Source organism: Schistocerca cancellata, chromosome 10 (genome assembly GCF_023864275.1).
Source record: "Schistocerca cancellata isolate TAMUIC-IGC-003103 chromosome 10, iqSchCanc2.1, whole genome shotgun sequence".
In the NCBI taxonomy this organism is placed as follows: Eukaryota; Metazoa; Arthropoda; class Insecta; order Orthoptera; family Acrididae; genus Schistocerca; species Schistocerca cancellata.
Window position 1 is genome coordinate 181946306 of NC_064635.1, and position 541137 is coordinate 182487442.

The 541137-nt window shown below is 43.0% G+C and overlaps 2 protein-coding genes and 1 long non-coding RNA gene across 4 annotated transcripts; 2 read left to right on the forward strand and 1 right to left on the reverse strand.

Annotated features, from left to right (window-relative positions):
* Positions 1-10434: 10434 nt before the first annotated feature.
* LOC126106526 (probable 4-coumarate--CoA ligase 1) lies at positions 10435-457366 on the reverse strand. Of its 2 annotated transcripts, XR_007523361.1 has the most exons (9): positions 457112-457366; positions 198207-198417; positions 157138-157482; positions 137311-137465; positions 125059-125233; positions 112506-112684; positions 91859-92014; positions 11227-11720; positions 10435-11036 (listed from the first exon to the last, which is right to left on the reverse strand). XR_007523361.1 is itself a non-coding variant. In XM_049912853.1 (8 exons), exons 1-8 carry the CDS (start codon positions 457301-457303, stop codon positions 11415-11417), a joined length of 1719 nt encoding a protein of 572 aa, XP_049768810.1. In that variant the 5' UTR covers positions 457304-457366; the 3' UTR covers positions 10439-11414. The 2 variants fall into 2 exon arrangements, 1 of the variants encoding a protein (XP_049768810.1); XM_049912853.1 differs by having other exon boundaries at positions 10439-11720.
* LOC126106527 (serine/threonine-protein phosphatase 4 regulatory subunit 2) lies at positions 54901-60374 on the forward strand. The gene is made up of 3 exons (XM_049912854.1): positions 54901-56252; positions 57065-57713; positions 58912-60374. The coding sequence occupies exons 1-2, from the start codon at positions 55170-55172 to the stop codon at positions 57686-57688; spliced, it is 1707 nt and encodes a 568-aa protein (XP_049768811.1). The 5' UTR covers positions 54901-55169; the 3' UTR covers positions 57689-57713; positions 58912-60374.
* Positions 343665-344293, forward strand: LOC126106530 (uncharacterized). Its single transcript, XR_007523362.1, has 3 exons — positions 343665-343764; positions 343923-344033; positions 344212-344293. It is a non-coding gene; the product is annotated as an uncharacterized LOC126106530 (long non-coding RNA).
* Positions 457367-541137: the final 83771 nt, after the last annotated feature.

Sequence of the window (541137 nt, forward strand, 5' to 3'; positions counted from 1 at the left end):
TTTAAAAAAAGAGCAAAAAAACTTAAAAATATAAATACATGAAGAGAAAATAATCTAAAAAAGGACGGTAGCACCATCTTGTCACACCCTGTCCATTGTTTTCAAGGGCACCATGTGAGTAATCTCCTATACTGCTTATTGATGAATGAAGAATCTCCATATTTCAGTGACAAGTGTATCCACAGCTTTGTCCATTGTCTGTTGCAAGATGTTATGACTTCTTCATTTTTTACAAGTATTTGATTGAAATGGTAACAGAAAATAGTTCATAGCTGACCACGCACGTGTTGCAGTGTCAGACCACTGAAGTATTTGGACTAGTTTGATATCCATATTTTCCTGTCCTGTGCTGATCATTTTATCTCTTCATCATGACTACAGCCAATATTAACTAGGGCCTTTCCCCATATTCTAATTTTTGTCTGCCTCAACCACATTTCTCCTCCAGTGTTCCTTTCAACATCAATTTAACTTTTCCTGGAAGCATTACAGGTGTCCCAATAATTTGTCCCTTCTTCTGGTTAGACAGCAAGTGCAATTAAAGCCATATTTGAAAGGATGGTGCTTCAAGCCCCATCCACTCATTGAGATTTATGTTTCCCAGAATCTTTTTAAATTGCATAAAGTGAATGCCAGTAGTGTTTCTTTGAAAAGGCGTGGCCGATCTCCTTAACCAGTCTGACCTTGTGCTCTGTCCCTAATGACAGTATCATTGACTGATTTTATTTTCTTCTTCAAGTCCTTCCTCATCTGTTCCTTTCAGAATTTATTTTGCACTATATTTACCACCTTAATTGTCAGCATTCTTCAGCACTACTACATTTCAGCTTCTTCATTGCTGGATTTACAGCCATCTACAATTTTGTTGCACATGATGTTGTGTTCTACTACTGTGTCATCACAAATTTTGACATCAAGCAAACTGTTATTCTCATTCGTGCTACTCTTCATCACCTTTGTCTTAGCTTCACCTACCCTTAAGCCATATCCTGTGTTGTAAGTTTGCTGTTAAATTCCTTTCAACAAGTCTTCTGTCTTCATCACATCTAAGCAGAAGGACATTGTCATCATATTATTATGTAAAATTGGATGTTACGATAGTTATGACCATGAAAATACAGCCAGTGATCTCAGCTTCTGAACTTGTTCAAATAGTGTTGTTACCTGAATATTTCAGTATCATCCCCCTCCTTTACGTGACATGAAGTTTTAGAAGTGGCTTAGCCAGAAGCTGTGTACAAGACTATTCATTGTCAACACAGTTATCCAATCATCAAAATGAAAAAAAGAGTGAATCGATAAGCCTGATTATTACTCAGTTAGTCATTATAATTTGCTAATTGATGTAAGTAGTTGAGACTCAGAATACTGCGTCACATATTGAGCTGTATGAGAATATTCCAACGGGTTCTCCATTGGGACTGAGGGAGGTAGTGCAGTGATTAGCACACAGGACTTGCTGGCCATCATGATTGAGGTATTCTGTGATTTATCTAAATTGCTCGATGCAGATGTCGGGATGTTTCCTTCAAAAGGACACAGCTGCTTTCCTTCTCCATACTTCACTAATCTGAGCATGTGATCTGTCTGTAATGACCTTGTTGTTGACAGGACATCAAACAATAATCTCCTCCTCCACCTCCTCCTCCTCTCCTTTGGACAGAGTCGCAGTGTTACTTTTAAGATTTCCGGTTACATAATTTACCAAAATAGCTGTGCCTGATTTGCAGGTGGCCATTTTCCATGTTTTATTGTAGTATTCAAGTCAACCATCATCTATCTTGATACAGATTTGTTATTTAAATCACTTTTTTTCCAAAAAATGAAAGTAAGAGATGCATACCAACAATATTTGTTACAGAAGATGAGCAGCCAGTAACCAGCTGCTAAAACAAGAATAACTGGAGTACTGTCATTCATTATAAGTTATTTAAATAAACTGTCTCACATATAAATAGTAGATAATGTTAAACCTAGAAGAAACATTCTGTAAACATATGACCAGAAACAATACATTTTGGTATTCGGGCTATTCTGTCATGTATGTGTCTGCTGACTCTTCAGGAGATGCCGCCTTCAAATTTGGTTAGATCTAAGGGACACAATGCCCCCGTAGCATACGCATGTTGTCAATGGATGTGGGATACAGCATTATGTTCAAACATTCCCACAACCACAAATCTGAGACAAATGAGAAAGCCATGCTAATGGAGCTTCTCAACCAATCTGTCACTCATGAAATACTAGTATTTGCTTGTAACAATACGAGAGAAGGAAAGTTGCTACTCACCATATAGCGGAGGTGCTGAGTTGTGATAGGCACAATAAAAAGATTCACACAATCATAGCTTTCAACCATTAAGGCCTTTGTGAGCAGTAGACACACACACACACACACACACACACACACACTCACGCATGCGCAACTTGCACACACGTCTGCAGTCTCAGAGAGCTGAAACTATGCAAGCGACAGCGCCAGTGCGTGATGGGAGTGGTGATTGAGTGGGGGTAAGGAGGAGGCTGGGGTGGGGAGGGAGAGGGATAGTATGGTGGGAGTGGCGGACAGTGAAGTGTTGCAGTCTAGACGGAGGGCAGGATAGAAGGTGCGGAGGGAGGAGGGGTTAAATAACGGAAAGGAGAGAAATAAAAATAAAAAGAAATTAAAAGGCTGGGTGTGGCGGTGAAATGACGGCTGTGCAGTGCTGGAATGGGAACGGGGAGGGGGCTGGATGGGTGAGGACAGTGACTAACGAAGGTTGATGCCAGGAGGGTTACAGGGATGTAGGATGTATTGCAGGGAAACTTTCCCTGTTGACAAAGGCCTTAATGGCCGAAAGCTATGATTGTGTGAATCTTTTTATTGTGCCTATCAAAACTCAGCACCCCCGCTATATGAGGAGTAGCAACTTTCCTTCTCTCGTATTATTACATTCCATCCTGGATTTTCCATTGTTTGATAGTATTTGCTTGTGACGTTCGTGACATTGAAAATGGAGGGATGTCCAGTCAAATGTAAATTGCACCCATTGGCTTTCTGGAAAGGTAATGTTTTCATAGAGCATAGGTGGTCAACAGCTAAAGTTAACTTGTCTGGCAGATGTGTGACCCTATGAGTCTGTCACCCATAACTCCTGCCCACTAATAGTAGAGTGAAACAGCCGTCCTCATGTGGTTACTGTGGTAATTTATTATTCAGCACTGGGAATCCTGTCACACCTACGTAACTATAAAATACAAGCTGTGAACTGTATATGTTCAGTGCTGTCTCAGAATCTGTTGGCTGAATGTTAATCTGGCTTGAAAGTGTGCACACACTGTCAGTGGGGAGTGTGGCTTATGCTTCCAGCATCTCCAGTCCTGTGCGTCTTGGTTTCAATATCGCCATCTGCTTCTCTCCACATTCAGTTCTCTGTATCCGACAGATGAACTACGAGAGATTGACCTTGACCCCGTGTCCTTGTTGCGAATGATACTGTCTCTGCAAATTGCTGGAACAACATGCCGAGCATGCTTCCAGATACAATTTGGCATATATTACGTGTACCTGTCCATTAATGTGGTTGGCTTAACCTTAGTAGGTCTACCAATTCCATCCTGGAATAATAAGACTGTTTCCCTGTTCACATTATTTGCATTCTGAGGAAAAAATAATATTTTTCTGATCCTTACACAATCTTAAAATGGCATGTACAGAATGGCTGGTGTAGATGGACAGTTGTCTACCATGTCAGACAACAGCATCACAGTGAGATGAGTAAAACAGCCTACACAAGTACCGACCATTCTTTTTTTTCCTTTTTTTGATAATTATTACCAGATGGTTATAATTAAAGTACAGCTAATCACAGAGTCCCAGTGTGAGCCATAATTATCATATGGCAGCAAAACTTGGTAGATATGCTAATGCGTTAATGCGGAACCAATTGATTCTGGGAAACAAATTGTTCCAGTTGTGGCCACAACTGGAACAATTTGGTGTAAATCTGGTGCTGTACACTGCTTGTATTATGATGTGATACCCACACTGTCATTTGACAAGTTGTAAGGTGAGTGAACAGTATGGCTATTGAGAAGAGAGACTGTGCACTGTTGTTGAAACTGTTTTATGCAAATGGCAGCCATTACACGGGTGCATTGAGAGAGTATCACCATCTGAAGGTCTGAGGAGGGGCGCGGTGTTGTTATATGGTTCAAAGATTATGATGATGAATTTTGAAAACACCGCTGAGCTTGGTGTAGCACCTGGAAGAGAAGGCCACCTATCCCGGTGGAAGTTATTGAGAAGGTTGGAAGTTACTGACAAGGTTGCTGTTGCTGTAAATGACCGTGCACCATGTGCCTGGTTAATGCTGTTGCGCGTGCAATGTCGCACAAGTTGTCCATCCCATGGTCAACAGTATGGAAAATATTTTGTCTATTTTACACTAGTATCTATATAATATCCAAACAGTGCAGCAACTGAAACCTGACAATCCGCAGTAACATTCTGAATTTGCTCTTCAGTTTCAGGCGTAGACTGAAGTTGATGACAAGTGGCAGGGCAATATTCTGCGGAGTGATGTGGCACATTTTACTCTACAGGGTGCAGTGAATACACAGAATTGTCGAATTTGGGGCACTGTTACAGAGCATGTTGCGCATGAAGAGCCATTGTGCTTGTCTTAGGTGACTGTGTGATGTGGATTCACAAGCACCTTAATTCGCAATCTACTTGAAGAGAATACACCCGGTGGGCCTCTCACGTATACTGTGACATCTGCACATTATCAAAACCTTCTGTTACAGCAAGTAATCCTTGCTTTGGAAGAACAAAACTGTGTTGCACTTCATGTCACTCACACAGTCAAATATCTGCTAATTGCAGCCTTCCACAAATGTGGTATCTCCAGAGGTTTTCCAGAAGCATGGTCTACAAGATCACCCAATCTGAATCCGTGTGACTTTGGATTCTGGGAACATCTAAAAGAATGCGTTCACCAGGGACACATTTGATCTCTGCCTGCTCTGAAAGCTCGTATACAGGAACACATTGTTCAGATTCCACAGGAACTACTGCACGCAACTTTTAATCATGTCATTTCATGGATGCATTGTCTCATCAACATCTCAGCACCAGATTTGCAACAGGTGGCCATAATTGGAACTAATTTTTTTCCTGTGTAAATCAGTTCCACATTACTGCATGAACTTATCTGCCAAGTTTCGCTGCCATGTGCTAATTACAGTCCACAATGAATGTTAATTATAGCCACCTAGTATTTCCTGTAAGGAGTGGAACTTTTTAATACACAAATTTCTTGAATATGTGTCACATGATCCAGAATTTTGGGTGACTGTATCCTTCGGTATGTATCTGTTCTGCACTTTTCTTTTCTGTTAATTTCATTCATTCATTGTATTCAGTGGATCCCCTCTAGGAGGAGAGCCTTTATAGACATGGAACAAGTCAAGGTGCCCTTTAACATGCAAAATACAGAATTTAATCAACAATAAACTGTCACCCCACTGCTTAATGATATTCATGCATGTTAGAAAAATTTAATCAAGTTAATTAAAAAGAAAGTTGCTGTTGTGAAAAAAATTGCTGCCTCATCAATTATATTACACAGTTTGTTTATCTCCTGTTGGTAGCTTAAAATGTGCTTGATTATACCCTCACCTATAAATACAGATGTAACTATATGGTCCCAGAGATCTTTTTAAGCCTCAGAGCAACTGTGCCTGGGTTTCAGGCAGGATCCCCCATCTCGTTTGATGCTGAGGCACTATTCTGATACCATCAGAGCGCCTCCGCAATGCTGACAGAGTATAGGGGGAATTCCAAGTGGGCTGAGGTACGAACAAAAATTTGGATAGAGGAGGGAGGCATGCTAGGTTAGTCTGTGCACTTGTGCAGAGCCACTGTGGCAGGATGGCGTAGTGGTTAGCACATCTGCCTTGTGAGTGGGAGACCCGGGTTTGGGCCTCGGTACAAATTTTCAATTATCATTTTAATCTCCATAAATATATTGTGAGGACAGTCCTGTTTACAGTACATTACTACATGTGTAGCTTTACAACAAACACTGCTGCTTGCCATGTAGTTAATAAAACTTTTCAGTCACTGACTCTAGATATTAAGGTGCTTATTTACTTTCCATGTCTGGGAGAAAGATATAACACTTTCCCTCTCCAGAATTCTGCAACCTTTCTTAACTTTACAGTGGCATTGAAGACATCTTTCTGAGTAAAGGATTTGTTTTGGTATGTGACATCCTGAAGGTGTATAATATTGTACATCAGCTGTTTTGGGTTTTCAGTCTGCTTCTTCCATTTTGTTTCTCCTGGTACTCTGTGTCTTGTAAGTGGGGTTGCAGTGTAACGGTTGAAGCATACGTCTTCGGATTGGAGTAAGTCTGAGACACCTAGTAACTAAGTGGACTTGCTGACAGGAGAATCTTGGTATTTGCTCCCCATGTAGAAGTGACCAGCTTTCTTGAAATGTTGTTCCTGCTGCAGTTTGTGCCTTTCAAACCCATACTGTGTGTTCCAAAATGTAGTATGTGATGCAAAGTAATTTCCAGCTATTTTGGGGTGCCACAGTGCTGAATTTCCGATCCTCTCCACTTAATATTCAGTTTTCTTTTACTTCTTTCTGGATTGTGCTTGAGAAGGTTTAGATCTTAATATTCTCCCATTTCAGGTACGCTGCTTATTTTGACTCAACTTTCTCAAAGGTCCTCCCTAGGGCTGTCACAGCTGTGTCACCTTCATAGACAAACTGTCTTGCACCTGGAAGATCTGCCTAATCATTCATATAGATGTATAGAATCGATGACAACACACTGCCACAAGGTAGTATGTTTTTCTGGTTTCTCCAATGGCTCTCCTTATCTTGCAGCGTTACACAGAATCTTCTACTGTGGGGCGTGTCTCCAATTATGTTTGTCAGCCTGAAATCTCTTCTTATCTCAGTCACACTCATCTTCGTTGCTATAACATAACTTCTCTGGTCGTAATCCAGCTTGTTCTGAAATCATGTTTTCATTCAAACTTGATAAAATCTCTCAACGACTTTATACAGGTGACACAAAAGGGAGATCAGACGAAAATTCTTTGGATCTTTTTCCCAGTCTGAGAATGGTACGTCATGTCCTTCTCTCCATGGCTTAGGTATATGGGCAGATTCAACATATTCGTTCATTAATTTAACTAACAACTTTGGTCCGAAATTGTTCATTTGCTCTGTTCTTATATCATTTGGACCTTCAGCTCTGTTATTTTCCATTTGCGTAATGGCAATTCTCAGCTCTGTTGTAAAAGGCAAAATCAAAAGTTATTTTCCTCAATTTACTGTGTTAATCTCTTTGCTTGTAATTTTTTCTCTGTTTTTATATTTTTAAGTAGTTGGTGAGCTATTTCATTTGACATTACTAGGGTGGGTTCCTCTGGTGGTTTTTTGGATCATGATAGATTTTTAATTAGTTTCTATGCCCTTATACTGTTTTGAACCATATCCAGGTCAGCTAAAATATTGGACCATTCTTCTCCTGCAATACATGCAATTAGCTCTTTACCTTCTGAAATGGTGTCTTTAGCTAATGGGTCTTTTTCATATTTATCTTGATATATCTTAAGTAGGCTTACTGAGACTTGGTTGAAGTTGGATTCAGATCATTTGTAGAAAGAATGGCAAAAGAGGTACATTTTAATTTTCTGATTTGGTAAGAATTTCGAATTTCTTGCCTAATATTTGATAGGAGCTTGTTAAACATCTTACAACCACAGTAAGTAACTCCATTCTGAGCCCTGGATGAACTGAAAATTATTTTTGTGGCTTCTGTATTGTGACTGTGTATACTGCAGTTCTGTTGAAACTGGTTTTTGTTATCAGCAACAAAAATCATTAAGAGCTAAATATATTGGGAAGTGAGTGTAAGGATTCCAAGATCCTTAAAAATGCTTTTGCCAAATGTGTGGTTATCTATTTTACACCGAATTCTTACTGCTGGCTTCTACTGAACAAACACTTTATTTGCTTTAGATGCACTGCCTTACCATAAGACAGTAGAGAGTGAAAATATGCAAAACAAGTCAACATTCTTGTGTTTAGGTCAATGCAATGAGAGCTACTGCAGATAGAGTGTGGAGGTTATGAAGTAAGAGCAGGCCAGTCCAACCACAGTGAGAGTGGCTCATCTCACTTGATAACTGTTGTGAAGTTTTTGAATATGTGTTGGCTTTTAAAATTAAGATGCCTGCTAATGACCACCACATATGATTGCCCTGCATATTTGTTCCCCTACATATTTCTTCGCATCTGACACTTCAGATATAAAAATTTAGAAGCAACTTTGACCTCACATCTTTTAAATTTGGTACAGTCATTCTCTCTCTCTCTCTCTGCCCCCCCCCCCCCCCACCCCTCCCACCACCACTTGACCCTTTTAAAGAAGTCAGTATTCCATACAGCCAACATGAAGTAAAGACTGCTTTAAAAAAAATTATAGTGGCTGAGGATCCAGAAGCAGCAGTGTCTGGTGTGGCAGTTGAAGATAGCAAAACAAAAGCCAAAGTTTTAAATTTTACATTTAAGAAATCATTCACGCAGGAGAATCATACAAGCATATCACTGTATGACCATTGAATGGACTCCCATATGGGCAATCACATAATAAGCATCCCTAGTGTAGAGAAACAAGTGGAAAGAGTTGAAAGCAAATAAGTCACCAGGTCCAGATGGAATCCCAATTCAGTTTTCCAAAGCATAATCTATAGCATTGACTTTTACTTGGCTTACATTTATCATGAATCTCTCACCAAGCACAAAGTCCCAAGTGATGGAAAAGCGGCTCAGGTGGCTCCTGTATATAAGGAGAGCAAAAGAATGGACCAGCAAAATGACAGATTTGCTTGTGTGAAACTCAGCTTGCCCTTTTCTCACATGATATACTGTGAACTATGGATGAAGGACAACAAAGATTCCATATTGGTAGCTTTCTGGAAAGCACTTAACACATTAACCCTATAGCAAGCTGTTAAAGAAGGTATGGTGACATGGAATAGATTCACATATATGTGAGTGGCTTGAAGACTTTTTAAGTTATATAAACCAGTATATTGTACTTGACAGTAAGACTGAGAGACAAGAGTATCATCAGGAGCGCCACAGGAAAGTGTGACAGGACCACTATTATTCTTGATATACATCAATGATGGGACAGCAGTGCCCTATAGTTGTTTGCTGATGATGCTATGGTGTACCCTAAGTTGTCAAAGTTGAGTGACTGTAGGAGGATACAAGATGACTTAAAAAAAATGTTGATGTGATGAATGGCAGCTAACTCTAAATATAGAAAAATGTAAGTTAATGCAGACGAGTAAGAAATGTCCAGATACTGCATTAATAGTGTCCTATTTGACACAGTCATGCCATTGAAAAATATTTGGACGTAACATTGCAAAGTGGTATTAAATGGAACGAGCACGTGAGGATTGTGGTAGGGAAGGCAAGTTGTCAATTTCAATTTATTAGGAGAGTTCTAGGAAAGTGTGGTTCATATGTAAAGGGGACCACATATAGAACACTAGTGCAACCTATTCTTGAGTACTGCTTGAGTGTTTGGGATCTGTACTAGGTCAGATTTAAGGGAGGCAGGTGACCAGATTTGTGACTAGTAAGTTCAAACAAGATGGAAGTTTTACAGACATGCTTCAGGAACTCAAATGAGAATCCCTGTTCTTTTCAAGGAAGACTGCTGAGAAAATTTAGAGAACCATCATTTGAAGCTGACTGAATAACAATTCTACTGCCTCCAGCATACACTGTGCATAAGGGCCATGAATATATGAGAGATTAGGGCTCATGTGAAGGCATATAGACAGCCTATTTGTGAACAGAAAGGAAAGGAAAGGAAAGGAAATGGCTGCCACATCCCATACAGTGGATTGTGGAGTACCTGGACAGATGTAGATGTAAAAATGGTCATTATTGCAGCCACCATGGACTGATACACACACACACATGCTAATGTGATATTTTGAGGCCTGATGACTGTCTTTTAGATTGAACCTGGCAGCACAATACAGAGATTCACTTTTCAGCATTTGGTATGGTTTCCAAAATTGCTTTTGTACACACATTTTGCCTGACGTAAGAAATATTGTTTGGTTGGGCATTCACAAAGTAATTTAATGTAAATACAAAACTGATTGTAAATTTGAAAAAGAGGTTGTGGTGACTGACAGATCTGTTGCAACACAGTCAGATAAAATATAGTATTTTTTAAGCAGAAGCAAAAACAGCAACATTACACACACATTTATCTTCCCCATATCTCACACCTGCATTTACATTTGGTCCTAGGTGCACAGAAAATGGACTACATATGAAAAGGCAAACTTTATCTACACAATATTGCATTGAGGATGGTTTATACATACCTTTATTTGTACCAAATTATGTAACAACATTGCATATATACAACTTTATAACACTGACAGAAAGACTACCAGTGATGTGTGATAATAAAAATAATTTTTACATTTATGTGTTGATTACTTACACATCATATGTACATAAACATATACAAATAAACAGCTCTATTCATATAATTAGAAAACATACATAGAAAATAAAAAATAGCTACTGAATTAACTATAAAAAAAGGAATGACTTCAATAACATAATACAGTAACATCGAACATAAGAACAAGTAATGGGGAAAGAAACAAATTTATTACACAAAGATCATCTGTAATAAGTACTGGCCTGGAAGACTCACTGATTTTCATAAGGTCTTGTCATCATACACTGTGAAATATAAAGTATATGACTGAATGTAGTCAACAAAATTTGTCTTCTCAAATATCACATTTCATAATTTGTATTAGGGGATGCATTCAGAATGTAATATTTCTTATAATATTGAACAGCAGAGCTTTCTGTATGGAGAACAGACAGTATTATTTTCTTGTTACAGTGGTAAATGAAAATATAAGTTGAAATTAAAATTTGTTCCACTTTTTTCTTGTCAAACAGGTTCACAGTTGTGCTGAAACAAATAACAACCTTCCATTTAAATATACTGGCAGACAAAAATAATAATTACACAAGTATTACATAAATGTCTGAAACTTCTATTCCTCTCTGCTTGTTTATAATATAAATACGCAAAGAATAGCCTAGTGATATGTTCATTTTGGGTGAAACATGTCCTTGACTGATATTTCAGTATAACTTACATTGCCTGCAAATGCACCAGAACACACATGTAGCACCAGGTTAACTCCAAACAACAGCCTTGTCTGCAGCATCAAACTGTGTAAATCAACAGTTCATATCTTAGTTCATTTGATTTATAAACAATACAACAGATTCTCACAGTGAAAACTGGAACAGAATGTAACAGGCACATTTCTCTTATGTTAATTTATACTAGTCCATCTTCCTTTTTATTCTTCCATGAGCCATCTCTCAGTTGAGCACGCAGTACTTTACCAGATGGATTGCGTGGAATTTCACTGATAAACTCTACACCGCCAGCAAGGCGTTTATAACGGGCGACTCGGGGAGTTACGTGTTCTTCAACAGCCTCGGCCGTCAACTTCTGCTCAGATTTGAGTACGATGAATGCCTTTGGCACTTCTCCACTAATCTCATCTGGCATACCGACCACTGCAACATCTGCTACTTCAGGCAACTCCATGATGATGCTCTCGAGTTCTGTTGGTGACACCTGAAATGGAAAAGGTCATTAGATTTGTGTCAGAGTTACAGAGAGCAGTGGGTTGCAAAGAAAATGTATTACATTGTACAGCACTATGGAGAAGAGTTTCAGAGTACTGTCTGCTCACACCACATTTCTTTTATTAATACTGGTTTTGCTCATATACTATCTGATAAGACGTATCCACACAGTTATTAGTGGAAATTAATACAAGAGGGGTCCACTCTTCACCTCTATGTCATCTCAAACCCTGCTGCAGACACTTTTAACGAGGTGTCAGAATGTTTGTGCAGGAACAGGATCCCATTCTTCCTCGGGAAATGAAAGTGGAGACGGTAGCGACATTGGATGTTGGGGTCTAGAGTGAAGTCAAGATTCTAACTCATCTCGAAGGTGTTCCGTTGTGTTCAGGTTGGGACTCTGGACAGACCAGTCTCTTTCAGCAATATTATTGTCCACATAGGGTAGCCTCACAGATGTTGCCTTATGACCGAGAGAATTGTCACACTGATACGGTCATTCTCTCTAAAGGGTTCCTTTACTGTACATAGTACATAGTACATAGTACTGTAAAACAAGTTCCATACCCTTCCCACTACTGCTATTCTACTAACACCAATATACTACCTGCATCCTATTATTATACTGGTGGGTCCACCTCCTGTGATATCTAGTGGTCAATTCCACATTACATAGGTGTGGGCAGATACATTTGATCAGAAAATGTACCGTTGTACACCATTCTTGTATTTACACTTACATGTCAGTGTAAATGGAGATATTAATCAATGGACAGAGAACTATCTAGGCATATCTTTCGGTTACTAACTATTTACAAGCAAGAATATAATCTTTTTCTGCAAGAAAAACGAAATTACAGTTTTGTTTAAATAACTAAGGAGTCTTTCTTACTGTATAATATACAACTATAGGAAATCAATTGATATCTGCAGAACAAGAATACTAAAATTCAGACAATTTATGAAAGGGTAGGATTACAATATACATTTTTTTTTTTTTTTTTTTTTACCGTTGCTACATTGTACCAGACAACTGGCACAGATCACAACATTTGCAGAAAGTATGTAATATATGCCATTGGTTTTGAACACACATTACCACACAGAGAGAGTTTTGAGAACAGAAGATATTAAAAAATCTGCTTTTATTCTGTATCAGAATTTTTAAATTTGCTAAAACAGTAATTTTCCTTCAAAGATAAGTCAGTCAGCTACATGTAGAATGTAAAAATGTTTATTTATTTTACTTTTTTGTTTATTTTGCATGTTATGTTACACTGGCTTGCCCAATAGCACTAGTACATAAACCTCTACAGTATGCTAAAGCTGGACCAATAAATACACAACACAAATGATCCAAATGAAATCGAGCCCCCACCAAAATGCTGATATTTTGAAATCAGTTTCCTGATAGACTTTAAATAAACTGTAGTAATATCCACAGCCTTCCGCAGAAATTTTTCCAGGAGGGGACGAGATTGGAAACTTGTCATTTTTTACATAACTGACTCAGTGAGTCTTAAAAAAAGTTATTCTCCAAGAGCTAAATTTGACATGTATACAAGACTTAGTGTACCCCAGAAGCTTGAAACTTTAGTGTCTTTAAGGCAGAGCACATTGGTGATTACACTGTAAGAATATTCAGTGATACATGCAAAGTACTTCTTTTTATGTTATTAACATAAATATGGATGCCAGTTTTTGACTTAATGATTTGAAATTACATTTTTATATGATTAAATCCATGGTATCTGCCAAGTTATGATGAAGAAAATACCCACAAAAATAAGTTGGGTTCAAACCGAAAATTAAAAATCTGAAATAGACAAAAAAGTTGATGTGATAAAGAGAAAATATCAACAAAAATGTCACAGTAATACCCCTCAAAATGGAGAAACGGGGAATAAACATTTAAAAATGCTTATTCAAGTTTGACGCCATATATAACACTCTTTTTGATCATAAAACTTAATGTGTGTTCATGTTAATAGATTTATTGTGTTACTTACATGATTTCTGTTTTTTTAGTGTAGACTTGAATAATGAATTTGAACAAAATGTGTTTTTGAAAGCTGCATGTTTTTGGGGTTGGTTAGGTAAGGTGTAGGCCAAAGCCAGTAGTCGGCTAGATGGAGGTGAGAAGCCTCTGAAAACTATCCTCATATTTGCCAGAAGAATCAACTCTTAGCAGCCTACAACTGCTCCAAGCTTATCTTCGCCTCTTCAGTTTTTCATATGATTGTGCAGCATGCCAACTGGAATGCAGAATACGAGGGTCATTGCAAAAGTCACAGCAACTAATTTTTGTCTCAGAAATGGCAATGAATTATGCAAATGGAAGATTAGTTCATGTGTAGGTATTACATGTATGGAGATGGCTGAACATGCACGCACGCGCGCGCGTGCCCGCTCGCACACACGCACACACACACACACACACACACACACACACACACACACACAACAACACCACCACCACAATAAAGTTCATAAATACATAGCACAATAAAAAAAGATGAAAAAAAGTTTATCGTTGCAAACGTATTCTACTGCCAATTGTAACTGTACACAATAATACATTCCTAGGAATTCAACTGGATAAAAATTTATAATGGGGCTCGTATATACAGAACCTTGCAAATAAATTAAATAGCCGAAAATTTTCAGTGAGGATATTGTATAACGCTACCAGTATGGTGAAAAGTAGTATAAGACAGATACATTGAGTCATTAATAAGGTAAGAAACTGTATTTTGGGATAACTCAAACCATGCTTGTGAAATATTAAACCTTCAGAAAACCATCACTAGAAGTATGCGCAATGTAGGATGAAGAAAATCACATTGCCCATTCCTAAAACACCTAAGTATATTATGTGTTCCCTCACTATACATCTATGAGCTGATTATCTTTGTGCACAGTAACTTTGGTTTATTTGTAGCAAGCCATTTTCAACATGATTACAACACCAGAAATCAAAGTAATTTTATGCTGCCCAGCCACTGTTTAAAACTTCATGCTAAAACGTCCACAGTACATGAGTATGAAAATTTATAACAAAGTGAAAGGAAGAGAATTGCTCAGTACAAATTTAAAACCTAGAGTAGAAATGCTACTGTTCAGTAGAAGAATTCATGAATGATGACCTGAAAGGATTTGGCACAATTTTGCATGAATAGAGTGACAACTAAGAAAACTCAAGTTGCATAGTGATTGCTAAAGCTATAGTGTTTTTCGTCTTAGTTGGCAATTTTAAATCCTCTGTTTAGTGGAGTTGCAGGCAGTGAATGCTAGTAATTTGCATGGATTGTGTGATTGTATCCATACTCCCCTCCCTTTGCAGATGCCTATCATAACACTCGTCTACAAAATTGGAGATAAGCAAACAACCTCCAATTACAAACCTATATCACTCTCCAATCTTTTTGAAAATGTTTGAGAAAGTGGTCTTACATAGAATAGTGACTCAATTAATGGGGCAGAATTTGGTAAATGCCATAGAATAGTGATTCAATTAACGGGGCAGAACTTGGTAAATGCCACTCAATTCAGCTTTTGTTAAGGGTCCTCCACAGAGAAAGCAATATGAGACCTCACAAATTAAGTCTTGACAGAGATAAACAAGAAAAATTATACTGTGTTGGAATATTTTGTGGAAAAAAAAAAAAAAAAAAAAAAAAGAAAAGAAAAGAAAAACATAAACCAGTGGGTATTGTTGATAGTCTGTGTCACAGGCATGAAAACAACTTCAGGAGGGAAAAACATAACATGTGGAGTTTCACAAGGATCAGTAATGTGTCCACTGTTGTTTCTAACACATACATAAATGATGTTCCAATGACACTAAATGGCATTTCAGAAACTCTGTTTGCTGGTGACATATAATCATACTAATCTGGGGTCCAATCTCAACCTTAGCACATGTAGCTCAAACGATCACTGTATGGGCTTGCACTTTCATTCTTAATCTTGCGTAGACTCATGCCAGATGATTTAAAACAAGCAAAAATTACCTGCTAGCCTCTGAAAGTATTTGTATGGAGTGTAGCCATGTATGGAAGTGAAACATGGACAATAAATAGTTTGGACAAGAAGAGAATAGAAGCCTTTGAAATGTGGTGCTACAGAAGAATGCTGAAGATTAGATGGATAGATCATGTAACTAATGAGGAAGTATTGAATAGGATTGGGGAGAAGAGGAGTTTGTGGCACAACTTGACAAGAAGAAGGGATCGGTTGGTAGGACATGTTCTGAGGCATCAAGGGATCACCAATTTAGTATTGGAGGGCAGCATGGAGGGTAAAAATCGTAGAGGGAGACCAAGAGATGAATACACTAAACAGATTCAGAAGGATGTAGGCTGCAGTACGTACTGGGAGATGAAGAAGCTTGCACAGGATAGAGTAGCATGGAGAGCTGCATCAAACCAGTCTCAGGACTGAAGACCACAACAACAACAACAACAACAACAACAACAGCCTCTGAATTAAATATTAGCAGTCATATACAAAATGAACACCCTGCATAAAATTCCTTGGGATCCAGTTAGCATATTCTGCCATTAGAAGCTTTTCTTGGTGTGTTTACCTAAACACAAGGGCATTGGTCTATTTTGGATATTTTCAGTCCTTGTTGCCTTATGGAATTATTCTCAGAGAGAGTGCACCGGTTTTAATTGCTAACTATAAAATTATCTGTGATCTGCACAATCACAATAAAAGACAGAAGAGTAATTTTCATGTAGACTTTGACATTTTGTCTTTGTCACAGAGTGGAGCTGTGTACACTGGTGAGAAGAAATTCAACGAGCTCACGCTCCCACCTGACATAAAGAAAGAAGTTGGACATCTCTACCAATTCCAAAGAAAAACAGAAACATGCCTCACTGGCATCACAATATACAGAGTCAAGAAATGAAAAGTTCTGGTAGCTACTTGGCAAATGAAACTGTTTGTTGAAAAGTTGTGTGACAAGTAATAATGTACTGTAAATAGTACTCAGTATTTACAAATGTAGGTAAATATTTTCTTTAAGAATAACATTGTAATTACAGAAGCTACCAACCAATAGCAGATGAAAAGCAGCTATCTACTAAACCTGAGAAATTTGCAGTTAATCAAAATAGCAGCTTTACTTGGTTAAATTTAGCTGGCATCATCATGAGTTGTATTAAGTAGTATAGTGATCATTTAATATTAATATAGGCTACTGGCCATTAAATTTGCTATACCACGAAGATGATGTGCTACAGACATGAAATTTAATCAACAGGAAGAAGATGCTGTGAGGTGCAAATGATTAGCTTTTCAGAGCATTCACACAAGTCTGGCGCCAGTGGCGACACCTACAACATGCTGACATGAGGAAAGTTTCCAACCAATTTCACATACACAAACAGCAGTTGACCAGCATTGCCTGGTGAAACATTGTTGTGATGCCTCGTGCAACAAGGAGAAATGCGTACCATCACGTTTCCGACTTTGATAAAGGTCGGATTGCAGCCTATCACGATTGCGGTTTATCGTAAAGCGACATTGCTGCCCGCGTTTGTCGAGATCCAATGACTGTTAGCAGAATATGGAATCGGTGGGTTCAGGAGGGTAATATGGAGGGTAATACTGGATCCCAAGGGCCTCATATCACTGGCAGTCGAGATGACAGGCATCATATCTGCATTGCTGTAATGGATTGTGCAGCCACGTCTCGATCTCTGAGTCAACAGATGGGGACGTTTGCAAGACAACCACCATCTGCACAAACAGTTTGACAATGTAAACAGCAGCACAGACTATCAGCTTGGTGACCATGGCTGCGGTTATCCTTGATGCTGCATCACAGACAGGAGCACCTGCAATGGTGTACTCAATGACGAGCCTGGATGCACGAATGGCAAAACGTCAGTTTTTTTAATGAATCCACGTTCTGTTTACAGCACCATGATGGTCACATCTGTGTTTGGCGACATCACGGTGTACGCACATTGGAAGCGTGTATTCGTCATTGCCATACTGGCGTATCACCCTGCATGATGGTGTGGGGTGCCATCGTTTACACGTCTCGGTCACCTCTTGTTCACATTGACAGCACTTTGAACAGTGGACGTAAAATTTCAGATGTGTTACAACCTGTGGCTCTACCCTTCATTCGATCCCTGCGAAACCCTACATTTCAGCAGGGTAATGCACGACTGCATGTTGCATGTCCTGTATGGGCCTTTCTGGATACAGAAAATGTTCGACTGCTGCCCTGGCCAACACATTCTCCAGATCTCTCACCAATTGAAAACGTCCGGTCAATGGTGGCCGAGCAACTGGCTTGTCACAATACGCCAGTCAGTACTCTTGATGAACTGTGGTATTGTGCTGAAGCTGCATGGGCAGCTGTACCTGTACACGCCATCCAAGCTCTGTTTGACTCAACGTCCAGGCGTATCAAGGCCGTTATTACGGCCAGAGGTGGTTGTTATGGGTACTGATTTCTCAGGATCTATGAACCCAAATTGCGTGAAAATGTAATCACATGTCAGTTCTAGTATAATATATTTGTCCAATGAATACCCGTTTATCATCTGCATCTCTTCTTGGTGTAGCAATTTTAATGGCCCGTAGTGTACTATAAGCATTAAGTTTCTTGACGTTCCATGTCTTTTGTTAGTGTGTACCCCTTGTAATTCCACATCCCTGGATGTACCCCTTCCTCTTCTTCTCCTCAATGGAGAAGTAGCTATTTGCATTGATCTAACTAGATTACCTGATGTAATTAGGAAGATTATCTGACAAAAGGCATCTGCCAAATGTCTGACTCCTCCACCTACAAGATCTGCCACACTGATCCTTTCCCAGAAGTCCAGTATAACCTCTGATCCCCAATCAAACCCTTAGACACATCCCAGAATCCCTCCCCTGACAAAATTCACTAATCTGACAGTACTGGACATCTCATTCTAGCTAATTACTGTGCTCCCACCAAAAGTATCTCCACTCTTACTGACCGACACCTCCAACCGATTGCCAGTATCCTTGCCTCCCACGTTAAAGATATGAACACTTCTTTCACTGACTGTCAAGATTCTCCAAACCAATATCACCTGGATCTCTACTTATCACTGTTGATGTAACTGCTCATACATCAACATTCCACACACCTGCTGCTATCAGACACATCTTCTCCTGATATTCTCCCAACTCCCAACTCACTACCCCATTCCTTATAAATCTGACTATGGTCAGGCCACTGGCAGAACATCCCTAACACTTCAGACAGTGGTCCTGTGTAGCTCTCCTACAACTCCAGGTTACATGTGGTCATCCAATAAGCAACTAACACAGTTAACAACAAACAGCTGCATAGCAGCACCAGAAACATGGTCACCTGACCCTTAACAATAACTACACCTTCACTCATAACTACTTCTCCTTTGATGGGAAGATACAAAAACAAATCTGCAGCATGGTCACAGGAACCCTCCTATGCCAATCTGTTTGGCGGCCGCATAGAGCAGTGGCTCCCAACCTTTCTTTGACTACAACCCCTGAGTACAATCAGATATAAGCTGGTAACACCTCCCCCACCCCCCTCCCCGCCGCCACTTCCAACACCATCGCCACTTAAGCAACTAACTAAATGAAAAATAATTTTCTTTGAACTCTTATTTTCAAAATGATGAAGAATAAATAATATTTAGTTTCCATAGGGACTAATGAGTCATTGAGACCGTTGGTACAGCTTATACTAATAACTGTTTTTATATTTGTTTGTACTCAGTCATTGTACAAAACAGATAATGCTCCAAATCTATTCAGTTCTCATTTTTACTTTCATTGCTATCATAATCAAAAATCTAGTTTCACATTGCTAGAATCATTGATGAAGCATTTCCCAGTGCATCACAAATGCTCCTTACAACTACTTCTCGGTACATTAAGTTAACTACTTACATTGAGGGTACGCACTTTTTACAAAACATGCTTCCCCTGCACCATTCCTCTCCTTAGCAACACTTGCTTTGCCTGCACCCTGTGCCCCATTTAAAAACAACCAAATTAAAATGTGTGCACTGTACATCATTGTTTGTAAATGACTTGATTGCCACACTACTCCTTCTAAGCTGGCAGAAATTGGAATACATCCAAGCTGCTAATGCTTCACATCTTACCACTATAATAATAATAATAATAATAATAATAATAATAAATGTACGGCACTATGCTAGCCCTTACGACGACACTGTTTTGTTGTGCAATTTATGGTCTATTGCAGGAACTGTCCAGAACTTGGAGAAGAGATTTTGTCCAGAACTTGGAGAAGATATAATAGAGGGAAACAGTCCACGTGGGAAAAATATATCTAAAAACAATGGACATGCGCGTGCGTGTGTGTGTTAGTAAAAATCTAACAATGGAAAATCCAGGGTGGAATAATGACAATATAATGAAAAGATAGATTGCTACTCACCATAAAGAGGAGATACTGAATCACATAAAGGCACAACAAAAAAACTGCTAAACATCTGAGCTTTTGGTCAAAGAACCTTCTTCTAAAGTAAAAAAAAACTGCCTCAGGCCCCTGAGGTCAGACTGCAAGCAACTGTGCCTGTTGGAAGAAGCAATCTGTGGGTGGCTGGGTTGAGGAGGAGACTGGGGCATTGGGAAGGGGGGAGGGGAGGGGAATGGGGGGGGGAGGTAGTAGTGTAGAGGTGGAGGAAGAGGTTGTAGTGTGTAGAGCTGCTTCTGGGAACATGCAGGGACATGGTGGGGCAGGGCAACACCGACTCTCCTTTGAGTCAGTGTTGGGCAGGGCAGGGGGAGGTTTGAGGGCAAGGAGAGGGAACGAGAGCGGAAAAGATGAGAGAAGCACAAGAGGGGAAAGAAAGATACTAGTGAGTGCATTGGTGGAATAGTAGTCTGTGTAGTGCTGGAGTGTGAGCAGGGAATTAGACAGGTAAGTGGAGGATAGGAACTACCAAATGTTGAGACCAGGAGGATTGTGAGGGCCTTTGTTAGCCCTTGTCTTTCACCCACTTGTACCCTTTCCTGCTCCCACTCCAGCACTATCTTCCATTCCAATGAGTCAGAAAAGGTTCTCTGAGACCAAAGAAAAGATTGTCAGATCAGATCAAATGTCAAAGCCATGCTGATTGTTTTCTTTGACTTTGAAGGATTACTTCATCATGAATTTGTGCCATGGGAAAAAACTGATAATCGATGGTGCTATCAGAACATGTTGCAACACCTGCGAGAAAATAAGAAAAGGAAACTCTCTGAAATGCGGCGAGACAATTCGTGGCTCTTGCATCACGATAACATATCTGCAAGGATGAAGATTTGCCATGATACACGAGATAAAAGAAAATTCGCAGACAGTACTTTGTGTGATCCAGCAAGAGGCATACTGAGACTGCTTCTGGAAATGGAAACAGCATTGGGAGAGGCATATTGATTGTGGAGCAGAGTATTTCGAAGGCAACCATGTACAATAAGTAAAAGGTAAGGGCAGAAAAATTTTGTGAACATAGTTTCAGAATTTTTGAACAGACTTCGTAACATAGTTTCAGAATTTTTTGAACAGATTTCATATACCATGATTACATAAAATTGCTACATAATTATTCACACTGTATTCTGCTAAACTTTATTCTCCTACACAATTTTCAGGCTTCTAGAGATAATGGTATAAGTAGTATTTGGGAAAACATTTTATTTCAATTGATATTAATGACTTAAGAGTTATATAAACCATGAACATATCAAAATTTGATCTCATTAATAATTGTTTTTTTTTTTTAAGGTTGACATACAGTGTTTAAAAGTCCTCATTGTTGTCCTTCTGAAGCAAATATTATTTTTTCTGAAAATTGTGTAGTTCAAAAGTTATTTCTATTCAAAATTATTACACTCTAGAATGTTCTACTACCTTAAAATGTAATACTTTTCAAAATTCAGTATTATAGTTTTGTAGCCCTAATTTGTCCAGTTTCAAAAATGTGTTTTTTCCTATAATAGTGCATTCAGTTGTAAAATTTTCACATCAGAAAACCGGAATTTCCATAAAATTCTTTGGGGATTTTGTAGCTCCAAGTGCACACCAAAAGTTCTGTCTCATGAAACAGAACTATTATTTGTATTAATTTAAGGATCTTAATTTAAGGATATTCAACCCCCACCCCATGAACCAAGCACCTTGCTGATGGTGGGGAGGCTTGCGTGCCTCAGCGATACGGATGGCCGTACCATAGGTGCAACCACAACGGAAGGGTATCTGCTGAGAGGCCAGACAAATGTGTGGATCCTGAAGAGGGGCAGCAGCCTTTTCAGTAGTTGCAGGGCAACAGTCTGGATGAATGACTGATATGGCCTTGTAACACTAACCAAAACAGCCTTGCTGTGCTGGTACTGCGAACAGCTGAAAGCAAGGTGTAACTACAGCTGTAATTTTTCCCGAGGGCATGCAGCTTTACTGTACCGTTAAATGATGATGGCGTCCTCTCGGGTAAAATATTCCAGAGGTAAAATAGTCCCCTATTCGGATCTCCGGGCGGGGACTACTCAGGAAGACATCGTTATCAGGAGAAAGAAAACTGGCATTCTACGAATCGGCGCGTGGAATGTCAGATCCCTTAATTGGGCAGGTAGGTTAAAAAATTTAAAAAGGGAAATGGATAGGTTAAAGTTAGATATAGTGGGAATTAGTGAAGTTCGTTGGCAGGAGGAACATGACTTTTGGTCAGGTGAATACAGAATTATAAATACAAAATCAAATAGGGGTAATGCAGGAGTAGGTTTAATAATGAATAAAAAATAGGACTGTGGGTAAACTACTACAAACAGCATAGTGAACGCATTATTGTGGACAAAATAGGCACGAAGCCCATGACTACCACAGTAGTACAAGTTTATATGCCAACTAGCTCTGCAGATGACAAAGAAATTGATGAAATGTATGATGAGATAAAAGAAATTATTCAGGTAGTGAAGGGAGACAAAAATTTAATAGTCATGGGTGACTGGAATTCGAGAGTAGGAAAAGGGAGAGAAGGAAACGTAGTAGGTGAATATGGATTGGGGGTAAGAAATGAAAGAGGAAGCCGTCTGGTATAATTTTGCACAGAGTATAACTCAATCGTAGCTAACACTTGGTTCAAGAATCATAAAAGAAGGTTGTATACATGGAAGAATCCTGGAGATACTAAAAGGTGTCATATAGATTATATAATGGTAAGACAGAGATTTAGGAACCAGGTTTTAAATTGTAAGACATTTCCAGGGGCAGATGTGGACTCTGACCACAACTATTGGTTATGAATAAAACTGAAGAAACTGCAAAAAGGTGGGAATTTACAGAGATGGGACCTGGATAAACTGACTAAACCAGAGGTTGTTCAGAGTTTCAGGGAAAGCATAAGGGAACAATTGACAGGAATGGGGGAAAGGAGTACAGTAGAAGAAGAATGGGCAGCTCTGAGGGATGAAGTAGTGAAGGCAGCAGAGGATCAAATAGGTAAAAAGACGAGGGCTAGTAGAAAGCATTGGGTAACAGAAGAAATATTAAATTTAATTCATGAAACGAGAAAATATAAAAATGCAGTAAATGAAGCATGCAAAGAGGAATACAAACATCTCAAAAATGAGATCAACAGGAAGTGCAAAATGACTAAGCACGGATGGCTAGAGGACAAATGTAAGGATGTAGAGGCTTGTATCACTAGGTGTAAGATAGATACTGCCTACAGGAAAATTAAAGAGACCTTTGGAGAGAAGACAACCACTTGTATGAATATCAAGAGCTCAGATGGAAACCCAGTTCTAAGCAAAGAAGGGAAGGCAGAAAGGTGGAAGGAGTATATAGAGGGTCTACACAAGGGTGATGTACTTGAGGACAATATTATGGAAATGGAAGAGGATGTAGATGAAGATGAAATGGGAGATACATACTGCTTGAAGAGTTTGACAGAGCAGTGAAAGACCTGAGTCGAAACAAGGCCCCGGTAGTAGACAACATTCCATTAGAACTACCGACGGCCTTGGGAGAGCCAGTCCTGACAAAACTCTACCATCTGGTGAGCAAGATGTATGAGACAGGCGAAATACCCTCAGACTTCAAGAAGAATATAATAAATCCAATCCCAAAGAAAGCAGGTGTTGACAGATGTGAAAATTACCGAACTATTAGTTTAATAAGTCACAGCTGCAAAATACCAACACGAATTCTTTACAGACAAATGGAAAAACTGGTAAAGCCGACCTCAGGGAAGATCAGTTTGGATTGCGTAGAAATATTGGAACACGTGAGGCAATACTGACCTTACGACTTATCTTAGAAGAAAGAGTAAGAAAAGGCAAATCTATGTTTCTAGCATTCGTAGACTTAGAGAAAGCTTTTGACAATGTTGATTGGAATACTCTCTTTCAAATTCTAAAAGTGGCAGGGGTAAAATACAGGGAGTGAAATGCTATTTACAATTTGTGCAGAAACCAGATGGCAGTTATAAGAGTTGAGGGGCATTAAAGGGAAGCAGTGATTGGGAAGGGAGTGAGTCAGGGTTGTAGCCTCTCCCCAAGGTTATTCAATCTGTATATTGAGCAAGCAGTACAGGAAACAAAACAAAAGTTCACAGTAGGTATTAAAATCCATGGAGAAGAAATAAAAACTTTGAGGTTCGCCGATCACATTGTAATTCTGTCAGAGACAGTAAAGGACTTGGAAGAGCAGTTGAACGGAATGGACAGTGTCTTGAAAGGAGGATATAAGATGAACATCAACAAAAGCAAAACGAGGATAATGGAGTGTAGTCGAATTAAGTTGGGTGATGCTGATGGAATTAGATTAGGAAATGAGACACTTAAAGTAGTAAAGGCGTTTTGCTATTTGGGGAACAAAATAACTGATGATGGTCGAAGTAGAGAGGATATAAAATGTAGACAGGCAATGAAAGTGTTTCTGAAGAAGAGAAATTTGTTAACATTGAGTATAGATTTAAGTGTAAGGAAGTCATTTCTGAAAGTATTTGTATGGAGTGTAGCCTTGTATGGAAGTGAAACATGGACGACAAATAGTTTGTACATAAAGAGAATAGAAGCTTTCGAAATGTAGTGCTACAGAAGAATGCTGAAGATTAGATGGGTAGATCACATAACTAACGGGGAGGTATTGAATAAAATTGGAGAGAAGAGAAATTTGTGGCACAACTTGACTAGAAAAATGGATCGGTTGGTAGGGCATATTCTGAGGCATCAAGGGACCACCAATTTAGTATTGGAGGGCAGTGTGGAGGGTAAAAATCGTAGTGGGAGACCAATACACTAAACAGATTCAGAAGGATGTAGGTTGCAGTAGGTACTGGGAGATGAAGAAGCTTGCACAGGAGAGCTGCATCAAACCAGTCTCAGGACTGAAGACCACAAAAACAAGGATTTTCAGTTACTTGTTAACCACAACAACGTACATGCCTAAGTGAATTTATATCCTATACTTTTCTGTCTTTTCCAAAAATTTAATAGCTTTATATTTCAGTATTTTGTAATTTTTATCCTATGCACATCTTTAAATAAGCATCTGTCACAAAGTCAGTGTCACTTGGCAGCTAGCATTCAAAGAGTGAAATTACTATATTAGTATCTATTGCCGTTTGTGACTTTCTGTTAGACCACTGATAGACTATGACACTTAATGATCTGTGTTGTTAAATCTATATAATTTATTGCAAGCGAGGTGATTAATATGACTGTGTTCAGTAATAGCAAATGCGATGGAAATGAAAAGTAAACTTCGGAATGTTGTCTTGAATTACGTAATAACTGTTTAAGACACCTAGTAATCATCTAGAGGATAGGGTTAAAAGAAGAGTTATCAAATTTGTGTGGCATCCTAAACAGGTTGGTGAAGTTCCAGCCATGCAGAACCAGCTGCAAAGGAGTATTAACCTCGTCAGTCATCATCTCAAAGTGGATCAACTGAAATATATCTTTCACCAGGACTTACACCTTATACTATCATAATTGGAAATGAGGGATGTCCTACTCACAGTCCTTCTCATTCTTCTCAAACTGGTATTCCACTCACCCCCCACCCCCTCCACCGAACCCACGCAATATCCTAATCTGTCCTTACACTGCACCCATTCCCAACCAATTTCTACACAGGTCACATCCCTGTGAAAGACCCAAGTGTGAGATCTCTCCCATCACCCACTCAGCACCTCCTACTCCAGTCCCACCACAGGCTTATCCTATTCCATCAGAGACAGGGCTACCTATGATTGCAGTTGTGTCACGTACCAGTTCTGCATAGAACTTCATGTGGGCATGACCACCCACCAGCTGTCCACCCAACTGAATGGCCAACACCAAACTGTGACTGAAAGCAGAGCTGGCCACTCATTGGTGCAACATGTTGCTGCACATGTCCTCGATGTGAATGAGCATGTGTCCTCGATGTAACTGACTGCTTCACAACCCGGGCCTTCTGGATCCTATTCTCCGTCGCCAGCTTCCCAGAATTACATATATGTATGGTTCTTGGGTTTCTCCCGGCGTATTTGATAATCAAAATACTACGAACAAACAGAGGGAGTCACCATGGGTAGCCCACTCTCACTGGTGGTAGCGAATTTGTACATGGAGAACTTCGAGGAGGAAGCCCTGTCATCATCCGAATGGAAACCTACTTGCTTTTTCTGTTATGTGGATGACACGTTCGTCATCTGGCCACATGTTATGGATAAACTCCTTGACTTCCTTACACATCTAAACTCCATACACCCCAACATCAAATTCACTATGGAGACTGAAACGGAGGGTAAATTACCTTTCCTTGACGTCTTGGTCAAGAGAAGGGCTGACGGCACCCTAGGTCATGGGGTGTATCGGAAGACAAGGCACACTGATCTGTATTTGCATGCAGACAGCTGCCACCACCTTTCACAGAGGAATGGGGTACTTAAAACTCTAGTACATAGGGCGCGCACTATCTCTGATGCAGAGAGTCTACCCCAGGAATTGGAACATCTGAGAACTGTATTTCGAAAAAATGGGTACTCAGAGTGGCAGATTCAACATGCTCTCTGCCCTACCACTACAGCACAACCTGTGGAGATGGATGAAATCACGAGGGAGGAGGTAGGCACTGCGTTTATTCCATATACAGGTGCACTCTCGGGGAAAATCGTCCGCATTTTGAAGAAACACCGGGTCGGAACTGTGTTTTGTCCTCTGAATAAAACTCGTGCACTGGTGGGGAGTGCCAAAGATGACCTCGGTTTGAGGAAGGCCGGCATGTACCAGATTCCATGTCAATGTGGCATTGTGGCATTGGTTAGACAATGTGTGCCGTCGAGGATCGATGTCGTGATCGCCAGAGGCACACTCAACTGATGTATCCGAGCAAGTCGGCGGTCGCTGAACATTGTTTGTCGGAAAATCACGCTATGGAGTATGAATGCACGAGGATTCTGGTACAGACATCGAGATACTGGGACAGCATTGTTAGAGAGGCCATCGAAATTCGCACCAATGATGACCTCATAAACTGACTGTGGCTATAATCTTAGCAAGGCTTGGGAACCAGCGATTGGGTTAATCGAGAGTAAATCGAGCAAACGTGTAGTTGTGACGACCACGGCGGACAGAGCCATCACACCGACGTCATCTCAGACGCCGTCGCAATCTGTTCCACCGTGCGACTGTGGTGTGGGGCGCGGACGGCAGAGGGAGTGCGCCGCAGGCAGAGGGTATTTAAATCGGCTGCCACTGCGACCAAACCCAGTTCCCCCTGAGCAGCCATAGTGTACGGATCTCCGTACCGGCACGTCCACAGGAGCTCAGTCCGTCAGTTCACCTGATGATGGCGACATGTATGATCGCCAAAATATTGTGCCCGTTGGACACTGTAGACCGGCAGTACACCTGTGGATATTTTGATTACATATATGTAAGTTGTCCTCACAACACATCCTTCATTCTCATAATGCTGCCGGGCTCAATCTCTGCTAGCTTCCTGTCCCACAACCACCTCCACTCAGACTCAGGACCATAACTTGACTGTCCTATACACACATCCTCTTCCTCACAGTCTTCCCTTTCTCTGTTCTGCTGGCCCCTCCCAACCCATTCCTCCAAGCCATTGTCATCTTGCACTGCAGGGATTCATCGGGTCACAGTCCTATCACTCGCACCTCCTTCTCAGGTGTTAGCCATTCTTCTTTTACTCTCCCTATGTCCTTCCTCCCTCACCCACTCAACTTAACACAAAGAACTACAGTCTTGACACAGTGTTTTCAGCTGGCTGGACCTTTCCATTACCATATTTACACCCTTCTGTACCACAGGGTCAATCAGTTCACAATTTATGTACAAGGAGACTGTTTGTGAATTTCGTTATAGAACAACTGGGAAGAAATTAATTCAAAGCCATGGAAAGATACACATTTTTTGTAGACTTCCCTCTCATGAAGACATGTCAAAAATGGGAAAGTCAACACATACAGTGACACAGTGGCACTAACAGGTAGATGGGCAAAAATGACTGTTTAAAGGTGAAACAACCATAACTGAATTAGAGTAAACATGCATTTATGGACTGATGTGCGAGCAGTAAGAGGTACAAACAAGATAAAAGCAAAAGATCTGATGTGCCGAATTTGGAGCCAATAAATACAGTAAAATGACAGGCATTACTGTATAAATCGTTAAAAAAAAGGTGTGTCAAAAAAAGGTGAAAGTGCCACAACAAAGCACGAGTGTACACACTACGAGGGACCAGTTTCTAAGCAAGAGAACAAGAAGAGGTTACTTGCTACTGTCTTCTGAAATTAAACTAAAGTATATGATACTGTAAATAGAACAAATAACTATCAAGCTGCTAATGAACTTGACATAAAAAAGAACATAATGTACATCCATAGCACAATAAGATCAATGAAGTTAAGACTCTTCTTACTGATGAATAATGGATATCTCAGTAATACATCTTTCAACACAGTGACAAGCTAAAAGCAATTCAACTCACAAAAATAAAATATTTCATTTTGATCTCATGGAATTACATTTTCCTGGAGACATACTGAGTCTCAGTTTTATTTTCCATAGGGATATGAACTGAGGTAATTACTTTAGGTACTATCCCTATTGAATATAAAGTTTAGACTCAGTATGTCTCCAGGAAAATTTAATTTCATCAGACCAATAGGTCACCAAAGTGTGATATACAACCAGGGTTTTCCCATTATGTACAAAGCTGGGATGCTATTGCTATAGAGGAAAGCCTCAGCAGTGATGATGATTTAGGAAAGGGAAAATCAAGATGGGCTGTGGTGTGACTTTGTGGAGGATAGTTATGTGCTTAGTAAGCAGGACACCTGGGTTCAAGTTCTAGCCTTGGTACAAATTTTAATTCATTACTTAAGCTTCTGTACGTATCGAAAATTTCATTTTGTCTATTTACTACTGCATCAGTAAAAATACAGATTGTTAATGGTGTGCTTCTGGGTGCTTTGCCAAGTTGTTGCCACTTTATGCACAATATTTTGAACTTTATTCATGGCTGTTATTTTAAGCAACTGTAATATTATGTTTTCTGATAAAATTCAGTCATCAGTTACAAATAAATTTTTTATGCTTTACCAGTTTTGATAGATTGATTTATCATCTTCAGAAGCCTACAAAATTAGGAACATTATAAATCTTTAGACCTGGGCTATACACTTATGTGAAGTATAAACAGAATATTACAGAAACTTACTTAGTATTGATATAGCAGACATCAATATCTTCATACAAGCATAGCCCATGGTATATTCACAAATATACATACTGTATGTGATTATTTTAAACACCGATAGATAATTTACAGTAACTGAATCACATCTATGTATCTTTTGTGCTAGCAGCAAGGAACATATATAAAAGCATATATACAAAATATAATCACGGTATATAAAAAAGTTATATATAATACATTTCAAAAAACATGACTCATAGTTCTAATGTATGAAAGGAATGGGTTAATTTTCACATTTTATAAGAGATGATATGCAGTCAAAACTGTGTGTTTTCTAATGCAAGATGATCATTCAATGAATCTTTTGAATTTAGATGAGAATGTTTTTATGTACTGTATTTCAAATTCCTCTAAAAGATTCACTTTGTAGCTCTTGTAAACTATATGTGAAATTCCGATATTAAACAAGGATGGAGGAGGAAGTGAGTGTTTTTCTGTTTTGAGATGCTCTGCAGAAGTTGACTTGGAAGAATCTGAAATAAGTAAACATTCTCACCTAAACTCACAAGATTAGCAACATACATTAAAAAAAGACACTATTTTGGTTGGATATTATATCTCTTACAAAATGTAAAAATTAGCCCATTCCTTTCATTTATGAGAACTATGTGCTATGTTTTCTCATATATATATGTATATGAAACTTCCTGGCAGATTAAAACTGTGTGCCGGACCGAGACTCGAACTCGGGACCTTTGCCTTTCGCGGGCAAAGGTCCCGAGTTCGAGTCTCAGTCCGGCACACAGTTTTAATCTGCCAGTTAGTTTCATATCAGTGCACATACCGCTGAAGAGTGAAAATCTCATTCTGGATATATGTATATATACTAGATTTTTTTGTATATGCTTTTATATATATTCCTTGCTGCTAGCACAAGAGATACATACATATGATTCAGTTACTGAAATTTGTCAATCAGTGTGTAAAATAATCACATACAGTATGTACATTTGTGGATGTACCATGGCATTATGCTTCTATGAGGAAATATTGACATCTTCTAAACCAATACTGACTAAGTTTCTGTAATATTCTTTTCGTACTTCACATAAATGTATAGCCAAGACCTAAAGATTTATAATATCCTCAGTTTTGTACGCTTCTGGAGATGACAAACTGATTTGTCGTTATTGGTAACATGTAATAGAATTTATTTGCAACTCGCGACTGAATTTCATCCTGAGGAAAAAGAAAAAAAAAAAATTTGACCCCAGTCCCAGCCAGCTCCTTCAGGCACTGTGTGAGTTTTGCTGTTATGTGTACTCACTCCTCAGACTGCAGTCAGACACTGAACAACTGTCAGTCTCAAGCTGCTGTTTACAGCCAAGTTTGATTCCCAATGCCCACTATTCCATTTGTTGCTTTTTATGCATTTCAGAACCTACACTGATATTCTGTGAACACACACACTCTCACCATGTCTGGCACAATCTTAAGGGGCTCCGGGAAGGCTCAAAATCATGAAAAGTTCAATTTTTACTTTTTTACGTTTTCTGAATCTGCAGACTATTACCTTTTAATAGATATATAATTTATTCAATTCTGAAGACTACAAATATTTTTAAATTTTTTTTGAAATGTATTCTACATGGGCGTGACCCAGTGTGGCGCTGTGCGATATGTTAATTACCTTGGTGATTCTAAAAGTTTCAAACATGTTCAAGGACTGAAGCCCTATGGTGATGATGTTGTAGTGCAGAAATTTGAGTGTATTGGACACGTACAGAAGCGAATGGGAACAAGACTTCGGCGACTGAAAGCTTCGTACAAAAAAAAAAACTCAGTGATGGTAAAGGGTTGGATGGGAAGGGAAGGTTAACTGACAGTGTAATTGACAAAATACAGAACTATTATGGAATGGCTATTAGGCAAAATACACAAAGTGTCGACGAAATGAAGAAGGCAGTTTGGGCTCTTTTTTTTTCATACTTCTTCAACCGATGAAAATCCCCAACATAGCTTGTGTCCCAAAGAAGAAGACAGTTGGTGTAAATATAACAAAGGATTGCTAACTGGTGAAGTGTACACTCGTAAGCATAGTCTGCCTCATGCAATAATGGAGGTGATAAAACCTATTTTCAGAGACTTAGCAGCACCTGAACTGTTGAAAAAGTGTATTCACGGAAAAACTCAAAACCCCAATGAAAGTGTAAATAGTGTTATATGGTCGAGAATCCCCAAGACTGTATTTGTTGGAATAGAAACACTTCACTTTGGTGTGTATGATGCTGTTGTGACTTTCAATGATGGCAACATTGTAAGGTGCAAGGTATTTAGAAATATGGGAATGAAGATAGGTTCTAACATTGTACGAGCGATGCTTGCTTTATACAAGGAACGCCTTCGGGCTGCAGACAGGGCTGTAAAGAGTCTAGAAATACAAGCAAGAGTAAACAGGAGGAGGAAGAAGAGGAAGCTGGAGGAGGAGTTTGCAGAGGATGAAGATAATCCATCCTATGGATGCACTAAAAAGTTAATCCAATCTTTGTCGCTCGATTCCCAAAACTTTTATTTTCTCATACTAATTACATGTTTTCTAAGGATCTTCCAAACATATTTGTTTCAAACTTTCAGTAAATGTTACACAGTACCTTCTGCATAATTTAACACAGCCTTTTTCCTAAAAACTGTATATTTTTGAATATATAAATAAAAAATTGCAAAAAAATGTTGTGAATTTTCATTACAATTGAAAAAAAAATCATCTTTAATAACTGAACTAAAATTTTGTAAAATCCCTGTGTTAAGTTGTAGCCCATATTCCAATAAATAATATGTAAAAAGTTCAACTTCCTACCTCAAATACTTTGTGAGGAAAGATGTAATTTATAAGCGTTATTTTAACATTGCAAGTATAGGGCGTTCCGGAGCCCCTTAATAAAATAAGTTCCAGACCTCAAGCTTTGTTTAAACTGAAATCTTCATTTCTGTTAATTTTGTTTTCTGTCACATTTATTTTGGTATCCTCTTTAACTGTGCTGTTCTAGAAACTTGGCATTCACACCAAGAAACTGGTCTCACCTTATTTCATTTTGTGATTATGTTTGAGGAAGTGCTTGGTGACAACACATCTACTCCACTGTTTCAGTCAGGTCTGTCGCTGATGTTCATTGAATCTCTCCTCACCTGTTACTATAATCTACCCCATATAATACATGCCAAATCTGAATGAAATCCAATACACACCAGGTTTTTGAAGACTCAGATCAATTTTAATATCAAAAAGAAGAATTTTTATCTTAGTTGAAGGGAGAGAAATATACTGGATGCCATGTGTCCATTGGAGTCTACTGATCTTTCCAGATATTGGGTCAGCATAACGTAGATGAGCAATTCTTGGCCTCTATTCCTCTGTCTGTCTCAATTCTGTCCCAGTTATTCTCAATTTTGAACACAATGGCCATCCAATTTGTCAACCTGGGCACCCGTTCCTTTGTACCACTATTCATAGATGTTGTAATTCTTCAGAGATGCTTTCCTTGCCTAACAGTGTTCGAGCTCTGAGAACCAGAGCCTTTATCACTGAATTTCTTTGTGATGGGTGATGATGGCTTGAGGCATGGTGATGGAGATCTGTGTGCATACGTAGACTTTCTGTATACACTGTGACCCAGGGATCCGCCCATTCTTCTCTTAACTAACATGTCGAGGAAAGGTAGTAGGTCAAGTTTCATTGTGAATTTTATGTTATGATGGATAGAGTTTAAATATTTGTTTTTCTGCTCAATGTGGCCACACCACAAATATCTCATTCATGTACCAATAGAAAAGGGTTGGTTTCAAACTTGGCAGATTATAGTGCCTTTGCTTCAAAGTGTCCCACGTATAGGTTCACCATGACAGGTGATAATGCCTATCCATTGCCACACCATCTATTTGTTCATAAGATTTTCCATCAAAAGGAAAATCTTGATGTACAAACTGCCTGAAAAGCTCTGTGAAACAATTGTTGTAACAATCAAGCTGTTTCAAATTTAATCATGAACTGAAATAGAATGAGACCAGTATCATGGTACAAATCTCAAGTTTTGGGGTCAACTTTATCAAGGAGTCTATTGAAATAAACCTGTCAGGAAACCTAATAAACAGCCACAGAGATTCAGTTTAGACAAGGTTTGAGGTCTGCCACTGAATTTTTTAATATCTTAGCAGCCTTCACTTTCACAAGAGCTGTGAAAAACAGAAGAATTTTGTTTTCAGTGGAATATCAGTATGGCCTCAGAAAAATGAAAGAGCACCAAGGTATCAGGAACTGAACTCTGCTACAGATAGCAGCATGAAATTGATAATAGTTCACAGCCTCATCAGAGTCCAAGCAGTGAGTGCATATGACATCAAATTTGCAGCTCATGAAAAAAAGGCTGGGTTGTGTGTAAAATCAAAACAGCAACTCGGGAGCACATCCGGAAGCACCTCATTAATCAATAACACAGAGGAAACCTGAGAAATTAGATAATTTTTAATAAATATGAAACAGAATTTCTCGTAGGAACTACACTCAAGAGGTGAAATTTTTAGCACCAATGAAGACACACTTTAAAGCAGAAGTGATGATGTTATGGCATCAATTTTACTTTTAATTGTGTGTATCAGCAGCACTAAAAATTTTGTCTCTTGTAGATAAGTACTGATCAGCGAATCTATCTCACTGTTATCAGCTTTCTTGATAGAAATTTCCTTTAATACAAGATTGTTTTAATCATGCAGGCTTCACTCAAATGAATGACAAAATGAGATAGCAGGTGTAAAAATTACGATGTTCACATGTATTGTTGGTACTGTTTAGTGATCACCTTCATCACCATCTCCATCGATCAGGTTTGTATTAAAGTCTACAACAATACTATACCCTACAACAAGCAAAACAACAGTACTTCAGGCATACTGTGTGCAGTTCCGCTCGCTGCTTCGTAATGAGGTCATTTTCTGGGGATACTCAATTCACATCGTAAAGGTTTTTAAAATGCAAAAAAGAGCTCTAAGAATAATCTGTAGCCTTAAAAAGATGGAGTCCAGTATATCTCATTTTACTGAGCTAGATGTTTTGAATGTTCCAGACTTATTCATTAATGAAACTGTTTTGTTCACTACAGACTACCTCTTGAAAACAGGCAAACTACAGCAGAACAAAAATGTACACAACTGTGATACCAGAAGGAAAACAAATATACACAAAAAATAACACAGAGCAACAACCTATCAGAGGAGCATTATTAACTTTGGTGAAATGGCGTAATACTACACAATACGATAACAGAGGAAATAAAAATTGCTATGTATCCAATATCTGAAATTAAACTAAAAGTATTTCTAATAAAGCACTGCTTCTATTCTGTAAAATAATTTCTGTATTTGTAACAAAAATTAAAATGAAAGAATAGTTACCTAATTTTAATTTAGCTACTATTTGGTAATACCATGTATTATTGCAACTTTTCTTTGTCCTGTCCAATATCAATTGTACAATTTGTGCTGTATGGTAAAACTTGACCAATAAAAAAAATCAATGATAAAACAGGGCCAGTAAAAAGGACAATCAATCAAGTAACTAAGAAGAATATATACAATTTCACAGAATAGTAAATGCTGACCCAATCACACTAATCAGACAGAATCTGTAAGATGAAAACTGGGAGAAGCTTACCAAGGATATGCAATGGATGAGAAATTTAATGATTACCTCAAAAATATTCTTGCAACATTATGAATCAAGTTTCCCTTTGTGACAGGTCAGGAATAATTACAGTGGAAGCCAAGAGAATGGGTTGCTAACAACTGGGATCAAAATATCTCATACCAGGGAAAGAGAGAGCTTTATTTAATGGCGAATTAAGAATTCGAAGGTCACTACAAATAGTTCTGCAAAATTCTTTACTTTGTAATTGAGAAAGTAAAAATCATGTACGTACAATACATTACAAATTTCAAGAACTGTGCAAAAGATAATTTGGAGCACTATTAAGTATGAAATAAACAAACTAAGGAAGACAAATGTAGTCAACTCCTTGATGACAGTAGCAGCAAGACGGATGAGATGAAATTCAAATCACTGGCTAATAACTTCAATGAAATCTTCCTAACAGTACTTGCAAACATAAGGACAAAAAAATGTATCATCGAGAGCAGATTCATTCAACTTACTTAGTCAGGTTGTATACTCAACCACCATCAAATAATAGATGATTTAGCCAAATCATCTATTAAAAAGGTTATGGAAGTCTTTAGGATACTGTCTTCTGGTTATGATGATATGTCAACCAAAGTAATAAAATCTTATGCTTACTAGGTACAGCAACATTTGAGTTACCCTTTTAAACAGTCAATGAGTCACTGCATATTTCCTGAATGACTGAAGTATAATAGTGTTGTGACTCGCCGATTATTCAAAGTGCCGCCGCGCAGTTACGCACGTCCTCTACGTGCGGCGCTGTCTGCCAGCCAGGCAGCAGCTGCGCCACCTATGTGGCCAGCCGAGCAGCGGCCGCTAGACTGAGACTCAGTGTTTAATCGAATGCCGACTTGTACACAGGTCAACTTACTCAGTGACTTATATGTGGGTTGTGTTGTCCGAAAAATGTGTTAAATTTGAAGATATAAAAATTGGCGACGAGGTAGTGGATTTTTCCTTTTCACCGTTGACTCACAGGGTTCCATGGCTACTGTCGAGCAACTATTGCAAAATCTCCTTGAACAGCAAACGCTTCTAACAGTGGCGATTCGCGATTTCGTTGCGGCGTCAAATGCGGGGCGTTTCTCGTCATTGGCTGTACTTCCTTTTCCACCTTACGACGAGATGGCGGAAGACTGGTCTGATTATGAAAAACGTCTTCGACAGCACTTCTTGGCATTTCATGTCACGGACGAACAACCATGTAAGTCTCTGTTCCTTTCCTGGATTTCACCTCAAATGTATCGGTTGTTGTCGCAATTGGCTCCTTTGAAGGATCCTGCGTCTTTGTCCTTTGCTGAAATGTGCTTCCTTCTGTCTGTCTATTTTCAAAAGCAAACGCATGTGGTAGCCTCTCGTGTTGCCTTTTATTGTTGTCAAAAACAACCAAATCAGTCCTATCGCGCTTGGGCTGCCGAACTTCACGGCCTCAGTCGAAAGTGTCAATTTGTTACTGACGTTCACAAACAATCCTATGCCGATTCCATGGTACGGGATGCTATTATCCGGTCGGCGCCCAACAAAGAAGTTCGGCAACGTGCCCTTCAGTTGGCGAATCCGACTCTCGATGAAGTTCTCTCCATTGCGCAGTCTTTTGAAATTTCTCGCGCCGCTGGGGCGCAAATAGAGGCGTGGGGTGACGTCGGGGAAATACAACCTCTGTGCGCTGTTGACGACGCATGCAGCGCGTCCCTGCCGGCCGACGTGGCCGCAGTACGCTCCCACGCGCAGCCGCGGCCTAGCCGTAAACAACCCACTAAGAAACTGCAGCAAAATCCCCGGCAACTTCCTTCATGTCTGCGGTGTTTTACGAAACATTCACGCGAGGATTGTCCCCAACGTTGGGCTGTGTGTCACAATTGCAAAAAGAAAGGTCATGTGTCTTCCGTTTGTAAATCCGACCGCATACATGATGTTCATGAACATGACGCTGATTCTGATTCTGTGTTGTCTGTCAATTGCACTTCTTCCCTTTCAGGGAAGTTATTCCTCACTGTCCAAATCCTTGGTCGAGATGTTCGCATGCAAGTGGATACCGGTTCTGCTGCCACTATAATTAATTCTCAGACGTATCTTCAGCTGGGTTCTCCACTCCTGTCCCCTGTCACTCGGCAATTACGGACGTACAATAAACAGAAGATTTCTCTCTTGGGACAGTTTAATGCTGAGGTATCTTACAAATCCGTCGTTCGCACTGTTCCCATATTTGTGGTCGACTAGAGCACCGCAGAAAATCTTTTTGGTTTCGATGCCTTTCGCGTTTTTGGGTTCTCCATAGATGACTCTGTCAATATTGTCTCTGATGCTATTCCTTATGCTCAGCTGGATTCCTTGTCGACGACGTTTTCGTCCCTTTTTTCTCATTGGTTAGGCCGTGCAAACGACTTTGAAGCTCATATCACGCTCAAACCCACTGCTCGGCCTAAGTTTTTTCGGGCTCGGCCCATTCCTGTGGCCCTTCGAGATCGGGTAAAACGGGAGTTGGATCGTCTCACTGCTTCAGGGGTCTTGCTTCCTGTCACTTCCAGTGAGTGGTCCTCTCCTGTCGTTGTAGTTGCTAAGCCCAATGGTGATATTCGTCTCTGTGGCAATTTCAAAGCCACTGTAAATGCTCAATGCCTCATCGACACTTACCCTATGCCCCGTCCTGAAGAACTGTTCACTAAACTCGCTGGAGGACAGTATTTTTCTAAAATTGACCTGTCGGAAGCTTATCATCAACTTCCTCTCGACGCTACTTCCCGGCTGTTTCTGGTCCTTAACACGCCTTTCGGCCTCTATCAATACCAACGCTTGCCATTCGAGGTTGCTAGCGCCCCTGCTCTTTTTCAGCGATTCTTGGAACAATTATTGCTCCCTGTCCCGGGGTGTATCAATTACATGGACGACATTGTTGTCACTGGCTCAACCACTGAAGAACATCTTCAAAATCTCTGCACACTTTTTAATGTCTTACAGACTGCCGGTCTTAAGTGTAATCTTCAGAAATCACAATTCTTTCAGGCATCTATCACGTACTTGGGGTTTCAACTCTCTCGGGATGGTATTCGTCCGCTTCAGCACACTGTTGCTGCGATCGATGCCCTTCCTCGCCCTACATCTGTTAAGGAACTGCAGGCTTTCTTGGGGAAAATAGCATACTATCACAAGTTTTTACCGTCTGCGGCGTCGGTGGCTCAGCCGTTGCATCGCCTGTTGCATAAAAATGTGCCTTTTCACTGGTCCGCGTCATGTGACGCGGCTTTCCGGAAATTAAAGACTATGCTGAAACAGGCCCCGTGCCTGGCTACTTATCGACCTGGCCAACATCTTGTTCTTGCCACAGACGCCTCTCAATACGGGGTCGGTGCAGTCCTTGCGCACCGTTTTTCTGACGGTTCGGAACAACCCATCGCTTATGCCTCCAAAACGCTCATGGATGCCCAACAAAAGTATTCTCAAATTGAGAAAGAAGCTTTGGCCATCATTTATGCTCTTCATAAGTTTGGTGTTTTTCTCTATGGCTCAAAATTTCATCTTGTTACGGATCACAAACCGCTTGTTTCCTTGTTTCATCCATCAACATCACTTCCCGACAAGGCTGCACACCGCCTCCAGCGTTGGGCTCTTTACTTGTCCCATTTCAATTATGAGATTCATTTCCGGCCAACAGCTCAACATGCGAATGCTGATGCTTTGTCTCGCCTTCCCACGGGTCCTGATCAGGCATTCGATAGGGACGAACTTTTGTGTTTCCACCTGGATGTTGCCGAGCAGCGGGTTGTGGACGGGTTCCCCATCACTGGGGACAGGCTGGCGGCTGCTACGGGTTCTGACCCTACCCTCTCCCGGGTTTTACGCTGTATTCAGAAGGGTTGGCCAGATCGCCCGTTCGCTAAGACTTCTGATCCGTTGCGGAACTACTACACTTTGCGCTACCGCCTCACGGCTAGGGATGGTGTTATCCTCCTCCCCACTGACAATGCTTCGCCGCGTGTTGTGGTACCTGCGTCTTTGCGTGCTTCGGTCTTGCGCCTCCTTCACCAGGGGCACTGGGGTGTGTCTCGCACAAAATCTCTGGCACGCCGTCATGTGTACTGGCCTGGCATCGACTCTGACATCGCACACATGGTCGCTGCCTGCGGCCCTTGTGCGTCACAGGCCGCTGCTCCGAAGTCATCTTTGTCACCGTGGCCTTCGCCTGAGAAGCCCTGGGAGCGCATTCATGCTGACTTTGCGGGACCCTTTATAGGTACTTATTGGCTCCTCGTAATTGACGCCTATTCTAACTTTCCTTTCATTGTCCGTTGCACGTCACCTACCACCGCGGCAACCACCAGTGCTCTCGCCCGCATTTTTTCTTTGGAAGGCCTCCCCTCTACTCTTGTTACTGATAATGGTCCGCAATTTGCCTCTTCCGACTTTGCGGATTTTTGTGCTCGTCACGGCGTTACGCATGTCACGGCCCCGTCATTCCATCCACAATCCAACGGTGAGGCTGAACGACTGGTCCGCACATTTAAGGCTCAGATGCGGAAACTTCTGACTTCTTCTGCTGCTGATGACTCGCTTCTCCAGTTCCTGGCGTCTTACCGTTTCACCCCCATGGGCGATCACAGGCCGGCTGAGCTCTTACATGGCCGACAGCCCCGCACGCTACTTCATCTTCTGCGGCCTCCCACCTCACGGCCGCGGCTGCCTTCACTTGGCTGGTTCACCGCCGAGACCTCGTCTGGGTACGGGGATATGGCAGGCGGCCAAAATGGAGCCCGGGCCGCATCTTACGACACCGTGGCAGATGCCTGTATGAAATCCAGACGGACGCGGATGTTGCAGTGCGTCATTTGGACCAGCTTCGGCCTCGGGTGCCAGCAACGCCTGTTCCGAATGCCGCCACACCACCTTTGGCTCTACCTGATGCTCGGGATCTTGGCATCTCTCAATACTCACAACGCAGCCCTCTCACCGTCATCGCGATGCCAGCACCAGAACGGACGCCACCAGGGGACGTGCCCATGCAGGAACCGGAGGACCGTCCTCTGTCAGAGTACATCTACTCGCCTCCTCCTTCAACAGACGCCGACACATCGCCCATATCTCCTGTCATATCAACTGGACTTGCCGCAACGGGCAGATTGGTGCAGGGGGCCCCAGCAGATTCAACCCCTACGTCTCCTGTCATCTCGACCCGTTATCATCGGGGACACTTCCGTCCGTACGGGAAGCCTCCTCCTCGAGACTTTACGGTGAGTCAAACAACGCCTATGGACGTTAGCCATCTCCAGGACACCTCCATCAAGACCAGTGCAACAATTTCAAAGGGGGGAAAAGTGTTGTGACTCGCCGATTATTCAAAGTGCTGCCGCGCAATTACGCACGTCCTCTACGTGCGGCGCTGTCTGCCAGCCAGGCAGCAGCTGCGCCACCTAAGCGGCCAGCCGAGCAGCGGCCGCTAGACTGAGACTCAGTGTTTAATCGAATGCCGACTTGTACACAGGTCAACTTACTCAGTGACTTATATGTGTGTTGTGTTGTCCGAAAAATGTGTTAAATTTGAAGATATAAAAAATAGAAAAGTGGAGATAAGCAAGTGACCACTAATTAAGGACCCACCTCCTTCCTTCCTGTGTCCTAAAACTGTTTTGAGATGGTAGCTCACACCAAAATATCGACCCACCAGTTTGTCCTCTGTAAATGTTTATTTAGTATCCCGACTGGCAGATATTGATACGGATGCAAATGAGTTGCCACTGGTCCCGAGGCAGAGTAGTGGCGCTGGCTGTCGTGGATGGCATGCACAAAGCATAGTACGGGAAGAACCACTGACCGAGATGTTTACCTGCCTGTGGCAATATGCCAGGACTGTCAGCTCTTATGCTGATTTCATCTACCTCAGAACTTATCTTCGCCTCACACTGTGCACTGTTTACATGTGCTCGGGTGTCCAGTCACTCGTGCTGGTCTCATATGGTGGTTTATCACTGTGCTCATCTCTATGCAGAGTTTGGACTCTGCTCCCCTGGTCAGCACCTGACCCTGAAGTACATACTATGGCACTGGCCTTGTCCAACCCCTCCTTAGCTGAAGTTGTCCTGAGTGTTGAATTACATAAACTTGCCTGCATTGCTGAATCAAATGAACTTACAGTTGCAGCAAAGGACGTACTTTCTGATAACTGGCAGGTAGTGAATTACGCAGTTGGGGTACACAGAATCTGGTACCCCTCAAGTGCGGTGACATCACGGCTCTCCCCTGCCTGTGCCTGTGGCAAGACTGCCTGGCGGAAATAAGTCAAATAATCACAGTTCTGACTCGTGACAAATTCTGGGCTCTCAGTGTCATTCTCCTTCTTCATTTGTTTCCACACAGTGTGGCTGTCAGTGGTCCTGCCCCGACTGTCTCGTGGTACAAATTAGACAGGATTGCCCACATATGGAGATGCCATGTGTGGGGTGTGCCATTTGGCATCAATGTGGGACAGTTACAGGACCACAGTGGTTTCCTTGGAGTCAGAGAGTGTCTCCGGCAACCCATAAGCACCAACCCAGTGTACTCTGCCTATGTTGGTCATGGGTAGGTGGGCGAATGAGTTTCGGGTAGTAGGGAGTGGCAATCGGCCTCATTAACTTAGACACATACAGGCTCTTTGGTTGACCTGCATTGCAACAGATACTACAGCAAATTGTCAGATACTACACAACATTCTCTCTCTCAGCATGATATCAGAACATGAAATGGTTAGTTGTTAATTCACCATTGGCACAAAATATTTTGTGGTTATGTGCCTTTTCTGTTTTTGGCTTCCTGATAGTGGACATAGTGCATTTAGTGTGTCAGTTGGTCCCCTTGCAAGATTTGGGATCTTTACTACAGTCACACAACCAGCTGTTTGAGAACAGCTGGAGTCGGGCAGAAAATTTTGAGACACACGTCTCGTTTAAGCCACTGGCAATACCTAAAGTTTGTCGCCCCTCCTCCGTTCTGTTCGCCACATATGACAAGGTCAAGGCTAGGTTGCAGCATTGGTGGCACCATGTTCCTATTTTAAACAAATAGTGAACGTGCAACGTGTCACGATTATGGGGTCAGAAGAGGTGTTAACGAAGCTATCAAAGTGGCAGTCTTTTTCGGGTACTGACTTGTTGTTGTTGTGGTCTTCAGTCCTGAAACTGGTTTGATGCAGCTCTCCATGCTACTCTATCCTGTGCAAGCTTCTTCATCTCCCAGTACCTACTGCAACCTACATCCTTCTGAATCTGCTTAGTGTATTCATCTCTTGGTCTCCCTCTATGATTTTTACCCTCCACACTGCCCTCCAATACTAAATTTGTGATCCCTTGATGCCTCAGAACATGTCCTACCAACCGATCCCTTCTTCTGGTCAAGTTGTGCCACAAACTTCTCTTCTCCCCAATCCTCTTCAATACTTCATCATTAGTTACGTGATCTACCCATCTAATCTTCAGCATTCTTCTGTAGTACCACATTTCGAAAGCTTCTATTCTCTTCTTGTACAAACTATTTATCGTCCACTTTTCACTTCCATACATGGCTACACTCCATACAAATACTTTCAGAAATGACTTCCTGACACTTAAATCTATACTCGATGTTAACAAATTTCTCTTCTTCAGAAACGCTTTCCTTGCCATTGCCAGTCTACATTTTATATCTTCTCTACTTTGACCTTCATCAGTTATTTTGCTCCCCAAATAGGAAAACTCCTTTACTATTTTAAGTGTCTCATTTCCTAATCTAATTCCCTCAGCATCTGACTTATCTGATGCATACCTGGAATTACACACGAACGCTGCTTCTCTTTTTCTTGGTGCTCTATCCCCTTTTGGGCTTCACCAGTTTAATCACTTGCCCTTTGGAAACTTGTCTGCTACAGGAATTTATCAACAATATTTGTAACAGTTGATTAAGGACATTCCCTGTTATGTCAACTACCTCATTGACATCTGTGTTATAGGCTTCATTAGGAAGGAGCATTTATGAAATCTGTTGGCAGTTTTTCCAACACCTTCTGCAGAACAGCTTTTGTTGTAAACTGGAAAAATGTAGTTTTTTCCACAAAGGTGCACTTTTTGGGCCATGTGATTAGCAAAGGTGGCCTCAACCTAAAGATGAGCATATCAGTCACTGTCAAACTGCTAGTGCTCAAGAATCTATAGGAGTTCCAATCTTTGGGCAAGATTTCTTCTTATGCCAAGTTCATTCCCTAGGCTGTGAACATTTGCCACCCTCTTACATGGCTTCACCAAAAGGGTGCCAAAGTTGTATGTACCGCAGACTGTCGAGGGGCTTTTCAGTCACTCAAGCAATGTTTATGTTTTGATGTTTATGTTTTGCTTCCCGTTTGGCTTCTTTTACGCAGCATAAACCATTAACCCTGACCACCAATGTTTCCTCATGTGGCATAGGTGTAGTCCTGGTACTACCACTAAATGCACTGAAGATACTTTCAGCGGTGCAATGAAATTATTCTCACGCGGAAAAAAGAGGCACTGGGTACAATTTTTGTCATTTAAAGTTACATGTCTTCCTCTTTTCCAGTATGAAGGTCCTACTTATCCCCTACCACAAGCCACCAATTTCCTTAAATCGCCCTTATTCCAGCTACCAGATAGCACTGCCAACTGACTGCAGAGCAGGACACTCTTTCTCAGTCCACTGCCCAATGTGTTAATGCAGAAGCACTATCACAGTTGTCAACAGGACCGAAACCAGTCGTTGAGCTACTGTCGGCTATTATAGTCACAAAGTTACTAATCGATCATGGCACTGTAATGCATTATGCAGATCCAAAAATTTTAAGACTAAACTGAGAGTGGATAAACATTAAATATGTCATTCCACACAGTTGTGGAGGCTGGACCCATTGTTGTTCATAGCCTACATAGCCTACCTGGGACATTGGAGGACTCTTCAACAGCTGATGACACCAGTGCACTGATAAAGGGCCTGCACACATCCATGTCACACACAATCAGGAGACTAAAGGAACAGACTTACAGCTGGTTCACAGCAAGCTAACCAACCATTAACCTTACAAAGACTAATAATATGCCATTACAAACAAATCAAATTGACTTACAGTAATCAGAAGCAGATATCAGTGGGCACAGACTTCTCTGTGTGTGAAGTTCTTCGGCATCCAGATAAGTAATAAACTGCAGTGGCACTAGCATATGGATAAATTAATCAAAAAGCTCAGTTCTACTTGCTTTGCACTTATAAATCATTGTTGACCAACAAGTGGGACTTCTAGCATACTTTTACTCCATACAGTCGCACGCAAAATCATATTTATTGTACACAAGTGTGCAGGAAGGATATTGTGTGAAGTTGATAACTGAACATCTTGGAAAGGGGTTTAAAAATTCTTACATTTATGTGTTAAAACATTTATGTGTTAAATCATGTACTAACTACTGAATGGACTTTGTAGATAACAACAAGGATTAAAATCAAATTATGCAATAAACTGCAGAGAAACTTCCAAGTTGCAATATTAATTTTCTTTATTACTTAATGATTAGTTTCAAGCTTCAGCTCATTATCAAATTGCCCACTGAGCTATACAATAATGTCCTCCACAACACTCACATGACTATTCATTCCAGCTACACACATCTTGTGAACAGTGCAGTGCTTAATGTCATTCACCTTTGAATACTAGTTAGGTGAATGAAGTCCAGTCCCACACTGATTTACAGGATGTGTTTAATTGGAATGAATAGTTATGTGGTTGTCACCATGGATGTTACTGCATATCTTAGTGGATGATTTGGATTAGTTTTGGATGGAATGTGTAGGACACAACCATAATAACTGTTTAAATAAAAACAATATCCATACAGTCTACACTTCTCTTTCTCGGATGCAGAATACAGTTTTATATTCTGATGTCAAAATCTATAACATGTTCCCAGCAAACAATATAAGACCCTATTGCCCAAGTTTGAACAGTATGGCATTTGAGACATGTCCAACAGTTGGATCAGCTCATTCCACAGTAATTGCAAGCAAACAGTGAGTATCATGTAGGATAATGAAAAACGTTAATAAACTTGCGTACAGTTTGCCAAGATGTAATTTAATTAAATATGGTGTGGCCCAAGGACCAGTAATGTGATTCCTTCTCATTCTGCTATACATTAACAGCCTACCTGAACATGGATTCTCATACAATTGTCATTCTTACTAATGATAAAACAATTCTGCAAAAAGGGGAAAAGTTAGGAACAACTGCAGAAATATAGGAAAAACAACGAAGCAGCTGTGCACTGAAAAATCATGTGATAATATACAGCAAACAGAAGCACTCTCACTAAAATTATTCATTTCTCAGAACATAAATACACAAACAAGGTATATAAGTCTCTGCACATGCTAATGAGTGTTCTGAAGGGTGCAAGCACGGGTACAAATGAGAGAGTCTACATGACTCTGGTAAGACTCCAGTTGGAGTATGCTAGAGGGATTTTTGACCCCAGCAGAGATAGGAGTACAACAGAGGGTAGTCAGTTATACATAGTGCCCAAGGAGGACTAGACAGTTTTCAGAGATACAACAGGAATGCTCAGCCAGAACAAAAAAGTCTAGAAAAAATTGGCTTTAAAATGCATACCTTAAGAGCTATGAGCATTTCTTCATCTCCAATAGAGTGAAACAAATATTTTCTACAGCAAGCTCTTTGCTTTCTGCATTTTCAGACAAGGTAGTACAGAAAAAAAAAAAAAAAAGTCCAGTAGACATGGGCTCTTAAGTGCACACTTTAAAGAGTTACTAGCACTTTTTCACCTTTGTTAGTGTAAAACAAATATCTGCTTCTGAATAACTTCTCATAACTCTTAGGTATGCATTTTATGACTCATTTTACTGGACCTCTTTTTGTTTTGTTTTGGTCCACACTATCTCCTCCCAAAAAAATGCACCTGCAGTAGAAGAGATTTGTTTCACAGATTCGAAGATGAAGAACTGCTCTTAGTTCCTAACGTATGCCTTTTAGAGCTCATGTTTCTTAGACTTTTTTTGCTTCTAATGATCATCCCTGTCATGTTTCTGAGTACTGAACATTCCTCCTGAGCCACCCTGTATAACGGGAGATTACAGAAGAGTAGATGGTGCCACCAAATGATTAAGAGACTGAGATGGGGAAAGTCTCACATCAAGGGCAGACTGGCTTTGTATTATGGAGGGTGAAGTGTCCAATCTTCATCCTACCATCCTAATTTTCTGTTGCTTCCCTAAATTACTTCAGGCAAATGCTGGTACAATTCCTACTATGAGGCCACAGCCGACTACCTGTCCAATCCTTGCTGTACTAGACTTGCAGGTACTGTACGTAGGTGTCTGTACATGTGAATTACTTTTTGGTGTTTCTCTTAAACTGTAATACCAAGACATGTCCAATAACCCTGTAAAAGAAATCTGCGGGTGAATAAAACTGCCTCACAGCTTTCTTTGATCCTAACCCAGTGCTGTTTTCATTTGTTACCATTTTCCTTTGCAATACTATACTCAATGTCAGTCCTTTTTCCTCTTCCTTCCTGTGTTTCTCTTGTCACCTAAAAACCGCACTGCATGCTCTACTTATGAGCCATACTGTATCAACCGTCTCGGCCACACACAACAGATGGCTAAAAGACCACGTTGATTGTTGCTGCAGCATCTTATTTCTCACATTACTCCTGCTGATATAATTAATAATATATTTTCCAGTTAATCACACTCCTGTATTTGTACATGCTATTTTCTGCACCTTTCTGGTGCCATATGATCTTATATCTCGAACTACGAACCCTTCCCTCCCCCCCCCCCCCCCCCCCAAGCTCTTTTGCCTTTCTATCCCAGTTCGCACCGATTAATACCACCTCATCCAGTCACATCTGCCATCCCCCTTCTTCATGCTTATCCACCCTAAGACCTGCTACCCACAGTATTCTTTACTTTGATCCTTGTGGCATCTCGCCAATTTAGTGGATTTTCGCCTTTTGCTATCATCGACTTTCTCAGATTCCATATTGTTTCCCCCATTTGCATCCTTTTTGTGAATTTTCGTATGTATTTGGGTGTATTTCTGCAAAATTTATCAGACATAATTCTACATTAGTTAGGTGATTTTTCATATTTTTTCGCCCACCACGGATCCTTGCTCCTTCCATCTGCATCAATACAGAAAAGTTTCCTTATCCCTATCCAGGACCAAGTACCACATACAGTTTCTGCATTGTTGCTTGGCTCATGGAATCCTCCCAAATGGCCTTACCATTGAACTACCTATCTCTGGCTGCCACCCCTCCTTCCAAAATGACCTCCACCTGTTCAGATTTTGCTAGTCCTTAGCCCTCACCAACATAGCCCTGCAAAACCATATCAACCAAGCCCAAAGCTTACAGTACCCTCTCCCCATCTCCAAAATTCTTCTGCTACGCAATCCCAAATTCCTGGAACCCATAACAAATACTGAAACTCTTGCCCTCCAAGAACTTGAGCAACATGCACAACGCCACCGCAAAAAGCTCCCCATCCTGCTCACTTCCTACTCCTTCCTTGGAGTACCACTGTCCATCACCTCTACAACCACCTCTAAATCTCCTCCACATCTCCTCATAGCTGACAAGCCCTACCTCACAGACCTAGTACACTTACCCCACCCTCCAAAACTCCTTCCCAACATCACACAGAATCCAGAACCTAAACAGACCTGTAACACAGTCATGAACCTTTCCTCCAGAAGCCTTAGCCCCACAGAAATATCAGTCCTTTCCAAAGGCCTAACCTTTTGCCCCACTCCCAAATTCGATCATGCAGCACTTGTTAAACACCTTCTCTCCTTCTCCTGGTCCCTACAGTGGAAACACTTTTTCACCAACAACCCTACATATCAGACTCAACCAAAGACCAATATTGAATCCTGCCTAACCCAATTCACTCCTCCATCCAACTGTAATCCACACCCACTGCCCCCAAATCGCCCCCAAATCACCCCCATTAACTTTCCAGAATTTCTTAACCTCAAACCTTGCCTCACCATCATTCTCCAAATCACACAACATCCAAACTAACCTTACATCTACAGAAAGAACTGCACTCCACCATCTAAAAACTGATCCCGACCTTATAATCCTACCTATGGACAAAGGCTTCACCGCTGTTGTTTTAATCTGCAAGGATTACTTGGCAGAAGGACTTCGCCAGCTTTCAGATATTTCCACCTACAAACCTTGCCACAGTGAATCCATTCCAGAGATCCAGCAGGATCTCCAGTTGCTACTCAAATCCTTAGGTCCATCGCAGAACCTCTCCCCGGAGTCCATCTCTCTACTCACCCATACCACTTCTCACACACCAACATTTTACATGCTTCTTTAAGTCCACCCACTGTGGCCGGTTACTATGCCCCACTGGAAGAATTTTTGCCCTCATAGACCAACACCTTCAACCTATTACCCGCAACCTACCCTCCTATATAAAAGATACCAACCATTTTCTTCCCCAACTCTCCACAGTTCCTGTCCCTTTACCACACGGTGCCCTTCTGGTCACTATTGATGCCACCTTCCTTTACACTTAACATTCATAATGACCATGGCCTTATTGCTATTGAACAGTACCTTTCCCAATACTCAATGGATTCCAAACCAACAGCCTCCTTCCTAGTCACCTTGACCAACTATATCCTCAGGCACAATTACTTCTCCTTTGAAGGCATTACCTACAAACAAATCCGGGGTGTGGCTGGGCACCCACATGGCACCATCCTATGCCAAACTGCTCATGGGCCTCTAGAGGAATCCTTCCTAAAAACCCAAAATCCCAAACCGCTTAGCTGGTTCAGATTCATTGTGACATCTTTGCGATCGGGACTGAGAGTGAGGACACCACATCCACATTCCTCCAGAACCTCAACAACTTCTCTCCCATTTGCTTCACCTGGTCGCCACCTTCCTACATGTTCTCCTCTACCTCAAAAATGGCTAGATCAGGACCTCCATCTATATCAAGCCTACTAACCACCAGCAACACCTCCACTTCGACAGCTGCCACCAGTTCCATCCAAGAAGTCCCTTCCATACAGCCTAGCCTCCCATAGTCATCGCATCTGCAGTGATGAGTGGTCCCTCTCTAAATATACTGAAGGCCTCACTGACTGTAATTATCCTTCCAACCTTGTACAAAAACAAATCTCCCGTGCCCTATCTTTCCAGTCTCCCACCACCTCCCAAACTCCCACCATCCAGCCACAGAGGAGTATTCCCCTCGTAACTCAGTACCACCCAGGAACGGAGCAATTGAATTACATTCTCCGCCAGGGTTTCAACTATCTTTCGCCTTGTTCTGAAATGAGAAATGTCCTGCCCGCTATCCGTCCCACACCTCCCCCCCCCCCCTTCCCCACAGTGGTATTCTGCCTACACAATATATTTGTCCATCCTACACAATCCCTGTTCCCAATCCCTTACCTCATGGCTCATACCCCTGTAATAGACCTAGATGCAAGACCTGTTCCATACATCTTCCCACCACCACCTTCTCCAGTCTGGTCACAAACATCACCTATCCCGTCAAAGGCAGGGCTACCTGTGAAACCATTCATGTGATCTACATGCTAAGCTGCAACCACTGAGCTGTATTCTATGTGGGCATGATGACCAACACGTTGTCTGTCCGCATCAATGGCCACTAACAAATTATGTCCAAGAAACAAGTCGACCAACCTGCTGCTGAACATGCTGCCAAACATGACATCCTTCATTTCAAGGACTGCTTCACAGCTTGTGCCATATGGATACTTCCCACCAACACCAGCTTTTCTGAATTGCACAGGTGGGAACTTTCCCTGCAATACATCCTATTTTCCCATAACCCTCCTGGCCTCAACCTTTATTAGTCAAGTGTCCTCACCCATCCAGCCACTTCCCTGTTTCCATTCCAGCACTACACAGTTGTCATTCCACCATCACACTCAGTCTTTTTACTTCTCTCCTTTTCTGCTACTTCCCCCTGTCCCCCCCCCCCCCCCCCCCCCCCACCCTCCCCTTCATCTAACCTGCAGCACTTCACTGTCTGCCACCCCCTTCATACTATCCCTCTCCCTCCCCATCTCAGCTTCCTCCTTACCGCCATCCACTTGCCACTCCCATCACGCATTGGTGCTGCTGCTCACAATGTGCTTTCAGTTGCCAGAGACAGCAGTCACATGTGAGAGTTGCGTTTGCGTGTGTGTCTCTACGTCTATTGTTGACAAAGACCTTCATGGTCAAAAGATTTATTTGTGACAGTCTTCTTCTTGTGCCTATCTGTGACTCAGCATCTCCACTATATGGTGAGTAGCAACTTTCCTTTTCATAATATTGTTAAAACTACTACAAATACTTCTACAGAAAGGTAAGAGGTAGACCTGTGAGAATTTACCAAACATATGTGGATGATGATTTGTGAAAAGAAATAGGATAAAGACTGGTCACTGAAGGGGTCCATAAGAAAATGAAAGGCCATCAGTACAAGATGTGTGAAATCATGCAATAACAATACAGGTAAATATCTTATGTTGGTAGAGGAGTAAGGGAGTGGAACAAATTACCAAGAGATATGCTTAGTCCATTCCCAAACAGTGTCACTCAATTTAAAAACCTGATCCAACAGTGGCAAAACACCAAAGATTATGGACAACAGTCACAGGGTAAGTTTAGTAGCATACATAATTCATTATTGTACACCAGGAATACAATGTAGGCCTACTTATGCAATGTAAAAGTATTGTGTTAACCATAACCACCTGGCTAAAACAACATCTGTGTGCAAATAAAAATCAGTTTATAATGAAATAAGCACATAGCTTATCTGAATGGAAAATTAACAAAGATGCCACCTACTCTGCACATGGATATGCTGTTGTGGAGAGAAAACAATAAGTTTTTATTACACCTACTTTCATTCTTATCTTAAATATGGGGGTGATGTTTGTGCAACTATCAAAACTTCCAGATTACATAAAAGGGATATCAGAATAATGAATTATGCAAGCCTAGAAATCTGTATTGTCCCCATACAGGATATATAGCATACTTTCATTCAATACTGTCATATCTACACCACACTCTGCAAGCCACCTATTGGTGTGTGATTGAAGGTACTCCTTTTCTACATCTACATCTACATAGCTACTATGCAAGCCACCGTACGGTGTGTGGTGGAAAGTACCTGTACCAAAATTTGTCATTCCGCCCCCAGTTCCACTTGCAAACTGAACAAGGGAAAAACAATCTACATGCCTCTGTATCAGCCTTAATTTCTATTATCTTATCTTCGCAGTCCTTACAAGCATTGTATGTTGGCGACAGTAGAATTGTTCGGCAGCCAGCTCTAAATTTTCTCAATAGCATTCCTTGAAAAGAACTCTGCCTTCCCACCAAGGATCTCCCTGTTTGAGTTCCTGAAGCATCTTCATGACACTTACATGTTGTTTGAACCTACCGGTAACAAAACTAGCAGCCAGCTTCTGAATTGCTTCAGTGTCTACCTTCAATCTGACCTGGTACAGATCCTAAACACTCGAGCAGTACTCGAGTATAGGTCACACCGGCGTCCTATATGCGGTCTCCTTTACACGTGAACTGCACTTTCCTAAAATTCTGCCAATAACACTGAAATTGACCATTTGCCTTCTCTGCCGCAGTTGTCACATGCTTGTTCCATTTCCTCTCTCTTTGCAAAGTTACACCCACATATTTAAATGACTGTGTCAAGCAGGACACTACTAATAATGTATCCAAACTTACGAGTTTGTTTTCCTACTCATCCACATTAACTTACATTTTTCCACATTGAGAGCTAGTGGCCATTCATCACACCAACTACATATTTTGTCTAGGCCTTGTTGTATCTTTCCACAGTCACTCACCTTCCGACACCTTACTGCACACCACGGCATCATCAGCAAACTGAAGATTGCTGCCAACCCTGCCCACCAAATCATTTATGTATATATAGAACAATAGCAGTCCTATCACACTTCCTCGGTACACTCCTGACGATACCCTTGTCTCTGATGAACAATCACCATGGGAGACAACATACTGGGTTCTGACAATTAAGAAGTCTTCGAGCCACTCGTATATCTGTGAACTTACTCCATATGCTTATACCTTCATTAAGAGCCTACATTAGGGCACCGTGTCAAATGCTTTCCAGAAATATAGAAATATGGAATTACCCTGTTGCCCTTCATCCATAGTTCGCAGTATATCATATGAGAAACAGGCAAGCCGAGTTTCACACAAGCAATGCTTTCAAAAACCATGCTGATTCATGGACTAATTGGTGCCCCCTACCCTGTTCCAGCCACAAATGTTGCACGCAGAGAATGACTGTCGGGAAGCCTCTGTATTAGCTCTAATTTCTTGAATTTTTCCGTGATGGTCATTTCGCAAAAGATATGTCGGAGGGAGTAATACATTTTCCAGTTCTTCTTCCCGGAAGGTAACTTTAATAATAAATCTGTCCATGATACACAACACTTCTCTTGTAGTGTCTGCCACTGGAATTTTTGAGCATCTCTGTAATGCTCTCACACTGACTAAATTATCTCTCAGACAAAATGTGCCTCTCTCTCTCTCTCTCTTTCTCTCTCTCTCACACACACACACAACCTTCTTCTTTTTCTTCATTCTACCAGCTATAATCTTCTGGAACTATGCAGTTAAGGTCTGCAGTTGTGTAAAAAAAAAAAATGATTTATCTTCAAAGGGTAAAGTTAATGAGGCTTATAAGCAAAGGAACACAAGGTACGTGAGGTTATTAGTGGCAAAACTGAACAGTTCATCAGCATTTCAGTAACGGGTGTGATAATGCAAAGCCTGGCCACTTTTAAGTAGGCCTATGGCGTTTACTCTTTATAAACTGTCAATAACTGAGTGAGGGTGCTAGAACTCAATGGAAGCATACTGAGGATCTCAACTGATATTAAAGCTACTGTGCTTAGACTTCATGTTATTATTTTAATCACATTCACAAGTTAAGTCTAAATTTGAGTTGTAGTTTATTGCAAGTGCATTTCCAGCATAAGTTAGGCACACAGTAGTCTCCATTTTTTTTATTCATTATATGACCTTATTGTAAGCTGCCTTCTCTGACTTCTGTTAATGTAATCAAGCCCTTCTCTAAATTATTAGCCACAGAATAGTAAACAAGAGGAGGACAAATTTACTAACTAGAGCGAAGGTCTATGGCCTCTCTCCTCATTTGGATTCAGGGCATTCTTAATTTTGAGTAATAGCAAACTGAATGCACGTATTAATGAAAAAAAAAAAAAGTTTAAGTAACAATGTGCTTCCCAGACTGTGGTATTTTGGAGTATTTGCATGTTTTCAACAACAAAATAAGACCTTGCACTGAAGTTCAAAGAAAGTCTGATGTATCTTCTACAGTGGCCTGCTCCAAGTCCTGATTTGAACCCAATTTAACATCCTTGAGATGAGCTTAACGATCACTTGCATTCCAAATCAGTCTGTGCAAAACTGCAGTAATACAAAATACTAACCTCCTCTCCTCTTTCCAGGAAATTGTCTGATGTAAGTTTTATGAATTTCTATTCTGCAGCTGATTGGACATATTCCAATTGTACTTTTGACAACTATTTTGGAAAACTTTTAAATGCTTATTTTTGGATGCTCTTGTAACATGTCTACAAGTATTCACAAATTGTTTGCGATTACTGTCCCACTGGCAAAGTTAGTAAAATGGGGTTAATGTTGCTGAAACTTTCAAATGTAACATATCTTTACATGGTATATTACAGTAATTTTTCCCGTGTATTCCTTCATTCATTAAGACGTTTGTTGCTTTTTGGTTAGAAGTATTTTAAAATATACATGGTAAAACATTTACATGTAATTTAAATGAATAAAAAAGATATACAACAATTTGTTGTATGTTAAAAATGTTTTTATGTTGTGAACGAAGCGCTTTTACTGTATAATGCTAAAAGTAGTGGACACTATAATATTAGAGGGTAAACTTGGAATAGGAGGCTTACGCGGGTTAGTGAGAAATAAGGGTGGCGATAGATTTCATACGTGTAGCTGCGAGAGTGGGGTTAGGGGCCTAGGCCTATGTGGCAGGAGGCATGTTGACATGGATTAATGTCATCAAGGCAGTATATTGAGGTTGACAGCATTGAGTATATAGGGCTGTTACATCAATAACAAAAGTCTTGGTAATATGACCAAATTAAGTACGATGTGCGGCTATGCTGTGTCTTTTTCCTTAAAATCCCATCCTAATCTATCGGAAGCAACTGTAATGAGTGGAAGTAAATTTTCTTCGGACTCGGTGAATGATCAGCCCTAAAGCAACTCCTAGTTTCTGTTCGATTTACAGTTCCAGTATTGTTAATCAAAAACTAAAGAACTGGCAACAGAATATATAGTCCACAGCAAAATACTATACACGTTAACTGAACGTCTTGGTATATCCGTCACTTCGTACACACTAACGCTAAAACTGAATATACAAAATATTTTCATTTTCAGACAAATCTAGTCTGTTAACATTAAATAATCACATCATTTGCAACTCTACGAATTACGTGCTTCCCAAATGGTATATGTTTCAATTATTTTTCAGATGCATAATTTATCCAAAGTTTATGGCTGAACTAGCAAGTTTCCATGCTTGTTGTACACGCAACACTCGCAGCCATCTTGATGACATAAAATATCTGAGAAACTGGCACGCTTTCATTTCAATGGTTTCAAGTGCTAATCATTTCCTATACGTTGGTAGTTCAAAACTATTCTTCTATTCTTTGGCAGTGGGCTTATTTCCAATGATAAAAAGCATCACGAAAACAACAGTGTTTTGTAGTTTTCTTTTGTTCTTTCCTGTTTCGTCAGTCATATGTTGGTGTAACTGAAGTCTCATATTTGGACTGTGTGCGTCGATAAGTGGTGAGTGCTTGTTGACATCACGTTAAAGTTGTGAAGTTGAAACGGCATCTTCGGGTGATGGAGAATCAGGAGGAGGTGCTTCAGTCACTTGAAGACTTCGCGAAAATGAAGCCCAAGGAGATACCAAAAGAATTAGAAGAGTATCTTGAATACGTCGCAAAAACTGGTGACCCAGTGTATCAGTGGTCTGCTGTGAAATGTTTATTCCGAGAAAAACTCTTAAAAGTTATTACAGATTTCTACGAGTCGTGTCCTACGTGCCCAAATAACGAATTTACACCGTGCCCAAATGTAGAACCATTTAATTACGAGAATATGAAGGCGAGTTTACTGGAACGCCTAGATTCTTTCTCTAGTGCACCGTTTACTATTCAGAGATTATGCGAGTTGTTAACGACACCTACTAAAGAATACACCAGAGTGGACAAGTTTATGCGGGCAGTGGAGAAAAATATACTAGTTGTTAGTACAAAAGAACCGGGAAATAGACGATCAGATGTTCAGTCTGATTTCCTAATGAATGGGGTGATGGATGGAAGAGCACTTGATATTGGTGAAGCTATTGAAACTGTGAGCAGTGATGGCGTTAATTTGTTGCAAACTGAAGAAAATGAAGTGAATGTAAGCAATGGCATTAGAATAGATGAGTTAGACATGGAAAACCGATCTGACATCGAAAACACAAGTGATGCTGTGTGGGATAAAGACCAGAGAGAAAGCTCTGATGCAGAAAAACAGAGTGCAAAAACCAGTGAGAAAAATGGCAAATTAGGCACAGAAAATGAAAGTGGAAGGGAGTCACCAAAGATTACTGGACAAATTGATGTAAAGGACGAAACGGGAGAAACCCAACAGACCTTAAGTCACCTAAAGGACAAGGCAGAAAGTGATCACAGTTGTGCTGCTCAAGAAATAAGTAATACAGTGACTGCACATGGACAGAAAACAGACAGCACGTCTGTTTTAAGTACAGCAAATGTTACAGAAGCAGAACAGTCTCCAAAGGAAACGGAAAGTAATTCTAGCCAGCTTGTAGATTCAGTGCATGTGGAGGAAGTATCACACAGTGAAGAAAGGGAACAAGAGCTGATAGTGTCATCAACAGGGATTGTGCTGGAGGCAGATGAGAATGTATCACAAGTAAGTTTAGATGTTAAAATTTATTGAAATGTATAATAAGAGAAGTAATATGATTTGTTTATTGTATTGCCTTGTGCAGCGCTAAAATGTATTTGAGTGAAAAGTGAATACCTTTCATTCCACAAAAGTAATAAACCATTTTGGAGACTGATAATTGTAAAGAAAATGCAGAAATATAGACTGTAAAATATATAGCGTATTTTTTAGAATTTTATTGTAAAATGATGTCACATTTTTTGTAGACTTGATGTTATAAGAAACTGGCTATATAAAGGGTGACGTGTATGTTATGTATTAAGATGACGGTTTTGTTACCAGCTTGTTCATGCCTAGTACATTAATAGCAAGAAAGTATAGCCTACATTTTATTGTGCTTACGTGCATTACTGTGGAATTGTTTATAAAGGCATCCCAAAAATGAAACTTTAGATTGCTTGTTTTCCATTATCACTTCCACACTTACAAGATCATCAACCAGAAAGCAATTATTTTATAATAATACAAAATTTGTCTGTACTGCCATACTGGAGAGAAGAAATCCTTTCACTTTCTGGAATGAAGGGAAAACTGTTTGCTTTAAATTGTGCTTACTTTTGTTTTTGGAACAGACATCAGTGATTGAATTTTACCATTTCATTTATTGCATCTTAAAATATGAAAGTTGTTGTACTTGACAAATGATGTGGAATTTTCTGCTTGTTGTGTATGAGGAAACATGAAATATCAGGAGCTTGTTTATCTTCATTAATGTTGTAGTGTGACAGCATTCAGTTTGAACATTTCTGCAAGCCTCTTTCTTTGCCCACATGCAGGTTTCTGCTGTACCCGAAGATGAAGATGATGTACTGTCAAATGAGTCGTACAGTCCAACACAGCCGGTAGAGACCCTAGTCCCATCACCACCAGCTGTTGTAATTTCAGAGATTGGAGTAGATGAAGGAGAGGAAGTGGGAGACGAAGGCTCTGCAACTGTGGTGGTTAGTCCAGCTGTGCCACAAGGGGACTCGGCCACTCCAGGAGCTGCCGTGGAGGAAGTCGTCATCGCAACTTCAGTTACTGGCTCATCTCCCGACCAAGTGTTTAGGGAAACTGCAGTGGTAGAAGAATTAGGTGCTGCCCCATTGAGTACGCAGCAAGAGGTAGTACCACCGGCAGAGACACCAGTAGTTGAAGAATTGGAGAATGCAATGGTGTCTGAGGTAGAGGAAACTGTAGAAAATGTGAAAGTCCTGGCAGTAGAAGAGATGCAGCCTCTTCCACTTCAGTCTTCACCCTTGCAGCAACAGCAGCAGCCACAGCAGCAGCCTCCAGGCTGCGATGAAAGTATGGAAGTGGATGAACAGCTGCAGCTGCAGGAAGAAATGTCCATGGATGGAGATGAACCAATGGACCAGACAGAAGAGATGACCGGTGTTGTTACCGAAGTTGACAGTTAGTGTGGAACGTTATTCTAAGCAGAAGGTGAGTGCTAGAAACGATTAGACTGTAATGAACTGAGAATTGTTATGTACCTGCACATATCTTGGATGAAAAATTTGTACTTTAATATACTTAAAAAGTCGTTTGTCAATTTCATTGCAATAAGAAAGTCAGTTATATGAAGTAAACATAACTGAAGAAAAGAAGCTGTTCGATTAATTTTATATCACGCCCCTACTGAGTCACTGTTAGTGCTCATTGTATTGATGGCAATCTGTAAGGAAGAGAGAGACATCATATTCAAAATTAAAGAGCACTTCATTCCTCACAAATAATAAGAAAAATGATCTTAATATCTTATTAGTTGCCATACAGGTTTCAGAGGCTGTAACATTTGGTCTTAACAACCACCTAAGATTAGGCCACGGCACAAATAACTAAGCAGCTGGGAAATGCAAAGAGAAATAAAGAATACAGACAACATTTTAATGATGTGCAACTTGGTGGTAGTATCATGTCCTGCATCTGCACTCCTAGGTTAAGATGAATTGTGATGTATGCTACAGTATTTGTGAAATATTTTTGGAAAAAAACCATGTAAATCTCTGAATCAGAGAGTATAGAAGTAGCAAACATTTCCCTTGGAGAATGGGAGTGAAGGTATGCAGACTTAATGGTTGCCATAAATTTTGTATTAAATCATTTAGTGTGTCACCTTTGGTGTACGACAAAATACCTTTCACTCTTTACTTGATCCACTATGTACTTTGATGTATGGGTTATAAAATCTTGAACACGATAGGGGGCTGCAGCTGTAATATACTCTTCATGTAGTAAAAGGTAAAAAAACAGCCAAGTCGGTTGCAATAGTACAAGATTTACTGAAAACGTAGATCAAGTGGTTTTCAATAAACTTTTTACTATTGAACTGTATGGGTTAGCATTTTAACTTTAACATTACAGTTGTGGAATCCCTCAAAAATATCAATGACATGTTCTGTGGCTCCTGAAAGACAAAAACATGTGCACATGTAAAAAATGTGGAGCATGAAGTAATTCACCCAAGGATGGTGCCATTGCTGATATATGTTATACGGGGGGTCAACATTACTTTCACTGGCATGAAATATCTTTAAACAGCTTTAATAAGTGGAGGAAAAAGCAGCAACAAGAATAAAGTATGTTTTCTGTTTTGTGGATCCTGTTGCTTGTGTAGTTACATGTGACTTCTCTGTTTCAGTTCTTTGGCTTGCATGCAACAAACTGTATACTTTCTACGGGCTGTGTAACATCAGACAACCAAGGCATGAAAGATATGTGAAAATATCAGGGAACTGGGAAGACATCAGTAAATTATTGCGAACAGTAGCCCGTCGATTGTTTTTGTAGGTTGTTAACGTAGGCATTGACTGTACATGAGCATTTTTTAAAGTTTCTTAAGTACATATGCAGCTGGCAAATGGAGAAAATGTTTAATGGTAATAAATTTCTGTTTTTAATCTGTTTTTTCCGTTCACAGAATCTTCATTATGGAAGAGGAAAATATATCCTATGTTTTGTTTTCAATGTCCTGTTTGTTAGTTGAAATGGACAGAGTATTTGTTTGTGATTTTTGTAAATAATAATAGACTTACTCAGTAAAAGCTACGTGATTAAAGTAATTTTTTTGAAAGAACATCTATTGCCACGAGACAATTTTGCGCAAGGACAGCTTAGGAAATTAGACTTTAAGCGTTTGCATTTACATATTGTATATTTTGTATGGAATGTCAGTGGGATAGTCATTCCCTTCCAGTTGGAAATATTGTGTTATTGACTTGAAACATTGTGGTCTTTCATTTAAATCTCTTGTTTGTGGCCTTGCAAGTTCTTGCACAATGATGTATTTCTCCACAAAGCGCTGCAGATGTACGGAGTAGTAAATATATTTCAGCTTAGTGTACACTTTTTGTCATTAGCTGAAAGTGAAAGCAATAGTACCTGAACTTCCTAATTTATACCAATGATATAAACATTTTGTACTCGCACCAAGTGAAGGACAAATTTCAGATCAACTCATTTTGAAACTGCTGTGCATTACTGAACCATTGTTAAAGCAGTAATATAAATTTCACACGTATCATGTAAACCATTGTGTATTTGTTTGGATATTGTAACGTTAATAAGTAGGCTATGACCAATGGCAGACATACTGGCATAGGATATGTATTTGGTCATAACAACTGAAATGTTATCCAGTAACCTCTTCACTGCAATGTGTTCATAAGTTACAAGGAAGAATGTATATTTATTACACGAATATTTGAGCTCATTAATTGTCGAACAAAAATATGTATTTTAACCTTGTCAAGTTTTTACTTCGCATTTTAAAAGACTGAAGGCTGGAACTAAGTACCCTAGGACAGGGATTGTCAGTAGCCTGGCTAAAAAGTGTGTCATGACTGTAAATGTGTGATGTCACTGAAAAAATTTGAAACTGTACATAACAGATAAATTCTAAAAAAGTGACATTGTGACAGAAGTAGCATGCTTGTTACCCCTTGTTTTCTTGTAATACAGACAGCCTCACAGATCAAGCAGACACATGTATCCATATATTCACTTCAGATTAAAATAAAGTATCTGTGTCAAGGCAGAAAACTATTTTGTATTATAGAATTATGGAAATAGCAATAAAACACCTGTTAAATAATTTGAATCCAATTTCTTGTGTCTTCCTTGTGTCTTATTTCAGATTTGCGTGTGCACGCATGCATGCGCGTGCACACACACAACAGCCAAGTACAATCAGCCTGTTTATGAAGTGCTTAGGTATTTCATAGTGTTTTCTTGTGTGTGTGTGTGTGTGTGTGTGTGTGTGTGTTTTTCCTTTTGACAGTTTAAGAGTTCATAAATGACTAAGTTTTATCTTGAAGGCCAGGTAATTAAATAATATTATTAAAACACATGACAGCAGACAGTTGAATTGCCCTCATACTGAAGGAGTTGTACAGAACCTGAAGTTTGAAATGAGACCTTATGATTTGCAGCTGCACAATAAGGGGAAACAATTATGACCTACTGGTAAATTCCACCCCCCCCCCCCTCGCTTCCCCCCCCAAATCCTTTTAAAAATTGAACTCCCGTATCTGGAACTGCTAGAAGTGAGAAAAATTTTAGAGATTTGAAATTATGTTTGAGGTTTATTTGGTACTCTATCCTGTGCAAGTCTATTAATTTCCAAATAATTACTGCAATCCACATTTATTTGAACCTGCTTACTGTACTCATCTTCTGGCATCCCTTTGCAATGCCTTCAGGTAACATTTCCCAGCACTTAAATTTATATTCAATGTTAACAAATTTCTGTTATTGAGAAACACTTTCCTTGCCATTCTACAATTTATATCTTCTCTCCTTTGGCTATCATATTTATATGATTATTTTACTGCCTAAATAGCAGAACTCATCTACTACTTTAAGTGTCTCATTTCCCAATCTGATTCCGTCAGCATCACCCAATTCAATATGACTACGTTCCATTGTGCTTATTTTGCTTTCCTTAATCTTCATCGTATGTCTTCCATTCAGTACAGTCCATTCCATTCAATTGCACTTCCGTGTCCTTTGCTGTCTCTGACAGAATTACAATGTCACCGGCAAACTGCAAAGTTTTATTTCTTCTTCATTAACTTTAATTCCCTTTCCAGAGTTCTCCTTGATTTCCTTTACTGCTAGCTAAATGTGTAGATTGAATAGCTGCTGCGATATGCTACATTCCTTTCTCATTTCCTTTTCAACCGTGGCTTCCATTTATTGCCCTTTGACTTGTGTAACTGCAGTCCAATTTCTGCCAAGTTATAAATAGCCTTTTGCTCCTAGTATTTTACCCCTGCTGCCTTCAGCAATTTATGGAATGTATTCCAGTCAACATTATCTAAAGCTGTCTACAAATACCTTTACTTGTAAGATAAATCATAGGGTCAGCATTGCCTCACTGAGTTTCTAAATTTCTTCAGAACCCAAATTATTTTCCCGAGGTCAGCTTCTACCGATTTTTCAATTTTTCTGTAAATAATTAATGTCAGTATTTTGCAACAACGACTCGTTAAACTTGTAGTTTGATAATATTCACACCTGTCAGCCCCTGATTTCTTTGGAATTGGTATTTTTATATTCGTCTTGAAGGCCGGCCTGCATGTTCCTCCTGTCTCATTTCTTTAGCACACACTCCCTAGGATACCAGCAGTTCTGAGGGACTGTTGTCTATTACATCTCAACTCTTGACATTCGTGCAGCTGTCCCTCATTTCTTCAAAGTCCGTCCCGGTAGCTGAGTGGTCAGTGTGACAGACTGTCAATCCTAAGGGCCCGGGTTTGATTCCCGGCTGGGTCGGAGATTTTCTCCGCTCAGGGACTGGGTGTTGTGCTGTCCTAATCATCATCATTTCATCCCCATCGACGCGCAGGTTGCCGAAGTGGCGTCAAATCGAAAGACCTGCACCAGGCGAACGGTCTACCCGACGGGAGGCCCTAGCCACACGACATTTCCATTTCTCCAAAGGCCTCTTTTATTTTTCTGTAGACAGTATCAATCTTTCCCCTAGTTATACATACTTCTGTAGACTCACATTTGTCCTCTACCCACTCCTGCTTAGCCAATTTGCATTTCACGCTAATCGCAATTGTATTTCCTTTTGCCTGCTTAATTTGCCGCATTTTTATATCTTCTTTTATCAGTTAATTTCTATGTAGGGATATTCAAGGATTTCTACTAGACATTATCTTTTTACCTATTTACGATATTGCAATGCCCGAGCAGGCACTGTGGCGACCACAGCCATTTCGAAACACATCAAATGAATTCGCAGTTGCGAGTAAGAACTACCGTCATCTGTAGAATGGAATGATGACGATAAAAATCTGTGCCAGACTGGGGTCTCGAACCTGGACTTTCCTGCTTATTGCGAGCGGTCACCTTACCGTTTGGCTGTCCCTGCACGACTCGTGGCTAGACCCGTGGTTGATGACACGTGGAAGTTTGGGTCTGGCTGCGAGTCATGCACGGATATCCAAATGGTAAGGCAACTGCTCGCGATAAGTGAGAAATTGGGATTCGAGCCCCGGTCCGACACAAATTTCCATTGTCGTCATTCCATTCTACAGCTGATGGTAGTCCTTATTCACAACTGCGAATTCATTTGATGTGTTTTACCTATTTGATCATCTGTTTATCTCACTATTTCATCTCTCAAAGTTACCTATTTGTCTTCTACTGTACCCCTGTCTCCTGTTTCAGTCAGTCGTTGCCTAATGACCCCTTTGGCACTTTATGCAATCTCTGATTCATTCAACTTAACCTTCTCAGTTTGCTACCATTTTGCAAATTTTTGAGTTGTACAGTTCACAACTGAGAAATGAGTATTGTCTGGATAATGTGCAGTGTGTTTTGAGAAAAGCTACTTTTTCATGCATCTTAATGGTTATGACATTGTAGCTCCCAAACTATGTGTTGTAAAACTACATAATTTTGAAGGTGTAGCCGGTGGTATATGTGGATACCATCTGCAAAATGTGTTGGGAATAGTTACTGTTAAATAAGTGGTAAATTAAAACATCAAGTCTGATGCTTCAGTTGTACTGTATGAACAGAGAAAATGTAGTGAATGGTAAATGTTATACCTGTAATTTTTTCTTTCTTTCTTTCTTTCTTACATTTTTGAGGGGGGTGCAAGAAAAAAGCTTATAAAGGTTTGAAATTATTTATAAAGTTTGTTTGAAGTTCCCAAGTGCTCTTATTCTCAAAATACTAGATAAAATAAGTTTGGGTGATTTGTGCACTGTGAGTGCACTACACCAAGACAAACACAGTTTCTAATTTTAATATTTAATGTGTTAAAACTTTAGTGTAAGATTATACCTCCTAATGAATACATAATGACGGTTTTGAATTTTTAAATTCATTCAACAATAATATGAAATATTGAAAATCAAATTTTTGTTGCTTGTAGAAGTTGTTAGGTAGGCAACCTTCAACTGAGTGTTTTACCCATTCAGTAACATAGATGGTTGGTGACGTGCTTTTAAGGATTTACAATGCATTGTGCAGAAAGTAAGTAAATATGGAAAAATAGTAACTGACAGCAGCAAATAATATTTTATTACAAAGAAAATCACTGCACCTGCCAGTTCCCACCTGCAGATTCCTGAGTAACTGTTGTCTGGGGCAACTCCCTTCGTATCTGCTCAACTAGTGCAACTTGCTTCCTCTTGAACCTGCTTACTGTAATTGAGTCTTGGTCTCCCATTACAATTTTTTACCCCCACACTTCCCCCCGTTACCAAATTCCTTGATGCCTTGGATATATCCTATTACTCTATCCTTTCGTCTAGTAAAGTTATAGTGAGCAATCTAAGAGAAGACAGGCATTACATTTAAGTAGGCATATACCATGAGCTGAGGAGTAAAACTTTGTAAAAAATGTTAATGGCATATGGCATGGTTGATGGGGAAATCCCACGGAGTGGGATCAGCTGCCCATCGAAAAAAGTGTTCTTGTGTGGACACTGGCCCCATTTCCTTGTGGATAAGTGAGAATCGTGCCTTATGTGTATTTATATAGTCTAGTTGATTGTAATGGGCATATGTATAGTGTAAAGTCATGTTTGTGTTGGTTGATGATGATGATGATGATGATGATGGAAGGGGATGGGTGAAACCTGGGGCCAGCACATACTGTACTGCACTAAATTAGCACCGAGGGGGCTGCTGAGCTTAGCGTCCCCCGACAGATGAAGCAGCATCGACACTGTCACATCCCCTCACTTCACGAGACATTCGAGAGAGACTTGGAATTTAATGCGGGACACTGGTGCTTACCTCCCCTCCCCTTTCTGACCGAATACTGGCAGTGAAAATATCGTCCACCGGGTTTAAAACCCTTTTACCTCTAAGTCAAGTGTGACCACATGAGTGTGTGTGTCAACAGTCTCAAGTACGGAGGAAAATTCATTAAGTTGGTTTTCTTAGAAGTCCAAACACTTTGCTAATAGGAGTAGTCACTTGAATGGGTCTTAGAAAGTGACTGGTGTAGGGGCATCAGATGATGAAGATTTTTTATGATTTGAGATATCAATAGAACATATATTAGCGCCATTACTTAAAATGTTATGAGATGAGAATTAAAACTCAAAAACTGTAATTCGCAAAAAAACTTCTTTGACTTAATTTTACTCTCCATCATTCTCATTTGTACAAATTACGCTTCACTAATGGTTCACAGATATGTGTAGGATGTTTGTTATGCTTATGGTCAATTATTGTTACACAAAAATAAAAACTATTCATGTAGCATTTGCCTAAAGTTTATTAGTATGAATGAAGTAAAATTCACAAGGATTAATAGAATTAAACAAAAAATTGTGGCTCACTGACCATTTACATAAAAAATCTACTATAAGCATGTACGAAATTTCTTCATACCATAAAGTTTAAAGCTTTCAGCACATTCATCTCGCATTGTCAGCTGAACTAGAGGACAGATCAGATAAAAGCTTGATGTCATAGTACAAGAGCTCCCTCAAATATGGTGTATTGCACATAGTAAGCTACAATCTTAACAAGCAGTTTTACATTGACATAGGTACACCCAGTAATTTAATCATAAAATATTAATCCCACTTGGATTAAGAAGAAAAGAGTAAAGGATGTCGTCACTCAGGCTTTATGTTTCCCATCTTTGATATTGTCACACATTTTCATTGATTCATTGTCCTCTGAAGATTACATCAAGAAAGAGAACCTTCAGGGATGTGGAATGACTCAAAGTATTCTCTTAATAAAGACAAACAAATTAAACCTGTTTATACTAGCTGACTTTCTTCCATTTGATCTGTAACAAGGAGATCCTCAAGACTGTAGAGTGTGTCATGAAAAAAAAAAAAAAAAAAAAAAAGATATATATGCTAATCGTCATTCCACAGTACTAAATGAAATGGTTTATGGAATTAGAATAAGCCAAAACTGTATTCATTATATTTTTATTTAAGAGATAATAACAAACTTGTCATAATACATGTAAACGTATAATACATTGAAGTACATGTGAAATCTAAGGTTACTGTAGCCAAGCATCACCAAACAGAAAAATCAGTTTACCACACAGAGTTACATTGATCACAATACTTGCACCTTATGTACACATGACTGCTATCTCTGGCTACTCTGGGCAGAATTCTGACTTGCTTGTGTAAATGTGTGTGCGTTTCCTTTTTGGCTTGCTTGTGTAAATGTGTGTGCATTTCCTTTCTGTAGAAGACTTCGGCTGAAATCTCAGTGTGCAGAAGTCTTTTCGTTGTGCCTGGCTCCGACTTAATGTGTCATATTTACACTGAGAAGTGATCTATCCTTTTCATAATATTGGTAATATTCCAACCTGGATTTTCCATTATAGAGTATCTCAGTTGGTTTCTGAAGATGACAGTTGTTAATGCTCAATTTAGGACTAAAAAGATAGGTATGTCTGTAAAAATGTGATGTACAAGATAAAATATGTAACACATTAAATAATGAACTACATGACAAATTGTGACAACTGTTCTGCGAAAAAAAAAGTTGAACAATGTACAGTAAACTTGAGTGACATATTCCAAGGGTTTGCGTGGACAAATTAGTTTTGTCCTTAACAGGCCCAATGTTACAAACAGGTAAAATATTACAAATGAGACAAAACAGTTGAGTACATTTTTGTGACTAGGGAAGTGAGACTACGGTGACTGAAAAAAAGGAAAAATAGGGGATGTGAGTAGCAGGGGTAATTTACAAAGTGGTCCAGGTGGGACCTGCACTTTAGAAGTGATAAATAAGGGGACAATACTAAGCTTGAGAAAGTAGACATACTTATGTTTATAAATTTCTATTATTTCAATGTGGTTCACCTTCCTCCCTTTGTGGATTTATGCAAGAGTTCATGTTGCTCCTTGTAACTGTGTCATTCTTTAAGCAGGTGGTCTGCAGAAGTAGTGTGTCCTTTTCTAAGTGTCCAGCTTCTATGGTGTTCCATCAAGTAAGTAGAGATTTACCAGTTTGTAAAATAATAAATACTGTAGAATATTACATCAGTGTCATGTGTTCCTCATTCATAATTATATGATATTCTTAGTAATACACTGCATTAACAATGTACTATCAGAATACTGCTTAATACCATCTGTGTTTACTCCAGATGAATGTAAGGCTGATATACTGACAAAAGCTGCTGCTTCTTCAGGTGTACGAGGGTTGCCCAGAAAGCAATGCATCACAGCCGAAAACAATGCTATGAATGCAAAACATTACGTATGTATTATCTGAGGTCTCCTGAGGGAGCGCGCCAAGTTTCCGTCACTTCCAACAGATAGCATAGCTTCAGAATAGTTTCAAAATGCCGTCTCTAGATGATGTATGTTACAAGCAATGTGCTGTCATTGAATTTCTCAATGCAGAGAAAGAAACTGTGGAAAATATTCTCAAACTCTCGTGCAAAGTCTATGGAGCATCTGCTGTTGATAATATTACAATTAGTCGCTGGGCATGGAGGGTGGGGGTCATCAGAAGGCGATTCAGTGGAGCTCCACGGTTTGCAGCAGTCAGGGAGACCATCCGTGGCTGTCACACCTGACAGCCCTGACCTATCTCCCTCAGACTTACACTTATTTGGGCCATTAAATGATGCCATTCGTGGAAGACATTTTGAGGACAATGAGGAGGCAATTCACACAGTGAAGCACTGGTTCCGTGACCAGGACAAGGATTGGCACCGATAGGGCATACACGCCCTTGTTTTGTGCTGGAGGAAGACCATAGAATGGGATGGAGATTACTTGGAAAAATAGGGTGTGTAGATAAAACACCATTCTTTCGTGTGTGTAATTCTTACTTTCTTTCGTATGTGTAATTCTTACTATGTTCAATAAAGACTTGTTGAAGAAAAAAAATGCGGTGCATTACTTTCTGGGCAACCCTCATATTAGATAACTGCTGTTTATCTTCTACTGCTAACTCGATATTTGTTTGAATAGATTGGTATATTTTTAATCAACTATCTATTTGCTTCCTTGAGAATAACAACCTCTTTATAACACAATATGTCATGTTGTACAGAGTTATAATGAACACATCTACTTGGGATATAGCAGTTCATGAATCAAAATAAGGAGGAACCATAGTTTTTAGAGGAGCCGATAATGAAGAATTCTTTTTTTTTTTTAGTTTTCTTTGGGTTGTTAAAGATTGCCAGTTGTTTGTTTTGTGTTAGATTAGAGCTCGTTTTTAAAAATTGACATATGCCAATTGGAAGTAGCAAACTTAGTTTATATAAAACTTTATTACATCACAATTGCTTACATATGTATAAAATATTCACATTCCTGGTTTTGTCAAACAGCTGCCATGTTCAGATGTGCTTAATGAATTAAAAAGCTTTGTACACATATATAAACAGATATAGTTAGTAGTTAGGCACTCTAACATCACGAAGTCATTTAACGTTTCAATGAATGTACATCATATCATCACACGATAAAAGATTGCATTTAGAATGGTGCTCTATTTTATTCTGTGGGGTAATGGGAGAGAGAGTGTTCAGGAAATGGGGAGGAAGGGGTGGGGGTAAGAGGAGGAGGTGGCAAAAAACACATGTGAAATGGGGCATAACAATGTTCTTTGCATCTTCGTATGCATTCTGTTGTTGAATACCTTTGCACAACAATAGATAACTCAATGGTGGACCATAGATCAAGAGTCAGTGTCTACACAAAAAATTATGTTCCTGTCTTGTATTGTGATACAGCAAATCATATTTCAGCAGAAAGGGTCATCATCATCATCATCATCATCATCATCATCAACATTTAAGACTGATTATGCCTTTCAGCGTTCAGTCTGGAGCATAGCCCCCCTTATACAGTTCCTCCATGATCCCCTATTCAGTGCTAACATTGGTGCCTCTTCTGATGCTAAACCTATTACTTCAAAATCATTCTTAACCGAATCCAGGTACCTTCTCCTCGGTCTGCCCCGACTCCTACCCTCTACTGCTGAATCCATGAGTCTCTTGGGTAACCTTGCTTCTCCCATGCGTGTAACATGACCTCACCATCTAAGCCTGTTCACCCTGACTGCTACATCTATAGAGTTCATTCCCAGTTTTTCTTTGATTTCCTCATTGTGGACACCCTCCTGCCATTGTTCCCATCTACTAGTACCTGCAATCATCCTAGCTACTTTCATATCCGTAACCTCAACCTTCATATCCGTAACCTGAATCCACCCAGCTTTTGCTCCCATACAACAAAGTTGGTCGAAAGATTGAACGGTGCACAGATAACTTAGTCTTGGTACTGACTTCCTTCTTGCAGAAGAGAGTAGATCGTAGCTGAGCACTTACTGCATTAGCTTTGCTACACCTCGCCTCCAGTTCTTTCACTATGTTGCCATCTTGGGAGAATATGCATCGTAAGTACTTGAAACTGTCCACCTGTTCTAACTTTGTTCCTCCTATTTGGCACTCAATCCATTTATATTTCTTTCCCACTGACATTACTTTCGTTTTGGAGATGCTAATCTTCATACCATAGTCCTTACATTTCTGATCTAGCTCTGAAATATTACTTTGCAAACTTTCAATCGAATCTGCCATCACAACTAAGTCATCCGCATATGCAAGACTGCTTAATTTGTGTTCACATATCTTAATCTCACTCAGCCAGTCTATTGTTTTCAACATATGATCCATAAATAATATGAACAACAGTGGAGACAGGTTGCAGCCTTGTCTTACCCCTGAAACTACTCTGAACCATGAACTCAATTTACTGTCAACTCTAACTGCTGCCTGACTATCCATGTAAAGACTTTTAATTGCTTGCAAAAGTTTGCCTCCTATTCCATAATCTTGTAGAACAGACAATAACTTCCTCCTAGGAACCCGATCATATGCCTTTTCTAGATCTATAAAGCATAGATACAATTCCCTGTTCCACTCATAACACTTCTCCATTATTTGCCGTAAGCTAAAGATCTGGTCCTGACAACCTCTAAGAGGCCTAAACCCACACTGATTTTCATCCAATTGGTCCTCAACTAATACTCGCACTTTCCTTTCAACAATACCTGAGAAGATTTTACCCACAACGCTGATTAAAGAGATACCTCTGTGGTTGTTACAATCTTTTCTGTGTTCATGTTTAAAGATTGGCGTGATTACTGCTTTTGTCCAGTCTGATGGAACCTGTCCCGACTCCCAGGCCATTTCAATTATTCTGTGTAGCCATTTAAGACCTGACATTCCACTGTATTTGATGAGTTCCGACTTAATTTCATCCACCCCAGCCGCTTTATTGCACTGCAATCTATTGACCATTTTTTCCACTTCCTCAAATGTGATCCTATTTCCATCATCATTCCTATCCCATTCTACCTCGAAATCTGAAACATTACTGATCGCATTTTCACCTACATTGAGCAACTCTTCAAAATATTCCCTCCATCTGCCCAAGGCATCCACAGGATTCACCAGCAGTTTTCCTGACCTGTCCAAAATACTTGTCATTTCCTTCTTACCTCCCTTTCGAAGACTGCTAATTACACTCCAGAATGGTTTTCCAGCAGCTTGACCCATAGTCTCCAACCTGTTTCCAAAGTCTTCCCACGATTTCTTCTTGGATGCTGCAATTATCTGTTTGGCTTTGTTTCTTTCTTCAACATAACTTTCTCTGGCTACCTGGGTTCTGGTATGTAGCCATTTTTGATACGCCTTCTTTTTCCTTTTACAGGCTGCCTTGACTGTATCATTCCACCAAGCTGTTTGCTTCATCCTACTTTTACACACTACTGTTCCAAGACATTCTTTAGCCACTTCTAGTACTGTGTCCCTGTACCTTGTCCATTCCTTTTCCAATGATTGTAATTGACTACAGTCAACTAACTGGTACCTTTCTGAGATCGCTGTTATGTAATTGTGCCTGATTTCCTTATCCTGAAGTTTCTCCACTCTTATCCTCCTACATATGGACCTGACCTCCTGCACTTTCGGCCTCACAATCCCAATTTCACTGCAGATTAAATAATGATCAGTGTCATCAAAGAATCCCCTGAATACACGTGTGTCCCTCACAGCCTTCCTGAATTCCTGATCTGTTATTATATAGTCAATGACAGATCTGGTTCCCCTGCCTTCCCAAGTATTCCGGTGAATGTTCTTATGTTTAAAAAAGGAGTTTGTGATTACTAAGCCCATACTGGCACAGACATCCAAGAGTTTTTTCCCGTTCCTGTTGGCCTCCATATCCTCTCCAAATTTACCCATAACCTTTTCATACCCTTCTGTTCGATTTCCAATCCTGGCGTTAAAATCACCCATGAGCAGAACACTGTCCTTGTCCTTTACTCTAACAACTACATCACTGAGTGCCTCATAAAAACTATCCATCTTATCTTGATCTGTCCCTTCACAATGCGAATATACTGACACAATCCTAATTTTCTTGCTAGACACTGTCAAATCTATCCACATCAGTCGTTCGTTTACATACCTTATTGCAACTACGCTGGGTTCCATTTCTTTCCTGATGTAAAGCCCTACACCCCATTGTGCTATTCCTGCTTTGACTCCTGACAGGTAGACCTTGTATTCTCCCACTTCCTCTTCTTTCTCACCCCTTACCCGAATGTCACTAACAGCTAAAACGTCCATTCCCATCTTACTTGCAGCCTCTGCCAGCAGAAAGGGTTTTAAATTATAATCAACAAAGACTATTAACAAATAAATGTGTTGGGTAGTGACTGTAAGAATGCCAAGTTTGATTGACTGATCCATTTATTCCTTCATTTATTGTGCTGCACAGACGCTGTCAAGAGAGGATGTTCAATGAGTCGAGGTACACATTAACAAAAGACAGTGAAATAATGGAAACTTCGTTTGTATTCTGTATTAACAATGAACAGTCACAAGTCACAGTACAGCTTAATCCTGTTCACTGTTATGCCATTCTAAACTTAGTTCCCTTAAAGAGACCTCTACATTATGTGTTGTTCTATACTTTTCACAAAATTCTTACAGCTCAGTCAGTTCAGAGACGTGGTGGAACTGCATTTTTTGCATTAACAAATTATTGACATTGACAGGTGAAACTTTGCTGTTTGGGTATTTTAATGCAGTAAAATGTGCTCAATATAGAATTGCATGGGACTAAAATAATTTTTCAAATTGAACGAGTTTCCGGTTTCCACAAAACTCAGTAGGCTACATAAAATTTGTCATGTACCATACACAAAAGTATAAATTTGTAATTAAGCACATATTTACATACCTTGACTCTTGCATAGTAGATATTCATTTACTGTATGTCATACAACAGAACACTTGAATATTACACTTATTGATAAATAATACAACATTTCTGTATTCTTTACTCTAACTTGCACCTAGTATGTCTGCGGGGGGGCTAATCCGAGATGTGGAGAGGGTCTTGCCTGTGCTGTTGAGCATGCAGGGTGCAGTCGCCTGCACGTTGTGACTTGCATCACCTCCGATGACGTCTGTCGCGTAGGTTCTGAGGCCGTCCCCTGTTCGTGCCAGCAGATAGCGGAGCTGGCCTCGCACGCGGGTTGCGAGCAGAGCTTGCAATTTGCTGCCCATTCCCAGAGTTGACTGGATTTTTTTTCGGTTTGGAGCCGAGTAGAGGGTCGCAACCTAAGGCTTTGTTGACTCTGTGATGGTCTTGGCTGCAGATTTCTAGACCTGCATTATTGTGTCAGGATTTGTGGGACTCCCATTGAGAGGTCAGGGGTGCACTACTTATGTAACAGAGTATTTAGGCTAGGCAGTAGTTTGAGGTGTTCTGATGAACACTCACCAGCTGGTATGCAGCGAGGGAAGTCAAATGGTATTCAGAATAAACACCATTCAACTGTCACAATTTTATGAGTAAACTGCCGAAGTATTCGTAGTAAAGTTCACAAATTTAGTGTCCTCCGGGGACGCTCTTGCACTCACATTATTCTCGGGGCCGAGAGCTGGCCGAAACCCAAAGTGGAAAGCAAGTCTTGGAACTATATCAGAAAGACAAATTAGAGGCCATTGGATGGGGAATGTTCATTACACTTGACAAAAATATTGTCTCAATTGAGATCGAAGTTGCGTGTGACAGTGGGTGAAACCAAGGTAATTGTTGGCTGTTTTTACCAGCCACCTGATTCTGCTTTGATAGTTCTAGAGTCATACAAAGAAAGTCTACAGACAGTAGTTCGTAAATACCCAGATAACGAAATACTAGTTGGAGGTGACTTTAACCTGAAAAGTATAGCCTGGGGTGTTTATGGATTCGTTGTGGGGTGTACAGACTGTCACATGAAATACTTTTGAACACTTTTTCTGAAAACTGTCTTGAGCAGCCAGCAAGGCAGCCCAAACACAGTGGAAAGATCTTAGACCTTGTTGCTACAAATAGGTGGACATTATTGGCAATGTCAGTATAGAAACAGGGATTAGCGATCATGATGTCATTATATCAACTATGATTACAAAAGTTAATAAATCAATCAAGAAGTTCAAAGTGTGTTTCTGCTACATAGAGCAGTCAGTCAGTTATCAGCATCTCATATAGACAGTGAATTGGTGTCACTTAGTTCCGGTAACATGGATGTAGAAGAATTACGGGTAAAGTTTAAGCAGATTGTAAATTGTGGTCTGGAGAGTTATGTGCCTAGTAAGTGGATAACAGATGGAAAAGACTCACCATGGTTTAATAACGAAATTCAGTGGATTCTTAGGAAGCACAGGCTGTTGCACTCTCTAGTCAAAAGGGAACACAGAAATGATGACAAGTGAAGGTTAGTAGAGATTTGTGTGTCTGTGAAAAGATCTATGCATGAAGCATACAAAACTACCACCATTACACCTTAGCAAAAGATCTGGCACAGAACTTGAGAAAAACCTTGTCTTGCATAAAATTGCTGAGTGGATCTAAGGCTACCATTCAGTCCCTTGCTGACCAACCTGGTGTTGCAGTTGAGGACAGCAAAACGGAAGCCAAAGGTTTAAAATTCACATTCAAGGAATTGTTTACACAAAAGAATCGCACAAATATACCATCATTTGACCATTGGACAGACTCCTGTATGGACAACATAGTAATAAGAATACCCAGTCTAGAGAAAGAACTGAAAGATTTGATACCATATAAATCACCAGGTCTGGATGGAATCCCAGTTACATTTTACAAAGAGTACTCTAAGGCACTGGCCCCTTACCTAGCTTGTATTTATTGTGAATCTCTTGCCCAGCACAAAGTTCCAAGCGACTGGAAAAAAGTGCAGCTTACTCCGGTATGTAAGAAGGGTAAACAAATGCACCTGAAAAATTCCTTACCAGTGTCCTTTACTTTGGTTTGCTGCAGAATTCTTGAACATATTCTCAGTTCAAATATAATAAACTTTCTGGAGACTAAGAAGCTTATGTCGACAAATCAGCACGGTTTTAGAAAGCATCACTTGTGTGAAACTCAGCTTGCCCTTTTCTTACATGATATACAGAGAACTGTGCATGAAGGGCAATTGGGGTAATTTCATATTTCTAGATTTCTAGAAAGCATTTAACACAGTGCCCCAATGCAGGCTCTTAATGAAAGTATGAGCATATGGAGTAAGTTCGCAGATATGTGAGTGGCTTGAAGACTTCTTAAATAAAGAATCCAGTACGTTGTCCTCGACAGTGAATGTTCGTTAGAGACAAGGGTATTGTTAGGAGTGCTCCAGTGAAGTGTGATAGGACCGCCATTTTTCTCTATAAACACAAATGATTTGGCAGACAGGGCAGGCAATAATCTGCACTTGTTTGCTGATGATGTCATGGCGTGCGGTAAGGTGTCGAAGTTGATTGACTGTAGGAAGATACAAGATAAAATTTCCAATTGGTGTGATGAATGGCAGCTAGCCCTAAATGTGGAAAAACATAAGTTAATGCAGACAAGTATGAAGATCAAACCTCTAATGTTCAGATACAGTATTACCAGTGTCCTGCTTGACACAGTAAAGTTATTTAAATATCTGGGCATAATGTTGCAAAGAGATATGAAGTGGAACGAGCATGTGATAACTGTGATACGGAAGGTTTATTGGAACCGCACATAGGGCACTGGTGCAACCTATTCTCGAGGACTGCTCAAGTGTTTGGGATCCATACCAGGTCGGAATTGAAGGAGGACATTGACACAATTTGGAGGCGGGCTACCAGAGCTGTTGCTGATAGGTTCAAACAACACGCAGATGGTTCAGGAGCTCAAATGAGAAACACTATTGAGAAAATTTAGAGAACTGGCATTAAAGCTGACTGCTGAACTATTCTACTGGTGCGAACATACGTCCCGCGTAAGGACAACGAAGATAAGACACAAGAAATTTGGGTTCATATGGAGGCATATACTCATAGAAAGTCATTTTTCCTTCCCTCTATTTGTGAGTGGAACAGGAAAGGAAATGATAAGTAGCGGTACAGTGTACCCTCCGCCGTGCACCATACGGTGGCTTGTGGAGTATCTATGTAGATGCAGAACTTCAAATTCATTTATTTTTGTATGTGCATACATATTATTCTCATATTTATTTGCTTTACATTTCACATTTTTCACCACATATCAAGGACAGAAACCTGTTTGAATTCCCTGTCCAAAACTATTTTTTCTACACAATATTTTACACTTTACAATAGTTCTAACAACTTGGGAGAATCTGTGTGTACTGCAAATTGCATAATATCATTTACTGATGCAATAGCTTTTTCAAGTGACATCATTTTGCTCCTCTTATTCTTCCTTTGTTTTCTCCTGCACAACTGCTGTATTGCAGATTTCTATTACATCTACTGTTGAAGTAAAAGTGGAGTGAGTTGGCAGAAAGTCATCACTTTGAATGTAGTCATTTATGCTAGATGTAATGTTTCAAATTTTAATTAATTCAGTGATTGCTGTCGCATTATCTTGAGATTTGATGGCCGAAGAAGTGTCTTGTTCTCGGCCTCCAAATTCCACTTTGTTGAAGTGCTCGGTTATAGTTTCGGGCTTTCTTTCCCATACTGCCAAGCCAATCAAATTTACTGCATCCAGGACAGACTCTGGCTATACAAGAGCAAATGCGCATTCTGCGTCTTCAACAATAAGAATAAGAGACTGCATCAGTAATTGCCTATGATGGGACTTGAATGTGTAAATAACCCTGGTCCACAGGTTGTGTGAGGCAGGTTGAACCTGGTGGGACCCAAGCCAATTTCACATTTGATAACTTGACTTTTGAGTGACAGGTTACATTGTCAAGAAAAAGGAGAACTTGGTGATTTCCTTTTCTTTATTTTGGCATTGAAAGAGCCCACCATGCTTTTTTATTGCTTTGCCTTGTGACTGGAAGCTTACTGACATCAATGTTTTTGAATGAACATGTCTTTTGGATCATAATTTGCAATTAGGTTGTACAGTACTGTCTTCCATTCTTTTGTTACACTGCCCTGCATGTCCTTAGCTTCCCCACACACTTCATTCAACATGGTGTTGTTCCTAGCTTTGAAACTGTCCAGTTATCCTGTATATGCCTTAAACTCTGTATTTCCAAGCTCTTTAGCGACTTTCAGAGCCTCACCCCGTAATGTTGGTCTAGACAAACTTAAATTTTTTGCCCACGCATTTATGAACCATTCCCACACTACCTCATTATTTTCTTCAGTTCCTGTCTCCTCATCCTTTCTTTTCATTTGCCTAGGCCCTTTCATCCAGTCATCCAATATCATATCCTTTTGTCTTAAAGTATCATAAATGTGTGTTTTACCCCATTTGAAACACAACACAATTTCGCACATAGAGAACTTGTCATTCTCACTCTTTTCATTAAGTAATAGCGATACAGACTTCTGGTTCAACATCAAGTTATCGCTCAAAGTGCTACTAGTTAGCTGAAACTGTCAGAAAATAGTTAAAACCATTGTTTGAAGGCACATCACCCACCTCTTTCACTGAGCAGATTGCAGCAGAGCGTTCATAGGTGCACAACAGTGTTCCAGTGTGTGCCTGCATGCATCAGTATTAATGGAAACTGAGAAACGCCAATAAATAAAGTGCTTGAAAACGAATCATCTCCTTTGATGTACTAACACTGCACATAGCTTGTTCGTAATTGCACAGAGCGGCACGGTTTGATGTCCACACCTGCTGTGCCGAAACTGTTTTATTGGTTTTGTGCCGCTTAATAGCTATGTCAAGGATGTACAGTCTTTGTCTTACATGACCATGTAGATTTGCAAATAACTAATGTATACTGTAACACAGTAGTACTGTAAAATGTCTTTTCTGCATTAGACAATGAATCATTAATTAAATCTTAAATCTGCACACACACACACACACACACACACACACACACACACACACACACACACACACACACAAATAAAATAAAATAACATAAATTGCATTGAGACTGAAATACTTTTACAGATTTGGCGGATTTCCGAATTATACACATTCCACTTTGATCAAGTTTTACAAAATGGTAGATGATATCCTCAGTGGTGAGGCTCTTCTAGAACACAGATTGTTACTAAATCAGGATCCCGTATTTGCAGACACGATCAGCCATTCTTGAGTACATTATTTTCTACAAAACTTCTGAGAAGGAAATAAATAGTGAAATAGATCAATAGTATCTGTCTTACTACCTTTCTCAAACAGGTATCTACCAAAGGCATGCAGCATCCAATCCAAAGTGTCTCAACTCCCGTAAGTAATGCAGAATGGGCAACTAGATATCACAATAGGTACCTGCCAGTATAAAAGGAGGCAGAGAGTATGATGTCATTACAGGAGCAGTAACAGCAGATTGGATCAATCAGGATAGCTCAAATGTGGACTACTCGTTAGATGTTACCTGAGTGACAAACCAATCAGGGACATTTCAGTTCTTCCAAAACTACTCAGACTGACTGTTTGTGCTGCAACTTTGATGTGGAAATGTGTAGGAAAAACCACAGCTGAACTGAGGCCAGACAGTGCTAACATGCTGACAGACAGCAACTTTTAATCACCAGGTAGAATCTCTCATGAGTTTCAGTGTGTTAGCAACAGTCCAATTAGCACCGTGACTGTGTGCAGAATTACAAAGAATGATATACACTGGTGGAGCTGTACATTTCTTTAGTTAATGCTAAGTGATGCTTGAGGTGATGTAAAATGCTATGCTGCTGGACAGTGGAGGGCTGGAAATAGTGATTTGGAGTAATCAATCACACTGTACCATGTGGCAGTTTGATATAAGTGTTTGGGTTTGTTAATTGGTTGGGGAATGTTACCTGCCATCATGTGGAGTGCCGATAGTGAAGTATGGAGGAGGTGGTGTTTCTGTATGGAGGTCTTTTTGTGGTCAAGGTTTGGACTCCTTATTGCAATTAAGGAAATGCTAGATGCAGAAAGGTATGTACATATTTTGTGGTATTGTGTACTGCGTACAGCAGAGGAACAGTTCAAAGATGATGATTGTATCAGCATGACACTGTACCCTGTTATAAAGCAGCACCTGTCAGGCAATGGCTTGTGGACAGTAACATTCCAGAAATAGACTGGCATGCCTAGAGTCCCCACCTAAACCCAACGGAATACCTTTAGGACAAGTTTGAACATCAGTTTCACTCCAGAACCTTAGCGTACAACACCACTACCTCCCTCTCCTTTCATCTCTTGAGGAAGGATGCAGTGCCGTTCCTCCACAGACTTTCAGACACCTCACTGAAAATATCTCCAGCATAGTTCAACATGTCCATAAAGGAGAGGGGTAGACACACACTATCTTAATTTTCAGTAACTGGTGTCAACATACTTTTGTCAGATAGCATACTCTAGTCTGACTGGAGAGGTACCTTGTGAAAGTGATGCGTTAAACCTGCTGTTGATACAGTACCTGTGGTGACAGTGATTTTTTGTTATCTGCCCAAGGCATTTGACTGTGCAAATTATTACTTTCATTGATATAATGTGGAATAATTTTTTAAACCAATTTAACTCCTAGACACCCAAAATATTGATGGCCCAGAAACGTGATGTAAGAATTATATCTAGTGTCCATCCTCAAACTTCATGTGTGTCACTGTTTAACAAATTAGGCATACTGACGACAGCCTCACAACACATCTACTCTCTTATGAAGTCTTTTTGTGAAAAGATCTGAAATAACTTCCACTGTTGACAACTTGATCTTATTCACTGTAAAAGTACTTGACCACTTATCTAGTGAATTAAAGGTGCTAGTAGATGATGAAAATTTGTAAAAGCTAGTCGAAATAATTTCTGCTTGAGAACACTTACACCATAGATGAATTTCTGAATAGATTCTATGTGGTTGGGTTGGATGGATCAAATTTTGTTGCAGATTAACGCTTAAGTTAAAGAATGTCCAGATAGGTAAATGGCCAGACTCTAGCAATGTTTTTGCATAGAAAATGTATCTCTTTTGTAAATTCCCTAACACATTAAAAATTGTGGCAAGTTACTGTGAATATGATCCATGATACATGTAAAAAATTAAACCAAACTAGGCAAAAGAGGCAGTAAGTGACAAAAAAAATCTTAGGAGTTAGTGGGTATCAAGCGCTAGAGACTGAAATTTCCAGTCTTGTCCTTATCAGTGGAGTCACCAAGCCACACAAAGTGAGTGATAGGGAATGTATTAGTTTGTTTATGTCATTTGATAGTGAGCATAAAAAAATGGCTAAAGATATGAAGGTTCAAATAGTTTGGATAAGATTAGCATGTTTGTGGTCCTTTTAGAGGCACTCAGAAACGTAATTTTGATTTTGGTTGTTTATTCCATAGAAAGCTATGCTCTGAAAACTAAATTTGGCTACTATTTTCCTTTTAAACTTTGTTAAATTTCGTATGATAATTTATGTTTTTCTAGTACATGTGATAGATTATTAATTAGAAATAATCATGACACTGTGAGTATTTTTAGTAGAAGTTTGAGGAATTCATTTAACTGTGAGGTCCACGTCAAGGCCATGTGAAGTAAATACTCTTCGTCCATAAATTTTGCAAAGAATTTTCTCAGAGTAACTCTAGCATGCAAAGACATGATGATTACAAATAGAATTATGTCTAGGATGATGTACTCCACAGCTTAGTTGGAAAGTGTTTGTCTTTTTAGAAAAGATAAAGATGTATCAGCAGGTACTCTTGGGCTGCTTTAAGGGTTTTTATGTGATTTACAGAATAGCAAGCAATCTGGAATTTTGAGGCATTCCACATATGGCCCCCCTCCCCCATCTGTGTCACCTGGTTAAAAAAAAAAAAGAAAAAAATGGGCCTGAGCATCCACCCTAGAACTACCAACTTGTTTATGTTGTTCCAATATTCTCCAAAGTCTTTGAGCCTCTTATTTACGAACAGTGAAATAACTATTCTGAAAACATGATCGCCTCTCCAATGGACAGTTTGTCTTCTAATCAGATACAATGCTACCTCTGCTTCTGTCACTGAAGTTGTTATCTAGCTGCTAACAGCATTTGGAAATGTTTGTTGTACTTTGTGATCTCAGTAAAGCCTTTGACTCTATATCATTTATCATTTACACTCAAAGCTTTAATTTTATGGTATAGTTAGCTTTGAGTAAGTCATATTTAAGCAAGAGGAGACAGTTCACTTCGGTTACAAATATGCTTTGCTGAAAGAAGCAGGAATTGGTGTTCCGAAAGGCTTAGTTCTCGGTCCATTTCTTTTAGTCATTTCAATTAATGATTTACCTTCCCATGTAGAAGGAAATTCAGTACTAGAGAATGTTATGCAGATGGTACAGCATTGCTTGACACACACCACAACGCTGAAGAATTATGTCACGCAATGCTGGGAAAGCAGAACTAGCAGTGAACTACTTTTCTTGTAATGAATGTCTCTATAATCCTGATAAAACACAACAACTAATCCTAAGATTAACTAAAGATTTACAAATTATATAAATAAAATCGTTACTTTTTCATTTTGATTCCAAATTAATCATGGAGAAACATATTAGCCATATTGTTGTTGTTGTGGTCTTCAGTCCTGAGACTGGTTTGATGCAGCTCTCCATGCTAATCTATCCTATGCAAGCTCCTTCATCTCCCAGTACCTACTGCAACCTACATCCTTCTGGATCTGCTTAGTGTATTCATCTCTTGGTCTCCCTCTACGATTTTTACCCTCCATGCTGCCCTCCAATACTAAATTTGTGATCCCTTGACGCCTCAGGACATGTCCTACCAACCAATCCCTTCTTCTAGTCAAGTTGTGCCACAAACTTCTCTTCTCCCCAATCCTATTCAATACCTCCTCATTAGTTACATGATCTACTCATCTAATCTTCAACATTCTTCTGTAGCACCACATTTCAAAAGCTTCTATTCTCTTCTTGTCCAAACTATTTATCGTCCATGTTTCACTTCCATACATGGCTACACTCCATACAAATACTTTCAGAAATGACTTCCTGACACTTAAATCTATTCTCGATGTTAACAAATTTCTCTTCTTCAGAAACACTTTCCTTGTTATTGCCAGTCTACATTTTATATCCTCTCTACTTTGACCATCATCAGTTATTTTGCTCCCCAAATAGCAAAATTCCTTTACTACTTTAAGTGTCTCATATCCTAATCTAATTCCCTCCACATCACCCGACTTAATTCGACTACATTTCATTATCCTCGTTTTGCTTTTGTTGATGTTCATCTTATATCCTCCTTTCAATACACTGTCCATTCTGTTCAGCTGCTCTTCTAGGTCCTTTGCTGTCTCTGACAGAATTACAATGTCATCGGCGAACCTAAAAATTTTTATTTCTTCTCCATGGATTTTAATATCTACTCCAAATTTTTCTTTTGTTTCCTTTACTGCTTGGTCAATATACAGATTGAATAACATCGGGGAGAGGCTACAACCCTGTCTTACTCCCTTCCCAACCACTGCTTCCCTTTCATGTCCCTAGACTCTTATAACTGCCATCTGGTTTCTGTGCAAATTGTAAATATCCTTTCGCTCCCTGTATTTTGCACCTGCCACCTTCAGAATTTGAAAGAGAGTATTCCAGTCAACATTGTCAAAAGCTTTCTCTAAGTCTACAAATGCTAGAAACGTAGGTTTGCCTTTCCTTAATCTTTCTTCTAAGATAAGTCGTAAGGTCAGTATTGCCTCACGTGTTCCAACATTTCTATGGAATCCAAACTGATCTTCCCCAAGGTTGGCTTTACCAGTTTTTCCATTCGTCTGTAAATAATTCGCGTTAGCATTTTGCAGCTGTGATTTATTAAACTGATAGTTTGGTAATTTTCACATCTGTCAACACCTGCTTTCTTTGGGATTGGAATTTTTATATTCTTCTTGAAGTCTGAGGGTATTTCGCCTGTCTCATACATCTTGCTCACCAGATGGTAGAGTTTTGTCAGGACTGGCTCTCCCAAGGCCGTCAGTAGTTCTAATGGAATGTCGTCTACTCCCGGGGCCTTGTTTCGACTCAGGTCTTTCAGTGCTCTGTCAAACTCTTCACACAGTATTGTGTCGCCCAATTCATCTTCATCTACATCCTCTTCCATTTCCATAATATTGTCTTCAAGTACATCACCCTTGTATAGGCCCTCTATATACTCCTTCCACCTTTCTGCTTTCCCCTCTTTGCTTAGAACTGGGTTTCCATCTGAGCTCTTGATATTTATACAAGTGGCTCTCTTTTCTCCAAAAGTCTCTTAATTTTCCTGTAGGCTGTATCTATCTTACCCCTAGTGATATAAGCCTCTACATCCTTACATTTGTCCTCTAGCCATCCCTGCTTAGCCATTTTGCACTTTCTGTCGATCTCATTTTTGAGACATTTGTATTCCTTTTTGCCTGCTTCATTTACTACATTTTTATATTTTCTCCTTTCATCAATTAAATTCAATATTTCTTCTGTTACCCAAGGATTCCTACTAGCCCTTCGTCTTTTTACCTACTTGATCCTCTGCTGGGTTCACTACTTCATCCCTCAAAGCTACCCATTCTTCTTCTACTGTGTTTCTTTCTAGTAATGTGGCCTATGTAAGTAAATGTAAAATATCTCATGCACTCCACTGTATGTATATTAACATGTTTGTGACAAAATGCAGATAAATAGAGGGAAATAGTTAAATAATAATTACATAGGAATGTTCCAGTAGAACGTACATAATTTAGGAGTAAAGGAGATGACTCATCAAGCACAGGAGCAATGAGTCATTGACAGGCACACACGAAAGAGAAAGAAAACTTTAGCTTTTGAAATAAATCATGTGTAAGATGTGTCCAGCCGTGTGTGTGTGTGTGTGTGTGTGTGTGTGTGTGTGTGTGTGTGAGAGAGAGAGAGAGAGAGAGAGAGAGAGAGAGATAGAGAATGGGGGGAGGGGGGAACGGAATGCTTCTGCTTTTCGGTGAGTGGTGTCCTTTACTCCTTATTTTTATGACATATTCTACATTCTATGAAATGAAAAGTATATCATTCAACTCATGCAGCAGAGTGCTGAGGTAGGCAGTAGAAAGAAGGTTTAAAGGGAAGAGCAGCTCCCTTAACAGCTTGGGAGTGTATGATGATAGCTACACAATATGTCAGTGAAACACAGTACCAGCCAGATGCTGGCAGCCAGCTAACTGCCTGTGAAGACTTCTGTCACTACAAACACCAGAAAATGATGTCCATGTAATGTGGAATTACTTTCATTTTGTTTCACTTAATGTGTCAACATACAGTTTTGTCTGTTTTGTTTTGACAGAAAATGGAGTTAGGATTTTACAGAACTCTGGAAGACCTAAGGAGGAGCATGACTAGGAACATAATATAATTATAAAACAACAATAGCAAGTAAAGTCATAACTTGTATTTTCTGCTGTAACATCTTAAGGAAATTAATAAAATTTAAAAAATCTTCTTCAGTCACCAGTTATTTCTTAGTTATTGCATGATCAATTTGAAGCCTAAAGCTTCATCTTCAGGTGCCAAAAACTGAGAATAAGATGAGGAGCTACCAGTGTACAAGAAATATGGGACTGAGTTACCAAAATGAATTGTAAAACCATGAAAAGTGATGTACTCATGTAATTATGGAACAACAAATATGTGATGGTTAGGCCAGTCAGTCATGGCAGGATCACACCTACATAAAACCAGTCCTAACATAGAGGCAGGGATCTGGATAAAAATAAACTTGATAGTAGATAAATAAATAAATAAATAGATAAGTAACTCCAGTCACTCATATGACCAGCAACCATTGAGTCTGCCTTGACAGTACTATATGGAAGTAACTAGTGCAGCCAGCCAAAGAGTCAGCTGACTGCAGTGGCTGACAGAGGAGTCATTGATGTGGGGAACTGAAACAGATAACTGGAAAAGTACAGGAAACAGGGGTTGACTGGTCCATCTGCTTACATAAGTGTGGTTCACAAGATCAATGCAAATATAAGAGTAAATATAATAACATAAACGTGAGTATTCAGCAAAAATGCCTACAAGCCTACACAAGAGAATACGTAACAATAAAAAGATAAAAGTAAAAAATGCAACTAAAATAGGGGCTACTGATAGTATCCAAAAATATATCTAAAAATTAAGCAGTAAAATGATGGCAGGTGAAAGACTGTAAGAGAATGATGGTAATCATTAATATCAATAATCATGTATAGATTCATCATTACCACGTCTGCCCCAGATCTAGTTCATAGTCCATCTTACTTCTCACTTATTTTTATTGCTCCTGGTGCTGCGTGGATGCACTGCTCTGTTTTACATGTTACATTGCTATTTCTGTAGTGTATATCAGTTTAATCATGACTAAGCTTTTTACACTAAGAGTTTGTTTTGGCTCTTTAAGACGAGTCTATATGTGATTACCGATCTTAATGGTTGACGTCATTCTCCTATGCCACTTCACCTGTTGCTGTCTTATTGGTCAATTTGTCAATAAATTTCTGTATTCTATCCATGCCCCCCTCTTTCAGATATATTTTTATCTTTCATCTTTTTATTCTGATGCACTTTGTCACATTGAATTATATGCAGTTTTACCGAACGCTCATATTTATATGTTATTATATTTATTCTTATATTCGTACACTGATAAGCCAGAACATTTAGATGATGGACCTACTGTTCACATGAACCCATACAGGTGATAGTAGCATTACCTGGTGAGGAATAATTGCTAGTCAGACACACACAGAGTGTACTTTGCATCAGTGTGCCTGCTGTCTGTGTACAGAATGGGGAAGGGGTGCAATCTACCTGAGTTTAACTGAGGGCAGACTGTGATGTCCCGGAGCCTCAGTGCAAGTATTTCAGAAACTGCACGACTCTTGAACATTCATAGATTGCTGTGGTGTGTGTATCCAACACATGCTGAAACCAAGGTGGTACCACGTCCAGGCATCGTGGGGTTGGGCGTCACCCCTCTTTACAGATGTTGTATGTCGTAGGCTGGGGAGACTGGTAAAACAGAACACGTGGTAAACTGTTGCGGGAATAACAGAAGACTTTAGCGCTAGGCAGAGTAAAAGTGTGCACGAACACACCTCCGCAGCCAGTGATCCGTGCACGTGCCCATGTTGACACCACGACATTGGTAACTGTGACTAAAATTGGCACACGACTATCAACACTGGATATTGATGCAATGGCAGAATGTTTCACGGTCTGATGAATCCCGATACCTTCTTCATCATGCTGATGGGAGGGTGCAAATCTGTCGTCGTCCGGGGGAACAGCTCTTTGACACCTATACTGTGGGAGGAAGACAAGCTAGCGGCAGCTCCATTGTGCTCTGGGGAACATTCATGTGAGCATCCATGTGTCCAGTGGAGCTTGTGTAAGGCACCATGATGGCCAATGAGTGTTGTACACTGGTTACAAACCATGTATACCCCTTCATGATGATCATATCTCCAGACGGTAGTAGCATTTTTCAACTATGTCACAAGGCCAGGAGTGTGATGGAATGGTCTGGGGAACACAGTAGTGAGCTCCAGTTGATGTGCTGCCCCCCAAACATGCCAGATCTAAACTCAATTGAACACATCTGGGATGTGATTGCATGTGGGATCAGAGCTCATTGCCCCCTCCCCAGAATTTATGGGTGATAGGTGATTTGTGTGTGCAGATGTGGTGCCAGTTCCCTCCAGTGATGTACCGAGGTATCATTGCTTCCATGCCATGATGGGTCACTGCTGCTATCCATTCCAAAAGTGGATATGCCAGCTATTAACCAGATAGTCATAATGTTCTGGCTGATCAGTGTAGTTCTTTTGATAGATCAGTCAGCCTGTTTCCCACACTTTTTCAGCTACTCATTTTGCCTATCTATTTTGGTTCCCCACCTCACTGGTTCCTACATCAATCACTTCCATTACTGCACTCAGCTGGCTCCCCTAGTTACTTACGTGTAGTGCTGTAATGGTGGATGCCACGGTTGCTGGTTCTATGTGTGAGTGCAGTTACTTATTTAATTATTTATCCACTACCAAGCTCATTTTTGCCCTGGTCCCCCCCCCCCCCCCCCAATTTGGTTAGAAATCATGTAAGAAGAATTGGAAGAAACAGGAAGTAACTAGGATGATGCCACGAATTGTGGTTTGAATGATGATTGTTGTGCCAATTAAAATCCAGACATAAAATTCAATAGCTTTCCAGCCCAAAGAAAATGCATACGGTGGAAATATGGTCATCATGGTAACAACGTGTGCTGCTCACACCTTTGCTGCACTGTCTGTATGGATATTTGTCTTGCTGCAAAGAGCTAATTTCCTGAATTGAGGTATGTGGCGTGGCTCAAAGATCTTGCACAGCTGGTAAGCAATTGTCTGTGCTCTCAGGTTGTGCCACATGGAACCATTGAGCTCCTGCATGGCTTTGCCTGTGGTCTTGCTGAACTCGTCTGTTTGTGAGATGACCATCTTGTCTGAGTAAACTATCATCTGCCAAAACACTTTTCAATTTGGAAATTTAAAAAAAGAATCACTGGGAACCAAATCTGCTGAATAAAATGGATGTTGGAATAATTCAGACTTTAATTCCCCAATTTTGGCCATAAAAACTGTGCAAATGGGCATTTTTGCATTCTCCTGATGGAAGAGGGTTTTCCCTTTTTGAAATGAGGACATTTTTCCTCATTTTCTTCACTCACCTGGTACAATAACAATGCATAATACTCTCCAGTTATGCTTGTCTCTTTTTAAAGTAACTGACACAGATGATTTGGCGTGCATCCCAAAAAACTGTAGCGATCTCCTTGCTGGCCAATTTCACTGTCTTTGCCTTCTCTGGAGCTTGTTTGCCTTAGAAAAACCCATTGTTTTGATTGTTCCTTAGTCTCTAGAGTGTAGCAGTGCACTCATGTTTAGTCCAAAGTAATGTACTGTGCCAAAACTTGTCAGGATTTCAGCAGAAAAGTACCAAAAAAGTCTCAACATCAACCACACAGTTGTATTTATTCTCCACCGAGAGGAAGCAAGGCACCAATCTTGCTGAGATTTTTTTTTCACACCCAAGTTTTCGTGAAAAATGCAAAAGACTAACTTCAATTACCTGTGGCCTCAATTATTTTGCACATTTCTATTCATTGATCACTTAAAACCATAGTTTGGATTTTGTAAATCATTTTGGGGCTAGTCATTTCCACCAGACGTCCCAAATGCTGTTCATATTTTGTGTATGTACGGCCATGTTTAGACTCATTTACCCAGTTGTAAACAGTTGCAAACACAGGAATAGATTTGCTGTGACATCACACAGCTCAGATTTGATCTATTTTGGTGTTAACCCTCTTAAATAGAAGCGTTTAATCACTGCTAGGAACTTACTTTTTTCCATCTTGGGAAATAAGCATGAGCTAGTTGCTTCAATCAGATGAAACCATGTGATAGATAAAGCTGCAACTTTATCTTCCCTCTAGTGACAGACAATGCTTACTTTCAGCAAACTACTACAATACCATGACCAGGATTTTCTTAGGATCTTCATATTACAGAACAATAAGGCATATTCTTAATAGGCAACGATTCTGCTGTTCATAACATGATGTCACAAATAACCAACATTTAAAGGCAAACCCTGAATGAGAGATACACTGTGTAATCTTTCCACAACTACAGAATGTAGATAGCATTACCACTTTGTACTCTGTGCAGTTGTGCTGAAAGACATTTGCATATCCAAACAATTAGAACACTTTAACCCAATTTGACATATTTTGCATATCATTTTCATGATGCTGCAGTTTCAGTGAGCAGCAGTGTACATTGTTGAAATAACACAGTCATCGAAACAAAGGTTGATTGGAGTGTCACTGTGGAAGTGGTGTGCTCATACTTTCTCTGAGCTGAGAAATGGCTGATATGGCCAGTTGTAGACAAGGCCTACAGCTTAATAGGAATCTCAGTCACAGTACATTTTTATTTCTACACAAACACAAACCAGTATGAGAGGTGGTCTCAATTTTAACTATCAGCAAAAGTTCTAGCAAGAACCCAAAATTGGACCAGACTTTCAAATCTGTAGTCTGTACAGCCACATCCTACACCTTTGTTTCAAGAAGAAATTTGTATGAGAACTTTTTGCTCACTTTATAAACTTTTTTCACAATGACCAATACACTAAAGGAAACATTCCGCTACCATGGATATGTACCCCGTATATACAGGAGAAGGGAGATAAGACGGATGCTGCTAACTATTGGCCAGTATCACTGTTGACAAGTTTTTTTTCAAAGGTTTTAGAGAAACTAATGCATGCCAAGATAGTTAAGCATCTCATGGATCAAAATATCCTCAGTGAAAATCAGTTTGGATTTCAGAAAGGTTTGTCAACAGAAGATACAATATTTGCATTTGCTGGCAAAGTCTTGGAATCTATCAACAAAAAACTAAAGGTGGTTGGGATTTTTTGTGACCTAAAAAAAGTATTTGACTGTGTCAATCACCAGATTCTTTTACAAAACGCTGCACATCTCGGTATAAATGGTTCATCAGGAAAATGACTTGACTCGTACCTGTCAAACAGGAAACAGAAAGTTGTAGTGGATAGTCAAAATGGAGTACCATTATCTTCCGAATGTATTACCATCACATGTGGAGTGCCCAAGGTCAGTTCTGAGCCTCCTACTTTTTATTATCTCCATAAATGATCTGCCTCTCTGTACGGAATATTGTAGATTCACCATTTTTGCTGATGACACTACACTACTTATTGATAATTCAGTAGATAAACTTGAGGAAACAGCAAATAAGGTTTTAAGTGAAACTGTGAACTGGTTTAACACCAATAACCTTTCTTTACATTACAGTAAAACAAACTATGTCCAGTTCCACATAACATTCATTCAAAGATGCGGAAATAGTAGTAAAAATAGGTGAGCAGGTGATAACCAGGATGGATACCTCAAAATACCTTGCAGATTGACAGCAAACTGAATTGGTCAAACCACATCCTGAACCTATATGAAAGATTAAGTTCAACAATTTATGCATTAAGCCTTGTTTCTTCTTATAGAAGTATGGAAACCATGAAGTCAGCCTATTTTCATTCCATTATGGCATTTTGGGGTAGTCAGTCACTGGCTAAAAAAGTAGTGTGTGGACAAAAAAAGAGCCATAAGGATCATCTGTGGAGTCCATCCTAGAGCCACATGCAGGAATCTTTTTAAGAAACTTGGAATCCTTACATCCACTGCGCAATATATAATCTCTTTGATGTGCTTAATAAGGAAAGAAAAATCCATTTTTAAACTGAATAGTGAGTATCGTAGTCATGAGGTGAGAAGAAAACATGATATCCACTATGAACAGGCAAATCTAAGTATGGTACAGAAAGGAGTCCATTTCACTGGCTGTAAGATTTATAATGCTGCCCCCCCCCCCCCCCCCCCTTTTCAAGAATTTTGTGTTTGGTAGAAGATGAGCTCTTGTTTTTTAAAAAAAATTTAAGGCAGTTCCTATTACAAGGATCATTTTATATGATAGAAGAGTTCCTGAACTACAATGTTTAGCATTTTGTTTATTGTTAAATGCAAATATGTATCCAAATCAGCAGGAAAGAGGGAAGATGAAGCAACCGTGGGTTGCGAAAGCTTGAATTTTGTGTGTGCGTTTGTGTTGAAAGAGGGAAGATGAAGCAACTGTGGGTTGTGAAAGCTTGAATTTTGTGTGTGTTTTTGTGTTTGTTTGTGTGTCTATCAACATACCAACACTTTCGTTTGGTAAGTTACATCATCTTTGTTTTTAGATATATTTTTCCCACATGGAATGTTTCCCTCTATTATATTTATTATTTTGTAATATTTATTTATCTCTCAAAATTGACTTTCTGTAGTAGAACCTAAGTTACTGTTTACTGTAGTATGATATCATTTTCTTTTGTTTTTATGTGCTGCCATAGATCGCCGACACGTTACATATCCCTTGATACTGTCACAACAAGGATCACAGGAACAAGAAATAAATAAATAAATAAAACAGGATGTCTCATGAAGGACAACTGGAGGGGCTTGTGGGACATGTGGTGTGTTTGCTGGCTGTTGCCACTGTGTCTGCCAGTTGTCGCTATGTGTAGTTCTCAGACACCAATTCTTCGTGCATGACCCCTTACACGGCGCGACTGAGTGTACTGGTGTCTTATTTTGAGATTTTTCACAAGTTTAATCACTTCAAATATTGTTGCTAGACATCATTATTGCAACTGCACTGAATCTGGCACTTTCCCTGCCCATATGTCACTGGGCCCAGTCCTCAGATAGAAACATCATGTGTGTCTCTTCTGTATTGTGCTACTGAGTGTTTGTGTGTTTTGTTTTGAGTTTGCTGTTGAATTTCCGTTCAATATGTATACATGAAGCACCAACAAATGTTTCTTGTGTTTAACTATGCAAAAACAGAGTTGTATGTGGAACTTCGGCTTGAATTCATACAAAAATTTCCCAGTGTGCATGTTCCCAGTGATCTGACAATACACAATTTAGTGAAGAAATTTCAAGAGACTGGATCTGTGTTACATAAACTAAGGCCTAGAGAACCTAGTATTTTGACCAAAAATAAATTAGAGAAGATAGGGGAGGCCTTGAAGAGAAGTCTGAGAAAATCTCTGCACCGTTTGGCACTTCAGATTGGTGAGTTGAGAGCATCTGCTCACACCCGAGCTGTGCACAAACTGAAATTAAAACGATACAAAATAACAGTAGTTGCTTGATGTTGTTATTGTAGCTGGCTGTTACAGTCTGTGCACAATGGGGAAGTTGATCCTGTGATGCTTTTTTTTCTGATGAAACATGGCTGCATTAGTCAGGGTACATAAATTCTCAGAATGATTGATGTTGGAGCTCTGAAAATCCTCATGAATTACATCAACAGCCTCTGCACGATATGAAAAAAAAAAAAAAAAAAAACAGCGTGGTATGTAATTGGTGCAAGGTAAATTATTGGACTAATTCTTTTTCCATGAATCAATACATTCTGACAGTGTAAACAGTATACTGCATAATTTTTTTCAAGAACTAACACCAAATAAAAGATGTGTGGTTATTTCATGCAGGACAATGCAAGACCACACATCACCAATGCTCCTATGACAGCAGTATGAAGTGCCTTTGATGACAGTATAGTTGATTGGCCTCCTCATTCTCCAGATCTAAATCCATGTGATATTTACATATAGGGAATGTTAAAAGGCAAGTTGTATGCAACCAATCCCCACATGCTTGAAGAGTTGGAAGACAGGGTTTGGCTAGTTATTTCCCAGACTTCAGCAGCAGAAATTTGTCTAGTGTTTGCTAATTTGCTTAGGAGATGTCAGGCTGCTCTTACCACGGAGGGACATCATTTTGAGCACCTACTGTAAATAAAGGCAAACTTAAGCTAATCAGATGGCAACATTGTTTATGCTTCACTCAGGGGAAGTGCAGGCAGCCAACAAGTGGATTAGTGTCTGAGAGTTGGGTACAGTGGCAGCTAGTGGGTGTGATGGTGGTGGTGCTGGCCAGCGGCCATACTGCGTGACCTGTGGACTCCTCCTGGGTGTCTTTTGTGACACAACCTGTACTTCAACGTGTACTTTTTTTAAAATTATCTCACAGCATTTTTGCAATTTAAGGAAAACAGTTGTAAGATGCAGCCACATACCTGGTTTCCTTTGACTTTGATGAGCTCCTTCGTGCGGTCTACAATGTAGAAATAGCCGTCCTCGTCGTAGTACGCGACATCGCCTGTGTGGAGCCACCCGTCACTGTCAATTGTTTCTCGGGTCGCTTTCTCGTTGTTGAAGTATCCCATCATGACCTGATCCAAACAAGTCCACATACATGTTCATTAACTGAACTGTTATTCAATTAAGCACAGAGTTATTATTTTGAGAGCACAGTTTCCTATACATTACAAGTCTCACTTTTTTCAGTGATATTCTGTAGAGTACTGGTTGCATCAAGAGAAGTGACCAGGTGTGACGTATATCTCTCACATGTCATATTGTTTCTGGCCCAGTAAATCACATTACATTTCAAGAATTATATTTTACAGATGGCAGATAGGAGCTAAAGATGTACCAGTATTTTTTATGTAAGTGCTTTATAACAGAAAGACACAAAAATTTTACTATAAGTAATCCATTCACACTTCATTTTCTGTAAATATCATCATGAAGGAGGGTCTTCAGGGATATGGAAGGTGTCAAGGCAGGAGCAACCAGTGTTACTACTTCTGTTGAGTTTATTGAAAACTAATTAATTATATTATAATGAAAAACAAAAGTTTTAAGATCGCTTTTAGTCATACAGTAATATAAGATCTCACACAACAGAAAATATTGTAATTTTTTTTTTAAACTCCACTTTCTGTCATGTTTTTGAGAGCAATTCAACCCATATTTTTGAATGAACTGTGCACTAACGTTAAAACTTTGAAGTATTATTGGGGATAATGCTTTGTATAATCAGTGAGAAAAGAGTCACACCTGTGGTACTCTAGCACCAGAAAAATGCGTTGTTCAATGGAGTACATGGTTTTAATCTCTTCCTTCAGTACGCTAACCTCCTTTCACATTCAGTAGTGGAACTGATCGCTCTGGGCTTTGGATCACTATTTATACTAGGCATTACATATGGCAATTAGAGCGCCATCTGTTAGCAGCTTTTGTAACTATTATTTCAAACTGAATACTAAAGGATTTGCATCTAGCTGTACATTATAATTTAAGAGTTGTTAAAAATATGACGCTTTTCAAACCAGTCTCTACAGGATATGCTAAGAGTAATACTAAATATTAATTTTCACAACAATCTTCTATGGACTGAAAATGCCATCACTGTTAGTAAATGTGCTCCTTAGAATGATTCAGGGAATGGAAACACACAGAAAAATAATTTCTTTAATTTAAAACTTCCTTAGCACTAATCGTGTGTACCGCAAATGCACCTAAACTAAGAAATTGTTGCATCACGGCTCTGCATCTTCCAGGAGAAAAATTCTGTGGCTTACTTAACAATAGACATCACACTGAGGTGACATAAAAAGCTACAGTATGGGGCAAGTTAAGTATTTTTGCACAAGACACCATAGGCTGAATATGCTGATACTATAGATACCACTCCCGGGAGATTATATTATTACACAACCAGGCCTATGAAGCTGCTGACACAATGGAAAGAAAGGAAGCAGTGATGTCACAATTGGTCAACGGTCACATTTTGTGCCTTGATTCTGTTGTAACTTAAGAGGGCAAAAGCAATACCTTTCAGGAAGAGTAGCAGACCAGCCCAGCCAAGTTTATAGGGTGTCCAGAAAAGGACTCCCTGATTTCAAAATTAAATATCTCGAAAACAAAGATCGATAGAGGAATGCAGTAAATGGTATGTTTATTGTGAAAGCTGTAAGAAGTTTATACAGCAGTTTGAAATAATAGTTACAAAAGCTGCTAACAGATGGCGCTGTACACTGTACAGCTCATATCAGCATACATAAGTGAAATAATCATATGAAAACAATCTTTGCAAACAATCACATCACAATGTTTTCAAAGTGTTCACCATTGGCACTATAGAGGTTGCGCAAATGAAGAATGAAATTCACCATCATATTTTGTAGTGTCTCAACTGAAATGGATTCACATGCCACAGAGATCACTGATTCAAGCTCGTCCAGCATGGCGGGATGCTTCGGGTAGACCATGTCTTTTACTGTGCCCCACAAAAAAAAAGTCACAGGGAGTCAAATCCGGCAAAAATGGAGGCCAATCCATGCCTGCACCAGTAAATTTGGGATATTCCAAAGCAATGACTCGATTCCTGAAGTATTCCTCAAGAAAGCGAAACACTTGCTCGGTCCGATGTGGCTGGGCTCCATCTTGCATAAACCTTTCAGTACCTGGTCGATCCTCTAACGCTTGCTGTGTGGTGACAAATTGTTCCAAAATTGCAACTTAATGTGCACCAGTGACCGTTTCTCAAATGAAAAAAGGGCCAATAATGCCTCTGCTGCATACTGCAGCCCACACAGTAACTTTAGGAGAATACAGGGGTTTTGCTTCACACCAGTATGGCTTTTCGGAACCCCAAAATCCCCAGATCTTTTTATTCACGTATCCATTCAGGTGGAAGTGTGCTTCATCTGTAAACCAGATACAGCCAACATCAAATCCTTCACTATCAATCACTGTGAGCATCTGATTAGCAAAGGCAACCCTTTGTTGCACAGCTCATACTGGTATGGCCTGGTGCGTTTGAATTTTGAATGGAAACATGTGTAGGCTCTTTCTCAATATTTTCTGCATGCTGGAATGCTTCAAACCAGTCTCAGATGCAATTCTACGGACGGATGACACTGGATTTAACTGAATAATTCCAGAAACTGTGGCGATATTTTCAGCCGTAACTGTGGGTTGCTTTCGGCAAACATGCCCCACTAGATCATCAGTTACGCTGCCTGTTCATTGAAATTTTGCGTAGAGCGTATGAATGGTTTTCGCATCGGGTCCTTTTGGAACATTAAATCGTGCTTGAAAACTTTGCCTTGTTGCCGTAGGACTCTCTTCTAACCTGTGGTACTCTAGCACCAGAAAAATGCGTTGTTCAATGGAGTACATGGTTTTAATCTCTTCCTTCAGTACGCTAACTTCCTTTCATGTTCAGTAGTGGAACTGATCGCTCTGGGCTTTGGATCACTATTTATACTAGGCATTACATATGGCAATTACAGCACCATCTGTTAGCAGCTTTTGTAACTATTATTTCAAACTGCTGTATAAACTTCTTACAGCTTTCACAATAAACATACCGTTTACTGCATTCCTCTATTGATCTTTGTTTTCAAGATATTTAATTTTGAAATCAGGGAGTCCTTTTCTGGACACCCTGTAGATATGCATCATTGTCACCACCAGCAGTCTACTACAAAGGTAGATCTATGTCGGTCTACGAGTTGAAATGGGTCAACAAGATGTCATTGCCTGACTCCGTCTTCACTAGCTGCAGGCCTGCTGTCTGTACCGAGACCGAATGCTGCCGACTCAGTCACTACTAACTGGCAGCCACCTGCTGGCTAACTTCTGACTGCTGTTGGCTGCTTACTTTTGGTGTTCACAGTTTGTGCCCAGTTTATCCTGCCACCCAGACACCATTGCCTCTGTGAGCAAACACTGTTGCTATCAATCATGGCCTGTCGCACACACGTCACCATTGTGAGCTGCCGTCACAGTTCGATTCTGCACTCTCCAGTGGATCCTGCACTGAGCCACATATTTGGAGCAGCCATAGTAGCCATAGTGACTGGCCATACTAGCCTCTTGCCACCTCACCTGGGCCCTGAGTCAATGCCACTGCTGCAGTGCTGACCACATCACCAATCCTGGCCCCACCTACCAGCTGCCCAAAGGGAAATATCGAAATAGATGACAGAGGGATAGAGAAACAATTACAATCACTCAAAAGAGGAAGGGCCACTGGACCTGATGGGAAACCAGTTCGATTTTACACAGAGTACGTGAAGGAACTTGTCCCACCTTCTTGCAGTGGTGTACCTAGGTCTCTAGAAGAGCGTAGCGTTCCAAAGGATTGGAAAAGGGCACAGGTCATCCCTCTTTTCAAGAAGGGATGTCGAACAGATGTCCAGAACTATAGACCTATATCTCTAATGTCGATCAGTTGTAGAATTTTGGAACACGTATTACGTTCAAGTATAATGACTTTTCTGGAAACTCAAAATCTACTCTGTAGGAATCAGCATGGGTTTCGAAAAAGATGGTTGTGTTAAACCCAGCTCGCGCTATTCGTCCACGAGACTCAGAGGGCCATAGACATGGGTTCCCCGGTAGATGCCGTGTTTCTTGACTTCCGCAAGGCATTTGATACAGTTCCCCACAGTCGTTTAATGAACAAAGTAAGAGCATATGGACTATCAGACCAATTGAGTGATTGGATTGAAGAGTTCCTAGATAACAGAATGCAGCATGTCATTCTCAATGGAGAGAAGTCTTCTGAAGTAAGAGTGATTTCAGGTGTGCCACAGGGGAGTGTTGTAGGACCGTTGCTATTCACAATATACATAAATGACCTTGTGGATGACATCGGAAGTTCATAAGGCTTTTCGCAGATGACGCTGTGGTATATTGAGAGGTTGTAACAATTGAAAATTGTACTGAAAAGCAGGAGGATGTGCAGCAAATTGACGCATGGTGCAGGGAATGGCAATTGAATCTCAATGTAGACAAGTGTGATGTGCTGCAAATACACAGAAAGAAAGATCCCTTATCATTTAGCTACAATATAGCAGGTCAGCGACTGGAAGCAGTTAATTCCAGAAATTATCTGGGAGTACACATTAGGAGTGATTTGAAATGGAATGATCATATAAATTTGATCATCGGTAAAGCAGATGCCAGACTGAGATTCATTGGAAGAATCCTAAGGAAATGCAATCCAAAAACAAAGGAAGTAGGTTACAGTACGCTTGTTTGCCCACTGCTTGAATACTGCTCAACAGTGTGGGATCTGTACCAGATAGGGTTTATAGAAGAGATAGAGAAGATCCAATGGAGAGCAGCGTGCTTTGTTACAGGATCATTTAGTAATCGTGAAAGCATTACGGAGATGATAGATAGGCTCCCGTGGAGGACTCTGCAGGAGAGAGACCTCAGTAGCTCAGTACAGGCTTTTGTTGAACTTTCGAGAACATGCCTTCACCGAGTGGTCAAGCAGTATATTGCTCCCTCCTACGTATATCTCGCGAAGAGACCATGAGGATAAAATCAGAGAGATTAGAGCCCACACAGAGGCATACCGACAATCCTTCTTTCCATGAACAATATGAGACTGGAATAGAAGCGAGAACTGATAGAGGTACTCAAGGTACCCTCCGCCACACACCGTCAGTTGGCTTGCGGAGTATGGATGTAGATGTAGATGTAGTAGATGTAGATGCCACATGCCATCCATTATGGCAGGCCACTGCTGAGCTAAGCACACTTCCAGCCCTTGTCTTGTGGGTGTTGGCTGCCATCTATTACCATCACAATGTTTGTTTCAAAATGAATATACAGTTTTAAGGCTTTGTAGCATTTATTACATTCAGCTTAAAATTATAAATATATGTCAAATGGATAAGCAAGTCAAACAGGTTTTCTTACAAGTGTTTGATGTGAGCACAGTTTGTCATTCATCGAGTCATCCCTGACCTTGACAAGTGTATCTGAAACAATTGTTGCAACAAAATGCCGGCCGGTGTGGATGAGCGGTTCTAGGTGTTACAGTCTGGAGCCATGTGACCACTACAGTTGCAGGTTCGAATCCTGCCTCAGGCATGGATGTGTGTGCTGTCCTTAGGTTAGTTAGGTTTAAGTAGTTCTAAGTTCTAGGGGACTGATGACCTCATAAGTTAAGTCCCATAGTGCTAGGAGCCATTTGAACTATTTTTTTGGCAACAGTGATGTCTCTAAAGTCATATATATCAGCTGTTATCAGAGCATGGTCCCTTATGAACCATCAAAGGTAAAAATTGTATCATGTCATATTGTGTATGAATGTAGAGGTCCTGAAAAATCAGCTCTGTCAACTGGCCACTTGCAGCCAATCCATCAGTCGTGTATAACTTTGTTTAATCATTTGCATACTGAGTTATGTCAGTGAGGTGGCACAAATTAAGTTCTGTGGTTCAGCTTCTTCCAATTAAGGAAACAGCCATAGTTTTAGCACATCAAAATACAGTTGCTTCACCAAAAAAGGAAAGGCCCATAAACTTTATGCCAGAAATGGCACAAAAACATTAAATTTAGGGGAGTCTCATTGCAACTGTCCCATCTCGTTGGAATTTTCTAACCCCCCCAGATATGCACAGTATGTGTGTTTTTAGGCAAACTGTCGATTCATCACTGAAGAGGACATGATCCAGAGAAACTTCATTGTCATGTAGCAACATTTTGGTTGCAAAGCTGACATGTAAACCATAGTCTGTAGGCTTTAGAGCTTGCACCAACTGCAAATGATGATGATGTAGTTGCAAGCACCTCCTTAAAAGTCTCCAGACAGACATCAATGGAATTTCTGGTTCATGACTTGCCTTCTGAACTGATTTCTTGGGGCTACATGTGAAAGGCTCTCACTCATTTACCATGTTGTTTGGCTACTCATTCGATAATCTCCCTTTTGTGCACACATATACAAACAAAACTGTTTGAGTTGCTCTTTCATTGGACATATTATTTACAATTGCAAGTTGAATGTAATAAATGTTACATAACCTTAAAACCTGTGCACACATTTTGAAACAAGTACATGGTATTGCTGTTTTTATGATGGAACATTGGACAACCATCTTTGATCAACCCACCACACCACTGCAACAATGCTTAGAGTGGTGAACTGCAATCCTTCCTGACCACTAACAGTGCAGCTCTACAAACCACCATACAGGGAATTCACTCCTGACCTCTACAACTTACAGGGCATGAGTTATGCAACTTCTTAAAAAAAATTTTACAGCACATACAAAAGTCAAACTGACCATTGAACACACCAACCAAAATTCATTTCAATGTTCCACAGTGAGTCTGGGTTTCACATGTATTGCTACAAAAAGTTTTCGTGTACCTACTTAGTAAAGTGATATGGTAGGAAACAAATGGTTAATAGCTATCTTTGCATGGATTTATTTCATTGAATCAATATACACTGAAGCACCAAAAAAACTGATATAGGCATGTGTACTCAAATACAGAGATATGTAAACAAGCAGAATATAGCACTGTGGTTGCAATGCCTATGTAAGACAACAAGTATCTGGTGCAGTTGTTAGATCGGTTACTGCTGCTACAATGGCAGGTTATCAAGATTATATATATATATATATTGGGGCAATTTAAATATGTCTGCTTGTGTCTGTATATGTGTGGATGGATATGTGTGTGTGTGTGTGCGAGTGTATACCCGTCCTTTTTTCCCCCTAAGGTAAGTCTTTCCGCTCCCGGGACTGGAATGACTCCTCACCCTCTCCCTTAAAACCCACATCCTTTTGTCTTTCCCTCTCCTTCCCTCTTTCCTGATGAGGCAACAGTTTGTTGCGAAAGCTTGAATTTTGTGTGTGTGTTTGTGTTTGTTTGTGTGTCTGTCGACCTGCCAGCACTTTCATTTGGTAAGTCACATCATCTTTCTTTTTAGGTATATATATATATATATATATATATATATATATATATATATATGAATATAATAGAGGGAAACATTCCACGTGGGAAAAATATATTTAAAAAGAAAGATGATGAGACTTACCAAACAAAAGCGCTGGCAGGTCGATAGACACACAAACAAACACAAACATACACACAAAATCTAGCTTTCGCAACCAACGGTTGCCTCGTCAGGAAAGAGGGAAGGAGAAGGAAAGACAAAAGGATATGGGTTTTAAGGGAGAGGGTAAGGAGTCATTCCAATCCCGGGAGCGGAAAGACTTACCTTAGGGGGAAAAAAGGACAGGTATACACTCGCACACACACACATATCCATCCACACATACAAGACACAAGCAGGCTGCTTTTTAAATATATATATATATATATATATATTTAAAAAGAAAGATGATGAGACTTACCCAACAAAAGCGCTGGCAGGTCGATAGACACACAAATAAACACAAACATACACACAAAACTCAAGCTTTCGCAACAAACTGTTGCCTCATCAGGAAAGAGGGAAGGAGAGGGAAAGACGAAAGGATATGGGTTTTAAGGGAGAGGGTAAGGAGTCATTCCAATCCCGGGAGCGGAAAGACTTACCTTAGGGGGAAAAAAGGACAGGTATACACTCGCACACACACACATATCCATCCATACATACAAGACACAAGCAGACATTTGTAAAGGCAAAGAGTTTGAGCAGAGATGTCAGTCGGGACGGAAGTATAGAGGCAAAGATGATGTTGAAAGACAGGTGAGGTATGAGCGGCGGCAGATTGAAATTAGGAATTAGCGGAGATTGAGGCCTGGCAGATAGCGAGAAGAGAGGATATGCTGAAGGGCAAGTTCCCATCTCCGGAGTTCTGACAGGTTGGTGTTAGTGGGAAGTATCCAGATAACCCGGACGGTGTAACACTGTGCCAAGATGTGCTGGCCGTGCACCAAGGCATGTTTAGCCACAGGGTGATCCTCATTACCAACAAACACTGTCTGCCTGTGTCCATTCATGCGAATGGACAGTTTGTTGCTGGTCATTCCCACATAGAACGCTTCACAGTGTAGGCAGGTCAGTTGGTAAATCACGTGGGTGCTTTCACACGTGGCTCTGCCTTTGATCGTGTACACCTTCCGGGTTACAGGACTGGAATAGGTGGTGGTGGGAGGGTGCATGGGACAGGTTTTACACCGGGGGCGGTTACAGGGGTAGGAGCCAGAGGGTAGGGAAGGTGGTTTGGGGATTTCATAGGGATGAACTAAGAAGTTACGAAGGTTAGGTGGACGGCGGAAAGACACTCTTGGTGGAGTGGGGAGGATTTCATGAAGGATGGATCTCATTTCAGGGCAGGATTTGAGGAAGTCGTATCCCTGCTGGAGAGCCACATTCAGAATCTGATCCAGTCCCGGAAAGTATCCTGTCACAAGTGGGGCACTTTTGGGGTTCTTCTGTGGAAGGTTCCGGGTTTGAGGAGATGAGGAAGTGGCTCTGGTTATTTGCTTCTGTACCAGGTCGGGAGGGTAGTTACGGGATGCAAAAGCTGTTTTCAGGTTGTTGGTGTAATGGTTCAAGGATTCCGGACTGGAGCAGATTCGTTTGCCACGAAGACCTAGGCTGTAGGGAAGGGACCGTTTGATGTGGAATGGGTGGCAGCTGTCATAATGGAGGTACTGTTGCTTGTTGGTGGGTTTGATGTGGACGGACGTGTGAAGCTGGCCATTGGACAGGTGGAGGTCAACGTCAAGGAAAGTGGCATGGGATTTAGAGTAGGACCAGGTGAATCTGATGGAACCAAAGGAGTTGAGGTTGGAGAGGAAATTCTGGAGTTCTTCTTCACTGTGAGTCCAGATCATGAAAATGTCATCAATAAATCTGTACCAAACTTTGGGTTGGCAGGCCTGGGTAACCAAGAAGGCTTCCTCTAAGCGACCCATGAATAGGTTGGCGTACGAGGGGGCCATCCTGGTACCCATGGCTGTTCCCTTTAATTGTTGGTATGTCTGGCCTTCAAAAGTGAAGAAGTTGTGGGTCAGGATGAAGCTGGCTAAGGTAATGAGGAAAGAGGTTTTAGGTAGGGCGGCAGGTGATCGGCGTGAAAGGAAGTGCTCCATCGCAGCGAGGCCCTGGACATGCGGAATATTTGTGTATAAGGAAGTGGCATCAATGGTTACAAGGATGGTTTCCGGGGGTAACAGACTGGGTAGGGATTCCAGGCGTTCGAGAAAGTGGTTGGTGTCTTTGATGAAGGATGGGAGACTGCAAGTAATGGGTTGAAGGTGTTGATCTACGTAGGCGGAGATGCGTTCTGTGGGGGCTTGGTAACCAGCTACAATGGGACGGCCGGGATGATTGGGTTTGTGAATTTTGGGAAGAAGGTAGAAGGTGGGGGTGCGGGGTGTTGGTGGGGTCAGGAGGTTGATGGAGTCAGGTGAAAGGTTTTGTAGGGGGCCTAAGGTTCTGAGGATTCCTTGAAGCTCCGCCTGGACATCAGGAATGGGATTACCATGGCAAACTTTGTAAGTAGTGTTGTCTGAAAGCTGACGCAGTCCCTCAGCCACATACTCCCGACGATCAAGTACCACAGTCGTGGAACCCTTGTCCGCCGGAAGAATGACGATGGATTGGTCGGCCTTCAGATCACGGATAGCCTGGGCTTCAGCAGTGGTGATGTTGGGAGTAGGATTAAGGTTTTTTAAGAAGGATTGAGAGGCAAGGCTGGAAGTCAGAAATTCCTGGAAGGTTAGGAGAGGGTGATTTTGAGGAAGAGGAGGTGGGTCCCGCTGTGACGGAGGACGGAACTGTTCCAGGCATGGTTCAATTTGGATAGTATCTTGGGGAGTTGGATCATTGGGAGTAGGATTAGGATCATTTTTCTTCGTGGCAAAGTGATATTTCCAGCAGAGAGTACGGCTGTAGGACAGTAAATCTTTGACAAGGGCTGTTTGGTTAAATCTGGGAGTGGGGCTGAAGGTGAGGCCTTTGGATAGGACAGAGGTTTCGGATTGGGAAAGAGGTTTGGAGGAGAGGTTAACTACTGAATTGGGGTGTTGTGGTTCCAGATTGTGTTGATTGGAGTTTTGAGGTTTTGGAGGGAGTGGAGCTGGAAGTGGGAGATTGAGTAGATGGGAGAGACTGGGTTTGTGTGCAATGAGAGGAGGTTGAGGTTTGCTGGAAAGGTTGTGAAGGGTGAGTGAGTTGCCTTTCCGGAGGCACCTGTCTTTCTTCGTGGCAAACGAATCTGCTCCAGTCCGGAATCCTTGAACCATTACACCAACAACCTGAAAACAGCTTTTGCATCCCGTAACTACCCTCCCGACCTGGTACAGAAGCAAATAACCAGAGCCACTTCCTCATCTCCTCAAACCTGGAACCTTCCACAGAAGAACCCCAAAAGTGCCCCACTTGTGACAGGATACTTTCCGGGACAGGATCAGATTCTGAATGTGGCTCTCCAGCAGGGATACGACTTCCTCAAATCCTGCCCTGAAATGAGATCCATCCTTCATGAAATCCTCCCCACTCCACCAAGAGTGTCTTTCCGCCGTCCACCTAACCTTCGTAACTTCTTAGTTCATCCCTATGAAATCCCCAAACCACCTTCCCTACCCTCTGGCTCCTACCCCTGTAACCGCCCCCGGTGTAAAACCTGTCCCATGCACCCTCCCACCACCACCTATTCCAGTCCTGTAACCCGGAAGGTGTACACGATCAAAGGCAGAGCCACGTGTGAAAGCACCCACGTGATTTACCAACTGACCTGCCTACACTGTGAAGCGTTCTATGTGGGAATGACCAGCAACAAACTGTCCATTCGCATGAATGGACACAGGCAGACAGTGTTTGTTGGTAATGAGGATCACCCTGTGGCTAAACATGCCTTGGTGCACGGCCAGCACATCTTGGCACAGTGTTACACCGTCCGGGTTATCTGGATACTTCCCACTAACACCAACCTGTCAGAACTCCGGAGATGGGAACTTGCCCTTCAGCATATCCTCTCTTCTCGCTATCCGCCAGGCCTCAATCTCCGCTAATTCCTAATTTCAATCTGCCGCCGCTCATACCTCACCTGTCTTTCAACATCATCTTTGCCTCTATACTTCCGTCCCGACTGACATCTCTGCTCAAACTCTTTGCCTTTACAAATGTCTGCTTGTGTCTTGTATGTATGGATGGATATGTGTGTGTGTGCGAGTGTATACCTGTCCTTTTTTCCCCCTAAGGTAAGTCTTTCCGCTCCCGGGATTGGAATGACTCCTTACCCTCTCCCTTAAAACCCATATCCTTTCGTCTTTCCCTCTCCTTCCCTCTTTCCTGATGAGGCAACAGTTTGTTGCGAAAGCTTGAGTTTTGTGTGTATGTTTGTGTTTATTTGTGTGTCTATCGACCTGCCAGCGCTTTTGTTGGGTAAGTCTCATCATCTTTCTTTTTAAATATATTTTTCCCACGTGGAATGTTTCCCTCTATTATATATATATATATATATATATATATATATATATAGTTATAATAGAAGGAAACATTCCACGAAGGAAAAATATACCTAAAAACATATATGAAATGTAACATATATGAAATATGTCTGCTTGTGTCTGTATATGTGTGGATGGATAAGTGTGTGTGTGTGAGTGTATACCCGTCCTTTTTTCCCCCTAAGGTAAGTCTTTCCGCTCCCGGGACTGGAATGACTCCTTACCCTCTCCCTTAAAACCCACATCCTTTCGTCTTTCCCTCTCCTTCCCTCTTTCCTGATGAGGCAACAGTTTGTTGCGAAAGCTTGAATTTTGTGTGTATGTTTGTGTTCGTTTATGTGTCTGTCGACCTGCCAGCACTTTCATTTGGTAAGTCACATCATCTTTGTTTTTAGGTATATATATATATATATATATATATATATATATATATATATATATATATATATATATATATATATATATAAAGAAAGATGATGAGACTTACCAAACAAAAGCGCTGGCAGGTCGATAGACACACAAACAAACACAAACATACACACACTTTCTTTTTAGATATATTTTTCCCACGTGGAATGTTTCCCTCTATTATATATATATATATATATATATATATATATATATATATATATATATATATATATATATATATATGGAGTTATGGAGTTATATTTGGTGCATAAGCAATGCCACACAGCATATCCAAGGTATTATGAAGTGGGGATTTTCCTGTACAACCCTTTCACAAGTGTACTGTGAGTATCAGGAATCCAGTAAAACACTGAATCTCTGACATCACTGCAGCCAGAAAAATATCATGCAAGAATGGGACCAACAATGACTGAAGAGAATTGTTCAACATGATAGAAGTGCAACCTTTCTGTAGATTGCTGCAGATTTCAATGCTGGACCATAAACAAGTGTCAGCTTGCAAACCATTCAACGAAACATCATCAATATGGGCTTTCAGAGCTGAAGGTGCACTTGTATACCCTTGATGACTGCATGACACAAAGCTTTATGCCTTGCCTGCATGCCAACACTGACATTGGACTGTAGATGACTGGAAACATGTTGCCTGATCGGATGAGTCTCGTTTCAAACTGTATTGAGTGGCTGGGCGTGTATGGTTATGGAGAAAACCTCATGAATCCATGGACCCTGCATGTGAGCAGGGGCTGTTCAAGCTGGTGGAGGCTCTTTAGTGGTGTGGGGTGAGTGCAATTGGAGTGGTATGGAACCCCTGATACATCTAGATATGACTCTGACAGGTAACACTTATGTAAGCATCCTGTCTGATAACCTTCATCCATTCATGTCCATTGTGCATTCAGATGGACTTGAGCAATTCCAGAAGGACAATGTGACATGCCCACACATTCAGAATGGCTCCAGGAAGACTCTTCTGAGTTTAAACACTTCCGCTGGCCACCAAACTCCCCAGACATGAATATTATTGAGCATATCTGTGTTGCCTTGCAGCGTGCTGTTCAGAAGAGATCTCCATCCCCTCATACTCTTATGGATTTATGGACAGTCCTGCAGGATTCATGGTGTCAATTCCCTACAGCACTACTTCAGACATTAGTCAAGTTCATGCCACGTCATGTTGCGGCCCTTCTGCATACTCGTGGATGCCTTACGTGATATTAGGCAGGTGTACCAATTTGTCTGGGTCTTCAGTGAAGATTTGACTGGTTTCCTAGGTTCACACGATGGAATGAGTATTCCATAATTTATCATGTATGTTGTGTGGATATATCAATGAAGTGCAGATGAGGAAGTTTGTAATTTATCACGTAGTAAATGCAATGCAGGTTAGTGCTTCTGTGATTCTTCCACTGACAACAATGGAGAAATGAAAATAAACTATCATTATACAGCTTAATGTTCTGCTTGCTTATAGCTGGTTGGTCAGTTCAGTGGAGGGGACTGAACAGTGAGGTCATCAGTCCCATCGGATTAGAGAAGGATGGGGAAGGAAGTCAGCCGTGCCCTTTCAAAGGAACTATCCTGGCATTTGCCTGAAGCAATTTAGGAAAATCATGGAAAACCTAAATCAGGATGGTTGGACACAGGTTTGAACCAATGTCCTCTGCAATGCGAGTCCAGTGTGCTAACCACTGCACCAGCTTGCTCTGTGCATGTGTACAGCACTTAAATTAGAAAAAAGGTGTCACTTTGATCAAAGCTACTTCTTCTTTAGCTGTATTAGATGGCTGCTGTTTTAGATTAATATTTATTTAAGTGCAACAGTATGTTTCAAAGAAAATAATTATCTACAGCCATAAGTACACACATCTTTTTACAAAACATTACTACTTGTCATGTAGCTTCCAGTGAACACTGCTAATTGCCATGCAGCTAACAGAGCTTTCCACCCCTCAAATCCAAACATTCGTATAATTTGGGTAAGAGCAACTAATGAGGAATGTTTGATTTTGATGCTAATCTGTAGGGGATTCACAATTTCTTGCTTTATGTTTATGTAGGAGCTTGTTGAACACCTTAACACCAGAATACATAACCATACTTTGAACCTAGACAAGGAGAGAAAATCTATATGAAAATTATTTTTGTATCTTGTACTGTGATTATGTACATAATAGTTGAGCTGAATTTGATTTTTATTATTAGCAATAAAAACTATTAAAAACCAAATGTAGAAATTGACTATATTGAGGTATAGAACCAACAGAGAACAGAAGCATTCAAAATGTTTGGAAAAATGTCAGGTCATTCCCATTTTCAAGAAGAATCATTAAACAGATCCACAAAACTACGTGCCTATATCTCTGATGTTTATCGGATGTAGAATTTTGGAATATTTTTTATGTTTGTATGTTATGACATTTCTTCACACTGAAAAATCTCCACTGTAAGAATCAATATGGGTTCCGAAAACAATAATTGTATGAAACCCAGCTCACTCTTTTCATCCATGAGATCTACAAATCAATTTATCCCAGAACCCAACTTGATGTCATGTTCTTTTACTTTCAGAAAGTGTTCAGTTCAGTTCCGTGTTGAAACCTAATGAACAAAATATAAGTGCACAGAATACCAGACCAGCAATGTAGTTGGATTTAAAAGTTTCTAACAAACAGAACACAGCATGTCATTCTTAGCAGAGAGAAATCTTAAGTCATAAAATTAACTTTTGGTGTATCCCAAGGGAATGTTATAGGACCATTACTTTTCACAAAATATATATAGATCAGGATTTTTCAGGAAGAAGCTGTTGTACAAAGAGCAACTTGTAGCAAAAAGTGGGAAGACCAACAGAGGATTGGTGCTTGCTGCTGGGATTGGCAGTTAATTTTCAACATAAACAAATGTAACATAGAGTGCATAAAAAGGTAGAAAGACAAATTATTGTATGATTACATAATTACAGATAAGGTAGGTGCCAGGCTGAGATTCATTAAAAGAATCCTCATGAAATGCAGGTCATCTACAAAGGAAGTGGTTTCCAAAACCCTTGTTCAACTTATACCTAAATATTGCTCATCAATATGGGAACCATACCAGATAGCACTGATAGAGGAAATAGAGAAGATGCAAAGAAGAGAAGTTTGTTTAATTAAGGGATCATTTAGTAAGTGCAAAACCATTATGGAGATGCTCAGCCAATTCCAAAGGCAGTCACTGCACTAGAGGCATTCTGTATCATGGTGTGGTTTACTGGTAAAGTTCAGAGCACATATGTTCCTGGAAGATTCAATGAATATATTGCTTCTACCTATGTGTGTCTTGCAAAAAGATCTTGAAGCTAAATTTACAGAGGTTTGAGCTCAGACAGAGGCTTATCTCCTATCTTTCTTCCTACAAACCATTCTCAACTGGAAGAGGAAAAGGGAGAAAAAATTGTGATACCCAAAGTACCCTCTGCCACACACTGTAAGGTGCCTTGCTGGCTGCGGTGGTCGTGCGGTTCTAGGTGATCCAGTCCAGAGCTGCGCTGCTGCTATGGTCGCAGGTTCGAATCCTGCCTCGGGCATCATAGATGTATGTGATGTCCTTAGGTTAGTTCGGTTTAATTAGTTCTAAGTTCTAGGGGACTGATGACCACAGCAGTTGAGTCCCATAGTGCTCAGAGCCATTTGAACCATTTTGTAAGGTGGCTTGTGGAGTACAGCTATAGCTGCAAAGTATTCAGAAATAAATATTTCATTCAGTGGGAGGTATTTAATAAGCAATACTTCTGAGATCTGTGTTTGTAAATTGCTTCTGTTTTTTTTTTTTTATGTTCAATTCCATTGGGAACTGTGTGCATGACAACTATGCTACTGTCAGTGTATTTTGGACAAATGGCAGCATCAGTCATAAAGATTGAAATCCTCTATTTGACAGACTGATTTCAGTCACTGTGTGACCATCTTCAGTGCTAACTATTTGAAACTTGTATGCCCATATCAAAATAACACAACATTTTCTGTGAGGTGCAACATGTACTGTGATGATTACTTTCAACAGATATCTTCAGTTTTAATGCATACAATAATTCAGAAATTATGAAGGGCATATCTTGTCTATAAAAGATTGGTTCTTCTGTAATTTCTTGTCTAGACAAGATAGGCTCTTCTGTAATTCCAAAATTATTGTATGCAGTAACAGTGAAGATATCTGTTGGAAGTAATCATCACAGTGCATGTTACACCTCATAGGAAATGTTATGTTATTATGATATGGGCCTACAAGGTTTGAACAGTTAGCACTGAAGATAGTCACACAGTGACCAAAATTGATCTGTAAAATAAAGGATTTCAGTCTTTATGACCGATAATGCCAGCCAAAATGTATTGCTTATTTTTAACAACAAACCACTGAATGTCGCATTGCTGTTTGTGGTGGTACCTTTAAAAAATACACAATTGTCTGTGGAATTTATGTATGTTTGCAGTTCATGAGTGTTTAACAATGGTGGAGCATTACTCATTACAGGAATTTGCAACATGCATTTAATGTTTAATGCAGCAGGATTTGTATTTTTTTATGACTGCATCTACACATCATCATTGCATTATATTTTGAATTTTTCCATAGTGATATTAATTTGCCTTCTTACAAGTGCTTGTCTCCTGAATCAGGTTTCAGAGCATTTGCTTCTTTTCTGTACAATTTGTATATATTTTTCTTTTCCCTGTGTCCTATACATTGATTTTACCTGATACCCCCATTCTTCAGCAAGATGGGAAAAAGTGATCCAAAAAATCTTTGATTAATTGCCTAACAATATAAAATGTCTAACAGGTAGCAAAGAAAATTAAAAATTTACAGTTAAATTATTTCTGCAGAGGAACTCCTTATGTTTTTAGGACAAATTATCACTTAAAACTTTCTAATGTGTCCAATTTCACTTGGTTTTCACTTTTCATTATCAACCTACTCCCTCAGATTTAATTTTGTTTCCCCTTATTTGATCCATTTCAACCTTTTCGTGATTTTTCCCAGGTGTCCCAGAGAATTTTTCAAATTTTTTCACACATAATTTTATGTTATTTACATATTTTTATGTGCTTTTTCCACCATCATGGATCCTTGCTCCTTCTATTTGTGTCAATACAGAAAAGTTTCCTTATTCCTAGTCAGAACACAGTCCAACATACTGTTCCTGAGTTGTTACTTGGCTCATGTAATCCCTCTAAGTGACCTTATCATTAAATTACCCATCTCCAGCTGCAAACCTTCCTTCCACAATGACCTCCATCCGTTCAGATTTCACCAATCCTTAGCCCTCATCAACAGTCCTGCAAAACCAAATCAATCAGGCCCAAACCTCCTCGCAGTACCTGCTCTCCAGGAACTAGAGCAACATGTACAATCCCACCTCAAAAGACTCTCCATCCTGCTCACTTTCTACTCCCACCTTGGATTACCACTGTCCACCACATTTACAGCAACCTCCAAGTGTCTCCCACATCCCTCATAGCTGACACCTGCTAATTTACCCCACACTCCAGAATGCCCTCCCACAACCACACATAATTCAGAACCTAAACAGACCCTAAACACAGTCATGAACCTTTCCTCCAAAAGCCTTAGCTCTGCAAAAGTATCAGGCCTTTTCAAAGGTCTCACCTTTAGCCCCCACTCCCAAATTCAGTAATGCAGGATTTGTTAAAGATCTTCTCTCCTTCTCCCAGTCCCCACAGTGGAAACACTTTTTCGCCACCAACCCTAACAATCAGACTCAACCAAAGACCAATGATGAACCCTGCCTGACTCAGTTCACTCCTCCACCACTGCCCCCAAATCACCCCCTGTTAGCTTACCAGAATTTCTTAACCCTGAACCTTTCCTCACCATTATTCCCCAAATCCCTCAACATCCAAACTAACCTTACATCTGCAGAAAGAACCACAATCTACCATCTAAAAACTGATCATCGCCTTATAAACCTATAGACCATACAGCGAGGTCATCAGTCTCATCGGATTCGGGAAGGAAGTCGGCCGTGCCCTTTCAAAGGAACCATCCCAGCATCTGCCTGGAGCGATTTAGGGAAATCACGGAAAACCTAAATCAGGATGGCTGGACAGGGGATTGAACTGTCATCCTCCCGAATGTGAGTCCAGTGTGCTAACCACTGCGCCACCTCGCTCAGTCCACATTGATTTCTGTGGTTATTTAATTAAGTGTCAGACGTCTGTTAGCACTGACAACTCTAAGCAAACCCCCCCTGTTCTCAGTCATTAAGTAAAGGCCATTGGCCACTGCACTGTCAGTGTTGAGAGGCAATGCCTGAAATGTAGTATTCTTGGTACACTCTCGACACTGTTAATCTCAGAATATTGAATTGCCTAATGATTTCCAAATTAGAATGTCCCATGCGTCTAGCTCCAATTACCACTCCGTGTTCAAAGCCTGTCAATTTCTGCCGTGAGACCGTAATCCCTTCGGAAAACTTCTCACATGAATTACCTGAGTACAAATGACAGCTTTGTGAATGTAGTGCCCTTTTATACCTTGTGTATGTGATACTACCATCACCTGTGGTTGTGCACATTGCTACTGCATGACTTTTGTTGCCTCAGTGTGTATTTTAGCAGTCTTTTTCAACATTTCTGTCTGTGACTCAAGAGCTCCTGTATGGAGTGTGTAGGAGTCTATCCTTTCCAGATTGTTCTTATTCCTTCACGGACTTTCCATTGTTTTCCTGTTGTTGTTGAATTTAAGTATGTGCAGTTCCAGAACGTGCAGCATAAAAATACTAAATTTTTACTTATCTTGGTCAGTTCAGGTGTGGTCCACTAAGAGTGTGAGTGGTGTTGAAGACCACTACATTATTTTTGTTATTAAACTTGAAGGTCTAATTTTTTTCTACTTCTGTCTTGCCTATTCACAGCAGTAGAATTTAGCCTCCAGTAAATAAATACTGGCCTGCCATACCCTCTCCTTTTAACTTTACGAATAACACATGTGAGAGAATAAGAGTGTCTAATTACCAACTACTGGAACAGCAAGGCATACTCACGAGTATGCTTAAGAAATCTTTTTTTGTTTTTGTTTTTCATTCTAAATCCATGTGCAAAGATTTATTAACTCAGTGGTAGTTCAAAGAATTGAGGTCGACATTGGGAAGTTGTTAGAAAACAAGTTTAAAGCTATTCAAACATGCAGCTATGCTCATTTTGTAGCTGTTTCCACACATCAGATTATGGTTTATGATATGTGATGTGGCCTTGCTCACTGGAAGATGCTGACCTTGCACAGATAGTTTCACTTAATTTTGTAATATTCATACTGTAGTAAATTATTTGACAGCAAATTAAAAGAGTTTTTGCCTGAAGCTTTTTATTCTCTAGATGCGTTTTTTAACAGACAAATAGACCATGCATATGAGTTTGATGTTTCTGTGTTAACTGTGTGTATTATATAAAAACTATCATTTTATGTTCTGCAACACATATTACTAGTCTTTCGTAGCAGATAAATCAAGCTGTATCTTTATGTGATCTCTTAATTATGTTCTATAAGTCATAATTAGGCCCCTTTTTATTTTTGTGTGTAATTGAAAATGACTTATTTGTAAATTAATGTAATATAAATTACACCCATTTAATAAAATACATGTTTTGACATGTTCCACTCCTTGCATTTACATGTGCTATTGGATCTATGGAATAAGAATCTACAATAAATAAAGGAAAAGATAAAAATGGCTCTGAGCACTATGGGACTTAACTTCTGAGGTCATCAGTCCCCTAGAATTTAGAACTACTTAAACCTAACTAACCTAAGGACATCACACACATCCATGCCCAAGGCAGGATTCGAACCTGAAACTGTAGCGGTCACGCGGTTCTAGACTGTAGCGCCTAGAACCGCTCTGCCACCCCGGCCGGCAAAGGAAAAGATAGACTGCTACTCACCATAAGGATGACATCCTGAGTTGCAGACAGGCACAATGAAAAGACTCTTACACACAGCTTTCAGCCAAAGCATTCTTCGGTAACAAAAGCAAACACACATTCATTCACACAAACAAGCACTCTTCACACACGCATGACTACCCTCTCTGACAGCTTGGACTAGAATGCCAACCTGGAGTTTTCATTGTTTTAAATAAATAAAGTGTACTTTTACCCATTTGTCTAGACAGTCACTGCCAGAAATTGGTGCAACTGTTACAGAAGTGTGCCTCACCTGTGGACCCTTTACGAGGAGCTCGCCAGTTTCGCCAGGACCCTGGTCGGTGCCGTCCTTCAGCGAGACAATGCGAGCCTTCGTACCAGGGGCCAGTTGGCCACAGCTGTCATACTTGCTGGTGGGCCTGTCCAGGGGCATCACGGTCACCACAGGAGACGATTCAGTCATCCCAAAGCCTGGAATGTGAGCAACATCATAAACTTGGCCTTGGAAGGTCTTCAGTGGTTTGTAAATAATGAACAAGTTAAGGATGAAATGTAGCAAAGTGGAACTGCTACACTTGCTCTTATATGCCCCTTAACATAAAACTGTTTTTTATTTTTATTTTATTTATTTTTATTATGTGCTTGATACACACAAGGGGTAGGTATAAAGTTTTTATGGTCACCTAAAAAAATAGAGTTGTTTACTTAATTTTTTGTTGTCTGCAGGTTCGTTTATAGATATGATACACACTGGAATCCCCATGTCACCATACTTTGGCGCACTAAGAGAGGGGTAAAATGGCACAGCACCATTTTATTTTTGCTCTTGTGTCAGTGTGCTACGATATGGTGGCATGGGGATTTCAGTGTGTGCCATATCTACAGACACGTACCTGAAAACAACACAAAATTAGTTACAAAACTCTAGTTTTTTAGATGACAGTAATAACTTCATAGCTACCCACACATACTGCATTTACATAAAATATCCTAATCTTTTTGTTAAGCTGTAATTTTCTAAATATTATTCTTCAGAGAGCCATTTACACACAGCTGATTACAACCCTGTTTCTATACTACATAAAGAACATCTTGCCGTTTTCCAAATTTTTTATTTTGTGGCACAGTATTACTCAAAAATGTTATCACACAATTACTCAAAATTTTTTATAGCAGGCACTTCAAAAAGTCAATGCTTGTTTATAGCCATTAGGTTATCTATACCCAAAAATGTATATTTTTATTGGGGAAACATGCTAGTCAGAGAAATATTTAGATTTCTAGAAACTTTTGGGTGAGATTTACTAACAAAGAGAGATAGAAGTGTACTCTCAAAATTCTAATCACTAATCCATTCATGTTCTGGGTCCTATGAAGAATGAGAACCTTCAGGAATGTGGACAAAGTATTAATTGACAGGACAAAGCTGTCATAAAATGTTAATGTCTAAACTGTATTAAAATGATTATCAGTATGTGGTCTCAGGATTTCTTGGCATATATGCTGTCTCCCAGGTTCTTGAGTGTACTGCTGGATCCAATCACTGAAGGTCCACAATATTTTGGTAAACAACTGTTCTGTCATTATCAGATGGTGCTGATGGAATGATGTGTCTGCCCTGTGCTAGCAGTATTTATAACTGCTGGCCCAGAATTTGTACCTCACCAGCCCCATTTGTTCATGGTGGTGAGCACTGTGCAGCTGCAGTAGCAGGGTGGGGAGGGGAAAGTGTCTTACTTGCCTTCCTCCCACTGTCTCTGTCACATCTTGCATCAGGATGTCATGCTCTGCTATAACAGAGATTAGTATTGTCTCCCATACTTTGCTCATTTGGAAGCCTATGTCCCTGTTGATTAAATTATCAGTCATATGGATTTAAATTGGTCATAGACAATCATCATTTGAAGAGACACTGTGTCAAACACACTGGGTACAAGATATTACCACGAAATCAACTATTCAAAAATATTTTAAAAAGTTCTGATTAAATTCAGTTTGTTCATTGCAGTGTGAAAAATTTGCCTGCTTATCAATTGAAGACATAAAATCTGAAAATGAGTCAGTCCGTGATCATATTTTTGGCACTTTATTTTACATGTCTGTCTTGATCACACAAACTTTTACACTTCACTATTACTGGTATTGGCTACTGCCATCTTCAGATCATAAAATATTCTGATGTAGTACCAACATCAAACTAAACATTTGGGTACATAGTAAGTGAGCACTTACTATGTACCTAGATGTTCAGTTTGATGTTGATACTACATCAGAATATTTTATGATCTGAAGATGGCAGTAGCTGAAACCGGTAATAGTGAAGTGCAAAAGTTTGTGTGATCAAGACAGATCTGTGAAATAAATTTGCCTGTTTCATGCCAATTTCATCTCTGAGTGATGTTTTTATCATCATATGTTCACCATATACAATTGTATTCTGTGAATAGATGTCTTCCTTGTACTGAATTTTAAAATTACACCTAGTTTCCCCTATATAGGGAGCTGTTGAAGGCATTACAGTTAATTTTATAGACACCTGAATGTAAAGTTTGTCATGCTTCTGAGGTCTTTCATGACAATACCACATTTTGAAAGTGTTGTTAATTTGAAAACCAGTTCTGATGTTAACTAAAACAGTTTTAGATTAACTGTGAAATTTATCCACTGACAGTCATGTCAACATATTCAGTTTCTTGTCTTTATCTCACTTTATTGTTTCTTTCAGTCTTATTGAATATGTTTGTGAATTCCATTTTCTTATAGCCATTAGGCCCTTTTAGGATCCTTTTCTAGGAAAATTATTGTGTGTCTTTTATAATCACAGTTTTTACTACTGGTTCCGTGGCTTGGTTCCTTGGCTTTTTATAATTTTATATAGTTCCTAATAGCAATAGTGAATAACCATATTCTTTTTGTTTTGTTGGATGAGTGGTCTTCAAGGTTCCAGAAATCATTTATCTTAGTTTGTGCTTGACTATATTTTAAAATGTTAAAAATAACTGCTTCATTATAGTTTTTTTAAAAAATACACAAAAAATTGAAATGTCCATCTGGGACATGTAAGCTGAGCATTCTGTCACCCTCTATGGACACAACAGTTCCATTTTATAAGTACAAGACATAGGCAGGCATAGCAGCTGATGTCAATCTACAAAGATATGGGCATTAGGTGACTAATCAATGTGTTACTTTTGTAACAAGATACTTGGTATTATTTAATAGTAATTTTGTATTTTCTCTGTTTTGCTCTATTAGTTTTGACAATGATTCATAAGAGGTGAAACCAGTAAACTGCCATCAGTAAATTCAATGTGACCAAGGAAATTGTGAATATGAGGTGTGTTTTTTTAAGTAAGTACCATTTTGAAATTAAAAAAAAAAGTGCTAAGATATCTCAATAATTTTATTTTTACATGAAAGCCTGTACCTTAATCTACTTTTTTACATAAGTTCTGTCAATATTGAGGCACTTGTCATAATGTTGTACTAGTTTTTGAATACCCTCCTCATAGAAGTCTGCCACCTGACTTGTTAACCAGTGCATCACCACTGTTTTCGACTTCGTCATCGTCTTGAAGACGCTGACCACCCAGGTGTTTCTTCAAGTGCAGGAATGGATGGCAGTCACTGGGCACAAGATCAGGGCTGTATGGAGGATGATCTAGAGTTTCCCATCGAAAAGATGTGATGAGATCTTTGGCCTGATTCGCCACATGCAGACCGGCATTGTCTTGCAGCAAAATGATGCCCTTGCCCAACTTCCATGGACTGTTGCTTTGATTCTGGTGTGACACAGGCCACCCATGTTTCATTGCCTGTAACAATTTGGCTTAAGAAATTATCACCATCATTGTCATACCACTCAATGAAAGTCAATGCACTGTCTAAATGTTTGGTTTTGTGCACATCCATCAGCTGGTGCTGTTGCAAGGTGTGAAATGAGGAGTAAAGTATGTAAGTGGAACAAAGATGAATGAGGAATCATTCTAGTGATGATACATTCTGAAAATGAGAAAACTGACAGATATACTGCATATGATCAAAAACTAGTAGGACTGATTTTCTGTAGGCCAGACGAACCAACAGAGGGGAGGCTGACTACCTGGTGTATGGTGATGGGGATATTCACAAAAAGAACACAACCTCTGGCAGTAGTGTGTAGGCCCGGAGAAGGTGGGACAATGTTTCCTGTGAATCGCTGTGAAGTAGTGTCATCACATGCAGCATGGAACAGAATTTCAAACAGCACTATGCTGTGAAGTTTTGCTTCCAATTTGTAAAAGCTGTCACAGAAACCTTCAATAATGAGCTTACCAGGGATGAAACTTGGGGGCTTCCAATATGACCTGGAGACAAAATGCCAAAGTTCGGGATGGCACAACAACATGTGCCCAGGCCCAAAGAAGGCCTGGATGAGCAAGTCCAGAGTGTAAACCATGCTTCTGGTCTTTTTTGATCATTGTGGCATCACCCACAAGAAGTTCATACTCCCTGGGCAAACCGTGAATGCATAGTTTTATATGGAAGTGCTCAAGAGATTGTAAAAATGAGTCAAGCACGTGTGACCAGACATTGCTCATTCCTGGAAGCTCACCCACAACAATGCTCTCTGCCACACTATGCCTTTCTGCGAGAGCAGATGTCTCAGTATGGCACTGCCACATTGCCTCACCCTCTCTACGGCCTAGATGTGGTTTCACCAGACTTCTTTCTCTTCCCTCACCTGAAACTGGACATGAAGGGATAATGTTTTGACACTGACAAAGATGTCTGAGACTATCAGCTGCATACCGGTCAGCAACTTCCAAAAGGTGTAGGTGGATCGGTAGACATCTTATACTTGGTGTGTCAAAGCACGAGGGTCCTACTTCAAAGACTATTGAGGATCTGTACTGATATGTGCAATAAATTAATTTGTGAAAAAACCTGCCCTGCTACTTTTTGGTTGCACCCTGTAAGCAACTTTGACAAAGGCTGCTTGCCTGGGAAAATGATCATCTCAGAATTGGAGCTGGTCAACTGCTTGCCTATTACTGTCATGAGAACCTATGGACAGTAATTTAAGGATGCTGAAACCACAGAAAAGCAATAAGGTGCCGAATGTCCACCCCTCATCACAGAACTTGGAGGTTGGGGGCTTATCCACTCTGTAAAGAAAGTTAAATGGCAATCTGCGGCAGGCATGATGACAGAGTACAATGCTGGTGCAGGAATGAATGCTTAAGAGCACACTTTTCACTGCAGATTGTCAATGCTCTACATGTTCCCCTGTTGACCCAATGACATTGTCAGTTGTGACTGCAGTGGACAGAGGATCATTAAGATTGGACTGTCAATCAATGGAAATTTGTCACCTTGTTTGGATAAATCATTTTACTTGTTACACCAGGCTGATGGTCATGAATGGCTACTTCAAAGGCTAGGAAACATACTCTGTGATACAGATGCAGGCCAATTGGGACAGTATTATGCTATGAGAGACATTCATCTGGGCTTCCACGAGACCTCTTGTAGTAACAAAATACTCCAAGTTTCCTGTGGACTACGTGAACATTATTGCAGATCACATGCGTCCCTTCATGCTTGGTATCTTCCCTGACAGCAATGACACCTTCCAACAGGATAACTCTGTGTGATAGCTAACTCCATTTGATGTCTTAGCCACCAAAAATGCCTGATCTGAATCTGAAGGAATACATCTGAGATGCTGCTGGACACCAGCTCCACACCCACAAGGCACCGGCCTATAATTTGTGTGAATTATTTGATCTGTGCACAGACATCTGCTGCACATACCTCTCAAAACCTGCTAAAATATTGTCAAATCCATGCTATAAAAATCACTGCTGTAGTGCTTTCTACAGGTGGACCAACATGCTGTCAAGCAGGAAGTCGTAATGTTTTGGCTCGTCAGTATACAAGGTGTGGCCATAAAATAACGTGGATTGCATTAAAACATTTAATTTCAAAAACATACATATATTTCATCCTCAATATACTCTCCTCCTCTATCCCAATACCACTCCATGTGAATATTTCATTGATAGAGACAGTGCTCTAAGTCCTCCTCTGTGAACTCCTTGACGATGTGTGCCACTTTTTCACTTATTGGTTCAACGGACTGAAGTATTGTTTCTTTAAATACACATTTGACCCTACAGAATAGATAAAAGTCATATGGTGCTAGGCCAGATGAATAACACTGGAATGTTGTATTTTGCTAGAAACCTCCTAACAGACAATGCGGCATGAGCCAGAGCATTATCTTGGTGCAGAGCCCACAACCTGTTCTTACACAATTTGGCCCATTTTATCTTATTTTCTGATGGAGTTGAGCAATAACCTCAAGATAGCAATGCTGATTAATAATCTGACCTTTACAAATCTGGTGAAGATACAAAGTTCCACGAATATCGAAAAAAACAATCATTGTCACTTTGAATCTTGATTTATTCGTTTGAGATTTTTTTGCTCTCAGTGAAGTTGGGCCCTTCCATTGCATGGATTGCACTTAGTTTCTTGATCATAAGTGAAAAATGAAGATTTATCACTTGTTTTCATTTTTTCCAAGAAGCTAGCATCATTTTGAATGGTATTCAAAGTGTCAATACAAACATTTTCATGGGCTTCTTTTTGTTCAATTGTCAGAATTTTTAGCACTAGTTTTGCACAAATCTTCCTCATCTTAAATTTTTGCATAAAATTTGCCTTGTGCACTCTTTGTCAATTCCTACAGCTTTAGCACTTGATTGAATACTCATCCAGAGGTCAGAGTGAATCAGATTACCTACTTTTCCAATACTTTCATATGTTTTCATGTTGATGAGGGCTCTGCATGTGAGTCATCTTGAAAATGCTTGAACTACTGACAAGCTCACATATGGGATAAACAGTCTTTACTAACAGTAAAAGAAAGGTTTCAGTAGCAGTTTTTCAAAGTTTCATGTGAAACTTCATGGCAATTTGTTGCTCTATTACTACTCTTACCTTTTTTGAGCAAAACAAAATAATAACTCTTACACAAATGAAGGCCATAGCTACAAAGATTTGTCTACAGACACCAGATATGCCACATTTGACTGAGAAGCCTTCACCAGTCCCACAATTTTATGGTCTTCATAGCCACACCTCATATTTGATTCAAGTAGAAACTCATATCCCTTGTATCTCTTTGTGGAACCAACATATGGTACCACCAATATGTCCAGACTAATTGTACATCAAAGTGTTATAAACACCCCAGCATTACTGACAGCTCATGTACAAAGCCAGCGTCTCACTGGAGTGCAGTCTGCTGCTCTTTCAGTTTGTTGTTCCACTCAAATTTCTGTGTTCTGTGAAACTGATGCCCAAGTCTACAGTTCACCAGAAAATGAGAAGGAGAAACAGGGTAGGAAGCCTGAACCTGTGTTAAAAGTTAGTGGGAATTCCTACATCACTCACAAAGTCAATAATAAGAAGGCAAAAAAGTGCCAATAAATGAGTTTAGCCTCAGTTTCTATTTTGTCCATATTCCAGTCAAAAATGTCATTTACACTGTTAGGCCAGTTCCACCCTACAAGTTTCTAGGTATGACATGACAAATCTTCTTCCATTTTGACAGTGTCTTAAGAAAATACATGGGCACAATGAGCCTTGCTGAATCACTGGCCATCACATGAGAAACAGAATTTTTCTGCCTGCCTCCTGTGGTACCATTGTGTGAAACAAAGAAAATTCTAGTCTTGAAATTTTTATTGGTAGAAACTGGGAAATTTATAAGAGCAATCTAAGTTCATAACAGCTTATTTAAGGATTGAATTAAGATTGCATTGCACAACTCAGCATGGATGCAGATCTTACATGACTTTGAATAACTGTTACATAAAATCAGGGAATGTCAATGACTTACCTAAGAGGACTGGTGCATGGTGCATGGAAACATGTAATAGAGAACTAATTAAAACCAGCTTTTGAGCTCTTGCTCTTTTTGTGGCAAGTGCACACATATACACACACAGAACCACACAGACACTCCAATGCACACACCCAGTGGCAAGACTGATTACTGAAAGTTGAATATTGAAAGTAGTTTCTTGGGCAGATGGAGGAGAGCAGTAAGATACATGAGACAAATAGGGGGTAACATGGTAGTATGGGGAGGTCTTTTGTCAGATGACTCAGCATTTACACAACAAGATGAAAGGAATTCAGAAGGTATAGAATACAAGGAATAGAGAGAGGGAGAGGGGGTGGGAGGGGAGGAAAGGAGGAGAGGAAGGTGGTGCTAAAGAGAGAGACAAGGAGGTGATGGAGTAAGGGGGACAGGTGGAGAAAAGTGAAAAGTGGGATCCAGGATAGTGATGGGGGGAGGGGGGGAGAGTGCAAGAGAGGGGCAGGGCGGGGGGGGGGGAGAGGGGAGGGAGAGAGAGAGAGAGAGAGAGAGAGAGAGAGAGAGAGAGAGAGAGAGAGAGAGAGAGAGAGAGGATGAGTGTACGTGCATGAGGAGAGGGGAGGAAGAATGGTGAGAGAAGGCGGTACACAACCTGGTTGGCATAGGAGTGGTGTGTACAGAAGAGAGAAGGGAAAAAGTAAGGTAAGGCAGTGGGAAGCACGGTAGCAGAGGTTTAAGCCAGGGGGATTGTGAGGGTGCAGGATATGTTGGATAGACAATTTCCACCTGTGTAGTGCAGAGAAACTTGTGTGGGAAGGGAGTATCCTAATGGTCCAAGTAGTGAAGTGGCTGCGAAGTCATTAATAATGAGGTGCACAGCACACTTGGCAACTGGACAGTCAAGTTTGCGGTTCACCACAATTGGTCATTGCCCATTTGTGGGAGTCAACAGTTGGTTACTTGTCACGCCCACATACACTCCTGGAAACTGAAATAAGAACACCGTGAATTCATTGTCCCAGGAAGGGGAAACTTTATTGACACATTCCTGGGGTCAGATACATCACATGATCACACTGACAGAACCACAGGCACATAGACACAGGCAACAGAGCATGCACAATGTCGGCACTAGTACAGTGTATATCCACCTCTCGCAGCAATGCAGGCTGCTATTCTCCCATGGAGACGATCGTAGAGATGCTGGATGTAGTCCTGTGGAACGGCTTGCCATGCCATTTCCACCTGGCGCCTCAGTTGGACCAGCGTTCGTGCTGGACGTGCAGACCGCATGAGACGATGCTTCATCCAGTCCCAAACATGCTCAATGGGGGACAGATCCGGAGATCTTGCTGGCCAGGGTAGTTGACTTACACCTTCTAGAGCACGTTGGGTGGCACGGGATACATGCGGACGTGCATTGTCCTGTTGGAACAGCAAGTTCCCTTGCCGGTCTAGGAATGGTAGAATGATGGGTTCGATGACGGTTTGGATGTACTGTGCACTATTCAGTGTCCCCTCGACGATCACCAGTGGTGTACGGCCAGTGTAGGAGATCGCTCCCCACACCATGATGCCGGGTGTTGGCCCTGTGTGCCTCGGTCGTATGCAGTCCTGATTGTGGCGCTCACCTGCACGGCGCCAAACACGCATACGACCATCATTGGCACCAAGGCAGAAGCGACTCTCATCGCTGAAGACGACACATCTCCATTCGTCCCTCCATTCACGCCTGTCGCGACACCACTGGAGGCGGGCTGCACGATGTTGGGGCGTGAGCGGAAGACGGCCTAACGGTGTGCGGGACCGTAGCCCAGCTTCATGGAGATGGTTGCGAATGGTCCTCGCCGATACCCCAGGAGCAACAGTGTCCCTAATTTGCTGGGAAGTGGCGGTGCGGTCCCCTACGGCACTACGTAGGATCCTACGGTCTTGGCGTGCATCCGTGCGTTGCTGCGGTCCAGTCCCAGGTCGACGGGCACGTGCACCTTCCGCCGACCACTGGCGACAACATCGATGTACTGTGGAGACCTCACGCCCCACGTGTTGAGCAATTCGGTGGTACGTCCACCCGGCCTCCCGCATGCCCACTATACGCCCTCGCTCAAAGTCCGTCAACTGCACATACGGTTCACGTCCACGCTGTCGCGGCATGCTACCAGTGTTAAAGACTGCGATGGAGCTCCGTATGCCACAGCAAACTGGCTGACACTGACGGCGGCGGTGCACAAATGCTGCGCAGCTAGCGCCATTCGACGGCCAACACCGCGGTTCCTGGTGTGTCCGCTGTGCCGTGCGTGTGATCATTGCTTGTACAGCCCTCTCGCAGTGTCCGGAGCAAGTATGGTGGGTCTGACACACCGGTGTCAATGTGTTCTTTTTTCCATTTCCAGGAGTGTAGAATGCTGTACAGTAATTGTAGCACAGCTGATTTATAACACAGCTGCTTAAAATGTAGCCCTGGGCTTTATTGAGTAGGAAATGCTTATGACTGGACTGTGGGTGGAGGTGGTTGGTGGGTGTATGAGACAGATCTTGCACCTGGGTCAGCCATAAGACAATGACCCAGGGGGTGCATGATTGGAATAAGGATATCCAATGATATTCTGTAAGTTGGGTGGGCAGTGGAACACTACTTTGGGGGCATGATGAGAGGTTTGTTAAACCCCTGGTACAGGATGTGGTTGAGCTTTTCAAAGCCAGAGTGATATTGGGCGAATAGGAGTGCTGTTTGGTTGCTCATTGACAGGTTTCTGGCGTCAGAATGCTTAGGGAGGAGCTGGGTAGGATATTGTCCCTCAATAAAGGCTCAGTTAAGGTTATGGGTATATTTTGACAACTCCTGCTGTCCACTGCAAATACAATGCCTGCGGGTGACTAGGCTGTATGAGAGAGGCCTTTTTAACATGGGGCAGATGATAGATGTCAAATTGGAGGTGTTGTTTGTAGCTGGTGCACTTGAAATGAATGAATATATCTATGGAGCCAAGCTATCTGAGAGGTAGAGACCAACAGCTACGGAGGAAGGAGCAAAGGTTGTCCCTGCTATGAGTCCAGATTATGAAAATGTCATCAGAGAGTCTGAACCAAACAAGCCATTTCAGTTTTTGACTGGATAGGAAGGATTCATCCAGATGGGCCATAAATAAGCTGGCATAAGATGGTGCCACATGAGTACACATGACAGTGACACAGAGTTATTTACAAATTTGGCCTTCAAAAGTGAAATAACCAAGGGTCAGGATGTGGTTGGCTAGGAGGATTAGGAAAGGGGTTGTAGGTTTTTATCAGAAGAATGATGGTCACAAGGCTACGGGCAAGGGGGATGTCAGTTTATAAAGATTTTGCTATGTCTGTTATTGTTCATCATTCTCAACAATTAACAAAAAAGTAAATAGAGAACACGTTTAAATTTCTTGAGAAAAATGTTTTTGGCATTCATATATATATTCATGAATTTATTTGTCTGTGATTTACAGTGTTGGTCATTAAAACTGCAGCACCACGATGGCATCATGTAACAAATATTAAGCTGCCATGAAGTGTACCAGAAGCCTAGATATGTAAATGATTAGCATATTGGTGCAACTGTGAGAAGTATATAGGAAGTCTATATATAAGAAAAGATTGTACAGTGGGTTTCTCACTCAGAAATCACATTTTAATTATGAAAAGACTATATTATGCCTTATGTAAGAAGGAGAAATGTCAAGCAGCACATGGCAGAACTTGACAGCAGCTCATTTTAGCCTATTGTGACAGCTTTTTATTATTCTGCAATACTGCTGTTCACATTTGTTGGGATCTCATGACTGTCTTGTGAATATGGAGTCACTGGGTTCAGGAGAGCCTTACTCATTGCCATGTGGGCTGTCATCAGGTCCATATAACTAGTGCCCCAGGGGGGACAGATATACTGCTTGCATGTCCATGCAGGATTGTACAGCAATGTCACATTGCTTGAGCCAGGAAATGGGCTTGCTTACAACAGGACAAATACCCACACAGACAGGGTGATGACACCTGCAGCATAACAGCCTGTCAGCACTGTGACAATTATTGTGCCACCCTTGACACAACAGCAAAGAGAGGCATGTTGGCATTGGTATGTCAGACAGCAACAACGACACAAGAGTGACTCCATATGATCTTTTCAGACATGCCTCTGTTCTCTGAACAAAATCACAATCAACAAATTCACATGTCAAGGCTCTGAGGAGAAAAAGGTTTCCAAACTGCAGTCATCACATTAATACAGATCCAGCCCCAGGTGTGATGGTACAGAATACCACTAGGTATGTAACACAGTCACCTATTGCTCACATAGCTGATAATTTGAACAGTGGCTGCTACATTTCTAACATGCTGGGTCAATGGCTGTGCCCTAGGTTCAAGGTCTCTGTGACATTATCTTGCAACAAACTACCATAAGATAGCATGTTCTCATGTTGTCCTGACCTGTCTCTATGCAGATGGTGTTCAACTGTTGCCACGGTCAGCACATTCTCCAGGTCTCGCACCCACCGAAAACATCTGGTCACGGGTTGCCGAGAGACTGGCACTCCACCTCTTGCTGCCGACTACACTTTATGAACTCTGGCACAGAACTGAATCACCATGGAATGACATATATGTACCTGTCATTCGAGCTCAGTTTGACTCAGAGCTAAGCCAAGATAGAGCTGTTGTTGCTGTCAGAGGTGGAGGATCAATCCACAAAACTTCACACACTGTGTACTTCCAAATCAGCTACAAATTTCATCAGCTATTCATTCCACTATATAGTGTACACAGAGCAACTAAAATTTAACTATTTGCTAACCATCCTGGTCTTGCAATTTTACTGGTCAGTAGTGTGTTTATGAGGATGTTAAAGCCACCTCTTACATCAAATGGAGTGAGCATATAGCCTCATTAAACATTTCAGGCAGTGAGAAATATTCTCTGTGGTGTAAAACTGTGAACTGCTAACCTTGACCGACGAAGATGTCATGGCCGGCCTTGTCGAGGAACTTCTGGATGAGGCTCTCCTTGGCTGGAGCCGCACCACTCATTACCATCTTCAGGCTTGACAGGTGCTCCGGCTTCACCATCGGGTGTGTTGCCAGGAACAACAGTAATGATGGAACGACAAACATCATTGTTGGCTGCAAAATCAAAAACAAAATGCTGCAGTTACTCCATTTACGGTTCAGTTTCATTTGAAAGCTATGATCTCTCACAAAAGTAATTATGCATTTGATTAGTAACTAATGTAATAAATAAGTAATACCTACAATATACCATGTATGAGGTTGACTGAACAATTAGCACTAATACGTATTATTTGTGAGTACACTCTTTTTCAAATGCAGCACGGATGTTATATACAGACCAAAAAATTGAATTGAATATCTTGGTGAATTTTGTTATTGTCATTTCATTGTGTGTGTTTAATGGTTAGTTGTAGATGAAGGCAGAACCTTCACATGTTTCTTGTTAATGATGACATTTACTTTCACAACGCAGTTACAACAAGAATGATCATTTATTTATGTTTGATCACTTTGGTGCTGATATTGAACAATTCTGTGCATAAAAATGGAGGTACACACTTTTTCTTGTATGATGTAATTATCATTATCAAGTAATATAGTAGAACACGATACGTGACACTAATGTCCAACCCAATATGTAGGCAAATTTCATATTTGTAATTTATCTCTTCATTCTTTGCATTATTTTAGTTTTACATGGGTAATTCTGTTTTGATTTTTTTTCAGAGAATTTTCCTTCATTTAAAATGTGAATATAGTAATTTACTGCACTAACAATTCAACCAATAATGCAAAGGCAGTTCGCTATTCGTGTCACTTAAATCTTAAAACTGTCCCCAAAAAATGAAAATTGTGTGGGAAACTATATTTACAGTAAAATCAGTATTATATTAAAAGTTGAGAGTTATGTAGGAAAATGTTGAAACCCTTAGTAAATGAAGAAATTGTTAAATTACAAGTAATTAAACAAGGACATGACAATGTTTGTAATTGTGTCAGTAAAAAGAACTGGTAATGAGTATTATATCCTGGTCATTCACCTGTCACTACAACACCCGTTGCAACACTTGTGACCAGAATGTTGTCATGTTCCGACTCTGCTCCTACCGCACTGCGCCTTCACCAGGCAGATACAGCCATGACTGGCCTTCCTGGCCTCAACCTTCGTTAGTCACTGTCCACACCCATCCAGCCCCTTCCCTGTTCCCATTACAGTACCACACAGCCGTCATTCCTCCATCACACCCAATCTTTCTATTTCTCCCCCCCCCCCCTCCTCCCCCCACTCCCCCTCCCCCTACACTCCTCCCCCATCTCTCCACCACCACCTCTCCCCTGCCCTCTGTCTAACCTGCAGCACTTCTCTGTCCAACCCCCCCCCCCCCCCACATACTATCCCCCCCTCCCCACCACAGCCTCCTCCTTATCCCCACCCAGTTGTCACTCCCATCATGCACTGGTGCTGCTACTCACAGTGTGGTTTCAGTAGCCTGAGACTGCAGTTCTGTGTGCTAGTTGCATTTGTGTGTGTGTGTGTGTGTGTGTGTGTGTGTGTGTGTGTTGTCTATTGTTGACAAAGGCCTTAACTGCCAAAAGCTTTAATGGTGAGAGTCTTTTTGTCATGCCTATCTGCAACATGCAACAGCATCTCCGCTGTATGGTGAGAGCAACTTTCCTTTTCATAATGTTGTAAACTATTAACTAACATTACCTGCTAACCATCAATCACTGCACACATGCCTACCACTGCAGGACACAAAAGCTGATGATAAGGATAAAGTGAGCATTCCTGGTGAAGTCATCTGGTGTGACAGCAATCAGGTCCAGTTGCTACCATGTCCCGTCTGGCTGCTACCCTTCCCCTGAGCTAGCTGCAGCACTCTGTGCCCCCCTCACTTATGGGTTCTGTTTTTCATCATTATCTCTGGTGCCAGAGTCAGGCAGCTTCAGCACACAGTGGTCGGCTCTTCTGCCAAAGTGGTCCCACCAAAAGTAGCCTGCCCCCGGCTCGGCTCAGCTCTGCTCCTACCGCATTGTGCGTTCACCGGGAAGATGCAGCCACGGCTGACCTTCCTGCACTTCTCGGTGCCGTATGACAATGTGGTAGTTTCCTCACTTCACCCTCTTGACTGCTTCTTTCTTTGCATTCGTGCAGTGTAAATCACATTATTCTTCCGTGTGTACCATCTACTGTCTAACTTCTTGCCATCTTCTTGAGCTCCTATGTGTGCATCATTTACTGCAGTATCTTTTCACGTTCCTTCAGGGCTTCATATCATTCGATACTCGAGCCTCAGCACACGGCTTACTTTGTACGGTGTCTTTTGCATCACACGAGGACTCACTCCCGGTCCTTTCTGTTCACGTGATTTTACACACACTGTGCATTCTGGGCTGTTATGCACATCTTCCCAGAATTTCTGACCGTTCTTCCCCGTCGTCACATCCTCAGTGCCCACGGCACTCTCACCACCGGTGTACCCCGTCTCCACCTTCTGGGGACGATGCCTTCCTTTTTTCTTTCAGCCTCTTTGCACTTTTCTTCCAGTGACCACTGCCTCACAGGACTCTCAGCCACTGCACCTCTGTCGACCGACCTCAGTCGAGACCCGCCTCCCACCGGCTGTCGAAACTCTGATGGCCCCTCGGCACCGTCGCACCGGTGACGTCTCTCGTGGATTCGTCCGTCTTCTTCCGGCAGATGTAGCTGCGCCTTCTTCGGTGTGAGATCCACATCTCCTGCAACACGTGGGCTTCTGGACGGGCGGTGCGCCGCCACCGTCACCACCGGCTGGTCTTCCCCGGTTCTGCAGTCACTCGTCTGTCGACCGCTTCGAGCCACCGGCTGATGTGTGCCAGGCTGCACCTCGTCACATCAACTATCCTGCATTCTTCTTTCCTTTTCAGACACATTCCACAACTTTCTTCCACAGACACCGGTCCACACTACAATGTCTGTCTCTCGATTGGCGCCACTGTCTCTCCCACAGAGGTGAAGGGATGCAGGATATCGAGACAGTTCCACCAGCTTTTGCTTGAGGGGAAGGGTTACTGTATCTGGCCACTCACCTCTCACTATAGCCAGTGGCACACCACCTGTGATCGGCAGGTGGTCGTGCTGCAGTGCCACAGGCACCTTCCGCCAGAGACGGTACACCCGGCAGGCAGTTCGTACGCCGGATAACACGTGAGCCACACATATAGTGACAGAGCAGCTGACAACATAAACACCCCTGTCAGCAGGCCAGTCTCTAGCCAGTGCTACCAGAGGTGCCAACCTCACCACCGGCAGCCCACGCAATGACGACAGTGGCAGTGCAGTCGTGGGCACTATATTGAGTCTGTGACCGGTAATCCCACTTGGCATCCTGCAGATATCTTTCCACTAGTCATATATTTAAGATGCTGCCCAACCACTAGCAGGCCAACCCGTGATGGCCGTGTCCAGCAGCTCTGTCTCTCTGAGCTCACCACCTCCATCTTGCCGGCCCCAGCCTCTCGATCCGCACTCTGCCGTGATGCTGACCGACATTTTAGTCACGACACACTACGTGTTTGCTCTTTATGAAGTACAAAATTTTACGTTTTTGAAAATTTCAATCTTATCAATTTCTGATTGGATATTTTTGCAATTTTTTCAGTCAGTTCTTCTCTGTAGATAACTGCATTATCTGCAGAAAGCCTGAGGTTACTATTAATATTATTGTCTGGCATATCATTAACACAGAATGAGAACAGCACAAGTATCAATACACTTTTAAGAGACATACCCGTAGGTCCTTCTCAGTCTCAATTTCGATTGTTTTGAGCAGTCGGGCACCGGAAAGGTGTTGAAACGATCTTGGAAATGAGTAACAATAATTGTGCAAGTGAATTTACATGTGCAATGTGGTGTAAGTGGAGTAGTTTTTGTGTGTGTGTGGGGGGGGGAGGGGGGGGGGAGGGTTGCATGTGCACATTTATCTGCATTCAGTACATTCCGTATATCTCTTTCTAAGTGGTTTGGCCATACTGTTGTACACAAAATTGTCAATGAAAGAATAAATATTATTATCATTATTATTATTATTATTATCATCATCATTACATCTGCTAATGACCCTCCATCTAAAATAACATGCAATCCCAAAAATCCAGTCATGCTATTCAGTAGTCAAGAAATATTGTATTCACCAGATTACCTGGATTCATGATTTGTTCATGGTATCGTGTGAGAAAATTTTGAGCTCAGTTTTGCACAAGTGCTTTTTAGTGGCAGAACACATAGAGGTTGCAACAAATCTACTGAAATAGACTGCCTATGCTTTCTTTGTTCATCTTCTTCTGGAGTATTGCTATGCAATATGGGATCTTTGGCAGATAGAATTGACAGGGGACAGACAAAAAGTTCAGAGAAGATCAGCTCATTTTGTATTATCAGAAAAAAGATGGAAGAGTGTCACAGATACAATAAGCAAGTTGAACCATTAAAACAGGGTTGTTTTTCACTGTGGATAGATCTTATGTTAAATTTCAATCATCAGATTTCTCCTCTGAATGTTGAAAGATTTTGTCAACCTCCACTTATATAGGGAGAAATGACCATCACAAAAAAATAAGGGAAATCAGAGTCCATTCAGAAAGAGTTAGGTTTTCATTATTCCTGCATGCTATTCAAGAGTGTAATGATAGAAAAAAATGGTCTGAAAGTGATTTTGTGAACTCTCTCCCAAACAGTTAAGAGGGAGTTGCATCCTGTTCATGCAGATGTAGATGTACTGGGTGCGGCACTTAATATGGACAAGTTTCAATTTGAATTTGCTGCCATATTGTAGTTCTGACGGAGGTCGGAACTGGCATTCTTGAAAGCCATAGGCATTGAGTAAACAGTCAGAACCTCAAAATGGCCTAGATGTTATGGACAAGTGTGGAGGACAACCGAAGAGCAGCGATTATCAAAAGTCTTTGTGACTGGCGTTCGCCACTGAAATATTTCAATTCTTCAGGTAGTTGAGATCAACTGTTTACGATATTGTGGCCAAGTATAATGCTTCAGAGAAGTCTGCAGAATGTTCTGCTAACCTGGCGAGAAACCTCATTTGAGAAAAAGCGTGTCACAAACTGCAGCAGTCATCGAAAAGGCACAGGCACTGATTTCGGAGGACCCGGGGGAATTAGGAATAGCTGAGGAAACTGACATCAGTATTGAATGTCAATGAGTGAACAATGCATCAGATGGCAGAGGAGGATGTGATATGAGCCATTAGTCCAAAACTGGCTCTCAGAAATGATGAAATGTTCTGGTCAAAGGAGTTATGGCCCCCTAATAGTCCAGATTTGAACTCCCTCAACTACTATGTTTGGAGTGCAGTTGAACGAGTTACCAATAAGATGAGGTGCCGTAATGTATTATCTCTATGCACCGCTATCAAAGCAGCATTCACAAATATGGACAGCACTGTTTTAAAGAGTGCACACAGTCACTTCAGGACAAGATTGGAGGCGGTCATTGCAGCTTAAGGGGGTTACATTGAGTAATGTTACTCTTGAAAGATACCAAAACTTACATGTAAAAGGATTTTCATTATCATTTGTATTTTGTTTTAATAAATTTGCTTTTAATAAAGTTGAATTTGTCCAGATTTAAGCACTGCACCCTGCAGATGTAGACCAATGTTTTCAGAATCCATGCTTGCCGGCGCAGAGATAATTCTCTTTGAGCAAGCAATATGTTCTAAGATTCTGAAAATAGTTGGACATCACTGATATTGGACAGTAGTTTTTGTGGATTACTTTTCTTACCCTTCTCATTTGTTGGTGTGACCAGAGCTTTCTTCCAAACACCAGATGTAGCACTTCGTTTAAAGGGTTTATAGTGTAGCATGTTAAAATCAGCTAATCCATCTGCAAATACTGTATAGAATCTGAATGAACAAATCCATGTTCCCTCAGGTTCTCAAACTGCTTCAAATGGAACACATGATACTCCCATCACAATACTTATGTTGGTAAGATATTTCTTCTACTCTCCCCCACTTGACAAGTTGCCATTTTGGACTCTAACATGCTACTTTTAGCATGCTTTCTGCTATCAGTGTGTGCTTGCTACCCTTATACAAGGGACTGGGTAGCTGACAGATGATTCTCAGGTTAAACAGTGTCTTGTGTACATATGGACTTCATTGCTCTGCCAAAAGGCAATCAGACAGAGTCTGTGCAGAATACCGTGGCCAGTAGATGTGCAGGCAGTGGGCAGAGTGGCAGTGGTGGGGGATGTGGGCAGGTGCTGTAGGGGAAATGCCGAGCACAGGAGGGGAAGTGCCATTCTAAACTTAAGCCTACACTCACACTGTTTGTAAATATTACACAGGGCCTCTCCACACCCACAACTGTATGGTGACTATTAAAAAAGATCCGTCACCTCTGCTTTGGTTAGTATCTAAGAATAATTCCACTGAAAATGCAACAATTTATTTTTGCCTTACTTGTTCACCATTTGTAACTTTCAGAGAAGTGTCGCAAGTGGCACATTTTGAGTGAAACCTACACATTGCACTCTTGCTATGTTCTAATTTGCTTCTTATGCCAAAATACAGTGGAGTATACACAGTCTTACTTCACTAAGATGTTGTGCACACAAAATTGTGAGAGACTTCTAAAACAGAGGTTTATTAAGTTTATTAACTGAGGAACTGAGGAAAAGTAAGGGCAGTATCTTATGAAAGAGCCCATCCTTGGTGCAAAAAAATGAGTAATATCTTCACTTACGTTGTTCCAAAACTCATACCATTTCTCATTTCACCAATATTGATGGCTCTTAAAAATTGCATTCTTTCACTGAAAAAGTTTGTAATTAATGGGATGACACAGTAAATAATGAAGTTCTGCATAACAAACCTACAGCAAAATGCTCTCTTCTTTGAAACTTCCTGGAAGATTACAACTGTATGCCAGACTGAGACTTGAACCCAGAATCTTTGCCTTTCATGGGCAAGTGCTCTACTGACTGAGCTACCCAAGCATGACTCACAACCCATCCTCACAGCTTCAATTCTGCCAGTACATCATCTCCTACCTTCCAAGACTTCACTTAGCTCTTCTGTGAACCTTGCAGAACTAGCACTCCTGAAAGAAAGGATATTGTGGAGACACAGCTTGGCCACAGCCTGGGAAATGTTTCCAGAATGAAATTTCCACTCTGCAATGGAGTGTACACTGATACAAAACTTTTTGGCAGATTAAAACTCTGTGCCAGATCGAGACTCAAACTCGAGACCTTCACCTTTTGCGGTCAAGTGCTCTACCGACCGGGCTACCCGAGCACGAGTCACAACCCGTCCTCACAGCTTCAATTCTGCCAGTACCTCATCCCCTATCTTCCATACTTCACAGAAGCTCTTCTGCAAATCTTGCAGAACTAGCGTTCCTGGAAGAAAGAATGCTATCATTTATCAAAATCTCATTTCAGTACCTCAAATCATTTATAAAATATGAGGAATGTTCTAGATATTTCACTCTGGCTTTATCGCTGGCACAGTGCGACCATAAATGTGTGTCCTACAGAAGCTCAATTTTATCGAGATTGGTGACAGATATAGACATCCACCCAAGTCTAAAGAAAGATTCTGTATGTTACCTAAATTCAGTATGCAGTGACATATTATGTAATATGCTTCATACGCAAAATCATAGTGACCCCTGTTTTTCATAGCAAACTTTTTTGAATTTCACACAGTGTCATACTTTCATGTAAATGTCACAATAACTATGACTGTTAACAAAATGATGGACACATCATCATGAAGCTCACATATAAAGCTATAAGTACTGCAAAAATGATGTTGTTTTGCCAAATAGTTTCTGTAAAATTGTTTGAGAAAGATTGTAGGGCATACGACTCAATTCTGTAATTGACAACCAGCTGAGGGGGGGTAAACACTTGTTGGACTCCCCTTCTGAAAAGTGAATGAATCGCCCAGTGGTTTGGATGAAAACTGGTCACTGAGCATCAGCTACTGTATCCTTCATGGACACTGCTATTGGATTTGTTGTGTATGAACCATACACAATGATAAGGAGAGATGGGCTACAGAGTGGCGCAGCAACTGTTATTTTAGGACAGCTGGACAGGAGCAGAAATGATTAGAAAACAGGTTAACACAATAAATAGAACATTTACTTAACTTGTATTTCTCTGAGTGTATGAAGACTCATCACAAATAATGTGGAAAGGAACAGAATCCAGCTATTACAATGTTACAAGGAAGAGACTCCAAGTGCGAGTGGACCATCTGGCTGCCTTTGGCCATTCTTTATCGTGGCAGCAGAGGGCACTCAGAGTCCAGAGCCATTGGACGCGTGGAACAGCTGGTGCACACCGTTGGGTCCGCAGATCCCACAGGATTGCTATTGACGTCAGATGGAAACTTGCAGTTCTGCTGCTTTGATGCCTGTGGGAAGGTATCAATATGTGACACCACAGTATTCTGCCATGTGTGTGGCTTAAAAGCCAAAATGACTGCCTCAGGATACACCTCAAACTGGCGAAACTGGAACCAGGTTATCTATATTGGGTATATCTTCAAAGAGTCACCATGCAAATTTTCTCTGGTGTCTAGACAGAAATTAGCCAATTAATTTTTTAAACTTTGCAGCAGATTAAAGCTGTATGTTGGACTGGGACTTAAACCTTGGACCTTTGTGTTTCATGAACAAGTTCTCACTGACTGAAGTATCTGAATATGGCTTACAACTCATACACACTCCTTTATTTCTGCCAGCACCTCTCACCTACCTTTCAAACTATCTCATGTGACTAGCACTTCTGGAAGACATGATACTACAGAGAAATGGCTGACTGCAGCCTAGGCAAATGTTCCAGAATGAATTTTCGTTTTGCACCAGAGTGTGTCCTGATCCAAAACTTCCTATTATATTCAAACTGGATGCCAGACTGGAACTTGAGCCTGGAAACTTTGCCATCCATGGGCATCAGATCAATCAGTGAGCCCCAGGTTGGAGTTCCAGTCCGTCACACAATTTTAATTTGCCAGAAAGATGCAATTCAGTGCACACTCGGCTGTGGAGCAAAAATTCATTCTGGATAGTCATTTCTGCAGCATATAGAAGGACTCAGCTCAAACAAATGCTGTTCATCAGATGTTTTGCACAGTGCTCAGTGTCAATGGAAAATGCTGTTTCGTTTCTCATTAGAGTCAGTCTCAATAAATACAGCGCATTGCACATTTTAATGTGATGCTGAATGCCAACAGAAAATGTCAGTGTGTTTTTTTGTTACAAATAAAATGTATTTTAAACATAATTCCACCTGTATTATAATAGAGTGAACCCTTAGTAAATTTCAGTGTTTAGTTTAGTGATCTGTGTTAACAGTAAGAGCAAAATATAAAGAGTAAGCAATGCCTAATGACATAAATTCAAAACATCAACACACACTTAATTTTTTTTTCTTTTTATTATAAATTTATTAAATAGAGTACTCTGAAGCATTTTAGTATATACGCTAGTGTTTTATGATAGTACCAAATGTTGCCACTTGTTACTCATGTGGGAAACTATTTCTAATTTTGTTCTGTCTGTGCATAGCTATATTTTTTTATTACTTTTCAGAGATACATTCTCATTTAGTTTAGTAATGTATCAAACAATATGAAAATAGTAGAATGAGTAGTGCATAGTGCAAAAGACAGTGTTCATTTATAATTTATTCTTGTTAAAACTAACACACACACACACACACACACACACACACACACAGAGAGAGAGAGAGAGAGAGAGAGAGAGAGAGAGAGAGAGAGAGAGAGAGAGAGAGAGAGAGAATGCTGCACTACATGGATGAGAGATTGTATTAGTATTGGACAAAGACTAGCAGTATTAGCTATGAGTCAGTTGCCAGTGAAGTGTGTGTGAGCAAGTCAGAGATTGTGAATGGCACAGGAAGGTCAAAAATATTAATTTTTTAGGAACAAGCCACTTCAGTATGTTGCTCAAAAAATGTAAACATGGAAAAATTCTTTAACAAGATAATAGTGAAGACATTTTGCTGTCAATGTAGTGCTATGGAATTATTTTATGAAAATATTCAATTTTTGGTAATATTTGGATGAAACAGAATTGCAACAGACTGTCATGTGTGATACATTATGTGCGCACAACTGTAATTACACAAAACATATTAATAACAAAGTGCTTCACATGGAGCATTCCATGGCTACATGTGTCACCTCTCATGGCAGAGATCCATCAAATTTTCCAGCAGGACCATCTAGAATTACACACATGGAGGTGTCATGGAAATGACTGTGAAACAGTGCCGAATGTCTGCAGCTTTACACATTGGACAATTCGTAGAACATTTATGGAATTTTCAGCAGTGTCAAGAGCAGCAATCTTGTAGTGTAAAGTTTCCAAAGACCCAAACACAGAATGGGAGGATAAACATGTGACAGGCTGCCACCCACAAGCTATAAGCTCGAATGCCACCATAAGTTTGTGCTAGCATACAGATAAACAGCTATCTTGCAGCCTTTTCCATGATTCTATAGATGTTGTTTGAAGTAGTTCCATAATAATGCCATGTTTTATTGTGTTATGTATTATGCAAATCAGGTGCCTAGTCAACCATCAACCTTGAATCATATTTTCTAATTTGAAATTTTGCTTTTAAAACATGTAATAGAACAGAGTGTTTTTTACTGCACGTGACAGCATTTATGTTAATTGTGCTAGGTGATTAACACTATAAAACCTGATGGCCACTTTACATGTACCCCAGCAGTGACTGGGTGGTGGTAGCAGACAGACATAGTGGCACAGACTGGCACGTAAGATGGGCATCTCAGGCAAGAAGATGTGGTTAAGAGATACTTACAGACGTGTCAGAGAGCATATCATTAAACTGAGTATTGCACTGCATTAATGTGGAACTACTCTATCAAATGCACACATAAACCTCCATTTTAAAAACTTTTCTCTTTCCTCCTCCTTTTTATTTTGGCCAAGTACATAACATTTTATAAAGTCAGCTCGATTCCAGAGTTTTAGTTATTTTACTACCCAAATAGCAACAGTTGTCTACTACTTCCTGCATACCTTTCCTAAACTAGTTTGCTCAGCAGGGCATGATTTAATATGACTACACTATCACACTATTGTTCATCTTGTAACCTTTTCTAAAGACACTGTCCATTCTGTTCAATAGCTTTACCAAGTCCTTTGCTATCTGTGACAGAAATACAATGTTGGCGATAAACCTCACAGTTTTTTCTCCCTAAACTTTAAGAAGCTATCCAAATTTCTCTTTCGTCATCTTTCCTGCTTACTCAGTGCACAGACTGAATACTATTGGTGATAATACTACTCCCTTCACAATTGCTACTTCCCTTTCATGTTCTGCAACTCTTATAACTACAGTCTGGTTTCTGTAGAAGCTGTGAATAACCTGTATTCTATCTCTACTACCTATAGTCAATACTGACAAACACTTCCTTTAAAATCAGTAAATGCTATAATTGCAGGTTTGCCTTTCTGCAGTCTAATTTCTACATTACGCCGTTGGGCCGCACTGCCTCGTGTGTTCCTACATTTCTATGGAACCAAAACTCATCTCCTTTCAGAGTGATTTCTAGCAGTTTTTCCATTCTTCTGTAAACAACTCATGTCAATAGTTCGCAACCATGACAGCACCAGTATACCTTATTTCAGGAAGGAGGAAGGTTGGGTATAACATCCCGACATTGAGGTCACTAGAGATGGAGCACAAGCTCTGATGGTGTAAGGATGGGGAAGGAAATCCACCATGCCCTTTCAAAGGAACCATCCTGCCATTTACCTGGAGCAATTTAGAGAAACCATGGAAAATCTAAATCTGGATGGCTGAACAAGGGTTTGAAACACTGTCCTCCTGAATGCAAGTCCAGCGCGCTAACCAGTGTGCCCCCACCCTCGGTACCTTATTTCAAGTTATGCATCATTGTCTCTCATTAAAGAGGATGAACTGCTTGAATGGACACACCTGTGCAATGAACACTTAAACTCACACAACAGTCTTTTCCCCATATGATTGGCAACTGCTTTTTGACCAAAGTCAGATTGCTTTGTTTTGTTTTATCTTATGTGTCTCATGACTCATGCAAGCAAATTCTTTGTGTTGGAATTTGTGAATTACATTGTATGTGAAGCACTCTTACCTTGTAATCCTCTAGGGCTTTGACAAAACTGGCAGGAGTAAACTTGGGCAAGGTGACATTGTGGATGCCGAGTGACACAGTGAGGTTGAGGATGATGTTGAAGCCGTAGATGTGGTAGAAGGGCAGGATGCTCAGCACCACTTCTTGGTAGCTGTCTGCAACAGAGTCAACATGCAGCTCAAAACACAGGGAAAAGCATTCATTACTCAGATACAACTACATCCACTTCTATAAATTAGAGAAAAAGGCAGTAACTCAGGGAAATAAGCACTTTGAATTGTTGGTGTTCTGCAGCATCAGTTAATTTTGTGAATGATATAGTGTTTCTGAAAGAATACCTCCCAGTTGCTTTAAATAATTTTATAGCCTAGATGATGTTGGGTCTTGGCCCAACAGAAGAGAGATTCAGTTTAGATTATTTCATAGTATTGCTCTGATCCAGTGATGTATGTAAACACCATGGTGAGATTTTATAAACCATTCATGATATACATTTACAATACAGGATTATTTACAAGTACCTCCAGAGTTTCAGAAGATGACTCATGAAAACTATGGCGTGCAGCAAAATGACAAATACCAATGGGTAGAGTATATCTCAATGTTTCAATCTGACATATGCATCACGGTGTACTTTCAGAGCACACTAGAAGGGGGCAGGCATACCAGAACATTGTAGACAAATCATTCACTAGGTGTTGTCACATCAAAATATTAAGTTAGTACATAAGTTTGTAGCATTTTTGTTTTGAATGTTGGTATTCTGGTTGCTATGGCTTTATTTATCAGCTGTCATTTTTTATTTGTTACTCACTGTTACTATTTGAGTTTATGTATTGTCATTTTGTCATTTGGAGATACTGAGTGGAGCTGTGGATGCTGTAAAATGGAGTGCCAAGTGGTGAAATCAGAACATTTCCAATGTATTCTTCTGTTTGACTTCAACAGAGGGGTGACAGCAGCGGAGGCAGCCAGACACATTTGTAATGTGTATGGGGATAAATCATTGCACAGAGCATGGAGAGAAAATAGTTTTCTCTTTTTCAGGAGGATCATTCTGACATTAGTGGCTCTCCAAATTCAGGAAGACTATTGGAATCTGATGAAATTCATTTAAACGCATTAATCCACAATGACCCATGTCAGTGCACCCAAGAACGAGCAACTTTGATGAACTGTGACCATTCTACCATTTTATGACATTTGCATGCAATGGGAAAGGTTCAAAATTGGGTGTACGGGTACCGCGTGCTCTAACCCAAAATCACAAAAATTAGTGAGTGCATTTCTACTTGTTCTTCACCAATTGGCTCCTAAACACTCCTGATGATTCCTCTCCTGAGTCATTACTTATTATCAGAAATGGTGTCTTTATGCTGACATAAGGAAAAGAAAAGAATGGTTGAACCCAAACAAAGCAGCAACCTTCTGGTACAAAGACCTGCCTGCATCCACAATAGGTAATGTTTTGCATCTCATGGAACAGTATTGGTGTGGTGTACTACAAATTACTTCAGTGAGGTGTAACCACCACTGCTAACATTTACTGTCAACAACTGAGACATCTTACAGACACAATCTAAGAACAACAACCAGGAAGACTGCATGAAATGATGCCACTAAGGAGACTGCCTACACTATGGTTGTCTGTCCTCTTTTAGAATACTGCTGCACAGTGTGGGATCCTTACCAGATAGGACTGACGGAGTACATTGAAAAAGTTCAAAGAAGGGCAGCACATTTTGTATTATTGCAAAATAGGGGAGAGTGTGTCACTGAAATTATACAAGATTTAGGGTGGACATAATTAAAACAAAGGTGTTTTTCGTTGAAGCAGAATCTTCTCATGAAATTGCAATCACCAGCTTTCTCCTCGGAATGTGAAAATATTTTGTTGACAGTGTCCTACATGAGAAATGATCACTGTGATAAATTAAGGGTAATCAGAGCTAATACAGAAAGATATAGGTGTTCATTCTTTTTGCACACTATATGAGATTGGAATAAAAGAGAGTTGTGAAGTGCTTCAATAAGCCCTCTGCCAGGCACCTAAATGTGATTTGCAGAGTATCCATGTAGATGCAGTAGATGCAGATTCTGATAAACTGTCAAAAAACACTGTGTAGGAGTTGGGTTGGGAAGTCATTCTACACCCACCTCATTCACCTGACCTTGCACTCTCAGATTTCACCTTTTCTACTCTCTATCAAATAACATTGAAGGAACTCCCTTTCTGCACGAAAATGTGCTCCGAACACGGCTTGATGAGTCCTTCACCTCAAAACCACATGATTTCTATAATTGTGGAATCAAAAAGCTACCTCAGCACTGGCAGACTTTTGTAGATAGTGAAGTAATATACACTCCTGGAAATGGAAAAAAGAACACATTGACACCGGTGTGTCAGACCCACCATACTTGCTCCGGACACTGCGAGAGGGCTGTACAAGCAATGATCACACGCACGGCACAGCAGACACACCAGGAACCGCGGTGTTGGCCGTCGAATGGCGCTAGCTGCGCAGCATTTGTGCACCGCCGCCGTCCGTGTCAGCCAGTTTGCCGTGGCATACGGAGCTCCATCGCAGTCTTTAACACTGGTAGCATGCCACGACAGCGTGGACGTGAACCGTATGTGCAGTTGACGGACTTTGAGCGAGGGCGTATAGTGGGCATGCGGGAGGCCGGGTGGACGTACCGCCGAATTGCTCAACACGTGGGGCGTGAGGTCTCCACAGTACATCGATGTAGTCGCCAGTGGTCGGCGGAAGGTGCACGTGCCCGTCGACCTGGGACCGGACAGCAGCGACGCACGGATGCACGCCAAGACCGTAGGATCCTACGCAGTGCCATAGGGGACCGCACCGCCACTTCCCAGCAAATTAGGGACACTGTTGCTCCTGGGGTATCGGCGAGGACCATTCGCAACCGTCTCCATGAAGCTGGGCTACGGTCCCGCACACCGTTAGGCCGTCTTCCGCTCACGCCCCAACATCGTGCAGCCCGCCTCCAGTGGTGTCGCGACAGGCGTGAATGGAGGGACGAATGGAGACGTGTCATCTTCAGCGATGAGAGTCGCTTCTGCCTTGGTGCCAATGATGGTCGTATGCGTGTTTGGCGCTGTGCAGGTGAGCGCCACAATCAGGACTGCATACGACTGAGGCACACAGGGCCAACACCCGGCATCATGGTGTGGGGAGCGATCTCCTACACTGGCCGTACACCACTGGTGATCGTCGAGGGAACACTGAATAGTGCACGGTACATCCAAACCGTCATCGAAGCCATCGTTCTACCATTTCTAGACCGGCAAGGGAACTTGCTGTTCCAACAGGACAATGCACGTCCGCATGTATCCCGTGCCACCCAACGTGCTCTAGAAGGTGTAAGTCAACTACCCTGGCCAGCAAGATCTCCGGATCTGTCCCCCATTGAGCATGTTTGGGACTGGATAAAGCGTCGTCTCACGCGGTCTGCACGTCCAGCACGAACGCTGGTCCAACTGAGGCGCCAGGTGGAAATGGCATGGCAAGCCGTTCCACAGGACTACACATTCTGCATCTCTACGATCGTCTCCATGGGAGAATAGCAGCCTGCATTGCTGCGAAAGGTGGATATACACTGTACTAGTGCCGACATTGTGCATGCTCTGTTGCCTGTGTCTATGTGCCTGTGGTTCTGTCAGTGTGATCATGTGATGTATCTGACCCCAGGAATGTGTCAATAAAGTTTCCCCTTCCTGGGACAATGAATTCACGGTGTTCTTATTTCAATTTCCAGGAGTGTATATTATTGATGACTAAAGTCTCTGTTATGTGTATCAGTTTTGTTCATTAAAGTTAGGTAAAAACACTACGAACTTATGCACCAACCTAATAGTTCACACATAGGCAATGCAACACAATGCAATGAAGATATTTCCAAAATGCATTGCTGTTGTACCAGCAGCAATTTCAATCAATCGCAAGCATATATTGACATCTCCTGCATCACAAACTATGTCCATATTTAACACCTGTGATGTGTGTTATGAGCCTGCAGAGATGCTCTTTGTACTGCCATGCATCAATTTTCTGTAAGTCTTAATTTTTGTGCAGATTTCTTTTGAAACTCCAGAGATGCTTATGGACAGCACTGTGTATTTGTTGCAGCCTTTGATGGAAACAGTAACACTCATTCTTAGTACAAAGCAGGTAAAGTGATGCATCCTAGCAACATACATGAGTCTTGTACAAGTATTTATAAGTTACTTAGCATGAAGTGTGCAGTGATGTGTACATTGTGATATTATTTCAGAAATTAATGTTCATTGCCATGGAAAAGTATCTGAAAGAGAATAAGTTTGTCAGATTTATATAGCTTTTCCTGCAAAACTTTTTGAGATGAAAATGCATAAAAGACAAATATTAATGGGAAATACTGTCGATTTTGATGTTACTCGTTGCTTGCGTACTTCTGGTAAAATATATGGAATAAATATGTAAAATTTGTCTCTTGTATACCAACTCATACAAAATTTATATACTGTATAGACATTTGTGTACATGTTTTCAACATGATCAAAATTTAGTTCATAAAAATGGATAGAAGCATTGTGATGTCTTGGTTTTGATTTGTAATTAATTGAAAATAGAATTATTGATCATAAACACAGAAAAATGAATAAAATGTTAAATTAAAATAACTGTATTTTACTAAAACAAATATATGGACTTATTTTCTTTTTTAGGTAGCAGCCAACATTTTTGACTGTGTTATCCTCACATTCCCATGAAGACATAATTCAGCTGATACAGCAGTGTGGTAAAGTGGTTCTCAAAAACTTGTCACTTTATATTTTGCTAGGACTGATTAGTTCAGTTGTTTGATAATATTGTCAAACGGAATCCCCAGTTACTTACAAATCTGAAGGCAGCACCACCAACGAAGTACAGCGCTTAGAACTGAAAGCATACTTATTTCTGACACCAATATATAGCCACAACAGAACTAAATTCCTAGACAGAGATTATAGCTATTTATACAAAAATAAGAAATTCCAGAATGCAAGTATTTATATAAAAAGTGAATATTCCAGAATATACAAACACTACAAACTTAAGGTATTTCAAGAACTTCCAGAAATGACAACTAATGAATAACAAATAATTGCTGGTGGCTAGTTTCAAACAGGCAATCCAAACACACCACTCAGTTATGCTAATCATCACACTATACTGGTCATAGAATTTCTCTCGCTCCTGCAGAAACAGTGACCAACTGTTTCAGAGGTTCTTACTGGAATCAACTATAGCACTCTGGACCTAAATCTTGTCAATAGCAATCTGTATGGAGGTGCTACTAGATCCTTGCACTCTGGTCATGTTACATCCTCTTCACTATTATGAGCATAGAAAGAAACCCCTCATATTAAAGCTTCATGACCATCAAGTGGGTCTTCAGTTTCCTTGCACCTCCCATCACTGACCTATGACTCTGGACTGTAGTAGGGACTCATACATAGGACATGGACGACATCTCTGCCCTTTTGTCTTCTTGATGCAGGGTTATAATCGTTGACTACGTGTTTGATGTCTAACAAGTAATGAAGGATATGATATGGTCCAAAGTAGTGCTTTACTAACTTTTCTAAAAGTCCTACTTTCTGCACAAACATAAAAGGCCATACAAGGTCTCCCAGGGTATATCTCACTAGCTGGTACTGCACACTTGGTATACTCAGTTTTTCTCCTGGTCATTTAAGATCCGCATGCGAGACAGCCGTCTTGCTTCTTTGGTCCTGGTGGTAAGATGATTCACTTACTCAGCTGAACATCTTCCAGCTGAAATGAGAATAGTGTTTCACTTGTCGCTTTTGCCTCATGATCAAAGAGCAGAAAAAGGGCATTTGTCTCTAATCTCTTGCTTTACTGGATTGCATGCAAATGTCACAACGGACAGTACATTTGGAACATATCTGCAAATATCTTATTAAATCATTCTGCGAAGCCAGTTGTCTTTGGCGGGTAGACAGTTGCCATCATATTAGGCTACCCCTGACACTACTTTTGACTGGAAAACTTTTTCACAATCAGTGATCATGACTGGAGTTCTCCTTGCTTCAAAATGATGTCTTCTACAAAGAACTTTGTAATTTATGTGGCTTTGGCACCCAGCATAGCTTTAGTGACAGCATAGTGTGTGAGGTTGCCTGTACAGATCGCTATCTGTTGACTCCCATTTGTTGACTTTTGAATTCTCTCCAAGAGTTTGAGTCCAATTGGGTGGAATGGGACTATTGCAGGTGGAATGAGTACCAGACACCCCAGGGTTGATTGTAGCATGTGATTTCATCATTAGCATTCCACACAGCAGTTCACATAGTTTCTAATGTATTGGTAGAGATCTGGCCAGTAACACCTGTGTCTGATTCTGTCAATAGTCTTCATAAATCTCAACTGAACAGATGTTGGAGTACTGTGTAAATACCGCATGATAACTTGCCATAGATGAGCTGAGATGACAAGAAACCATTTCTGCCCCATTGGATCATAGTTCCTCATATACAGGGCTCCATTAATTAATTGGAACTCTTCTTTGGTCAGTTTCTCCTCCATCAGTGTTTCCAGCAATACAATTTAATGCAGTGATGACTGAGACTCCATCCACACTGCTGCGTTCTGCCAAAGGAATCCTTGAAAGGCAGTTGGGGTCCTTGTGTTTGCATGTACTTTTGTGTACCATTGTGACATCATATTCCTGAAGCCTCAGAGCCCATCTCACTGAACAGCTTGACAGATCCTTCAAGCTAATCGCCAGTAGAGAATGATCAGTCACAATGGAGCAAACCATTCAACACACAGTACTGAACATCGTGTTCCACAGCAAAGGACCCCTTACATGTTCCCAAGTTGACACAAAAACATCAATTATCATTATAGTGGACATAGAGTCATAATAATTGGACCGTCAATCAATGAAACTGTGTTGCCTCGTCGGATGAATCCCATTTATTGTTAAACCAGGTCGATGGTCGTGTCCAGATTCACAGCCATCCAGGAGAGTGGCTGGTCGAAACATGCAGTACACCACAGGAGCAGCTGGTGGGAGCATTGTTATGTTATGGGGAATATTTCCTCGGCTTCCATTGGATCTGCAGTGGCAATCGAAGGCACCGTGAGAGTGTGGACTATGTGAACGCTATTTGGGACCACCTGGAATCACTTATGCTTGATGTCTTCCTCGGCAGTGAGGGCATCTTCCAATAGGATAACTGTCGATGTGACAAGGTCTGAATCACGCTGCAGTGATGAGCGCGACAGAGAACTCACATTAATGCTTTGGCCATAAAATTCGGCTTATCTGGATCTGATGAAACTCAGCTGGGATGCTATCTGGTGCAAGCTCCACGCCCACAAACCAACTGCCCATAAACTACAGGAAGAGTGTTGCCTGTGCATCATCATCCAGCATGGAAGAACTACAGAAGGCCATCAAACAAAGGAAAAATAGCAAATCAGCTGGCTTGGATGATATACGAACCGAGCAAATATACTTTGGCTTAAATACACTACTGGCCATTAAAATTGCTACACCACGAAGATGACGTGCTACAGACGCGAAATTTTACCGACGGGAAGAAGATGCTGTGATATGCAAATGGTTAGCTTTTCAGAGCATTCACACAAGGTTGGCGCCGGTGGCGACACTTACAACGTGCTGACATGAGCAAAGTTTCCAACCGACTTCTCATACACAAACAGCAAGTGACCGGCGTTGCCTGGTGAAACGTTGTTGTGATGCCTCGTGTAAGGGGGAGAAATGCGTACCATCACATTTCCGACTTTGATAAAGGTCGGATTGTAGCCTATCGCGATTGAGGTTTATCGTATCGCGACATTGCTGCTTGCGTTGGTCGAGATCCAGTGACTGTTAGCAGAATATGGAATCGGTGGATTCAGGAGGGTAATACGGAACGCTGTGCTGGATTCCAACGGCCTCGTATCACTAACAGTCGAGATGACAGGCATCTTGTCTGCATGGCTATAACGGATCGTGCAGCCACGTCTCGATCCCTGAGTCAACAGATGGGGACGTTTGCAAGACAACAACCATCTGCACGAACAGTTCGACAACGTTTGCAGCAGCATGGACTATCAGCTCAGAGACCGTGGCTGCGGTTACCCTTGATGCTGCATCACAGACAGGAGGGCCTGCGATGGTGTACTCAATGAATGACGAACCTGGGTGCACGAATGGCAAAACGTCATTTTTTCGGATGAATCCAGGTTCTGTTTACAGCATCATGATGGTCGCATCCGTGTTTGGCGACATCGCAGTGAACGCACATTGGAAGCGTGTATTCGTCATCGCCGTACTGGCTTATCACCCAGTGTGATGGTATGGGGTGCCATTGCTTACACGTCTCGATCAAAAAATGGTTCAAATGGCTCTGAGCACTATGGGACTCAACATCTTAGGTCATAAGTCCCCTAGAACTTAGAACTACTTAAACATTTCAGCAGGATAATGCACGACCACATGTTGCAGGTCCTGTAGGGGCCTTTCTGGATACAGAAAATGTTCGACTGCTGCCCTGGCCAGCACGTTCTCCAGATCTCTCACCAATCGAAAACGTCTGGTCAATGGTGGCCGAGCAACTGGCTCGTCACAATACGCCAATCACTACTCTTGATGAACTGTGGTATCGTGTTTATCATCTGCATTTCTTCTTGGTGTAGCAATTTTAATGGCCAGTAGTGTACAAAGAAATGGTTCAAATGGCTCTGAGCACTATGGTACTTAACATCTGAGGTCATCAGTCCCCTTGAACTTAGAACTACTTAAATCTAACTAACCAAAGGACATAGCACACATCGAAGCCCGAGGCAGGATTTGAACCTACGACCGTAGCAGTCGACAGTGGCCGGCCACAGAAATGGATTCTCCAGCTTTTAGATAATTGTGTTAGCAGAAACCAAATTCCAAACATATAGCGGAAGAATCGACTGATTGCTTTGCTCAAACCTGGCAAAGAAGAAAATTATCCAAAGAATTTTAGACCAGTTACAATGTGCTGACATGAGCAAAGTTTCCAACCGATTTCTCATACACAAACAGCAACTGACCGGCGTTGCCTGGTGAAACGTTGTTGTGATGCCTCGTGTAAGGAGGAGAAATGCGTACCATCACGTTTCCGAATTTGATAAAGGTCGGATTGTAGTCTATCGCGATTGAGGTTTATCGTATCGAGACATTGCTGCTCGCGTTGGTCGAGATCCAGTGACTTTTACAAAATGCTGGAATTTTTAATTGCCTATCACCTGCAATTAGCCCCTCACTTGTATCTCAGCAATCTGGATTTCGTCCAGGTAAAAGCTGTACTGGACAATTGCTAAAACTCACACAGTTTATAGAAGATGGCTTTGAAGCTCGGAAGGTGACAGGAGAGTCATTTGTCGACTTATCTGCAGCGTATGATACCATCAATCACCAGCTACTACTAGTCAAGGTCTACAATCTGACCAAAGGTTTTAGGTCTAATCAGACACATCACCTCCTTTCTGCAGAATCGCAGGTTCTTCGTCGACTTTCAAGGACAGCATAGTCGATGGAGACTACAGAAGAATGACCTCTCACAAGGAAGTGTTTTGGCTCCAATTCTTTTTAATTTATACACGAACGACCAACCGATATCCCCAAACACCAAGAGCTTCTTAAATGCTGACGACCTCACTCTAGCCACCTACAGCACAGATCTTGGATCAGTGGAGAACAGCGTCATGAATGCCCTCAAAGATCTATCCAGATACTACAACACAAACCAGCTTAAACCAAACCGTTCAAAGACCCAAGTGTGTGTTTTTCATTTGAGAAACAAGAAGCCACTCGTAAGCTGAAAATAGTGTGACTGGGGGTCGAACTGGAACACTACGAGACTCCAAAATACCTAGGAGTGACACCTGACAGATCTTTAACTTTCAAAAAGCACTGCATGAAATCCAAGTCAAAAGTTTCCTCCAGGAACAATCTCCTACGAAAACTGGCCAGATCACAGTGGCTTAGTCAGCCTGAAACATTGTCACTATGCTGTTCTGTGGCAGAGTGTGCCTGTCATGTTTGGTATAATTCAACTCATGCCAAACAGGTTGATGTAGCTTTCAACGAAACCTGCAGAATTATAACACGTTGCTTGAAATCCACTCCAGTCGAATGGGTTTACAACCTCACAGGAATAGCACCAACAACTGTTCGAAGAGAGATAGCTGTGAACAAGGAAAGGAAGGCAGTGGAACAGGAAATTACCCATCCTTTGTATGGGTGTGAAACGCACATGCAACGACTGAAGTCAAGGAAGAGTTTCCTTAGGACATCAAAGGAAGTTAGAACCACTGCTGAACAAGCTAGGTTACAACTATGGAGGGCTATGACCTACCTTCCCCCTAGTTGGAAAAAGAGTTGTTGAAGCTCTACCTCCAGGCCATGACGGGGAATGGACATCTTGGAAGTCCCTGAATAGACTGAGATCCGGATTGGAAGATCAAAAGTTAACTTGGCAAGATGGGGATACACTGATCGAAATGATATTCGGTTTGGAGAAGAACAGACAGTTTGACACATGCTTCACTGTTGACTGTGCCCAGTCTCCTGTACAGAAGATGATCTTCAACAAGCAACAGAAAATGCACTGGAAGTGGCCAAGTTTTGGTCAGAAGTAATTAAACCATAAGTGTGTAAAATGTATGTACATGTACCTGTACGTTTCTGACACGAGAATAAAAAAGATAGGCATCTGGTGGCACAAACATCTGGAAACCTATCAAGTACTTGTTGAATCCATGCTGAACGGTACCATTGCTGAATTGCGTTCCATAAGTGGACCAATACGCTTTTAAGTAAGTGGTCATAAAGTTTTGGCTCATCAGTGTACCTGCATGTGGATACTTGGTATAGAAGAGACATTACCAGATTGAACTCGTTATTCTCATACTGGCCCAGTACCTGGTGTGATGGTATGGGGTACTGATGGGTGCACAATGCGACCATTGCTGGTCCTCACGGCCCGTCCTTTGGACAGCAAGAGCTACATTTGCGACGTGTTGAGACCAGTTGCCATGTTCTATCTGTGAGGTTTCCTTGATATTATCTTCCAACAAGATACCGTATGACAGCATGCTGTCTCACGGAGTCCTGACCCACAGTGATAAAGAGTGTGTTGGTTAGCTGCTCTGGCCAGCACATTCTCCATATCTCTCACCTACTGAAAGCATCCAGTCATGGGTTGCTGAGAGAGCGGCTCAACACCGTTTGCCAGCCACCACAGTCGATGAAGTCTGGCACTGTGTTCAAGCTTCAAGCAGTACAGAATGACATACTCATATCTGTCTTCCAAGCTCAGTTCGACTCTACGCTCAGTCGTGTTCGAGCCGTGGTTGCTGTCCAAGCTGGTAGCAGCTCTGTGCTCTAAATTTCACACGCTGTGTATCCTAATATCACTTACTGATTTAATCGTGTATTCTTCCTGCTATTATGTATTACCACAACGTGTAGAAGTTCGTTATTTATCGTCTTACCTGATCTGCGATTTTAACGCCCAGCAATTTCCTTCACCATACCTGTTATTGACACACTGGCTTACCGCCCGCTGCTTCACTCCCGTAGACTATATTGCCCTCAGACACTGTTTTGTTTTTATTTAATTGAATTATATGTTGTTCACAAATTACAACACTTTCTAAGCTTTTAACGCTAATTAAGGCTTTATAAGCATGATCTTTTCCGAATGCACTTCTGACCAAAAAAGCGATTCTGGTAGCTGGAGTCCAAAGTTTTTATTAATCACACCATTTCCAGTGTTGTGGAGATATTTTCATAGCAACTTTCATTCCGTAACAAATATTTCTTTATATCCAATCTAAAAGCGAAATACCATTTCTTATACATTTAGCATTAAAATTTTTTAGTGTAACGAAATATTTTCTTAAAAATTTTCATCTCCTATTTCAGTCACTTAGTGGTTGAACTTCCACAAACACTAAAACACCTATTTTTGTATTTGTAACTGAGAAGTGAAACACCACCTGTCACAGACGTAGCCTTAAAAATCCTTTAGTATGTCTTTAGTGATCATTCATTTTCAAAAAAACTTTCACCCACTATTTTACTCCCGTAGACGTTAAATTTCCAAAAATACTGAAACTTGTATTTCCCTATTTCTGACCGAGAAACCAAATACCAATTTTCGGCGATCTAGCTCCAAAATTGCCTTGATAGCGACATTTTTCAGAAAAATCCTTCATCCCCTATTTCACCCCCTTGTGGTAGGAATTTCGAAAAACTCCTTTTTAAACGACTCCTGCAGTATAAGATCAGCACCTCCTCTACATTTCAAGCTTCTACCATCAGCGGTTTGGACTGGGCGATGATGAGTCAGTCAGTCAGTCAATCTGGACATTGCTTTTCGTACACTGTGTGGTCAAAAGTATCCGAACACCTGGCTGAAAAGAGTTACAAGTTAGTGGCGCCCTCCATCGGTAATGCTGGAATTCAGTAGGGTGTTGGCCCACCCTTAGCCTTGATGACAGCTTCCACTCTCGCAGACATACGTTCAATCAGGCGCTGGAATGTTTCTTGGGGAATGGCAGCCCATTCTTTACGGAGTGCTGCACTGAGGAGAAGTATCGAGATCGGTCGAAGAGGCCTGACACGAAGTCGGCGTTCCAAAACATCCCAAAGGCGTTCTACAGGATTCAGGCCAGGACCCTGTGCAGGCCAGTCCATTACAGGGATGTTATTGCCGTGTAACCACTCCGCCACAGGTCGTGCATTGTGAAAAGGTGCTCGATCGTGTTGAAAGATGCAGTCGCCATACCCAAATTGCTCTTCAACAGTGGGAAGCAAGAAGATGCTTAAAACATTAATGTAGGTCTGTGCTGTGGTAGTGCCATGCAAAATAACAAGGGGTGCAAGCCCCCACCATGAAAAATACGACCACACAATAACACCACCACCTCCGAATTTCACTGTTGGCACTACACACTTTGGCAGATGACGTAGCCATCGGATCGCTACATTGTGAACCGTGATTCGTCACTCCACACAACGTTTTTCCGCTGTTCTGTTGTCCAATGTTTACTTTGGAACTCCTGTGTGATGGTCTGGATAGATGTATACCTATTACACATTACGACCCTCTTCAACTGTCGGCGCTCTCCGTCTGTCAACAGATGAGGTCAGCCTGTATGCTTTTGTGTTGTACGCGTCCCTTCACGTTTCCACTTCACTGTCACATCGGAAACACTGGACTTCGGGATGTTTAGGAGTGGGAAATCTCGCGTACAGACGTATGACACAAGTGACACCCAATCACCTGACCACGTTCGAAACCCGTGAGTTCCGCGGAGCGCCCCATTCTACTATCTCACGGTGTCTAGTGACTACTGAGGTCGCTGATATCGAGTACTTGGCAGTAGGTGGCAGCACAGTGTGTCCGGATACTTTTGATCACATAGTCAATGTGGAGAAAACCAGGCCGGCCGCGGTGGTCTCGCGGTTCTAGGCGCGCAGTACGGAACCGCGCGACTGCTACGGTCGCAGGTTCGAATCCTGCCTCGGGCATGGGTGTGTGTGATGTCCTTAGGTTAGTTAGGTTTAAGTAGTTCTAAGTTATAGGGGACTGATGACCACAGCTGTTAAGTCCCATAGTGCTCAGAACCATTTGAACCACCATTTTTTGAGAAAACCAGCACGGATTTATGTGTGTTTGTGTAACTCAACAGGGTGTTTACTTACACGACTGAATTAGTGCTGGCAGGCTTTCTCAAGTTGGTGGCATATTTTTACATTGTCAGGGGACTTTTGATAGCATGTCTCACAAGCGATTTCTAATCAAATTGTGTGCCTGTCGACTACTGCCTCAGTTGTGTGGCTGCATTAACTTGTTCCTTTCAGAAAGGTCACAGTCCATAGTAATTGACAGTAAATCGCCTAGTCAAACAGAAGTAATATATAGGGACCCTAATGATGTTCTATACTGTTACAAATCTATATAAATGACTTAGGAGGCAATTTGAGCAGCTTTCTTATATTGTTTGCAGATGATGATGTCGTTTACCATCTATTAAAGCCACCAGAAGATCAAAGCTAATTGTAAAATGATTCAGGCAAGATATCAGTAATGTTAAAGTAGTGGTAATTTGCCCAAAACTATAAAAAGTTTGAATTTCTTCATAGGAGAATGGAGTAATTAAAAAATCCACTAAATTTCATTTACACGGTATGCCACAGACACTTACAGGTTTTCGAATGAACTAAATACCTAGGAATTACAATTAAGAATAAATAAAAACTGAATCCATAAAATGAAAAATAAATGTTGAGTGTAAGGCGAGATCGAACCAACGGCTGTGTTTTATTGATGGTAACAAAAGAAAAATATCTGTTAATGAGTCTGTATTCATTTGGGTTAAAGGTAAAGGAGTATGTGAATATGTAAAATTTGTTGCTGACTGTACTTTGTATTTTCATAAATAAAGTGATCTGTAGCGTAGCTGAGAAACGGACAAGGGTACATCACGAACCGGGGGCTCAAGGAGGCAAAAGCATGTTACGTCAACACTCTGAGCGCTTGACCTTTGACAATAAATTCTCTAAAGAGCCTACCTAGACCACACTTGCACATCGTCTTCTGGAGTAGTAGTATGCGGTGTGGAATGCTTACCAGATAGCATTAACGGAGTACACCGAGAAAATAAAGAAGAGCAACTCGTTTAATATCATTGCAAAATAGGGGAGAGACTGTCATGGGTATGGTAAGCGAGTTGTGTCGATCGTTAGCCCAAAAGCTTTCCTTCGCGGTGAGGTCTTTTTGCCGCAATTCAGTTACCAACTTTCTCCTTCGAATGCAAAAATACAGTACAGGGTGTTTCAGAAAAGTGGTACGTCTGTATTTCTAGAACTAACTAACGCGAATTCTTTACAGACGAATGGAAAAACTGGTAGAAGCTGACCTTGTGGAAGATCAGTTTGGATTCCGTAGAAATGTTGTAACACGAGAGGCAATACTGACCTTACGACTTATCTTAGAAGAAAGATTAAGGAAAGGCAAACCTACGTTTGTAGCATTTGTAGCCTTAGAGAAAGCTTTTGACAATGTTGACTACTCTCTTCCAAATTCTGAAGGTGTCAGGGGTAAAATACAGGGAGCGAAAGGCTATTTACAATTTGTACAGAAACCAGATGCCAGTTATACGAGTCGAGGGACATGAAAGGGAAGCAGTGGTTGGGAATGGAGTGAGACAGGGTTGTAGCCTCTCCCCGATGCTATTCAATCTGTATATTGAGCAAGCAGTAAAGGAAACAAAAGAAAAGTTCGGAGCAGGTATTAAAATCCATGGAGCAGAAATAAAAACTTTGAGGTTCGTTGATGATATTGTAAGTCTGTCAGAGACAGCAAAGGACATGGAAGAGCAGTTGAACGGAATGGACAGTGTCTTGAAAGGAGGATATAAGATGAACATCAACAAAAGCAAAACAAGGATAATGGAATGTAGTCGAATTAACTCGGGTGATGCTGAGGGAATTAGATTAGGAAATGAGACACTTAAAGCAGTAAAGGAGTTTTGCTATTTGGGAAGCAAAATAACTGATGATGGTCGAAGTAGAGAGGATATAAAATGTAGACTCATTCCATATTTTTAGATCTTCAGAAGGCTTTTGACACCATTCCTCACAGCGACTTCTAATCAAACTGCATACCTCTGGAGTATCGTCTCACTTATACGATTGTATTCGTGATTTACTGTCAAGAAGGTCACAGTAACTGACGGAAAGTCATCGAGCAAAACAAAAGTGCTATCTGGCGTTCCCCAACCAAGTGTTATAGCTCTCAGCTATTCGTAATCTATATAAATGATTTAGGAGACAATCTGAGCAGGTTTCTTAGATTGCTTGCAGATTATGCTGTAATTTATCGTCAAGTAAAGTCATCAGAAGATGTGTCCGCCTCTGGTAGCTGAGTGGTGAGTGTTTCGAGACTGTCATGCCTGACGGCCCGGGTTTGATTCCCTTCTGGGTAGGAGATTTTCTCCGCTCAGGGACTGGGTGTTGTGTTGTCCTGATCATCGTCATTTCATCCCCACCGACACGCAAGGCGCCACAGTGGCGTCAACCTGAAAGACTTGCGGCAGGCGAACGGTCAAACTGACGGGAGGCCCTAGCCACACAGCATTTCCATTTCCATCAGAAGATAAAAACCTATGGCAAAATTATTTAAATAAGATATCTGTTTGGTGTGAAAAGTGGCAATTGACTCCAAATAATTAAACGTGTGAGGTGATCCAAATGACTGCTAAAAAGGCTTTCTTTTCCTTTTTATGTAATGTTAAACACTGATCCTTGCCAAATTGCGTGATTCTAGGTCAACGGGATGTACTCTTCAGGTTTTGATGAGTGAGTTTCCGACTGTCAAATTATGTGACATAAATGGGCGTACATTTTGATTTCATTGACTTAGAAGCTTACGTTTTTTTACATCAGTTAAGGGACCGTAGGTTTTAGAATACAACATCAATTTCAACTCGATTCTTCTACCCGTTCCTGAGAGAAGCTAAATTTCGGTTACACGTTAAATCACACAAATTTAAAGGCTGTCAATTAAACTAAATACTTAGGGATTACAATCACGAATAACTCAAAGTGGAACGATTGTTGTTGTTGTTGTTGTTGTTGTAGTCTTCAGTCCTGAGACTGGTTTGATGCAGGTCTCCATTCTACTCTATCCTGTGCAAGCTTCTTCATCTCCCAGTACTTCCTGCAACCTACATCCTTCTGAATCTGCTTAGTGTATTCATCTCTTGGTCTCCCTCTACGATTTTTACCCTCCACACTGCCCTCCAATGCTAAATTGGTGGTCCCTTGATGCCTCAGAACATGTCCTACTAACCGATCCCCTCTTCTAGTCAAGTTGTGCCACAAACTTCTCTTTTCCACAATCGTATTCAATACCTCCTCATTAGTTATATGATCTACCCATCTAATCTTCAGCATTCTTCTGTAGCACCACATTTCGAAAGCTTCTATTCTCTTCTTGTCCAAACTAGTTATCGTCCATGTTTCACTTCCATACATGGCTACGCTCCATACAAATACTTTCAGAAACGACTTCCTGACACTTAAATCTAAACTCGATGTTAACAAATTTCTCTTGTTCAGAAACGCTTTCCTTGCCATTGCCAGTCTACATTTTATATCCTCTCTACTTCGACCATCATCAGTTATTTTTCTCCCCAAATAGCAAAACTCCTTTAGTACTTTAAGTGTCTCATTTCCTAATCTAATTCCCTCAGCATCACCCGACATAATTCGACTACATTCCATTATCCTCGTTTTGCTTTTGTTGATGTTCACCTTATATCCTCCTTTCAAGACACTATCCATTCCGTTCAACTGCTCTTCCAAGTCCTTTGCTGTCTCTGACAGAATTACAATGTCATCGGCAAACCTCAAAGTTTTTATTTCTTCTCCATGGATTTTAATACCTACTCCGAATTTTTCTTTTGTTTCCTTCACTGCGTGCTCAATATACAGATTGAATGACACCAGGGAGAGGCTACAACCTTGTGGAACGATTACATACATAATTTCCGCCCCCAGTAGCTGAGTGGTCAGCGTGACAGAATGTCAGTCCTAAGGGGACAACTTCGATTCCCGGCTGGGTCGAAGGTTTTCGCCGCTCAGGGACTGGGTGTTATGTTGACCCAATCATCATCATTTCATCCCCATCTACGCGCAAGTCGCCGAAGTGGCGTCAAATCGAAAGACTTGCACCAGGCGAACGGTCTGCCCGACGGGAGGCCCTCGTCACATGACAAGGCACATGTATAATGTGGTGGGGAAAGCAAACCAAAGACTGCGTTTTTGGACGGCCACGTGGCACTACCGAGACACCCTGTAGCTTGCATTTCACTGACCCTAAACCACAGCCCTTTGTGACTCGGTGTAGTGTCAAGCGACAGAGGGCAGGGTGAAGATCTGTTGTATTTTCTGATGAAAGCCAGTTCTGGCTTGGTGCCAGTGATGGCTGTGTGCTGGTTAGGAGACCAGCTCACAGCCTGCAACGATCCTGTATTCATGCTAGACACACTGGACCTACACCTGGAGTTACGGTCTGGGGTGTGATTTCGTCTGGCAGCAGGAGCACTCTCGCGGTTATCCTACGCAACCTGACTGCGAATTTGTACGTCAATCTGGTGATTCGACTTGCTGTGCTTCTACTCGCAAACAGCATTCCAGGGGGTGTTTTCCAACTGGATAACGCTCGCCCACATACCGCTGTTGTAACCCAGCACGCTCTGCAAAGTGTCGATATATCGATCACAGACGGGTCATCGTTGGACGACAACTCGTGTGTCATCCAGAACCGGCATTAACCTTCCCTGTCTAGACTGACCGAGTGCGACAAGCGTCGAACTTCTTCCAAAAACTGACATTTAGCACACGTACAACACAATGCATACACATTTGTATGCTCGCATTCAACATTCTCGTGGTGACACTGGTTATTAATGTACCAGCATTTAACATTTGCCACGGCTTACTTCGTGCTCACATTAACCTGTAATATTGCAGCGTTAATCACCTAAATGTGTTACCGAGACAAATGTATTCCGAAATTTCATTACTGTATATTAATAACGAGCGTACGGCATCGGTGGCCAAGAGACCCCTCGCAGGGCGGTTCGGCTGCCGCTCCACAAGTTCTTTAACGCCACTACGGCGACTTGTGAGTGAATGAGGATGAAATGATGATGAAAGACACACAACACCCAGTCATCTCGAGGCAGAGAAAATCCCTGACCACGCCGAGAATTGAACCTGGGATCTCGTGCGTAGGAAGCGAGCATGCTACCGCAAGACCGCGAGCTGCGGACACTGTATATTGATTATTATTTTTTAAAGTAATTTTTTGTTGGCGCCCACCTTCATGGAGAGAAATGATTATTGTAACTAAAATAAGAGAAATCAGAGCTTACACGGAAAGCTTTAAGTCTTCGCCATTCCTGCATGCCGTTTGAGAGTGGGCCGGTAGAGAGATAGCTCCAAGGAGGTTCCATGAACCTTCTGCCAGGAACATGAGTGTGTGGATTTCAAAGTTAACTTGTGTTAACATGCCTCAGCAATGCCTCTGCGACGTGTATGGCGCCGTCACTGGCGGCAATTAATTGGAGGTCCCAATGTGTTAATTTCACCTGTGATGTACAAGCAGTGTTTGGAGGCAGTACATGGCTGACACTGGCTATTGTTTGGGGCAATCATGCAGACTATGGTGGCCTTGAAGCTTTTCCAGATGCCAATATTATTGCTTGGAAGACTTGGAGTATTGCTGAGTCTACAAGACTGTTGGCTAAACAGCCTTATGGTACATTGGGTCCCAGCATGGCATTCACTTTGTCGACCAGGAAGAAGAAGAAATTAAATGCCGATGAATATCTGTTTATTTGGGCCAAAGTCGGAAATGGCAATTGTAAAATAAAGATCGACGGTGACTGTATGTTGTGTTGTAGTCAATAAAGTTCCTTATCTCCTTTCCTTATCTTTCCCTTTTTAAAAAAATAATCACGATTTACTTTCTGACATGTGTTGGACTTGGTTTCGTGCTAGGCATCGCGTGACCTTGAACTGCACGTAACGTCTCTGACTGAGTATTTTATCTGTGGCGCTCAAGCTCTTTGGCCTGCATGGCCACCGCCAGGCTCACCACCATCTTGTGACGGGCCTTAGTTTTACTAGGTGTGCGGATATTATTGATCAAATAGTGAAGAAGTACAGAAGCAGTGCGACTGAGCTGACCTGTTGTGGGCTGGAAGAAGAGCAGCCTGGGGTGGTTGAACATCTGCAGGTTGGCGACCAGGTTGTAGTGGGACAGGCAGACGCCCTTGGGCAGGCCGGTGGTGCCGCTGGAGTATGGCAGCACTGCGAGCTGGCGGGGCTTCCCCGGCGGCGGCAGCGCCACGGGGGAGGCCCGCGACAGCAGGCGGGTCCAGTTGTGCGCGCCGGGCGCGCCGCCGTCCACCACGATGGTGCCGCGGAAGCGCGGGCCCAGCTGCTGGCGCACCTCCTCCAGGGGCACCAGCCGCGAGAACGTCGTCACCAGGCAGCGCACGCCACTGTCCCGGAACTGCCGGCACACCTCCTCTGCAACACACCGCGCAGCGCGCGCTGCTAGGGTTGCCGACTCTACCGCACTGTACGGGGAATCCCACATTCTTCTGAATGTGGGCTACACAGATTAACAGTTAAACCTGCCACAGATTTTTTCAAGTCTCTTTACTGGACGATCTTTGTAACATCGATTAATCGATATGGTTAAATCTCGATTGATGACGATCGTTACAACAACGATTAATCGATATGGCGTTCTAATATAGATTAGATTAGATTAGTACTTGTTCCATAGATCATGAATGATGTGGAACATGTCAGGTTAATAAAAGGTGTCTATACGAGATATTACATTACACAAAATATTACATGACACTCAATATTTTTAATTTTTTTTGTGGGGGTTGGGGAAATTACCCACTTACTATATCCAAAAATTCATCTAACAAGTAGAAGGAGTTGCCATTAAGAAATTCTTTTAATTTCCTTTTAAATGCTATATGGCTTTCTGTCAGACTTTTGTGGCAGCATAATTTACCCCCTTCTGAGCCAAAATTAGATTGAGCCTTGAGTAGTGAAGATCATCCTTTCATAGTGAAATTGGCTTCTGTATTTTGAATACATTTGTATTGTTAATAACAAATTTCATCAGTGAACATATATATTGTGAGTGTACAGTGAAGATCTCTAGCTCTTTAAATAAGTGTCTGCAGGATGATCTTGGATGAGCTCCAGCAATTATTCTGATTACACACTTTTGTGCAATGAATACTCTTTTACTCAACGATGTGTTACCCCAGAATATGATGCCATACGAAAGCAGAGAATGAAAATTGGCGTTGTAAGCTAATTTACTCAGATGTATATCTCCAAAATTTGCAATGACCCTAATAGCATAAGTAGCTGAACTCAAACGTTTCAGCAGATTCTACATCTACATCTACATTTATACTCCGCAAGCCACCCAACGGTGTGTGGCGGAGGGCACTTTACGTGCCACTGTCATTACCTCCATTTCCTGTTACAGTCGCCTATGGTTCGCAGGAAGAACGACTGTCTGAAAGCCTCCGTGCGCGCTCTAATCTCTCTAATTTTACATTCGTGATCTCCTCGGGAGGTATAAGTAGGGGGAAGTAATATATTCGATACCTCATCCAGAAACGCACTCTCTCAGTGTGTTTTTTCCAGTTCAACCCCTCATCAAAGCATACACCTAGAAATTTTGAATATTCTACATTAGCTACCGGTTTTTGATCGAAGTCTATATTTATTAATGGTGTCATTCCATTTACTGTGTGGAACTGTATATACTGTGTTTTGCCAAAGTTTAATGAGAGCCCATTAGCAGAGAACCACTTAAAGATTTTCTGAAAATCATTGTTTACAATTTCACCAGTTAATTCTTGTCTGTTCAGTGTGATAGCTATACTTGTATCATCGGCAAAAAGTACCAGCTTTGCATCTTCGTGAATACAGAATGGCAAGTCATTAATATATCTTAAGAACGGCAGAGGACCCAAGACCGAACCTTGCAGCACCCCATTCTTGATTGTTCCCCAGTTTGAGAAATCACCAATTTTTTGCATATTATGTGAACAGTTTATTTCAACTTTCTGCACTCTTCCAGTTAGGTATGATTTAAACCATTTGAACACTGTCCCATTCATACCGCAGTACTTGAGTTTATCTAGAAGTATTCTATGATAAACACAATCAAAAGCCTTTGATAGATCACAAAAAATCCCAACGGGTGACTTCCGGTTACTCAGGGCAGATAATATTTCATTAGTGGAAGTATATATAGCATTTTCCGTTGAAAAACCCTTGTGGAAACCAAACTGACATTTTGTTAAAACTTTATTTTTACTACATCGATATGAAGTGAATACAAAACAATGTTTAACACGGTATTGTGTGGCGAGTCATGTTGCCATTTTCTTGCTAGAATAAGGTCGTATTAGCTTTCGTTCTGCCCGATCAGAATAACACAGCACCGCTGAACCCAAAATTCCAGCTAAAAAAGAGAGGAAAATTCTTCGAGGGGCATGAGTAATGCAACACCCTTTTTTTCCTGAAAGCAGGTTGGTTTATTCAGCATTCCGATACACCATACTACTCCCCACTCTTTTGGCTAAAGAAAACTATTTTTCAACACAATCTCCGTTCAATGCGACAAGCTTACGCCACCCAACTGGGACAACTTGTGTGCTCTCACGGTACCACTCTATTAGTCGACATCGGAGCATCAGCAACCTCCCCATCATCCACGCTCTGCTCCCCATGGACTGCATCCTTCATTGGACTAGACAGACAGAAGCCGAAAGGTGCTGTATGGTGGATGAGGAAGACAGTCCACCCCCCTCGGGTGTGCAGACTAGCGTGAGACCTTGCATTGTCATGCAGAAGGAAAAATTAGCTTCCATTCTTGTGGCGACGAACATGCTGACGCCAGAAAGAGATTTTCACTCCGCAGCGAAGTGTGCGCTGATATCGAACTTCCTGCCAGATTAAAACTGTGTGCCAGACCGAGACTCGAACTCGGGACCTTGCCTTTTGCGGCCAAGTGCTCTAGCGTCTGATCTACCCGAGCACAACTCACGATCCGTCCTCACAGCTTCAATTCTGCCAGCAACTCGTCTCCTACCTTCCAAACTTCTTCCAGGAGTGCTAGTTCTGCAGGGTTCGCAGAAGAGCTTCTGTGAAATTTGTAAGGCAGGAGATGTGGTGCTGGCAGAATTGAAGCTGTGAGGATGGGTCGTGAATCGTGCTTGGGTAGCTCAGATGGTAGAGCACTTGCCCGTGAAAGGCAAAGGTCCCGAGTTCGAGTTTCGGTCTGGTACACAGTTTTAATCTGCCAGGAAGTTTCATATCAGTGAACACTCCGCTGCAGAGTGAAAATCTCATTCTGAAAACATCCTTCAGGCTTTGGCTAAGCCATTTCTCCGCAATATCATTTCTCCTAGGCGTGTCAGTTCTGCAGGGTTCGCAGAAGAGCTTCTGTGAAGTTTGGAAGGTGGGAGACGAGGTTCTGGCAGAATTAAAGCTGTGAGGACGAGTCGTGAGTCGTGCTTGGGTAGCTCAGACGGTACAGCACTTGCCCGCGAAAGGCAAAGGTCCTGAGTTAGAGTCTCGGTCCAGCTTGCAGTTTTAATCTGCCAGGAAGTTTCATGCTGAAGCCGTTTATTCAACTTCCTGAAGGTAGCACAGTAGGCTTCAGGGTTGATTGTAGCAACATGAGGGGGGACGCCAAACAGAATAACTCCTTCCCAGTGCCAGAAGACTGTCGCCATCACTTTACCGACTGAGGGTGCAGCTTCAAACTTTTTCTTCAGAAGAGCGAAATGACGCCACTCCGTGGATCGCCGTTTTGTTTCTCTTTCGAATTGATCAACCCATGTTTCATTGCCTGTACTATCAGCCTCATAACGCGCAACCAATTCCGCACAGAGGGTCTTTATGGCCTATTGCTAGGCGGCGAAGAACTCAGCGAAAAGACACCTCAGAGTATCCTAACTGGTGGACGAGAGCGTCAGCTCTACCAACAGAGACGTCCAGTTGAACAGCGGTGTGTACGAGTGCGACCCGTCGGTCACGTCGAATGAGAGTGTCCGCACGTTCCAACATTGCGGCAGTCGCAGGCACGCGGGAAATCGGATAGGTTTGCGCGACGTTGTTGCGCTCACGACAGACGGCTCGCTCAATGAGTCACCGTGCTTTTGTTCAGGTCTCCGTAGACATTCAGCAAGCGCCTGTGCATATCTGCGATGATCTGGTTTTCCTCCAAAAGAAACTCGATGACAGCTTTCTCCTTGGAACGCACCTCCGTTACAGACGCCATTTTGAACACTAATTATACTGCTGCCAGCTATCGGAACTTCATGAAACGACAGAGTCTGAACCGGGAATATTCCACGATGTCCCGCAATAATTTATGCATTTTTTCAACCGAAATTGACCGAGAAAAAAAATGTGTTGCATTACTTACTGACGAATCGGAAGAAGTGGGAAGAAACGCATTTACGGGTTAATCTAGTCGAAAGTAACAATTATTAATCGTAGTGCTCCCTTTTCAAGTGTGAATTCAGCTTGGTGGCACTACAGACTGTCAGCGGTACTGCAAAACAGAAGGACACAAAAGCAGAGTCAGGAGAATTAATATTCTAAGGTATCCAGCTATTTTCAGTGCCAAAGTGGTAGTCCTGCTAGTGGTGAATTCGACAAAGCTGCAGTAGGTGAGCTGTTGGTGGTGTACCATGCAGTGAGACACAATGTTAGTTGTGGCGGCATAGACTGTGCAAATAAACTTGCAAAGAGTGTGTTTGTAGGTTCAGATGTGGCAAAAAAAAAAAAAAAAAAAAAAAAAAAAAAATGCACTGTGGTGGTACGAAAAATGTGTTAGCGCCAAGAAGTGTAAGTGGTTTCCTAGATGTGCTTGATGATCCAGAGCAGTGTACGACCTTTTCTTCCGTGACTTAATGTACATCGAATTATAAGATACGGAAAATGTTTCCTGTAGTAATCACGTACCGTACTTCGAACCTCTTGTTGACATCAGAAATAAACTATTAGATTTTGTGGATAAAGCGGATGAGAGTGCTATTGGTTTTCATGCTACGATAAAAAAGAGTCTTGAATCTCATTCATTAAATGAAAATAACGTTTCGTCTTATATTGCAGATGATGCCAGTGTAAATTATGCCAAAAATAAATCCGTAGTGAAATTGTTAGGTAGGATAATAACAAAATATTTGAAACAAGCTGCACAAATCGCATAATCCATAATGACATTAAATGTGCCTCAAATCTCTAACATATATAAATAAAAATTATAGTTGTTAAGGTTTATGGACACTTTTCAGTGTCAGCAAAACACAGAGAAGAATTACGACTTTTAAAAAATTTTTTGTTGGCACTGAACGGTGCGAAATGTTAAGGCATACGCCTAATAGGTCTCTTGATAGACTAAACAGAAATGGGAGCCAATAATAAGTTATTTTCAAAGCACGAAGAATCATCTAAAGCTTTGAAACTATTTTAGTGATGACAATCCAGAGAAAATTTTAATTCTTGAAGCGTATCTTCATTTTTTTATGATGTTGGGAACATTCTTTTAGAAACCTGAGAGTATCTAGAGATTTCAGATTTAACGTTAATTGAGCCCTGTAATGCTACTGAAGCTTTGTTAAAGAAAATTTTACAAATTAGAAGAAAATTAAAAATAATCTTGTTGAATTTTGTGATACCTCTGATATTTACAGTGTAAAAATTTTAACATTTCTTTCTACAGTTCAATCTTTGCTCCAACTATCCTTAAAGAATTCCGTTAATTTTAATGATTTTTAGTACATTCTCACTCATATTCAGCTAAGCATAAACGGGGATAATCTATATGATGAATTCCGTTCTTTAGAAGATATAGACTGTAGCACACTGGAAAAGTGGGCAGAGGAGCCCAGGAGATAAACAAGATTCTTGGTTTTGTTCTCAGTCTGCTCACACAAAAAGAATTTTTTCTTAGATGAACAGTAAATGGTCTAATGATAGGAACTATAGTAATTTGGATGAAATGAAAGATGAATGACAAATAAGTGTTAATTTTGGTTTGACATGTGGAGAATTTGTCAAATTTGTAAAGAATGATCGCAGACTTCAGGCTGCTGTCAAAAATGTAAGCAAATGTAGTTTTAAGTAACAAATTCTGTAGACCTGCAGTCAGTAACTGTTACGATGAAGTTTTTCGGTTGGTTGATCCAACAAACTAGTAACAAGATTTTAAAAAATACATTAGGCCTATTTACTATTTTTTTAATTTTTGTCAGGTTAAAGTCTCCCTTATTTAGACAAAAAAAATTTGGCTATCCTACGCAGTGCGCGGTTGCCCCTCAAAATTATCGCTGTGGCTTTGGACCTGCGGCCATAAGATGACAGCGAAACAGTGACGAGAGAGCAGAAACGTGTGCATTTAAACTGACTACTCCGAACTAATACCAATCACGCTAAAGAGAGCTGTTTTTCTCTGCGTCTTCAGTCTTCTGATTGGTCTGACACGATCCACTTCTTGTGTTACAATCTCTTCATACAGGAGCAGCAGTCACACCCAGCGTCCTCCCCTGTTTGTTGGATGTATTCCAGTTGATAGGAGTCTGTTTCAGCACCCTTTCACGAACATATTTCTCTTATAGATTAATTTGCTTCATTTAGGTTAACGATTGCTTTTCTGCTACTTGCTTAACATACACTGAGGCGACAAAAGTCACGGGACAGCGATATACGCATATACAGATGGCGGTCGTGTCGATATAAAAGGGCAGAGAATTGACCGATCTGACATTGTCAGATGATTCATGTGAAAAATTTCCGACGTGATTATGGTCACACGACGGGAATTAACAGACTCTGACCGCAGAAAGGTAGTTGGAGCTAGCGGTATGCGACATTCGATTTCAGAAATCGATAATGAATTCAATATTCCAAAATACACAATGTCAAGAGTGTGACGAAAATACCAAATTTCAGGCGTTGCCTCTCACCAGGCGAAATATCCTCAGACTTCAAGAAGAATGTAATAATTCCAATCCCAAAGAAAGCAGGTGTTGACAGATGTGAAAATTACTATCAGTTTAATAAGTCATAGCTGCAAAATACTAACGCGAATTCTTTACAGACAAATGGTAAAACTGGTAGAAGCCGACCTCGGGGAAGATCAGTTTGGATTCCGTAGAAATGTTGGAACACGTGAGGCAATACTGACCCTACGACTTATCTTAGAAGCTAGATTAAGGAAAGGCAAACCTACGTTTCTAGCACTTGTAGACTTAGAGAAAGCTTTTGACAATGTTGACTGGAATACTCTCTTTCAAATACTGAAGGTGGCAGGGGTAAAATACAGGGAGCGAAAGGCTATTTACAATTTGTACAGAAACCAGATGGCAGTTATAAGAGTCGAGGGACATGAAAGGGAAGCAGTGGTTGGGAAGGGAGTGAGACAGGGTTGTAGCCTCTACCCGATGCTATTCAATCTGTATATTGAGCAAGCAGTAAAGGAAACAAAAGAAAAGTTCGTAGTAGGTACTAAATTCCATGGAGAAGAAATAAAAACTTTGAGGTTCGCCGATGACATTGTAATTCTGTCAGAGACAGCAAAGGACTTGGAAGAGAACGGAATGGACAGTGTCTTGAGAGGAGGATATAAGATGAACATCAACAAAAGCAAAACATGGATAATGGAATGTAGTTGAATTAAGTCGGGTGATGCTGAGGGAATTAGATTAGGAAATGAGACACTTAAGGTCGTAAACGAGTTTTGCTATTTGGGGAGCAAAATAACTGATGACGGTCGAAGTAGAGAGGATATAAAATGTAGGCTGGCAATGGCAAGGAAAGAGTTTCTGAAGAAGAGAAATTTGTTAACATCGAGTATAGATTTAAGTGTCAGGAAGTCGTTTCTGAAAGTATTTGTATGGAGTGTAGCCATGTATGGAAGTGAAACGTGGACGATAATTAGTTTGGACAAGAAGAGAATAGAAGCTTTCGAAATGTGGTGCTACAGAAGAATTCTGAAGATTAGATGGGTAGATCACATAACTAATGAGGAGGTATTGAATAGGATTGGGGAGGAGAGAAGTTTGTGGCACAACTTGACAAGAAGAAGGGATCGGTTGGTAAGACACGTCCTGAGGCATCAACGGATCACAAATTTAGTATTGGAGGGCAGCATGGAGCGTAAAAATCGTAGAGGGAGACCAACAGATGAATACACTAAGCAGATTCAGAAGGATGTAGGTTGCAGTAGGTAGCACAGGATAGAGTAGCATGGAGAGCAGCATCAAACCAGTCTCAGGACTGAAGACCACAACAACAACACCTCTCACCAGAGAGAACCCAGTGGCCGACGGACTACACTTAGCGACCGACAACAGTGGCGTTTCGGTAGAGGTGTCAGTGCTGACAGACAAGTAACCCTGTGTGAAATAACTGCTGAGACCAATGTGGGGCGTACGACGAACGTCTCCGTTAGGACAGCGCGGCGAAATCCGGCTTTAGTGGGGTACGCCAGCAGACGACCGACGCGAGTGCCTTTGCTTTACAGTATGACATGGCCTGCAGCGTCGGTCCTCGGCTTGAGACCATACCGGTTGGACCGTAGACGACTGGAAAACCGTGGCCCGGTACTGAGCAGCTACAGGAACACTCTTCTGAGTTTAAACACACCCTCTGGCCACCTGACTCCCCAGACATAAAATTTATTGAGCGTAGCTGGGATGCCTTGCAACGTGCTGTTCCGAAGATATCTCCACCCCGTCGTACTCTCACGGATTTATGGACAGCACTGGGGGATTCGTGGTGTCAGTTCCCTCCAGCACTACTTCAGACATTAGTCGAGTCCATGCCACGTCGTGTTGCGGCACTTCTACGTGCTCGCGGGGGGGCCCTTACGCGATATTAGGCAGGTGTACCAGTTTCTTTGGCTCTTCAGTGTATCTTCTGAACTATTGTGAGCGTGGAGTTGATCAGCTATTCTGTTATTCTGCGCAATGGATTAATCTGAGATGTACCCATTACCCTTTGGCTCCTGCAAGATGCAATTTCCACCCCCACACTACTACAGAAGTCAGACAGACGCTCCTAACGATCTAAAGATAGATGCCTGAAAAACTTTCAGCAATAAATATCTTCTGGAGTCCTCCGCTGTAAGAAAATGACACAAAAATTCACAAAATTAATTACGTAACTAGTGGCATACTTGGGTACTGGAGTAGTGCTAGTTAGTGCAAGAAACTAACGAAAATTATTATTTATTTTGCAAACATTCTGAGAAATCACAATGGCACTTCTAGTTATGAATTGAACAAGTTATATCCTGGTCCTTTCCGGAATGTGATGTTACCTCTCAAGGATAGGGTTCGCTAATGAAATTTCTATACAAAGTTTAAGATTGTTATTGACTTGGCCGAATGGCTGAGAGGCGCGCCTACTCAACTTGAATCATTATCCTTTAGAATATTGCTAGGTCCGGTCGAGGCTGTCGCGTGTGAAATTCAGTGAAGTGTACTGTTGTGGAGGAAATATGGGCCTCGCAAGAGCTGTAGCGCACAATACTGTAAGCTGCGATGACTGCTGTCTGCGCCGCTCGCTGCTGACAAATAAGATAACTCTAGTTCTATTTGGATTGACCTTAGCCAATCATTCTCCCTACACCTTGATGAAGTTAATGATTCCTATTTGCTCCTAGTCTAACTATTGGCGTGGTACACCGGTCAGATAACCAGTCCACCGTGATGCCACTAAAAAATTCGCTCGCAGGCATTTAACCATAACTCTGTCCATTCACACCACACAATAAGTGTGTCGGCCAACACAGTGAACAACGCTTAATCGCAAGGACTCAAGAAAGAGTCGCATTTCGATTCGCTCTCGACAGAGGTGCTCTCCCAGTGAAGTACTGAGGAGAGATTTGTTCCTCGCTCCAAGAGCGACAACGGAACGGTGCCTCTCCACGCCAGACGTGATGGGGTATATCTTTTGATCTCTTCCATTACTCCTTCAGCTCAAGGCATCATAAATATCGACTGCCAATCGTCATTGCTCTTCTAAAACGGGAGAATGACATTTCGTTTACGGCGACCAATCCTGAAATCTGTAGTATCGGCGTTTGGCTTTTGCTGTCTCCCTGTGAAAATCTCTGAAACTACATGCTCTGTGTAAAGAATGCGTAGGTTGGACGCTCCCACACAATGTAGCGGAATTTGCTTTTAAACCAAACACGGGGTCGTTCCCCCTTTCACTCGGGGACAGGCTGTCTGCTCCACCGGCGGCCAAGGTTGACTTGTCCTCTGAAGGGACCGGCCTCCCGGTGTGTGGTCTGCCTCTCTTCGTGTCTGGTATGTATTTGTGTACACCAGCCTTGAGTATTTCAACCCCGGTGCGCACTTGTTATTTGCATATCGTTTACATGAATCCATACAACATTGACTTGATCTTAACGAGTTCGGGTTCGAATGAAGTGTCTTGATGTGTGGAATATGATTGTGAGGGCGGAATATGTAAGCAATGAAGGTCAGGAGACCGCGACGTCTTACACTATGATAGGCAGGTCGGCCTTACACCCACAGCGATTGTAGCCTGACTGTAAGGGATATGTGTACCAAGTTTGACTGACATGGATTCAGTGGTTTGCGTCGTGATGCTTTCATAAAACAAAAAAATGATTTGGTATATTTGCTTTCTGAGTAAAGGAACAACCAGTGTGGTATTGGTGACGTTTAGCAGAGCGGTAAGTAGGTATTATTACTTGGCAGTGTGGCTCAAGTGTGTCATCAAATGGCTCTGAGCACTATGGGACTTAACTTCTGTGGTCATCAGTCCCCTAGAACTTAGAACTACTTAAACCTAACTAACCTAAGGACATCACACACATCCATGCCCGAGGCAGGATTCGAACCTGCGACCGTAGCAGTCCCGCAGTTCCTGACTGCGCGCCTAGAACCACTAGACCACCGCGGCCGGCAAGTGTGTCATCAGTTTTTATTCAGTAACGACACAGTCTTACACACGCCGAGATGACAAAAGCTATGGGACACCTCCTCACATCGTGAGAGACATCCTTTTGCCGGCGTACTGCTGCAGCTCGACGTGGTACGGACGCAAGAAGTCGCTGGAAGTCTTCTGCAGAAATACTGATGGACGTTGCTTCTGCAGCCGTACATAATAGCGAAAGTACTGCCGGTGCAGCATTTTTTGCACGATCTGACCTCCCGATTATGCCCCATAAATTTCGATGGGTTTCATGTCTCGCGATACTGGCGGCCAAATAATTTGCTCGAATTATCCAGAATGTAATTACCAATCGGATCAACTGAAGCGCTGTGACAGGGCACACTGTCATTCATAAAAATTCCATCTTTGTTTGGGAGCATGAAGTCCAGGAGTGCTGCAAATGGTCTCTATGTAGCCGAGCATAACCATTTCCAGTCACTGATAATTTCATCTGGACCAGGGGACCCAGTTCATTCCGTTCCATGTTAACACAATTCACACCGCTATGGAGCTACCACCAGCTCTTGACAATTTCGGTTCCACGATTTTGTGGCGTCTGCGCCACACTCGAACCCTACCATCAGCCCGTCAGCTCTTACCAACTGAAATCGGGAGTCATCTAATCGGGCCACGGTCATCCAGTCGTCTATGGGCCAACCGATAGGCACACAACCCCAACTGTGGCGATATCGCGCTGCTAGCAAAAGGCACTCGCGTCGGTCGTCTGCTGCCAGAGCCCATTAATGTCAAATTGCACCGCATTGTCCTAACGGATACTTTCGTCCTACGTTGATTTCTGGCATTATTTCATACAGTGTTGCTTGTTCTGTTAGCACTACCAACTCTACGCAGACGCCGCTTCTCTCTACATCTACACCTACATCCGTACTCCGCAAGCCACCTGACGGTGTGTGGCGGAGTGTACCTTGAGTACCTCTATCGGTTCTCGCTTCTATTCCAGTCTCGTATTGTTCGTGGAAAGAAGGATTGTCGGTATGCCTCTGTGTGGGCTCTAATCTCTCTGATTTTATCCTCATGGTCTCTTCGCGAGACATACGTAGGAGGCAACAATATACTGCTTGACTCCTCGGTGAAGGTATGTTCTCGAAACTTCAACAAAAGCCCGTACCGAGCTACTGAGCGTCTCTCCTGCAGAGTCTTCCACTGGAGTTTATCTATCATATCCGTAAGGCTTTCGCGGTTACTAAATGATCCTGTAACGAAGCGCGCTGCTCTCCCTTGGATCTTCTCTATCTCTTCTATGAACCGTATCTGGTACGGATCCCACACTGCTGATCAGTATTCAAGCAGCGGGCGAACAAGCGTACTGTAACCTACTTCCTTTGTTTTCGGATTGCATTTCCTTAGGATTCTTCCAATGAATCTCAGACTGGCATCTGCTTTACCGACGATCAACTTTATATGATCATTCCGTTTTAAATCACTCCTAATGCCTACTCCCAGATAATTTATGGTATTAACTGCTTCCAGTTGCTGACCTGCTATATTGCAGCTAAATGCTAAGGGATCTTTCTTTCTATGTATCCGCAGCACATTACACTTGTCTACATTGAGATTCAATTGCCATTCCCTGCACCATGCGTCAATTCGCTGCAGATCCTCCTGCATTTCAGTACAATTTTCCATTGTTACAAACTCTCGATAGACAATAGCATCATCCGCAAAAAGCCTCAGTGAACTTCCGATGTCATCCACAAGGTCATTTATGTATATTGTGAATAGCAACGGTCCTACGACACTCCCCTGCGGCACACCTGAAATCACTCTTACTTCGGAAGACTTCTCTCCATTGAGAATGACATGCTGCTTTCTGTTATGTAAGAACTCTTCAATCCAATCACACAATTGGTCTGGTAGTCGATATACTCTTACTTTGTTCATTAAACGACTGTGGGGAACTATATCGAACGCCTTGCGAAAGTCAAGAAACACGGCATCTACCTGGGAACCCGTGCCTATGGCCCTCTGAGTCTCGTGGACGAATAGCGCGAGCTGGATTTCACACGATCGTCTTTTTCGAAACCCATGCTGATTCCTACAGAGTAGATTTCTAGTGTCCAGAAAAGTCTTTATAGTCTAACATAATACGTGTTCCAAAATTTTACAACTGATCGACGTTAGAGATATAGGGCCATAGTTCTGCAGCTCTGTTCGACGTCCCTTCTTGAAAACGGGGATGACCTGCGCCCTTTTCCAATACTTTGGAACGCTACGCAGTTCTAGAGACCTACGGTACACCGCTCCAAGAAGGGGGGCAAGATCCTTCGCGTACTCTGTGTAAAATCGTACTGGTATCCGATCAGGTACAGCGGCCTTTCCTCTTTTGAGCGATCTTAATTGTTTCTCTATCCCTCTGTCGTCTATTTCGATATCTACAATTTTGTCATCTGTGCGACAATCAAGAGAAGGAACTACAGAGCAGTCTTCCTCTGTGAAACAGCTTTGGAAACGGAATGCCGTCGGCCACTGCGTTGTCCGTGGTGACAGGTAAAGCCTGAAATCTTGTATGCTCGGCACGCTCTTGACTCTGTGGATCTCGGAATACTGAATTCTCTACTGATTTCCGAAATGAAATGTTCCATGCGTCTAGCTGCAACTATCACTCCGGGTGTAAAGTCTTAATTCCCATATAGCGGACATATTCAGGTCTTACACTATCTGAGTCCACATGGCAGCTTCGCCAATGCACTGTCTTTTTATACCTTGTGCACACGATAGGAGCGCCATCTGTATATCTGCATATGGCTGTACATCTGGAGAATGCGCTGGCCAGGGCAGCAGCCGAACATTTTCTGTATCCAGAAAGGCCCGTACAGGAGCTGCAACATGCGGTCGTGCATTATCCTGCTGTAATGCAGGGTTCCGCAGGGATCGAAAGAAGGGTAGAGCAACGGGTTGTAACACATCTGAAATGTAACGTCCACTGTTCAAAGTGCCGTCCATGCGAACGAGAGGCGACCGAGACGTGTAACCAATGGCACCGTATAACATCACGCCGGGTGATACGCCAGTATGGCGATGACGAATGCGCGCTTCCAATGTGCGTTCACCGCGATGTCGCCAAACACGGATGCGACCATCAATCATGATGCTGTAAACAGAACCTGGATTCATCCGAAAAAGTGACGCTTTGCCATTCGTGCACCCAGGTTCGTCGTTGAGTACACGATCGCAGGCGCTCCTGTCTGTGATGCACCGTCAAGGGTAACCGCAGACATGGTCTCCGAGCTGAGAGTCCATGCTGCTGCAAACGTCGTCGAACTGTTCGCGCAGATGGTTGTTATCTTGGAATATCCCCCTCCCCATCTCTTGAGTCAGGGATCGAGACGTGGCTGCACGATCCTTTACAGCCTTGCGGATAACATGCCTGTCATCTCGACTGCTAGTGATACGAGGCCGTTGGGATCCAGCACAGCGTTCCGTATTACCCTCCTGAATCCACCGATTCCATGTTCTGCTAACACTCATTGGATCTCGACCAACACGAGCAGCAATGTCGCGATACGATAAACCGCAATCGCGATAGGGTACAATCCGACCTTTATCAAAGTCGGAAACGTGACGGTACGCATTTCTCCTCCTTATACGAGGCATCACAACAACGTTTCGCCAGGCAACGCCAGTCAACTGCTGTTTGTGTATGAGAAATCGGTTGGAAACTTTCCTCATGTCAGCACCTTGTAGGTGTCACCACCGGCGCCAACGTTGTGTGAATGCTCTGAAAAGCTAATCATTTCCATAGCACAGCACCTTCTTCCTGTGGGTTAAATTTCGCGGCTGTAGCACGTCATCTTCGTGGTGTAGCAATTTTAATGGCCAGTAGTGTAAGAAGCTATTCAGCGTTTGAGAGCACTGCTTATGCCGCACTTCTTGAAAGATTTAATATTAATGTCTTCTCTCACTCTAGCCCACGACTGTTTTATCCACTGACACACTTGTTTGATTGTAGGTCGTTTGAAAGCTGCCTTCGGCGTGAATCCATGTTGGGTTTCGTCCATCATCCATTTCTTCCCGTTCCTCTCTCACAAACACATTAAACGGTTTATCGAAACATCAAGAGGATGCAGTTGCGAAGTAAGTCCCGAAATACCAACAAGTGCTGTATTTGCATATCTCAGTTCCTCTTTTACAGAACTTTTCAAATGACTACTAAACTGATCGAGCACAAGAAGAGAACTCTTCTTCAATAAAGTACCTTTCCTTCTCTCCCACACTCTGTTAATCCATGTTTTCATAGCGGCTTCCTCCATCCTACCCTTGTCATGTACCTTGAGAACACCATCTAGCAGTATTTCAGAAGGTTTTGGCATTGTTTTATGCTTGAAAATGATCATTGAATTCAGTTTAGTACCATCACCACAACATGAAAGGACAACAGTGTTGAGTATTTTTTCATTTCCACTCGTTTTACAGTTTTAGCACCTCGCATGGCAACAGTTTTGCTACTCGACACACCAAATGTAGCCGGCCGGAGTGGCCGAGCGGTTCTAGGCGCTACAGTCTGGAACCAAACGACCGTTACGGTCGCAGGTTCGAATCTTGCGTCGGGCATGGATGTGTGTGATGTCCTTAGGTTAGTTAGGTTTAAGTAGTTCCAAGTTCTAGGCGACCGATGACCACTGCAGTTAAGTCCCATAGTGCTCAGAGCCATTTGAACCATTTTTGAACACCAAATGTCAGAGGAGTTTCGTCCATATACGCTATTTGGCTTAGTTCCGCACTGGTTTTCTTTCGATATTGAATAATAAATCAATGGAAATATTTTCTCTTCATACTCATGTGGCATTTTCTGAGATATTTTGGTTTTGGTTCAAAAATGATTCAAATGGCTCTGAGCACTATGAGACTTAAGTTCTGAGGTCATCAGTCGCCTACAACTTAGAACTAATTAAACCTAACTAACCTAAGGACATCACACACATCCATGACCGAGGCAGGATTCGAACCTGCGACCGTAGCGGTCGCTCGGTTGCAAACTGTAGCGCCTAGAACCGCACGGCCACTCTGGCCTGCTTGGTTTTGGTTCACACGCTAAGTCCATGACGCTTCAAAAACCTGTAGCACCATCTAACTCCACCATTAAAGTCTTAATTTCGTCTGTGGCGCAAACTTGCCAGCCTGTTTAGCTGGGTGGTAACGTGCTGGCCTCCCATGCAAGCGGGCCCGCGTTCGATTCCCGGCTGAGTTGGAGATTTTCTCCGCCCGGGGACTGCGTGTTGTGTTGTTATCATCATCATTTTATCCTCATCACCGGCGCGCAAGTCGCCCAATGTGTCGACTGAGATAAGACTTGCACTTGGCGGTCGAACTTCCTCGAATGGGGCCTCCCGGCCAACGATGCCATACTCTCATTGTGGTGTCACCGCCAGACACCACACTTGCTAAGTGGTAGCCTTTAAATCGGCCGCGGTCCGGTAGTATACGTCGGACCCGCGTGTCGCCACTATCAGTGATTGCAGACCGAGCGCCGCCACACGGCAGGTCTAGTCTAGAGAGACACCCTAGCACTCGCCCCAGTTGGACAGCCGACTTTGCTATCGATGGTTCACTGTCTACATACGTTCTCATTTGCAGAGACGACAGTTTAGCATAGCCTTCAGCTACATCATTTGCTACGACCTAGCAAGGCGCCATACTCAGTTACTATATGTATTCTGAACACATAATATTGTGAATCATGTACCGTCAAGAGCGACGTTCATCATTAATGGGTTAAAGTTAAGTATCAAACTAGCTATGTCCGCTTTCTGAATTCTAATTCCTTGTCATGTTCCAGACCTCACGTCAGTATAGTCCTTCCCTCCTCACGCCAGCCTGCGTGAGCTAAAACGCGTGCATTTCGGCCTCCTCTAGTAACACGGTGTTGGCTCTTCTGCCAACACAACACTCATTCCATTCATTTCATTACCAGCGTGTGTTGGAATCATTTTTGTATTAATTCCAGTGCCCTTTTGACGGTGTCCTTGAATCCATTTCAATTTCTGGTTTTGGCCATTCTGCATTCAGTCCTCTGCTTGCACATGCAGTCTTTCTCATTTTTTTTCAGTTCCGGTTCACTAGCCCTCCAATTGCGAGTGTTTTTTTTTCTGTTGGTGGAGGGCCGAAATGTGGCTCATCTGCTCTGTTTCCATGTTATTCTGCATATGCTATTACTTTCAATTTATAGCCCGCATCATGTGAATTCTTTAATTTTTTTCGTTAGGGAACTCGCAACTCAAGTTCACTGGCGCCGTAGACTGAAATGACACATCACAGGCTAGACAGTGTTCTCGGTTTGTGATGACGGGACGAGAGGAAGACAGTGTTAGCAAGCTTGTGAATCCTGGAGACTATGTTCGTCACATCGGTGCACATGCAGGGAGGACTGGAAACTAAGTACGTTTTGTGAAAGACACGCAGTGTGCATTTTTTTAACATTGTGAACAGAGTGACACAAAGATAATCCCAGAGTGTCCCAGAGGGCATCCCAGAGAGACCCAGAGAGCATCCCAGAGTGCCCCTGAGAGCTAAAACACTAAGAAGAATCGCTTCTCGGCTTTTGGCAAGATCAATGTGTAGTTGATAAAGAGATAAGACCCTCCCACCTCCCCAGGGGTCGAAACCCCTGCAACCCACAGATGTCACAAATTAAGAAAAAAAAATCGCAACATGATTTTCCATCAACACGGGCCTAGTAATACTAGGGCCCGTGTTGCCCGACTGCCCAACTTTAACTGCACAGCCTTAATGTGCATAATCATTTACTGATAAGAAATTTGTTTAAAACAAGCAAAATACTCTTAAGACATGAGACTACATTAAAATGCCCTATACATCCTCTCGCCAAGCCACCTGCGGAGCGACTGACTCCGCAATAGGAAGTGCGGCTAGACCCCTGCAGCAGCCTTATCAGTGTTGCGCAACTTCCGGACCTTTGATTTTCCAGCAACACGGGCTAAGTAATATATAGAGACGGTGTCACACCAAGCGCTCACAGAGTCTAAGTCCCAATCAAGGTCACACGCCATAACAAGAGTAAGTGTGTTTAGGATATTACAACTATCCGCTCTTGATAAATTTAATATGTTTGTTTAATATCTTGACAGTGAGAGATTTTGTGATTATTTTTGTCGTAAGAGTGGTAATCTATTTTTAACTGGTTATTTCTGTACATGAGTATTTCTGACCAATAATTGTCATGCACAATATTGTAAGACGTCGTGGTCTCCTGACCTTCATTGCTCACATATTCCGCCCTCACAATCATATTCTGCACTACAAGACACTTCATTCGAACCCAAACTCGATAAGATAAAGTCAGTGTTGTATGAATTCATGTAAACAATATGCAAGTAACAAGTGTGCACCGGGGTTGAAATACTCGAGGCTGGCGTACACACACACACATTCCAGACACAAAGGTCACAGGAGCTTTTAGTTCGAGAGAGGCAAACCACACACCGGGAGGCCGGTCCCTTCAGAGGATGAGTCAACCTCGGCCGCCGGTGGAGCAGACAGCCTGTGCCCGAGTGAAAGGGGGAACGACCCTGTGTTCGGCTTAGAAACAAATACCGCTACATTGTGTGGGAGCGTCCAACCTATGCATTCTTTACACATAGCACGCAGTTTCAGAGATTTTCACAGGGAGACAGCAAAAGCCAAACGCCGATACTACGGATTTCCAGATTGGTCGCCTTAAACGAAACGTCATTCTCCCATTTTACAAGAGCAATGCTGATTGTCAGACGATATTTCTGACGCCTTGAGCTGAAGGAGTAATGGAAGAGACCGAAAGATATAGCCCTTCACGTCTGGCGTGGAGAGGCACCGTTCCGTTGTCGCTCTTGGAGCGAGGAACAAGTCTCTCCTCAGTACTTCACTGGGAGAGCACCTCTGTCAAGAGCGGATCGAAGTGCGACTCTGTATTGAGTCCTTGCGATTAAGCGTTGTTCACTGTGTTGGCCGACACACTTATTGTGCGGTGTGAACGGACAGAGTTATAGTTAAACGCCTGTGAGCGAATTTTTGAGTGGGATCATTGTGGACTGGTTATCTGACCGGTGTACCACGCCAATAGTTAGACTAGGGGCGAATAGGAATCCTTGACTTCATCAAGGCGTAGGGAGAGTTTGATTGGCGAAGGTCAATCCAGATAGAACTAGAGTTATCTTATTTGTCAGCAGCGAGCGGCGCAGACAGCAGTCATCGCAGCTTACGGTATTGTGCGCTACAGCTATTGCGAGCCCCATATTTCCTCCACAACAGTACACTTCACTGCATTTCACACGTGACAGCCTTGACCGTACCTAGCAACATTCTAAAGGGTAATTATTCAAGTTGAGTAGGTGTGCCTCTCAGCCATTCTGCCAAGTCAATAACAATCTTAAACTTTGTATAGAAATTTCATTAGCGAATCCTATCCTTGAGAGGTAACATCACATTCCGAAAAGAACCAGGATATAACTTGTTAAATTCATAACTAGAAGTGCCATTGTGATTTCTCAGAATTTTTGCAAAATAAATAATAATTTTCGTTAGTTTCATGTTTTTCCTTCACTAACTAGCACTACTCCAGTACCCAAGTATGTCACTAGTTACGTAAGAAATTTTGTGAATTTTTGTGTCATTTTCTTACAGCGGACGACTCCAGAAGATATTTATTGCTGAAAGTTTTTCAGGAATTCCTCTTAAATTGGATCTTGCAGGAGCCACAGGGTAAAGGGTACATCTCAGATTAATCCGTTGCGCAGGATAGCAACCCACACGCTCACAATATTAAGAAACAGTATATGCAACGGGGTTATTGTGCTGATCAAAATTAGAAAATAAAAAAAGCCTCCTAGACCCAGAACAAAATTCGCAACTCGAGTACTCTAACGCAAAACTCTACCCACTGCTCGAACTAGATAGCACTCTTGCATAGTACTGACTCAAAACAATTGTCAGACCTGTGATTACAACTCTGCCAAATTTCATTTTTTTCGACCATTTTCTACCGTGATTATGCACGGATGAAATTTTATAAGAGATATTCTGTACTGATCGTATGTAAGGAATCGCCCTGTGGCGTCCGAGTGCGCAAATTTCGTTTCACACTGAATGTTTAACTGACACACCCCGATCGCGTACACCCCCACGGAGTGACTCTGTAAAACTACGATGTCCCATACTCCGAGGAGTGTAGGGGACGATGCGGGAGACCCGCACCGTTGGTGATACGTTCATCTAAAATAGGCACATCACCGAAATCAGCTGATCGTGGAAATGTATCGTCGTCGCCTTAAAGGACTAGGCCTTTTGGCGTGTTCCACCTCAGAATCGTTCACGCAATCTCTTTACGTGATGTGCAACGTTACTCTTGCCTGTTGGGTTATACTGTATTGCGGCTTCAGTTAATCTATCATTAGACGTCAGCTAGAAATGTGCTTTCCAGTTCATTCGGTGTTTCTCAATTACATTTAAAATAGGTTCAACATTTAGTTCTTCTCTAATATCGGTATTTCTTATTTGGTCCAACAACGAATATCCTGTTACAAAGCGGAGGAACTTCATCTCTGACAAGTGCGAAGCATTTCTGTTTACACACAGACCGGAACTACTGCGCAAACATCAACACAGTAGACAGATAACACAACATGTTCGCCCAATACGTTTCCGAGAGAAATTCAGATATCTCGGTGTCTGGCTGGACAGGAAACTTACATGGGGGGGGGGGGGGGGGGGGGGACCACATCGAATATTTCGCCAACAGAGTGCACGCGAGGCTCAAACAGCTGTACCCAATGCTCAACAGAGAAAGCACACTGAATAGGGGAGTGTCGAGGTCCATACACATGAAACTGATGAGAGCTCTGATGACGTACGCAGCTCCTACACGCCTGCGCCGCCTGCACATCGTACAGAACAAAGTGCCACGCATCATTAGCAACGCTCCACGCTACACATGCACCGTGGATCTTCACAATGAATACCGCCTTGAAACCGTCAAGGAAGTATTCAGAAAACACGCCACACGACTAAACAGGAACCCGAGACACTTTTCTTTTTTTTAACGATCGTTTATTTAATTATTTCTTCGACGCCCGAACAATCCTTTCATCCTTATTCTGGGAAACTATGATCACAACCATAGGTGGAAACATAAGCGGCCAAAGATACTACTAGCTAGGGCATAACCACCTATGGCAAGCTAACTCTTTGAAGGGCAGGCAAAACTGTAACTAACCGCCTACGTAGACGGTTTCAATGGGCGGTGGTCACTATGGCTAACCACATAATATTTACTCCCTTTACCTCTCAGGGGCCAGTAGTCTGTCTGCCAACCAGCTAATTGTTGCCTAAAATGCCGCTAGATGGCAGTGCAGGTTTTCTGCGCGAGTTTTGCGGCGTATTCAGAACAATAGTTGGTACTTCTTCATTGTTAGCACTGTTCTTGGAAGCGGCGTGCAGTGTTCTCTGTAGCTCTTCTTTATACGACTATTTTTGGTAAGTAATTGCTTATATTTATGTGTTGAACACATATAAGTCTACATATAATGTAACTTTAAATTGAAATAGAATTTGCCATGTTATACTGACAAATTTCTGTGTGATTAGCACTGATGGAAATGACCCCACATTCACAACAAGTTGTTCAAGTTCTAGTCTTGTGTGCAGTCGTGTGGTTCTAAATTTAACCAGTGGTCTTCATGGAAAGAATCATATAATTTTCATGGACAATTATTTTACATCATATGATCTGCTCAAGGACCGAAATTCCAATGGTGTGTACGCTTGTGGTACAATAAATCCCAGAAGGAAAAACATACCAAAACTCAAGGAGGAAAAGGAACTGGAAAGAGGGGAATTCGATTACAAAATAAGCAATGATGGCATAGTAATCTATAGATGGAAAGATAACGGGGCAGCCAACTTGATTTCAACATGTCATTCTCCATCAGATGTGTCCACAGTAACTCGAAAAATGGAAGATGCAACAATAACCAATATCACTTGTCCAATGGTATTGAAAGACTACAATTCCAGTTTGAACTATGTGGATAATTTTGATCGACTGAAGTTAGACTACGCTATTGACAGAAAAAGCAAGAAACGGTGGTTGAGATTGTTTTTTCACTTTTTAGACTGCAGTGTGACAAATGCGTTCATTATGCACAAAGAAATCGAAATGGAGCAGTTCTCCAATAAAGACTTCCGTCGAGAGGTGTACAAAATCTTGTTGGCTCCAAAAAACAGTTTCAGTGACAGCTAATTTTGCTTCTGTATCCCAAAGTAGTATAGAAACCCAGATCAGATCGCACAAATCATATGTAGACGAAAGTGTTCGCCACGAAAGCAGTAAACATCAACCAATTCACTCATCATCTAGAAGATGCGCAGTTTGCCATTCAAAGAAAAATCCAGTGCGAACAGTGTGGATGTGTTCAGTGTGCAAAGTACATTTGTGCCTGAGAGCAGGCAAGAATTGTTTCAAGAGATACCACGAAAATTAAAAACTAGTTATTTCAAAGTTCAACCACCAAATATCGAATTTGTATACTGTAATGGGGTGGTGGTTACCTGTAGTGGCCACATTTAATGTTAATATTTTGTTGTTGTTTAAGTGAATTTTTACAAACTCAATGTATAAAACATGTGAAGACAATAAAACAAATGTGTTACAAGTAAAAGAAATTTGAAATTTGCAAATAATTTATCTTGCCCCACTAGGGTAAATTTCAGTGGTGTTTACCTGCCCCTCAAAGAGTTAACATACACCAACCAGCGACAAACAACGGCAAGCCCCTGCATATCAGTAACATTGACTGGATATGCCAGCTGCTATTAAGACCGACCAACAGGCTACTACAGCAGGGAAACCGACGAGCTCACCCACTGACGCACAAACAAATCGCCAACATCACCCTATACTGTACATCTGATATATGACCTATCGCACACAAAACGATGATGAACCTAAGTGTTACAAGTACGCTGACGCTGACGGAGAGATCAACACCAGCACCCAGCGGCAGCCGCCGAGTAACAGCACCGCACAATGTCAAAGGTGTCGACATGCATGGTACCCACTACTAAAAAAGCCTACCATTGCATGACCTGTCGCAGGCAGCAACACATACGCTACTGCTTTTACTATCTGGAGAAGTTTCTTTCTCTTGGCTCTTGCCTTGTCACTCTTTTGCCTCTGCCCCTCAAACCGCTACCCTTTGTTCGACTTTCGACCCAGTTTACACTCCTGGAAATGGAAAAAAGAACACATTGACACCGGTGTGTCAGACCCACCATACTTGCTCCGGACACTGCGAGAGGGCTGTGCAAGCAATGATCACACGCACGGCACAGCGGACACACCAGGAACCGCGGTGTTGGTCGTCGAATGGCGCTAGCTGCGCAGCATTTGTGCACCGCCGCCGTCAGTGTCAGCCAGTTTGCCGTGGCACACGGAGCTCCATCGCAGTCTTTAACACTGGTAGCATGCCGCGACAGCGTGGACGTGAACCGTATGTGCAGTTGACGGACTTTGAGCGAGGGTGTATAGTGGGCATGCGGGAGGCCGGGTGGACGTACCGCCGAATTGCTCAACACGTGGGGCGTGAGGTCTCCACAGTACATCGATGTTGTCGCCAGTAGTCGGCGGAAGGTGCACGTGCCCGTCGACCTGGGACCGGACCGCAGCGACCCACGGATGCACGCCAAGACCGTAGGATCCTACGCAGTGCCGTAGGGGACCGCACCGCCACTTCCCAGCGAATTAGGGACACTGTTGCTCCTGGGGTATCGGCGAGGACCATTCGCAACCGTCTCCATGAAGCTGGGCTACGGTCCCGCACACCGTTAGGCCGTCTTCCGCTCACGCCCCAACATCGTGCAGCCCGCCTCCAGTGGTGTCGCGACAGGCGTGAATGGAGGGACGAATGGAGACGTGTTGTCTTCAGCGATGAGAGTCGCTTCTGCCTTGGTGCCAATGATGGTCGTATGCGTGTTTGGCGCCGTGCAGGTGAGCGCCACAATCAGGACTGCATACGACCGAGGCACACAGGGCCAACACCCGGCATCATGGTGTGGGGAGCGATCTCCTACACTGGCCGTACACCACTGGTGATCGTCGAGGGGACACTGAATAGTGCACGGTACATCCAAACCGTCATCGAACCCATCGTTCTACCATTCGTAGACCGGCAAGGGAACTTGCTGTTCCAACAGGACAATGCACGTCCGCATGTATCCCGTGCCACCCAACGTGCTCTAGAAGGTGTAAGTCAACTACCCTGGCCAGCAAGATCTTCGGATCTGTCCCCCATTGAGCATGTTTGGGACTGGATGAAGCGTCGTCTCACGCGGTCTGCACGTCCAGCACGAACGCTGGTCCTACTGAGGCGCCAGATGGAAATGGCATGGCAAGCCGTTCCACAGGACTACATCCAGCATCTCTACGATCGTCTCCATGGGAGAATAGCAGCCTGCATTGCTGCGAAAGGTGGATATACACTGTACTAGTGCCGACATTGTGCATGCTCTGTTGCCTGTGTCTATGTGCCTGTGGTTCTGTCAGTGTGATCATGTGATGTATCTGACCCCAGGAATGTGTCAATAAAGTTTCCCCTTCCTGGGACAATGAATTCACGGTGTTCTTATTTCAATTTCCAGGAGTGTATTAATGTTAACCTTAACCAGACGTACGCAAACATTGCAGTACCCACATTCTGCGACACCTTACTTAAGTGAAAACTAACTCTTATGCAGAGATGGCAGTAGACCTTTTGAGCTGGCCATCTACATCTACATTCATACTCCGCAAGCCACCGAACGCTGTGTGGCGGAGGGCACTTTACGTGCCACTGTCATTACCTCCCTTTCCTGTTCCAGTCGCGTATGGTTCGCGCGAAGAACGACTGCCGGAAAGCCTCCGTGCGCGCACGAATCTCTCTTACATTCGTGATCTCCTCAGGAGTTATAAGTGGGGGGAAGCAATATATTCGATACCTCATCCAGAAACGCACCCCCGCGAAACCTGGACAGCAAGCTACACCGCGATGCAGAGCGCCTCTCTTGAAGAGTCTGCCACTTGAGTTTGCTAAACATCTCCGTAACGCTGTCACGCTTACCACACTGATTAGCAGTACTCAAGTATAGGTCGAACGAGTGTTTTGTAAGCCACCTCCTTTGTTGATGGACTACATTTTCTAAGGACTCTCCCGATGAATCTCAACCTGGCACCCGCCTTACCAACAATTAATTTTATATGATCATTCCACTTCAAATCGTTCCACACGCATACTCCCAGATATTTTACAGAAGTAACTGCTACCAGTGTTTGTTCCGATATCATATAATCATATAATAAAGGATCCTTCTTTCTACGTATTCGGAATACATTACATTTGTCTATGTTAAGGGTCAGTTGCCACTCCCTACATCAAGTGCCTATCCGCTGCAGATCTTCCTGCATTTCTCTGCAATTTTCTAATGCTGCAACTTCTCTGTATACTACAGCATCATCCGCGAAAAGCCGCATGGAATTTCCGACACTATCTACTAGGTCATTTATATATATTGTGAAAAGCAATGGTCCCATAACACTTCCCTGTAGCACACCAGAGCTTACTTTAACGTCTGTAGACGTCTCTCCATTGAGAACAACGTGCTCTGTTCTGTTTGCTAAAAACTCTTGAATCCAGTCACACAGCTGGTCTGATATTCCGTAGGTTCTTACTTTGTTTATCAGGCGACAGTACGGAACAGTATCGAACGCCTTCCGGAAGTCAAGGAAAATAGCATCTACCTGGGAGCCTGTATCTAATATTTTCTGGGTCTCATGAACAAATAAAGCGAGTTGGGTCTCACACGATCGCTGTTTCCGGAATCCATGTACATTCCTACAGAGTAGATTCTGGGTTTCCAGAAACGACATGATACTCGAGCAAAAAACATGTTCTAAAATTCTACAACAGATTGACGTCAGAGATATAGGTCTATAGTTTTGCGCATCAGCTCGACGACCCTTCTTGAAGACTGGGACTACCTGTGCTCTTTTCCAATCATTTGGAACCTTCCGTTAGTCTAGAGACTTGCGGTACACGGCTGTTAGAATGGGGGCAAGATCTTTCCCGTACTCTGTGTAGAATCGAATTGGTATCCCGTCAGGTCCAGTGGACTTTCCTCTGTTGAGTGATTTCAGTTGGTTTTCTATTCCTTGGACACTTATTTCGATGTGAGCCATTTTTTCGTTTGCCGGTGTGGGCGTGGACAGGCTCCACCTCTTGCAAATCTGTGATGATTCGATTGGCCGCAACTGATGAGATATTACGGCCCACCATTCGCTATCACACAGCAGCAAAGGTAATGCTATTACTCTGTAGAGTTTAATTAATGTTTCCCTCTGTACATTATGTTTTACGAATCTGGCAAATTTTAGCTCTACGTCATCAGACTTGGAAAATTTAAAATTGCACCCTAAATAATTAAATTTTTTTACTTGTCAGTTGTTTGTATATCTACAACAGTTTTGGCTCTTATGGGTTCCAGTCCTCGAAAACTTTTGTTTGATCTGTTGATATTCTCATTTCGTATTTAGCGGCAATCTGACTCAATTTGGGTACTAAAATTTCAACATTTTCTTCAGGTTCTCCCGTTATAATCTGATTATCAGCAAATAGCATCGTCATAAAATTGAAATTATCACTTATTAATGTGTCATTTAATAAAATCAACCGTTTACGAATGATATCGTCAATATCAACATTAGAACGGGTGTGGGCAGTGGACAGCACTGTCTGTCTCCTTCACTGAGGAATGGGACATAACCTGACGATATCACAGCACAGATCTTCCTTTTCAATTTTTTTGTAATGAATGAATTACCGGAATCATACGTGCTGGAACTCCCGTTTCCTTAAATGATTTCCCATAGCACCTTCCGATTTACCTTCTCAAACGCCGTTTTATAGTCGATAAAAACATAGTAAGCTGGCAATCTAAATTCCTTTCTCTTCTCGGTTACTTGTGCCAAACTGAAAAGACAATCAGAACATGATCTGCCTTTTCTAAAACCAGTTTGTACCACTGACATAAGTGCTCACCATTAGTACTGCTCTCTTGTTTATAATTTTAGCATACAGTCTGTAGCAGGAATTCAATAGACTTATTCCTCGGTAACTTGCGCTTTATGGTTTACCGCCTTTCTGTAAACAGGGCGTACAAAAGTTCCATCACGTTCGTGTGGCACTTGTTCACTCAGCTAGCAAACGTTCATAACATTTGAGGCTCTGTGCCTTAGTCGATCACATGCATATTTGATCAGCTCCATGTTTATATTATCAGTGCCAGGCGTCTTTTTGTTTTTTGTTTATCTGATAACATTTTGTAGCTCTTCCAGAATATTTGTATACAGGCTGGTCCATTTATCGTGACCGGGCCAAATATCTCACGAAATAAGCGTGAAACGAAAAAACTACAAACAGCGAAACCTGTCTAACTTGAAGGGGGAAAACCAGATGGCGCTATGGTTGGCCCGCTAGATGGCGCTGTCATAGGTCAAACGGATATCAACTGCGTTTTTTTAAAAATAGGAACCCCCATTTTTATTACTTATTCGTTTAGTACGTAAAGAAATATGAATGTTTTAGTTGGACCACTTTTTTCGCTTTGTGATAGATGGCGCTGTAATAGTCACAAACATATGGCTCACAATTTTAGACGAACAGTTGGTAACATGTAGGCTTTTTAAATTAAAACACAGAACGTAGATACGTTTGAACATTTTATTTCGGTTGTTCCAATGTGATACATCTACCTTTGTGAACTTATCATTTCTGGGAACCCATGCTGTTACAGCGTGATTACCTGTAAATACCACATTAATGCAATAAATGCTCAAAATGATATCCGTCAACCTCAATGCATTTGGCAATACGTGTAACGACATTCCTCTCAACAGCGAGTAGTTCGCCTTCGTAATGTTCGCACATGTGGTCAGGCGTTGTCAGTGGATCACGATAGCAAATATCCTTCAACTTTCCCCACAGAAAGAAATCCTTGGACGTCAGATCCGGTGAACGTGCGGGCCATGGTATGGTGCTTCGACGACCTATCCACCTGTCATGAAGTATGCTATTCAATACCGCTTCAACCGCACGCGAGCTATGTGCCAGACATCCATCATGTTGGAAGTACATCGCCATTGTGTCATGCAGTGAAACATCAGTAGAACATTACGTAGGAAATCAACATACAATGCACCATTTAGATTGCCATCGATAAAATGGGGGCAAATTATCCTTCCTCCCATTAACCCGGCAAGGTCGCTGATGTTCCACTTGTCGCTGCCATCGTGGATTTTCCGTTTCCCAATAGTGCATATTATGCCGGTTTACGTTACCGCTGTTGGTGAATGACGTTTAGTCGCTAAATAGAACGCGTGCAAAAAATCTGTCATCATCCTGTAATTTCTCTTGTGCCCAGTGGCAGAATTGTACACGACGTTCAAAGCCGTCGCCATGCAATTCCTGGTGCATAGAAATATGGTACGGATGCAATCGATGTTGATGTAGAATTCTCAACACCGACGTTTTTGAGATTCCCGATCCTCGAGCAATTTAGCTGCTACTGATGTGCGGATTAGCCGCGACAGCAGCTAAAACACCTACTTGGGCATCATCATTTGTTGCAGGTCGTGGTTGACGTTTCACATGTGGTTGAACACTTCCTGTTTCCTTAAATAACGTAACTATCCGGCGAACGGTGCGGACACTTGGATGATGTCGTCCAGGATACCGAGCAGCATACATAGCACGTTGGGCATTTTGATCACAATAGCTATACATCAACACGATATCGACCTTTTCCGCAATTGGTAAACGGTCCGTTTTAACACGGGTAATGTATCACGAAGCAAATACCGTCCGCACTGACGGAATGTTACGTGATACCACGTACTTATACGTTTGTGACTATTAGAGCGCCATCTATCACAAAGCGAAAAAAGTGGTCCAACTAAAACATTCATATTTCTTTACGTACTACACGAATACGCAATAAAAAATGGGCGTTCCTATTTAAAAAAACGCAGTTGATATCCGTTTGACCTATGGCAGCGCCATCTAGCGGGCCAACCATAGCGCCATCCGGTTTTCCCCTTCGATCTATACAAGTTCCGTTCTTTGTAGTTTTTTCGTTTGATGCTTATTTCGTGAGATATTTGGCCCGGTCACTATCAATGGACCATCGTGTATACTATAGTCCAACTGGACAACAGAATCGTATTTTAATCTCGAGGTTGCATATGTATCTCCTCCACTCTCCCGACCCCATCCGACAGACATGGTGTGGATAAGAGACACACTGCTCAACAGAAGTTTAGAATACTATCGTAAAATGAAGTCTACGATACTGGGGGCATCATTGAGCTATGCACTTCTGCATTATCCAGTAAGAGCCCATTTGCTGGACGGTGATTACTAATGGCATGCTTTGCGGCTGCTTCCCAGCCATGTAAACCTACAGCTGTCGGCCAGGGTGGCCGAGCGGTTCTAGCCGCTACAGTCTGGAACCGCGCGACCGCTACGGTCGCAGGTTCGAATCCTGCCTCGGGCATGGATGTGTGTGATGTCCTTAGGTTAGTTAGGTTTAAGTAGTTCTGAGTTCTAGGGGACTGCTGACCTCAGAAGTTAAGTCCCATAGTGCTCAGAGCCATTTGAACCAAACCTACAGCTGACGCAGTGGCACACCGCGAGGAGTTCACTGTCAACAACAGTTTCATTCATTTTGTGTTCAGCAGTGCACTAACATGCCACGTAAAGGCATACAACCCTTCGATAGAGTCAGGACAGTGGCTTTACTTTCAGCAGGTCATACACAGCAAGAAGTTGCCAATCGGTTACATGTCACTCAGAGTTGTGTGTCTAAGGTGTGGATAAAGTACAGAGAGACGGGAAATGTGAACGATGGACCTGGCAGTGGTCGTCCTCGTACGACAACACCAAAGCAGGATCGTTTCCTCCGACTGTCGGCTCTCATTCGCCCAACATCAACTGCCAGAAATATTGGAAATGGCTTCTCCCAGGCAACACGGATTCGTATCTCGGACCCAACAGTGGGTAGAAGATGCATCAGGGTGGTCTTCATTCCAGAGTGCCAATGAGATGTTTTGTATTGAACCAACGGAACCGACGCAGTCGAAGGACCTGGACTCTTGCACATCAACATTGGACCATTGCAGAATGGAGTCACGTCATGTGTGCTTACCAGGATTGGCATGTCACTGGACACTAGACTTGTTAGAGTTTGGAGAGGCGCTAGACGACACGAGCAACGCCGATACCTTCAGATAGTCCACCCGTTTGCAGGTGCTAATGTGATTTTCTGGGTGGCAATAATGATGGGACGGCAGACACCTCTAATTCCGATCTATAGCTATTAGATTAGATTAGATTAGATTAGATGGGTAGATCACATAACCAATGAGGAGGTATTGAATAGAATTGGGGAGAAGAGGAGTTTGTGGCACAACTTGACTAGAAGAAGGGATCGGTTGGTAGGACATGTTCTGAGGCATCAAGGGATACCAATTTATTACTGGAAGGCAGCGTGGAGGGTAAAAATTTTAGAGGGAGACCAAGAGATGAATACACTAAGCAGATTCAGAAGGATGTAGGCTGCAGTAGGTACTGGGAGATGAAGAGGTTTGCACAGGATAGAGTAGCATGGAGAGCTGCATCAAACCAGTCTCAGGACTGAAGACAACAACAACAACATCTATTAGACAGGTCCCCTATACCTCCAAGGGGCCCTACAAACAATTTTAAGGTCCTACAGATGTGAAGTCAGTGACAGTTTCATCCTAGTCGATGACAGTGCAAGACTGTACGTACTCTAGCAGCGTCTTGGTATCTTCAAAGTTGCAACATCAACCGAATACACTGGCCAGTTTCTAACATTCTGCGTGGTGTCTGTTTGTTCTAAGTCGTGTCTCCCTACCGCTTTCGCGCAACGACGCTCTGAGCGTGTTTTTTAGGGAATTGACTAGTTTGAACCTGGGACCAGTTGCTGTTAAGGAGACGCCAGACCACACATGACATGTAGAGTTCAGAAGAGTTCAGTGAGACTAGCGATGATATAATCAAATACTTAATGATTTCAGCGTCAGCTCCACTGCATTCCCTGTAAAAGAATCTTAATACTATCTAAATTTAGTGGAAGGGGTTCCAGGCTATCCTATTTTTAGTTAGCTGGTAAAATAACGTCGAAAAAGCAGTTAAGTTTACCATTGGAATTTTTATTCTACTCACAAATCATTGTCTACAAATTGCACTATTGATAAAAGGAAATATTTTAATACAGGTTGATAAAAACCAACTACCTTCAACAAAAATGTGAATGAATATCCCGTGAATGGGTTTCCAAGTTCTACAATGGATCGAAGGATGACCTATGCCATATCACATCTATAATCTAGGTTTAAGTTAAGTTTCATAAAAGATCAAACTATCAAAATTGTCTACAGTGACCCTCAATTATCTTTAATTACTTATTTAACTTGTCATAAATTACAGTGGCTGATGTGGCTTCTCAATAATTATACAACAGAAAAATCATCACGTTTCAGATTTTAACTTCTAGTAGCAAATGTGAATACTACGAGGTTTAACTGACGATCGACACTAGTATTACGTAAAAAGGGGATGTAACAGATGAGACTTCTGCAGTTCTGAGTGAAGCCTTATCCGCTGTTATGCGGCATCGCGTGCGTTCATTATCTCGTCGGTGGTTAGGCAGCGTCAGGGAGCGGCAGGTGGTGCAGCTCCACACACCTCGCCGTCTTGGTAGCAACTCTCTTTACTACCATTTACCGAAGTTGGTTTAAGAAAAGTTATCTGGCTGTGTTTTCAACTGACCAATCAGGGTCTCAATGTTAACCTTAAGCTCGGCCTACAAAAATTCTGTCTATCCAATGAGAAACGTTATACTTTTCGTGGTGGGGGAATGTTTTTAATGTTTGCGACGTAACAGAGACGTGTATAGTCTCACGCTAAAACTTGCAGCTGGTGTGGCCCTTTTAGTGTTATCATAAGATCTACACTGTTCTTCTGGAGGGCCTTTTAACATGGGCTGGGGGCTGCTCTTGGCTGTTGAGCGGCGATGTGGGTGTCCATCCCTTATTGTAGGGCCTCCTAGCCTACACGATTCTGCTCTCGGCTTCTGTTCTCGTTTCTCCCTTCGGAACTGCGTCTGTTTCACGATGGGAAGGTATGACATGCATTTAGGCGTTCTTGTGTTAGTCTGTGGTATTCCATTTGCTCACTCGTTGATCGTATTACTTTGGTTAATTTAATGTCAGGATTTATTCGGAGCTATGTGACATACTGCCGGATTTGCTATCATACCAGGGTTTTCATGGAAGGTGTTGGATTTGCCTGACACCTTACAAGTTCAGTCCCCAGACACGATTGCAATTGATCATGCATGATACCTGTTGAAGGTGGCCATTGCACAGCGTCCAAATCCACTTGACCATCTCACTGAAGGTGTGACCTCATACCCCAAGATAAACTTGACGATCTCTTCCAGAGAATCCTTTGCAGAGTGGAAAAACTCATTCGTGTATGGAGAGGCCATACTCACTACTAAAGACTGATAATCGTCATCACGGTGGGATAAAAACTTTCGGGGTTTTTGTTTTGAAGATGTATGCTTGGGACGGAGCCCACTTTGTTTTGTGGTGATTTTTTGTAAGTAACCAAAATAGTTCTTGTTTTCAGAAGGAATTATGTTTATTTTGTTAATAAGGTGGCAACGGCCTTGCCACAGTGGATCACCGAAGTTAAGCGCTGTCGGGCGTGGCCGGCACTTGGATGGGTGATCATCCACCCGCCATGCGTTGTTGCCATTTTTCGGAGTGCACTCAGCCTCGTGATGCGAATTGAGGAGCTACTCGACCGAATAGTAGCGGTTCCAGTCAAAGAAAACCATCATAACGACCGGGAGAGCGGTGTGCTGATCACACGCCCCTCCTATCCGCATCCTCAGCTGAGGATGATTCGGCGGTCAGATGGTTCCGATGGGCTACTTCTGGCCTGAAGACGGAGTGCTTTTTTTTGTTAATAAGGTATTGTACATTGAAGAGCCACAGAAAATGATACACCTACTTAATATTGTAATGGCCCTGGCGAGCGTGCAGAAGTGCTGCAACACGTCATAGCATGGACTTGACTAATATCTGAAGTAGTGCTGGAGGGAACTGACACCGTGAATCTAGCAGGGCTGTCCATAAATCCGTAACAGAACGAGGGGGTGGAGATCTCTTCTGAGTAGCACGTTGCAAGGAATCCCAGATATGCTCAATAATGTTCATGTCTGGGGAGTTCGTTGGCCAGCGAAGGTGTATAAACTCGTAGGAGTGTTCCTGGAGCCACTCTGTTGGAAATCTGGACGTCTGGGGTGTCGCATTGTCCTGTTGCAATTGCCAAAGTCCGTCGGAATGCACAATCGACATGAATAGTATCAGGGGTCCCATATCACTATCACTCCAGCTGCACACGTCACACACCGTTACAAAGGCTCCACCTATTTGAACAGTCCCTGGTGACATGCAGGGTTCATGGATTCATGAGGTTGTCACCATCCGCTCGATACAATCTGAAACGAGACTCGTATCACCAGGTAACATGTTTCCAGTCAACAGTCCAATGTCGGTGTGGACGGCCCCAGGCCAGGCATGAAGCTATGTGTCGTGCAGTCGTCAAGGGTACACGAGGGGGCCTTCGCCTCCGAAAGCCCGTTTCCATGATGTTTCGCTGACTGGTTCGCACGCTGACACTTGTTGATGGCCCAGAATTGAAATGTGCAGCAATTTGCGGAAGGGTTGTACTTCTGTCACGTTGATCAAGTCCCTTCGGTCGCCGTTGGTTCCGTTCTTTCAGGAGCTTCCTCTGGTCGCAGTGATGTCGGAGATTTGATGTTTTACCACATTCCTGATATTCACGATACACTCGTGAAATCGTCTTACCGGAAAATTCTCACTTCATCGCTACCTCGGAAATGCTGTGTCCCATTACTCGTTGCCGACTATAAGGGCACGTTCCAACTCACTTAAATCTTGATAACCTGCCTTTGTAGCAGCAGTAACCGATTTAACAACTGCGCGAGACACATGTTGTCTAATACAGGGTGGCGCACGAAATGTGTTACCAATTGTTTCTTTCACAATTTACGACGCACATTAGATATCGCGCTGGGATCTCTACAGCAGTACCAGAAGAGCTTGGAAAAACAAATGAGTTACGAAATGACGTGTAATTCACGATACTGCCGCTAGGAGACTAGTAAGCAGCAATGGCTGACAATGGAAGACTGACAACACAGCAACGATCGGCAATTGTGTTACTTTCTCATGAAACAAAAAGCCTTTTTGTGACTCAGAGGCGTTTTCGACAACAGTTTAACACACGATGGGTTCCTTGCAAGAAGACCATCCACAGGTTCTACGATAAATTTGTGCAGGAAGAAACAGTATTGGAAGCGAAGCGACCTCGGCCTAAGCCTGTTTGTTCGCCGGAAATACTGAAGCGGTACGAGTTGCTGTACAGAGAGGTCCCGGGAAATCGTGTAGAAAGGCAGCAGTGCAACTGGGAATATCCAGGCGCTCCGTTCAACGCATTCTTAAAAGTGACCTCCATATGTACCCATACAAGATGACCTGTGCACAGAAGCTCACTGAAGAACACAAGCAGCAGAGACTACTGTTTGCTCAGTGGGCGGAGGATAGGGAAGAAACTCTCACCAACGTTTGGTTTTCAGATGAGGCGCTTTTTCATTTAGACGGTGTGGTTAACAAACAAAATGTATGCTTTTGGGCCACTGAAAACCCACAAGTGCTTCATGAGCGACAACATTATGCTCCGAGGATTACAGCGTAGGCAGCAATTTCCAGTGCCGGACTTATTGGACCCTTTTTCTTTGAAGAAACTGTGAACAGCGAGCGTTATTTGAGCATGCTTCGCAATAGCTTCATTCCACAGCTTCTTGCTACTGCCTTGCCCTTCAACACGCAGTGGTTCATGCAAGATGGAGCAAGGCCACATACTGCAAACACTGTGTTGGAGTTTTTACACGAGCATTTCGACATGCGGATCATTTCACTCAGGTTTCCAGGTCGCTTCAATGACGGACAAAATTGGCCCCCTAATAGTTAAGACCTCAATAAATGTGACGTTTTTCTTTGAGGGTATCTAAAGGAAAAAAATTTCCCGAAACGTCCACGTGATTTAATGGAGCTCAGAAGACATTCTTCAAACTTGCACTGAAATTACGGAAGACATGTGTCGTAGGGTAATCACTGACTTCAGTGTTCGTTCGAAGGAAGTTAGGAAACGAAATGGTGGACATATTGAGCATGTGCTGAGTTAGAACAAATCTCCATGGACGGCTCTTCATTGCTTCATCTTGCACGAACCATTGCGTGTTGAAGGACAAGGCAGTAGCAAGAAGCTGTGGAATGAAGGATTGGAAAAGGGCACAGGTCATCCCCGTTTTCAAGAAGGGACGTCGAACAGATGTGCAGAACTATAGACCTATATCTCTAACGTCGATCAGTTGTAGAATTTTGGAACACGTATTATGTTCGTGTATAATGACTTTTCTGGAGACTAGAAATCTACTCTGTAGGAATCAGCATGGGTTTCGAAAAAGACGGTCATGTGAAACCCAGCTCGCGCTATTCGTCCACGAGACTCAGAGGGCCATAGACACGGGTTCACAGGTAGATGCTGTGTTTCTTGACTTCCGCAAGGCGTTCGATACAGTTCATGGACTATCAGACCAATTGTGTGATTGGATTGAGGAGTTCCTAGATAACAGAACGCAGCATGTCATTCACAATGGAGAGAAGTCTTCCGAAGTAAGAGTGATTTCAGGTGTGCCGCAGGGGAGTGTCGTAGGACCGTTGCTATTCACAATATACATAAATGACCTTGTGGATGACATCGGAAGCTCACTAAGGCTTTTTGCGGATGATGCTGTGGTATATCGAGAGGTTGTAACAATGGAAAATTGTACTGAAATGCAGGAGGATCTGCAGCGAATTGACGCATGGTGCAGGGAATGGCAATTGAATCTCAATGTAGACAAGTGTAATGTGCTGCGAATACATAGAAAGAAAGATCCCTTATCATTTAGCTGCAATATAGCAGGTCAGCAGCTGGAAGCAGTTAATTCCATAAATTATCTGGGAGTACGCATTAGGAGTGATTTAAAATGGAATGATCATATAAAGTTGATCGTCGGTAAGGCAGATGCCAGACTGAGATTCATTGGAAGAATCCTAAGGAAATGCAATCCGAAAACAAAGGAAGTAGGTTACAGTACGCTTGTTCGCCTACTGCGTGAATACTGCTCAGCAGTGTGGGATGCGTACCAGATAGGGTTGATAGAAGAGATAGAGAAGATCCAACGAAGAGCAGCGCCCTTCGTTACAGGATCATTTAGTAATCGCGAAAGCGTTACGGAGATGATGATAAACTCCAGTGGAAGACTCTGCAGAGGAGACGCTCAGTAGCTCGGTACGGGCTTTTGTTGAAGTTTCGAGAACATACCTTCACCGAGTAGCCAAGGAGTATATTGCTCCCTCCCACGTATATCTCGCGAAGAGACCATGAGGATAAAATCAGAGAGATTAGAGCCCGCACAGAGGCATACCGACAATCCTTCTTTCCACGAACAATGCGAGACTGGAATAGAAGGGAGAACCGATAGAGGTACTTAAGGTACCCTCCGCCACACACCGTCAGGTGGCTTGTGGAGTATGGATGTAGATGTAGTATATGTTCGTTTCAGATTGTATTGAGAATAAAGTTTATATTGAAAAACAAAATGGTAACACATTTCGTGCGCCACCCTGCACACGCGATGCCGACCGCAGCGCCGTATTCCGCCTGTTTATGTGTCTCTCTATTTGAATACGCATGCCTATACCAGCTTCGTTGGCGCTTCAGTGTAAAAGTTGTCATTGTGGCAAAGTCTATGATATTCCAAACTTTTGTTGAGCTGTGCATTTTCAAAGTCATGCTAAATCATGAGCGAATTGTGGGCTTCACCCCCTCTCCCTCCCCTTCCCATCTCTCCATGCAGGACTGAAGCCTGAGTCTGTGCCCAAAACCACGTCCCAGCATAGGAACAGTATTCCGAGGAGCATTGCAGTGGGCTCACTTGGTACATGTAGCGATGGCTGTTGTCGTCGTCTTCTGTCCTGAGACTGGTTTGATGTAGCTCTCCATGCTACTGTATCCTGTGCAAGCTTCTTCATCTCCCAGTACCTACTGCAGCCTACATCCTTCTGAATCTGCTTAGTGCATTCATCTCTAGGTCTCCCTCTACGACTTTTACTCTCCACGCTGCCGATCAATACTAAATTGGTGATCCCTTGATGCCTCAGAACATGTCCTACCAACCGATCCCTTCTTCTAGTCAAGTTGTGCCACAAACTCCTCTCCAATTCTATTCAATAACTCCTCATTAGTTATGTGATCTACCCATCTAATCTTCAGCATTCTTCTGTAGCACCACATTTCAAAAGCTTCTATTCTGTTCTTGTCAAAACTATTTATCGTCCATGTTGCACTTCCATACATGCCTACACTCCACACAAATACTTTCAGAAACGACTTCCTGAAACTTAAATCTATAGTCGATTTTGACAAATTTCACTTCTTCAGAAACGCTTTCCTTGCCATTGCCAGTCTACATTTTATATCCTCTCTACTTCGACCATCATCAGTTATTTTGCTCCCCAAATAGCAAAACTCTTTTACTACTTTAAGTGTCTCATTTCCTAATCTAATGCCCTCAGCATCGCCCGACTTAATTCGACTACATTCCATTATCCTCGTTTTGCTTTTGTTGATGTTCATCTTATATCCTCCTTTCAAGACACTGTCCATTCCGTTCAACTGCTCTTCCAACTCCTTTGCTGTCTCTGACAGAATTACAATGTCTTCGGCGAACCTCAAAGTTTTTATTACTTCTCCATGGTTTTAATACCTACTCCGAAATTTTCTTTTGTTTCCTTCACTGCTTGCTCAATATACAGACTGAATAGCACCGGGGAGACGCTACAACCCTGTCTCACTCCCTTCCCAACCACTGCTTCCCTTTCATGTCCCTCGACTCTTATAACTACCATCTGGTTTCTGTACAAATTGTAAATAGCCCTTCGTTCCCTGTATTTTACCCCCACCACCTTCAGAATTTGAAAGAGAGTATTCCAGTCAACATTGTCAAAAGCTTTCTCTAAGTCTACAAATGCTAGAAACGTAGGTTTGCCTTTTCTTAATATAGCTTGATCTTCCCCGAGGTCGGCTTCTACCAGTTTTTCCATTCGTCTGTACAGAATTCGCGTTAGTGTTTTGCAGCCGTGACTTATTAAATTGATAGTTCGGTAATTTTCACACCTGTCAACGCCAGCTTTCTTTGGGATTGGAATTATTATATTGTTCTTGAAGTCTGAGGGTATTTCGCCTGTCTCATACATTTTGCTCACCAGATGGGAGAGCTTTGTCAGGACTGGCTTTCCCAAGGCTGTCAGTAGTTTCAATGGAATGTCGTCTACTACCGGGACCTTGTTTCGACTTAGAAGTGCTGTATCAAACACTCCACGCAGTATCATATCTCCCATTTCATCTTCATCTACATCCTCTTCCATTTCTATAATATTGTCCTCAAGTACATCACCCTTGTATAGACCCTCTATATACTCCTTCCACCTTTCTGCTTTACCTTCTATTTGAGTACGCATGCCTACACCAGCTTCGTTGGCGCTTCAGTGTAAAAGTTGTCATTGTGGCAAAGTCTATGATATTCGAAACTTTTGTTGAGCTGTGCACTTTCAAAGTCATCCTAAATCATGAGCGAACTGTGGCCTTCCCTCCCCCTCCCCCCCCCCCCCCCCCCCCCTCACCACAGGACTGAAGCCTGAGTCTGTGCCCAGAACCACGTCCCAGCATAGGAACAGTATTCCGTGGGCATTGCAGTGGGCTCACTTGGTACATGTAGCGGTGTGAGACAATACGAATGCCGGACATTTGCCACGCCGGACGTTTGTCACATTTGTCTCTTCGCCAGGTAGCTTGAGTAGCGATCCCTCAGGTAAGGGACGCCTTTCCTCGTACTACTTCTGTCCGCTTTCAAACCGCCGTCTCCACATCTTACTCGATACAACCAGGACGTAAGGGACCTTCTTCTTCGACATCTTGGCGAAATACAGAGCTTCTTTTCCGAAATCGAAATGTTTGTAACTCTTTGGAAACGAAAGCAATTCCGACGATTATGTAATTAATTCTGCCAAGTATAAATATAGATCCCTCTGTCTGTACGGTAGCTCCCTTTCACGCTTACTGATTGATATAGGAACAGTCCATGGCCATGGGAGCAACAAGAAAGGAATGATGTAAAGAGAATGCGAATGAACACTAATGGTTCAAATGGTTATGAGCACTATGGGACTCAACTTCTGAGGTCATTAGTCCCCTAGAACTCAGAACTAATTAAACGTAACGAACCTAAGGACATCACACACATCCATGCCCGAGGCAAGATTCGAACCTGCGACGGTAGCGGTCACGCGGTTCCAGACTGCAGCGCCTAGAACCGTTCGGCCACTTCTGCCGGCTGCACACTAATGATTTCTTTTTAATCAGTGCATTTGTGCCTTCTTTAATTACTACAACTGCCTGCCCAAAAGACAATAAGGAAAGAAGAAATGGGTATGTGAATGTTTGAAAAGAAGAACGACATACTCCATATTAATTTACTCTCTAAAACCCAATATCCCTTGCGGCGAAGCATTAGTTAATGAGGTGTAGCGTGACAATGTTCAAAACATGACTGAAAGTATGTTCATAAACAGAGATAAGAACATCTATGATTGTCATGTCATCTAAAGTCGACGTACAATTTTAAAATGTTAGAAATAAGGAAATGAAGTAATAGAGAATGCTATCGTTGTAAGTTACGTTGTTGTTCTACATTGTTTAGCTCCGGTATTTACAGGGTCACAGAGAAAGCATCCTAGGTTTTGGAGGGAAAAGCCGTAATTGTAATGATCTGCACTAGAACAGAAACAAGAAGCATAACTTAAGGAAAAATAATGTAATGCGTGTTCCAGCTCACAAGCGACATTGAAGCAGACTCACTATGAGCAGAGGTTATATTCGGCATCCGGAATAAATGAATAACTGGCTCCTTTTACCAACCCCTGGTCTCAGAAGAAACAGTTGCTGAACATTTCAAAGAAAACTCGAGTCTCATCGCAAATAGGTACGCTACTCATACAATTATAGTTGGCAGTGACTTTCATCTACCTTCCGTAAGTTGACAAAAATACATTTTGAGACCCTACTGTAGATAGAAAGCAACTTCCGTAATTGTTTTAAATGGTTTTTATAAAATTATTGTGAACAATTAGTTCACGAGACCATTCAAATTGTAAATGGTTACGAAAACACACTTGACCTCTTAGCCACAAATAATCCTGAGCATCACGACGGATCCAGGGATTAACAAAGAAATTCACCAAAACCAAACGCGAAATATATCTATTTGTAAAAGCAACTAAAAATTCGGTTGACGTCTTTCTAAGAGACAGTCTCCAATCCTTCCAAACTATGTAAGTGAAGACCATATATGGCTCAAGTTCAAAGAAATAGTATCAACAGCACTCGAGAGATTCAGACCAAATAAATTAATAACAGACGGAACTGATTCTGGATGGCACACAGAACACGACAGAAAGCTGCTGCAGGAGCACCGAAAAAGGCACGTATAATTTAGACGAGCGCAAAATCTCCAAGACTGGCGAAGTTTTACTGAGGCTCGAAATTTGGTGCGGATTTCAATGCGAGATGCATTTAATAGTTTCCACAACGATACTCTCTCTAGAAATGTGGCGGAAAATCGATAGAGATTCTGGTCCTGTGTTAAGAAAACCAGCGGAAAGGCTCAGTAAGTACCTTTACTGCGGGTCGGTATCGAGAGAGGGGGAGGAGGAGGAGGAGTAGGAGGAGGAGGAGGAGGAGGAGGGGGAGACAAGGGACCCAACCCTTCGGAGTAGGTAAGATCGTGGCAAATGTCCGCCGTGGCAAATGTCCGCACACCAGACAACACTGTCGCTCTCGTAGAAGTGGTGCTTAACAGAGTGCAGGGGCAGCAGGGCAGGGCAGGACGCGGGGACTCACCGGCGGTGTAGGCGGGGTTGGCGAACGTGACGACGAGTCCGGCCTCGAGCGCGCCGTGGACGGCGACCAGGAACTCGGGGCCGTTGGGCAGCACGATGCCCAGCGCCTCCCCCGGCTGCATGCCCAGCTCCGACAGCAGCGCCCAGGCGAGCCGCCGGCACTGCTCGCGCACCTCGCCGTACCTCAGGCTGTGCCCCGTCTCCGCGCACGTCTGTCGACAGCACAGGAAAACCTCCAGTTACCGAGCTTTTTCACACCACTACGAGCTGCATTCAAGTTCTAAGGCCTCCGATTTTTTTTCTCCGGACTGGAAAGAGATAGAAACATGCGCATTGTTTTAAAATGAGGCCGCGTTCATTGTCAATATGTCCCAGTGATGGCAGCATCGTACGGCAGATGGAATTTTACCACCACTGGCGAGAATGAGAACTGTTTTAAATACTTAAAATGGCGACGTTTTCCTTTCTTCGAAAAGTGCCATCCAGGTGGGTGCCACGAATGCTGACGGACGACCACACAGCTGCCCGTGTGCCATGTTGCCGAGCAATGTTGACGTGCAACGACAGCATGAATCGGACTTTCTTTTCGTCGGTTGTGACAATGGATGAGACGTGGATGCCATTTTTCAATCCAGAAACAAAGCGCCAGTCAGCTCAATGGAAGCACACAGATTCACCGCCACCAAAAAAATTTCGGGTAACCGCCAGTGCTGAAAAAATGATGGTGCCCATGTTCTGGGACAGCGAGGGCGTAATCCTTACCCATTGCGTTCCAAAGGGCACTACGGTAACAGGCGCATCCTACGAAAATGTTTTGAAAAACAAATTCCTTCCTGCACTGCATCAAAAACGTCCGCGAAGGGCTGCGCGTGTGCTGTTTCACCAAGACAACGCACCCGCACATCGAGCTAACGTTACGCAACAGTTTCTTCGTGATAACAACTTTGAAGTGATTCCTCATGCTCCCTACTCGCCTGACCTGGCTCCTAGTGACTTTTGGCTTTTTCCAACAATGAAAGACATCCTTCATGGCCGCACATTCACCAGCCGTCCTGCTATTGCCTCAGCGATTTTCCAGTGGTCAAAACAGACCCCTAAAGAAGCCTTCGCCGCTGCCATGGAATCATGGCGTCAGCGTTGTGAAAAATGTGTACGTCTGCAGAGCGATTACGTCGAGAAGTAACGCCAGTTTCATCGATTTCGGGTGAGTACTTAATTAGCAAAAAAATCGGGGGTCTTAGAACTTGAATGCACCTCGTATTTTACCAAGCAGGGTATTTGGACTACCCCAAAAGAGTTTTGTGTTTTATTCTAATATTTGTTCTCAGATTTCGTTATTTCCATTGAATGGCTTTAATTATTATTGAAAAACAGCTTTTCAGGTTATTAGAAGTATTTAATTAGGTCACAGATAGAAAGTATAAAATTTTTTTATATCATTCACTACATTCAGTACTCAACGAATAGAAAATTAATAATCTATGTACCCCAAAACGAGGATAATGGAATGCAGTCGAATTAAGTCGGGTGATGCTGAGGGAATTAGATTAGGAAATGCTATTGGGGAGCAAAATAACTGATGATGGTTGAAGTAGAGAAGATATAAAATGTAGACTGGCAATGGCAAGGAAAGCGTTTCTGAAGAAGAGAAATTTGTTAACATCGAGAATAGATTTAAGTGTCAGGAAGTCGTTTCTGAAAGTATTTGTATGGAGTGTAGCCATGTATGGAAGTGAAACATGGACGATAAATAGTTTAGACAAGAAGAGAATAGAAGCTTTCGAAATGTGGTGCTACAAAAGAATGCTGAAGATTAGATGGATAGATCACATAACTAATGAGGATGTAGTGAACAGAATTGGAGAGGAGTTGTGGCACAACTTGACTAGAAGAAGGGATCGGCTGGTAGGACATGTTCTGAGGCATCAAGGGATCACCAATTTGGTATTGGAGGGCAGCGCGGAGGGTAAAAATCGTAGAAGGAGACGATGAAATGAATACACTAAGCAGATTCAGAAGGCTGTAGGTTGCAGTAAGTACTGGGAGATGAAGAAACTTGCACAGGATAGGTTAGCATGGAGAGCTGCATCAAACCAGACTCAGGATTGAAGACCACAACAACAACATGTACCGGGTTCCCGGATTCGATTTCCGGCGGGGTCAGGGATTTTCTCTGCCTCGTGATGACTGGGTGTTGTGTGATATCCTTAGGTTAGTTAGGTTTAAGTAGTTCTAAGTTCTAGGGGACTGATGACCATACATGTTAAGTCCCATAGTGCTCAGAGCCATTTGAACCATTTTGAACCTCAACAGTCACTGCAGTAAAGTAACACAAGACTTTTTTCAACTTTTCAGTCAAGTACTTTTTTGCATTGCATGCACTTCTCAGTAACAGTTTCTTCTCCGTGTATATTACAAACAGGTATCTTGCACGTTACACAACAGAATTTTGTTTTCCGATCTTCGTTTCTCTTGCAATCTTGACATCGTTGTGGCATTGGTAACTTGGAACACTCGGTCTGGATCACTGCTGTAGGTATTGCAATACCATAAGCTTTCAGTGCATCTTGCACATCTTTATGAAGACCGTCGATATTTTTGGCTCTTTCTTCCGTGTTGCCTTTGCTGAGTCCAAATGCCAGTTCAATCCCGAAGAGTTTACATCGGCTTCGGTTATTCTGCTGCCATCCAGGAAATCTTTGCGTGTACAGAATATACGCATTCAGTGCTGCAATATCTATCATTTCCATGAAGATTCTTATTGGCCAACGCCTCGTTCCTCTAACACAACTATATTCTCATGTCATTTTGTCCCCATTATCTACAGCACCTTCCGTTTTGTTGTAGTGCAGTATGATTTCGGGTTTGTGTTCACTTTCTTCACCACTCACTTGTCTCTGATCATGCTGAGTAGAGAGTAGTATTACTGCCTTTCCCTTCTTTGTAGCATAGGAGACTAAGGTCAAGTCATTTGTGAAACCAAACATTGAAGAGTGAACTTCTCTCTTTCTGTTTGGCAAGAATTCCTTCGGAATCTCTTTCTTATTGGAACGCAAGGTACCAACCAATGTCGTGTTTCGTTTTAGCAGTTCAGTAGCCAATGGAATACTGGTGAACAAATTATCAGTTGTTACACCATGACTTTTATTCAGGAATGGTTTCATCAGATCCAAAACAACTCTTTGTCCTTGATTCACTTTCCTGTGTAAATTTGGATCCATAATGAGTAAGATGTCTTCACAGCAGCACAAACCCAAATTTTAATGCCATACTTGCTAGACCTGCTCTTCATAGAAACCCTAAAAGGGCAGTTTCCTCGGTACGTTGCTAATCGTTCATCAGTAGTCACGTATTCATAAGGGTAGAAGTTCTTGCATAAGTTAGATTGAAATTTGTCGAACACTACCCTGATGGCTTGTAGCTTGTCCTTGGTTTCTTCAATTTTCTGTGCTCTTGTGTCTCTGTTGTCAAATCGCAAGAATTTCAGTATGGACAAAAATCGGTTTCTTGACGTGGTAGCTGAAAAGAATGGTAGTCCAAAGGCAACATTACCTCCCCACGGATCCGAAGCACTTGTGCGATGTCCATGAGTTTGACCAGCTCCTATTAGAATTGCTAATACAGCGTACACTTCAGTTGCATTTATATCTCTCCATGTCGTTTCATTCGAAGAATGAGCTGCATTACACAAAGCAATTACTCGTTTGGCTTCCCTGTTCGTTTCTTCTACAATGATGCTCACGATTTCCGGTGAGATAAATAATAAAAATGACTTTTATTGTTTTTCAGTCATTCACTGGGCCAGGTATTACGTTCAAAATGTTGCGACGTTGACGCCGCCCACTTTTTGGTTGTTCACTAGAAAATTGTAGTCCACTTCTAGAAACAAACAAATCTCCAGTGTCTTCGTCTTCTTCTTCTTCTTCTTCTTCTTCTTCTTCTTCTTCATCCTCTCCTTCTTCTTCTTCTTCTACTTGTTCACTTCCTCTGATGCTATGATATGGTCTTTGTCAAGAGGTTCCGCATATTCATTCAGTTCATTATCAATGTCCCATTCATTTTCATCGTCACTGACATCAGAATTGTATAGAATTTCCATGATCTCTTTGCTAGAAAGTCCTTTTGACATCCTTGGCTCAAATGGCTCTGAGCACTATGGGACTCAACGTCTTAGGTCATAAGTCCCCTAGAACTTAGAACTACTTAAACCTAACTAACCTAAGGACATCACACACACCCATGCCCGAGGCAGGATTCGAACCTGCGACCGTAGGAGTCCCGCAGTTCCGGACTGCAGCGCCAGAACCGCTAGACCACCGCGGCCGGCTTTGACATCCTTACTTGCAGATGAAATACTGACTCGTGTAATTTAAGGTTCAACAGTGAACGTCAAATTCAACTCAACAGTAGTAACCAGCAACAATAACAAACATTGGATCTATGGCAAAACTCAACAAAGAAAATGAATGACCAATATATTTCCCAAAATCTTCTTTTTCTGCAAATAAGAAAATAAGACGTTTCATACCAAGCGGGGTAGTCTCACAACCCCACCAACAAATGACCTGAATGATAAAGCCAAAAAAATTAGACAGTCGTGAGTGTGAATTCAACGTCAACCATTTTGGTACAAAGTCATGAAACCACAGGCATGTGGCCATTCAGATAACATCATTATAGGGAAAAAATCAACCTGGGGTAGTCAGAATACCCCGCTTGGCCTGCTGGGCACTGTCCTCTCTGGAGGGTAAAAAAAACCTACATTGTACTTCCATAAGGATCAACGTTATGACCACTAGTCTCGTACCTCACCGTACGAGAGGCTTTGCTCCATCTCTGCGCACATTTGTCGACATAACAGTAATACTGTACACACGATATGTGTTTGCAGTTGCGAATAGGGGCAATAATCAGTTGTTTATTGGAATTACTTAACTTACCGGCTGATCAAAACGTCAGTATAAATTTGAAGACTGAATAAATCACGGAATAACGTAAATAGAGAGGTACAAATTGACACACATGCTTGGAATGACATAGGGTTTAATTAGAACCAAAAAAATACAGAAGTTCAAATTTTGCAATAAAAAATCGTATTTTTTCGCAAGTTTCACCCTTCATCTGCCCTTAAGGCAACGCAGTTGCATGTTCAGCACAAGTCGGTACGTGCACGAAGTGCGCGGTTCCAATATGTTTCAAAGACGCGCACGAAAATGCGATTTTTCAAGCAGTTATATCTCGGGTTGTACTGATCAGTGAGATAAGAGATGAAGTGTTTTGGCTATCCCTCGGCCTAACGACCCTTTGTTTACCTCTCGGAAGGACAGGCATGCTGTAACTATGCTACAGTACAGGTTGAAAAGTTCAAACACTTCACACTTCTTCCAGCCCTTCTTCTAGGCGCTACAGTCTGGAGCCGAGCGACCGCTACGGTCGCAGGTTCGAATACTGCCTCGGGCAGGGATGTGTCTGATGTCCTTAGGTTAGTTACGTGTAATTAGTTCTAAGTTCTAGGCAACTGATGACCTCAGAAGTTAAGTCGCATAGTGCTTAGAGCCATTTGAACCATTATTTGACTCAGATTATAGCTGTACATTCTTCAGACATTTGTTTAGAAACGCCGTTTTCCCGTTTTAGAACGTCTTTATCTATTCTCAACATACATCCGAAAGACCACTATTTTTTTGGGTGCCAAAAGATTGCCATTTTTATAATTTCTGTTCATGGCAGATTCTCGAAAGCACTACATATTCTTAAGATGATGATCTCGGGGACCTTGAACCTTTTTACGCTATCATTATCCGTTGCCGAAGTCCAGAGGTTCAAAGTTACCGTACTTATGCACTTAAAATATGCTCCTGTCTTCCGACCTGAGGCGTAAATGTACCGGGTGATCAAAAAGCCAGTATAAATTTGAAAACTGAATAAATCACGGAATAATGTAGATAGAGAGGTACAAATTGACACACATGCTTGGAATGACATCGGGTTTTATTATAACAAAAAAAATACAGAAGTTCACAAAATGTCCGACAGATGGCGCTTCATCTGATCAGAATAGCAATAATTAGCATAACAAAGTAAGACAAAGCAAAGGTGATGTTCTTTACAGGAAATGCTCAATATGTCCACCATCATTCCTCAACAATAGCTGTAGTCGAGGTATAATGTTGTGAACAGCACTGTAAAGCATGTCCGGAGTTATGGTGAGGCATTGGCATCGGATGTTTTCTTTCAGAATCCCTAGAGATATCGGTCGATCACGATACACTTGCGACTTCAGGTAACCCCAAAGCCAATAATTGCACGGACTGAGGTCTGAGGACCTGCGAGGCCAAGCATGACAAAGTGGCGGCTGATCGTCACCAAACGACGCGCGCAAGAGATCTTTCACGCGTCTAGCACTATGGGGTGGAGCGCCATCCTGCATAAACATCCTACGTTCCAGCAGGTGTTTATCAGCCAGGCTGGGGATGATACGATTCTGTAACATATTGGCGTACCTCTCACCCGTCACGGTAGCAGTTACAAAACCAGAATCAAGCATTTCCTCGAAGAAAAAAGGCCCGATAATGGTAGATGTGGTAAATCCAACCCATACCGTGACTTTCTCGTCGTGCAATGGAGTTTCCACGACAGTTCTAGGATTTTCGGTAGCCCAAATTCTGCAGTTGTGGGCGTTGACAGACCCTCGGAGCGTGAAATGAGCTTCGTCGATCCACAACACGTTACTCAACCAATCGTCATCTTCCGCCATCTTTTGAAACACCCACACCGCAAATGCCCTCCGCTTCACTAAATCAAACAGTTCATGATGCCGATGGATTTTGTACGGATAGCATCAGAGGGTACGCCTCATTGCCAACCAAACAGTAGTGTATGGAATGCCGGTGCGACGTGCGACTGCACGAGCGCTGACTTCCCCGTGCATAGACGAACCCGCTACAGTCTCCATTTCTTCCTGAACTGCCTCAGCAGCATTACGCCTTGTGCTCGGTCGGCTCGGTGTTTGAATCCGTAGGAAAATATACATTTGGTAAAAAAATAACTATTAGTAGTAATGCAGCTAATTAGTCTGTGATATCAGGTGCAATAGAGACAACGATAAGCATAGAACTGAACAGGTTCTGGGCTATGAGTAGAACAATTAAATGCAATCTGTCAGGAAGAAAAATAAAAACATAACTAAATTTTTATAAAGCTATGAGGGTTTCAGAGCATCTTTAGGGAAATGGGACATGGGTAACGTAACTATATAGAGGCAGCATGGATGAAATTCATTGGATGCATGAGAGGATAAACATTACTGAGTGAGATAAGAAATAATGTAGACAGAAAAGACATTAAAGTTTGTAATATCATTGATAAAATTCGGCAGTAGTAAGTTTTAAGGAGTTTATAAATATGATGGGAAATAGCAGAGTTCCAAAATCATAGCCTCCCGTAGTGGCAGAGCGGTTCTAGGCGCTTCAGTCTGGAACCGCGCGACCGCTACGGTCGCAGGTTCGAATCCTGCCTCGGGCATGGATGTGAGTGATATACTTAGGTTAGTTAGGTTTAAGTAGTTCTAAGTTCTAGGGGACTGATGACCGCAGATGTTAAGTCCCATAGTGCTCACAGCCATTTTTGAACCCAAAATCATACTTACGATTACAAACTTCTAGGGGGAAGAGCAGGTAAGAGAGAGGCATGATCGACAGATGTAAAGGTAATATCCGGAGTCTCACGGGGAAGTGTGATAGGACTGTTGCTGTTTACGGTATGTATAAATGATCTAGTAGAAAGCGTCGGATGCTCTTTAAGGCTATTCGCAGATGATGCAGTTGTCTGTACCAAATTAGCAACCTCAGAAGATAGTAAGAATTTGCAGAACGACCTGCAGAGAATTGATGAATGCTACAGGCTATGGCAGTTGGTCCTGAACGTAAATAAATGTAACATATTGCGCATACATAGGAAAAGAAATCCACCACCAGTACTGTACAGCTACACTATTGATGAGAAACAGCTGGAGACAGCGTCTGCCGTAAAATATCTAGGCGTAACTATCCAGAGCGACCTTACGTGGAATGACTACATATAACAGATAGTGGGAAAAGATTCATCGAAAGAATCTTAAGGAAATGCAACACATCCACGAAAGAAGTGGCTGGGGTATCGTCTCAGTTGTGCGACTGGATTAGTGATTTCCTGTCAGGAAGGTCGCAGTTCGTAGTAATAGATGGCAAATCATCGAGTAAAACTGAAGTGATATCAGGTGTTCCCCAGGGAAGCGTCCTGGGACGTCTGCTGTTCCTGATCTGTGTAAATGACCTGGGTGACAATCTGAGCAGTTCTCTTAGGTTGTTCGCAGATGATGCTGTAATTTACCGTCTAGTAAGGTCATCCGAAGACCAGTATCAGTTGCAAAGCGATTTAGAAAAGATTGCTGTATGGTGTGGCAGGTGGCAGTTGACGCTAAATAACGAAAAGTGTAAGGTGATCCACATGAGTTCCAAAAGAAATCCGTTGGAATTAGATTACTCGATAAATAGTACAATTCTCAAGGCCGTCAATTCAACTAAGTACCTGGGTGTTAAAATTACGAACAACTTCAGTTGGAAAGACCACATAGATAATATTGTGGGGAAGGCGAGTCAAAGGTTGCGTTTCATTGGCAGGACACTTAGAAGATGCAACAAGTCCACTAAAGAGACAGCTTACAGTACACTCGTACGCCCTCTGTTAGAATATTGCTGCGCGGCGTGGGATCCTTACCAGGTGGGATCGACGGAGGACATCGAAAGGGTGCAAAAAAGGGCAGCTCGTTTTGTATTATCACGTAATAGGGGAGAGAGTGTGGCAGATATGATACGCGAGTTGGGATGGGAGTCATTAAAGCAAAGACGTTTTTCGTCGCGACGAGGTCTGTTTACGAAATTTCAGTCGCCAACTTTCTCTTCCGAACGCGAAAATATTTTGTTGAGCCCAGCCTACATAGGTAGGAACGATATTCAAAATAAAATAAGAGAAATCAGAGCTCGAACAGAAAGGTTTAGGTGTTCGTTTTTCCCGTGCGCTGTTCGGGAGTGGAATGGTAGAGAGATAGTATGTTTTTGGTTCGATGAACCCTCTGCCAAGCACTTAAATGTGAATTGCAGAGTAATCATGTAAATGTAGATGTAAGCGCTTCTTCGCCCGATTCTTGAGTACTGTTCATCTATCTGGGATCCCTGTCAGGCAGGACTGACAGAGGAGCGGCGCGTTTCGTCACGGGATCGCTTACCTGGCGAGAGAGCGTTACGGAGATGCTAAACAAACTCCACTGGCAGACGTTACAAGAGAGGCGTTGTGCATAACGTAGAGATTTGCTACTGAAATTTCGGGGCCCGCATCTCGTGGTCGTGCGGTAGCGTTCTCGCTTCCCACGCCCGGGTTCCCGGGTTCGATTCCCGGCGGGGTCAGGGATTTTCTCTGCCTCGTGATGGCTGGGTGTTGTGTGCTGTCCTTAGGTTAGTTAGGTTTAAGTAGTTCTAAGTTCTAGGGGACTGATGACCATAGATGTTAAGTCCCATAGTGCTCAGAGCCATTTGAACCATTTTTTTTTGAAATTTCGGGACAGCATTTTTCAGGAGGAGTCGGACAACATATTATTTCCTCCCCCTCTCCCCCTCCCCAATACATTCGCGTATTGAGCACGAGGAGAAAATTCAAGAAATTACAGTCAATACAGAGGCTTACCGACAATCATTCTTCCCACGCACTACTCACGAGTGGAATAGGGTTGGAGGGATAAGATAGTGGTAAGTACCCTCCGCCACACACCATTAGGTGGCTTGCGGAGTATGGTGTAGATGAGATGTAGATCATTTGGCCGGAAACTGTTTGAACGGAGAATTAGGAGAAGACTGTATGTTATCCAAGAATATAGATTGTGTAGCAAGAGATATTCTTAAACTGTTAAAAACTGTAATATATGTTAAAACGCGTAACAGAAAAATGAAAATACATACAGAACTACAGAGGTCAGAAATGTAGATTATAAGAATTAATTTAAGAACAGTATACCAGCTCAAATCAAACAACTTCAGCTTCTTATAAAATGGTGATTCCGTAGTTCAAACATAGTAATTTAAAATTAGACTTAACGTAATAATATCGGTTGTTAAATCTGCTTCTGTTTCACTATCAATTACGACCCTTCATAGGACTGTATAGGTTTTCGGAACTACCGCTCTTGGTGATTACATGAAGTTTTTAGTTACGGCTTTGGCTAACTATTTCTCAGAGACGCTCGCTTCCGTCGTTCCATCGACTTAGTGAAGTCAATGTTGCGTAAAAGTCGTTATCGTCTGACGTTCTAAGGGCCGACTACAAAAATAATTTATGAAGTAAGCAAGAAAAAACCGCTCTTCCGCAATATACATTTAGACGTTAGACTTCTGTATTCGCAATCAAAACAGGGGACGGGGGAGGGGCAAGAGGTGAAATCGAAATTACGTCGCACAGTTTGTGTTGCCATTAACAACCAATACGGGCCCTCCGACTTACCTTAGAAGATAGGCTGGCCGTAAACAAACTCACATTCATGGCACGTGCAGATTACTCCCACTAGTCTTACTACTACTACTACTACTACTACTACTACATCATCATCATCATCATCATCATCATCATCTTTACTCCGCAAGTACTTTGTGTACGATTGCAACTCCCCACTTTTCCTGTTCCAGTCGTGGATGGCATTTGCCTTACCTGCGGTTAGTCTTAAGTGGCCGTTTCATTTTAAACCGCTTAGTATGCGCCCTCTCAGATATTTTATGATTGTGAACCGCTTCCTGTGTTTCTTCTGCAGTCGTTTAATCATACAATAATAGTTCTTTCTGGCAATTTATGAGCAGGATATTACAGTTGTTCACGCTGACAGTCAATTGTCAGTCCCTGCACAAAGCGTCGAACCTCTGCAAGTCTTCCCGCATTTCGCTACAATTTTCTAGCGTTGCGACTTCTCGGTATACACCATCATCATCCGCGAAAAGCTACATGGAACTTCCTGCGTTATATACTAGCTCATTTACATATATTGTGAAATGTAATGGTCCTATAACATTCCCTTGGGCTATCAGAATTATATCAACATTGTAAAGTATATTCTTATAGTTCAGGCTATGTCAACCAATGGAATTTGATCTAATAGCTCGACCCTTTCAGACCTGAATTTTTCCTGCAGGACCGAATTTTTTTTAATCCCCTGATGCTCTTAGATAATTTTAGACGCAAGTGTTGTTAAAATATATGCATCCGTTTTCAAAATGTACTTTGTACGTACTTGTGTACACTAGGTCTCAATCAACACTGAAATCATTATGGACCTAAATACTTTATTCACATCGTGCAGCTCACATATAAACCTTACACTCATTTACGTAGCCTTGCAGTGTTGTTTCACACACTAAGCAGCCATTTTTATTACAGCTGTTGATATGCCAGGCTGATGTATAGGATGCGCTAACCATACGCCATTCTGGCAGTGTGCCAGGGTGGCGTAGTGGTTAGTGCATATGCCTAGTGATCAGGAGACTAAGGTTCGAATCCCCGCCTTGGCACGAATTTTCATTCGTCGTTTGAGTCTGCATATATCCATGATAGATGACAGTGTTGAAAGGGTCTCTAGAGCCATATAGTTTCATTTGATGCCGGACTTCGGAATGGCGTGCAGACTGTGCTGACATCCAGCATAGGAAGAGGAAACTGCGTGGAATGGGACCTTTCTCTCCCTACACGTGTGACGGGCTGTTGAGTTACAGAATTCCACACTCGTAAGTCCCGCCAATAATTAAAGGGTTACACTTGTTGAGTGAAAAAAAAATGTTCTTACGTCTTTCGGCACTGCAGTTATCTCAAAATAGTGCCATAGTCTTCCGTAAATTCGATCGTTAACAGTAGAGAGAACAGACAGAATTTTTCTCCTTGAACATGACCAATGTTATTATGAAAGGTATGGAACATAATGCAAATGATTTAGCTCATAGGCTCGTCGGTAAAATTAGCTCTCGTATTTCAGAAAACAGATCAATGCTTAACTGTGATAACAGTGATAACCACTGTCTCTGACACTGAAACACGAAGGACTGCCGACTGCTGTTTTTTCTTTCACAATATAATAAACTAAGGTGAAAAACTCATGGGATAGTTCTCAATATCGTGTCGGACCTCTTTTCGACCGGCGTGGTGCAGTGACTCTATGTGGCATGGATTCAACAAGTCGTTAGAAATCACCTCCAGAAATGCACACATCAAAAAAAGATTTGCACAGTTCACAGAACTCCTGAAGATAGATGTTGATGTGGATATTGCATCACAGACACAATCGCCTTGACCAGAGATATCACTATACCCGTCCAAAGATGTAAACAACCATGCATGAGCAGCGCCTGTTAGACGGAGGGGGTCCGACAGCCGATCAGTTCCAGTCACTCCACCGGGAAGGAGGTACACGCCTCGTGTTGTCTGCAGTTCAACCGTGCCTAGACGGTCAATACCGCGGTTCGATCGCGTCTGCATTGTTACTTTGTGCCAGGAAGGGCTCTCCACAAGGGAAGTGTCAAGGCACCTCAGCGTGAACCAAAGCGATGTTGTTCGGACATGGAGGAAATACAGAGAGACAGGAACTGTCGATGACATGCCTCGCTCAGGCCGCCCAAGAGCTTCTATTGCAGTGGGTGACCGCTACCTACGGATTACGACTCGGAGGAACCCTGACAGCAACGCCACGATGTTGAATAATGCTTTTCGTGCGGCCACAGGACGTCTTGTTACGACTCAAATTGTGCGCAATAGGCTGCATGATGCGCAACTTCACCCCGAAGTCCATGGTGACGTCCATCTTTGCAACCATGCAGATGGGCCCAACAACATGCCGAATGGACCGCTCAGGACTGGCATCACGTTCGCTTCACAGATGAGTGTCGCGTATGCTTTCAACCTGACATGTGTTTGGATGCAAGCGGTCAGGCTGAACGCCTTAGACACACTGTTCAGCGAGTGCAGCAAGGTGGAGGTTCCCTGCTGTTTTGGGGTGGCGTTATGTGGGGCCGACGTACCCCGCTGGTGGTCATAGAAGGCGCCGTAACGGCTGTATGATACGTTAATGCCATCCTCCGACGGATAGCGCAACCATATCCGCAGCGTACTGGAGAGGCATTCGTCTTCGTGGACGACACTTCGCACCCCCATTGTGCACATCTTGTGACTGTCTTCCTTCATCGATCGACTAGAGTGGTCAGCATGTTCTCCAGACATGAACGTCATCTAACATGCCTGGAATAGATAGAAAAGGGCTCTTTAAGGACGACGTGACCCACCAACCATTCTCAATGATCTACGCCGAATCGCCGTTGAGGAGTGGGACAATCTGGACCAACAGCGCCTTGATGAAAGTGGATAGTAGGCCATGACGAATACAGGCATGCGTCTATGCAAGAGGACGTGCTACTGGGTATTAGAGGTACTGGTGTGTACAGCAGTCTGGACCACCACCTCTGAAGATCTCGCTGTATGGTGGTACAAAATGCAATGAGTAGTTTTCATGAGCAATAAAAAGGGCGTAAATGATGTTTATGTTGCTCTTATTCTAATGTTCTGTACAGGTTCCGGAACTCTCGAAACCGAGGTGATGCAAAACGTTTTTGGATGTGTGTATTAAGCCATGCTGCGTCTCTACGCATCCAGAGCAGGATATTGTGGACGAACTGACTTCTCGATTATGTCTCATAAATATTGCATGTCGGGCGATATGGGTGGTCAAATCATTGGGTCCAGAATGTTCTTCAAATCAATTGCGAATATTTGTAGCCCGGTGGCATGACATCGTTGTTTCGGAATTGGCAGTTCACGATTGGCTACAAATGGTCTCCAAGTAGCCGAACCATTCCCAGTCAGATGAACCAGTCCAGTCCACGTAAACACAGTTCACACCATTATGAAACCACCACCAGTTTGCACAGTGCCTTGTTGCCAACACGGATGCATTGATTCGTGGCGTCTGCACCACACTCGAACGCTGTTATCAGCTCTCAGCGCCTGGGATCGGGGCTCATCCGACAAGGTCACGGTTTTCGAGTCGTCCACGGTCCAACCGAGAGAGTCACGAGCCGAAGAGAGGCGTTGCAGGCGATGTCGTGCTGTAAGCAAAGACACTGGCGTCGGTCGTCTTCTGCCATAGCCCATTAACGCCAAATTTCGCCGTATTGCCCTAACGGATACGTTCGTCGTACATCTTCTTCTTCTTCTTCTTCTTCAGTAGCTCTACAGCCCTTGGTGAGCCTTGGCTTCTTCAACAATCTTCCTCCACACTTCTCGGTTATTTGCTGCTCTTCTCCACCCCCGGACTCCCATATTGCTGATATCCATTATTACCTCGTCGATCCATCTTCTTCTAGGTCTCCCTTTTCGCCTAACTGAATGGATCATACCTTTCATCATTTTCTTTGGAATTCTATCCTCTGCCATTCTCTCCAAATGTCCTAGCCATCGTATTTGCTGTGATTTAACAAATTTTACTATGTCCCTGCCTTGTATTAACTCTTGTAATTCGGCATTGTAGCGTATTCTCCAGCCTCCTTCCTCCCTTATTGGCCCACAGATTTTGCGTAGTATTTTCCGCTCAATGCTTCTTAGAGCATTTTTATTGTGTTCTGTCAACGTCCATACCTCTGAGCCGTATGTGATAACTGGGCGGACTAGGGAATTATGTATTAGCAGTTTAGTTTTTCTCGTAACAAGGCTATTTTTGAAAAGCTGCATATTTGCAAAGTAAGCTCTGTTTCCTGCTTGTATTCTTTCCCTTATAGTCTTTCCAATACTGTTATCATTTGTTATTAGGGCTCCCAAGTAGTTAAAAGAGGACACTCCATTGAAGCATTTCCCATTGATGTTTAGGTTTTTAGGGGTTCTTCTGGCCTCAGATCGTGACATTACCATATATTTTGTTTTGTTTTCATTTACTATGAGGCCAATTTTTAAGGCTTCTGTTTCCATTGCCTGGTATGTTTCTAGGAGTGTATTGGTATTTCTTCCTACTATAACAATGTCATCAGCATATGCACATATTTGGCTAGTTTTCATAAATATGGTGCCTCTTTGGTTGATTTTATTTACTGCACTATGCAGGGCTATTTTGAATAGGACAGTGGAGAGACTATCCCTTGCTTCACACCTTTATTAAAGTCAAAGCTATCACTTGTTCTGCTAAGGACCTTCACTTTTGCTCTTGTCTCTGTCATTGTCATTGTCATTCTTATTAATTTAGCACATATTCCAACTTCTTTCAGTACTCTGTACAGTTCTCGCCGATTTATGCTGTCAAAGGCTTGTTTGAAATCGATGAATAAGAAAAGCAGATCTATATCATATTCATAGAACTTTTCCATCATTTGCCTTATCACAAATTTTTGATCAGTTGTTCCTCTGCCTGGTCGAAAGCCACACTGATATTCCCCTAGTATGTCCTCTGCACACTTCTGTAACCTTTCGTTTAATATACTTGTGAAGATCTTATAAGGTGTACTTAGGAGTGTTACACCTCTATAGTTTTCACATGCTGTTCTGTCCCCTTTCTTATAAATGGGGACTATTATTCCAATTTTCCAATTATCTGGCATAGTTTCTGTTTCCCATATATCGGATATTAATGTGTGCAGTTCCTTCATTACAGCCTCACCACCAGTTTTTATTAATTCAGCAGTTATGCTGTCTTCCCCAGGGGCTCGATTGTTTTTTGACTTGTACACAGCCTGGGAGACCTCTTGTAGTGTTGGCTTTCTTGGCTCATTGGTTTCATTGTCTACTTCCAGCTCCATTCTCCCCTCCTGTGCAGCTGTCTCTTCATCTTCTAGGCTGGTGCTTAGTGTATTTTTGAAATACTCTGCCCATCTTCCCACTATCTGTTCTTCCTCCCTTATCATTTTCCCATCTTTACTGGAACAGGCCGTTGTTTTTGGTTGGAATCTATTCTTCATTTTGCCTATGGCATGATAGAACTTTCTTATTTCACTCTGTTCCTTTAGTTCTTCCAGTTCTTGAAATTTCTTCTTATTCCACTCTCTTTTCTTTCTCTTGCACAGTCTGTTAGCTCTTCTCCTTAATTCTCTATATTGTTCCACATTATTTCTGGTTTCTCTCTGTAGCACGTTTGTTCTTGCCCTGTTCTTTTCCTCTATTGTTGACCTGCAATCTTCATCAAACCACTCCTGGGTTCTTCTGTTCCTTCTTATGCCTATTATTTCCTCTGCAGCATCCTTAATGGCTTTTTCAAACCTGTTCCACCTTTCATCTACTCCTACTGTGGTCTCTTCATTGCTCAACTTTCTGCTTAGTGTTACTTGGCATTTTTTTACTTTATCAGGGATATTCTGTTTGTCTGTATTCCATTTCATCATCTTTCCCATTCTGTTGCCCTTTGTTAGTGACAGACTGATTTTATCAAAAAGTGGTCTGAATCACAGTTTGGTCCTCTGCAGCTCCGTACATCCGTAACTGACGTGGAGTGGCGTCCAATCACTAAAATATGGTCAATCTGATTGACTACTCCATTGGCTGCAGACTTCCAAGTACCCAGATGGATCCTTTTATGTGGAAAGCAGGTACTTTTAATAATCATATTATTCCTTGCTGCGAATTGGCATAGTAAGTCTCCATTATCATTGTTTTCTTCATGTAGTGAATATTTTCCAGAAACTCCATGCGGATGTTCATTCCTCCCTATTTTTGCATTAAAATCTCCTATTACTAGCATCAGGTCATATTTAGGTACTGCACAGCATACTTTTTCCAAGTCTTCGTAGAACTGTTCTTTAATTATATCCTCTTTTTCCTCTGTTGGTGCATGCAATGAGTGGTTTTCATGAGCAATAAAAAGGGCGTATATGATGTTGGTCTCTATTGTAATGTTCTGTACAGGTTCCGGAACTCTCGGAACCGAGGTGATGCAAAACGTTTTTGGATGTGTGTATTAAGCCATGCTGCGTCTCTAGGCATCCAGAGCAGGATATTGTGGACGAACTGACTTCTCGATTATGTCTAATAGATGTTCCATGTCGGGCGATATGGGTGGCCAAATCATTCGGTCCAGAATGTTCTTCAAATCAATTGCGAATATTTGTAGCCCGGTGGCATGACATCGTTGTTTCGGAATTTGCAGTTCATGATTGGCTGCAAATGGTCTCCAAGTGGCCGAACCATTCCCAGTCAGATGAACCAGTGCAGTCCACGTAAACACAGTTCACACCATTGTGGAGCCACCACCAGTTTGCACAGTGCCTTGCTGACGACACGGATGCATTGATTCGCGGCGTCTGCATCACACTCGAACGCTGCTATCAGCTCTGAGCACCTGAGATCTGGGCTCATCCGACAAGGTCGCGGTTTTCCAGTCATCCAGGGTCCAACCGATACAGTCACGAGCCCAGCAGAGGCGTTGCAGGCGATGTCGTGCAGTTAGCAAAGACACTGGCGTCGGTCGTCTTCTGCCATAGCCCATTAAAGCCAAATTTCGCCGTATTGCCCTAAGGGATACGTCCGTCGTACATCCTGCATTGATTTCTCTGCTCTTATTTCACGCAGAGTTGTTTGTATGTTAGCACTTACAACACCACGGAAACGCCGCTGCTCTCGGTCGTTAAGCGACGGCCCCGACGGCCACTGCGTTGCCCACAGTGAGAGGTAAAGCCTGAAATTTGGTATTCTCGGAAAACTCCTGACACTGTGGATCTCGGAATATTGAAGTCCCTGACGATTTCCTAAACTGAATGTGCGATGCGTCAAGTTCCAACTACCATTCCGCGATCAAAGTCTGTTAATTCAAGTTCTGCGGCCATAGTCACGTCGGAAACCTTATCAAGCGGATCACCTGACTACAAGTGACATGTCCGCCAGTGCACTGCCCTCCTATACCCTGCGTACGAGATAATACCACCGTCTGTGTACGTGCATATCGCTATTCAACGACTTTCGTCATCTCAATGTATCTTGCGTCAACCCTGTGCACTGGATAAGAATATTCTCGTCAGGTCTCGAACTTCGTGTAGGTGTCTCCAAGATCTAGTTCTGCCGTCCCTGCACATACGAGGGCTTCCTCGAAAGTAATGCCTCCGAATTTTTTAGGTGAAAACTCTTAAAGCTTTGTGAATAAAACGAAATGTATGAGCAATCTACACCGTTATTCTTCATGTCTATATATTTACTCCTCAACATATCATTCTGGCGCGAACACATTTCTCTCTACATCTACATCTACATCTACATCCATACTCCGCAATCCACAATACAGTGCCACAACTAACATCTTCTCTCCCTGTTCCACTCCCAAACAGAACGAGGGAAAAATGACTGCCTATATGCCTCTGTACGAGCCCTAATCTCTCTTCTCTTATCTTCGTGGTCTTTCGGCGAAATGTAAGTTGGCGGCAGTAAAATTGTACTGCAGTCAGCCTCAAATGCTGGTTCTCTAAATTTCCTCAGAAGCGATTCACGAAAAGAACGCTTCCTTTCCTCTAGGAACTCCCACCCGAGTTCCTGAAGCATTTCCGTAACACTCGCGTGATGATCAAACATTCCAGTAACAAATCTAGCAGCCCGCCTCCGAATTGCTTCTATGTCCTGCCTCAATCCGACCTGATACGGATCCCAAACGCTCGAGCAGTACTCAAGAATAGGTCGTATTGGTGTTTTATATCCGGTCACCTTCACAGATGAAGCACATCTTCCCAAAATTCTACCAATGAACCGAAGACGACTATCCACCTTCCCCACAACTGCCATTACATGCTTGTCCCACTTCATAGCGCTCTGCATGTTACGCCCAAATATTTAATCGACGTGACTGTGTCAAGCACTACACTACTAATAGAGTATTCAAAAACTACGGGATTCTTTTTCCTATTCATCTGCATTAATTTACATTTATCTATAATTAGAGTTAGCTGCCATTCTTTACACCAATCACAAATCCTGTCCAAGTCATCTTGTATCCTCCTACAGTCACTCAGCGACGACACCTTCCCCTACACCACAGCATCACCAGCAAACAGCCGCACATTGCTATCCACCATATCCAAAAGATCATTTATGTAGATAGAAAACAACAGCGGACCTACCACACTTCCCTGAGGCACTCCAGATGATACCCTCACCTCCGATGAACACTCACCATCGAGGACAACGTACTGGGTTCTATTACTTAAGAAGTCTTCGAGCCACTCACATACTTGGGAACCAATCCCATATGCTCGTACCTTAGTTAGGAGTCTGCAGTGGGGCACCGAGCCAAACGCTTTCCGGAAGTCAAGGAATATGGCATCCGTCTGATACCCTTCATCCACGGTTCGCAAGATATCATGTGAAAAAAGGGCGAGTTGCGTTTCGCAGGACCGATGCTTTCTAAAGCCGTGTTGATGCTTGGACAGCAACTTCTCTGTCTCAAGGAAATTCATTATATTCCAACTGAGAATGTTCGAGAATCCTGCAACAAACCGATGTTAAGGATATTGGTCTGTAATTTTGAGGATCCGTCCTTCTCCGCTTCTTATACACAGGTGTCACCAGCGCTTTTCTCCAGTCGCTGTCAGCGACAGATCAGTTTGTTGATGCTTTCACTGTAGAATGACCTACTTTGCTGACGCAGCCACAACCTCACCTTCGCTCGCACCGCTTCACCACTATCAAAGTGCTCGAACGTGTTCTTTAAGTTTTCAAAACAGATGAAAATCAGATGGGGCCAAGTCGGGATTGTATTGAGGATGATCGATGACTGTGAACCAAAGGAGTCGGATTGTTGCAGGTGTCGCAGCACTCGTCTGTGGTCGGGCATTTTCCTCCAGAAGGGGAGGGTGTTTCATGTATGGACGAACGTTTTCTGCTGTTAGAAATTCGATTGTAGCACGCGATTATGCATCAATATACACTGAAGAGACAAGGAAACTGATAAATATGCCTAATATCGTGCAGCCCCCCCCCCTCCTCCCCCCGAGCACGCAGAAGTGCCGCAACACGACGTGGCATGGACTCGACTAATGTCTGAAGTAGTGCTGAAGGGAACTGACACCATGAATCCTGCAGGGCTGTCCATAGATCCGTAAGACTACGAGGGGTGGAGATCTCTTCTCAACAGCGCGTTGCAAGGCATCCCAGATATGCTCAATAAAGTTGATATCTGGGGAGATTGGTGGGCAGCGGAAGTGTTTAAACTCTGTAGAGTGGTCCTGGAGCCACTCTCTAGCAATTCTGGATGTCTGGTGTGTCGCATTGTCCAGCTCGAATTTCCGAAGTCCGTCGGAATGTCCAATGGACATGATCTGATGCAGGTGATCATACAGGATGCTTACGTACGTGTCGCCTGTCAGACTCGTATCTGGACATAGCAGGGTCCCCATATCACTCCAACTGCACACGCCCCACAGCATTACAGAGCCTCCACCACCTTGAACAGTCCCTGCTGACATGCAGGGTTCATGGATTCGTGAGGTTTCGGAAGTTCCTAGCGGCTTTTCGCGGATGTAGCTGTTGTATACAGAAAAGTTGCAGCATTAGAAAATTGGAGCGAAATGCAGGAGCATCTGCAGCGGATAGGCACTTGGTGCAGGGAGTGGCAACTGTCCCTTAACATAGACAAATGTAATGTATTGCGAATACACAGAAAGAAGGATCCTTTATTGTAGGATTATATGATAGAGAAACAAACACTGGTAGCAGTTACTTCTGTAAAATATCTGGGAGTATGCGTGCGGAACGATTTGAAGTGGAATGATCATATAAAATTAATTGTTGGTAAGGCGGGTACCAGGTTGTGATTCATTGGGAGAGTCCTTAGAAAATGTAGTCCATCAACAAAGGTGGTGGCTTACAAAACAATCGTTCGACCTATACTTGAGTATTGCTCATCAGTGTGGGATCCGTACCAGGTCGGGTTGACAGATTAGATAGAGAAGATCCAAAGAAGAGCGGCGCGTTTCGTCACAGGGTTATTTGGTAAGTGTGATAGCGTTACGGAGATGTTGATCAAACTCAAGTGGCAGACTCTGCAAGAGAGGCGCTCTGTATCGCGGTGTAGCTTGCTGTCCAGGTTTCGAGAGGGTGCGTTTCTGGATGAGATATCGAATATATTGCTTCCCCCTAGTTATACCTCCCGAGGAGATCACGAATGTAAAATTAGAGAGATTCGAGCGCGCACGGAGGCTTTCCGGCCGTCGTTCTTCTCGCGAACCATACGCGACTGGAACAGGAAAGGGAGGTAATGACAGTGGCAGGTGAAGTGCCCTCCGCCACACACCATTGGGTGGCTTGCGGAGTATAAATGTAGATATAGTAGATGTAGAGGTTGTCTCCATTCCCATACACGTCCATCCGCTCGACACAATTTAAAACGAGACTCGTCCGACCAGGAACATGTTTCCAGTCATCAATAGTCCAATGTCTGTGTTGACGGGCCCATGCGAGGCGTAAAGCTTGGTGTCGTGCAGTCATCAAGGGTACACGCGTGCGCCTTCGGCTCCGAAAGCCCTTATCCATTATGTTTCATTGAATGGTTCGCACGCTGCCACTTGTTGACGGACCAGCATTGAAATCTGCAGCAATTTGCGGAAGGGTTGCACTTGTGTCACGTTGAACGATTCTCTTCAGTCGACGTTGGTCCCGTTATTGCTTAATCTTTTACTGGCCGCAGCGGTTTCGGATTTCTAATATCCACGGTAAACACGTGAATTGATCGCATGGGAAAATCCCCATTTAATCGGTACCTCGGAGATGCTGTGTCCCATCTCTTCTACGCAGACTAACACCACATTCAGATTCACTTACATCTTGATAACCTGCCATTTTAGCAGTACTAACCGATCTAACAACTGCGGTAGACACTTCTTGTTTTATACAGGGTGAAAAGTATTTAAACCGACAAACTCTGGGAGGTTTTAGGGGACATGAAAACAAATATTTTTCCCTAATGTCATTTTTTCCTACGAGGATTATTTAAACCGGTGGAGGCCGTATTACGCTCTTCAGTTGTAGGGAACTGCTGTCCACCAGTGTAGTAGTGCAAATTTCTCTGTTTACTAATGGAGCGATACACCTGGAGTGAGTACACTGATATGGTTGGTACGTACTACGCAGCGCAGCACAACGGACGAGCTGCACAGCGGGTTTATCAACAACAATATCCTAATCGCCGTATCCCGCATCATACGACCTTTGCTGCTGTGTACCAACGTCTGCGTGAGACCGGGTCATTTAGCAGATTACCTGGACAAGGACGCCGTCTCACGGTAAGAGTGCTGCAATTTGAGGAAGCTGTGTTGCATCATGTGGAGCGGGATCCTTCAATCAGCACTCGTGCAATTGCATGTAACATGGGGACGAATCGGACGAATGTAAGAACAGTCCTTCGAGAGCAATTGTTACGTCGATTTCACTTACAGTGTGTCCACAACCTGGAACCAGTTGATTATCCACCCTGTTTTCGCGGTGGTAGCTGGAAAAGTGTGAAATGCATCCTGCATTTCCATCCTCTGTGTTGTTTACCGATGAAGCAACGTTCGGGCGTGATGGAGTCTTCAACATGCACAATTCACATGTTTGGAGTGAGGATAACCCACATGCCACAGTTACTAGCGTTCGTCAAGTGCGGTTCTTCGTTAATGTGTGGGTCGGTGTTGTTGGGGACTGTTTAATTGGGCCGTATCTGCTACCTAGGCCATTAAATGGCAGGCACTATTACAATTTTCTCGCCAGAGCATTGCCAGAAATTTTGGAAGACGTCCCGCTCGCTACAAGACAACGCATGTGGTTCCAACATGACGGGGCGCCGGCACATTTCAGCCGTCGTGAGCATCGATTCCTGGACCGACGGTTCCCAGAAACATGGACTGGCAGGGGTGGTCCTGTACCATGGCCTGCTCGATCCCAAGATATGTCCCCTCTGGACTTTGTTGTGTGGGGAGAGATGCGCAACCTTGTTTATGCAACTCCTGTTACATCAGAAGAGGATCTGGCTGCCCGGATAGTAGCAGCAGCAGCAGGAACAATTCAGGATACTCCTGGGGTGTCTGAGAGAACATGATCCGAAGGTGTAACCTTTGTTTACGTGTCAATGGAAGAATTTTTGAAAATCTACTGTAATTGAAATTGGGTTGTGTTAATGTGTTGTCTCTTGGGCATACAAAAATTGAAAAGTGTTGGTTGGTTTAATTAATTTGCCATACAAATCTTCCTCTACCGGTTTAAATACTCCTCATAGGAAAAAATGACATTAGGGAAAAGTATTTGTTTTGATGTCTCCTACAGCCTCACAGAGTTTGTCGGTTTAAATACTTTTCACCCTGTATAGGCGTTGCCGACCGCAGCGCCGTATTCTGCCCTTTTCAATGTCTGTATCTGAATACGCAGGCCTACACCAGTTTCTTCGGCTCCTCACACCACTACGTTACACGTCACAATTCGGAGCCCTCTAGCAGTAGAGGTTTGCAGATTGGAGTAGCGAAGCTGGAATGTCGACCGAGTACTCTGCATGACAGGTTAACACCTCAACCGGCATTGAGCACAGAATACGGAATTCAGAGGCATTACTTGTCAACACGCTCTCGTACATTCCATCATGAGATCTGTTGTTGACAATACTGACGCATTCAGAAGAAACTGAACCATTAATTCGACGAACACTAGACGAAGGAACGGTTACACACTTGTATAACATTTCCTTAGCCAAAGTGCGGAAAGGTGTGCACTTTTCAGTAGGTTTAATTGTCAATAGGCTTCCACAGAATTAAAAAAAATAGTGTGTGCTAAACACAAGTATTGAAATCAGAATGAAACTCTTCATTGTGGCACAAGTCTCCTATTCTCTACAGCAGTTCATCTCAGTTACCGACAACTTTTCTCTGTAATATGTTTCTATTCCTACACTCTCTCACAACATGGTCTCGTGTTTGATTACTTCCCTAGGTTATTTTTTTATACATTTTCTAATCATCATTCCGTGACTGGTGCCATTACCAGGGATCTTCGGCTCGCTCGCTGCAACAGCACGTGATAAATGAATAAATGAGAGTAAATATATTAAAACGCACGTTGTTGTTGTGGTCTTCAGTCCTGAGACTGGTTTGATGCAGCTCTCCATGCTACTCTATCTTGTGTAAGCTTCTCCATCTCCCTGTACTTACAGCAAACTGCATCCTTCTGAATCTGCTTAGTGTATTCATCTCTTGGTCTCCCTCTACGATTTTTACCCTCCACGCTGCCCTCCAATACGAAATTTGTGATCCCTTGATGCCTCAGAACATGTCCTACCAACCTATCCCTTCTTCTAGTCAAGTTGTGGGACGAATTCCTCTTTTCCCCAATTCTATTCAATACCTCCTCATTAGTTATGTGATCTACCCATCTAATCTTCAGCATTCTTGTATAGCACCACATTTCGAAAGCTTATATTCTCTTCTTGTCCAAACTACTTATCGTTCATGTTTCACTTCCATACATGGCTACACTCCATACAAATACTTTCAGAAACGACCTCCTGACACTTAAATCTAAACTCGATGTAAACAAATTTCTCTTCTTCAGAAACGCTTTCCTTGCCATTGCCAGTCTACATTTAATATCCTCTCTACTTCGACCATCAATAGTTATTTCGCTCCCCAAATAGCAAAACTCCTTTACTGCTTTAAGTGTCTCATTTCCTAATGTAATTCCCTCAGCGTCACCCGAGTTAACTCGACTACATTCCATTATCCTCGTTTTGCTCTTGTTGATGTTTATCTTATATCCTCGTTTCAAGACACTGTCCATTCCGTTCAACTGCTCTTCCAAGTCCTTTGCTGTCTCTGACAGAATTACAATGTTTTTTTTTATTTCTTCTCCGTGGATTTTAATACCTACTCTGTATTTTTCTTTTGTTTCCTTTGCCGTTTGCTCTATTTACATATTGAATAACATCGGAGAGAGGCTACAACCCTGTCTCACTCCCTTCCTCCCCCTGCGGGTTCGGGGGTTAGAATAGGCCCGCGGTATTCCTGCCTGTCGTAAAAGGCGACTAAAAGGAGTCTCACATGTTTTGGCCTTATGTGATGGTCCCCTCTCGGGTTTGACCTCCATCTTTCTAAATTATTCCGAAGAGCGAGCCAATTGGGGAAGGGCGCCTTACATGGTGCACTGTATCCGTCGTGCAATTAGACCTTTAGCCGTCTTTCTCGTCGTTGCAATGGTGTCCCGCTCGTTTTCGATCTCTTGGGCGATTACCTCACTGCACTCTGCAGTGTTTCTTTTAACTGCGACGACGACCTTGGCCATTTTTGCACCTAAGATCCAGCACGGTAGCCAGTCCGTTGTGGTGGGGCCGCCATGTACCCTCTTGGTTGTAGCCCCCTGACAACACAGGGATCGCTCTACTGATGCCTGCGCCGTTAACTCCCCACGTATGCCAAGGAGTAGATGCCTATCCTCCTGGGGTATCAGGACTCCCGGCAACGGCCATCCTGCCAGGTGGCCTTTGCTGTGGCTGGGTGGCGCCCGTGGGGAGGGCCCTTGGTCGGAGTAGGTGGCATCAGGGTGGATGACCCGCAATGAAGCGTGGTACATCATCTCTCGCTGGCGGCCAGCCGCCAGCAGTCTCTAAGCGTTCTCGGGCTCAATTTAATGCTCAGAAGTACGATCCGAAAACGTTCCCCTCCCTGGCCACGCCGTGGGAAGAGCGTAAGTCCCAGGATGGAGGTAACAGTTATTCGCCCCGATTCTTAGTTTGCACGAGAGCTGATGGGGAGTCTTTTCTCTCCACAAAGCCTCAGTTCTTCGTCGAGCATTTAGAGGACAAGTTTGGGGAGGTGGAGGGCTTGTCTAAAATGCGCTCTGGCTCAGTACTGATACAAACGGCATCCTTCGCCCAGTCACGCAGGTTACTTGCTTGTGACAAGTTGGGGGATGTTAACGTTACTATTACTCCACATAAGAGTTTAAATATGGTCCAGGGTGTTATTTTCCATAGGGACCTCCTTTTGCAGTCTGATGACGAGCTGCGCGCCAACTTAGAACGTAGAGGTGTTCATTTCGTCCGGCGCGTTCATCGGGGTCCGAGGGACAATCAGGTTGCTACCGGTGCCTTCATCTTGGCCTTCGAGGGTGATACGTTACCGGAAAAGGTCAAGGTGATGGTCTACCGATGTGACGTCAAGCCCTATATCCCTCCCCCGATGCGGTGCTTCGTGTGCTGGAAGTTCGGCCATATGTCTTCCCGCTGCACTTCCAGCCTCACATGTCGAGATTGCGGACGCCCATCTCATCCCGATACTCCATGTGCCCCGCCTCCCATCTGCGTCAACTGCGGGGAGCACCATTCACCTTGCTCGCCAGACTGCAGAATATTCCAGAAAGAGCGCAAAATCATGGAATATAAGACCCTGGACCGGCTGACTTATACTGAGGCCAAACGGAAATACGACCGATTACATCCAGTGCGAATGACAACTTCCTACGCCGCTGCTACAACACCTGTGCTAGCCCCATCAGTTTCGCGCCTTCCGGCCGGATCGACGAGTGGTACAACTCCTCCTGCCCCCTTGCCAGTGGGGGGCTCTACCCACCGGGTTGCTCCTGTGCCACCTACCTCAGGAGCAACACCATCCCCCCCATCGGGGACGTCGGTCCCCGCTTCTAAGCCGGAGAAGTGTCCACCTTCTTCGGCTTCTCACGCTCGCAAGGGGTCCCTTGGGTCCCTCCCTTCCCAGGTTTCCACCGGCGGGAAGGCTGACGATCGACAGTGGCGTAAGTGCCCACAATCTGCAGGTCGAAGGGCTTCCCGATCCTCCTCAGTCCCGGAGACTGAATCGGTGAAGCCCTCACAGCCAGTTAAACCCAAGGAGCAGCGTGAGAAATCAAAGAAGAGCAGCTCTAAGCCCAAGGAACGCGCGGTGGTAGCCACCCCATCGCAACCTTCTAGCTCTGCGTCTGGGGACGAGGTGGAGATTCTGGCGTCCGCTGAGGACCTCGATCTTGCCGGTCCCTCAGACGCCGTGAATAGCAATAGCACTAGCACGGGTGCTCAATCGGAGGCAGCAGGTGACACAGCGGCGTAATCTGCCGTCCCAGTCCCGGCACGCCTTTCTCAGCCATGGACAAAACCATCCTCCAGTGGAACTGCAGTGGTTTCTTCCACCATCTAGCTGAGCTCCGCCAACTTATCAGCCTTCACCCTTTCCTCTGCATTGCTCTGCAGGAAACTTGGTTTCCAGCAATGCGCACCCCCGCCCTCCGTGGCTATCGGGGTTATTATAAGAACCGAGCAGCTTATGAAAGGGTGTCTGGTGGCGTCTGCATCTATGTCCTTAACTCTCTTCACAGCGAGTCTGTCCCTCTACAAACAGCTTTAGAGGCTGTCGCTGTTAGGGTGTGGACGCCGCAGGCTCTCACCGTCTGCAGTCTTTACCTTCCACCAGAGGGTGATGTCGCGCAGCATGTCCTGGCTGCACTGCTAGCCCAATTGCCGCCACCTTTCTTATTACTGGGCGACTTTAACGCCCATAACCCTCTGTGGGGTGGGTCAGTGGCAACAGGTCGAGGCGCCACCGTTGAGCATTTATTGTCGCAGCTCGATCTCTCGATTTTGAATGATGGTGCCTCCACCCACTTCAGTGTGGCGCATGGCACCTACTCCGCCATTGACCTTTCAATCTGTAGCCCTAGCCTCTTACCATCTGTCCACTGGAGTGTGCATGACGACCTGTGTGGTAGTGACCACTTTCCGATTTTTCTGTCACTACCACAGCGTCACTCTTCTGGGCGCCCTAGCAGATGGGCTATGAATAAGGCTGACTGGGACTTGTTCTCCTCCACTGCCGCTATTGAGCCTCTCTCAACTGATGCCATTGATGCGGTGGTTACATCGGTCACCGCCAGCATCGTCACTGCCGCCGAGTCTGCCATTCCCCGTTCTTCTGGGTCCCCTCGGCGGAGGGCTGTGCCTTGGTGGTCGCCTGAGATTGCTGAAGCGATTAAAGATCGCCGGCGGGCGCTCCAGCGTCACAAGCGACATCCCTCCATGGACCACCTTATCGCCTTCAAACGGATGCGTGCGCGGGCCCGCCTCCTTATCCGCCAAGGCAAGAAGGAGTGCTGGGAGCGGTATGTGTCCACCATTGGACTCCATGTCAATCCATCGCAGGTCTGGGCCAAGATTCGACGGGTCTTCGGCTATCGGACCCCTGCCAGCGTCCCTGCGCTCTCACTGAATGGAGCAGTTTGTACTGACTCCGACGTCATAGCAAACCGCTTAGCAGAGCATTTTGCTATGAGTTCCGCTTCTGCGAATTACCCCCAGGCCTTCCGCTCCATTAAAGAGCGGATGGAACGTCGGAGCCTTTCTTTTCGCACCAACGCTTCTGAACCCTACAACGCTCCATTCAGTGAGTGGGAATTTCAGAGTGCCCTTGCCGCTTGCCCTGATACCGCTCCCGGGCCAGATCGCATCCACTGTCAGATGCTGAAACACCTTTCAGTGGACTGCAAGCGACGCCTCCTCGACCTTTACAACCGTCTCTGGGTCGAGGGTGAGTTTCCGTCGCAATGGCGGGAAAGTATTGTCATCCCCATTTTGAAACCTGGAAAGAACCCTCTGGAGGTGGACAGCTACCGTCCCATTAGTCTCACCAACGTTCTTTGCAAGTTGCTTGAACGGATGGTGAGCCGGCGCTTAAATTGGGTGCTGGAGTCTCGGGGCCTTCTGGCTCCGTCTCAGGGTGGGTTCCGTAAAGGCCGCTCCGCCACCGACAATCTGGTGAGCCTTGAGTCGGCCATCCGTACAGCCTTTGCCCGCCGTCAGCACCTGGTCGCTGTCTTTTTCGACATGCGGAAGGCGTACGATACGACATGGCGTCATCACATCCTTTCTACGCTTCATGGATGGGGTCTTCGGGGCCATCTGCCGATCTTTATCAGAAATTTTCTGTCGTATCGTACCTTCCGCGTGCAAGTCGCGGCCTCGTATAGTTCCTCCCTCGTCCAGGAGAACGGGGTACCCCAGGGCTCTGTCCTCAGTGTCTGCCTGTTTTTAATTGCAATAAACGGTCTCGCTGCGGCAGTAGGAAATTCTGTCTCCGCTTCCCTGTATGCTGACGACTTCTGTCTTTACTATAGTTCTATTAGCATTGCAGCAGCTGAACGTCAGCTACAGGGCGCAATCCGCAAGGCGCAGTCTTGGGCTGTAGCGCGTGGTTTTCAGTTTTCGGCTGCCAAGACCAGCGTTATGCATTTCTGCCGGCGCCGAACGGTCCATCCTGAGCCGCGGCTTTATCTTGCCGACGAACTTCTTGCTGTGGTGGAGACCCACAGGTTTTTGGGTGTCCTTTTTGATGCCCGGTTGACTTGGCTGCCTCATATCCGGCAGCTTAAACAAGCGTGTTGGCGGCATCTCAACGCCCTGCGTTGTTTGAGCCACACCCGCTGGGGCGCCGACCGATCTACCCTGTTGCGGCTTTACCAGGCGTTAATCCAGTCTCGCCTGGACTATGGGTGCCTAGCTTATGGCTCAGCATCCCCATCTGCGTTGCGGGTGCTGGACCCAATTCTCCACAGCGGGATACGCCTTGCCACTGGTGCTTTCCGCACCAGCCCTGTGGACAGCGTCCTAGTGGAGGCAGGTGTACCTCCACTGCGGTTCCGACGCCAACGTTTGCTGGCCGCTTATGCTGCCCATGTTTTTAGCTTGCCCGGGCATCCAAATTATCGTGTCCTGTTCCCGCAGTCGGTCGTCCATCTGCCAGACCGTCGGCCCCGGTCGGGTTGTCCGATCGCCGTACGCATCAAGGAGCTTCTCTGCGGGCTTGGGTTTTTCCCAGTTCCACCTCCTTTCCAGGCGCCTCTGCGTACACCCCCGTGGTGTGTTCCTCGCCCTTGCCTTCGGCTCGACTTGGCACAGGGCTCGAAGGACTCGGTCCCTCCAGAGGCCTTCCGCCGCCGCTTTTATTCCATCCTGGCCACGTATCAGGGCTCTGGAATTGTTTACACCGACGGTTCGATGGTTGCTGGTCGTGTCGGGTATGCGCTAACTCTAGGGGACCATTCCGAACAACGGTCCTTGGCGGCTGGCTGCAGCGTTTACACTGCTGAGCTAGTCGCCATCTTTCGAGCCCTAGAGTATATCCGCTCCTGCTCAGGTGAGTCCTTCGTTATCTGTAGCGATTCCCTGAGCGGTTTACGAGCTCTCGACCAGTGTTTTCCTCGTTCTCGTCTGGTGATGGCTATCCATGAGTCCCTGCATACTCTTGCGCGTTGCGGCCGCTCTGTGGTCTTTGTGTGGACCCCTGGTCATGTCGGTATCCCGGGCAATGAACATGTTGACCGCCTGGCGAAAGAGGCCACGAGTAAACAGTCTCTGGACGTTGGCCTCCCAGAGACTGATTTGCGGGCAGTCCTCCGCCGAAAAGTTTTTGCGCTTTGGGACGCTGAATGGCGCAATCGGATCATGCCCAATAAACTCCGTGCCATCAAGGAGACGACGACTGTGTGGCGGTCATCCCTGCGAGCCAACCGCAGGGACTCTGTCGTCCTTTGTCGGCTCCGCATTGGCCACTCCCACCTGACACACAGTTATTTACTGCGCCGGGAGGACCCTCCTGTATGTCGCTGCGGGGCGGCTTTGACAGTGGCCCACATTTTGTTGGCCTGCCCCCTTTTAGCTGTGGTCAGGCAGACATTTGCGCTGCCTGATACGCTCCCTGCCCTCTTATGTGATGACCCTGGCATGGCTGACTTAGTTTTCCGTTTTATTCGGGCAGGGGGTTTTTATTCTTTACTCTGAGTGTTTGTTCTGTTCTTTTGTGTTGATTCTGGCCATTGGCCTACGATTTAACGCTGAGTTTTTAATGTGTTCTCGGTGGTTGGCTTTTCCTTTTTATCTCTATGGTCGGCCAACCACTGTCACACTCTGTGTGATTTTAATTTGTTTCGTCTGATCTCTGTAGGAGTATTTCTTGTCCTGTGTCGTCTGACGTCTTTCCTGTTGTTCGTTTTTTATTCTCTTTGGGCGGTTTTACTTTTTTGGAAAAAGGGACCGATGACCGTCGCAGTCTGGTCCCTTCAATCCCCCCCAAACCAACCAACCATCACTCCCTTCCCAACCACTGCTTCCCTTTCATGTCCCTCGACTCTTATAACTGCCATCTGGTTTCTGTACAAATTGTAAATAGCCTTTAGCTCCCTGTATTTTACCCCTGCCACCTTCAGAATTTGAAAGAGACTAGTCAACATTGTCAAAGCTTTCGCTAAGTCTACAAATGCTAGAAACTAAGGTTTGCCTTTCCTTTATCTATCTTCTAAGGTAAAGGAATGCGAAATGATCTTCCCCGAGGTCGGCTTCTACCAGTTTTTCCATTCGTCTGTAAAGAATTCGCGTTAGTATTTTGCAGCCGTGACTTATTAAACTGATAGTTCGGTAATTTTCACATCTGTCAACACCTGCTTTCTTTGGGATTGGAATTATTTTATTCTTCTTGAAGTCTGAGGGCATTTCGCCTGTCTCATACATCTTGCTCACCAGATGGTAGAGATTTGTCAGGACTGGCTCTCCCAAGGCTACCCGTAGTTCTAATGGAATATTGGCTACTCCTGGATCCTTGTTTTGACTTAGGTCTTTCAGTGTTCTGTCAAATTCTTCACGCAGTATCGTATCTCCCAATTCATCTTCATCTACCTCCTCTTCCATTTCCATAATATTGTCCTCAAGAACATCGCCCTTGTATAGACCCTCTATATACTCCTTCCACCTTTCTGCTTTCCCTTCTTTGCTTAGATCTGGGTTTCCATCTGTGCTCTTGATATTCATACAAGTGGTTCTCTTTTCTCCAAAGGTCTCTTTAATTTTCCTGTAGGCAGTATCTATCTTACCCCTAGTGATATGCGCCTCTACACCCTTACATTTGTCCTCTATCCATCCCTGCTTAGCCATTTTGCACTTCCTGTCGATCCCATTTTTGAGACGTTTGTATTCCTTTTTGCCTGCTTCATTTAATGCATTTTTATATTTTCTCCTTTCATCAATTAAATCAATATGTCTTTAGTTACCCAAGGATTTCTACTACTCCTTGTCTTTTTACCTATTTGATCCTCGGCTGCCGTCACTACTTCATCCATCAAAGCTATCCATTCTTCTTCTACTATATTTCTTTCCCCCATTCCTGTCAATTGTTCCCTTATGCTCTCCCTGAAACTCTGTACAACCTCTGGTTTAGTCAGTTTATCCAGGTCCCATCTCCTTAAATTCCCACCTTTTTGCAGTTTCTTCAGTTTTAATCTACAGTTTATAACCAATAGATTGTGGTCAAAGTCCACATCTGCCCCTGGAAATGTCTTACAATTTAAAACCTGGTTCCTAAATCTCTGTCTTACCATTATATAATCTATCTGATACCTTCTAGTATCTCCAGGCTTCTTCCATGTATACAACATTCTTTCATGATTCTTAAACCAAGTGTTAGCTAACTAAGTAAGTGAATCAAAAATTCATGTTCGTAATCTTAATCTTTTGAGTAGTGAATTGAATAGTCTCGATAAAAATCATTGCCATTTAGTAAAGTCATTAGACGGTTAAAACAGATTACAAAATTATTTAAACACGGCTTCTGCCTGCAATCGACCATGAACAAAAAAACTGATTCGTCCACAGAGTTTTAAAAATAGTTTAGTAAAAGTCCGCTTACGCGAACCCACACAAATTAAAAGATTGTCGATTTACCTAAATGTTTCGAGATTACATTTACGAACAACTTAAATTTGTACCACTTCTGAAAAATACTGCGTTTTATTGGCAGAATATTTAGAACGTGCAACAAATATACGAAAGGGACTGCCAACACTACGCTAATTCGTCCTCTGCTGGAATATCGGTGCGCTGTATGGGGTCCTTGCCAGATGGGTTTGACGGATGAAATCGAAAAAAGTTCAAAGAAAGGCAGCTCGTTTCGTATTAAAGCAAAATAGTGGAGAGAGTTTCGCGCGTGCGATACGCTAGTCGGGGTGGCAGTCTTTAAACCAAGAGCGATTTTCGTTGCAGCGAGATTATTTCACGCGATATCTGATTTTCTCCTCTGAATGCCAAATCATTTTCTTGACTTCTACGTACATAAGATGAAGAGATGAATATCGTGACACAATAAAAGCTCGTACGGAAGGAGTTAGGAGTTTGCTGTTCCCACGTTATAATCGAGAGAGGCATGGCCGAGAAACAGCGTGGAAGTGATTGTCCGAATCCTCTGCCGAACACTGAAGCGTAGACTGCAGGGTAATCACGCAGATGTGGATGCAGACCTTGCTCATGTGCTGCTTCCTGGTAGGGCACCAGATCCGAGGTCGTAGAGCAAGAACCAGCCCTGCTGATAACCTTATCGGCTGTTTACTCCGCTCGTTCGTAAACGTCCTTTTCTTAAAGCGGTCGGCTTTCGTGATAACGTCGATCTGATATCTGTTTTTCTCGCTACGTGGGACAGAAATTCCAGCATTTTTATCACCACTATCAAATGTAGTCCTTCAGGTGCCAGAATCTGTAATCGGTGTATCAAACCTGTACAGAAAGACTAATTTTCATGCCCGTTCGGTGTAAATCTTTTCTGATGACAAGGAATTCACCGGCTTCACGTACTCGTAGAAGGTTCCAGTTAATTAGATTCACTTTTGACGATAGTGAAAAGTAGATATCTTGTGTATAGAAACATTCTCATTCGCTGGAAAAGAACACTGGTTACGTGCATTTACAAAATCGGAATTACAACTGATCCACAGACCTATCGTATCAGTAATATTTGTACCAGAATGTCATGAGTTCGAACACAGTGACTTAAGTGAAATGAAATATCTATCTACGTGGGTTCCGGGAATAAAATGGCTCTGACGTCACCAGTCCCCTAGAACTTAGAACTACTTAAACCAAACTAACCTAAGGACATCATGCACATCCATGCCCGAGGCAGGATTCGAACCTGCGACCGTGCGGTCGCGCAGGTTCAGACTGAAGCGCCTAGAACCGCTCGGCCACACCGGCCGTCGGTTCCAGGAATATCGTCAAGTCCACGGATAAACGGAAACAGATCACTTTGATGATGCTATGCTTCCAAAATAATTGAAGCGTTACCACATCGACGACGTCTAAGATATTTAAACTGGGTATGGAATGGATCCATTTCTGACAAGCAGGCCTCAGTTAATTACACTGGATGGAGAGTCCACAGACACAGGAGTAATACCTGTTTGTTCCAAGGAGTCCTGTTCAGTTTATACATCAAAGTCTGCAGACACCATTTCAGTTGCGATCTGAGGCTCTTCGCAGATGATGTAGCTATCTATGTGGAGAATCTGTCTGGTAAAGCTTAATAATATAGAGACAGATCTCAAGTAAATCCCAGCCCGGAGAAGAGAGTGCTAACAAGCTCTTAACGAAGCGAAGGTGAGGACCTCACGAGACATAGAAGAGTAGAATGGTAGAATGGTATCCATTAACTGTAGAATGAAGGGGCGTAGGAGCAGGAGAGGCACCACAGGACATTTCATTTTCTACTGTCTACACTTTTACAAACACATTCATAAAACTTTGTCAGCATGACCAGGAAGGATTCAGGATTCACACTCATAGCAATGGAAGTACAAAAACATAACAAAATAATTTTTTTTTGGATGTGAAATTTCATCATTGTTTCACTTACTGTTGGCTGCATTTGTTGCTATAGGTACATTTTCCTTCACAAGTAAAAGAGATTCTTTGATGGATTTTGCACAACATACAAACCATACTTACAGGTGTATGAAACTCTAGAATTTTCCAAATCTATTAAAAACTGTGGTAGAAATTGAGATAATTAACTACAAAATGTGATTTTTTTCTAAGCATAAAGTTTAAAACGTAACAGCTCATTCATTTTTTCATAAATTAAATAGATTCTAGAGTTTTAGACACCTGTAAGTATGGTTTGTATGCTGTGCAAAATTCATCGAACAGTCTCTCTTATGAAGAAAAGTGTACCTATAGCAAGAAATGCAGCCAATAGTAAGTGAAAAAAATGATGAAATTTCGCATGTAAAAATTTATTTTGTTATGTTTTTGATATTCCGCTGCTACGAGTGTGAATCCTGAATCCTTCCTGGCCATACTGACAAAGTTTTATGAATTTACTTGTAAAAGTATAGACAGTGGAAATTAAAATGTCCTGTGGTGCCTCTCCTGCTCCAAGTCGGCCCGTTTGACGTCCTACCCCTCTTAATGAGTTACAACCAGACTTATTAATGTGACACGTATAAGCACACTGTTAGGCAAAATATTTTGAGCACCTGACAGAAATTTTCATTCTGCAGCGCGGTGTGCGCTGATGTGGAACTTTCTGGTATATTAAAACTGTGTACCGGACCGAGACTCGAACTCGGAACTTTTTCCTCTCGCGGGCAAGTGCTCAACCGAGTGAGCTACCCACGCACGACTCATAACCCTCCAAACAGCTTTACTTTCAAATCAGCGCACATTTTGCTGAAGAGGGAAAATTTCATTCTGGAAATACACCCTAGATTGTGGCTAAGCCACGTGTCCGCAATATCCTTTCTTCCAGGAGTGCTAGCGCTACAAGTTTCGTAGGGGAGATTCAGTGAAGTTTGGAAGGTAGGAGACGAAATACTGACTGAAGTAAAGATTGGAGGACGGGTCGTGGGTCGTGCTTGGGTCGGAAGCGTGCAAAATCTCTTTCCGCCCTGCCTACCCCTTTCCCCGCTGCAACCATTAACCCTTTCGTGAGCCGTGGGAAACATGCTTCCCACTACAATGAACTCGCTCCTAGTCCCGTGGGATTCACAGTTCCCACCTCTGTACGGTGCTACCACCTAGTGAACAGTATAGGGTACTACTTCCAATCGGAAGTTCCCTACGTTTTTGCTGTACCTTCGCGCAGAGGCACTGTATAACTGAGTGTTGCTCTGTAGAGGAGCCTTTGGGTGCTGTTTGCTTGACATTTCGTGATTTCCTCCTCAAAGCTATAGTATAAGGTAAATACTTTTGATTTATCCAAATTTATGAAGGAAAAGGTAAAATTGGAACGAGAAGAATTCCAGTTTGAAACAAAAGGAGCCATTTCTGCAGTAAAATGGATGGGTAACCGTCCAGCCACTTTCCTGTCCTCAATTCATGACCCATGAGAAACAGCCACAGTGAAAAGGAAAAACAAGGATGGTGTTAGTACAGAGATTTCTTGTCCTAAAGTTGTGGCAGAATACAACAAAATAATGGGTAGTGTCGATAAGTTTGATCAATTACGAGAAAGGTGTGCTATTGGCAGACTTTCTGAAAAATGGTGGCACAGAATATTTTATTTCCTGGTGGACGTTGCTGCAGTGAACAGTTTTATCCTGTGGAAAATACGTAAAAGAGAAAGTGGACAGCTTGATCAGCTCACATACAGGATCCATCTAACCAGACAATTGATCGCTGGCCTCTCATCCCAAAAAAGGCGTGGACAAAAACCTGTCTTTCTGGCAAAAAGGGGTAAAGTACCTGAAGATTTTCGTCATGTGGCTCTAGGGGAGCATCAACCCATTTTAGAAAAAACCTACTGGAAGTGCCGTCATTGTAGTACGAAAGCTGCGAGAAAAAAAGCACTCGCTGTGTTTGTACATATTGTCAAATGCCACTTTGTATAGACCCATGTTTCAGAAAATTTCATGGCAAGTAATTGTGAACAATCATCGTAAGAAGAGAAGTAAATTTATCAAATAAATATGACATACATTGAAAAAGTTGTTTTTGTCATTTAACTCCAAGGGCAGTGGGAAGAATACTTCCCACCTTGTTGTGTGACCTCGCTTTCACAGTTGGAGCAAATTTGATATTATGTATGATAACTTTCTACTCTCCATTCATTAAAAAAACTGCTCAATAATTTTGCCCACGAAAGGGTTAAAGCAGCTCAACCTACCGGAACGAGAACATAAGAGTACATGTGTGCTGATGCACACCGGTTAAAGCAGTGGATTTCCGCAAGCCTGACTAGTTCCAGGGGACCCGTTCAGCCTGCTGCACCCGACAACAGGTTGCGCTATCAACATGTCGGGTATGTACGTGTCGGGGTAGGCAGTTTCACTGCAGATCATCCATCATAACAGCGGAAGCAGCAAAATTAGCAAACCAAACGTAAAGGAGGCTGAAGAGGAACAAAGAATTGTATACCAGTGACGAAAGAGAGCCCAAGTCTAGCATGGGAAAAAGTATTTGTAATTATAAGCCAGTTCTAAATAAATCGGTCATTTGGGAACCTCAAGTACGTTACGATATGTTTGTAAGTTTGACAAGGAGTTTCCTCACTTCATAATTATTTTGAAAAAGGGCAGAAATGTAATGGCTGACAAGTGTGTGGAAATGTGTGTGGTGATGTTTAGTTTACATGGCGCTCAAGTGCGCGATCATTAGCGCCCGTACGAATTCCCAATTTTTACACAGTACAATTTGTACACAATCCAATCTAGCCCCTCTCACCAATGACGATGATGATGAAATGATGAGGACAACACAAACACCCAGTCCCCGGGCAGAGAACATCACATTTAAATGCCTGGCAGAGAAGATTCCGTCGCAACGAAAAATGCCTTTCTCACAATGATATCCAGCCCAAATGCTGTATCATTTCAATGACACTCTCTCCCATATTTCGCGGTGATACGAAATGTGCTGTTCTTTGAACTTTTTCGATGTACTCCGTGTGTCGTATCTGGTAAGGATCCCACACCGCGCAGCAGTATTCTAGAAGAGGCCGGACAAGCGTAGTGCAGGCAGTCTCCTTAGTAGGTCTGTTACATTTTCTAAGTGTCCTGCCAATAAAAAGCCGTCTTTGGTTAGCCTTTCCCACAACATTTTCTATGTGTTCCTTCCAATTTAAGTTGTTCGTAATTGTAATTCCTAGGCGTTTAGTTAACTTTACGGCCTTTAGATTTGACTGATGTATCGTGTAACCGAAGTTTAACGGGTTCCTTCTAGCACTCATGTGGATAACCTCACAATTTTCGTCATTTAGGGTCAACTGCCAATTTTCGCACTATTCAGATATCTTTACTAAATCTTTTGCAATTTGTTTTGATCTTTTGATGACTTTATTAGTAGATAAATGACAGCGTCTTCTGCAAACAACCTAAGATGGATGCTCAGATTGTCTCCCAAATCGTTCATATAGATAAGAACCAGCAATGGGCCTATAACACTACCTTAGAGAACGCCAGAAGTCAGTTCTGTTTTACTCGATGACTTTCCGTCAATTACTACGAACTGTGACCTCTCTGACAGGAAATCACAAATCCAGTCACATAACTGAGACGATATTTCATGAGCATGCAATTCCACTACAAGCCGCTTGTGTGATACAGTGTCAAAAGCGTTCCGGAAATCCAGAAATACGGAATCAATCTGAAATTCCTTGTCAATAGCACTCAACACTTCATGCGAATAAAGGGCTAGCTGTGTTTCAGAAGAGCGATGTTTTATAAATCCATGTTGACGTGTGTCAACAAACCGTATTCTTCGAGGTAATTAATAGTGTTCGAAGACAATATATGTTCTAAAATCATGCTGCATATTGACGTTAATGATCTGGACCTGTAATTAAGTTGATTGGTCCTACTAGGCTACCTTTTCCAATATTGGTGTGACCTGTGCAACTTTTCAGACTCTGGGTACTGATGTTTCGTCGAGGGAACGGTTGTATATGATTGTTAAGTACGGAGCTAATGCATCACCATACTCTGAAAGGAACCTAAGTGGTATGCACTCTGGACCAGAAGACTTGCTTTTATTAAGCGATTTAAGTTACTTCACTACTCCGAGGATATTTACTTCTACGTTACTCATGTTGGTAGCTCTTTTCGATTCGAATTCTGGAATATTTACTTAGTCTTCTTTTGTGAAGGCATTTCGGAAGGCTGTGTTTAGTAACTCTACTTTGGCAGCACTGTCTTCGATAGTATCTCCATTGCTACTGCGCAGAGAATGCATTGACTGTTTCTTGCCGCTAACATACTTCACATACGAAGAGAATCTCTCTGGATTTTCTGCCAGGTTTCGAGACAAAGTTCCGTTGTGGAAACTGTTATAAGCATCTCGCACTGAAGTCCGCGTTAAATTTCGAGCTTCTGTAAAAGATCGCCAGTCGTGGGGATTTTGCCTTCGTTTAAATTTGACACGCTTTTTTCGTTGTTTCTGCAACAGTGTTCTAACCTGATTTGCGTACCTTGGGGGATCAGCTCCGTCGTTTGCTAATTTATTTGGTATAAATCTCTCAATTGCTGCCGATACTATTTCTTTGAATTCAAGCCACATCTGGCCTACACTTATATTATTAATTTGGGAGGAGTGGAGATGGTCTCTCAGGAAGGCGTGAAGTGAATTTTTATCTGCTTTTGCTACTCGCTTGGGCTCATGAACTAACTGGTCGAAATAATTTTCAGAGAATGCGTTTAGCACAATTTCGGATGATGTTTTATGCGTACCTCTGGAATTAAACATGTATTTTCGCCAACATATCGAGAATAAATTAAAGTCGCCACCAATTATAATCGTATGAGCCGCGTACGTGTTTGCAATCAGACTCAAGTTTTCTTTGAACGTTTCAGCAACTGCATCATCTGAGTTGGGAGGTCGGTAAAAGGATCCAGTTATTATTTTATTCTGGTTGCCAACAATGACCTCTGCCAACACTAACTCAGAGAGTGTCTACTTCAATTTCGCGACAAGTTAAAACTACTTCTGACAGCAACAAACACGCCACCGCCAACCGTGTTTAGCCTATCCTTTCGCAACACCGTCAGGTTCTTCGCGAAAATTTCGTCTGAGTTTAAATCATGCTTTAGCAAGCTTTGAGTGCCTATAACGAATTGAGCATCAGTGCTTTCTATTAGCGCTTTGAGCTGGTACTTTCTCAACACGGCTACGACAATTTACAGCTGTTATACCGAGGATGTAGATGAAGATGAAATGGGAGATACGTTACTCCGTGAAGAGTTTGACAGAGCACTGAAAGACCTGAGTCGAAACAAGGCCCCGGGAGTAGACAACATTCCATTAGAACTACTGACGGCCTTGGGAGAGCCAGTCCTGACAAAACTCTACCATCTGGTGAGCAAGATGCATGAGACAGGGGAAATACCTTCAGACTTCAAGAAGAATATAATAATTCCAATCCCAAAGAAACCAGGTGTTGACAGATGTGAAAATTACCAAACTATCAGTTTAATAAGTCACAGTTGCAAAATACTAACGCGAATTCTTTACAGTCAAATGGAAAAACTGGTAGAGGCCGACCTCGAGGAAGATTAGTTTGGATTCCGTAGAAATGTTGGAACACGGGAGGCAACACTGACCTTACGATTTATCTTAGAAGATACGGCTACGAAAGGCAAACCTACGTTTCTAGCATTTGTAGACTTAGAGAAAGCTTTTGACAATGTTGACTGGAATACTCTCTTTCAAATTCTGAAGGTGGCAGGGGTAAAATACAGGTAGCCAAAGGCTATTTACAATTTGTAGAGAAACCAGATGGCAGTTATAAGAGTCGAGGGGCACAAAAGGGAAGCAGTGGTTGGGAAGGGAATGAGACAGGGTTGTATCCTCTCCCCGATGTTTTTCAATCTGTGTATTGAGTAAGCAGTAAAGGAAACAAAAGAAAAATTCGGAGTAGGTATTAAAATCCATGGAGAAGAAATAATAACTTGAGGTTCGCCGAAGACATTGTAATTCTGTCAGAGACAGCAAAGGACATGGAAGCGCAGTTGAATGGAATGGACAGTGTCTTGAAAGGAGGATATAAGATGAACATCAACAAAAGCAAAACGAGGACAATGGAATGTAGTCGAATTAAGTCGGGTGATGCATTAGGGGATCACAATTTTAGCATTCGAGGGCAGCGTGGAGGGCAGATTCAGAAGGATGCAGTTTGCTGTAAGTACAGGGAGATGAAGAAGCTTGCACAGGATAATCATGGAGAGCTGCATCAAACCAGCCTCAGGACTGAAGACCACAACAACAACAACAACAACAACAACAACAACAACAACATACCGACGGTTGCTGTATCAACATTCTTCCTGTGTTCGGCCTGCACCCTTTGTGACTGAAGCCCTTCTTGTGTTTTCCTGAGATCCTCCAACCTACAAAACCGCCCAGTCCACAAAAAAAAAAAATGGTTCAAATGGCTCTGACCACTATGGGACTCAACTGCTGTAGTCATAAGTCCCCTAGAACTTAGAACTACTTAAACGTAACTAACCTAAGGAGAGCACACAACACCCAGCCATCACGAGGCAGAGAAAATCCCTGACCCCGCCGGGAATCGAACCCGGGAACCCGGGCGTGGGAAGAGAGAACGCTACCGGCCCAGTCCACGTGACACAGCCGCTGCTACCCGTGTAGCCGCCTCAAGCGTATATTCAGCGGAACCCGAAACCCAACCACCGTATGGCTCAAGTCGAGGAACCTGCAGCATACACGGTCGCAGAACCGTCCGAGCCTCTGATTCAGACCTTCCACTCGACTCAGTACCAGAGGTCCGCAATCGGTCCTGTCGACTATGCTGCAAATGGTCAGCTCTGCTTTCATCTTGCAAGCAAGAGTGGCAGCCTTTACCACTTCTATTAGCCGCTCGAAACCAGAGGAACCTCTTCTGATCCGAAGTGACACACATCATTGGTACCGACGTGAGCCACCACCTGAAGCTGGCGCACCGAGGTGAAAACAGCCGTGGCATACCTCGCCATATCTACATCTACATCTACATTTACACTCCTCAAGCCACCCAACGGTGTGTGGCGGAGGGCACTTTACGTGCCACTGTCATTACCTCCCTTTTCTGTTCAAGTCGCGTATGGTTCGCGGGAAGAACGACTGCCGGAAAGCCTCCGTGCGCGCTCAAATATCTCTAATTTTACATTCGTGATCTCCTCGGGAGGTATAAGTAGGGGGAAGCAAAATATTCGATACCTCATCCAGAAACTCGCCCTCTCCAAACCTGGACAGCAAGCTACACCACGATGCAGAGCGCCTCTCTTGCAGAGTCTGCCACTGGAGTTTGCTAAACATCTCCGTAACGCTATCACGCATACCAAACAACCCTGTGACGAAACGCGCCACTGTTCTTTGGATCTTCTCTATCTCTTCCGTCAACCCGACCTGGTACGGATCCCACACTGATGAGCAATACTCAAGTATAGGTCGAACGAGTGTTTTGTAAGCCTCCTCCTTTGTTGATGGACTACATTTTCTAAGGACTCTCCCAATGAATCTCAACCTGGTACCCGCATTACGAACAATTAGTTTTATACGATCATTCCACTTCAAATCGTTCCGCACACATACTCCCAGATATTTTACAGAAGTAACTGCTACCAGTGTTTATTCCGCTATCATATAATCATACAACAAACGATCCTTCTTTCTATGTATTCGCAATACATTACATTTGTCTATGTTAAGGGTCAGTTGCCACTCCCTGCACCAAGTGCCTATCCGCTGCAGATCTTCCTGCATTTCGCAACAATTTCCTAATGCTGCAACTTCTCTGTATACTACAGCATCATCCGCGAAAGGCCGTATGGATCTTCCGACACTATCTACTTGCTTATTTATATATATTGTGAAAAGCAATGGTCCCATAACACTCCCCTGTGGCACGACAGAGGTTAGTTTAACGTCTGTATACAACTCTCCATTGAGAACAACATGCTGCGTTCTGTTTGCTAAAAACTCTTCAATCCAGCCACACAACTGCTCTGTTATTCCGTAGGCTCTTCCTTTGTTTATCAGGCGACAGTACGGAACTGTATCGAACGCCTTCCGGAAGTCAAGGAAAATGGCATCTACCTGGGAGCCAGTATCTAATATTTTCTGGTTCTCATGAACAAATAAAGCGAGTTGGGTCTCACACAATCGCTGTTTCCGGAATCCATGTTGATTCCTACAGAGTAGATTCTGGGTTTCCAGAAACGACATGATACGCGAGCAAAAAACATGTTCTAAAATTCTACAACAGATCGACGTCAGAGATATAGGTCTATAGTTCTGCGCATCTGCTCGACGACCCTTCTTGAAGACTGGGACTACCTGTGCTCTTTTCCAATCATTAGGAACCTTCCGTTGTTCTAGAGACTTGCGGTACACGGCTGTTAGAAGGGGGGGGGGGGGGCAAGTTCTTTCGCGTACTCTGTGTAGAATTGAATTGGTATCCCGTCAGGTCCAGTGGACTTTCCTCCGTGGAGTGATCCCAGTTGTTTTTCTTTTCCTTGGACACTTATTTCAATGTCAGCCATTTAGAGAACGAACTGCAGTGCGGTCTTCCTCTGTGAAACAGCTTTGGAAAAAGGTGTCGGAACTCCTGTTCCCCGGCGTAGTGCAGCAGCCCGATGTGGCATTGACTCAACAAGTAGTTGCAAGTCTCGGATCTATAGCCTCCGTAACTGCGAAAATGTTGCCGGTGCGAGATTTTGTGTACGAACTGATCTTTCGATTATGTCCCATAAATATTCCGTGGGATTCCTGTCGGGAGATTTGAGTGGACAAGCCATTCACTCCGATTGTCCAGACTGTTATTCAGCCCAATCACGAACAATTCTGGCCCGGTCACAAGGCGCATTGTCATCCCTAAGAAGTCCATCGTTGTTTGGGAACATGAAGTGCACGAATGGCTGCAGATGGTCTCCGAGTAACCGTACATAACGATTTTCAGCCAGAGGATCCAGTCAAATTCCATGTAAACACAGCTCACGCCATTAAGGACGACCACCAGCTTGCTTAGTATCTCGTTGACAACCTGGGTCCCTGGCTTGGTGGGGCCTGCACCACATTGAAACCCTACCATCAGCTCTTACCAATTGAAATCGCGACTCAACTGACCAGGCCACGGTTTTCCAATCGTCTAGGCTCCAACCGATATAGTCACGAGCCCAGGAGAGGGACCGAGCGAGGTGGCGCAGTGGTTAGACACTGGACTCGCATTCGGGAGGACGACAGTTCAATCCCGCCTCCGGCCATCCTGATTTAGGTTTTCCGTGATTTCCCTAAATCACTCCAGGCCAATGCCGGGATGGTTCCTCTGAAAGGGCGCGGCCGACTTCCTTCCCCATCCTTCCCTAATACGATGAGACCGATGACCACGCTGTCTGGTCTCCATCCCCAAACCAACCAACCAACCAACCAACCAGGAGAAGGCCTGCAGGCGATGTTGTGCTGTTAGCTAAGGCACTCGTCTAGCTCCTTTGCTGTCGTAGCTCATTAGCGCCAAAGACGCTGCACTGTCCTAATGGATACGTTGGCCGTACGTCCCACATTGATTTCTGCTGTTATTTCATGCAATGTTGCTTGTCTGTTAGCACTGACAACTCTACGTAAACGCTCCTCCTTTCCTCTAGTGACTCCCACCCCAGTTCCTGAAGCATTTCCGTAACACTCGCGTGATGATCAAACCTACCAGTAACAAATCTAGCTCAGATGGCTCTGAGCACTATGGGACTTAACATCTATGGTCATCAGTCCCCTAGAACTTAGAACTACTTGAACCTAACTAACCTAAGGACATCATACAACACCCAGTCATCACGAGGCAGAGAAAATCCTTGACGCCGCCGGGAATCAACAAATCCAGCAGCCCGCCTCTGAATTGCTTCTACGTCCTCCCTCAACCCGACCTGATAGGGATCCCAAACGCTCGAGCAGTACTCAAGAATAGGTCGTATTAGTGTTTTGTAAGCGATCTCCTTTACAGATGAACCACATCTTCCCAAAATTCTACCAATGAACCAATTCTACTGTGGTGTCACCACCAGACACCACACTTGCTAGGTGGTAGCCTTTAAATCGGCCGCGGTCCGTTAGTATACGCCGGACCCGCGTGTCGCCACTATCAGTGGTTGCAGACCGAGCGCCGCCACACGGCAGGTCTAGAGACACTTCCTAGCACTCGCCCAGTTGTACAGCCGACTTTGCTAGCGATGGTTCACTGACAAATTACGCTCTCATTTGCCGGGACGTTAGTTAGCATAGCCTTCAGCTACGTCATTTGCTACGACCTAGCAAGGCGACATTACCAGTTACTATTGATGCTGTAGTTCCAGACCTCACGCCAGCCTGCGTGAGCTTAAACGCGTGCCTTTCGGCTTCCTTCATAGTGGATTGGCTGTCTTGCCAGTCCACAACATCTACCACTTCATATCGGTCTGCAATGTTACGCCCAAATATTTAATCGACGTGACTGTGTCAAGCGCTACACTACTAATGGAGTATTGAAACATTAAATGATTCTTTTTCCTATTCATCTGCATTAATTTACATTTATGTATATTTAGATTTAGCTGCCATTCTTTACATCAATCACAAATCCTGTCCAAGTCATCTTGTATCCTCCTACAGTCACTCAACGACGACACCTTCCCGTATACCACAGCATCATCAGCAAACAGCCGCACATTGCTATCCACCCTATCCAAAAGATCATTTATGAAGATAGAAAACAACAGCGGACCTACCGCACTTCGCTGGGGCACTCCAGATGATACCCTCGCCTCCGATGAACACTCACCATCGAGGACAACGTACTGGGTTCTATTACTTAAGAAATCTTCGAGCCACTCACATATTTGAACTGAAAGTCTCACATGTCTAGCTCCAACTATCTTCCCGCGTTTGACGTCATCACATCCCAGATGTGTTCAACCAGGTTCAGATGCGGCGAGTTCGGGGGCCAGCACATCAGCTGGAACTCGCCACTGTGTTCCTCGAACAAATCCATTCGCGGTCTTGCGACATTGCGCGTTATCTTGCTGAAAAATGCCACTGTCTTCGGGATGCGCGTTATCTTGCTGAAAAATGCCACTGTCTTCGGGAAACATGATCGTGATGAAGGGATGTACGTGATGTGTAACAAGTGTACGATACTCCTTCGCCGTCATGGTGCCTTGCACCAAGTGTCGATGTTCACGTGCCCATTTCAGTTGTAGTTGCCGATGTCATGGTGATAACATTGGCACATGCATAGGTCGTCAGCTGCGGAGGCACATCGTCAGGAGTGTCCATTGCACTGTGTGTACAGACACACTTCTACACTTCCCAGCAGTAATACTTCAGCTCCAGGCACGACGTTCCAATTTATTACTTCTTTACTATTAACTCTCTTTGCAACACATTTTGCAGACAGCATACCATTCAATGTGTCTCCAAAATTATACAAATATACGACACGCAGTTTTGCAGATGTGACGACGTAAACTTCGAGATACGTAAGGAACTAGCTTTTACTTAAAATGGAGCACAAATTACCCAAACTATACGTATCCATTATTTGATAATTAGACCATTTAGCGACTTCCAATAAACTTCAAACACAGTTTCAAACCTTTTGTAAACTTTTTCTTGCTTACATTCATAGCGTCAAATATTTAACACATTACATAATCCGTAACGTAACCAGACGTTTGAAGCAGTTTTGTACACAGTTCTCTAAACAATTGAGAGTGGCAGTTTACTGGTTCCACAAAACGTCTATGCAGAGATACGGCAGGTACAAAAATAAGTGTTCATTTCGTGCGTTGGCACTCTTGTTGCTATAATATTATTTATCGACCAGCTTAGCTCTAGCATAGACTGAATGGATTGCACAGACTTTTTTTTTCGTTTTTCTTTAATCGAATTTTTAAGTTGTTCACAAATTGCAACATCACATAAATTGTATCCACTAATTAAGGCTAAGGAAGCATGGTCTTCTCCCAATGTACTTCCGAGCAAAAAGAGATTCTGGCAGCTGCATTCGGAGGTCTCTGTTAATTCTGCCTTTTGAGTAGTTATTATTTCTACAGAAGCTTTCATCTCCTAACACATATTTATTTAGAAGTGAAATAGCAGTTTTCTTAGATTTAGCTCTAAAAATGCTTTAATATAACAAAATATTTTCTTAAAAATTTTCAGCCTCCATTTCTTTTTGGGCTGAATCCCCAAAAACAGTAAAACGGGTATTTTTTATTTCTAACCGAGAAGTCAAATACCAGTTGTCATATATGTAGCCTTAAAGTTCTTTAGTATTTCTTTAGTAATTATTTATTTTGAAAAAAAATTTTCACCTACTGTATTACACTCTCAGTGGTTGAATTTTCAAAAATACTATAAAACATATTTATTATTTGTTGACTGAGAAATCAAATACCAGTTTTCGCAGTTCTAGCTTCCAAAATCTCTTAATAGCGATATGCTTTCATAAAGCCTTTCATCCCCTATGTCACCGCTTTAGGAGCGGAATTTCGGACAATGCCTTCTTTAACGATGCCCACAGCATAAGATCCACACCCTCTCCAAACATCAAGTTTCTATCCTTAGAGGTTTGGGCTGGGCAACGATGATTCAGTGAATCAGTCTGACCCTGTTTCACCCCCTTAGGCGTTAAATTTCCAAAAACAGTGAAATGCACATTTTTTTTTAATTTCTGAGAATCCAAATTTAAATTGTCATACATTTAGCTTTAAAAATGCTTTGATAATAAGATTTTTTCGTACAAAATTTCATCACCTATTTCACCACCTAAGGTGTTCAGTTTCCAAAACCACTGGTACACTTATTTTTTTAATTTGTAACCTAGAAGTAAAATACCAATTGTCATAGATGGCAGCTTCAAAAATACCTTAGTAGTTCTTTAATAATATATTTTTAAAAAAAATTTCACCCACTATTTCACCCCCATAGGATTAAATTTCCAAAAATGCTGAAACAATTGTTTCTTTATTCCTGACCGAGGAACTAAATACCAATTTTCGTAGGTCTAACTTCAAAATTGTCTCAACAGCGACATTTTTCAAAAAACCCTTCATTCCCTTTTTCTCTCCCGTAGGGTTGGAATTTCGTAAAATTCCTTCTCAAACTACGCCTACGGTATAAGATCCACACCTTCTCTGGGTATCAAGTTTCTATCCGTAGCTGTTTGGGCTGGAAGATGATGACAGCCGGCCAGTCAGGGCATAGCGCTTGTTGTGTCTGTTTCGGCGTTCAAGTTGAGAAATTGTGCTTGAGTTTACAAAATCGAAGTTTTCAACTTTGACTGTGGTTGTAGCATCGTTTAAGGGGGGGATGTAACGAAAAATGTAAGCCGGCCGCGGTGGTCTAGCGGTTCTAGGCGCTCAGTCCGGAACCGCGCGACTGCTACGGTCGTAGGTTCGAATCCTGCCTCGGGCATGGATGTGTGTGGTGTCCTTAGGTTAGTTAGGTTTAAGTAGTTCTAAGTTCTAGGGGACTGATGACCACAGATATTAAGTCCCATAGTGCTCAGTGCCATTTGAACCATTTGAAAAATGTAAACATTTATTTAAAAATCATTACAGCCATATTTATTAATGTACAAATCTAAAATTTTACATATGTAAAGCTAAAGAGCTGTGTTTTAACGGAAAAATGTAATAAAATATGCAGTATTAATATTTTGCCAAAAACTTGGATTTTTATTTTTTTATTGTATTTTTTATAAAACGCCATAACTCAAAATCTAATCATGAAATTAATTTGAAATTTTTATTGTAGTTTCCAGAGAAGGTTGTAAGACCATTGAACCACAGTTATTAATTTATGGTACAAACTCTATCATAACAGAGTTTTTAATTTTGTAACCTCCAAAATTAACTTTTTTCTACATACGATCATCTAAAAATCAGAATGTAATTGCAAGATCCCGTATTTTTTAGTTCCAGAGACACAGAAAAACGTTGCGAACAGTTCCTGAAATTTTCATAGCATTAGAGCATATACTTTTGGAGCAAAGGCTTCTAATAACGTAAAAAATGTAAAACAGAGAAAATGAGTTTCAAAGATTTCCTTCTTATACTTCTGCATGTAATGGGCTTATCTCAATTTTAAAATCCCCCGTACTGATACTCCTCCAGGTTTCTCTTCTCTCCTCTTCGCATCTGCCTGGCCTGTATTTGCAGGTAAGATACTGATCTGTTATTAGCTTTCTTGACCCTGCTCTCGTCGATGGTGTAAAATGATTTTGTTGTAAACACACCGGGCTCTATACCAACTCTCTTTAGCACTTCAATTCTGCTGTTATTTCCGTTATTAACACAAAACCGCATCATAGACACGAATTTTGAGTACTTCAAGTCCACAAAATATCCTTTTTGGCGTCTAATCCAAATTAAATTATTGAGGCCTTCATTTGCGTTTTGTGTCTTTCCGTGAGGACAAATCCAAGGTTTGCAAGAAACCACAATGTGGCCTTAATTGTATTCGTAACAGGTTCTGGTAATGAATGTTTATGTGAATGCGTCTTATTTGTTGAACTTACACCAATCGTCTTTCGGAAACAGATTGTGCATTGGTGTTTGGTCAGTGGATAGTTTGTGGAAAAAAATTGCCTACACAGCACGCCTCATTGCCTCTAAATTGTGTGCGTTTTTCTTGATAGCTCTCCCATAAAATAACTGAAGAGCATCAATTTCTTTCAGAGTAAGCCTGTCTTTTCTTCCTAGTGGTTTTCCATCCTCAAATACTTCACTTTCTTCTCTTTCAGCAAGCGACGAAGCCTACCACTCTTTTGGATGTGGCCAACACATTCGTACTTTTCTGTTGTTTTATTCTACGGATTTTTGTCTGTTTCAGCTTTGAACGAAGAGGGGTCCCCATAACCAAGGTATTTAGTATATCTCACACCATACTCGTCCTCAGGTCTGGAGGAGATCCTCATAATTGCAACAGCCTCCATGTCCCTACTTGAGCCACTATAAATTTTTAGAGAATGCTACAGCATGCTTTTTTTCTTGCTACAGTTTTTCATTGTCTTCACTGTTGCACATTTTCCTTGTTGCACACTGGTGGCAGTATTTAGGCATAATTTCTACATCTAAAACTTTACCTGAGTCAATACCAATAACAGATACAACTTCATACAGGGATACGTGACCCCTTTCCATCCAGGTCCCATCTACACACACACACAGGTCAGTAACATTTGTAGAAGATTCACTGTCATGAATATCTACCCCATGATCTATCTATTCCTTTTTTGTTTATTTCCACTGCTTCCTTCATAGAAACTTTGGCAGTATTGCATACAGTATCAGACATTTCTTCATTTATTTTTCAAACCTTGCTCAAGGTGGAGACATGTTCAGAAAACCACACAATAAATTACCTCCTTCCCTGCCCTGCCCAAGGCATCTCAGAGCATATGCTAAAATTGCTTTCATAGGTACCAGCGTCAGTTTTTTTGGAGGAGGGAAATGAAAATTCGCAGCCACACGAATTATAAATCTTTTTAAAATGACAAGCTATCCCCACTCTTCTTTCTTCAACAACAATCATGCATTCCGTATTTTTACAGCTAACACTTGAAAACTAGCCTGACAGAGAAGCCCTAAGTCAATAAGTCTGAATCCAGTGGAGTCCATATCAACATCATTCACGCACCTGTACATTTCTCTTGTCAAAAGTTTCGATTCTGAAGCTGAGAGCTTATGTTTTTCATTTCGAGCTGCTTCCTCTTTTTTGTCGGTAAACCGACATCCATGAAACCTCCGATTCCTAAATACAGTTTTTCCACCACCCATTATGCATAAATCTTCCACGTAAAGGTTTGCTAATTCAACCTTCCACCTACTGATATGTGTTAGTATTGTCAAAAAGTATTTGAACCACATGCAAGAAAGTTTTCAGGCAAAGATATAGATGTCAGCCAGAGATAGAGAGGTCAGCCAAAGATATCGAAAGAAAATAGCCTTCATTGAAAAAAATTCCGCTGAAGCAAGCACTTTCCGCAAATGTCGGAAAGATGGGAGTAGCCGCCAGTGCTGAGTTAATCAGTTTAACCATTTAAACGCATTTCTAAAGTTGCTATCACGATAAAATTCACACACAACGTAGATTAAACTGTGTAGATCAAGAAAATAATATTTTTGAAAACTCGATTTTTTGAACCATAATCCATTACATCCCCTCTCAAGCATGCTGAGTAGATGTATTTGTGTGTGGGATTTGTAACGGAAAGGCTACCGCTTCTGCTTTTAGTGAGTACGGTACAAGATTTCCTAACAGCAGAGGACCAGATTTAAGACCGTTTACTCGTGTTTTCGCTGTGCTGCGCGAGGCCGGTGCAGTTGTCAACAATCGCTTCTCAGCCGAACGTGCAAACGAACAGAGAGTGAATGAAGCGGAAGACATTGTTCAGTTGGTAGAACGTCGTCCTTCAACAAGCATTCGCATCATTTATAGAAGCATCACTGTTACACGTATAAGAATATGGCGAACATCACGTACGCAAAGCCTCGGTTCTTATCTTCACAGAGGATTCAGCGCCTTCGCGAAGGAGATGTATTTAGAAGAGTGAAATGTTATCGGTGAGTCATCCCGATGATAATGTTTTCTGCAGACACTACTCTCAAAAGTGGTGGTACCAATAACATTCGTACCTCACATCAGTATTCAGCTACATCTACATATTTTATACTCCTCAAGCCACCCAACGGTGTGTGGCGGAGGGCACTTTACGTGCCACTGTCAATACCTCGCTTTCCTGTTCCAGTCGCGTATGGTTCGCGGGAAGAACGACTGCCGGAAAGCCTCCGTGCGCGCTCGGATCTCTCTAATTTTACATTCGTGATCTCCTCGGGAGATATAAGTAGGGGGAAGCAATATATTCGATACCTCATCCAGAAACGCACCCTCTCGAAACCTGGACAGCAAGCTACACCGCGATGCAGAGCGCCTCTCTTGCAGAGTCTGCCACTTGAGTTTGCTGAACATCTCCGTAACGCTATCACGCTTACTTAATAACCCTGTGACGAAACGCACCGCTCTTCTTTGGATCTTCTCTATCTCCTCTGTCAACCCGACCTGGTACAGATCCCAAACTGATGAGCAATATTCAAGTATAGGTCGAACGAGTGTTTTGTAAGCCACCTCCTTTGTTGATGGACTACATTTTCTAAGGACTCTCCCAATGAATCTCAACCTGGCACCCGCCTTACCAACAATTAAACAATTTCCGTACGCATAATCCCAGATATTTTGCAGAAGTAACCGCTACCAGTGTTTGTTCCGCTATCATATAATCACACAATGAAAGATCCTTCTTTCTATGTATTCTGACGGCAACCCACGAGCCTTTGAAGAACAGTTCTCTGTAGACGTGTGGTGTGGTGTGGTATGCTAATCAGCTGACTGAACAGTCACGGCAGCATCTCACAGCGTCACGTTATCTAGAATTTCTCGGAAAACTATCTCCCAGCCCTATTGGAAGATGTGTGTGTGTTGTATTGGAAGAGGTTTCTCTGACAACAAAGACGTGTGTGTGTTGTATCAGCGCGACAGTACTCCTGCACATTGTGGCCGGCACGTGATACGTAATCTAAATCTAACGTTCCCCAAAAGATGGATCCGCAAAAACGGTCACGTTTGTTTTGGCTACCAAAGTTCCCACTTACGACTTAGGTTCGTGTCTAGGTATGCCTGAAAGGCGAAGTCTAGAAAGAAAAAAATAAACACAAGAGAAGAAGAGTGCAGCCCCTTAAAAGAATCTCAAGACGGCCTTAAAGAGCTATACACGGCGTTTTCAAGAGAATTCGAAGGTTCCTTGAGGTCGGATGTGATATTTATGAAAATATAGGTTGACCTTATCATTTGCCTTTGCTTAACACTGTAATGTTATGTGAGCCTCACTGCCCCCTTTTTTTAAAAACTAATTTGTGCCTGATTTTATTCTGAGAAGCTCAGTAATGTATGTAAATACCGTAAATGTAAATGTGATTCAAAAAGTACTTGAAATGAGGTGAAGCGCAGCTGGACAGCAAGAAACTCTTTAGCGTGCAATCCCCGCAAGGATAGTAGTTGTGAATCTGTGTGTATGGACTCTTAAAATAAAACCAATTGATTTATTTAAAAAAAGAGGACTGTTAATCTGTACCTTGTGGAAAGAGGACGTGTTGTTAGGCCGTCGCTCGTCGCTCAGAACGTATTGTTACATGTCATGAAAATCTCTATTGTAGTGATAAAACTGAGTAAAGTATAGGTAAGAGTTGCCAAATTTATGTATACACATTTTTTGGAAGGGAAGAACAGAAGTATCTTGTTTTTGGAAAAGGAGGTGAACATTGTCGTCGCAGGCTATCAATCGACAGAATTGTAAGTGTACAAAGTTCACTAAAATACAGGAAAGGAAATGCATTCTCTATATTCATTCTATACGTAACAACCTCTCATAATTTCTTAATTACAGTAATTGGGTTATGATCTTGTACAATAGTATGGTGCTGAACTCCACTGACCAATTTTGAGGTAGCATGACGTGTAGTTTGAAGGAAGTTTGTGTGCCAAGCAATCTCCTTTTCTCACGAAAAGCAGATTGCTGTTTGATCGTATTTACTTACAACAGTGGTCCCTTAGGTTTGATAAGCTACGAAAACATGGGCTCAAAGCTATCCGCAGTACGGCCAAGTAACCAACAGAGCCGTACTTTAAATCTTAAAGAACAATAACTTTCTCGAAATTATAATACATCACCAACTGGTGCAGAAGCTGGTCATTTAAGGAGACAGCAGCCAAAATATAGGTACCAGTTACAGCTTAAACTAAGCTCTCAATCAAAATCAATCTCTCTCTCTCTCTCTCTCTCTCTCTCTCTCTCTCTCTCTCCAAACACATATATAAATATTCATATTATTAAGATAAAAGGCATTTTATATTGGCGGCCGAACTGTAAACACCTACTGTGAATATTTGTTTGTGTTATTTTGTAACAACTGTGCCTTTTTAACAAACAAAAATTGAACTTATGTTGTGTGGAATGTTTCATTCGATTCGTTCTAAACTAGCACCTCCAGAATTATTTACTCTTCCTCCTCAAGTATCATGTTCGTCCAGAACGAGTAAATCTAACGATAAGTGGTTTTTTCCAAATTAAGGCGAACTACACTACTGGCCATTAAAACAAATATATTATACTACAACTGAGATGTGATTGCATTTTCACGCAATTTGGGTGCATAGATCCTGAGAAATCAGTACCCAGAACAACCACCTCTGGCCATAATAACGGCCTTCGTACGCCTCGGCATTGAGTCAAACAGAGCTTGGATGGCGTGTACAGGTACAGCTGCCCATGCAACTTCAACACGATACCACAGTTCATCAAGAGTAGTGACTGGCGTATTGTGAGGAGCTAGTTGCTCGGCCACCATTGACCAGAAGTTTTCAGTTGGTGAGAGATCTGGAGAATGTGCTGGCCAGGGCAGCAGTCGAACATTTTCTGTATCCAGAAAGGCCCGTACAGGACCTGCAAAATGTGGTCGTGCATTATCCTGCTGAAATGTAGGTTTTCGCAGGGATAGAATGAAGGGTAGAGCCACGGGTCGTAACACATCTGAAATGTAACGTCCACTGTTCAAAGTGCCGTCAGTGCGAACGAGAAGTGACCGGGAGTGTAGCCAGTGGCACCCCACTCCATCACGCCGGGTGATACGCCAGTACGGCGATGACGAATACACGCTTCCAAAGTGCGTTCACCTGTCTGTGATGCGCCGTCAAAGGTAACCGCAGCCATGGTTTCCGAGCTGATAGTCCATGCTGCTGCAAGCGTCGTCGACTGTTCGTGCAGATGGCTGTTGTCTCGCAAACGTCCTCATCTGTTGACTCAGGGATCGAGACGCGGCTGCACGATCCGTTACAGCCATGCGGATAAGATGCGTGTCATTTCGACTGCTAGTGAGACAAGGCCATTGGGATCCAGCACGGTGTTCCGTATTACCCTCCTGAACCCACCGATTCCATATTCTGCTAACAGTCACTGGGTCTCGACCAACGCGAGCAGCAGTGTCGCGATACGATGAACCGTAATCGCGATAGGCTACAATCCGACCTTTATCAAAGTCGGAAACGTGATGGTACGCATTCCTCCTCTTTACACGAGGCATCAGTTTCACCAGGCAACGCCGGTCAACCGCTGTTTGTGTAGCAGAAATCGGTTGGAAACTCTCCTCATGTCAGCACGTTGTAGGTGTCGCCACCGGCGCCAACCTTGTGTGAATGCTTTGAAAAGCTAATCATTAGCATGTCACAGCATCTTGTTCCTGTCGGTCCTGTTTTAATGGCCAATAGTGTATATTTCTTGCTAGCGCTAGTCTGCATTTTATATCCTCTCTACTATGGCCATTGTCAGTTATTAAGCTGTCCAAATAGCGTAACTAGTCTACTACTTTTAATGTCTCGTTTCACAGTCAATTTCCCTTAGCATTGCCTGATTTAATGCACCTCTGGCTGATATTCTTTTCTTTTGAATGGCTTAGGCCAGTGAATACTCCAGGAGTCAAACATTGATATGGAACCCATGGCAATCAAAATTACCATCATCAGCCGTTTGACATTTTCTGGTGGATAAAGATCTCTAAGACACATTATGTAAGCCTACTGATGTAGACTGTTATGTATGGTAAAGACTTCGAGACCTTCATCGACGTGAAAATGTCAAATTTATTTACTTATTTTTTTATGACAAGATAGGACCATAAAGTCCTTTCTTACACGTAGCCGAGCGTTCTGCGTAACCGTATCCAACAAAATACAGGGTGGAGCAAACGCATGTTTTTTGAACCGCTAGTACGCTGCGACGAGAGGGGGTATTGACCTTTGTTGAATGTTGGCAGACTGCCCGTACAATGCAGTTTCAGTCGCTATGGAGTGTTGGAGCATAGAGCATCGTGTGTTCGTTCTCGAGCAATACCTTAGAAACAATGATTCCGTAGTCACAGTGCAACGTCATTTCCGTCAAAGTTTTAGAGATGGACGTCGAGGTTCTAACAACCCTACCACAACAAAGGTCAAAAATTAATTATGATTGTAGTGTTGCTCACGCTGCTAAATATTGCATTTTCGGGCAACATCAAAGTTATATTATGTGGCATGTGTCATTAGAGCACAATTAATAAAGCCATTTCATGAAATAATGGATAAACTAGGCACTTATTTTTTCGTGTTTCCCACGCTGGTCTCGTTGTGAACTCATGGCTCAATCGTCGAAAATCTAGGTAGGGAAGATTACAAGCTCGGATGCAAAGAGGCCTAGGTGTTATTCTGCGATATTCAAAAGTTTTATAGATGTGTTTCATAAACCATTCTTGAAGATTAAACTTTTGCAAATTAGGACAATGGTGAAGTAAAAAAGTAATCAGCACTCCGAATTTAAGTTACACTTCCTTTTTATTACTTTCGTTGCAACATCACTTCACAATATAAAACATACTTGAATATATCTTCCTCACTGTTAAAGTTCACATTTCATAAACTGACTACAATTTGCGTCTTTTTTTAACATGACGACCAAAGCTTGAGTCTCTGATAACCGCTTACGCCCCCAAAAATCAGAGTTACAAGTACGTCAAAGATCATAGTGACAAAAGAAAGAAATCACATAAGAATAATATCATTGCGATATATACATATCGATGTATCAAAGTACCTCTACATTAATGAAATCAAATCTGAATGTTGTCACAGAAATACATATGTGAACTATTTTACAGAAACACAGCAGACTATTGCTGGTATCGAGAAGTTGAGGTGCCGCTATGGTTACGTAATTCAAGTACCATTACAAGGTGCAGTGCCTGATCGAAATACTGTACTCCGATGGGTTGCAGCGTTTAGAAGTACTGGATCTGTGATGAAAAAGGAACCACCTAGTCTTCCCCGTTCAGTTCGTACTCCGGAAAATGTAGACAGAGTGAGATCGGCAGTTGTTGCACTGTAGTTCCTTCTCTAGATTGTCGCACAGATGACAAAATGGTAGATATCGAAATAGACGACAGAGGGATAGAGAAACAATTAAAATCGCTCAAAACAGGAAAGGCCTCTGGACCTGATGGGATACCAGTTCAATTTTACACAGAGTACGCGAAGGAACTTGCCCCCCTTCTTGCAGCGGTGTACCGTAGGTCTCTAGAAGAGCGTAGCGTTCCAAAGGATTGGAAAAGGGCACAGGTCATCCCCGTTTTCAAGAAGGGACGTCGAACAGATGTGCAGAACTATAGACCTATATCTCTAACGTCGATCAGTTGTAGAATTTTGGAACACGTATTGTGTTCGAGTATAATGACTTTTTTGGAGACTAGAAATCTACTCTGTAGGAATCAGCATGGGTTTCGAAAAAGACGGTCATGTGAAACCCAGCTCGCGCTATTCGTCCACGAGACTCAGAGGGCCATAGACACGGGTTCATAGGTAGATGCCGTGTTTCTTGACTTCCGCAAGGCGTTCGATACAGTTCCCCACAGTCGTTTAATGAACAAAGTAAGAGCATATGGACTATCAGACCAATTGTGTGATTGGATTGAGGAGTTCCTAGATAACAGGACGCAGCATGTTATTCTCAATGGAGAGAAGTCTTCCGAAGTAAGAGTAATTTCAGGTGTGCCGCAGGGGAGTGTCATAGGACCGTTTCTATTCACAATATACATAAATGACCTGGTGGATGACATCGGAAGTTCACTGAGGCTTTTTGCAGATGATGCTGTGGTGTATCGAGAGGTTGTAACAATGGAAAATTGTACTGAAATGCAGGAGGATCTGCAGCGAATTGACGCATGGTGCAGGGAATGGCAACTGAATCTCAATGTAGACAAGTGTAATGTGCTGCGAATACACAGAAAGATAGATCCTTTATCGTTTAGCTACAAAATAGCAGGTCAGCAACTGGAAGCAGTTAATACCATAAATTATCTGGGAGTACGCATTAGGAGTGATTTAAAATGGAATGATCATATAATGTTGATTGTCGGTAAAGCAGATGCCAGACTGAGATTCATTGGAAGAATCCTAAGGAAATGCAATCCGAAAACAAAGGAAGTAGGTTACAGTACGCTTGTTCGCCCACTGCTTGAATACTGCTCAGCAGTGTGGGATCCGTACCAGATAGGGTTGATACAAGACATAGAGAAAATCCAACGGAGAGCAGCGCGCTTCGTTACAGGATCATTTAGTAATCGCGAAAGCGTTACGGAGATGATAGATAAACTCCAGTGGAAGACTCTGCAGGAGAGACGCTCAGTAGCTCGGTACGGGCTTTTGTCAAAGTTTCGAGAACATACCTTCACCGAAGAGTCAAGCAGTATATTGCTCCCTCCTACGTATATCTCGCGAAGAGACCATGAGGATAAAATCAGAGAGATTAGAGCCCACACAGAGGCATACCGACAATCCTTCTTTCCACTAACAATACGAGACTGGAATAGAAGGGAGAACCGATAGAGGTACTGAAGGTACCCTCCGCCACACACCGTCAGGTGGCTTGCGGAGTATGGATGTAGATGTAGATGTGAACTATTTTACAGAAACACAGCAGAATATTGCTGGTATCGAGAAGTTGAGGTGAGGTGCCGCTGTTGTTACGTAATTCAAGTACCATTACAAGGTGCAGTGCCTGATCGAAATACTGTACTCCGATGGGTTGCAGCGTTTAGAAGTACTGGATCTGTGATGAAAAAGGAACCACCTAGTCTTCCCCGTTCAGTTCGTACTCCGGAAAATGTAGACAGAGTGAGACCGGGAGTTGTTGCTCGTCCGACACGATCGGCTAGACGGCAGGCTGTAGCGCTGGGTACGTCACGTCGTTCGTTGCACAGCATCTTACACGTTGATCCTAAGTTTCACTCGTACAAGATAATGATCGTCTAGCAGCTTAGTGAAGGGGATTTTGTGCAGTGCAGAGAGCTTTGTCGCGTAATGGCCGAAATTTTTACGGAAGATGCAGATGGTACAGTCTTCATGAGCGATGATGCACACGCCCGGGTTCCCGGGTTCGATTCCCGGCGGGGTCAGGGATTTTCTCTGCCTCGTGATGGCTGGGTGTTGTGTGCTGTCCTTAGGTTAGTTAGGTTTAAGTAGTTCTAAGTTCTAGGGGACTGATGACCATAGATGTTGAGTCCCATAGTGCTCAGAGCCATTTGAACCATTTTTTTTTTGATGATGCACATTTCATGTAGACGGTTACGTCAATGTTCAAAATTGTCGGTACTGGGCGCCGGAGAACCCACATGAATTAGACCAAAGACCCCTTCACAGTTTAAAAGTAACAGTGCGGTGCTGCATTTCAAAGATGGGAACTGTTGGACCTTTTTTTTTGTTTTTTGATGAGGAAGGAACTGCAGTTACTGCGACCTCAGCGCGCTACGTTAAAATGTTAAGCAACTGTCTTCGTCCAGAACTTGAAAGGCGACGAGTGAACCTGAGAGAAATATGGTTTCAGTAGGACGGTGCCACGGCTCACACGGTGAGAGCACTCATGGAAGTGGTTCGACAGATGTTCCCAGGACATGTTATTTCGAGATGTGTACTGACCCCCTCGCTCACCCGATTTGCCGATATGCGATTTCTTTTTATGGGGATATTTAAAATCAAAAATCTACATGAACAAGTCTCGCACAGTCGATGACCTGAAGAATTCCATTCGTCAGGAAATTTGTAAGTAGACTGTTTAGGTTTTTATGCTGGTAACGCCACGTAGCGCTCTATATGAAAATCACTGGCTGTGCTGTGTGCAGTCTGCGGCTGGTTTGCATTGTTGGAATATTTGCTATTGTAGTGTTGGGCAGTTGGATGTGAACGGTGCGTAGCGTTGCGCAGTTGGAGGTGAGCCACCAGCAGTTGTGGATGTGGGGAGAGAGATGGCAGATTTTTGAGAGCGGACGATCTGTACGTGTGTCCGCCAGAAAGAGTAAATTTGTAACACTGGATATCATGAACTGATATATACACTCATGGAAATGGAAAAAAGAACACATTGACACCGGTGTGTCAGACCCACCATACTTGCTCCGGACACTGCGAGAGGGCTGTACAAGCAATGATCACACGCACGGCACAGCGGACACACCAGGAACCGCGGTGTTGGCCGTCAAATGGCGCTCGCTGCGCAGCATTTGTGCACCGCCGCCGTCAGTGTCAGCCAGTTTGCCGTGGCATATGGAGCTCCATCGCAGTCTTTAACACTGGTAGCATGCCGCGACAGCGTGGACGTGAACCGTATGTGCAGTTGACGGACTTTGAGCGAGGGCGTATAGTGGGCATGCGGGAGGCCGGGTGGACGTACCGCCGAATTGCTCAACACGTGGGGCGTGAGGTCTCCACAGTACATCGCTGTTGTCGCCAGTGGTCGGCGGAAGGTGCACGTGCCCGTCGACCTGGGACCGGACCGCAGCGACGCACGGATGCACGCCAAGACCGTAGGATCCTACGCAGTGCCGTAGGGGACTGCACCGCCACTTCCCAGCAAATTAGGGACACTGTTGCTCCTGGGGTATCGGCGAGGACCATTCGCAACCGTCTCCATGAAGCTGGGCTACGGTCCCGCACACCGTTAGGTCGTCTTCCGCTCACGCCCCAACATCGTGCAGCCCGCCTCCAGTGGTGTCGCGACAGGCCTGAATAGAGGGACGAATGGAGACGTGTCGTCTTCAGCGATGAGAGTCGCTTCTGCCTTGGTGCCAATGATGGTCGTATGCGTGTTTGGCGCCGTGCAGGTGAGCGCCACAATCAGGACTGCATACGACCGAGGCACACAGGGCCAACACCCGGCATCATGGTGTGGGGAGCGATCTCCTACACTGGCGTACACCACTGGTGATCGTCGAGGGGACACTGAATAGTGCACGGTACATCCAAACCGTCATCGAACCCATCGTTCTACCATTCCTAGACCGGCAAGGGAACTTGCTGTTCCAACAGGACAATGCACGTCCGCATGTATCCCGTGCCACCCAACGTGCTCTAGAAGGTGTAAGTCAACTACCCTGGCCAGCAAGATCTCCGGATCTGTCCCCCATTGAGCATGTTTGGGACTGGATGAAGCGTCGTCTCACGCGGTCTGCACGTCCAGCACGAACGCTGGTCCAACTGAGGCGCCAGGTGGAAATGGCATGGCAAGCCGTTCCACAGGACTACATCAAGCATCTCTACGATCGTCTCCATGGGAGAATAGCAGCCTGCATTGCTGCGAAAGGTGGATATACATTGTACTGGTGACGACATTGTGCATGCTCTGTTGCCTGTGTCTATGTGCCTGTGGTTCTGTCAGTGTGATCATGTGATGTATCTGACCCCAGGAATGTGTCAATAAAGTTTCCCCTTCCTGGGACAATGAATTCACGGTGTTCTTATTTCAATTTCCAGGAGTGTATATATATAGACTTTAGAAAAGTATTAAGCTAAATACATTGTTTGTTCTCTATCAAAATCTTTCATTTGCTAACTATACCCATCAGTAGTTAGTGCCTTCAGTAGTTAGAATCTTTTATTTAGCTGGCAGTATTGGCGCTCGCTGTATTGCAGTCGTTCGAGTAACGAAGATTTTTGTGAGGTAAGTGATTCATGAAAGGTATAGGTTAATGTTAGTCAGGGCCATTCTTTTCTAGAGATTATTGAAAGTCAGATTGCGTTGCGCTAAAAATATTGTGTATCGGTTTAGTGTTGATCAGAATAAGTAAAGAGAGAAATATCTGAGTACGTTCAGTTCTGCTCAGCTATTTGAAAATCAAATAACGTAAGAGGTTTATCAGCACAGAAAATCATCATTTTTCTAAAGGGACATTTCAAATTGAAGCCGTGCCGAATGAAATGTTGGAGAGAGCCATGAGTAACTTTCGGGAGAGGATCCAAATTTGTATCCAGCCAGAAAGGCGTCATCTCCAAGACTTTATTCTTCGAACCTAATCAAAGTATGTATATTTCAAAACTGCATTAAAAAATTTATTACTTAATGCTTGTTTTTATTATTTTTATCAAACCGTGTCCCAGTCATTCAATGGTGAGAAACATGCGTTTCCTCTGTTCCACCCTGTGTTAGGTACCCACTTTAAACAGCCGAATGACTGATTTGGAGTGTTGTGGATGGTGTATAACTATTACCAGGCGGTCATTTCACATTCCGCTGTTGAGCTTAGTCACGGTGCAACGTACGGGGAGTTTATTGTAAAATTATCGATATACTGAAAAATATCTATTGGTAGTCTTCGTCGACCATGAGTTGCTATCTGACTTAAGTTGGCTCTGTTTAAACGCGCGGTTATGCCCCCAGTATCATTTGCATCGAAATTACCATTACACTCTACTTATTAAAAAAATATGGTGACTGCTGGCTACGAAATCAATAATGCGGTGGTTGGCATATGACACCAAATTAAGATTTATTCAGAAAACAGGATGAGCAATCTTTCTAGCCTAACATGACAATACAATACACTCGCTAACCTAACTGGCCTATCATTGGCACAATGCATCCTCTTTTCCTAACTACTTAAGTCAACACTGAACCCGCAAGTGACTCTATTGCAGTTCTGCCTGAACGGACACAGACTTAGAGAGTCAAAGAGCTAGCGGAATACGGTTTAGAATTACAGTGCCCTACTTTGGCTGATGGTTGCTAATATCACCGTAATTCTCAGTGATGATTACGACGGTCGGCCCAGCCAACGTCGTGATGCCGTCTTTCCCGTGAGCGAGCTTGGCTTTAACCTCCAATGTGGACGTGGTTTGCGTCCGTAAACTCTTGTTCAATTGCGGAGTCCGTCACTAGTCAATACTCAAGCTACTTGCTCATATGCCAAGAGTAGTTGGTCGACTCAAGTGCGCGGCAGCAAAGGTACACTTCAGATTGCATATGAACACCACAAGTTAGTACAAATCTGTTTCTCTCCTCAGAGGAACAGATAATGGTACGTGTGTGGAGTCGTATGCTCTAAGCTATTCAGACTTGGAGAGTAACCACTGGACTCAATGCCGGTAACTTCTCCAACCTACGAGGTGCATTCAAGTTCTAAGGCCTCCGATTTTTTTTCTCCGGACTGGAAAGAGATAGAAACATGCGCATTGTTTTAAAATGAGGCGGCGTTCATTGTCAGTACGTCCCAGAGATGGCAGCACCGTATGGCAGATGGAATTTTACCGCCAGTGGCGAGAATGAGAACTGTTTTAAATACTTAAAATGGCGACGTTTTCCTTACTTGAACAGCGTGCAATCATTAGTTTTCTGAATTTGCGTGGTGTGAAGCCAATTGAAATTCATCGACAGTTGGAGACATGTGGTGACGGAGTTATGGATGTGTCAAAAGGGCGTTTGTGGGTGCGACAGTTTAATGAAGGCAGAACATCGTGTGGCAACAAACCGAAACAACCTCGGGCTCGCACAAGCCGGTCTGACGACATGATCGAGAAAGTGGAGAGAATTGTTTTGGGGGATCGCCGAATGACTGTTGAACAGATCGCCTCCAGAGTTGGCATTTCTGTGCGTTCTGTGCACACAATCCTGCATGACGACCTGAAAATGCGAAAAGTGTCATCCAGGTGGGTGCCACGAGTGCTGACGGACGACAACATGGCTGCCCGTGTGGCATGTTGCCGAGCAATGTTGACGCGCAACGACAGCATGAATGGGACTTTCTTTTCGTCGGTTGTGACAATGGATGAGACGTGGATGCCATTTTTCAATCCAGAAACAAAGCGCCAGTCAGCTCAATGGAAGCACACAGATTCACCGCCACCAAAAAAATTTCGGGTAACCGCCAGTGCTGAAAAAATGATGGTGTCCATGTTCTGGGACAGCGAGGGCGTAATCCTTACCCATTGCGTTCCAAAGGGCACTACGGTAACAGGTGCATCCTACGAAAATGTTTTGACGAACAAATTCCTTCCTGCACTGCAACAATAACGTCCGGGAAGGGCTGCCCGTGTGCTGTTTCACCAAGACAACGCACCCGCACATCGAGCTAACGTTACGCAACAGTTTCTTCGTGATAACAACTTTGAAGTGATTCCTCATGCTCCCTACTCACCTGACCTGGCTCCTAGTGACTTTTGGCTTTTTCCAACAATGAAAGACACTCTCCGTGGCCGCACATTCACCAGCCGTGCTGCTATTGCCTCAGCGATTTTCCAGTGGTCAAAACAGACTCCTAAAGAAGCCTTCGCCGCTGCCATGGAATCACGGCGTCAGCGTTGTGAAAAATGTGTACGTCTGCAGGGCGATAACGTCGAGAAGTAACGCCAGTTTCATCGATTTCGGGGGAGTAGTTAATTAGAAAAAAAATCGGAGGCCTTAGAACTTGAATGCACCTCGTACTTCTCCCCACACTCTCCGAGCAGGGCAGCCAGACACCGCGACTGCTCTCCTCCACAGCCGACCCCAGAGTCCCCGTTCAGAGTTTTTGCAAACCTGGCCGTTCTTCGCCGCATGGATCCGCGCGCGTTGGTAGCCAATCACGACACAGACTTCCGTGTATCCGTGCGCGTTTGTATCCAACCACGACACAGAATTCTCCCGCGGTTACTATTGCCGCCAAACTTTTAACACGTATCTCTACGCGCTCCAATCCCGTCACAGTCTTCCACAAATTTTCCACTGTGGTGCGAAATCGTCTTTCTCTCTTTCGCATACATATCCTTCTCACTTCTTGTTGTGATGGCCCGGCCTCTCCGAACGTCTTTGGTGGTCTGAAGTGCCAGCCGACAAACGGGTCCGGCCGCGGCCATCCCGTTAGTTTGACATGACGTAAGCACCTTCCTTAGGGCTTCCGGCCGTGTTCCAGCCTCTGAGCACATCTCGTTAGTCTGACATGAGACACACAACTTCCTTTTCTGTGTCCATTCTCTCCTACCGGTGGGCCAATTATCAATTATTATTCGGTGTATTAGCACTGATTTAGCATCATGTAAGGTGCAAAATCTGCTACCTTACAACGGCAGTGTAGTGCTGCGCGCGCGCGCGCGTGTGTGTGTGTGTGTGTGTGTGTGTGTGTGTGTGTGTGTGTGTGCCCCAGTTGGTTGTATGGAATCAGTGTATTGAGACGGGTCAAACACGTGTCTTGGCATGCCCATGACCACACTGTGTATGAAGCTGCCCAGCTCGTTTTTGTACCAACGTAGAATGTCCAATGTGCATGCAGGGTATAATGTAACACGTGTTGGCATGTAACATGGCGTAAGAACAAATTTTGTAGGAGGATGCTAACGAACAGGTATCAGTGGCAACGACAGTCTGCTTCAAACCCAACTGGAACTGCCAATAGTATAGCCAGGTCCATCTCAACCAATTTTAGAGCAAGGGAACACCACGCTGTAGAAATTCGCAGTCCGTGCTGACAGTGGCACACCGAGCTGCCCTTTGCAAATGGACCAGACAACACAGAAATTGGACAGCAGCTGACTGGCACCAGGGTATACACTCACAACCACTACTGACACTTGCAGAGTATTGGGGGCACTGCACTGGTGCCATTCGTGGTCAGACCTTCGACCATAAATGTGGTGTCACCGCCAGACACCACACTTGCTAGGTGGTAGCCTTTAAATCGGCCGCGGTCCGTTAGCATACGTCGGACCCGCGTGTCGCCACTATCAGTGATTGCAGACCGAGCGCCGCCACACGGCAGGTCTAGAGAGACTTCCTAGCACTCGTCCCAGTTGTACAGCCGACTTTGCTAGCGATGGTTCACTGACAAAATACGCTCTCATTTGCCGAGACGATAGTTAGCATAGCCTTCAGCTACGTCATTTGCTACGACCTAGCAAGGCGCCATTACCAGTTACTATTGATACTGAATCATGTACCGTCAAGAGCGACGTTCACCATTAATGGATTAAAGTTAAGTATTCCACTAGATACGTCCGTTTTTTCTAAATTCTGATTTCCTTGTCCTGTTCCAGACCTCACGCCAGCCTGCGTGAGCTAAAACGCGTGCCTTTCGGCTTCCTCTAGTAACGCGGCGTTGGCTCTCCTGCCAACCACAACAATAAATATAATAGACTGGCGCTGACGTCATTTTCGTGGCTCCAACATCTCCGGGCTGAAGTCACGTGAATGTTGGCAAAACATGGTTGTTTCGTGTTGCGCTTATGGCTGTACTCAGCGTTTTGTCGGGGGAAATGGCATTACATTTCACGTGTAAGTGCTTTTTATATGTTTTTTACACTTGAGATAGAGTATCACGTAAATTAAAGCGTTGAAAGTGATGCCTGTAAAGTCAGACTCATTACATTTTGGAAAGTATCTGTGATAATTCGGTTACAGAAGTAAGTACAACCGTTTCTCGTTCCTACTCATAGGTTCCCTAAGGATGAAAACCGAAGGCAGCTTTGAATACAGGCCCTGAAACGGAAAAACTTTAAGCCATCTGCACATACGCGCCTTTGCTCGAAGCACTTCGGGGAGAAGTGTTTTGATAGCTTAGTTATTATTTGCCATGTATATTTATAATTTATATTTACAGTGTCTGTCATTTTTAAACCTAGGCTGCAAAATTATTTTCTGAAACTTCGAAGTCTCACCTTTCATCTAAAATATAACTTTTTTTAAACTGATAGTTTAAACTTTTGTAAAAATAGTGGTAACTGAACCTTTGAAGTGCACCTAAAATTGATACTCTAAAATGGACCTGCTGCGAAAGTCGACAATTTTGGCAACTATAGTTGACATAATCCCAATATCCCATTTTCTTTTATAAGTGACTAGAGCTCAAAACGCGGCGAATCCAATGTTTAAAGTTTTGACACGAGCCCACTCTTACTGTTTAAAAGAATTTTAACGACATTTTACTTTAATTGATAGTTTATAGTAATTTCGTCCCGCTGCCCACCAGAGGGGCGTTCGATGTGTTTGTTAGATTGTACAAACGGTACTGTGAACAAATCCAAGTCAAATTTAGTTCTGACATAATTTTTCGCAAATAAAAAAGTAATTTTTGTTGGAAGCGTTTGGTAGTCAATTGAGAAATGTGGGTAAAATACGATACAAACATAGGATGGCAGACCGCTGATTTGAAATACCGCCAACAGTCACGTGGTTCATGTTGGAGCCACACCAGCCCTATAGCTTCTGCACAGCAAGGCCAGTCTCCTAGTATCTATGGTCGAAGTGTCAAACACAACAGCGCCACCTGCAGGATCGGCTGACATCTGCATTTCTGTTCGAATAAGAATTTGCCGCGGCGTCTCCACATGTTTGTGGAACCACAGGAAGGGCTGAGCACTTGACTGTGCTGTCTTTTTAATGCGCTGGATACAATCAGGCTTATTAAACGGCTAAAACGGCGCACAGCTCCAGTTGCAGGTTGGATTTACAAAGCCTTCCAGAGACAACAAAAGTCTCATTATCAGTGTTTCATATAAGAAAATCAGTGGTTTTGAAAAATGCATCAGTCATACCTTTTTAAAAAATGAGGTTAGGACCTCGACCATTGATACTAGTAGACTGGCCTTGCTGTGCAGAAGCTATAGGGCTGGTGTGGCTCCAACATAAACCACGTGACTGTTGGCAAAACGTGGCGGGATTTCAAATCAGCGGTCTGCCATCCTATGTGTGTATCGTATTTTACCCACATTTCTCAATTGACTGCCAAACGCTTCCAACAAAAATTACTTTTTTATTTGCGAAAAATTGTCAGAACTACATTTGACCTGGATTTGTTCACAGTACCATTTATAAAATCTAACAAATACATCGAACGCCCCTCTGGTGGGCAGCGGGAAGAAATTACTATAAACTATCAATTAAAGTAAAATGTCGTTAAAATTCTTTTAAACAGTAAGAGTGGGCTCGTGTCAAAACTTTAAACATTGGATTCGCCGCGTTTTGAGCTCTAGTCACTTACAAAAGAAAATAGGATATGGGAATTATGTCAACTATAGGTGTCAAAATTGTCGACTTTAGGAGCAGGTCCATTTTAGAGTATCGATTTTAGGCGCACTTCAGAGGTTCAGTTCCTACTATTTTTGCAAAAGTGTAAAGTATCAGTTTTTAAAAAAATGATATTTTAGATGAAAGGTGAGACTTTGAAGTTTCAGAAAATAATTTTGGAGCCTACATTTATTTAACAGTATTAGAAGTTAGAAAAAATTCTCTTCATGTGTCGACTAGAGCTGCTCTTACCTTATTATAATCTCACTTGTATATACAAAAAGGCGCGTATGTGCAGATGGCTTAAGGTTTTTCCGTTTCAGAGCCTGTATCCAAAGCTGCCTTCGGTTTTTATCCTTAGGGAATCTATGAGTAGGAACGAGAAACAGTTATACTTACTTCTGTAACCGAATTATCACAGATACTTTCCAAAATGTAATATGAGTCTGACTTTACAGGCATCACTTTCAACACTTTAATTTACGTGATACTCTATTTCAAGTGTAAAAAGCATATAAAAGTCTTTTTAGCAGATTTCAATAACGCATCTGCACTATCATAGAATCACTTACACATGAAATTTAATGCCATTTCCCCCGACAAAACGCTGAGTACAGCCATAAGAGCAACACGAAACAACCATGTTTTGCCAACATTCACGTGACTTTAGCCCAGAGATGTTGGAGCCACGAAAATGACGTCAGGGTCAGTCTATTATATTCATGGTCGAAGGGTTAGGAGATAAGTACGCTTTTAACGACTGTACCTACGAACAGCAGCCCACTGCATATTGTCATAGATGCCATGGTTTGAAAATTCTGTATGTTTTGAATTTGTAATGGAACACCCTTCTCTAACATTACCTTTTTTTATGGAAATAACCGATACCACGTATACTATCGATTCTTGTATAGGTGAACATTCTTGGTTGTTTCACTGAAAGAATTTCATTTGATTCAGGCTAAAATGTATAAAAAAATTAATTTGTTACACTCGATATGTACAGCTAAAATTATTCTTCTTTTAGAAATATTTGAAACTGCGAAATATCTTAAAATTCATATCATTAACTGCACAATCTAATGCTAATTATTAAATTTATTTCTGGATTCATTTATAAAATAGTGACATAAATTAGCAAAGGTTCTTTTTTTGTCTAGAAGTTTGCAAACTCTATTCCTTTGTTAACTCTTTGGAATATTTTGAGTACCGTATAATGTAACTAGTAGTGGGCATGCCTCTGATGGAATCAGATATGTTTTCGATTGTGCCACTAATAATGTAATCTGTGGTGTGATAGAAGTGGAAATTGTAAAGACTGTGTGATGCTGAAAAATGTGACGAAGAATAAAATTCAAGAATAATACAGGCAAATCTTCATCAGTTATTTAGTCATCAGGAACCCACAACGTTATAAATCAAAATTTCAGTCGCATGAATGTACCCCTAGACGCAAGAACCGGAGCCAGCAACAAGAGAAAATGAAGATAAGTAAAAAGTTTTTCTGTCTTACACCTCTCGAATCTTTCAGAACTTGTGCAGAGACAGGGAATTTTAATAGCGATGTGTGGTAGGTTAAGATTACAAACAGAACTGATGCCTTATTCAAAACAGCTTTGCAGGCAGTCTCATGTGATCAGCTGAAGAAACTCCTGTGAATCCCATAGTTCCGTGCAGCTAATGTTGTTGTCATTTTTTAGTTAGATTCTGTTTAATATTTCTGAAAAGATGAATACTGAATCTGATTCTCGAGAGGAAATAATTACTAAAATACTTATAAGAGGTATGGAAAATATTGATAGTTGTAATCAAAATGTGACAAAAAGTGCAAAAGGAAGGGCGCTGAACACAAACTACAGTGATAAAACTGCAAGGCGAGAACTACTGGACCTGACTGCAAGTAAATTAATAAGTTCAAAATATATGTTAAATGGAATGTTATGAAATTATTTTGTCTTATTTAAAACATGTAAGAGTACTTATGTGTGACCTACACAATGTAAATACCAGACTGATCTCTGTTTCAAATGTGCTTGGTAGCTTGATGGTCAGAGTGGGGGATGGATAGCCGATAACCAGGGTTCGAAACCAAAGTTTCCCTCAATGTTAAAAATCTTTTGTAATAGCTAACAGGGAGGTTAATGAAATCACTCAAGTACTTTGGCTAGCCTGGGCTATAATAACTGCAGCTGGGAGCTAGGCTGCTATAAAAAATAAATATGTCCAAGGATTAGTATAGAAAGTTTATGCCCTAGGTCTTTTAAAAGTTTAGCACTAGACTATGATAATTTCTTGATATGGGTTAATAAGAGAAGTAGGCTACAAGTATTACAAGGTCATTAATATAGTCAAACTACGTGTACTAAATCTAATTAATTTGAATTGATGTTATAATGAACCACATTTTCACTGTTGAACTTGGTGAAAAACTTGATCATTCTGTTTAATTTAGTACAGGAGATTTCTTTCCAGGTGCAAGGAAAGGGTTTTAGCAAGTTCAGTGGCACAGACAAAATATCAGTTTTAAAACCTTTCATGGTTCTCAGACCTCCTTCTTCGAGGACTGCTGACTTAAACAAATATCTACCGCAAAAGGTCTCGAATTTCCAATTCAAAATCATGAGCCTGTAATATTCTGTTTAGTGTTTCGTGTGATGCAAAGAAAAATGAGGTGTGCAAGAAAGCTTCTCTGAGTTTATATGGAGTATCACATAAAAGAATTAGATGTGATATCACTTTTCTTTGCAGGTGGACCTCCAAAAGAAAATCGGGAAAAGAATAAAAATTGTAGAACTAAGGCTGTACCTGGGGAAGCTATTGGGAAAATAAATGAACACATTATGTCCTTCCTCTCAAGTGTGCTAAATACGCAAATCGGGATATCGAAAACCTCAAAGCCGACCTCACTGTAAACCCTATGCACTCTCTTTCTTATACAAAGTACCAAGAAATCAAGGTAACTCATACGTTTTATTTAAAATATTTCAACAAAAACTTCATTCATAATGTCGGTAGGCCACTGAAAGATGTAAGTGGCACGTGCTAAGCATTAGGCATAAAACTTAAAGTAACTAGTTCAGATACAATCCAAAACACCTTGCAGCCGCAGAACTGTTAGTTCACAAAAACAGTTTTACAAAAACTGAATGGGGTTAAAAATATGTGTAAGGAGCGAGACGATGTTGCATGTATTTTCACAGGACGTGCCTCTACCTCATATTCCTGCACAGGAAGTGTTTCACCTATGACAGCTGTGGGTGTATATGTTCTGTACGTATAAGAAAAGGGCATCGGAGTTTCTTTTATATGATGAAGATACGGGATATAGAAGACCAAACGAAATCTGCACTTTTCTCAACGACTGTATTACAAATAATATACCAGGAACAGCCGAAGTGTTGTATTTATTTTCCAGTGCCACCAGTTATCCGATACCTGAAGATGTCGACTTCCTCTGGACGATTTGACGAAGTTATCCAGTACTACGCAGTAAGGCGGTCATTCTTTCCTTTCCTGGCGCTCTAGGGAGACACTTGAAACAAACTGATCGTGTATACACACCTACGGAGTATGCAAAAATGCTGGTGGAAGCTAGTTCAAGCTGCAAGGTTACAAGTGTACTTCACAAGGGAATTTTTTCAATTGATTTCAAAAACTGCTGGCAGTAATTTTATAAGGCAAAAGCTTCATCTACTGAATCTTTAGGAAAGTATATTCCTAAAGACACAAAAGAACAGTTCTGCGCTACAGGTTTGAATGCAAGAAGCACAACAAGGGGGCGTTGAAAACTTATGATTTTATCAACGGATTAAGATCCCATAGTTTATAGTTGGCAAAATGTGAAAATGTACCATTCCCTACTGAAGAGGCATACTTGGAGAAGTGTCCGATTACCTCAAGAAAGGGCATTATAAAGTTCCAGAAGTATATCCTGGGGGAAGAAATTATACCTTCTATGTGGGGATTTGTGAGAGGCCAACAAAGGATGGAGAAGAAGTGGATTAATAGGCATTACATCAAACCTTATGAAGCTAAATGTTGTACATAAATGCATTTTTTGTGCAAATATGTCGCAGACAGTGCCATTATCTGTCTTGGTGATCAGTTATGTAAAATTAAAACATTTTAAACTGTATTGCCCGCATCTCGTGGTCGTGCGGTAGCGTTCTCGCTTCCCACGCCCGGGTTCCCGGGTTCGATTCCCGGCGGGGTCAGGGATTTTCTCTGCCTCGTGATGGCTGGGTGTTGTCTGCTGTCCTTAGGTTAGTTAGGTTTAAGTAGTTCTAAGTTCTAGGGGACTGATGACCGTAGATGTTAAGTCCCATAGTGCTCAGAGCCATTTTAAACTGTATTATTTTTGTTCTAAAATATGATCTTTACCTTTGTTTTGAAAAGGACATCAGTCCCCTTATTTATTAATTTTCTTACTAGCTCAACAAAACAGTAAAAAAATAAGATTTGGTAGAATATATCTTTTGACAGCTAGTAACTAGGAAAAAAGTTGCAACTGTGATACTGAAAAATTTTTGGTAAAACTTTTTTTTCAATTTCCTGAAAGTTAGGCCTTGCAGGCTTACGTTCTTTTCAAAACCATTTATTCAATTGTTGATGGTGTTGAGACAGCGACCAGCCACAAATTTATTTTGAGTTCCTTTATTCAAAAGGTACCGTTACCGGTTTCGAATCATTACGATTCATCTTCAGACGGTTTTCACGCTTTCATTACATGTACCATCAACATTTGCCTTCAAAAAACAGCCACGATCTCCAACCATGTCGTCATATGACAAAATTGCACTTATTCAACTACTGACTGAATTTAAAGGCATAACACGGGATCGGCCACAACGCACAAAACAGCACGCGTGCAGTCCGAAGCTCGGCCTTTGTCGGCAGTTCTCGGTACGCCTCGCCTTTGCTCGGTCCTTTTCGGAACTGCTCGGAACTGCTCGTAACAGCGCGGTCTTTCCATTGAACAATGCGACCTGACGCTGTTTCTTCCGGCATTTGGTGCCGCATTTTTCGGTCGGCACGACTCCCTTCACTTCAGCAGAACCGTGCTACCAGCGCTGTTTATCTTTCACTGCTTGATCACGGTATAAAGGAAGTCCTTAGGTCCAGTGGGTGTTTGCGCAAAAAGAGGCAGAGTAGCGATCTGTAGTCACAAGCCTTTAAAAATTAATGGGTATCACAGAAGAGAAGGATCAGAATTCCCATTGCCCAGCCAAATAATCGATGGGTACCAAAAACTTGCTATGGAACGGCATTACAACACCGTGCAGAGAGAAAATAAAGATTTAGTTGACGACGAGAAAGTAAAACAAAAACGCTTGGAAGACGATCTGTACAGGGGTTAGGGCCGGCCGCTGATAATGATAGCGTAACAGTTTCAAGGTCCCCGAGAACATCATCTTAAGAATATGTAATGATTTCGAGAATCTGCCATGAACAGAAATTATAAAAATGGCAATCCCCACAATTGGTAATTTTGGTACAAAAAAAAGTGGTTTTTCGGATGTATGTTGAGAACGGATAAAGACGTTCGAAAACGGGAAAACGGCGTTTCTAAACAAATGTCTGAAGAATGTACAGCCATAATCTGAGCCATTTGCTGTGGTTCGTTATTTAGATAATTCCGGGTCGTGATGCTAAAAACGGTTAAAAACTGTTTTTGTGGTTTTCTCAGGAACCGACCATGAATAATCGGTGGTTTTATGAGCCGTTTAAGACTCACCTTGTATCACACCTAATGCAAAAGAACGAACCGATATGCTCACTTTTCTTGGGCTGGAAGAAGTGTGAAGTGTACTGTAAGATAGTTACAATATGCCTGTCCTTCCGAGAGGTAACCAAAGGGTCGTCAGGCCGAGGGCTAGCCAAAACAATTCATCTCTTATTTCTCTGATCAGTACAACCCGAGATATAACTGCTTGAAAAATCGCATCTTCGTGCGCGTCTTTGGAACATATTGGAAGCGCGCACTTCGTGCACGTACCGACTTGTGTTGAACACGCAACTGCGTTGCCTTAAGGGCAGATGTTGCGAAAAAATTCGATTTTTTATTGCAAAATTTATTAAACTGATTCTCTAAGAATAACGTCGCAAAGTTTCATAATGTAATTCCGGCTAGAAATACATTTAAAAAAAAAGTTTGTTTGGGCGTCTAAACCTGCCACGCCCCCTCCTTCTATACTGTGATCCACAGATTCTCTACGCTAAAAATAGTTTGTGCGTTAATTTTTCGTTCACATAATCGAAACGAATTGCAGATGAGTCTAGAAGACTGTGACAAAGATTATCTTTGCTTGTTCCTTTGTTTATAAAGCTTTTTTTTAATGGTACGTTCAACAAAGTTGTTTAACTTTTAAGTTTTGTGTACAAATGGCTCTGAGCACTATGGGACTCAACTGCTGTGGTCATAAGTCCCCTAGAACTTAGAACTACTTAAACCTAACTAACCTAAGGACAGCACACAACACCCAGCCATCACGAGGCAGAGAAAATCCCTGACCCCGCCGGGAATCGAACCCGGGAACCCGGGCGTGGGAAGCGAGAACGCTACCGCACGACCACAAGATGCGGGCAAAGCGTACTTTTGTGTACATCAACCTGTTTTGTTCGAAATGGTTCGTATACAGTGGACGCATATTCAAAACGTGTAAAAGGCACAGGAAATTTAAATAAGAGTGTTACAGATGCTGCTCTTAAATGTGAAGGACGGTTTTCAACAAAGTCACTGACTTCATTGAAGAAGAAAATTAGTGAAGGATTTGATGACGCTGTGTACAGTGCCAAACACGAGTTTTCCTCTTCATTTAGACAAAAACAAACTTTCAGGTACCTAGCCAGTCCTGAACTGCTGAAAAAATGTGTGCATGGGAAAACACAGCATACGGATGCGTTGTCCAAAAACAGTATTTGTGGCCTCAATTGTTGTGAAGACAGCTGCATGTAATGCTGCCTGCCTGTTGTTCAGTGGTGGAAATGTAGGTAGGATTAAGTGCCTGCAGGGATAGGCTCGCATCCAGGTGCATTCACACCGAAGATACTCAGAAGCGTCGATGAAGTGCGGCTGAACAAAGCTCCAACAGCAGAAGAAAAAATGCAAAGGCTGGCTAGGCCCAGGAGGCAGGGGAAGAAATTACTCCAGGAAGACGAGGAAGAGAATAAAGATTATCGATATGGACAGCACTGGTCACTAAAGATATACCACTAACGTCAAATATTGAAATAAAAACGTAATGAGAATTGCCAGAAACTGACTTTCGTGAGCAATAATTTGTATTTTCTCAGGAACTATAAAAGCTAACATCCTGAAATTTGGCATACTTCTTAAGAATTACTTACTGAATAATCCTGTGCAGCACTTTCCGTTATCTTATTTCTGATAAAAGTTCTCCTTCAAAATTTGAGAAAAATAAAGCAGTCCCGGGTAACACAAAACTGAAAAATTAATTTCAAAGAAACTATGACCTTAAACGAAGATCTGTTCCGCACGTTTTGTTAGTCTCTTATGCAAATGCAAACTGTGGAATTTCCAGTTTTATTACTTGATTAGTTTAGGAGAAAAGGTACATTCTAAAAACAATGGTAATTAAAAATTCAAATCCTTATAAAATGTATGTCGATGCGCATTACCAAACAATATTGCCCATAATATCGAGCATTATGTTGTACATAGTAGTCTCAAGTTGTACTACAAATATTTTAGCTGCACTATTTTTGGGGATATATGTGTTTAAGTAAAAGAACGCATTTTGCCCTACGTCTGTCCTTAAACGGGCCCTGACACTGTGGAGGGATGAGTACTGAGGAGTCGATTAAGCGGATATAGTGTAAGGTAGTCGTCTAGAATAAACTACCTGGCCGCAGCCACCCTAAATGGCCGCATGAAGCACCTGCACAGTCCGACAGGCGGGCTGTGCAGACATAAATCAGTCGGTTCTCGAACCGTGCATTCGAACGTCAACGTTAAACGTGACGAGTTTCTGACGTCACAGCGTGAAAAAGCACGTTGCTGAACCTTTCCGAAAGTACATAGCAATATCAAGCGGGATGGATATTCTCAACGTACGTTTAGAAGTAGGGCATTGAGATGGAAGAACGCAACCTACGTCACACGCACGCCATCTCTCTTCAGTACAGACTCTGGAGACGCAATATTGGCTTTCAGTTGAAGCCCATTTTATGTGTGTGTTATATTCTGACGTACGCTTTATCAAAAAATCCGATTCAAAGCAGCAGAAAAGTTGACCTCTCGAAAACGTGTCATTTATTAATACCATTTGTTGTTATAAAAAGACTGGAAACGTCATATTGGCGGTAAAATAATTTTCGAATTTTAACTAGTGTGTACTTGTTGATGTAAGGCAAATACACACTGAATTTGCATGCAAAATACATTTTTCTTGGCCCTATTTGCTATAATTACATGTTAGTTAATAACATATCCGCGATTAAAGCCTGTAGAAAATAGTAACATACATGAAAATCTCTATATATGTTGTTGTTGTTGTTGTCGTCGTCTTCAGTCCTGAGACTGGTTTGATGCAGCTCTCCATGCTGCTCTATCCTGTGCAAGCTTCTTCATCTCCCAATACTTACTGCAGCCTACATCCTTCTGAATCTGCTTAGTGTATTTATCTCTTTGTCTCCCTCTACGATGTTTACCCTCCACGCTGCCCTCCAGTACTAAATTGGTGATCCCTTGATGCCTCAGAACATGTCCTAACAAACGGTCCCTTCTTCTTGTCAAGTAGTGCCACAAACTCCTCTTCTCCCCAATTCTGTTCAATACCTCCTCATTAGTTATGTGGTCTACCCATCTAATCTTCAGCATTCTTCTGTAGCACCACATTTCGAAAGCTTCTATTCTCTTCTTGTCTAAACTATTTGTCGTCCACGTTAAATTTCCATACATGGCTACATTCCATACAAATACTTTAAGAAACGACTTCCTGACATTCAAATCTATACTCGATGTTAACAAATTTTTCTTCTTCAGAAACGCTTTCCTTGCCATTGCCAGTCTACATTTTACATCCTCTCTTCTTCGACCATCATCAGTTATTTTGCTCCTCAAACAGCAAAACTCCTTTACTACTGTAAGTGTCGCATTTCCTAATCTAATGCCCTCAGCATCACCCGACTTAATTCGTCTACATTCCATTATCCTCGTTTTGCTTTTGTTGATGTTCATCTTCTACCATCCTTTCAAAACACTGTCCATTCCGTTCAAGTGCTCTTCCAAGGCCTTTGCTGTCTCTGACAGAATTACAATGTCAACGAAACCTCAAAGTTTTTATTTCTTCTCCATGGATTTTAATACCTACTCCGAATTTTTCTTTTGTTTCCTTCACTGATTGCTCAATATACCCCTGCCACCTTCAGAATTTGAAAGAGAGTATTCCAGTCAACATTGGCAAAAGCTTTCTCTAAGTCTACAAATGCTAGTAACGTATGTTTGCCTTTCCTTAATCTTTCTTCTAAGATATGTCCAGTAAAGCTGCATGCCCTGGGGAAATATTACGGCTGTAGTTTCCCCTTGCTTTCAGCCGTTCGCAGTACCGCAACAGCAAGGCCGTTTTGGTTAGTGTTACAGGGCCAGATCAGTCAATCACTCAGACTGTTGCCCCTGCAACTACTGAAAAGGCTGCTGCCCCTCTGCAGGAACCACAGGTTTGTCTGGCCTCTCAACAGATACCCCTCCGTTGTGGTTGCACCTACGGTACGGCTATCTGTGTCGTTGAGGCACGCAAGCCTCCCCACCAACGGCAAGGTCCATGGTTCACGGACCATGTATATAGAAGGCAATGTCGTGATTGACTGGCTGACTCATCATTGCACACCCCAAAACGCTAGGGACAGAAACTTGATATTATACTGTAGGCATCGTTAAAGAAGGGATTTTTGGAAATTACAACACTAATGGGGTGAAAGAGGCGATAAGGGATTTCTTTACAAGATGTCGCTATTAAGGCGATTTCGGAGCTAGACCTACGAAAATTGCTATTTGTTTTCTGTCACAAATAAAGAAATACGTGTTTCAGCATTTTTGGAAATTTAGCTCTATGGGAGTGAATCGGCAGCTGGAGACGCGTCGCTGGCGAACAGCACGTCGACGACACGGGTCCGCCTGCGCAGTAGTGATGGGGAGCTCGTGAATGAGTCGTTCAAATGAACGCTTCACTCCAGTGAAGTGTGAACTAACCATTCAATTTCAATGAACTGGTACTTCAAACTCTTCACAGATAGCACACTCCACACTTTTTTCTAGTTCACTCACTCTCTTCCCTTCTCCCTCTCCCACTACATCGGCGCTACGTCACTTCACTTCAGTCTTCCCTCTACTGCCTGTCGACGAATCGAACGGTGTTTGTTGGGAACGATAGGTTTACGAGGGTTTGGTGAGGTGAGGGGCGAGGGGAATGCAGCGTCAGCTGCTTCCTGCAGTGCTGACATCATTACCCGTGACTATTTGTGTAGTTAAACTTCGCGTCTACGGGTAGCCTACCGTTGGCAGCGCTTGCAGACAAATGAAAATTAAAGATACAAACGAAGAGGCTGGCTGTGTGAGCACGCACTGCCAACATGAAAATAAGAGGTTTGTTAATAACACTGAAAGAGGGATTTTACCTGAAATCGTACCAATGACTACAGGTGACAGTTTACGTTTTGAATCTGGAGGGTTATTATTCTCAACAAAAATAAAATCTACAGGAAAACTTCTGAATAATTACTTAACTTAGGTATATAGACTATGTGATGGTGGTAAACGTACTCATTCTATTTTGGATTAAATTTTAAAAGGAACATAAAACTGGACTGCAGTTCGCTGGTAGCCCTAGTTTTCTGTCCATGAATACAACAAATAATGTTTAATTAGGCAGATAGAGACTTTTTTGGGCGCTTCATGGGAAAATGTCGAGCAAGATTAAATGTAATACCTTCTTTATATGTGACAGGCTTCTCTGTTTCTTTCCTTTGTCCCCCTCAACCATGCTCTATTAAGTTAACTCAGACGCTGTAAGAGCGTAAAACGTTGCGTGCACGTTACTGCATAGTGCGGGCATCTGTTGGTAAAATTATGAAGTATTACGAAGCTTTATTGTACGAGCGAGGCGAAGCTAGCGTAGCCGCGGCTGAGCGGCGAACTGGGCAACTTCGCCAGGCTTCCGTACTTCATGAATGAACTACTTCATTTGAACGCTTCACGGCCAAGAGTGAAATGAATGAAGTAGTTCACGGGAATGAACGAGTTCGACCCATCTCTACTGCGCACTGCCAGTCCAGGGTCGAAGGCTGCCCGCTGCACCGCTGTTTCCCCGTCTCACCGCAAAACCGCCAGCGCCTGTGCCCAAAGTCACGTCCCGCCTTCCGTGCGCACCGAGCCGAGGAAGGCAGTCGCAAACTATCAACACTGACGTAGCTCCTTCATTTCACACACGTTCCGTTGTAAACGAGCATGCCCAGAAAAATTAGTCACCCACAGGAGACGTCGCGCTGATGCAGCCTAATTCCGCCTCGGCTGATCACGTGTGACCGCCACAATGGAGGATCGCCGTTTTGTGAGCCAGTCGCATCGTAACCTCTTCACTTCTCTGTCTGCCATCCGAGAGCAGCAACATCCTGCGTCATACCGCACCGTTGTCGAGAGACTAGCAGCAGTCGGGCCAGGGAATTACCGTGACGCGCATAGGCTGCTGTTAACGCCACGACATAAACGGCTGTGAAAGGGAAGCACGGATTGAGTTCAGCGATGAATCGCGGCTCTACACTTCCCCCGATGATTGTCATCGGCGATTACTGCGGCGACCTAGCGGGAGATCCCTTTCTACATCCGCGCACATATTCCTCAAGCGACAATATGGTGCCTGGCGGAGGGTGCCTTGTACGACTACTAGTCATTTCCTGCTACACTCGAAAACAGAGCTAGAGGAAAAGGACTGTCTAAATTGTGTGAGCTCTAATTTCTCTTGTCTTTGTGGTCCTCACGCGAAATATACGTTGGCGGCAGCAGAATCGTTCTGGAGTCAGCTTCAAATCCCTGTTCCTAAACGTTCTCAAGAGTGTTCCTCGAAAGGCTCTGAGCACTATCGGACTTCACTTCTGAAGTCATCAGTCCCTTAGAACTTAGAACTACTTAAACCTAACTAACCTAAGGGCATCACACAGACTGATCACCTCAGCTGTTAAGCCCCATAGTGCTCAGAGCCATTTGACATCACACACATCCATGCCCGAGGTAGGATTCGAACCTGCGACCGCAGCGATCGCGCGGTTCCAGACTGAAGCGCATAGAACCTCTCGGCCACCACGGCCGGCTGTTCCTCGAAAGGACCGACGTCTTCACTCGAGGGATTCCCACTCGGTTCCCAAAGCACCCACTATACTTCCCCTTCGAGAAAAGATACAAAAAATAAACTCCTGGAAATGCAAAAAAGAACACATTGACACCGATGTGTCAGACCCACCATACTTGCTCCGGACACTGCGAGAGGGCTGTACAAGCAATGATCACACGCACGGCACAGCGGACACACCAGGAACCGCGGTGTTGGCCGTCGAATGGCGCTAGCTGCGCAGCATTTGTGCACCGCCGCCGTCAGTGTCAGCCAGTTTGCCGTGGCATACGGAGCTCCATCGCAGTCTTTAACACTGGTAGCATGCCGCGACAGCGTGGACGTGAACCGTATGTGCAGTTGACGGACTTTGAGCGAGGGCGTATAGTGGGCATGCGGGAGGCCGGGTGGACGTACCGCCGAATTGCTCAACACGTGGGGCGTGAGGTCTCCACAGTACATCGATGTTGTCGCCAGTGGTCGGCGGAAGGTGCACGTGCCCGTCGACCTGGGAGCGGACCGCAGCGACGCACGGATGCACGCCAAGAGCGTAGGATCCTACGCAGTGCCGTAGGCGACCGCACCGCCACTTCCCAGCAAATTAGGGACACTGTTGCTCCTGGGGTATCGGCGAGGACCATTCGCAACCGTCTCCATGAAACTGGGCTACGGTCCCGCACACCGTTAGGCCGTCTTCCGCTCACGCCCCAACATCGTGCAGCCCGCCTCCAGTGGTGTCGCGACAGGCGTGAATGGAGGGACGAATGGAGACGTGTCGTCTTCAGCGATGAGAGTCGCTTCTGCCTTGGTGCCAATGATGGTCGTATGCGTGTTTGGCGCCGTGCAGGTGAGCGCCACAATCAGGACCGTATACGACCGAGGCACACAGGGCCAACACCAGGCATCATGGTGTGGGGAGCGATCTCCTACACTGGCCGTACACCACTGGTGATCGTCGAGGGGACACTGAATAGTGCACGGTACATCCAAACCGTCATCGAACCCATCGTTCTACCATTCCTAGACCGGCAAGGGAACTTGCTGTTCCAACAGGACAATGCACGTCCGCATGTATCTCGTGCCACCCAACGGGCTCTAGAAGGTGTAAGTCAACTACCCTGGCCAGCAAGATCTCCGGATCTGTCCCCCATTGAGCATGTTTGGGACTGGATGAAGCGTCGTCTCACGCGGTCTGCACGTCCAGCACGAACGCTGGTCCAACTGAGGCGCCAGGTGGAAATGGCATGGCAAGCCGTTCCACAGGACTACATCCAGCATCTCTACGATCGTCTCCATGGGAGAATAGCAGCCTGCATTGCTGCGAAAGGTGGATATACACTGTACTAGTGCCGACATTGTGCATGCTCTGTTGCCTGTGTCTATGTGCCTGTGGGTCTGTCAGTGTGATCATGTGATGTATCTGTCCCCAGGAATGTGTCAACAAAGTTTCCCCTTCCTGGGACAATGAATTCACGCTGTTCTTATTTCAATTTCCAGGAGTGTATATTAGGACTTGGCTGTGGACGCACCATAGCACAACAGCCACTTACGTAACCGTCTAGCACCCTAATCTCATTGCTGGCTCAACTGTACTGACGATATCCTCTTGATACGAATCCACGGCTAACAAACACTGTCCTCTTTCTTCGAAAGTTTTCCATTTCACCTGCTCCTACTCAGGCTAAGAGCCCCCACGTTCATGAAGCTTTATCTCCATCTCTCCGATTGCACAGTAAAACCTCCAGACACGTAAAACCTTCCAGCAATGCACAGTACCTCACGTAGACAGCTTTCATCCCTACCTCTCCTGTGTAGTCTCGATGGTACATCTGCAGACACAAGCCAGTATGCTGAAGACTTAGGCCTGTACAGACAGGACAATACCACTACAAATCTAGTATGGCTAAACAGATTTAAGGTAGTATAACTGCACATGTTCCTTATACATCCCCACTATCCAGCTACAAAGGGAATCCATACAACCCCCCCCCCCCTCCCCAACTGGTGGAGGGGACAATGGTGTTATTCCTGACATATGGCGTGGAAGGTCGTAGGGTATACCTTCAGGTCACAACTGCTACTGACCGAGAACTTAGATGGCACAACGCTTCGTCACGGACAGCCTGCATCCTCATGTATTAAATGTCATGTGAAAGTATCGCGGTGCCATATTTGAACAGATCAAAAGTTTTTTTCAGACAACTGGCAACAGCGTTGATATACTTGGAGTAATGCATTATACACACTGTGCTGTCTTACAGTTTATTTATTCACTATCGTTTCGATCGTGGGTAATCTTCACGGTGTCACAGTAGATATTTTTCCGCTTTAAAGATTGTCCGTGATTGAAACCAGTAGTGAATAAATATGTTGTAAGACAGAACAGTGTGTGTCTTGTATTCCTCCAAGTATATTTCAACTGGGCAGTACTCGTCCACGCAAGGTACATGTTTCCATAAAATGTCTGCGTGATGTTGAGGTTCTCCCGCGGCCAGAAAGATGCCCATATCTGTCCCAATAGAACACAAGTGGGACCAGTTCGGATGCAAACTCAGTCCCTGTGCTAGTGTCCAGAATATGAAGGACCAGTTACAGCAGTTGTGAGCCATTTTGCCTCAGGAGAGGATACAAAGAATTTATGACATGCTTCCCAACCGAATCAATGCCTGCATCAAGGCCAGATGATAATGATGATGATCGGTTTGTGTGCCCGTCAACTACTCTGTCATCGGCGCCTGTACTAAGTCCCAATTTTTACACAGTCCAGTCGAGCAACTGTCACGATGATGACGACAAACACCCAGTCCCTGGGCAGAGAAAATCCCCAACTCGGCTGGGAATCGAACCCAGGTCCCAGTGATCCAGAGGCAGCAACGCTAGCCACTAGACCACGATACGCGGATATCAAGGCCGGAGGGGGTGGAATGTCGTACTTGTAAGTGGGCTGATACTGTCAAGTTCTTTGTAAATTTGACTCGACTTTGTAATCCTCTCAACATGTCAAGTTTCATTTCGTCTCCTGCTTCCCTTCTGGGTGCTTCACTTTTTTTTCAGGCAGTGTACATCTTAAGTAATGACAGCAGACAGCACGTTTTATTATCAGGACTAGCTGAGTACCCAGCGTTGCCCAAGTATGTATTTATTTCGGTCTTCTAGTAGTCTATCTTCTCCTTCCCTCTCTCTTTTCTGTTCACCTCTTTCCCCCTCTCAATCCACCTCTTGCACCCTCCACTCTCTATCCATCTCCTCCTACCCGTCTCTCTCTATCGATCTCCTCCCACCCCTCTCTCAGTCCATCTCCTCTTTCCCATTCTCTCTGCCCATCTGCTTCTATCCCCTGTTCATCTCACCCTCGTCCTCTCCCTTTCCATATCCTCCTCTCCCCTCTTTCCGTTCACTTCCACCTCTCTGTTCCTGTCCATCTCCCACACTATCTGTGTCCGTTTCCTTCTTTCCATTGTCTATCTGTCCATCACCTCCACCTTTACGTTATTATCGCTGCCCAAATAGGATGCCTGTGGTTCTTACTCCCATAGCATTTGTTTACAAATTGCAAGTATACAGGCACCAAATCTGTTTGAAATCTTTCCATGGGTTTAGGCTGAGCTTTTTGCGTGTGGTTTTGCCTGTGTACGCACATGTCAGATATATTTTACATACACTATGTGATCAATACAGAAGAATACTGAAGATTAGATGGGTGTATCACATAACTAATGAGGAAGTATTGAATAGGATTGGGGAGAAGAGAAGTTTGTGGCACAACATGACCAGAAGAAGGATCGGTTGGTAGGACATGTTCTGAGGCATCAAGGGATCACCAATTTACTATTGGAGGGCAGCGTGGAGGGTAAAAATCGTAGGGGGAGACCAAGAGATGAATACACTAAGCAGATTCAGAAGGATGTAGGTTGCAGTAGGTACTGGGAGATGAAGAAGCTTGCACAGGATAGAGTAGCATGGAGAGCTGCATCAAACCAGTCTCGGGACTCAAGACCACAACAACAAACAACAATGCGATCAAAAGTTTCGGAACATGTGGCTTAAAATAACTTACAAGTTCGTGGCGCGCTCCATCGGTAATGCTGGATTTCAATATGGTGTTGGCCCACCCTTAGCCTTGATGACAGCTTCCGCTCTCGTAGGCATACGTTCAATATGGTGCTGGAAGGTTTCTTGACGAATGGCAGCCCATTCTTCACGGAGTGCAGCACTGAGGGGAGGTATCGATGTCTGTCGGTGAGGTCTGGCACAAAGTCGGTGTTCCAAAACATCCCAAAGATGTTCTATAGGATTCAGATCAGGATTCAGTGCAGGCCAGTCCATTACAAGGATGTTATTGTCGCGTAACCACTCCGCCACAGGCCGTGCATTATAAACAGGTGCTCGATAGTGCTGAAAGATGCAATCGTTCCGCAATTGCTCTTCAACAGTGGAAAGCAAGAAGGTGCTTAAAATATCAATGAAGGCCTGTGCTGTGATATTGCCATGCATAACAACAAGGGGTGCAAGCTCCCTCCATCCACATCATAACACAACCACCTCCGAAGAAGGGGTGCAAGCTCCCTCCATGAAAAACACGTCCACACCATAACACAACCACCTCCGAATTTTACTGTTGGCGCTACACACGCTGGCAGATGACGTTCACCGGGCATTTGCCATGCCCACATCCGGATATCGGATCGCCACATTGTGTACCGTGATTCGCCACTCCACACAACGTTTTTCCACTGTTCAATCGTCCAATGTTTACGCTCCTTACGCCAAGCGAGGCGTCGTTTGGCATTTACCGGCGTGATGTGTGGCTTATGAGCCGCTCGGCGATGAAATCCAAGTTTTCTCACCTCCCACCTAAGTGTCGCAGTACTTGCAGTGGATCCTGATGCAGTTTGGAATTACTGTCTGATGGTCTGGATAGATGTCTACCTGTTATACATTACGACCCCCTTCAACTGTCGGCGGTCTCTATCAGTCAACAAACGAGGTCGGCCTGTACGCTTTTGTGCAGTACGTGTCCCTTCACGTTTCCACTTGACTGTCACATCGGAAACAGTGGACCTAGTGATGTTTAGGAGTGTGGAAATCTCGTGTACAGACATATAACACAAGTGACACCCAATCACCTGACCACGTTCGAAGTCCGTGTGTTCCGCGGAACGCCCCATTCCGGTCTCTCACGATCTCTAAAGACTACTGAGGTCGCTGATATGGAGTACCTGGCAGTAGGTGGCAGCACAATGCACCTAATATGAAAAACGTATGTTTTTGGGGGTGTCCGTATACTTTTGATCACGGAGGGTATTTTTACACTTATATCGCCTGTATCTCTAGCGAAATGTCACCCTGCAGTTTCACTTTCACGCAGCTCAATGTTTATGACGTCATATCGTGTAGTACAGTGATACAATTTTGCTGCTACATTCTGAATACAGTATGCAAAATTTGTCATCAGTACAGTTAGTAGTAAAGGAGTAATAAATTAAAACGTCTTGCTTCACGCGGCAGTTATGCTGCGTGAACAGTGAAACTGTAGTAAGCGATAAACGTCTTCCCTTTCATCGTTTTGGTTAGTTGTCAGCTAGAAAAACTTTCGTAATGATTTGAAATCATGTTAAAGTTTGTTGCTAGTCACTAAGTGGTCTCATTGTCAAATACTGAATCAATAAATTACGAGTATTCGTGCGTTGTGGGCTACGCTACTTTTTCACGCCGCCCCTATCTCTTTGATAGGTAAGTGGTTCTTAGCCCCAAGAGAGACTCTTTCCAGACAGTATTGTTGTGTGTACCAAGTTTCTTTAAAACTGGACTAGCGGTTTAGGAGGAGATGTGCACCATATGCGCATGATTTTCTGGAATGTGTATGGATTCAGTATCTCGTATAATGTGATATGGCAGATGATCAGACAGTTCAGGAGACAAAGTTTGATGCAACAGAGGCGATAGGGAATCGACGTAACGAAGCTCTGGGAGGTGATACCATAAGAAAGATAACAATAAACAGCTGTACTACAACGAACAGTAGAAATAGAACAACTTGCTGCAAGCGCGTATCAGCACGCGAGGCAGTGCAGCAGACTCACTTGCCGGCTGTACTAGATCGAGACGTGAGAATCGTTCGTGTAAAACGTGCTGGGGAGAACGAAGAGCCAGCGGTTGGCCTATGGAAGGGCAACTGGCAGGGCGCGGTGACGAATGCCGGACATTTGCCACACTTGCCCCTTCACCAGGTAACTTGAGTAGCGATCCCTCAGGTAAGGGACACCCTTCCTCGTACTTCTTCCGTCCGCTTTCAAACCGCCGTCTACACATCTTACTCCATACAACCAGTACGTAAGGAACCTTCTTCTTCGAAATCTTGACGAAATACAGAGCTTCTTTTCCGAAATCGAAATATTTATATCTTTTGGGAAACGAAAGCGATTCCGACGATTATGTCAGTATGTAATTAGTTCTGCCAAGTATAATTATAGACCCCTCTGTCTGTACGGTAGCTTCCTTTCACCCTTATTACGATAGAAACAGTCCATCGACATGGGAGCAACAAGAAAGGAACGCTGTAAACAGAATGCGAATGTACGCTAATCATTTCTTTTTGATCGCTGCATTTGTGCCTACTTTAATTACTACAACTGCCTGCCCAAAAGACAATAAGAAAAGAAGAAATGGGTATGTGAATGTTTGAAAAGAAGAATGACATACTTCATATTAATTTACTCTTTAAAATCCGATATCCCTTGCGGCGAAACATTAGTTAATAAAGTGTAGCGGGACAATGTTCAAACCATGATTGAAAGTACGTTCATAAACAGAGGTAAGAACATCTATGACTGACATGTCATCTAAAGTCGACGTACAATTTTGAAATGTTAGAAATAAGGAAATGAAGTAATACAGAATGCTATGCTTGTATTGTACATTGTTGTTCTACATTGGTTAGTCCTGGTATTTACAGGGTCACAGAGAAAGCACCCTAGGTTTTGGAGCGAAAAGCCGTAATTGTAATGATCTCCACTACAACAGAAACAAGAAGCGCAACTTAAGGAAAAATAATGTAATGTGTGTTCCAGCTCACAAGCGACATTGAAGCAGGTAGTTCCTGTGGCTTAGTATGGACAGAGGTTATATTCGACAACCGGAATAAATTAATAACTGGCTCCTTTTACCAACCCCCGGTATTAGATGAAACAGTTGCTGAACATTTCAAAGAAAACTCGAGTCGCATCGCAAATAGGTACCCTACTTATACAATTATAGTTGGCAGTGGCTTCAATCTACCTTCCGTAACTTGACAAAAATACATTTTCAGACGCTACTGTAGATAGAAAACAACTTCGATAATTGGTCTAAATGCTTTTTATAAAATTATTGTGAACAATTAGTTCACGAGACCATTCAAATTGTAAATGGTTACGAAAACACACTTGACCTCTTAGCCACAAATAATCCTGAGCATCACGACGGGTTCAGGAATTAGTGAACACACAGTCGTAGCGAGGCTCAATTGCGTAACAAAGAAAACACCAAAACTAAACGCAAGATATATATATTTATAAAAGCAGCTAAAAATTTGGTTGACGTCTTTCTAAGAGACAGTCTCGAATCCTTCCAAACTATGTAAGTGAAGACCATATGTGGCTTAAGTTCAAACAAATAGTATCAACAGCACTCGAGAGATTCATACCAAATAAATTAACAGACGGTACTGATCCCCCATGGCACACAGAAAACGACAGAAAGCTGCTGCAAGAGGACCGAAAAAGGCACGTATAATTTAGACGAGCGCAATATCTCCAAGATTGGGGAAGTTTTTATGTGGCTCGAGATTTGGTGCGGATTTCAATGCGAGATGCATTTAATAGTTTCCACAGCGGAAGTCTCTCTAGAAATGTGGCGAAAAATCCAAAGAGATTCTGGTCCTGTGTTAAGAAAACCAGCGGAAAGGCTCAGTAAGCGATGAGGAGGAGGAGGAGGAGGAGGAGAGGGGGGGAAGGGGGAGACAAGGGACCCAACCCTTCGGAGCAGGTAAAATCGTGGCGAATGTCCGCCTTGGCAAATGTCCGCACATCGCGGTGACAGGGAAGTCGTTTGGTAGAAGGCAGAAGAGGTGGGGCGTCACAAGCCAGTGTGGCCCCTGACGCGTCGCGGTATCTCCAGATAGCGGCTGTGTTTGCGTGGTCTTTGCCCCGCACCGCATCCGACATCTTCACCACTAACTGCTCACTGCGGTTGCACAACACCCGACCATCTGTTTGACACGAGCGGAGGAAACTTAATTTCCCTGTAGGCGCACGTTTTTCTAGAAGCGGTCTCGCTCTGTGGTGTCGAAAGGCCCCTGCAAACGATCAAACAATTTGTCAAACTTCGCTTGTTTATCAAATTACTTGACAGCGTGCGGCTATGTTAGACGTGTTTGTGAAACAGACTGTGTTTCGAGTGTTTGAGAGGAATTTTGATTGACGATGTACTTGAGGACAAAATTATCGAAATGGAAGAGGTTGTAGATGAAGATGAAATGGGAGATACGATACTGCGTGAAGAGTGTGATAGAGCACTGAAAGACCTGAGTTGAAATAAAGCCCCGGGAGTAGACAACATTCCATTAGAACTACTGATAGCGTTAACAGAGCCAGCCATGACAAAACTCTACCATCTGATGATGAGCAAGATGTATGAGACAGGCGAAATACCCTCAGACTTGAAGAAGAATATAATAATTCCAATCCCAAAGAAAGCAGGTGCTGACAGATGTGAAAATTATCGAACAATCAGTTTAATAAGTCACGGATGCAAAATACTAACGCAAATCCTTTACAGACGAATGGAAAAACTGTTAGAAGCCGACCTCGGGGAAGATCAGTTTGGATTCCGTAGAAATGTTGGAACACATGAGGCAATACTGACCCTACGACTTATCTTAGAGAATAGATTAAGGAAAGGCAAACCTACGTTTCTAGCATTTGTAAACTAAGAGAAAGCGAAAGCAAAACGAGGATAATGGAATGTAGTCGAATTAAGTCGGGTGATGCTGAGGGAATTAGATTAGGAAATGAGACACTTAAAGTAGTAAATGAGTTTTGCTATTTGGGGAGCAACATAACTGATGATGGTCGAAGTAGAGAGGATATAAAATGTAGACTGGCAATGGCAAGGAAAGCGTTTCTGGAGAAGAGAAATTTGTTAACATCGAGTATAGATTTAAGTGTCAGGAAGTCGTTTCTGAAAGTATTTGTATGGAGTGTAGCCATGTATGGAAGTGAAACATGGACGATAACTAGTTTGGACAAGAAGAGAATAGAAGCTTTCGAAATGTGGTGCTATAGAAGAATGCTGAAGATTAGATGGGTAGATCATATAACTAATGAGGAGGTATTGAACAGGTTTGGGGAGAAGAGGAGTTTGTGGCACAATTTGACTAGAAGAAGGGATCGGTTGGTAGGACATATTCTGAGGCATCAAGGAATCACCAATTTGGTATTGGAGGGCAGTGTGGAGGGTAAAAATCGTAGTCGGAGACCAAGAGATGAATACACTAAACAGATTTAGAAGGATGTAGGCTGCAGTGGGTACTAGAAGGTGAAGAATCTTGCACAGGATAGAGTAGCATGGAGAGCTGCATCAAACTAGTCTCAGGACTGAAGACAACAACAACAACAACAACATTTGATTGACGGCCGACTTGAGAAGATGACGGACTTCGTGTTGATGTTCCGCCGCTCACGTTTAGGGAGAAAGAGGTTTTGTTACTATTTATTTTACTGTACAGTGAATTCCCAAAATTATGGAAACAACGACCCATGATAAAAACAAAAGAGCACTGGCAATTAACAAAATGATCGAGATGCTGCGTCTTTCCCAGCCATATGTCATACAGAAAACGTTAAGAAGAAAATGAATGGTGTCTTCTTTGTTTTTCCATCTTTTTCTGCAGTTGCAGGTATGCAAGTTATTTAGGTTTATTTCCGCCCTTTGTAACTGCAATGAAAGCCCTACTAAACCAGACGCATTTCGCTCAATTCTAAAGCATCTTCATTAGTCACTGTAACTATGTGGTTTTACATCTGATAATTTTGTTTGCAATGATTACGAACAATTGGCATGCTTTACTTACTACTATAAGCAGTTTTTAGTCTTTTCGTTACTCACGGTTTTTCGTTGTTTGCTATATACTTTTCCTTCTTCCACATGTATGTGATGGGTTTTTGTGCATAGCACTTTCACTGTACTAAATATATTCGCGCTTCTGTGTCGAAGTATCGGTCTCCTCTCGCCATTTCGTGTGTTTAGTTTTGCTGTTACGGGATGCGTTCAACTTTTGTTCATTTGGGTAGTGGCGGGAGCGTCTGCTATGGCTGTGTGAGTGTTAATACTTTCTGAATAGAAAGAGAGAGCGAGCGAAAGTGTGTGTGGAGGTAGGGGGTGGGGGGAGGGGTTGCTTGCGCGTGCATGTTTATTTATTTATTTTTTTAATAAATTGTAAATTGGGGATGATTATCCGTGTATGTGTGTGTGTGTGTGTGTGTGTGTGTGTGTGTGTGTGTGTAACACAAGAAACATCACCTAAAGCTACAGGAAAACTTCCAAATTGCTTAAGCAATAACAGAGAAGAAACGCACAATAAATGACCAGAAGCTATTTAAACTAATAAAGCTCATTGTTGAGAAAGACCAGCCCCCTAGACGCCACAGAATAATACCACACAGCAGGCAATACCCCACCTTAGACCATCCACCTCCGTACCATAGTAACCAGGACATGTTAGCTCCTTTCTCTCTCTCTCTCTCTCTCTCTCTCTCTCTCTCACACACACACACACACACACACAACAAACGAACACACACAACAAACACACCGCGGTAGCAGACGTCCCCACCACTATCAAAACATACAAAAGACGAACTCGTCCTGCAGTAGCAAAACAACAACACACGAAATGGCGAGAGGACAGCGACACTTCTCAACACAGAAACGTAAATATATTTAGTGAAGCAACACGCGGAAGAAGAACAAGAAAAAACGAAGTAAACAACAAAAAAACCGTGAGTAACGAAAAGAATAAAAACTGCTTATAGGAGTAAGTAAAGCATGCGAACTGATTATGATCGTAGCAAACAAAATTGTTAGACAAGAAACCACACTATGTGATCAAAATTATCCGGACACGCCCAAAAACATATGTTTTTCATATTAGGTGCGTTGTGCTGCCACCTACTGCCAGGTACTCCATGTCACTCATTAGACATCGTGACAGAGCAGAGTGGGGCGCTCCGCGGAACTCACAGACTCCGAACATGGTCAGGTTATTATGTGTCACTTGCGTCATACGTCTGTACGTGAGATTTCCACACTCCTAAACATCCCTAGGTCCACTGCGTCCGGTATAATAGTGAAGTGGAAACGTGAAGGGACAGGTATAGCACAAAAGCGTACAGGCCGACCTCGTCTGTTCACTGACAAGAGACCGCCGACAGTTGAAGAGGGTCGTAACGCGTAATAGGCAGACATCTGTCCGGACCATCACACAGGAATTCCAAACTGCATCAGGATCCACTGCAGGTACTATGATAGTTAGGCAGGAGGTGAGAAAACTTGGATTTCATGGTCGAGCGGCTGCTCATAAGCCACACATCACACTGTAAAATACCAAACGACGCCTCGCTTAGTGTAAGGTGTGTAAACATTGGACGATTTAAAAGTTGAAAAACGTTGTGTGGAGTGACGAATCACGGTACACAATGTGGTGATCCGATGGAGGGGTGCAGGTATTGCAAATGCCCGGTGAACGTCATCTGCCAGCGTGTGTAGTGCCAACAGTAAAATTCGGAGGCGGTGGTGTTATGGTGTGGTCGTGTTTTTCATAGAGGGGGCTTGCATCCCTTGTTGTTTCGCGTGGCACTATCACAGCACAGGTGTACACTGATGTTTTAAGGACCTTGCCTCCCACTGTTGAAGAGCAATTCGGGGATGGCGATTGCATATTTCAACACGATCGAACAACTGTTCATATTGCACGGCCTGTGGCGGAGTGGTTACACGACAATAGCATCTCTGTAATGGACTGGCCTGCACGGAGTCCTGACCTGAATCCTATAGAACACCTTTGGGATGTTTTGGAACGCCAAGTTCGTGCCAGGCCTCACCGGCCGACATCGATATCTCTCCGCAGTGCAGCACTCCGTGAAGAATGGGCTGTTGCCATTCACCAAGAAATCTTCCAGCACTTGAGTGAACGTATGCCCGCGAGAGTGGAAGCTGTCATGAAGTGTGGGCCAACACAATACTGAATTGCAGCATTACCGATGGAGCGCGCCACGAACTTGTCGGTCACTTTCATCCAGGTGTGCGGATACTTTTGAGGAACAGTGTATATTGTTACAGTGACCAGAGAAGGTGCTTTAGAATAAAGTGAAACGCGTCTTGTCTTAATAAGACTTTCATTACAGTTGCAAGAAACTGAAATTAACATATAAACATGAAATTCTACGTACAACGTACAAGCGTGGCGCAATGAAATTGAAAAAATCGAAGCTCTTCGGTTAATCCACGGACGACGTATATTTTTCCACGTTGTTGTATTTAATGAACTTTCATTACAGGACCAAGCAAAAGAGAATGGATTTTTTCACAACTGTGACTTCTTTTTCAATTTGAGTACGAAGTATTCCTAACAAGATATTAAAAGTTTCACTGTCCGTTACGACAAAACTGGATGTAGTCATCAGGTTCTGAGTGCTGCATTTCCTTATATATTCCTGGCACAGTCTGGAAGCTGTCTGCAGTGCGTGGTAACTGAGGAAAAGTTCACAAGCCAAGATTACTAAAAACGCATTTTATTGTATGACACAGCTATACTGCCATCGTATTTTATGTTGTAAAAATTTTAACGCTTATGGTCCGATAATGACAGCATAGCTTTGTCGAAAGAGGTCATCCGATGAAATGCTTTGTTAGCGATCTTGGCTTGTCACGCTTTCTTCAGTTACCACATATTTTATTTCCTTGAGTAGAGTTTCGTGTATATATTTAGCTCTCAATTTCAATCATTCTCGTGGCCACCGTCTTGTTTTCTTTTTCTTCTTTACCGTTAAAGGAAAAGCAAGAAATGCTTCGTCTGCATTGGTAGCCATTTCCGCTAGTGTCAGAATACTTCGCGACAGGAAAGTGAGGTTAAATTTGGCAAACTTCGCTGGTACCTCGGCGTGCTTGTTGGACAAACTCGTGGATAGCAAACAGTGAAATTGACAAAACAAGTTTGATCGTTGTCAGGAGTTGTACCAGCTGTTCACGCTGCAACAAAGCTGCATATTGATAAGTTAGGCGTCACGCCTCTTTCCAGTCCTCTCCCAATGCGTCCACAAACAGCCAGGCCAAAACCAACGCCTTCTTCCGATCTTCTCCTCCGCTGTCCCTCGTTCACGTCCTGCCCGATCAGCTTAACAAGAGAATCTTCCACTACGCTGTGTCCGGACTGAGACTCGAAACTGAAACCTCACCTTTCGCGGAAATCTCTTACCGACTTAGCTATCCAGCCACGACTAACTCATAGGTTCACTTCTGCCAATATCTCTCACGTGCCTTCCAAACTCCACGTGAGTTCTCTTGCACATCTTGGAGAAACGGGAGAAGTAAGCGTAGTCGCGAGGGTGGGCTGGATAGCTCAGCTGGTAATGTGTCTCTTGGTCAGGAGATGCTAAGATTATCTGACCGCCATTATTTGCTAGTTCATTTTAGAGTTATACGCAAGGCTCAGCACACAGTTCTAATCAGCCATGACGTTCCATAGCAGCAATATACCAGTATAATGCAAACGCTCGAAGATAATCGCTCTATTAAAACCTGGCAAACCAGCTGATAGCACTAAGAGCTACGGAGTAATAAAGCCGCTATCTGTGACCTACAAGCGATTAGGGGAGGTTATTCGTAATACAATCAGTGTAAGATTATTTGAAGCGATCCCGACCAAACAAGCAGGCTTCTGGCTAAAACGAAGTAGCGTGTATCCATCATTTTGGTTTGCAGCACCTTGTATTGGCGTGTTCGCAGTTAAAATTGTTGGATGTGAGGTCCGCCAGTTACGCAAAACACCGTTTCTCTCAGTATCCAAACATGTTTCTGAACCACTGTGCCATCATCAGTGGGTTTTCGTTTTTATTCATTCTGCAATGTGAACCTCTTTTGCTACATGATTATAAAATTATGTGCATTTTTAGTTCAAACAACAGATCGTTTCTTTTTGTAAATACCTTTACATTTGGTGTACATCAATTTTCTGCATCACTTGCGGGTTAATTACTACAGGTAGCTTGTCATCTCCAACCAAACGATGTTGATGAGAACATTTTGTTTCTGGGAGTTAACCTATCTTCTAGAATGTAATTCAGTTTTTCGCGATGTTTTCGCGCCTATATTCGTTTTTACTTACGTTTTCGTGTGGCAAGTACTTCCATTCTCCACATAATGCTAAGGTGCTGTGATGCACACGTAACTAAACCGAGTATTTTTCACTAATAACGTAGTAAAACACTTTTCACTTACCCAGAACACAGTGTGATTGTGGTTTGTTATGTGTCCCAGCCCGGTCAGTGCTGTTTTGGGGTGACATTATGTAGGACCGACGTACGCCGCTGGTGGTCATGGAATCCGCCGCAACAGCTCTACGGTAAGTGAATGCTATCCTCCGACCGAAAGTGCTACCCTATCGGCAGCATATTGGCGAGGCATTCGTCTTCATGGACGACAATTCGCGCCCCCATCGTGCACCTCTTGTGAATTACTTCCTTCGGGACAACGACATCGCTCGACTAGAGTGGCCAGCATATTCTCCTGACGTGAACCCTATCTAACATGCCTGGGATAGATTGAAAAGGGTTGTTTATATACGGCGTGACCCACCAACCATTCTGAATGATCTACGCCGAATCGCCGTTGATGGGTGGGGCAATCTGGACCAACAATGCCTTGATGAACGTGCTACTGGGTATTAGAGGTACCCGTGTGTACAGCAATCTGGACCGCCACCTCTGAAGGTCTCGCTGTATGGTGGTACAACATGCAATATGTGGTTTCCAAACCACGTGGCTGCTACGGTCGCAGGTTCGAATCCTGCCTCGGGAATGAATGTGTGTGATGTCCTTAGGTTAATTAGGTTTAGGTAGTTCTAACGGACTGATGACCTCAGATGTTAAGTCCCATAGTGCTTAGAGCCATTTGTGGTTTTCATGAGTAATTAAAAGGGCGGAAATGATGTTTATCTTGGTCTCTGTTCCAATTTTCTGACAGATTCCGGAACTCTCGGAACCGAGGTGATGCAAAACTTTTTTTGATGTTTGAGGGACTTCTCCTTCTAATGGCGGGACGGAGGTTTATGGCGATGTTATCTTGCAATTATTTCTTCATCAAGATTTATGCATGTTAATTCGTTGAAGTCGTATTGAAAGGCTCTTTCCAATGCCACGCTGTATTCAAGGGAATGTAGGTTCTTAATCTCATCCGGCCACTGTGATTTAGATTTTCCTTGGATTCTTGCCTAAATTACTTCAGGGAAATGCTGGGATAGTGCCTACTATAAGGCCACAGCCAACTACTCGTCCCATCCTTGACAAACTAGACCTCTGAGTATACTATCTACATCTACATCTACATTTACATTTATACTCCGCAAGCCACCCAACGGTGTATGGCAGAGGGCACTTTACGTGCCACCGTCATTACCTCCCTTTCCTGTTCCAGTCGCGTATGGTTCGCGGGAAGAACGACGGCCGGAAAGCCTCCGTGCGCGCTCGAATCTCTCTAATTTTACATTCGTGATCTCCTCGGGAGGTATAATTAGGGGGAAGCAATATATTCGATACCTCATCCAGAAACGCACCCTCTCGAAACCTGGACAGCAAGCTACACCGCGATGCAGAGTGCCTCTCTTGCAGAGTCTGCCAACATCTCCGTAACGCTATCACACTTACCAAATATCCCTGTGACGAAACGCGCCGCTCTTCTTTGGATCTTCTCTATCTCCTCTGTCAACCCGACCGGGTCGTATCCCACACTGGTGAGCAATACTCAATTATAGGTCGAACGAGTGTTTTGTAAGCCACCTCCTTTGTTGATGGACTACATTTTCTAAAGAATCTCCCAATGAAGCTCAGCCTGGCACACGCCTTACCAACAATTAATTTTATATGATATTCCACTTCAAATCGTTCCTTACGCATACTCCCAGATATTTTACAGAAGTAATTGCTACCAGTGTCTGATCGAAGTTATGCGAAATTAACCACTATTCGTCACGAGAGGCGAATTCTCCAGTATGAAAGTATGCGGGCGGTGTTGTGATGGCGGCAGAGATGCCATAACAGCAGAATGGGTCTGTTACGAGAGCTCAGTGGCTTTGAACGTGGAGTAGTCATTGGATGTTACCTTGGTAATAGATCCATCAGGGACATTTCAGCTCTTCAAAAGCTGCCCAAGACTGTTGCTGAAGTGGAAACGCGGGTAAACACGGACAGCTAAATCAGGTCAAGCAGGCCTCAAGTACTGCCAGACAGGAAGCGTAACGTATTGCCGAGTAGGACTATCGACGTTTTTAAAAATATCGGGAATCTGATATATCGATATTTAAAAAAATATCATCGGTTCTCAATATTTCGAAGAGAATATCGCTGTATCAGCAAGTCGAAGGAAACTGGCCTGTAAAAATATCGGCTGCACATTGCACATACTCGTACACTGAATCGCGAAAGAAACTGGTATGGGCATGCGTATTCCATTACAGAGAAACGTAAACAGGTAGAATAGCACGCTGCTGTCGGCAACGCCTATATAAAATGACAAGTGTCCGAGGCAGTAGTTAGATCGGTTACTGCTGCTACAACGGCAGTTGATCAAGATTTAAAGCGAGTCTGAATGTGGTGTTGTAGCCGATGCACGAGCGATTGGACACAGCGGCTCCGAGGTAGCGGTGAAGTGGGGATTTTCCCGTATGACCATTTCACGAGTGTACCATGAATATCAGGAATCTGGTAAAACATCAGATCTCCGATATCGCTGCGGCCGGAAAAAAATCTGCAAGAACGGGACCAACCACGAGTGAAGAGAATCGTTCAACGTGACAGAAGTGCAGCCCTTCAGTTAATTGCTGCAGATTTCGGTGCTGGGCGATAAACGTCAGTTTACGAACCGGAGGCGAAGGCCCACTCGTGAACCCTCCATGAGAGCACGACACAAAGCGTTACGCTTCGCCTGGCCCGTCAACACCGATATTGAACTGTTGATGACTGGAAACATGACGCCTGGTCGGACGAGTCTGGTTTCAAATTTTATCGAGCAGATGGACGTGTACTGGTATCGAGACAACCTCATGAATCCATGGACCCTGCATCTCAGGAGGGGTCTGTTCAAGGTGGTGGAGGTCTGTAATGGTGTGGGGCGTGTGCAGTTGGGAGTGACATGGGACCCCTGATAAGTCTATACACGATGGTCCATTTATCGTGACCGCGCCAAATATCTCACGAAATAAGCGTCAAACGAAAAGACTACAACGAACGAAACTCGTCTAGCTTGAAGGAGGAAAACAGATGGCGCTATGGTTGGCCCGCTAGATAGTACTGCCACAGGTTAAACGGAAATCAGCTGCGTTTTTTTAAATAGGAACCACCATCTTTTATTACATATTCGTGTAGTACCTAAAGAAATATGAATGTTTTAGTTGGACCACTTTTTTCGCTTTGTGATAGATGGCGCTGTAATAGTCACAAACATGCGGCACACAATTTTAGACGAACAGCTGGTAACAGGTAGGTTTTTTAAATTAAAACACAGAACGTAGGTACGTTTGAAGATTTTATTTCGGTTGTTCCAATGTGATACATGTACCTTTGTGAACTTATCATTTCTGGGAACGTATGTTGTTACAGCGTGATTACCAGTAAATACCACATTAATGCAATAAATGCTCAAAATGATGTCCGTCAACCTCAATGCATTTGGCAATACGTGTAACGACATTCCTCTCAACAGCGAGTAGTTCGCCTTCCGTAATGTTCGCACATGCATTGACAATGCACTGACGCATGTTGTCAGGCGTTGTCGGTGGATCACGATGGCAAATATCTTTCAACTTTCGCCACAGAAAGAAATCCGGGGACGTCAGATCCGATGAACGTGTGGGCCATGGTATGGTGCTTCGACGACCAATCCACCAGTCATGAAATATGCTATTCAATACCGCTTCAACCGCACGCGAGCTATGTGCCGGACATCCATCATGTTCGAAGCACATCGCCATCCTGTCATGCAGTGAAACATCTTGCAGTAACATTGGTAGAACATTACGTAGGAAATCAGCATACATTGCACCATTTAGATTGCCATCGATAAAATGGGGGCCAATTATACTTCCTCCCGTAATGCCGCACCATATTTTAACCCGCCAAGGTCGCTGATGTTCGACTTGTAGCAGTCATCGTGCATTTTCCGTTGCCCAACAGTGCATATTACGCCGGTTCACTTTACCGCTGTTGCTGAATGACGCTTCGTCGCTAAACAGAACGCGTGCAAAATATCTGTCATCGTCCCGTAATTTCTGTTGTGCTCAGTGGCAGAACTGTACACGACGTACAAAGTCGTCGCCATGCAATTCCTGGTGCATAGAAATATGGTAGAGGTGCAATCGATGTTGATGTAGCATTCTCAACACCGACGTTTTTGAGATTCCCGATTCTTGCGCAATTTGTCTACTACTGATGTGCGGATTAGCCGCGACAACAGCTAAAACACCTACTTGGGCATCATCATTTGTTGCAGGTCGTGGCTGACGTTTCACATGTGCTTGAACACTTCCTGTTCCCTTAAATAACGTAACTATCCGGCGAACGGTCCGGACACTTCGATGATGTCGTCCAGCATACCGAGCGGCATACATAGCACACGCCCGTTGGGCATTTTGATCACAATAGCCATACATCAACACGGTATCGACCTTTTCCGCAGTTAGTAAACGGTCCATTTTAACACGGCTAATGTATTACGAAGGAAGTACCGTCCGCACTGGGGGAATGTTACGTGACACCACGTACTTATACGTTTGTGACTATTACAACGCCATGTGTCACAAAGCGAAAAAAGTGGTCCAACTAAAACATTCATATTTATTTACGCACTACACGAATATGAAATAAAAAATGAGGGGTTCCTATTTAAAAAAAACCTCAGTTCATGTCCGTTTAACCTATGGCAGTGCCATCTAGCGGGCCAACCATAGCGCCATCTGGTTTCCCCCTTCAAGCTAGATGAGTTTCGTTCTTTTTAGTTTTTTCGTTTGATGCTTATTTCGTGAGATATTTGATGATTAATCATTCACTCGTAATAGTAAAATTCATGTTGATGGTTTTAGTGAAAGGAGCAAGTGGACTAAAAGTTCTACCGTTGTTTCGGACCTCTTGATAAGGATGGAGGTGTGATTACACATGTCAGTCACATCGCGATTACGGGCAGCATGGGGTTCACGCCTGAGCCTCAGGACGTGCGCTAGCAGCGCATGTCGGGTGTTTCAAGCGTCAACTTCGCGTCTCAATATCTCGGGATGTAATGGGAATATTGCGATGCAATCAACGCCATTGTGTATGTGATTTGTCATGCTATGGATTGTTGAAGAAAAATATAAGAGGTCCATTTAAAAAAACATAAGTTTGTGTTAAGAAACACATATGCTTTCGTTTTAGAATGTTTCCAAATATGTACACTCATGGGCCCCAGCCCTACATTGATACCGGTGAAAGTCGTTTTCCAATAGCTGTTATTGTTCCAGAGATATTTTGGGTGGACAAGATAGCTGGGACACCCTGTATATGAATCATGTTTTTGTTCTTAATGTGTAATAACAATACACGATAGATATCGTTGGGAAAGTGGTTCATGGATGAATAAAACTACTACTACTACTTAGTACTGCTGCTGCTGCAGACATGCGCGTTGCCACAAAAAGTGGAAGAACTCTGCGGTCATTGGCCACGGCGAAAAGAAAACGCGGGATGCCGACGTAATTAGTGTGTTTAGCGTATGGACCTGTTTCTGACGGCTGTGGAATATATGCTCCACGAGGAACTTTCGCGCTACGCACCCAAAATGATGTTCTCCGATGGCATTGGCTTCACTACGGTAACTACTCGCCACTGGACTAGGAAGTGGACGACTGGGGAGGGGGGGGGGGGGGCACATCAAAGTCGCGGCAGTTGGTGTTGGGGTGGGGGTAAGGGGAAGATAGATACCGAGATTTGGTTTCTGTCCTCGCTTCCCCCCCTTTCCACCTCCCCCCCCCAAAAAAAAAACATCAGATGTACATGATATACGGCCAGAGCCAGCGATAAAAAAAGATGTGATGTGCGTCAGCAGTAATGTCGTTTAATGCCAAATTTCGCTTCTAATGAATCAAAAGCTCGCATAATTGAAACCATTATCCGTCAAAGGGTGTCAGACGTCTTCTAACGCCAGGTACGTTCTGTCCTGTCCTTCTGCTCTCTGCCTTCGTCACATTTTTCAGTCCGTCCCTTTTAACGTCCCACAAAAAAAGTGCTAATGGGAGGCAAACTCTGAGACTGTGCGTTGCAAAATCCACGTGCAACCTTTTTTGGAAACATGTGAACGGATCGGTACAGACTGGTAGAGTCGGCAGAACCCTCTTCTTGTTCAAAGAAATTATTTTTTCCTTTAACATCTGACGCACAGTTTTTGTAAAATAATTATAATAATAAGTGGTTTATTTATGGTCTATTCATACTGCGGTTTACACCAAATGTAAACTCATGTACGTAAGTGCTTCAAATGGTTCAAATGGCTCTGAGAACAATGGGACTTAACATCTGAGGTCATCAGTCCCCTAGACTTAGAACTACTTAAACCTAACTAACCTAAGGACATGACACACATCCATGGCCGAGGCAGGATTCGAACCTGCGACCATAGCAGCAGCGCGGTTCCGGGCTGAAGCGCCTAGGGCCGCTCGGCCACCACGGCCGGCACGTAAGTAGTCTCAGTGCAAAGTAGAACTAACGTAATCACAGCGATGTTATGTCTTTTTCAAAAGTAAACGAAAGTAATTGTTTCCAAGAGGCAGGGCCTACGAATTAATTGTGGTCATGCTGACAAGGAACCGTGACTTTGTGAAATAATTATTTGTATTTTTCTGCTACCATTGAACATATGTTGTATTTAATATACGCTGTCTACATTCACGGAGAACCGTTTGTGGAGCCAAAATATGTCAAAAACAGGATTAGACGGAGCAGTGGAATAATGTAATGCCGAATAACAGCTCCACAAGTGAATCAACGAGTGAGTACAACAATGAGACACAGCTCCATGGCAGCAGAAGACGAGACTGGACTTGGCTTTCGGCCACCCACGCCACCCCACACCACGCCCCCCCCCCTCCCCACCCCGAAGTACTCCAGCAGCAGAGCAGCGGACAAAACATTTCTAGGTTAAGTTAGACCAACAAGTAACATCTGTATGCGTAAACGTCTGAGGGTGAGTAAAAACACGCCAGAAATGCGTTGCACTGCTTTAAATTGAGCATAAAGTAAATAAAGGTGACTGGAAGCGGAAAAATACAAATAAGGGCTTATAAAACTGGGCCGATATTTACAAATTTTGATATTACTGAATAGTTTCGCTTTGTAGAACAACATAGCACTGATGCATATCACATATTCCCGCACTATCAGTACACCCAGTCAGTCCACATAGTTTCTTATACAGTGTGAAAAGTATTTAAACCGACAAACTCTGGGAACTTGTAGGGGACATCAAAACAAATATCTTTCCCTAATGTCATTTTTTCCTATGAGGATTATTTAAACCGGTGGAGTTATTAGAGGTCGTATTACGATCTTCAGTTGTCAGAGGGCGTATTACGCTCTTCAGTTGTAGGCAACTGCTGTCCACCAGTGTAGTAGTGCATTGTCTCTGTTTACTAATGGAGCCACACACCTGGAGTGAGTAAACTGGTATGGTTGGTGCGTACTACGTAGCGCACCACAACGGACGAGCTGCACAGCGGGTTTATCAACAACAACATCCTAATCGCCGTGTCCCGGGGATCCTTGAATGAGCACTCGTGCAATTGCACGTAACGTGGGGACGAATCAGACGAATGTAAGAACAGTCCTTCGAGAGCAATTGTTACGTCCATTTCACTTACAGCGTGTCCGCAACCTGGAACCAGTTGATTATCCACCCAGAGCACACTTTCCGCAGTGGTACCTGCAACAGTGCGAAATGCATCCTACATTTCCATCCTCTGTGTTGTTTACCGATGAAGCAACGTTCGGGCGTGATAGAGTCTTCAACATGCACAATTGGCATGTTTGGAGTGAGGATAACCCACATGGCACAGTTACTAGCGCTCATCAAGTGCGGTGCTTCGTTTATGTGTGGGTCGGTGTCGTTGGGGACTGTTTAATTGGGCCATATCTGCTACCTAGGCCATTAAATGGCAGGCACTATTACAATATTCTCCCCAGAGCGTTGCCAGAATTGCTGGAAGACTTCCCGCTCCCTACGAGACAAAGCATGTGGTTCCAACATGACGGGACGCCGGCATATTTCAGTCGTCGTGTGCGTCGATTCCTGGACCGACGGTTCCCAGAAATGTGGATTGACACAGGTGGTCCTGTACCATGGCCTGCTCGATCCTCAGATGTGTCCCCTCTGGACTTTTTTGTGTGGGGAGAGATGTGCAACCTTGTTTACGCAACTCCTGTTGCATCAGAAGAGGATCTGGTTGCCCGGATAGTAGCAGCAGCAGGAACAATTCAGGATACTCCTTGGGTTTTTGCCCGTGTCAGACAGAACGTGATCCGACAGGTAACCTTTGTTTACATGTCAATGGAGGCATTTTTGAAAATCTACTGTAACTGAAATTGGGTTGTGTTAATGTGTTGTCTCTTGGTCATAAAAAAAAAATGGAAAAGTGAGTGTTTGTTGGTTTAATTAATTTGCCGCCAGAGAAATCTTCCAAAAATATTTGTTTTGGTGTCCCCTACAACCTCCCAGAATTTGTAGGTTGAAATACTTTTCACCCTGTATGTAAATTGAAAGTGGAGGGGGGAGACAGGAAAGAGAAGCGAAGGGATGAACATATAACCAAATACCGGATGATCAAAAAGTCAGTACAAATTTGAAAACTTAATAAACCACGGAATAATGTAGACAGAGAGGTAAAAATTGACACACGTGCTTGGAATGACATGGGGTTTTATTAGAACAAAGTTCACAAAATCTCCGACAGATGGGATCGTTTGGTGATGATCGTGTGCTCAGCCGCCACTTTCGTCATGCTTCGCCTCCCAGGTCCCCAGACCTCAGTCCGTGCGATTATTGGCTTTGGGGTTACCTGACGTCGCAAGTGTATCGTGAACGACCGACATCTCTAGGGATGCCGAAAGACAACATCCGACGCCAATGCCTCACCATAACTCCGGACATGCTTTACAGTGCTGTTCACAACATTATTCCTCGACTATAGCTATTGTTGAGGAATGATGGTGGACATATTGAGCATTCCCTGTAAAGAACATCACCTTTGCTTTGTATTACTTTGTTATGCTAATTATTGCTATTCTGATCAGATGAAGCGCCATCTGCCGAACATTTTTTGAAATTCTGTTTTTTTCGGTTCAAATAAAACCCCATGCCATTCCAAGCATGTGTGTCAATTTGTACCTCTCTATCTACATTATTCCGTGATTTATTCAGTTTTCAAATTTATACTGATTTTTTGATCACCCGGTAGTTTCGAGACTGGATTAATAAAGAATACAGAATGGTTCAGGTATTGTACATAAGCTTCAAGTATCAGCCCTCAAGACCTCTATTGATTATTACGACAGCAGTTTAGGAAGATTTCCATTTTTAAGTATGTCTACGTTGTCCTGATATAACATCTGGTGCGACAGTATCTGGTGACAGTTCTTGTTATATTTCACGTGAAATTCTAAAATATCGACAGTTTTGGCCTGTTTTATACAGTGTGGCGTAATATTCTGATAAAATGTTGTAGACATTTCCTGTACTTTATTGACAATTCACACAATAAATGTTTTATATTAATTTTTATATTTATATTTTTTTGACAGTTCGCACCATACATGTTTTATGTTTATATAAAATATCTATTTTGTGAACCGTCAAAAAAATTACAGGAAATAGCTACAAATTATATCAAAAGTTTACGCCACACACTGTAAAACAACAAAAATCGATATTTTAGAATTTCACTGAAAGATATCGAGAACACTCGCCAGATACAGTCACAGCAGATGTCATACATACGTCAGGACAACGTAGACGCACTTGAAAATAGAAATTTTCCGAAAATGCTGTCGTAATAACGAATAGAGGTTTTAAGTAGTGATCTGGAACCTTACTTACAATGTCCTTTCAAGACTATTTCACTGCAAGCCCAATCGTCAAGAATCATCAAGAAACGTCAACAAAGCTTCAGGTGTTTATCATAGCTCACCCTCCCGCGCCCTCGCTACCCTCGAGTACAACTCACCGAACGTCCATAAAACCGTGCCAAACTCTCAGAAAAGCCCTCCTTTGGGATGTTGGTAGGTTTGTATCGATCAGACAACGTCTCGTCACCTGTGACGATGTTTCCAGTAAACAACTGTCCGCAGTTTCCGTTTCCAAGATGTTGACCCACTGCGAGTTGCGACGCACCGGTGTTGGCACACTACACGACTTACCACCGCCTGCTCACTGCTACCTGGTCGAATGTACGTCTGTTGTTTACAGTCGTAGTTCAAGCTGCCACCGTACTTACTGTGCTGGCGTGACTTATACATGAGGAAAAAGAAACAGTCTCGGAATTTTTTGGACGGACGAAGTGCATCTTGCATGCTTAATGGTTTTGCTGAAAACTGTGTGTCTGGTAAACATTAGATAGCCGCGCGGGATTAGCCGAGCGGTATGCTGGCACGGCAGCTCAGCGTGTTCGGTCAGAGGGTTAGCTGCCCTCTGTAATAAAAAAACTGAGTAAATCGATCGACAACGAACTTAAACGGATGTCTTACGACGCCCGTCCCGAGCAGACGCAACGAACAAAAGCGAACAAAATGAGATTTAAGAAAAAATAGCGGTCTAAGGCGGTGCAGTCATGGACTGTGCGGCTGCTCCCGGCGGAGGTTCGAGTCCTCCCTCGGGCATGGGTGTGTGTGTTTGTCCTTAGGATAATTTAGGTTAAGTAGTGTGTAAGCTTAGGAACTGATGACCTTAGCAGTTAAGTCCCATAAGATTTCACACACATTTGAACATTTAAAAAAAAAAAAACACATTAGATGAAATCAGTGAACAGATTTCCTTGACCCTTGCGCACAGCGCCCCCCCCCCCCCCGCTTCATCCCCTCTCCACTCCTCAACACGTACACACTTAAAAATTACACTGAAGCGCCAAAGAAACTGGTATAGGGATGCGAAGTCAGAGATATGTAAACAGGCAGAATACAGTACTGCGGTCGGCAACGCCTTATAAGACAAGTGTCTGACGCAGTTGTTAGGTCCGTCACTGCTGCTACAATGAGACGTTACCAATGTAAGTAGGCTGTTTATGTTTTCTTATTGGCAACGTTACATAGCGCTCTGTATGAAAATCACTGGCTGTGCTGTGTGCAGTCTGTGGCTAGTTTGCATTGTTGTCTGTCATTGTAGTGTTGGGCAGCGGCAGCTGGCTGTGAACAGCGCGTAGCGTTGCGCAGTTGGAGGCGAGCCGCCAGCAGTGGTGGATGTGGGGAGAGAAATGGCGGAGTGTTGAAATTTGTATGATTATTAAGGTAAATACATTGTTTGTTCTCTATTAAAATCTTTCAATTGCTAACTATACCTATCAGTAGTTAGTGCCTTCCGTAGTTTGACTCTTTTATTTAGCTGGCAGTAGTGGCGCTAGCTGTATTGCAGTAGTTCGAGTAACGAAGATTTTTGGTGAGGTAAGTGATTTGTGAAAGGTACAGGTTAATGTTAGTCAGGGCCATTCCTTTGTAGGGATTTCTGAAAGTCAGATTGCGTTGCGCTAAAAAATATTGTGTGTCAGTTTAAGCACAGTCGTATATAATTTTTCTAAGGGGACGTTTCATATTACCAAGATTTAAGGGAGTTTCAATGTGGTGTTACAGTCGGCGCACGAGAGATGGGACACAGCACCTCCGAGGTAGCAATGAAGTGGGTATTTTCCCCACGACAATTTCACGAGTGTACCGTGAAAATCACGAATCCGGTAAAACATCAAATCTCCGTTGTGGCCGGGAAAAGAATCTGCAAGAACAGGATCAACCACGGTTGAAGAGAATCGTTTAACGTGACAGAAGTGCAACCCATCCGCAAATTGCTGCAGGTTTCTATGTTGGGCCATCAGCGAGTGTCAGCGTGCGAAACATTCAGCGAAACATCATCGACAAGGGCTTTCGGAGCCGAAGGCCCACTCGTGTATCCTTAACGACTGCACGACTCAAAGCTTTGCTCCTTGCGTGGGCCCGTCAACAGCGAAATGGTTCAAAAGGTTCTGAGCACTATGCGACTTAACTTCTGAGGTCATCGGTCGCCTAGAACTTGGAACTAATTAAACCTAACTAACCTAAGGACATCACACACATCCATGCCCGAGGAAGGATTCGAACCTGCGACCGCAGCGGACGCCCGGCTCAAGACTGTAGCGCCTAGAACCGCACGGTGAACAGAGACACTGGACTGTTCTTAAGTGGAAGAATGTTGCCTGGTCGGACGAGTCTAGTTTCAAACTGTATCGAGCGAATCGACGTGTACGAATATGGAGACAACCTCATGATTCCATGGACCCTGCATGCGAGCAGGGGACTTTTGAGGCTAGTCGAGGCTCTGTAATAGTATAGGCGTGTGCAGCTGGAGTGATATAGGACCCCTGATACGTCTAGATACGACTCTGACAGGTGACACGTCTACTGATACGTAACTAAGCATCCCGTTTGATCACCTTCATCCATTCATGTCCAGTGTGCATTCCGACGGACTTGGGCTATTCCAGCATTACAATGCAACATCCCACACATCCAGCATTGGTACAGAGTGGCTGCAGGAACTCTCTTCTGATTTTAAACACCTCTGCTGGCCACCAAACTCCACAGACATGAACATTATTGGGCATATCTGGGATACCTTGCAATGTGCTGTTTTGTTTATGAATTTTGGTTGGGACCGCAGTTTAGGTGCAGATGGGATAATCACTGTGCAATATGTTTATCCTGTTGTGACGTATAGAAATTCCTGTTTAATTAGCTATTTTTAATTAGTGACTGGAAACGGTTTTCTGTGTGTTTTCTATCCAAGAAATGTTGTTTATATTAAAAAGACGTGGTGAAATTTTTATACAGTATGTTTTGGACATGAGTACTGCCATACTCCCTCTGATGGATTTGAGTAATACATCATTTATAGTCACTATTTTTTCCAAAAGTGTGGAAATATTTTACATATTGAAGGAAAGTAGTAGATGAAATCACACTTCATAAAAATCCAACCTCAGAATCAGCTTCAGAACATACAAGAAAATGCTGTCATTCCCTAGCTCAATCCTATAAATTTACCCATTCACGTGTTTATACGTTAAAATGTGGTAGATTTAAGAACATATACGTTTGGATGGACAGAAACAACTTTCAATCCAATGTTAATGGCGCATCTCAGTCTCACATTAATGAAGCTGTCTTCATTTATCTCACACCTAAAACAACAAAAACACATTTTGAGCGACTTTACACAATGCATGTCAATATCACCAAGCAATGAAACAGTTCCCTCTTAAATATTTTACAAGATATGGAAAGTTCCACACATGTCACGAACGATCCTGACATTATTTTGAACGAACAGTTCGAACTAAAACACAAATAATTCATTCAAAATTTTGACAAAGTCCTTGCAAATATTTAACGTTGAAGTAATCATGGATAACACAATTTAGAAATCAAATTATATAACCTGTGATATAACCATATTGAACATTATCTTTGAATGGAAAACACATTACAGTTGTCAATTACACAATAGCCAAATTTATATGCTGATTGTACTATGAAATCGGTGTATGTAAGCTATATGAACAAAATATTAGTTGCATTAACCAATATGAAATACTAGTCAACCGACATAAATGTATTTGGTAAATGGTTTGCACCCCCTCTTACGGGTTTATGGACATCCCTGCAGGATTCATGGTGTCAGTTCCCTGCAGCACTACTTCAGATATTAGCCGAGTCCATGCCACGTCGTTTTGCGTCCCTACACAATGTTCGGCACGTGTACCAGTTTCTTTGGCTCTTCACTGTAGATGGTAGGACACAGCTACCGGCTACAGATATCGCTTTCGCTGTTGTTGTACGTATATAGCCAATATCTACGGTGTCCCGTTCAATTCAGAATTAGTTTACAACGTGTATAAATCTGCATGTCTGCTCCGGAAGCCACCTAACAGTTTGTGGCGGAGCTTACGTCGCCTACCGTTATCGCTTCTCCCACTTTCCCTGCTGTGCTCTCGAATGGAACTCAGAACTTCTGTCAGTGTCCCTCTGTAGGATGTGCAGATTGTCCGGTTTTCCCATCTTGAGCATTTCGGTACGTGTGCCTGCACGCGGTGGAAGTAACATGTCGGCTGGCTCTTCGTGGAAGGCATGCTCCCTGAATTTTAAGTTATGCGTAGCTTCCGGGAGCTTTGATCAGCGTCTCCGTGATGGTCCGGCTTTTGCTAAACGACCTCTTCACGCAATATACATATTTCCCTATTTCCTCTACATTACTGCAGGCTGTTGTCTGACAGGGTCGTAATTAATATCTATAGATCAGTTCTTTCAACCTGTGAGTTCAGTCATATTACTTGTCCACTGGAAAATTCAGCTGAATAAGCCCATATAATTAGTATGTATAGATTAGTACTTTCAACCTGTGACTTAATTGATATTTCTCTTCACTGAAAAATACATCTGAATAAGCACATACGAAATAATTACATCAACGTCTTTAACACATCATTCCTTTGGTGCACCAGTGTGCGCTTCTCGTCGCTATTGCCTAAGACTAGACTTTCTCGAAGTTGATGGGTAGGTTTTTCCCTATCTTCTTAAATGGCTAGTGGTCAGGGATTACTGGGCTCGCCTGAACGACGAGTAATTGCCGTGACGGCCTGTGTTTTCCAACACTCGCAGGGGAAGTCGGAAGTGTTCTTGCAGGGAGTAGCCAATGAACTTGCCGGCCTGTGGCCACTGACTGAGATTGGTTGGAAGGTCTACGTCTACGTGTACTATATAAAGACAAGGCGCTGTTTAGCGTTGTTACCAAAACGGAAAGTTCTTGATCGACTTGCTTGAATTTTTTACGCGATACTCTAATCAGGCTACATATTTCTTAATATATACATGGCATATAAATATGCACAAATATAAAAGTTGTTAGCAAAAACCTTGATCGATATTCTTCAAATTTTTTACGTGATACTTTAATAACATTTGCATGGACACGGCTATACATTTTTTTAATAACAATTTACAGAGTTTCTGTTAAAACCGACTACAAGAAAGAAAATGCTATGCTGTGTCCTGCTTTGAAAATGCGCGTTTCGTTTTCTTTACCCCAGTCAGTTTCAACAGAAAACAGGAAAGTTGTATTTATGGCTTATGGGCTTACGACGAGAATACTACTACGGAATCTGAATCGTGCGATACTTGGCAATCCTATCCATTTGCAAGTTACAACTATGCCAAAAACTGTCACTGAAGCTACGACACTCACAGATGTAGCACGTGTAGAGGTCTCTCTCATACCCTTTATACCAAGGAAGCCAACAGATTTACCCACTCATTTTAAACGAGTTTAATTCCTAATCAAGGTTTTGTTTGCACTAACAATAAACAAGGCTCAATGTCCAACACTGTGTCAAAGAGGAGGCAGAGATATCTACATCTACATACATACTCCGCAATCCACCATACGGTGCGTGCGGAGGGTACCTCGTACCACAACTAGCATCTTCTCTCCCTGCTCCACTCCCAAACAGAACGAGGGAATAATGACTCCCTACATGCCTCTGTACGAGCACTAATCTCTCTTATCTTATCCTTGTGGTCTTTCCACGAAATGTATGTTGGCGGCAGTAAACCTGTAGTGCTGTCAGCCTCAAATGCTGGTTCTCTAAATTTCCTCAGTAGCGATTCACTAAAAGAACGCCTCCTTTCCTCTAGAGACTCCCACGCGAGTTCCTGGAGCATTTCCGTAACACTCGCGTGATGATCAAACCTACCAGTAACAAATCTAGCAGCCCGCCTCTGAATTACTTCTATGTCCTGTCTCAATCCGACCTGATAGGGATCCCAAATGCTCGAGCAGTACTCAAGAATAGGTCGCACCAGCGTTCTATAAGTGGTCTCCTTTACAGATGAACCACATCTTCCCAAAATTCTACCAATGAACCAATTCTTTCATATCGGTCTGCAATGTTACGCCCAAATATTTAATGGACGTGACTGTGTCAAGCGCTACACTGCTAATGGAGTATTCAAACATTACAGGATTCTTTTTCCTATTCATCTGCATTAATTTACATTTATCTATATTTAGAGTTAGCTGCCGTTCTTCACACCAATCACAAATCCTGTCCAAGGCATCTTGTATCCTCCTACAGTCACTCAACGACGACACCTTCCCCTACACCACAGCATCATCAGCAAACAGCCGCACATTGCTATTCACCCTATCCAAAAGGTCATTTATGTAGATAGAAAACAGCGGACCTACCACACTTCCCTGGGGCACTCCAGATGATACCCTCACCTCCGATGAACACTCACCATCGAGGACAACGTACTGGGTTCTATTACTTAAGAAGTCTTCGAGCCACTTGGGAACCAATCCCATATGCTCGTACATTAGTTAGGAGTCTGCAGTGGGGCACCGAGTCAAACGCTTTCCGGGAGTCAAGGAATATGGCATCCGTCTGATACCCTTCTTGCACAGTGCGCAAGATATCATGTGAAAAAAGGGCGAGTTGAGTTTCGCAGGAGCGATGCTTTCTAAAGCCGTGCTGATGCATGGACAGCAACTTCTATGTCTCAAGGAAATTCATTATATTCGAACTGAGAATATGTTCGAGAATCCTGCAACAACCCGATGTTAAGGATATTGGTCTGTAATTTTGAGGATCCGTCCTTCTACCCTTCTTATGCCACGCGGCCGTCCGGAGTCCGGTCTTCTTGCGAACGTACGTTCTCGTGACCACCACTGACACCACTAACGTACAGTGGCTACATTCCTGCCAAGTCTTTCTGCAATATCGCAGAAGGCACATCCGGCTTCTTGTAGCCCTATGAAACGACGTTGAAACACAGTGAGGTGTTGATAGTGGCGTCTTTGTGCACTTAAAGGCATTCTTCACTAACGTCAACTGTCCGCCAAGTGACACTAACCTCTGCAGCAAATCCAACCTCGTTGATAGTGTGCCCCATCGTTACACATTGAGAGGTCTCTGTTGGATTCCTCTCATGTTAATTTCTTAAATCTGTTGTCATTTACGGCATAAATTCCTCTTCTAAATTTACTGTGGTGTTTCTGACTATCCGGGAGGAGACTGAGCAGTGGAACGTATTACTTTTACACATAAACAAGAACGATCTGTCACACTACTACACTTTAGAACACTGTTTATATGTAATTCATGTCACACAGTCTCATACGGAACCGACATCCGCTTTCTTTTATATACTCTATATGATAAGATACTGTCATCCCCCTTCCCTTCTGTGTGAGAGGATGAATGAGCAAATGTATTTCTAGTTGCATGCTTGATGGTAGCAGACAGGCCTGTCTGCTAGAGAACAGTAGGACCAACGTCGGAACAGGTAGCTACACTTTCTAAAACCAGAGAGGTTTCTATTCTTAGTATGGTCCTGTCCGTCCCTTGTCATGTTGGTATAGGAAGCTGCCTCTCTGGTCACTTCCGTTTCTACCTGTTAAGCACACTTGGTAGGCGCCCAGGTCAGTCAGTCCGCAGCGAGCATCTGAAGTGCTAAGATCTCTGGCTAAGCGCGTCTCTGCTAAGTCCAGATCTAAAATATCTAATGTTATCTTAAATTGTAATGCAGTGTAATTCGAGTGTGAAGTTAAGAATATCTTCCAGTACTTGCTGTGTCACTACTTTGTGAGTAAAGTGGAACCACGTGTTGATGATCCGTAACTGTAACTAAGATCATCAATCTTAAATGCGAATGTGCGTGAGATTATAACGTCTCATCTTGACTATATTTTTCAATATAGCAACTTTTCTTTATGTTCAACCCACGTGGGGTGTACTTTGTGAGACCAGTACCACGTGCTTAAACAATTGTTTGACCCATCAGGTAAATAGTAAGACGATAGTAATCAGTTCGAGGTCTTTCTTTTGTAATCTGTGTTTCGATGTAATTTATTTTAATTATCAAAATTATTGTGGAGTTACACTCTTTGTGTAAACCAAGTTGACCACGTGAAGCATGTAGTGTAATCATCAAAGTAGCCCTCAGCTATTCTTTTCGAGAAGATTTCACAGGGACTTAGTATGAATTTAGTATACCAGTGTGTGGTAATTTCATGACGGACAGCATTGCGCTACGAACGTAACTTCTTCGGGTGAAAATTGAATCGGTTGGTTGTGGTTAATTTCCGCTTGCATATGTTTCAACGTTCTTCGTGTGTTATTTTATGAATGCAGTGTTGTATGCAGTCTCCCAATCTTGGCTCATTTGATGTGTTCCGTAAGATTACAAACTCACATTTTCACAATCCTAAATAAGGCACCAGTTTAGTTATGAATCAAGTTTAATATGCTGAAATTTTAAAGGAACGATGATCAATGTTAAAATAAATATCCAAATATAAACTGATTTATTTCTTTTTATTTAAATTGTCCTTATATATATATATATCACCGGTTATCGTAAGATGACTACTAAAAGATTATAATTAATGTTAGTCTGGTTGGGAATTTGGTAAGCTAGACTAGATACCTGGTGAAATAGTTGCTCAGTAATGCAAGGTTAACTTCCCCAGATAGCTCACAGCTTTTAACCCGCTTTTATTGTCTTGAATATCAGCACCGCTTTCAGAACAACATTAAGCATCAACATTGCAACATGTGGAGATCGGATTATCAACTGGAGGTGGACCAGGGAGAAAATTGCTCAAATAACAAGAACTTCAGCAAACAATGTACCGACTAACATTTTCTTCAGACCAGAGGAAAGTTACTACCCTCAGGCAAAAAATAACGCAGTGATTTGGTTAATGGGCAAATATACAAGTTATGTTTTTAACAATATTTGGAGCGACGAACATATTGAATACAAGATGTATATGGAAAATGAATTCGAGAAAATACTTAAATATCAGAATCACAATAAGAAATATGGGAACATGCTCCGAATTGTGTTCAGTAGAATGGGTACAGGGTAGGAACTGGATTCCTAGTAGAGAGGGAATGGGTTGGGTCACGTTCCCGACCCTAACCTCACCTGCAAGTCACACATGAAAAATAAATCAGTAGTACAGCAGGTACAAGAAAATGGCGACATCTGGTGTCTGATATAAAGGAAGACCTTTAACTCCCTATGGATGCGTTCAGAAGGCCGGAACTGACAAAAATAACAAGGCAGTGAAGTATTTTGCGATGTCGCTGTTCGGGACTGCTCTTCTGTCAACGTAATTTACCCTGGAAGGAACACATGTCAAGAATTTACTGAATGATTAATTTGGGTCTGGGAAATGATGATGAGGAACTTCAGGCTGCTGAAGAAGAAAATGTGCATGCTGGACTGCCACCAGTTGAAGGTGACAGTGAAGGTGCTAAACTGTACTACTGCTAAAGACTCATTCCTTGAATGCTGTAATTTATGACTGCAATTATCTGTCACCTTATTTGTGTCATTTCATTGTAGCCATTTTTGTTACTGTTTTTGTGAAATTAAAAAAAAAATGGTCAGCGCGTCAGACTGTTAATCCTAAGGGCCCGGGTTCGATTCCTGGTTGGGTCGGAGATTTTCTCCGCTCAGGGACTGGATCTTGTGTTGTCCTAATCATCACCATTTCATCCCCATCCACGCACAAGTCGCCGAAGTGGCGTCAAATCGAAAGACTTGCGAGCGTTCTACCCGACGGGAGGCCCTCGTCACAGCCTTTTTTACTAACATCAACTCACTAAGTCCAAGCTCAATGGTAACTAACGCCCACGATCGTTACGGCTTGTATACTAAGCAAACGTGATTTGCATCCTCATTGTGGCGCTACTAGTGCCATTCTTTTGCGAAATTTAAATAGACATCGTCTTTGAGATGTAGTACCACACCAATCAATTTTGTCTTTGTGTTGCGATTTTCTTCCGTCAGTGTATCTTCCCTTCCTCTTATTTGGCGATCGCAGAGGGACATTGTACTGAACACCGGGCCATGCAGAAGGCTCCTCTGCCGTGTCCAATTCCGCGCCACGAGTTGCTGACGGTCGCCGCAGTTGATGTTTGTTAGAGCATCCTACACCACCCCAAAGTAAGGCTATAACAAGTCTTTAGAAAGTTCGTAATGGCTACTACGTATGCAGAGGATGACAGGCGTAAAGCCTCGCACAAACAAAAAAGTGGCTGACATCGAAATAAGTGTCCAAGGAATAGAAAAGCAACTGAAATCACTGAATAGAGGGAAGTCCACTGGACCTGACGGGCTACCAATTCGATTCTACACAGAGTACGCGAAAGAACTTGCCCCCCTTCTAACAGCCGTGTACCGCAAGTCTCTAGAAGAACGGAAGGTTCCTAATGCTTGGAAAAGAGCACAGGTAGTCCCAGTCTTCAAGAAGGGTCGTCCAGCAGATGCGCAAAACTATAGACCCATATCTCTGACGCCGATTTGTTGTAGAATTTTAGAACATGTTTTTTGCTCGCGTATCATGGAAACCCAGAATCTACTCTGTAAGAATTAACATGGATTCCGCAAACAGCGATCGTGTGAGACCCAACTCGCTTTATTTGTTCATGAGACCCAGAAAATATTAGATACAGGCTCCCAGGAAGATACCATTTTCCTTGACTTCCGGAAGGCGTTGGATACAGTTCCGCACTGTCGCCTGATAAACAAAGTAAGAGCCTACGGAATGTCAGACCAGCTGTGTGGCTGGATTGAAGAGTTTTTAGCAAACAGAACACAGCATGATGTTCTCAATGGAGAGACGTCTACAGACGTTAAAGTAACCTCTGGCGTGCCACAGGGGAGTGTTATGGGACCATTGCTTTTCACAGTACATACACTCCTGGAAATGGAAAAAAGAACACATTGACACCGGTGTGTCAGACCCACCATACTTGCTTCGGACACTGCGAGAGGGCTGTACAAGCAATGATCACACGCACGGCACAGCGGACACACCAGGAACCGCGGTGTTGGCCGTCGAATGGCGCTAGCTGCGCAGCATTTGTGCACCGCCGCCGTCAGTGTCAGCCAGTTTTCCGTGGCATATGGAGCTCCATCGCAGTCTTTAACACTGGTAGCATGCCGCGACAGCGTGGACGTGAACCGTATGTGCAGTTGACGGACTTTGAGCGAGGGCGTATAGTGGCCATGCGGGAGGCCGGGTGGACGTACCGCCGAATTGCTCAACACGTGGGGCGTGAGGTCTCCACAGTACATCGATGTTGTCGCCAGTGGTCGGCGGAAGGTGCACGTGCCCGTCGACCTGGGACCGGACCGCAGCGACGCACGGATGCACGCCAAGACCGTAGGATCCTACGCAGTGCCGTAGGGGACCGCACCGCCACTTCCCAGCAAATTAGGGACACTGTTGCTCCTGGGGTATCGGCGAGGACCATTCGCAACCGTCTCCATGAAGCTGGGCTACGGTCCCGCACACCGTTAGGCCGTCTTCCGCTCACGCCCCAACATCGTGCAGCCCGCCTCCAGTGGTGTCGCGACAGGCGTGAATGGAGGGACGAATGGAGACGTCTCGTCTTCAGCGATGAGAGTCGCTTCTGCCTTGGTGCCAATGATGGTCGTATGCGTGTTTGGCGCCGTGCAGGTGAGCGCCACAATCAGGACTGCATACGACCGAGGCACACAGGGCCAATATCCGGCATCATGGTGTGGGGAGCGATCTCCTACACTGGCCGTACACCACTGGTGATCGTCGAGGGGACACTGAATAGTGCACGGTACATCCAAACCGTCATCGAACCCATCGTTCTACCATTCGTAGACGGCAAGGGAACTTGCTGTTCCAACAGGACAATGCACGTCCGCATGTATCCCGTGCCACCCAACGTGCTCTAGAAGGTGTAAGTCAACTACCCTGGCCAGCAAGATCTCCGGATCTGTCCCCCATTGAGCATGTTTGGGACTGGATGAAGCGTCGTCTCACGCGGTCTGCACGTCCAGCACGAACGCTGGTCCAACTGAGGCGTCAGGTGGAAATGGCATGGCAAGCCGTTCCACAGGACTACATCCAGCATCTCTACGATCGTCTCCGTGGGAGAATAGCAGCCCGCATTGCTGCGAAAGGTGGATATACACTGTACTAGTGCCGACATTGTGCATGCTCTGTTGCCTGTGTCTATGTGCCTGTGGTTCTGTCAGTGTGATCATGTGATGTATCTGACCCCAGGAATGTGTCAATAAAGTTTCCCCTTCCTGGGACAATGAATTCACGGTGTTCTTATTTCAATTTCCAGGAGTGTATAAATGACCAAGTAGATAGTGTCGGAAGTTCAATGCGGCTATTTGCGGGTGATGCTGTAGTATACAGAGAATTTGCAGCATTAGAAAATTGCAGCGAAATGCAGGAAGATCTGCAGCGGATTGGCACTTGGTGCAGGGAGTGGCAACTGACCCGTAACACAGACAAATGTCATGTATTGCGAATACACAGAAAGAAGGATCCGTTATTGTATGATTATACGATAGCGGAACAAACACTGGTAGCAGTTACTTCTGTAAAATGTCTGGGAGTATGCGTGCGGAACGATTTGAAGTGGAATGATCATATAAAATTAATTGTTGGTAAGGCGGGTGCCAGGTTGAGATTCATTGGGAGAGGCCTTAGAAAATGTAGTCCATCAACAAAGGAGGTGGCTTACAAAACACTCGTTCGACCTAGTATTGCTCATCAGTGTGGGATCCATACCATGTTGGATTGACGGAGGAGATAGAGAAGATCCAAAGAATAGCGACGCGTTTCGTCACAGGGTTATTTGGTGATAGCGTTAAGGAGATGTTTAGCAAACTCAAGTGGCAGACTCTGCAAGAGAGGCGCTGTGCATCGCGGTGTAGCTTGCTGTCCAGGTTTCGAGAGGGTGCGATTTTGGATAAGGTATCGAATATATTGCTTCCCCCTACTTATACCTCCCGAGGAGATCACGAATGTAAAATTAAAGAGATTCAAGCGCGCACAGAGGCTTTCCGGCAGTCGTTCTTCCCGCGAACCATACGCGACTGGAACAGGAAAGCGAGGTAATGACAGTGGCACTTAAAGTGCCCTCCGCCACACACCGTTGGGTGGCTTGCGGAGTATAAATGTAGATGTACAAGTCACTTTGCTCATTAGGTAGCTTGTCTCGCACTTGGTGGTCGTAAATTTCCCAGTTCCTCTAGCAATTAGGTAAAAGCTATTCGGAGCTCTATGTACCAGGTGTAGAAGTGTGAAACCGGAATTTCGTTGCAATAATTACACGTCTGTATTTTGAAACTGACAAACAATATTCTATTCAAAACAATCTCCATTGATATTCATACATTTCCTTCACCTCTCCGGCAGGCTATGAATGCCACGCAAGGAAACACACTTCTTTTTCTACGAATCGAAGCGTTGTTCAGCGAGAGCGCGTCCCAGTGGTGCAAAGAGATGATAATCGGACGGAGCCAAGTCTGGAGAATAAGCCGAATGCCCTGGTATTTCCCAAATGAACGCCTCGATCGTTACCCTGACCCATTTTGCTGTGTGTGATGGGGGGTTGTCATGGATCAATATGACTTTGTGTTGCTTTTTTCCATATTCCCGTCGTTTTCCCACGTAATGTTCGATTTAAATCGATCATTTGCTGTTGGTAGCGATCAGTGTTAACAGTTTCACACAGGTTTTAGCAGATTACACCCTTCTGATGCGACCAAACACAGAGCATTGTCTTCTTTCCAAAGCGATTTGATCTTGGAGTGGATTCGACGGTTTGTCTGGATTCACCCATAATTTACGACACTTAGAATTCTGAAAATATAGCTATTTTTCATCACCTGTCACTATTCGATGGAGAAACGACTTTCTTTTGTATCTGGCAAGCAGCGTTTCACGAGTGGTCTTTCGATACGCTTTGCTGTCTTTCATTCAGGTCATGCGGAACTCATTTTTCCACTTTATGCACCTTTCCCATGCCTTTCAACCGAAGAGAAACGGCTTTCTACGTCACCTTCAATTGTTCCGCGAGTTCCTGTTCAGTTTGATTGTCATCTTCATCCAATAAGGCCTGCCATTCGTTGTCTTCGAACTTTTTCGGTGGTTTCCCACGCTCGTCATTTCTCACGTGACCGCTTTTGAATTTTTTGAACCACTCATAAGCGTGTTCGCCTAAGCTTCGATAAGCATTCCATGCGATTTTGCAGCAGTTTACTTCAAATGATAACAGAAAACCAGCGCTGTCCGCAAATCATACTTTGTAGGCACGACACTCGACATGTTTACAGGTTTGAAACAGATACCGATGTACGGAACTTGGGTTACTGTGTGCTGACACTCGTGGTCAGCCGTTACAGGAAGCAGATGGCGCTGCAGCCGCGCTCTCACGGGCCCTACACTGACAGCTAGCTTTCGACCGTAAGTATAATAGACTGGCCCTGACGTCGTTTTCGTGCTCCAACATCTCTGGGCTGAAATCACGTGAATGTTGGCAAGACATGGTTGTTTCGTGTTGCGCTTATGGCTGTACACAGCGTTTTGTCGGGGGAAATGGCATTACATGTGTAAGTGTTTCTATGGTAGTGCAGATGCGTTTATTGAAATCTGCTAAAGTGACTTTTATATGCTTTTTACACTTGAAATAGAGCATCACGTAAATTAAAGTGTTGAAGATGATGTCTGTAACCTCAGACTCATATTACATTTTGGAAAGTACCTGCGATAATTCGGTTACAGAAGTAAGTACAACCGTTTCTCGTTCCTACTCATAGGTTCCCGCCGCGCGGTTCTGGCGCTGCAGTCTGGTACCGCGAGACCGCTACGGTCGCAGGTTCGAATGCTGCCTCGGGCATGGATGTGTGTGATGTCCTTAGGTTAGTTAGGTTTAACTAGTTCTAAGTTCTAGGGGAGTAATGACCTCAGCAGTTGAGTCTCATAGTGCTCAGAGCCATTTGAACCATAGGTTCCCTAAGGATGAAAACCGAAGACAGCTTTGGATTCAGGCTCTGAAACGGAAAAACCTTAAGCCATCTGCACATACGCGCCTTTTTGTATATACAAGTGAGATTATAATAAGGTAAGAGTACCTATAGTCGACACATGAAGAGAATTTTTTTTCTAACTTCTAATACTATTACATAAATGTAGGCTCCAAAATTATTTTCTGGAACTTCAAAGTGTCACCTTTCATCTAAAATATCATTTTTTTAAACTGATAGTTTAAACTTTTGTGAAAATAGTGGGAACTGAACCTTTGAAGTGCACCTAAAATTGATACTCTAAAATGGACCTGCTCCTAATGTCGACAATTTTGGCACCTATAGTTGACATAATTCCCATATCTCATTTTCTTTTTTAAGTGACTAGAGCTCAAAACGCGGCGAATCCAATGTTTAAAGTTTTGACACGAGCCCAATCTTACTGTTTAAAAGAATTTTAACGACATTTTACTTTAATTGATAGTTTATAGTAATTTCGTCCCGCTGCCCACCAGAGGGGCGTTCGATGTGTTTGTTAGATTTTATAAATGGTACTGTGAACAAATCCAGGTCAAATGTAGTTCTGACAATTTTTCGCAAGTAAAAAAGTAATTTTTGTTGGAAGCGTTTGGCAGTCAATTGAGAAATGTGGGTAAAATACGATACAAACATAGGATGGCAGACCGCTGATTTGAAATCCCGCCACGTTTTGCCAACAGTCACGTGGTTTATGTTGGAGCCACACCAGCCCTATAGCTTCTGCACAGCAAGGCCGGTCTACTAGTATCGATGGTCGAACCAACTAGCACAATCTGTAGCGAAATTCCGGTTTCATACTTCTGTACCTGGCAGTACTTCCATATGTTGGCTTATTGTACTAACCTCATGCTTGCTATCTTTTACAAGCGATCCAAATGCTGTTCGAGTAATGTGAGTACAGTGTTCCTTGTATCAGATTTTGAAATGTCGCTCCATCTGGTGTTTGTAATACGTATCAAAGTCCGCACATATGTTCTTGTACGTTCCCGAGTTACCGTACCTATTTCGTTCCGTCGCGGTTGGTCTATTTTTAATGTATTCCGAATTTGCCCTTGGGAGCTTTTTTTTGTCAGTTACGTCAGTCGGCTCTCTACAGGTGGAGGAGGGTGCTTTTCAGCTCTGTAAGTGCTGCCCCAATCAGGTTTACTAAAAAAAAAAAATTAATAAAGCCACAGCAGGCTAGTGTATGGCTAGTTTTGACAGTGATCTTTCCGTTCTATATTCGCCAGATTACTCTGTAAGTGTAACAAATTATATGTTGCTCAACTGCTGTATAGTAACTAATTTCTTAAGGATTTTCAAGCTTTCTGAACATAAATTTTAACGAAATGCAGTTTAAAATAAGCTTTTTTTTTTAGATCTGAAGATGGCCAGCTGGCCCTGAGGCGTAGCGCCGTATACCGATTCTGCCTTGGAGGCGGTTAAGTGGGAGATGTGTCTCAGAGCTGGAGAGTCACAGATGGTGACGCGAGACTGGACGCGCACGTAGTTTATGTATCAGCCGATAGAGGACAGTATTGGATAGGAGTACTGTGATTTTAGTTTCGATTGTGCCCACTAAAGTAATAGAATGTTTTTCATAAACTGTTCTAGTGTTTTCATAAAGTGTTATTATGTCTTTTTGTGTATGTAAAATGTTATAAATGTGTTTTAGCAGTATGAATGATGTGTGAGTGTGATTTAAGGTTGAAGATAATTGCTTAACGAGTTATGTAGTAGGATTTAGTGTGGGAACATTTCGAAAAAGTATGGATGTGAACAAAGGGGATTTTTGTAGAATAGATTTGTAAAGTAAGTTTATGGTAAAGGGAAAGTTAATTCAGGTATAAATAGCAATAGTAAATAACTTAATGCATAAGCAAAACTTCAGCATATTAGATAATTACGTCGGTAAAAAGTGCAATCGTAGGGTTTACTATTTAGCGATTGGTTATTGATGAAAAGCGCGGACTGACGCGGGAGAATGATATTTTCCTATAGGCTGTTGAGTAAACTGACCAATGGTAAAGCAATATTCTTCGCGCACCTTTCTCTGCTGGTAGAGAAGACAGAGTATTCTAGAGAAGGGTCGAAGCCTAGCCATGAAACAGTTCGGACGTGTGTAGTAGTAGTAGTTCCGATGGAAACGATAAGCTGCCGGATCTAGCAGTGTTTCATACATCAAAAGTGTGGTAAAGTGACGGCATAATTATTCCGATGTGTGTGTAGAAATTTCGAAATTTTTAAGTTAATTTTGTGACGAGAAGAGACATATATTCCGCGTGGCGTATTGAGCAGGTCGGTGGCTAAAAACTGTGACTGCATTAGGTACCGACAGACTTAATATTTGGCGAGCATTCCCAATGAAAAACAATCAGTATTTTTGTAGCTATTACGTTTTCGGGGAATGCAACACCATAAACTTGCTAACGTCAGTCAAAGGGATTATGAGTGACTGTGTTAAAGACTAGCACGGGCTTGGCAGTGATACTTGTTCACCTAAGTTTCAGAATATGTTAATTGAGGACAAAATTTCCAACCTTTCATTTGTGAGAAAACTTTCTCCCGAAACGTAGATTAGTGGCTTAAATTGCAGCCTGGTTCACGTCGAAGTGCAGTAGGTTTCACTCGGCTTTCCTACTGATGATCTGCTGAGACAATGTTCACAGGTAGGTGCAGGTCCGTTGTCGTAAAAGGACGGAAAGAACCGCGCCGCCGCAGCCCGAAACCGGTGATGTGGCAATAAAGAAAAGCGATGTGAAGACTGAATTTAGACAGTTTAGTAACGCTCGCCAACGATCCTAGATGACGAATGGGTCTAGTTTTAACATCGAGTATGACGTCTGTTAACTTCTGCTTGTGGCTTAAATACGATCTTACATCTGATAGGCCGTGGTCCTCTCGACGAAGGAAAAACGTGACGTCTTATTCTGTATATGACGATTTAAACGCAGTGGAACGTGAAGCTGCACGTACTGGCGTCACAAAAGCCCGTCGGTCCCACCAACAAGTTTGCTTTCGCGCCCCCGAGAAGACGGGCTCCGCGGAGGCTTCGAGGCACCGACGAAAGGAGCGCAACACACACGAAATCACTAGCCGACGGCGCGCATTAAACCCTTGTTCTCTCGTTCGACTCTGAGCTGCCCTAAACATCAGCCACCCAGTACCAGCTCTTGAAGGGGAAGAGCTGGATACAGCTCATCAAACGTGTGAGGTCAAATTAAATCAAACTGTTTGAAGAGCCGAACCGAGTTTATCTTTTAATGACTCGGAGTGTTTGCAGAGCAAATCTCATTTCGATAAGAACCACGGACACGCGGTCAGAACTTCGGGACAGATAAAGTTCTCTCGTGCGTAATCTCACCAAAGTGCGAGCCGATAGCGACGTATCGCCTCGAGTATTCTGCATCTACATACTAGCACTGCAAATCGCTGCGAACACGTGTCAGAGGGTACTTCCCACTTGTTACGGGTTTTTCCCGTTACAGACACGTATGAAGTGCGGGAAGCAAGATAGACTGCTTAAACAGCCCTTCGCTGGCGGGGTTACTGTGGAAGTGACATGTACGGGGGCGTTGTAAATCTACACTACTGGCCATTAAAATTGCTACATCAAGAAGAAATGCAGATGATAAACAGGTATTCATTGGACAAATTTATTATACTAGAACTGACATGTGGTTACATATTCACGCAATTTGGGTGCATAGATCCTGAGAAATCAGTACCCAGAACAACCACCTCTGGCCATAATAATGGCCTTGATACGCCTGGACATTGAGTCAAACAGAGCTTGGATGGCGAGTACATGTACAGCTGCCCATGCGGCTTCAACACGATACCACAGTTCATCAAGAGTAGTGACTGGCGTATTGTGATGAGCCAGTTGTCGGCCACCATTGACCAGACGTTTTCAATTGGTGAGAGGTCTGGAGAATGTGCTGCCCAGGGCAGCAGCCGAACATCATCTGTATCCAGAAAGGCCCGTACAGGACCTGCAACATGCGGTCGTACATTATCCTGCTAAAATGTAGGGTTTCGCAGGGATGGAATGAAGGGTAGAGCCACGGGTCCTAACACATCTGAAATGTAACTTCACTGTTCAAATTGCCGTCAATGCGAACAACAGGTGACCGAGACGTGTAACCAATGACACACCATACCATCACGCCGGGTGATGCGCCAGTATGGCAATGACGAATACACGCTTCCAATGTGCGTTCACCGCGATGTCGCCAAACACGGATGCGACCATCATGATGCTGTAAACAGAACCCGGATTCATCCAAAAAATGACGTTTTGCCATTCCTGCACCCAGGTTCGTCGTTGAGTACACCATCGCAGGCGCTCCTGTCTGTGACGCAGCGTCAAGGGTTACCGCAGCCATGGTCTTCGAGCTATAGTCCATGCTGCTGCAAACGTCGTCGAACTGTTCGTGCAGATGGTTGTTGTCTTGCAAACGTCCCCATCTGTTGACTCAGGGATCGAGACGTGGCTGCACGATCCGTTACAGCTGTGCGGATAAGATGCCTGTCATCTCGACTGCTAGTGATACGAGACCGTTGGGATCCAGCACGGCGTTCCGTATTACCCTCCTGAACCCACCGATTCCATATTCTGCAAACAGTCATTGGATCTCGATCAACCGCAATAGCGATAGGCTACAATCCCACGTTTATCAAAGTCGGAAACGTGATGGTACGCATTTCTTCTCCTTACACGAGGCATCACAACGTTTCAGCAGGCAACGCTGGTCAACTGCTGTTTGTGTATGAGAAATCGGTTGGAAACTTTCCTCATGTCAGCAAGTTGTAGGTGTCGCCACCGGCGCCAACCTTCTGTGAATGGTCTGAAAAGCTAATCATTCGCATATCACATCATCTTCTTCCTGTCGGTTAAATTTCGCGTCTGTAGCACGTCATCTTCGTGGTGTAGCAATTTTAATGGCCAGTAGTGTACATACATCTACATAACTACTCTCCAATTCGCATTTAAGTATTCGGCATAGGCTTCGTAGATCAACCTTCGGACTACTTCTCTACCTTTCTGTTCTCGAATAGGGCTTGGGAAAAATGATCACCTGATCTTTATCCGCACGAGCTCAGATTTATCTTATTTTATTTCGATGATGATTTTTTCCTATGTACGTCGGCGACAACAAAATATTTTGGTACTCAGATAAGGCACCGGTGACTGGAAAGTCGTAAAATCTTCCCGCACCGAAAAACGCCTTTGCTTTAGTTAATACCACCCGAACTAGCTTATCACATTCGTAACACTCCGTAATCTGAAGGGAGCGAAAGACTATTTACAACCTGTGCAGAAACCAGACGCCAGATACAAAAGTCGAGGGGCATAAAAGGTAACCAGTGGTTGGGAAGGGAGTGGGACAGGCTTGTAGCCTATCCCAGATGTTATTCAATCAAGCTGTGAGCAAGCAGAAGAAACCAAAGCAAGAATTAAAGCGTTGATGGAGAAGAAAGAAGTACTTTGAGGTTTGCCGATGACACTGTAAATAAAGAAATAAAAAAAACATTGTAACACTGTCAGAGACAGCAAAGAACCTGGAAGTGTAGTTGAACGGAATGGACGTGTCTTGAAAGATGGTTGTAAGATGAATATCAGCAAAAGCAAAACAAGAATAATACACTGTAGCAGAATTAAATCAGATGATACTGAGGGAATTAGTTTAGGAAATCAGACATTTAAAGTAGTAGATGAATTTTGCTATTTGGGCAGCAAAATAATGAACGATGGCCGAAGTAGAGACATCAAGAGTTCACTAGTATTGAAGGGAAGTGGGAAGAGTGGAAGGGGCAACGGGAGTAAAAAGTCTAGCAGGCTGAGAAGGATGTAGGCTGCAGTAGTTATTCGAAGATGAAGGGCCTTTCACAGTATGCACCAGCATGGAGAGCAGCATTAAACTAGTCTTCGGAATGAAGACTTCAACAACAACAACATTCTCTCCTACTTCGCGATAATGCATAAACATCTACCCGTCTTTGAACTTTTTCGATGTTTTCCGTCAAGCTATACCGTGCAGCAATACTCCAGAAACTGATGGACAAGCATACTGTATGTAGTGTCTGTTAGCAGATTTCGCTGGCTGTAAGCACTGTGCTAGTAAAATGCAGTCTCAATCCAACTTGTCCGCGACATTCCCAATTTAAGCTGTTTATAACTGCAGTTTAAAGATATTTTGTTGAATCGACAATATTTAAATTTGTGCGATTTATCGTGTAAGGGGAATGTACCGGAATTTTTTCTCAAGTGGAGAACCCCACGAATTTTACTGTTTAAGGCCTTTTGCAATTGGGTTTGGTGCTGTGATGACTTCACTAGCGGTAAATGACAGCATCGTCTGCAAACAATCTAAGTAGTTTGCTAAGATTGTCTCTTAAATCGTTTGTACAGATTAAGAGCAACAGGCGCGCTTATAACACTTCCTTAGCGAACGTGTGACATCACCTCTTTCACTAGATAGCTTCTCATCGGTTACCATGAAATGTCACCTACCCGCTCGCCCAACTGTGACTATACTTCATACATACGCAACTTGATTAGAAGCCTCTTCTAAGAAACGTGATCCTCTGTTGATAGTACCTACTATTTTCCATGAATAAAAAACTCGCTGTCTCTCACAAAAAAAATATTTTTCTGAGTACGCATTGGCTGTGTGTCACAGATCGTTTTCTTAGAGGTATTTCGTATTGCTGGAGCACAGTAAACGTTTCAAGATTGTATTGAGCGGTTTTCCATGTTCTTTCAGGCCAATACTGTACTGACTCCCGAATTCCGTCTCAGCGAATATGATGGACAAACAGTTAAAAAGCGATAACACACAGGACAAAGTTAACGCAATTAGCAGACATGTGGGCATAAGACTTCCCTCTTTCAGGTTATTAGACATTGCGGCGACAGGAAGGGGGACACTGCAAAGACAAATCAGGTAATTCACAGCTTTTGCTTTCTGTACTTCTACCGGATTGTATTGCCATAACGAGCATTTTGTCGCAGCTTATTCACGAGCCACTCACATTAACGTGACTACCGCCTATATTCGACATCAACGTGCAACAAGCACTCGCAAACTACAGGAGGCAACACTAGCAGTGGACGGTACACACTGAAGAGCCCAAGAAACTGGTGCACCTGCCTAATATCGTGTAGGGCCCCAGCGAGCACGCAGAAGGGCCGCGACACGACGTGGCATGGATTCGACTAATGTCTGAAGTAGCGCTGGAGAGAATTGACACCATGAATCCTGCGTGGCTGTCCATAAATCCGTAATAGTACGAGGGGTTGGAGATTTCTTCTGAACAGCACGTGGCAAGACATCCCAAATATGATCAAAAAAAGTTCATGTCTGGGTAATTTTGGCCAGCGGAAGTGTTTAAGCTCAGAAGTTCCTGGAGCCACTATGTAGCAATTCTGGACGTGTGTGGTGTCACGTTCTCCTGCTGGAATTGCCCGTCGGAATGTACAATGAACATGAATGGATGCAGGTGATCAGACAGGATGCTTACGTACGTGTCACCTTTCAGAGTCGTATCTAGACGTATCTTGGGCCCCACATCACTCCAACTGCACATGCCCCACACCATTACAGAGCCTCCATCTGCTTGGACGGTCTCCTCTTGATATGCAGGATCTGTGGTGGTGGTGGTGGTGGTGGTGGTGGTGGTGGTGGTTAGTGTTTAACGTCCCGTCGACAACGAGGTCATTAGAGACGGAGCGCAAGCTCGGGTTAAGGATTGGGGAGGAAATCGGCCGTGCCCTTTCAAAGGAACCATCCCGGCATTTGCCTGAAACGATTTAGGGAAATCACGGAAAACCTAAGTCAGGATGGCTGGAAATGGGATTGAACCGTCATCCTCCCGAATGCGAGTCCAGTGTGCTAACCACTGCGCCACCTCGCTCGGTGCAGGATCCAACCCATGGATTCATGAGGTTGTCTCCATACCCGTAGACGTCGGTCCGCGCGATACAATCTGCCCATGCAACATGTTTCCAGCCATCAACAGTCCAGCGTCGGTGTTGACGGGCCCGGCGAGGTGTAAAGCTTTGTGTCGTGCGGTTATCAAGGGTAGACGAGTTAGTCTTGGGCTCTGAAAGCCCATATGGATGATGTTTCGTTGAATGGCTCACACGATGACACTCGTTGATGGCCCAGCACTGACATCTCCAGCAGTTTGCATAACGGTTGCACTTCTGTCACGTCGAACAGTTCTCTTCAGTCGTCGTCGGTCTCGTTCTTGCAGGATCTTTTGCCGGCCGCAGCGATGTCGGAGGTTTGATGTTTTACCGGACTCCTGATATTCACGGTACACAAGAAGAGGATAGTACGGGAAAATCCCCACTTCACTTCATCGCTACCTTGGCGATGCCGTGTCCCATCGCTCGTGCGCCGACTGCAACGGCACGTTCAAACTCACATCTTGACAATCTGCCGTTGTAACCGATATAACAACTGCGCCAGCCACTTGTCGCCCGCAGTGCCGCGTTCAACTATTTACAGTTCCGCACTGTCGCCTGATAAACAAAGTAAGAGCCTACGGAATATCAGACCAGCTGAGTGGCTGGATTGAAGAGTTTTTAGCAAACAGAACACAGCATGTTGTTATCAATGGAGAGACGTCCACAGACGTTAAAGTAACCTCTGGCGTGCCGTAGGGGAGTGTTATGGGACCATTGCTTTTCACACTATATATATAAATGACCTAGTAGATAGTGTCGGAAGTTCCGTGCGGCTTTTCGCGGATGATGCTGTAGTATACAGAGAAGTTGCAGCATTAGAAAATTGCAGCGAAATGCAGGAAGATCTGCATCGGATAGGCACTTGGTGCAGGGAGTGGCAACTGACCCTTAACATAGACAAATGTAATGTATTGCGAATACATAGAAAGAAGGATCGTTTATTGTATGATTATATGATAGCGGAACAAACGACTGGTAGCAGTTACTTCTGTGAAATATCTGGGAGTGTGCGTGAGGAACGATTTGAAGTGGAATAATCATATAAAAGGCGGGTACCAGGTTGAGATTCATTGGGAGAGTCCTTAGAACATGTAGTCCATCAACAAAGGAGGTGGCTTACAAAACACTCGTTCGACCTATACTTGAGTATTGCTCATCAGTGAGGGATCCGTACCATGTCGGGTTGACAGAGGAGATAGAGAAGATCCAAACAAGAGCGGCGCGTTTCGTCACAGGGTTATTTGGTAAGCGTGATAGCGTTACGGAGATGTTTAGCAAACTCAAGTGGCAGACTCTGCAAGAGAGGCGCTCTGCATCGCGGTGTAGCTTGCTGTCCAGGCTTCGAGAGGGTGCATTTCTGGATGAGGTATCGAATATATTGCTTCCCTCTACTTATAGCTCCCGAGGAGATCACAAATGCAAAATTAGAGAGATTCGAGCGCGCACGGAGGCTTTCCGGCAGTCGTTCTTCGCGCGAACCATATGCGACTGGAACCGGAAAGGCAGGTAATGACAGTGGCACGTAAAGTGCCCTACGCCACACACCGTTGGGTGGCTTGCGGAGTATAAATGTAGATGTACATATCTCTGTGTTTGAATACGCATGCCTACACCAGTTCCTTTGGTACTTTATAAAGCGCGTCGGGTTACTCGGACAACGTCATCTAATCCCCAGAGACAACCCCTCCTGATCGCCGTTCCAAATTCCCGCGTGTGCTCCTACACTGCAACATAACATCTCACACCATCCAACGATTTTCTCCCCTCAACCAAAATCCCAACTGTCCGATACAAGAAGAGAGACTGTGCAGTCGTGGGTCTTGAGAAGACAGAGGGCTTGAGCACACTCGATTGCTCAACAAGAACAACGGAAAACTGGACAGTCGTTGTCGTAACACAGAAGCTGAGGGTTATCCCACGTCCAGAAGGCTATGATAGTTGGCTTCCAAGCCAAGAGCGGAAGCATTTCCTAAACAACTATGCTTGTGAACTGTTCGTGTGCTGTCGTGGTTGAAGTATACTCTGCATGGCAAAAGGGCGCTGTCCAAAACTGGCGCCGATGCAACAACTGTGGTGCCCCATGGACCGTAAATGACAGGGTTGAACGAAAACTGTGGAGATGTATACGGGCGAATAGACGTGTAACTGTTGAGCAAATGACCGCAGAGATGAACCAAGGGCTACCAACAGTGTCTCCTAGACGACCGTTTAATGGGTCTCTCTCTACCGCAGGCGCCTGTTTCGTGCTCCTGCCGACAGATAGTCATCGGCGACGAGGGCTGGAATTTGCACACCAGTACCTTAATTTAAGGAGATGGGACCTGCATAAACTGACTAAACCAGAGGTTGTACAGAGTTTCAGGGAGAGCATAAGGGAACAATTGACAGGAATGGGGGAAAGAAATACAGTAGAAGAAGAATGGGTAGCTCTGAGAGATGAAGTAGTTAAGGCAGCAGGGTATCTAGTGGGTAAAAAGACGAGGGCTAGTAGAAAACCTTGAGTAACAGAAGAAATATTGAAATTAATTGATGAAAGGAGAAAATATAAAATTGCAGTAAATGAAGCAGGCAAAAGGGAATACAAACGTCTCAGAAATGAGATCGACAGGAAGTGCAAAATGGCTAAGCAGGCAATGTAAGGATGCAGGACAAATGTAAGGATGTAGAGGTTAATCTCACTAGGGGTAAGATAGATACTGCCTACAGGAAAATTAAAGATACCTTTGGAGAAAAGAGAACCACTTGTAAGAATATCAAGAGCTCAGTTCTAAGCAAAAGGGAAAGCAGAAAGGTGGAAGGAATATATAGAGGGTCTATAAAAGAGCGATGTACTTGAGGACAATATTATGGAAATGGAAGAGGATCTAGATGAAGATGAAATGGGAGATATGATACTGCGTGAAGAGTTTGACAGAGCACTGAAAGACCTGAGTCGAAACAAGGCCCTGGTAGTAGACAACATTCCATTAGAACTACTGACGGCCTTGGGAGAGCCAGTCCTGACAAACGTCTACCGTCTGGTGAGCAAGATCTACGAGACAGGCGAAATACCCTCAGACTTCAAGAACAATATAATAATTCCAATCCCAAAGGAAGCAGGTCCTGACACGTGTGAAATTTACTCAACTGTCAGCTTAATAAGTCACAGATGCAAAATATTAATGCGAATTCTTTACAGACGAATGGAAAAACTCGTAGAAGCCGACCTCGGGGAAGATCAATTTGGATTCCGTAGAAATATTGGAACACGTGAGGCAATACTGACCCGACGACTTATCTTAGAACAAAGATTAAAGAAAGGCAAACCTACGTTTCTAGCATTTGTAGACTGAGAAAAAGCTTTTGACAATATTGACTGGAATACTCTCTTTTGAATTCTCAAGGTGGCAGGTGCAAAATACAGGGAGCGAAAGGCTATTTACAATTTGTACAGAAACCAGATGGCAGTTATAAGATTCGAGGGGCATGAAAGGGAAGCAGTAGATGGGGAGTGAGACAGGGTTGTAGCCTCTCCTCGATGTTGTTCAATCTGTATATTGAGCAAGCAGTAAAGGAAACAAAAGCAAATTTCGGAGTAGGTATTAAAATCCTTGGAGAAGAAATAAATACTTTGAGGTTCGCTGATGACATTGTAATTCTGTCAGAGACAGCCAATGGACTTGGAAGAGCAGTTGAACGGAATGGACAGTGTCTTGAAAGGAGGATATAAGATGAAGATCAACAAAAGCAAAACGAGGGTAATGGAATGTAGTTGAATTAAGTCGGGTGATGCTGAGGGAATTAGATTAGGAAATGAGACACTTAAAGTAGTAAAGGAGTTTTGCTATTTGGGGAGCAAAATAACTGATGATGGTCGAAGTAGAGAGCATATAAAATGTAAACTGGCAATGGCAAGGAAAGCGTTTCTGAAAAAGAGAAATTTGTTAACATAGAGTATAGATTTAAGTGTCAGGAAGACGTTGCTGAAAGTATTTGTATGGAGTGTAGCCATGTATAGAAGTGAAACATGGACGATAAATAGTTTGGACAAGAAGAGAATAGAAGCTTTTGAAATGTGGTGCTACAGAAGAATGCTGAAGATTAGATGGGTAGATCAGATAACTAATGAGGAGGTTTTGAACAGAATTGGGGAGGAGTTTGTGGCACAACTTGACTCAAAGAAGGGATCGGTTGGTAGGACATGTTCTGAGGCATCAAGGGATCACCAATTTAGTACTGGAAGGCAGCGTGGAGGGTAAAAATCGTAGAGGGAGACCAAGAGATGGATACACTAAGCAGATTCAGAAGGATGTGGGTTGCAGTAAGTACTGGGAGATGAAGAAGCTTGCACAGGATAGAGTAGCATGGAGAGCTGCATCAAACCAGTCTCAGGACTGAAGACCACAACAACAACAACAACAACAACAACAACATACCTCAACCGAACGTCAGCTGAATGGCGACAGGTGCCCTTTTTTGGCTCCATCGGACAGATGGCCGTTGGGATGTACGGCCCTGCAACTACCATCGTAAGGGTCCAGGCAGGAGGAAGGAGCGTTATGGTCTGGGGAATGTTTTCGTGGCATTCCCTGGGTACCTCGTCAGTGCCGAAGAGAGAGTGGATCATCTATTCTAAGGGACGTTGTCAATACTCAAATGCTCGCCATGGATGCAGAAGAGGCCACTACCACGTGCCTGTTACACTTCAGCAAAGACTTCGACGTCGTCGACTCTGCCATTTCAAGAGTGTTGCCCAGAAAGCAATATATCGCATTTTTTTCTTCAACGATTCTTAATTGAACATATTGTGATTTACACACTCGAAAGAATGATGTTTTAGAAATAATTGAAAAAGTCAAGATCGCTTACATATTGTTTACTGTCGAGTATGTTTGATAGTAGTAGACTTCTCTTAGCCATTGCTAGTCGGCTTTTGATGTCTTTTTTTGCTCCGTCCGTCATTGGTTATTTTACTGCCTAGGTAGCAGAATTCCGTAACTTAATCTATTTCGTGACTATAAATCCTGATGTTAAGTTTCTTGCTGCTCTCATTTCAGCTACTTCTCATTTCTTTCGCCTTTCTTCGATTTACTCTCAATCCATATTCTGTACTCATTATATTGTTCATTCCGTTCAGCAGATCACTTAGTTCTTCTTCACTTTCACTCAGAAAAGCAAGGTCTTCAGCGAATCCTATCATTGAGATCCTATCACCTTGAATTTTAATCCCACTTCTGAACCTTTCTTTTATTTCCATTATTGCTTCTTCGATGTACAGATTGAACAGTAGAGGCCAGAGACTACATCCCCGCCGGCCGGGGTGGCGAAGTGGTTCTTGGCGCTTCATTCTGAACCGCGCGACCGCTACGGTCGCAGGTTCGACTCCTGCCTCGGGCATGGATGTGTGTGATGTCCTTAGGTTAGTTAGGTTTAATTATTTCTAAGTTCAAGGCGACTGATGACCTCAGAAGTTAAGTCCCATAGTGCTCAGAGCCATTTGAACTACGTCCCTGTCTTACACCCTTTTCAATCCGAGCAATTCGTTCTCGATCTTCCACTGTTATTAGTCCCTCGTAGCTGTTGTACCCGTCTGTCCCTATAGCTTACCCCTGTTTTTCTCAGAATTGCATCATTTTACACTCCCGAACGCTTTTACCAGGTCGACGAATCCTATGGATGTGTGTTGATTTTTCTTTAGTCTTCCTTCCATTATCAACCGCAACGTCACAGTTACCTCTCTGGTGCCTTTACTTTTCCTAAAGAAAACTAACCTTCATTTAACAATTCCTCGATTTTGTTTTCCCAAGGTATATAGAACGGAATTAGCCAATTAAATAGGCAAAAAAAAAGAAAACTTAGTCCGGCCACATTTTGCTGCTTTTATCGAAAAGTGATAAGTGGTAAGCGGTTGAATACTAGACAAAAAAAAAAAAAAGCCGCCGGTATTCTCCTATTGATTCTAGTTTTTTGGAACTCTGCTAAAAATGATGATGCAATCGAGAATCATACCACTATTTGGGCACTACTAATAGCCAGTTTAATAAGTCACGGCTACAAAATACTAACGCGAATTCTTTACAGACGAATGTAAAAACTAGTAGAAGCCGACCTCGGGGAAGATCAGTTTGGATTCCGTAGAAATGTTGGAACACGTGAGGCAATACTCAACCTACGACGTACCTTAGAAGCTAGATTAAGGAACGGTAAACCTACATTTCTAGCATTTGTAGACTTAGAGAAAGATTTTGACAATGTTGACTGGAATACCCTCTTTCAACATCTAAAGGTGGCAGGGATAAAATACAGGGACCGAAAGGCTATTTACAATTTGTACAGAAACCAGATGGCAGTTATAAGAGTCGAGGGGCATGAAAGGGAAGCAGCGGTTGGGAAGGGAGTGAGACAGGGTTGTAGCCTCTCCCCGATGTTATTCAATCTGTGTATTGAGCAAGCAGTAAAGGAAACAAAAGAAAAATTCGGAGTAGGTATTAAAATACATAGAGAAGAAATAAAAACTTTGAGGTTCACCGATGACATTGTAATTCTGTCAGAGACAGCAAAGGACTTGGAAGAGCAGTTGAACGAAATGGATAGTGTCTTGAAAGATGAACATCAACAAAAGCAAAACGAGGATAGTGGAATGTAGTCGAATTAAGTCGGGTGATGCTCAGGGTATTAGATGAGGAAATGAAACACTTATAGTAAAGCAGTTTTGCTATTTGGGGAGCAAAATAACTGATGATGGTCGAAGTAGAGAGGATATAAAATGTAGACTGGCAGTGGCAAGGAAAGCGTTTCTGAAGAGGAGAAATTTGTTAACATCGAGTATAGATTTAAGTGTCAGGAAGTCGTCTCTGAAAGTCTTTTTTATGGAGCGTAGCCATGTATAGAAGTGAAACATGGACGATAAATAGTTTGGACAAGAAGAGAATAGAAGCTTTCGAAATTTGGTGATACAGAAGAATGCTCAAGATTAGATGGGTAGATCACATAACTAATGAGGAGGTATTGAATAGAACTGGGGAGAAGAGGAGTTTGTGGCACAACTTGACCAGAAGAAGGGATCGGTTGGTAGGACATGTTCAGAGGCATCAAGGGATCACCAATTTAGTACTGGAAGGCAGCGTGGAGGGTAAAAATCGTAGAGGGAGACCAAGAGATGAATACACTAAACAGATTCAGAAGGATGTAGGCTGCAGTAGGTACTGGGAGATGAAGAAGCTTGCACAGGATAGAGTAGCATGGAGAGCTGCATCAAACCAGTCTCAGGACTGAAGACCACCACCACAACAACAACAACAACAACAACAACAACAACAATAGCCAGTGCTGAAGAGACCCGCCTCGGTGGCCTAGGTCGCTAAGGCACGCTTGTATGGTGGCGCTCAAACCGGAGATAAGCTGGTTCGAATCCTGGTGGTGGACGGAATTTTCACTGCCAGTATTTGGGCGGCAGGAGGAGGAAAGACGGTGGCGTCAGGATTCTGACCATCACTTTTTGCGCCATTGTGCCGGATTTAAATCCAAACCTCTCCGCTGTGTCTCATTAAATGAGGTCACGCGATGCAGTTGGTGACCCGTCCGTCGCATGGTGGCGTTAAGCTTGGTGCAGTTCGAGAGGAGTAAGGTGTAAGCCGGCAGCGAGTTTCGCCCTCTCCCTTGTAATACTTCTGGCTTTACAGCCACCATGTTAAGCGACAAGAAGCTCTTCTTAGAGCAGTTGAGAAGGCAGCAGTGGGAAGATGTAATGTGGTGTGAGGTACCAATGACAGACGGGTATTGTGAGAAACACCGCCTAAATGTGGGTCCTTCTCCGCGTTGGCTGCTGCGTTCGGCAATTGCGCGCCAAAATGACAATCTTCTGTCATTAACATTAGACAAGCTAAACAGCGCTTTTGCTTGCATTTCAAATTAAAGCAGCTCTCAGAAAGCATGCTAAAAGAAAAGGAACAACTTTATAATTAATGTAACGGCATCAATGTCTCTGTACTAGTGTAAAAAGCATTTCAATTGCATAAGTGATTATATGATCCTTTTCCAAGCGTAGGACATCTTCAAATGTTACGATGTATCATAGCATCTTTGATACTCATATGTTTGTAAGCTCTTTGTATGTATCAAAACATATGGTGCGTGGTAGAAATCTTTTCAGAGACAAATCTAAAGTGTTCAGTGAGAAAAATTGACGCGTGCAACAATAAGAATGCTGTGGGAATGTACTCATATCTGTTGGCGGAATGTTATAAAAACAAACACTCCAAACCGACATTCCATGTAAGTCACATCCAACAAAAATCTGTAAAGCAACCATCTGTGTGTGGCGTGCTTGTAATTATGTATTATTTATATTTTAGGACAATTAATCTGTAAGAAACGCATCACATGTTATAATGAAAGCGTGTAAACCGTCTGAAGATGAATCACAGTGATTTGAAATCGGTAATGGTACCTTTTGAATAAAGGAACTGAAAGTAAATTTGTGGCTGGTTGCTGACCCAACACGATCAACATTTGTCTTCAAATAACAGCCATGGAGTCCAACCATGTCATCATATGACAAAATTGCATATCATACCATTATTTCACTAGTATTTATAACAACACAATTATAAACAATTGTGAATCGAAAAGGCAAACGAAGGATTCGGTGATCGAATCGCGCCTAAGTTGGATGGCGGGTGAAGTGGTTCAGCTGTACGATCATAGCTGGTTCTGCAGTCTCGAAGGACAGGCATGTTATCTGCCGCTGCCGCTGTCACTGAAGTCTATGCTAGTAATCTATGGTTTGTTAATAGAGCTGGTTGGTAAGCCTCGGAGGACAGACATGTTGTCTGCCGCGGTCAGTGTTAGTTAAGACTTTATTACCAATGTGTGGTTGTTTGCATACGTAGGTGAGAACAGTGTGATACTAATTGCGGATATATGCAGTTCATTAATTTGTTGAAGAATAGGAGTCATTTGTGACTCTATAAAGGCAGTTCCTCGTGTTCTTCCAATAAAAGGGGAGTGGCATCCCGTACAAATAAACTGTTTGGAAACTTAATCGTTTCTAAAATAATAATTCCTCGCAAAGAGTTTCTTACAGCCTCAAGATTACGGATTCACGGCCCAGGTGCTGTTTTCTGCACAGGGGATCACTACTGTAGAAGACTGCAGACTGTAGAAGACTCAAGGCGGCGGAAGCAATTAGGCACCTCACGCGTACTGCGATCTTAGTACAAATGAGGTCAGTGACACGTCATATGTGGTAACACAGAGGAGGTATGAAGGAGAAAAATATTTTTGAGGGCAGAGGTTCATCATACGCATGTATAAATATCGCCCTCCTCCTCTCCCTGACACTCTTTTTCAACTTGCCGTACCCTCCTCTCTCTCCAACACGAACATGACACTACGCTACACACAGACGCATTACAGTCACCTACACTTAACGCATACAGGTCTCATATTTCGCGAGGGAAAGATGCATGCGGGCAAGAACGATAGGGGAAAACCTTCCCGATGCGGCGGCTGCACCTTCCCTTCGGCATCTCTCTGCCATTCATGCCGTACGACTTTATTTTATTATTTAGTGCTAAAGGGTGAAAACTGAGATTGAACAGCTTTCTTTTTCATGTTAATTTGTCCGTTTTCAAGGGTTACAAGCAGATAAAAGCATATTACGTAGACAGAGGAAACAGGTCAGTTACAGGATGTGATCAAAAAGTATCTCGATACCTGGCTGAGAATGAGTTACAAGTTCCTGTCTCCCTCCATCGGTAATGCTGGAATTCAATATAGTGTTGTCCCACCCTTGATGACAGCTTCCACTCTCACAGACACACGTTCAGTCAGATGCTGGAAGATTTCTTGCTGAACAGCAGCCTATTCTTCACGGAGTGCAGCACTGAGGAAAGGTATCTATGTCGGTCGGTGAGGCCTGGCACGAAGTCGTCGTTCCAAAACTTCCCAAAGATGTTCTATAGGATTCAGGTCAGGACTCTGTGCAGGCCAGTCCATTACAGGGATATTATTGTCGTGTAACCACTCCGCCACAGGCCGTGCATTATGAACAGGTGCTCGATCGCCATCTCCGGACTGCTCTTCAACAGCGGGAAGCAAAAAGGTACTTGAAACGTCAATGTAGGCCTGCGCTGTGATAGTGCCACGCAAAACAACAAGGGGTGCAAGCCACCTCCACGAGAAACACCACCACGCCATAACACCACCGCTTCCGAATTTTACTGTCGGCACTTCACACGCTGGCAGATGACGTTCACCGGGCATTCGTCACACCCACACCCTGCCATCGGATGGCGACATTGTGTACAGTGATTCGTCGCTCCATACGAGGTTTTTTACCGTTCAGTCGTCCAATGTTTACGCTCCTTATGCATAGCGAGGCGTCGTTTGGCATTTACCGGCGCGATGTGTGGCTTATGAGCAGCCACTCGACCATGAAATCCAAGTTTTCTCAGCTTCTGCCTGTCATAGTACTTGCAGTGGAACCTGATGCAGTTTGGAATTCCTGTGTGATGGTCTGGTTAGATGTATGTATACCTATTACACATTGCGACCCTCTTCAACTGTCTGCGCTCTCTGTCTGTCAACAGACGAGGTTGGCCTGTACGCTTTTGTGCTGTACGTGTCCCTCCACGTCTCCACTTCATTATCACATCGGAAACAGGGGATCTAGGGATGCTTAGGAGTGTGGAAATCTCGTGTACAGACGTATGATAGAAGTGACACCCAATCAGCTGACCACGTTCGAAATCCGCGAGTTCCGCGAGCGCCCCATTCTGCTCTCTCACGATGTCTAATCACTACTGAGATCGCTTAAATGGAGCACCTGCCAACACAATGCACCTAATATGAAAAACGTATGTTTTTGGGTGTGCGCTCAAAAATGTTCAAATGTGTGTGAAATCTTATGGGACTTAACTGCTAAGGTCATCAGTCCCTAAGCTTACACACTACTTAACCTAAATTATCCTAAGGACAAACACACACACCCATGCCCGATGGAGGACTCGAACCTCCGCCAGGACCAGCCGCTTTTGGAGGTGTCCGGATACTTTTGATCACAAAGTGTACTTCCAATTTTTATTGTAAACTATGAATGGTGTGAGTTTTCTCCTTATATGGTGCAGCAAGTTTGTTGTGGCTCCTTTTGTTAATCTTTCAAAGGAAATAGAGCATTGTACTGCATTGGTACCGTACCGACGGCAGCAGTGTAAAATTACCATACAGATCGTGTGTACAAGCGTACCATCCAATAGGCCGCGCTACGTGGTAACAGGTTGATTACTGTCTCAGCAATGCTGTACCAATTCGTATGCCACGTGTTTGTCGCTCATTTCTGTTGGCATTGTTATTAAAGTAGCACTGATCGCTTTCGTATTTTTATAACAACACAGTGTTTCAAAGCAATACAAGTTTTATGAATAAACATTACTCGTTTCTTAAAGATTTATTTAAAAACAAAAATTTTTAGCACTGCTTCTACGGCTAATTCATACTTCGGTTTCTTACTCGGTTATTAGCAAAGAATAAGAAACATAAGCCGTACGCTGTGGCCGAGCGGTTCTAGGCGCTTCTGTCCGGAACCGCGCTGCTGCTACGGTCGCAGGTTCGAATCCTGCCTCGGGCATGGATGTGTGTTAGAGTCCTGCCTGACCGAGTAAGCGAGCACAAAATACGAGATGGGGCGAGCACACCCTAACTGGATAGGCTGCCCGCACTAGTTCTAGTGACCGAGCATAGAAGCCGTGACCGAATACGTAGCACGCAACTTCAAACACATTACACGTGTCATTATCCGTGTGAGACTGCAGCCAGTGCGGGCTTCTCATTTGTAGTGTCTCTCTCTCTCTCTCTCTCTCTCTCTCTCTCTCTCTGCAATCATGCAGTGCGAGGAAACCAGTGCAGTAAGACGTAAGACTGAAATCAATGTTTACACATTGAAGAGACGGGAAGGTCTAAAAAGCCAAGTACGGAGCATATTTTTGGTGGTTGTAGACGAAAACAGTGCGTCTACTGGATACGTATCGTGCATAAACTGCTCCACATTATTGTGTTTCCAATCGGGAACCACTCTTTTAAAGAAACACAGTTACAAGAAACCTCACAAAGATACAGCTCCTTCAGGAATACCGGCAGTAATAAAATATAGTATTACAGCAAAGTGTGTTGCAATGTGTGCTAAAGATATGAGACCTTTTAATGCTGTTTGCGGTGAAGGTTTCAGAGAACTAGGCCAAGAATTAATACATCTAGGTGCGCATTATGGAAAAGTTAACGTCATGCCACATCCCTCTACTATAAGCAGACATGTCAAAGAACAAGCTGATGCAATACGAAACAGTATAATGCCTTCTGTTATTGCGGAAGTTATTAATAAAACATGTGTGCGATAGTTGATATGTGGACTGATTCGCATAATCAGGTGCACTATTTGACGCTTACATCTCATTACATTAACACAGATTGGTCTCTTCTGATCAATGTTTTATTTACAACAAAATTCCCGGACGTTAGGAAGACGGGAGTAAATATTATAAAAGAAAGTGCTCTATGAATTTAGCGGTGTAACGTACCCGTTCTTGGAAACGTTACTTTTGTATTAAAAGAAAGAGAGAGAGAGAGAGACAGACAGACAGAAATGGAGAGAGAGAGAGAGAGAGAGAGGCGTTGGATTTGTACAGTACAGAGCAGCGAGGCGAGGTGAGACGTCAGCGGTGACCGGTCATGCTCGGTTATCCGCGTGTCCGGAATCCGGACAACAGACATGGGGCGAGTACGTGACCGAGCCGAGTCGTGTGGGGCCAGACACGAGCGGCTCGGTCCCCCCGTCAACAGGCGAGCCGTGACCGGTCAAACATGGAGCGTTGCAGCACTCTAATGTGTGTGATGTTCATAGGCGAGTTAGGTTTAAGTAGTACTATGTCTAGGGGACTGATGACCACAGATATTAAGTCCCACAGTGCTTAGAGCTATTTGATCATGTTATACCTGAGCCCAACGAAATAGCGAAAAATATCGGTATCGGTTTTAAGTGGTCTGTTTTTCCCATACCTACAGGCACAGATGGTTTATTACGCTCGGCCACGTACACGAAGCTGTCAATAAGGTGACCGCAGCTGAGAACGTCCTACTGGAGCGCGTGGCCAACAGACCGGAATACGTATTACGTACAGCTTGTAAGAGGTGCAGCGTGTAGCGAGTGGCGGAGAAAGTCCGTGTCCGCAGGTTAATTCCAGCCCAGCTTTCTCCCGTGCCTCCGGGGTTTCGGAAGAGGCCAGCGGTTAGAGTGGACCGAGTCGTAGACACTTGTGAGAAGCGACACTTGCGAGAAACTGGAATGTGGAGACGCTTGTGAGAAATCCGGGGTGCTGAGGGACCGCCACAGGGTGTGTCGCGAATGCTGCGCCGCTACCTGCTCGGCCACCACCTGCTGCCGCTTGTTGTGGCTGAGCGCTCTGCTTGTGCCGGCCCGGGCAGCTGCCGAGGGACATTCACACTCCCCAGTGCAGCCAGGTTACATTATTTCAGAATTTGTTTGGGCAAGGAAGAGTAGCCTTAGTCAAATTACAATCGGAACTGATTTTGCCCCCACTATATCATGTCAATCATTAGCTGCAGCGCACAGTTATGCTTCAGACCTCTTTCATTGGAATATTTGTTCTGATTAATCTTACATAGGGCATAATTTCCGCTCAACCTCATACTTAACGATGTATTTTACAGAAACTATAGAAACCGAAAATGTTTTCCATCTTTCAACCCCTCACCCAAAATTTGATAGGAGTGGCAACCTTTTACCATACATTAAGAGGAACCAACCAAAGGATTTGGTTCCCGGTACAAACTTTTTTCTTTAATTATTTCGAAATAAACCTCAATTTTCCCGTACCACGCAGGGAAGTGTACTCTAACGTGAGTCCTGCTAGCAATTAGCGTTAAGGAATGCAATGTATGTATTGAAACAAGATGTATTCATCGTCCACTCAGAGATTGTTTCTAAAATTCTCTACACAAAAATGCTGATTATGATATGACTTTTCAGACTTCATTAGTGAATCTTTTACAATTTGCAAGAGACATTTAGCGGACTTTGTGCCGTTTCCAGGGCACACCACGAGCAGGTAGTCTCTCTTCGTCCCCCATTACATTTATTTACAATATTTACAGGATAATTATTTATTTACAATTTTTACAATAGGGTGATTGGCGTGAACTGAACCCCTTTTCAATACTTACAAGTGTTGCTGTAGCTTCAGCCATTTCCGTTTCACTGTAATTTCTGTGCATAGACCACGCAAGTAAGAAATGATTTTATATTGCCGTCTACTTCGGGTCTTGTAAGGGCCTTAGAAACTATCTAATCGGTCTTAATTACGGACTTCTTTCTTCTTTTCCCACCTAGATTTAAAACTACTCGGTCAAATTGGTGCCCATGGTATTCTGCGTCCTCTCTGAGAATTTTTACTAAGGAGTTAAAAATTTCGATGAACCTTCGAAATTAATGTATTTATCCTCATTCCATTCTTCTGAAACATTGTTGGTGCGCTGACGCCTTCCTGCGCAGTTCCATGTATCCCTTAGCATGTCTTCATTATCCAGCCATTGTCAACAAAATAGTCGTAAAAATCCTGCAGTTTTTCATTATCTGGCGTGCTCTCCTGAATGCATAGCCACCCATCATCTAACATGTCCAGGGGAATGTGAGCCAAAGAGGAACACAATCTTATGTGAAAACGAATTTCTTCATTTTCCTCGTAGGCAGCAACAAGGCCACAATTCTGCACTTGCCTCCACAAGCACTGCTTGAATGGTAGTTGCAGCCATTAATCTTTGCAGCAGGAAACAAATGTGTTACTGATTGGATGATTGCATCTTCAAAATCCATCACGATAGCTAAAATGGTTCAAATGGCTCTGAGCACTATGGGACTTAACATCATGGTCATCAGTCCCCTAGAACTTAGAACTACTTAAACCTAACTAACCTAAGGACATCACGCAACACCCAGTCATCACGAGGCAGAGAAAATCCTCGACCCCGCCGGGAATCGAACCCGGGAACCCGGGCGTGGGAAGCGAGAACGCTACCGCACGACCACGAGCTGCGGACCATCATCATGATAGCTGTAGGATTCCATCCATGTACGTTGCTCTTAACAACTGTGAAAAAGCGATCGTTCGTTTCTCGCTTTTTATTGGGTAGCAAGGCGTACACGGTTGTAACTGTGTTTGTTTCCTCCTCAGAACTAGAAATATCGGCATGAACAATAAATAACTGTCCAAACTGCTTGCTGGAGCTTTTGAATGTTCCATCGACAAAGAACGAATTGCAGTCTGTTATACAGGATTTTTCCCTTTCGCTGGCGAACACCAATATCCCATCATTTGGTCCTCTGTCGTTATCTGCAAGTAAAAATTGCTCCCATCATTCATTAGCAAATTATGTTCTTGCAGAAATATTCCTGCAGCATCGGTCGGATCTTGTGTGGATCCCATGCTTTTTTTGCCTGATTCGTTGCAGCGATCGTTTTGCACTCCTGTGTGACGGCGGTGATGAGACGATGTCGTATCCTTGATTGAACAGCGGCCCTACTTCTTCGGCGTAAACAGAAGAAATTGGAGTGTGTTTCTTTTGCACACCTTCTGGCGTTTTCCACGTGTTTTCGCACTTCATTAGCTGCGACGTCCGGAATACACGCATGGCTGCCTTCGTCTAAAACTAAGTTGTTTCTGGTGTATAGTCTTGCTTTACACTTCTTGTTTAAGTTTTCGCACCGCCAATAACTTATACCTTCATTGTTGGTATATTCCACTATATACTGGTAACTGGGTGCTTGGCAGTACTGAACTGCGGTGCGCTACCTGTTTGGTGTCCCTGTAGATCGCCCGCTACCTGTTCGGCCGGGTCTCCTCACAAATGTCGCTCCTCACAACTGTCCCAACCTCGAGTGGACCGCGTAAGGCCGGTATTACACTGTCAAAGATCTTTGTCAAAGATATTTGATGGTGTAATAGGAACTTTGTCAAATGTCGTCCAATATTTGATCAAATCTAGGGCCTCGCTGTAGATTTGATCAAAGAAGTCGCTTGTCTTCTGTTCACTGCAATGTGACATATTGCTACATGGTAGTGATGGGCTAAACTGCGATTTTCCTATATCAGTGATTTCTGTGAATGCTACTTTTCAGTATCTGTTATTCTTAACTGTGATTTGTCGCAGTTAAGAGTCACAGTTAAGGAACCTAGGTCGCGTATCCCTCCGCCACTGCTATTTCTGCAATTTCTGCTACTTCTGCGATTTCTGTGACTTCTGCTACTTCTGCAATTTCTGTGACTTCTGCTACTTCTGCAATTTCTGTGACTTCTGCTACTTCTGCAATTTCTGTGACTTCTGCTACTTCTGCAATTTCTGTGACTTCTGCTACTTCTGCAATTTCTGTGACTTCTGCTACTTCTGCAATTTCTGTGACTTCTGCTACTTCTGCAATTTCTGTGACTTCTGCTACTTCTGCAATTTCTGTGACTTCTGCTACTTCTGCAATTTCTGTGACTTCTGCTACTTCTGCAATTTCTGTGACTTCTGCTACTTCTGCGATTTCTGTGACTTCTGCTACTTCTGCGATTTCTGTGACTTCTGCTACTTCTGCGATTTCTGTGACTTCTGCTACTTCTGCGATTTCTGTGACTTCTGCTACTTCTGCAATTTCTGTGACTTCTGCTACTTCTGCAATTTCTGTGACTTCTGCTACTTCTGCAATTTCTGTGACTTCTGCTACTTCTGCAATTTCTGTGACTTCTGCTACTTCTGCAATTTCTGTGACTTCTGCTACTTCTGCAATTTCTGTGACTTCTGCTACTTCTGCAATTTCTGTGACTTCTGCTACTTCTGCAATTTCTGTGACTTCTGCTACTTCTGCAATTTCTGTGACTTCTGCTACTTCTGCAATTTCTGTGACTTCTGCTACTTCTGCAATTTCTGTGACTTCTGCTACTTCTGCAATTTCTGTGACTTCTGCTACTTCTGCAATTTCTGTGACTTCTGCTACTTCTGCAATTTCTGTGACTTCTGCTACTTCTGCAATTTCTGTGACTTCTGCTACTTCTGCAATTTCTGTGACTTCTGCTACTTCTGCAATTTCTGTGACTTCTGCTACTTCTGCAATTTCTGTGACTTCTGCTACTTCTGCAATTTCTGTGACTTCTGCTACTTCTGCAATTTCTGTGACTTCTGCTACTTCTGCAATTTCTGTGACTTCTGCTACTTCTGCAATTTCTGTGACTTCTGCTACTTCTGCAATTTCTGTGACTTCTGCTACTTCTGCAATTTCTGTGACTTCTGCTACTTCTGCAATTTCTGTGACTTCTGCTACTTCTGCAATTTCTGTGACTTCTGCTACTTCTGCAATTTCTGTGACTTCTGCTACTTCTGCAATTTCTGTGACTTCTGCTACTTCTGCAATTTCTGTGACTTCTGCTACTTCTGCAATTTCTGTGACTTCTGCTACTTCTGCAATTTCTGTGACTTCTGCTACTTCTGCAATTTCTGTGACTTCTGCTACTTCTGCAATTTCTGTGACTTCTGCTACTTCTGCAATTTCTGTGACTTCTGCTACTTCTGCAATTTCTGTGACTTCTGCTACTTCTGCAATTTCTGTGACTTCTGCTACTTCTGCAATTTCTGTGACTTCTGCTACTTCTGCAATTTCTGTGACTTCTGCTACTTCTGCAATTTCTGTGACTTCTGCTACTTCTGCAATTTCTGTGACTTCTGCTACTTCTGCAATTTCTGTGACTTCTGCTACTTCTGCAATTTCTGTGACTTCTGCTACTTCTGCAATTTCTGTGACTTCTGCTACTTCTGCAATTTCTGTGACTTCTGCTACTTCTGCAATTTCTGTGACTTCTGCTACTTCTGCAATTTCTGTGACTTCTGCTACTTCTGCAATTTCTGTGACTTCTGCTACTTCTGCAATTTCTGTGACTTCTGCTACTTCTGCAATTTCTGTGACTTCTGCAATTTCTGTGACTTCTGCTACTTCTGCGATTTCTGCGAATTACCACCGTATGAAAAAGCTACATCTGTCCACACAGAAAATTGCATCTCAACAAACCTGTCATTGGTAAGTATGTTTTACGTTTGTTCTTCCGTTGGCTTTAATTTTGTATTAAAGAAACAACTGTGAAAATATTAATAGTGTAATTAATATGTAAGTAGCCATACAGTACCGTAATAGTTCGTGTTTAGAAAATGAATTCTAACATATTGTTATGTTCTCAGGTACCCGAACTACATTTCAGTCACTCAGTAAAGTGATAACTCAAAATATCATTGTCAGCAGATCTGGAGAAATTGCCACTGCGTCTTTAGACCGTTTTCGTCAGACGAGAGGTTAGTTTCTAAGTGTTTCGATGGACTTAATTACTTAAGTGAGATCGTTCTTGCAAATGTGAAATATACCCCATTGAGTGGCTTTCATTACAGCAAATATTAGCAATCTACTCTGTCAATTATATGGCTTGTAATTAGTGACAGCGAAAATTGTTTAATAATCCTTGTGATTTTGCAGACACAGTTCTGGTTGCTGTACGTATCTATCCACATCAAGGCTGTTGGGAGAGACTCGTGAAGATTCAAGAGAGCTCTTAGAGTTTAAAAGTGACATTATTGCGAAATAAGTGTGCAGATGAGTGATTAAACTGTGTTTTATTGAAGTTGTTGTGCGATTTTAAAGGAATAATAAATGTTAAATACAGTGAGTGGATAATGAAAATCTCATTTTCCACATGTGAAGCCGTCCTATACCCGTAATTTTCCGCCACATATTATTGGTAAACACTTGTTGGAGAGTGACATGCCGCCCCCCCCCCCCCCCCTCCCTGTTTCTCCACAATCTTGGTGTAACACTGACCTGTAACATATCCCGAAGTCTACAATATGCATTTTGAGGCTGTTGATACGAAAGTGGGAAGTACAGATCTTACAGTTAAATCAGGAATAGCTTAAGTGCATTACTTGAAAGTAACACAGGAAAAGCTTACTTATGTAGGTGGTAGTAGTGTCGGCAAAAAGTTCTTGTGTGTGAAGTTGCCATGTAGAACACCAGGTGTAAAACTTTTCTCCCGAGTCTTGAACAGTGTCGGAACAAAAGTGAGGCATTCATATGACACAATAATACTGTTTTTATTTCACTACACTTATACAGGTGTCTGAGTTCTGCTGTGTTAACATTGCAAAGTCCTGTAGGCATGTGGAGTATTAACCAAAACTGTCATATTGGAAGCAGAATCAAACACATTTGTTACGTTACTTGATATTTTCAAGAGAAAAAGGCAATGTTGCTTCTTATTAATATAATACATTCAGAGTCACAGCTGTATTTGACCAACCATAACTGATGCTGAATGTGCATGTCGTCATATAATATGAAGGGCTTATTTCAATAGTGGTACAAGTCCATTACCTCCACTTTTCTGTCTATAATGCTTCTGAAATTAATGATCCAAACAAACATAAATAAAGGTTCATCTCTAGCAAGAAACCAAATGCTTGAATATTTCTGGTATCTCAACTGGAGATTTTTCAGCACTCATTTAACTTTACGACTCTGTATCTCAAAAAGTGGACTTGTACCACTATTGAAATAAGCCCTTCATATGACATGGAGCGCTAGCATCGCTGCAGCATTCTGTCATCTGTAGTGTTTTTATAAACATTGCCCGTAAATACAATTGGTGTGTGCCGACAACTACAAAATTAATAGAGATATATGAAGCTGATGAGGCGCTTTACAACGTGAGGCATCCTCAATACAAAAATAGATTAAGAAAATTGGAGACCTGACCTTCCTAACCTAACCTAACATAACCCTCTCCTGTAGCAAGGAATCGGAGTGTTACAGTGAGCCTGTCTTCTGAAGACGCAGCAGTTCTTAAGTGAATATTGTGCTTTGAGATATGAGGATACACTTCACTGAGCACATACAGAAATGTCTGCTCATCCATTCTTAAGTAACTGATGTGCGACTTGACGTCTTCCACTGTAGGCTCACGTAACAAGTTTTGTTGAATGCTTTTATCGTGTCGTCGTAAAACCCACGGCTTCACGCAGATTAGATTATTTTTTCGTTCCATAGATCCGTGCTGAGGAGATCCTCGTAGATGTGGAACATGTCAATTTTTTTTAAGCTGAAATAACAATACTAATAGTATGAATAAATTCAATACATCATTTGTTTCTATTAAAAATTTCATCAATGGAGTAGAAGGAGTTGGCCACTAGTAAGTCTTTCAGGCTCCTTTTAAACTGATCTTTATTTGTAACTAAATTTTTTATGTTTGCTGACAAATGATTGAAGATGAGTGTTCCTGAGTTGTGGACCCCTTTTTGAACTAAAGTAAGTGCTTTTAAGTCCTTGTGCAGATCATTTTTGTTCCTGGTGTTGTGTGTATGAACTGAGTTGTCTGTTGGAAAAAAAGTTATATTATTTAGGACAAATTTCATTAAGGAGTAAATATACTGAGAGGCAGTAGTTAGTATACCCAGCTCTTTGAAGAGGTTTCTGCAGGACGTCTGTGAATTTACTCCACAAATAATACGTATTACACGCTTTTGGACTCTGAAAACTTTTGTTTGACTTGAAGATTTACCCCAAAATATTATACCATATGACATTACGGAATGAAAGTAGGCAAAGTGTGCAAGCTTTTTCATTTTTATGTTGCCTATGTCTGCTAACACTCGAATTGCAAATAGAGATTTGTTAAGGCGTTTCTGCAGTTCTGTGGTGTGCTCCTCCCAACTGAATTTATTATCAAGTTGTAATCCCAGGAATTTAAGACTGTCAACCTCGTATGTACGGTTCCTTTTTTCCCCTCACTTCTTTTCCGCATGTGCAGCCAATGCAATTGCGGTACGTGCAACTGCTGCGGTTAATAACAAGTTGTTGTCAGCCATCTTGAACTTTGACGAAAAATTTGATGACAGTGTAATACCCCTTCTAGCGCTACGTCAAAGATCTTTGTCAAATATATTTGACGGAATATTTGATCACATCTTTGATCAAATCGTTGACAAAGAAATTGGATAGTGTAATACCGGCCTAAGCGGGTCTCTTAGGGGCTGGCCACAGTGTCATTAGACGCCTGTCGAGCTGGAGAAAGACGGCGACACTGGAACGTCTTCCATTCGTCACTCCTGTCACGACCGAGATCGGATTGTGTCCCGTACAGAACATTCCTCGGGAGGCCCTAGCGCAGCTGGTTTCTGGACTGATACACCCCAGCACACCGCTTCTCGTTGTCGCGACATATGGCAGGCATCTGACCGCTGTTGGGGCATCTCCAGACACACCTTCGGCCTGCAGTCTCATTGCCTGGAATAGGTCTTCAGTGATGAGTCCCGCTTCGAATTAAGCGCCGATGACAGCGATGACGTGTGTGGTGACGTCCCTGGCGGGACAGCAACCCGACTGTCCTCCGCTATACGGAGCAATGGTCTGGAGCGGCATTTCATTTCATAGCGCGATCCCTGTGGTGGTTATCCGTGGCATCCTTACAGCATAACGATACGTCGACGATATTTTACGCCCCGTTTTGTTGCCCTTCATGACAAACCATCCTGGGCCGACTTTTCATTAAGATAATGGCCGCTCCTCCACGATGACAATTTCTACTGCTTGTCTTCTTGCTTGCCAAACCCTGCCTTGTCCAACAGGGTCGCCGCATCTCTCTGCAAAACGTTTGGAGCGAGCGAAGCGACCTCAAACCATCTCGGTATTTTGACGATCCTACGCCCCAGTTGGACAGAATTTGGCACGTGGTCCCTCAGGAGGACACCACAAACTCCACCAATCAGTTCCAAGCCGAATAACTGATTGCGTAAGGGCCAGGCACGGAAAAACGCGTTATTCACTTCGTGTATAAAACTAGATTTCTTTATTATTTTACAGTTCATAATTTACACGTACTGAGGTGAGATTCATCGTAAAAACAGGGGAACTTACTGTTCCCGTGCAGCTGCCGAGAGCAGATCGAAGATGAGAACGAAACTGGCGGAAGTCCAGTCAGTTACAGTCTCTTCTTGGGAGTTTATCTGTAGAGTCCTCGTGAACGCTGTAAGTACAATCCTTTCCCTGCAACTTTTTGCAATCCCAAATATTCTTATAACTTGGTTTTTGTGAAAATTTTTATTCGCTATGAATTGCAGATTAAAATTGAGGAATTTAAGGAGATTGATTTGAATAAACTGAAGGAAGCAGAGATTCTAGAGACTTTCAAAGGGACCATCAGGGACAACGGACAAGAACAGGAAAAAGAATGGTAGCTTTGAGAGATAAATAGTGAGAGCAGCAGAGGATCAAGTAGGTTAAAAGACGAGGGCTAGTACAAATCTTTAGGTAATACAAGAGATACTGAATTTAATCGATGAAAGGAGAAAATATAAAAATCCAAAAAATGAAGCAGGCGAAAACGTGTAAAAAATGAGATCGACAGGAAGTGCAAAATGGCTAAGCAGTAAAGGCTAGAGTACAAATGTAAGGATGTAGAAGCATATATATCTGCCTACAAGAAAATTAAAGAGAACTTTGCTGAAAAGAGAACTATCTACATGAATATCAAGAGCTCAGATGGATAACCAGTCGGCCGCGGTGGCAGAGCGGTTCTAGGCGCTTCAGTACGGAACCGCGCACCTTCTACGGTCGCAGGTATGTATGTATGTGATGTCCTTAGGTTAGTTAGGTTGAAGATGTTCTAAGTCTAGGGGACTGATGACCTCAGATGTCAAGTCCCATAGTGCTTAGAGCCATTTGAAGCATTTATTTTCTTCATAAGGCTCTTTCTCTTCAATAAATCATTCAGTTTTTCTGAAATTGTAGTCATTTTCTTGTCTGTACATGTACATCACATCTACTGATTTCAGTTGCATTCGGATAATTCCTTCGTGATGCATCATTTTTGTTCGTCTTAGAGTGTATTAGACTCGGTTTAAAGTGTCAGGATATAAGACAGATAACAGAAGACATATTACACGTCTATTGCAGCGTCAGAGCCAACAGTGATACCACGAAGGGACTCGTAATGGCACATGCAGCCTGCCAAGGTTAATAATAACAGGTATCTTCAACGTTAGACACAATACGAGGGGCGTTTGAAAAGTCCGTGCACAGTCCGACAGATGGCACCACTGGCGCCTATCGAGGTCATGTTTAGTTAGTAGCATCTTTGGAAATAACGCACACCAAGTTTCAGCCATATTAGTCTATTTCTTTGTGTTTGGTATTCGTGTGAATCAAGGAAGTCTAGTGATTGTCAAAAATGGTCGAAAAAGAATTTCGTGTGCTGATTAAACATTGATTTATGAAAGGTAAGACGTCTCAGGGGACTAAAGAGAAGCTTGATAAACATTATGGTGACTCTGCACCTTCGATTAGAACAGTTTATAAGTGGTTTCAAAATTTTCGGAGTGGCCATATGGGCACAAGTGATGCTCAACGTTCTGAACGCCCTGTGGAGGTTACGACTCCAGAAATCATTTATAAAATACATGATATGGTGATGGATGACAGAAGAGTTAAGGTGCATGAGATTGCTAGTGCTGTTGGAATCTGGAATGTACTGGTACATAATATTTTGCATAAATATTTGGACATGAGAAATCTATCCACAAGATGGGTTCTGCGAATGCTCACGCTTGACCAAAAACGGAATTGTGTGAAGTGTTGCAAGGATGGTTTGCAGCTGTTCAGGAAGAATCCGCAGGACTTTAAGCGTCGTTTCGTCACTGTGGATGAAACATGGATAGATTACTATACTCCTGAGACCAAAGAACAATCTAAACAATGGGTTACCAAGGGAGAATCTGCACCAAAAAAGGCGAAGACCATTCCTTCGGCCGGAAAGGTTATGGCGACTGTCGTTTGGGATTCACAAGGAATAATCCTCATCGACTATCTGGAAAAGGGTAAAAGTATTACATGTGCATATTATTCATCGTTATTGGTCCGCTTGAAAACCGAGCTGCAAGAAAAACGCCTGCGATTGGACCACAAGAAAGTCCTTTTCCATCACGACAATCCACCAGCATACACCTCAGCACTTGTGGTCGCAAAATTAATGGAAATAGGATTCCAACTCATTTCACATCCCCCTCCCTCCCCCCTATTCTCCAGACTTGGCTCCCTCGGACTACAATGTGTTCCCCAGTTTGAAGAAATGGCTGCCGGGACAAAGATTTTATTGAAACGAGGAGATGACTGCAGCAACTAATAGCTATTTTGCTGAGCTGGACAATTCCTATTATTCGGGATGGATCAACAAATTAGAACAGCGTTGGACAAAGTGTGTATGTCTAAAACGAGATTATGTCGAAAAATAGAGAAGGTTTACCCCAAACACGTAAGAAGTTTTTATTTTTGCACGGAATTTTCAAACTCCCCTCGTACGTCATGCAATATGTTGTGCATTAGTGGAGTTTCCAGCCAGCACCCTCTCATCGTATACGAGGAATGGATGGAGCGCAAAACAAGTCGGATAGGGATTGGCTTTTGATGCAATGTCGGATGTGTCTGAAATACAAAGTTCTCATTCAGTCTGTGCAACCACAATGGCAAATGGGCATGGACTGTTCAGAAATTATTGCCCAGAAAACAGAGGAAGGATGCATGGTTGGAACTGTTAGAGAAAATACGAAAACAAATCGATAAGGGAACAGATTGTAGCGGAAGTAGTTACAAAATTAAATGGACGTGGAAAGGTCTTGTATAGGGATTGGGAAATAATATGAAAACACCGCGAGAAATGCATTCTTGGATGTCAGTGCTGATGCTAGCCAAGTCTGCACGGTGCGGTGTTGTGTCTAATCACAAATGACACCTATGCAGGTCTATGGCCCAATACGTTCCAAGTGTCAGTCGTCGATAGCACACTGTTCTGTGTAGTTGCGACTGCATTATACCGAAGCTAAGTGAAGTCGAACGGCGGCAAATTGTTGGTCCTCCTACAGCGGACGCTTCCGTAACCAAGGTAGCACAAGTGTTTTGTGTTTCGAGAGGCACCGTATCGAAGATTTATACCGCATACGGAGCAAGCGAGAAACCACCATCCGGTAAGTCACAAGACGGACGAAACTTTATGTTGAGTGATCGTGAAGGACTATCACTGAAGAGGATTGTGACGAAAAAGCGGACGACAGCTGCAAAAGTCACTGTCGAACTGCACGTCAGGACCAAAATAACATGAAGCTGAGCCGTGGCGGCTCATATCGATAGTGCCACTCTGGTGGTTTATCTTTCCTGCCACGGTCAGGGCGGTAAGCAGCGCCCTCTGGGGCCTACGCGAGGAGTAACGAGGCGAGGTCCTGTGGGGGGTGTGCTCCGGGACGTGGTGGGAGACGGTTGTCGCGTTGACGCAGCGAGTGTGGGACCGGACCTATCACATGGAGATACACAAGTTGGCTCTGAACGGAAGGCACCGTAGCAAGCAGCGGGAAGCGGGCGTCCTGTAATTTGTATGAAGGAGTAACGATTTATGCATTGGATGTCCCAGTGGTTTCCTGAGAGTTGCGGTGGCTGTTTTCGGAGAACAGAATTGGTAAGAGCTTGTGTCTACGCTCTTTTCCGTACGATGTTGCTGCCTGCCGTTATAAACGAGTGAAAATTAGGCGCTTGTATTGACTATACGGGAACTGGTGATGTAAAATTACATTTTTGATTGAGTCTCACTTGTACTGTGACAATTTAGAGGCGAAAACTATGGTGGTTTCATTAGGTCTGGTTCTTTGCTGTGCATCTAAGGGAGTCTGTTATTTGGGGTAACTAAGGGATCTGTTGGTCTAAGTGATACGTTCTTCACGTTTTGTCTATGGCTTTGCGAATCGAAATCGTGCGGGAGTACACGTGTGAGTAATTTGCTATTGCATTGATGGTTATGTTGTAAAGAACTCTGGTGTGTTAAATCACTCGCTGATTTGTAGCCAATCTAAGCAGAAGTTACCACTGCTACTTGCTTACGTGCTATTGTCCTTATGATTGGCGTTGTTTGTCTTTTGATTGTGGATGTGCTCAAGTTCGAAAAAAAAATTACGGCTACTATTCACAAGGGTTGTCTAGTAAAGAAATTGCTTAAGCTTTTATCATATGCTGGTCTGTTTGCCTATCACATTGGCTTTCTATGCAGTAACTGAAGGAATGTGTATGGCGGTTGAAGATTGTAGGCTGACTAGTATTTGAAGAGGTGTTGAGGTTAAGGGCGAGACCAGCATACTGCAAACCAGCACGCTGCGCGTGGTTAAATGTTCCACTATTGGGGAGCCGGCTCTCTGTTCTTGGATTTTGGAAGGATACGTAGTTTTTCGCGTGCTAAATTGCAGGGTGTCGGTGCCGTCCTAGGGCTAGACTTGTGATGTATGTTATGTTGAAAGGAAATTAACTGTACCAAACTTAAGAGAGCTTTCAGTTGTTTTAGGTCTGTACATGGAATGATGTTGATATTTTGTCGATTGCGACAATACCTTCCTGTGTGGGGAGATCCTCTGAGGGACTTGTATTGTACTGTTGCAGTGCAGCCCATCTGAAACGTGCTGCTTAAAACTTGGGATTGCAGCTTTCTGATGTTATATATTAGTGTTTAATCTTAAATGTCTTGGATGTAATATGGTTGTTGAGGATTATGTAATTAATTCTGATCGCTGGTTCCTTAAAGGAAGTATTTCGTTTTAAAATATGTGCTCGGTCAGAGCCTATTTAAATATGATTTTAACTTATCATTCAAATTTTCTAGTCTTGCTTTCTTAAAAGGCTTTCAGTTAAATGATTGCTATTTGCCTGTTTAAATGTTTGAGTGACTTAAAGGAAAAGAATATTATTTTGTAATTTGTACTGATTGTTCCTTTTGGGTAATACCTGACTTATGTGTTCAATAAATGAGTGTCTAGTCAATGGAAATGCACTGTTCTATTGCTAGCCTACCCCTTCCACTCCACAGCCTATTGAGCTGCTTTGTGTCGAAATTGTGTTCAGAACACCCCTCTGACCTGACACCTCAGAAGCGAGCACCATAGTCTGGGAACTGCATGACGACTGAGATTCCAAAACCACTCACAGAGATGCCCGTAGCAGGGAAACGCGCTACCGAAGCCATAAATCAAGGACTATGGATGAACGTCGTTTCCAACACACAGTTTCCAACTTCAGGCTGAGCATCTGTCCCAAGAGTGAAACATGGCGGGGGGTTCGGTGGTAATTTGAACAGCCATATCTGTACGCCGCGGCGATTTCATATTCTGTTCTGATTTCATTTGCTGGCGCCCTGTTAGGTGCCACCACGAATTGTCCTTAGATTCCTGTGTGTTATCGCTTGCGCGGGGTCTTGAAAACTAGCCGGAGCCTATGGAGTGGCGAAGGCCAGTGGTCGAACCGCCTGCTGTGTGGGCCGTTGGCTCTATTTGTGCGGAGACTGGTTAGTTGCGAGTGTACCATTGGTAGTTTTCATCACGCCCATCAGGGTGCTTTAGCTGAATTGTCATCCCTTATGTCCATGCTGCGCGCTTTTGGATGCTGGCGTTTTGCATTGACCAGAAATGGTGGAATAAAGATTTCTTAGTTTCTAGCATTCGTAAACTTAGAGAAAGCTTTTGACAATGTTGACTGGAATACTCTCAAATTCTGAAGGTGGCAGGGGTAAAATACAGGGAGCGAAAGGCTATTTACAATTTGTACATAAACCAGATGGCAGTTATAAGAGTCAAGGGACATGAAAGGGAAGCAGTGGTTGGGAAGGGAGTGAGAAAGTTGTAGCCTATCCCCCATGTTCTTCAATCTGTATATTGAGCGAGCAGTAAAGGAAACAAAAGAAAAGTTCGGAGTAGGTGTTAAAATCCATGGAGAAGAAATAAAAACTGAGGTTCGCCGATGACATTGTAATTCTGTCAGAGACGGCAAAGGACTTGGAAGAACAGTTGAATGGAATGGACAGTGTCTTGAAAGGATTGTAGAAGATGAACATCAACAAAAGCAAAACAAGGACAATGGAATGTAGTCGAAATAAGTCGGGTGCTGCGGAGGGAATTAGATTAGGAAATGAGGCAAGGTAGTAGATGAGTTTTGCTATTTTGGGAGTAAAATAACTGATGATGGTCGAAGTAGAGAGGATATAAAATAAAGACTGGCAATGTCGAGGAAAGCGTTTCTGAAGAAGAGAAATTTGTTAACATCGAGAATAGATTTAAGTGTCAGGAAGTCGTTTCTGAAAGTATTTGTATGGAGCGTATGGAAGTGAACATGGACGATAACTAGTTTGGACAAGAAGAGAATAGAAGCTTTCGAAATGTGGTGCTACAGAAGAATGCTGAAGATTAGATGGGAAGATCATATAACTAATGAGGAGGTACTGAATAGAATTGGGGAGAAGAGAAGTTTGTGGCACAACTTGACTAGAAGAATGGATCGCTTGGTAGGACATGTTCTGAGGCATCAAGGGATCACCAATTTTGTATTGGAGGGCAGCGTGGAGGGTAAAAATCGTAGAGGGAGACCAAGAGTAATACACCAAGCAGATTCAGAAGGATGTAGGTTGCAGTAGGCACTGGGAGACGAAGACAGGATAGAGTAGCACGGAGAGCTGCATCAAACCAGTCTCAGGACTGAAGACCACAACAACAACAACAACAGTGTAGCAATGGTTGTATCGCCCGTGCTGTGATATGCCCGCCTTTGTGACTCTCGCCTTACGAATCCCAAAAAATTTTTCGCCCGTTGCAATTATTGCTAACCATAACTGGTCTGAGTTTTATCCGGAAACTGGTTAGTGCTCGTTACTCACGTGTAACGGTGGTTGCTTGCCATTTTAAGTGCCACAGGGAGTTGGTGGCTTTCAAAACAATGTTATTTTCTTCTGTGAGTCGTCAGGCCATTCGTCATTACCTACGTTTCTAGCATTTGTAGACTTAGAGAAAGCTTTTGACAATGTTGACTGGAATACTCTCTTTCAAATTCTGAAGGTGGCAGGGGTAAAATACAGGGAGCGAAAGGCTATTTACAATTTGTACAGAAACCAGATGGCAGTTATAAGAGTCGAGGGGCATGAAAGGGAAGCAGTGGTTGGGAAGGGAGTGAGACAGGGTTGTAGCCTCTCCCCGATGTTGTTCAATATGTATATTGACAAAGCAGTAATGGAAACAAAAATAAAATTCGGAGTAGGCATTAAAATCCACGGAGAAGAAATAAAAACTTTGAGGTTCGCCGATGACATTGTAATTCTGTCAGAGACAGCAAAGGACTTGGAAGAACAGTTGAATGGAATGGACAGTGTCTTGAAAGGAGGATATAAGATGAACATCAACAAAAGCAAAACGATGATAATGGAATGTAGTAGAATTAAGTCGGGTGATGCTGAGGGAATTAGATTAGGAAATGAGACACTTAAAGTAGTAAAGGAGTTTTGCTATTTGGGGAGCAAAATAACTGATGATGGTCGAAGTAGAGAGGATATAAAATGTAGACTGGCAATGGCAAGGAAAGCATTTCTGAATAAGAGAAATTTGTTAACATCGAGTATAGATTTAAGTGTCAGGAAGTCGTTTCTGAGAGTATTTGTATGGAGTGTAGCCATGTATGGAAGTGAAACATGGACGATAACTAGTTTGGACAAGAAGAGAATAGAAGCTTTCGAAATGTGGTGCTACAGAAGAAAGCTGAAGATTAGATGGGAAGATCATATAACTAATGAGGAGGTACTGAATAGAATTGGGGAGAAGAGAAGTTTGTGGCACAACTTGACTAGAAGAATGGATCGGTTGGTAGGACATGTTCTGAGGCATCAAGGGATGACCAATTTAGTATTGCAGGGCAGCGTGGAGGGTAAAAATCGTAGAGGGAGCCCAAGAGATGGATACACTAAGCAGATTCAGAAGGCTGCAGTACGTACTGGGAGATGAAGAAGCTTGCACAGGATAGAGTATCATGGAGAGCTGCATCAAACCAGTCTCAGGACTGAAGACCACAATAACAACATAGACTTTGTATGGTTGCTAAAATGGAACAAGTCCGCAGCCCAGCGAGTAAGCGCTTAGTTTAGAAGTGCGAGGTCTCTGGTTTGAATCTCGCTGCCGATACACCTCTTTTCCTTTGTTATCTGCACGAAAATCCCGTGTTGTGCTTCGATATGCGTGGTACGCCGCAAACTTGCGTGATGACCAAGAACCGTCTGTGGGAGTAAACCAAGTTTGTTTTGCAATAGACTCACGGAAAGGAACGATGGACATGCAAAAGTTGAGCGTTACTTACATCTTCTGTACATCGCGATAAATATTGTGTTTCCATAGTTCTACGATCAGTACCATCCTGATTAGTGCTATGCTGTGTAAGTTGCACATCTACTTGTCACGAATGTAGATACAATATGTTGTCGGCCAATGTGGGAATCAGCACCGATACTAACAAGGGAGGTGAAAACTTGCGATGACCGGTGGCAGGAATCGAAAACGATCTGTACATAAAACTTTCATATTATTTGTAAAGAGGGAAGAAGCATAACTTTTCGTTATGAGTTGGCTTCTATATACAGGGTTTATACAGGATGATTCATTGATCGTGACCGGGCCAAATATCTCACGTAATAAGCGTCAAACGAAAAAACAGCGAGTACTTCGCCTTCCGTAATGTTCGCACATGCATTGACAATGAGCTGACGCATGTTGTCAGGCGTGGTCGGTGGATCATCCTTCAACTTTCGCCGGCCTCGGTGGCCGTGCGGTTCTAGGCGCTTCAATCCGGAACCGCGGGACTGTAATGGTCGCGGGTTCGAATTCTGCCTCGGGAATGGATGTGTGTTATGTCCTTAGGTTAGTTAGGTTTAACTAGTTCTAAGTTCTAGGGGACTGATGACCTAAGATGTTAAGTCCCATAGTGCTCAGAGCCATTTGAACCATCCTTCAACTTTCCCCACAGAAAGAAATCTGGGGACGTCAGATCCGGTGAACGTGCGGGCCACGGTATGGTGCTTCGACGACCAATCCACCTGTCATGAAATATGCTATTCAATACCGCTTCAACCGCACGCGAACTATGTGCCGGACATCCACCATGTTGGAACTGCATCCCCATTCTGTCATGCAGTGTCCGATCGTCCCGTAATTTCTTTTGTGCCCAGTGGCAGAACTGTACACGGCGTTCAAAGTCGTCGCCATGCAATTCCTGGGGCATAGAAATATGGTACGGGTGCAACCGATGTTGATGTAACATTCTCAACACCGACGGTTTTGAGATTCCCGATTCTCGCGCAATTTGTCTGCTACTGATGTGAGGATTAGCCACAACAGCAGCTAAAACACCTACTTGGGCGTCATCATTTGTTGCAGGTCGTGGTTGACGTTTCACATGTGTTTGAACACTTCCTGTTTCCTTAAATAACGTAACTATCCGGCGAACGGTCCGGACAGTTGGATGATGTCGTCCAGAATACCGAGCAGCATACATAGCACTCGCCCGTTGGACATTTTGATCACAATAGCCATACATCAACACGATATCGACCTTTTCCGCAATTGGTAAACGGTCCATTTTAACACGGGTAATGTATCACGAAGCAAATACCATCCGCACTGACGGAATGTTACGTGATACCACGTACTTATACGTTTGTGACTATTAGAGCGCCATCTATCACAGAGCGAAAAAAGTGGCCTAACTAAAACAATCATATTTCTTTACGTACTACACGAATATGTAATAAAAAAATGCAGTTGATATCTGCTTGACCTATGGCAGCGCCATCTAGCGGGTCAACTATAGCGCCATCTGGTTTCCCCCTTCAAGCTAAACGAGTTTCGTTCTTTGTAGTTTTTTCGTTTGATGCTTATTTAGTGAGATATTTGGCCCAGTCACTATCAATGGACCACCCTGTATACTATAACTGCTGGCAGAACGGAGGCTAAGTGTCGTCTTCCTGTTATTCAGTACTGATGCTGTCAAAGTCTGCGACCGACCTGACCCGACAAGCGATGGGCTGCTGATTAAGTCAGCGTTGGCAGGGAGTGCTGAACTGTGTCTTCCTGGAGGCGGGTCGGTGTGCAGTCGATGCTTTAGGAGTACACTGATTTGATTGAAAGTTCTCGTATATTCTTCTTCCATTTCCAATCTCCTTAAGAAAAAGAAACTTTTTCCTCCTCTTCTTCTTGTTAAATATCAGGAAAATAGTAAATGAATGATAAGACACCGTTACTTCTCACCGTCATAATAAACCTACTGTTAGAATTACGTTGGAATGAAAAATAAACTACCAGCAGCAAGATTCGATCCACAGACTTGATGTTGCCTACCTTGTGCATGGACTACTCAGTTTGTATACACTCCTGGAAATGGAAAAAAGAACACATTGACACCGGTGTGTCAGACCCACCATACTTGCTCCGGACACTGCGAGAGGGCAGTACAAGCAATGATCACACGCACGGCACAGCGGACACACCAGGAACCGCGGTGTTGGCCGTCGAATGGCGCTAGCTGCGCAGCATTTGTGCACCGCCGCCGTCAGTGTCAGCCAGTTTGCCGTGGCATACGAAGCTTCATCGCAGTCTTTAACACTGGTAGCATGCCGCGACAGCGTGGACGTGAACCGTATGTGCAGTTGACGGACTTTGAGCGAGGGCGTATAGTGGGCATGCGGGAGGCCGGGTGGACGTACCGCCGAATTGCTCAACACGTGGGGCGTGAGGTCTCCACAGTACATCGATGTTGTCGCCAGTGGTCGGCGGAAGGTGCATGTGCCCGTCGACCTGGGACCGGACCGCAGCGACGCACGGATGCACGCCAAGACCGTAGGATCCTACGCAGTGCCGTAGGGGACCGCACCGCCACTTCCCAGCAAATTAGGGACACTGTTGCTCCTGGGGTATCGGCGAGGACCATTCGCAACCGTCTCCATGAAGCTGGGCTACGGTCCCGCACACCGTTAGGCCGTCTTCCGCTCACTCCCCAACATCGTGCAGCCCGCCTCCAGTGGTGTCGCGACAGGCGTGAATGGAGGGACGAATGGAGACGTGTCGTCTTCAGCGATGAGAGTCGCTTCTGCCTTGGTGCCAATGATGGTCGTATGCGTGTTTGGCGCCGTGCAGGTGAGCGCCACAATCAGGACTGCATACGACCGAGGCACACAGGGCCAACACCCGGCATCATGGTGTGGGGAGCGATCTCCTACACTGGCTGTACACCACTGGTGATCGTCGAGGGGACACTGAATAGTGCACGGTACATCCAAACCGTCATCGAACCCATCGTTCTACCATTCCTAGACCGGCAAGGGAACTTGCTGTTCCAACAGGACAATGCACGTCCGCATGTATCCCGTGCCACCCAACGTGCTCTAGAAGGTGTAAGTCAACTACCCTGGCCAGCAAGATCTCTGGATCTGTCCCCCATTGAGCATGTTTGGGACTGGATGAAGCGTCGTCTCACGCGGTCTGCACGTCCAGCACGAACGCTGGTCCAACTGAGATGCTGGATGTAGTCCTGTGGAACACAGGACTACATCCAGCATCTCTACGATCGTGTCCATGGGAGAATAGCAGCCTGCATTGCTGCGAAAGGTGGATATACACTGTACTAGTGCCGACATTGTGCATGCTCTGTTGCCTGTGTCTATGTGCCTGTGGTTCTGTCAGTGTGATCATGTGATGTATCTGACCCCAGGAATGTGTCAATAAAGTTTCCCCTTCCTGGGACAATGAATTCACGGAGTTCTTATTTCAATTTCCAGGAGTTTATTTTGCTTACTTTTTTTCATAGTTCCACACAACTTCTTCCTGTTTTTTCGATTGATCTGTATTCAGTTTTTCAAGGCCTATCCACTGTGCCGACTTATAACTAAATCTGAGTTTGCTGGTCATTAGTTTAAAAAATTAGGTTACCAGTTGATTAAACTAAGCGGCAGCACTGAACTGGGAGCTCTTACAGCTGCTGACAAGGGAACCTCCCCATCGCACCTCCCTCAGATTTAATTATAAGTTGGCACAATGGATAGGCCTTGAAAAACTGAACACAGATCAATCGAGAAAACAGGAAGAAGTTGTGTGGAACTATGAAAAAAAAAAAGCAAAATATACAAACTGAGTAGTCCATGTGCAAGATAGCCAACATCAAGGACAGTTTAAGCTCAGGAGCGCCGTGGTTCCGTGGTTAGCGTGAGCAGCTGCGGAACGAGAGGTCGTTGGTTCACGTCTTCCCTCGACTGAAAAGTTTACTTTCTTTGTTTTCGCAAAGTTATGATCTGTCCGTTCATTCATTGACGTTTCTGTTCACTGTAATAAGTTTAGTGCACCGCAAAACCGTGCTATTAGTAGACGTAAAGGACGTACCTCTCCAATGGGAACCGAAAACATTTGATCGCAAGGTCATAGGTCAACCGATTCCTCCACAGCAAAACACGTCTGATATATTCTATACGAGACTGGTGACGGCATGTGCGTCACATGACAGGAAAATGTTGTCGACCCGCCTAACTTGTACACTTGGCGAATGTGTAAGAAGATTCTTCTACCTTGCCCGATTTAGGTTTTCTTGTGGATGTGATAGTCACTCCCAAAAAAGTTATGAAAACATAAGAGTTTGTCACATAAACTGCAAGAAAAGAATGCAACAGTTTCACAGTCGCACAGTTTTCCCTGTGCTCTGTCAAAACATATGTTTTTAACGTTTCCAAATTTTTCCGTGTGTAGACCGTCAAATCCAGCATATGTCCAAGCAAATCTGAACATGTCCCGGAATTTTGGAGAGCGAAGTTGATTATGTGTGGGTGCCTGAACTTTAATAATTCTCTGAAAATAAAAATTCAAACTGTTCACTCGAGAGAAGACTTGAACCAACGACTTCTCGTTCCGCAGCTGCTCACGCTAACCACGGGACCACGGCGCTCCTGAGCTCTCAGTCTCCTTGATGTTGCCTATCTTGTTCATGGACTACTCACTTTGTTTATTTTGCTTTTTTTTTCATAGTTCCACACAATTTCTTCCTGTTTTCTCGATTGATCTGTGTTCAGTTTTTCAAGGCCTATCCACTGTGCCAACTTATAACTAAATCTGAGGGGGGTGCGTTGGGGAGGTTCCCTTGTCAGTCTTTTCCCGGAGCTATGGAGAGGTGCGTTTTGGAATCGTGGTCAAAGGCGGAAGTCAGAGCTGTTATCCGCTGTGAATGGGCATGTGGAGTATCAGGCACAGAAATTCATAACCGCCTTGTTGAGGAGTATGGCTCAGGTGTGATGTCGAGGCAAATGGTGCGGAGACGGTGTCAGTAATTCAGTGATGGACGTCAGCATGTGCAGGTCATACCGAGACCTGGACGGACGCGCACGGCCACTACAGACGCAAATGTCAGGGAGGTGGATGACACGATTAAAGCGAACCGGCGTGTCACCATCGATGGAGTAGCGGCAGAACTTGGAATCGGACATGAGCGAGCTCACAAGATCATCCACGACATTCTTCGATACAGGAAGGTGTCAGCACGATGGGTGCCCACACACGTGGAACAACGCATGGCGTTCAGCCTGGAACAGCTCGTGCGTTACCATGAATCAGGCAATGATCTTCTGTTTCGGATTGTGACGGGGTATGAAACGTGGGTCCACCACTACGCGCCCGAATCGAAGGCCGCATCCGTGGAGTGGAAACATCCGCCATCACCTGTCCGAAAGAAGTTCAAAAGCACTCCGTCTGCAGGTACCGTGCTACTCATCGTTTTCTGGGACGCCAAAGGAGATTTGCTGCCAGACTTCCTGGAGGATGCAACCATCAATACTGCGCGGTACTGCGCCGCTCTGTCAAAACTGAAAAAGGTGATTCGGAAAAAGCGGCCTGGCCTTCTCAGAGCTGGCTTTCTGCTGTTGGATGACAATGCGAGTCCACACACGGCGATGGCAACGCAAAACCATATTGCAACTCTTGGTTGGGAGCGCCTACACCATCCGCCTTACAGTCCAGATCTCTCTTCTGTTTCCTGCTTTGAAGAAGACTCTTGGCGTACAGCGCTTTGGCAGCAATGCTGACGTCAGACAAGTCGTTCAGCGCTTCTTCCGCATGCAACGCCCTGATTTTTTTGCTGGAAGGCGTTTTGAAGCTTATCAAGCAGTATGACAAATGGCTCAATGTACTTGGAAATTATGTAGAAAAATAAAGATATGTCTTATCTTTAATGTCTCATTCTCTTTTTTTTCCTTTCACACACAACTCTGATCACAGTCGACAGGGGAAACTCATTTTCCAACTCCCCAACGTATTAACTGAATTCCACAATAAATTTTCACTCTGCAACGGAGTGTGCGCTGATGTGAAACTTCCTGGGGAATCGGAAGTGTTTGTCGGACCCGGACTCTAAACTGGCAACAGTGCCTTTTGCAGGCAAGTGCCCCACCTACAGAGTTTCCCAAGCATGATTCACGACCCACCCACACAACTTTACTTCCGCCAGTACCCCGTCTCCTATCTCCAAAACTTGACAAATTCTTCTACATATCTTTCGGGACTAGCATTTCTGGAAGAAAGGATATTGCGGAGACTTAGTCGCAGCCCTGGGGGATTGTTTCCTGAATGAATTTTCGCTCCGCTACAGAGTATGCTCCGTTTTGAAGTTCTCTGGAAAATTAAAACTGTGTGCCGAACTGGGACTCGAAGCTGGGATATTTGTATTTCGCAGGCAGAATGAGGAAGAACTGTGAAGTTTGGAAGGTAGCTGATGTGCTGGGGGAATCTTATTAAGTTTCCTCCCGTCCCTACCATCTCTTCACATCGAATGGCACAGTGACATTATTTCAGCGGAAACGTTCGAAAATACGTAGCACGTTCATTGCAACAGTTACAAAAGCAGGTCCCAATATGGCCACAGTATCACGTGACGCTACAACAGAGACGTTACGCATCGCGTGGAGGTTTACTACTGAATTCTGGTGAGGTAATTTTCGGGTTGAGTTGGGCAACGAATTATTTTTCCCACTTATGTCTCGCGAAGTAGCACAACGAGATAATCAGCGAAACTAGAGCTAGTAGGAATTTCGTCGACACTCACCTTCCCACGAGCCAATCAGGGTTTGAACAGGGAAAGGGAGAAAAGATTTTTTTTTTTTTTTCGTCTTCAGTCTACTGACTGGTTTGATGCAGCCCGCCACGAATTCCTTTCCTGTGCTAACCTCTTCATCTCAGAGTAGCACTTGCAACCTACGTCCTCAATTATTTGCTTGACGTATTCCAATCTCTGTCTTCCTCTGCAGTTTTTGCCCTCTACAGCTCCCTCTAGTACCATGGAAGTCATTCCCTCATGTCTTATCAGATGTCCTATCATCCTGCCCCTTCTCCTTATCATTGTTTTCCACATATTCCTTTCCTCTCCGATTCTGCGTAGAACCTCCTCATTCCTTACCTTATCAGTCCACCTAATTTTCAACATTCGTCTATAGAACCACATCTCAAATGCTTCGATTCTCTTCTGTTCCGGTTTTCCCACAGTCCATGTTTTACTACCATACAATGCTGTACTCCAGACGTATATCCTCAGAAATTTCTTCCTCAAATTAAGGCCGGTATTTGATATTAGTAGACTTCTCTTGGCCAGAAATGCCTTTTTTGCCATAGCGAGTCTGCTTTTTATGTCCTCCTTGCTCCGTCCATCATTAGTTATTTTACTGCCTAGGTAGCAGAATTCCTTAACTTCATTGACTTCGTGACCATCAATCCTGATGTTAAGTTTCTCGCTGTTCTCATTTCTACTACTTCTCATTACCTTCGTCTTTCTCCGATTTACTCTCAAACCATACTGTGTACTCATTAGACTGTTCATTCCGTTCAGCAGATCATTTAATTCTTCTTCACTTTCACTCAGGATAGCAATGTCATCAGCGAATCGTATCATTGATATCCCTTCACCTTGTATTTTAATTCCACTCCTGAACCTTTCTTTTATTTCCATCATTGCTTCCTCGATGTACAGATTGAAGAGTAGGGGCGAAAGGCTACAGCCTTGCCTTACAGCCTTCTTAATACGAGCACTTCGTTCTTGATCGTCCACTCTTATTATTCCCTCATGGTTGTTGTGCATATTGTATATGACCCGTCTCTCCCTATAGCTTACCCCTACTTTTTTCAGAGTCTCGAACAGCTTGCACCATTTTATATTGTCGAACGCTTTTTCCAGGTCGACAAATCCTATGAAAGTGTCTTGATTTTTCTTTAGCCTTGCTTCCATTGTTGGCCGTAACGTCAGAATTGCCTCTCTCGTCCCTTTACTTTTCCTAAAGCCAAACTGATCGTCACCTAGCGCATTCTCAATTTTCTTTTCCATTCTTCTGTATATTATTCTTGTAAGCAGCTTCCATGTATGAGCTGTTAAGCTGATTGTGCGATAATTCTCGCACTTGTCAGAGAAGAGATATTGGCACCGTAAGTACACTCCGCCACACAACGTCAAAGGTTTGAGGAATATACATGCAGATGTAGGGTTACCATCCGGCCGTATTTATCTGGGCGCACATGTTAGCATTTTCGTCGTTTAATTTAGTGTCCGCATACCTTTTTACGATTTCCGCTAAAGTGTGTATTTACAGTTTTCTGTATTAAAGTCTTTTGGTTTTTGTTTTCAACTCGTATAGTCAACAATTTATATACTTTTCACTTCAGTTACTGAATTACGCCATTTTTATTTGCTTATAATCTATCTGTTATGCTTATGATATCGGGAATATCGATTTATATCGCTTACGATCGATGTTTAGATTATTATTGCTTAGAGACATCTGTGGTGTATGTGTCCCTTGGCTGCGGTCGAAGCTTGGCTGGGATAATTCCCTTTCCTCTGGTTTTCACTTAAGTTTACTTTTGTACGATACACGTGTTTCTAACAGACTAGTGTATTCATTTACCTGTATTGCTCACCCACTAATGCATCTCATTAGGTAAGTTGAAAAACCAGTTTTGGAAATATAAGCTACGGCTGAAAAACGTTGTTTCATTTCATGAGCTAAGATTTTTCTATTGCTGAACAACGCGTTTTGATCATTGTTTATTCCACTTTTGTTTAAGATCATTTGATAATTTATCATCACGCTGAAGAGGAAACGCACATTTACGGATAACTCCGAACAGAGTGTATGGTTTGTTACTCAGGGACCTATGTTTCAATGTCAAATGACGGCGCTAGTGACGTGGAACCCTATCAGAGAAACATATTAAGAGGTCCATGATTAAGGAATTTGTTGCTAGCGCACTCGAGCACATGTAATTTCGAGCCCGCATCTCGTGGTCGTGCGGTAGCGTTCTCGCTTCCCACGCCGGGGTTCCCGGGTTCGATTCCCGGCGGGGTCAGGGATTTTCTCTGCCTCGTGATGGCTGGGTGTTGTGTGCTGTCCTTAGGTTAGTTAGGTTTAAGTAGTTCTAAGTTCTAGGGGACTGATGACCATAGATGTTAAGTCCTATAGTGCTCAGAGCCAATTGGACCATTGGATTGTAATTGCCATGGATTGCTCAAGCGCTGCCTGCGATATGTAAGCTATAAGAGAATCTCAGACCAAAGAGCAGTGTTGACAGCAGTAGGAACTGTGTAGCAGTAGTAGTAGTAGCAGCAGCAGCAGCTAGCTGTCTGGTGTATCGAGTTGGCTGGGCCGGTTGTGTGGAGCGATGGCGGTGCCTTAGCGTTGTAGTATAAGGTAAAAGCAGCCTCGCGGATATGTAGTACTGTTATATCAAGTCCCATGTAAATGCTTTTAAAAAGAAATCTCTTAATAATAATCTTTTGTATAAAAATTAACTTTTGACAGTCATTCATCTCAATTTAAAGAATTTACTACTTTCTCCAATCCATGATAATCACGATTATTGTAAAGAAAAATCAGTTGTTTCCTTTTACACATGGCAAATATATCGGCCAACATCGCACTGGGCTGTGCCAGAAAAATTTCTTATAGGAGCAGATATATACGCGTCATCCGGCGACCTTATTGAGGTAAGAATTTTCAATTTATTCAGAATGATCTTTCAGGGCCATGACGCAGCGCTGCTGACGTCCGAATTTTCCAGTTTAAATTCACAATTATTCAAAGGTTATCTATGAGTCACATTTTTTATTAGGAGATTAGTTACATTTTATTGTTCCAAGGTTACGGAATTTATCTGTTGGTAGGTTACGCAGAATGTGAATTATATATTATATTTTTACTGTTGGGAGGTTACAATATAAAGTGTGTTATTTTGTTTGTTTCACCTGTAATGTAGCCATCGGACAACATAAAATTGAATTAATAATGTTCCATTCGCCAGTCCTATACGGATTAATCCGGATCTCAATAGGAACATGACAGTAACTGTATTACGACAATAGTACTTACTTATTTACAACAAAAAGATCCCAACCTGGTACCGATTACCAGGGCTGCGCTACAAATAAAGGGTACGGCAATCGTACTACGAAGGTCGTTCAGTAAGTAATGTCCCACATTTTTTTTGTTCGGAAAATATTTATTGTTAAGAGTCAGAATTTGGTGACAAGATACTTCAACACGTCTTGTCCACATCCTACACTCCTGGAAATGGAAAAAAGAACACATTGACACCGGTGTGTCAGACCCACCATACTTGCTCCGGACACTGCGAGAGGGCTGTACAAGCAATGATCACACGCACGGCACAGCGGACACACCAGGAACCGCGGTGTTGGCCGTCGAATGGCGCTAGCTGCGCAGCATTTGTGCACCGCCGCCGTCAGTGTCAGCCAGTTTGCCGTGGCATACGGAGCTCCATCGCAGTCTTTAACACTGGTAGCATGCCGCGACAGCGTGGACGTGAACCGTATGTGCAGTTGACGGACTTTGAGCGAGGGCGTATAGTGGGCATGCGGGAGGCCGGGTGGACGTACCGCCGAATTGCTCAACACGTGGGGCGTGAGGTCTCCACAGTACATCGATGTTGTCACCAGTGGTCGGCGGAAGGTGCACGTGCCCGTCGACCTGGGACCGGACCGCAGCGACGCACGGATGCACGCCAAGACCGTAGGATCCTACGCAGTGCCGTAGGGGACCGCACCGCCACTTCCCAGCGAATTAGGGACACTGTTGCTCCTGGGGTATCGGCGAGGACCATTCGCAACCGTCTCCATGAAGCTGGGCTACGGTCCCGCATACCGTTAGGCCGTCTTCCCCTCACGCCCCAACATCGTGCAGCCCGCCTCCAGTGGTGTCGCGACAGGCGTGAATGGAGGGACGAATGGAGACGTGTCGTCTTCAGCGATGAGAGTCGCTTCTGCCTTGGTGCCAATGATGGTCGTATGCGTGTTTGGCGCCGTGCAGGTGAGCGCCACAATCGGGAATGCATACGACCGAGGCACACAGGGCCAACACCCGGCATCATGGTGTGGGGAGCGATCTCCTACACTGGCCGTACACCACTGGTGATCGTCGAGGGGACACTGAACAGTGCACGGTACATCCAAACCGTCATCGAACCCATCGTTCTACCATTCCTAGACCGGCAAGGGAACTTGCTGTTCCAACAGGACAATGCACGTCCGCATGTATCCCGTGCCACCCAACGTGCTCTAGAAGGTGTAAGTCAACTACCCTGGCCAGCAAGATCTCCGGATCTGTCCCCCATTGAGCATGTTTGGGACTGGATGAAGCGTCGTCTCACGCGGTCTGCACGTCCAGCACGAACGCTGGTCCAACTGAGGCGCCAGGTGGAAATGGCATGGCAAGCCGTTCCACAGGACTACATCCAGCATCTCTCCATGGGAGAATAGCAGCCTGCATTGCTGCGAAAGGTGGATATACACTGTACTAGTGCCGACATTGTGCATGCTCTGTTGCCTGTGTCTATGTGCCTGTGGTTCTGTCAGTGTGATCATGTGATGTACCTGACCCCAGGAATGTGTCAATAAAGTTTCCCCTTCCTGGGACAATGAATTCACGGTGTTCTTATTTCAATTTCCAGGAGTGTATATTATACTTTTACTGTTGGGAGGTTACAATATAAAGTGTTATTTTGTTTGTTTCACCTGTAATGTAGTCATCTGACAACATAAAATTGAATTAATAATGTTCCATTCGCCAGTCCTATACGGATTAGTCCGGATCTCAATAGGAACATGACAGTAACTGTATTACAACAATAGTACTTACTTATTTACAACAAAAATATCCCAACCTGGTACCGATTACCAGGGCTACGCTACAAATAAAGGGTACGGCAATCGTACTACGAGGGTCGTTCAATAAGTAATGTCCCACATTTTTTTGTTCGGAAAATATTTATTGTTAAGTGTCAGAATTTGGTGACAATATACATCAACACGTCTTGTCCATTCTCTATTTTTCTACGTAGTCTCCATCACGTTCTAAGGTCGTGCGCCATCGTTGTGGAAGGGCATGTATTCCCTTCCCTGCTGGTAAAAGCCCTTCTCCTGTACGTCTACCTGAATGACTGACCAGCTCGTCATCTTGAAACTGTGTTCCTCGTAGAGCACCCCAAAGACATGGAAGTCCGAGGGTGCCAGGTCTGAACCGTAGGGTGGATGAGGCAATGACGTCCAACCCAATTTATCGATGTGTTCCCGGGTCCTCGAGTTGATGGTTGACCATCTTGGTATCACATCCACGAGAATGGCGCCATCACAATCCCAGAAGACTGTCACAACGACCTTTCCAGCAGAGGGTGTTCTATTTAATTTCTAATTCTGTGGTGAATGTGGATGATGCCACTCCATGGACTGCATTTTGTTTCCGGCGCAATTTGGTGCACCCAGCTTTCGTTCCCCGTAACGATCCGTGACAGAAAGGCCTCTCCGTCGGTCTCACAATGCTCCAACTATTCAGATGAACTGGCCTTTCTTTGAATCTTGTGGTCCGCTGTGAGCATTCGTGGAACCCATCGTGGGCACCTCTTTGAATATCCGAGAGTCTCGATCATTGCAGACGGACTTCCAATGCTGACCGACAACAGTGGAGCCAATTGTCGAGTTGTGATGTGCCGGTCAGCACGAATAACGGCATCCGCGCGATTCAGCATGTCTGGAGCAGTGGCTGTGACAGGACGTGCCGACCGTCGCTCTGTTTCTGCATTTCCTGAGGCTGCATCTTTCTTTACCCAACTGTTCTCCTATCTGAACCCTGTCGCCATTAAGTTAGTAGACCTGTCTGGCGCCACTAGCTCAAGGGTAGTATCGACTACCCCTATTGGGGCCCCGTTGCTAATATACAGGGTGCGTCAAAAAAATGTATACACACTTTGAACTGCCATAGACAATTTATTTCCCGTTCTAAAAGGTTAAATATCTGTGAGAAAGTAATGTTATGTTTCTTCAACAGGTGGCAGCAGTGGCAAGGAAGTAACTGGAATATGGCGCACGTGTATTTGAGCTTTGAAGCGCGGAAGCAGATAATTAAAAGGTACTGGAAGTTTGAGAATGTAGCTGCGGTTCGAAGACAGTGGAAAAGTGAGTATGCTACAGAACCACCTTCAAGGTTAACAATTACACGTCTACGAGACAAATTCGAAATTCATGGAACAGTGTGTGATGTGCATAAAGGTCGATCAGGGCGACCTCGTACAGCCACAAGTGATGATTCCACAACTGCGGTCTTGGAACTGTTTCAGCGTTCGCCTCAAACATCTTCAAGGCAAGCGGCACGTGAGAGTAATGTAAGTGCTAGTAGTGTGCTACGCATTCTGAAGAAAGGCAAGTTTCGTGTGTACATTCCAAGGCAACAGCTAAGTGACGACGATCCAGATCGAATTTTAGAATTCTGAATGGGTTCAGGAGATGGTGAGACGTGAACCAGGATTTATGGGTAGCATAATTTGGTCGGATGAAGTCCAGTTCAAATTCGGTGGAACTGTCAATAGGCACAATTGTGTGTACTGGGCTGAAGATAATCGTCACATTACAGTTGAAATGGCTGTGAATTTGCATGGTGTAAATGTGTGGTGTGGTTTGTCTGCAAGGGGACTCATTGCGCCTTTCCGCTTTTAAGGTACTGTTACTGGAGAAACGTACCTACCAATGCTTGCTGACTCCATAATCCCTGCCATTCGTGCATTATACGGTAACGATGAGTTTTATTTCCAACAATATGGCGCCCCGCCGCACTATCATAGGGACGTACGAGCATAGCTGGATCACAATGTGCCAGGCCAGTGCATAGGACGCAGGAGACCAATCGAGTTTCCTGCACGCTCTCCAGACCTCACGCCGCTGGATTTCTCCTTATGGGACACAGTAAAAGATGAGTTGTACAAACGTAAAACACATAACCTGGACACACTTTGGAATGAGATTCAGGTGGTGTGCGCAGAAATCTCATTGGACACTTTGGTACGACGTGCGGAATCAGTGGTGACTCGTACTCAGAAATGCATCGATGCTGAAGGCCACCAGTTTGAACATTAATCACATTTGCAAAGTACATTTATTTTTCCAATTGGACTTTAAGCTTTCCATTTCCAGAAATTTAACATTGTAGAACGGGAAATAAATTTTCTATGACGCTTTAAAGTGTGTATACATTTTTTTGACGCGCCCTGTATATGAAGAAGGGTTGGTACCTGTGGGTTGTGTCCTTAGGCGGTCTTTGTTTGCCGATATACATACGGGTTCGCTGGCCCGAGATGCAGAGGCACCAAGTTTGGGGATTAGCAGTCACAAGGTCCGAGCGGCCGAAGCCACGAGCTACGCAAGGAGGGCCTGCCCAGAGAAAGATACCGGAATACTTGACCGGGGTCAGCGTCGACTACAAGCAGCAGGCCGAAACCCCGTCGGTTGGTTGCCATCATTCGTGTCGGACGACCGCTCGTGGCCTGGCTGCCCCTTCTACCTGGCTGTCATCGGCACCACTCACAAGGGAACCTCCCCATCGTACCCTCCACAGATTTAGTTTTAAGTTGGCACAGTGGATAGGCCCTGAAAAACTGAGCACAGATCAATCGAGAAAACAGGAAGAAGTTGTGTAGAACTATGAAAAAAGTAAGCAAAATATACAAACAGAGTAGTCCATGCCCAAGATAGGCAAAATCAAGGATACTGTGAGCTTAGGAGCGCCGTCGTCCCGTGGTTAGCATGAGCAGCTGCGGGACGTGGGGTCGTTGGTTCAAGTCTTCCCTTGAGTGAAAAGTTTACTTTCTTTATTTTCGCAAAGTTATGATCTGTCCGTTCGTTCATTGACGTCTCTGTTCACTGTAATAAGTTTAGTGTCTGTGTTTTGCGACCGCACCGCAAAACCGTGCGATTAGTAGACGTAAAGGACGTGCCTCTCCAATGGGAACCGAAAACATTTGATCGCAAGGTCATAGGTCAACCGATTCCTCCACAGGAAAACACGTCTGATATATTCTATACGACACTGGTGACGGCATGTGCGTCACATGACAGGAATATGTTGTCCTAACTTGTACACTTGGCGAATGGGTAAAAAGATTCTTCTACCTTGCCCGATTTAGGTTTTCTTGTGGATGTGATAATCACTCCCAAAAAAAGTGATGAAAACATAAGAGTTTGTTACATAAATTGAAAATAAAAAATTAAACTTTTCACTCGAGGAAAGACTTGAACCAAGGACCTCTCATCCCGCAGCTGCTCACGCTAACCCCGAGACCACGGAGCTCCCTTGTTTTCACTATCCTTGATGTTGCCTATCTTGCGCATGGACTATTCAGATTGTATATTTTGCTTATTTTTCTTCATAGTTCCACACAACTTCTTCCTGTTTGCTCGATTGATCTGTGTTTAGTTTTTCAAGGCCTATCCACTGTGCCAACTTATAACTAAATCTGAGGGGGGTGCGATGGGGAGGTTCCCTTGTCAGTAATCGCCGCGACGCACCGTGGATCCATGGAGTTGCCTGCTGATAAAGGGGAGCAACATTCTGTAATCCTCGCAGTGATTGGTGTCATTGTCTACGCGACCTCCCAATTATTTTCTGGTTTGTACCTGACACTCAGAGTTTTACACGGTCGGCTCTTTGGTCGTAAATATAGACCGTAGTATTCTACTAGACACTACTTGTCGTTTGAAAATTTGTTGTGCTATTATATTGCCCTTCCTTTCTGGTTTATACCCGATCATTAATGTCTTAATGAATCAGCTCCTGGTTGGAAATACAGTCGGGACAATTGGACCAAGACACAGGCTGTCGTTAGACAAACAGGGGTCTTGTGGTTAGATTTAGATGTTAACTGGTTCACTTCCTTGATTGTAATTGCATTTGTGATAATCTGAACTACCTGTTGTGCTAAGCTGCGCCTCCCTGTCTTTGAAAGACCGGCTTATTATTGGTGTATTTCTAACTGGATCTTGTGGTTCCGCGGAGTGAGTTCTCTTGTAATAAGTGCTCATAGGTAATGTTTTGAAACATTCCTTCAGAGTGGCCTTCATAACTGACAAGCAGTTTAACTTCTGACGTATTAACAGCGAACTATCATCGCCGGCCGGAGTGGCCGTGCGGTTCTAGGCGCTACAGTCTGGAGCCGAGCGACCGCTACTGTCGCAGGTTCGAATCCTGCCTCGGGCATGGATGTGTATGATGTCCTTAGGTTAGTTAGGTTTAATTAGTTCTAAGTTCTAGGCGACTGATGACCTCAGAAGTTAAGTCGCATAGTGCTCAGAGCCATTTGAACCATTTTGAACCAACTGTCATCAGGGTTTTAGTCAGAATAAGATTGTCAAAAGGCACCGGTTGGGATCCAGTCGTACCTTGGTTGCTGATTGAAATGGAAAGGTTGCTCGCTTTGAAGCAAACCTTATCATTGTCGTTTCCTGATTCGTTAAACCTTTAAGCATAGGTGTGCATCTTAACCACAAACCTTTCGACATAGTTTCCAAATTAAAAAAGAAATATTTACGTCATCTGTTTGAGTAACTGAAACACTCTTGTCATCAATATTACTAATATGTTTTCATGTGTTGCAGAAGGGCATTTAATAAGAGAAACTGTGTCCAGCGCGATAATAAACACCGCCGAGTCACCCGATAACGGGCGGTTGCAGGACCGCTAATATCTTCTTCGATATACGTAAACAACCTGGTGAACAAGGGGGGGGGGGGCAGCAATCTGCGCTTGTTTGCCGATTATGCTTTGGTGTTCGGCAAGGCGTCGAAATCGAGTGACTATAGAAGGATACAAGAGAAACAAAATTTCCAGTCGGCGTAATGAATGGCAGCTAACTCTAAATGTAGAAAAATGTAAGTTAACGCGGCTGAGTAGGAAAAACAAACCCGTAATGTTCGGGTACAGCTCTAGTAGTGTCTTGCTCGATACAGCTGCGTTGTTTAAATATCTGGGCGTAACGTTGCAAAGGGATATGAAATGGAACGAGCATGTGAAGGTTATGCTAGGGAAGACCAATGGTCGACTTAGATTTTTTGGGAGAATTTTTGAAAAGTGTGGTTCATCTGTAAGGGAAGCCACACATAGGACGCTGGAGCTATCCAATTATGAGTGCTGCTCGACTGGTATCCGCACCATGTCTCTTTAAAGGAAGACATCGAAGCAATTCAGAGGCGGGGTGCTAGATTTGTTACCGGTAGGTTCGAACAACACGCAACTGTTACGGAGATGCTTCGGGAACTCAAATGGGAATCCCTGGAGGGAAGGCGACGTTCTTTTCGAGGTATACTACTGAGAAAATTTAGAGAACCGAGTTTGAAACTAACTGTAGAACGATTCTGCTGCCATCAACATACACTACTCGCCATTAAAATTGCTACACCAAGAAGAAATGCAGATGATAAACGGGTATTCATTGGACAAATATATTATATTAAAACTGACATGAGATTACATTTTCACGCAACTTGAGTGCATAGATCCTGAGAAATCAGTACCCAGAACAACCACTCTGGCCGTAATAACGGCCTTCAATACGCCTGGGCATTGAGTCAAACACAGCTTGGATGGCTTGTACAGGTACAGCTGCCCATGCAGCTTCAACATGATACCACAGTTCATCAAGAGTAGTGACTGGCGTATTGTGACGAGCCAGTTGCTCGGCCACCATTGACCAGACGTTTTCAGTCGGTGATAAACCTGGAGAATGTGCTGGCCAGGGCAGCAGTCGAACATTTTCCATATCCAAAAAGGCCCGTACAGGACCTACAACATGCGGTTGTGCATTATCCTGCTGAAATGTACGTTTTCGCAGGTATCGAATGAAGGCTAGAACCACGGGTCGTAACACATCTGAAGTGTAACGTCCACTGTTCAAAGTGCCGTCAACGCGAACAAGAGGTGACCGAGACGAATAACCAATGGCACCCCATACCATCACGCCGAGTGATACGCCAGTATGGCGATGACGAATACAAGCTTCCAATGTGCGTTCACCGTGATGTCGCCAAACACGGATGCGACCATCATGATGCTGTAAACAGAACCTAGATTCATCCGAAAAAATGACTTTTTGCCATTCGTTCACCCAGGTTCGTCGTTGAGAAGACCATCGCAGACGCTCCTGTATGTGATGCAGGGTCAAGGGTAACCGCAGCCATGGTCTCCGACCTGATAGTCCATGCTGCTGCAAAACGTCGTCAAACTGTTCGTGCAGGTGGTTGTTGTCTTGCAAACGTCCCCCTTTGTTGACTCAGGGATCGAGACGTGGCTGCACGATCCGTTACAGCCATGCGGATAAGATGCCTGTCATCTCGACTGCTAGTGATACGGGGCCGTTGGGATCCAGCACGGCGTTCCGTATTACCCTCCTGAACCCACCGATTCCATATTCTCCTAACAGTCACTGGATCTCGACCAACGCGAGCAGCAATGTCGCGATACGATAAACCTCAATCGCGATAGGCTACAATCCGACCTTTATCAAAGTCGGAAACGTGATGGTCCGCACTTCACCTCCTTACACGAGGCATCACAACAACGTTTTACCAGGCAGCGCCGGTCAACTGCTGTTTGTGTATGAGAAATCGGTTGGAAACCTTCTTCTTGTCAGCACGTTGTAGGTGTCGCCACCGGTGCCAGCCTTGTGTGAATGCTCTGAAAAGTTAATCATTTGCATGCCACAGCATCTTCTTCCTGTCGGTTAAATTTCGCGTCTGTAGCACGTCATCTTCGTGGTGTAGCAATTTTAATGGCCAGTAGTGTATATTTCGCGTAAGGACTACGAAGGTAAGATGTGAGAGATCACGTTTCTTACGGAGGGTATATATATATATATATATATATATATATATATATATATATGCTCCTGGAAATTGAAATAAGAACACCGTGAATTCATTGTCCCAGGAAGGGGAAACTTTATTGACACATTCCTGGGGTCAGATACATCACATGATCACACTGACAGAACCACAGGCACATAGACACAGGCAACAGAGCATGCACAATGTCGGCACTAGTACAGTGTATATCCACCTTTCGCAGCAATGCAGGCTGCTATTCGCCCATGGAGACGATCGTAGAGATGCTGGATGTAGTCCTGTGGAACGGCTTGCCATGCCATTTCCACCTGGCGCCTCAGTTGGACCAGCGTTCGTGCTGGACGTGCAGACCGCGTGAGACGACGCTTCATCCAGTCCCGAACATGCTCAATGGGGGACAGATCCGGAGATCTTGCTGGCCAGGGTAGTTGACTTACACCTTCTAGAGCACGTTGGGTGGCACGGGATACATGCGGACGTGCATTGTCCTGTTGGAACAGCAAGTTCCCTTGCCGGTCTAGGAATGGTAGAACGATGGGTTCGATGACGGTTTGGATGTACCGTGCACTATTCAGTGTCCCCTCGACGATCACCAGTGGTGTACGGCCAGTGTAGGAAATCGCTCCCCACACCATGATGCCGGGTGTTGGCCCTGTGTGCCTCGGTCGTATGCAGTCCTGATTGTGGCGCTCACCTGCACGGCGCCAAACACGCATACGACCATCATTGGCACCAAGGCAGAAGCGACTCTCATCGCTGAAGACGACACGTCTCCATTCGTCCCTCCATTCACGCCTGTCGCGACACCACTGGAGGCGGGCTGCACGATGTTGGGGCGTGAGTGGAAGACGGCCTAACGGTGTGCGGGACCGTAGCCCAGCTTCATGGAGACGGTTGCGAATGGTCCTCGCCGATACCCCAGGAGCAACAGTGTCCCTAATTTGCTGGGAAGTGGCGGTGCGGTCCCCTACGGCACTGCGTAGGATCCTACGGTCTTGGCGTGCATCCGTGCGTCGCTGCGGTCCGGTCCCAGGTCGACGGGCACGTGCACCTTCCGCCGACCACTGGCGACAACATCGATGTACTGTGGAGACCTCACGCCCCACGTGTTGAGCAATTCGGCGGTACGTCCACCCGGCGTCCCGCATGTCCACTATACGCCCTCGCTCAAAGTCCGTCAACTGCACATACGGTTCACGTCCACGCTGTCGCGGCATGCTACCAGTGTTAAAGACTGCGATGGAGCTCCGTACGCCACGGCAAACTGGCTGACACTGACGGCGGCGGTGCACAAGTGCTGCGCAGCTAGCGCCATTCGACGGCCAACACCGCGGTTCCTGGTGTGTCCGCTGTGCCGTGCATGTGATCATTGCTTGTACAGCCCTCTCGCAGTGTCCGGAGCAAGTATGGTGGGTCTGACACACCGGTTTCAATGTGTTCTTTTTCCCATTTCCAGGATTGTGTATATACACTCCTGGGGTATCGGCGAGGACCATTCGCAACCGTCTCCGTGAAGCTGGGCTACGGTCCCGCACACCGTTAGGCCGTCTTCCGCTCACGCCCCAACATCGTGCAGCCCGCCTCCAGTGGTGTCGCGACAGGCGTGAATGGAGGGACGAATGGAGACGTGTCGTCTTCAGCGATGAGAGTCGCTTCTGCCTTGGTGCCAATGATGGTCGTATGCGTGTTTGGCGCCGTGCAGGTGAGCGCCACAATCAGGACTGCATACGACCGAGGCACACAGGGCCAACACCCGGCATCATGGTGTGGGGAGCGATCTCCTACACTGGCCGTACACCACTGGTGATCGTCGAGGGGACACTGAACAGTGCACGGTACATCCAAACCGTCATAGAACCCATCGTTCTACCATTCCTAGACCGGCAAGGGAACTTGCTGTTCCAACAGGACAATGCACGTCCGCATGTATCCCGTGCCACCCAACGTGCTCTAGAAGGTGTAAGTCAACTACCCTGGCCAGCAAGATCTCCGGATCTGTCCCCCATTGAGCATGTTGGGGCTGGATGAAGCGTCGTCTCACGCGGTCTGCACGTCCAGCACGAACGCTGGTCCAACTGAGGCGCCAGGTGGAAATGGCATGGCAAGCCGTTCCACAGGACTACATCCAGCATCTCTACGATCGTCTCCATGGGAGAATAGCAGCCTGCATTGCTGCGAAAGGTGGATATACACTGTACTAGTGCCGACATTGTGCATGCTCTGTTGCCTGTGTCTATGTGCCTGTGGTTCTGTCAGTGTGATCATGTGATGTATCTGACCCCAGGAATGTGTCAATAAAGTTTCCCCTTCCTGGGACAATGAATTCACGGTGTTCTTATTTCAATTTCCAGGAGTGTATATATATATATATATATATATATATATATATATATATATATATATATATAGTCTTTTTTCCATCGCTTAATTTGCGAGTGGAACAGGAGCAGTGATCACAGGGTACCCTCCGCCACGAACCGTTCTGTGGCTTGCGGAGTATGAAGATGTACACGTAGGGTGACCAGATGCAATTGTTTAAAAAGGAGGACAAACAGCTTCAACAAGGAGGACAAAGGAAGAAAAAAAAGGACACTTTAAACGGGTCAACTGCAGATGAGGATACCACCCGTCAGCTTTGGACAAGTCACATGACTGCCGGGAATTACAGGTAAAACTAGTAGTTAATTGTTACTGATTGTCAGGCGGTGGTTAGATTAGGTATATAAAAAAATTAAAAACATTGATTGTAGTGACAGTGTGGCGTCAATTGTTTTGTTATGTCAACAACACGGAATTGTTTACAAAGCGAAAAACGTAAGACCGTTCACCTCCCTTCATTCGACGCACCGCTACCAACATCTACAATTCAAGCAGCAGCTGACGACATGTAATACAAATAAATTGAATGACTATCAAAGAATGAAATAAAACCATGACAGTTAATCTGTCGAGTTATTTCTTACCTTTATTGGCCACTGAGACGTACGTTCCAGCTCCACATATCTTACATTCCGCTTCAAATTAATTTCTCCCTGTCTTGAAAGCCGGATATTTGCAGGAAAGGACATCAGAAAATGTACACTTTCGTTTAGGCATAGCCAAATATTTTATGTAACTCACTCGGTTAAAAATTACACTCACAGATCACACGTGCACTACAGGAAGCCAATCCAATACAAAGCGAAGATACGAAACGAAAATTTTAAATAACCGATATTTGCATTCGATCAACTTTAACATCAACAATCCTTGTGCCACCTACTAATACCGCCTTCGTGCGTGTTTATCACGAAGGCTGTGTCAATAGTTAAAGTATTTAAGAAAAGAGCAATAGAACGGGACGAATTGTAAGTTTAACTTATTACGCTCAACTTCGCGAAAAAGCCGGACACTGTAAAAATCCGGCCGGACCCCGGACAAAGAGTAAAAAAGTAGGACACGTCCGGATTAATCCGGACGTCTGGTCACCCTATGTATACGTAGATGCGGATGCAGACGTAGACAGTCCGTGAAACGTCCTCAGAAAGTTGACTGATAGTGTAGGAGTAAGTTACAACCTTCCCGCAGGGAACGCGAAGATTACATTAGAAAACTTACAGCGTTCAAAATCCGTTCACAATCATTTTGAGCTCTCGAAATGTCAATGGAAGCCTTTACAGCTGCAGAGTGCGAAGTACGCTGTACCACACACTGCACAGAGATTTGCAGAGTATGGATGTAGGTATTAATGAGCTTTGGTACAAAACTAGTCGTGTAAAAGAGCTTCCACCGCTACGTTCCGTTTCTGGAAAAGGCTCGTCGAAATAATTTGTTCGCAGGGTCTGTCATTTTCTTATAAGGACGCTCAACAGACGTCTGAAGGTACCTGGAAAAAACCGAGCTGGCCATGCTGACTCGTGTATGCTCCACGGGTGCTGACGCAAATTGTTATTGGCACTTAAAAGAGTTTCATAGTCGGCTTTCGTCATTTTACAGTAGACGCGCGCGGTTTTACGGCGGCGTGCGCGGGTGATGTCTGATTTGGGGCCGCGACTTTCAAAGTCCAGCGTACAGTGATTTAGTCGTCAGCTGCTGTTAGTAAGCATGCTAGGCAAATTATGACCCACGTTCGGAGACATCACGCTGATTCCATGTAACTCTGCCTCTTTTCCTGAGGCTCTCAATCCGGCGCCGAAGAGAGTGTGCAAGTTTCTGCGTTGATGATTAGATATCGTTGTCGTTGTTGTTGTTGTTGTTATTGTTGTGGTCTTCAGTCCTGGGACTGGTTTGATGCAGTTCTCCATGCTACCCTATCCTGTGCAAGCTTCTTCATCTCCCAGTACGTACTGCAGCCTTCTGAATCTGCTTAGTGGATTCCATCTCTTGGGCTCCCTCTACGATTTCTACCGTCCACGCTGCCCTGCAATACTAAATTGGTGATCCCTTGATGCCTCAGAACATGTCCTACCAACCGATCCCTTTTTCTAGTCAAGTTGTGCCACAAACTCCTCCCCAATTCTATTCAATACCTCCTCATATGATATACCCATCTAATCTTCAGCATTCTCCTGTAACACCACATTTCGAAGGCTTCTATTCTCTTCTTGTCCAAACTAGTTATCGTCCATGTTTCACTTCCATTCATGGCTACACTCCATACAAATACTTCCAGAAACGACTTCCTGACACTTAAATTTATACTAGATTTTAACTAATTACTCTTCTTCAGAAACGCCTTTCTTGCCATTGGCAGTCTACATTTTATATCTTCTCTACTGCGACCATCGTCAGTTATTTTGCTCCCCAAATAGCAAAACTCCTTTACTACTTTAAGTGTCTCATTTCCTAATCTAATTCCCTCAGCATCACCCGACGTAATTCGACTACATTCCATTATCCTCGTTTTGCTTTTGCTGATGTTCATCTTGTATCCTCCTTTCAAGACACTGTAAATTCCGTTCAACTGCTCTTCCAAGTCCTTTGCTGTCTCTGACAGGATTACAATGTCATCGGCAAACCTCAAAGGTTTTATTTCTTCTCCATGGATTTTAATTCCTACTCCGAATTTTTCTTTTGTTTCCTTTACTGCTTGCTCAATATACAGATTGAATAACATCGGGGAGAGGCTACAACCCTGTCTCACTCCCTTCCCAACCACTGCTTCCCTTTCATGTCCCTCGACTCTTATAACTGCCATCTGGTTTCTGTACAAATTGTAAATAGCCTTTCGCTCCCTGTATTTTACCCCTGCCACCCTCAGAATTTGAAAAAGAGTATTCCAGTCAACATTGTCAAAAGCTTTCTCTAGGTCTACAAATGCTAGATACGTAGGTATGCTTTTCCTTAATCTTTCTTCTAAGATAAGTCGTAGGGTCAGTATTGCCTCACGTGTTCCAACATTTCTACGGAATCCAAACTGATCTCCTCCGAGGTCGGCTTCCACCAGTTTTTCCATTCGTCTGTAAAGAATTCGCGTTAGTATTTTGCAGCTGTGACTTATTTAACTGATAGTTCGGTAATTTTCACATCTGTCAACACCTGCTTTCTTTGTAATTGGAATTATTGTATTATTCTTGAGGTCTGAGGGAATTTCGCCTGTCTCATACATCTTGCTCACCAGATGGTAGAGTTTTGTCAGGACTGGCTCTCCCGAGGCTGTCAGTAGTTCTAATGGAATGTTGTCTACTCCTGGGGCCTTGTTTCGACTCAGGTCTTTCAGTGCTCTGTCAAACTCTTCACGCAGTATTGTATCTCCCATTTCATCTACATCCTCTTGCATTTCCATAATATTGTCCTCAAGTACATCGCCCTTGTATAGACCCTCTGTATACTCCTCCCACCTTCCTACTTTCCCTTTTTGCGTAGAAGTGGGTTTCCATCTGAGCTCTTGATATTCATACAATTGGTTCTCTTTTCTCCAAAGGTCTCTTTAATTTTCCTGTAGGCAGTATCTATCTTAGCCCTAGTGAGATAAGCCTCTATATCCTTACATTTGTCCTGTAGTCATCCCTGCTTAGCCAATTTGCACTTCCTGTCGAACTCATTTTTGAGACGTTTGTATTCCTTTTTGCCTGATTCACTTACTGCATTTTTGTATTTTCTCCTTTCATCAATTAAATTCAGTATCTCTTCTGTTACCTAAGGATTTCTACTAGCCCTCGTCTTTTTACCTACTTGATCCTCTGCTGCCTTCACTACTTCATCTCTCAAAGCTACCCATTTTTCTTCTACTGTATTTCTTTCCTCCATTCCCGTCAATTGTTCCCTTATGTTCTCTGTACAACCTCTGGTTCTTTCAGTTTATCCAGGTCCCATCTCCTTAGATACCGTAGAGTTACGAAATCACGGGGATGTTTGTTGCTAGTGTTCACTCGCTGTTCGAAATAGTCCCAGGCATTTTCTGTGGGAGTAAGATCGCGTGGCTTCTTGGAACTGAGTGTCCACAGAAGCAGAAACATATAAGGGTGTTTATGAATTGGTTATACAATAGCAACCTTACAGAAATGTTTGACATAACGCTGAAGGCAGTATATCTTCAAGTTTTATTTGCAAATGCTCAGTGTGGCTACCTTTTGCAAAATGAGAATTGTCCCGTGTGCAATCAGTTTCCTGCCAAATCCTACGAAGCGAGTCTTGATGTATGGTGGCAATTGCTTGTGGTATCCGTTGTCGCAGCTCGTCCCGGAAGTGGAGCAACAGACGCTCTGTCTTTAATGTAACCTCACACACAGAAATCCATTGGGGTTAATTTAGGTGATCGTGGTGGCCTGGATATTGTCCCACCACGTTCAATAAAAGTCGGCACATTCCTGTGCAGATACGCGACAACTTCACAACGATAATGTGGTGGCGTACCATCTTGCTGGAAAATAAATAATGTGCCCACATTCTGTTGTGATTGGAGCATTAGATAATGTTACGTCCAAGTACGATAAGCCAGTTGGTTCGATAAAAAAAAAGAGAGGACCACAAATGGCAGAGATGGGGCCCCTCCACGCCCGCACCAACGTGGTGACCAAACCAAAAGTTCTACTGTCACCTCCGTAAACATGTTAGTTATCTAGTGGGCGGATCACAGGATGCTGGGCTGTGATGTTGTCCGTGCGTCTGGGTAAGGCTACGCATTAACACGGTCCATCAGGTGATAGATAGTGGACGAAACGCGAGTGAGGGTAGCGATTTGAAGAGCAGAGGGAAAAAAAAGTGCCATGGCTCGTGCCGTGGGAAAAAAACCTCTGCGACAGTGGGATGGGTAGTAAGAGCAGTAGTGGCTTACTAGCTGCGATAGTTCATGCAAGGTTGGATTTGTTAGTATAGGTATCATGCATCATTACCGTGACAGGCGATGGCGATGTGTCCCAGTTGCTGCGGCTGCTACTTTCCTGGAACAATCAATATCGTTATACAGTAGTGGGAGATCGGCCATAGATCATCTCACTGTGTGGGGGATGTGTGGAGCTTGTTTGCATGCAGTGTACGGTACGGCTTCCCTGTATGGTGCCAGTTATTCGGCAGTGTATTTCAGCTGGATATCCAGTAAATGCGTCTGATTAACAGGGGCTCGCCTGTGCCGCTATGTTTGCGTAAGCTTGGCCATAGATGTTATGTCCTTGCAAGTATGTCTTTTGGTCTTTTATGTTTCCATCTATGGTTGTGGTCGTAGTTCCCCAGATTCAGAATAAACGGGTTCTGCGAATGTCTGGAGTTTCTGTATAGTCTTGTGGTGAGTTTGTGGATTACCTCCGTGAGAGTCTCAAGTCGGTATTCCCGGTGAAGGTCCGCGATGCGTGTGTATCGTGGAGCATTGCTTATGATTTTGAGTACCTTGTTTTGTATGAGCTGCAGACGGCGCAGGCGTGTAGGCGCAGCGTATCCCCAGACGGGAGCTGCGTACGTCATCAGGGGTCGGATAAGTGTCATGTACATGGACCTCGACACCCTTCTGTTCAGTGTGCTACGCCTGTTGAGCATAGGATAAAGCTGTTTGAGCCTCGCGCTAGCTCGGTTGGTCATGTGTTGTATGTGGTCCCCCCAGAGTAATTTCCGGTCCAGCCAGACACCGAGGTATTTGACCTTCTCGCGGAAACGTATTGGGCGTGCATGTAGAGTTATTGGTCTGCAGTAGCGGTGTTTGCGCAGTTGCTTCGGTCTTCTCGTGAACAGAACGGCTTCGCACTTGTTGACGTTTACTCTAACACGCCATTTCTCCAACCAAGGCTCAGCCACTCTGAGTGCAGTCTGTAGGCGTGACGTAATATTTGATGGTTTCCAATCTTGCGCAAGGATGGCTGTGTCATCCGCGTAGATTGCCATCATTGTGTTGTGTGTGGTTGGGAGATCGTTTATGTAGAGGTTAAACAGTAGGGGCCCTAGGATGCTTCCCTGGGGTACTCCCGCGTGTATACCATGTCGTGTTGACTGTTTTCCCTGCACGTCAGTGTTGAAACTCCTGTCTGTGAGGTATGAGTGTATTAGACGCAGCAGCCCGTCGGGGAATCCCGCGTCGCTGAGTTTGCGGATGAGGCCGTTGTGCCATAGACGGTCGAAAGCCTTTTCGATGTCCAGGAACACTGCCCCTGTAGCTTTGTTTATGTTGAAGCCATGTGTTATGTGTTCAACGACCCGTAGGAGTTGTTGTGTTGTGGAGTGGTGATTTCTGAAGCCGAATTGCTCCGGTCTCAGGATGTCATTTGTTATGCAGTGCCTAGTGATGCGTTTGAGAATCACCTTCTCAACAATCTTACTGAGCGAGCTCAGAAGGCTGATGGGTCGGTAATTTTGTGGGAGGCTGTGGTCTTTCCCCGGCTTCCTGAACATCAGGACCTTGGCCGTCTTCCAAAAGGCGGGGAAGTGTTGGTGTTTTAGTATGGCATTCGTTATGTGTGTTAGGTATTCAGTTGCTTTATCCGTGAACTCCTGGAGGACACGGTTTTGAATGCCATCATGACCAGGGGCTTTCCTACCAGCGGAATGCATTATGGCCCAGGAGACTTCGGCTGTGCTAGCATGTCGAATGTCGTCGCGCGATGGTTGGGCTAGAATGCGTGTAACCTCTTGGTCAGTAGCAAGTGTGAACGCTGGATCTGATGGTACCAGGTTCGGTGTGAATGACGCTGCGAGTGTTCGGGCCATTAGTTCTGCTTTCTCTTCCGCTGAGTATGCAGGTCCGTCGGGCCCTTGAAGTGTTGGCGTGTATATTTTCTCCCTGGTGAAGTGTCGGGCTAGTTGCCACACGCCAGGTCGTGTGGTGTCCAGCCCTTCGAGTGTGTGGTTCCACTGTTGTGTTCTGTGTGTTTGTATTTTATCGTGTATGATGCCCTGTAGTCTGTTAATGTGCCGTTTGAAGTACGGGCGCCTGGTGCGCTGCCATTGTCTCCTGAGGCGATTCCTCATCGAGATTAGGCCCAGGATTTCCTGGGGCAGGGCCGCACTTTGTTGTTGTGAGGTGCGATCAGGTATGGTGCCTGCCATTGCGTCCTGGACGGCGTTATTGAGGGTTTCTACTGCCTCGTCGATTTGTGCTGTTGCATTAATTTCGTGTATAGGTGGGATGTGGCTATCGAGCGTTTGCTTGAACCTTGTCCAATCCGCACGCCCGAAGTCCAACATCTTACGTTGTTCCATGTGCTGCAGTGTTTCCTCAATGTATAGTATTACAGGTTGGTGGTTTGAGGGCAGATCGTTTTCAACGGAAACGTTGAGTGTCGATGTAATGCCCTTGATGAGGGCCATGTCTATCACGTCTGGCCTGTGTCCCCTCTTATAGGGAATGTGCGTCGGTTCAGTCGGCGCTAGTATGATGTAGTTTCTGCCAAGTGAATGTTCGTACAGTTTTTTGCCGTTGGGATTTCGTATGCGTGAATTCCATTCTGGGTGTTTTGCGTTCAGATCTCCAGCGACTATTACTCGCGGTGAAATGTTGAGTAGGGTGCTGATATCGCGTGTTGAAATGCCTACAGGGCTGTTGTATACCGATATCAGTGTGGTGTAGGCTCCGTTGAACTTGACTCTGACGGCCGTAGCCTCGATTTTTTCCAGTTCAGGGAGCTCTATGTTTGTGTGCTCAATGTCTTTGTGTATGACGATTGCAGTTCCACCTGCCACGGCGCCGCCCGGTCGGTCGGTACGATAGACACAGTAGCCAGGAAAGTTTAATTGTTTGTGCGGTTTGAGTTTAGTCTCGCTCAGTAGCGCGACAAGGATTCCCTTGCGCTCCATGAACGCGGCAAATTCTGCCCTTTTGTTGTGGATCGAGTCTGCATTCCAGAACAGGATCCGTGATAGTGTGTGTGTGTGTCTGCGTTATGGGCCGGGTGTGGCGTATTATTCATGTAAGAGTGTGAAAGAGTGTTGTGATGGCAGTGTGTATGACAGCCCAGTATTGCCCGGGTTCGGCGCTCATGAGCTGGGTGATGAGTGTAGTGACGGCCATCAGCACCTTGGTAAGGATTTCAATGGTCGTGTGTCGGGGGAATAGTGTTTCCAGTATTCCCCCAGGTGATGTGTTGGTGTTAGGTGTGGCAGCCTGAGGTGCTGTTGTGGTGTTAGCGGCCGCTTGTGCAGGTATTGGTGTGTTGTTTGGGGCGGCATTTGTGTTTCGTGGTAGAGGTTGTGGCGCCTGAGTTACTTCTGTGGTGAGGGGGATGGTAGTGTGAGTTACAGTCTCGGTGTCTTGTTGACTGTTTTCCTGTGTGTTGCTGTTCTGTTGTTGCTGCGTGGCCTGTTGTGGTGATTTCGTGTTCCCCGCTCTGTGTTTGCGTGTACGTTTATTCCGCCTCTGGGCTTGGGGTTCGGGGGGTTCTTGTGTGGATGTGTTTTCTTGTATATGGTGCGTTTCTTCGCAGCTCGTGATTTCCGGGAGTGGGGTCGTGTTGTTTGGGGGCATAGGTGTTGGTACCGATGCTTGTTGGGTTTCAGGTGTTGTCTGTGGCTGTTGTGTGGCTGTTGCAGCGGTTGTTTCTCGTGTGTGTGTAGGGCGCTGAGGTTCCGCAGCCTGTGCCGTTCCGCCAGGGCGTGTAACCGTGGCAAACGTTACGCCTTTCCTTACTGGGTTCGGCGCTGGCCTTGGGCGTGGTATGTCGTACAGTACCCTACTTCTGTCTTGTTTTCGCTTCAGCGCCTGTTTGTATGAGTTGCACTGTCTGAAGTTTGCCGCATGGGGCCCACCGCAGTTGGCACAACGTCGCTGATGTGGCTGTGTTTGTGTGCAGGTGTTGGATCTGTGGTTGCCAGCGCATCCGCGGCAGCGAGTTGCCAGGCCGCAGCGGAGGGCCGAGTGGCCGAACCGCTGGCAGTTGTTGCATTGTTGGGGGACGTTGGGTGGTTCGTAGAGTTCTACACGCACGTCCATCCGCAGAAAGCTCTTTATCTGCAGGATGGCGCGGGAATTGTTGTTACGGCTGACCCAGCGTCGTATGTCACACACTGTCAGTGTCGGCGATGCGATTGTACCAGTTAATAACAGCTTGTCTGTGAATTGGTGGCTTGCGATATTTGGTCCAGGATTCTCTCTGAAATGTAGTATCGGATTTGGATTCATGGAACCGTAAACAGCATCGCACAAACGCTCTGCACGGTTATACGACTCCATGATGACTGTTGGAATAAGTCATTCGCGTATGCCACTTAGCGGCAACGTCGGAAGACAACAATGTTATGCGGGAATAATACTTGAAGACATTCTGCATTCAGTGCTGTATCCTGTTGCATAAAATAATAAAAAAAATAGTATCCGATGTTTAAAAAGATATTATGGGTCCTCCATGTATCGAAAAGAGAATCGACACACCGATAGGAAGAGACGACATACTGGCTTATAAAAATATCAGCTGCAAATTGTAAATATACGGCCAGTTATAGAGCTGTATATTTAAGTACTGGTTTATTATTAGATATTCTGTACATCAACACACTAGCAGCCGCCGGCCGCGGTGGTCTCGCGGTTCTAGGCGCGCAGTCCGGAACCGTGCGACTGCTACGGTCGCAGGTTCGAATCCTGCCTCGGGCATGGATGTGTGTGATGTCCTTAGGTTAGTTAGGTTTAAGTAGTTCTAAGTTCTAGGGGACTGATGACCACAGCTGTTAAGTCCCATAGTGCTCAGAGCCAAACTAGCAGCCTTGGAGTAAGAATTAAAGGAAAACGATGCAAGTTCCCTGTAGGCGATAACGACTTTGCTAACAATGGTAACTGCATGAAAGAGCCACAATAAAAGGTGTCCGATGGGTCGGTCGTTCGGGTTCGTTACATATTTGTGTGAGGCACTTGATGTCGACTTCCCCGTTTTTTTTATTCCTGCACACACCAGCGACCTAGGAGTTGTACTGGTTCAAATGGCTCTGAGCACTATGGGACTCAACTGCTGAGGTCATCAGTCCCCTAGAACTTAGAACTAGTTAAACCTAGCTAACCTAAGGACATCACACACATCCATGCCCGAGGCAGGATTCGAACCTGCGACCGTAGCGGTCTCGCGGTTCCTGACTGCAGCGCCAGAACCGCGTGGCCACTTCGGCCGGCGGAGTTGTACTGTCAAAATTTGTGTTGTTAGCACCAAGCACCGATTACGTCAGCATTTCCCCTAACACGTCTGGGCACACTGCCAAAGACCAATCTTGTCATTTAGATTTTTGTTTTTTAACGCAACTTGTGTGTTATTTCTTCGCATCGGAAATCTTAGTACTCCGTTGACGCCGCCAGTATCCAGTGCAATTGGACAACTTCTTTCTGCCACCTATACTTGCTTCACACAGTCAACGAGAAAGACTGGACGTGAAGAATGCTCAAAGCTCCTTCGCACACTGAAAGTAAAATTTTCTGCTACAATTTCAAATATTTATTCAAAATTTTAAAAAATAAAAATAAAAATATAAAATAAAAATTTCGGCACCCGATAATGCCATTTCGAAATCGATATACCGTTGAAAGAGATGGCGACGATAGATATCGTTACGTTTTGGATTTATTTCGATTTATCGATATTTTACCAACTGCCCTACTGTGAACTCGGCTGTTGTCACCCTGGAAGGTGAGATTAATATACAATAAAGCTATAATCGACGGAGAAATAAAATATTACTTTGCAGTCAAGTAAAGGAAAGAGTTGGCTGTAATAAGTGGACTTTTTTTGAGTCATGTCCATTATAATTATCCGGGCTGTTATGCCGTGGTCGGTACACTCTGGAAAATATCCTTTTCTTCTTAATCCCGGTGTTCGCGGGTTCCCACGTCTATCTAAGGATGTCACGATTCAGTTGTGGCTCCCTTACTCTATTCTCTATGGCTTCTTTGATGACACAGTCCCAGTATTTGGAAGTCTGTGTCAGGACTTTGGTTTGCTCATAATCCATGCTGTGGAGTTCCGACAGGCAATGCTCAGCGATTGCTGATTTACTGGGCTGTTGCAGTGTAGTGTGCCGTTGATGTTCTCGCCATCGCTCCTCAGTGTTACGAATGGTTTGACCTATGTATACACTCCCGCATTGGCAAGGTATCTGATAAACCACTGATTTACATAGACCAAGGTTGTCATTGACACTACCAATAAGGCTCTTGGTTTTGATTGGAGGACGGAAGATGGTTTTCACTTGGTGTTTACGTAAAATGCGTCCAATTTTTTCCGGATAAGGCCCCACAAAACGGAATAATAGCCAAGGCCGCCTCCTCCTGAGGTTCATCCTCAGTTTCCGCCGGTGCTGCAAAAAAATGGTTCAAATGGCTCTGACCAGTATGGGACTTAACATCTGAGGTCATCAGTCCCCTAGAACTACTTAAACCTAAGGACATCAGCGTAGCGGTCGCTCAGTTCCAGACTGTAGCGCCTAGAACCGCATTGCGTTGTTTGGGGAAGGAATGGCCGGGCGCGGGATTGAACCGTCGTCCTCCCGAATGCGAGTCGAGTGTGCTAGCCACTTGCAGGTGTGGGATGTAGAGCCTTCCGAATTTGCCGTTCCTTGTAACCGTTCCTCCGAAACACGGTCTTCAGATGGTCCAATTCTTGTTGGAGACTGTCCCTGTCGGAGATGGTGTGAGCTCTGTGTACAAGAGTTCTGAGCACACCATTCTTTTGCGCCAGGCGGTGGCAGCTATACTCATGTAGGAACGAATCGGTGTGCGTCTTCTTCCTATACACACTGTGTCTGTCTTCGGCTTGCTCCCAATCCATATTCTGTACCAATTAGATTGTTTTTTCCATTCTACAAGTCTCTTAATTTTTTTCATTTTTCAATTTCTTCACGTTTTTCCTACAGTCATTTCGCCTTGGTTTCCCTGCTCTTCATATTGATTTCATTCCTATTCCTGTCTTCTCCTAAACATTTCTGCACTTGGTTTACATCGACGAACTGAAGTACTACTTCTGTTACCGAATGCTTCTCCGCAGTTACCTTTCTTGTATTTATGTTCGTCCGTCCAACTTCTTTGAGTGCACTTTTTAGAGATATCTAGCCCTAGTCAACTGAATTCCCTACTGTAGCAAACAGTATCTGCAGCTTCAAAGAACTTCAAAAGCATCTCTCTTCCAAACTGCATACAGGTTCTCCTGCGAAAGGTAAAGGTTACGTGTTCGAGTTTCGGTTGGGCGCACAGTTGTAATCAGCCAAGAAGTTCCGTGTCACAACGAAGTGAAAAATTCACTGCTTCCAGTTTGAGTTTCCGGACTATTCTCTTAAAGTTCATTCTAGTCCTCATTATTACTAAATTGCGATCAGAGTCTACATCTGCTCCTGGGTGCACCCTGAAATCCAATATCTTGTTTCGGAATCTTTGTCGGACGACGACGAATTCCAGCTAGAAGCTGCCTGTGTCTCTGGGCCTTTCCCAAGTGTACCATATGAACATTGCGCGTTGCAATATCCGCCAGATGTGAAGGGAATATAATACAACGGAGCAGAAGATACGTATAACCTCTTTGGCTTCTATGCATAAGTTTTTAGAATGTTTTTCCTTCAGTCTAAGTAATTTGCAGCAACTAGTCTTGAGAAACGTGGCATTCAGTCAGCCGAACTCAGTGTACTATAGAATGTACGATGAAAGTTAAATACGTAAAGTAACGCTTTTTTAAAGGCCAATTTCAGTCGAAAAAATGCGAAATTTGTTGTGGGACATCAATGAATATTCACGCTTCAGCCCCTATAGTTTCAAGAAGTTGAGCTAGTGCCACTATAAGTAGCCTTCAAAATGGCATCCGTAACGGAAGTGCGCTCCAAGCAGTGAGATGTCATTGATTTCTTTATGTATACAGACTGAGGTGGCGAGTGAAAACTCTTTCCCTGTATAAGAGGGAATTTAAAGTAGACTGGGGCCTCAGTGAGGATTTGGATCGAGAAGGGAAGCGTGCCAGGGTAGTCCGTGCAGCTGTGTGGACCGCTGTGGCAAGGCGGCTTAGCGGCTAACACACCTGCCTAGTTAGCAGAAGACGCGGGTTCGGTTACCGGCATTGGTACAAATTTTCTCTCGCCGCTTCAGCCTACATACATTTCTGGCCTTTAAAATTGCTACACCAAGAAGAAATGAAGATGATAAACAGGTATTCACTGGGCAAATATATTATACTAGAACTGACATATGATTACATTTTCACGCAATTTAGGTGCATAGATCCTGAGAAATCAGTACCCAGAACAACCACTTCTGGCCGTAATAACGGCCTTAATACGCCTGAGCATTAAGTCAGACACATCTTGGATGGCGTGTACAGGTACAGCTGCCCATACAGCTTCAACACGATACAACAGTTCATCAAGAGTAGTGACTGGCATATTGTGACGAGCCAGTTGCTCGGCCACCATTGACCAGACGTTTTCAATTGGTGAGAGATCTGGAGAATGTGCTGGCCAGGGCAGCAGTCTAACATTTTCTGTATCCAGAAAGGCTCGTACAGGAACTGCAACATGCGGTCGTGCATTATCCTGCTGAAATGTACGTTTTCGCAGGGATCGATGGAGGGTCGAGCCACGGTTCGTAACACATCTGAAGTGTACCGTCCACTGTTCAAAGTGCCGTCAATGCGAACAAGAGGTGACCGAGACGTGTAAGCAATGGCACCCCATACCATCACGCCGGGTGATACGCCAGTATGGCGATGACGGATACACGCTTCCAATGTGCGTGCACCGCGATGTCGCCAAACACGGATGCGACCATCATGATATTGTAAACAGAACCTGGATTCATCCGAAAAAATGACGTTTTGCCATTCGTGCTCCCAGGTTCGTCGTTGACTACACCATCGCAGGCGCTCCTGTCTGTGATGCAGCGTCAAGGGTAACCGCAGCCATGGTCGCCGAGCTGATAGTCCATGCTGCTGCAAACGTCGTCGAACTGTTGGTGCACATGGTTGTTGTCTGGCAAACGTCCCCATCTGTTGACTCATGGATCGAGACGTGGCTAGCGATCCGTTACAGCCATGCGGATAAGATGCCTGTCATCTCGACTGCTAGTGATACGAAGCCGTTGGGATCCAGCACGGCGTTCCGTATTACCCTCCTGAACCCACGGATTCCATATTCTGCTAACAGTCATTGGATCTCGACCAACGCGAGCAGCAATGTCGCGATACGACAAACCGCAACTTTTATCAAAGTCTGAAACGTGATGGTACGCATTTCTCCTCCTTACACGAGGCATCACAACAACATTTCACCAGGCAATGCTGTTTCTGTATGAGAAATCGGTTGGAAACTTTCCTCATGTCAGCACGTGTGTTGGTGTCGCCATTGGCGCAAACAATGTGTGCATGCTCTGAAAAGCTAATAATTTGCATATCACAGCATGTTCTTCCTGTCGTTTAAATTTCGCGTCTGTAGCACGTCATCTTGGTGGTGTAGCAATTTTAATGGCCAGTAGTGTAACAGATACCGGCTGTGCAAAACTGACAGTGATATGAAAAGTGTAATCTTTTCTAAATTTTTTCAGCATTTTTCTAGAAATCAGTTTGGGCACTAACAAAAATGCGTTCACCATCAACAATGACCGTCTGCATCAGTTTCTTTTAACAGTTTTGTTTCCATTTGAATTTCTACTTAGAACCAAATTATTATTCGTTTTGTAACATTGCGTGAGCAGAAGGCGAATTGTGATCGATGTCTATCCTGACAACGGCGAAGCTTAGAGAACAGTTTTGGGACACACACACGCGCACACACGCGCGCACACACGCGCACACACACGCGCACACACACACGCGCACACACGCGCACACACACGCGCACACACGCGCACACACGCGCACACACGCGCGCACACACGCGCACACACGCGCACACACGCGCACACACGCGCACACACACGCGCACACACGCGCACACACGCGCACACACACGCGCACACACGCGCACACACACGCGCACACACACGCGCACACACACGCGCACACACACGCGCACACACGCGCACACACACGCGCACACACGCGCACACACGCGCACACACGCGCACACACGCGCACACACGCGCACACACGCGCACACACGCGCACACACGCGCACACACGCGCACACACGCGCACACACGCGCACACACGCGCACACACGCGCACACACGCGCACACACGCGCACACACGCGCACACACGCGCACACACGCGCACACACGCGCACACACGCGCACACACGCGCACACACGCGCACACACGCGCACACACGCGCACACACGCGCACACACGCGCACACACGCGCACACACGCGCACACACGCGCACACACGCGCACACACGCGCACACACGCGCACACACGCGCACACACGCGCACACACGCGCACACACGCGCACACACGCGCACACACGCGCACACACGCGCACACACGCGCACACACGCGCACACACGCGCACACACGCGCACACACGCGCACACACGCGCACACACGCGCACACACGCGCACACACGCGCACACACGCGCACACACGCGCACACACGCGCACACACGCGCACACACGCGCACACACGCGCACACACGCGCACACACGCGCACACACGCGCGCACACACCGCGGTTGGCCGAGCGGTCTCAGGCGCTGCAGTCATGGACTGTGCGGCTGGCTCTGGCAGAGGTTCGAGTCCTCCCTCGGGCATGGGTGTGTGTGTTTGTCCTTTGGATAATTTAGGTTAAGTAGTGTGTAAGCTTAGGGACTGATGACCTTAGCAGTTAAGTCCCATAAGATTTCACACACATTTGATATTTTGAACACACACACACACACACACACACAGCGAAAGAGAGGGAGGGAGAGAGAGAGAGAGAGAGAGAGAGAGAGAGAGAGAGAGATTTCATACAAATCGGATAACGTTTTTCCTGTTTCGCCACCTCCCCTGGATTATTGATGCACGTTTCCTTCCTCCCATTCACTAACACGATCCTGCACCGAGGCCTACTAACAATTTAACGCACAGCAAGTGCAAGAACTGACGTACGTGGCTCATGTCCGTAACAGGAGCACCACTGAGTGCATCATCGCAACGAGTTTCTGGTATTGTGTAATACTCGAGAAGGCCAACGCGGCAGGCTACGAAGAAACGTCGCAGGAAAGTGTGCAAGAGCTGTCCCTGCTACTAGCAAGGCACTGCCCTCCTCAATGAACACAGGGCCCAGTCACGCACGCTGCAACGTTAGCCAATCAGATTTTGCATCAGCCCTTTCCTCTACCCCCTCCCCGCCACCCGCGCCTTTTCCTTCCTGGTGTAGTATCCAACAAGTTCTTCCTCTTTCCACCCTATGAGGAAAATACTGCTTCTCACGCATTTACAGAATGACTAAGCGGTGGTTCTGGAAGTAGGACATCCGTAGAACAGCAAAAGTGCAGACGTCTACAACCGAGGTCTATACCAAGCTATGTTTGGTGAAAATTTGTCGCCTTGATGGGCGAATAAGCAGAGAAATGCGACGCGTCAGCAATTTTAGTAGTCGGAATTTTCTTTTTTTGGGAGGGGGGGGGGGGTTACAATAAAAATTTTATCTTAGAGTACATTTACTCCGGAAGCCACCGACCGACGCGTGGCGAAGCGTACCACGTACCATCACTAGTTGTTTCCCTTCCTGTTCCACTCGTAAACAGCTAGCTTTAACCGTCCGTACTAGCCCTAATTTCCATCATTTTATCTTCGCGATCCTTATGCGAAACGTAAGTTGGCGGCAGTAGAATCTATCTGCCGGCTCATTAAGCGTCCGCTATAGTACCTCGTTGAAAGAGCGTCATCTTCCCTCTAGGGATTCCCATTTCAGTTCACGAAGCATTTCCGTGGTTTTTGCGTGCTGATCGAACCTACCGGTAACAAAACTAAGAGCCCGCCTCTGAATTGCTTCGACGTCTTCCTTTAATGCGGATCGCACTACCTTCCTTTACGCCGTCTCTCTCATAGATAAGCTACACCTTCCTAAAAGTCTGCCGGCTGCTGTGACCGAGCGGTTCTAGGCTGAAACGGCGGAACCGCGCTGCTGCTGCTACGGTCGCAGGTTCGAATCCTGCCTCGGGCATGGATGTGTGTGATGTCCTAAGGTTAGTTACGTTGAAGTAGTTCTAAGTCTAGGGGACTGATGACCTCAGCTCTTGAGTCCCATAGCGTTTAGAACTATTTCAACCATTTGACCCAAAATTCTCTTAATAAAACGAAGTCGAGAATTCGCGTTCCCGATTACCAACCAGATGTGTTCATCCATTTGATATCGTTTTGCAACGTTACGCCTCGTCATATAATCGACGTCACTGTGTTAAACAGGACACTAATAATGCTTCCTTCGAACATTATGAGATTCGTTATTCGCATTAACCAACATTTTTCAACACTGAGAGATAGCTATCATTCGTCACACAAACTAGAAAGTAGCTATGCTGTCTAAAGCGGTGCTGATTTAAGGACCGGAAGCTTTTTCGTCGCAAGGAAATTTATTTGACCGTGAATAAAGAAAAGTGTGAAGTTATTCACATGAGTACTAAAAGAAATCAGCTAAATTTCGATTACGCGATAAGTCACACAAATCTGAGGGCTGTAAATTCAACAAGTACTTAGAGATTACAATTACAAATAACCTAAATTGGAACGATCACATAGATAATATTGCGGGCACAACACTTAGATGGTGCAACAGGTCTACCAAATGCCGGCCGCGGTGGTCTAGCGGTTCTAGGCGCTCAGTCCGGAACCGCGCGACTGCTACGGTCGCAGGTTCGAATCCTGCCTCGGGCATGGATGTGTGTGATGTCCTTAGGTTAGTTAGGTTTAAGTAGTTCTAAGTTCTAGGGGACTGATGACCACAGATGTTTAGTCCCATAGTGCTCAGAGCCAGGTCTACCAAAGAGACTGCTTACACTACGCTTGTCCGCCCTATTCTGGAGTATTGCTTGTGCGGTGTGGGATCCGCATCAGGTGGGACTGACGGATCACATCGAAAAAGTACAAAGAAGGGCAGCTCGTTGTGTATTATCGCGAAATAGGGGAGATAGTGTCACAGACATGATACGTGAATTGGACTGGCAATTATTAAAAGAAAGGCGTTTCTCGTTGCGACGGGATCTTCTCATGAAATTTCAATCTCCGATTGCGAAAACATTCTGTTGGCACCCACCTACATAGGGAGAAATGATCATCACGATAAAATAAGAGAAATCAGGGTCGCACGGAAAAATATAAGTGCTCGTTTTTTCTCGCGTGCCGTTCGAGAGTGGAACGGTAGGGAGACAGTTCACTGAACCCTCTGTCAGGCACTTCATTGTGAATAGCAGAGTAATCACGTAGATGTAGATGTAGAACTCACAAAATGGTTCAAATGGCTCTGAGCACTATGGGACTTAACATCTGAGGTCATCAGTCCGCTAGACTTGTTGTTGTTGTTGTTGTTGTGGTCTTCAGTCCTGAGACTGGTTTGATGCAGCTCTCCATGCTGCTCTATCCTGTGCAAGCTTCTTCATCTCCCAGTGCCTACTGCAACCTACATCCTTCTGAATCTGCTTAGTGTATTCATCTCTTGGTCTCCCTCTACGATTTTTACCCTCCACGCTGCCCTCCAGTACTAAATTGGTGATCCCTTGATGCCTCAGAACATGTCCTACCAACCGATCCCTTCTTCTAGTCAAGTTGTGCCACAAACTCCTCTTCTCCCCAATCCTATTCAATACCTCCTCATTAGTTATGTGATCTACCCATCTAATCTTCAGCATTCTTCTGCAGCACCACATTTCGAAAGCTTCTATTCTCTTCTTGTCTAAACTAGTTATCGTCCATGTCTCACCTCCATACATGGCTACACTCCATACAAATACTTTCAGAAACGACTTCGTGACACTTAAATCTATACTCGATGTTAACAAATTTCTCCTCTGCAGAAACGCTTTCCTCCCCATTGAAACTCTACATATTATATCCTCTCTACTTCGACCATCATCAGTTATTTTGCTCCCCAAATAGCAAAACTCCTTTACTACTTTAAGTGTCTCATTTCCTAATCTAATACACTCAGCATCACCCGACTTATTTCGACTACATTCCATTATCTTCCTTTTGCTTTTGTTGATGTTCATCTTATATCCTCCTTTCATGACACTGTCCATTCCGTTCAACTGCTCTTCCAAGTCCTTTGCTGTCTCTGACAGAATTACTTAAATGTAACTAACCTAAGGACATCACACACATCCATGCCCGAGACAGGATTCGAACCTGCCGCCGTAGCGGTCGCGCGGTTCCATACTGAAGCGCCTAGAACCGCTCGGCCACACCTGCGGGCTCGAACTCGCAATGTGTTAAAGAATTCTTCAGCAAACCTATGTTAAGAGTTTCGGTCTGCAATTATGCGGATACGTTCTTTTACTTTTCTCGTATACAGACGTCACCTGTGCTTTTTTGCAATCGTCTGGGACTTTGCGCTGGGCGAGACATTCGCGATAAATGCGAGCTAAATAAGACGCTAATGCCTCAGAGTAGTCTCTGTGAAACCGATTTGGCATCCCAGTTGGACCTGGCGACTAATTTGTTTTCAACTCCCTCAGTTGCTGCTCTACGCCAGCGATGCCTGTCCATCGAACAGGGAGCTGATGTGCCGCACATGGCGAATGACTGCGACCCTTGCAGATTTCAGTGTCCACTGCGGATGCAGACGGACGGGCGTGAAATGTGCAGCGGGAATGTGAAGTGGCGCTGGCGGAGCGTCAACCAGTCTCTCGCTCGTGTGTGTGTGCGCCTAGCACGTGGCGGGAAGTCCCACATGGAGGGGAGCTGAGCTGTGGCCCGTGTCCGCAGCCGCGCCGCGGATACACGGTTCGGCTCTGGCCAGCGGTACAGAGGATCGCAGTTGTTTACTTTCTGCTGCCTCTGCCACATCTCCCCCCCCCCCCCCCTCCACCACCGCCACCTTCTCCCGAAAAAATATTATTTACGATCACCCACACAACATGCCAAATAATAACAATAAAACATACACGATGTTATCTACATCTACACATGGCTACACTGCAAATCTACATCTACATACATACTCCGCAATCCACCATACGGTGCGTGGCGGAGTATTCAGATATTACAGGATTCTTTTTCCTATTCATCTGCATTAATTTACATTTATCTATATTTAGAGTTAGCTGCCATTCTTTACACCAATCACAAATCCTGTCCAAGTCATCTTGTATCCTCCTACAGTCACTCAACGACGACACCCTCCCGTACACCACAGCATCATCAGCAAACAGCGGCACATTGCTATCCATCCTATCCAAAAGACCATTTATGTAGATAGAAAACAACAGCGGACCTACCACACTTCCCTGGGGCACTCCAGATGATACCCTCACTTCCGATGAACACTCACCATCGAGGACAACGTACTGGGTTCTACTACTTAAGAAGTCTTCGAGCCACTCACATATTTGGGAAGCAATCCCATATGCTCGTACCATAGTTAGGAGTCTGCAGAGGGGCATCGAGTCAAACGCTTATTATATTGTGGGTCAGTGTCGATATGATACGAAAAAGTAAAGGGAAAGTAGGATCAGTACGTTCAGTTTTACTCAGCTGTTTCAGTATCAAATAACGTAGAAGTTTTCATCTTCTCAGTCATTCTGCAATTTAAATACTCGCACATTCGTTTAAATAGAGAAGTTTCAATCCCACCCTGTATTTTGTTGACGCCGAACCACATGGGAGAAAAGAACATCGTAATAAACTAGCGGAAATGAGAGTTGGCAGGGAAGACATAGGAGTGCTTTTTTTCCGCGTGCTGTTAGAGAGTGAAATAATGGAGAAATAGTCTGAAGGTGGTTCGATGAACCCTCTACCAGGCACGTAAGTCCTCGATGGTGAGTGTTCATCGGAGGTGAGGGTATCATCTGGAGTGCCCCAGGGAAGTGTGGTAGGTCCGCTGTTGTTTTCTATCTATATAAATGATCTTATGGATAGGGTGGATAGCAATGTGCTGATGATGCTGTGGTGTACGGGAAGGTGTCGTCGTTGAGTGACTGTAGGAGGATACAAGATGACTTGGACAGGATTTGTGATGAGAGGCTCCCACATGCCTTGCTCATACTGTGGCATCAAGCAGTCAGGCCTGCAAGATGAGTGGTCTGCCGAGCGAGTGGATTCATTCTTAGTTATCGAGTAATATTAGCTCTAGTACTCTCACTTAAGTTACAAGTTATCCTCCTATATGATTACTACGCAACGGAAACGCATATCTGACTATCAGTGGTTTACAGAACTCTGACTGTACACTACGCACTGGCAGTACCACATTTTCTTTTTGTCTTTTATTTGACGGCTTTTATTAACACGTGGCCATCCCACTGAATATGAATGGCGCACACATTATAAATTCGGGACATTATGACAACATACAGTTTGAAGGAATAGTCTACCAATCTCTTTCTTTTCACTATCTGATTTATTCCGATAAATTCCCTAACCTAAACACACAAATTCTATAACCTACAACAATAACATATGAGAAATTCCGCCCAGTGGGCATGGCTTTACATTAGTGAATCTCTATATTATGGTCTCGTAATTTATTTAACGCTACAGTGCACTTTCTGGATAGGTTGGTGGATCTTTTATTATACCTCACACTTCGACTCTCACAATCATCATCACGAAACTTTCCTCCAGACCGAGCGGTACAGAAGGAACAAGCATAACCCACTAATCTTTTGAAACTACTTCGCTACACACCCATGGAAACCACACATACCCAAATTACATGACATACACCACACAACAATATGAAATACTACACAGAGAATGGTTACAACATTATCACTTTCAGCTTTCCCACTTCAATTAATATTGATCCCAGTTTCACACGACACTGCCCCACTTTGTAATTCTACTTTCCTACTGTGAACTCTGGAGATAAATGCACGTCTTCCTGTGCAATGCAAGCCATGTGGCGTTGCTGGATAGACGGCCGACTCACCTTGCTTCTCTCTCAGAGTTTGAATCTAGCGTCACAGGCAAAGTAATATTAATGTATTCATCACACACGCGAGTCCTCAACTGATACCATGGACGAGTACTTCTCTTTATCCTTTGTCTCATACACAGATTGAGACTCACACAGTACTCACCACGTGGAAGTACTCGTCTCTAATTTCAAGTCCTGCACACGCCATTTCTTAAATATTTCAACTTATGGTACACACGCTAGTAATTCAGCTTAGCTTAAGCACACGGAAGTATTTCAACTTATTGCTACACGTGGTTTCTTTGTGACCCTTGGTCACTTCCGAAGATTACTACAATCCCATTAATATTACCTGCCTGACATTTAATTCCCCCCTCAAAAGTTCCTGAAATAGAGACATTATTATTTCAAACTACTCTTAAATATTCCACATGCATACCATGTCTCCACTCTTTCCTCATTTCGGAGCACAACTAAAACAGGTCATCACAGCACAAGATCCAGCGGCAGAGTGCCGAAACATGGCCGTTCTCGAGGTCCTCTCACACTTCTGTCGAAGTGGGGGAGCACCTTACTACCCTATTGGCCAGCTACATTTCAGGCGCTCAAAGCTCTGGTAAATTTCATCTCTTTGGTTCCACCAAAGGTGGCCAAAGGATCGACTCAAAGATGATCATTTATTCACATTCACTATCTGCGGTTAGCAGACGACCATACATTCATTAATTTCAAAAGATCTCACCAAACTGGATGTAGGGATTTATTTTGTGGGAGTGCACATATGATAAAATAAATAAATAAATTGTCATTCTTTCCCACACTGGTATCCGGCTTCGCTGTATTAATTGAAATTGAGTTATTTTACAAAAAAAATGTGTTGTTCTGACAAAAATAATGAAGTATGTTGTACCTATTTTCAATGTCGGGCGGTACTGTACCCTTTCAGTGATTGGTGTAAAGAATGGCAGCTAACTCTAAATATAGATAAATGTAAATTAATGCAGATGAATAGGAAAAAGAATCCTGTAATATCTGAATACTCCGCCACGCACCGTATGGTGGAATGCGGAGTATGTGTGTAGATGTAGATTTGCAGTGTAGCCATGTGTAGATGTAGATAACATCGTGTATGCATTTGGGATCCCTATCAGGTCGGATTGAGGGAGAACATAGAAGCAGTTCAGAGGCGGGCTGCTAGATTTGTTACTGGTAGGTTTGATCATCACGCGAGTGTTACGGAAATGCTTCAGGAACACGGGTGGGAGTCTCTAGAGGAAAGGAGGCATTCTTTTCGTGAATCGCTACTGAGGAAATTTAGAGAACCAGCATTTGAGGCTGACTGCAGTACAATTTTACTGCCGCCAACTTACATTTCGCGGAAAGACCCCAAAGATAAGAGAGATTAGGGCTCGTACAGAGGCATATAGGCAGTCATTTTTCCCTCGTTCTGTTTGGGAGTGGAACAGGGAGAGAATATGCTACTTGTGGTACGCGGTACCCTCCGCCACGCACCGTATGGTGGATTGCGGAGTATGTATGTAGACGCAGATGTAGATGTCCCAGCAGTGTGCGACGTGTGGTACGGTAGTGTGGGGTGAAACGCATCCCTCTATATATTACGATGCGCAGCGCAATATGACAGTGACGCCTGCTCCTCGTTTTCATACATGTGTTTTCAAAATGCTCGCAATCTTATTTTTGCGAGATAAACTTGTGTCTTGAATCTGGGTGACAAATCTCATACTGACCTCCAACTTCATCGTTAAATATTACTTCGTTATATAATATTTATAGACCTAATCTTCACAAGGTTTATATCCTATTTCGGAAAATACTGTGTCTCTCTACATGATTTGAAAATAGTTTCAAGTAATCCGAAACTAGTCATTAATTAAATAAAAAGTGAATCTTGCAACTGGAGGAAACGATGAGATACGGAGGGTTTACAAAGGAAAGCACTACATTGTTTTGTTATGCAGAGAATTTTCCACGATAAAAACATGAGAAATGAAGCTAAATTTAGTAATATAATGTAACATTTGTTTAACTGGATCATACACTATGTGAACGATAGTATCCGGACACCAGGCTGAAAATGACTTACAAGTTCGTGGCGCCCTCCATCGGTAATGCTGGAATTCAATATGGTGTTCGCCCACCCTTAGCCTTGATGACAGCTTACACTCTCGGAGGCATACGTTCAGTGACGTCTTGGAAGGTTTCTTGGGAAATGGCAGCCCATTGTTCACGCAGTGCTGCACTGAGGAGAGGTATCGATGTCGATCGGTGGGGCCTGGCATGAAGTCGGCGTTCCAAAACACCCCAAAGGTGTTCTGTAGGACTCAGGTCAGAACTCTGCGCAGCACAGTCCATTACAGGGATGTTATTGTCGTGTAACCACCCCACCACAAGCCGTGCATTATGAACAGGTGCTCGATCGTGTTGAAAGATGGAGTCGCCATCTCCGAACTGCTCTTCAACAATGGGAAGCAAGAAGGTGCTTAAAACATCACTGGTAGGCTTGTGCCGCGATAGTGCCACGCACAACAACAAGGGGTGCAAGCCCCCTCCATGAAAAACACGACCATACCATAACACTACCGCCCCCGAATTTTACTGTTGGCACTACACACACTGGCAGATGAAGTTCACCGGCCATTCGCCATACCCACACCCTGGTACTGGATCGCCACATTGTGTACAGTCATTCCTCACTCCACACATCTTTTTTCCAGTGGTTAATGGTACAATGTTTAAGCTCCTTACACAAAGCGAGGCGTCGATTGGCATTTACCTACTGACTACTGAGCCCGTTGATATGGAGTACCTGGCAATAGGTGGCACCACAATGCAACTGATATGAAAAACGTATATTTTTGGGGTGTCCGGATACTTTTGATCACATAGTGTATTTTAACATATTCAGGAACAGGAAATTTTGTTTGGTGCCTGGCGTTCTTTGTCATATGAGTCATCTCTGCTTTTCTTAACTGTGTGTAGGATGTTCGATACTCGGCATAGTAGTTACATATAATAACAACTAACTGGTCGTACGACGCCATACAGATATATTTTATTGTTCTACGAGGTACAAAACATGTCACAAAGATCGATGAGAGCGAACTGGCTCTGAGTACTATGGGGCTTAACATATAAGGTCATCAGTCCCCTAGAACTTAGAACTACTTAAACCTAACTAACCTAAGGACATCACACACATTCAAGCCCGAGGCAGAATTCGCACCTGCAACCGTAGCGGTCGCGCGGTTCCTAACTGAAGCGCCTAGAACCACTCGGCCACACAAGCCGGCATGAGAGCGAACTAACTGCAGGTCTAGAGAGGTTAGTTGAACTGCGCCAGGGCAGCGATATTGTTGCAGGCGAGATGACGGAGTTACGTCCCCAGAAGTGTATAAAAAGACACATCTTTTGCGTTCCACTTTGGACTGTGGTTTGTAAAACACGAATTTTCGTGTCAGATAAATTTAAACAATTATGATAACAACTGTATTGTGCGGTACACAGCTGTAACAGTGTATTGTATTAGAGACGATCGATTTCAATCTAGGATCAAAAAAATGGTGCAAATGGCTCTGAGCACTATGGGACTCAACTGCTGAGGTCATAAGTCCCCTAGAACTTAGTGCTACTTAAACCTAACTAACCTAAGGACATCACACACATCCATGCCCGAGGCAGGATTCGAGCCTGCGACCGTAGCGGTCGCGCGGTTCCGGACTGTAGCGCCTAGAAGATCGAAGATCAGACCATCATCAAGTCCAAAAACCACCTCAGTTATGCATTTCCGTAATTAGAAGGTGAATCAGACGATTACATTACAATTGCATTCGCTGAATGTAGCCAGACGTCTGTTTCGAAGATATTCCAGCAAAAACAAGCCCTGACGGTCGTTATAAACACAAATTTTCGCTATAAACGGCGCACAGTGATGAAAATGCGTATTTATAATTATCCTCAGGGTTCATTTTGGTCTTCTGACGCTGCAGCCTTCTTATAACTAAAGTCTGCGAAAAGCGTAAATGATAACGATCCTACAACACCCCATTGGGATACTCCTGAAAATAATTTTATGCCTGTCGATTTTTTTCCATTAAGATTCTGTCAGAGAGAGCAACGGACTTGGAAGATCAGTTGAACGGAATGGATAGTGTCTTGAAAGGAGGGTATAAGATGAACATCAACGAAAGCAAAACGAGGATACTGGAAGGTAGTCGAATTAAGTCGGGTGATGCTGAGGGAATTAGATTAGGAAATGAGTCACTTAAAGTACTAAAGGAGTTTTGCTATTTGGGGAGCAAAATAACTGATGATGGACGAAGTAGAGAGGATATAAAATGTAGACTGGCAATGGCAAGGAAAGCGTTTGTGAAGAAGAGAAATTTGTTAACATCGAGTATTGATTTAAGTGTCAGGAAGTCGTTTCTGAAAGTATTTGTATGGAGTGTAGCCATGTATGTAAGTGACACATGGACGATAAATAGTTTGGACAAGAAGAGAATAGAAGCTTTCGAAATGTGGTGCTACAGAAGAATGCTGAAGATTAGATGGGTAGATAACATAACTAATGAGGAAGTATTGAATAGGATTGGGGAGAAGAGAAGTTTGTGGCAAAACTTGACCAGAAGAAGGGATCGGTTGGTAGGACATGTTCTGAGGCATCAAGGGATCACCAATTTAGTATTGGAGAGCAATGTGGAGGGTAAAAATCGAAGAGGGAGACCAAGAGATGAATACACTAAGCAGATTCAGAAGGATGTAGGTTGCAGTAGTTACTGGGAGATGAAGAAGCTTGCACAGGATACAGTAGCATGGAGAGCTGCATCAAACCAGTCTCAGGACTGAAGACCACAACAACAACAACAACATCAACGAGATCGGCGTTTTGATGTGCCCGTCGCTTCTGCTGTGCTTATAGCCGGGAGATACGTGTGTAGTGGCCCGTGTGGTGGGGGAGGGGGGGAAGGGGGGGGAAGCAGGAGGCTATGCGGTTACCACTGCACTGCATCCGCTGCCAGGATGTCTGACGTCACGACACAGAACGTTCATACGGAGGGGACACGCACGCGCCTGCTGCTGGTACAGAATTTATGCGGAGATACTCCATGCTGTATTCGTTTGCCGCTTAAGGGGGGTAGGACGTCAAACGGGCCGACTTGGAGCAGGAGAGGCACCACAGGACATTTTAATTTCCACTGTCTATACGTTTACAAGTAAATTCATAAAACATTGTCAGCATGACCAGGAAGGATTCACAATCGTAGCAGCGGAAGTTAAAAAACATAACAAAATAATTTTTTTTACATGTGAAATTTCATCTTTTTTTCACTTACTGTTGGCTGCATTTGTTGCTATAGCCGGCCGCTGTGGCCTAGCGGTTCTAAGGGCTCAGTCCGGAGCCGCGCGACTGCTACGGTCGCAGGTTCGAATCCTGCCTCGGGCATGGATGTGTGTGATGTCCTTAGGTTAGTTATGTTTAAGTAGTTCTAAGTTCTAGGGGACTAATGACCACAGATGTTAAGTCCCATAGTGCTCAGAGCCATTTGAACCATTTGAACTTTCACTATACCGTTCACTTAAATACACTTTCTACTACTTCGCGAATTCGTAATTAGCATTTTTCCTCGATTTTATAGTACTTTTGTCGGAGCTGCTTTCAATGACATGTTACTAGTTCGAACCCTCAGCCCTGACTGACTTAGATCACACCAAAGGCTTTGTTCCCAGCATAGATTGGCGCGAGCCTGAATTTTTCTGATTGGCTGATATCATAAACAGCAAATCGGGTTACTGTATTATCCCGCGCTAACCCGCGCTTTACTTCAGTGACCAATCATAGTAAACCATTTCTTTCTATGGCAATTGCTAAATAAATAAATTTAGAAAAGTATCAAATATAATACTACTCCTTCTGAAATTACCGATTAATTCGTGTTCTTCTCACGATTTATTAGTACCATAAACTGACTGCACAATTGTGTTGTTGTTGTGATGGTCTTCAGTCTAGAAACTGGCTTGATGCAGCTCTCCATGCTACTCTATCCTGTGCAAGCTTCTTCATCTCCCAGTACCTACTGCAACCTACATCCTTCTGAATCTGCTTAGTGTACTGATCTCTTGGTCTCCCTCTACGATTTTTACCCTCCACGCTGCCCTCCAATGCTAAATTTGTGATCCCTCGATGCCTCAGAACATGTCCTAGCAACCGATCCCTTCTTCTAGTCAAGTTGTGCCACAAACTTCTCTTCTCCCGAATCCTGTTCAATACCTCCTCATTAGTTACGTGATCTACCCACCTTATCTTCAGCATTCTTGACTGCACAATTAATTATAGTAAATCCCCTGTATAGTTTCACTGGTACTGCGTGAATAAACAAAACAGTTTTCATTTACTTCTGTTCTTCTTCACTCATACAACACACACACTGCTAATTACTACACATATAAAACAATTATAATTATGCAAATTGTTGTGGTTGGCAGGAGAGCCAACACCGTGTTACTAGAGGAGGCCGAAAGGCACGCGTTTTAGCTCACGCAGGCTGGCGTGAGGTCTGGAACAGGACAAGGAAATTAGACTTTAGAAAATCGGACGTAGCTGGTGGAATACTTAACTTTAATCGATTAATGATGAACGTCGCTCTTGACTGTACATGACTCAGTATCAATAGTAACTGGTAATGGCGCCTTGCTAGGTCGTAGCAAATGTAGCTGAAGGCTATGCTAACTATCGTCTCGGCAAATGAGAGCGTATTTTGTCACTGAACCATCGCTAGCAAAGTCGGCTGTACAACTGGGGCGAGTGCTAGGAAGTGTCTCTAGACCTGCCGTGTGGCGGCGCTCGGTCTGCAATCACTGATAGTGGCGACACGCGGGTCCGACGTATACTAACGGACCGCGGCCGATTTAAAGGCTACCACCTAGCAAGTGTGGTGTCTGGCGGTGACACCACACAAATACATTAAATATTAATCAAACATAACTTAACAACATTGTTTTGACTACGACTACTAGCACTGTCCGTCAACTGCTGACCTCTGCCGCCTACTGGTACAACTACGTGCAGCTCTGTAACTCAGGTCCATGTCAGCTGGTGACATCTCTCGATGACTCATGTCTATAACGATATCGTCCCGAGGTCATCAGTCCCCTAGAACTTAAAACTACTTAAATCTAACTAATCTAAGGACATCACACACATCCGTGCACGAGGCAGGATTCGAACCTCCGACGTAGCGGTCGTGCGGTTCCAGACTGAAGCGCCTAAAACTGCTCGGCCACTTCGGCCGGCAGTCCAGACTCAGTCCGTCAGTCAAGTGGAGGTTCCCTGCTGTTTTGGGGTGGCATTGTGTGGGACCGACGTACGCCGCTGGTGGTCAGGCTGTACGATACGTGAATGCCATCCTCCGACCGATAGTGCAACCATATGGGCAGCATATTGGCGAGGCATTCGTCTTCATGGGCGACATTTCGCGCCCCCAAAGTGCATATCTTGTGAATGACTTCCTTCAGGATAACGACATCGCTCGACTAATCTTCCCGAGACATGAACCCTATCGAACATGCCTGGAATAGATCGAAAAGAGCTGTTTACGGACCAACCACTCTGAGGGACCTACGCCGAATCGCCGTTGAGGAGTGGGACAATCTGGACTAACAGTGCCTTGATGAACTCGTAGATAGTATGCCACGACGAATACAGGCATGCATCAATGCAAGAGGTCGTGCTGCTGGGTATTAGAGGTTCAGGTGGTTCAAATGGCTCTGAGCACTATGCGACTTAACTTCTGAGGTCATCAGTTGCCTAGAACTTAGAACTAATTAAACCTAACTAACCTAAGGACATCACACACATCCATGCCCGAGGCAGGATTCGAACCTGCGACCGTAGCGGTCGCTCGGTTCCAGACTGAAGCACCTAGAAACGCACGGCCACTCTGGCCGGCGGATTAGAGGTACCGGTGTGTACAGCAATCTGGACCACTGCCTCTGTTCGACAAGGACGTGCAGGTGGAAGTTACAGACTTTTTCAAGCAGCAGGACACCGTGTTTTACTAAACAAATGTCTTCAACTTGGTGCGTCGGTGGGATGAGTGCCTCAGTTCTCACGGTGATTTTGTCTGGTTGGCATACTGACTTTGGACTGTACGGCCTTCGAACGGAAACTTTTTGTTTGACCCTTATACGTGACAACTTATCAGCACAGTCTCTAAAGCGTCTGTAAACGAACGGCGGAACGTTCTGGCAATCGTTCGGTTCCTCGAACATAGAAATTGTGTCCATGGTCGCGAACCCACACGAGAACTGTGTGTGAACGTCCTCACTATATGAAAACCTTTTTCCGCCCCAGATGTTCTTGTAGCTTGTCGAAAAGATGGAAACTGCAGGGTGCATGATCTGGACGTCTCGAGCAGCATGACCCACATCTGTCGATGTTGGCAGCATTTCACGAAGCCTGGACGCGAAATTACATTTGATGCAAATACCGGCAGAATTTCACTGTGAATTTGTGTGAAATTTAGATGTTGTACCCTCAAGAATCTTACCGCGCCGCGTACTGCAACTTCGTAGTAAGTTTTCAGCTGTTGCGCCATTTCGCTCCCACACTGTGATATACTGACATCCGTTTCGCAACAGAACTGCGTCTCTAGCAAACCCAGAACGTGTGCTCTCTACTGACAACTCGTCTGGGTCGACGTTGCGCTGTTGCGGAGAGGTGGCGTGGACACAAATGGTTCAAAGGGCTCTAAGCACTAAGGGACTTAACATTTCAGGTTATCAGTCCCGTAGACTTAGAACTACTTAAACCTAACTAACGTATGGACATCATACACATCCATGCCCGAGGCAGGATTCGAACCTGTGACCATAGCAGCAGCGCGGTTCCGGACTGAAGCGCCTAGAACCGCTCGGCCATAGCCTAGGGCAGTGGACTGTGCGCCGATGTGAATGTTCCTGGCAGGTTAAAACAGTGTGCCGGATGAGGCACATTCTGGGAACAGCCCCCCCCCCCCCCCCTTCTGTGGCCTGGCTACTTCTCCGCTGTATCCTCGCTTTCAGAAGTGCTAGTCCCGTGGGATACGCCTGAGAACTAACGTGAAGTTTGAAATGTGCGAGACGAGGTATTTGGTGTTGACGGAATTAAAGCTGAAACCTCTGAGGTGGGAAAGGGCGTGATGACGGGGGGTCGTGGTGGGGGGGTGGGGAGCGGAGGAGGATTGGAGAGGGAGAGCGTGACATGAGTCATGCTTGTTGTATAGCTCAGTTCGTACGCGAAAGAGCTTGCTCCCCTTTTAGCAGCCGTGTACCGCAAGTCTCTAGAGGAACGGAAGGTTCCAAATGATTGGAAAAGAGCACAGGTGGTCCCAGTCTTCAAGAAGGGTCGTCGAGCAGATGCGCAAAACTATAGACCTATATCTCTGACATCGATCTGTTGTAGAATTTTGGAACATGTTTTTTGGTCGAATATCATGTCGTTTTTGGAAACTCAGAATCTACTCTGTAGGAATCAACATGGATTCCGGAAACAGCGATCGTGTGAGACCCAACTCGCTTTATTTGTTCATGAAACCCAGAAAATATTAGATACAGGCTCCCAGGTAGATGCCATTTTCCTTGACTTCCGGAAGGCGTTCGATACAGTTCCGCACTGTCGCCTGATAAACAAAGTAAGAGCCTACTGAATATCGGAGCAGCTGTGTGGCTGGATTGAAGAGTTTTTAGCAAACAGAACACAGCATGGTATTCTCAATGGAGAGACGTCTATAGACAAAGTAACCTCTGGCGTGCCACAGGGGAGTGTTATGGGACCATTGATTTACAATATACACTCCTGGAAATGGAAAAAAGAACACATTGACACCGGTGTGTCAGACCCACCATACTTGCTCCGGACACTGCGTGAGGGCTGTACAAGCAATGATCACACGCACGGCACAGCGGACACACCAGGAACCGCGGTGTTGGCCGTCGAATGGCGCTAGCTGCGCAGCATTTGTGCACCGCCGCCGTCAGTGTCAGCCAGTTTGCCGTGGCATACGGAGCTCCATCGCAGTCTTTAACACTGGTAGCATGCCGCGACAGCGTGGACGTGAACCGTATGTGCAGTTGACGGACTTTGAGCGAGGGCGTATAGTGGGCATGCGGGAGGCCGGGTGGACGTACCGCCGAATTGCTCAACACGTGGGGCGTGAGGTCTCCACAGTACATCGATGTTGTCGCCAGTGGTCGGCGGAAGGTGCACGTGCCCGTCGACCTGGGACCGGACCGCAGCGACGCACGGATGCACGCCAAGACCGTAGGATTCTACGCAGTGCCGTAGGGGACCGCACCGCCACTTCCCAGCAAATTAGGGACACTGTTGCTCCTGGGGTATCGGCGAGGACCATTCGCAACCGTCTCCATGAAGCTGGGCTACGGTCCCGCACACCGTTAGGCCGTCTTCCGCTCACGCCCCAACATCGTGCAGCCCGCCTCCAGTGGTGTCGCGACAGGCGTGAATGGAGGGACGAATGGAGACGTGTCGTCTTCAGCGATGAGAGTCGCTTCTGCCTTGGTGCCAATGATGGTCGTATGCGTGTTTGGCGCCGTGCAGGTGAGCGCCACAATCAGGACTGCATACGACCGAGGCACACAGGGCCAACACCCGGCATCATGGTGTGGGGAGCGATCTCCTACACTGGCCGTACACCACTGGTGATCGTCGAGCGGACACTGAATAGTGCACGGTACATCCAAACCGTCATCGAACCCATCGTTCTACCATTCCTAGACCGGCAAGGGAACTTGCTGTTCCAACAGATCAATGCACGTCCGCATGTATCCCGTGCCACCCAACGTGCTCTAGAAGGTGTAAGTCAACTACCCTGGCCAGCAAGATCTCCGGATCTGTCCCCCATTGAGCATGTTTGGGACTGGATGAAGCGTCGTCTCACGCGGTCTGCACATCCAGCACGAACGCTGGTCCAACTGAGGCGCCAGGTGGAAATGGCATGGCAAGCCGTTCCACAGGACTACATCCAGCATCTCTACGATCGTCTCCATGGGAGAATAGCAGCCTGCATTGCTGCGAAAGGTGGATATACACTGTACTAGTGCCGACATTGTGCATGCTCTGTTGCCTGTGTCTATGTGTCTGTGGTTCTGTCAGTGTGATCATGTGATGTATCTGAACCCAGGAATGTGTCAATAAAGTTTCCCCTTCCTGGGACAATGAATTCAAGGTGTTCTTATTTCAATTTCCAGGAGTGTATATAAATGACCTAGTAGATAGTTCCATGCGGCTTTTCGCGGATGATGCTGTAGTATACAGAGAAGCTGCAGCATTAGAAAATTGCAGCAAAATGCAGGAAGATCTGCAGCGGATAGGCACTTGGTGCAGGGAGTGGCAACTGACCCTTAACATAGACAAATATTATGTACTGTGAATACATAGAATGAAGGATCCTTTATTGTACGATTATATGATAGCGGAACAAACACTGGTAGTAGTTAGTTCTGTAAAATATCTGGGAGTATACGTACGGAAGGATTTGAAGTGGAATGATCATATAAAATTAATTGGTGGTAAGGCGGGTGCCAGATTGAGATTCATTGGGAGAGTCCTTAGAAAATGTAGTCCATCAACAAAGGTGGTGGCTTGCAAAACAATCGTTCGACCTATACTTGAGTATTGCTCATCAGTGTGGGATCCGTACCAGGTCGGGTTGACAGAGGAGATAGAGAAGATCCAAAGAAGAGCGGCGCGTTTCGTCACAGGGTTATTTGGTAAGCGTGATAGCGTTACGGAAATGTTTAGCAAATTCAAGTGGCAGACTCTGCAAGAGAGGCGCTCTGCATCGCGGTGTAGCTTATACCTCCCGAGGAGATCACGATTGTAAAATTAGAGAGATTCGAGCGCGCACGGATGCTTTCTGGCAGTCGTTCTTCCCGCGAACCATACGCGACTGGAACAGGAAACGGAGGTAATGACAGTGGAACGTAAAGTGCCCTCCGCCACTTTCCGTTGGGTGGCTTGCGGAGTATAAATATGGATGTAGATGGTAGAACACTTGCCAGCGATAGGCAATGGCTAAAGGTTCGAGTCCGCCACACAGCTTTAATGAGGCAGGAAGTTCCAAATCGTCGCACTGCTTCTGAAAACATTTATCCTGTGTGAAAGTAAGACTGACGACAGAATTCAATAACTCTGCTTTAGTTCTGCTGCTTCTTGTTGCAGTGCCTGTCCATTCACATTCTTTAGAAGACTGTTTTCGTGCTACTGACAGCCGTAACATATTACCCAAGTTTCTTGGAGTTTTCAGACAGATCTTCTGATACTATATGGCTATTATAGTGATTCAAAGCTTCACCCATACTTCCCCTATCACCAGACATCTCTCAATTGACTTCTGCCACCTATAAATTCATGCTTTTTTGTACCTATTACGAAGTAAGCGTTCTTTCTGTATTTACATACAATAGCGTGCAAAACTTGAGGAGCAAAGTAACTTTCGCTGGATGTGTCATGGTTGGTTGGTTTGGGGAAGGGGACCGACCAATGCGCTCATCGGTCCCATCGGATTAGGGAAGAATGTGGAAGAAAGTCAGCCGTGCCCTTTCAAAGGAACTATCGCGGCATTTGCCTGAAGCGATTTAGGGACATCACGGAAATCCTAAATCAGGATGGTCGGACGCGGGTTTGAACCACCGTCCCCCAGCCGAATGATGTGTCAATGTGAAGTAACACAGCTCGATGAAATTTGGACCACACATAGAAAGAACCGCTACATTATAGTACAGAAGGTAACTGAAAGAAATAGCCCATAAAACGGAGCGGAATGACACTTTCATTCAAAGACAATAATGACACATAAGTCACCACAATTTATGATGGAACCCTGGACATTACAAAAGGTGGCACATGGTTCCAAACAGGGTGTGTGATCACCAAGGATGGCAACGCATCCTCTGCAACCTGGTCCCACGCCGGCCACCAGGCTGGTAAAGAGCTCCTGCAGTAGCACGTATCATTTCTCCAGTAAAGCGGTTTCCAATCGCTGGTCGTTCGTGGATGTTCACGTGCTGCAATACATAACCCCTAACGCATTTCACAGGTACTCGGCTGTATTTAAATCGAGGAAATGGGCAGGCCAGTCCATTCACCGAACATCCTCTCGTTCCAGGTGCTCCTACACCTGTGCTCTCCTATTTCTACATCAACATGGACACTCTGCAGACGACACTTAAGTACATGGCAGAGGGTTCATCGCACCACTTTCACAATAATTGTTTATTATTCCAATCTCGAATAGCGCGCGGAAAAATAAGAACACCTATATCTTTCCGTGCGAACTCTGATTTCCCTCATTTTATTATGATGGTCGTTCCTCCCTATGAAGGTCGACGCCAGCCAAATATTTTCGCATTCGGAGGAGAAAGTTGGTGATTGAAATTTAGTGAGAAGGTTCCACCGCAACGAAAAACGCGTTTGTTTTAATGATGTCCATCCCAAATCCTGTATCATTTCAGTGACACTCTCTACGCTACTTTGGGATAGTAAAAAACGTGCTGTCCTTTTCTGAACTTTTTCGATGTACTCCGTCAGTCCTATCTGGTAAGGTGCTCACACCGCGCAGCGGTATGCTAGAAGAGGGCGGACAAGCGTAGTGTAGGCAGTCTCTTTAGTAGACCTGTTACATTTGCTAAGTGTCCTGCCAATAAAACGCAGCCTTTGGTTAGCCTTCCCCACAATAATCTCTATGCGTTCTTTCCACTTTAAGTTGTTCGTAATTGTACTTCCTAGGTATTTAATTGAATTTACGGCCTTTAGATCGGATTGATTTATTGTGTAAACGATGTTTAACGGATTCCTTTTAGCACTCACGTGGATAACCTCACGCTTTTCGTTATTTAGGATCAATTGCCAATAAAGATACTTTTCTGAATCGTTTTATACACTACTGTGTATAAAAAAGTGTGTGTGTGTGTGTGTGTGTGTGTGTGTGTGTGTGTGTGTGTGTGTGTGTGTGTGTCGGAGGGGAGGGTCATTTGAGGAGGGATTCTGGGATGTGTCTAAGGGTTTGATTGGAGATCAGAGGTTATACTGGACTTCTGGGAAAGGATCAGTGTGGCAGATCTTGTAGGTGGAGGAGTCAGACAACTGGCAGATGCCTTTTGTCAGATAATCTTCCTACTTACATCAGGTAATCTAGTTAGATCAATGCAAATAGCTACTTCTCCATTGAAGAGAAGAAGAGGAAGGAATATATCCAGGGATGTGGAATGACTCGGGGTACACACTAACAAAAGACACGGAACGTGAAGAAACTTAATGCTTAAAGTACAATAGGGTCCATTAAAATTGCTACACCAAGAAGAAATGCAGATGATAAACGGGTATTCATTGGACAAATATATGATTACATTTTCACGCGATTTGGGTGCATAGATCCTGAGAAATCAGTACCCAGAACAACCACCTCTGGCCGTAATAACGGCCTTGATACGCCTGGGCGTTGACTCAAACAGAGCTTGGATGGCGTGTACAGGTACAGCTGCCCGTGCAGCTTCAACACGATACCACAGTTCATCAAGAGTAGTGACTGGCGTATTGTGACGAGCCAGTTGCTCGGCCACCATTACCAGACGTTTTCAATTGGTGAGAGATCTGAAGAATGTGCTGGCCAGGGCAGCAGTCGAACATTTTCTGTATCCAGAAAGGCCCGAACAGGACCTGCAACATGCGGTCGTGCATTATCATGCTGAAATGTAGGGTTTCGCAGGAATCGAATGAAGGGTAGAGCCACGGGTCGTAACACATCTGAAATGTAACGTCCATTCTTCAAAGTGCCGTCCATGCGAACAAGAGGCGACTGAGACTTGTAACCAATGGCACCCCATACCATCACGTCGGGTGATACGCCAGTATGGCGATGACGAATACACGCTTTCAATGTGCGTTCACCGCGATGTCGCCAAACACGGATGTGACCATCATGATGCTGTAAACAGAACCTGGAGTCAGCCGAAAAAATGACGTTTTGCACCCAGGTTCGTCGTTGAGTACGCCATCGCAGGTGCTCCTGTCTGTGATGCAGCGCCAAGGGTAACCGCAGCCATGTTCTCCGAGCTGATAGTTCATGCTGCTGCAAACGTCGTCGAACTGTTGGTGCAGATGGTTGTTGTCTTGCAAACGTCCCCATCTGTTGACTCAGGGATCGAGACATGGCTGCACGATTCGTTACAGTCATGCGGATAAGATGCCTGTCATTTCGACTGTTAGTGATACGAAGCCGTTGGGATCCAGCACGGCGTTCCGTATTACCCCCCTATACCCACGGATTCCATATTCTGCTAACAGTCACTGGATCTCGACCAACGAGAGCAGCAATTTCGCGATACGATAAACCGCAATCGCGATAGGCTACAATCCGACCTTTATGAAAGTCGGAAACGTGATGGCACGCATTTCTCCTCCTTACACGAGACAACACAACAACATTTCACCAGGCAACTCCGGTCAACTGCTGTTTGTGTATGAGAAATCGGTTGGAAACGTTCCTCATGTCAGTACGTTGTAGGTGTCGCCACCGGCGCCAACCCTACGTGAATGCCTTGAATAGCTAATCATTTGCATATCGCAGTATCTTCTTCCTCTCGGTTAAATTTCGCGTCTGTAGCACATCATCTTCGTGGTGTAGGAATTTTAATGTCCACTAGTGTAATTAGCTTTGATCATCTGATGATTTTACTAGACGATAAACAACTGCATGATCTGCAAACAACCAAAGACAGCTGCTCAGATTGTGTTCTAAATCACAGCAGAGAGTCTATAACACTACCTCGGGGAACGCCACAAATGACTTCTGTTTCACTCGATGACTTTCCGTCATTACTACGAACTGTGCTCTCTGACAGGAAATCCCGAATCCAGTCACATAACTGAGACGATATTCCATAAGCACGCTATTTCACTACAATCCGCTTGTGTGGTACAGTGTCGAAATTCCGGAAGTCTAGATACATGGAATCAATTTGAAATCCCTTGTCGGTATCACTCAACACTTGGCGTGAGTAAAGAGCTAGCTGTGTTTCACGAGAACGATGTTTTCTAAATCCGCTGTGATCGTGTGTCAACAGACCGTTCTTTTAGAGGTAATCCATAATGCTATTTTATTTTTATTTTTATTTATACGTCAAGTTTCGTACGATCAAATTGAGAAGAAAATCTCCAAGGTCTTGGCACGTGTCAGTACATGAAATTACAACATAAAAGTAATAACAGATGAAAATAAAATGGTTATGAAGCCGCTTTATAAAAAAGGAGAAAGGGATAATGTAGACAATTTTTGACCTATTTCTATGCCATCAGTTTTTACTAAAGTTATTGAAAAGTCTGTGTATGTAAAGATAACTGATCATTTTTTATCACACGATTTGCTATCAAATATACAGTTCGGCTTTGGAATCGCTTAACACCTGAAAATGCTATATTCTGTTTTCTCTGTGAGGTATTGGGTGGGTTAAACAAAAGGTTTCGAACGCTAGGCATATTTTTTATTTAACTAAGGCGCTTGATTGTGTTAATCACAAAATATTGCTCCAGAAGTTGGACCATTACAGAATATGGGGAGTAGCTGACAATTGGTTCACCTCTTACTTTAGCAACAGGCAGCAAAAGGGCATCATTCACAGTGTTGAGAATGGATGTGATGTGGGGTCTGAGTGGGGTACTGTCAAGTGGGGGGTGCCCCAGGGATCAGTGTTGGGGCCACTCCTGTTCCTTATTTATATAAATGATATGCCCTCTAGTATTATGGGTAACTACAAAATATTTCTGTTTGCTGATGACACTAGCTTCGTAGTAAAGGATGTTGTGTGCAACATTGGCTCGGTTTCAAATAGTGCAGTTCATGACATAAGTTCATGGCTTGACGAAAATAAGCTAACGCTAAATCACAGTAGGACTCAGTTTTTACAGTTTATAACACACAATTCAACAAAACCTGACCTTTTAATTTCAAAGAATGGGCATATGATTAGCGAAACTGAATAGTTCAAATGTCTCGATATTCAGATAGTGAACTGTCATGGAAAGCCCACATTCAGGATCTTGTTGAAAGACATAGTGCTGCCATTTTAACTATCCGGAAGGTATCTCAAGTAAGTGATCTTTCGACGCGAAAATTAGTCTACTTTGCTTATGTTCATTCGCTTGTGTTGTATGGTATTATATTTTGGGGTAACTCTTACCATTCTAAAAAGCCGGCCGGGGTGGCCGAGCGGTTCTATGTGCTACAGTCTGGAACCGCGCGACCGCTACGGTCGCAGGTTCGAATCCTGCCTCGGGTATGGATGTGTGTGATGTCCTTAGGTTAGTTAGGTTTAAGTAGTTCTAAGTTCTATGGGACTGATGGCCTTAGAAGTTAAGTCCCATAGTGCTCAGAGCCATTTGAACCATTCTAAAAGGATATTTTTGGCTCAGAAACGGGCGGTTCGGGCAATAAGTGGTGTAAATTCACGACCCTCTGTTCACGAGTCTGGGTATTTTGCCGTTGGCCTCTCGATATATATGTATTCCTTGCTGTCATTTCTTGTTAACAATATTATCTTATTCCCAAGAATAAGCAGTTTTCACTCAGTTAATACGCGGCAGAAATAAAACCTGCGTTTGGATTGGACTTTCTTAACTCTTGTGCAGAAAGGCGTGCAGTATACTGCTGCATCCATTTTCAATAAGCTACCACTAGAATTCAAAAATCTTAGCAGTAATCCAAGCCGTTTCAAATCGAAACTGAAGAGTTTCCTCATGGGTCACTCCTTCTACTCTGTCGACGAGTTCCTTGAAAACTTAAGGTGATTCTTGTTGTACTATTGGTTGCGTTTACTTAAACTTATGGTTTGACTTTATTTGTTTATTTACACGTCAAGTTCCGTAGGACCAAAATGAAGAGCAAATCTCCAAGGTCATGGAACGTGTCAGTACATGAAATTACAACGTAAAAGTAATAACAGATAAAAATAAAATGTTTAATAAGCCAAAAAAGTCAATCCATAAGTTTAAGTAAACGCAATCAACAATATAACATAAGAATCAGCTTAATTTTTCAAGGAACTCCTCGACAGAATAGAAAGAGTGACCCATGAGGAAACTCTTCAGCCCCCACCGGGGGCCGAACCGCACAATAACCCTGGGTTCGGTGTGGGGCGGCGGAGGGGTGAAGTGGACTGCGGCAGTCGTCGTGGGGTTGTGGACCACTGCGGCTGTGGCGGGGACGGAGCCTCTCCGTCGTTTCTAGGTCCCCGGTTAACATACAATACAATACGTTGTTTACGGAATATGAGTCATGTGGTTAGAATACGTTACCGTCACAAGTAAATGTGATGAATAGTGAGGGCAGGCGACATAGATATCATATAGACGACTCACAGAAATGAAAACAACAAATAAGCGGGTGTGAACTGTGGTACAACAAAGGAATTCTATAACGTTATAAACATATGTTTTGACAGAGAAACTGTGTGATTATGAAACTGTTCCGTTAATTTGTTGCAGCTTAGGTGATAAAGTATTATGTTTTCATCATTTCCTTGGGAGTGATCATATTCAAATTCATACGTACACCCAAATCGGGTTAAGAGGCACATTTAAACACTCACCAGGCGTACAAATTAGGTGCATAGATAAGAGATTCCAAAATGGTTCTAATGGCACTATGGGACTTAACATCTGAGGTCATCAGTCCCCTAGAACTCAGAACTACCTAAACCTAACTAACCTAAGGCCATCACACATATCCATGCCCGAGGCAGGATTCGAACCTGTGACCGCAGCAGCAGCGCGGTTCCGGACTGAAGCGCCTAGAACCGCTTGGCCACAGAGTCTGGCAAGAGATTCTAAACATATGACAAAGGTAGTTTCACTAATAGAATGAAATTTTCACTCTACAGCGGAGTGTGCGCTGATATGAAACTTCCTGGCAGATTAAAACTGTGTGCTGGACCGAGACTCGGACTCGGGACCTTTGCCTTTCGCGGGCAAGTGCGCTACCAACTGAGCTACCCAAGCACGACTCACGCCCCGCCCTCACAGCTTTACTTCTGCCAGTACCTCGTCTCCTACTTTCCAAACTTTACAGAAGCTCTCCTGCGAACCTTGCAGAGGCGAGGTACTGCCGGAATTAAAGCTGTAAGGGCGGGGCATGAGTCGTGCTTGGATAGCTCAGTTGGTAGAAGACTTGCCTGCGAAAAGCAAAGGTCCCGAGTTCGAGTCTCGGTCCGGCACACAGTTTTAATCTGCCAGGAAGTTTCATATTGGTCTCACTAATACCGTGTATGACACACCAGACGTGTTTAGTTCAAATGGCTCTGAGCGCAATGGGACTTAACATCTGTGGTCATCAGTCCCCTAGAACTTAGAACTACTTAAACCTAACTAACCTGAGGACATCACACACATCCATGCCCGAGGCAGGAGTCGAACCTGCGACCGTAGCGGTCGCGCGGTTAGAGACTGTAGCGCATAGAACCGCTCGGCCAGTCCGGCCGGCCCCAGACGTGTTTCCCGGTGGATGATTCGCTTGACCTGTCGCCTTGTCATCAAACGTTTGCGGTTCCCATTCGAAACCCACTTCCTCTCGGCTGCTAACGGTAGTTGTGCAGAATCAGCTGTCATTACAGGTCCCAGCCTTACACCTCGCTGTTGCAAACAGACGTTACACCACGGCACAGGCACAAAATTGAATAAAGCGAACAGCAAAAAAAGACACAAGAGAGGTTTGAATACTGCTAGTCCGTTTGGCAGTCCAACATCTTAATCGCGACGCCATTTCTTCTTCCGGATGCTCTACATTTCACTTCTTGTTCTTGGAGCGTTCACTGTTTCTATTTTGCCTTTTCTTACAGTTTTCATGCTTGATCTGTATTCAGTTTTTGACGGAGTATCCACTGGGCCCGCTTACCACTAAATCTGAGGGGGGTGGGGGGGGGGGGTGCTATGGGGAGTTACCTATGTAAGGAGTAACGCACCATTCGATACTTACTTACGTTTTGTACAGGAAAGATGCCTATTATGCGATAGTTCCCTAATATGAGACACCCCAGCTGTGCTCATGTTAGGGGTTGCACCCTGGTGGAGAGTTTCTTAAACACATCTATTGCTTGCCAGACGACGACACAGCGAGTAGGAAGCCATAGTTGAGCCGGACACAGTACGCAGAGGTTGATACAAAATTTCTTGTGTTTAAAATTTTTGCGACATCGGTATTGAGACAATATTTCAGCTTAAAAGTGAGTGGATATTACTGCACTCTTTTACTGTTGTTATTTGTACCGGTATTACCTATAATTATTGACAGTTAGGTTCATTTTCCAACGAACGTTGTTAGCAAGTGCGTGATGCTTTGTGTAAGATGGCGAAATTCCTAATATGCGATAGTATGGGGATCCAAATACGCGAAACTGTCGCATATTACGATACCTACCGCATATTGGGGAAACTCGTTCTCTGCCGATTTTTTATATGTAATTTACGCAATACTGTCATGAGATAACAATATTTCATCATTTATTGTAGTAAAATTTTGGAAACTGCGTTATTTTAATTCGATTAAATTATCATAAATAGGGATTACTTTGACTAGTCTTATGATCAAAAACTGGAATGTTTTCTGGAACAAGATGGACGGTCCACCTGCAGGATCAATATCAGCTTGTCATCCAAGTGGCTGGATACAAACTCACATTTTTACTCAGTGGTTTGATCATTTTGTGAGTCATGTAAAGCCATCTTCAAATGACCCTGTCATTTTGATTCTTGATGGGCATTATTCCCACACAAAGAATCTCGATGTGTTAGATAAAGCACGTGAAAACAATGTTCATGTTGTATGTTTGCCACCTCACTCAACGCATAAAATGCAGCCACTTGACGTCGTATTTATGGGGCCTCTGAAAACCTACTATGCCCAAGAGATAGAAACGTGGTTGGCAAGTAACCCAGGTCGTGATATCACCCCATTATTAATAGCCACGTTATTTGGGGCAGCTTACAACCTATTAGCAACAATGGAAGCATCTGTGAATGCCTTCAGAAAAACAGGTCTCATCCCATGCAACAGAAACATCTTTAGGGAACATGAATTTTCAATTCATCGCCATGCTGGCGCTCTTCAAGATAGAGATACCAAAAACGAAAATGAAACTACTGTTAGTGATGGTCAAGCTGTCAGCCCGGCAGACATCAGACCTCTCCCACGCATCGCAAAACCACATGGAGTTAGGCAAATAGGTCAAACATCGCGTTCGTGCTCTGCTGCGTTACTAACTTCAACTCCTTATGTGAAGCAATTGCAAGAATATAAACAGAAGAGATCAGAGGCTGAAGCTAAGAAAACAGCGAGAAAGTTATTTGGGGAGAAGCATGGAAAATATTCAAATCGTAGACCTAAAGCAGAAGAATCGTCTAGTGACTCGGCATCCGATGTCCATCTTGATGACAGTGGGGATTCAGACAGCAGTGATGACGATGACGCAGAGTGTCTGTTCTGTACTGGCCGCTTTTCTGAAGGCGAACACGGGGAGAAATGGGCACAGTGCACCGAAGATTGCGGTGTCACAGAAGACAATTTTGTTAGCCCAGGATGTCGTAAATATAAACCTAAGTGGTGTGAAATGAGTGAAGGATAACAGAAATGAATGAACATGTAAAAATTGTATATTCATATGTCATTATTATGTAATAAAATAATTAAAGCAAAATATGATTACTGTCTTATATTAGGAAACCTTGATCTCATTCCTACGAAATGTCTTGTTTGTGAAGATTTAATAACTACTCTGAAAGATTGTTTATTATTGCAAATACGATAATTGTATGGTAAAATTAAATAATGCACGATCTTATTACCATCATAAAAAATACAACTGCACTTCCTTTTAGGTCTTTCAAATGGGTTTACAAAAGTGTGTCTCATATTAGGCACCTTTCCTCTATACTACTGTATTCCGGAAGCGTGCAGGACGATTGCGTCGAAACGGAAGGAATGTACTGTACGTGCATTCGTTGTGTCCGGATTCATATCGCAGGATGAGTGCCTGCGTGAAAAGGCGCAGAGAGGTACGGCCGCATCTATTGGCCGCTCGTAACACTACAACAGTCCGACTGTTAGTTGCCGTCTGCAGCACGTTCCCGAGACACGGAACAATTTGTGGAACTCAGCTGAAGTCACGTACAGAAAACTAAGGAGAGAGAGGGGTGTGTGTGTGTGTGTGTGTGTGTGTGTGTGTGTGTGTGTGTGTGTGTGTGTGTGTGAGAGCGCGCTTCGAATGTTCAGCTCTCCGAAACAGCTCCCTCAGACACAAGCGGACGGCGAGTTGCAACGCAAGTGCACGCCGTGGATTCCCGCGAATTTCGGCATCTCTGGTCGAAACGAAAGCTATTCTGTACTTCCCAGATCGCTGGGAAATTTTTTGAACACGTCTTCTGAATATCTGCTGGGATGGAATGTTCTACACATCAATGATTAGATAAGACCTATCTTTTCAACACAACCTCTGTTTAAACACGGTTACAAGATAAGGAACCCGGTGCAAAGGGCATCTGCCGTGCTAAGAGAAAAGAATCGAGGCTACTTTGTCGGAAAGAAGTTATTCCATTAGTAGTAACTACCTAGAACGTCCTATTTCTTTTCAAGACACCGGCAATTCCATAACAAGATAGACACTGGTACAGTTAAAACAACGGTAATGAAATGTAGTCGAATTAATTGAGATTGTACTGAGGGAATTGGACTATGAAATGAGGCACTGAAAGTAGTGAAGTTTTGCTGTTTGAAGTCGCGCGGGATAGCCGCGCTGTCTTGGGCGGACTTTCACGGTTCGCGCGGCTGCCCCCGTTGAAGGTTCGAGTCCTCCCTCGGGCATGGGTTTGTTTGTGTTGTCATTAGCGTAAGTTAGTTTAAGTTAGATTAAGTAGTGCGTAAAGTTAGTGACCGATGACCTCAGCAGTTTGGTCCCGTAAGACCTTACGACATATTTCCAAAATTTTTTCTGTTTGAGCAGCAAAATAACTGATGATAGAGGAGGTGAAGGCATCTACATCTGCATCTACATACATACTCCGCAATCCACCATACGGTGCGTGGCGGAGGGTACTTCGTACCACAACTAGCATCTTCTCTCCATGTTCCACTCCCAAACAGAACGAGGGAAAAATGACTGCCTATATGCCTCTGTAAGAGCCCTAATCTCTCTTATCTTTGTGGTCTTTCCGCGAAATGTAAGTTGGCGGCAGTAAAATTCTACTGCAGTCAGCCTCAAATTCTGGTTCCCTAAATTTCCTCAGTAGCGATTCACGAAAAGAACGCCTCCTTTCCCCTATGAGACTCCCACCCGAGTTCCTGAAGCATTTCCGTAACACTCGCGTGATGATCAAACCTACCAGTAACAAATCCAGCAGCCCGCCTCTGAATTGCTTCTATGTCCTCCCTCAATCCGATCTGATAGGGATCCCAAACGCTCGAGCAGTACTCAAGAATAGCTCGTATTAGTGTTTTATAAGCGGTCTCCTTTACATATGAACCACATCTTCCCAAAATTCTACCAATGAACCGAAGACGACTATCCGCCTTCCCCACAACTGCCATTACATGCTCGTCTCACGTCATATCGCACTGCAGTGTTACGCCCAAATATTTAATCGACGTGACTGTGTCAAGCGCTACACTACTAATGGAGTATTCAAACATTACGGGATTCTTTTTCCTATTCATTTGCATTAATTTACATATATCTATATTTAGAGTTAGCTGCCATTCTTTACACCAACCACAAATCCTGTCCAAGTCTTCTTGTATCCTCCTACAGTCACTCAACGACGACACCTTCCCGTACACCACAGCATCATCAGCAAACAACCGCACATTGCTATCCACCCTATCCAAAACATCATTTATGTAGACAGAAAACAGCGGACCTACCACACTTCTTTGGGGCACTCCAGATGATACCCCCACCTCCAATGAACACTCACCATCGAGGACAACGTACTGGGTTCTATTACTTAAGAAGTCTTCGAGTCACTCACATACTTGGGAACCAATCCTGTACGCTCCTACCTTAGTTAAGAGTCTGCAGTGGGGCACCGAGTCAAACGCTTTCCGGAAGTCAAGGAATATGGCATCCATCTGATACCTTTCATCCATGGTTCACAAGATATTGGGTGAAAAAAGGGCGAGTTGCGTTTCGCAGGAGCGATGCTTTCTAAAGCCGTGCTGATGCATGGACAGCAACTTCTCCGTCTCAAGGAAATTCATTATATTCGAACTGAGAATATGTTCGAGAATCCTGCAACAAACCGATGTTAAGGATATTGGTCTGTAATTTTGAGGATCGGCCCTTGTACCCTCCTTATACACAGGCGTCACCTGCGCTTTTTTCCAGTCGCTCGGGACTTTACGTTGGGCGAGAGATTTGCGATAAACGCAAGCTAAGTAAGGAGCCAATGCAGTAGAGTACTGACGATTCACGTTACACTGAGGTGTCAGATGTCACGAGCTAGCGATACGCACACATACAAGTGCTGGTAGTATCGCGTACAGAAGACATTAAGGAGCAGCGCATTGCCAGAGGTGTCATTTGTACGCAGGTGATTTGTGTGAAATGGTGTCCGACGTGATTATGGTCGTACGATTGCAATTATCAGATTTTGAATGCGAAATGGTAGTTATAACTAGACTTGTGAGACATTCCTTTACGGACATCATTAGGAACTGAATATCCTGCGATCCACAGTGTCAACAGTGTCCCGAGAATACCAAATTTCAGGCGGGACCTTGAAACGTCTCTGTCGAGTCTTTTCACACATGTTTGCCTCGTATGACTCAGTTACGTCTCATTTGATCCACTGCGTAATTGCGATTTCGCGTATTAACTCTCCCAGAAAAACCGAGCAGTGGAACTGAAAGTAATTCACTATATGTCCAACGTCAAATGCAAGCAAATGGTGCCTTGCACTAGTATTTCAATGTATTGTATTCTAATTTTATGTTCTACGTGAAATCATGAGCCAGATTTATCATGTTCCTCCGTTATGTTGCCTTAAGTGTGGTTGAATGTGAGTGAATGGTGTTTTACGTATCTTTTCGGGCTTATTTTGTGGTGGAAGCTGGTTGGATGTCGTGTGCTGGGAGCAGAAGGTGAGTGCCTGTCGTTTGGCAGGGTTCACGGTCTCACTAACTTAGAGTTCCTTACCTGAGCAAAGAGGTTCATCCGAGGTTCATCCCTTTTGTCCCGAGATTTGTGCGTTTGTCAGGTTGGAGGCGGAAACGATCCCTCTGGTCGCTTCCGTCTCAGCCAGGGGTTGCTAGGAGCTCGGTGCAGAGCAGGGACACTTCTCCAGGCTGTCGGTGAGTACGGTTCGCAGCTCCTAAGTAAGGCTTCTAGTACTAATGACAAAGTAGGAGGTAGTGTTAATCGCGATTTTCCTATGTTAAATTCGTTGGAATATTTAAGTCGTTCAGCCTAACTGAAACCTTACGAATTTCTGCTCGGACTGTGGTACAATTGGTTAATAATAGGTCATGATCGTGTTTAGTTGTGGAGGAAATTGGCTTTGTTCCTTTGGGACTTCGTCGTGTGGAGCATCCACTATTGAACATGATCAGGAACAGCTAGTGAACTTATGTCTCGTGCCAATGTGAGTCTAATTGTGTGTTCTGCTTGAGTGGTTTTATTATTTTTCCTCTATTTTTTGTGGTTTCTTGGTGATAGTATATGTTTGTGTTCGTATTGTACTACGGGTTTGGTAAACCATGTACGTTTCCGCTTCCTACTGCATACCGATAGGTTTTTCCAGTGCTAATTTAATCTGTTTTGCGCGGGATAAATTCGTTGAAACATCGGATTTTCGTGAATTAAGGCGAACTTTTGTAATTGTTTAATTCTTAACGGACCACGTGTACCTTGAATCATCGGAAGGTTTCTGCCATGCTGATTTAGTTTTCCGTTGTAGTGACAAATTCATTTTATAGTCATTCCCTAAGAAAAGGAACGCTTCTTGTATTTGTGCTTTCCACTGAAATTCTGCTTTGACACCATAAATGTGTGACCCAGTTCACCACGTGGTGAACTGCGTTCCTTGCACGTGGGCGCACTGCTTCTCATCTCATGTACTTACGCTGACCAAATCTTGCAACGGAAATAAACCTCTTTGCAAATTAGTGCATGTTTGTAAAGGTGGTCGGTTATTCCTGTGATCTTTCTCTGTCGTGTGAATCTAGATTAAATGATTGAGAGGATGTTTCCAGTTTCCCCTTCCTCACCTTTTCCATTAATCACAACAGTTAAATTGTACAATATAATTTCACTTATCGAAAATAGATTAACGTAGTTCATGTTCAGGCGCCAGCTAAGTGTACCCATAGGATGTGCACGCTATTTCAAAAAATCTTTATTAACGAATAAATACGCCGTAAAGGATAATACTGTGTGTCCTGCCACTTCATTTGTTTACATTGAATTCCAAATTTGAATTAATTCCAGTTCAGTCATTCTTGTATCTTAGGAAGGACTTGGGCTGGTGGCGACCCTATAAATTTTATTGTAAAAAAAATTGTCTTTTGATGGTAGCTTAACTACAGATATTTGCCAAGTGTGGATCCAATTCGGTTCTTAATTTGGTTCCATTCAGTCCATTATAATGGATAAAGTTACGACGTGTAGCTTACACCTACAAATAGAAATAGCTCCCACTGTAGACCAGCGAACTAGCGGTTTACATAAGTAGCTTACAACCTCTCACCACGGACAACCCAGTGGCGGACGGCCTTCACTTAACGACCGATGGCAGCGGCGTTTGCACAGAGTTGTCAGTGCTAACAGACAAGCAACACTGTGTAACATAACCGCAGAAATCAGGGTGCGACGTACGACAGTTAGGACAGTGTGGCGAAATGTGCCGTTGATGGGCTATGCCATCAGATGACCGACGCGAGTTTCTGCTAACAGCACATTGCCTGTAGCGCCGCTCCTGGACGCGTGACCACATCGGTTGGACCCTAGACGAGTGGCAAATCGTGGCCTGGTCAGACCAGTCCAGATTACAGTTGGTAAGAGCTGATGGAAGGGTTCGAGTGAGGCGCAGACCCCACGAAGCTATGGACCCAAGCTGTCAACAGGGCACTGTATAACATCCACAATATATATTTTTTTATTACGGCTAGAGGACAAATGTAAGGATGTAGAGGCTTATCTCACTAGGGGTAAGATAGATACTGCCTACAGGAAAATTAAAGAGACCTTTGGAGAAAAGAGAACCACTTGTATGAATATCGAGAGCTCAGATGGAAACCCAGTTCTAAGCAAAGAAGGGAAAGCAGAAAGGTGGAAGGAGTATATAGAGGGTCTATACAAGGGCGATGTACTTGAGGACAATATTATGGAAATGGAAGAGGATGTAGATGAAGATGAAATGGGAGATACGATACTGCGTGAAGAGTTTGACAGAGCACTGAAAGACCCGAGTCGAAACGAGGCCCCGGGACTAGACAACATTCCATTAGAACTACTGACGGCCTTGGGAGAGCCAGTCCTGACAAAACTCTACCATCTGGTGAACAAGATGCATGAGACAGGCGAAATAACCTCAGACTTCAAGAAGAATATAATAATTCCAATCCCAAAGAAACCAGGTGTTGGGCCGGCCGAAGTGGCCGTGCGGTTAAAGGCGCTGCAGTCTGGAACAGCAAGACCGCTACGGTCGCAGGTTCGAATCCTGCCTCGGGCATGGATGTTTGTGATGTCCTTAGGTTAGTTAGGTTTAACTAGTTGTAAGTTCTAGGGGACTAATGACCTCAGAAGTTGAGTCCCATAGTGCTCAGAGGCATTTTTTGAAACCAGGTGTTGACAGATGTGAAAATTACCGAACTATCAGTTTAATAAGTCACAGATGCAAAATACTAACACGAATTCTTTACAGACGAATGGAAAAACTGATAGAAGCTGACCTCGGGGAAGGTCAGTTTGCATTCCGTAGAAATGTTGGAACACGTGAGGCAATACTGACCCTACCACGTACCTTACAAGAAAGATTAAGGAAAGGCAAACCTACATTTCTAGCATTTGTAGACTTAGAGAAAGGTTTTGGCATTGTTGACTGGAATACTCTCTTTCAAATTCTGAAGTTGTCAGGGGTAAAATATAGGGAGCGAAAGGCTATTTACAATTTGTACAGAAAGCAGATGGCAGTTATAAGAGTCGAGGGGTAATAAGGGGAAGGAGTGGTTGGGAAGGGAGTGAGACAGGGTTGTAGCCTTTCCCCAATGTTATTCAATCTTTATATTGAGCAAGCAATAAGGGAAACAAAAGAAAAATTCGGAGTAGGTATTAAAATCCATGGAGAAGAAATGAAAACTTTGAGGTTCGCTGATGACATTGTAATTCTGTCAGAGACAGCAAGGGACTTGGAAGAGCAGTTGAACGGAATGGACAGTGTCTTGAAAGGAGCATATAAGATGAACATCAACAAAAGCAAAACGAGGATAATGGAATGTAGTCGAATTAAGTCGGGTGATGCTGAGGGAATTAGATTAGGAAACGAGACACTTAAGGTAGTAAACAAGTTTTGCTGTTTGGGGAGCAAAATAACTGATGATGGTCGAAGTAGAGAGGATATAAAATGTAGACTGGCAATGGCAAGGAAAGGGTTTCTGAAGAAGAGAAATTTGTTAACATCGAGTATAGATTTAAGTGTCAGGAAGTCGTTTCTGAAGTATTTGTATGGAGTGTAGCCATGAATGGGAGTGAAACATGGACGATAACTAGTTTGGACATGAAGAGAATAGAAGCTTTCGAAATGTAGTGCTTCAGAAGAATGCTGAAGATTAGATGGGTAGATCACATAACTAATGAGGAGGTATTGAATAGAATTGGGGAGAAGAGAAGTTTGTGGCAGAACTTGAGTAGAGGAAGGGATCGGTTGGTAGGATATGTTCTGAGGCATCAAGGGATCACCAATTTAGTACTGGAGGGCAGGGTGGAGTGTAAAAATGGTAGAGGGAGACCAAGAGATGAATACACTAAGCAGATTCAGAAGTATGTAGGCTGCAGTAGGTACTGGGAGATGAAGGAGCTTGCATAGGATAGATTAGCATGGAGAGCTGCATCAAACCAATCTCAGGACTGAAGACCACAACAACAACAACGGAGAGGTAAGTTCATCTGCAAAATCCTGCATCGGAAAGAGTTGTACAGTTATGGACTGGTATAGTTGCAGCATGGCTCAATATTTCTGCAGGGAACTTGCAACGATATGTTGAGTCCATGCTGCAGTACGCCGGGGAAAAGAAGGTTCTACGCGATATTATGAGGTATCCCGTGACTTATCAGCTCATCGTAGTAATAGCAAGAAATAAAGAGTTTGAAATATTTGTCTGGCGTGTAGGCTCCTTTGAGAGTGAAACGCGGAGTATAAAGAATACACACAAGAAGACACTAGAATGAAGATGGTATCTGTTCTTTCTGTGCGGATGCACACGTATTGCCCGAACTCTTACGGGACTCCGTAAGGTTGGCTGCAGCGAGTAATGAGTGTAATGGACAGTGGCACTACGATGTAGTGTGTGGACATTAAGTTGGGAATGTGGGTTTCACAGGGAAAGTGCAAGGGATAAATTCCTGCAGTCGAACTCTCCTCTGTGCTCTCGGTGGCTCAGATGGATAGAGCGTCTGCAATGTAAGCAGGAGATCCCGGGTTCGAGCCCCGACTTCAACAGTCCCCGTTGATGTATATCAACGCCTGTCCGCAGCGTTGGGTCTATCAAGACACTAGGAGCTTTTGAAATGTGATGCTACAGAAGAATGATGATTACATGGGTGGGTCGGATAACTAATGGGGAGGTACTGAATCGAATTGAGAGGAAAAAAAATTATGGCGCAACTTGACTGAAAAATGGATCCGTTGATAGGATACATCCTTAGGCATCAACGAATATTTAATTTCCAGAATGAGATTTTCACTCTGCAGCGGAGTGTGCGCTCTTATGAAACTTCCTGGCAGATTAAAACTGTGAGCCGGACCGAGACTCGAACTCGGGACCTTTGCCTTTCGCGGGCAAGTGCTCTACCAGCTGAGCTACCGAAGCACGACTCACGCCCGGTACTCACAGCTTTACTTCTGCCAGTACCTGGTAGAGCACTTGCCCGCGAAAGGCAAAGGTCCCGAGTTCGAGTCTCGGTCCGGCTTACAGTTTTAATCTGCCAGGAAGTTTCATAACAGCGCACACTCCACTGCAGAGTGAAAATCTCATTCTGGAAACATCCCCCAGGCTGTGGCTAAGCCATGTCTCCGCAATATCCTTTCTTTCAGGAGTGCTAGTTCTGCAAGGTTCGCAGGAAAGCTTGTGTAAAGTTTGGAAGGTAGGAGACGAGATACTGGCAGAAGTAAAACTGTGAGGACGGGGCGTGAGTAGTGCTTGGGTAGCTCAGTTAGTAGAGCACTTGCCCGCGAGAGGCAAAGGTCCCGCGATCGAGTCTCGTTCCAGCACACAGTTTTAATCTGCCAGGAACTTTAATATTTAATTTGCTAATGGACGAAAGTATGGGCGTAAAAGTTGAGGATAATGAAGGATTAACTAAAGTAAGCAGGTTCGAGTGGTTGTGGTTACTGTGCAAACAGAGCCTACACAGGAGAGAGAACACGAAGTAAGCTTGAACAGTCCCCAGCTGACGTGCAGGGTCCATGGATTCAAGAGGTTGTCTCCATACCTGTACACGTCCATCTGCTCGATACAATTTGAAACGAGACTCGTTCAATCAGGCAACATGTTTCCAGTCATCAACAGTCCAATTTCCGTGTTGACAGGCCGAGGCGAGGGGTAAAGCTTTGTGTCGTGGAGTCATCAAGGGTACACAAGGGGGCTGTCGGCTCCGAAAGCCCATATCGGTGATGTTTCGTTGAATGCTTCGCACGCTGACACTTGTTGAAGGCCCAGCATTGAAATTTGCAAGCCAGCCGCTGTGGTCGAGCGGTTGTAGGTGCTTCAGTCCGGAACCACGTGGCTGTCACGGTCACACGTCGAATCCTGCCCCGGGCATGGATGTGTGTGATGTCCTTAGGTTAGTTAGGTTTAAGTAGTTCTAAGTTCTAGGGGACTGATGACCTCAGTAGTTGAGTCCCATAGTGCTCAGAGCCATTTTTTTGTGTGATGTCCTTAGGTTTAAGTAGTTCTAAGTTTCGGGGTTGATGACCTCAGATGTTGTCCCATAGTGCTTAGAGCCAGTTTTTGAAATCTGCAGCAATTTGCGTAAGAGTTGAACTTCTGTCGCGTTGAACGATTCTCTTCAGTCGTCGTTGGACCCATTCTTGCAGTATCTTTTTCCGGCCGCAGCGATGTCGGAGATTTTATCTTTTATCGGATTCCTGATATTCACAGTACACTTGCGAAATGGTCGTGCTGCAAAATCCCGACTTCATCGCTACCACAACGTTCAAACTCACTTAAATCTTGATAACCTGCCACTGTAGCAGCAGTAACCGATGTAACAACTGCGCCAGACACGTATTGTCTTACACAGGCTATGCCGACCACAGCGTCGTGTTCTGCCTGTTTACATGTCTCTGTATTTGATTACGCATGTCAATACCAGTTCCTTTGGCGCTTCAGTGTAGTATGCTATAAAAGTCCTGCCACTAAGAAATGATAAATCGCTGTTTCTGCACATTTGGGATATTGGCAATTCAATCCACATTAATGATTTTGTCTCAGAATTGACAATAAAATGTTCTTTTGTACGCCCTGCAAGAACTATTTCAAAAGCTGCTGGTAGAGAATTGAGTATCTGTGCAGCTCTAAAATTACCATTTAGACAACATCAGAACAGTATAAAAGAACCAATTTTGGTATTACAGCCATACATATACATACGCAAATATCCAAACAAAAACATAAGAGGTACATAGTGACTACTTTTATAAGCCGAGCACATGCACTCGGGCACAGTTAAAAAATCGACATAAAGTTAAAATAACACAGCTGCCAATTCGTTGCACACTTAAAGGTGCTGAAGCGAAACACAAGTGAAAAGTCGCCCACAGTATAAAAATCACACAGAGTGAGACACTTAAAAACACCACTGGAAGCGACAAAGCACTCGTTGTTGTTGTTGTTGTTGTTGTAGTCTTCAGTCCTGAGACTGGTTTGATGCAGCTCTCCATGCTACTCTATCCTGTGCAAGCCTTTTCATCTCCCAGTACCTACTGCAGCCTACATCCTTCTGAATCTGCTTAGTGTATTCATCTCTTGGTCTTCCTCTACGATTTTTACCTTCCACCCTGCCATCCAGTACTAAATTGGTGATCCCTCGATGTCTCAGAACATGTCCTACCAACAGATCCCTTCTTCTAGTCAAGCTGTGCCACAAGCTCCTCTTCTCCCCAATTCTATTCAATAGCTCCTCATTAGTTATGCGATCCACCCACCTAATCTTCAGCATTCTTCTGTAGCACCACATTTCGAAAGCTTCTATTCTCTTCTTATCCAAACTAGTTATCGTCCATGTTTCACTTCCATACATGGCTATACTCCATACAAATACTTTCAGAAACGACTTCCTGACACTTAAATCAATACTCGATGTTAACAAATTTCTCTTCTTCAGAAACGCTTTCCTTGCCATTGCCAGTCTACATTTTATATCCTCTCTGCTTCGACCATCATCAGTTATTTTGCTTCCAAAATAGCAAAACTCCTTTACTACTTAAAGTGTCTCATTTCCTAATCTAATTCCATCAGCATCACCCGACTTAATTCGACTACATTCCATTATCCTCGTTTTATTTTGTTGATGTTCATCTTATATCTTCCTTTCAAGACACTGTCCATTCCGTTCAGCTGCTCTTCAAGGTCCTTTGCTGTCTTTGACAGAATTACAATGTCATCGGCGAACCTCAATATTTTTATTTCTTCTCCACGGATTTTAATACCTACTCCGAATTTTTCTTTTGTTTCCTTTACTGCTTGCTCAGTATACAGATTGAATAACGTCGGGGAGAGGCTACAACCCTGTCTCACTCTCTTCCCAACCACTGATACCCTTTAATGCCCCTCGACTGTTATAACTGCCATCTGGTTTCTGTACAAATTGTAAATAGCCTTTCGCTCCCTGTATTTTACTCCTGCCACCTTCATAATTTGAAAGAGTATTCCAGTCAACATTGTCAAAAGCTTTCTCTAAGTCTACAAATGCTAGAAATGTAGGTTTGCCTTTCCTTAATCTTTCTTCTAAGATAAGTCGTAGGGTCAGTATTGCCTCACGTGTGCCAACATTTCTAAGGAATCCAAACTGATCTTCCCCGAGGTCGGCATCTACTTTTTCCATTCGTCTGCAAGGAATTCGCATTAGTATTTTGCAGCCGTGACTTAATAAACTGATAGTTCGGTAATTTTCACATCTGTCAACACCTGCTTTCTTTGGGATTGGAATTATTATATCCTTCTTGAAGTCTGAGGGTATTTCGCCTGTCTCACACATCTTGCTCACCAGATGGTAGAGTTTTGTCAGTACTGGCTCTCCCAAGACCGTAAGTAGTTCCAATGGAATGTTGTCTACTCCCGGGGCCTTGTTTCGACTCAGGTCTTTCAGAGCTCTGTCAAACTCTTCACGCATTATCGTATCTCCCATTTCATAATTTGATGAAAAATAATGGTATACACATAACGTTCATAGTATTTATACATTTTGTATTGGATGCTGATAGTTGTCTTCTGACATACTTTTGCCACTGTGCAAGACCTTCTTTGTTAAAAAGAACCGTAAGGGATATGCTCTGTGTAGAAAGCACGCCCTTATCATTCTTGGTGAGTCACCATGTTTACGTTAGCTCTGCGGCTGGCCTTGTACCTTAAACCACAGGTCAGTTGTCGAGCGTTCTCTAAACACGCGGGAATTTGAGTCGCTTAAAATGATCGAGTAAATTGTTGGGATTATTGTTATACGGGGTATGAGAAATCACTCCCGCCGTTGGATCTGTTAGGATAGTAGCTTAAAAGTAATTCGTAAAGTTTTAAGCTGCAAGCGGGCTGGATTGCGAAGTTTAGAAGGCTCCAGATTCCGTAGTAATATTGCAATCATCACCAGATAAGCCATAAATACAACTTTCTTGTTTTTTTGTTAAAACGGAAAAGGTAACAAAACAGTGCATTTGACCTAAATCGGTCAAGAACATCTTCGAGATCTTTGCTAATAAATGAGCAGTTGGAAGTGGGATGTCCACAGCTGACCATAAAGAAAGTACGCAAAGTATGTCCAGCATCGTTCAAAAACAGTGAGCGTGGTTGGAAGCATTCCATTCGCAGCTCTTCGACGGGCTTTTGATGTTGCTTGTTTTGGTCAGCTGACCTTACGACTTACCTTAGAAGAAAGATTAAGGAAAGGCAAACCTACGTATCTAGCATTTGTAGACTTAGAGAAAGATTTTCACAATGTTGACTGGAATACTCTCTTTCTAATTCTGAAGGTGGCAGGGGTAAAATACAGGGACCGAAAGGCTATTTACAATTTGTACAGAAACCAGATGGCAGTTACAAGAGACGAGGGGCATGAAAGGGAAGCAGTGGTTGGGAAGGGAGTGAGACAGGCTTGTAGCCTATCCGCGATGTTATTCAATCTGTGTATTGAGCAAGCAGTAAAGGAAACAAAAGAAAAATTCGGAGTAGGTATTAAAATACATAGAGAAGAAATAAAAACTTTGAGGTTCGCCGATGACATTGTAATTCTGTCAGAGACAGCAAAGGACTTGGAAGAGCAGTTGAATGGATTGGACAGTGTCTTGAAAGGAGCATATAAGATGAACATCAACAAAAGCAAAATGAGGATAATGGAATGTAGTCGAATTAAGTCGGGTGATGTTGAGGGTATTAGTTTAGGAAATGAGACACTTAAAGTAGTAAAGGAGTTTTGCTATTTGGGGAGCAAAATAACTGATGATGGTCGAAGTAGAGAGGATATAAAATGTAGACTGGCAATGGCAAGGAAAGCGTTTCTGAAGAAGAGAAATTTGTTAACATCGAGTATAGATTTAAGTGTCAGGAAGTCGTTTCTGAAAGTATTTGTATGGAGTGTAGCGATGTATGGAAGTGAAAAATGAACGATAAATAATTTAGACAAGAACAGAATAGAAGCTTTCTAAATTTGGTGCTAGAGAAGAATGCTGAAGATTAGATGGGTAGATCACATAACTAATGAGGAGGTATTGAATAGAATTGGGGAGAAGAAGAGTTGTGGCACAACGTGACAAGAAGAAGGGATCGGTTGTTAGGGCATGTTCTGAGGCATCAAGGGATCACAACTGTAGCACTGGAGGACAGCGTGGAAAGTAAAAATCGTAGAGGGAGACGAAGAGATGAATACCCTAAGCAGATTCAGAAGGAAGTAGGTTGCAGTAAGTACTGGGAGATGAAGAAGCTTGCACAGGATAGAGTAGCATGGAGAGCTGCATCAAACCTGTCTGAGGACTGAAGACCACAGCAACAGCAACAATGAAAATTCGAGAATCCGTATTTCATTGATAAAGATTGCAAGGTCACAGGTTAATGTAAGCGCGTGATAAGCTATTGCACATGTAAAATTCTTGAGAATGCCAGACATTTGCCACGCCGGACATTTGTCACACTTGCCCCTTCGCCAGGTAGCGATCCCTCAGGTAGGGGACGCCCTACCTCGTACTACTATTGTCCGCTTTCAAATCGCCGTCTCCACACCTTACTCGATACAATCAGTACTTAAGGGATCTTCTTCTTCGACGTCAGCCGGCCTGGGTGGCCGAGCGGTTCTAGGCGCTACGGTCTGGAACCGCGCGACCGCTACGGTCGCAGGTTCGAATCCTGCATCAGGCATGGATGTATATGATGTCCTTACGTTAGTTAGGTTTAAGTAGTTCTAAGTTCTAGGGGACTGATGACCTCAGCAGTTAAGTTCCATAGTGCTCAGAGCCATTTGAAACATATTCTTCGACATCTTGCCCAAATACAGAGCTTCTTTTCCGAAATCGAAATATTTATAACTTTTGGGAAACGAAAGAAACACCGACGATTATCTCAGTATGTAATTAGTTCTGCCAATTATAAATATAGATCCCTCTGTCTGTACGGTAGCTTCCTTTCACGCTTACTGATTGCGATAGAAACAGTCCATCGCCATGGGAGCAACAAGAAAGGTACGATGTAAAGAGAATGCGAATGTATGCTAATTTCTTTTTGATCACTGCATTGGTTCCTACTTTAATTACTATAACTGCATGCCCAGAAGACAATAAGGAAAGAAGAAATGAGTATGTGAATGTGTGAAAAGAAGAACGACATACTCCATATTAATTTACTCTCTAAAATGCGATATCCCTTGCGGCAAAACACTAGTTAATTAAGTGTAGCTGGACAATGTTCAAGGCATGACTGAAAATACGTTCATTAAATAGAGATAAGAACATCTATGATTGACATGTCATCTAAAGTCGACGTACAATTTTAAAATGTTAGAAATAAGGAAATGAAGTAATGCAGAATGCTATGCTTGTAACGTATTTACAGGTTTTGGAGGGAAAAGCCGTAATTGTAATGATCTGCACTACAACAGGAACAAGATGCGCAACTTAAGGAAAACTAATGTAATGTGTGTTCCAGCTCACAAGCGACATTGAAGCAGGTAGTTCCTGTGGCTTAGTATGGACAGAGGTTATATTCGACAACCGGAATAAATTAATAACTGGCTCCTTTTACCAACCCCCGGTATTAGATGAAACAGTTGCTGAACATTTCAAAGAAAACTCGAGTCGCATCGCAAATAGGTACCCTACTTATACAATTATAGTTGGCAGTGGCTTCAATCTACCTTCCGTATGTCGACAAAAATACATTTTCAGACCCTACTGTAGATAGAAAACAACTTCCATAATTGTTCTAAATGCTTTTTATAAAATTATTGTGAACAATTAGTTCACGAGACCATTCAAATTGTAAATGGTTACGAAAACACACTTGACCTCTTAGCCACAAATAATCCTGAACATCACGACGGGTTCAGGAATTAGTGAACACACAGGCGTAGCGAGGCTCAAATGCGTAACAAAGAAATTCACCAGAACTAAACGGGAAGTATATCTATTTATAAAAGCAACTAAAAACTCGGTTGCCGTCGAAGAGACAGTCTCCAATCCTTCCAAACTATGTAAGTGAAGACCATATCTGGCTCAAGTTCAAAGAAATAGTATCAACAGCAATCGATAGATTCATACCAAATAAATTAATAAGAGACGGAACTGATCCCCCACGGTACACAAAACACGACAGGAAGCTGCTGCAGGAGCACCGAAAAAGGCACGTATAATTTAGACGAACGCAAAATCTCCAAGATTAACGAAGTTTTACTGAGGCTCGAAATTTGGTGCGGATTTCAATGCGAGATGCATTTAATAGTTTCCACAACGAGACTCTCTCTAGAAATGTAGCGGAAAATCTAAAGAGATTTTGGTCCTATGTTAAGTAAACCAGCGGAAGGGCTCAGTAAGCGATGAGGAGGAGGAGGAGGAGGAGGAGGAGGGGGAGACAAGGGACCCCACCCTTCGGAGCAGGTAAAATCGTGGCGAATGTCCGGCGTGGCAAATGTCCGCACACCGGTGTTTCCAGACGGCACGAAGAATCTTATAAAGGAGCCTGCTGCAATTGCTGCATACCGCTATTCGCCGAATTGTGGACTCTGACCGACGTTAAATAGCCACACAAAGAAAAGATGATGGTCGAGATGACCGTGTGCAGATGTTGGCCTGTGTGGGTTGTATGGGCGTTACAGCTTGTAAGAGCGCATTTACTGCTCACTCGAGTGAGTGGCGCGCATCGTCATTGTTGTATCGAGCTCACGTGGTTTTGGATGCGTGTGCTTGTCTCGACAAGATCCATATTTATTACGTTATGCTGAGTACTGTGCATATGTTATTCGTTGGATACCGTCGAAAAAGGTGTCGTTCAGATTTTGGAAAGATGGCTGTGTATGGACTATGCTAATGTGTGAGCTATCAATTCAAAGTATTAGAAGGCTTGTCTATTGTGTAAGGATTACCTGGGATCAAATGGTTCAAATGGCTCTGAGCACTATGGGACTCCTGTGGTCATCAGTCCCCTAGAACTTAGAACTACTTAAACCTAACTAACCTAAGGACATGACACACATCCATGCCCGAGGCAGGATTCGAACCTGCGACCGTAGAGGTCGTGCGGTTCCAGACTTTAGCGCCTTTAACCGCTCGGCCACTCCGGCCGGCTTACCTGGGGTCATTTTAACACTATTTATCCTGAAATGCAGGACGGTGTACTAAATGCGTAAATTTAAATTTTCTTGTTAACTGCTCGTGAGACCCGTGCGATTGCCGTCTGCGATGTTAGTTAATGCGATTTGTACATTACGTAAAGATTATGATGATCTAAAAATAACAAAACTTTATCGTTCTAGGTCGCACTGAAGGTGCCTTACAATAAGAAAAAGGCGAAACACGTCTGGGAAGAAAACAAGTCGCAGCAAAAAGGGCAGTTTTATTTACAAAACAATTCTTTAAAGTTATTTATTCTAAATGCAGAATGGTGAACCCAGTACATAATTTGAAAGTTGTTCTGGAATGAGATTTTCACTCTGAAGCGGAGTGTGCGCTCATATGAAACTTCCTGGCAGTTTAAAACTGTGTGCCGGACCGAGACTCGAACTCGGGACCTTTGCCTTTCGCGGGCAAGTGCTCTACCAACTGAGCTACCCAAGCACGACTCACGCCCCGTCCTCACAGCTTTACTTCTGCCAGTACCTCGTCTCCTACCATCCAAACTTTACAGAAGCTCCCCTGCTAACCCTGCAGAACGAGCACTCCTGAAAGAAAGGATATTGCGGAGACATGGCTTAGCCACAGCCTGGGGATGTTTCCAGAATGAGATTTTCACTCTGCAAAAAGTTTTATATCAGCGCACACTCCACTGTAGAATGAAAATCTCATTCTTGAAACATCCCCCAGGCTGTGGATAAGCCATGTCTCCGCAATATCCTTTCTTTCAGGAGTGCTAGTACTGCAAGGTTCGCAGGAGAGCTTCTGTAAAGTTTGGAAAGTAGGAGACGAGGTACTGGCAGAAGTAAAGCTGTGAGGACGGGTCGTGAGTCGTGCTTGGGTGGCTCAGATGGTAGAGCACTTGCCCGCGAAAGGCAAAGGTCCCGAATTCGAATCTCGGTCTGGCACACAGTTTTAATCTGCCAGGAAGTTTCGTATGGAAGCTGTTCTTGTTGATTACAAGTATGCTTATGTCATGCTGATTTATTGTTAATTCCTAGTGAGACTTGTGCGATTTCTGCCTGTCATGTTAGTTGATTGGATTTCTTGTTTTTTTTTGTGAAGATTGTCTGAGGATCCTTTTAAAATTGATTTTTTTAATGCACGTAGGTGAACCCAGCACATAATTTGAAATTGTTTTGGTTGATTCGAAGTGCGTTCGTGTCATGCCAGTTGATTAGCTGCTGTCTTTGTTTCTTAAAGGTAAAAGGGGAATGAAAGATCAAATTCAGATTTTCCCTACTCATCGATCTTAAAAGTTGTATTTAAAAACGTTGTGTGATAAAGTTGTTTTATCGATTCTCTTGTAAGACTAACTGGGATTCACCTCTTTGTTCGTTGGAATGTCATTACGTATGTCTGTAGACCCCAGTACCACCACCCAATTGCTACGTCACACTATGAATTGCACAAAACTAACTGCTGTTTAAAGTTTTCAGTGTTCAGATAGCTCCATAGACACTTTCCAAAATCCTACAAATTAAAAAAAGTTAATTGGTATCCCTACACAATTTTTTACCCTCCACACTTCCTTCCATTGTGAAACTGAAATTTCATTGCTGCCTCAGGATGTTTCCTATCAACTGATTTCATTTTGCAATCAAGCTGTGCCACATTTCTCGTTTTCTCAATTCGATCCAATACCTCCTCATCCCGTCATCTTCAGCATACCTCTATAGCATCACATTTTAAAAGCTTCTGTTCTCTTCTTGTCTGAATTGCTGATCGTTCGCTTTCACTTCCACACAGGACTACACGACAGACAAGAAAGGATTCCTAAAGTTCAAGCACTTAAATTAGATGTTCACATATTCCTCTCTCAGGAATTCTTGCTGTTGGCAGTCTGTGTTCTATATCCTCGCTTCATCTACATCTGCATCTACATGGATACTCTGCGAATCACATTTAAGTGCCTGGCAGAGGTCATCGAACCACCTTCACAATTCTCTATTATTCCAGTCTCGTATAGCGCGCGGGAAAAAAACGAACACCTATATCCTTCCGTACGAGCTCTGATTTCGCTGATTTTATTATGGTTATCGTTTCTCCTTGCGTAGGTCGCCGTCAACAAAATACTTTCGCGTTCGGGGGAGGAAGTTGGTGATTGAAACTTCGTGAAAAGATTCCGCCCCAGTGAAAAACACCTATTTTAATGATGTCCACCCCAAATCCTGTATCATTTCAGTGACACTCTCTCCGCTATTTTGCGATAATACAAAACGTGCTGCCTTTCTTTGAACTTTTTCGATGTACTCCGTCAATCCTATCTGGTAATGATCCCACACCATGCAGCAGTAGTATAGGGAATCTCCTTAGTAGGGCTGTCACATTTTCTAAGTGTCCTGCCAATAAAACGCAGTCTTTGGTTAGCCATCCCACAACATTTTCTATGTGTTCCTTCCAATTTAAGTTGTTCGTAATTGTAATACCTAGGTATTTAGTTGAATTTACAGCCTTTAGATTTGACTGATTTATCGTGTAATCGAAGTTTAACTGATTCCTTTTAGCACTCATGTGGATGACCTCACTCTTTTCGATATTTAGGGTCAATTGCCAATTTTCGCACCATACAGATGTTTTTTCTAAATCGTTTTGCGTTTTGTTTTGATTTCCTGATGTCGAAAACGACAGTGTCATCTGCAAACAACTTAAAATGGCTGCGCATTTTGTCTCCTAAATCGTTTATGTAGTTAAGGAACAGCAGAGCGCCCATATCTTGGTGACAAATCACTTCTGTTTTACACGATGAGTTTTCGTGTCAGTTACTACGAACTGCGACGTCTCAGACTGGAAATCACGAATCCAGTCAGATAACCGAGACGTTATTCCATAAGCACGCAATTTGATTACAAGCTGCTTATGAGGTACGATGTCAAAAGCCTTCTGGAAATCTAGAAATACGGAATCAATATGAATTCCCTTATCGGTACCATTCAACACTTCGTGAGAGTAAACAGCCAATTGTGTTTCATAAGAACGATGTTTTCTAAATCCGTGTTAACTGTGTCAACAGACCGTTTTGTTCGAGGTAATTCATAGTGTTCCAACACAATATATGTTCCAAAATCCTGCTGCATATCGACGTTACTGATATAGGCCTGTAATTTAGTGGATTACTTCTACTTTGCAGTCTTTGGGTACGGATCTTTCGTCGAGCGAACGGTCGTATATGATTGTTAAGTATGGAGCTACTGCATCAGCTTACTCTGAAATGAACCTAGCTTGTATACAGTCTGGACCGGAAGACTTGCTTTTGTTTAGTAATTTAAGTTGCTTCACTACTCCGAGGATATCTACTTCTACGTTACTCATGTTAGCAGTTGTTGTTGATCCGAAGTCTGGAATATTTACTTCGTCTTCTTTCGTGAAGTAATTTCAGAAGGCTGTGTTTAGTTCAATGGCTCTGACTTCTGAGGTCATCAGTCACCTAGAACTTAGAACTAATTAAACCTAACTAACCTAAGGACATCACACACATCCATGCCCGAGGCAGGATTCGAACCTGCGACCGTAGCGGTAGCCCGGTTCGAGACTGTAGCGCCTAGAACCGTACGGCCACTCCGGCCGGCTGTGTTTAGTAACTCTGCTTTAACAGCACTGTCTTCGATAGTATTTCCATTGCTATCGTGCAGAGGAGGCATTGATTGTGTCCTGCCGCTTCGGCCGCCGTCAGTCATTTTGCTGCTCAAATAGCAAAACTCATCTCCTACTTTTAGTGTGTCATTTCCTAACAGAATTCCGTCAGCATCGGCTAATTTAATTCTAATACATTCCATTGACTGTTTTGTATTGTATTGTATTAAACCGGGGAGCTAGAAACGACGGAGAGGTTTCGTCCCGCGGTAGCCCTCTACTTGATTACTCTGCAATTCACATTTAAGTGCTTGGCAGAGGGTTCATCGAACCACAATCATACTATCTCTCTACCATTACACTCCCGAACAGCGCGCGGGAGAAACGAACACCTAAACCTTTCTGTTCGAGCTCTGATTTCTCTTATTTTAGTTTGATGATCATTCCTACCTATGTAGGTTGGGCTCAACAAAATATTTTCGCATTCGGAAGAGAAAGTTGGTGACTGAAATTTCGTAAATAGATCTCGCCGCGACGAAAAACGTCTTTGCTGTAATGACTTCCATCCCAACTCGCGTATCATATCTGCCACAGTCTCTCCCCTATTACGGGATAATACAAAACGAGCTGCCCTTTTTTGCACCCTTTCGATGTCCTCCGTCAATCCCACCTGGTAAGGATCCCACACCGCGCAGCAATTTTCTAACAGAGGACGAACGAGTGTAGTGCAAGCTGTCTCTCTACTGGACGTGTTGCATCTTCTAAGTGTCCTGCCAATGAAACGCAACCTTTGGCTCACCTTCCCCATAATGTTATCTATGTGGTCTTTCCAACTGAAGTTGTTCGACTTAGTTGAATTGTCAGCCTTGAGAATTGTACTATTTATCGAGTAATCGAATTCCAACGGATTTCTTTTGGAGCTCATGTGGATGACCTCACACTTTTCGTTATTTAGCGTCAACTGCCACCTGCCACACCATACAGCAATCTTTTCTAAATCGCTTTGCAACTGATACTGGTCTTCGGATGACCTTACTAGACGGTAAATTACAGCATCATCTGCGAACAACCTATGAGAACTGCTCAGATTGTCACCCGGGTCATTTATATAGATCAGGAACAGCAGAGGTCCCAGGACGCTTCCCTGGGGAACACCTGATATCACTTCAGTTTTACTCGCTGATTTGCCGTCTATTACTACGAACTGCGACCTTCCTGACAAGAAATCACGAATCCAGTCGCACAACGGAGGCAATACCCCATAAGCCCGCAGCTTGATTAGAAGTCGCTTGTGAGGAACGGTGTCAAAAGCTTTCCGGAAATCTAGAAATACGGAATCAACTTGAGATCCCCTGTCGACAGCGGCCATTACTTTCTTGCGAATAAAGAGCTAGCCTCAGTGGTTCACAACCCCACAACAGGGCACAGCAGTCCACCCACCCCACCGCCGCCGCCCCACACCGAACCCAGAGTTATCGAGCGGTTAAGCCCCCCCGACTTGACACCCCCCCCCCCTCTACCCCATCGGGAACGTCTCATACCAGACGAGTGTAACCGCAATGTTTGCGTGGTAGAGTAATTATGGTGTACTCGTACATGGAGACAGTGTTTGCGCACCCCCACCCTCTCTACCCCACCGGGAACGTCTCATACCAGACGAGTGTAACCCCAATGTTTGCGTGGTAGAGTAATTATGGTGTACGCGTATGTGGAAACAGTGTTTGGGCAGCATTCGCCGACATAGTGTAGCTGAGGTGGGATATGGGGAACCAGCCCGCATTCGCCGAGGTAGAAACAAAACGCCTTAAAAACCATCCACAGGCTGGCCGGGATACCAGACGTTGACAGTAATACGCCGGGCGGGTTCGTGCCGGGGACCGGCACGCCTTCCCGCTCGGGAAGCAGCGCGTTAGAACGCGCGGCTAGCCGAGTGGATTGACTGCGTTTTACTTTTGCTGATGTTCATCTTGATGTCACCATCTGTACTGATGTCAACTTTTGTGTTGTTAGTACAGTCACGGAATGGAGCTGGAGTGACTCCAGCGTGGTGAAGCTGCATCGTGCGCGTGACCTGTGACCAGCTTTCCGTGATAGACGGCGTCCTCACACGGCGTCGTATTCACCGCGCGTGCGGCAGCTGCGAGCATCCGCCTTCGCAGCGGACCTGACCTCAGCTATCGGTCCGCACTCTGCACCGGCGACTCAGAGGCGATAGCCGCCGAACAATACTTTCATTCTGAAATAGCGGTGACCGGACGCCTATCACCGGTTACGACAGCAGGCCTCGCTCTCAGCTTGCGACACAGCTCGGAACGTTCCTCCCGCCCGTGCTCCAGAGCGTCGACGGAATGCCGCGGTCGGAGCACCCAAACTCTTATCGATGTGACAAACAGCACGACGCACAGATCCGCAGATTTAACGAGAATAGCCATTCCTCTGTAGGAACCGACACAGGTTCCGGAACATAACCATTTCCAGTTGGACCAAAGACCCCACTCCATTCCATGAAAGCCGGCCGGTGTGGCCGTGCACTTCTAGGCGCTTCAGTCTGGAACCGCGTGACCGGTAAGGTCGCATGTTCGAATCCTGCCTCGGGCATGGACGTGTGTGATGTCCTTAGGCTAGTTAGGTTTAAGTAGTACTAAGTTCTAGGGGACTCATGGCCGTAGATGTCAAGTCCCATAGTGCTCAGAGCCATTTGAACCATTCCATGAAAACACAGCCTACACCTTTACGTAGGCCATCATCACTTTGCACAGTGCCTTGTTGAAAACTTGGATCCATGGCTTCGTGGGGTCTGCGCCATACATGAACCCTTCCATCAGCTGTTACGGCGATGTCGTGCTGTTGCCAAAGATAGGCCTACTCGCCTTGGTCGTCTGCTGCCATAGCTCATCAACGTGAGATTTCGCGATGTTGTCCTAACGAGTACGTTCGTCATACGTCCCACATTGATTTCTGCGGTTGTTTCTCGCAGTGCTGCTTGTCTCTTAGCACTGACAACTCTACGCAAACGTCGCTGCTCTCCATCGTTAAGTGAAGGCCGTCGGCCACTGAACTTCCTGTGGTGAGAGGTAATGCCTGAAATTTGGTACTCTCGGCACGCTCTTTCCAATGTGGATCTCGGAATCCTCAGTTCCCTAACGATTGTGTTCGAGTATAATGACTTTTTTGGAGGCAAGAATTTCATTATTTTAAACATAGCTGCGTAACAGCAACGGTTCCACGTAATTAGATTAAAAAAAGCCGACCAGTTGCAAAGGATAAAGTAATCTTTACCTAGGTTTCGATAGATTTAAACCTATCTTCTTCAGAAGGCGGCAGTATTACATTAACATGGAGTGATACGTCATTGCCATTTTTACAAACATCTCCATAGCTCCATTAGTCCAAATAAAATATAGCCCTAAGAGTAGGGTTGCTTATGCGCTCTCCAACTTCCATGTACTTAATTTTATTTATCTGACAAACCCTACTCTTAGGGCTATATTTTATTTGGACTAATGGAGCTATGGAGATGTTTGTAAAAATGGCAATGACTTATCACTCCATGTTAATGTAATACTGCCGCCTTCTGAAGAAGATAGGTTTAAATCTATCGAAACCTAGGTAAAGATTACTTTATCCTTTGCAACTGGTCGGCTGTTTTTAATCTAATTACTTTTTTGGAGACTAGAAATCTACTCTGTAGGAATCAGCTTGGGTTTCGAAAAAGACGGTCATGTGAAACCCAGCTCGCGCTATTCGTCCACGAGACTCAGAGGGCCATAGACACGGGTTACAGGTAGATGCCGTGTTTCTTGACTTCCGCAAGGCGTTCGATACAGTTCCCCACAGTCGTTTAATGAACAAAGTGAGAGCATATGGACTATCAGACCAATTGTGTAATTGGATTGAGGAGTTCCTAGATAACAGGACTCAGCATGTCATTCTCAATGGAGAGAAGTCTTCCGAAGTAAGAGTGATATCAGGTGTACCGCAGGGGAGTGTCATAGGACCGTTGCTATTCACAATATACATAAATGACCTGGTGGATGACATCGGAAGTTCACTGAGGCTTTTTGCAGATGATGCTGTGGTGTATCGAGAGGTTGTAACAATGGCAAATTGTACTGAAATGCAGGAGGATCTGCAGCAAATTGACGCATGGTGCAGGGAATGGCAATTGAATCTCAATGTAGACAAGTGTAATGTGCTGCGAATACACAGAAAGATAGATCCTTTATCATTTAGCTACAAAATAGCAGGTCAGCAACTGGAAGCAGTTAATACCATAAATTATCTGGGAGTACGCATTAGGAGTGATTTAAAATGGAATGATCATATAATGTTGATCGTCGGTAAAGCAGATGCCAGACTGAGATTCATTGGAAGAATCATAAGGAAATGCAATCCGAAAACAAAGGAAGTAGGTTACAGTACGCTTGTTCGCCCACTGCTTGAATACTGCTCAGCAGTGTGGGATCCGTACCAGATAGGGTTGATAGAAGAGATAGAGAAGATCCAACGGAGAGCAGCGCGCTTCGTTACAGGATCATTTAGTAATCGCGAAAGCGTTACGGAGATGATAGAGAAACTCCAGTGGAAGACTCTGCAGGAGAGACACTCAGTAGCTCGGCACGGGCTTTTGTCAAAGTTTCGAGAACATACCTTCACCGAAGAGTCGAGCAGTATATTGCTCCCTCCTACGTATATCTCGCCAAGAGACCATGAGGATAAAATCAGAGAGATTAGAGCCCACACAGAGGCATACCGACAATCCTTCTTTCCACGAACAATACGAGACTGGAATAGAAGGGAGAACCGATAGAGGTACTCAAGGTACCCTCCGCCACACACCGTCAGGTGGTTTGCGGAGTATGGATGTAGATGTAGATGTAGATTTCCGAAATGGAATGTCCCATGCCTCTAGCTTCAACTAACATTCCACACTCAGAGTCTGTCACGTCGCAAAACTTTTCACCTGAATCACCTGAGTGTAAGTGATAGCTCCGCCAAAGCGCTGCTCTCTTATACCTTGTGTACGCTACACTATCGGCGTCTGTATGTGTGCATATCGCTACCGAACGACTTTTGTTACCTCATTGTATGACGGCATTGATGGCTGCAGTTAATTCCTCGCCTCTGGTCTGAAAATTTACTTGTGGTGTCGTTTTTTTTTCCTATTTGCAATGGAAATTTTGATAAATAAAACATGTATTCATAGGTCAACACGTGTTTTCTAAATAAATGATCGAATTCGCACAGGACTGCCCTCCCGCATGTTTATGGGCTGATGGGAACCTACGTTTGATTGAATTTCACAAAAATAAAAGCATCGTGGACCTTCGTCATACACCACGTTCACCACTTGTGAAGTGGCGATTCACAAAATGTATTTAAAGAGATCATTCTCGCCACCAGTTTATGATATGTGAATTTACAAAACAAAGTATAAAAACGCATAATAAAAATAGATTGCCTAACATCTAGCTCTTTGTTTCTTTACATCGTAAAGGGCAGTCGACTGAAAACGAGTCAATGGAAAAAAGTAAGTAAACTGGTTATTAACTCGAAAGTAATCGCCATAACCGTTAAAACTTTTATTCCACCAGTTTTACAAATGTTGACCCCAATATTAATTTTTTCCGTATATTCGAGTCAACATTTGTAAAACTTTAATTCCTCTCTCTCAAACCCCACCCTATGGGGAGAGGGGGAGAGTTTAAGTTTTAGCGAATCAAAATTTAGGAAGTAAATGAGCATTTTTTATTTATCCGTAACCATTTTCCACGCAAAAATGAGAACATGGATTTTCTTGAAGTACAGCGCCAACTACCAAGAATCAAAACAAATGTTTAAGACAAAATGTTCGTAGTTTTTATGTAGAACCTGATTCTGCAATAAAAGATAGGATATCATATATGGTGACCGTGCAGCTCTCTAGAATGAAATTACAATTAAATTAATACCATTAGCTGCTGACGGACGTTGATATTCATCAACGAGGACAGTTGAAAATGTGTGCCCCGACTGGGAGTCGAACTCAGGATCTCCTGCTTACATGGCGGACACTCTATCCATCTGAACCACTGGGGGCACAGAGGATAGTGCGACTGCAGGGACTTATCGCCAGCACGCTCCCCGTGAGACCCACATTCTCAACTTATAGTGCACACACTACAGTCGTAGCGCCTCTGCCATTATACCCATTACTCTCGGCAGACAGTCCACCGAGTCCCGTAAGAGTTCAGGCAATCCGTGTGCATCCGCACTGAAGAACGTCATCAGCCGGTTAGCCTTAACGATATGAAGATGGCATCTGTTCTTTCGGACATGTTGGTGACCGTGCAGCTCTCCAGAATGAAATTACAATTAAGTTCAAAAATGGTTCAAATGGCTCTGAGCACTATGGGACTCAACTGCTGAGGTCATTAGTCCCCTAGAACTTAGAACTAGTAAAACCTAACTAACCTAAGGACATCACACACAACCATGCCCGAGGCAGGATTCGAACCTGCGACCGTAGCGGTCTCGCAGTTCCAGACTGCAGCGCCAGATCCGCGCGGCCACTTCGGCCGGCTACAATTAAGTGGTGGCTCAGATAGATAAGAGTGTCTGCCATGTAAGCAGGAGATCCCGGGTTCGAATCCCGGTCGGGGCACACATTTTCAACTGTCCCCGTTGATGTATATCAACGTCCGTCAGCAGCTAATGGTATTAATTTAATTGTAATTTCATTCTAGAGAGCTGCACGGTCACCATATAGGATATCCTATCATTTTGTCACCACAACTGGTATTCGTGTTACAGGCAAAATCACTGACAACACGAAAGGGGCACAGCCCGTTCTAATTTATTTCGATTAGTTTCGTTCGTCAAAAGCGAGCGTTGCAGGTACTGATAGCCCAAACTAACCACGGAGTGTACTAACGAAAACAGTTTTGCTTTCGTCTGTGTTGTAAAAGAAAACAAGAAAGTTTTCGCATAATTTTACGTGATTTCTATGTTCGTTGTAAAGCGTTATAGCAGGACACCGGTAGTCATTGACTGTGAATACATAGACATATTTCACTGAGATTACAATGAAATGAATACCCTTAGCTGCTTACAGGCGTTGACATACGTCAACGGGCACAGATGAAAAAGTGTGCCCAACCGGGACTCGAACCCGGGATCTCCTGCTTACATGGCAGACGGTCTATCCATCTGAGCCACCGAGGGCACAGAGGATAGTGCGACTGCAGGGATTTATCTCAGGCACGCAACCTGCGAAACCGACATTGTCAACGTATTGTCCCGCACTACATTCGTAGTGCCCCCGCCCATTATACTCATTACTCGCGGCGCGTTGCCGATTCCCGTAAGAGTTCGGGCACTGTTTGTGCATTCGCACAGAAGAAGAAGATGGTCAAGTGGCCGGTGAGCCTTAACTACGAGGGCTTTCCACAAAGTACATTACGTTTTGGAATTAAAAATAAATAAAGTATTGGAAATTTTTTTATTATATACAGATGAAAGCCACACTGAAATACTACTTTTCTACATAGTTGCCATTTAAATTAAGGCACTTATCGTAGCGATGGACGAGCTTGGAAATTCCTTCGTCGTAAAATTCGGCCGCCTGCGCCTTCAACCACGTGGTTACCTCTTCTTGAAGCTGTGCGTCGTCATCAAAACGCTGCATAGCCAACCACTTCTTCATTGCTGGGAATAAGTGGAAGTCACTCGGTGTCAGGTCGGGACTGTACGACGGATGAGGAAACAACTCCCACTTAAAAGATTCGAGAACTTCACGAGTGGCATTTGCCGTGTGGGCCCGGGCGTTGTCGTGAATCAGCAGGATCTTTAACTTTCCCCTGCGCTTGTTTTGTATTGCTCTTCTGAGGTTGTGCAGAGTTTGGCAATACCTTTGAGAGTTTATTGTAGCGCCTCTTTCCAGGAAATCCACAAAAATCACACCTTTTCTGTCCCAAAAGAGGTAACCACGTGGTTGAAGGCGCAGGCGGCCGAATTTTACGACAAAGGAATTTCCAAGCTCGTCCATCGCTACGATTAGTGCCTTAATTTAAGTGGCAACTATAGAAAAGTAGTATTTAAGTGTGGCTTTCATCTGTATATAATAAAAAAAAATTTCCAATACTTTATTTATTTTTAATTCCAAAACGTAATGTACTTTGTGGATAGCCCTCGTATATGCCAGAGACATGTCCGAAAGAACAGATACCATCTTAGTATATATATATATATATATATATATATATATATATATATATATATATATATATTTCACTGAAACATCATAGATCTCATTGATTTTCTAGATACATCTCATGATGGAATATATATTCCGAAATCGGTCATGTCTGTTGTATAAATAACCATCAGTTAAGTGCAGTCTGAGGAAGTCTAATATTTCAGGTAAGAAAATACGTCAATCACTTTTCTCCACGGCAGGCTCTTTTTAAGCCATAGATTACGATAGCATCAGATGCAACGTAAACAAGTTCGTAGCAGAGAGAGAGAGACGTTTAGCCGGGAGTATGAAAACAGTTACTAGTGGTACTATAATGAGTCGTATTTTACATCAGGAAATGTATAGTTCTGCAAACTAACGTTAAATTAAGGCTTTTTTCCCCTCTTACGGTAGCTATTAGCCCCATGAAAGGACCGTTGGAAAATGTATTTGGCACTTTATCTGTTTTCTTAAAAGGGAACTTTAAAATTTTAGGAACTGTTTCGCTTTTTAGACTTATATAGTGTATGTATATATATATAAAATTTGTGAATTTTCTCGTGATGCAGCCGGAGTAATATACTTTCTACGCCAGTTGCCTCGTACAGCCGTTCGCTTATCTTTACGCAGTCGACTTGTGTAATACATGTGTTTTTTATTTTGTAATGAAGTCGGACAAATGTACCGTTTCTTCCAGTATGTGACACAATTGTATCTCGAGAAATGGGCTTTGCCTGAAACCAATTAATAACTTTTTTTTTTAAAAAAAGCAAGAAAACACCAGTGGACTACCTTAAAATGCGCAAGCAGATGACACTTCCTGAGCCGAGAGAAAATTGGTGATAACATACTACAACAAAGTCAGATTAATGAAACAGAACGAGATTGGTGATGTAATTACCCATTTTCTAGTAGACCTCCGATTCTTTAAGGAAACTGCTATGTATACAACAGTTTCAGACGTCTGATTAATTTACGAAAGAGGGAAAGCGTTAAATATTTGACGTTAGGCATGTAAGTGAGAAAAAGTTTAGAAAATATTTGAGATTATACAGGATGTATCAAAAAGAATCATCCGATTTGCCACATCTATATTTCTGAAACTAATAAACATATACAATGAATTTTGTTTTTTGAAGAACGGTTAACTCAAAAAGTTTTTTTCCATACATTTTCATATGTGTTCAATATGCCTCCTTGAGATGCACGCCATATGTCAATGCGCCAATCAAACTGTTCCCACACTGCAGCGAGCAAGTCTTGAGTTACAGCGTCCACAGCTGGTGTCATGCGATGTCTCAGGTCATTCATTGTTGTTGGTAAAGGAGGCACACAGAGTCTTTTATAAATCCCCACAAGTAATAATCACAATCAGATCCGGTTACCTTGGAGGCTGAACCATTTGGTTCAGTGCGATCGATCCATCGTTCAGCAATCTTGTGGCGGTGCAGCATTTTGTTCGTAAAACTCGAGTGTATGTCCTTTCCAACAGCGCATTATTCACGCACATATCTCAAATAACATAATAGATCCGATTTTAAAAACTCATATGATTATCATATCATTATCAATCACTGGATGAGTAAAGTGTGGGTAATTTTCCACCGTTTTAAGCTGGAACTAGTTTTCCACACATCTCTGTTTATGACGTCATCGCAGAATGATATAATTTAGCAGTCACATCCAGTGATGTTCGGGGTTACGGTCTGCAAACTGTGTTGCGAATACAGCAAGTAGTGAAGAAGTAACAAATTAAAACGTCGTATCTGACTCTGAAGTTTTACTGCACGAACAGTTAAAATGTCGTAAGTGAAAACCTTTTTTTTTCTTTCATCATTTTATGCGAGTGTTTGCGAGAAATTTTTTTATAAAGGTTTGAAATTAAGCGTACGGTTTGTTGGAAGTCGCTGACAAGGGGATCGACCTTACGAACTTCCCTCGCCGATTTGATTTGTATTGACAGGATCTGTATAGCACGATTATGACTTCAGCATAATGTAAACAAGAAGTCGCAACTCTCAACCGTTTCCAAGAAAATCGAGTCTGAAAATTTTACGCGTCTTTATATATTTTACATGGTCGCTAGTATTCCAGACGTCCACAGTCGAGTGTGTTAAGAGGTTACTTTTAGCAGCGCGAGGTCCATGCATCGAATATGCCTGCGCTCCTTTTTCTTTTCCCATGTAATTATTACGACTGTTTAGATTGTCATTATTGAATTATTTATCTGTTACTCTCAATCTTTATCCTGGAAAAAGGAGAAAAAAAATTCATAATGAGCATGGAAAGAGTGAATACACAAGATCTTTTAATCCAATCATTATAGTCATTTTATTTATATTATTTTGTCTACATATGTGGCAATTACGACGTGTAACCTATGGAACACTGTACGAATCTGGATGATACTCATCATAGAAACATGGGAAACAATAATTATTGGAACATACAGCATTTGTAATGAACGCATGTGCACGACTTTTTTTTTCAGTGTGAATATTGCGAAACAAGCTTGGGTTACGTTCGTAAGCGGTTCTCTGCCATCAAAGATTTTCGTGGGGTACCATGCATGTCTGCTGTTATTACGTTGGAATGAAATTTAAAAACTACCCTCGCACATGTGAAGAAACTAAGCGCTTATTCCTTTGGCTGCCGAATTGTTGGTTACTGGCGACCATACGAAGTATAGCTGGACATACACCCCCATTTTGTAGCATGTTGCGTACAGCCTGGATGCAGAGAGGTAGGCGTGCAGCTCTGTGCTGCGTCCTCGTCCACAATGACATAAACCAAGGTCTTCAGACCGGTATCCTGCGCTGCAAGCGTGACACATGCAGCAGTGTTTGTTTACAGCGGTACAGAAGTCAACATACACTTCGAGTCTGTCGTTAGTTCCAAGAGAGACTTGCAATGAACGCTCCGCAAGTGGCGTGGTGTGTTAGTGTAACAGACGTGTATTGCAATACATAATTCGATAGCGTAACATCGATTCGAAAAGAACCGAAATACCAGCGGCGGTGAGGAAAAATATTACTGAGCTCAGTAAAAAGGGCTTTTCACTGTGGAAAATTGGGGAAATTGTTAGAAGGAGACTGGCAAGTGTCTTGACCGTAATAAGAAATTACAGGGACCGAGGAAGTGTAGAAAACAAAGCTAAGTGTGGACGACCACCAATATTATCTGACAGGGAGCGCCGACACATCATTAGAAAAGTGAATGCGGATCCCACAGTTACAGCCACAGAGTTGGCATTAGATGTCGCAAATACTCGTGTAAATAATGTTCATCCCGTAACAGCACGAAGACTGCTGCACAATCATGGATTTGAAAGTAGAACAGCAAGGAAGAAACCGTTCATAAGCAGGGTAATTGAACGGGAGCGCCTAGAATTTGCAACTCTGCATCGAAATAATGATTCCACATTTTTGAATAGAGTACTTTTCACGGATTTGTGTAAGTTTAACATCCCCCAGTGTGATGGACAGCAAAAGGTGTGGCGAAAAAGGAATGAAAGTTGGAAGAGGAGAAATCTTGTCCCATCAGCGAAGTATGGTGGTGGAAATATTCTTCTGTGGGGTTGCATGTCTGGAGCTGGAGTTGGGAATTTACTATTTATTGAAGGTACTATGGATAAATGGAGGTATCTCACCATCTTAAAGGAGAATCTGAAGCAATCTGGGGAGAAACTGAGACTAAGAACAGACTGGGTGTTCCAGTAAGACAATGACCCCAAGCATACGGCCATTGTAAAAGAGTGGCTACCTTAAAATGTACCAAAACAGTCGTACTCGCCTCCCCAGTCACTAGACACTAACTCAACTGAACATCTTTGGAGATAACTAAAGCGTAGGATAAAAAAATGCAAATCAAAAACTAAGATGTTTTAAAAGCAGCCTTAGCGGAAGAGTGGAATAACTGCGTACTCAAAAAAATTGGTAGAATCTATACCTCGACGTTCTGAAGTTGTGATCCAAGCAGAAGGTGGCAATGCAAAATATTAATTTGAACCTGAAAGTGAAGAACATCACAGTGTATTTTTACTCTTACGCCTGACCGCTAATTATGCTATGTAACTGTTGTTTTTCAGTCCCTAACATGTCTGTTTACGTCACAGAAAGTGAATACATAATATTTTCTTGACTGATTTCGATTTCAAGTGTTATTTTTAGGGTGTAGTGTTTAGTTCAAAAATGGTTCAAATGGCTCTGAGCACTATGGGGCTTAACATCTGAGGTCATCAGTCCCCTAGAACTTAGAACTACTGAAACCTAACTAAACTAAGGACATCACACACATCCATGCCCGATGCAGGATTCGAACCTGCGGCTGAAGCGCCTAGAACCGCTCGGCCACACCAGCCTGTTTAGCGTTTAGAGTCCGACTGTATGTAGGCATGCGCAAAATGTTCAAATTCGATTTTCTCGAAAACGTTTGAGAGTTGCCTCTCGCTATTTACATATGTTGCAGCCCTAGTCGTGCCCTACACAGCTTGTCAATACGTATCAAATCTGTGAGGGGAAGTTCTTACGGTCCGTTTGTGAGTGCTCTCAATCTCAAATACTGGACGAATATAGTGTGGGTACTTCGCGCCGTGAGTTACGGCTGCTTTCAAGACATATGCACAGGTTCTAACCTTAACTCTACCTTATTGTGTTGAGGTTATAGGTCTGAATAAGCAGATTGTGATAGCATATTAAAATTTTAAGTTCATTCAATAATTGCCCGGGATACCGGAAATAAAATTCTTTTGTTGGGCCTGGATGCCGTTAGATAGGCAACCCGCATACGAGTTACCAATTTAGTAATATAGGGGTATCTCGCAAGGGAACCTCCCCATCGCACCCCCCTCAGATTTAGTTATAAGTTGGCACTGTGGATAGGCCTTGAAAAACTGAACACAGATCACTCGAGGAAACAGAAAGAAGTTGCGTGGAACTACGAAAAAAAAATAGTACAATATACAAACTGAGTAGTCCATGCGCAAGATAGGCAACATCAAGGAAAATATGAACTCAGGAGCGCCGTGGTCTCGTGGTTAGCGATAACAACTGCAAAAGGAGAGGTCCTTGGTTCAAGTCTTCCCTCGAGTGAAGAGTTAATTTTTATATATAATGAAGTTCGCTCTCCAAAATTCCAGGACATGTTCAGATTTGTTTGGACATATGCAGGATTTGACGGTCTACACACGGAAAAATTTGAAAACGTTAAAAACATATGTTTTGACAGAGCACAGGGAAAACCGTGCGACTGTGAAACTGTTGCATTCATTTGTTGCAGTTTATGTGACAAACTCTTATGTTTTCATCACTTTTTTGGGAGTGATTATCACATCCACAAGAAAACCTAAATCGGGCAAGGTAGAAGAATCCTTTTACCCATTCGCCAAGTGTACAAGTTAGGTGGGTCGACAACATATTCCTGTCATGTGACGCACATGCCGTCACCAGTGTCGTATAGAATATATCAGCCGTGTTTTCCGGTAGAGGAATCGGTTGACCTATGACCTTGCGATGAAATGTTTTCGGTTCCCATTGGAGAGGCACGTCCTTTCGGGAAATACGGAAGCGTCCGATCCCGCCCGTATGTTTTGATCCAAGACGTCATAAATATGGTGGAAACGAACATAAACCATGATTCCAATATGGCGCATATAAACTCGGTACGTACCCATTATGAAGACGAAAATACATCGAAAAACAAACACACATACTTTCCCAAGAAGCCTAATGACACTAACGGGGGAAGCGCGAGAAGTGGTGTGTTTTTGGGTGGGGGCAAACCAAATATAAACAAATTTAGACACGCACCCACATACAAATCCACACAAAACGACGAAAAAAACCGACATCACAAAACTCTCCATATACCACTAAACACAATATCATCTGGACTCGGATACTTCCCTTGACCTATATAGCTCAACAGCAGCTCCCGATCCCATAAATTAGGACCTAACACTTCCATTGGCCTATATAGCTCAAAAACATCTCCCTATACCAGTGTCAACATACACAGCCACACATTGGGATCGAACACTTGCCTTGACCTGCGCACTGTTAATATTATCCGTCATATCCATTCCTGAACAAAAACAACAACCGATTAATTTTACTAAAATTACCACACGGTGTACAGCGAACAACACTAAATTAACCTTCACATAAAATCGTTAACTCGCTGAAACGAATTCTACTACAAACACAGCCATTACACCACACAAACGAAAACCCTGAACATACCACCAGAGAGCACAACAAACCACAACATGACGACATCTACAAACACGCCACACACACAAATCAAACTCCGCGCCGTCATGACGTCACACACAACACCCTTACCGACGTGTGGAATCGGACGCTTCTGTCAACTCTCCTTTCGTCTACTAATCGCACGGTTTTGCGGTCCGGTCGCAAAACACAGACACTAAACTTATTACAGTGAGCAGAGACGTCAATGAACGAACGGACAGATCATAACTTTGCGAAAATAAAGAAAACTTTTCACTCGAGGGAAGACTTGAACCAAGGACCTCTCGTTCCGCAGTTGCTCACGCTAACCACGGGACCACAGCGCTCCTGAGCTCATACTCTCCTTGATGTTGCCTATCTCGCGCATGGACTACTCAGTTTGTATATTTTGCTTATTTTTTTTCATAGTTCCTCATAACTTCTTCCTGTTTTCTCGATTGATCTGCATTCAGTTTTTCAAGGCCTATCCACTGTGCCAACTTATAACTAAATCTGAGGGGGGTGCGATGGGGAGGTTCCCTTGTCAGCAGCTATAAGAGCTCCCAGTTCAGTGCTGCCGCTTAGTTTAATCAACTGGTAACCTAATTTTTTAAACTAATGACCAGCAAACTTGTGGTGCAGTCACGGGACACCCTCTGCACACACTCGTCGTTCCTGAGGCTGGACCCAAGACTTCCGCAACATACTTTCCGTGCATGGAAACCTATGGCTAGTGTTGTCATTCTGAACTAGGATTACGAATAAATCTTCGAAATACTACTGCAGTATCTCGCACTGCAATTACAACTCCTAAACTTACCCTCTGAATAACTCAATCCTCTTGCGAGGATTCCACCAGGACGTTTTATTAAAAGCCACAGAGAGATAGAAATTCATAATAGACACAATTTAGTAATAATAATAAATGGGGATCGTATTGTTCAATCGACCGCCGGAGAGAGTTTACGAAAATGCTCTAGTTTCATTTCAAAGATATAGCAATATCAATGATTGTCTGGAAATAAAAAAATAAACTTTTCACTCGAGGGAAGACTTGAACCAAGGACCTGTCGTACCGCAGCTGCTTACGCTAACCACGGGACCACGGCGCTCCTGAGTTCATATTTTCCTTGATGTTGCCAATCTTGCGCATGGACTACTCAGTTTGTATATTTTGCTTATTTTTTTCATAAAAATGGTTCAAATGGATCTGAGCACTATGGGACTTAACATCTATGGTCATCAGTCCCATAGAACTCAGAACTACTTAAACCTAATTAACCTAAGGACAGCACACAACACGCAGCCATCACGAGGCAGAGAAAATCCCTGACCCCGCCGGGAATCGAACCCGGGAACCCGGGCGTGGGAAGCGAGAACGCTACCGCACGACCACGAGATGCAGGCTATTTTTTTCATAGTTCCACACAACTTCTTCCTGTTTTCTCGATTGATCTGTGTTCAGTTTTTCAAGGCCTATCCACTGTGCCAACTTATAACTAAGTCTGAGGGGGTTGCGATGGGGAGGTTCCCTTGTCAGGATACAAGGGGAAGGCAGAGAGGCGCATTCAGTTTGTTTTGCACTTACGATGGCTTTCTTGTCGGGCCACCTGTGGTAGTCCTGCCAGAGGTACTGCGTGACGGTGAGTTCCGGCACCTGCACCTCGCCCAGCGGCGACTGGATCACCCTGGAGGGGGCGGCGGCTGAGGAAGACGCGAGGCAGCGACTTCCGTGGCGGCGGGCCGACGCCCACACGCAGCGGCCCACGACGCTCCACATGTCACACACACAGCACGGCACAGCACACGGACAGAACACTGCACTGCGACCAGCTGCGGCCGGCGTTCGCGGCGGACTGGTCTGCGAGATACGCGCCTCGCACAAGGTCGCCGGCTCGGTCGGCGCCCCCTCCACTGCACTCCACAGCTGACTGGCGCGCCTCGCCAGCTGATGCACTAAAAATACGCGACACGCCTCCAGAGACCGGCAGGCTGCAGCGGCTGCCCCAGTTCAAGCGCCACACGAGTTGTTGTGGTCTTCAGTGCCAAGTACGGTTTGATCGACACCGACTGAAAGGAAGGCCTCGGCGCTTGTTGGCGACGTCACGTCAGCTAGGCACGGCGAACGCCAGGTCTGTTGCAGGCGTACTCATAATGGTGGTGTCTCCCTCTCTGACACAGGAAAATGTGAAACTATTGGCGGTAGTTGACCAACACACATTGTTCTGAGAGATTTCCGCAATCAGTTAATTGTGCAATTCATTACACTTCTTACAAGGGAACCTCCCCATCGCACCCCCCTCAGATTTAGTTATAAGTTGGCACAGTGGATAGGCCTTGAGAAACTGAACACAGATCAGTCGAGAAAACTGGAAGAAGTTGTGTGGAACTATGAAAAAAATAAGCAAAATATACAAACTGAGTAGTCCATGCGCAAGATAGGCAACATCAAGGATAACCTGAGCTCAGGAGCGCCGTGGTCCCGTGGTTAGCGTGAGCAGCTGCGGAACGGGAGGTCCTTGGTTCAAGTATTCCCTCGAGTGAAAAATTTACTTTCTTTATTTTCGCAAAGTTATGATCTGTCCGTTCGTTCATTGACGTCTCTGTTTACTGTAATAAGTTTACTGTCTGTGTTTTGCGACCTCACCGCAAAACCGCGCGATTACTAGACGAAAGGACTTGCCTCTCCAATGGGAACCGAAAACATTTGATCGCAAGGTCACAGGTCAACCGATTCCTCCACAGGAAAACACGTCTGATACATTCTATACTACATTGGTGACGGCATGGGCATCACATGACAGGAATATGTTGTCGACCCACCTAACTTGTACACTTGGCGAATGGGTAAAAAGATTCTTCTACCTTGCCCGATTTTGGTTTTCTTGTGGATGTTTCGATGTTTCTTTAGGTGTAGCGTCCCCATATTACGGCGCAGTTACCTCGCATCGGACGGACGAACGGACGGACAGATAAGAATTGTCTGCAAACTTTTCACTCGAGGGAAGACTTGAACCAAGGACCTCTCGTTCCGCGGCTGCTCACGCTAACCACGGGACCACGGCGCTCCTGAGCTCAAACTATCCTTGATGTTGCCTATCTTGCACATGGACTACTCACTTTGTATATTTTGCTTTTTTTTTCATAGTACCACACAACTTCTTCCAGTTTTCTCGATTGATCTGTGTGCAGTTTTCAAGACCTATCCACTGTGCCAATTTATAACTAATTCTGAGGGGGGTGCGATGGGAGGTTCCCTTGTGAGAGATTTCCGCAATCAATTAATTGTGCAATTCATTACACTTCTTAACAAATTTCCACCTGTTTTAAGGATTCACATACAAAAACTACATCATCCTCCAGCAGCAACAGAATTCGTGCTTCTTTACCTTACTTGTAAATCTGAGGAAGTTACGTTTGTACTGGGTTACTTTTACAAGAAACTGTGAACATATTGGTCTCTTACTTAGCTATCTTGGTTGACTATGGGGTGAGGAGCACTGAATGTTAATGAAATATCTTGCTATTGTACACGTTGTGGGAGGGGGTGGTGGACAGAAGAAGAGGCAAAAGAGAGATACCTGTTTTATCAAATAATTTTTTTTTATCTTATAAAGTTTCTCTTTTCAGTTGCAAGAGGGGAATATTTACCTTTTCTAATGCGCATGTTTAAAAAAGTTTAAGCTCAGCAGTATTTTGGATGTATGAAGCTATTTTGTTTCCTGTTGAGAATTCCTTTCGTTGAAAACGACTGTAATCTAATGACTGGCAACAGTTGGACATTTACACATGTAAATTAGTTCACATTTCCAGTGACTATGTCAAACGAAAAGAAATAAATAAATAAAAGAGAGCTAATTGTAACGGGATTGGGGTAAGTTTCGATAGCAAAATGGATCAAGTAAATATAGTTACTTGAATGTAAAATTTCCGAAGCTCGCAATGGGGCAAAGCATCTTCTGATATTGATCTACGTTTGTTTAGACAGGATTCAGTAACTCAGAACTATGATCTTCATTTGTAGCTTTATGACAGTAAGAAAATCTTTCATCTAAATAAAACTGCAGAATCCAAAACAATACCAAACATTTTATCCAAAAATAAGAGATTTATAGTGATAAGCACGCCGGGCGTTTCTGCCTGCAACAGACCTGGCGTTCGCCGTGCCTAGCTGACGTGACGTCAGCAGCAAGCGCCGAGGCCTTCCTTTGAGTCGGTGTTGGTTTGATGCAGCTCTCCTTGTCACTCTACTCTGTGCAAGCCTCTTGCAAAGTACCGCGCACTAGAGGGCCTTAGGCCGGTATTAAACTACATCATTTCGTTGTTAAAGATTTGATCAAATATTCGTCGAATATATTTGATAGAGATCTTTGACGTGGCGCTAAAAAGTGGTATTACACTGTCATCATATTTTTCGTCAACGTTCAAGATGGCTGACAACAACAACTTACTAACCGCAGCAGTTGCATGTACCACAATTCCACTGTGTGCACATGCTGAAGAGAAGCGGAGAAAGAAAAAGGAAAAGTTTTACGACGACACGATAAAAGCATTCAACAAAACTTGTTACGTGAACTTATAGTGGAGGGCGTCAAGTCGTACATCAATTACTTAAGAATGGGTGAGCATGCATTTCTGTATGTACTCAGTGAAGTGTATCCTCACATCACAAAGCACAATACTCACTTAAGATCTGCTATATCTGCAGAAGACGGGCTCACTGTAACACTCCGATTTCTTGCTACAGGAGAGAGTTAGATTAGATAAGGTCTACAATTTTCTTAATCTGTTTTTGTATCCAGGGTGCCTCACGTTGCAAAGCGCCTCATCAGCTTCATTGTTGTTGTTGTGGTCTTTAGTCCTGAGACTGGTTTGATGCAGCTCTCCATGCTACTCTATCCTGTGCAAGCTTCTTCATCTCCCAGTACCTACTGCAACCTACATCCTTCTGAATCTGCTTAGTGTATTCATCTCTTGGTCTCCCTCTACGATTTTTACCCTCCACACTGCCCTCCAATACTAAATTTGTGATCCCTTGATGCCTCAGAACATGTCCTACCAACCGATCCCTTCTTCTGGTCAAGTTGTGCCACAAACTTTTCTTCTCCCCAATCCTATTCAATACTTCATCATTAGTTACGTGATCTACCCATCTAATCTTCAGCATTCTTCTGTAGCACCACATTTCGAAAGCTTCTATTCTCTTCTTATCCAAACTAGTTATCGTCCATGTTTCACTTCCATTCATGGCTACACTCCATATAAATACTTCCAGACACGACTTCCTGACACTTAAATCTATACTCGATGTTAACAAATTTCTTTTCTTCAGAAACGCTTTCCTTGCCATTGCCAGTCTACATTTTATATCCTCTCTACTTCGACCATCATCAGTTAATTTGCTCCCCAAATAGCAAAACTCCTTTACTACTTTTAGTGTCTCATTTCCTAATCTAATTCCCTCAGCATCACCCGACTTACATCGTATTATCTTCGTTTTGCTTTTGTTGATGTTCATCTTATATCCTCCTTTCAAGACACTATCCATTCCGTTCAACTGTTCTTCCAAGTCCTTTGCTGTCTCTGACAGAATTACAATGTCATCGGCGAAACTCAAAGTTTTTATTTCTTCTCCATGGATTTTAATATCTACTCCTAATTTTTCTTTTGTTTCCTTCACTGCTTAATCAATATACAGATTGAATAACATCGGGGAGAGGCTACAATCCTGTCTCACTCCCTTCCCAACCACTGCTTCCCTTTCATGTCCCTCGACTCTTATAACTGCCACCTGGTTTCTGTACAAATTGTAAATAGCCTTTCGCTCCCTGTATTTTACCTCTGCCACCTTCAGAATTTGAAAGAGAGTATTCCAGTCAACGTTGTCGAAAGCTTTCTCTACCAATGCTAGAAACGTAGGTTTGCCTTTTCTTAATCTAGCTTCTAAGATAAGTCGTAGGGTCAGTATTGCCTCACGTGTTCTAATATATCTACGGAATCCAAACTGATCTTCCCCGAGGTCGGCTTCTACCAGTTTTTCCATTCCTCTGTAAAGAATTCGCGTTAGTATTTTGCAGCTGTGACTTATTAAACTGATAGTTTAGATTTTCACATCTGTCAACACCTGCTTTCTTTGGGATTGGAATTATTATATCCTTCTTGAAGTTTGAGGGCATTTCGCCTTTCTCATACATCTTGCTCACCAGATGGTAGAGTTTTGTCAGGACTGGCTCTCCCAAGGCCGTCAGTAGTTCTAATGGAATGTTGTCTACTACCGGGGCCTTGTTTCGACTCAGATCTTTCAGTACTCTGTCAAACTCTTCACGCAGTATCGTATCTCCCATTTCATCTTGATCTACATCCTCTTCCATTTCCATTATATTGTCCTCAAGTACATCGTCCTTGTATAGACCCTCTATATACTCCTTCCACCTTTCTGCTTTCCCTTCTTTGCTTAGAACTGGGTTTCCATCTGAGCTCCTGATATTCATACAAGTGGTTCTCTTTTCTCCAAAGGTCTCTTTAATTTTCATGTAGGCAGTGTCTATCTTACCCCTTGTGAGATAAGCCTCTATATCCTTACATTTGTCCTCTAGCCATCCCTGCTTAGCCATTTTGCACTTCCTGTCGATCTCATTTTTGAGACGTTTGTATTCCTTTTTGCCTGCTTCATTTACTGTATTTTTATATTTTCTCCTTTCATCAATTAAATTCAATTTCTGTTACCCAAGGATTTCTACTAGCCCTCGTCTTTTTACCTACTGGATCCTCTGCTGCCTTCACTACTTCATCTCTCAAAGCTACCCATTCTTCTTCTACTGTATTTCTTTCCCCCATTCCTGTCAATTGTTCCCTTATGCTCTCGCTGAAACTCTGTACAGCCTCTTGTTGAGTCAGTTTATCCAGGTCCCATCTCCTTAAATTCCCACCTTCTTGCAGTTTCTTCAGTTTTAATCTACAGTTCACAACCAATAGATTGTGGTCAGAGTCCACATCTGCTCCTGGAAATGTCTTACAATTTAAAACCTGGTTCCTAAATCTCTGTCTTACCATTATATAATCTATCTGAAACCTGTCAGTATCTCCAGGCTTCTTCCATGTATACAACCTTCTTTTATAATTCTTAAACCAAGTGTTAGCTATGATTAAGTTGTGCTCTCTGCATAATTCCACCACGCGGCTTTCTCTTTCATTTCTTAGCCCCAATCCATATTCACCTACTACATTTCCTTCTCTCCCTTTTCCTACTACCGAATTCCAGTCACCCATGACTATTAAATTTTAATCTCCCTTCACTATCTGAATAATTTCTTTTATTTCATCATGCATTTCTTCAATTTCTTCGTCATCTGCAGAGCTAGTTGGCATATAAACTTGTACTACTGTAGTAGGCGTGGGCTGCGTGTCTATCTTGGTCACAATAAGGCGTTCACTATGCTGTTTGTAGTAGCTTACCCGCACTCCTATTTTTTTATTCATCATTAAACCGACTCCTGTATTACCCGTATTTGATTTTGTATTTATAACCCTGTATTTGCCAGACGAAAAGTCTTGTTCCTCCTACCACCGAACTTCACTAATTCCTACTATATCTAACTTTAATCTATCTATTTCCCTTTTTAAATTTTCTAACCTACCTGCTCGATTAAGGGATCTGATATTCCACGCTCCGATCCGTAGAACGCCAGTTTTCTTTCTCCTGATAACGACGTCCTCCTGAGTAGTCCCCGCCCGGAGATCCGAATGGGGGACTATTTTACCTCCGGAATATTTTACCCAAGAGAACGCCATCACCATTTAACAATACAGTAAAGCTGCATGCCCTCGGGAAAAATTACGGCTGTAGTTTCCCCTTGCTTTCAGCCGTTCGCAGTACCAGCACAGCAAGGCCGTTTTGGTTAGTGTTATAAGGCCAGATCAGCCAGTCATCCAGACTGTTGCCCCTGCAACTACTGGAAAGGCTGCTGCCCCTCTTCAGGAACAACACGTTTGTCTAGCCTCTCAACAGATACCCCTCCGTTGTTGTTGCACCTACGGTACGGCTATCTGAATCGCTGAGGCACGCAAGCCTCCCCACCAACGGCAAGGGTCCATGGTTCAGCTTCATACATCTCTATTAATTTTGTAGTTGTCGGTACACACCAATTGCATTTACTGGCAATGTTTATAAAAACGCTACGGATGACTGAACGCTGCAGCTATGCTAGCGCCCCACGTGGTAACATGTCACATTGCAGTGAATAGAAAATAAGCGACTTCTTTGATCAAATCTACAGCGAGGCCCTAGATTTGATCAAATTTATTTGACGACACGCGAAATTTGACCAAGGTCCCTGTTACACCACCAAATTTTTTTGACAAAGATGTTTGACAAAGAAATTTGATACTGTAATACCAGCCTTACACACGCACCAAGATTGACCGACCGACCGACAAATCTGACCTTTGTTTTTTTCCATCAGTCTTCTGACTGGTTTGATGCGGCCCACCACGAATTCCTCTCCTATGCTAACCTCTTCATCTTAGAGTAGCACTTGCAACCTACGTCCTCAACTATTTGCTGGATGTATTCCAATCTCTGTCTTCCTCTACAGCTTTTGCCCTCTAAAGCTCCATTTAGTACCATGGAAGTAATTCCCTCATGTCTTAACTGATGTCCTATCATTCTGTCCCTTCTCCTTATAACTGTTTTCACATAGTCCTTTCCTCTCCGATTCTGCACAGAACCTCCTCATTCCTTACCTTATCAGTCCACCTAACTTTCAACATTCGTCTGTAGCACCACATCTCAAATGCTTCGATTCTCTTCCGTTCCGGTTTTCCCACAGCCCATGTTTCACTACCGTACAATGCTGTACTCCACATGTTCATTCTCAGAAATTTCTTCCTCAAATTAAGGCCGATAAACAGTATTAATAGATTTCTCTTGGCCAGGAATGCCCTTTTTGCCATTGCTAGTCTGCTTTTGATGTCCTCCTTGCTCCGTCCGTGATTGGTTATTTTACTGCCTAGCTAGCAGAATTCCTTAGCTTCATTTACTTTGTGACCATCAATCCTGATCCTAAGTTTCTCACTGTTCTCATTTCTACTACTTCTCATTACCTTCGTCTTTCTTCGATTTACTCTCAATCCATACTCTGTACTCAATAGACTGTTCAGTCCGCTCAACATATCATATAATTCTTCTTCACCTTCACTCAGGATAACAATGTCATCAGCGAATCGTATTATTGATATCCATTCACCTTCAATTTTAATTCCACTCCTGAACCTTTCTTTTATTTCCATCATTGCTTGCTCGATGTACAGACTGAACAGTAGGGGCGAAAGGCTACATCCTTGTCTTACACCCCTTTTAATACGAGCACTTCGTTCTTGGTCGTCCACTCATATTATTCCCTCTTGGCTGTTGTACATATTGTATATGACACGTCTCTCCCTATAGCTTACCCCCACTTTTTTCGAATTTCGAACATTTGCACCATTTTACATTGTCCAACGCTTTTTCAAGGTTGACAAATCCTATGAACGTGTTTTGATTTTTGTTTAGTCTTGCTTCCATTATTTAACCGTAACGTCAGAATTGCCTTTTCGTGCTTTTACCTTTCCTAAAGCCGAACTGATCGTCATCTAGCGCATCCTCAATTTTCTTTTCCATTTTTCTATACGTTATTCTTGTCAGCAACTTGGATGCATGAGCTGTTAAGCTGATTCTGCGGCAATTCTCGCACTTGTCAGTTCTTGCCGCCTCCGGAATTATGTGGATGATGCTTTTCTGAAAGTCAGATGGTATGTCGTCACACTCATATATTCTACACACAAACGTGAATAGTCGTTTTGCTGCAGCTTTCTCCAATGATTTTAGAATTCTGATGGAATGTTATCCATACGTTCTGCCTTATTTGATCTTCAGTCCTCCAAAGATCTTTTAAATTCTGATTCTAATACTGGATCATCTACTACTACTACGTGATCAGGCCCAGTGGACCGCACGCATCTACAAGTTTCCTCCTCCACTGTATTCTGTCCATTGCTGCTATCCGCCGTCCGTACACATCTATTGACATTTGGTTTAAATCTTCATGGAGTCCATCCCTCCAACGCTTCTTGGGTCTCCCTGGCGGTCTCTTTCCTGTAGGTATGAAATCCATTAGCTTCCGAGGCCATCTGTGATCCTCCCTCCGGGCCACATGGCCGGCCCACTGCATTCGTTTGGCTTGAGTTGCTGGTATAGTTCCTCAAGCTCTCGGTTGTATCTGATCTTCCATTCCCCTGTATCTGAATCCAGAACCGGACCGAAGATCTTCCGAAGCACTTTTCTCTCAAAAACAAGGAGCTTATGGAAGTCCTGTTTCCGGATACTCCATGTCTCTCAGCCATATAGAACAACAGGCTGGATCAGGGTTTTGTACAGTCGAATCTTGAACTGTCTGGAGAGATATCTGGAGTGAAGCAGTTGTGCTAGGCTGTGGTAAGATCGGTTTCCTGCTTGTATTCTGGCATTGATCTGTGATTCACATGACGAGTTCTCAGTGAAAAGTGCCCCTAGGTATTTGAATTCTTGCAATCTCTTGTAGGACTGGTCCCCAACCTGCAGTGATTGTAGATGATCAGCAGTCTGACAATGACCACGCGTCACGGGCCTTTGGTGCAGAGCCGGGTGGAGGGTCTGAATCAGAGGCTCAGACGGTTTTGCGACCGTGTTGGCTGCAGATTCCTTGACTTGCGCCATAGGGTGGTGGGGTTTCGGGTTCCGCTGAATAGGAGTTCACTACACTCAACTGGCGGCTACACGGGTAGCGGAGGCTGTGTGGCGTGGCCTGGGCGGTTTTTTAGGTTAGAAGGCCTCAGGAAAGTACGGGGTGGGCTGCAATCTCAAAGGGTGCATGGCAAATACAGGACGTGCTTGGATCAAGGAACAGTCGGAATTGTAGTTGTAAATTGTTGTAGTTGTGCTGGGAAAGTCCTTGAGCTTCAAGCGCTAATAGAAAGCACAGAAGCTGAAATCGTTATAGGTACAGAAAGCTGGCTAAAGCCTGAAATAAGTTCTGCAGAAATTTTTACGAAGTCTCAGACGGTGTTCAGGAAAGATAGATTAGGCAGAATTGGGGTGGAGTGTTTGTGTCTGTCAGTAGTGGTTTATCTTGTAGCGAAGTCGAAGTAGATACTCCGTGCGAATTGGTATGGGTGGAGGTTATACTTAACAGCCGAACTAAGTTAGTAATTGGCTCCTTCTACCGACCCCCAGACTCCGATGATATAGTTGCTGAACAGTTCAGAGAAAATTTGAGTCTCGTAACAAATAAATACTCCACTCATACGGTTATAGTTGGTGGGGGACTTCAACCTTCCCTCGATATGTTGGCAAAAATACTTGTTCAAAACCGGTGGCAGGCAGAAAACATCTTCCGAGATTATCCTAAATGCTTTCTCCGAAAATTATTTCGAGCAGTTAGTCCACGAACCCACGCGAATTGTAAATTGTTGCGAAAACACACTTGACCTCTTAGCCACAAACAATCCAGAGCTAATAGAGAGCATCATGATTGATACAGGGATTAGTGATCACAAGGTTGTTGTAGCTAGGCTCAATATCGTTTCTTCCAAATCCACCAGAAACAAACGCAAAATAATTTTATTTAAAAAAAAACGGATAAAGTGTCACTAGAAGCCTTCCTAAGAGACAATCTCCATTCCTTCCGAACTGACTATGCAAATGTAGACGAGATGTGGCTCAAATTCAAAGATATAGTAGCAACAGCAATTGAGAGATTCATACCTCATAAATTGGTAAGAGATGGAACTGATCCCCCATGGTACACAAAACAGGTCCGAACGCTGTTGCAGAGACAACGGAAAAAACATGCGAAGTTCAGAAGACCGCGAAATCCTGAAGATTGGCTAAAATTTACAGACGTGCGAAATTTGGCATGGACTTCAAAGCGAGATGCCTTTAATAGGTTCCACAACGAAACATTGTCTCGAAATTTAGTAGAAAATCCGAAGAAATTCTCGTCGTATGTAAAGTACACAAGCGGCAAGACGCAGTCAATACCTTCGCTGCGCAGTGGCGATGGTACTGTTACCGATGACTGTGCCGCTAAAGCGGAGTTACTGAACGCAGTTTTCCGAAATTCCTTCACCATGGAAGACGAATGGAATATTCCAGGATTTGAAACACGAACAGCTGCTAGCATGAGTTTCTTAGAAGGAGATACCTTAGGGGTTGCGAAGCAACTCAAATCGCTTGATACGGGCTAGTCTTTAGGTCCAGATTGTATACCGATTAGGTTCCTTTCAGATTACGCTGATACAATAGCTCCCTACATAGCAATCATATACAACCGCTCGCTCACCAATAGATCTGTACCAGAAGATTGGAAAATTGCGCAGGTCGCACCAGTGTTTAAGAAGGGTAGTAGGAGTAATCCATCGAACTACAGACCTATATCATTGACGTCGGTTTGCAGTAGGGTTTTGGAGCATATATTGTATTCAAACATTGTGAATCACCTCGAAGGGAACGACCTATTGAGACGTAATCAGCATGGTTTCAGAAAACATCGTTCTTGTGCAACGCAGCTAGCTCTTTATTCGCACGAAGTAATGGCCGCTATCGACAGGGGATCTCAAGTTGATTAGGTATTTCTAGATTTCCGGAAAGCTTTTGATACCGTTCCTCACAAGCGACTTCTAATCAAGCTGCGGGCCTATGGGGTAGCGTCTCTGTTGTGCGACTGGATTCGTGATTTCCTGTCAGGAAGGTCGCAGTTCGTAGTAATAGACGGCAAATCATCGAGTACAATTGAAGTGATATCAGGTGTTCCCCAGGGAAGCGTCCTGGGACCTCTGCTGTTCCTGACCTATATAAATGACCTGGGTGACAATCTGAGCAGTTCTCTTAGGGTATTCTCAGTTGATGCTGTAATTTACCGTCTAGTAAGGTCATCCGAAGAGCAGTATCAGTTGCAAAGCGATTTAGAAAAGATTGCTGTATGGTGTGGCAGGTGGCAGTTGACGCTGAATAACGAAAAGTGTGAGGTGATCCATATGAGTTCCAAATGAAATCCGTTGGAATTCGATTACTCGATAAATAGTACAATTCTCAAGGCTGTCAATTCAACTAAGTACCTGGGTGTTAAAATTACGAACAACTTCAGTTGGGAAGACCACATAGATAACATTGTAGGGAAGGCGAGCCAAAGGTTGCGTTTCATTGGCAGGACACTTAGAAGATGCAACAAGTCCACTAAAGAGACAGCTTACACTACACTCGTTCGTCCTCTGTTAGAATACTGCTGAGCGGTGTGGGATCCTTACCAGGTGGGATTGACGGAGGTCATCGAAAGGGTGCAAAAAAGGGCAGCTAGTTTTGTGTTATCACGTGATAGGGGAGAGAGTGTGGCAGATATGATATGCGAGTTGGGATGGAAGTCATTAAAGCAAAGACGTTTTTCGTCGTGGCGAGATCTATTTATGAAATTTCAGTCACCAACTTTCTCTTCCGAATGCGAAAATATTTTGTTGAGCCCAACCTACATAGGTAGGAATGATCATCGAACTAAAATAAGAGAAATCAGAGCTCGAACAGAAAGGTTTAGGTGTTCGTTTTTCCCGCGCGCTGTTCGGGAGTGTAATGGTAGAGAGATAGTATGATTGTGGTTCGATGAACCCTCTGCCAAGCACTTAAATGTGAATTGCAGAGTAATCATGTAGATGTAGATAACGAGGTACTCTGTCTTGACTTCGTTGTGGATCACCTACCTCTTCTAAATCCTGTTTCTTCTTGTATCACTTCAGACAAGTTTTCCCCCTCATAGAGGCTTCCACTGTATCCTTTCCAGCTATCCGCGCTCTCCTCTGCGTTTAACAGTGGAATTCCCGTTGCACTCTTAACGTTGTCACACTTACTTTTAATGTCACCGAAGGTGTGCTGAGTCTGTCATTCCGACAATCATTTGTTTTTCGATGTCTGCGCATTTTTTCTGTAGCTTCCTTTCACTTCCTATATACACTCCTGGAAATTGAAATAAGAACACCGTGAATTCATTGTCCCAGGAAGGGGAAACTTTATTGACACATTCCTTGGGTCAGATACATCACATGATCACACTGACAGAACCACAGGCACATAGACACAGGCAACAGAGCATGCACAATGTCGGCACTAGTACAGTGTATATCCACCTTTCGCAGCAATGCAGGCTGCTATTCTCCCATGAAGACGATGGTAGAGATGCTGGATGTCGTCCTGTGGAACGGCTTGCCATGCCATTTCCACCTGGCGCCTCAGTTGGACCAGCGTTCGTGCTGGACGTGCAGACCGCGTAGACGACGCTTCATCCAGTCCTAAACATGCTCAATGGGGGACAGATCCGGAGATCTTGCTGGCCAGGGTAGTTGACTTACACCTTCTAGAGCACGTTGGGTGGCACGGGATACATTCGGACGTGCATTGTCCTGTTGGAACAGCAAGTTCCCTTGCCGGTCTAGGAATGGTAGAACGATGGGTTCGATGACGGTTTGGATGTACCGTGCACTATTCAGTGTCCCCTCGACGATCACCAATGGTGTACGGCCAGTGTAGGAGATCGCTCCCCACACCATGATGCCGGGTGTTGGCCCTGTGTGCCTCGGTCGTATGCAGTCCTGATTGTGGCGCTCACCTGCACGGCGCCAAACACGCATACGACCATCATTGGCACCAAGGCAGAAGCGACTCTCATCGCTGAAGACCACACGTCTCCATTCGTCCCTCCATTCACGCCTGTCGCGACACCACTGGAGGCGGGCTGCACGATGTTGGGGCGTGAGCGGAAGACGGCCTAACGGTGTGCGGGACCGTAGCCCAGCTTCATGGAGACGGTTGCGAATGGTCCTCGCCGATACCCCAGGAGCAACAGTGTCCCTAATTTGCTGGGAAGTGGCGGTGCGGTCCCCTACGGCACTGCGTAGGATCCTACGGTCTTGGCGTGCATCCGTGCGTCGCTGCGGTCCGGTCCCAGGTCGACGGGCACGTGCACCTTCCGCCGACCACTGGCGACAACATCGATGTACTGTGGAGACCTCACGCGCCACGTGTTGAGCAATTCGGCGGTACGTCCACCCGGCCTCCCGCATTCACACTATACGCCCTCGCTCAAAGTCCGTCAACTGCACATACGGTTTACGTCCACGCTGTCGCGGCATGCTACCAGTGTTAAAGACCGCGATGGAGCTCCGTATGCCACGGCAAACTGGCTGACACTGACGGCGGCGGTGCACAAATGCTGCGCAGCTAGCGCCATTCGACGGCCAACACCGCGGTTCCTGGTGTGTCCGCTGTGCCGTGCGTGTGATCATTGCTTGTACAGCCCTCTCGCAGTGTCCGGAGCAAGTATGGTGGATCTGACACACCGGTGACAATGTGTTCTTTTTTCCATTTCCAGGAGTGTATTTCATTTCTCAACAACTTGTATTTTTGTTTTCCTGAATTTCCTTGAACATTTTTGTACTTCCTTCTTTCTTCGATTCCCTGAAGTATATCTTCTGTTATCCATGCTTTCTGCCATTACCTTCTTTGTACCTGTGTTTTTCTTTACAACTTCTGTGATGGCCCTTTTTAGAGATGTCCATTCCTCTTCAACTATACTGCCTACTGGACTACTCTTTATTGCTGTATCTACAGCCCTAGAGAATTTGAAACTTATCTCGTCATTCCTTAGTTCTTTCGTATCCCACTTCTTTGGGTATTTATTCTTCCTGACTAATGTCTTAAACTTCAGCCTACTCTTCGTCACTACTACATTGTGATCTGAGTCTATATCTGCTCCTGGGTATGCCTTACAACTTAGTATCTGGTTTTGGGATCTCTGTCTGACCATGATGTAATCTAACTGAATTCTTCCCGTATCACCCGGCCTTTTCCAAGTATACCACCTCCTCTTGTGATTCTTGAAGAGAGTATTCGGTGAAACTTGTTACGAAACTCAATTAGTCTTTCTCCTCCCTCATTCCTTTTCCCAAGCCCACATTCTCCTCTAACCTTTTGTCCTACCCCTACAACTGCATTCCAGTCTCCCATGACTATTAGATTTTCATATCGCTTTACACACTGTATTTCCCTTTCAATATCCTCATACACTTTCTCTATCTCTTCATCCTCAGCTTGCGACGTCGGCATGTATACCTGAACTATATTTGTCAGTGTTGGCTTGCTGTCGATTCTGATAAGAACAACCCTGTCGTTGAACTGTTCACAGTAACACAGTCTCTGCCCTACCTTCCTATTCATAACGAATCCTACTCCTGTTTCACCATTTTCTGCTGCTGTTGATATCACCCTATACTCATCTGTCCAGAAATCCTTGTCTTTAAATGAAACAACACGTTTACTGTTACCAGTCAACGTTTTATTTATTTCCACGACGCGTTTCGAAGGTTTAAACCTCCATCATCGGGTGGATTTACATTAGTTAGTATTTTATTTGTGTGTGTGTTGTGTTACGATTTTTTGGAGGACCTTGTGGCACTGCCTAGTGGAGAAAACAAGACACTATTTCAGAATATGGTTTAGGATTACTTTTGACAAAAAATTAAACTGATATCTAATGGTAAACATTAAATAAGTAAACTAGAGTACCTCCAGTGGTCACCGGTTCCTTTTGCTGTCGTAACACATCACATGTATACTGCCACATTTGTAAACAAATATGCCGTCTGGGATCAGCTGGGTGCAAGGTTCGTATAGCAAAGAGAAGACATAATCGCAAAGTGCAAAGAATATACATCGTAACAACATTATTACAGAATAATTGTTTAAAGCATTTGGAGGTGTTTGTTTTGAGGTGTCGAATATACGTATGTGTTCATCCAGTTGGTATATAAATCCAATTTTGACAAGTTAAAACAGCTAAACATTCGTACTCGTTTATACAGTCAGGTGAAAAGTTAAAATGGCTTAAACATCATACTTGTTAATAACAATTAGCTGAAATGTTACAGACTTGAGTTACAATGATCATATTGGTTACAGCAGTAACAGTGTGACTGGTAACAGTAACAGTAAACTTGTTGTTTCATTTAATGTCAGTAACAGTCACGGTAAAGCCTAAACTAAAAAGGTTCGCATTTAAAGTTTATCCTTGTCTTCTTTCCACTTTACTTCACTGACCCCTATTATATCTAGATTGAGTCTTTGCGTTTCCCTTTTCAGATTTTCTAGTTTCCCTACCACGTTCAAGCTTCTGACAATCCACGCTCCGACTCGTAGAACGTTTTCCTTCCGTTGATTATTCAATCTTTTTCTCATGGCAACCTCCCCCTCGGCAGCCCCCTCCCGCAGATCCGAATGGGGGACTATTCCGGAAGCTTTTGCCAATGGCGTTTTGATCGACTGACCGACGGACGAACAGCCCTTGTCGGGATGTCGGGCAGGTAGGACCACACAACAAATCCCCTCCCCCCCTCCCGCCCCTTCCCCACTTCACCCAACAGATTGTGTCGTGCGTAGCGCTGTCGTGCCAAAGTGATGTGGTTATCTTCTGTATATGCCCGACTTTTCGTTGTATCTATAGCTCAGATGGAGCAGCCACAAACATCTTTACTGTAGTGGCGACTTAATTTCGGGTTTTAATACTGTAAGATTTAGTATTGGAGGGCAGTGTGGAGGGTAAAAATCGTAGGGGGAGACCAAGAGATGAATACACTAAGCAGATTCAGAAGGATGTAGGTTGCAGTAGGTACTGGGAGATGAAGAAGCTTGCACAGGATAGAGTAGCATGGAGAGCTGCATCAAACCAGTCTCTGGACTGAAGACCATAACAACATACTGTAACATGGCAATAACTATGCTTCTTACATGAAGTCAATAAAGATCACCTAACTCACGTTGAGCGAACAGTAGGGCTGAACAAAAATGACGGACAAGGCACACTGCATCTTGTAGAGGGTATAGTATGGATGTATTGGAATAATTAATGTCGGGTGACAGTTTTAAAGTAATTCACACGGCATGAAAACTTTGTGGAAACGCGTCGATTTACTGAAGACTAGTTTATCCCAGGGAAGTATTCGAGTTGACCATGGCTGGCTGGGGAGCGGCGAAGGGAAGCGACAATAGGCAGCTCAGGGCGGCTCAAGCTCTGAGAAAGCGGTAACGGGGCGCGGCCTCCAGCTGCCTTAATATGAGTGACAGTGAGTGGGTGGTTGACCCCATGCTGGTGTACCGGGAAGCAGATGGAGAACTTGTACGCCTGTTGATATGTCTGTCGTCCGGTTTTCAGTGAAACATGCGAGAAAGCCGTGCAAAGCTACGGTGGAGCGGTCAACAGATTCCAAAATATGCGTGTTCGTGACTATAGCAACTTCACACTGAATTCACGGTCCGCAGAGTCTGAAGTAAATCATGAGAAGAGCGACAGAATGAAATACGCCGGCCTCCGATGGGAACGTAGGACCGAGGAATTTGAAGTACTCTCCTGGGAGTCAGAATTCCGGAAAAATTGATGTTTTGTGCAGACGCTAACCTTCATGGGTGGTGGCCTGGGGGGAGCTAAATAGCAGCAGTTGAGAGGAAGGGAAATTTTGTGGGAATTTGTTCACTTCCCAGAGCAGGCATTGGTCGGCGCTGGGAAGCGACACATAATTAACGCGAGTTGCGCTGCAATTGGCGTAAGTGATTTTGCTGGAGGGGAAACCGAGGCGAAGAGCGGACTGGGAGAAGTCTCCGTAGTGGTCTTCCGTTCCCAGCTTGCCTAGAGTGCAAACGTGGCGTTCATTACTCAGCTTGCCTGAGAGAGAGTGAGCATCTCTGCAGTTTAGGACTTAGCAAATGGAACGATTGATCTTGGCGATAGAAAGTTTTGGTTCAGCTATGTACTGAGCAAGATAGCTAGGAGTGAATAGACGAGCGCAGCCTTGCAGCACCACGACGCCGGCCGACGTCCTCACAACGACGACGCCCCGCCACGCTGAATTCAGTGATATTGCACCCGCTCTGGCTCGAATTAGGCCACATTAATTTGTTGGATCACATCGGCAAAGTTTCCACGAGGATTTCATGGGCCGTGTGTTGGGGAATTCTTCTCACACGTCGCATTACGCCTGGGTCAGTCGATAGGAATTAATTTTGATTTATCACGCTTTACTCCACGTAAACGCAATTTATTACCACTGCCTGATAGGAGAGTCATGTAACGTGATGATGAAAGGTCGGGAGTTAAAATAAATTTGTGCTAATCGACTGCATCTGTTTTCAATCAAGTAGTTGAAATCGCAAGTAATTTTCTTAATTAATTTTATGTTCAACATTTGCATCTGGTGTTCAATAGCTGAATATAACATCAATGTGCACCCCTTTTTAATTAAAAGTGATCAATTCTGAATCAATTAACGTCAACACTGCCACCGCAGTTCAATCAGGAGTCACGGGGCCTTATTACTTTCTTTGCGTTATCCGATATTGCTGCAGTTTTGCACTCTCTGTTGATCTGTTAGTCAATTAGCTGGGTTGAACACACGCCAAAACCAGGTAAGTGACGGGTGGGGTGTTACAATACTAATAGTTAATGTTAAATTTTTGCTCAGTCGATCACCCGTCAATTGTTGCTGCGTTTCACACATGCTAGTGTGGAAATCCCTTTAGCTTTTTATTAAGAACATTTGATAATAATTAAATGATCGTGAATGATTGAGTTTTGTATGTAGGGAAAAGGAGGGTTGATCCTACAATTACGGCAACTAAAATGTCCGAGATTTTTATAGTTCGTCACTCAAAGATATTATAGCAAAGGCTATGATCCATTAATATACTTCGATACAGTCATTCAAACTTCGTACGTTTTTATTTTCACAAAGCTAAGTGTCCAGTTCCGTTCTTAGATTCAGAGTAACGTCCCTTCGTATAGTCCACAAATCCCATTACCGATGAATCGGCATGTAATACAATTTAATACTGAGCGCTACATTTTCTCGCGCACACAATTCCTCAGAATTTCTTAGTCCGTGGCCTTAAGTCAAAAGTCTTTCCCGTATAAATTAACTATGGTCAATTTTCCTGCAGTTTAACAAAGTGTAATGATCCCTTCCCTCGCATATCACACGCTACATCGCACGCCGCAGCTACGTAGACTTACTCAGAGCGCAGAAAACTAGACAACTAACAATACCCGCGCATGATTTATGTAGTAGAATTTAGAAACAAAATTAGCTTCTAGCGTTAAAAGGTTTTTTGGCTTTTCACATTTAACCAAATATAACATTGATGATGATAATTCATGGCAATGTTTGCCGACAAGATAAAGAATGCAACCTTTTAACACTAGACTGCGTACTCACGGCAGTTCTCCTTGGCCGTTTCTTGGTACGACTTGGAAAAAGACAAAAATTAATGAATGATCGATGATGCGTCGGTTCTCGATTGTGATTAGGAGACGTACGGATTGATTGCGTGAAAATAGTTTCTCAAATGACCTCTTAACCCGGATTGCTTTCACGCAATCAGACTCTTCAATGAAATTACCTAAGGGACCTATTTGAATAATAAAAAAAAATGGAAATGAATGCAAAACAGTGAAATTTTGTAAAAAAAAGTTGTCAGATCGTAAATTGAACACGTTAATGGTCTCCCAAATACAATCGACACACCGAGATAAAGAGCGAACCTGTAACAAAGTTCATTTAAACGTAAACATTATTTGTGGTTAATTTAAAGAAAAGAATAAGCATAGATTTTCTGTACAGTGGAGGAAAAGTATATTCTCAAAGAAGAAAGGCGTTAAATTATAAACATTACCAAATTTACAATGAATACAAAACTTACATTTTTATGTTTTTCTCATACATGGAGCAGTCCAACAATCGCTGCTTTTGTATGTGTGATATTTTGTAAAAATTAAATGTCCTGGCGTGCGCGTAAGTATTTTTTTTATCGTCATTAGGTTTACAAAAGCGTTTTCTTTCTTGATGATAACGTGGTTTTTCACACTAAACTTGTAGCGGTGCTACACAACACGTCTTAACAAGTCGGCAACCAAACATCAAAGGTAATGAAGTACATGTTAACATATCGGCGACCAGAAGTACAACAACTATAAAGACTCTAGAATTTTCCTAACAAATGATAAATTGTTCTTTCTTCTGTTTCGCAGCTTCTTGCTATCAAGCGCTGCGGCAATGATTTTAAATATCTGCGCCCAGCGAGTCATAGTGTTTAAAAGTACCTTTTAAACGCTGGCCGCGCGTCTTGGTATAGGCGCACATTATAAACAGATTTTGTTTATTTACTCTCGCGTTGTCATGCTTAGTATCATTACAAACTGCAGCTCGATGGCTATCCTTTTCTCATATGCAAAATGTCTGAAATCCAATAATATCACATTGCTTCCCGCGTGAGGAGCGATGACTCCGTCAGGATCATCGCGACTCACGCGTAGTCGTGATATTATTGCTTGCGTGAAACAAGTTAGTATTACTTGCAAAAATTCTTTACAATAGATTTTACACATTACATCAAGCAAAGTGGTTAACATACAGAGTATCAGGTAAGTATATTCGTACGACTGAAATTGATAGTAACTTGTCCATAGGGTAACTACATGACAATTGAACTGTGTCCTTTCTAATGTATTGTACAAGGATAACAAATGTTCATTTCTCGGTAAAAGATAATGAAATTAAGATAAAGAGACAAATACATAGATACATTGTACATGGCATAATAAATATAAAAAAAATAACAAAGAAATAAATTACTTGACTTCGCAGGAAGTCTGGGTGCTGTGTGCACTCGTGGGAAAAATATGTTACAAAAAATTGACATTCTTGTTTTACAGTGACATACTACAGGAATATTTTTGTCGTTGTTTCGTCGAAGATTTCTTGCAGTAAATACGTAGCACTTTACTTATTTGTGGCTTTCATGACCTGCAAAAAAAAAAAAAAAAAAGTTTCACTACACTTGGGTAGGTATGAGTTGCACTGGGAGTGGTAGAACTTCGGGTATAAATGATAGCACTGCACTTGAGTGGGGAAATTGATTACACTTTCACAGTGGAGGAAAAGTAGGGCATCACTTTCACTGTGGAAGTTGGAGTAGTTGTCGGGGTGTGATGTTGCGTTGGAAATACGTCGTGGGTCAGGAACTGGAAGACTGGTTCTGCAACATGTTGAGCCGTATGGTGGCGGTCTCTATTTCACTTGACACTTGTCCGTGCTTCCATTTATGTTTTCGTACATGAAAAATACAGAAAAAAAATTTGTATTAGAATGTGCTTACTTACTAATAACTTAGTCTAAAAGAAAATTGGATTAGGTAAGGATAACAATTGTTTATGTACATAAGGTCTCATTCTCTTAGGAAAGCTCAGTTCTCATATTTATCTATTTTTCTGGTTTTATTTGGTTCGACACGTTTTCGTCATTACTCGGCCTGGTCAGTGAATTCGGTAGCAATCGTCAAAATCGAGCTTAAGACTCTTCCGATTAGTGTCTTTATAATTTCACAAGGTACATGAGTGCTTAATTCATTGCTTTATCATATTTTATTTTGAATGCATTTCAAACACATTTGGCATCCGCGCTCGTTGTGCAAAGAAAAATTGATTGTTGAGCGCTCAGCGTACACAGTGTTACGTCCGTTTGTCACAATCACGTGATAATAACTTGAGAGTTCCACAACGCTAGCAGCAGTATTCTGCGAGAAGCAGAGCGTTTGGTGTCTACTAGCCGTGGTGTGAGTTTTTACACAGTTCTTCATCGACTGGATTACGGAAGCAGCCAGATGCGGCGACTCCCGCAGCTGTTTCGAAGAATGTGTCCGTGGAAAGGCATACAGTACCGTTTGTGGTAAGTACAACACTTATTCACTTTCAATCTTCGGCTTTCTACATCGTGGTTTCGTGTACAAGTACTTATAACATTACTTCACACGCGGTATTTCACACGTGCCCTTGGAGTTATCACCTTTTCAGTTCACACTTTATTATTAATTCGTGTTCACATTTATTTGGTCGTCATGTTAAGGTTCACACGCACCACTTTTATACGTGTCCATTAATAACTTGTCTATAGTCGGTTCACACGCAGCAGCATATACGTGTCCATTTATTACTGACTGCATTATTACTACAAAGTACAGTTAACATTTAGTATACATATCATGTCTAAAAATTATTTACAAAGAAATATTTAGTCTCTGTGACTACAAGGCCTGACGAAAAGCGTGTCTCTTGTTCGTAGTTTGTGCTTCCAAGGCACTTTAGGTTTACACTTTGTTCGAAATCTTGTTATTCTTTTCTTTTTACAATAGTTACTCTTTTCGCAAGTTCAGCTCTTTTATTTTCTCTCTATTACGTCGTTAGTTTGAAGACATAGTCAATGTGGCTTCGTTTACGTGATGAACAGTTCGTGTTCAAACTACCATTAGGGTAATTGGGAAGCTTGGTGTTCCCTGTCGTGCAATTGCACATAACAAATCTTAATTGAACTCGCAATTTGCGAAGAATAAGCATAGCCCGTCGACAACCAATGTGTCACGACTATCCATTCGTATAGCCTGTATGTATCAATCATGCAACCAGCTCGTAAAATTCACTTCTCTACTGGATAAGGTAGGATGGTAAGGATACTGGTTAGAGGAAAACACAAAAGACTTATGGAGTGAAGAGATTTGAAGACACAGTGTTAATGACGTATGATATGATGAGCTTAACATAAATTATTATCACCTTAGTTTTTCATGACAAATAGTATAATTAAATCGATACAGTAGTTTCAGTGTCGTCTGATCCAGCTCTCTAAACAATTTTCTATGCATATCTAAAATTACTTAAACCATGCATTAGCAGTGAACTGTGTCTGTTAACTATCTTCTGTTCCATGTATCGTAAAATTGTTTTCTAAAAAAAAAATCGTCGTATCTCGAGGACCTGAAATAGATATTTCTAGTACTAAACTAATTTATTTATAAATGATCTTTGTATTTCAGCTGCACTGTGCCGTAAAATTGTTATGAGCGTATACGGTTTTCTCCGTATTATAATAAAATAATTGAGTTGCGCACTTCTTTCCTGCTACCTGGATCGTTATTGACTTACTTGATTCTTATATGCTAAGCTGCTGCTTTTTGCCTGCTGCGTTTCATAGGTGGTCTCATAAAATTTGTTGTCACACACTCCTTATGCATAACATAACATTTACCTCATTAGAGTAAGCGACCTTGATAATTTTTATTTATTTATTTATTTATTTATTTTTTTACCTACGAGCAATCATTCTGGTCTGAATGATCATTTTAATTTATTTCATTCAAGAGGATAGAGCTTTGCTATACTTAAAACTAGTGGTAGCAGGTGGCACTTAGCACGTCCCTACTATAATATATGTCAGCTCTTTCGGCTGTGGCCGTTCATGGCTCAATTAACTTAAAACTAACTTACATCTAAGGCAAATCTTGCTCTCCTACAATAAATGTGTTTTACTTAAGGTGCTCATACAAATTACTTATCTTGTTGTGGCAGGTCGACAGGGTGTTAGTCCTGTGCACTACTCTTACATACGTTGGTACTTCACACATAGTATGACAACTTATAGTGTGTGTGTATATTTTCTTTTAGCAGCTTAACTTAACAGATATTTTCAATGGTTGACTCGGTATTTCTTCAAGTCTGCGTGATGAAACAATCCTTTTATTCGTCCAGATACAGGGTCAGCTAATAGATAGCAACCAATGTGCGGCTTTCTTAAGATAATATATGGTCCTTCATACAAGTGCTGCCACTTGCGATTCTTATGATGAATCGAAGATGGTTTGAAGTGGGTCTTTAATAGCACTCGTTCATTTATACGATACGATAAGACTTTGCTAATGTGTTTGTCATGCGCCTTTTTTCTTAGGTTGGCATGAGTTGTTAAAGATATGAGAGCTTATTGGTCCCGCAGCTTCCCCGTGGAGGCCTAAAGAAGCTGCTAATGGTTTTCCGACTGGGGTGGAGCTGAAATGTCAGTTATTTTTTACTTGACTAGTATTTTGCGACCTACCAGGTCGAAAATTTGCGTTCGTATCCCATACGACTTGTGCATCTGTTGATTGCGTGTTATTTGACATCGCGTTTGGTGCTTGGTTCGCCTGTGTGTAAAAAATAGTCGGATTTCCTTGACTATTATAACCGGCGGTGTCAGGAAAAGCATCCGACGAATTGTCCTGACTATTGTTCCTGAACTGTTGGTTGGGTTGGTGAGAAAATGTCGCATTTTTCGGCTGTGAAAAATTTATTTGCTGAGAGGGAGTGAAGTGACTCGGCTGACTGTACTGTTGTGGTCTGTTATAATTGTTCCATTTCTTTCCCTTGTGACGATTTCCATTATTCGTCTTGTTGTTCTGGTACTGGTAATTACCGTTGTGATTTATCGGTGAATTACCGTATTGTTGCTGTGTGTTTTGATAAATCGGATTGTATCTATTCTGGTGTGGATGTTTGTTATATTGTTTTCCATTACGGCGGTTGAAACTGTTATGATTGCCGTAAGGCTGAGCGTTTGGTTGTCCCGTGTTATGTTGGTACGCCATCCATTGACGCAATTTGTTATGTGCTGCTGCGGAGCGGGCGGTCCATTATTATAATTATTCCGCGCGCTCGCACGCACATCCTCATAGGTCATATCCAAATTGTCAAGAACAGAAAGAAAGGCTTCTAGGTCTTCTTCACTCACATTAACTAGTTTTTCTCTTATTGACACAGGAAGTTTTGACTTTAAGATCATGATTACATCTTTGGTTGAAATGGGCGTGTCCCAATACTGAATTTTACGTAGATATTTTTCAAAATAACGTCTCAAACCTCCTCCTTTGGTGTTGAAAGGTTCGGCGTTGTAAACCTCTTTTCGGAGTCTTTGTTGTATACCTGAACTCCAGAATTTATTCAAAAAATGCTTTTCAAAATCTGCATAGGTGTGACATTTGTTTATTATTTCTGTACCCCAAATTGATCCTTCACCGTGTACATAGCCTAAGATGAACTGTATCCGCTGCCTGTCGTTCCATGATTCTGGAAAAGCGCCTGTGAATGATTTTAGAAATACCATTGGATGTATATTTCGTTTTTCAGGTATAAAAGTCTGAAAAGCTCTGTGTTTTAGCACACTCTCGTCTCGCATTAGTTCAACGAGTGTTAGTTGATCGGCATGGCTACGTGACGTAGAAGTTTCGCCACGCGTATTATTTACTGTTGGTGAGAATTGTACCTGACACTCGGGATATTGACGATTATCGTGTTCTGGCGGTAGCGAATACTCACTTTGTCACATTGCAATTCCGTAACTAGTCGTTTTAGTTGATCTATATCATTGCTTAGCTGACGTTTCCATTCCGGAAGATCGTGGCTAAATGCTCGTCTGATTTCACCTAATTCACTGCTTAAAGTGTCACCAGAAGTACCGGGAGCGGTTAAGATTTCTGCTGTAGCAGATTTAACCGTACCCTTTAGTTCAGCGTGTACCTTGCTGACAATGTACTGTTCTTTGGATTGCATCCACTCTTCAAATTCCCTATTAAGTGTATTGCTTATACCGGTGTTGACATCTGCGATCCTTTTGTCAATATTGACATCGGATATTTGCTGAGCAAGGTCTTCGACTCGCTCGCCAACGTGGTTGACACTTTCTGTCAATTGGCTTACTCTCTTTGAAACATCACTGTAATGTTTCAAAGAGTCACTCGCAGTTGATTTACACACATCTATTTGGGCCTGCATATCTATGAACTTGCTACCAATATTGGTCTCGGCGGATTCCACCATCGAAAGAACACTATCAATTTTTGCGTGTACGCTTGCGTTTAGCTCGCTTGCGTTTAGCTCGCTTGCGTAAGCAGTGGTAATGGCTTTAATTTTTTCCTCCATGGTGTCATTCGATTTTTTGATTTGTGCTTGGATGTCGGTAATAACAGAATTTATATTGTTCATTCGCACTTGAGTGTCCTCTACCCTTGATTCTAAACTGTTGAACCTGCTGTCACTTTGGTTTGCTAACTGACTGATTTGCGTTTCAATATTGTCACTTTGGTTTGTCAACTGACTGATTTGCGTTTCAATATTGTCACTTTGGTTTGTTAACTGTGCCATTCGAGTGTCAAGATTACCCATGTTTGCTTCAAAACTGGTTTTCATATCAGCAAACAATTTTAGTATATCTGACAGCGAGCATTCACGTGACTGCGACGCGGTCTGTGGCACCGACAGCTCACGTGTCGCTTCGTCCTGTGTTGTTCCCTCACTACGAGATTCAGGTTTGTTTACATCCGCGCGCGGTCTAAGTTGCCTTGGTTGCTCATCAGCCATCATAAATTTAAAGTAGTTACACTGCACGAGCTAGAAAAGATAATTTTTTTTTAATTATGATTTTCACTTGTCAGGTGCGCCAAGGATTTCGCGTCCTGATTTCTCAGATATTGCTTGCGCGTTATAAACAATTGAAACTCTGACACACGAAAATGCCAATATGGCAACGAGAGAGATAAAATAAATGAAAAACACTTATAGAGCACTGAAACTGGCGGCCATTGTGATTTACTAAAATGCACAACAATGGAAATTCTTGCTAACTATTTCTAACTATTGTAAGCGAAATGATGTGATAGAGGCGGATCTAATAGCAAAAGGAAACATAAATTTGGAAATTAAATTGCTTGAGGACAAGGAAAAAAGCGTAGAGAGTGAATGTCACGAGCCGACTGAATGCTCGGTACGCAAAGCTTCAAACGTAATGAAAAATCGTACTCACATTAGTTGTCTTGCGCTCTGCTATTTATTGCTGTTGTGGATTCTTGCTGCGATTTTCTGCATATGCGTCCTTTTTTTTTTTTTTGTTTTTCTGTTTTGGCTTCCAATTTTCTCCAGATGGTAGCATGAAAATAAAAAGAACAAATTAGTTTTTAGTCAAGTCCCTGTTCGGGCGCCACATTTAGCGTTAAAAGGTTTTTTGGCTTTTCACATTTAACCAAATATAACATTGATGATGATAATTCATGGCAATGTTTGCCGACAAGATAAAGAATGCAACCTTTTAACACTAGATTGCGTACTCACGGCAGTTCTCCTTGGCCGTTTCTTGGTACGACTTGGAAAAAGACAAAAATTAATGAATGATCGATGATGCGTCGGTTCTCGATTGTGTTTAGGAGACGTACGGATTGATTGCATGAAAATAGTTTCTCAAATGACCTCTTAACCCGGATTGCTTTCACGCAATCAGACTCTTCAATGAAATTACCTAAGGGACCTATTTGAATAATAAAAAAAATTGGAAATGAATGCAAAACAGTGAAATTTTGTAAAAAAAGTTGTCAGATCGTAAATTGAACACGTTAATGGTCTCCCAAATACAATCGACACACCGAGATAAAGAGCGAACCTGTAACAAAGTTCATTTAAACGTAAACATTATTTGTGGTTAATTTAAAGAAAAGAATAAGCATAGATTTTCTGTACAGTGGAGGAAAAGTATATTCTCAAAGAAGAAAGGCGTTAAACTATAAACATTACCAAATTTACAATGAATACAAAACTTACATTTTTATGTTTTTCTCATACATGGAGCAGTCCAACAATCGCTGCTTTTGTATGTGTGATATTTTGTAAAAATTAAATGTCCTGGCGTGCGCGTAAGTATTTTTTTTATCGTCACTAGGTTTGCAAAAGCGTTTTCTTTCTTGATGATAACGTGGTTTTTCACACTAAACTTGTAGCGGTGCTACACAACACGTCTTAACAAGTCGGCAACCAAACATCAAAGGTAATGAAGTACATGTTAACATATCGGCGACCAGAAGTACAACAACTATAAAGACTCTAGAATTTTCCTAACAAATGATAAATTGTTCTTTCTTCTGTTTCGCAGCTTCTTGCTATCAAGCGCTGCGGCAATGATTTTAAATATCTGCGCCCAGCGAGTCATAGTGTTTAAAAGTACCTTTTAAACGCTGGCCGCGCGTCTTGGTATAGGCGCACATTATAAACAGATTTTGTTTATTTACTCTCGCGTTGTCATGCTTAGTATCATTACAAACTGCAGCTCGATGGCTATCCTTTTCTCATATGCAAAATGTCTGAAATCCAATAATATCACAAGCTGCATTAAACCCTCTTTGATTTCCCTGAAGCGCTACTTTGCTGCAGGCGTTATGAGAGATTATATATCGACAATTTTAATTATAACTTTTTCAGTGCCATTAATTATTTCCAATATTATCGATCACCTCTCCCCTATACGAATATAAGCCTAATAATATTGTTCTAGAGTGGTTATAGCCCGACAAAAGTTCGTCTTTTGTCACTACACGCGGGTTCAAATGTTGTTCTGTTAAATATACATGACAGAAAGCGAGGCGGACGAAACTTCTAAGAACAAAGTTTCTGGAGAAATTTAGACAGCGGATTTTTTTAGGACGCATCGTGAGAGGAGTACAGCAATAGAAGCATAAAAAATGAATTTTTTAACGAATCCATAACAGTCCCTTGTGGCACACAGAGAGAATAAATGTATTTCTGTGCTTCTCGTTTTAGGTTTTATTTCCGGTGCTTATTGGAAATGAAATGTAAAAACCGAAATATCGGCATTCCATGGACTTCAACTCATTCTGGTAAGTTTCAAAGAAGTCCAACCACTATTAAAGTTCTGTGCCACGAAAAATAAAGTGGTTTCGAGTTTTTTCTTTTTTTATAGGTGTAGCAGTTGCTAAATGTTTAATTTCTTACGTATCTGTTGTATTTGTTGAATATTGTGCGCCACACCCAGTGTAGTCTTTCTTGTTCGAGTCTGAAACGAGTTTCTTAAACTTACAGTTCATCTTTTATGCTACATCCAGAAACGTCTTATATTTATTTGCTTTACGCTGATGTTTTTCTTCAGTCAACTATAAATCACGTTGCAGGTTTCAGGAATAATTTTAGTTGATAGTTGTGGAGATACAATGGCACTGAATCACTGTACACAATGTGTCAATCCGACAGCAGGGTGTGAGTATGGCGAGTGCCCGGTGAATATCAGCCAGAGTGTGTAGTGCCAACTGTAAAATTCGGAGGCCGTGGTGTTATGGTGTGGCCGTGTTTCTCATGGAGGAGGCTTGCACCCATTGTTGTTTTGTGTGGCACTATCACAGCACAGGCCGACAGTGATGTTTTAAGCACCTTCTTGCTTCCCACTGTTGAAGAGCAGTTCGGGGATGGCGACTGCATCTTTCAACCCGATCGAGTACCTGTTCATAACGCACGGCCTGTGGAGGAGTGGTTACACGACAACAACATCCCTGTAACGGACTGGACTGCACAGAGTCCTGACCTGAATCCTATAGAACACCTGTGGGATGTTTTGGAACGCCGACTTCGTGCCAGGCCTCACCGACCGACATCGATACCTCTCCTCACCGTAGCACTCCGTGAAGAATGGGCTGCCATTCTCCAAGAAACCTTCCAGCACCTGACTGAATGTATGCCTGCGAGAGTGGAAGCTGTCATCAAGGCTAAGGGTGGGCCAACACCATACTGAATTCCAGCATTACCAATGAAGGGAGCCACGAACTTCTAAGTCATTTTCAGCCAGGTGTCCGCATACTTTTGATCACATAGTGTATTTAAACATTCCCGCCCCAAAAAGAGATATATACGAAAAGAAAGGTGTATCCGTACAGTTATATTTACTTGGCCGATATCAGATCTTTCACTCTTCAATTATCGGTCTTTTCCTGTCCCTGATTGTGGGTGGACGTACGGCGTGTATGTCCGATAATAATATTTGAATTTGTGCAGAAGTTTCTACAATATATTGTACAATATATTTCTAAATTGCTTATACTGAAAATGATTCCTGTGCACATGGTACCCTCCAATCTTCGGATACTACAGCGACGTTATTTATGATTGTATTATGTCGCATTCTTTATGACGGAGATGGACGGTGCATCCTTTTCTTCAAGAAAGAAGAGCTAAAATTCACTCTGTTCAGAGGAAAGTTAATGCATCAATCAAATTAGGTTTCTACAGTGGTAATCGTAGCGAGAGACTGTGGAGGGGCGAACGGAGAAGCGTGAATTGCTGCTGGTGAAAGTATCCGCAAGCCACACACCTCGAAACAGTTCGCATTACTCGCACTTCCTTACGGCGCCATTTCTTAAACACCAGTATAACTGATGGTCGTGATGCGAGTTTAGATAACTGAAGTAATTAAAATATATGAACTCTTTGTCAAAGTTTTCCAGTGTTTTAATTATGTTTTCTCTGCTACCAAGAGGAAGAGAGGAAGGATTACGAAAGAAGTGCATGCATGGACGAAGAATAAAATTTGTACGGAAACTACCAGAAAAAAATATTGCGAAATCTATCGAGAATGTAGGAAAATTCTAACTTACAGCTTGCATGGCTTCGCTTGGCAGCGCTTCACTTGTATGTAATGATAGTAGTAATAGTAGTAGTAGTACCTCTCCTCTCAAATCATAAAAATTGGAGCATTTTAAATTATAGTAAAATAGTGTATTTAAAAAAATTATATTTTGGCAGATTATTTTGAATTAGTGTAAGTGTGACAACAATGAGTTGAAGTGTATGTTCACAAGTCTCAGAATAATTTAGAAAATGTTCCCATAGTAATTAAGAAGGGGATATTCATTTTAAAATTCTGCAAATAGTAAATCAGAAGGACAGAAATGGATACAGCAGGTAAAACCATTGTTGATCATTCAGTAATTAATGTGCAAGCACAAAATGTCGGTGCAATTAATGCGACGACAAATGTTAGTGATCGTGAACATGTCGGCGAGTCAGACGAGAACCGCGAGCATTATTTAAGCTCAGCTATGACTGGGGTAGCGATGTTGTGATTAATGACATGGCTTTACTTACGGCAGACGAAACAAGTTCACGATTATCGTCGGGAAGCATTTCTTTCACATGAGGCTTGTGAAAGGCGCGGTGGCACAGATTCTAGTAGATGTAAAATTTCTGCATCGGGCGAAATGGACCCGAATGTAATCAGAAACGTCAGTAGGTGTTCAAAATGATACTCCAACGTTGTGAAACGCCTTAATTATGTTAGGAATGAACAAACACCAAAATTTAATCAACAAACACAAAACTTACACAAAAATTCAATAATTTATGACAAAAAGTAGAAGAGTCTTCAAAATAACAAACACAAACATTTAATAATTTTAGGAAAAATGTGACACAAAAATTTGAGGAACTTTTAAATGAACAAATGCAAAAATTTGATGACCTAAGTAAAAAATTGTCCACTGACCTGTCAAACGATTTAACATATAAGTTGTCGGAAATGGGAAAAGAATTAAAAGTGCAGTTACTCAAAGGACTGTCTCAGGAAACAGATAAGTTAGATAATAAGGCATCGGATATTGACAACGCACAGCAGGGAATTGCAGGTATGCTGGACAACATGAGAGACACACAGACTGAAACACAGGGCACTCAGTCAGAAATTAGTAACAGTGTGAGGGCGATGCAAGGTATTATTACTGAGTTGCAAACTAGATGTAAAAATGTGCCTGAGGAAGAGCAGAAACTGTCCGTGGAATTGAACAATTTAAAACTGAGCGGTAAGTTCAATCCCAGAAAGACCGATAGCTCTCCATGAAGACAGTAGGAAGTGCACAGCCTTTCTATGTGCGGACACAAGCTGTGAATTCTGTGTCTTGGCTTTTGGCTTAAATGTGAGCGCAGGTATCTTCATCTTCGCGTTAGACTAAGTGTTACGTCTAAAATTACTTAATAAAGTCACTGTCTACGTGGTTGACTTGCGCACTTTTTAAAGCCAGTTCTAAGACACTTTTATTTGTCATCCTCCCCTCTGGGAAATCCCCACTCCTCACCATTCCCCCAACACTGTAACATCCACGAGATAAATTTTAGCTACGGTGCGACGAGAGGAAATTATGCCTCTAACAGTTATAAACATGATCTATTCGCCATATGAAAAAACAGTGAAAACGATGACAAATATTAATTATTTATATAATATTTACGATGTAATTGGACATATCGATGTGTATCATACAAAGACAATGATAATTGCAAATTTCTTTTATGATCTGCGTTTGTCTTCTTTTGTTTTTACCTTTTGTTGGATGGCTTTTGTAGGTTGCGGACGCATATCAAACTGAGGTCTGTTAAGAAATTGTAATTATTTGTTAATTATTACTTGAGAATAGAGTTCATTATTATTATAAATATGAGTGAATAATTATTTGTAACTTTAATTCCTCACTCAGTAAGCATTATCTGTGTTAATTATTTCTTTCCGCTGCAAGGACCGCAGCCATTGATGATAGCGATTTGTATCGCGTTTTTGTCTGTGTTTTTCCCTTAAAGAAAAATCATATGTTTGCTTGATGAAGTCTAAACAGTGCACAAAGTTTAATAAGCATTTCAAATACTTATCTTATTTGCTCTAACAATAGAAAGTCTCTATCAACTGCTGCCGCTATCTTAACAATTATCTCAGCGGCAAATTCAAATTACGCAACTCTGCAGACATAAATGCCGAACGTAATACAAATGTGTGCCGGCCGGAGTGGCCGTGCGGTTCTAGGCGCTACAGTCTGGAGCTACGGTCGCAGGTTCGAATCCTGCCTCGGGCATGGATGTGTGTGATGTCCTTAGATTAGTTAGGTTTAATTAGTTCTAAGTTCTAGACGACTGATGACCTCAGAAGTTAAGATCAGAGCCATTTAATACAAATGTGCAAAAATAAATGTGCACCGGTGGTCACGAACGCATTTTAATGAAAATAATTCGAATCAGATTGGTTATTTAAAAACAGTGCTCATAGCAAGATCCTTATAACAAACTTTTCTAGTTGATGTATGGAGCCGAAATTAATTAAGCACGAGTTGCGAAGATTATTGTTTCAGGTAACATACGTCAGTGTTGTGCGCGGCTGATATTTGGTGGTTTTAATGATCATTTTGCTGAAGATAACTGCTTCCATTATAATCAATAGTTGCATAGAATCTGTTGTATGAACTGTGATTTAGTGACACTTACACAACTTACAGACAACACTGCTGTCATGTTACTGGCGTTGTCAGTTGTGATGCTTACAACTTTGTTTTCAATGTTCCATTTTGAAATCACGTTATCTAACTCCTCACTAATACTTAGCGCTGTATGCTTTTCCGGGAAACGGAATGCCTCGAGAGCTAAAGCTTTCAGGCACCAATTGGTGTTAATGAAATGACCAGTTACAGCAATATATGCCTCACTATTGGGCGAGGTCCAAATATCGGTCGTTACAGAAACACAAGTAGAGTCTTCCACGGCCAAGTTTACAGCCTCCTTCTGTTTATGGTAATCGTCCTCAATCATGAGACGCAACTTTTTTCGATTTGGTATCGAGTATTGTGGGTCCAACATTGAAACAAAACGTCGAAAGCCAGTGTCCTCGACGATTAAAAGCGGTTGTAAATCGTCTGTTATCATGGCCACTAGTGCTTCATCTAGCTGTTGTGGCCGTTAACTTTTCTCTATGAAGAGAAACGTGAGATTTAGATCAGTGCCCCTGCAACGGGGATACGCTATGCTTGACAACGAGTCCAATAAAAAATTACATATCGTATCGTGCAAAAGCTAGGATAGGATAGTATAGGTTTGATTTTTGGGTATGTTGTATGTTATCGGAGTATGATTTAAAAAATCAATGTTTTTTAAGCGTGGCGGACCGCTTCGGACACTATCCGAACTTTTGCACGGAATTCACCTTCTGTACCATACGTACCTGGATATTTTGTCTGCCTCGCACTATTGGAAGAATGAGCCTCTGTATCAACGTACGTCGCTGTTTTATTGCTCGATAAATTGTGCAGTTTAGGATGTCTAATCATACCCGTTGTATTTTTTGATACATTACGGAGATTTTTACGACAAATGTTGCAAGTAACGTTATCTCCATCCTCCGTAAAGTATTGTCAGCACCATGATGTTCGTTTGATTTGAATAACAACTTTACTCGATTGAAACCTGAGACATACATATGTATTGCGAATACATAGAAACAAGGATCCTTTATTGTATGATTATATGATAGCGGAACAAACACTGGTAGCAGTTACTTCTGTAAAATACCTGGGAGTATGCGTGCGGAACGATTTGAAGTGGAATGATCATATAAAATTAATTGTTGGTAAGGCGGGTACCAGGTTGAGATTCATTGGGAGAGTCCTTAGAAAATGTAGTCCATCAACAAAGGAGGTGGCTTACAAAACACTCGGTCGACCTATACTTGAGTATTGCTCATCAGTGTGGGATCCGTACCAGATCGGGTTGACGGAGGAGATAGAGAAGATCCAAAGAAGAGCGGCGCGTTTCGTCACAGGGTTATTTGGTAACCGTGATAGCGTTACGGAGATGTTTAACAAACTCAAGTGGCAGACTCTGCATCGCGGTGTAGCTTGCTCGCCAGGTTTCGAGACGGTGCGTTTCTGGATGAGGTATCGAATATATTGCTTCCCCCTACTTATACCTCCCGAGGAGATCACGAATGTAAAATTAGAGAGATTAGAGCGCGCACGGAGGCTTTCAGACAGTCGTTCTTCCCGCGAACCATACGCGACTGGAACAGGAAAGGGAGGTAATGACAGTGGCACGTAAAGTGCCCTCCGCCACACACCGTTGGGTGGCTTGCGGAGTATAAATGTAGATGTAGATGTAGATACTAGTTACGAGCACAGCGAGCAACGAGCGTGTTTGTCTAGCGGCGGCATTCAATTCCTAAAACAACAGCGGCGCGGCGAATGTTGTCGCAGCCAACTGGCGCGCAGCGGCAACGCCGCCCAGCCGTTTCTCGTGAGCTTCTCGAGAATTGCTTGAGAACTCGAGGCTCGAGATATTCTCGGTGCGCTCGAGTCGCCGCGCCTCGCCATCCCATCACTGCCAGTAGCTACGCTACTGCCGACACAGCTGTTGACTTCATCGGAGCACACAAACCAACCCGCCCGTCACTGAAGGCGCCTTCGATAAGGCGGTGTCCCCTGGGACAACCTATAACTACTGCCCGTATATTATTGAGTAGGAGTATCCCATTCTTCTTCTTCTGGTCTTCTTCCGCATTATCACAAGATCAGTTAGTTACAACAAAGTCTTTGTGTTTAGGATGCTTCACACAACTATCCATGATACCAACTGCATCGTACTGCAATGGAATTTTATAGAAAATATATGTCACCTAATGAACTGCAATGCTCACACAGTGTATATACACATGAAAGTTGCTCTATCATTCATTTTAACAATGACTGGAGACGCTGCTGTGATGATGAGGTGATTCACAGCTTGGTGCTGCTGCAGGTATTCTAGATATTGCAGCGAAAATACTGGTAGAGTAGCATTGTTGTGAGAGGTATGAACAAAATAAAGCATGATTTGCGGTAATATAGACATCTTTATTCAGTAGCCATACAATGGATGCGCTACATCAAAAAATTATCTGGTTCTTTATGTATATTCACACTTATACAGAATTTAGCAAATAAAGCTTTCTTGTATGCATCTAATTTAGTATGTAATTCTCTCAAACTGATAGGTGTTCCTTTATGTTCTTTTGACACTACATCAGAAATGGCTCTGAGCACTATGGGACTTTACATCTGAGGTCATTAGTCCCCTAGAACTTAGAACTACTTAAATCTAACTAACCTAAGGACATCACACACATCCATGCCTGAGGCAGGATTCGAGCCTGCGACTGTAGCGGTCGCGCGGTTCCAGACTGAAGCACCTAGAACCGCTCGACCACACTGGCCGGCAACATCATATCGATACAGTGTTCTAAGTCATCTGCGTGCACACTATATGTACGGAGATAGTTCACAATGTCTTTATACACAGTTTAAACGCAAGTTACCCATCTGTTAAGTCTTTCCATCACAAGTGATAGCACCATCTGTAGGCTGAACAAGTTTGTTACGGTGGAGTATTGTTGATAAATGGATCGATCTCCAGATCTCATCATGAGTGCCATGCTGTTGTGGAATGATGTTAAAGATGGCATTATGTCAGCATAGTAAATGTCCAGAGATAAAAGAGGTGAGCCATACTCAGAGGTCATCTGTTGATTGATGTAGTATTCTGCATCTCACAGTTCATTCCATTCCAGCTCCATAAACCGCAATTTAATACTTCTTGATGCATTTTCAGTCGCTTACACCGCACAATAGACGCTGTCCACTGGTACTTGTGATGTTACAAAATAAAAGTGATGTTGTTATTCAATGGAAAGTTGGAAATTGAGATTTAACTAACTGTTTTATCAATCACAATTGGCGTAAGAATCATGGATTGACCATTGTCATAAAATATTGCATTATGAGATGTGAATAGTTTTTACTTGCAGTTTCGCGTGGCTTGAGGCAGTCACAACTAGCGTGCTATTGATTAAGAAATTGCGTTATCGTCTTTCTAATTACTTCATGATCGTAGATACGATCATACCCGGTTGTGAAGTTATTGTTATGACAAAACAATTTCCTAAGGGACCAGAAAGTTCTTAAGGGCGCAAAAACAACTGTAACATCACACAAAAGGGAATTCAATATTAAAGCTGATGCAAGAAGACGATGAAACAGTTTTCTTTTTATCAATGTAACACGCACATTGGACTGCTGATCTTGGAGTCTGTAATATTAGCAAAATGCATAATTAAAATGAAAATAATACTGAGGAGATAATAGAAATGAGCACTGCTAAATGATTCAGTATTCCCAGAACAAATATTTATTATAACTAAAACATATATCGTACCTTAAGCTTAATACTACAATGACGATAGATTTTTATGTCCGTATCATGTCCATTGAGCGCTCTTTTATATAGCCATTGTCTCCTTTGAGTCGCTCGTGCGTCGTCACGGTAAGTTTTAACAGTTCTTCTTACACTTCACTCAAACTTAGACGGAACACGTTTATATACATTTAGTAAAAATTAGATCAGACTACCACAAATCTGCGTCCGTCTTACTCGAGAAAAACAGTACAAGTCTTTTTAGCGCTCAAGGCTTCATTTGTTCTCCAGTGGACAAAATAGTGAAGGATCGCATATCCATCCGTGTTTTTCTGTTTATATTGCCGCCCAAAGACGACGAATTACATTATTTAGAAAATTCCACCGTCGCTATGCGACGCCTTATTATATATTAATCATTCTTTATAAACAAGTATTTGCCTTCTGGCTGAATTTGCTGTTTTAATTAAGCCAAAAATATCGAATACCACATTGCCTCCCATGAGGAGAGAGGGAATGCCGAAGGATTACCTCGATCCTCATGTCCTCATGAGATATTCGTGATTTTTGGTGTGACATTTACATAATGTTACTGGCGTACAAAGTACATAAATTGAAATTACATTTATAAACATATATCAGATATTTATCATTTTTCAAAATAAAGTTTTTCATTCTTTGTTCATCAGTCACTTCATTCCATAATACCAAGATTAACATTTATGTGCATATTTAAGTTTGGTCCATATTTGCTTATAACAATAAGTGAACGTTCATTTCGCACTTCAGGGGATAGAATTCAGAAATTACTTTCTCTTGAGCTTAACAACTAATACATGAGTACAGTGAGTGCTTATTTTCACTAAACTAGAGTGGACAATGTTCGAGCATCTGTTGACTCATTGTGGTTCAATTACAGTTTAATAACGTAGCACTACACTTCGTGATGCTTTCACTTTCTGTGTTAGCTGTCTACGGCGTTCATCATGCAGTACATCTGTCCTTTCCACTGTGGTGCCAGGAATTCAAGTGGATTCCCGGGTTTTTATTTACAATATGAAACAGAAGAAGTGGAAAATTATTTATTTATTTATTTATTTATTTATTTAACCTGGCAAGATTAGGGCCATCAGGCCCTCTCTTACATCTAACCAGGCATTCTACTTATTTTACATTCATACGTTTTAGTAGGCATGTTAAACTACATCTAGTACAAAAAGTGAAATAAACAATTAGAAATACATACATATAGAGTTTATATTCGTAGATCATAAGTACTGTTATAATTAGACAATTATTGAAGAGACAAATTTTAGATAGGAGTGCTGGCAGCAGGGAGTATGAGGGAGACTCATGGTGAAGGGAGGAGAAGAATAGAGAGACATGATGAAACATAATTAAGGAAATATAAAGGAAAAGAAGATTGCGTGGCTAATAGAGATAGATGAAGAGGATGGCATCTCAGGAGCAAGATAGGAGACGCTATCTTTGCTATTTGACGGATGAGAGGATTGGCCTGGTACATTAATTTTGTGGAGAACTTTATGAAGATGATAGTAGGAAATGCTTCAACTTCTTCTTAAAAGCAGCAGGAGATTGAATTTTGCGCAAGGTAAGGGGCAGTTTGTTCCAGAGGCGGACAGCGGCAACTGAGAAGGAGTTTGCAAAAGTTTTTGTTTTGTGAGTGGGCACAGTTAGGATACCAAATAAGAGTGACCTCGTGTTTCGATTATGATGGCATGACAGGCTTTTAATCTCTGAAGCAAGGTACTGGGGTGCTTGCGCGACGAGGAGTCTGTGAAGTAGACATAGAGTGTGATAGTCACGCAATTTGTCCGGCCGCAGCCACCCTAGCTCGGAGTATGAAGCACTAACATGATCATATCGGCGAATGTTGCAGGTGTAGCGCACACAGGCATTCATGGTTAGCTCTAGCCGTCTTTTATTTTCACTACTCGTGCCTTGCTGAATCACATCACAATAGTGGAGGTTCGGTAGAACGAGTGCTTGCACGAGCTGGCGTTTCAAGTCCTGTGGAAATATGTTCCGAAACTTTTTGAGAGCATAGAGACAAGCAGACGTCTTTCGGCACACTGCGACTGTATTCTCCGCCCATTTGAGATGCTCATCCAAAGTTACACCCAAGTTCTTCACTGTTTTCTGATATGGTATTGGAGTACCGTCGAGCAGAATAGGAGGTAGCCGTTCGCGGAAATCTGAACTTATTAATTTCTGATGGGCTATTAAGATTACTTGCGTCTTTTTTGCATTTAGTTTAAGCCCCAGGTTTTTCGCCCATGTCACTATTGAAGACAGATCATCATTCATCTGAGCGATTGCAGTGTTTACGTCTTCAGGTCTGACGCTTAGGTAGAGTTGGAGGTCGTCGGCATAGAAATGATATTTACAATAGGACAGAACCGACGAAATATCGTTGACATATAAAGAAAACAAAAGTGGTCCTAAGACTGATCCTTGTGGCACTGCCGAGGAAACATGTTTCCAGGAAGATTTTTCATTTACGCAGACAACACATTGCTGTCTGTCTTTTAAGTAGCTTTCAAACCATCTCATTGCACTATCAGAGAAATTAAGCTGTTGCATTTTTCTGAGCAATATGTCAAAGTTAACAGTGTCAAAAGCTTTGCTGAAGTCCAGTAGCGTCAATACTGTTGCCTTTCGATTGTCGATGGCACATTTCAGTTCATCAGTTACTTTAATTAGAGCAGTGTTTGTGCTGTGATGTTTACGGAAACCGGATTGAAATTTGTCATATAGGCTGAATTCATGCAAGTGTTCAGTGATTTGGTCATGAACAATATATTCAAGTGGTTTGGAAACAGCAGGCAGTATGCTAATTGGTCGGTAATCACTAGGCAGTTGCGGGTTTTCGATCTTAGGGATGGGTCGAATTATGCTTCTTTTCCATGCAGTGGGGTATATTCCGTTCACGAGGGAAAAGTTAAATATGTCGGTTAAGACAGGTACTAAGATATCGGCAACATTCTTAATCATGGTTATACCGATACTGTCGTTGCCTATTGCATCAGAAGAGATTCTCATTATTGCTTTTCTTTCCGTATTTGTTGTTACATGTTTTAGATGGAAGGTATCGTTTTTAGTTATCCTGTCTGGGGACTCTTGTGGACGGTAATTATCAGCCGTGCTGGTATTCAGTGGTGCAGAGAAGAATTCATTTAATTCGTTAGCTGACACATGAAAAGTAGTTTCCGATTTTGCCTTTCCGACCCCCAAGCTACGGAGATTCTTCCATAGAGTCGTGGGCGTCAGATCGCTGCATACAAGGGAGCGAGCGTGCCTGATTTTAGCATTGCGAATGCATTGTTTCACTCTGTTCCGTAGCTTTCTGTATTCTTCGAAACGCTCGGGTTTCGGATCTGCCTTGAAACGCCTGTGGGCAGCATCCCTATTAGTCATCATTTGACGTAATTCAGTTGTCAGCCATGGAGCAGGAGATTTTCTTACACGGATTGTGCGCACAGGAGCATGTTTGTCATAGAGGGCAGTGAGTTTATCACCAAGTTCATTAATTTTGCCGTCGATTGTAGGTTCTCTGATTATTTGATGCCATGAGATTTCTGAGCAATCGGCTGTTAGAGCGTCATGGTCAATACGTTTCATGTTCCTACAAGTTATGTAACGCGATTTGATCCTTGGGGGCTGCACAGAGTAGGCCAGGAATATTACATCATGTGCTGAGAGGCCAGGGGCCGATGTTTGCCCAACATCTCTTACTTTGTCAGTCTGTTTCGTTGCGATTACGTCTATAAGGGTATGACTGTGCGCCGTATGGTGTGTAGGTTGTAATGGAAGAATGTTCATGCTATTGCAACTAAACAGTCTTCTTAGGTTTATTGCGGAGGGAGTGTCTCTTAGCAGGTCTATGTTCAAGTCACCCATTACGATGACATGTTCGTATTGACACTGAAGTGAATGTAATTCCGACTGGAAGGAACTCATTGAGTTTATTTTTGGCGGCTTGTACACGACACCAGTCAAGAATTTCCGACTTTGTATATTTATTTCAATGAACATGAATTCAGCCTCTTTTTCTTCAGCAGGATTTGATGTACTTAAGACTTTCGCTTTGAGATCTGTTCGTATATACGCGCCGACCCCACCACCTCGTTTTTTTGATCTGTCTGCCCTAATAAATGTGTACCCTGGGAGATGAATAGATGCAGAGGATATGTGTGGTTTCAACCACGTTTCGGATAAGAGGATTACGTGGTAGTTATTAGTATAACTTACAACCTATTGGATACATTTGTTAAGGATCGGGACTGGTCTGGAGTTTAGGGTCTTCCTATAGTGCACATTCATTTTCTTTGTCCATCAAGAGACAGGATTATAATTCATTTTAGCAGTGTTCAGGAGTGCTGGTATTAATGGCTTTAAGGCCTGAGTAATCTAACAATCTACTTCTCACTCATCTTAACTTCAACTCAAGAAAATTGCTTAATTTACGTATGAAAATGTAGTCACACAAGTGTGCAAATGTCTTTCCTCCAGTATGTACGATTGAAGTCATGGCGGTTAGCAGTTTAAAGTTTGGATTGTTTCGTCATCCACACGTCAGCCACTCACAGCGGCTGCACAGTGTTGCGTGAGCTCCAATACCCAGTATCCGTTCGCGCTCAGACTGTAACAGAGCTGCTGGTCGTCGATTGCTCCTTCTTTTTTTTTTTGTGAACTTCGTATCACACGAGTGCATCGATACAAACACCTCGCGCGCGTTTTCCATCGGAGGAGCCGGACACTGAAGCTGCCTCCATACTTCTCTGTCAACTGCCTCCCATGAGGCTCACAGGTAAGTGACGACGAATGTTTTAGCTGTCGCTGCACTTAGAACAACACTGAACTTTGCGTTGCACCTGTTGTCGTAGCCTTGACTTCTTTTTACACTTGCAGTACAACACTACCACTAGTATACAGTGAACAGTTATTTTTATTATGCACGTCGCACTTTAGTGTGCATCTTCACACAACATTCGTGCTTAGTTCCTTCGCCGATAGAATTCATTTACAAAACAATCAATTTTGCAGGTTTCCTCCATTGGTACAGAAAGACTTATATTCTACTATTTACAAAAGATCACTTAAGAGCTAATATTTACAATTAATGGTCACTCCTTTTGTTAAGTCCAGTGAACAACTGCTTTATGAATGGACTCTTTATATCTCAAGGTTTACTTTCACTAGTGAACCTAAAAATATTCTTTCTCAAACTTTCTTTTAAGGGCTCATCTCCTCATTATGAAAACTACAGGTTTCGCAACACTCGTTGCATTTATTCTTTAGTGCACTCAAGATCATTTTCTACTGCCATGCAGCATATCTACTACTTAACGAGTACACATTTAACGCTGAATCTTTTTTTTTTTCTTTTCGTGCTTTCCTTTGTGCTTGCCAAATTTTTTTTATATTTGAGGGCAGACTGGATAACAATAGGTCTCCCTCTTCGCTTCATGTACTCAGCAATCGTTCTCTGTTAAAAAAAAATAGGGTAACGCGTGTCTACTATTTTTCGCATGAATGGAATTACCGACAGTTCACTGGGTTTACGCAACCGGTCCATAACAAACATTACCAAAGCTAGCGAAGTTCATCACGCTACGTGTCTCATTTCTCATAAGCACTGCTTTGCTTCGAAGCACACGTGCCTTTTACAAGTCGACCCTTGGTCTGGGTTAATGAACCAGGATCAAAAGGAACGGGCACAAGGAAAATGGCTTTCATAAGAGGAGTGTCTTAGGAGACATTTTTGCAATAAAATCTGCATGTAAATAAAATTATCATAATAAACATAGGCACATATATAAATTTCGACCTTTTTCATTACAGCATGCTTTGCTACTTCTACGTCTTACTCTGGTTATAGTCAATATTAAGTTTAAATATCACTGCATTGCTTGTTCTTTAGATTAGCCTTCAATTAGGGTATTTAATGGTCGCTAGATTACACTACAAATCTTCTGAAGATCTTTACTTGGACTTATTTATGATACAGGGGGCTTGCTGTGGGGTATTTAGTACCTTGATTCTACTGAAATCAATTCGTCAGCTAACATTCCTCATATACTCTTTACATTGGGCTCAGATCACAGGGAAATAGTTTACTTTCATAGCAATTAGTGGCCTCGTGGAGTACTTACGCTACATTATTGGTGCTTCATGGTTTGCCTCTATTTGTACCGTATTTCAACTAACTTAGTTTACTACAGCTTATCGTCTCCTTGCGTGAACACATGTGGGTTACCACTTGTTTTTCCATTTAACAGCACGCTTTAACTGAACTTTAAGCTATTTCTTCTACTCCTGTCCACTGTCTGGACTGTTTGAACATGTACCCTTTTTTTTTAAGCAGGTAATTTGGGCTTTTACAACAGAATTTCAAGTACTTACATTACTAAATATAAATCTATAAATCTTCTTGTACCTTGAGAGAAGTGCTTATTTACGCATCCTCCTCCATTTCTCACCTTTACATATTTATATAGCTCCGGGCAATCACCTCGCAAGCACTTTTTTTTTTTAATACTAACTTAAAATTAAATTGAAATTCTTGGTGCAACCTCAATTTCCTGCTTCAGCTTGTTGAAGAAATATCAGTTCAATGTCCATCACTATAAACAATTTTTCCATAAATAGCATTTAATACTTAAAGATGACATGTAGTAGCCGTTACCGTGTAGTCAGTGCGCTGTTCAACACAATACTTATCATTAACAGTTCACACAAGGAAATTTCCAGTACGCAAGAGGTAAGAAACCAAAACAGAGTCTATCTGCAGTTGAAACTGCGTCTGTAAACTAACTCTCTGTTTCAATGGACCAATCGCTCCCCATATGGAGCAACCCTGAATCGGCAATGATAAAACTTTTGAAACAGAAGACACCTGTCTGAAAAGACATGATGACATCACATTGATGTTTGCTCCTGTATCAACAATGGCTGTGACAGGAATGTTGGCAATAGAAATCTTAATCGAAGCCTGGACCTGTTCATCATAAATGTCATTAATGTCTTGAGCTTCTAGGTCAGGTGCAAGGTCATCTCGTAAGTCGGTCTCATGGTCGTACCGTATCGCATTAGCATACTCAGAGTATTCGATAGTATTCCCACTGGAACCGGCAGCGACCTCTAGGAGGCTGAAAGGCGCTGCCTCTAATTTTCCGCAGGATGTTTAACCTGTTTGTCATTCATGGCCTTAAGTGTTTGTTCCGTTTCATATTGGTGCTGGTTATGTGGTACAAATGCCGGTGTAAAGGGGACAAATCCACTGGGTGCATTCACTTGTGAATAGAATACTTGAGACGGCTGATGTCGCCCGATCTTTTGGTTGCCGGCAAAACCATTTCCTTGTGAAGGAAAGTTCGCATTTGGTGCCATTTGAAAATTGTTCCGCGGTCCTCTATCCTGTGAAAAGTTGTTCTGATGTTGTGCTGGGTGGCCTCCGCCTTGCCCATGCCACTTGCTATTTTTCGACGTATAACTTTGATTGTACACTGGCCCATTTAAAAATTTTTAATCGTTTGTGGAGAATTTCCATACTGCTCAGGCGCAGAATTGAAGGGTGGGTTTCCGTACTGATGTTGTACCTGGTGGTTGTAAATTGGGTGGTATCTCTGCTGATTACTGTAATTGGTTTTCTGCTTCCGTTTAAAGTTATTGCCGTTTGCGTTTTGATAACCGCTGGCAGGTTGGTAACAGCGGTCGCAGTAGCTCGCTCTCTCCTTCGGCGCATTGTTGTCCGCGTGCGATGCATTCTGCTGGCTGCCAGGGAAGAATTTGCCGCTGCCAACCTTGGAGCGCACATCCTCGCTAATTAAATCTAAGGAATCCAGCACAGAAAGGAATGCATCCGTGTCTTCTTCGGACACATTTACTAGTTTCTTTCTAATAGACACAGGGAGTTTGCTTTTGAGAATCATAATTACGTCCTTGGAAGAAATCGGAGAATCCCAGAATTTAATTTTTGCTAGATACTTCTCGAAGTATCGCCGGAGACTTCCATGCTTCTCATTGAAAATTTCCGCACCATACACCTCCTTCCTTAATCTTTGCTGTACCCATTACTCCAAAATTTTGCCAAGAACATTTTCTCAAACTCTTCATAATTCCTACACGTGTCTACCATTTCCGTTCCCCATAATGCTGCATCACCAGAAATAAAGCCAGTGACGAACTGAATACGCTGTCTGTCTGTCCAGCTCCTGGGAAATATGCCGGAAAAATTCTTTAGGAACACGATGAGGTGTATTTCTCGTTTCTGCGGATGAAAAACAGGAAAAGTGCGATGCTTAATCACACTTTCCTCTTGCATTAAACTCACAATTGTGGGCGGATCATTTAGTTTCCCTACTCGGGACTCAACAGGACTGTTGTTTTGCATGTAATCAGGCGGTGAACGATAAGGAGTTGACTGACATTCGTCACCGTCTAAAGAGTTGTTCCCTATAGTTTGCGTATGTGTGTGCGGATTTTCTACCCAGTTTCTCAGCATTCTGACTTCGTCCACTACTTGCTGCTTCCACTCGGGAAGCCCCGTGTAAGTGTCCTCCGAATCTGTCCCAATTCAGAAACCACTGTGTCTCCCGACTTACCAGGAGCAGCTAAGATTTCATAAATTACATCCTTAACAGTCTCCCTAAGCTCCTCCCTGACCTTCTTTTCGATAAAAATATCTTTACCCTTTATCCATTCACCGTAGTGTTCCGACAATGCCTCTGCATGTGCTTTCACGGTGCTCTTAACCTGTTCTTCAATATTGATTGAGTCTATCTGCCTCGACAGATCCTCCACTACACCTTCAATGTCAGATACTGCATTTCTAACTGAGTTTATTTCTTTGGTAGCTGTCTGAATTTTTGTGTTTAATGTTCCTGATACTTCAGCTATTTCACTTTTCACCTGTTTCTGCATTTTCTGAATTTGATCACTGATCTTAGTTTGCACCTCACCCAAATGGGTATTTAATTCAGCCGTAATTTCTTTATGCAGTTCTGTTTTGATTGTGCCTAGCTCTGTTTTTAATGATTCGCTTACAGCATCTAATCGGGCGTTAACAGTCTCATTTTGTGTTTTTATAGTCTCATTTACTGCGTCAAACTGTTGTTTCAGCATTTCCATTAACGCACCGAGGTCATTTGTAGCTGCAGCGGGAAGAGTTTGGACTTTAGGGTCACTTTCCCCTGTTACAGACATGGTTAGTTCAGTTTCCACACGGGAACCTAGCGTTCACGATCGTAAAGGGTATGGAATACTATTAACGTCTTCACTCCCGTCTCCTGTTGTCACCTGTCTCTGTTTACTATCTGCCATTTTCGTCAGTAAATCACGTGCTACGCAAGGCTTTCGTCGTTTGTCAGTGACGTGGTGAGTCCGCTAAGAGCACCGCTCTCGCGTGAACAACAAATGAAATTCTATCTGGCGAGAAGACAAGATGGAACCTAACCGTTTCAGACAAATGAATGAAGATGCTCTTCACTGCAAATTGCGCACACTATCCACCATGTTGAAAATGCAATACAGCTATACTAACAATGGGGAGAAATAATTTCTATTATCAGACTACGAAGAATTTTACTTTGAGAGATAAAATAAAGCAGATTTTCTATAGCGGGAAGGAGATAGAAAGGATGTGGATCGACTTGGAAAAGCAACGTTGCTACTAAAGCACTACACTGCGTATGCAAAATTCTGACTTACTTTTTGATGGCTTGATTACCGCTATGTTGTCTCAGCAAATTCACGTCTCTTTTCTTTTCTCTCGGTAATTAAACTGCGATATTGACCAGCATATTATCCGTTATTCTCACAGAGAGATGATGTGTACATGAAACGACAGAACATTTATTAACACAAGCACATAGAAAATTTTCCAAGTATCTGAACTAATTTTTGGTCAAGTCCCTGTTCGGGCGCCAAGTGTGATGTTACAAAATAAAAGTGATGTTGTTATTCAATGGAAAGTTGGAAATTGAGATTTAACTAACTGTTTTATCAATCACAATTGGCGTAAGAATCATGGATTGACCATTGTCATAAAATATTGCATTATGAGATGTGAATAGTTTTTACTTGCAGTTTCGCGTGGCTTGAGGCAGTCACAACTAGCGTGCTATTGATTAAGAAATTGCGTTATCGTCTTTCTAATTACTTCATGATCGTAGATACGATCATACCCGGTTGTGAAGTTATTGTTATGACAAAACAATTTCCTAAGGGACCAGAAAGTTCTTAAGGGCGCAAAAACAACTGTAACATCACACAAAAGGGAATTCAATATTAAAGCTGATGCAAGAAGACGATGAAACAGTTTTCTTTTTATCAATGTAACACGCACATTGGACTGCTGATCTTGGAGTCTGTAATATTAGCAAAATGCATAATTAAAATGAAAATAATACTGAGGAGATAATAGAAATGAGCACTGCTAAATGATTCAGTATTCCCAGAACAAATATTTATTATAACTAAAACATATATCGTACCTTAAGCTTAATACTACAATGACGGTAGATTTTTATGTCCGTATCATGTCCATTGAGCGCTCTTTTATATAGCCATTGTCTCCTTTGAGTCGCTCGTGCGTCGTCACGGTAAGTTTTAACAGTTCTTCTTACACTTCACTCCACCTAGACGGAACACATTTATATACATTTAGTAAAAATTAGATCAGACTACCACAAATCTGCGTCCGTCTTACTCGAGAAAAACAGTACAAGTCTTTTTAGCGCTCAAGGCTTCATTTGTTCTCCAGCGGACAAAATAGTGAAGGATCGCATATCCATCCGTGTTTTTCTGTTTATATTGCCGTCCAAAGACGACGAATTACATTATTTAGAAAATTCCACCGTCCCTATGCGACGCCTTATTATATATTAATCATTCTTTATAAACAAGTATTTGCCTTCTGGCTGAATTTGCTGTTTTAATTAAGCCAAAAATAGCGAATATCACATACTCCTTTACAAATATTTAAGCACTTTGAGCCACTATCTGTTAAATTATAAGTTGAAGAGAATAGCTGTAGAACACTGGGAGGGATCAGTAGTGTCTCATCCACAATGTCCATTCTCTGTGCGTACAATAACAGCAGAATATTCTGGGATGGTGCATCAGGGGCCACTACTGACGAGCAACGCGCGGTGTAGGACCCCAACACAATTCTTCTGAGAATTGGAGACTGGCTGGCTGTCTTCATTACACAAATCGATGAGTAGGACTGATAACAGCAGCTCGTTGTCCTGCTCGAACATGATGGTCAGGTGCATTACAGGATCCCACAATGATGCTACCACCGCCAGTCCCGATAACTTAGAGGTCACTGCAAGTCCCAAGGAGGTTACTGCTGGCCCAGAGATGCCGTATGTTGCTGCAGATGCCAAGAAGCTGGATGTTACTGCGTGTCTGAACATATTGGATGTTGCTGAACAAATAATAATAAGAAGAAACTATAACCATGTACAGGCAAACACATGGAGTTGAACAAACACATGGAACGAAGCCACATGCACTTACTTTCATGCTTCTGCTGTGGAACAGGCAGATGAAAATCTCTGTTGCTGTTGGCGCTTCATGGTTCTTCACCTGACTGAGTGTGACTGAGACCGCATCTGTCTTATGTCTCCCAACGACTCAATCACACGACCAGATTTTGAATTCCTATTGGCTCCTACCAATTTTCAGGTGGGGAAGGGGGACTGCTGTGTTACTATTGGTTCCTGGCAAGACAAAATCAGTTTCAAGAGTTCTCTGTGGATTAGCTCATTCGAGCCCCACACACCAAGGTGAGTACCTTTGGTTCATTCAGTCTGGAGTGGTGGAGTAGGACAAGGTTGTCTCCTGCATTGTGGACTGACTGACACTTCAAAAATCATGAACAGCTCCAGCACAGGCAGTAGTCTCTATGAGTAGTGAAATTCATCTTTAGTCCATCTCGCTTCATGACCATTACTCGCTGAATAATATTCCCCCTACAGTTGTCTGTTACCACTCCTTACGTTCCTCATTTAGGAGACAGACCTCAGCTGTATGCTTACAGATAATACACTTATCAAACTTCTCTCCATCCAATACCAACATCTTGTGAATTGAAAACATTTCCAGCCTAAAATATATAAATAAATAGCTTACGTCCTTTTTCTCCAGCCTTTTTCCCTTCATTTTACAAATGGAGGAGGGGATACAGCCCCAGGACAATCTGATACATCCTTCCTCTCCAGCAGCCCCGTGCGGACTGACTATTTTTCCTGCCAATTAACGAGTGGGAGAATGGAGAGGAGGGGAAGTGAGAGATGGAGCGGGGGAGTAAGGGTGGTGACATCATCAGTGCGACGTTGCCATATATACCCCACACAGAGAGGAGTTGGGAGGACCCCTGGGAGAGCCGCCATATTAATTAAATTTGGCAACAATGCAGACTGTGCTCATTTTGATTTTGTTCCCCTGCTTACTTCTTCATCCAAAGCAAACTGATTGCCACAAATGTCTTTCTTCAGGGCTCCAAAAATATGGAAATCGCATGTGAGATCGGGACTGTATGAAAGACGTGTAAGAGTTTCCCAATGCAACTTCTGTAGCATACTTGAAACGACCTTGGCGACATGTGGGCGGGCCCTTACTGGTCCTCCATATAGTATCAATATCTCCTCTTGCAATTTCTATATTTTTGGAGCCCTGAAGAGAGACATTCGTGGCTGTCAGTTTGCTTCAGATGAAGAGGTGCATGCCTGGGTACAGCCATAGTTCCCTAGGGAAGTTCCATGAAGGCATTGACTATCTTTTGTCACAGTGGGATAAATGTGTCAACAGTTTTCATTTTTATTTGACCTGTCTCATTTTTATTTGACTGGCTCATATATCTAGATATCATTTTATTAGGTTTAGAACAACAAGTGCCATGCATCAAGTCATACTAAAGTTAAGTATCATTTTGTACCATACTTTTAATAAATGTTTTTTGTTATTTCTTAATGTGGTGGCTCATTTTTGTAATTGTGCATCTGTCGAACAGCAGTGTAATTAACAAGCATGCAGTCAACCGCCACTGAGGATCTGGTAGCACGGAAACTCTGGGCTGCATTAATAGCGGCATTCAGTTTATACATTCACAACATTTTGGCGACCAGGAAACACTTTCACTTTGTTAACAATTTTCGCCTGTTATCATTTTGCCGAGGTGGAGAAACTTTAGCAATTGTTCACACTTTGTCACTAGGTCCCAACATTTTGGCAATAAAAAACTAGAACGTGTTGATCAGAGCAAACACATAGTCTGGTACCATGCGCCGCGGAATTAGAGTCCACGCCACGTCGAAGACTCCTACAGGTCTCTGCACCATCGCGCCATAAGCCGTGGCGGCGTGCGCTTCCTGGCCCACATTTAGTGTGAGGGCGCCACAGTGGAACACGTGGTTCCAGCAGCCAATAGCGGCGTTCCCGATCATGTCTTCAAGCGCCTGCCTCTCGTTCAGCCAGGCAGTCTAATCTTGCATACGTCTCTGGACATATCGCCTCGTCTTAGACAGCATATTTACTTTCGTGTTCTGTGTACAAGTGGACGTGGTTGTCTAGTTATGTTTTCTTGTGATTGTCGTTTCTATCTTGATGTTCGTAAGGTCCTTCGTCGGTCGTGTCCGTCCTCTCTCGTTTGTGTTGTTGTTCGCGGGCCGCTCCGTAGGTCCCGCCGGGCTTTTCGTCATGTCAACTCCGCGACCGTTCCGGTCTCAGTTACAACATTTTGGCGACGAGGTAAACGGTGGTCGTTTTTGGCATGGAGGCGAAGTTGGTCTGCCTGCTGGACTAACAGCAGCAGCTGATGCAGCAGCAGCAGCTCCAGTTAGACATCTTACAGCAGTCACTGTGATTGCTAATGGATAAAGTCGATGTCTGGGTCACATTACCACAACACCTTCCGAGTCCTCGGGTGTCTGATGCGTTCCCACGTCTGCCGTCATTCCCATCATTTAATGACGCTAACGAAGACTGGGAGACGTACTTACATCGACTGAAACAACATTCGACGGCTTTTTGAGTCACAGACGACTCCTTGAAGCGGTCGTTGCTTTTGTCTTGGGCCTCCCCTGACACGTTCTTTCTTCTTCACAAATTGGCACCACTGTCCGATCCTGTGGCTCTCTTTCCAGCAGATATGCCTTTTGCTGACAAACTATTATTCCCAACAGTACCATGTGGTCGCCTCTCGGCTGGAGTTCCACCAGTACCCTAAACAGCCTGGCCAATCGTATCGTTCCTGGGTCACGCACTTGCGAGGTCTCAGACGTCGATGCAATTTTATGTGCACCAGTCAGCAGTGTAAGGCTTCGTATGTGGAATCCCTGACCCGAGATGTGATGGTTCAGCTGAGATCCGTACTGCGGCATTGAAATTCCTTATCCCCTCCTTGGAAGAGATCCTCTGCATTGCCCACTCCTTTGAAATCGCTCAAGCGGCTAATGGGCGTCTTATGGCGTGGCCACAGGTGGTGGCGATAGAGGCTTCAAGGCGGGTTCCACCATCGGGATGTCGACGTGGCCCAGCCGACAGAGGCCAGCACCATCGCGACTCATCATTGTCCGAGGTCTCTATGGCATCAGCGTCTCCGGTCGCCCCTCGTCGCCGGTCACGCGGCCCACTTCCATCTTGCCCACAGTGCTTTACTGCACATTCTCGAGCTGACTGTCCCCACTCCTGGAAAACCTGCATGCTTCGTAACAAGGTGGGCCATATACGATCGGTTTGTCATAGTCGCTCGATTCGTTCTGGTCCTGCCCCTCCTGGGCCTCAAGATACAGTCCATGCTCTGCATTTGGTTGTCCCACAGGATGACCCGTCAGCGCGGAAGCTTTACCTCACGCTCCACCTTTTCACTGAGGATGTCAGTTTTCAGGTCGACACTGGGGCCACTGTCTCCCTTATTAATATGGCGACATATATCTGGCTGGGCTCTCCTGAGTTGTCGCCTCCCTCTCGCTGTTTGGTCGCTATGGAGACGGTTCCATTCCCCTTTGTGGGCAGTTCGTTGTCCAGGCAACGTACAAGCGTGTTCCCAGTTCCTTAGACTCTTTGTCGTCGACCATCCGTCGGCTTCGAATCTTTTTGGCCTGGATGCGTTTCAACTGTTGGATGCGCAGCCTCGCTTTTTCTGGGCCCAGCCCCTTCTGGTGGCCTTACGGCCGACAGTCAAGCGGGAACTTGATCAGCTCCAGGCTGCTGGTGTTCTGGAGCCTGTGACGTACAGTGCCTGGGCGACACCATTGGTGGTCATACAGAAACCCAATGGGTCCCTTCAGCTGTGTGGGGACTTCGGAGCTACTGTCAGTGCTCAGTCCATCGTCAACACTTACCCCATGCCCCGACAGGAAGACCTTATCACCAACCTTGCCAGGGGACTTTTCAAAGATCGACCTGGCTGAGGCATATCACCAGTTAGTTACGCTTTGATGCTGAATCTCAGAACATCATGGTTGTCAACACTCCTTTTGGATTGTACAAGTACAAGCGCCTTCCCTTTGGTTTCTCTTTCGTGCCGGCCATTTTGCAGCGGTTCCTGGAGCAGCTTACACAGCCTATCGCCACCTGCGTGAATTATCTGGATGACATCTTGGTCACCGGGCATTCCCGCCAGGAACATTTGCAGAAACTCAGCGCCTTATTTCATGCTCTGCAATTAGCGGGTTTATGCTGTGAGCTGGACAAGTGTTGTTTTTTTCAACCGGGAGTGGAATACTTAGGCCGCTGGCTTAGCAAAGATGGCATTCGCCCTTCAGGTCATAATGTCATGGCCATTGACGCCCTTCCTCGTCCCAAGGACTTATCTGAACTCCAGGTGTTTTTGGGCAAGCTTACTTATTACTTAAAGTTCTTGCCCCAGGCTGCCTCCATTGCTCAACCCCTCAATCATTTGCATCGCAAAGGGGTACATTTTGATTGGACTCCTGCCTGTGACCAGGCTTTTCTCCATTTAAAGGCGATGCTGCAGTCTGCCCCTTGCCTTACTCCCTTCTCTCTAGACCACCCCTTGGTTGTGGCGGCTGATGCGTCGGCATATGGCACTGGGGCCCTCCTGACACATCGGGATGCTGATTGCTCCAAACAGCCTATCGCTTATGTCTCTAAGACGTTGACCCCAGCACAACGGAAATACTCCCAGATTGAAATCGAGGCCCTAACGATCGTGTTCGCTGTCCAAAAATTTCACACCTATCTTTCTGGGGCAAAGTTCACCTTCCTGACAGACCATAAACTTTTGGTTACGCTTTTCAGACCCCCATCTCACCTTTCAGAGTGGACAGCTCAACGTCTCCAGGGCTGGGCGTTTTTTTACGAAATTACGCTTACACCATCTGGTGTAAGCCCACTGCCCACCATGTTAACGCTTTGTCACGTCTCCCAGCAGGCCCTTTGGCCAACAGGAGTTCCTCTGCTTTCACATTGATTCCACCCACTGGGATGCACTGGATGGTCTGCCTCTCATGGCTGCTCACATTGCCGCAGCTACCCGCCGCAATCCTATCTTATGGCAGGTTCTCGACTACATGGGCTACAGGTGGCCCTCCTATGTTACTCGTCGCATGCAGTCCGATTTCAGCCCCTGGCACCACCTGTCCCATAGGCTCTCCATGGGCAATGATGTCCTTCTGTTGGCCACGGAATCGGATGCCCATTCGGTGTTCATCCATCTGAATTTGCGGCAACAGGTGCTCAGTTTGTTACACTGCAGGCACTGGGGTATGTCCCGTATGAAAGTCTTGGCTTACTGGCACGTGTACTGGCCCGGCATCGATGGCGATATTGACTGCCTGGTCCGTGGGTACACTGTGCGTGTGCGTCACCAGGCAAGCCCTCTTCAATCGTTTTCACCCTGGCCTGTGCCTCACCGGCCCTGTGATCGCATCCATATCGATTTTGCGAGCCTGTTTTTGGGGTATATGTGGTTACTTATCATTGATGCCTGCTCCAAATACCCATATGTTGTCCGCATGGCATCCACCACCACAGAGGCTACACTCACGGCCCTGGCCCAGGCTCCCTCCATTGAGGGCCTGCCACACATGTTGGTCTCCGATAATGGCCCCCAATTCACGGCGTCCTCCTCCCACGACTTCTGTCAGGCAAATGGTATCAAACATATCCGTAGTCCCTCTTTTCACCCTTCATCCAATGGCGCAGTGGAGAGGCTTGTCCGCACTTTTAAACAACAGTTGACAAAGGTGGTCGACACATCTCCAACCACATCGGCCCTTACCCTCTTTTTGAGCACCTATTGCACTACACCAATTGACAGACGCCGTCCGGAGGAGCTCCTTCATGGGCGACAGCTGTGGACCCTGCTGCATTTGCTGATGCCATCCCTCTCCCACTCCCAATCCCAACCCTCGCAGAGTTATGCCTCTGGCACGGTTGTGTGGGCCCGCGAGTATGAGCGCAAGGCGGGTTGGACGCCCGCCAGGGTTAAAGCGGCCCATGGGCGGCGTGCAACGTCAGTGCAGACGTCGAAAGGTTTGGAGCGCTGGCATCATAATCAGATCCGCGTGCGTGCCCACTCAGGACTCGCGCCGCCACCTCATCGCCTACCTCCTTCAGGTATGGACGTGGTCCTCGAGTCGCCGCCCCTGCCCCCGGTTGCCGTCTCCCCGCGGGCCTGCCAACGGTCCTCCCCAACACCGGATAGAGTGGCAGCTCCCTCCCCGTGGACTCTGGGTCGGCCGTCATGGATACCTCTAGCGTCCCTTCCCCCTCACCAACGGCGGTTGACGAGCCCGGCTCAGGAGGGAGGGATCTGGTACTGCGTGCTGCGGAATTTGAATCTGCGCCAGACAACATGGACGTTGAAGACCCCTAGAGGTCTCTGCACCATGGCGCCGTAAGCCGTGGTGCCGCACGCCTCCTGGCCCACATTTAGTGTGAAGGCGCCACAGTGGAACACGTGGTCCCAGTGGCCAATGTATTTAAGTGCCTGCCTCTCGCTCAGCCAGTCAGTCTAATCTTGCGTATGTCTCTGGACATATCACCTCGCCTTAGACAGCATATTTACTTTCGTGTTCTGTGTACTATGAGTGGATGGGGTTGTCTAGTTAGGTTTTCCTGTGACTGTTGTTTCTATCTTGTTGTTTGTAAGGTCCTTCGTTGGTCGTGTCCATCCTCTCCCATCTGTGTTGTTGTTCGCAGGCCACTGTGTGGGTCCTGCCACACTTTCCGTCAAATCAACCCCGTGACCGTTCCGGTCGCAGTTACAACACATAGCAGTCTCATCAACATGATGGACAAAAAGCAGAAAAAAATGAAGCAGGACACATTTTGTTTTCAGTTATTCCTTACACATCATGAATTTTTAGTTTGATTTTTATGGCAACGCTATATGGCTTAAAATATTCTATTACTGTTACATTCTAGGGCTTCTAATCCGTTTCCTTTCCAGGAAGATTTTGTGAATATTGTAAAACGTTCTGAGCATATTTTTCAGACATGGCCCAAATGGACCTCATCCTACAACCAATCAACGCTAAATTTACTATAATGACTGTCACACCCCAGAAGCTCGTGGTGGCATGCTTGACCCAACTTGAAGAAAACAAGATCAACAACTAACAACAACAACTACTACTGCATTTAAAAATGCTGCCGTCAGCGTTTCGAGCATTTGAAAGTGGGGACCTGTAACAGTTGCAAGCAGCGTCTGGAACAGCATTAAACCAAGCATCACATATCAGCTGATGTAAAAGTAAAATCATTTTATCAGCTTATACAGGCCCCACTGTATTTAAGCTTCTTCAGAAACCGCTTTCTAGGTGTGAACCACGGACTCTCATATTCTGATACTAAAGAAATGCTTGCCACGTATTTTGACTCGCAAGTTCACATTGCAGATGCCAAACATAGTTTTTTCAGCTCTTCAAGAAGTCAAATCACCATTATAAAGAGTGGCTTACTCATTTACAGGACCTGACGAGGAAACGTAAGTTTTATTATAAAAATGATCAATTAAGATATCATATGCAGTTCACGACTTGCACTCCCTTGGCAACAAATTCAAGAACGATGTGATTAGTCTAACGAACTCATGTTTACAAGATTGTTTACCATTGATTTGGGCATATATATATATATATATATATATATATATATATATATATATATATATACAGTAAAACAATACAGTGCAAAGATGCTGACATTTCACTACATGTAAACCACAGAGTAAATATCTCTGAGTGAGCATTCACATGCGCAGAACAGATTTTGTGTTGTCAACATACATTGCCGGCCTGGTCACGTGATCTCGGGACGTGGTGTGTTTGTTCGTATAGCGCCCTGTATATTTAGAATGTCACTACATCCCTAGTACAGACGGATTCTTTTAGTACGTGTCGTGGATTATTTATATATGTTGCGCAGACATTTTAACAGTATCCATTTGATACCGGGAATAAACCAGCTACGTAACTTTTAAGGCCAAGTGATATTACATGCTGCTTCTTTGCGATAGGTGTCACAGTTCAGATGCACTCGATTTTTGGTAGTTTTCTGTATGATACGGCACTTTATAGCATTACAGAGCCTGACGTACATTTTTGCAGTGATAGTCTTGTAAAACGACTTGACAGTACGCTAGTACTTTTACAAGTGTCCGAAAAATACCGAATTTGCCACACATTAGCGATTATATCCCTGCTAATTCGTCCTTTTTTCTGCTATTTCTGCGTATTTATTTTCTCGTTTTTACGACCTAAAGCACTATTTTTCTTACTGGTGACACTGAAGTATTTATTTAACGCATTTTACGTACTTGCTCCAAGTTTATTAAATAAAGAGTAGACTGAGTAATGTATATACATAATCACTGATAAATGCATGGAGGATAGTATTTGCTGAAACAACTAACCATTCCCTTTCCTGTTCCACTAGCAAATTTACGAGAGGAAGCGATTGTTCGTAAACTTTTGTACGAGCCGTAATATCTATTATACAGTCATAAAATCGTAAAAAAAATAGGTCTACAGAATCAAACCTTAATTATAATGCGTCTCGAAATTTTTGAACATATACACTGTCTCTTACAAATATGATAACTATAATTAGAGCTACATGGTATATACCCATGAAAAGTTACTATCCCTCCATTCACATAGTTTCCTTTGCATCCGTAGCATCAACAGTAATTCACCATCGCTATTACACTATCAACAAACGGTGAAACACAACAAAAACTCTTGATACTATAAACTTCAAACGCTGCAGAGAGCAAACACGCACAGCGAAGTCCCGAAAACACGTGACAGTCCTGGTTTAATGTTGACAACATGCGCAGAACACAATGCTCACTCCAGAGATATTTACTCTATGATGTAAACAGCCAGTATTGCTAAGCAAGGCCAGAACTGGAAATCACAGGTCGCGGACGTTACCCATCTGAAATAGTCAGAAAACATACTTAGAAATTCAAACTTACAATCTGATTCATTTTGTGGCATAAACCACGAAAAATAACGTTGTCTCTATAACAATGCACTTAGTAATAACTGAAGAAAGTCCAGGCGTAGGGATGAGGTGTTCGATACGAGGCACAATGAGTAAAAATAGCAGACATTCACCTGTATGGCAGTGGTTAACAGTAAAAGTCAAGTACTATTCATAACAAACATGTGCAAATTCAAAAACTTTCACGACGAAATGTTAAGTGAATACCATCTTTGCTGGTAATAGCAAGTCATAAACTCTGGCTCGTCGAGTTAACAATGTGTCACACAGAGTCGTTCACTTCAATAATTAACCTCCAGGCATAGCATAAGCTAGGAATGCAAAAGATAACAGACTTCCAAAGTTCACTGTTAAGTCACAACAATTAGAAGATTCCAGTAAAAGTATAACTTTCAACAGATGCTATGCGCAAATAATTTGCAGAACAGGCTACATTTGAACTGTAACTTTCACCACAGCAACAAATTTATTCGGACTGAATTCCTTCAAAGTTTTGAGTCCCACCATTCTCGAGCGAGCAAATCAAATTCAGACTGACATTACAAATGGAATGTTAAGCAAATGTTGCAAAAATATGATTATATTTTTTAACATAGCAACAAGCAGTATCGAAGGTTACAAGGCACACATTATGGTGAAGCCAAAAGCAGTGCTGAAATTTTGCAAAGCACACAACATTCCTTTTTTGTGGAAAGATGAAGTAAAGCAAGGACCCGACCATCTTGAACAGAATGAGGTTATCAAAGCCATAAGCAGTAGCCAATGGACAATGCCGATTGCAGTTGTACAGAAACTGAATGGTTCACTGCCCATATGTGGAGAATTCAAAGCGACAAGTAATTCTCAATCTATTACTGATTCATATTTTATTCCCAGACTGGAAGAACTGATGTTAAAATTTGCTGGTGGTGTGTACTTTGACAAACTGGATGTTAAAGAAGCATATTTGGAAATTCCTTTGGATGAAGACACACAGAGATTTATGGTGATAAATACTCCATTTGGTCTCTATCATGTTCTGGGCCATATTATTTATCTTTCTTTTCTTTTCTTATGTATATATGCAATGTGTAAACTGAATGAGCTATAAACCAAAGACACCGACAAAAGTAAATTAACGAGTTGTTTTGTGGAAAGGACAATGTTTTGATACATCGTTAAACATCTGCATGAAACACAGTAAGAAATATGCTCTTCAGTTTACTAAATCATGTATCTACACCCTTTTGTCTCGGGAATTGGTAGCGTACGGACGTATGCTTGGGTCCGTCATACCAGCATTGTTAAAAATGTGAATTTTAACTTTTCATTAAAAGTGTTATAAAGAGTTGCTAGAAAAGGAATATTTATTCGCATGGCTATAAGTCAAGTACCTATCTGTTCATCATTTCAATCGCCTCCAAGATCCTGCATGAGGAGGTTCAGTGCATACAAGAATAATTAACGCCGTATCTGGAGAAGCGTTCCTGCATCAACATTGTCACACTCAAGACTAAACACAATGGAATTAATGTGAGGGTAATGACTCAGACTTGATAGCCACCTACTGAACGTGGTTTACTTACAATAAAAATATTGTGTTTTGTGTGTTTATGAACTTATAGACAAAGCGACAATTTCAATGCTTGCCGTGATTATTTGGTACCACATTCCACTGGAAGCAGCAGTACGTAATGAAAATTATGTTTATTGAACTTGAATGTAATGATATTCAAGGTCTGTTGATACTGGTGTCAGTTAAAGCTCACCCAAGATTGTGCACAAATTCATAAATTGCATTCAAAATTTTCTCAACTATTCTTTCCAATCAATTTTTCCAATTATTCAAGCAATTATTATTCCATTTCCATATAAACATCTCACTATTCAATGGCGACCTTTTAAAGGACGGTGCCGAGCGAAATATGAACAGACCTTTCAATTGCTGAGATAAAATTTTTTGCGATAAATAATTCATATTATTGTTACAAGGAACTAATGAAACTTTCATTGTTAGTTGTTACATGTCCATGAGATTGGGAATGATAAAACCATTGAAGGTACAAATTAAAATTATATTCTGCATACAAATGTGATGGGCCTTGCTGATTTCAGTGGTAAAGGCAGGAAGCTGCTAGGCTATATGCTTATACAGCCGTTTTAATATTTTTTGTGGGATCTAAAATTTAAAAACCTCTCTCACACTGGCCTGATTTAGCTTCACTGATCAGGATAGTAAAAAACATGCATATATTAAGGGAATTTTCATTCACAAAGCAGGCTTATCACATTCACACAGTTCAATACTGTTCTATCCTGATTAAATTGAGCTTAACTTAAATTCCATAAGGCAGTGAAGCAATTTCGAAGTCTCGGTGCGACGAAAATTGTCAGTCGATATCCTAAAAACATTTGTAATAATTATTAACTTTCGGTGATCACATGGGGAAGACCGGAGATCTGCTGGTAAGACCGTCTTAGCCTATTTATTTGAAGTAACTGGATATCTTGAGCATACAAAACGGCAGGTTCGTCCAGTGTAAATCAGACGTTCCCCACTGATCCCGTGCAACACAGCGTAGTAAGCAGACACTGTCAATAATAATGAGTTAAATAATACGCGAACACACTTATTTTAGTTTAGTTTGTGTATTAAATTCCTTCTCATACAGAATCTCATCAAGATGGCGACTAGCTCAACAATACATACATATACATCTTCGTTCTTTCACGGCTAATTGGCAAGCACTCCTTCATTCTTTTCCATAAGAGAAAACATAGATAGCAAAGAAGCTATTCCATGGAGTAAATGGACGCTCCAAGGAATAACAGGGCTTGAAACTACTTTGCATTGATAATCATCGTATATTAAAGTTTAGGAATCGGTAAGATAAGAAGAGATATTTCGAGATATGTACTGAGTTATATAATTTATAAAATTTCTCAAAATATCGCGGAGAGACTGCTGCAAGAGACATTACACCGTGCTTAGTGCCGTCTCTCTGGAAGTAGATAATCTCTTTTGCTTCCAATTAATATCCTTTACGGAAAGAGCATTTCTACAGAAAAGATGAAAATTTGCACAAAGTCATCATTAAAATGCAAGATAAGTCATTTAAATTCTATAAGACTGTGTCGGATAATAACAAGGTTCATTTGTGAATAAGCAGCTAGCGGTCGCACGGTTCCAGACTGAAGCGCCCAGAAACGCTCGGCCGCACCTGCCGGCCTCAGTTCTCACCGGGAAACTTTTTCAAATAGTGAAACTGAAGAGCGCGACAGCGAAAACTCCTTTGATTACTTGCTCGCGACATCGCGAACGCAAGAACAGGAAACATTTCGTAAAAACAATGCAAATACTAATTAGACACACATTTCGACACAACAGTTTACAAAATAACAGGAATTTCAGGAAAGAGTCATACAACAACTTAAGGGTATGATAGCCGGCCGGAGTGGCCGAGCGGTTCTAGGCGCTTCAGTCTGGAACCGCGCGACCGCTACGGTCGCAGGTTCGAATCCTGCCTCGGGCATGCATGTGTGTGATGTCCTTAGGTTAGTTAGGTTTAAGTAGTTCTAGGGGAATGATGACCTCAGATGTTAAGTCTCATAGTGCTCAGAGACATTTGAACCATTTTTTTAAGGGTATGATATAGCAGTTCAGAAAACATCAGGAAAATATAGGACAACAGTTTACACAGCAAAATCAGGCATTTGACGATTTCAAGAGTAGTATAAGTCAACAGTTCAGCGTGGTGGGAAAACTATATGCACTGAATTATGTGACGAACTATCAGGGAAGTTCACAGAGCAAGGTAAACAACTAAAACAAGAAATAATTACCGACATATCCCGTAATAGAAATACGTTAACGGGAAGAGTATCATCTGTAGACGATAAACAGGAACAACTTGCAGGTGAGTCAAAAAACCTTAGTGAAGAATAGGCTATTCTCAAACTCAGGAGACGCAATCGCAAGTGGATCTTTAGGTAAGAAACGTGATGAACAGTCAACGAGCTGCAAGACGTGTGCAAAAACTTACCTACAGAATTACAAAAGTTAAGTCTAAAAGTGGACCAGTTATGTTTGGAGTCAAATTTGGCCAAAAAAAAAAAAGAAGATAGATAAGATATGTGCAGATGTAAAGTACATAACTGAAAAAGCTGAAGAAGGGATGCTGGGTAAGGGCAGCACCCTTGCTGAAAAGGTAGTATCAGAGTGCAAAATTTATGTAGGTACAGTAGAAAAAGCTCTAAAATAGAAAGAAAGTCAGTTTCTAGCTAACACAGATTCAGGTTTAAAGGAAGCAGAGGAAAGGTTACGAGGCAGTATTGCTAACACTGACATTCCAAAACAACATTTAACAGAAAACAAACCCATGCTTTCACTGGTTACCCACGATACGTGGCTAGCCCCTTGAAGGAAAGCAGCGAAGGTGCAGAATGCAACAACGCTTGACACAGTTTCATGCGCTACGCCACAAACGAACATAAACACGCCTGTCACTGACAGTGCAGCGTGTTTGTCAACAGTGCTTGGAGATGAAGGATTACTTAGGCATCGACAATTTACAGTATTTACCTCTGAAGGGAAAAGAACAAACTCTGTGGTCTTTATCAAAGCATTTGGAAATGTTTTACCTCGTACCTGGACCGAAGCCCAGAAAATTAGATTTGTTGTTGGACACACACAGGGTGGCGTTCTGCTATGGGCTACGGACTTGGTGGAACCTTGCCACTACTACGAACAGTTTGAGATAGCCTTTCTGGACAAATATTGGTCTTGAGGCCGTACAAGAGAAGCTCAGACGTGAAGTATTCAAGCCAGCTCCATTCAATAGCAAACATGGAAGCTTAAGGAGCTATTTTGAAAAATATTTGAATAAAACCAGATACTGGACGAACTCGGTATCTCAAGTAGACATGCTGAAAATTTTAAAGAGCCATCTACCTCCTACATTAGGGAAAAACTCATTACCATTCCGGAACACGACACAGTATACTTTCTATCTGTACTGGACTCAATGGATCTGATGTACGAAGAGAGACCAGTACAACACGCCCCTCTTAAAATGCAGATAGTGCCACAAGTATTTACGGACCAACAAGTGAACAACGGATTTGTAGTACAACACGGATGACAACCTTACCCCACACAGACCTATGGTAATGGTAAGGTTAACGATGATGATGATGATGATGATGTTTAGTTTGTGGGGCGCTCAACTGTGCGGTTATCAGCGCCCGTACAAATCCTTTGCTCAGCCCAATCTCGCCACTTTCATGAATGATGAGGAAATGGTGAGGACAACACAAACACCCAGTCATCTCGAGGCAGGTGAAAATCCCTGACCCAACCGGGAATCGAATGCGGGACCCCGTGTTCGGGAAGCGAGAACGCGACCGCAAGACAACGAGCTGCGGATGGTAAGGTTAGCCACAACAGCAATTGGAAAAGCCATAAATTCAAGGGGGGATATAAAATAAATGGGAAAGAAAATTTAACAAAAACAACTACAACGGGCAAGTAACGTATGTACAACCTGTACAATATGTACAAATGCAAGCTACCGGCAATAATCAGCCGATTGCTTCACAAACACAAAACAACACCAGACAGCCGAATAATCCACAGACAGCGGAATTCGGCCAACAAAGTAATGCACGTATGCCGAATAAAACGCAAAGGCAAAGAGAATTTGAGTCGAGAGCCTCACAGGATACTAACTGGCATAATAAAACACAAGCAGTCCATACAGTAGAAGTTACGCCAAACCCAGAGATCGATGCCACCGTGATGCCGAAATACTTGAACTGATCCCTATTCTGTGACCTGGGAGGAGAGTGGGAGCTTGAGCTTCGTCGACACTTGCTTCATCAGATACGATCAAGGTAGTGATGTGGAAGATGATCTGTATCAATGTAATGAGGATACACAGGAAAACTTGTCAGAGGAACAAGCTACTATTAAAGCCAAAATATTTGACCTTGATGTACCCATTCTGCTTGACACAGGTGCTACGATTAATTTGATGTCGCAGGGATTCTTTCAAGAACTAAAGAAACGTGGGCGTATACCCATACTGCCAGTACAAAATTGCAAGGTACAAACTGCGGCTGGTCAGAAATCGAAAGGAGTCCAGATATAAGCTTTAATTCCCATCCAGTCAGGACAGATTTCTGTATGACGCCATTTTTTGACAGCAAATAACTTAACAGTTGATTGTTTAATCGCTATGGATACATTTAGGACATACCAAGTACATATTGATATAGGCAAGGGCCAATGTCATTTCACAGCAAATAACCAATTATTTTCAATAGACCTGATTAGGGGAAGTACTGATAGACGTGAAACTGAAGTTCCTCACGACTTCGAGGTTCAGCAGCAGTTGCAGTACGCCACATTTCACGATGCTAAACTAAAGTTGAGTACTACCAAATAATCAGGGAGTCGAAACCTAACTACTGTGAGTGTCGACTACCCATGAAAGCGCCAAATTACGTTGAAACTTTTACGCACTTTTGTTACTTATGTAAAAATTGTTTTACACTGATTATACGTATCGTATTGTATTGATGATATAACTCTGTAAACCTCAGTACATGAAATGGTTATCCTTCATACAATGAACGTAACAAGTAAATAATGAGCTGCACTTTTACTACTACTACTACTTCTCGGCTCTGCAGCCCTTGGAGAGCGTTGGCCTGCATCACAATATCATGCCGTTCTATCCAGTCCATGTCTTTCCATCTCCATCCTCCGACACCCAACTTTTTCATGTCGTCTTCAACTCCGTCCACCAATCTCTCTCTGGGACGTCCCTTCCGTCATCTGCTTCCAGCCTTGCCATCAAAAATCTTCTTACATGTTCCATCTTCCTCCATTCTGACCACGTGTCCTGCCCATTGCAGTCTTCTGATTTTAATGGTAGTGACAATGTCAGGTTCTTCAAAAACTTGTTCTAATTCTGCATTCGTACAGATGCACCAACCCTCTTGATCATATATTGGGCTGTATATTTTGCTCAGAAGCTTTCTCTCCAAAATGCTAAGAATCCTTTCCTCATTTGCAGTCATGGTCCATGTCTCGGCACCATACATAACAACTTGTCTCATAATTATTTGTAAATAAGGATTTTAGATTTTCGTGACAGAAGTGAGCTCATAAGCATGGGTAGTGTGGCAAAGTAGCATCTGTTGCCTGCTGCTATTCTAGCTTTCACCTTGCTGCTGATGTCTTTTGTCTCTGTGATAGTCGATCCGAGGTACTTGAAATCTCTCACCCTTTCATGCTCCTTGTCGGCTATCTTGAAATTTGGTAGGTTTCGCTGGTTGATCATTGCCAAGTTCCCTTGGATCTCTCTTCAGTTGTTGATAGGCATGAGCCAGCACAGCAGTGTTTTGTTCGAGTAATCCAACATCATCTGCATAGGCGAAGTATTGCCATGAATGATTAAAAATGGTTCCTCCTCTATTTATCTCCATCTGACTTAGACTTTTTCTAGGCTCAGGTTGAATAGCAGTGAGGAGATGTTGTCACCGTGTTTCAGTCCCTTCTTCACTTCTACTTCTCTGGAGATTTCGCCCTGCATTTTTCCTTTGCAGTTGGTTTTACTGAGGGTCATCATAATAAGTTTAACGGGCTTCTTAGATATTCCCGCATCTTCCATCACATTCCGCAATGTCGCTCTTGGGATGCTATCATAGGCTTGTTTAAAGTCGATATAAAGCTGATGTATGTTTTTTGATGTTCATAACATTTTACAAGTAGCATGTGTAATGTTAATATTTGGTCAGTTGTTGACCTATTGCTTCTAAATCCGCTCTGATAGTCTCCAATACTCTCTTCCACATAGGGAGTAAGCCTCCTAGTTAGGATTTTGGAGAACACTTCGTATGTAGTATTTAGCAGGGATATTCCTCGGTAATTCTGGCAGTTTAATTTATCTCCTTTTTTATGTATGGGGCACATAACAGCCGTTTTCCACTCCATTGACCTGCTCTCCACGTGCCAGATGTTCAGTTTTACTTTATGTATTGCTTTCCACAATGCTGCCCCACCATATTTGAGAAGTTCTGCCTGTATCTGATATTCTCCTGGAGCTGTTTTATTTTTTAAGGCCTTAATGGTTTGTATCACTTCCTCTACTGTGGGTTCTGGTGTTACGACCTCTGATCCATAATAAGTAATTTCCACCAGTTTTTCTTGTTCTAATTCTTCTACTTCTGCGTTCAGTAACTCTTGGAAGTATTCTACCCATCTGTCGAGTATTTTATTACTCCCCCCTATCAAATCCCGTTCTTTATTTCTACATACATTTGTTCTAGCTAGAAACTCAGCCTTTCCTTCTTTAATCTTTTGGTACATTTCACATGCTTGCTTCTCTTCTCCTAGCTGCTCAGTTTCTTCCAATTTTCTTTCTTTTCTAGTGCTCTTTTCTTCTTTCTACAAACCCTCTTAGCCACATGGTGCTTCTCATTCTATTCATTTAAATTTGTTCTAGTTCTTCTCTGAAATTATTTCATTCATGGTATGTTACACTACTCAGTTCTTCTCATACATTCTTCATCAAACCAATCTGGCTTCCATTGAGCCCGTACATGTCCCAAAACCTCCCCAGCTGCCTCTATGATTGCAGTCTTACATTGTTTCCACATTATTTCTATATGTTCATTTGATGTGTCAGTATTGTTCTTAATACCCTCTTCTATATTCGTCTCGTATGCTCTCTGTATTTCTTCCGTCTTTAGTTTCTTAATGTCAAAACTCAACTGTTTGTGGCCTTTTTGTTTACTCAATAGTGAGATCCTTTGCCTGTACTTGATTCTCACTAGATGATGGTCTGAACTGCAGTCAGCTCGACACTGGCTGCTAACATCCATTATGTCTGATCTGTGCCTCCAGTCAATCAATTTATGGTCTATCTGATTTCTAGTTTCTCAGTCTGGGGAAATCCATGTTTCTTTGTGTATCTTTTTGTGTGGAAAACATGTACTGCTGACAGTCATGTTTTTACTTATATCAAAATCTACAGCCCTAATTCCATTGTCATTTGATATTTCACAGAGACTATGCCTTCCTATAGTTGGCTGATAAGCCTCTCCTTTTCCTATTTTTGCATTCATGTCTCCTATTAAGATCTTAACATCATGTTTAGGAGCCTGATCATACAATTGCTCTACCTTCCTATAAAACTCATCCTTCTCTTGTTCATCTGCCTCCTCTGTGGGTGCTTGTATATTTATAATCATTATGTTGAAAAATCTTCCCCTTAATCTTAATGTGCACATCTGTTCATTGATTGGTTCAAAGTGCATTTTAGTTCCTTAGCGACCACAAAACCTGTACCAAACGTATTCGTCTTCCTGCCACTACAGAAGATTGTGAAATTTCCTGAGTCCATTATGTCATTAGCCTTCCACCTAATTTCCTGGAGAGCCAATTGCTTTATACCATGGTTGTTCACTTGCATTAGCAGCTGCCATAGGGCTCAAGCTTGGTATAGGCTCCACACATTCCATGTTCCTATGTAAATATCTCTTATCCTTTTTTTGTTTGCTGGGGTTGTCACCAAACTATATGTCTGGTTTACTCCTGTGTTAGCATTCGCAACAAGTGATTTTTACAGGGAAAGATTGTTATTCTTCCGCCCAACCATTTGAGGGATTGCCTCTTACAGCTCGACGAGTAGCTGGTTCCATTTTCAGGGGAATATCCTTAGCCTTTGTAGATCCCTCTACTGACTGCAAGGCAGCAGTTGATGGTTGGGGATCATCTGCCTTTTTTCCAAGCGATTGGCCCTCATACCTGGGCATTCTCCCATCTGACACTTGAGGAGGCGCCTGATGGGGAATCAGCAATCCCAAATGGGCAGCTGCAGTTTTAAACACTTAATAAGCATTTGATACTGCTGGTATAGTCAGATTGAAGTTGTTCTTAGCAGCAACAAACTATTTTGTTCTTGGAATCACAGTTAAGTCTATTAACAAGATACAACTGACCATGTAAGTGCCTTTCTGTGGAATTTCCACAACCCTGTAGAGTGCAGATCCTTCCTGAAGAATGTTAGAGAGGCAAGGCCATGTGTGGTTATCTGAGCACTATAATCTACATGTGTTGTTGTTGTGGTCTTCAGTCCAGAGACTGGTTCGATGCAGTTCTCCACGCTACTCAATCCTGTGCAAGCTTCTTCATCTCCCAGTATTTACTGCAACCTACACCCTTCTGAATCTGCTTACTGTATTCACCTATTGGTCTCCCTCTACGATGTTTACCCTCCACGCTGTCCTCCAGTACTAAATTGGTGACCCCTTGATGCCGCAGGACATGTCCTACCAACCGATCCCTTCTTCTAGTCAAGTTGTGACACAAATTTCTCTTCTCCCCAATTCTGTTCAGAACCTCCTCATTAGTTATGTGATCTACCCATCTAATCTTCAGCATTCTTCTATAGCACCACATTTTGGAAGCTTCTATTCTCTTCTTGTCTAAACTATTTATAGTCCATGTTTCACTTGCATACATGGCTACACTCCATACAAATACTCTCAGAAACAACTTCCTGACACTTAAATCTATACTCAATATTAACAAATTTCTCCTCTTCAGAAGCGCTTTCCTTGCCACTGCCAGTCTACATTTGATATCCTCTCTACTTCAGCCATTATCAGTTATTTTGCTCCCCAAATAGCAAAACTCCTTTACTACCTTAAGTGTCTCATTTCCTAATCTAATTCCCTCAGCATCACCCGACTTAATTCGACTACATTCCATTATCCTCGTTTTGCTTTTGTTGATGTTCATCTTATATCCTCCTTTCAAGACACTGTCCATTCCGTTCAACTGCTCTTCCAATCCTTTGCTGTCTCTGACAGAATTAAAATGTCATCGGCGAATCTCAAAGTTTTTATTTCTTCTCCATGGATTTGAATACCTACTCCAAATTTTTTTTTTTTTCCTTTACTGGTTGCTCAATATACAGATTGAATAACATCGGGGAAAGGCTACAACCCTGTCTCACTTCCTTCCCAACCACTGCTTCCCTTTCATGCCGTTCGACTCTTATAACTGCCATCTGGTTTCTGTACAAATTGTAAATAGCCTTTCACTACCTGTATTTTACCCCTGCCACCTTCAGAATTTGAAAAAGAATATTCCAGTCAACATTGTCAAAAGCTTTCTCTAAGTCTACACATAATAGTAACGTAAGTTTGCCTTTCCTTAATCTATCTTCTAAGATAAGTAGTAGAGTCAGTATTGTCTCACGTGTTCCAACATTTCTATGGAATCCAAACTGATCTTCCCCGAGGTCGACTTCTGCCAGTTTTTCCATTCGTCTGTAAAGAATTCGCGTTAGTATTTTGCAGGTCCGTACGCGACGATGTCAGCAAATGAATAGGACAAGAGTATTTGTATCTGTATTTGTATTTTATTGTGTTATGTGTACAGTATGTGGAAAGGATACTACAGAAATGTTATGTAATGTAACTTTATGAAAGACGCTCAAAAACAAAGTGCAAAAACATAAGAAACCTGGCTGCAAAGTGTTAGGTTTATGTGTGTTAAAACAATATGTGGGTGTGCATGTGGTGAATTAAAAACGGCAATAATTCATGTAACACGAATTGTATATATATATATATATATATATATATATATATATATATATATATATAACCTACATCTAAACTGAATGAGCTATAAAGCAAAGACACTGCCAAAAGTAAATTAACGAGTTGTTTTGTGGTAAGGATAATGTGTTGATACATTGTTAAATATCTGTATGAAACAAAGTAAGAAATACGTTCTTCAATTATTAATTCATGTATCTTCACCCTTTTGTTTCAGGAGGTGGTAGTGTACAGACATATGCTAGGACCCTTCATACCAGCATTGTTAAAAATGTTTATTTTAACCATTCATTCAAAATTTTACAAAAAGTGTTATTAGAAAAGGAACATTTATTCGCATGGTTATAAGTTCAACTCCTATCTGTTCATCACTTCATTCACTGTCAATATCCTGCATCAAGAGATTCGGTCAGACAAGAATAATTAACGCCATATCTGGAGAAGCGTTCCTGCATCAACATTGTCACACTCAAGACTAAACACAATGGAATTAATGTGAAGGTAATGACTCGGACTTGATAGGCACCTATTGAACTTGGTTTACTTACACTAAAGATATTGTGCTTTGTGTGTTTAAGAACTTATAGAGAGATCGACAGTTTCAATGCTTTCCATGATTATTTGATACTGCACTCTACTGGAAGCAGCAGTACATAATGCAAATTATGTTTATTGGCCTTGAATGTAATGATATTCAAGGTCTGTTGACATTGGTATCTGTTGAAGTTCACCCAAGATTGTGCACAGATTCATAAATTACCTTCAAAATTTTCTCAACTATTCTTTACAATCAATTTTTACAATTATTCAAGCAATTATTAATCCATTTCCATATCAACATCTCACTATTCCACTGTTAAAAAATGCCATTCTTTGGAATAACCGGTGCACTCAGTTTGTTCCAGCATTATTTAGAATATTTGATTTGGAAGGCTCTTAACAACGTGAACTAGCTGGATGACATAACTGTCTGAGGCACAATTCCACAAGAACTCTTACACAATTTGGAACCTATTTTCGAAATTCTACAACTAGTAAATTTGAAATGCAACAAAGACAAGTATGTCTTCCTTCAATGTGAAGTACAGTGCTTAGGACACATATTGTCTGCATACAACATCAAGTCAATGGCACAGTACATGATGCCATTAGAAACCTTCCAGTTTCCCAAGGATGTCAAGTAATTGCATTCTGCATTAGGTCAAATAACTTATTATTGGAAGTTTTTCTCTCACATAGCTTCCAGTGAACCACTGATGAATGACCAATTGTAGTTGTTGCAAAAGGTAACAAATGGAACTGGACAGTGAATGACAATGTGCATTTCACAAAGTAAAACAATGTTTAGTTCACACCAAATGTCTTACAGTGTATGTTCTGGCAAAATGTTTACAAATCCTGTGGATGTTTTAGACTAAGGCTTAGGCACAGTTCTGTTGCATAGACATCATGGTTCTGAACGAGCAGTTGCATTTGCCTCAAAGACTCTGAGCGGCACAAAGAAATTACAGTGAAATCGAGGAGGACATCGCCATTATACTTGCAGTAATTTCATGATGATATTTACAGACATAAATTTATGCTTCTCACAGAGCACAAGTCTTTAGTGGCAGTCTTTGCGCCAAACAGTGCTGATCCAACACAGACAGCTCAATGCTTACAGTACTGGGTTGCCCTCTTTGTCGAATTACGACTATGAAATTATGTTCAGTTCCACTGCACATCACCTGAACACAGATTTGCTTTCACACCTGCTAATAGGACAAGACAAAAAATTGCACTCGTCAGCTGGTATTTGTTAATAGATATCGATAAACTTTGGAAACTTTCCCAGTGAACTTAAATTTAATTGCCAAACTTGTTACTGAAGATCCTGTCTTGTCTAAGATCAAACAGAATTTTCAGTCAGAGTGATCTAATGATAAGATGTTACTTAATCAACCAGAGATTAAATCTTATTGGAATATGATGCATGGACTTGCATTATACAAAATTGTCATTTGGTGCATTCAGAATGAAGCATCTATACTTAAATTTGAGGTTGTGTTGCTACTCATGCCACATCAATGCCATTGGGACGTAATTCGTACCAAACACATTGCTGGAGAGCATTGCTAGTGGAAGAATATTGACTAGACATTGAAATGATTTTTGCTAAATGCCATTACGTCAAAGAAACTAGTCAGCTCCACCTCAATAACATTTTTCATGGCCACAGACATCAGAACTCTTGTCTTGCCTGCTTATTGATTTTGTAGGACCATTTGTCTGAAGCTACTGACTCATCCTTATCAACACTTTATCTAAATTTTCGTTTGTGATAATATGTTTCGATATCTTCCACAAATACTATTCAGGCTTTGGCTAAGGCCTTCTCTATTGAAGGACTATCGAAATATATTGTCACTGACAATGTTACGCCGTTTTCTCCTCAGGAATTTAAACTGTTTTGTGAAACCAATTTCATTTTACACTTCAGGTCTGCGCTGTTTCTTTCCGAGCCTGATAGGCTCACTGGCAGAATGTACGAACTTTCAAGTTGCATATAACAAAGCTGGTCCAACAGTACAAAAAAGACAGTTCTTTATTGGCCTTCCAACCTCAGTACAGAGCCACTCCAAATGAGGCTCAATCTGTAGTAGAGACACTCCATGTAAGACCTCATTGAACATTAATGTCAATTTTAAAGACATTGGTGAACCACGACAATAGTTGAAACTAAAAATTTTCAAGCTGAATGATTCAGCAGCCGGCCAATGTGTCTGAGCGATTCTAGGCGCTTCAGTTCAGAACCGTGCGACTGCTACGGTCGCAGGTTCGAATCCTGGATCAGACATGGATGTGTGTGATGTCCTTATGTTAGTTAGGTTTAAGTAGTTCTAAGTTCTAAGGGACTGATGACCTCAGATGTTAAGTCTCATAGTGCTCAGAGCCATTTAAACCACTTGATTCAGCATTCACTTCAATGTACAAGTATGGGAGAAAGACATGGTTACCAGGCATAGTCACAATGCAGCTCGGCAATGTTATTTTAAAGATTAAATATTTACCTGGAATCGCACCACTTCATTAAAATCAAATGAGGCTGCTCCCCACTCACATGTGTATAGGAAGAACTACTAGGCTGTTTTCTTTTACAGAATCAGAAGACCTATGCGCAACGAACTGTCTGAGGGACCTCACAATGCAGCTGGTAGCTGCCCCTGCCAGCATCACCAGGAGTGGGCTGCAGCTGCAAGCAGCCCGTGATGAACCAGTGGATGTGTATGTCATTTCTCCCACCCGTATCAAGCCCACAGGCATCGAAATGGTGAACCGCCATCCAATGAACTTGTACAATATCCTCATCCATCCCTACAAAACACCTGCTCCCAACCCATCACTCATGGCTCATATCTCTGTAATAGACGTAGGCGCAAGATCTGTCTCATTTGCTCTCCCATCACCACCTTCTATAGTCCCATCACAAGCATCAGCTGTTCCATCAATGGCAGTGCTATCTGTGAATGCAGTCTTGTGATCTACAAGCTCAGCTGCAACCACTGTGATACGTTCTAGATGGGCATGACAAGCAACAAGTTGAAACTTCCTGGCAGATTAAAACTTTGTGCTGGACCAAGACTCGAACTCGGGACATTTGCCTTTCGCAGAGTAAGTGCTCTACCAACTGAGCTACCTAAGCACATGCTTGGGTAGCGCAGTTGGTAGAGCACTTGCCCGCAGTAGCTCAGTTGGTAGAGCACTTGCCTGCGAAAGGCAAAGGTCCCGAGTTCGAATCTTGGCTGGCACACAGTTTTAATCTGCCAGGAAGTTTCATATCAGCGCACACTCCACAACAGAGTGAAAATCTCATTCTGGAAGCAACAAGCTGTCTGTCTGTATTGGCACTGAAAAACTGTGACCAAGATACAGGTGGACCACCCAGTTTCTGAGCACACTGCCCATCACAACATTCTGCATTTCAATGATTGCTTCACAGCCTGCTCCATCCGGATCTTTCCTATTAATATCAGCGTTTCTGAATTGCACAGATGGGAAGTCTCTCTTGCAGTATATTCTACATTCCCATAACCCCCCTGACCTCAATGTTCGATAGTCACTGTCCTTCACCCACCTATCCCCTTCCCTGCCCACTCCAGCATGACACAGCTTTCTGATGCACCAAAACACCCACAGTCTTTTTACTTCTCTTCTTATCCACTCCACTCCCCCCTCCATCTAACCTCCTGATTGCACCTAGCTGTCCTGTCCTGTCCTGAGCATGCCCCTGTATCCTCCCACGAACAGAACTTTACCATCCTCTACCTCTATCTTGCTATCCCTACCCCTCCTCACCACAGTCTCATCGTTACCCCCACCATCCAGAGACTACTTGTAGTGGTTAATAAAAAAAAGAGAGAATAAAAAAAAGAAAAGAAGGTTGAAAATGCGGGAAAAAATGGTGAAAAAAAAGGGTTATATTATCGTAAATGACCGTGAAAAAAAAGGGAAATAATGAAAAGCAAATCGGACTTCGTATTACAGAAAAGCTATAGTTGGGGTGGTCCTTGTGGCGTTTTTGAGCAAAAGTTAAACCAATTTCCACTACAAAACTTACTGAAAAGAAACAGAGAATAACAGAATGTAACTGACAGGGGGAAGTGGCGTAGATGAGAGATCATCCTTTACCACCAGGTCTTCAAAAATCTCCTTCATTTCTGCGTGAAAAGTCTGCTCCGAAATCTTGCAATAGTCCAGGAATCACTAATTTATACCAATTAAAATCATCTTGATACTGTATGCAATTTAATTTACTTTGCTACTTCCATCCTCCGAATTTCTTAACAACTTCCACAACATGTCTACACATTAAAATCAGATCAAGACTAGCTAATAAGTTTTTTTAACGTCTTCATCAGATCATGTCTGCCTTAAGCTCCGGCTATCAAGAGACAATTAAGAAACGAATCGAAAACAAAAAAAAGAGTTACAATTTTAGTAGTTTCTCTGCCATCGAGCGCTCATACCGCTGCACTAAATGAACTAACACAACTGGCGGCAGACCGAATGAAGAATTCCTGCCCCACATCACAGTGAAACAGAACGACAGACCGCTGCGACGGGATATTTTTATCTGAGGGAACGAGTGTAGCGCGGCGAAATTCGAAGTCCCACTACATCGCCCCCTCGACTGTCATGCTAAAACATTTAGCGTGGCAGGCTAGCAAACCTAAAAGTCAATATATGCATATTTTCATTGGAAAGGACACATGCATCCATAGGGGATAATCTTTCCCAACACTTACTTTCTAAACCTATATACTAGATACAATTACTACAGTTTGGATCCTTTGTACACAATTAATATATATATTTACATACAGTTTGTTTGAAAAAGCTGCTCGCCAGCGCAGTTAATATTGTGTGCTCCCAGCGTTGGTTTCCCAATGCATCTCTGGCAGCACGTAGTCTTTGCGCACGCGCAGTAGCATCACTGAATTTCGCGTGCGGCAGTTTCAAAATCGCTGTGTTATGACAGTCTTGAACAGTATTCACTTTCACATAGTGTTCATTACAAGTTGTTATTCCAGCATAAATGGCGTGTTAAGTCCAATGACACCATAAGATTGAGCGTGTGCGTGATCTGAAGCAACGTCCATGTCTTCTGTTATGACACAACACTCCAGGTCCTTGTGCGTTTTCATGACTATTGTTCCCGGGGCATATATGGTCGATGTAGATTTTAGTCTCCACATCGCCTACGACAGATGCTGAGTTTATTGTCTCCAAAGCATCTGAAGGCCGGCCAGGAACAACGGCGTCGATGTTCGCAAAGGTAGGTGTTTCACCACATTGTTTACACTTGCCAACAAACGTTCATTTGCAGTGTGAAAATCCTCATTATCGTCGAAGTAAATTGCAGTTTATATCGATTTACAAACAGTTATTTGATTTATGCACCATAAGTTTCACAAACAACACAAAATTCGCCGTTTATAACGTTCACTGTTTAACACAGTTTGCAACACTTTTTTTGCCATATTTACATTTTAACAAAGTTCACTGTGTCCCGGCATGTTTACATAGTTAATTCTGAAAGCTTACATTTCGTGGTCACATTTCAAAATATGTTGACAATATGCAAAGTTTTTATACATATACAAATACATATAAATTTACAAGAATATGCATGTGAAATATTTACACTAAAAAAAATATACTAAGTCCCATTGGCTTTCTTTTATTGGGGTATTAATTTTTTTTTATACAAGTTTGGGCGTGCCAAGGGATATAAGACTTAATGTTTAAAGCACGGGCTTTCCTTTATTTATTATTTCTTTCTTTCTTTTGATTCCATATCTTGGCTGGCAAATGGTTGACCAGGCTTGTAATGCCATCAATATTCAGTTTTCTTCATGTCTTTTTGTTCATACCTGAAAGTTTACTGTCACACAATATATTCTTACATTCCATAAACAAACAATACCCAGCTGCAGTAGGTGGTAGGATAATGGAGAAAGAAAGAAAGATAGACTGGAAGAAACTATTCACTACCTAAAAACTGCCAAATCTTACAACTAATACATAAAAAAAGAGAACATAATACATTATAACGTCTGCATCACCTTCAAGGGGTGTGTGAAAGGAGGTGCTTACAATTTACCAAATCATGGGTAAATGTAAGTGTGCTTACGTCAAGTCTGTGTAGTGTAACATCATGACAGATTCTTTGTTTGTGTTCTGACTGTCCATATGACTAAGTGTACTATACATTAACAAATCCTTGCATGAGTAAATCACATAGCTGCTCAGTACTTCCTCGATATCTCCACTTCTTGTGGATACCGTCTATACAAATAGAAAATATATCTCACAGCGATTGTCTCTCTCATAATGTGTATTATATAATAACATACCAAATTTCCTCTCAAGAGTTCAACCATGGACTTTCTTCTACTTTAATGAAGGTTAAACATCATGTATATGGTGTATATATATCATTTCTTTCTATAAAACATAAGTAAAGAACATAGTATTATAATTGACAGTAAAATGTCTCTTTCTCTGTGTCCGTTGCTCGACGTCGGCTGCACAGATGGTCACTGCCCCTTTGCACTTACCTTGCATTACCTGAAAAGTCAAATGTTGTGTTCAAAGTAGAGTTAATTTTGTCATCTGTTCGCTTAAGTGGAGGTGTTGTACGAGTCACAAAACGGCCTTAATAACTCTCCTATCTTTTGCTTCCTCAGGGTTTTCTGTTGTGTGTAAGTATAATAAAGGCTAACATGGCACTAATTTCACTTTTGTAAAAAAAAATTTATACAAATGTATTCAGATGAGGGCTGTGTAAAAACTATATTTCAACTTAAGTTCCTTAAAATACCATTCTCCTGTCTGAACACGAAATATAAATGTTTTCTTCCACACAATGGCTTAACAAAACTTAACGAAAGGTTACTAAGTTACACTTCTGAAATAAATTAAGGCTAATGTGTTTCCAAGTTACATTCTTATTACACTTCTTTCCACAGCTGTAATCATCATTATGTTCACTCTGCTTTTCTTGCATTCGTTCATTTTCAAGGTCACTGTAAATAGATTCACCCTTAACGCCTTGTACACATGTTTTAACTCATCACAAATGTTTTCTCTCAAACTGAAATTCTTATGTAATCTTAAAGATGTAGGCTGTTTACTCACTTCTCTATGTAGCACAATATTACCAAACATTCTCACTCATTCCTTACTCACATATTCATCATAATATATATATATGTATATATATATATATATATATATATATATATATATATATACATATATATATCCTTATACATTAAACATATTCCTCATCAAGCATTAATATATCACATACGTGGGGCACTTCCATGCTCATAAACTTCCAATAATATTTTCCTCAAATAATCTCTTGTCTCCATCAACCACTTCACAGTAACTTACCTTCTTATATTAACCTAAATATTAACTCATTCATACTGATCATTCATTCTTACGTCCTCATTCATTCTGCTACATACATATGTCATTACTGATCTCAATAGCTATTATTTCCTCTCATTGTAGTGCCTTGAAAGAACTGACTAGTTGTTGATTCACCTTATAATTTACAATTAACAACCAATGTAACCTGCGTAGGTCTCATTCCTATATGAATATCTTTTCTCATTCAGTAAGTGTACTCACCTGGGTTTACCTTCTCTTCATAATTATGTGTGCAAGTGTAACTGCAGTATATAATTTCCATAAATGAATGTTTGTGCTCTTAGTCTGTATAACTTAATGTTCGTGTATTCAGTACAGACATTTATGATCTCGTTTTCACAGCAACTTGCTCATGCTCAACTTAGTTATAATTATATTATGTTGTTTTAGCGCACAAAGGGTTTCAAATGTCTGTGGGGATGCAGCCCCCTAGGCTTGTGAGATAACGGGTATTCTAGGGAGTAACAACCTGGGTGAGGTATGCTTGCTATTCTGAAAGGACCTGAATATAATAGCTGCCATTTTCTGCTCAGTTGTTTTAATTTTGTAGACTTGGGATGTGAACGCAAAAGAACAAGGTCATCAACCCGATAGGTTTGTTAATTCCTGTTCTGCTGTCATTTTGTCATCGTACCTGAGGAAACAAACCGTCTCAGCCGTTGCGCTCTTACAACACCTCACGATCGAAGCACGAGCGCTTAGCTCAGTCGTTGACTGTTTCCCGTCGTCTGCTACGTTTGGGCGGGTTCATTGACCAGCTCCACTATGTTTACATTCCGGCCGGTTGGCGCCCACGCGTCAGCTGATGGCGCGCCGCAATTGTTATTGCTACTTCGTGGTGGGGAGTGCATAACTGTACTGGGGAACGGGGGCGGATTCCGTGGAGGGTTATGATTTGTCATGCGTGAATTTTGTGTGTTCCACATATTCTGTCGCTGATTGTTGGGATTGTTGTTGTTTTGGTGGTAATTATGTCTGTTATATGTCATGTTCCTGTCAAAGTAGCCCAGGTTGTACCGGTTATTCACACGTCTCCTATTGTTGTTGTTATTGTTGTACTGTCTGTAATTTTCATTTTGCTTGTAGTTACCATTTTGATATGGGTGATAATTATTGTTATTATTATTATTCCACGAATTTCTGCGGTTGTTCCTACTGTCATACACGTTTCCATTTGAATATGTTTCGCGTGCAGGCATCGTATTGTGTCGCAGCGCGGACAGATGGTTCCACCAACCACCGTCACTACGGTTCCTTTGGGGTGGGTGCTGATTTTGGTTACTAATATGAGTAAAATTTGAATGGCGTGAATCGCCCCTGTAAACTACGTCCATTTGATCTAAGAAGTTTAAGAAAGTCTTAACGTCATTCTCTGGCACTCCTATTAATCTGTCTCGGTATGGAAAGGGTAAGTGGCTCTTTAAAGTGTCAATTATCGCTGGCAAGTCAGCTGGTTTGGACCAGTACAGTGTCTTGTCTAGGTACCTCTCAAAGTATTGTCTTAATGTCTCTTTTTTAGGGTCATAGGTCTCGAGGTTGCACACTTCTCTCCTTAGACTCTGTTGCTCATTCTTGGACCAGAATTCGTCCAAGAAGGCTTGTTCGAACTGTTCAAACGTAAGGCACCGCCGTTTCATAGCGGCACCCCACTTAGCTGCTCGTCCTCTCATGAGATTGGTGACGTATCTGATTTTATCGACTTCTGACCAACTACGTGGAAAAACACCGTCAAATGATCTAATAAACACAATAGGGTGGACTTTGTGCTTGTCCTCACTGGAAAATGTCTGGAAATGCCCATGTCTTACAAATGTGTCATCGGCCATGCCGGTTGGCATAACTGTATTGACGTAGTTTGTGTCACTTGCTACTCTAGGTGTCATACCGTAATATTGCTCGTTTGGTGGAAAAGAAAGCTCCACATTGTAATTTTGATTGGAAATAGGTGATTTCACAATAGGTGTTCTGTCTGTGTCATTAGCCATGGTTTTAGCTGTTTTGTCGTTTCCTATCGATACGTTTGCAGCAATCGCCAAACTCGGCACAACATTGTCTCGTAATTTTGTCACTTCGTCTTCTATGTGTTTTGTCTCGTCTTTAACATATGTCTTTGTTTTTGAAAGTATGTCCTCTGTAATTGTTTCAAGTTTTTTTGTCCAGATAGTCGTCACACAATTTACATTCATGTACGATTCTTTCGGCCATGTTGGTGTCGTTGTTTAGTGACGCGAGGTCCGCTCGGTCTTCTAATTTTTCTATCTTTTCTTTGAGGTGGGTTTGTACAAGAACTACCATTGTGAGCTGTTGGGTAATGTTTCCCACTTCTTCAGTCAGCTTTTCTTGGGTGGAGCTAGCTGAAGTGTGGGCCTGAGCTAACTCTTCCACACCGGTGTTCACTTCCCGCTGCACATTAACTATTTGAGTTAACTGATTCTCACATCAGGTGATATTGTTTTTTGTTTCATGTATGAATGTAACCAAAGTTTCTTCCTGTTTAGTGACTCGGTCGGACAATGTCTCAAATCGCTGGCTGAGCTGTTGAGTGGTGTTATTTAATTCTGTCATCTGTTTTGTTGTTCGTTCAAAATTTTCGGTCATAATGTGGTTTAATATGTCAATTTTCTGACTAACGTCTCGTTTCATGTCTGCAAATAACTCTAATAGTCGGTCCAGTTTGTCAGTCTCCTGTGTCCGATTTGTGTCACATTGCTGAATTTGTCTCATATTCGGTTCTGACATCGATGTTAACAATGGCGCTGACGGTCTAGTCTCGCATCCATTCCACATTTGGTCATTTAAAGTCACCATCTGTGTATTATCACAAATGTTGCGAGTTTGAGACAAAATCATTGCATTGATCTGTGAACTCGTCCATGGAGGGAAATGCGGACTTTCTTGTTGGTTGAAAGATGAATCTACTTCACTTAACTCATCTGCCGAAACTATCTCTACCTTACCGCGTTCCATTGTAATAGGATGTATAATAGTAAGTCAAAAAGGGAATAATATAAGTCTGATTAATAAAGATTTGACTCAAATTTAGATTGAAATATTTTCTCGTCAATGTAAATGATTGCTCTATTGCAAACAATGATTGAGAAAGATGCAGCAGGGCGGACAAAATTTTTTGTAACAAATGACTGGCGGTCAAATTCACGATCTTCATATGCTACAACAATACTATAATTACCACAAACTACAATAGAGATAAATAATTTTGGAAAAATCTAGAAGAAAACTACAGGATGCGTGGAAAGGGAAAAATGGATTCTGCAGTTGGCTATTGAATGTTTGAATGAAACATAATTGTGTGACTCACCATTAAATTTTCTGTCCTGCAGCGGCTGGTCAAACACTTCTGCATAAATCGTATTCGTCAAAATATGGATTTTCTTAATACATCTCCATCGGATAATCACCAAAAGGTCTCAAAATAACAGTTTTGCATCAATATATGCCATGAAAAGAAAACAGATTGAATTAGTTACAAAAATTCTTTCCAATATCGTTGTATGATCATTTGCTTAGGTACAACAAAGTTGGTGTTTTCGTTACCCTTTAAACTTCAGGATTTTTGGTTATTCTCTGTTGGGAAAAAATACAAATTAAAGTTTCAAATTTGCTCAAAAACGACACATCCGAAAATTGCGTCCTGTCGCGGGAGCCCGTTGTAGCAGTTAATAAAAAAAGAAAAGAGAGAATAAAAGAAAAAGAAAAAAAGGTTGAAAATGTGGGAAAAAATGGTGAATAAAAAAGGGGTTTTAATATCGTAAATGACCGTGAAAAAAAAAGGGAAAGAATGAAAAGCAAATAGGACTTCGTATTACAGAAAAGCTATAGTTGGGGTGGTCCTTGTGGCGTTTTTGAGCAAAAGTTAAACCAATTTCCACTACAAAACTTACTGAAAAGAAACAGAGAATAACAGAATGTAACTGACAGGGGGAAGTGGCGTAGATGAGAGATCATCCTTTACCAGGTTAACTTGTCTTCTTTTGGGCGGCGTCCAGGTCTTCAAAAATCTCCTTCATTTCTGCGTGAAAAGTCTGCTCCAAAATCTTGCAATAGTCCAGGAATCACTAATTTATACCAATTAAAATCATCTTGATACTGTATGCAATTTAATTTACTTTGCTTCTTCCATCCTCCGAATTTCTTAACAATTTCCACAACATGTCTACACATTAAAATCAGATCAAGACTAGCTAATAAGTTTTTTTAACATCTTCATCAGATCACGTCTGCCTTAAGCTCTGGCTATCAAGAGACAATTAAGAAACGAATCGAAAACAAAAAAAAGAGTTACAATTTTAGTAGTTTCTCTGCTGTCGAGCGCTCATACCGCTGCGACGGGATATTTTTACCTGAGGGAACGAGTGTAGCGCGGCGAAATTCAAAGTCCCGCTACATACTTCTTCTATTGTGTGCAGTTGCTCACAGTCTGGCCTTGGTGACCAGATAAAGTGGTCATCTGTGTGTCAGTTATACTTGTGGGAATGCGTGTGTTTTGTCTAATTTGGAAGGATGTGCTTTGGTCGATAACCAACTTGTTTAACACTTTTTTGATGTACCAGCCTGCGACTCAGCCTCTCCACTGTATAGTGAGCAGAAATCTATCCTTTTCATAATATTGTGGTTATTACATCCTGAGTTTTCTTTGAAGAGCTCTGTACATGTTTGATATTCATTGGCAATACTTGTTTATCAAACCTTCAATATATGGAAGCGACCTCACACTGACAATAATACTAACAAAAATTATCAGCCGACACCGCTATTTTTAAAGGTTAAGATGTTGAAGAACCAAAAGGAAGCGTATGTTGAAATTGTGTTAGCTGTAGTATGCAAGCAGTATGAAACAATGAGAAAGGGGAAATGGATTCAAAAATGGTTGAAAAAAATGACCAACTCGTGACATGTTAATTCACTGACTGAAATCAGAATCATAGTTTTTTTCTTTCATTTTTATTTCAATTCCCTACTAAGAGGATGGTCTGTCAGCAGATGAAAACTGCTCTTCATCCAAAGGTTACATAAACTGTAATTAAAAGACAGTTAAAATATATAAAAAGATGACAATAATGGATGATTTTGTAAAAAACCCATTGGTGAACGATATTGACGATTTGTGCATAAAAACAAAAGGCAGTAAATGAGGTTCTTGTAAAATAGATATGGCTGGAAAATATTGATGATTTTTAAACCTCATTTGACGATTTTATGTTACAGTTAAAATGTAGTCACTGATGAATGGGGATAATACTGTAGCGTAATGGTGATGCTATGTGATACATGAAAAAATGATCATTGTGTAGAAGCAATGATGAGTATGACTATGAGGGCCTGTAGAACCACAGGTAGCGATAAGAAGCTGGCAAGATAGATGAAGGGGGAAAGAGAAAATGGAAGAATGGTGTTAGCTGGAGCGTTGTGATTAGGAGCGGAACGATGGGTATACCTCGGGCCAGATTTCATTGTTGAGGAATGGGACTTGGTCAAAATTCTGGTGGGAGAGAATGGATAAAGCATGAGCGTGCATGTAAGGTGGAATAGGGATGTAGTGGTGCAGGAGGGCACCTGGGCCGGTTACTAGTGCATGATAAACTGGGTGTTGGGACTGGATTTTGTGATTAATGTATCGAATCTGAAGGCGCTCTAGAAAGAGAAGGAAGTGTGAGAAGTGGATGAGTTGGCAAAAGATGTGAAATGGGGAAGGTAGGCGAATGCAGAAGGCGAGGATGAATGAATGTCTTTCCAGGATTTCAAGGTAAGAGATCCAGGCATTGGTGGCATAAGTTAAGGTGGGACGAATGTGGGATTTACATGTGAGGATGATGGTAGAAGGATGTACACCCCATGTATGGTCTGTTAGTAGTTTTAGTCGTTATTGGGCTTTCTGTATGGTGGTAAGGAGATTTGTGTTCCATGTTAGTTTTCTGTGAAGAGTTAGTTCTAACTATTTTACTTTGTTAGTCAGATGGATCGGTTAGTTGAAGATCGAGAGATGGAAATCAGGACGATGGACATGCCAAGTGGTGCGACCAATGATGGTGGCTTGGCTTTTATGTGGATTTGTTTGAAGTTTTCACATATGACATCACTCAACCAAGAAATTCAAGTGGTACTATAGAGTGCTATGGGAGACTTGAAGGTTGTGGTGAATGGCAAGGTACGTAGTGTAATCAGCATATTGCAGGAGGTATATTGGGGGTGGTGGTTTGGGAATGTCTCCAGCGTACAGGATGTAAAGGAGGGGTGAAAAAACAGATTCTTGAGGTACACCTGGAGTGGGATGAAAGATGTGGGACAGGTGTGATTGATAATAACATATGTATGACGGTGGTGAAGGAAGTGCACTATAAGGTGGGCATAGTTAACTGGGAGTGCATAGGTTTGTAGCCTGAAGAGCATTCCTGAATGACATACCCATACAACGTCATCTTGGATATGCAGAGAGACAATTATGGTAGACTTCCATTTATTCAGTTTATGGGAGATTAGTTGGGTAAGACAAAAGAGTTGGTTGTCGATGGAATAGTTGGGAGAAAAGCGACACTGAATACTTGGAATGGTTAAGTGGACTGCAAGGTGCTGACAGATTCACTAGGTAACAATGGCTTCAAAGTTTTTTGCTGAAAACTGACCTGAGGCTGTCGACATGATGTCTGTGAGGGTGGTTTACCAGATTTCAGGAAGAGGACGATTCTAGATATTTTCCACAGCTCTGGGTAGTCATCTGTGTTGAGGATGATATTGTAAAGGATGGCAAGGGTGTCGTGATAAGCTCTGGGACATTCGTTAGGTAGTGCCAGCTAACTGTATTGTGACCAAGTGAAGTGTTTCGCTTTGTACTAAATGCTTGTGTAATTCTGTCGGCTGTCATTGGCGTGTTTAGCACTGTTTCTGGAGTGCTGTGTAAGTACTGAAAGTTCAGTGTGAGAGGTGGGATAGTTGTGTTGGCACATTCATTCGTGTACAGGTCCATCGTGTAATCAAAGTTGGAATCATGTAGGGTGATAAATGTGTCTTCCAGGTAGAATGTGAAGTTATTGGCTTTGGTGATGTTTTCTGGAAGTGGTCTGTTGTTTTTTAGGATGCAATAGATGGAAGTTGAGTTGTTTCTGATGAGTCTAAGAAATGCTTTCCAATATTTTCTGGAGTTTATAGATATTTTGTTTAGTTTTGTGTGTGTCATGTGCTATTCCTAACGTCATTTGGCTTGTAAGTAACTGCAAACATGTTGCTGGAGCGGTCGGTGGCATGTGAGTGTGTCTTGGTCACCAGTACGAAGGAATTCTCTGTATACACGATGAGATTCTTGGAGCTGGACGAGAGGGCATGGAGGGAGAGTAGGACGGCCGTATTAGAGATTCTGGAGTCAGATATGGTTGAAAATTGCATCCGAGATGGTGTGTTGTAAGAAATCAGCCACACCTTGGATGCCATCAGGATTTTGAAGGTTGGAATCGTGGCTTTCGACTACGTCATGAATTTCGGCACGTTATGCACTCCTGTCTTCTCGAGAATAATCGAGGTGGATATGTCGAGGTGAATCAGAACCCTAGACTCAAAAGGTTTCATAACTCATTTTCCGATGAGTCCTGCATTTTATGACAAGTTATCATTATAAACGCGAGATAAAATAGAGAAGCAATATACGTTAGGGAGAGAGACTATCGCAGTCATCAAGAGATTAAGCGTAACTTTAATATTTCTGATGACATGTATGTCTTTATAATGGTCGATGTTTAGTTTT

What these genes read in the sequence shown, in the direction of transcription:
- LOC126106527 (XM_049912854.1), top strand. Translation starts at nt 55,170, where the DNA reads ATGGAGAATCAGGAGGAGGTGCTTCAGTCACTTGAAGACTTCGCGAAA. An exon ending in CAGATGAGAATGTATCACAA is followed by an intron (nt 56,253 to 57,064) that starts GTAAGTTTAGAT and finishes GCCCACATGCAG; the next exon opens with GTTTCTGCTGTACCCGAAGA.
- LOC126106526 (XM_049912853.1), bottom strand. Translation starts at nt 457,303, where the DNA reads ATGTGGAGCGTCGTGGGCCGCTGCGTGTGGGCGTCGGCCCGCCGCCAC. An exon ending in GGCCCGACAAGAAAGCCATC is followed by an intron (nt 198,418 to 457,111) that starts GTAAGTGCAAAA and finishes TGCTGTCGACAG; the next exon opens with ACGTGCGCGGAGACGGGGCA. An exon ending in CTTCTTCCAGCCCACAACAG is followed by an intron (nt 137,466 to 157,137) that starts GTCAGCTCAGTC and finishes ACTCTGTTGCAG; the next exon opens with ACAGCTACCAAGAAGTGGTG.